Source organism: Somniosus microcephalus, chromosome 20 (genome assembly GCF_052327205.1).
Source record: "Somniosus microcephalus isolate GS21.2 chromosome 20, FLI_Smic_1.0, whole genome shotgun sequence".
In the NCBI taxonomy this organism is placed as follows: Eukaryota; Metazoa; Chordata; class Chondrichthyes; order Squaliformes; family Somniosidae; genus Somniosus; species Somniosus microcephalus.
The window spans coordinates 50,280,923-50,857,638 of NC_141006.1; the positions used below are offsets into that span (position 1 = coordinate 50,280,923).

At 45.3% G+C, this 576,716-nt stretch overlaps 3 protein-coding genes across 3 annotated transcripts; all 3 read right to left on the reverse strand.

The window, feature by feature from the left end:
* Positions 1–55,324: 55,324 nt before the first annotated feature.
* yars1 (tyrosyl-tRNA synthetase 1) lies at positions 55,325–106,987 on the reverse strand. Its single transcript, XM_085962660.1, has 14 exons — positions 106,909–106,987; positions 99,677–99,768; positions 98,908–99,054; positions 95,688–95,863; positions 95,411–95,540; positions 94,166–94,246; positions 92,829–92,921; positions 90,561–90,696; positions 87,022–87,107; positions 86,582–86,720; positions 82,907–82,998; positions 68,888–69,081; positions 61,118–61,259; positions 55,325–56,225 (listed from the first exon to the last, which is right to left on the reverse strand). Exons 2-14 carry the CDS (start codon positions 99,731–99,733, stop codon positions 56,115–56,117), a joined length of 1,584 nt encoding a protein of 527 aa, XP_085818786.1. The 5' UTR covers positions 99,734–99,768; positions 106,909–106,987; the 3' UTR covers positions 55,325–56,114.
* An 11,726-nt stretch (positions 106,988–118,713) lies between these two features.
* On the reverse strand, positions 118,714–423,103 carry col8a2 (collagen, type VIII, alpha 2). Its single transcript, XM_085962661.1, has 3 exons — positions 422,785–423,103; positions 220,348–220,513; positions 118,714–125,141 (listed from the first exon to the last, which is right to left on the reverse strand). Exons 2-3 carry the CDS (start codon positions 220,493–220,495, stop codon positions 123,211–123,213), a joined length of 2,079 nt encoding a protein of 692 aa, XP_085818787.1. The 5' UTR covers positions 220,496–220,513; positions 422,785–423,103; the 3' UTR covers positions 118,714–123,210.
* A 20,866-nt stretch (positions 423,104–443,969) lies between these two features.
* Positions 443,970–454,313, reverse strand: LOC147103228 (uncharacterized). Its single transcript, XM_085962662.1, has 2 exons — positions 454,230–454,313; positions 443,970–447,385 (listed from the first exon to the last, which is right to left on the reverse strand). The coding sequence occupies exon 2, from the start codon at positions 447,277–447,279 to the stop codon at positions 446,746–446,748; it is 534 nt and encodes a 177-aa protein (XP_085818788.1). The 5' UTR covers positions 447,280–447,385; positions 454,230–454,313; the 3' UTR covers positions 443,970–446,745.
* Positions 454,314–576,716: the final 122,403 nt, after the last annotated feature.

Sequence of the window (576,716 nt, forward strand, 5' to 3'; positions counted from 1 at the left end):
GCTGGTGATTGACAGAAAGTACAAACATATTTTTTGTTGCATTGAGGGAATTCACTCCACAAAGATGATGCTCAACGGTGATGCACAATTATGTGCAATAAACAGATGGTCTGCTGTGGCGCTGGTGTGACAGGCACTGAGAATGGGATCTTTAGCAGTCACCTGCCACAGTGCTGGTTTTGGGGTTGCCGGTCTCAGTTACATCACTATAGTGTTTCGAACACACTTTTGGCTAGATGTTATTACTACATTTTGTGCTTCCATTTGTCAGTTTGTTTATTTCGAGATATCACATTCAACTGTTCAGCAGCCTCAGCCCATGCTTGGGGACGCACGGTAATCCCAAGTTAACATCAGTAGATAGTCATTAAATCAGTGCTCCATTAACAATCATGTTGTTTGAAATGTATATTAATGCAGCTCCTTCAGACTGTCAGATACAGTCCGAAGGGACTGGATGGCACAGCGGTTTAAAAAAAAAAGTCTTCAGGATTTAAATACACTCAAGATTGATGGGATAAAAGTGTCCCTTCTCTCTTCTGACAATAAGGATCTACGTGAAATGAGTTTGGGCAGTAGCAGTTCAGTTCGTAATGAGTTCAGTCCACAGTCCACAAACCTGCTGATTGGTTGGTTGTCTCATTCAAATGAGGATAGCTACTGCAGCAAGTGAACAATTCATTCCAGTATAGTGATGACTGCTTTGCTGAGGTTAGAAGGAAGGCACGTTGGTAGAATAGTTGTATAGATCTAGGGGATGGTGGATTTTATTGCCAATGTTTGCTGCTTGACAATTTTAACCACCAGTACAGTGGCCATTTCCTACCATTTCTTGTTGAAGGCTTCAGTATACAATAAAAAAAACAACCATTTATTGTTGGTAAAAACTAACAACCAACTGCAATTTCAAAAACCCAGCTGGGCTTGTTAAAAGCAGCTGCCCAGGGGGAAGGGGGGTTTCCCTAGATGCATTCAGAAAGCAATTCAAATATTACCTACCTTTAGTCCGTTGCGATGACGCATTTGTTGGAGTCTTTCATATATTTGCTAAATTTAAAACGTGATTTGCTACAGCAATAAATATTTGTACCTTGTGGACAGCTGGTTAAAGAACTGTGTTGAAAACGTGGAAAAGAGAGTTTCATTTTCTTTCGGCATCACGTAAGATTCCTGAAAGAATGTCTGAATGGGACAATGCCCGTTTCTCTCCATAATTAATAAGATTGCAGGTTTGAACAAGGACAATTTCTAAGAATGTAATTTGGTAATTATTAAGGAAAAATCAAGCACTTTCACAATTTTTGAGAGGAATTTCACTCTCAAACCGTACTTCAAGAAATAAAAAGAAATGAGAATACTGAGCAGCTTCCAATATAACTTTGATACTGCTGAAGAAAAATGATGGGGCTGATTTTCATCTTCACATATAAATCAGGTTGGAATAGTTAAGAACTGCCACTAGTCATGAATATTAAAGTGCAAACAGCGGAATTATTCACAGATCCAGGTGTCGGGACCACACTAATGGCAGGAATCTATATATATAAATCGGTCGATCTGTCATTCTGTCTGTCATTCTGTCTGTCATTCTGTCTGTCATTCTGTCATTCTGTCTGTCATCGCGTGTGCGTCTGGCGGGCTATGCGCTCTAAAGTTACAGGGCGTACCTACGCGCGCGTTACCTCCAAAGAAAGCTTACGCTTCCGAGACGGTTTTAAGCGTATTTACGTTTCGGCCGGGCTAAAATCGCGCCCGCGGTATCCCAAAAACCTTCAACATTCCGCTCATTAGCATCTCATTATCCGCTCATTAGCGACAGAGTGACCTCGAGGTCAACCAATCGTACGGCGGCTTGCTGCCGCGTGCGGCCGGGCCCTCCTACGGTCGAGTGACGGGACGATTGACCAATCCTACACTTTGGTGACCTGACGGTCGACCAATCGGTGCATGTGTGGGCGGGCCTTATCGTTCTGAACCGAGGTGAGTAGCCGCCATCTTGCTTCCATTCTTTTTCCTGCTTTCTGCGTCTTTCTTTTCAAATATACATTTCCAGCAAAATAAAATTCAATTTATTAAATTCTTTTAAAATAAATCACTCATTTGTAAATATTTTATCTAACCTGAACATTCTTTTTCCTACCTTTGCCCGTTTTTTTCTTAGGCCTGAAAGCCTGGGCCTTTCTTGCCCAGCCAGGCCCGAGCTAGGTAACTGGGCTGCTGCTAAGCTCCTCACCCACCCCCACGCGCCCCCCCCGGTGTCACGTTACCCGGGGCAACGGCGTCAGCCACGAGGGTCAGGGTGCGCGCGCAGCAGGAGCAGGTGAGACTCTGTTCCGCGCTCGGCTCGGGCGGGGGGGGGGCGGGGCTCTCGAGAGTGCGGATCTCGGCCTTGGTGCAGCTGAGATGCGGCGTCTCTGGCTCGGCCAGGGGGCGGGGCTTGGTCAGCGTCAACGGTTACCCTGGCAACCAGGCCCTCCGGCCGTCTCGCACAGCCGCAATCTTGAAGCCAGCTCGGGAGGCCGGTGCTCGGAAGATCGCGCCTCCGGAGTTCGGTGCTTGGTTGGTGGGGGGGGGGCGAGCCTCGGGGGTGGGCGAGTCTCGGGGGGGGCCAACCTCTGGAGTTCGGGGGGTGGGGATCAGGGGGCTCGGGAGTTTGGGGGGACGGGGATCAGGGGGCTCGTGGACTCTCCCCATTCCCCTCCCCTCACCCCCTCCTCCTCTCACCCCCCTCCTCTCTCCTCCTCCCTCCTCCCCCGCCCCTTCTTCCCCCCCTCCTCTCTCCTCCTCCCCCCTCCCCTCCCCCCTCCCTCCCCTCCCCTCCCCCACCCTCCCGTCTCCCCCCCGCCCTCGCCTCCCCTCCCTTCCCCTCCCCCCGCCCTCCCTTCCCCTCACCCTCCCCTCCGCCCTCCCCTCCCCCCCGCCCTCCCCACCCCCCCGCCCTCCCCTCCCCCTCCCTTCCCCCTCCCCCTCCCCCTCCCTCTCTTCCCCCCAGTCGCTCTCTCTCTTCCCCCCAGTCGCTCTCTCTCTTCCCCCCAGTCGCTCTCTCTCTCTCTTCCAACAACAACATGCCCTCGAAAAAGCCTCGGCACCGCCGGGCACTTCAGCTAGTCTATATATATAAATCGGTCGATTTGTCATTCTGTCTGTCATTCTGTCATTCTGTCATTCTGTCATTCTGTCATTCTGTCTGTCATCGCGTGTGCGTCTGGCGGGCTATGCGCTCGAAAGTTACAGGGCGTACCTACGCGCGCGTTACCTCCAAAGAAAGCTTACGCTTCCGATACGGTTTTAAGCGTATTTACGTTTCGGCCGGGCTAAAATCGCGCCCGCGGTATCCGAAAAACCTTAACATTCCGCTCATTAGCATCTCATTATCCGCTCATTAGCGACAGAGTGACCTCGAGCTCGACCAATCGTACGCCGGGTTGCTGGCGTGTGCCGCCGGGCCAATCGGTGCATGTGTGGCCGGGCCTTATCGTTCTGAACCGAGGTGAGTCGCCGCCATCTTGATTCCAAACTTTTCCTTTCTTTTTCCCGCTTTCCGCGTCTTTAAAAAAAACATTGCTTTTAAAACACATATTGTTTTTTTAAAAAATGATTCAGAAATGAATTAACTTATCTAATCTCATTAATTTTCCTACCTTTCCCCGTTTTTCCAGGTAGGCCTCGAAGCCTCGGCTTCTCCTCCGCACCCACGCCCGAGCTAGGCACCTCCCGGCCCCACTCGAAGGCTGCAGGGGCGGGCCTCAGCCCAGCACCGCTACCTTACTAAAGGGTGCGCGCGCAGCAGGAGCTGAGATGCGGCGTCTCTCTCTGGCTCGGCCGGGGGGCGGGGCTTGCTGAGCGTCAACGGTTACCCTGGCAACCGGGCCCGCCGGCCGTCTCGCACAGCCGTAATCGGCGGTCTTCACCTCGGGGGGGGGGGGCGCGACCCTCTGCGGGGGCGCGCCTCCCTTCCCCCCACCCCTCCCCCCTCCCCCTCCCCCCCACCCCCTCCCCCTCCCCACCCCCCTCCCCTCCCCTCCCTTCCCCTCCCCCTCCCCCTCCCCACCCCCCTCCCCTCCCCTTCCCCCTTCCCCCCTTCCCCCTCCCCTCCCCTCTCCCCCCTCCCCTCCCCTCTCCCCCTCCCCCCCTCCTTCCCCCCTCTCCCCCTCCCACCTCCCCTCCCCTCCCCCCCCGCCCCCCCTCCCCTCCCCCCCCCCTCCCCACCCTCCCCAACAACAACATGCCCTCAAAAAAGCCTCGGCACCGCCGGGCACTTCAGCTAGTAAATTATAAAGGATGGGGTCAATTAAAGGGAAGGATTATAATAGAGGGACAAAAATTCTAAAAGCTTTTAGAAAGGCTGCTCAATTCATTAGAAGCCTTTGGCAAGGCTGAAGAGACCTAGGATTAAGAAGCATCAGAGCACAGCCAACTGATATGGTCACTGGCTGTTCCAGCCCTACGGTGCACGTTAGCAGCAGGTCTCCGAGCAGATGGCACAGCTTTGCATGTGGCTTTCTGCTGACCTAGACTCTGAAGACTCTTCCCCACAGTTGTTGTCATGTAGATGCGCCTATTCTCTCAACTATGGTTGGTGACGTCTTGGCAGCCAGGCAAGTTTTGTTGGTTGATATGCTACCTGACATGCCTTCTTTCATGCAGTGCCATGTAAAGCATGACATAATGTGATTGGGGTGCCTCTAAAGAACCATGCAGCATGGCTGTTATTCAGGCCTTCATATGTATCTGTGTTGTTGGGCCTGCTGTCACAAGTTACCTTCGGAGTTGGCGCCTCCACGTGCACTGCTGATCTGCTGAAGTGAGGTCTCGTTACCTCTACCTGCAGATGCTGGTACCAGCAGGTGAGCATAGTGCATCACTTGTACAGTTTGACCTCCCTGGCAACCTCGGAGATCCTGATCTTCTTCCAAGCACCGGAAATAGGGGTTGCCATTGATGCCAGCAATAGTGTTAGGGGGAAAAAATCTATTCGCACATAGGCTCATGAGAACTCAAGTGTCAGGAGAGAAAAAATAATATAGAACAAACAAACCAGAAATGACCTCAAATTTGCTCAGCTTCCCCGCCCACCCTCCGCCACCCCCAGCCCTTTAAATATAATTTCCATGCACTCCTCATTGCCAAGCAACCTTTGACCTTAACTTACATGGGAGATACATGTGGTAAACCACTTTTACCGTTCACTATCGTTACACTATAGTTATCACTGTTATATCGTTACTCTATGGTTATCACTGTTCACACTGTTGTATCACTATACGAGGTCGCCTCTTGTCACGCTGCTATACCTGGGCTGACCACTGCTGACTCCGCCCATGACTCCACCTACCTGCCCAGGTATAAAGGTAGTCGACTGGCTGGCATTCCTCCTTGTTGTATCCGATCACCCACGGGGGTGGGCTCTGTTATTTAGCCAATAAAAACCTATAGTTACTTTCTTAACTCGTCGCTTTTCATTGGATCAATTGATAGGTATATCAATTTTATTGGCTAAATTTTAAAATGTCGACACTTGAGCAGTCAAACGACCAGCCAAACGACCAGCCAAGCGACCAGCCAGACGCCCAGCTACAACAGCCACAGCAGCCGGCCTGGCTGCGAGCCCTCAGACCACCGTACCTGGACCTAAACCCACAGGCAGCAAACTCAGCCCTCGACTTCGAACACTGGCTGAGCTGCTTCGAAGCCTACCTGGGAGAATCCGGCGTGCCTCAGAAATCCATGCTAAGAGTTCTGAACGCCCAAGTGAGCCCTAAAGTATTCGCACTCATCCGGGACCTTAAAACATACGAGGACGCCATCAACCGGCTGAAAAGACAGTACCAAACCCCGGTAAATTCCATGTATGCCAGACACCTCCTAAGATCCCGCCCGCAACAGCCAGGAGAGCCCGTGGAGGAATTTTTACGGGTGCTACAAGCACTCGGCAGAGACTGTAACTTTAAAGCGGTAACGGCGGCAGAAAATACTGAAGACAATGTCCGCGATGCCTTCGTGAAAGGCCTGCGGTCCAACTACTCACGGCAAAGACTACTGGAAGCAAGGGACCTCGACCTGGACAAAGCTGCAGCCCTCGCTCTCTCTCTACAGGTGGCCCATCGGGACCTCGAGGCATACTCAAGGTACTGTAACTCGCGACCCTGGGACTTGGGACCGACCCCGACCGCGATACCCCCCGCAGCAACCCCCCTGGGACCTACCTCAGCGTCGGCGTCCCGGACCCGATCGAGACCGCCACCCCCAGTACCGGCTCCGACATCGGACCCCCGCGATCGGGCCGCCGGCTGCTTCTTCTGCGGCCAGGCGAAACACCCGAGGTCGCGCTGCCCAGCCAGGAACTCTACCTGCTCAAACTGCATGAAGAAAGGCCACTTCGCTAAGGCCTGCAGAGGTGGATCATCAGAGGCCAGCAGTGCCTCATGCGAGCTGTGGGGGCGGCCATCTTCCTTCAAGGCAACAGAGGCCAGCATCCCCACATGTGAGTCATGGGGGCGGCCATCTTTGATACAGGCAACCGACACCAGCAGTGCCTCATGTGAGTTATGGGGGCAGCCATCTTCTCCGCCATTTTGTCCAACCTCATGGGAGACGCCATTTTACCCACCACGCCCGACCGCCACCGTGCCTCTAGACCCGACTACCGCCTCAACCGCAGACTACAACAACTCGCTAAGCTATACACTAGCCTCCGTCACACTGGACCAGGCCCGCCCGCATCACCTGTCCAAGTCGATGATGGACATCAAAGTAAACGGCCACGCCACGACCTGCCTGTTCGACAGCGGAAGCACGGAGAGCTTCATCCACCCAGACACGGTGAGCCACTACTCCCTCCCTGTCCTGCCAACGCGCAACCGGATCTTGATGGCATCGAGGTCACACGCCACAGACATCAGCGGCTACTGTGTTGTGACCCTGTCGGTTAAGGGTACGGAGTATAAAAATTTTAAACTCCTCGTCCTGCCCCAGCTATGCGCTGCCGTCCTACTAGGCCTAGACTTCCAATCCCACCTCCAAAGCGTCACGCTAGCATACGGCGGACCCCTCCCCCCACTCACAGTCAACAACCAGCAGATTTTAAACCGCCCACCGCGTAACACCTGCGGCCTATCCACCCTTAAGGTCCCGCCACCTTCCCTGTTCGCTAACCTCACCCCCGACTGCAAACCCGTCGCTACCAAGAGCAGGCGGTACAGCGCCGGGGACAGAGCTTTCATTAGCTCTGAGGTGCAGCGTCTCCTGAAGGAGGGCATCATCGAGGGGAGCACCAGCCCCTGGCGTGCCCAGGTCGTGGTCGTTAAGACCGGCAATAAAAACCGCCTGGTCATCGACTACAGCCAGACCATAAACAGGTACACCCAGCTGGATGCATACCCCCTTCGCCGCATATCTGATATGGTCAATCAGATTGCGCAGTACCGGGTATTCTCCACCATCGACCTTAAGTCGGCCTATCACCAACTCCCTATCCGCCCTGAGGACCGCCAGTATACAGCCTTTGAGGCGAACGGCCGCCTCTACCACTTCCTTAGGGTTCCCTTCGGCATCACCAACGGGGTTTCGGTCTTCCAAAGGGAGATGGACCGGATGGTTGACCAGAACGGGCTGCACGCCACGTTCCCCTATCTAGATAACGTCACCATCTGCGGCCGCGACCGGCAGGACCACGATGTTAATCTGGAGAGATTCCTCCGTACGGCCCAACGGCTGAACCTCACCTACAATAAGGATAAATGTGTGTTTAACACCTCGCGCCTTGCCATCCTCGGCTGTGTAGTAGAGAACGGAGTCATCGGCCCCGACCCCGAAAGAATGCGCCCCCTCATGGAGCTACCCCTCCCCCACTGTCCAAAGGCACTGAAGAGAACCCTGGGGCTCTTCGCCTACTATGCCCAATGGGTGCCCAATTATGCGGACAAAGCCAGACCCCTCATGAAGTCCACATCCTTCCCCCTTACGTAGGAAGCGTGCGCAGCCTTCTCCCTCATTAAGGGAGACATTGCCAAGGCCACAATGCACGCACTGGATGAGTCCATCCCCTTCCAAGTCGAGAGCGATGCATCCGACTTCGCCCTAGCCGCCACCCTTAACCAGGAGGGGAGACCGGTGGCCTTCTTCTCAAGGACCCTACAGGGCCCTGAGATCCGACACTCGTCGGTCGAGAAGGAGGCCCAGGCGATTGTGGAGGCGGTACGACGCTGGAGGCACTACCTGGCAGGCAAACGATTTACCCTCCTTTCCGACCAACGTTCGGTTGCTTTTATGTTTAATAACAAGCTGAGGGGCAAAATCAAGAATGACAAGATCTTGAGGTGGAGAATCGAGCTCTCCACCTATGATTATGATATCTTGTACCGGCCAGGTAAGCTGAACGAACCCCCCGATGCTCTGTCACGAATTACATGCGCCAGCGCGCAAAGTGATGGACTTCAGACCCTCCACAACGACCTCTGCCACCCCGGGGTCACCAGACTTTACCACTTCATTAAGGCCCGCAACCTGCCCTACTCCATCGAGGAGGTCAGGACCATGACCAGGAACTGCCAGACCTGTGCCGAGTGCAAACCGCACTTCTTTAGGCCGGACAGAGCAAGCCTGATCAAGGCCACCCGCCCCTTCGAGCGCCTGAGCATCGACTTTAAGGGGCCCCTCCCGTCCTCTGACCGTAATGTGTACTTCCTCAACATTGTTGATGAGTACTCCCGTTTCCCCTTTGCCTTCCCCTGCCCAGACATGACCAGTACCACGGTCATTAAATGCCTGAACGACCTCTTCGCCTTGTTCGGGTTCCCAAACTATATACATAGTGACCGGGGCTCCTCCTTCATGAGCGAGGAACTCCGTCAGTTCCTACTAGCGAGAGGTATTGCTGCAAGCAGGACCACCAGCTACAACCCCCGAGGGAACGGCCAGGTGGAAAGAGAGAACGCGACGGTATGGAAGGCCGTCCTCTTAGCCTTAAAGTCTAAGGGCCTCCCAACCTCCCGCTGGCAGGAAGTCCTCCCGGCAGCGCTGCATTCCACCCGGTCACTACTTTGCACTGCCATCAACGCCACCCCCCATGAACGAATGTTTGCTTTCCCCAGGAAGTTGACTACGGGAACCATGCTACCAACCTGGCTGACCTCTCCGGGGCCCGTCTTGCTGCGAAAGCACGTGAGGGCCCATAAAACGGACCCCCTGGTCGAGAGGGTGGACCTCCTGCACGCCAACCCCCAGTACGCCTATGTGGCATACCCAGACGGGCGGGAGGACACAGTCTCCTTACAAGACCTCGCACCCTCGGGCACTCCGGAGACACCACCTTCACCCCCCCCCACCAGCCCCCAATTCCAGCCCAGGTAGACGGCATGCCGGAACCCCACGAGCCTTCGCCGACCACGCAGACACCAGCATTAACACCGGGTAATGCAACACCGCCGCTGTGACGATCAGAAAGGCTTACGAGGCCTCCGGACAGACTGACATACCAGAACTGGTAGTACACTTCACCCCGCCGGACTCAAATCTAAACAAGGGGTGAATGTGGTAAACCACTTTTATCGTTCACTATCGTTACACTATAGTTATCACTGTTATATCGTTACTCTATGGCTATCACTGTTCACACTGTTGTATCACTATACGAGGTCACCTCTTGTCACGCTGCTATACCTGGGCTGACCACTGCTGACTCCGCCCATGACTCCACCTACCTGCCCAGGTATAAAGGTAGTCGACTGGCTGGCATTCCTCCTTGTTGTATCCGATCACCCACGAGGGTGGGCTCTGTTATTTAGCCAATAAAAACCTATAGTTACTTTCTTAACTCGTCGCTTTTCATTGGATGAATTGATAGGTATATCAATACATAGAAGTGACACAGGCCTGGCTTATAGATTGCAACGATGACATGAGAAATATCATAATGGTACTCACATCTTACAATGATTGCAAGTGGGAGTTTCCCCTGCACACCTATTTGGACTCCTGGAAATGCAGATCATGCACAAAAGAGGTGGAGACCTGATTTTTATGGGTCTACCACTTTTTCCTGTCCATAACACCACTTGAACAGGTGCACATGGAGCGTTAGACAGACAAATTGACCCCGATATGTCCAGATCATTTTTTCACTACCATATTTGCATTACTTTGACTTAACTCTCTGGTGTATATAATCATCAAATTCTCTTAAAAACATGAGCCTAAATTTAAAAAAAATTGCAAGCATTTAATATATGGCCAAGTTTGCCTTTATCCAACATTAATTGGATTTTTTTAAAATCACATACAAACTAGTTTGAAGATCCTTGCAAAAGGGAGTTTATAGTGGCTTATCCGTGCTAACAAGCATGAATGAGCATGCTATTCTAGCATGTTAAACTATCCTAGCTTCAGCCATACACAAAATGTTAGTCAGAATGGTAGAGATCAATGCTGCTGAGAATAGGTAATCTAACATTATTTTCACTTGTAAGCTCTGCATGCCTGAAGCCAGAGGAAGGCATGGGGTGGAGGTGGGTGAGAAAGAGGAAGGAAATTGTGCTTAAAAAGGGACAGAGGAAGGAAATTGTGCTTAAAAAGGGGCGAAGGAAGTGTTTAGTCATGGTGGTCTGGCCATCATCGTGTGGGGCAGGCTTGATGGGCCAGCTGGTCTTTTTCTGCCCATCAATTTTGTTTGTTTGTAATGTGGGTCAGTGTAAGGTAATACATTCTGGGAGAAAAACAAGAAATGAGAATGTACACTCAATGGAAAGATGCTGAAAGGTGTGAATAAACAGAAAGATTTCAGAATCAAATACAGAATGAGTGCAAGTATGTAAAGCCATTAAAAAGAGCAACAGCATTTTGGCTTTTATAGATAAGGGTACAAGAGTAGAGAAGTAACAAATTTGTATAAAACATTGGTTAAGCCAATTTGAGGAGTGTGCAGTTTTGGGCACCCCATTATAGATGAGCACTGAAGTCACAGAGTGCATACAATGTAGATTTACCAGAATGATACAAACGGTGGGTATTTTGAGTAGAGACCTGGGATACTGGGACGATTTCCACTAGAGTAGACAAGGCTGTGAAGATATAAGAGGTTTTTAAAATTATGATAGAATGAATAGGGAAAGACTATTTCCTCTGGCTGGGGAAGTCAGTGACGAGGATTGTCAATTTAAAATTTCCTGGAACTTGTTTGATCATCTTCAGGGCTCAGAGATAAATTTCCAAGATTTTTTGCCCCTAAATTTGCCCCGGGAATTTTTGGCTCTTCCAGGAGATTGTGTGGCTTTGGGGTCGGGAGTTGGATGTGGGTGATGTGTTACGTCCGTGTATAAGACACAGACTGCGGAGAACGGTACAATAGGTGTTTACTCAACGTGGCTCAGACTGCAACTGATCTGTACAGATTACTACTCAGCGTTATATACAGGTGTGGTCACTGCCGGTACTACAGTATACACGAGCTGTAAAAAGTAGTTTCCCCCTTAAAGGTACATACATTACAATTCCTCCCCTTTTAGATTAACAGTACCATAACACTCATTTAACAATTAAATATCAAACTAATTACAATTAACACTTTTAACATGCAACATTAGCTGAAAATAGTCTATTTATAAATTCAGTCTTTGGGGAGGCTTCCTGATCCTTTCTGGATAGCGCCTTTCCCGAGTGTCTTGCTCTTGGTGCGGAGGCGATTCTGGCCCCCTGTTGTCGGTTGGTTCATCAGCTTCCGATGCTATTGTTTCTGGGGTAGATGCTACCTGTATGTCGGGTTCATCACCAGGTACGTATGGGCGAGGCATGGGGTTGACTTGTTCCTGTGACTCTAGGATCTGGTTAGCATGGCGTCTCATGATGCTCTCCCCAACATCCACTGTGTACATTAGTGGGCCCTGCCGTGTGCATATCGTTCCTGGCTGCCATTTTTCTGTTCGGTAGTCGCGGGCCAAGACTGGTTGCCCTACATTGAAGCTCCTTGTTGGCTTCTCATGGATGTGCTGGAATTGCTTACTCTCAACATCTCTTCGTACGTTTGGTCTGAGCAAATCCAGGCGAGATCTTAACCTTCGGTTAAAGAACATCATGGCTGGGGCCTGGTTGGTGACTGCATGTGTCGCATTCCGGTAGGCGAACAGGAAATTGTCCACCTTGTGCTGCAGCGGAATGTTGTCATTGTACATAGCCTTTATTGCCTTCTTAAAGGTTTGTACGAACCTCTCAGCCAATCCATTTGTGGCTGGATGATACGGGGCGGATGTGTAATGCCTTACCCCATTCTTTTTCAAGAACCTCCGGAACTCTTCGGACACAAACTGTGGTCCGTTGTCGGAGCAAATCTGTCCTGGCAAGCCATTCCTGGCAAAAATGGTCCGTAGGACTGCAATAGTTTTCTCCGTGGTGGTGGAGGACATTTTGATGACCTCAGGCCATTTCGAGTGCGCATCCATGGCTATTAAAAACATTGAGCCCATGAATGGACCAGCAAAATCAATATGCACCCGTTGCCATGGAGATGAGGGCCACGCCCATGGGTGTAGAGGGGCCTGTGGTGGTGCATTTTGGACTTTCTGGCATCCTGAGCAGCTCTTGGTCAGGTCCTCGATTTGTTTATCGATTCCCGGCCACCACACATAAGCCCTGGCTAGGCTTTTCATTTTTACCCCTCCCAGATGACCCTCATGAAGCTCATTGAGCACTCTATCCCTTAACTTGGGTGGAATTACCACTCGCGATCCACACATCAAGGTCCCCCGGCACACTGACAGCTGTTCTCTCCTTGTCAAGAATGCTGGCAACAGTGAGTCGCCATGTGCTGGCCATCCCTTCACCGTCAAATCATATACCCGAGACAGTGTCGGGCCATTTTGGGTTTCCTTTTCGATACAAGCGTTAGTTACCGGTCGGTATTCAACTATAGTTGAATGGAATATTTTGACAGGATCCACTGCTGGTGCTTCCTCTGCAGTAGGCAGTGGCACGCGTGATAGCCCATCAGCATTTCCATGCTGTTTCGTGCCCTTATATTCAGTCTCATAGTGGTGCGCCCCTAGAAAAAGTGACCATCTTTGTAGTCGTTGCGCAGTCATCACCGGAACGCCCTTCTTCAGATTAAAAATGGAGACAAGAGGCTGGTGATCAGTCAGCAAGGTGAATTTCTGCCCGTGCAGATAGTGATTGAACTTTTTCACTCCCCACACTAGGCTGAGTGCCTCCCTGTCAATCTGGGCGTAGTTACGCTCGGCTGAAGTTAGTGATCGTGACGCAAAGGCTATTGGCCTCTCTGAGCCGTCCGAGAATTTATGCGACAGCAGCGCTCCAATGCCGTAGGGTGACGCATCACATGCCAACCGAATTGGTAATGCTGGGTTGTAATGGGCCAATACCTCTTTCGATGTGATTAGTGTTTTGCTCTTCTGGAAAGCTCGTCTACATTCGTCATTCCACTTCCATGGCACCCCAGTTTGCAGTAGGGTGTTCAGTGGGTGTAGTATTGTAGACAAATTTGGCAAGAACTTATGGTAGTAGTTTACCAGCCCGAGGAACGACCTCAGTTGTGACACATTTTCCGGTGCTGGAGCCTTGACTACTGCCTTAATCTTCTCTGGGGACTTATGTAACCCCTCTTTATCGATAACATGGCCACAATACGAGATCTGTTTTCTAAAAAACTCGCGTTTGGGGCGGTTAGCTCGGAGCCCATATTCCTGCAATCTAGTGAACACCTGCTCCAGGTTGGCAAGGTGATCACTGTCATTTTCGCCCGTGACCAGGATGTTGTCCAAATAACACTGGCTCCCTGGGATCCCTTGCAGGACTTGTTCCATTGCCCTCTGCCAAATAGCCGGAGCTGATGCTACCCCGAATACCAGCTGGTTGTATTGGTAGAGACCTTTATGGGTGTTGATTGTGAGCTATTTTTTTGATGCTTCTTCTACCTCCATTTGCAGATACGCCTGGGCCAGATCAATCTTAGTGAAGCGTTTCCCTCCAGATAGCAAGGCGAAAATATCTTCAATCCGCGGAAGTGGATATTGTACGGTGTGAAGGACCGGGTTCACAGTTACCTTAAAGTCCCCACAGATGCGAACCTTCTTTGGTTCCCCAGGCGTGCTGCTCAACGACTTTTTCATCACAGGGACGATGGGTGTAGCCCACTCGTTCCAGTCTACCTTGGACAGTACACCTGAACGTTCCAGGATCTCCAGCTCTGCTTCGACGGCTGGGCGGATCGCATAAGGTACCGGTCTGGCCTAAAAAAAATTTGGGCTTGCGTTTTCTTCAATTTTAATCATCGCTGTCATGCCTTTTAGTGTTCCGAGTCCTTGCTGGAACACTTCTTTCGCATCAGTTAAGATCTTTGACAGTCGCCCAGGTGTGACGTCATCATCCTTTTTGTCAGCCACAGTCAGTGCCTGTATGGAATGCCAATCCAGTTGTATTTTCCGGATCCATTCACGTCCCAGTAATGGTGGTCCTCCATCTTGAAATACATACAGGTCTAGTTTTGGTGTTTCCTTACCGTTATATATAACGGTCACCCTTATTTTTCCTTTGGGGTAGACTTTTTGCCCCGTGTACGTCTTCAAAATAATTTTTGTGTCTCTCAAGGGTATGTGTGAGAATAGCCGCTCGTAGTCCCGTCGGTTTATGACTGTTAGGGCTGATCCTGTGTCCAATTCCATCTTTACCTGGACTCCTGCTATCTTGAGAGTGACCCAAATGGTTCGGTGATCCTCCGTTGTGATCACATTATGTAGTTTCAGACAACTCAGTTCCCTGCTTTCGGAGTCGTTATCACTCTTTTGTTCATCTGAACTATTCTCCGTCATCTTATGTACCTTCTTGTGCTTTTCTTTGGTAGGTTTCTTATTGCTGGTTTTCTTTCCCGACCTGCAGACTCGTGCTATGTGTCCTACTTTTCCACACTGTCTGCACACTTTGTATTTGAACCAGCAATCGTTCTGGTCGTGTGTTGTTCTGCCACAGCGATAGCACTTCTCTGTTCCATATGACATTTCATTTGTGCCATATTCTTGCGGTCTCTGTTGTATCTCTGCAGTGCCCCGTGCTGCTGCTTCATATGATACCGCAATGCTGAAAGCCTTTTCCAGCGTAAGGTCCTTTTCAGATAAAAGCCGTTTCTGGGTTCCTTCACTTTGAAGCCCACACACAAACTTGTCCCTTAAGGTATCTGTCAGTCCCGCTCCAAACTGGCAGTGTTTCGATAGCTTGCGCAGTTCCGTTAAATACTCAGCATTACTTTCATCCTTATGCTGGTTCCTTTTGTGAAACTTAAATCTTTCTGCTATCAGCAGCGGTGTGGGGTTTAAGTGGTCCTGTAGGATTGACACTATGTCTTCAAAACTCTTTTCCATTGGCTTCGTTGGGGTTACTAGATTTTGTAATAAACCATACGTCTTTGCACCCATTAAATTTAACAATACCGAAGCTTTCTTGTCATCTGACACCCCATTTGCCTTGCAGTACACCTCTATTCGTTCGACATATGTAGTCCAATCTTCGACTTCATTGTCAAATGCGGTGATACTGCCACTCTTCGGCATTTTGGGTGTGGTTTAAAATGGCGTCTCCCAATGGCTTAAAATGGCGTCTCCCGCGCTTTCCTTCCTGCCCCGCTGCTGCTGACGCCGCTCCCGGCGGTTCTCGTGGCAATGGCGTGGCAGTGACCTCCAATCCACTGATCTCCAGGAACGAATCCCCGGGAGGTGATGCAGAGTTGCAGGTAGGTTCGAACCTGCCTCGTCGCCAATGTTACGTGTAATGTATGTACCTTTAAGGGGAGAACTACTTTTTACAGCTCCTGTATACTGTAGTACCGGCAGTGACCACACCTGTATATAAACCCTGAGTAGGGATCTGTGTAGTTAGTTCTAGAGTAACCCTCATTCAGTAAACACCTGTTGATCATTCCCTGCAGTCTCTTGTCCAATTATTGAAGCACATAACATCAAGATACACGGATCTAACATTACGTCTGTGTATAAGAAGACACAGACTGCGGAGAACGGTACAATAGGTGTTTACTCAACGTGGCTCAGACTGCAACTGATCTGTACAGATTACTACTCAGCGTTATATACAGGTGTGGTCACTGCCGGTACTACAGTATACATGAGCTGTAAAAAGTAGTTCCCCCCTTAAAGGTACATACATTGCATGATGATGTGCAGAAGTCACACCATGACAGTATGGGATAGGCTTGGAGGCTGTGACTCCTTTCCCCTGGGTCAGACTAGATCCTGTCCCCTGGGTCAGGCTGGATCCTCTCCCCTGGGTCAGGCTGGATCCTGTCCCCTGGGTCAGGCTGGACCCTCTCCCTTGGGTCAGACTGGATCCTGTCCCCTGGGTCAGACTGGATCCTGTCCCCTGGGTCAGGTTGGACCCTCTCCTCTGGGTCAGACTGGATCCTGTCCCCTGGGTCAGACTGGATCCTGTCCCCTAGGTCAGGCTGGATCTTGTCCCCTGGGTCAGGCTGGATTCTGTCCCCTGGGTCAGACTGGATCCTGTCCCCTGGGTCAGGCTGGATCCTCTCCCCTGGGTCAGGCTGGACCCTCTCCCCTGGGTCAGGCTGGATTCTGTCCCCTGGGTCAGACTGGATTCTGTCCCCTGGGTCAGGCTGGATCCTCTCCCCTGGGTCAGACTGGATCCTGTCCCCTGGGTCAGGCTGGACCCTCTCCCCTGGGTCAGGCTGGATTCTGTCCCCTGGGTCAGACTGGATTCTGTCCCCTGGGTCAGGCTGGATCCTGTCCCCTGGGTCAGACTGGATCCTCTCCCCTGAGGTTCTTCCTCATTCAGTTTTGTAACTTCATAACATTGTTACTGAAAGAATGAGGAAAGAGGTTAGGAGAAATTCCATTACACAGTGGGTTGTTGGAACTTGGAATGCTTTGCCACAGGGAACAATTGAGACAAAGACAATTGCATCTTTTAAGGAACAATTGGATAAATATTTGAAGCAGAGAAAGATACATGGCTATGGGGAGAGATCAAGGTGGTGGGACTTGTTTTGGATTCTTCTAGCACTGCCATAATGGGACAGATGGCCTTCTTCTGTCCTGTAAACTTTTATGAATTTCTAGTGCACTTGCCATTATTCTGGAAACCAGATGTTGGTGGTAGCATAAGCGACAGAAGAGGAGGGGTCCATGCTGGTGAGAATGGTTCAGAAGGATCAGCAAAGTGTCTAAATGGGTTGGAATGCGGTGGGGGATATGAATCTCTTGTGGAATGAGATAAGTGTCGAAGGTGAGCCAATTCAAATTTCCACTAGAAGCCACCTATAATGGGCCACCTATACATGTAACCTTATTGAAGGCACCAAAGCAGAATAATAATATTGAATAAAACAAATTAAAGATATCAACAGCTGATTGATGGGATGAGATACAAGAGCGTTGCTGGCTATGGTTTTACCAACAGGGAAAGATATTCAAGTGCCTGGGAAAGCCCTCTTCCATCCGTGTCCCCAGCACCCTTTAATCATCCAACTCTGGCCTCGTGCACCCCCCCCCCCACCCCCCACCTCAATGCACCATTGGTGGAAGAACCATCAGCCATCTCAGCTCTACTCTCTGGAACTCCCTGTCTAAACCGCTCCACCTTTCTCTTTTCAAAAAACTTCTCAAAACCTATCTTTGTGTCCAAGCTTTCACTCACATGTCCTAACTCTTGCAGAATGGGTCAGTCAGTGTTCACTCCTTTAGTCACATTATCTATTTTTCCTCCCCATCCTGTGGGTCTTTTTCTACATTGAAAGGTGCTATATAAAATCCAAGTTCTTGTGCAGTCTCAGAGGCCTAATTTATCTAATGGAAGCCACATTTTGAGTGCTTGCCCCATCACCCCACACTGTGATTACTATGCCCAAAGGTACAATAAAATGCTGAAGGCTGTATCTTGGGATACGGTAGCACAGTGGTTATGTTACCGGTACTGCAGAGGCCTGGACTAATGATCATCCACCACAGCAACTAGGGAAATTAAATTCAGTTAATTAAATAAATCTGGAATAAAAAGCTAGTATCAGTAATGGTGACCATGAAACTACCGGCTTGTCATAAAAACTGGCCCCGACAACATCCCGGCTGTCATGCTGAAGGCTTGTGCTCAAGAACTAGCCGTGCCTCTAGCCAAGCTGTTCCAGTACAGCTACAATACTAGCATCTACCCAAAAAAGTAGAAAATTGCCCAGGTATGTCCTGTCCATACAAAGCAGGAAAAATCCAATCTGGACAATTACTGCCCCATCAGTCTACTCTCAATCGTCAGCAAAGTGATGGAAGGGATCGTCGACAGTGCTCTCAAGCGGCACTTACTCGCCAATAACCTGCTCACTGATGCTCAGTTTGGGTTCCGCCAGCACCATTCGGCTCCCGACCTCATTACAGCCTTGGTCCAAACATAGATAAAAGAGCTGAATTCCAGAGGAGAGGGGAGGGTGACTGCCTTTGACATCAAGGCAGCATTTGACCAAGTGTGGCATCAAGGAGCCCTAGTAAAATCGAAGTCAATGGGAATCAAAGGGAAAACTCTCCACTGGCTGGTTTCATACCTAGCACGAAGGAAGATGTGGTTGTGGTTGTTGGAGGTCAATCATTTCAACCCCAGGACATCGCTGCAGGAGTTCCGCAGGCCCATCATGCTTCATCAATGACCTTCCCTCAATCATAAGGCCAAAAATGGGGATGTTCGCTGATGATTGCAGTGTTCAGTTCCATTCGCAACACCTCAGGTAATGAAGCATTCCATGCCCTCATGCAAAGAGACCTGGACAACATTCAGGCTTGGGCTGCTAAGTGGCAAATAATATTCGCGCCACACAATTGCCAGGCAATGACCATCTCCAACAAGAGATAGTCTAAGCATCTCCCCTTGATAGTCAATGGCATTACCATCATCGAATCCCCCACCATCAACATCCTGGGGGGTCACCATTGACCAGAAGTTTAATTGCACCAGGCACATAAACGCTGTGGCTACAAGAGCAGATATTCTGCGGTGAGTGACTCACCTCCTGACTCCCCAAAGCCTTTCCACCATCTACAAGGCACAAGTCAGGAGAGTGATGGAATGCTCTCCACTTGCCTGGATGAGTGCAGCTCCAACAACACTCAAGAAGCTCAACACCATCCAGGACAAAGCAGCCTGCTTGATTGGCACCCCATCCACCTTAAACATTCACTCCCTCCACCACCGGTGCACCGTGGCTGCAGTGTGTACCATCTACAAGATGCACTGCAGAACCTCGACAAGGCTTCTTCGACAGCACCTCCCTAACCCCGACCTCTACCACCTAGAAGGACAAGGGCAGCAGGTGCATGGGAACTCCACAACCTCCAAGTTCCCCTCCAAGTCACACACCATCCTGATTTGGAAATATATCGCCGTTCTTTCATTGTCGCTGGGTCAAAATCCTGGAACTCCCTTTCTAATAGCGCTGTGGGAGTACTTTCACCACATGGACTGCAGCGGTTCAAGGCGACGGCTCACCACCAGCTTCTCAAGGGCAATAAATGCTGGCCTTGCCAGTGACGTCCACATCCCATGAATGAATTTTTTAAAAATTGAGACCGAAGGTGCAGAAAATCTTAGAGACATTAAGTTGGTATCTGCAGGAGACAAGAAGTAGCAAGGCCTGTTGGGGAGAAGTTGTGCAAGGCCAGGGATAATTGCAATCTGAAATGGAAGGGTAGTATTGTAAAGTGATACCATTGGACATGGGCTGTAGCTAATTCTGGGCATCTCACTTAGAGTCATCAGTAAATATGCTGCAGTTATGAGTAGGCAACAGAATACAGTACCATGTTTCAGAAGGTCCGGAAAAAATGAGATTTGCAAGGATTTAAACTTTATTTAATGTAGGATACATCATAGCTGTGACAGTGCTGTTGTGGCCCTGTGAAAGGTTCTGGGATTGTTCAAAGTCTTGAATAAGTGGTGTTCATCTGGCGATCAGGGAAAAATGGGGGCTCTCCAAGCTATTATGAGTGTTCATAAAAACAGAGCCAGTACATGCATACATCCTCTCATTGATCAACTGTTGATATCTTTATAAATATTTTCTTGTTCAATATTATTATTCTTCTGCTTTGACGCCTTTACTATTTAATGCCTTCCCCCGCCCCCCCAATAATCTAAGAAACACATCACACATACAAATCATCAGGTATGAGATTGCATTTGTTTAACTTAGAACATTTACAGATTAAAAATGGTACCTTATTGCTATTAGATAGGTAAAGTTATGATGCACAAAGACCGCAGCATCTCAACTTGGTGTTGCGTTTCTGACACAATTCAACCTGTATCAGCAGCCAAAGCTGGTTATCCACTCACACCGGTTCCTGCAACCTTTTGCACAAGTCCTCCCAACCACCCTCGCAACCACCCCTCGCCCATATCCCATGATAGATCAGTGGCGGGGTGGGGGGGAAATGATGTGTATGTGCAGGCTTAAGTAAAATTGATGAAAGATGATCCAGATAAACTGATTTTTTCATAGAAAAGTACTGTATAGTCGTAAATTGAATAAATGTGCTTTTGGCGTAGGGGGAGCCTATGCCAACATCACCCAATGCATCAAATGTGATCTACTTGGTGTATGATATGTGACACACAAGACGCCTGGTGTAGCCCAGCTATTTAATGGGAAGTGTTAAACCGATGAATATCCAGTTCCCAGTTAGTTCAAACCCAAGAACAGAGGGAGTCGCTGAGCTTGCTTAATCTTCAATATTTGTTCGATTAAATGCTTATTTACCAGCTAACTTTGACTTACATTACATACATAGACTCATGCTCACATATACTTATGTCCACGTAGACCAGGCTTTATTCTTCATCTTCTGGAGACAGTCAACCTCTGGCTTTTCTCCTCCGATGACAGTAATTTCACCTATCTTCTATGGGCTTTTATAACCCACTTGTTTAAGACTTGTTTCCATGGCCTACTTATCATACTTAGACCATAAGGTCAGACATCTGTTATTCTTCCTTATCTGGTTTCTAAACCATCCTCAAGGTCCCTTTGCATCTAACTTATCAGCAGTCCATTGTTCTCAAGAATTAATCACACTATGAGTGCAAATATTGTTTGCCTGCACTCCTCTTCAGGTGGAATTTTAAACATTGTTAATCTCCTTGTTACAATCATATTGGAGCCATTACAACCGAAAACACATTCTTCTTTTGCAGGCACATGCTTTTAGTTAGTCTAACACAATGATTCATAATAAACATTTATACAACAGTGAGACATTGCAACTGGCGTCAAATATACTGGGTTGCTATTTTTGTTTTATGTGTCTGTAATTAAATTCTGCCTAAACCATAACTACGCTTGAACGCAACCCTTGGCAAAATTGTGTTGTCAAAGTTTCTCTTGATCATGGCGTTCATCATCAATCGATTGAACAAGAGCAACAAAGCTTAGCGACTTAAAAAAAAAAATTGCAGCTGGTCCCTGATGGACCAGTGGGGAGGGTCATAAAGCCTTGTGGCAGATACGCATGAATTTTTGTTTTTAAAGACCAAAAAGTATCAATTGAATATTTTTTCTTTGTTAATATGCCAGAGTATAGCACATAAGTGAATGAAGATGCTGCGCTTGCCAAGAATATTAAAATACGATAATTTAGAATAGTGACAATGTGAGTCACCGACTGTCCAGGTTTACACAACTGATCATTGGAAGTATTTAATGAAAAAACATGTAGCCAAGAAAAATGGTGCATTTTGAAGTAAGCAGATTTTCAAGCATACGTTTTCGTTGAGACATTGATACATTTTAGTTCGATTTAATGGCCTGGGATTTGCAGTCAGCGGCGAAGCAAAGGCTTTCACCGCTGGCCCCGCAGTAAGCTTCACACAAAGATCTCGCCATCTCTGTGTCGAGAACTTCGGGTTTTCCGACCTTCAATTCAATTCAACGGACTGTAGTGGGGAATCCCTTCTTCAAACTGCTGTGACGTCAACAGGTTGTCTAAGCAGCCAATCAAAAGGCAGAATTGTCTCAGACAGCAAACAAGGAAATGAGTAAACTCTTAAAATTCTAACTTTTTAGAAATGTTAGAGAGAGCAAAACAAAGATTGGGGCTCTCACATAGGGAAAAGGCATACCTGAAATAAAGATGGACAAACTTAAACAAATTTTTTTTTTTTAAACGTTTCTTAAAAAAATTAATTTTTTAAAAAATGGATAAATTTCACACTGCACAAAATGAAAATTAGTTTTTCAGGCCAATAACCTTTGTTTAGCAGTCAATACGTTGTTAAAACCTCAGTTACACCTAATCTCTTTGGGTCTAACTTTTAGTGGGGAATTTAACAGCGTATTTACTGCGGAAGAGCCGAAGTTTGCGCCAGATTTCCAGATTTGAGTGATTACACTGACTGATGACCCTGTGGCTGGGGGGTTGGTGGTGCACAGCGCAGCCTGTGAACAACAGACGATGAGCTTCAGGATATGTGGCAAATTTCAAAGGCGGAACGACGGTGAATGCTGCCAGTCCACCGTCATCCGGACCGCAAATTCCAGACCATTACACAACAACTGAGTATATTAAAACTGTAGTGTTAAAATGTTCAAAATCTATACAGGTTCCCAGCCTTTTTAGGTGACAAGAATGCTGCCCTCGGGTTCAAGTGATGAAAACTACATTCACCCCTTCCCCTGGCTCAGCTTGGAGACTGTGTTTTTCTGGATCTACTGGTTTAAAGTCAGTCAACCAAAACCTACCTTTTGCTTTGGGATGCAGTGAAATAGGTTAATCTTGGGTTGGACATTGTACAGGGGTTTATAGAGCATCTAATAAGCTGAAAGAGCCGGTTTTATCTTGGCCCGCTTCCCTTGGTGCTATGCCTGATAGTATTCCTGCATGTACTTATCTCTCCATCTTCTTTGATTAGCTCCAAATATATATATTCATTCAAATAGTCCCCTCTAAGATTTTTAGGGCACAATTAGATATGAATACTGTATTACATTTCAGTACAACAAAACACAATCAAATTTAGCTATGAGCAGTATACAATAATTAAAATCAAGAACTCACAAAGTGCATTCTTTATAACAATCATCCAGCCTGCTATATCACTAGATTTTCTTTTACATACATATTAGCTATGTGACTAAGCAGGTGTAGATGGTTGACTCGCATCTATTTTTATTGGGTGAACAATTAACTTAATAATTACACACATTATCACAACCTATTATGTAATCATTGCATGGTTTTGTGTCCAAGGGCGTATTTTGAATACAGGTTGGACCCCGGTAATCCGGCACCCTCGGGACCAGGCCGGTGCTGTACCATTGAAAATTCTGAACCACTGAAGGTTAGGTAAATAACACCTAAAATAACAATATTAGGTACAATATTATAGAGTCATAGAGTCATAGAGTTTTACAGCACAGAAAGAGGCCCTTCGGCCCATCGTGTCCGCGCCGCCCATCCACCCCTGTCCTGTCTAATCCCATTTTCCAGCATTTGGTCCATAGCCTTGTATGCAATGGCATTTCAAGTGCTCATCCAAATGCTTCTTGAATGTTGTGAGGGTTCCTGCCTCTACCACCCTTTCAGGCAGTGAGTTCCAGATTCCAACCACCCTCTGGGTGAAAAAGTTCCTCCTCAAATCCCCTCTAAATCTCCTGCCCCTTACCCTGAATCTATGCCCCCTTGTTATTGACCCCCCTACTAAGGGGAAAAGTTCCTCTTTATCTACCCTATCTATGCCCCTCATCATTTTGTACACCTCAATCAGGTCCCCCCTCAGCCTTCTTTGCTCCAAGGAAAACAACCCCAGCCTGTTTAGTCTTTCTTCATAGCTGAGGCGCTCCATCCCAGGTAACATCCTGGTGAATCTTCTCTGCACCCTCTCCAAAGCAATCACATCCTTCCTATAGTGAGGCGACCAGAACTGCACACAGTACTCCAGCTGTGGCCTCACCAGCGTTTTGTACAGCTCCATCATAACCTCCCTGCTCTTATATTCTATGCCTCGGCTAATGAAGGCAAGTATCCCATATGCCTTTTTAACCACCTTATCTACCTGTTCTGCTGCCTTCAGAGATCTATGTACATGTACACCAAGGTCCCTCTGACCCTCTGTACTTCCTAGGGTCCTACCACTCATTGTGTATTCCCTTGCCTTATTTGTCCGTCCAAAATGCATCACCTCGCACTTTTCAGGGTTAAATTCCATTTGCCACTTTTCCGCCCATCTGACCAACCCGTTTATATCGTCCTGTAGCCTGAGGCTTTCCTCCTCGCAATTTACCACCCCACCAATTTTCGTGTCATCTGCGAACTTACTGATCATACCTTTTACATTCTCATCCAAATCATTTATGTAGATCACAAACAACAAGGGACCCAGCACCGATCCCTGAGGTACCCCACTGGACACAGGCTTCCAGTCACAAAAGCATCCTTCGACCATCACCCTCTGCCTCCTGCCACTCAGCCAGTTTAGGATCCAACGCACCAAGGCACCCTGGATCCCATGGGCTCTTACCTTCTTGACCAGTCTCCTATGCGGGACTTTGTCAAAAGCTTTACTGAAGTCCATGTAAACCACATCCACAGCATTTCCCTCATCCACCCCACTAGTCACCCCCTCGAAAAATTCAATCAGATTTGTCAGACATGATTTACCCTTGACAAAGCCATGCTGACTATCCCCGATTAATCCTTGCCTCTCCAAGTGGAGACTAATTTTGTCCCTCAGAATTTTTTCCAATAATTTCCCTACCACAGATGTTAGGCTCACTGGCCTGTAATTCCCTGGTTTATCCCTGCTACCCTTCTTGTATAATGGTACTACATTAGCTGTTCTCCAGTCCTCTGGTACATCCCCTGTGGCCAGAGAGGTTCTGAAAATTTGTGTCAGAGCCCCTGCAATCTCCTCCTTTGCCTCCCACAGCAGCCTGGGATACATCTCGTCCGGGCCTGGGGATTTATCCACTTTTTGGCCTGCTAAAACCGCTAGCACCTCCTCCCTCTCGATGCTAATATGTTCAAGTATGTCACAGTCCCCTTGCCCGATTTCTATGTCTGCATCGTCTCTCTCCATAGTGAACACAGATGCAAAAAATTCATTTAAAACCCCGCCTACATCATCTGGCTCTACACACAGATTGCCACTTTGGTCCCTAATGGGCCCTACCCTTTCCCTGGTTATCCTCTTGCCCTTAATATACTTATAAAACATCTTAGGATTTTCCTTTATTTTGCTCGCCAGTGTTATTTCATGGCCCCTCCTCGCCCTCCTAATTTCTTTTTTAAGTATGCCCCTGCACTTTTTATACTCCTCTAGGGCTTCTTCCATCTTTAGTCTTTTGTAACTGCCAAAAGCCCCCCTTTTATTTCTAATGCATTTTTGTATATCCCTTGTCATCCAAGGTTCCCTTTGCTTGTTGGTCCCACCCTTGACCTTTACAGGAACATGTTGGCGTTGTACTCTCTCTATTTCCCTTCTGAAAGTCTCCCACTGTCTTGATGTGGATTTTCCTATAAGTAGCTGCTCCCAGTCCACTTTGGCCAGATCCTGCCTTATCATATTAAAATCGGCCTTCCCCCAATTTAGAACCCTTATTTCCGGGCCGTCTTTGTCTTTTTCCATGACCACCTTAAATCTCACCGAATTATGGTCACTATCGCCAAAATGCTCTCCTACTGACACTTCCACCACTTGCCCGGCTACATTCCCCAGAATTAGGTCCAGTACCGCCCCCTCTCTTGTAGGACTTTCTACATGTTGGCTCAAAAAGCTCTCCTGGATGCACTTTAAGAATTCTGCACCCTCTAAGCCTTTCACACTCTGACTATCCCAATTTATATTGGGGAAGTTGAAATCCCCCACTATTATTACCCTATTATTTTCGCACTTTTCTGAGATTTGCCTACATATCTGTTCCTCTATCTCCCCCTGACTGTTTGGGGGCCTATAGTACACTCCCAGCAAAGTGCTTGCCCCCTTTTTGTTTTTAAGTTCTACCCATATGGCCTCATTAGAGGAACCCGCTAATATATCATCCCTCCTTACAGCAGTAATTGACTCCTTAATTAATATTGCAACACCCCCTCCCCTTTTACACCCCCCTCTGTCTCGCCTGAAGATTCTATACCCCGGAATATTGAGCTGCCAGTCCTGACCCTCCCTCAACCATGTCTCCGTGATAGCAACAATATCGTACTCCCATGTGTTCAACAACAACTTCAGTTCGTCCACCTTATTTGCAAGACTCCTTGCATTAAAATAAATGCCTTCCAGCCCTGCCATATTCCCTTTTGCCTTCGCATATTTGCTCTGCCTTGTTTTTTTCTCTGTATTTGGCTGTAAATCACCCCCTGCTATAGCTCCACTCTGTACCCCATCCCCCTGCCAAGTTAGTTTAAACCCCCCCCAGCAGTGCTAGCAAACCTCCCCGCAAGGGTATTGGTTCCCCTCTGGTTCAGGTGTAAACCGTCCGACTTGTACAAGTCCCACCTTTCCCAGAAGCAGACCCAGTGATCCAGGAAACTAAAGCCCTCCCACCTGCACCATCCCTTTAGCCACGCATTCATCTGTTCTATCTTCCCATTCCTATACTCACTAGCACGTGGCACCGGGAGTAATCCAGAGATTACAACCTTTGAGGTCCTGCTCTTTAATCCTTCACCTAGCTCCCTAAATTCTTGCTGCAGGACCTCATCCCTCTTTTTACCTATGTCGTTGGTACCAATGTGGACCACGACCTCTGGCTGTTCACCCTCCCCCTCCAGAATGCCCTGCAGCCACTCAGTGATATCCTTGACCCTGGCACCAGGGAGGCAACAAACCATCCTGGATTCACGTCTACGGCCACAGAAACGCCTATCTGTTCCCCTTACTATAGAATCCCCTACCACTATTGCTCTCCCACTCTTTTTCCCCCTTCCTGGGCAGCAGGAGCACCCCCAGTGCCAGGAAGTTGGCTGCTGCTGCCTTCCCTTGGTGAGTCATCCCCCTCAACAGTATCCAAAGCGGCATACCTGTTTGAGAGGGGAATGGTCACAGGGGTCTCCTGCACTACCTGCCTGCTTCTATTGCTCCTCCTGGTGGTCACCCATTTCCTATCTTCCTGTGCAGCCCTTCCCTGCGGTGTGACCAACTCACTAAACGTGTTATCCACGAACCTCTCAGCATCGTGAATGCTCAACAACCCATCCACCTGCAGCTCCAGCGCCTCAATGCGGTTTGCTAGTAGCTGCAGATGGATGCATCTCTGGCACACGTGGTCATCAGGGGCACCGGCAGTGTCCCTGAACTCCCACATAGAGCAAGAGGAGCATATCACGGGGCTGGGCTCACCTGGCATGTCCTTCCCTTTACTTAATTTAAATTAATTTACTATCACCAATTAAAAATATCTCTAAGGCGCTTGTATAGTCTACCAACAGTCCCTGCTACACCAGAAAAGACCCTAGTAACTATAAACTACAGAGTTTGTTTATATCACGGGAAACGGTGGCGCCGACGAGTGGCTGCTCCACAAACTAAAGACCGCTGGTTTCAATTCGTGCCGGACCACTGAAGGTGCCGAACTGTTGGGTGCCAGATTACCGGGGTTCAACCTGTATATAACGATCAACAGTATTGCACTGTTGCCAATGTAGCGAGCGTTTCTGTAATGGTTAGCACTATTTTTGGCCTCTTTCCTGGTGCTCTTTTGGTTAGAACAAATTGACTGTAAATTAATAACATTTAAAATAAAACTTAACAAATTAAATTAAAATTTGATTGGCCGGGGTGACGATGCACTCCAGCCCCCATGGTGCCCACCAGTCTCGGAAGGCCTCGAGCGTGCCGGCAGACACCGCATGCTCCATCTCCAGGGCCACCCGGGCGCGAACATATTTCATGGTGCTGTTAGTGCCAGAACTTGAGAAGTAGGTGTTATGATTAATCAGTGACAATTGATTAATCCCACATTCAGTGGAAAGGTATATCTGTGATAAGGATTTAAATTGCTTGGTCTGTAATGAAAAAATAGTAAAAGAGGTCCATCATTATAACTCATGTGTAAGGATTCGGACTTGATACCAATTGGTTACAGTAAATCTTTTACTGGTACACAGCAAGGATCAATACATTCTAGTATCTCACGGCAGTAATTTAAGTTCTGAATGGTTATTACCCGTTCAGTCATTGGACAGAGCAGCATGCGTTGTCTTGTTCTTTAGCCAGGTAGGTGTTAGGCTCCAGCCAGCATTTACCCCCACTTACACAAGCTAGATGTTTTCTTCTACTTCTGCGTCTGACTTTCACAATCCCTCTTCTTTTATCCTTCAAAGTTCTGAACATCTGACTCAATGAGTCCAATCATTTTTGTCCATGCCAGGTTAAACTCTGGTCTTTACAACATTTTGCACAAACATGCCCAGTGACCCCCCCTTTTGTCCTCCTGATCTCGCACATGACATAGGTTTCGCAGCAACTTAACAAGAGGCAGCTGTGTTCAAAGCTTACTTCTGCAATAACAGTTTGTTTAACAAAATAGCTCAGTTCTGCACAAGCCTATCAACCCTTTATCCTTGCAGTAGCTTGGTTGAGCTTTCTTGGCTATCTTACACATGAGCAACATTAACAAGTATGTTTCAACAATGACATAAGAATGCATGATTCATTTGTGTTTCTTTATCTCATTACAATTATTGGCTGGTCAAAATACTGATTGACAGTTGCACAGAGGATAATTGGCAAACTACAATGGGGATGGATAACAAATTATGAATGTTAATTCCTGAAATATGGAAGAACACATACAGTGATGCACTTACTAATTTTGGAGGGAGGTTTTTGGTACTATTGTAGCTGTAACTGCAATTTGCTTTTGATTCTTAAAATAGCCAAATAATGTTGCCTTCGTCAATGTAATTCTCCATTTACTTTTGATCCATAGACTGTCACAGAGATGAAATGTCACTGAGCTCACCAAGACAACAGGTATCCAGCTCTAAAGATAGGTTCAGAGGAGTCTGGAGGCTTCTTTGAACTTTTACAGTGAAAGGGTTAAAAGAGAAGCCATGGCAAGAGCTTTTCTCTATTTCTGAAACCACTCTTCCTTGCAAAGTCCTTGAAAATGATGAACTGGTTATTATGCATGTAAAAGATAGCAGTTGAAGCAAAGCTTTGCCACTATCCATCAGTGTCTCATGCTTGCCAGCATGCCCAATAAAATGAAACAGCAACATCACGTGGCAAAGACAAGAACTTCAGCAAGTGCAATTAAAAATTGCCTCTCAGGGATATCTGTTTTTCCCTTATTGCTCAATACAATTTTTTGAGAGGCTCAGAGAAACTACATTACAAATTGGTTTTATATCAAACTTAGCTTTAAGCGTTTGATAAAGCAACGGCAAATGAATGTGCTTTTACTCAGAAGTGACACCCAAGAGGAACAAATGAGCAGATACTTAATTTTTTTTCTCCAATCACAATTAAACTGCATGAAAAGAAAGACTTGCATTTATACAGCGCCTTTCACGACCACCGGACATGTCAAAGTGCTTTACAGCCAATGAAGTACTTTTGGAGTGTAGTCACTGTTGTTATGTGGGATACGCGGCAGCCAATTTGCACACAGCAAGCTCCCACAAAGAGCAATGTGATAATGATCAGATAATCTGTTTTTGTTATGTTGATTGAGGGATAAATATTGGTCAGGACACCGGGGATAACTCCCCTGCTCTTCTTCAAAATAGTGCCATGGGATCTTTTACATCCACTTGAGAGAGCAGACGGGGCCTCGGTTTAACGTCTCATCCCAAAGACGGCACCTCCGACAATGCAGCACTCCCTCACTGGAGTGTCAGCCTGGATCTTTGTGCTCCAGTCTCTGGAGTGGGACTTGAACCCACAACCTACTGACTCAGAGGCGAGAGCGCGGCCCACTGAGCCACAGCTGACATTGACCTGATGGGTTGTAGCAGAAGTGAGTAAAGAACTGGTAGCAGGGTGAGGATGCAGATGAGGGCTACACAAAACATGAAGGAGATTGTACATGTCCCAAGACAGTCAACCGGGAGGTACAAAAATTCCTAACCAGCACTAATTTATTTTTTCCTGACATTTTGCTGACTGCACTGCTAGAAATGTTTTTCTTCTCACAGCTCTACCAGTTATCAAGTGTTTCCAACATTACAACAGTGACTACACTTCAAAAGTACTTCATTGGCTGTGAAGCGCTTTGGGATTACCTGAGGTCATGAAAGGTGCTATATAAATGCAAGTCTTTCGTTCTTTTCTTTAAGCAGGTCAAGTGCGAAGCCAGCATGGTTTGGCCATTTTCTGCCAGGTGCCTTTAAAGATTTTGTTAGACATAATTTGACATGTGAACAGGCAAAGAAACATCAACCTCCATTTTTGCCGTTAATCGCACCCATATTTTGGATGTAAAGTACTAATTATCTAAATAGGTAAATATGCATTTAAGGGGAAGCTAGATAACGACAAGAGGGTGAAAGGGAAAGATGGTTATGCTGATACGGTGAGATGAAGTAAGGTGGGAGAAGGTTCGTGTGGAGCATAAACGTTGGTATAGACAAGTTGGGCCAAATGGCCTGTTTCTGCTCTGTAAATTCTATATATAGTTTAACTCTCACAACTTGCATTTATATATTTTTTTAATTAATTCCTGGGATGTGGGCATCGCTGGCAAGGCCAGCATTTATTGCCCATCCCTAAATGCCCTTGAGAAGGTGGTGGTGAGTCGCCTTCTTGAACCGCTGCAGTCCGCGCATAATGAAGGTACTCCCACAGTGCCGTTAGGTAGGGAGTTCCAGGATTTTGACCCCGTGACGATGAAGGAACGGCCGATATGTGTCCGTATCAGTCCGGATGGTGTGTGACTTGGGGGGGCCGAAGCTGGTGCCTAGGTCGATGCTGGGTGGGCCGTCCGGTTTTATTCTTATTGTTTTTCATAGCGGTTTTGTAATGACTTGTTAGGCCATTTCAGAGGGCAGTTAAGAGTCAACCACATTGCTGTAGGTCTTTAACATAGTAAAATCTCCCAAGGTGCTTCACAGGAGCATTATCAAACAGAATTTGACACCGATCCACATAAGGAGATATGAGGATAGATGCTTGGTCAAAGAGGTAGGTTTCAAGGACTGTCTTAAAGGAGGTAGTGGGGCAGGGAGGTTTAGGGAGGGAATTCCAGAGTTTTGAATCATAGAATAATAGAATGGTTACAGCGTAGAAGGAGGCCATTCAGCTTGTTGAGCCTGTGCCAGCTCTCTGTAAGAGCACTCCAGCTAGTCCCACTCCCCCGCCCTTTCCCCATAGCCCTGCAAATTTCTTTCCTTCAGGTACTTATCCAATTCCCTTTTGAAAGCCATGATTGAGTCTGCCTCCACCACCCTTTCAAGCAGTGCATTCCACACCCTAACTGTAATGTATATATCTTTTAAGGGGGGGGAACTATGTTTTACAGCTCATGTATACTGCAGTACCGGCAGTGACCACACCTGTATAAAGCACTGAGTAGTAATCTGTACAGATCAGTTGCAGTGTGAGCCATGTTGAGTAAACACCTGTTGTACCGTTCTCCGCAGTCTGTGTCTTATTATACACGGACGCAACATTAACCACTCGCTGTGTAAAAAAGCTTTTCCTCATGTCACCTTTGGCTCTTCTGCCAATCACCTTAAATCTGTGTCCTCTGGTTCTTGACCCTTCCGCCAATGGGAACAGTTTCTCTCTATCTACTCTGTCCAGACCCCTCATGATTTTGGACACCTCTATCAAATCTCCCCTCAACCTTCTCTGCTCTAAGAAGAACAACCCCAGTTTCTCCAGTCTATCCACATAACTGAAGTCCCTCATCCCCGGAATCATTCTCGTAAATCTTTTCTGCACCCGCTCTAAGGCCTTCACATCTGACCTAAAGTGCGGTGCCCAGAATTGGACACAATACTTCAGTTGAGGCCGAACCAGTGTTTTATAAAGGTTCATCATAACTTTCTTGCTTTTGTACTCTATGCCTCTATTTATGAAGCCCAGGATCCCGTATGCTTTTTTTACCGCTTTCTCATCCTGCCCTGCCACCTTCAACAATTTGTGCATATATACCCCCAGGTCTCTCTGTTCATGCACCCGCTTTAGGTTATATTGCCGCTCCTCGTTCTTCCTACCGAAATGTATCACTTCACACTTTTCTGCGTTAAATTCCATCTGCCATGTGTCCACCCATTTCACCAGCCTGTCTATGTCTTCTTGAAGTCTATCACTATCCTCCTCACTGTTCACTTTACTTCCAAGTTTTGTGTCATCTACAAATTTTGAAATTGTGCCCTGTACACCCACGTCCAAGTCATTAATATATATCAAGAAAAGCAGTGGTCCCAGAACCGACCCCTGGGGAACACCACTGTATACCTTCCTCCAGTCGGAAAAACAACCGTTCACCACTACTCTCTGTTTCCTGTCATTTAGCCAATTTTGTATCCAATTTCATTTAGGGCCTAGGCAGCTGAAAACACGGCCGCCAATGGTGGAGCAATTAAGATGGAGGATGCGCAAGAGGCCAGAATTGGAGGAGCAGAGATCTCGGAGGGTTGTAGGGCTGGAGAACTTTATAGAGACAGGAAGGGGCGAGGCCATGGAGGGATTTTAAAATTGAGGCATTACCGGGAGCCAATGTAGGTCAGCGAGCACAGGGGTGATGGGTGAACGGGTCTTGGTGCGAGTTAGGACACGGGCAGCAGAGTTTTGGATGAGCACAAGTTTATGGAGGGTGGAAGATGGGAGGCCGGCCTGGAGAGTGTTGGAATAGTCGAGTCTAGAGGTAACAAAGGCATGGATGACAGTTTCAGCAGCAGATGAGCTGAGGCAGGGGAGAAGTCAGGCGATGTTATGGAGGTGGAAGTAGGGGGTCTTTTGATGGCGCGGATATGTGGTCGGAAGCTCCTCCCAGGTTCAAATACAACACCAAGGTGGCGAACGGTCTGGTTCAGCCTTGGAAAATTGTCAGGGAGAAGGATGGAGTCGGTGGTGAGGACTGGAGTTTGTGGTGGGGACCGAAGACAATGGCTTCGGTCTTCCCAATATTTAGTTGGAGGGAATTTCTGCTCATCCAATACTGGATGTCGGACAAGCAGTCTGACAATTTAGAGACAGTGGAGGGATTGAGAGAGGTGGTGAGATAGAGCTGGGTTTCATCAACGTATATGTGGAACCTAACGTTGTGTTTTTGGATGATGTCGCCGAGGGGCAGCATGTAGATAAGAAATAGGAGGGGGCCAAGGATAGATCCTTGGGGGACTCCAGAGGAGTTACTTTGCAGCGCTCTGTATAAATTAGTTATGTGTATTGTGTTACACTAATAAAGATAAAATTATCAACATGTTCAGCATCTAGTTTACAAATCTATTCTAGTTGCTGATTTCCTTTTTTAGTTTACTTCAACAGGATTTATTTTGCTTATATATAATTTTATTCAACACATTGTGCCAGAATTTACTGCAGCTGATGAATGAACGACGCCCGGCGTTTGTTAGGCTTGTCCTTGCCCGTTTAATTTTCATGAGACTTTGCGCTGCACGGTGGCATAGTGGTTAGCACTGTTGCCTCACAGCGCCAGGGACCCGGGTTCAAATCCGGCCTCGGGTGACTGTCTGTGTGGAGTTTGCACATTCTCCCCGTGTTTGCGTGGGTTTCCTCCGGGTGCTCTGGTTTCCTCCCACAGTCCAAAGATGTGCGGGTTAGGTTGATTGGCTATGATAAATTGACCCTTAGTGTTAGGGGGATTAAATACATGGGGTTACGGTGATAGGGTGGGATATGTGTCGGTGCAGGCTCGATGGGCCGAAATGGCCTCTATCTGCACTGTGGGGTTTCTATGATTCTGTGAAGTTGGAGAGCCAATTGGCACAGCGCCTTCTACAGGGCATCTGGAACCTGTGTGAACATGGCAAGCTACGATGTATCTCCTTAACCAGCCAGATTGAAGGATTAGGATTACACAGGACAGAGTCTGAATCAAGAAGTGTAAGTTAGAATATTGAATTCAATGCCAAATCAGGTACAAACAGTGAAATAAAGGGAGGGAAAGTAAGATTGGATTAAGAGAGAGGAAAAAAGAGACGGAAAGAAAAAGTTTAATTTTTTTTAAACCTCCAACAACAATTAAAAGTTGAAGGAAATGAGACACCACACTTGTAATTGTTATTTTTCAGTGCCAGAGAGGTTGTTTGGCAGGGTACTTAGACTGAATGGACAAGCCCTAATTTTCCGTGGTGAGTTTAGTTCATATCTACCGTGCAAGTACCGCACCTTCACGCTGTTGAATGCATTTCAATGGTGAGCCAGGCTGCGAGATTCTGTTTTCGCGAAGCTAACGGTGGAGACAGCAACATCCGGATTTTCACATTTAACCTCGCATCTGCCCTCGCCTGAAGTTGTAGTGGGATTTGTGCTTAAATAACGGCCAGCACCATTAACCTCAGCATTATTTTGACAAAAAGTTTTGGCCCATTGAACTTGATGTTGATTAAATAATGAACATTTATTTCCATTTGCAATGACAGAGAAAAATATATATGGCATTTTGAATGTAATAATATAGGTGTTATCAATAGTGTTAAGGGTATAGTTAGTTGCTGCTGAAGGACTAAAACTATCACATATTTTTCATTACCTTTTTCAATTGAACACTGGAACATTTTTTTTGCAATACAATATAATATGAAATCGATTATCTGTGTTCACATTAATCATGTGCCTGATTGCAAAATTCTTACAGGAGTCGGGGCTGAGTAAGAAGTGATGTGGTAAAGTTAGTTCTTTACTCTAAGTGGCCTGGTGGCATTTACATCTTTGTTCTCCGAAGTATCATCCAAATCTAAATAAAATGTTTTCACAATACAGGGCCTGTATCTTGAAATAATTTGTAGAAAGTGGCACTCCCCAGTGAGTTTTCAACCACAGGGAGACCCACAGTGATTTGTTGGGTCAATTCCCTCCCCAGTGTGGGAAATTTGAATCATTTGCTTATTGTCACGCCATTCACTGCTGCTGAGAACTTGTTGAAGAGTCCCACTGTGTCTGAATTTTTCAGTGTACAGGCACTTCAGAGATCCAAGTTATAACAAAATGTCACTAGAGTAACAAATTAACTATTTTATTAGAATCCTGCATATAGCAGCCACTGTGCATACGGACCGATTGGGACGATCCCATAGCTATACTGCTCTGTTCAAGTGATTAAATGCACAGGTTGCACTGTTATTCCATTGCAATTTTATTAAGTAGCATTCCTGGTTATCTATTATCTTCTATTCTGGTGAATAATAGCAGATCCGCTCTACTATGGGCTTAACAGCCTGCCTGTTTATCACCGGTTTTCTTTCAATTCAGAAAACAACACATTTTTTCTCCCAATTCCCCACTCAGTTTCCACCAAAGTATTTTACTGGGGGGCATCATGAGCTAATTGGTCTCTCTACTTCAATCAATGTCAGTGTTAATGATTATTGTATGGATTATATGCCAACCAGCAAACAGATCTTTCACGGTCCTGTTTTGCCCTGAGCACAGACATTTTCATGGCACAAAGTGCACTGTCAGCCTGCAACAAGGGGGGGGGGGGGGGGATACATCTTGGATGATATGATCTTTAAGTACAGTACATCTTGCTATTCAGTTTAGCATCCAGAGAAATGAGGAAATGGCTATAATAAAAGGGGGTGATTTCTTAAGTTTCTCTTTCTCTTTTGCTGATGGAGCAGCCCTTCACTGAACAGTGAACTCTTCAAACTGAAATCTCCCAGGCCAACTTTCTTAACAGAAGATAGTGACCATATTCTAGATATTAACAATTGATCTGATAGCAATGAAATTCCCTCTGCACGTAACCAGAAAATTCAAACACACCTGTACACTCTCAAAGCTTAAGATATACAACCGTGTATTGATATGGTGGCCCAGGATTTTATGGGAAGTGCTGAACTATTAAGCAAAGTGGACCACTGCCCCCGCCCCCACCCCCCTTCCCGCCCCTGTCCCCGTCCCCACCCCCGTCCCCGCCCCCGTCCCTGTCCCCTTGCAAAGCACACTATGTGGGCCTGAGCACTAATAGGACAATTGTCTTTGAACCATTGGGCTAGATTTTCGGGGAGCGGTCAGGCGGGGTTTCAGGCGTGTGAGGGGAAAAATCCAGAATTTGGGGGTCCCGACACCATCCCGCCCAAAACCCCGCCCCACGTAAGTTTCAGGGGCAACGAATACCCGCCCCGCACTGGGACCCGCCGAAACCAGGCAGGAAGGGATTAGTGCCAATTAACTGCCTGTTAACAGGTAGTTAACAGGCAGTTTTTAGCCTAATCCCTATATTGAGGGGTTTCATGACGGCTCCAAACCACGCCACGTAGAGCAGGTGGGCCGTCGGGTTGAAGAACTTGGAGGGGTCGCGATGTCGGCGCTCAGGTGAGTGATGGGTGCATGAGTGCAAAGGTAAGTGTGTTTGGTGTGTCTAACGTGTGTGAAGAACTTTTACTTACCTGTACTTATCTTAACAGCCTTTCTTCCTGTAGCCATCGGGAGCGCATCACTCAGCTGGAACTTAAAGCTGAACGGCTGCGATCTGTCAAAAGTTACAGCCTTCAGCTTTGAGTGCCGGTGTGAGTTCTAACTGAGTCTGTGCAGAATGACTCATGTCAGAACTCAGACTGTCAGTGTTTCACAGCTTCAAACAGCTGTCAAACGCTGATATTTCATCTGTCAAGAACTCTTGACAGATGAAATTTCAGTCTGTGACGTCACCTGTTGCCGGGTGGCCCTTAATTGGCCTGCTGAGCCCGCTGGGCGGGCTCAACAAGGTCAATCAAGGGAAAATCGCGCGGATTGGCCGGACATCGAAGTAGGCGGGTCAAAAACCCAAAAGGGGAAGTCCCGCCTTCTTCCCGACAGGTTCGGCAAAATCTACCCCATTATCTCCAAGTGTTGCATTAACAAACTTTTTTGACATTTATATTAAGTAGCTCGTTAGCTGCTTGAGATGCATTAAAGGAGCACCACTCAGGCACACTATAACTGTCAGCCAATTTAATGCTTTGATTAAGGATCGCATCCTTTAGATACTGACCTACCAGCTGTGCAGTTACTGTTTCTATTTCATTTTTTTTCCCATTCATTTATTTTTAAATCGAACACTTAAGACAAATGCAGCTATAATACTTTGAATATAATTTATAATACATAGATACTTTGGTGATTTTATTTGTGGCTCAGTGGGTAGCACACTCGCCTCTGAATCAGAAGTTTGTGGGTTCAGGTCCCACTCCAGGGACTTGAGCACATAAATCTAAGCTGACACTCTAGTGCAGTGCTGAGGGAGTGCTGCACTGTCGGAGGTGCTGTCTTTCAGATGGGACGTTAAACCGAAGGCCCGTCTGCTCTCTCAGGTGGACATAAAAGATCCTAGGGCACTATTTTGAAGAAGAGCAGGGGAGTTATCCCTGGTGTCCTGGCCAATATTTATCCCTCAATCAACATCATAAAAACAAATGATCTGGTCATTATCACATTGCTGCTTGTGGGAGCTTGCTGTGCGCAAATTGGCAGCCGCATTTCCTACAGTACAGCAGTGACCACACTCCAAAAGTACTTCATTGCCTGTAAAGCGCTTTGAGACATCCGGTGGTCGTGAAAGGCGCTATAGAAATCTCTGTTTGTCTGTCAACCCTGCTACCATCTTCAAGCTCAAGCCCCATAATAGCTCTCAAAAAAACTCCTACCGACAGCCATCAGCTGAACTGCCCAATGAAAGCCCACACGGAAATGAATGAAGCTATGGCTGACTCATCAACCATATCATTTCCATGTGAAATACCAATGCTATTTGATATTGAGCAAACCATAATTTAGGGATGTTTACTGAAGATACAGTAATATGTCTCTAATTCCAATTGATATGTCTGTTATGATTCAGATGCACTCCAGATACTTTTTCTCATGCCCGCTACAAAGGATCATATCTAGAGGCAAGCCCTTGCTTTCTATTAACCCAAATGTGGCCTTATATGTGATGTAATCTGGGAGATAGCATGCCAGGGTGGACAATAAACTTGTTTTCGATAAATATGTACACTGGAATGATATGCATTAACACGATAAACTCCCAGGGCTGGATTTTGTGAATGAAGATGAGTTGGAGGCGGGACTGCTGCTTGTCGTGTCAATGTCCCGCCTCCATCCTCGCCTGACCAACCAGAGGGATTGTCCCCTGATTGACCTTGTTAAGCCCATCCTGCGGGCTCAGCAAGCCAATTAGGGAGGAAGTCACTGACAGAGCATGTCAACATCAGACGTGCTATCTGTCAAGACTTCTTGAAAGAAGAAATGTCAGCGTTTGACAGCTCTGTGAAGCTGTCAAACACTGACATTCTCTGTAGTTTGATGAGACTTTGTGTTCAGGACTCATCAAACCTTTCCACTTTGTTGATTTCACATGACTATTGGTTCAGAGGATCCAACAGTCAGTTTGTGAAATCGACAAGGAGGATGTCGGCTCTCCCGATCCTCTGCAGCTAAAGGCTGTAGGAAGAAAACAAGGTAAGTGAACATTTTTTTAAACTTATCACTCACCTTCCATACTTACCACTCCACACTTGCACCCATCACTCACCTCTACACCTTACTTCTGTAGGAATTAACAGCGGGGTTGGGGTTATTTGTCTCTGGCCAGTCAGAAGCCTCTGAGCTGCTCCAGGGACCCCCGTGCGGTTTCGAAGCGCTCCCCTATTCCTGGTTCTGACCGCCGGACTTATTCAGTAGCGATGTAGACAGAAAAATGTGACTCGTGGTTTGGGTGCAAAACAGATCAGTATTTATTGAAACAAAAGAAAAATTTAAAATAAACGATACAACACCCCTATGGCTGGTACAGCACTTTTGCTTAATGCAGTACACTTAGTGTCCACTCCTTTATTTAAACCCAGCACTTTTAAATATAGAAACACCTTGCTCATTACAGCACCTTTGCTTAGTGGCTTTTACTTAAAAACAGCACTTTAATACAGCAACTTTCAGTGTTCACTGAAGCACTTCTCTGCTTAGTGCAACACTCCTTTTACTTAAATAGGGGAGGAGAGAACGGACACAATGAGGGAAAATCGACTAAAATCACAGTTCTAACAAAATTCCCACCCCTATACCTATTCTAAGTTGCCTTGTAAAGGGCCAGAAAAATATATGCTCACCAATGAAGAAATGCCTGCTCCGTGCTCTGCGATCTTTGATCTTCACTGCCCCGAAGTAAAAACACCCCAGTATTTTAAAAGTAAACTGCTGGTGTTCCACTCCTTCAGGTAGGCTCCCACGTTGTAGAGAGCACAGAGGCGAGGCCAGGCCAGAGAGAGAGAGAGGCTTCTGAGAAGCTATCTTTTATACCCCATTTGAGGCCCGCCCAAATCCGGATGTATCTGGGCTAAACAAAAGGGATCCAAACTGCCCCATTGTCTTGTAATGGGTTTGGATGAATCACCCATTCGTTTAAACTGTTTCCAGTTTAAATGTGTCCTCATTGTCTGTGATGGCTTTGAATAAAGTTGCAGTTTAAATGTGTCCATTGTCTGTGATGGGCTTTTGAATAAAGCTGCAGTGGTTTGAAATGTGTCCATTTCCTTGATTGCTTGAGTAAATAGCCTTGAAGGTATTGTAACAGAAAGTCATTGTCCTTGTGGTCAGACTGAAACCAGTCTCAAGTGGTTAATCCTTTGTGTAGCAGTTTCTGTAAAAACATCGATTGTCTCTGCAGGGAGGGGAAACTCCCTGAACTGCCTTTGATTGACAGTCTGGTCAGCCATCTTTGATCTTCACCTTTTTCAGACACACACACAAGCTGCCTTTTCAAGTCCTTTGTCTTTTGCCATGTGGTCTGGTGGTCATTTTGATCCCTGGAATTTTAAAGGTATATTACCCAGGTATTCTTTAATCAAAAATTAATCTTCAGAACTGTAGGAAATTTTGAAATTATTGTGAAATCCTACACTTCCAGGTGCCTCCGACCACCGCAGACCTCCTCCACGTCTCCTCCAACCTGGTGGGGTTCTCCGAAGTCGGGAAGCCTTCTCCTGTGAAGGTAAAATGGCACTAATCCTTTTTTCTGCCTGTTAACTACCTGTTAACAGGCAGTTAAAAGGATTAAATGCCTTTCCCGCCTCCAGGAGATGGGAACAGAAGCAGCACATCTTCCCGCCTCCTGGCAAAAGGGCACGGAGGCGGGATGGGGGCGGCTTTGCCATCCGCCCCCACTTTCTCCTAATTTACCGGCTGTCCCGCCTCCTCGACAGACAAATAACACATCTCAGACTACAAACTACAAATTAGATTTATTAAGAAATATAATTTAAAAAAACTAACAAACATACAATTACAATAAAAGAATACTTCATTTCTCACTTGTTTTGAAATATTTAATATTTTGAAACTTTCATAACTGCACAATTGGCTGCCGCATTTCCTACGTTAAAAAGAAATACTTGCATTTATATAGCAGCTTTCATGACCTCAGGATGTCCCAAATTGCTTTACAGCCAATTAAATACTTTTTGAATTGTAGTCACTGTTGTAATGTAGGAAATGCGGCAGCCAATTTGCACACAGCAAGCTCCCACATACAGCAATGTGATAATGACCAGATAATCTGTTTTAATGATATTGATTGAGGGATAAATATTGTCCAGGACACCTGGGAAATAGTGCCATGGAATCTTTTACCTCCACCTGGTTTAACGTCTCATCCGAAAGACGGCACCTCCAGCAGTGCAGCACACCCTCAGTACTGCACTGGAGTGTCAGCCTTAATATTTGTGCTCAAGTCTCTGGAATGGGTCTACGAACCCACAACCTTCTGACTCCGAGGTGAGGGTGCTACCCACTGAGCCACGGCTGACACTATTACAACGGTGACAATGCTTCAAAAAACTTCATTGGCTGTAAAGTGCTTGGGGACGTCCTCAGGTCGTGAAAGGCGCTATATAAATACAAATTTTGCTTTCCTTTCTTTACCATGTGTTACATCCAATATTTTTGATAAAATTATCAGAGAAGAAAATATGGTCAATGATGATGTCATCCTTTAGAGCTTATGTCATAGAGTTGTAGTATTTTTTGTGACAGATTTGATTGAAAACATGGTACGTGCCAGAATACTGTATGTATAGAACCATCTGAAGCAGTGAATTTAAATGCCAGTTTATGCTGAAAATAACAGATTGGAACGTGTTTGTTATTGACTATTCAAAATCTTGGGATGTGGATGGCACTTAGAAACAGCTCCAAATCCGAGTCATGGTTTGTAATGCAATTCTATTTTTTATATTTTATTTTAAAATAGGCTTAACAGAATTTAGTATATCTCTTTGGCATTGATATTAGTGAACTATGTGATACTTTCACCCTAGTGAGACCATAAATGATAGGCTCCCTGTAGAGAGAACTTTATGGGCTTTGACATTACAGTAAGAATACTGGCACCAGTGTGAAGTCATATTTACTGGGCAGTTCAGGGACACCTCCAAGATTAAGCAAATATAAATACTTGTATTTTTATTACACCTCATCACATTGAATGGTCTCAAAGGACTTCATGCTAATAAATATTTCTGAAGTGCAATGACTGTTATGTAGGCAGATGTGGCAGTCACTCTGCACTAGCAATATCTTGGAGTACTGCGTACAATTCTGGTCGCCATATTATAAAAAGGATATAGAGGCACTGGAGAGGGTGCAGAGAAGGTTTACAAGGATGATACCAGAAATGCGAGGATATACCTATCAGGAAAGGATGAACAGGCTGGGTCTCTTTTCTCTTGAAAAGAGAAGACTGAGGGGTGACCTAATAGAGTTCCTTAAAATTATGAAAGGTTTTGATAGAGTAGATACAGAGAGTTTCCACTTGCAGGGAAGAGCAAAACTAGAGGCCATCAATTTATAAAATAGTCACCAAGAAATCAAATAGGGAATTCAGAAGAAACTTCTTTATCCAGAGTGGTGAGAATGTGGAACTTGCTACCACAGGGAGTGGTTGAAGCGAATAGTATAGATGTATTTAAGGGGCGGTTAGATAAGCATATGAAAGAGAAGGGAATGGAGGGTTACACTGATAGATTTAGATGAGGAAAGACGGGAGGAGGCTCGAGTGGAGCATAAACACCGGCATGGACTGGTTGGGCCGAACGGCCTGTTTATGTGCTGTATATCCTATGTAAATAGCAATGAGATGAATGAACAGTTAATTTATTTGTTGGTATTAATGTCAATGCATCACACACAGAATTCTAGACATTGAATATAATCAGTATTATTTTAGTAGCTCTTCTGAAGTGAACTATTACATTCACCTCTGCTGCTCACCCTCCCAAAGCTCCCAGTTAGCCAAATCCTGTATTTGCTTCTAACCCTTCAGTTTGAGATTAGGATTCAAGTCTGGTTTACTTGATACCTGCACTGAATAACGTGAATTAGCCAACTAGCTGGAAGGCTTCAGCTTGAGCTGACTGCTTCATGCGGGTATCAGTATATGTTATCAGGGAAATATCCATTTGTGCAATATTATCTTTCAAGATTCCTGGTTAAGATGCAATTATTGTCTTTTTACTCCCCCGGGATGATGGATGTTATTAGAAATGTAATATAGTCCATCTCAGTTAGGTTGAGAATAGCTATTAACTAGTGACAAATTCTGCAGTGAGGGCGAAGTGTGACACGTATATATACAAATTACTTGTATTTGTCAGACTATTAGCATTCAGACTATTTTTCTCTAATTATGCTGAGGGAAAAAATTTACATGAACATTTATCATTTGTAAACAAAAGCCTTCAAAATTTAAAGTGAAAGATTAAAAGATTTAATGCTGAACTATATTGATTAGTGAGAGGAAAAAATGAAATTGCTTTGCCCAATGGTGCTATTACCTTCACTATATGGGGTGAATCAGCAGTGGAAAATAGCAGATAAATGAATCAGATTTAAACATCTAGAGAACAGAACAATTCTCAGAAACAAATAATCAAAGGTTTCCAGCTTCTAAGTGTAGATATCCCAGTGACATTCTGGTTTCAAAAATCAATCTCGAGACTGGAAGTGTGCCTTTGTTCCTCTAATCTCCTTGGTTTATGAGATTCAGGATGTTTTAGTTGAACTTAGTTTAGTCAGATCTCCTTAAGGAGCCAATGGGCTGGATTTTGTCAATGGAGGCGCGTTGGGGGGGGGGGGAGGGGGGACTGCTGGTTTTCAGGGTTCAGTCCCACCCCCAGTGATGTCTGACCAACCCACGCTATTTTCCCTTGACGTTGTTAAACCCGTCCTGCGGGCTTACTGGCCAATTAAGGGAAAACCGGTGACAGATGACATCAGCATGACATTTCATCTGTCGAAATTTTTTTTACAGATGAATTGTCAGCATTTAACAGCTTTGAGAAGCTGTCAAACACTGACAATCTCTATTCTAAAGTGTGCCCTTGCACAGAAGGCTCACCAAGACCTCTCTCCTCAGCAGAAAGCAGATGGCTGCTGCATCTGAGAATGCAGCAGCCATTCTGTCATTTCTGCCGCTGAGATGAGGCACCTCCGGATCCTCAAAGGTTGAAGCCTGCAGGAAGAAGCAAAGGTAAGGAAACTTTTTCCAACACTTTACACTCACCTCTCATACTTACCTGTCCACACTTGCACCCATCACTCACCTCTACAGCGAACATTTCGACCCCTCTCACCCCTGCAGACCCACTGCTCGCCTCGCTGACCCTGGCAAGGTTTGCAGCCGTTGGGAAGCTCGCAATTGCAGGCATAAAATGGGGATAAGCCTCAAAACTGTGTTAACTACCTGTTAACAGGCAGTTAATTGGCTCTAATCCCCTTCCCACCTCAAGGAGACGGGTCCCTGCGCGACTCAGGAACCTGCCTCCCGGGAAGATGGCATGGAGATGGGTTGGGAGCGGGATCGGTACCCGCTCCCAGTTTCTGCCATTTTCCCGGCAGTCCCGCCTCCCCAGAGCTGGGAAAATTGCCCCCTATGCTCTTGCAGCAACCCTGCAGATTATTCAATCTCTCAGTTGTCCCCCCACCCATTTCAAACATTTTCCAGCAGGATTAGCACTTTGGACTATCTCCATTTTATAAGGGATTAATTCTATTTTAGTGTCATAATGAAATGAAGGAAATTATTTATATCTGACAGTTTCCTTCATAAGTTTGCAACTTTTCCATGATACATTCATGATAAACAAGGAAAATTCTGTCTTTACTTCAGTTTTGAAGTAGGCGCTTAAAATGGAAGCTTAGCTCCCAAATTAAGAGGGTGAAATCTAACTTTGACAGGGGCACAAAACAGGCACGAGTGGATCGACTGCCCATTATACACTCCGCCTAATTTTTTTTCCATTGAAGTCAAAATTTCAAGAGCAACTTGCATTTATATAGCGCCTTTAATATCGTAAAATGTCCCACAGTGCTTCACAGGAGTGTTATTGAACAAAGTTTGACACCGAGTCACATAAGGGTATTAGAACAGATGACCAAAAGCTTGATCAGAGGTAGGTTTTAAGGAGCGTCTTAAAAGAGAGATAGACAGGGAATTCCAGAGCTTAGGACCTAGGCACAACCACCAGTGATGGAGCAATTAAAATTGGGGATGTGCAAGAGTCCAGAATTGGAGGAGCGCAGAGATCTAAGCGGGGTGTAGGGCTGGAGGAGGTTACAAAGATAGGGAGGGGTGAGGCTGGACAGAAACAGTTTGTTGATGGGAACTGGGTTGGGTTAATTACTCTGGAAATTAGTAAAGCTAAAGGGGATTTGTTCTTGGTCCATAATGAATTGTTTATGGTCAGGCTATTTGTTTGAATTTTGTTTTCAAGATGTAGGTGACATTGGCAAAGCCATATCTAGTGCCCATTCCTAGTTGCCATGAGAAGGTTGTGGTGTGACTTTTCCGGCTATTGTGGCTCTTTTGCTGGAGGTGATCCAACACTGGTGTTACCCACAAACTTGATGGTCTTGTCCTTCTAGGATATAAAGGTCTTGGAGTGGGTGATGCTATTAAAGAAAGTTTGATGAGTTATTGTAGTGTATTATGTATAGTATATAATGAAATCAGTGAGGAAGGGATATTCTTTAGTCTGTTCCACTTAGTACAATGGTACTGCCAGAGGGCTGTCTGAAGACAAGACTTTGGGGGGAAAATTCAGTATCGCCCCATTTGGGGCGCCATTATCGACCATGCGCAACGTTTAGCGCCTGGCGCTAATTATCACCTCCGACAGCAAACTTGGCTTTTATCGCCCCTGGAGGTGATTGGAGCGCTAAATCAGGCGCTTCACACATGTCTTAAGGTGCAAAGGCCGAGGAGTGAGGCGCTACCTCAAGAGTGCTGGCGAAGCAAGGAAGGGCAAATCAAAATAAATTGCAAAGTGCTGCTCAGTACTCAAAACTCCTTCAGTGTTGAATCTCTCCAGAAGTCTCTCTCTCTCAGAATGCGTGATGCAAAAATGTTACCGACAAAAAACGTCAGGAAGCGGTCGCCTTTAAATAGCACTCCCCCAGTCCCTTTCTGACAGCAAAACACTCCCCTCAACCTGTCGTTGCTAGCGGCAGGGGGCGCCACTCAATATCCAGTCCGGGGCGCTGCGCACTCGACTGACGTCACAATCTGCCAGCGCAGGAGATCGTGGCGGTCGTGTTTAGCGCCACCGCAAAATGTCTAGTTAATTTCGCGAGCGGCGCAAACATCGCCGCGCCCGGGCGCTAGTTGCTTTGTGCCCCATTAGTGCCTTCTTAAGGCGCTAACGGGAGGCGCAAACAACTGAATTTTTCCCTCTTTGTCTTTACAGGGATTGTGTGGTTGATATGCCTATCAATTAGTCCAATAAAAGGCGACGAGTTAAGAACGTAACTGAAGGTTTTTATTGGCTAAATAACAGAGCCCACCCTCGTGGGTGATCCGATCCAACAGGGAGGAATACTAGCCAGTCAGCTACCTTTATACCTGGGCAGGTAATGGGCGGAGTCGGAGGTGGTCAGCCCAGGTATAACAGTGCGACAAGAGGCGACCTCGTGTAGTGATGTGACAGTGAGAACAGTGAGAACAATATACAGTGATAACTATAACAGTGGTTTACCACATTCACCCCTTGCTTAGATTAGAGTCCGGCGGGGTGAAGTGTATTACCAGCTCTGGTATGTCAGTCTGTCCGGAGGCTTCGTTAGCCTCTCCGATCGTCGCAGCGGCGGTGTTACATTATCCGGTGTTAAAGCTGGTGTCTGCGTAGTCGGCAAAGGCTCGTGGGGTTCCGGCATGCCGTCTACCTCGGCTGGACTCGGGGGGTTGGGAGGGGGGGGTGAGGGTGCGAGGTCTCGTAAGGAGACAGTGTCCTCCCGTCCGTCTGGGTAAGCCACATAGGCGTACTGGGGGTTGGCGTGCAGGAGGTTCACCTTCTCGACCAGGGGGTCCGTTTTATGGGCCCTCACGTGCTTTCGCAGCAAGACGGGTCCCGGAGAGGTCAGCCAGGTTGGTAGGGTGGTTCCCGTAGTCGACTTCCTGGGGAAGACAAACATTCGAGCATGGGGGGTGGTGTTAATGGCAGTGCAAAGTAGTGACCGGATGGAGTGCAGCGCAATCGGGAGGACCTCTTGCCAGCGGGAGGTTGGGAGGCCCTTAGACTTTAAGGCTAAGAGGGTGGCCTTCCATACCGTCGCGTTCTCTCTTTCCACCTGGCCGTTCCCTCGGGGGTTGTAGCTGGTGGTCCTGCTTGCTGCAATACCCCTCTCCAATAGGAACTGACGGAGTTCCTCGCTCATGAAGGAGGCGCCCCGGTCACTATGTATATAGTTCGGGAACCCGAACAAGGCGAAGAGTTTGTTCAGGCATTTAATGACCGTGTTACTGGTCATGTCTGGGCAGGGGAAGGCAAAGGGGAAACGGGAGTACTCATCAACGATGTTGAGGAAGTACACATTACGGTCGGATGACGGTAGGGGCCCCTTGAAGTCGATGCTCAGACGCTCGAAGGGGCGGGTGGCCTTGATCAGGCTTGCTCTGTCCGGCTTATAGAAGTGCGGTTTGCACTCAGCACAGATCTGGCAGTTCCTGGTCATGGTCCTGACCTCCTCGATGGAGTATGGCAGGTTGCGGGCCTTAATGAAATGGTAGAGTCTGGTGACTCCGGGGTGGCAGAGGTCATTGTGGAGGGTCTGAAGTCTATCACTTTGCGCGCTGGCGCATGTAATGCGTGAAAGAGCATCAGGGGGGTCGTTCAGTTTACCGGGCCGGTACAAGATCTCATAATCATAGGTGGAAAGCTCGATTCTCCACCTCAAGATTTTGTCGTTCTTGATCTTGCCCCTCAGCTTGTTATTAAACATGAAGGCAACCGAGCGTTGGTCGGTGAGGAGGGTAAATCGTTTGCCTGCCAAGTAGTGCCTCCAGCGCCGTACTGCCTCCACAATTGCCTGGGCTTCCTTCTCGACCGACGAGTGTCGGGTCTCGGGGCCCTGTAGGGTCCTTGAGAAGAAGGCTACCGGCCTACCCTCCTGGTTAAGGGTAGCGGCTAGGGCGAAGTCGGATGCATCGCTCTCCACTTGGAAGGGGATTGACTCATCCACTGCGTGCATTGTGGCCTTGGCTATGTCTCCCTTAATGAGGGAGAAGGCCGCGCACGCCTCTTCCGTGAGGGGGAAGGATGTGGTTTTCAGGAGGGGTCTGGCTTTGTCCGCATAATTGGGTACCCATTGGGCATAGTAGGCGAAAAGCCCCAGGGTTCTCCTAAGTGCTTTTGGACAGTGGGGGAGGGGTAGCTCCATGAGGGGGCGCATTCTTTCGGGGTCGGGGCCGATGACTCCGTTCTCTACTACACAGCCAAGGATGGCAAGGCGCGCTGTGTTAAACACGCATTTCTCCTTATTGTAGGTGAGGTTCAGCCGTTGGGCCGTACGGAGGAATTTCTCCAGATTCACGTCATGGTCCTGCCGGTTGCGGCCGCAGATGGTGACGTTATCGAGATAGGGGAAAGTGGCCTGTAGTCCGTTCTGGTCAACCATCCGGTCCATCTCCCGTTGGAAAACCGAGACCCCGTTGGTGACACCAAAGGGGACCCTAAGGAATTGGTAGAGGCGGCCATTCGCCTCGAAGGCGGTGTACTGGCTGTCCTCCGGGCTGATGGGGAGTTGGTGGTAGGCCGACTTGAGGTCGATGGTCGAGAATACGCGGTATTGTGCAATCTCATTGACCATGTCCGATATGCGGGGGAGGGGGTATGCGTCCAGCTGGGTGTATCTGTTTATGGTCTGGCTGTAGTCGATAACCAGGCGATTTTTGTCGCCGGTCTTGACTACCACCACCTTGGCACACCAGGGGCTGCTGCTCCCCTCAATAATGCCCTCTTTCAGGAGTCGCTGCACCTCAGAGCTAATGAAGGCTCTGTCCCCAGCGCTGTACCGCCTGCTCTTAGTAGCGACAGGTTTGCAGTCGGGGGTGAGGTTAGCGAACAGGGAAGGTGGCGGTACCTTGAGGGTGGATAGGCTGCAGGTGTTACGCGGTGGGCGGTTTAACTTTCGCTGGTTGTCGACTGTGAGTGGGGGGAGGGGTCCACCGTATGCTAGGGTTACACTTTGGAGGTGGGATTGGAAGTCCAGCCCTAGTATGACGGCAGCGCACAGCTGGGGGAGTACGAGGAGTTTAAAATTTTTATACTCTGTCCCTTTAACCGACAATGTCACGACACAGTAGCCGCTGATGTCTGTGGCGTGCGACCTCGATGCCATCGAGATGCGGCTGCGCGTTGGCAGGACGGGGAGGGAGTAGTGGCTCACCGTGTCTGGGTGGCTGAAGCTCTCCGTGCTTCCGCTGTCGAACAGGCAGGTCGTGGCGTGGCCGTTGACTTTGATGTCCATCATTGAGCTGGCCAGGTGGTGCGGGCGGGCTTGATCCAGGGTCACGGAAGCTAGGGTGTAGATGAGCGCGTCGTTGTCATGACAAGATGGCAGCGAAGATGGCGGCCCCCGTAGTTCACATGAGGCTCTGTTTAAATCGTTTGCCCCGCACAAAGATGGCCGCCCCTGCTGTTCCCATGAGGCTCTGCAGGCTTCGGCTGCCCCGCACAAAGATGGCCGCCCCTGGTTTTCCCATGAGGCTCTGCAGGCTTCGGCTGCCCCGCACAAAGATGGCCGCCCCTGGTTTTCCCATGAGGCTCTGCAGGCTTCGGCTGCCCCGCACAAAGATGGCCGCCCCCAGGGTTCGCATGAGGCACTGCTGGCTTCTGAGGATTTGCTTCTGCAGGCCTTGGAGAAGTGGCCTTTCTTGAGGCAGGTTTTGCAGGTCGAGTTTTTGGCTGGGCAGCGCGACCTCGGATGCTTCTCCTGGCCGCAAAAGAAGCAGCCAGCGGCCCGATCGGGGTTGCCTGATGTCGGGGCCGGTACCGGGGCTAGCGGGCCCGGTCGGATCCGTGATGCAGACGCTGAGGTAGGTCCCGGGGGCAGCGCTGTGAAGGGTGGTGGGGTGGGGGTCGGGCCCGAGTCCCAGGGTCGCGAATAGTACCTGGCAAACGCTTCCTGGTCTTGCTGGGTGGCCTCTAGGGTGAGGGCGAGGGCTTCGGCCTTGTCCAGGTCTATGTCCTTAGCTTCAAGCAGTCTTTGCCGTGTGTAGTCGGAACGTAGGCCTCTCACCAAGGCGTCGCGGACATTGTCTTCCATGTTCGCAGTAGCCGTCACCGCTTTAAAGTCACAGTTCCTGCCGAGTTGTCTCAGCGCTCGTGAAAATTCAGCTATCGATTCTCCTGGCTGTTGCTGGCGAGATCTTAAGAGATGCCTAGTGTACATGTAGTTTACCGGGCTCCGGTACTGCTGTTTCAGTAGGTTGATGGCGTCGTCGTACATAGTCATGTCCTGGATGAGTGTATATACTCTCGGGCTCGCTTGGGCTTTCAGGACTCTTAGTTTGGATCTCTGAGGGACGACGGCTTCCTCCAGGTACGATTCGAAGCAGTCCAGCCAGTGTTTGAAGTCGTTGGCTGAGTTTGGTGCCTGTGGGTTTAGATCCAGGTATGGTGGTTTCAAGGCTTGCAGCCAAGCCGGCTGGTGTGGCCCGTTGTCTGGAGGCTGCTGTTGCTGTACAGCTGGGTGAGCTCCTTGCTGTTGCTGTTCATTATCAGACATCTTTAAAATTTAGCCAATAAAATTGATATGCCTATCAATTAGTCCAATAAAAGGCGACGAGTTAAGAACGTAACTGAAGGTTTTTATTGGCTAAATAACAGAGCCCACCCTCGTGGGTGATCCAATCCAACAGGGAGGAATACTAGCCAGTCAGCTACCTTTATACCTGGGCAGGTAATGGGCGGAGTCGGAGGTGGTCAGCCCAGGTATAACAGTACGACAAGAGGCGACCTCGTGTAGTGATGTGACAGTGAGAACAATATACAGTGATAACTATAACAGTGGTTTACCACAGTGGTGGTCCTTCCTACCAATGCGCTAGTGGAAACATGTCTGCATCAAGTAGGATTCCAAACAAATGTTCCTATGCACTGTGCTTTTTGATCCGATTAAGAACTGTAGATTTTCCTGTAGTTTTTATTTCTGGTGGATTTGAATTCTGTGGAGGAACTAGAATTTGGCTATGCATTTAAAAACAATCACAAATATAGTCAATAGACTGTTGCAACTTCTTCAACTGTGCCTAAATTGAATATAGACTTAGATTTTTTTTAAAAACGTCTTCATGTTACTTCTTGTGATAGGTGACCTGCCGTTCTCTCCTCACCTTCAGATAACTTCCCGAATCCTGCCTCTTCAACAATGTCTTTGGCAACCTCAACTCCTCCTTATTCCTGATTGCATCCAACCCCACCTGTAAAGTGGCTTGGAGCATTTTGCTACATTAAAGTCACTATATAAATGCAAGTAGTTGTTGTTACCCTGCCTTTGAATGTTCGGGATGCAACTCTATGGTGCCAGCTTTGTTAGTTGAGTGCTGTAGCATCAAAATGTGGGCAATCATCAACCACTTGTGGGAGAATCCAAAACTAAGTGTCATAAATACAAGATAGTTACTAATAAATCCAATAGGGAAATAAGGAGAAATGTCTTTACTCAGAGAGTGGTTAGAATGTGGAACTTGCTACCACAGGAAGTGGTTGAGACAAATATCTTAGATGCTTTCAAAAGGAAACTAGACGAGTACATGAAAGAAAAGGGAATAGAAAGATATGCTGAAAGGCTGAGATGAGGTAGATGGAATGGGAGGAGTCACGTGTGAGTATAAACACCAGCACAGTCGAGTTGGGCCGAATGGCCTGTTTCTGTGCTGTACATTCTATGTAATCACTCTTTCCTTATACTCTTCATGTAGGCTTTTCATGCCGATGACTTGATCAACAGAAAATCTTCTACAACTTCTGGCAGATTTAAACACAAAAGTAGCAACCTGAAAGCAATTTTGTGCAAATACAGCCCTCTTCAACCTCAGGTAGGACAGTACAAAGTGAGTGTGAACTCCAAATTTGTAACAAAGAGCACCCCGAAAATGGAAAGGCTAAAAACTAAACAAAAATTAAGAAAACCCCATACCTCCATTTTTTAGTTCCATTTTCTGTTGATTGTGTGCATTCTGATTTGCATTCACTTTCATTTAATATCATGATTTAAAAATTTATATCGTGAACATGTGTGTGTGTGTGTGTGTGTGTGTGTGTGTGTGGAGTCTGCACTCACCTGAGGATTGCATCTCTGTCTGGGGAAGAGGATCAGTAATCTGAATTCTCCCGGGAATCGTGCATGTTTGGTAGGGCAAAGGACTCCGCTGAGAGTTGTCTGTATTGATGAGAAAGTATTTTCAACTCTCCCAAGGCTTGTATTCTGTATTTATATTTTATGACAGAGAAACTACAAAAGGAAAAAAAATAAAACCATCAAATGTGCAAACTGGTAGGAGTATTTTACCACCCCTACTAGTTAAGTATGCTGCATGTCATTTCCCGACAGCAAGTTGAGACACCAAATATGGCAAAGTAAATTGATGGTTTTCTACAATACTGAAATAAATTTATTTGAATAAAAGGCATCGCAGATTCTTGTGATATAAATAAGCTGCTTCACTTGGCATACGCCTGTCGTACCTAGATGTCCACCAGAGGTGTGATAACCTAATGACTTGATGACCAGAAAAAGTTCTATACCTTTTGACATAATTAAAATTCAAGAGCAAGGAACCACTTGAAGGCAATTTTGAGCTTATACGGCCTAAAAAGACATGCATTGATGTACTCAAGTGAGACAATAGAGTGAGTATAAATACCAAATGTTTAACATGGAGCACCTTCTGGTCACACCCTGGAAATGGAAAGGAGGCTAATTAAAAAAACAAAAATTCAAATGCACATAAGCTGAAGGGCATATCTGATTAGATAATTCCCTGGTATTAATACTTCTTTTTCATTTAAGTGCAGACTAATTTATGTTTTAAGGAATGCCCCACCCCCATTTGTTTGATTTCCATTCTCTATTGATTGTGTGCATTCTCTCTGATTTGTGCACAAAACCACAGCACAAATGAAATCATGAATATCTTTTTTTTTTACAAGTCTGTTATTGGCATTCAAGGTATTCTTTAAAACAGGACTGGATACCTCTTTATTTCACATTTTTCACTCCCTGACCCCGAAGATAGACTGATATAGGATGTAGTTCCACAGCTATCGGCTGTGATAGCGGAGACTAATTAGCTCATCACTTCCCTGGCGACTGTAAGACTAAGCAGCACACCAGGCAGTACCGAGTCATAAATGGGATTCTCTTTTTTTGAAGAACCAACCAACCTGATAATTCCTGGTGTTCAACCCATGGTCTTGCTTGCTGCAATAAATATATTGTTACTAAATAATTGCTTCAAGCACACAGGAAAATGCACCAGTTACACAGTGACATTATACCCTTATTCCATTGTCTGGACAATTAGGAGAAAGGTGGGCTCCATCATAAACCACTGCTAACAATGGTCTGGAATTAACCACTCGACCCTAAAAAACTTAGAAATGCTGACTGTCTAGAGCTTCTTCAAGTTCTCTGGTGGCCAGCCTGATGAGATTGTGGTGACAGTATCACGTGCCACAGTGCCCGATACGCCAGTCCAGTCAATCTAACCCTGGAAGGGATACTTTCTGGCAAATCTTACTCTCGGAACAATTTACCGGGTTATGGGGACCGAGTAAGGGAGTGGGACTAATTGGACAGCTCTTTCAAAGAGCCGGCACAGGCAGAATGGGCTGTATGGCTTCCTCCTGTGCTGTATGGGTTCCAAGTTATAGCTGAAATAGGAGTTGTTGGAGCTTAGTAACAATCTAAACTAGTGGTGAAATACTTTTTAAAAAAAACACTGCAATAAAAACACACCGGCCTTTTTCCATTGAAAACTTGACATGATTTACATCACTTCTGTGATTAGTTTTCTTTGATGCTGGAAAACCAATCACCATTTCATAATTTTTAAAAATGGAAACCAAGTGGCTCTATGTTCAATAGCAAAATACTGCAGATGCTGGAAATCCGAAATAACAACAGAAAATGCTGGAAAAACTCAGCAGGTCAGGCAACATCCGTGGAGAGAAATTTGAGTTGACGTTTCGGGTCGAAACCCTTTTTCAAAACTGGAAAGAAAATAAAATAGATCGAAGGCAGGGCTGCGATCGAACAAAAGAAGTAAAAGAGACATTAAAAGGTATTCGAAACCAGACGAGATGGTAATAGGCTGGTGGAGACAAAAGGCAGCTACTCTTTCAATTTTTACATAGTATGTGATTGTCTATTATCTATTTCCTGAGTTTCTTAATACATGCTTTAGGAAATAGGTTGCTCTCTGCCATTCTATTATTTATTTATTATTTATGACCATCTTCAAGAAAGGTGACAAGTCCGATTGCGGTAATTACAGAGGAGTTTCCCTGCTGTCTGCCACAGGGAAAGTCATCGCAAGGGCAGACGTCGACGACGAAGTCCAACACTGCCTTCAGTGTGCCAGTGCAGCCTTCAGTCGCCTGAGGAAGAGAGTGTTTGAAGACCAGGACCTCAAACCCGGCACTAAGTTCATGGTCTACAGAGCAGCAGTGATACCTGCCCTGCTGTATGCCTCAGAGACATGGACCATGTACAGCAGGCACCTCAAAGCACTGGAGCGGTACCACCAACGCTGCCTCCGCAAGATCCTGCAAATCTATTGGCAGGATAGGAGCACCGTCAGTGTTCTTGCTCAGGTCAACATCCCCAGCATCGAAGCTTTGACCACGTTCAATCAGCTCCGATGGACGGGTCACGTCGTCCGCATGCTCGATACGAGACTTCCAAAACAAGTGCTCTACTCGGAGCTCCGGCACGGCGAGAGAGAGCCCCAGGTGGGCAGAGGAAACGCTTCAAGGACACCCACAAAGCCTCCTTGAAAAAGTGTAACATCCCCATTGACACCTGGGAATCCCTGGCCCAAGACCGCACAAAATGGAGGAGAAGCATCCGGGAAGGCGCCGAACACCTAGAGTCTCTTCGTCGGGAGCAAGCGGAAGCCAAGCGCAGGCAGCGCAAGTAGCGCACATCAACCCAAGCACCCCACCCACCCGCCCCTTCAACCACCGTCTGCCCCACCTGTGACAGAGACTGTAGGTCCCGCATTGGACTATCAATCACCTGTGAACTAATTTTTAATGTGGAAGCAAGTCATCCTCGGTTCCAAGGGACTGCCTAAGAAGAAGATTTATTTGAATTCAAGAATTTACATTAATATATTTATCTGAAGTTGCCATTGTACCTTCTGATTACAGTGTCTATGGCAGAAGGGCATTGATACATCCAGTGTCTTGGCCGATGCCGGGAGCAATGTGGGTTTAGAGGTGGAGGCTATTTGGATTTTCTTGGTCTCTAACTAATTCTCTATTTTTAAAGCATAATTTCAGTTGGTTAAACTTTTCAGTGTTATTTTAAATCATCTGCAGAACACAATGTAGTTGTTTAAAAATGACTGAACATGTTTAGACCATCTAAACTACACAACACATATGATACAACTTACAATCATATATCAACTTTAACATCATAAAATGTCCCAAGTCATTCACAAAGGGAGGAGTAGGTGTAAACTGACACAAGGCAGAAACTAGGAGGCGGTGGCTAGAGAAATCTCTGATCCAATGGCTCAACTAATGAAATTTACCACTGATGTACATGTTAGGGTGGCTGGCATTTCCTGGGCCACAATGTTAACCTAATCACGATGTTGCAAACTTAAACACATACCCCATAGAGTCTATGGACAGACAATGAAATCTAGTTTTAGATTGTTTTATTGCATGTTAAATTATATGGAAAAGAATATTTCATCAGTTGCAGTAATGACAGATTAAAATCATCGAAGTACAACGCTGAGGTTGAGTGTGTATAATTATTCATTATCTTTTTGAATTAAACCATTTTGCAAATGTACACGTTGATAAATAGACTGTGTATACTCAGCTTCAGCTAGGGTGCACTATTAAGCCAGCAAAGAAATTGGAAAAGTTGATAATGCTCTTGTTTATTCTGATAGAAGTTTGGGGGAACTGTTAAAGAATGCCATCTGTTTTTGTTTAAAATTTGGCCGTTAACAAACGGATGCACTACTTTTCAGCGGGGTTACCGGATAGTGCTGTAATGCAAACTACAGCTTTGTGATTAGATAGTGACTCTTCAATATCCAGTCACTCAAGAGTCACTATCAAATTTCCTGACGACAGTGCAAGACAGATGCCAAGGAAGCCATCATCATAGCTAAAATGCCCACAACAATTATCCCAGAAATCTTATGCCACAGTAGAAATAAACGTTGATAATGAGTATATTTCATTGAGAATATTATTATTCACGAAGATGTAACTTTTCCAAGATTAAGAATCTTTACTCAGTTTCTTGATATTTTCATTGTCTTATGGTATCACCGACAGCAGAAGACGACATGTCTTGAGTTTAACCCATTGAGTGATTGCACTGTAATGACATCCCTATTGTACAGGGCATGGAGCTGAGGACTGAAAGAAAAACAATCCCTGTATTTCCATGTAGAGCTGTCTGGTCCTTATTCACTAACTTATATTTCCTCCTTTCAATGATTTACATGCAACAACGCCAAGTTTGGTCATAAAATTCCTCTGCTGCCATTGGGCAGTGCAGTCATCAGAGATCTTGAAATCAACCTGGAAATAAAATAAGTGTTAATCTTAGCAAATTATTTTGTACATCATTTAATACAAGTATTGAAATGCATGAATGACTGAGGCAGAGGATAATGGCCCAGAAATTTGGGTTGAGCTGTGGGCCCGCGTGGGATTCCGATCCTGGGCCTGCTCCAACTGCCGGCGCGCAGTTCTTGCGTATCCCAGGGGCGCAGTTAGTTCGATGCGTCCCCTGAGATCATGGAGAGCCAATCGGAGCAGGGAATGCTTCATTCATAAGTTTGACAGGAAGGGCTGTCAAAACTTATAAATACTACGGCCCTAAAACATCATTAAATCTTCAAATAAATGTTTTAATAATCACATTTTTAAAATAAACTATAAATTACATGAAATAACTATTTTAAACAATAATTTAAATTTTTGAAAAAAATAATTTTATTTTCTAAGGGCTAAAAATAAACTTACCTTGCTTTAAAGTATTAAAAAATAATAAACCTGTGGAAAAAATGTTTTAATTTTAATTAATTCACCACTTACCTTGTAAAAAGCAAATGTAAGAAATCACACAACACCAGGTTATAGTCCAACAGCTTTATTTGAAATCACAAGCTTTCGGAGCGCTGCTCCTTCTTCAGGTGAAGTGGAGAAATGCATAAAGACACAGCTTATATAGTCAGAGAATCATGTCAGATGTTTACAGGTAACCTTTCCAACTGCCATTTATCGCACCTTGGCAGAGAGATAATCACAGCAGTCAAAGGTGTGAATGGTGTCCAAACAGGTCAGTCAGGGAAACATTACATCAAAGAACAATGAGGTGGGGTCACAAGGGGTAAAATATTGCAGATGCTGGGGTCTGTATGAAAAACAAAAAAAGACAAAAAACATTTTTTTTTGGCTGGAAATCACAGCAGGTCCAGCCGCATCTGTTTAGAGAGAACAAGCCAATGTCGACTCGAGTCTGGATGACCCTGCATCAGGTGGGGTTACATGTAGCGTGACATGAACCCAAGATCTCGGTTAAGGCCGTCCTCATGGGTGCGGAACTTGGCTATCAGTTTCTGCTCGCCGATTTTGCGTTGTCGTGTGTCTCGAAGGCCACCTTGGAGAATGCTTATCCGAGGATCGGAGGCTGAATGTCCTTGACTGCTGAAGTGTTCCCCGACTGGGAGGGAACACTCCTGCCTGGTGATTGTTGTGCGGTGTCCGTTCATCCGTTGTCGCAGTATCTGCATGGTCTCGCCGATGTACCATGCTCCGGGGCATCCTTTCCTGCAACGTATGAGGTAGACAACGTTGGCCGAGTCACATGAGTATGTACCATGTACCTGGTGGGTGGTGTCCTCACGTGTGATGATGGTATCTGTGTTGATGATCTGGCATGTCTTGCAGAGGTTGCTGTGGCAGGGTTGTGTGGTGTCGTGGTCGCTGTTCTCCTGGAAGCTGGGTAATTTGCTGCGAACGATGGTCTGTTTGAGGTTAGGCGGCTGTTTGAAAGCGAGTAGTGGAGGCGTGGGGATGGCCTTAGCGAGGTGTTCGTCGTCATCGATGACATGTTGAAGGCTGCGAAGAACATGGCGTAGTTTCTCCGCTCCGGGGAAGTACTGGACGACGAAGGGTACTCTGTTGGTTGTGTCCCGTGTTTGTCTTCTGAGGAGGTCTATGCGATTTTTCGCTGTGGCCCGTCGGAACTGTCGATTGACGAGTCGAGCGTCATATCCCGTTCTTACAAGGGCGTCTTTCAGTGTCTGTAGGTGTCCATCGCGTTCCTCCTCGTCTGAGCAGATCCTGTGTATTCGCAGGGCTTGTCCATAGGGGATGGCTTCTTTAACGTGGTTAGGGTGGAAGCTGGAGAAGTGAAGCATCGTGAGGTTGTCCGTGGGCTTGCGGTAGAGTGAAGTGCTGAGGTGGCCGTCTTTGATGGAGATTCGTGTGTCCAGGAATGAGACTGATTCTGAGGAGTAGTCCATGGTGAGTTTGATGGTGGGATGGAACTTGTTGATGTTATCGTGTAGTCTTTTCAGTGATTCTTCGCCGTGGGTCCATAGGAAGAAAATGTCGTCGATGTATCTGGTGTATAGCGTTGGTTGGAGATCCTGTGCAGCGAAGAAGTCTTGCTCGAACTTGTGCATGAAGATGTTTGCGTATTGGGGTGCGAATTTGGTCCCCATGGCTGTTCCGTGTGTTTGGGTAAAGAACTGGTTGTCGAAGGTGAAGACATTGTGGTCAAGGATGAAGCGGATGAGTTGTAGGATGGCATCTGGAGATTGGCTGTTGTTGGTGTTGAGTACTGAGGCTGTCGCAGCGATGCCGTCATCGTGGGGGATACTGGTGTAGAGTGCCGAGACGTCCATCGTGGCGAGGAGTGTTCCTGGTTCAACTGGTCCGTGGGTGCTGAGCTTCTGTAAGAAGTCTGTAGTGTCGCGACAGAAGCTGGGGGTTCCCTGTACGATGGGTTTCAGGATGCCCTCGACATATCCAGAGAGGTTCTCACACAGGGTTCCGTTGCCTGATGCGATAGGACGTCCAGGTGTGTTGGCTTTGTGTATCTTTGGGAGGCAGTAGAAGTCTCCCACGCGGGGAGTACGTGGGATGAGAGCATGTAGGATGCTTTGAAGGTCTGGATCGAAGGTTTTGATCAGTCTGTTGAGTTGGCGGGTGTGTTCTTTGGTCGGATCTGCGGGTAACTGTCTGTAGTGTTCCTGGTTGTCCAGTTGTCGGTATACTTCTTTGCAATAGTCCGTTCTGTTCTGTATGACGATGGCACCTCCTTTGTCTGCTGGTTTGATGACGATGTTGCGGTTGGTCTTGAGAGCGTGGATGGCGTTGCGTTGTGCTCGGGTGACATTCTGGACTGTCTTGTGAGTGCGGCTGATGAATCTGGCATTGATGCATCTCCTGACAGCTTGAGCATACATGTCAAGCTTAGGGCAGCGACCCTCCAGAGGGGTCCAATTTGACTCTTTCTTCTTCGGTCGCTGCACTGCGGATCCCTCTGTCTGCTGTTCCGGATCATTGATTGTCTCATTGGGTTCGCTGCTGACATCTTGGGATTTGTGGAAGAATTCCCAGAGCCTCATTCTCCTGATGAATTCCTCGGTGTCTGCCGCGAGACCGATGGGGTCCATTTTGGTGGTGGGGCAGAAATTGAGACCTCGGCTGAGAACTTCAATTTCGTCTGGTTGAAGGGTGTGGTCGGACAGGTTGACGATGGATTTCCCTGTGGTTTCAACCGTGGTACCGGGGGAGGCTTGGTTGCTGCTGCTGGTGATGCCAAGTTTCTCAAGCTTCCTGTTCTTGGTGTGCATGTAGGTAGCGTAGTTCCGTTGCCTTGTTTGTTTGGCGGTGTCTCGTAGCTGGTCTGCTGCGTCCTGAGCACAGGCTGAGAACATGGACTCCATCTCGGTTTCGAGGTTGCGGCGTCTGCTGTAGAGCTGGTGTACGAGATGGTTGAGGAGTGTGCGAGAGGTACGACGGCAGAGTCTCTCAGCGTAGTCTGCGTTGTAGGTCGACTTGAGTGGGTTAGTGCACTATAACCTGGTGTTGTGTGATTTCTTACATTTGTCCACCCCAGTCCAACTCCGGCATCTCCACACCTTGTAAAAAGCAGGCCTTGCGACTGCTTTTTATATGTGTAACTTCTGGAGACTTACCCTCCCGGGAAAACCTGCAAAAAAAACGTAAGTTCGATGTGCACGCCTCTACTGCGCACGTGTTCGAACTCTGAACCCCGTGCGTACTCACCCGTGGAGACCCGAAGTTCTGGGCCATTGTGTATTTTAAGGGAAAATTGAAGAAATATTTAAAGCAGAAGAAGAAATGGGGCGAGAGAGAGAGAACGGGGCAGTGGGATTAGTTCTGGATCACTCCAACAGAGCCAACAAATAGGATGGGCCACATGGTCTCCTTCTGTGCTGTAAACTTCTATGTTAGCAATGTCAGATTTCATTTTGTCTCTGTATGGACTGTCGTTATTGTCACTGGTCAATTCTGCACCTGAAGTATACCAGTTAATTCTGCAGGTGATGTATCTGAACTGTAATCTTTCAAAGCTTTTTCCCCTTACAATGTTACGACAGTAGTCTAAAAATATTATAGAAGGAACTAATTAGTTATGGTGCAGGATTGGTGGCAAAGTTGTGTTGGAAAACTGTCCTGACATTGTCCTTTCACCGTTAAAACGTAGTCATAATTGTGCCCCAACAGATCATCTCCCCTAAGTGAAAGGAATATGGACAGTTTTGATTTAGGTCCCAGTGGAAAATAAATGAAAGCGCAGAACTGCCCTTAACTATGGATGTACACCATACCAGTTAAAGATGCACTGCTGAGGAAGTGTATAGGGTCACTGATCTGTACCAAATCTGATCAGTGAAAGCTTGATACAGCCACTAGGGGTAAAAATGAAAAAGAAAATCACCACCACCGTGAGCACAAAAATGCCCAATGAATTTATTCCTTGGTAGCACCTTCCCAATCACGAGAAGCCCTCAAACTGCGCACTTTGTTCTAGCCAATTACATGTGCCTTGGTATTTGCGCCACCAGTTTCAATTTTTGTTGCATTTATTTAGAAACACGTTTGGTCCCCATCTTTTGAATGATCAAACGCATTTCTCAAACTCTCATAAATCCCAAAAGCAAGCTTATTATTCACAGCTGCGAAGGGATATCATGTGCAAACAATTTGCTGCAAGTGTACGATAGCAAAATACTGCAGATGTTGGAAATCCGAAATAACAACAGAAAATGCTGGAAAAACTCAGCAAGTCAGGCAACATCCGTGGAGAGAAATTTGAGTTGACGTTTCGGGTTTGACCCTTCTTCAAAACTGGAGAGAAAAGGAACTGCAAGTGTATGTTCCTTCTCTCTTCAATAAATCCTTCAGTAGCTTCCTGTTATAAGTATTACCTGTAATTTTTCAAATACTTTCTTCTTTGGTTTCAGTTCTTCATCTGCTGTACCATTTTCAAATCCCTCTACAAACACACGCTCTCCTGGGGCAGAACCTTGCGGAGGGTTTAATGGTTCCACTTTACGCTTTTCTCCTTCTCTGTAATTAGAAGGAGCACAAACTTGACTTAACACATTCACTTAAAAGATCTTTAGGCAACTATGTTTGAAGCATCTATTTTTCTGCCCATTCGCTCGTATTTCTCACATATACCATCATCCTAGAACTAGCTTTAGACATTATTTTACCACCTTGTCAAGGTTACAGTTTGTTGGAAGAGTGCCATTTTCATTAATTCCTACTGTGCGACTTTGTCACACATCTGCTACATTTCTAATTAGATCACACTGATGTCAACGATTGTAATGAAACATTTCTTTTACAAAGTGAGAAGCTGCAAATTTCAAATAAACACCATAAAACTAAGGGTTTGATTAACGCACATTGTCTATTGTATAGGCACAGATGAAGACAATAAAGCTACAGATATAGTGCCTTGAGCATCCCCTCACCCTCTGCTGGAGATGCGGAATCTTGTTGGAGTACAGTCAACTGGCACTAGTGCAACTCTGGTACCTCATCTAAGTGAATATTCTTCAGCTGAGAGCCTGGATAGTGAGTATCAGCAGGCTGTTTCATCATGGAGATCATCACAGCCGAGATCCATCTTAACATCCGACACTGACGCATGCATTTCTCACTGGGGTTAATGGACAGCATTCAGCAGTGGAGCCCTGACTAATCTATTCTCTCTCCACTGCCAAGGGTATGGAGGCCAGTCTTAGTGCCACAATAAATAGTCATCGTTCAAGCAGCCAGTTTAAGTTTTAGGGGTAGATTGTCCTCTGATATTTGCCTGGGGAACGCTCAATTTCCAGGTGCGAATCAGAAGAATAAGGGTGGAAACCCATGATGTCGGGGCGCCACTGCCTTAACACTTCCCAGGGATTGCTTGGGTGTCCCGAGGGGTGAAGGGAGTGGAGTACTTGCACAGGCAGCAGGTGCAAGTATGCAAATCGTACTGTAATGAGGCAGGAGGGGCCCAATTGCAGCTTTCAACTTCTTTTTCCTCTTGGGACGCTCATTTGGCGGGGCATAGAGTCATAACGGCACAGGAGGAGGCCATTCGGCCCATTGAGTCCATGCCGGCTCTCTGCAGAGCAATCCAGTCAATCCCATTCCCCCGCTCTATCCCCGTAGCCCTGCAAGTTTATTTCCCTCAACTGCCTATCCAGTCTCCCCTTGAAAACATTGAGTGTGTCTGCTTCCACCACTTCCGTCAGCAGCGAATTCCAGGTCCTCACCACTCGCTGCGTAAAAAAGTTTTCCCTCACATCCCCCCTGTATCTCTTGCCCAAAACCTTAAATCGGTGTCCCCTAGTCCTTGTACCATCAACTAGTGGGAACAGCCTTTCCCCCGTCTAGCCTATCCAAACCCGTCATAATCTTGTACACCTCTATCAAATCACCCCTCAACCTCCTTTGCGCTAATGAAAACAAATCCAGCTTCTCCAACCTGTCCTTGTAGCTAAGATCCCCCATCCCCATTCTGGTAAATCTCCTCTGCACCCTCTGAAGTGCCTTCACATCCTTCCTAAAGTGTGGTGACCAGAACTGGACACAATACTCCAGTTGTGGCCTAACCAGTGTTTTATAAAGGTTCAGCATAACTTCTCTACTTTTGTACTCAATACTTCTATTTATGAAGCCCAAGATCCCATATGCTTTGCTAACCACTCTCTCATATGTGCTGCCATCTTGAGAGACCTATGCACATTAACTCCCAGGTCCCTCTGTCCCTGCACAATCTTTAAAACTCTTTACATCAGTCATTGAGTATATTCAAGACAGAGATCGATAGATTTTTGAATATTAAGGGAATCAAGGGATATGGGGATAGTGCAGGAAAGTGGAGATGAGGTGAAAGATCAGCCATGATCTTATTGAATGGCGGAGCAGGCTCGAAGGGCCGAATGGCCTACTCCCACTCCTATTTCTTATGTTCTTATTGTGGGGCTACTGGTAGAGTGTGATCTCTGCCTGTATTCTGCATTTAGCAGCTGAGTGAAGGAAGGCTACCAAATGCAAAACTGAAATATCGAGTACTTTTGGCATGGTGCTCATTGTCTAGAACCTCCTTTTAATCCCTCTGGTGGCTCAGTGGATAAATGCACTGAGGGACACACACTAAAAAGCTTCTGGGTTTGAATCCTGATCTGGGCTTGGTTAGCTGATTTCCATCTGTAGCAATAGTGGATGCCACTACAATTAGCTGCGGTTCCTGCTCCTCTGGCTACCCAGCAAATTCTGCTGAAAGTGTAAATGCAAACACCAGGTCATGGAAGGGCCGGGCTGGGATCAGATGCTGCCAACTTACTGTCCAGGATCATAAATGAAGAATGGTCATTTGGTGAGCTACAGCGGAGCTGCTGTCACCTATACATTAGTACCCCCAGCACGAGTGTTAGTACTGTTCCTTTCACTTCAGAGGGAAAAGTGAGACACTGCAACAAGAACGAACAGTCTGAACTGAGTTCCAACTCGAAGCCCTGAAGATGGCAGAGCTAGATAGTCAGGCAGTTTATTTCCAAGAAGAGATTTTGTTTCAACAACTCCAGGATATACAACATAGGAATGTACAGAACCGGAAAAGGCCATTGGAGTCGATCTGGCTGGTCCTTGTGTAAACATACCTCAGGTTAGTTTTTTCTTTGCACGTCCATCTGTTGGGGTGTTTTTCTACATTTTACAGGTTAGTACAGCTGAAGATATTTCTATCAATAAATGCACTGCTAAGATACTGCCCAAAGAAATAAACTCAAATGCAGGCTATAGGAAACATGACCGTGCATTCTCAGAAACTGATGTAATATATAGACCTGTAAATTCAATCAAAGCTGCAACACTATGAAATGTGCATCAGCTTCAAAGTACAACGTACTCCAAAATCAATTTCCAGTTGAAAATCCGTGGCTAAAATTCACTTTAAAACGCACATTACTCAAGACAGTAACGGAACTTGCAAAAATGACAAAGGTTGCAGAATGTTTTGTTAAATTTAAAGACCTTTTAAGCGCTAACTTGGCCAGAAGGTTCCAGAAGTAAATGGAAAAATAAGAAATGTGAATACAAATAAATTAGCCAGATGAGAATTGGATTTGTACCCCCAGCACATCTCAGAGGAAAAAGTGAGACCCAGTATCGAGAGAAGCACTAAGCAAATGCCTATTTCAGGATCTTTATACTCAGTGAGGTCACTCACAATCAGTAAGGAGATGAAAGCCCCATTTCCTAACTTCAAATCATCAATAGATATGCCAAATAGTAATCTGAAAGTAGAAAATATATTTTAAGCCCTTTTGTGTTTTATTTCTATCAAGGTGGACTTGGCAAATACCCGGCAGGTAAACAAACCCTACAGTGATGCTATACCTGAATGCCCATTCTAGTACTCTTCTTTGCCAAGGGATGAGTTTGGTACAACAGACTGATCTTCAAGCAGGCTCCCTCTGATAGAGATAATGGAAGGAATGATATCCTTAAGCATGGGAGCTGGAAATCTCGGTAACTCAACAAGCTAGAGGCCAATTTAGAAAGCTACAAGGGGGAGGAATTTTATCAAAAATTTATACTACAGTGGTTAAGCCATGGTTTAACAGATTCTAGGGCCGCAATTTTATCATCGGTGTCGGGACAGCTGGTTTCCAGGTTCCAGTCACGATCCTGGCTGCAGCCGCTCTGTCAAAGGGATTTTCCCTTGATTGGCCTGGTTAAGCCCGCCCTAGTAACAGGAAGCGGGTCTGATGACGTCATTTGATGATGCGTCATCAGCTGGTTTCCTTAAAGGGACCACGGCCACATTGAGTTTGACAGTTGTTCTGTCAATGTTTGATTGCACTGAGGTGCTGCAAACACTGACAAGCACTGCACAAAGGTAGACGTTTGCACCCAGGCTCTCAAACGACTCCGTCTGAGTCACAGCATGCAGGGAGGTTCTCTTCCCTTCCAAGGGCGGAAGAGACCTCCCCAGGACACCAACGCAGCCTGGTTGCACATTGCACAGGAGGGCAAAAGCAGGGATGTCATCAGGAGTCCCTGGCTGCAGTGGCGCCAACCCTTCAATGATCTCAGTGGATCACAAAATGTTACTGCAAAGCCACACTCAAACTCAACCTGCTGTGCCACTCAATCATAATCATAATCAACTTTATTGTCATTGTTAGTGCACAAGTGCAGTACAACGAAATGTAGGCTTGCGGCTCCCGAGAGTGTACATTTAGATTGAGACATTTAAACATTCAACATTCATTTGGCTTGTAATACATTAACTTAATGTTAGGGGGATAGAATATAAAAATAGGGAGGTATTGCTTCAGTTGTACAAGGTATTGGTGAGACCGCACCTGGAATACTGCATACAGTTTTGGTGTTCATACTTAAGAAAAGACATACTTGCTCTCGAGTCAGTACAGAGAAGGTTCACTCGGTTAATCCCGGGGATGAGGGGATGGACATATGAGGAGAGGTTGAGTAGATTGGGACTCTACTCATTGGAGTTCAGAAGAATGAGAGGCGATCTTATTGAAACATATAAGATTGAGAAGGGGTTGGATCGGGTGGATGCGGGGAGGATGTTCCCGATGATGGGTGAAACTAGAACTAGGGGGCATAGTCTTAGAATAAGGGGCTGCTCTTTCAAAACTGAGATGAGGAGGAACTACTTCACTCAGAGGGTGGTAGGTCCATGGAATATGCTGCCCCAAAAAGCTGTAGAAGCTACGTCATTACTTAAATTTAAAACAGAAATAGACAGTTTCCTAGAAGTAAAGGGGATTAAAGGTTACGGGGAGCTGGCAGGAATTTGGACATGAGACTAGGTTCGGATCGGTCATGGCCCTGTGGGTAGCGGAGCGGGCCCAGGGGCCGTGTAGCCTGATCCTGCTCCTATTTCGTGTGTCTAATTCTGTTAGATTCAGGAGATGGTTCTGTGATAGTAGATTGGCGGTTAGGATCAGATCAGCCATGATCTTATTGAATGGCGGAGCAGGCTCGAGGGGCCGATTGGCCTACTCCTGCTCCTATTTCTTATGTTATGTTCTTAAACATAATGGCCCAGTAATTCCTGTCACAACGCGTGAGTACGGACAGGGTACTCACGTGTGTGCCAGGAGGAATTGCCGGTTTTCAGCATGCACAGCGCATGCGCTGAAAACCGGCATTTCCTGTCCTCTGACCCAAGGGGTTAAGAGGCTGAACGCATGCGCAGTATTGGGCAGCGCGTGCGACTTGGATTTCCTGTATTTTTACAGATTTGCGCATGTGTAAAGGGCTCCGGTTTTTACGCATTGAAAAACCACACGTAAGTACTTAGTTTTACAGGTAAGTGGTCTTTTAGTACAATTTAGAATTTTTTTTTCCCCACAGGTTTATTATTTTTAAAGAATCTACAGTAAGGTAAGTTTAGTTTTAGACCCTATTTTTAAAAATGTATTTTTTTCAAAAATTTGATTAATTGTTTAAAAGTTTTTTTAAAGTTATTCATAGTTAATTTAATTATTGGGATGCTTTTTAAAATTTTATTTAAAGTTTAAGTAGTGTTTTGGGGTGCCGTACTTTTCATGAGTTTGACAGTCTTTACTCTCAAACTTATGAATGAAGTTTCCCCTCCCCTGATTGGCTGAACAGTGCTCACCTGATCCCAGCCGGCACATTGCACTAACTACGCCGCTGGGTCAGGTTAGCACAGCGCGCCGACATCAGAACCTGGCCACTGAAAGGAAATCCACTGCGGGCCAGGTTTCAGATGTCGGCGCGCCGGGTAAGTGCACATCGGGGGCTTGCACGCGCGGCAAGCCCCCGACAGGAATTACTGGGCCAATAAAGTGCATTGGCAGATGTGCAGGCTTTAGGGTTTATTTGTGGAGTTCAGTAGGATGACAGCCCTGGGAAAGAAGCTGTTCCTAAATCTGGTCGTTCGGGTGCGAATGCATCTGTAGCGTCTCCCAGATGGCAGGGGGGCGAACAGACTGTGGCTGGGGTGGGTAGGGTCTTTGATGATGGACCGTGACCTCCGTAGACAGCGTTTCTGGTATATGTGCTCTATGGTCGGTAGCCGGGTGCCGGTAATGCGTTGGGCAGTTTTGACTACCCGCTGCAGGGCTTTCCGGTCATAGGAGCTACAGCTGCCATACCATACTGTGATACAGTTCGTCAGGATGCTCTCTATTGTGCAGCGGTAAAAGTTAGAGAGGATCAGGGGTGACAGGTTACATCCCTTCAGCCTCCTTAGGAAATATAGGCGCTGCTGGGCCTTCTTCACCAGAGAGGAGGTATTGAGGGACCAGGAGAGGTCTTCCGTGATGTGGAATCCGAGGAACTTAAAGCTGTCCACCCTTTCCACCACAGCCCCATGGATGTGGATGGGGGTGTGACTTCCGCCTTTAGACTTCCTGAAGTCCACAATGATTTCCTTGGTTTTCTTGATGTTAAGGGCCAGGTTGTTATCGGCGCACCACTTCACGGGATGCTGGACCTCCTCCCTGTAGGCTGACTCATCGTTGTTGGTGATCTGGCCTACCACCGTGGTATCATCTGCAAACTTGATGATGGTGTTGGAACCATGAACAGCCACACATCCCCATCACTCTGCCTTCCATACTCTTCTCCTGCACATCCTTACTCACACCAACTTACCTTGCACCTCCACCCACCCTCTCTATCTACTTTATCACTTCCCCCATCTCATTAGCCACCCCTCACTCACCCTCATCCTACTGCAAGCATACCAACTAATTGTCACGGGTTTTGATCTTTTGTATTACGCTTCAAGGACACCCTCAAAGCCTCCTTGAAAAAGTGTAACATCCCCACTGACACCTGGGAATCCCTGGCCCAAAACCACACAAAGTGGAGGAGAAGCACCCGGGAAGGCGCCGAGTCTCTTTGCCGGGAGCAAGCAGAAGCCAAGTGCAAACAGTGGAAGGAGCGCACGTCAACCCAAGCACCCCACCCACCTGCCCCTTTAACCACCGTCTGCCCCACCTGTGACAGAGACTGTAGGTCCCACATTGGACTCATCAGTCACCTGAGAACTCATTTTTAGTGTGGAAGCAAGTCATCCTCGGTTCCGAGGGACTGCCTCAGAAGAAGGATCCTTTATATCACTTCTGCAGCTGTCGGCTTCTCAGAAACATCAGAGCAGACTCAAATCACGGCAGGTTGAGCTGGCGTGTTCCCCGAGCAGCGGGTAACCCGTGAGGGAGCACGTAAAATTGGAAGGAAGCCTCAAAATACCATTAAATTGGCTCTTAACAAGCCATTTAATTAGCTCAAATAACAACAGAAAAAGCTGGAAAAACTCAGCAGGCCAGGCAATCATCCAGAGTTAACGTTTCAGGTCGAAACCCTTCTTCAGTTCTGAAGAAGGGTTTCGCCCTGAAACGTTAACTTTGTTTCTCTCTCCACGGATGTTGCCTGGCCTAAGGAGTTTTTCCAGCTTTTTCTGTTGTTATTTCAGATTTCCAGCATCCGCAGTATTTTGCTACCATTTAATTAGCTCAGTTGTATCCCCCGCTGCTTGGTGTCCAGTCAGTTCTGCGCTGACAAGACCCGACACCTGGGAGACTTGCGTGGAGGCGGGTTGACAGCAGGCCCGCCTCCAAACCCGCCCTCTGAGCGCTGGCAAAATTCCGGCCTTGGACTCTTAATTACTAGATATTCCTACTCACGTGGATGCACAAAGCAACATGGCTTGAGATTCGATTCCTCGCATCTTCTGTGGCTTCAGATTACATAACATTACGACATCACGATTCTGGAGCTCCTCAACAGAAATGTACTGCACTAACCCACTGACGACGGTTCGTGGCTGTGCTTCTCCGAGGTCCACCTTCTCCACATACAGGCTGTCTGCATCAGGGTGCTGTGGTAAACAAAAAGAAAAAAATTCATAACAATTATACACACTTTTTTCCCCACTGTATATTCAAGGTAAATCAGGAAATAGTGATTACAAGCTTAGGTTTCAAAAGCTTGAAGACTGTTGGAGGAAGAAAAGGCAGCATCAGGTAGGATGCTCCTAGGTAAGACTCTGTTAAAGTAAGAATGTGTGTGAAGAGTCTTAATTTTAACCCACTTGGGATTTAGAGAGGAAAAAGTGTTCATAGGATGGTGGATTTCAAATGTACAAGGAACAAGAGAGGAATATTCAGAAAAGCATTGATCATAAGAAATAAGAGCAGGAGTAAGCAATACGGCCCCTCGAGCCTGCTCCGCCATTCAATAAGATCATGGCTGGTCATCGACCTCAACTCCACGTTCCCACCCGATCTCCATATCCTTTGATTCCCCTAGAGTCCAAAAACCTATCGATCTCAGCCTTGAATATACTCAAAGACTCAGCATTCACAGCCCTCTGGGGCAGAGAATTCCAAAGATTCACAACCCTCTGAGTGAAGAAATTCCTCCTCATCTTAGTCTTAAATGGCCGACCCCTTATGCTGAGACTATGCCCCCTAGTTCTAAACACTCCAGCCAGGGGAAGCAACCTCTCAGCATCTACCCTGTCAATCCCGTTCAAAATCTTGTATGTTTCAATGAGATCACCTCTCATTCTTCATATTAATATTGATAACACAGAGAGAAAAAGACTGCAATGAGAGGTTGGAAACTAGATGTGAGAGATGGATTGCTTATCAGAATACAAACTTTTTCTTGTATCTGTCCATGTGCATGAGAGATGGTAGAAACGTCTCCCCAGATCGTGAGCAGTGGGCCAAGTCTTGGATTGATATTGGCTTTATATAGAATTAAAAGTTGTTGAAAGGAGAAAATATTTGGCTTAAAAGAGAAAACCAAGCTTCTTGGAGGCATCTTTAGGGAAGAATCGAGGGACTTTCATTTGAGGACAGAAGTGATAGTGATTCCCATAATGTTGATAGGTAAAACAGTAAAGGTGGAGCTAAAGACAAGAAATTGTAGCTGTTGTTTAGACTTGTGAGAGAGACAAAGAAGCTGCCTTTGAGAAATTGAAAGACATGGGATTTTTATTGCCCTGTTGTAGGTAGTTGAACCCGCACTTCCTGTCTTATAATTCCAGAATCTGACTTGAACCCCTTCCGGGTGGAGTACAATGGTCAAGGCTCACAAACTCGGTACAACTCAGTATGCTTTTACCTATTCCCTTATAACTCCAAGCAATACTAACATACACCGTTCCCTTTAACTATTTAATTTCAAACACCATTCACCAAGTGGAGGAGTCTATGTTTGCATCTGTATGGGTGATCAAACCGTCCGCAGTTTTCCTTGCAAGTTGCCCTGTTCCCTTTCTAAACACCCCCTTTTATACTTTTTCTTAGGCAGTCCCTCGGAACCAAGGATGACTTGCTTCCACATTAAAAATGAGTTCGCAGGTGACTGATGAGTCCAATGCGGGACCTACAGTCTCTGTCACAGGTGGGGCAGACGGTGGTTGAAGGGGCGGGTGGGTGGGGTGCTTGGGTTGACGTGCGCTCCTTGCGCTGCCTGCGCTTGGCTTCCGCTTGCTCCCTGCGAAGAGACTCGAGGTGTTCGGCGCCTTCCCGGATGCTTCTCCTCCACTTTGTGCGGTCTTGGGCCAGGGATTCCAGGTGTCGGTGGGGATGTTACACTTTTTCAAGGAGGCTTGGAGGGTGTCCTTGAAGCGTAATACAAAGGATCAAAATCCGTGACAATAGATTGACGCAAATCCTTCCCCTTTTGATTGTACCATCTTAATCTCGTTTTTCTGCCATTCTGTTCGATTTCAAACCATACAATACAAAAAGAAATGTCTTCATCCTGTTTGATATTCGACCATTATCACACAAAGAAATGTCTTGATTAGACACTTCCTTGCTTATCATCAGTTTGAAAGGTTAGTGAATGGATTTCAATCCAACGACAATCCTGGCATTAACATTTCTAAAAGATGTTCCAGACTCAGTGGAACCAATTGTAAGTCTAGTTAACAGCTGGACCAAGGAGTTTCGCTGGTCAGGATAGACAGTTAAATTTACACAAACACATGCCATTGTGTGATTAAATTGTTCCAGCCGCTTCCTTGGCTAGCATATTCATGACGTAAGAAAGGTCGTGTCAGTGGTTCTTATGCTGTTTAATCCAGAGCGTGTATTACAAATTCCTTTTAAAAGTTTTGTCTTTCTTCATGTTATGCTGGGCTACGAAGTTTGGTCAGTTTCTGACTGTAAACTGCCTTTACAGTCCAGCCGTTTGACCCTTTAATGTTGGTATCATTTAAAGTTGAATGCGTTCTTGCTGCAGGAACTGGCTACACCATTGAAGGGCATGGAGATCAAGATATAATGTTACAGCCACTGTACTGAGAGGATTGAAAATTATGATTCCTAAGGTATGCAGGAAAAAAGATGATGGATGTAGAATAGCATCATCAGCAAAAGAACGGAGGCTGGATGAGTGAAGGTCATTTGCATGAAGAAGGAACTGATTGGGAGAGGGGTTAGCGCTCTGGGAAACTCGTGAGTTAACAGAAAATAAGCCTGATGACTAATCTCGGACTACTGCGTAGATAGAGCAATTTGAGGGGAAGCTAAATAGCCATGAACATAGTTTTGGTAGGAGGCCATACGATGGCAACATGTTTAGAATTGCACAGTGCCAGACTGTGTCAAGTACTTTAAGAGCATAAGAACATAAGAAATAGGAGCAGGAGTAGGCCATACAGCCCCTCGGGCCTGCTCCGCCATTCAATAGGATCATGGCTGATCTGAATCTAGACTCACGTCCACTTCCCTGCCCTCTCCCCGTAACCCCTAATTCCCTTATCTGCTAGGAAAATGTCTATCTCCATTTTAAATTTATTTAATGTTGCAGCTTCCACAGCTCTCTGGGGTAGCAAATTCCATAATTTACTACCCTCTGAGTGAAGAAGTTTCTCCTCATCTCAGTTTTGAAAGGGCAGCCCCTTATTCTAAGATTATGCCCCCTAGTTCTAGTCTCACCCATCAGTGGAAACATCCTCACCGCATCCACCCGATCAAGCCCCCTCACAATCTTATATGTTTCGATAAGATCGCCTCTCATTCTTCTGAACTCCAATGAGTAGAGTCCCAACCTACTCAACCTTTCCTCATACATCAACCCCCTCATCTCTGGAATCAACCAAGTGAACCTTCTCTGAACCGCCTCGAGAGCAAGTATATCTTTTCTTAAATATGGAAACCAAAACTGCACGCAGTATTCCAGGTGTGGCCTCACCAATACCCTGTATAACTGCAGCAAGACTTCCCTGTTTTTATACTCCATCCCCCTTGCAATAAAAGCCAAGATTCCATTGGCCTTCCTGATCACCTGCTGCACCTGCATACTAACTTTTTGTGTTTCATGCACCAGGACCCCCCAGATCCCTTTGTACTGTAGCACTTTGCAGTTTCTCTCCATTTAGATAATAACTTGCTCTTTGATTTTTTCTGCCAAAGTGCATAACCTCACACTTTCCAACATTATATTGCATCGGCCAAATCTCTGCCCACTCACTTAGCCTGTCTATGTCCTTTTGCAGGTTTTTTATGTCCTCCTCACTCACTGCTTTCCCTCCCATCTTTGTATCGTCGGCAAACTTGGATATGTTGCACTCGGTCCCTTCCTCCAAATCGTTAATATAGATTGTAAAGAGTTGGGGTCCCAGCACTGACCCCTGCGGAACACCACTAGTTACTGATTGCCAGCCCGAGAATGAACCATTTATCCCAACTCTTTGTTTTCTGTTAGATAGCCAATCTTCCACCCATGCCAGTATATTACCCCCAATCCCGTGATTTTTTAATCTTGATCAGTAATCTTTTGTGTGGAACCTTGTCAAATGCCTTTTGGAAGTCCAAATACACTACATCCACTGGTTCCCCTTTATCCACCCTGTATGTTACATCCTCAAAGAATTCGAGCAAATTTGTCAAACATGACTTCCCCTTCGTAAAACCATGCTGACTCTGTCCTATTAAATTATGTTTATCCAAATGCTCTGTTACTGTTTCCTTAATAATGGACTCCAACATTTTGCCAACCACAGATGTTAGGCTAACTGGTCTATAGTTTCCAGCTTTTTGTCTACTTCCCTTCTTAAATAAGGGTGTTACATTAGCAGTTTTCCAATCTGCCGGGACCTTTCCTAAGTCCAGGGAGTTCTGGAAAATGATCACCAATGCATCCACAATCCCTACCGCCATTTCTCTCAAGACCCTAGGATGTAGGCCATCAGGTCCGGGGGATTTATCCGCCTTAAGTCCCATTATTTTACTGAGTACCATCTCCTTAGTGATTTTAATCGTGTTTAGCTCCCCTCCCCTCCACTGCCCCCTGTTTGTCCAGTGTTGGGATATTTTTAGTGTCCTCTACTGTAAAGACTGATACAAAATATTTGTTTAGCATCTTTGCCATCTCCATGTTCCCCACCACTAGTTTCCCAGTCCCATCCTCTAAGGGACCAACGTTCACTTTAGCCACCCTTTTTCTTTTTATATAGCTGTAGAAACTCTTGCTAGTTTACTTTCATAATCTATCTTCCCTTTCTTAATTAGTCTTTTAGTTATTCTTTGCTGGCTTTTAAATGCTTCCCAATCTTCTATCCTCCCACTAGATTTGGCTAATTTATATGCCCTTGTTTTCAGTCGAATACTATCCTTTATTACTTTACTAAGCCACGGATGGCTGTCTTTTCTTTTACTCCCCTTTTTCCTCAGTGGATTTTTATCTTGAAAGATGTGAAGTATCTCCTTGAATGTAGACCACTGCTCTTGTACCATCTTACACTTTAATCTGTTTTCCCAGTCCACTTTAGTCAATTCTACTCTCATACCTTCATAGTCTCCTTTATTTAAGCTTAGTACGCTGGTTTGAGATCCAACTCTCTCACCCTCAAACTGAATTTGGAATTCAACCATATTATGGTCACTCATTCCAAGGGGATCCTTTACTAGGACATTTTTTATTAATCCTGTCTCATTGCACAGGACCAGATCTAAGATTGCCTGCCCCCTGGTTGGTTCAGTTACATACTGCTCAAGGAACCCGTCCCTAATACACTCTATGAACTCTTCCTCAATGCTGCCATGCCCAATTTGATTAGTCCAGTCAATATGAAAGTTAAAATCCCCCATGATTATAGCTGTTCCCTTATTACAAGCCCCAACTATTTCCTGATTTATACTCCGACCAACAGAGTTGCAACTGTTAGGAGGCCTATAGACTACGCCCACTAGTGGCTTTTTCCCCTTATTATTCCTTATCTCCACCCAAACTGTTTCACTATCCTGATCCTTTGACCCAATATCATTTCTGACTATTGCAGTGATTCCATCCTTGATTAACATAGCAACCCCACCTCCCTTTCCTTCCTGTCTGTCCTTCCTAATTGTCAAATACCCTTGTATGTTTAGTTCCCATTCATGATTATCTTGCAGCCATGTTTCCGTAATGGCCACCAGATCATACCCATGTGTAGTTATTTGCACCGTCAACTCGTCAATTTTGTTACGAATGCTGCGTGCATTCAGATAAAGAACTTTCAAATATGTTTTCTGATGATTTATTCCTGCTTTTACCCCTTTTACTACTTTACCTTTATCATTATACATTCTGTCCCTTCCTGACACGCTCTGGTTTTTAATTCCCCCACTGCTACCTTGCTCTATTGCCTTCTCCGCTGTAATTTTTATTTTTCGCTCTCTTAAAACCTCCCCCCCACTAATTAGTTTAAAGCCCTCTCTATACAGCCCTAGTTATTCGATTCGCCAGGATTCTAGTCCCAGCACTGGCCAAGTGAAGTCCGTCCCAACGGAACAGCTCTCTCCTGTCCCAGTACTGATGCCAGTGTCCCAGGAAGCAAAACCCATTTCTCCCACACCAGTCTTTGAGCCACGCATTTAACTCTCTAGTTTTATTTACCCTAGCCAAATTTGCACGTAGCTCAGGTCGTAATCCAGAGATTATTACCCTTGCGGTTCTGCTTTTTAATTTGGCCCCTAGCTGCTCAAACTCCCTCAGCAGAACCTCCTTCCTTGTCCTATCTATGTCGTTGGTACCAACATGGACCACGACAACTGGATCCTCCCCCTCCCACTCCAAGTTTCTCTCCAGTCCAGAGGAGATGTCCTTAACCCTGGCACCGGGCAGGCAACACAGCCTTCGGGACTCTCGCTCTCGGCTGCAAAGAACTCTATCTATCCCCCTAACGATACTATCCCCTACCACTACAACATTTCTTTTAACTCCCCCCACTTGAATGGCCCCCCGCTCCACGGTGCTGTGGCCAGGTTGCTCATCCTCCCCGCAGTCCCTGTTCCCATCCTCACAGGGAGTAAGAGCCTCAAACCTGTTGGACAAGAGCAAGGGCTGCGGCTCCTCCAACACTACCTCCTGGATCCCCGTACCTGCCTCACTTCTAGTCACACCATCCTGACCCTGGCCACGGACTACATCTGAATTAATTAATCTAATTGGTGTGACTACCTCCTGATACACAGAGTCCAGGTAACTCTCCCCCTCCCTGATGTGTCTCAGTGTTTGAAGCTCGGACTCCAGCTCTTCAACACGGAGCCGGAATTCCTCGAGCAGCCAACACTTACTGCAAATGTGATCACCGTGAGCATCAATGGTGTCCACCAGCTCCCACATATTGCAGCAGCAACACATCACCTGCTCTGCCATTCTATGTAATTAATTAAATTTATTATTTTTAAATACCCTCTGCCCCGATTCTAGATGATGAATATCGCACCTTAGAAACTATAAACCACAGAGTTTAAGCTTAAGAGAGAAATACTTACCAACCAATCACTTACCCGCTTTCTGATGACGTCACACTTGGATTATTTTTTACCTCTCTCCTTCCCTCGGACTTTGGAGACTGGAGACTGGTACGCCTTACCTGGGTCTCTGAAGCCTTTTTAAGCTTCCCGCTCGCGCCGTCCGCCGACACCCGCGGTCTGAGGCCTTACCTGGATCTCTGAAGCCTTTTTAAGCTTCCCGCTCGCGCCTCCCGCCGACACCCGCGGTGTGAGGCCTTACCTGGGTCTCTGAAGCCTTTTTAAGCTTCCCATCGCGCCTCCCACCGACACCCGCGGTCTGAGGTGACTGATGACTCAAAGAGCAGATTTAAAGAGCAGAATTTCAAAGGTGCACTAGAGGCAAAAAGATCGATGGGACAGCCATGCTGAGAACTATACTGGCAGTCAGAGTTTCGGTCAAAACTTTTGTTGTGATAGACAACTTTAAAATTAACAGTAGTTGCCATAACTTTAGAAAATACCAATATAAGAGCAATAGGGAATTAGAAGGGCTCTTAAGGATATGATCATTATAAGAAAATCTTCAAGAAGGAAAGGTCCACTGGGAGTAAAGGAGAGTAAATAGACAGCATAGATCAAGAGTAAATTCAAAGGTACATACTGTATGTTGAATATAATGAGAAGGAATACTATCACAGTAACCGGTCTTTTGAAGACCAGAGTGTAAAATCAGCCACATCTGGGGTGGAGGGAATAAAACTTGATACTGGTCATAATAGTAGAATAGAATGGTGCAATGGAGATTCTTCACATAGGTCAATTAAATTTGAGTTGGAAGGGAAAAATGAGCTAAACAAATGGCTCTTTTCTTTAGAACAGATGCAACTGTACCATTTGAACACACAAGGACAGGAATTGAGTAGTAGCAGAATTCGAGACACAGCTTTGACAATGACAGCTGGAGGGACAAGACAACAACTGGCACTAATTTTCAACAAATTTGCATTTTGGAGCTCTAATATTATATTTACGCAAGTCATGAGCAGACACAAAGCTGGCTTACAATGTCAGTTTTTACAAGAAACAGAAAGACAAGCAAGATTGAACCAAGATCTAGTACTAGATCTGAAGAAGAGTGAAGAGTGATACCTTTCAATGAGGCAAGAATATTAGTTACTTCACCAGCATAGATACAAGTATCAGAAGATTGAAAGCTGCAAATGGACCCAGGAAATGTAGCAAAGAGTTCTCAAAGACTCTTCCAGTTGGCTGACTTTTTGTGCCAAATAAGATAGGATGGTTTGCAGAGTGCAATTTGTCTCAGCGCGTTTTGACAGAAATCAGAGGAGCTCAGTAGTGAAGAGACAGATAAAGTGTAAGAGTTAGGATTAGAGAGGAGGAAAAGATTTCGGAAATTAGCTGAATTACTAGGATGATCAGGGAAGGTGAGGTGACGGGTTGTTCAAAATCGTTCAGGACCTGGCCTGTTGGCCTGATCAATCGAAGAGGACAGAGCCATTGCTGGTGGTGAATAATAAAACCACCAAGAATGGTGATTTCAGATGAGAGGAAGCTAAAATTGATAACTTGATTTTGCTCCACAAAAAAAAAAAAGTTGTGTTACGAGAGTGATACACACTGTATTGATTAAGTGAGATGAGAGTGATTAGGTTTATATGTGTGGCACTCCAAGAATAAACATTACATTGAATGAGGATGTCAATAAAGGATGTAAAGATCATTTTCAGTGTTCAGTTAATTAATTGGCTGACGATGCTTTAATAACAGTACCCCCACACAACTAGATGACTGCTGGGTTTGAACTCCAGGACTGTCCTCTTTCTTCATTTGAAAGAGAAATATTGCCTTAGAAGCATACAATGATACAGCGCAGGAGGAGGCCATTCGGCTCATTGTGCCTGCGCCAGCTCTTTGGTAGAGCTAACATCAATGTTATTTAAAAGGAAGAGCGTATGTTGGGGGTGGGGTGGGGGAGGAGAAATCAGGAAATGGTTTGTACTATCAAGCAGATGTAAGCACAATATAAAGCTTCAAGATATGGCGAGCCATGGAGCAACACTGAAAAAGTTGCCGCCTGGCAATTGGACAAATCAACATCCTTTAATGCGAAAGGCGGTTTGGTTCTAAACGGACGCCGAGAGTTTTTTTTTTAACCTTTATCCAAACCCTAAAAATGGAATGTTTTGCTCTGGTGAGATATTCCATTCAGTGGGTCAAACTAGAAGTGACAAAACTCACTGCAAACGTAGCCTGTAGATTTTACAGAAAATTAAATCCCCCACCATCAATATCCTGGGGAGTCACCATTGACCAGAAACCTAACTGGACCAGTCACATAAATACTGTGGCAACAAGAGCAGGTCAGAGGCTAGGTATTCTGCAGCGAGTGTTTCACCTCCTGACTCCCCAAAGCCTTTTCACCATCTACAAGGCACAAGTCAGGAGTGTGATGGAATACACTCCATTTGCCTGGATGAGTGCAACTCCAACAACACTCAAGAAGCTCGACATCAGGACAAAGCAGCCCGTTTGATTGGCACCCCATTCACCACCTTAAACATTCACTCCCTCCACCACCAATGTACAGTGGCTGCAGTGTGTACCATCTACAAGATGCACTGCAGCAACTCGCCAAGGCTTCTTCGGCAGTACCTCCCAAACCCGCGACCTCTACCACCTAGAAGGACAAGGGCAGCAGGCGCATGAGAACACCACCACCTCCACGTTCCTCTCCAAGTCACACGCCACCCTGACTTAGAAGTATATCGCCGTTCCTTCATCGTCGCTGAGTCAAAATCCTGGAACTCTCTCCCTAACAGCACTGTGGGAGTACCTTCACCACACGGACTGCAGCGGTTCAAGAAGGCGGCCCACCACCACCTTCTCAAGGGCAATTAGGGATGGGCAATAAATGCTGGCCATGCCAGCGATGCCCCGATCCCATGAACGAATAAAAAAAACCTCAAACACTCTGTTTATGAAACAAGTGCCATCAGGATCCCTTTAAAGCAAACCATTAATATTCAGTTAAGACAAAAATAAAACTACAAAAAGGTACTACTAAATGTGTGGTATAAATGAAATATAGCTGGCACGGGAGAAAATATTGATCCTCATTTTATAGTGAACTCCTCACAATTGGTTTGACAAGAAACCAGGTTTTCCGGAGAATCAATACACTTTGGTTTGTACTATGACAGGACTGACCTAAAGATTTTAGCTTAAATATAATTTTTACACCACATTTGCTGCTGTCAGTTGCAGTACCATTTTTGCCACAAGAGTGCATTGTGCAAATATTAAAATAGGTTTGCAGAAAATCAACACGACAGAAACTTACCCACTAAAAGTTGTACCTTCCTGTGTCTAGCATTCCCCCAGTATCGGCAAATGTGGCAAGAATTAGTGTTCATTTCATTTTGGAACTGACATTCTTTTCAATGCAATGTGACCAATTTGCAGCGTTGTCAAATCTACATCAAACTCAACCCACTGATTGTGATAAAATCATCTTTTATAATAAGTTTTTCCTAAAGAAAAGCAGCTCATAGCACACACTGTTGTATTTTGGTGAGGTCACAAATATTAACACTGCATTTAATGCGCTGAAAATTCTACTTCGTTGAAGTATTATACCTGGATCAATTGTTCCACAAAATGGAGCTAAATTGAAGGGACTTGGCACACTGGAATTCTATGTCTAGATTCAATATACATTTACAGAAATTAACTCTGTAAAGTTTCTATTGTTGCAGTTAAGTTAAAAATGTAAGCCTTGGTCCATTTGCCAAGAAACAATTTATTGAGACAGTTTACTCGAGTGTAGCTGACACTGTGTGGTTTACTAAAAACAAGTGAATGTCCTCTATACACTCAAAAGTTATAGAGCGTACCTACACATATGTTATATCAAAAGAAAGCTTATGATTATGGAAGTGTCATAGGCGTATTTACTTTTTGGTCAGACAAAAATTGTTCGGACAGTATACAAAAAACGTTCAAAAAATTGACAACTCCGCTCATTAGCGTTGAGTGACGTGATGGTTGACCAATCGTACAGGGGATAGCGTTGAGTGACGTGATGGTTGACCAATCGGTGCATCACGGGGGCAGGGGGGGGGGGGGGGTCATTGTGTGTGTGGGCGGGCCATCCTACAGGGGATAGCGTTGAGTGATGTGATGGTTGACCAATCCTACAGTTGAGTGACCTGATGGTTGACAAATCAGTGCGTCACGGGGGGCGTTTCATTGCGTGTGTGGACGGGCCTAATCCTTCTGAGCTGAGGTGAGTGGCCGCCATCTTGATTCCTAACTATTGATTTATTTTTCCCACTTTCTGTGTGTTTATTTTTCCCCACTTTCAACACAATTAAATAGTTTTAAAAAAAAGTAAATTAATCTGTAAATATTTATTCTAAGCTCATTAATTTTCCTAGCTTTCACCCTCTTTTTTTGCTCTTGACTCGCTGCCTCCGCCGGGCACTGCAACCTTGGAGGGTTACCCCGGCAACCAGGCCCGGGCCTCTCTCACAGCCTGTAGCCGCTCAGGAGGGCGGGGGTGAGGGGGGAAGAAGGTTTTCCCCGGCAACCGGGCCCGGGCCTCTCTCACAGCCTGTGGCCGCTCAGGAGGGCGCAGAGGGGGGGGGGAGGAGGGTTACCCCGGCAACTGGGCCCGCGCCTCTCTCACAGCCTGTAGCCGCTCAGGAGGGCGGAGAAGAAAGTTTTCCCCGGCAACCGGGCCCGGGCCTCTCTCACAGCCTGTAGCCGCTCGGCGGGGGGGGGGGTTTACCCCCGGCAACCCGGCCCGGGCCCCTCTCAGCGCCAACCGTGCGGCCCCAGAGCCTGACCGAAACCGCGCAGGTCAGCGGCGGCGTCGCTCGCACGGGGGCTCCAGGTCACCAAGGCCTCTCCCCTCTCTCCTCCCACCTCCCCCCCTCTCTCTCCTCCCACCCTCCCCCCCTCTCTCCCCTCCCCCCTCTCTCTCCCCTCCCCCCTCTCTCTCCCCTCCCCTCTCTCTCCCCTCCCCCCTCTCTCTTCCCCCTCCTCTCTCTTCCCCCTCCTCTCTCCTCCCCCTCCCTCTCCTCCCCCTCCCTCTCCTCTCTCTCCTCCCCCCTCCCTCTCTCTCCTCCCCCCCTCCCTCTCTCCTCCCCCCTCACTCCCCTCCCCCCCTCTCTCCCTCTCCTCCCCCCCCTCTCTCCTCTCCCCCTCCCTCTCTCTCCTCCCCCTCCCTCTCTCTCCTCCCCCGTCCCTCTCTCCCTCTCTCCTCCCCCCCTCCTCCCCCTCTCTCTCCTCTCCCCCCCTCTCTCCTCTCCCCCCTCTTTCTCCTCTCCCCCCCTCTCTCTCCTCTCCCCCCCTCTCTCTCCTCTCGCCCCCTCTCTCTCCTCTCCCCCCCTCTCTCCTCTCCCCCCCCCTCTCTCCTCTCCCCCCCTCTCTCCTCTCCCCCCCCTCTCTCTCCTCTCCCCCCTCTCTCTCCTCTCCCCCCCCTCTCCTCTCCCCCCCTCTCTCCTCTCCCCCCCTCTCTCCTCTCCTCCCCTCTCTCTCCTCTCCCCCCCTCTCTCTCCTCTCCCCCCCTCTCTCTCCTCTCCCCCCCTCTCTCTCCTCTCCCCCCCTCTCTCTCCTCTCCCCCCTCTCTCTCCTCTCCCCCCCCCTCTCTCCTCTCCCCCCCCTCTCCTCTCCCCCCCTCTCTCCTCTCCCCCCCCTCTCTCTCCTCTCCCCCCTCTTTCTCCTCTTCCCCCCTCTCTCCTCTCCCCCCCTCTCTCCTCTCCTCCCCTCTCTCTCCTCTCCCCCCCTCTCTCTCCTCTCCCCCCCCTCTCTCTCCTCTCCCCCCCTCTCTCTCCTCTCCCCCCCTCTCTCTCCTCTCCCCCCCTCTCTCTCCTCTCCCCCCCTCTCTCTCCTCTCCCCCCCTCTCTCTCCTCTCCCCCCCTCTCTCTCCTCTCCCCCCCTCTCTCTCCTCTCCCCCCCTCTCTCTCCTCTCCCCCCCTCTCTCTCCTCTCCCCCCCTCTCTCTCCTCTCCCCCCCTCTCTCTCCTCTCCCCCCCTCTCTCTCCTCTCCCCCCCTCTCTCTCCTCTCCCCCCCTCTCTCTCCTCTCCCCCCCTCTCTCTCCTCTCCCCCCCTCTCTCTCCTCTCCCCCCCTCTCTCTCCTCTCCCCCCCTCTCTCTCCTCTCCCCCCCTCTCTCTCCTCTCCCCCCTCTCTCTCCTCTCCCCCCCCCTCTCTCTCCTCGCCTCTCTCTTTCTCCTTGCCTCTCTCTTTCTCCTTGCCTCTCTCTTTCTCCTTCTCTTTGCCTCTCTCTCTCTTTCTCCTTCCCACACAGACAGACAAACTCATATATATATAAAAATTATTTGTACTTTTTTCATAACAACATGCCCTCAAAAAACCCTCGGCACCGCCGGGCACTCCAGCTAGTTGATTGGTTTATTCCCACCCCCAATTACAAACTGTTCTAATGTGCCACCTTTATTTGATAGAAATGATGGTATCTGGGAATAGGTAGCAAACAATTACCAAGTACTGTGCCACAACCCTACTACAGGAAACTTTGTGCTATCCGGCGCCGACGGGACCGAGCTGTTGCCTTCCCATCAAAACTGCTGGACAAACCAGCGCTAATGTTGAAACATACGGAGATTTTGAGCTCCGTATCTGGCAACAAACCCTGTTGCTTAGCAACAGCTTCTAAACAGTCGGCCGTACCTTGCAAGCGTCTCTGTAGCTTAGCAACAGCTTCAGTGAGACCTTGCAGAGCCTGACTGGTGAAAAAAAAGCAACAAAAAGAAAAAAAACCTACAAAAAGAAAAAAAACCTAACGAAATGGCTCCTGATTTTTGCCGGTGGCTCCAGCATTCCGGTCAGTTAACCTCCGGATAAACCAAAGTTTCCTGTAGAAAAGGATGGAAACTTTATTTAGTCATGGCTGATTCACACCTATGCTTCTAACTTACCCTCTCCACACTGATAATTCTTCCAACTCTAATATCAAGCCTTGAAGGTACAATGTCATCATTCTCAGTAGTTGGTCCCTTGGAAGCTCCCTCTGCAAATTGAATCGGAGAATTTTTTTTAAAAATACATATTTTTGCAATGGCACATTAGGAATGTAAATTTTATTCTTTTAAAAGAATAATTTCACTGGCAGAAAATCTTTTGTAAATATAGACATTGAATCAGCAAAAGCAGCTTAAGAGAAGAAATAATTAATCGACAGGGAAGATATGTATTCCACAGCTTTAACTTATAGGAATGCTCTAATATATCCATTATTATACTCCAGGCATCACATTAATTGGAACGAGATATTAGTGTGAGATATAATGGAGGTGAAATGGGTCTTTAGAGCTAGCACTATGAATCGGCAGCACCTTTTGATTTGCTTTTCCATTCATTTTATCCCCAACGTCTTTGATTTCTCTCATCATACGTCCTATTGGCTAATATCACTTCTGCAATTTTACCATCTCCTGTTTTCCACTTAAGCACTTTTACACATCATTCTATTATTTTTTTGCGTGTGTTTGCGTTTTTCCCCCTTTTCCTTTCGTCTGCTCCGTTTTGAATGCTGTTTATCTAGAATATCCTCCAGTTTGACAAAGGGTCCACACCCGAAATGTAACTCCTCTGTTCTCTCCACAAATAAGAACATAAGAAATAGGAGCTGGAGTAGGCCATTCGGCCCCTCGAGCCTGCTCCGCCATTCAATAAGATCATGGCTGATCTTCTACCTCAACTCCACTTTCCTGCACTATCCCCATATCCCTTGATTCCCTTAATATTCAAAAATCTATCGATCTCAGCCTTGAATATACTCAACGACTGAGCCTCCACAGCCCTCTGGGGTAGAGAATTCCAAAGATTCACCACCCTCAGTGAAGAAATTCCTCCTCATCTCAGTCCTAAATGGCTGACCCCTTATTCTGAGACTGTGACCCCTGGTTCTAGACTCCCCAGCCAGGGGAAACATCCTCCCTGCATCTACCCTGTCAAGCCCTGTAAGAATTTTGTATGTTTTAATGAGATCACCTCTCATTATTCTAAACTCTAGGGAATGTAGGCCCAGTCTACTCAATCTCTCCTCATAGGACAATCCCCCCATCCCAGGAACCAGTCTGGTGAACCTTCATTGCACTCCCTCTATGGCAACTATATCCTTCCTTAAGTAAGGAGACCAAAACTGTACACAATACTCCAGGTGTGGTCTCACCAGGGCCCTTTATAATTGCAGTAAGGCGTCTTTACTCTTATACTCAAATCCTCTTGTAATAAAGGCCAACATACCATTTCCTTTCCTAATTGCTTGCTGTACCTGCATGTTAACTTTCAGGTGATTCGTGTACAGGAAACTTTGGTTTATCCGGAGGTTGTATGGCCGGAAACCTCGATCTAATGGCAGAAATCAGCAGCCGTTTTGGTTAGGTTTTTTTTCTTCTCCTAGCATTTTTTTTTTTTTTTTTTTATAATAAGTCAGGCTCTGGAAAGCGTCTCTGTAGCTTAGCAACAGCTTCAGAGACGCTTCCAAGGTACGGGCCGAGTGTTTACAAGCTGTTGCTAAGCAACAGTGTTTGCTGTCAGATACGGAGATGAAAACCTCCGTATCCTTCAACATTAGCGCTGGTCTATCCGAGGTTTTGATAGATCGACAGCAGCTCGGTCCCGTATATCGCGAAGTTTCCTGTACAAGGACACCCAGGTCCCTCTGAACACCAACATTTCCAAATCTCTCACCATTTAAAAAACTCTGCTTTTCTAGTTTTCCTACCAAAGTGGATAACTTCACATTTCTCCACATTATATTCAATTTGCCATGTTCTTGCCCACTCACTTAGCTTGTTTATATCCCCTTGAAGCCTCTTTGCATCCTCCTCACAACTTAGATTCCCAGCCAGCTTTGTGTCATCAGCAAACTTGGATATATTACATTTGGTCCCCTCATCCAAATCATTGATATAGATTGTGAATAGCTGAGGCCCAAGCACTGATCCTTGCGGTACCCCACTAGTTACAGCCTGCCAACCCGAAAATGACCCGTTTATTCCTACTCTCTGTTTTCTGTCCGTTAACCAAGCCTCAATCCAGGCTAGTATATTACCCCCAATCCCATGAGCCCTAATTTTGTTCAATAACCTCTTGTGTGGCACCTTATCGAATGCCTTCTGAAAATCCAAATACACCACATCCACCTGTTGAGCGGTTTCTGTTCTCGTTTTAAAAGTAGGTTTGCAAGGTTTTTTTTAATGTAGGGGCAGTACAAGGAGTAGGCAATTTATTGTATAGGCCCCAGCTGGAGTATGATGTGCAGTTTTGGGCAACCTAATGTGAAAAGGATATTCGAGTCACGGAAATGATGCAAGATAGATTTAGTAGGAGGATACCAGGATTAGAGGATACAGTTACGAAAGACTTGAAAAGCTAGAACTGTATTAACTAGAGCAGAAAAGGTAAGGGGGAGCTTTAATAGAAGTGTTCAAAATTATGAAAGAATTCAAACACGTAAATAATGAAATGTTATTTCCACTAGTTAATAAATGTTAAACAGGGGCATCAATTTAGGATATTAGAAGCATAAAAGATTAGAATATAGAATACATTGCCAAAAGTAGCTACTGAAGCACAATGTTTAAGAGGGTGTTGTATAAACATTTGAAGAAAATGACTGATGGGTATGGGAGGAGCAAGCTTTGTGGAGCTGCCAGTGGCACAGGCACAATGGGCCAAAATGGCCTCCAAAAGTCTGCTGCCCATATCCTAACTCGCACCAAGTTCTGTTCACCCATCACCCCTGTGCTCACTGACCTACACTGGCTCCCGGTCCAGCAATACCTCAAATTTTAAATTTTCATCCTTGTGTTCAAATCCCTTCATGGCCTTGCCCCATCCTATATCTGTAACCTCCTCTAGTCCTAAAACCTTTGAAAACTCTGCATTCCTCCAATTCTGGCTGCTTTTGCATCCCCAATTGGCAATCATGCCTTCAACTGTCTGGGCCCCAACGCTGGAAAACCCTCCCTAAAGCACTCTGCCTCTTTACCTCTCCCCTTTAAAACTTACCCAAGCTTTTGGTCACATATCCTAATACAGGAAACTCTCGATTTACCGGCACCCAAACAACCGGAAATCTCGGTTAACTGGCAAAATTCAGGAGTAGGTTCAGTTAAGTTTTTCTTCATATTAGTGGCCGTTTCTTGATTCTTGGCTGTGTAATCGGGGCTTCTTGCACCTGTTGCTAAGCAACAGGGAAGCTTGGATTTGTTGCCGTGTACGGAGCTCTCGTAGCTTTTAACTATAACTCTCTGTAATCCGGACTTTTTGATAAACCGGCACCACGTCGGTCCCGTCGGTGCCGGATAAAAAAAGAGTTTCCTGTACGTTCTTATGTGGCTCAGTGTCAAATTTTGTCTGATAACACTCCTGTGAAACACCTTGGAACGTTTCACTGCATTAAAAGCGCTATATAAATGCAGGTTATTGTTGTTCTATGCTTGAGCACCAATGTTTTTTTTTATCAAAGTAACTTCCAGCTCTACTGTACTCAGGTTTCATTTTCACTGGGGAAGGCAAAAAGTTTTCATTTTCACTGGGGAAGACAAAAAGTTAACTCCCTATTTTAAATAGAAATTACTCACTTTGTTGTTTTGTAGGTGCAGGATAAGCTGCTCTGGTTAATTTCTGCATCTCTGGCGTTTGAAACTTCTTCCTGATTGGGTCCAGCAGCTTATTCAAGGCAACTTCCACAGAATTCTTCAGGTCCCCAGGATGAACAGACTGGGGAGGAAAATGGTAACTCAGTAATATGCATTTTCATGCAAATAATGATTAATCTGCTAAAACTCTGCTCAGGACTTCCATTACAAGTACAACAGCTGCTGGTATTAATGACCAGACTTCAAAGGAATTATTGGCACAATGTCTATTTCTGTAGCAAACATGGATAAGAGCTAAATATTAAAAAAAGTCACTCCTACAAGCAAAGGTTTGAGTAATATGTACAGAAAAATAACAAATTTACATATGTTTAACATTTAGTTTAGCATAGGTTTAAAAGAGGGAAACAATTTTTAATTACTTGGTCACTGAAGTCTTTTTCAAGTTCGTCACACTCTATGTAGGTCTTGCTGCCACCCCACTTCTCATCTCTCATAACAACAAACTCTGAAAAAGAATAGTCAAACAGAAGTGACTGGTTAGTATTCTGAAATAAATATTGTTCGTAGCATACATTAGCTATTCTTTTTAAGCTTGGACTACCGTGCAACAATGCATTTGCAAATTCCCATACACTTTCAAAATGAATTGCACCAATTCTTCCATTCACAACTATAAAACAAAACACACTAGGATTGCGAGAACAGGCTTGGGCTTTTCATCTGTACTTTTTTGAAGTCTGTGAAAGTCATTATGGACTGATGCGAATGTGTAAAAGCAATTGGCTAGGAGTGGAGGAGGCAGAAAAACAGGAGAAGCAGTTCTCGGGGAAAAAAAAGGGAAGAAAAAATTGGGAAGTTCAAGAGTTTACAAAATATATTGCAAATCATTTAAAATTAAATGAAATGGAGGGCTTATCACAATATTGCATAATTGGTGTGTGCTTGAAACTCCAGCTCTGAACAGGCCATTGCCGTATAGTTCTGCGGTATGGTGAACACTCTCTATGGTTGTATATTAGGCAACCTGCGGCTACTTGAGAAATGCTTTCCCTGAAACCTACAGCTATATTGCTCCCCTGTTATTCTCGAAGTTCATACTCTTATCCTAACAGGAATATTTCGCTAAAGTTTTCTATAGGTTTCACATTCAATAAGGTAGCACAATATACAGGAAACTCTTTTTTATCCGGCACCGACGGGACCGGCGTGCTGCCGGTTGATCAAAAAGTCCGGATTACAGAGAGGTATGCTTACTAAGGTATGAGAGCCCCGTACACGGCCACAGATCCAGGCGTCCCTGTTGCACGGCAACAGGTGCAGGAACCCCGGTTACACGGCCACAGGTGCAGGAACCCCGGTTACACGGCCACAGGTGCAGGAACCCCAGTTACACGGCCACAGGTGCAGGAACCCCGGTTACACGGCCACAGGTGCAGGAACCCCGGTTACACGGCCACAGGTGCAGGAACCCCGGTTACACGGCCACAGGTGCAGGAACCCCGGTTACACGGCCACTAATATGAAGTAAAACTTACCTGAACCTACTCCTGAATTTTGCCGGTTAAGAGAGATTTCCAGTTATTTAGGTGCCGGTAAAAAGAGAGTTTCCTGTATACGGAATTGTACTTGCCGATGTTCACAAGTCTAACCAGCTCTCAATAGATTCACTGTTCATTTTTTAATCCACTGTCCTATTTTATTATTTTGCACTGTCAGGATAATATTTTATGTACATATACACTTCATTATTTTCTTATCACACCAGACAGATGTAAATGTTCCCAGCTCCCTTTAAATTGGCGCTGTACTTAGAATTTCCATAAGACTGGAGCAGCAGTTAAAGAAAAAATGATGATTTATTGTACATTTTTATTAGTTCTTTGGAGAAATGTAGAACATGGAAGAGTGATCATGTTTATTTAATAAGATTTATTAAAATTGGCAATAGATTTTGTAATAAATAAATGTGATATGTAATTGGAATGAACTGGCACATTTAAAATTACTTTCAAAATGTTTCAGCAAAATAAACTAAAAGCATTTAAATTTGTCGGTGCGGTAATATTCTCCCTTCTGAAATTACTTTTTCCCCTTCCCACTTCAGTTGGATCCTCACAACCTTTCTATCTTCCACAACTTATCCAAAATTCTGCCATACATATCCTGTTACAGCCAATGAAGTACTTTTTGAGGGGTAGTCACTGTTGTAATGTAGGAAACGCAGCAGCCAATTTACGCACAGCAAGCTCCTGTTTGCCTATCATCCCTGTGCTCGCTAATGTACACTGACTTCAGCCGTGGCTCAGTGGGTAGCACTCTCGTCTCCGAGTCAAAGGTTGTGGTTCAAGTCCCACACCAGAGACTGGAGTACATAATCTAGGCCGACACTCCAGTGCAGTACTGAGGCAGTGCTGCTCTGTCGGATGAGACATTAAACCGAGGCCCCCTCTGTCCTCTCAGGTGGACGTAAAAGTTTCCACTATTGCAAAGAGGAGCACTGAAGTTCTCCTGGTGTCCTGGCCAATATTTAATCCTCAATCAACATCACAAAAAAAAAATGATCTGGTCATTATTTCATTGCTGTTTTTGTTGGGCCTTGCTGTGCATAAATTGGCTTCTGCGTTTCCTACATTTCCTACAGTGACTACACATCAAAAAGTACTTCATTGGCTGTAATGTGCTTTGGAATGTCAAGGTCATGAAAGGTGCTATATAAATGCAAGTCTTTCTTTCAAACCCTCAAGACATTACATTTAAAATCCTCATCTAGAAATCCTTCCATGGCCTCAGTCCACCTTATCTCTGCAATCTTCTCCAACTCTATATTCCCCCTCTCCCTTCACCCAAACACTGGTGGCCGACCCTTCAACCCCATAGGTCCTACTCTTTAGAATTCTGTCCATAAACCTCTCCACCTATCTCTCCTTTAAAAACCTCAAAACCCATCTCTACAGTCAAGCTTTTGGTCTCCTCCCAATGTGTTTCCTTGGAATGTATATGGAAGACATATGTTGGTAAATACCTTGGCCCAAAATTTCCTGTAGCAGGGCAACGAACAGCACCTGTTGTGAGTTAGACTTGCCCTTGCCCGTTTAATATCGACGATATTTTGCGCTGCAAGTTGTTGGAAGTGCGAGATTGAAATGGCGTAGCGCCCTCTATTGGGCATCTGAATCTGAGTGAGCAGGGCAAGCAACTGTGTATCGCAACAGATCAGACTGAAGGACTGAAATTAACAGTGCAAGGACTGAGAAGGAAGAGTAAGTTAGAGTGGGTGAATTCAATGTCAACTCAGGTACAGAAAGAAATGAAGAGAGGCTGGAGAGAGAAAAAAAAGAGACGAAGAGAAAGTGAAAAATATATTTTAATTTTTAAAAAAATCTCCAACAATTAAAACTTGAAGGGATGAGACTCCACATTTTCAGTGCCAGAGAGGTTGTCTGGCAGTAATTAACACTTATCACACCGTTAAAAGGGTACTTAGACTTGAAATGACTTGACTTAACTTTCTGTGGCGATTTTACTTCCTATCATGCAAGTACAGCAGTGTCACGCCGCTCAATGCATTTCAATGGGGAGTCAGACAGCGAGATGCCGCTTTTCACAAAGCTAACATCGGAGCAATGGATCTCCGACAGCAACTTTTCCATTTCTGCGTTTAATCGCATATCGCCCTCGCCTGAAGTTATTGTGGCATCTGCGTACAAGTAACGGACAGCGCTATTAGCCTCGCCGTTATTTTGACAGCAAATTTTGGGTCCTTATATTTAAAGCAACATTTTGCTTCAATTTTAGTTTGTAATATATATTTCAACTTTAAAAATAGCAGTTTTATTGATGTTTATGGTATAAATAGTGTTTAAAAAGATACAATGGAAATTGAAGAAAGAATTGAGATTTTTTTCCCAAACAATTCTGAGAACAGTACGATGTAAAATTCCATGTTCCTTATTCTCACCTCCATGCAATGGAAACAAAACATGTTTCACAAAGGATAAAACACCATTGTTCTCCACATTGCCCGGTTCACAGAATGCCCTTTTCAGCTTCTTTTTTACATCTTCCTTTTTGTCCAGCAAGTCAATTTTGGATTCCTAAAAGCAATAAGTACTGTGAGTATCCAAAAGAGATTACCAAAAAAAAACCAACCTATGAATATAGCGGAACACTTGTATTCAGTGTTCTCTGCTTCTTGCTCCATTTCTCATCCACACATCTAGTAGTGCTACAAATCTTATATACAAGTTGATTGATTATGACAGAGTAAGTAGATATAAAAATATCTACCAATAGCTGGGGGATAATCTTGTACAACAGCTCCCTTCTATTCAGAATTCTAACCTTGGATTGACTCAAAGGCCTAGAAATTCGGTATAGCCACGTTTGGGGCGCTAGTCCTGGTGATGCGCAAAGTTTAGCGCCACCTAGCGCGATATTGGGTTGCAGCGCCCCTAAAGGTGATTGCGGCGCTAAATCAGGCGCTGCACGCTACTCCTAAGGCGCTAACCCGGCGGCGCAACCGAATTTCGCGGCGGCGGGGCGCAGCGAGGGTGCTGTCAATAATCACTTTCCCTGGGACACACTGGCGCCGGCCAGCTCTTAAAGGGGCAGGTCAATTGGCATCACCAGACACACTCACTGCCTCGTAGGCCTTCAAAGCGGTGGGAGCCTACCTGTGGCGCACCAGCCTAGCAAGACATGGAAAGGGTGAGGCAGAGGGCGGAACGCCTCACTGATGGGGCATTGGATGGCGCAGTGGAATCAAGGCCAAGGAAGATGGTCGGAATGTGATTTATGTTTTGGACAGTCTCCCGGGTGTGAGAGGCAGTTATGTGTCAGTGTATTAGTTTTGCTTTCTGTTGCCACAGCTTTCTCATGTTTGAAGGAACCACATTTTGTGTAATGAAACACTTTCTTCATTTACAATGGCCATGCCTGCTATTTACATGCATCTTGCCCTTCACCGGCTTGGGGGTATCAGACCAGTTCCATTCCTGTTCTTGGAATGGCAACAAGCATTCTGTGAGAGGGGCCTAGAAGCTACTTCTGATCAGCCTCTGACGCGCAGCCTGAGACGAGCCGCTCGCGTAGAAGTTCAGGCCAGCAGCCATCTTCTCAGCCACTAACAGAGATGTCCTGCACCTTATCTGAGGCTGCAGATCCGGCTGAAGCAGCTGGCACAGCTCAGTCACCACATCCTTTCTAAATCGCAGCCTTCTGACACACTGCTCCTCCGGCATGTTCATGTAGGAAAACTGCTGTCGGAAAACCCTGCTAGCGTAAGGTCTGCTGTGGCGACATCTGTTGGCCCTCCTCCGTCTGGCCATGCCCACCCCCCTCTCCCAGCGTCTCAGTGCCCTTTCCAGATGATTCAGCAGCAGGACGTTCCCCTCCAATGCAGCCCCCATAATAAGTGCCCACAGGAAGGTTCCCTGTTGTCAAGGCTCACCAACAGCAAGGTGATGGTCAGAAGGCTGAAGATCGTCTGCCTGCGCTAGCTCAGTGGTTAAACGGCTCTCAGTGTGCAGCTCAGCAACTCTTTGTAGCTCTCAAGGAAGTTGTGATCCAAAAATGGCTGCCGCTTTTAAACCACACCAGTCCCCTTTAAATAACGCTCCTCCAGCCCGAGAGCAACTTGGTAAGGTCCAGGTAAGCTGTCACTATTAGCGCCAGGCGCTACGGAGGGGGGCGCCACTGAATTTCCGGTCCAGGGCGCCCAAAAGGCGTTGCACACTCAAATGACGTCATAATCAGCCTGCGCCCATGAGCGGGCGCTAAGATTTAGCGCCGGCGCTAAATGCATGCTCAATATGGGGCGAGGCACTAGGCGCCTTGCGCCCACCCGGAAATTGGCTAACGCCCCACTTCTCGGCCTCTTTAGGCGTTAACCGGTGGCGCTAACAACCGAATTTCTCCCCCAAGATGTCTTAATAAGGTACCTGAAGAGCCTTCAGGAATTAAGTACTTTGATGTCAACTGCACAACTTCACTTCTGAAAAGCCATAAATCGCCAAGTGTAAAATGTCTCATGAATTTGAAATCATGAACTTCATTCATATTTTTGGTTGCCAGACTTAAATATATTTTTTCAGCAGACATAATCTAGTTGTTATAAATAAATATACATTAGCTTTTACTATACAGTTGCTCACTTTTCTGGACCTTAACAATATCTGTAAAACTACTCTCAATACAATATGAAATGAAAGCCATCAGTAAGTAATACCTCTTCAGAGGAGCTCATTTTTCCTCCAGTCAGACCTGGAACCATAGGGTTCATTAAGTGAATACGCTTGGCATACCCAAGAGCTGGAAGGTACTGCATAAATACAAAGAACAATTAAAGTTAAATACATTAGCATAGTAGTTCAAGATTTTTAAATTTTACAACTACAAAGAGCAGCCAGTTCAGGAGTTGAACAGTTGGAGGACAAACAAGAACTGAGAGGAGGGTTTTAAAAAGATCAGACCTTAAAAGCATGCGTTGTACTAACACTACTACTAATTTTGTTTATACAGTGCCTTATCACCAAAATGTCTCAAAGTGCTTCACATAATGGATTACTTTTGAAGAGCAGTAACTATTGTGATGAATGGCAACAACCATTTTGCTTTAACAATGCAAGATGATTAATTCATCTGTTTTAGTATCAAAGAAACAGAACTTTATTTATCTAAAGAGTTGCATTAAAACGCTGCCGAGACATTTAACTGAATGGCATGTGTGTGTCGTTATAAATTACATTATTAACCTCTACTAATACTGTTACGATAGCAAATACTACTAATACTGTGCCTATCAACAAATAAGGATCAATAACTGCAGCCCGGTAAATCATCTCCCCAATTATCTCAAAGCTCATAGAAAGTTATCGAGAATGAGAAGCTGTTACGTCTCAATCACAACACCCTATCTAATCAACAATCTGGCTTCACAGCAAACCAAATTAAGTTGTGATCATTTCAAATTCATGCTTCAATACGATTCTTCTCTTCCTCAATGCAGATAAAGCAGTGGCATCTGAATCAGTGGCGCTGACAAAGTAAAATACGTTTAGTTTGACAGCTGCACAATGGAATTCAGTGTTCTCTACCAAAATGAATACAACACAAGATCTTAGTATTACAAGGGCATTAAATTTTTCCGAAAAGGCATAAATATTTTTGAAGGGGAAGAAACGATGCAGAAAATGATCCACGCAGACAGCTCCATGCTATTTATAAAATGGAATGCTATGTCTGGTGAGAGGAACTTAATGAAATTACAGCCCAATAAAACACATTTTTGAAGTTACTAAACGAGAAAGCCTTCATTTGTAACACACACAGTTCTTCAAAATGTCCCATCTTTCATAAGGAAACTCAGTGCCCCATCACAAAAATTCCCTAATGAAATTTGCTCAAGATCTGCTGCAGTCTAAATTCTACATATATTGTGTTAGGGATAGCTAAGTTCTGGTACACAACTCCTGATCCAAATATTCCAGCCTAATATTTAAATGCATTGCTTTGGCTCCCGAATCCGTTTACGTAATTGCCAATTTTAGAAGATAATAAATTTACCTTTTCTGCAAAGGTGAATATTTTCCTCTGATCAATTCCACCAAACTGTGCATCGACCTTCAAATATTCTTCATCCAAGGCCTAAAAGAGCAGAAAATGATTTTAAAAAAAACATACCTTAACCCTCAGGAATGAAATGGGAAAAAAAATCAGCTTAAGTTTTCTGTCAATGGTGATATTGTAACTTTCAGTACAAAAAGAAAAGGCACACGGAAACAATCTCTTGCCCATTAAGTTCATCACAAGTATTAAAAGTAGCCTCAGAGAATTATTAGAAGAGCACCATGATTATGAACACACTATGGATAGTTGTGAGTTGATAAGAATGCAAATGAATCGAGGAGTACAAAAGACAGAAACGTTATTAAGTAAAACTCAAGTTGCTTATGGGCATCATTTGAACACCAGCTTATTACTTAATCTTACAGCAAAATACTGCGGATGCTGGAAATCCGAAATAACAACAGAAAACGCTGGAAAAACTCAGCAGGCCAGGCAGCATCCGTGGAGAGAGAAACAGAGTTAACGTTTCAGGTTGAAACCCTTCTTCAGAACTGAGAAAAAAGCAGGAAATGAAACAGATTAAAAGGCCAGTTTGGGGGCTGGGAAATGGAGGAGGGGATGAAAGAACAAAAGGGGAGGTCTGAGAGGTGAAGAGACATTAAGAGATATTCAAGATGAGACGAGATGGTAATAGGACAGGTAAAGAGACAAAAGACGGCTCTAGATGAAGTGTGAAATGCACTGGCAGAGTGAGAGACAGCTGCCATGTGGGAGAGAAAAAAAGGAAAAGGTACAAACCAAAGGTGTGGATAAAAAATATATAAAAATATAATAGGGGTCGAGGTTATGATCTGAAATTGTTGTACTCGATATTGAGTCCGGAAGGCTGTAAAGTGCCTAATCAGAAGATGAGGTGCTGTTCCTCGAGCTTACGCTGAGCTTCCGTGGAACAATGCAAGAGGCCGCGGACGGTGAGGTCTGAGTGGGAGTGGAGCGGTGAATTGAAATGACAGGCGACCGGAAGCTCGGGGTCCCCCTTACGGACTGAACGGAGGTGTTCCACAAAGCGGTCACCCAATCTGCGTTTGGTCTCCCCAATGTAGGAGACCACATCGTGAGCAGCGAATACTTAATCTTTACATTTAATAACTTGAAATCCCCGTCAATATATTAATAATGGACAGGTTATACAGAAACTGATTTCCCTTAAATTGTTCCGTTTCCGGTCTTTCCCATTCCTACCTGTAATTCGGGATACAGGAGACCACTGAGGAGTGGATGGTCCACTTGTTTAACGACTTCTGCGCCAGCCTTTTTGGCATCATGCTGAGTCACCACAGAGGATAACTTGTAGACATCCAAAGTGTATTCCCTGAAAACATACAGACACATTCTGATGTTGGAGAACTCGTTACAGTCAAAAGAAATAAAGAGCTTTAACCCATTAAGGAAAGCAAAAGCAATTCCTTCCTGCCATCTCTCAGATTATATTACTACAGGCTAATAATTTATTTCTTACCTGCTTAGCTGATAATCAGTTCCCTTCACAAATCGGAGTTTTTCTATTGGTACACCGATACTTTCCAGCATTGCTTTTATGACATGTTCATAGTACTGTGTCCTCAGCTCGAGCAGTTCCCAGGGAGCTTTCATGTTGTCCAAATAAGCGTGCAAATCAGCAAACAAAATAGTTACCTAGAATGGAAGGGAAAAGATAAAGATTTTAAAACTAAGAGTTATTTGGATGAATAATTTTAAAACGCAACTTCCATTATGTCTGGGAATTGATGACGTGACCTCCTTATAAAATATTCACACAGAAATTGAGGTGCAGCACAATGATGCAGAAAGCCGAGGGGTGATATTTCCTGCTCTACTTCACCACCACCTCTCTCAACCCCTCCACTGCCTCCGTGATGTCAGGCTGCTTGTCCCACATCCAGGGCTGGATGAGCAGAAATTTCCTCCAATTAAACATCGGGAAGACCGAAGCCACCATTTTCGGTCCCTGCCACAAACTCTGTTCCCTAACTACCGATTCCATCTCCTTCGTTGGCCAAATTCCCAGGCTGAACCAGACTGTTTGCCACCTAGGTGTATTATTCGACCCTGAGCTGAGCTTCCGACCCTATATTCTCTCCATTACCAGGACCGCTTACTTCCACCTCCATAATATCACCCATCATCCTGTGCTCACTGTCCTACATTGGCACCCCGTATCCTAACTGGCACCCAGTCCCGTTCACCCATCATCCTGTGCTCACTGTCCTACACTGGCTGCCCGTATCCTAACTGGCACCCAGTCCCGTTCACCCATCATCCTGTGCTCACTGTCCAACACTGGCTCCCCGTATCCTAACTGGCACCCAGGCCCGTTCACCCATCATCCTGTGCTCACTGTCTTACATTGGCTGCCCGTATCCTAACTGGCACCCAGTCCCGTTCACCCATCATCCTGTGCTCACTGTCCTACACTGGCTGCCCGTATCCTAACTGGCACCCTGTCCCATTCACCCATCATCCTGTGCTCACTGTCCTACATTGGCTCCCCGTATCCTAACTGGCACCCAGTCCCGTTCACCCATCATCCTGTGCTCACTGTCCTACATTGGCTGCCCGTATCCTAACTGGCACCCAGTCCCGTTCACCCATCATCCTGTGCTCCCTGTCCTATATTGGCTCCCCGTATCCTAACTGGCACCCAGTCCCGTTCACCCATCATCCTGTGCTCACTGTCCTACATTGGCTGCCCGTATCCTAACTGGCACCCTGTCCCGTTCACCCATCATCCTGTGCTCACTGTCCTACATTGGCTCCCCGTATCCTAACTGGCACCCAGTCCCGTTCACCCATCATCCTGTGCTCACTGTCCTACACTGGCTCCCCGTATCCTAACTGGCACCCAGTCCTGTTCACCCATCATCCTGTGCTCACTGTCCTACACTGGCTGCCCGTATCCTAACTGGCACCCAGTCCCGTTCACCTATCATCCTGTGCTCACTGTCCTACACTGGCTCCCCGTATCCTAACTGGCACCCAGTCCCGTTCACCTATCATCCTGTGCTCACTGTCCTACACTGGCTCCCCGTATCCTAACTGGCACCCAGTCCCATTCACCCATCATCCTGTGCTCACTGTCCTACATTGGCTGCCCGTATCCTAACTGGCACCCAGTCCCGTTCACCCATCATCCTGTGCTCACTGTCCTACATTGGCTCCCCGTATCCTAACTGGCACCCAGTCCCGTTCACCCATCATCCTGTGCTCACTGTCCTACATTGGCTGCCCGTATCCGAACTGGCACCCAGTCCCGTTCACCCATCATCCTGTGCTCACTGTCCTACATTGGCTCCCCGTATCCTAACTGGCACACAGTCCCATTCACCCATCATCCTGTGCTCACTGTCCTACATTGGCTGCCCGTATCCTAACTGGCACCCAGTCCCGTTCACCCATCATCCTGTGCTCACTGTCCTACACTGGCTGCCCGTATCCTAACTGGCACCCAGTCACGTTCACCCATCATCCTGTGCTCACTGTCCTACATTGGCTGCCCGTATCCTAACTGGCACCCAGTCCCGTTCACCCATCATCCTGTGCTCACTGTCCTACATTGGCTGCCCGTATCCTAACTGGCACCCAGTCCCGTTCACCCATCATCCTGTGCTCACTGTCCTACACTGGCTCCCTGTCCCCCCAGTGCCTCAAATTTAAAATTTTTATCCTTGGTTCAAATCTCTTCATGGCCTTGCCCCATCCCATCTCTGCAACCCCCTCCAGCCCTACAACTGTCTGGAGAACTAACTCTACAATTATGGCCTCTTGTGCAGCCCCAACTTCCATCGCCCAACCATAGGTGACCGCGTCTTCAGCTGTCTAAGCCTTAAGCTCTGGAATTCCCTCCCTAAACCTCTTTACCTCTCCTCCTTTAAGACATTCCTTAAAACCTACCTCTTTGACCAAGCTTTTGGTCACCTCGGTGTCAATTTTTGTCTATTTACGCTCTTGTGAAGCGCCTTTGGACGTTTTACTATGTTAAAGGCGTTGTATGAATGCAAGTTGTTGCATCGCTGAGTTCCTGATCTTAAGTGAGTCACTGCGTGCAAACACTAAGTGCAGGCTAGGATCTTTTCAATATTGGTGAAAGAGGTGTTCCTGAACTGATTTTTCATATTCACCTATTGACCAATTACAAACAGCATCAATGGAGGCATTACCATCAGGCTACCTGCCTCCTGAACAAAGATGGGCAGATTTTCCCAATTAAAAATATATATGGAAACTCACTGTGCAACATCATAATGATACAGTATTATGGAAATTAGAATCATTAATGAATATCACATTTGTACCTATGCTGTCAGTTTTCTACAAGATTGACTGAAGCAGTACCATGGGCCTTGTATATCCGACCTACATTTTTATACTAGGTACACAAGAACTGTACAGAATATCTGCAGTAGAACCTCCCGCACTATATTTCTGTATCTCCTTCCCAAACAGCAGAATCCTGTGGTGCTTTGCCCGCCTGTATGCAGCAGCTGAAACAAAGAATCGACCAGCAATTGCCAAAAAAGGGGGTGCTAGAACGTACATTAGGCTATGAAAAATCTGTGATTTGTCTGTTGCTTTGTAGTACAAATCCTTCTGCGTTTGCAGTAACATGAGTTAAATTAGCGAGGTATCTTATCTGTTACAGTTGTCTTTGATTGCACCTAATGTATGAAAACCATCCTCACCTCAGATCCAGCTTTTAGGAAGTCAGCGATCTTTGACATTGGCACAAAGTACGCTACATGAGGCTTTCCGGTGGTAGCGGTTCCCCAGTAAATATTCAAGTCCCGTTCCTCCAGAATTGAACACATCTTATCCTCACCCAGGACCTCCTGCAAAAAATGCAAGAAAAGTTTGTTTTGTTCAAATGTCCATGTAGATTGAGCATAAAAAATCATTTTTTTTAATGATTTTTTTCCTGGGGTAAAGTGTATCTGTCAAGTAGACAATATGAAGTAAACTGAAATGGCTAAAGCTTGAAAGTTCAACATACAGACGAGAAAATGATTGCTTTTCAGTGAAATGATTGGTCTCTAAAAGGTAATCAATTATTCACAGACTCCAATATGTACAGATCGTTTTCCTTTTATTCTGATTCTTGCTTTTCTACTAACATTATGATTTGAACATTGTTCATTAAGGTAGTTTATTTATAATCATTTGTTATACTTTCTCAGTCTATTTTCTTACAGTGACCATACAGTGTAGTGTACAGTTTGTATATTAGCTAATAGTGTGAGAATTTACAACAGGTTTGTGTTCACATATCATTACGGTGAGGAAGGCCATTCAGCCCTAAACTCCATGCATTTCAGCATCCAGCTGATTTTTAAAAGATTCCAGTGGTTTTGCCTCTACCATTCTTCCTGGCAATCTATTCCGTACATTCATCACTCTGTGAAGAAGAATTTCCTCATCTCAAATGAATTTGATATTTACATTACAAGACCATACCTGCAAGTTCCTGGTGATAAGACGGATTTTCTCCTCAACATTCTTATTGTCCCCCATGATGCTGAATTCTCCCACTGATTACCTGAGATAAACTGGAAGAAAAATAACACCATTAGCTTTGGAAAACAAAATCTCGAGCTTGTTACAGGTGAAAATTTATTGCTGTTCACAAACTTTGCCAGTACCACCTGTGAACCTCTCCAGTCGAATACTTCCTTATGTTTAGATGACTAACTCTTAAAGGTTGCAATGGCAATGTAAAATCTAAAGCAAATATTTGTCAATCTATATACTGTAATACTACTCTGTAACTATTCACTTTCTGGCATTTGATTGGTCCCTGTTAACTATATAACCAATAATATATTATTTGTAACCACTTCATTTTTAAAATAGGGACCCTGACAATAAGACTCCCATAGAATCATAGAAATTTACGGCACAGAAGGAGGCCATCCGACCCATCGTGTCTGTGCTGGCCGAAAAAGAGCCATCCAGCCTAATCCCACTTCCTAGCTCTGGCCCCGTAACCCTGTAGGCTACTGCACTTCAAGTGAATATCCAAGTACTTTCTAAATGTGATGAGGGTTTCTGCCTCTACCACCCTTTCAGGCAGTGAGTTCCAGACCCCCACCACCCTCTGGGTGAAAAAAGTTTCCATGTGCAAAATAAAGACTGTGCCACTGTTGCTACTGTTTCTCACCCACATTGTTAGAACCTGAATCTTTCTCAGAAGCAAATTCTGTGACTAATATCCAGTTTATCCTGAATCGGGGTCTAAAATACTTCTATAGTACTGAACTGACAGAAGATTTACTGCAATAAAACGTCATGAATAATCCGAATATCAACATATTCAGGCAGAAAATGTTACTTAGATTGTTAAGAAGGGCTTCACTTCTAAGCTTTCTACTGCCTCCTCCCAGTACTTTTTTATAGTCAAAAATGTTCCAACAACAGGCTTGGACAAAACAAGTCACAGTCTCAGGATACGGGGTAGGACATTTAAGACAGAGATGAGGAGAAATGTCTTCACTCAGAGGGTGGTGAACCTGTGGAATTCTCTACCACAGAAGGCTGTGGAGGCCAAGTCACTGTATATATTTAAGAAGGAGATACAGGAAACTCTTTTTTATCCGGCACCGACGGGACCGGCGTGGTGCCGGTTGATCAAAAAGTCCGGATTAGAGAGAGGTATACTTACTAAGGTACGAGAGCCCCATACACGGCCACAGATCCAGGCGTCCCTGTTGCATGGCAACAGGTGCAGGAACCCCGGTTACACGACCACAGATCCAGGAACCCCGGTTACATGGCCACTAGTATGAAGTAAAACTTACCTGAACCTACTCCTGAATTTTGCCGGTTAAGAGAGATTTCCGGTTATTTAGGTACCGGTAAAAAGAGAGTTTCCTGTAGATAGATTTCTAGACACAAAAGGCATCAAGGGATATGGGGGGGAGAGAGCAGGAATATGGTATTGAGATATAGGATCAGCCATGATCATATTGAATGGCGGGGCAGGCTCGAAGGGCCGAATGGCCTACTCCTGCTCCTATTTTTCTTTGTTTCTAAGTGGTTAATGCAGGTCTGTAGGAATTGAACTGGAGTTTGAATGGAATTTAATACGCAAGTGCAAGGCTGAGAGTGCTCCATTGTCAGAGGTACCATCTTTCAGATGAGACACTTAGTCAAGGCTACCTATTCAGGTGGATGTGAAAGATCCCATGGCACTATTCAAAACATTAGAGAGTGGATTGCTCCCGCCGTTAAATGTAAGCTTTTTCTTTCTTTACCTTCATTATTTTGAAATATGTAACAGAGATATATTATAAAGCAGCAACATAATAGAGGGAAATCATATCATCATAAACCATACAGAATGAAGAGCAGGTTATCAACCTCATTTGAATCTCCAAAAATTGTTGCATCCTTGAACACTTTCAGGCTGTTATTCTGTGATATACATAAGGCAAAGGGTTTTTTTTGGCACCAGGTATCATTGCAGACACAGAGCAATGAGAGGTCCCTCAGATCAAAGTAAATAGCTATCTAAATATCTGATTTTTATGTTACTGCATATTATACAGCGCACCAAACACACAATTAAAGGAGGATCACAGTTAAACATGTTTGCAGTGAATCACCAGATTTATACTGAATCAACCACAATTGAGGACATCTTTCAGTTTAAGATTCCAACTAACTCGCAGATGTTTTGACATTTCCAGTGTTTCCTGTTTATTCCAGTATTTGCACTTTTCCTTTTTATCTGTACAAGTGAAGTGATGAGTTTGCTGTTCTCTATTTCAAAACTGAGAAAGGCCAGCAGATTCATTGTATTTAGGAATTCGTGCAAATAAAATAAAACATCTGCTCACTCTCATTCATTTGGGTTTAAAAATGTACTTTTTTGTCTCAATCTCAATTTTAAAAATGAAGACAGATCTGCATGTTTTGATAAAAGGAAAAAAAAGTGCAAATGCCGGAGATTTGAAATAAAAACAAAATACTGGAAATATGCATCGGTCTACCAGCATCACGAACATGACAGAATAATATTTCAGATCGTTCCTGCAGCCTCAGACCACGGTTCTGATGAAGGGTGTACCACCAAGAATGTTAACCTTTTCATCTCTTTTCAGATGCCGTGATCAGTGATCCATCCGTGGCTAACTAAAGAAGTTAAGGATCGCATTAGATTGAAAGAAGCTTATAATGTTGCGAAGAATATTAGTAAGCCTGAGGATTGGGAGAGTTTCAGAAACCAGCAAAGGATGACCAAAAAATTGATAAAAAGGGAAAAAATAGAAAGAGAAAACTAGCAAAAAATATAAAAACAGATTGTAAGAGCTTCTAAGGGGAACCAGTGGATGCAGTATATTTGGATTTCCAAAAGGCATTCGAAAAGGTGCCACATAAAAGGTTATTACACAAGATAAGGGCTCATGGGGTTGGGGGTAATATAATAGCATGGATGGGATTGGTTAACGGACAGAAAACAAAGAGTAGGGATAAACAGGTCTTTTTCAGGTTGGCAGGCTGTAACTAGTGGGGTGCCGCAAGGATCAGTGTTGGGGCCTCAGCTATTTACAATCTATATTAATGACCTAGATGAAGGGACCGAGTGTAATGTATCCAAGTTTGCTGACGATACAAAGCTAGGTGGGACAGTAAGCTGTGAGGAGAACACAAAGAGTCTGCAAAGGGATATAGATAGACTGAGTGAGTGGGCAGTAAGGCAGCAGATGGAGTATAATGTAGGGTAATGTGAGGTTATTCACTTTGGTAGGAAGAATAGAAAAACAGAATATTTTTTAAATGGTGAGAAACTTTCAAATGTTGGTGTTCAGAGAGATTTGGGTGTCCTCGTGCAAGAAACACAGAAAGCTAGCATGCAGGTACAGCAAGCAACAAGGAAGGCAAATGGCATGCTGGCCTTTATTGCAAGGGGGTTGGAGTATAAAAGTAAGGAAGTCTTGCTACAGTTGTACAGGGCCTTGGTGAGACCACACCTGGAGTACTGTGTACAATTTTGGTCTCCTTATCTAAGGAAGGATATACTTGCCTTGGAGGTGGTGCAATGAAGGTTCACTAGATTGGTTCCTGGGATGAGAGATTGTGTAGAATGGGCCTATACTCTTTGGAGTTTAGAAGTATGAGAGGTGATCACATTAAAACATACAAGATTCTGAAGGGGATTGACAGGGTAGATGCTGAGAGGTTGTTTCCCCTGGCTGGAGTGTCGAGAACTAGGGGGTATAAGAACATAAGAACATAAGAAATAGGAGCAGGAGTAGGCCAATCGGCCCCTCGAGCCTGCTCCACCATTCAATAAGATCATGGCTGATCTGATCCTAACCTCAAATCTTCTATCACTCTGCATCCACCCGAACCCATGTGATCTCCCGGGAGAGGCGAAAAACCAGATAAAGACCCAATGGCCAATTTGGGAGAAAAAAATCTGGGAAATTCCTCTCCGACCCATCTGGGCGATCGAAATTCTTCCAGGAGATCACTCTGTCCCTATATTTTCTACAGTACTTCCCTTCTGTAAAGGCGATCTCCACCCCAGCCAGGAACAGGAATAAAACCATCTCCTGAAATCTAACAGAATTAGAACACAGTAGGAGCAGAACAAGGCTACACGGCCCCTGGGCCCGCTCCACTACCCACAGGGCCATGACCATTCCGAACCCAGACTCATGTCCAATTTCCTGCCCGCTCCCCGTAACCCTTTATTCCCTTTACTTCTAGGAAACTATCTATTTCTGTTTTAAATTTATTTAATGATATAGCTTCCACAGCTTTCTGGGGCAGCAAATTCCACAAACCTACCACCCTCTGAGTGAAGAAGTTTCTCCTCATCTCAGTTTTGAATGAGCAGCCCCTTATTTTAAGATTATGCCCCCTAGTTCTAGTTTCACCCATCATTGGGAACATCCTCACCGCATCCACCCGATCAAGCCCCTTCACAATCTTATATGTTTCAATAAGATCGCCTCTCATTCTTCTGAACTCCAATGAGTAGAGTCCCAATCTACTCAACCTCTCCTCATATGACCACCCCCTCATCCCCGGGATTAACCGAGTGAACCTTCTTTGTACTGACTCGAGAGCAAGTATGTCTTTTCTTAAGTATGGACACCAAAACTGTATGCAGTATTCCAGGTGCGGCCTCACCAATACCTTGTACAACTGCAGCAATACCTCCCTGTTTTTATATTCCAACCCCCTAGCAATAAAAGCCAACATTCCATTGGCCTTCTTGATCACTTGCTGCACCTGCATACTAACTTTTTGAGTTTCGTGCACCAGGACCCCCAGATCCCTTTGTACTACAGTACTTTCCAGTTTCTTGCCATTAAGATAATAACTTGCTCTATGATTTTTCCTGCCAAAGTGCATAACTTCACACTTTCCAGTATTGTATTCCATCTGCCAAATCTCTGCCCACTTACTTAGCCTGTCTATGTCCCTTTGCAGGTTTTTTATGTCCTCCTCACTCATTACTTTCCGTCCCATCTTTGTATCATCTGCAAACTTTGATATGTTACACTCGGTCCCCTCCTCCAAATCGTTAATATAGATTGTAAAGAGTTGGGGACCCAGCACTGACCCCTGCGGAACACCACTAGTTACTGGTTGCCAATCTGAGAACGAACCATTTATCCCAACTCTCTGCTTTCTGTTAGAGAGCCAATCCTCCACCCATGCCAGAATATTACCCCCAATCCCGTGATTTTTTATCTTGAGCAATAATCTTTTGTGTGGCACCTTGTCAAATGCCTTTTGGAAGTCTAAATACACTACGTCCACTGGTTCCCCTTTATCCACCCTGTATGTTACTTCCTCAAAAAACTCAAGCAAATTTGTTAAACATGACTTCCCCTTCATGAAACCATGCTGAGTTTGCCCTATTAAATTGTGTTTATCCAAATGTCCCGTTACTGTCCCCTTAATAATGGACTCTAACATTTTACCAACCACAGATGTTAGGCTAACAGGTCTATAGTTTCCAGCCTTCTGCCTACTACCCTTTTTAAATAATGGTGTTACATTAGAAGTTTTCCAATCTGCCGGGACCTTTGCTGAGTCCAGTGAGTTTTGGAAAATTATTACCAATGCATCCACAATCCCTACCGCTACTTCCCTCAAGACCCTGGGATGCAAGCCATCAGGTCCAGGGGATTTATCCGCCTTGAGTCCCATTATTTTACCAAGTACCACTTCCTTAGTGATTTTAATTGTATTTAGTTCCTCCCCCCCTAGAGCCCCCTGTTTGTCCAGTGTTGGGATATTCTTAGTGTCCTCTACTGTAAAGACTGATACAAAATAATTGTTCAGTGTTTTTGCCATCTCCATGTTTCCCACCATTAATTTCCCGGTCTCATCCTCTAAGGGACCAACATTTACTTTAGCCACCCTTTTTCTTTTTATATAACTATAGAAACTTTTACTGTCTGTTTTTATATTTTTTGCTAATTTACTTTCATAATCTATCTTCCCTTTCTTAATAAATCTTAGGATAAAGGGGTAGGCTATTTAAGACTGAGATGAGGAGGAATTTCTTCACTCAGAGGGTTGTGAATCTTTGGAATTCTCTACCCCAAAGGGCTGTGAATGTTGAGTCTTTGAGTATATTCAAGGCCGAGATCGATAGATTTTTGGACTCTAGGGGAATCAAGGGATATGGAGATCAGGTGGGAAAGTGGAGTTGAGGTCGATGATCAGCCATGATCTTACTGAATGGCGGAGCAGGCTTGAGGGGCCGCATGGCCTACTCCTGCTCTTATTTCTTATGTTCTTATGACTGACCTGCTGTGTATTACCAGCATTTTTTACTTTTGCCCCAATTGTTTAATTTGACCGTATTTCTCAATCCTTAACAATTACTTGATCTTGACATCTGCTGTGAATTTGGAATTGTTTGTTGCATTCACACTTCCTATAACTGTATTAATACTCTTCACAACAACGCTGCAGTTATGGTATAAATGCAGCCTGAATCTGGAGTCAATGCCGACCTAACACTGCAGCAAAGAGGAGCAAGACTCCTTAGACGAGGTAGTCTCACTCTGCTTTACTTTGGAGTCAATTCAGAAAAAGCTTCACAGATGCAAAACTTGTGTCAACGCACTGTCTGGTTCTTGCACTCCCTGGCACAGATCAGCCGTTGCACAGACTGACCACCGCGCGCCCTGGCAGTCCCACAGACTGATCGCGTGCCCTGGCACAGGCCGACCATGTGCCCTGGCACAGACCCACAGACTGACCGGGCGCCCTGGCAGGCCCACAGGCCAACCGCGTGCCCTGGCACAGACTGACCCTGTGCCCTGGCACAGACCCACAGCGTGCCCTGGTGGCACAGACCCACAGTCCAACCGTGTGCCCTGGCACAGACCAACCGCGTGCCCTGGCAGACCGACCTCGAGCCCAGGCTCAGACCAACCGGGCACCCTGGCAGAGACTGACCACCGGGCTCCTGGGTAGACTGTCCACTGTGCGCCCTGGCACAGACCGACCATCTGCATTAATGCCCCATGCGTTGCCTCAGTGTATTAGTGAAGCCACGGTCACTGTAGGGAAGGACAGTGCCGGCAGCACGCCGTATCCCGGCGCTCCCCGCTGCCCTGGTTACCGGCTCCATGGCGACCCCTGTAACCCGCCGGCACCTTCAGAGCCCATAACACCGGACCGTCCCGGCACCAAGCCCCGCGTATTGTCCGTACCGTGTGCTCCTGCGGCCCCGCGGTGACTGCAGCAGCGCCGCCTCCTCCCGCCGGTTGCATCAGCCTCCACACGCCGCCCTGCGCGGACGCAGGAGCCGCCGCCGAGCAGCAATCATCGATCACTCTCCCCTGCGCCTGCGCACCCCAGCCATTGCTGACAGCAGTGAACTGTACCACTGGCTGACAGTGTGTTGCCTGCAGCAGCTTCTTAGCGGGAAGGACAGCAGGTCTATCATCACACGCACATGTTATTTACCTGCAACAAATTCCTGGAAATATTATTTAATAATATTGCAATAAATTCCTGGAACAATCTGAGAGGAGGGGAGTAGAGACACAAATTTTAGGGGTTCTACAAGTTGTATGCTATGGTGGAATATCAGAGAGTCAGCATTCTGTAGGCACAATGGCTCTGTTTCATCCCTGACCAGTCTTCTGTTCATCACACAGAGTTTTATTTTGTTAAGAATGGCAGGCATCAAAACTATGCCACACCTTTAAGCAAAATAATTGAGTCCCATTTAATAAATGAAACTTGGCAAGTCCAAAGAGATGAGGTCAAACCTACTGCAAGGACTCGTGGTAGAGAGTTCACATCGTTTTCCTAAGTGATTTAAGAGTGGAACATAATAGGATGAGCAATGTGCAAATATTTTCTTAATCTAAAACTATTCAGTGCAAAATAAAATTTGTCAATCTGGTGCATCAATGTTTCTTTTGCATCAAAACAGGAGAGCACTTGTCTTGACACTGACACTTGACATTTTATTTTATTAACAAAACAAGGAAGAACTCTGATGACTAGTGACTGTATGTAGCTTTTAATAAAATAAATATCCCCTGAATAGTTTTCAGTAAGAATGAAATTCTAGTACTGAAATAAAATACCATGTTTAAGAAAGTTACTTTCACCAGTTATTATTTGTTAAGCACAACTTTCTTTACATGAAGCAGCATTTAAACTCAAAGGAGATCTCTTTGGTCTGATTCCCTTCGTTGCAGTGTCACTCAGCCAAAGGTTTTTTGTTGACAACTCTGAATTATTCTTCATTGCTTGAGGCTTCAGCTGGTCTTTTTTATTTTTCTTCCAATGTTTTGATTTCTTTCTTTAGTTTTTTTCCCCCCCCCGTTGCTTCTTTTTTCAGTGTACAGTTTAATTAGTTGAGGCTTAGCTTTAACCAGTACCTACTTGTTTTGAGAATTAGCACTTTCCTTAATACGGTACTCCTTTCATTTTCGCTAAATTTCCCCCCAATTTCTGCTGATATAATCTTTACGTGATCTCTCTCACTTTCCCCCCCTTAGTTTTGCTCATCCCTAACTCTGAATTAATCTGCCTAAGGTGCCCCTTCCTTTCCCCCATTGATTTAGTTGCTTTGCCGCTTTTCTATCTAATTTTCTTTGCCCGAACTTTACTTAACTCCAGCCTGCCTTATAGTTCTGTCATTTTTAAAAGTCTCCTCTCTGGCTGTCTTTCTCCCAAGGCTGTTTCTCCATTGACAAACTTGTGCCCACTTCTCATGTCACCTTGGCTCATTACCCATCTTTATAAAATGTTATTGCTGTGTCAGTTAGTCCTCGAAGAAACAGTTAGAATTTCCCATTCTAATACTAACACTTGCACTTGAGTAAATGCACCAACCTGTTGGAGAGCAGACCATGTTATCCCCTCAGCAGTAGTAGTTCACCGTTTCTCATCACATTTTCCAGGTCCGTAATACGTCCCCCTCTGTTTGACTAATGCTGATGTTTTTGTGTCCCAGTACAAAGAAAGAGCAAACACATTTATACAGTGCATTTCACTTCGTCAGGACATCCTAAAGTACTTCATAGCCAATGAATTACTTTTGAAATATAGTTGATGTAAGAAAACTACTAGGCACTTGGTCTGAGTATTAAACAAGGCTTTAATCAACTGTTTTTCAACATGGAGATCTAGTTGTGTCCTTCACTAGTTCCTGTTAAAGAATGTCCTGAGCAAGCTGGGCCCATGCCCGAGTATTTATACTCTCCCTGGACAGCACCACCAGCAGGCCGCCCAGTATTACTTCATAAGTCATTTCCACATGAATGACACGATTCATGTCAATAGTCATTCTGGCTATTTAGGCAAACACTTACACATATAGCAAGGTTCTACAAACAGTGAATGAGAGGAGTGATTAATCAATCTATTTTTGTTGAGGGGAGAAATTTTGGCCAGGTTTCCTCCCACAGTCCAAAGATGTGCGGGTTAGGTTGATTGGCTATGATAAATTGACCATTAGTGTTAGGGGGATTACATACGTGGGGTTACGGGGATCGGGTGGGATATGTGTCGGTGCAGGCTCGATGGGCCGAAATGGCCTCTATCTGCACTGTGGGGTTTCTGTGATTCTGTGACTCCGGTTTCCTCCCACAGTCCAAAGATGTGCGGGTTAGGTTGATTGGCTATGATAAATTGACCCTTAGTGTTAGGGGGATTACATACGTGGGGTTACGGGGATCGGGTGGGATATGTGTCGGTGCAGGCTCGATGGGCCGAAATGGCCTCTATCTGCACTGTGGGGTTTCTGTGATTCTGTGATTCTGTGAACTCCATGTTTCTTTTTACAACGACTGTCATGAGATCTATCATATCCACCTGAACAGGCAAATGAGACCTTGGTTTAGCATTTCATCCAATAAAAAAAAACCTCCAGCAATGTTACACTCCCTCAACAACACAATTTAGTATCAGCCTAAATTATCTGCTCAAGCCTTGGAGTGGGGCTTGAACCCACAGCCATCTGCTTCAGAGGCAAGAGTGCTACCAAATGGGCCATACTGACATTAGGTAGAGGCAGTATATCCTCTCACTTGTGACTTGCTACTTTCCCAGTGTAAACTAAAGTAAGACTTGCATTTTTATAGCTCCTTTCATGGCCTCAGAATGTCCCAAAGTGCTTTACAGCCAATGAAGTACTTTTGAAGTGTAGTCACTGTTGTAATGTAGGATACACAGAGAACACCCCAGCTCTTCTTCAAATACTGCCATGGGATCTTTTACGTCCACTTGAGAAGGGAGATGGGACCTCGGTTTAACATCTCATCCGAAAGACGGCACCTCCTACAGTGCTGCGCTACCTCAATACTGCACCGAGAGTGTCAACCTAAACTTTGCGCTCAAGTCTCTGGAGTGGGGCTTGAAACCCGCAACTTTCTGTCTCAGGACAGAGAGCTATCACTGAGCCGCAGCTGACACTTAAGTATAAAGTTAAGCTGACATCCAGAAAAAAATTAGTTCAATGAAAGCACTCAATGTGAGCTAAGCAAAACTTTAAAACTCAGTGGGGGAGAAATTCAACTCACGTTGGTTTCCAGCACAAAATGGTTGAGGCGCTCAGAATGCACTCCCGAAGACTTCAGCCTGAGGCCCCATCAAAATTGGGTCTCGGGCCTCATTTGCATTAAACCGGCGAGATGTGGCCAGTTTGGCGCTCGATGCGACTTGCCAGTCGGGGCCTGACTAATTCCAGTCAGCTCTGACGTCGAGCCAGCCACAGGGAGGTCCTGGAGGAAGGGAGAGGTGAAACGGAGGGGGAGTTGAGCCAGCAGCAGCATGTAATCGTTTTTCGGAGCCAGTTGCTTTTCCTGGCTCCAGAAAGATGAAACTATTAAAATGTTTTCTTACCCTTCTTGAGTAGCCTCCAGCACTCCCTTTAAGAACTGCTGGTTAGACTGCTCAAAACCTGATCATTGTCTCTGTTTCCCACATTTGTAGTGAAATTATAAATGTTCTTTATGCAGAGTGTTTATAATTTCACTACAAATAGCAAACAGAACACATTTGTCCCATTTTCACTCAGCAGGGAGACACTGAGGCACCATCATTCCAAAATTGAAGTACGAGACACAAGTGCATGGCCAGAAATTGTTATTTGCTCTTCAATAGGAAAGAAGGAACCTACAAAGCATTTAGATAGCACTTTATCACATCTCGAGCTGTCCCAAAGCGCTTCACGTACAACAAGCTGCTTTGCAGGGCAGTCACTGTCGGCATCTTACAGCAGCAATGTCCCACAAACAGCAATGAGGTGAATGAGTGATTACACCAATAACAACAACTTGCATTTATATAGCACCTTTAATGTAGAAAAATGTCCCCACGGCATTTCACAGAGTTAAAAAAAAGTAGTTAATCTGTTTTTGGTGGTGTTGGCTCAGGTGAAGGAGTGTAATATTTTCCAAAACATTTGTGAGCTCTGGTCCTTACCTGGTTGCTCAGTGATCAAGTTTTCTTCTGTGTGAATGGGCTTGAAGCACACCACAAACTACTGTATACAGTACTGATCAGCTAATAGAAATTATATTTGTTATAAGTTAGGCATAAGTGTTCAGAACAGTAATATACACCACAACGAGCAATATTATTGATAGTATGTACACCATCAGATGACAATTTAGTCAGCATAAACATAGAAACATAGAAGGTAAGAGCAGGAGTAGGCCATTCGGCCCTTCGAGCCTGCTCCGCCATTCAACGAGATCATGGCTGATCATCCAAACCCTAGCACCCGGTCCCTACACCGACAGCCATCCCACCCAAGCCCTATCCCCGTAACCCCGTAACCCCACGTATTTAATCCCCCCTAACACTATGGCCATGATAAAAAAAAAAATTGGCCCTATCAACCTAACCCGCACATCTTTGGACTGTGGGAGGAAACCGGAGCACTCGGAGGAAACCCACGGAAACACGGGGAGAATGTGCAAACTCCACACAGACATATCTAAATGGAATAGATATTTCTCTCCTCCCCCAAAGATGATTATAGGAGGTGGAGCCATGGTTCACTGTTACTGCATGTGCAAACCCTATGCTCTATGGTAGTTGCGAGTATCCTAGCAGCAGATGGCATAGTTTTTGCCACTTTGCAGGGCCAGATGCTGAGAAGATAGATCCCCACGGTCATAGCAGGTAGGTTTGCCAGAGCCTGCAGATGTAGTTGATGGCTTCTTGTTAACTGTGGCTAATCAGGTAATGTTGGCTTTTGCTCACTCTGGCATGCCTGCTTTCAATGCTACATAAAGCATGACATGCTGTGATTGGAATACTCCCATCCAGCATAATGGTTAGGCATTCACATATAATGATGATGCCATTGGTATCTGCTGACAGGCTTCCTTTAGGAAGAGGAGCCTCCGCCAGCACTATGACTGCCAAGGTGAGGTAACTTCACCCCTCCCTGCAGATGCGGGTGTACGAATGCCAGTGGGACGACACAGAACACCTCTTGGAAACACCCCTTAATGTACCTGGCATGCTTCTGTAGATCTTCCGCTTCTTCCAAACATGTTTGCTTGGAGGTTCCACTGCAAAGCCCAACGATGCCAATAAAGGGAGCAGAGGACAAAAAATGATTACTGACATAAAGGTTCATGAAAGCCTAAGTACTAGCAGGAAAAAATAACATGGACAAAAATACCTTTACAATCAATGCCCTTTACATGATCTCCCATTGGTATGTCCACCCCTAGCAACCATGCATTGCCAGGTTTGCATTGGACTAGGTGTCAGGCTGAATCAGACTGACCACCCCTCCCTATCTCTGTAACCTCCTCCAGCCCTACAACCCTCAGAGATCTCTGCGCTCCTCCAATTCTGGCCTCTTATGCATCCTAATTTTCATCGCTCCACCATTGGTGGCTGTGCCTTCAACTGCCTAGGCCCTAAGCCCTGGAATTCCCTCTCTATTCCTCTCCGCCTTGCTACCTCCCTCTCCTCCTTTAAGCTGCTCCCCAAAACCTACTGCTTTGACCAAGCTTTTGGTCACCTGTCCTAATATCTCCTTAAGTGGCTCGGTGTCAAATTTTCTTTGATAACGCTCTTGAAAAGCACCTTGGGACATTTTACTACATTAAAGATGCAATATAAATGCAAATTGTTGTTGTTTGCAATCTCGGTATCCTATTCATCCCCGAGCTGAGCTTCTGATCCCATATACTCTCCATAAGAACATAAGAAATAGGAGCAAGACTAGGCCATTCGGCCCGTCGAGCCTGCTCCGCCATTCAATGTCATCATGGCTGATCTTCTGCCTCAACTTTGTTCACTGGCCCTATCGCCATATCCCTTGATGCCCTTACTAATCAGAAATCTATCAACTTCTGTTTTGAATATACCCAATGACTGAGCCTCCACAGCCCTCTGGGGTAGAGAATTCCAAAGATTCACCACCCTCTGAGTGAAGAAATTTCTTCTCATCTCAGTCCTGAATGGCCTACCCTTTATCCTGAGGCTGTGGCCCCTGGTTCTAGACTCCCCAGCCAAGGGAAACATTCTCCCAGCATCCATCCTATCAAGCCCTGTAATAATTTTGTATGCGTCAATGAGATCCCCTCTCATTCTTCTGAATTCAAGAGAATACAGGCCTAGTTTACTCAATCTCTTCTCATACGACAGTCCCACCATCCCAGGAATCAATCTTGTGAACCTTCGTTGCACTCCCTCTATGGCAAGTATATTCTTCCTTAGGTAAGGAGACCAAAATTGTACTCCAGGTGTGGTCTCACCAAGGCCCTATATAATTGGAGTAAGACTTCTTTACTCCTATACTCAAATCCTCTTGTAATGAAGGCCAGCATACCATTTGCCTTCCTAATGGCTTGCTGCATCTACACATTCACTTTCAGTGACTCATGTACAAGGACACCCATGTCCCTTTGAGCATCTGCATTCCTCAATCTTTCACCATTTAGGAAATACTCCATCACAATGATCACCTATTTCACCTCTGTAACATCTCCCGTCTCCACCCCTGCCTCAGCCCATCTACCACTGGAATACTCAACCATGCCTTTGGCACCTCCAGACTCGTCTATTCTGATGCTCTCCTGGCCAGACTCCCATTCGCCACTCTGCATAAACTTCAGCTCATCCAAAACTCTGATGCCCATATCCTATCCCGCACCAAGTCCCGCTCACCCATTGCCCCTGCCCTTGCTGACCTAAGTTGCCTCCCAGTCCCCCAGTGCCTCAGATTTTAAATTCTTATCCATGTATTTAAATCCATTCATGGCCTTGCCCCTCCCTATCTTTGTAACCTCATTCCCGCCCCCGCCCCCACCCCCGGCCAAACTCTGCGTTCCTCTGATTCTGGCCTTTTGTGCCTCTCCCCTGCCTTCGCCCCACCATTGTCGGCCATGCTTCAGGTGCCTAGGCTCTCCTCCCTTTAGGATATCTATTAAATAACTTTAGTTTAGTCGTCTAAATGAGTTGTTAAAGCCATGCTGTTGAATTTTGTGTCTCGTATCTTCAGCTTATAAAAAGGACAGCAATAACTTGAAAATTTTAACTTAGTTTAGCTTTAGTTTTGTTCCCATGGATATATTTTTAAATTGTTGAGCAATGCGCATTTTTTTATTGTGTATGGATTTCCAAATGACCTTTTGGATCTCACCCACAGATAAAATGCTGAAAGACAATTACAGGAAACAACTTGTTAATTATTTGCTATGCAACTATTAAAGGAAAGTCATGCAAAATCGAAATTGAAAGGAATCGATTCAGCATTCCATAGTCAAAATAGAAACAGAGAGTTAGTTACATCCATTAAAAGCTGGTACAGTATTAGTTTTTGAACAAAATGCCAAGTTCCCAGGTACCACCTGTACGCTGTCAGAAGCAATGTAATAGGTTTAGGTGGGATGTGGATAATGACCCCACTGTCATTTCATACCTAATTCCACCCCTTGGACCTCTTCTTCTGCTTCTGCTGTCGGACGAGGTCCCTATTCTCAGACCTAACCTCCACTCTTGGAAGGGCCAATGTTTTAATGTTCTAAATCAAATACTCACCCATTCAAATGAATCACAAGTATGTGAGAACTTGATTCACAACACTAACTGACCCTTAGAAGTTCAAGTCTCCTCTCAATTTGGACAGCATAGGTATATTCACTTTTACACAATTCTTATGATCTAAATAGAAATGACATTTCCTACAAAATGAGGGAGTGCAATTATTACAAAATATTATATATGACTTTACATTAGCAAAATGTCATTGAAACGTATAAAATTCTGACAGGGCTAGACAGACTGGATGCAGGGAGGATGTTTCCCCTGGCTGGGGAGTCACAGTCTCAGGATATGGGTAGGACATTTAGGACTGAGATGAGGAGAAATTTCTTCATGCAGAGGGTGGTGAACCTGTGGAATTCTCTACCAGAGAAGGCTGTGGAGGCCAAGTCACTGAATATATTTAAGAAGGAGAAATAGATTTCTAGACACAAAAGGCATCAAGGGGTATGGGGAGAGAGCAGGAATATAGTATTGAGATAGAGGATCTGAAAGGATTCGCAAATTTCATGTCTCCCCCAAAGATTTACTTTTGGCTTATTGGAGAAACCCTGGCTGGACTCAGCTTAAAATCCAGGGCTCCAGGGCTCAACAACATGGCTGCGGTCAACCTCATGGCCAAGGCCTGTAAGTTTCAGTTTGGGCTGACAAAGAAGGAACTTTCCAGAAATTAGAAGGCAGACAAACCTTCTGCATTTATGCATGAGAAGTAAACCAGTGGCATTCGGGCCTCTGATTAAAACCCATCAAGGCCGTTTGCACAGTCAATCAATATGTAAAAGCTGCGTTCAGACCTTTGTTAGAGGACATCAGCTCTGTTTGCAAGCGATCAACGGGGCATTCAGTCTGGAATGGCCCCATCACGAAACCAGTGGGACAAAGGGGAACACTTATGAGACGTTCAAAAACCGATTAACCGGCCATCCAAGTCAATGGGCCCAGATCAGTTTCCTTTGTATAAGCTTCAACACGTCCAGGTCAGACAAAGGAACAAGCTGATCTGGCGGGAGATAAGGACTCCCAGGAGGGGTATAACTAGTCTCTCGGGAAGTCATCTTTCTCTCTCTCTCCCGCCTTGACTCCGGTGCCCTGCCTTACCATCAAGAGGATCATCGACGAAGAGCCCATCCAGGGAAGCAGGATACCCGCAGTTACATTTAAATCACTGGGGTATCTCTGCTTTGGGCGGTGAAAACCCTAAAGACATCAGCAGGCAACGGGACACAGAGCAGGTGTTCCAACATCCTAGACTGGTGAGCATCAATTTTTCTGGCCCATCACAAGACAATCTAGATAGGTGTAAAGGGTGGGAGTTAAGGGGATTGCTAAAATTGTCATTTTAGTCATTTTCCCTCGATGTGTCCATTTCTCCTCCCCCGCTAAGTGTAATTGTGTTGCATCCATAGTAATTTTTCTCTGTATAGTAATTGTTTCTCTATTCTTAATAAACATTGGTTTTCTTTGCACCAAACCACTGGTCTCGTTTGTCTATATCGCTACTCGTAAATAAGTCCGGTGCTCAGAACTAAAAGGGGGGAGCGATTCGAACCGCACGGGGTTGGGGCAGCTCAGGCACATGACTGACTGACCAGACAAAAAACCCCAAACCAAAAACCCCCTACAGATCAGCCATGATCATATTGAATGGCGGAGCAGGCTTGAAGGGCCGAATGGCCTACTCCTGCTCCTATTTTTCTATGTTTCTAAAATACATAATTTTATGTGAGTTAAAGCCCCTGTCCAGTATGTTATGGAAGCAAATAATGACAATTTATTAGCCTCACGGGTTGATTTCCAGTATGTGCTCCTTTCAGAAGTTTGTCAAATCTATGCTTTACTGTGCTGAGTGTGAACGTTTGGGCTGCAATGAAAATACCATATCGAATCTCACATGCTTCACATTCAGTGGAAATCAGGATTGTCCAATTCAGGTCTGACAGCTGGCGTGGGGATCAGGCCCCAGAGAGGGGACAGGGTCTTTGAGCAATGATCGGGTCTTAAGAAAGAAGGTCACGTTTGACAGCAGGAGGGATTGGGTATGAAATTGAGGGTCAAGTCAGATTTGACAGTAACCTAGTTGTACAAATGTTTTAGCTAGCCTTTGGCAAAACAATTTCCCTCACTGAACTGCAGGTCATACTACCTTTTCAGCTTTTCACCAGTTAAGCAGTTTGTTAGCTGCTTGAGCTTGGCCAATTTCTGACTGATGTGATTAGAGCACGAATACACCACGAGGGAAGCTGAGAGCACCTGCCAGGTTGATTGGTGGGTGCTAAACATAAACAGAAATGTGAGTACTTTACTACATTTTTTCAGAAAAGTAGGAAAATACAGGCCTCAGAGTCAAGCTTGATGCTTGACTTAAGACAGGCAAAGTTTAACTTTGCAAACATCTGTCTTTTTCATGCCTAGTTCAATTGTGTCACAATATAACATGCACGTTTAATTCAATTAATTCCAGTAACATGAGGTGCTGGGCAGAATTTGCCTCCTGTGTTAGAAAGGAGGGTAAGATTCCAACTGCATTATTTAAAGCAAATTCCAAAATTAAACGTCTTCTACATTGTGTGATTTGACGTGTGTACAAACCTTTCCTGCTTTGATGATATATTTTTGAAGCGAAGCCCCGATACTGCAGAAAATGATGAGATCCATGGAATTCCTCCATTTTCTGTTCAGTCATTTAATGAGTTGCAGCCACATCCATGCTCTAGACCTGTGTAAGGTACATCAACCCCGTGGCTAATCAGATTGAGCTCTGTAATATTACATTTCTATATACATACATAGCTGCCAATTATTTAAACAGCAATGCAAATTTTCAGGAAATCCTACCACATCGGCATAATATACCAAAATAATCAAACTGTAGTTTTATTGTCTCATACTTCGTGTCAGGAAGCACATCACACGCCATCCTGAGATCAGACTAAAATGTTTGCGTTTGCCAATCCTGCTTCCTAGTGTTGCTTTGAGCCAGATGGGATGTATGAACAACTCTTGAGAATCCGAATACAGCCAGTAACTGGATTTTCCTTTTGAGGCCATTTTACATGGCTTTTAAATTCCTTGGGAACGAGTCGAAACCTGAATAGATGAGGCTCCGAGATCTATATTTTCGGTGTAATTTAGTGCTGAAATTTGGGGCAATTCTGTGTTGTTGATCAATGGCTTAAAAATATTGCACATTATCAATTTGTTTGGGTTTTTATGGTGAATTGACATGTGAGCTGCTGTCGGTTAATTGTACTGGTATTGTGTTGCTTGCCTACTGAGTGTTGAAGTCAATGCAAGGATGTCATCTGTAGCCTGTTGATTGACTGTATTGATAGTGGCTAATGTTGAATTCATAATAGTATTCTTGAACTAATTTTTATGTTATGGAAATCATTCAACACTTCACAGAATCACAGAATCACAGAAACCCCACAGTGCAGATAGAGGCCATTTCGGCCCATCGAGCCTGCACCGACACATATCCCACCCGATCCCCGTAACCCCTACACCAACACATATCCCACCCTATCCTGTAACCCCACGTATTTAATCCCCCTAACACTAAGGGTCAATTTATCATAGCCAATCAACCTAACCTGCACATCTTTGGACTGTGGGAGGAAACCGGAGCACCCGGAGGAAACCCACGCAAACACGGGGAGAACGTGCAAACTCCACACAGACAGTCGCCCGAGGCCGGATTCGAACCCGGATCCCTGGCGCTGTGAGGCAACAGTGCTAACCACTATGCCACCGTGCTGCCCAGTTACAAATATTTTTGTATCTAGATTTATACTGACAAATTAATAGTTTTTCTTGTATAACCTTGTAAAAAACAATGATTTTTCTGTCTGCAGCTGGGCTTAGATAGAAAATTAGAATAATCTTTGTAACTGAGAAGCATATTTTTAAAATAACTTCTGTCTGGAAAAAAGAAACAGGAAACATCTTAATGCACCTAAACAAAATGGACAAAAGAGTCACAGTTTTTATATCAGGAAATCTTTTATTGATGTTGTATCAATACAATCAAGTAGTTTAGTTTTCAAAGAAGAGTCTGGCTTTCAATTCAAATAAAATAAGAGTGCATTTTACCAGTTACTATTACAGTGCATATAAGTATTTACAAAAAAGAACCTGTCCTTCTATATCAGAAAATGATGGCTATAGAAGGTGAGATTCTTCTTTTAACAAAAAAGGAGAATGTCTGTTTTTCTCCATAATTAACAACCCATTAACAAATTCATGGGATCACACGGGTTTGAAATGTGATTTCTGAAAATGCAATTTCATTCATGTGAAAACACTGGTCATCAAAAATACTTCAAAAGTTGCATATAGTATTGAACATTGGAATGCAATTTCATCATGCTGGAATTGTTCTATTGACATTTGATATAACAATAGATTAATAAAGTACAATGTATAGCTGAAACTTTTAGATGAAATTTCTGTTGACTTGATTGTAGAAGAGTGAAGGTATCAGTTTGCTGTCTTCTAACACTAAATTAGCAAATGCATAAGTATCGTAATGTTAACAAATCCATACCTGTTAATCTTTCCAAGCCTTAGACCTATGCCTTTGTTTTGAATGATGGGTAGTTCATATATTTTCTTTTGTACATTTTGACATTATTAAGCAATGTGGAGGTGCAACATGGCACTTTTTCACAATAACTGTAGTTTTAAAAAAAATCAGCTTTATTAGGCGGTGGAATTGTGTTACAAAATAAACTATGGTATGCCCCTGTGCTTATAATGGCAATTTAAAGAGAAAGTATCCATTCACTTATTAAAATGTCCATATGATGTCTAATTTTCACGACTTATGATCTGAAAATTATATTCTAATGACTGGGACACTTATTGTCATCAGCATGTTCTTTCTTGCATTTTCCACTTCAATTTCTTTTAATTTTGCTACATAAAAGGGTAGTTTAATTGTCTTTCTCACAAAGTAACATGTGTGCACAGTAAATCTACATAGTTCCATATAAACAGTCATAGGGTCCTTTGTACAGATCCTTCAAGCTGGGCATCATTTCCTATGAATAGCCTGATTAACCAATGACCTTGTATATCACTTTGATTCTGTAGAATCAATCACCTATATTTAAAGTTAAAACGTAGTTTTAAATAGCTTACTTTAAGTAGTAGGCAGTATTTCTATTGCATTTCAATCAGAATATGTGGAAAGAACACAAAATAGTTTTTTTCCTGATCATCACTACCGACACCTGAGTTAAGCAGTCAGATTGCTCATTAAATAGCTTTCATATTCAGTTGTCATCAATCACTTAACTTTTATACAACCCACTCCTAATTGCATTACTAATAGGTTACACCCATAGAGTGCATATTGTCTGTTTTTCCCATTGGGATGTTTAAAATTTATAGTTTGCCTTTTTAGATCCTATGAGATTTTTAATCCCTATAGGCTGAAATTACTGTTTGCAATGTTAGTAGACGAATGCTTAATGCATTTGTATGACTTTCATGTGTTCACTATGTCAACAGAATTGTTAACCCATTTAAAGTGAATAGGCTAACACCTACAGTAAAATAGCAGACCAAGGATTTTCATTAACATTTTAAGCGTTTGTCTATTAATATTACAAGAGCAATTTATATCCTTATATATAAAAAATATCAATTTAATGGGGCTATCAGGTGCAGTATGGAAGAACATTACAACAAATGAAGACTACAGATGATTTCTGATAAGACTTAAGGCAATGGAGAAAAAACAAATAATATAGCCGGAAAGCTGCAAAAATCAATGGCTACATTTTAGTTTTTCAGGTACTGCTTTTTCAGCTGGTAGGAAAGAAAAACTGGTAGCAACTTTGTAGAAGGCTAGATTGTGTTAATATTATTTCCGTGTGTGCTTGATCTTTCAAAAGCACTGTTGTGTCTTGAATTTAGGATTGTTGAATAATAGTGTATGAATACTTAATATATTCATGTGCTATTTGAGCACTATTAAATTGAAAACATTCACCACTTAAAATAAATGGATTAAGGCTTCTTAAAATACCATTAAAATAATTTCATAAGAATCTATTAAGCCTTTGTATTAAAGGGCTGGATTTTACCAGCCCTGAGGCGGGGGGTCTGGAGGCGGGACTGCTAGGAAAATCCCCAAAATGGGAGCGAGTCCCAAACCCGCTCCCAACCCACCTCCAACCAATCTTCCCGGGAGTCGGGTCCCTGATTTGCACAGGGTCCCGATTCCTAGAGGCGGGAAGAGGATTACAGCCACTTAACTGCCTGTTAACAGGTAGTTAACGGCAGTTAAGAGGCTTTTTCCCATTTTGAGCCTTCTGCTGCAGGCTTCCCAACATCGGGGAACCCTGCCAGGGTAAGTGAGGCATGATGTGGGTCTACTGTAATTTTTGTGTATATGTGACAACTGCAGAAGTGGTTTAAAGGATTCAATGGGACACTGGTGAGTATCAGAGGTAAGGAAAAGTTATGAAAGTAATGTTGAATGTGTTTATATGTTTCTGCAGGTGACAAGCTGTGAAGTGTTTGTGTAGACTCAGCTCATCGGGAGAAGTGACAGATGGCTTCTGCAATCTCAGCTGCAGCTGCCACCTGTTTTATCCCAAGGAGAGAATAATTGGAGAGCCTGTGTGCAAGGGCTCACCTTTGGACAATGATCGTCAGTGTTTGACAGCACCTCAATGCTGTCAAACACTGTCAAATCATCTGTCAAACAAGTGTGGTGCATATGTCTTTAAGAAAACCGGCAGATAAAGCGTCATCAACTGACGTCATCTGACACCGGCTTTCCCTTAATTGGCTGGCAAGCCCGCAGGGTGGGCTTAACAAGGCCAATCAGGGGAAAATAGCATCTGTTCATCAGACGTCGCTGGGGGCGGGACTGGAACCCGAAAACTAGCAGTCCCGCCTCGAAATCAGCCTTCCAGGTAAGATTCCGCCCAAAGAGTCCAATTTCAAGGCTTTAATAGGTCAGACAGAGAAGGATACTACTTCTTTAAAGTACAAAAGAAAGGCAGAGGTAAGGCATTTCAAAATTAATCTATGCAAGGAATTCAGTTGTAATAATTTTTAACTAGCTAAGATATTGTTGTGGAGAATTTACCAAGATTTATAGGCATTTTGAATTACAAAAACAATTTGGCTATATGAGCTCAGAAAATGCTTTACATTAAAAAGTCTCTTTAAAACACATGTAACAATGAAAGGAAACACTGACTGACTGAAAGTTTAAAATGACAGCTATTGCATTCATACCTCCCTGCAAAAAAACAGTCTCTACTGTTGTATAAATTCCACAGCTCTGGAATACAGAAACTGCACTATAATCCAATCCAATATGAGGCAAAACATGGGACAGTTCCTACAGGAAACATGGTCCACCTCTAGAAGTTGTTTAACTTCTTGAAACTCAGCAATGTATATCCCCTTTTCAGCAATGTATATCCCCTTCAAGGATCCATTACCATGTTTTACAATTGCCATGTTTGCTTTAGGTGCCATCAGATCATAATTCTCTCATCTTAACTCTGGAATTCTTTTGGCAATAGTAATCAACAAGGCTTTGAGTGATGAGCTTGAAAAAGACTAAACATTTCACAGTCTTTGATAGTGGAAAAATAGTGGCATATGTACGTACCAGCCTTCCAGCTGTCAGCAAACTGCACTAAATTAACTGGGCAACATGTGTCCTAGCAACACATGCACTGTGTTGATTTAGATTCTGTACAGTTCAATGTTCCTTACCCTTTAACTGCAACCAAGTTGAAGTTCAGTAACATCTCAGGTCACTAAGATAATGCAAAATACATATAACCTAAACAGTACGAAAGAAACATTTACTTTGCACTACATTGTCTAACCTTAGACTTTCTTCTAGTCAGCATAACATGTTCACTTGAAATTTGAAATTCAAGCAAGTTGCAGTGGTGATTATACCATTCTTCAATGTTTTAATTCTCACTCAGTATACAGTGTACACAGTTGTCTGAATTCACAATGGAACACCACTTACCATGTATTGCACTTAAAAAGATATGATTATAATAACTAGAATACAACTGTGTAATATGATAGCTTTTTTTCTGTCAATGGTATAAATGTGGAAAAACAAGAAATGCATCCTTAGGTAGAACATTACTCAAAAGTAGGCAAGGGAATACAAGTATCACATACATCATATCGACTTTCATTGCGAAGAAAGTAAGTTTTGCCTCTAACTGCTCATATAAAAGCAACAGTTCCACATTAAATCCATTGCAACATAAGCTGAAGACTTGTGCAGTCATTCGGGGAAATGTCTGACGTGTGGTTGTTATACTATGCTGGTTATCATCCAGAGGCTTTTAAGGCTTTTTTTAATACTGGAAAACTGTAGCAACATATAATAACACTTGTGATTTTTCCAGTGAAACTCTGTTCCTCTTGATGCAGTTTATTACTACACAATATATATATCCACTAATTCAAGTTGATCAACGTTATGTTGGGCAAAGTAGGAATCCTGAGAAAGAGGAATGGATGTATTCAGTAGAATATAACCCATTAGCTTGGTCTGAAGGCATCTGGACCCACACTTGGTCATGTTCTTTAAGTTCCAGTACAGCACTTCCTGATGCTTGATCAAGGTATCCTTTCTTATATTCATCATATGTGTATGTTGCAGGCACATTATTCTTGTACAGTGCCACCCAGATATTGGTTCCCTTGACATGCACATGATAAGCAAAGTAGTAGACACCTGGTACTTGACATGTGAATAGTCCAGTTGCTGGATTGTAACCATTTTGTCCATTGTACAAAATCCGATCAAACTTAATGGGTGCCCCTGATGGCGGAAATGGTTTTGTCAGAATTGCAGTGAAAGCAGGAGCTACCCTTGCAGAAAGGTGTCCTCTTTCATATTGTGGTTTTCCAGGTTTTCCACGTCCTGGTATTGTTGCACCATCCACAGCTCCATCTATATGAAGGCTAGCAACACCTGTTGTTTCCCCATTAATGACGATCCCTGGTGGGCCTGGTGGACCTGGTGGCCCAGGTAGACCTCGAGTTCCCATCATGCCTGGTATGCCAGGTTTTCCAGTTGGACCTGTTGGTCCTGTAATTCCTGGGTGACCTAATTTTCCTTCTCCTGGAAAACCTGGTGGTCCTGAATCTCCTTTAGGACCTGGTAAACCTATTGGTCCTGTGGGCCCTGTAGGCCCCTGAAGACCCGGTATTCCTGAAGCACCTCTAGGTCCTGGTTGTCCTCCTTGTCCTGGTTCTCCTTTGAGTCCTACAGGACCAGCTAATCCTGGTGCTCCAGGAACCCCTGTATGTCCAGCTTCTCCTTTTGGACCAATATGACCTGGTGCTCCTGGAGGTCCATGTAAACCTCTCTCTCCAGGTATACCTGGTTTTCCAGGTGACCCAGTGTGTCCCTGGTCACCTTGTATTCCTTTCAGTCCTGGTGGTCCAAAAAGCCCAATTTCACCTTTAGGTCCTGGTACACCATATTTTCCCATTAATCCCTTAGAGCCTATAGGCCCTGGATACCCTGGTTCACCATTAGAACCAGGTTCACCACGTAAGCCATGTACTCCTGGTTCACCCTTGAGTCCTGGGGCACCTGGGGCCCCAGAAGGTCCTCGCTCACCTTTAAATCCATTCATTCCTGGCTTTGCATACCCTGGCGCCCCAGGCAGACCACGAGCACCAGGTGGTCCAGGCTCACCTTTATGACCTATAGATCCTGGAATACCTGGTAACCCATCTTGACCTGGTTTTCCTATACCATCCAATCCTGGCTTCCCTGATGGCCCCTGAGGACCAGGTGGTCCTGGGGGGCCAAGTTCACCTGTTGACCCTGCTTCACCTTTATGACCAGGAACACCAGGAAAACCATTCATTCCTGGTTTTCCTACCCCAGGTGGACCCAGGGGTCCAGGTTTACCTGGTATCCCTTCCTTACCTCTTGCACCTGGAAAGCCTGGTTTTCCATATCCATTCTCACCTTTGGGACCACGCTCCCCAGGAGCTCCACGTTGTCCCTTTAGACCAGGCTCTGCTCTAAGCCCTGGGGATCCAGCAACTCCTGGGGCTCCTGGCTTACCAATGACAGAAAAACCTGAAGGCCCAGGTAACCCTGGAGCCCCTGCAATGCCTCTGGGTCCTGCATCTCCTCCGGGTCCAACATCGCCCTTAGGTCCAGGAGGTCCTTTGATACCTGGTTTACCGGGTTGTCCTGGCATTCCTGGTTTTCCAAAGCTTGAAAATCCTGGTGCCCCAGGTGGGCCAGGGCGGCCTTGAAGACCTGGTTTTCCATATCCTGGTTTGCCTGGCATTCCTGGTGACCCAGGAGGTCCTCTTGGCCCAGGTTTTCCTGCAGCACCTTTTTCACCCTTGAGATCTGAAGGAAGAATCACTGGAATTTCTGTTATAATAAAAAAAATGCAAAAAGACATGTCAACAACCAAAATTTAAATAAACAATGAAATATTACTTTATGACTTGTGTTTAGACAGAGATGTTATAAATTATACCTATAACATTTATTAAAAATAATTTCATTGTCCACAACAAGACATTGGAATTTTTTAACCTTTAATTTTTAAGAGTTTCGCAATTAGCTACAGGGCTATTATAAATATCTGGAACAAATATGAGTGTAACTTGGGACTTGCACTAACCCTACTGATGTACTAACTCGGGGCTTATTAAAATTCACATTAATTTTCCACTTGAACGATACAGATATCAATGTGAGTGTGAGCGAACCAAAAGAACATGTTTATGATCTGTAATGAGATTTTGAAAGAAAAGAAAAAGGAAACAGAATAACCAAAAGAAAGGATTATGAGTTGCACTGATTAAATCAAATCTGTGGCTAGAAATTCTTCAAAGTGTTACATTTTTCCCACAGAAAAAGTCATGATGGATACTTAGCTTTACCCATGGTATAAATGTAATCTATAGAAGAATTTCTAGTCGCTGGTCTAGAATCTAATGCCAAATGTGGCTAGATCACCTTCCAATCTCTTTTATATTTGTTCTCAGAATGTGAAAGATGTTGGCTAAGCCATGTGTGTTGGCCATGCCTAGTTGCTCTGATAAGGCGGTGGTGGTTCTTCTCCTGAGGTCCTTGTGGTGACAGCGCTTCCACAATGATGTTAGGTAAGGAATTCCAGGATGTTGACCTAGCGATGATGAAGAAATGGCAGTGTATGGCCAAGTCAGGATGGTATGTGACTTGGAGGGGAACCTGGCGGTGTTTGTGTTTCCACAACATTACTGCTCCTATCCGTCTTGATGGGAGAGGTCATTGGACCTGGGAGATGCTGTCAAAGCAAGCTTGGTATTTTGCGGCAATGTATCTTGTAGATGGGCCCGGATTTTCCGGGGCCTGTGACCGTGTACGCACTGCGAACGTGGCCATAAGTGCACTGCAAGTTCTGGGTTTTCGCATGCGAGGTGCATGCGTGAAAATCTAGAATTTGCGATCTGTCAACTTTCTGCTTGATAGATCATCCTCGTCCCCGGGAAATGGACATTCGCTGGCAGAGATTTGGGCTATTTCCCCAACTACTGCCCAGCGAACGCCCACAAAACCCTTACAACTGTAAGGGTTTAAAGAAATATTAAAATACATTAAAAAAAAAAAATTTAAACTTAAAAAAACCTTTTAAATTAGTTCAGGTTATTTTGGGCCCTTTAAAAATATTTAAATTTATTTTACAAAAAAATTTAATTTTTGTTTTAAATGTTTAATTACATTGTATTTTAATTAATTTTGACATGTAATGATTTATTTTTATTTAACTTGCGTGAAATTTGTGTTTTTGATGTGATTCCTGTTAAGCTTATGGGGATTCCGTACATAAATAAAATCCTCATAAGCATAATGGGGATCCCCTTTCTCATTGGTTGGGCCGGCCCATGTGATCCCAGGGACACTTGCAAACCGCGTGCGCCCCTGGGATACGTGGGCCTTTATGCAGGCGAACGCCTGCAGGCCCCTTAGTCTTCGTAGGTACGGGACCATCAGGTAGATTCGTACTTTTATCGCAGTTCAGAGGCATTTGCCCGTGGGAAGCCTCCGACCGCAAATTGACGCATATCACCGCTACAGTTTGCCAGTAGTGGAAGGGTTAGGATGATAAGTCCAGTGTCAGGGGAGCCAATCAAGCAGATTTAAAGGCCCAGAAATTCAGGTCGGAGGCTTCCCGCGGGTGCAAGCCTCCAACCTGCACTTAGCTAGCACGTCGGCCGTTGAGCTGTGGGCCCGCGTGCCGGCGCGCAGTGCTTGCGTATCCCAGGGGCACAGTTAGTTCGAAGCGTCCCCTGGGATCACGTGGGCCATGGAGAGCCAATGGTAGAAGGGAAATGCCCATTCATAAAATTGACAGGAAGAGCTGTCAAAACTGTAAATACTATAAGCCCCAAAACATAACTAAAACTTCAAATAATTTTTTTTTTAAATCACATTTTTAAAATAACTATAAATTACACAAAATAACTATTTTAAACAATAATTTATATTTTTGAAAAAATTAATTACATTTTCTAACGGGGCTAAAAATAAACTTACCTTCCTTTAAAGTGTTTAAAAATAATAAACCTGTGGAAAAAATGTTTTAATTTTAATTAATTCACCACTTACCTTGTTAAAAGCAGGCTTTTTAAAAGTGTAACTGCTGGAGACTTACCCTCCCGGAGAAACCTGGAAAAAAAAACGTAAGTTCCAGGCGCACGCGCTGGCTCTCCGGCGTACACGTTCAACCTCTGAACCCCTTCCTTTAAGGGAACGGAAGTTCCGGTTTCCCGCGCATGCGTAGTACATGCATGAAACCGGCACTTTCGTTGGGCCTACGGGTGAGTACCCCATGCATACTCACCCGTGGAGACCCGAATTTCTGGGCCAAAGTGTTTTCGAGTATTGTTTCAGTGGCACTCATCCAGGCAAATGCTGAGAATTTAATCACACTCCTGACTAGAGCCTTGTAGTTGGTGGAGAGGCTTTGAGGGGTCAGTTGATGAGCCACTCGTCTCAGAATACCCAGCTTCTGTCCTGCTCATGTAGCCACAGTGTTGATATGGCTGGTCAGTGGTAACCTCAGAATATTGATGGTGCAGGAATTGGTGATGGTGGTGCTGTTCAAGGTCAGGGGGAGGTAGCTGGGTCTTTTCTTGTTGGAAATGGTCATTGCCTGGCAGTTATGTGGCATGCATGTTACCTGCCACCTTGTCAATACAAGCCTGTCCAGGTCTTGCTGTAAGCTGGCATGGGCTGCCAAGGCTGAACGCTGACAAATCGCCTATGAATAGCCTTATTCATGTCCTTTGATTGATGAAAGCCTTTGAAGATGGTTGAACTGGGAATGCTACCCTGAGGAACTCCGGTAGACCCTCAATTGAGTGTTGACAAGCACATATTGGTGAGTAGATATTGTTTGATGGCACTATTGAGGAATCCTTCTATCTGGGAGGAGGCTGATAGGACAGTATTGGCTGGGTCATATTTGTTCTGCTTTTTGTGGCAAGGTCATATTTGGGTCAGTTTTCCCACATCATCAGGGAGATGCTAGTGTTATAGCTACAAACAAAGAGTAGGAGAAATCCGGGCTGGAATCGTTACCTTAGAGTCGCGGCGGGTGCGGGCGGGCCGCGCAGCAGTCCGCCATCCCGAAGTTGTCAACAGCGCGTTCTGCACAGCGCGTTTAACTCAAATGAAACAGGCATGCGGGTTTCCCGGTCAATGAAATGGAGCGGGTCTGATGGCGTCACCGATGACTCACTTTCAGCTCCGATGTTTAAAGGGGCCTTGCACACATCCCGGTTGAAGGTTGTTGGAAGAGGCATACAGGTGGTTGGGAGAGGTGGCTATTGGTCTACATCGAAGAGATTTGTGTGGGTGCAAGCAAGGATGGAGTCACAGTGCCAGAAGGCTGCACCCAGGTTCCCAGATGCCTCCCTGGAAGTCCTGGTCCAGGGAGTCAGAGCACGCACGGAGGCCCTATTCCCTGGCAGTACAGGAAGAGAGCAGCCAGAGAAACTATGAGGGCATGGCTGGAGATTGCCCAAGAAGTGAGCAGTAGGGGTCTTGTCAGCTGCTCCTGGATTCAAGGCCGGAAGAGATTTAATGACCTAATGAGGTCAGGAAAGGTGAGTACAATGCCACATTCAACTACATCCTGATGTGCCGGTCACCCCACCCCATCACTCTGCCTTCCCAAACCTCCTGCACATCACTCCTCACACCAACCTACCTTGCAGGTGCACCCTCTCTGTCTATGTACATACTCACATCCCCATCTGACCATCAACCACTGACACTCACCCTTAGCCTGATGTAACCCTACAAAGTAATGCCACAGAAGGAGGCCATTTGGCAATGTCACGCCACTCACTGATAGTCAGCCTCTACAGATGTAGCCCATACATCCCTTACACTCACTCCATCACTCTCACTCAAGGTTCTTTTCTTTCCCTCCTTGCAGGAGAAGAGAACAGGAGAGAAAGAGAGAGGCTGGAGGTGGCCCTCCAATATATACATATTTGATGCCTGCAGAGGAGGAGGCTCTCAAAATAAATGGAGTGACAGAGCTGCTGGTGGTGGGAGACAGAGAGAGGAGGACCTCCCAGCAACCTGGTGACAGAATTAAATATCCCATATGGCTTACAACAGTCACTCATGGTGACTGATGTTAGCAGCCAGTGAAATATCATCATGTACATAATGGTAACTTTACACATTCTTATCATAAGAGGTCTAATTCATGTCTTTACTCTTCCACAGGTCCATTAAATAACTGTCCAGCTAGAGGGGGAAGATGACTCCTTAGAGGAAGCTCCAGCCTCTGAGGGTGCACCATCACCAGACCCAAGCGCACCCAGCACCAGCACGTCAGTGGGTCCAGCGAGACATAGAGTAGTGTTGTCACCCGGTGTCTCACACATCACAAGTGAGCAAGAGCAGATGGTGGAGACAGGGACAACAGTGGAGAGTCCTTGCCAGAGGGCGCAGGAGGCTCCAAGCTCTGCTTAGCTGGATGCAGACACTGAACCTCGAGGGCCATGGAGAAAGAGGGTGATCTTGGAGGAGCAGCAACAAGGCCTCAGTGCGTCGGCGGGTGTTTCAGCGGCAGCAGCGGGGCTATAAAAGTCCCAGAGACCAGGTAAGGCCTCAGTGCGTCGGCGGGTGTTTCAGCGGCAGCAGCGGGGCTATAAAAGTCCCAGAGACCAGGTAAGGCCTCACTGCGTCGGCGGGTGTTTCAGCGGCAGCAGCGGGGCTATAAAAGTCCCAGAGACCAGGTAAGGGGTACCAATCTCCAGTCTGGGAACTCGGAGCGAAGGAGAGAGGTAAAAAGTAATCCAAGTGTGACGTCACCAGAAAGCGGGTAAGCGATTGGTTGGTAAGTATTTCTCCCTTTTTAAGCTTAAATCTCTTTGGTTTATAGTTTCTAAGGTGCGATATTCATCATCTAGAATCGTGACAGAGGGTATTTAAAAATAATATCAAATTTAATTAATTACATAGAATGGGAGATCAGGTGATGTGTTGCTGCTGCAATATGTGGGAGCTGGTGGACACCATTGATGCTCACGGTGATCACATTTGCAGTAAGTGTTGGCTGCTCGAGGAATTCTGGCTCCGTGTTGAAGAGCTGGAGTCCGAGCTTCAAACACTGAGACTCATCAGGGAGGGGGAGAGTTACCTGGACTCTGTGTATCACGAGGTAGTCACACCAATTAGATTAATTAATTCAGATGTAGTCCGTGGCCAGGGTCAGGATGGTGTGACTAGAAGTGAGGCAGGTACGGGGATCCAGGAGGTAGTGTTGGAGGAGCCGCAGCCCTTGCTCTTGTCCAACAGGTTCGAGGCTCTTACTCCCTGTGAGGATGGGAACAGGGACTGCGGGGAGGATGAGCAACCTGGCCACAGCACCGTGGAGCGGGGGGCCATTCAAGTGGGGGGAGTTAAAAGAAATGTGGTAGTGGTAGGGGATAGTATCGTTAGGGGGATAGATAGAGTTCTTTGCAGCCGAGAGCCCCGAAGGCTGTGTTGCCTGCCAGGGTTAAGGACATCTCCTCTGGACTGGAGAGAAACTTGGAGTGGGAGGGGGAGGATCCAGTTGTCGTGGTCCATGTTGGTACCAATGACATAGATAGGACAAGGAAGGAGGTTCTGCTGAGGGAGTTTGAGCAGCTAGGGGCCAAATTAAAAAGCAGAACCACAAGGGTAATATTATTACCTGAGCCACGAGCAAATTTGGCTAGGACAAATAAAATTAGAGAGTTAAATGCGTGGCTCAAAGACTGGTGTGGGAGAAATGGGTTTTGCTTCCTGGGACACTGGCACCAGTACTGGGGCAGGAGGGAGCTGTTCCGTTGGGACGGGCTTCACTTGGCCAGTGCTGGGACTAGAGTCCTGGCGGATCATATAACGAGGGCTGTAGAGAGGGATTTACCTAACTAGTGGGGGGGAGGTTCCTAGAGAGCAAATAATAAAAATGACAACAGAGAAGGTCATAGACTTAGGTAGCAGTGGGGAAATTAAAAACCAGAGCGTGTCAGGAAGGGGCAGAAGGTACGGAGTAAAAGGTAAAGTAATAAAAAGGGCAAAAGCAGGAACTAAGTGTCACAAAACATATTTGAAAGTTCTCTATCTGAATGCACGTAGCATTCGTAACAAAATAGACGAGTTAATGGCACAAATAACTATATATGGGTATGATCTTGTGGCCATTACAGAAACATGGCTGCAGGGTGACAATGCCTGGGAATTAAACATACCAGGTTATTTAACGATCAGGAAGGACAGGCAAGAAGGACAGGCAGGAAGGAAGGGGAGGTGGGGTGGCTATGTTAATAAAGGAAGGAATCACTGTAATACAGAGAAATGATATTGGGTCAAAAGATCAGGATAATGAAACAGTTTGGGTGGAGATAAGGAATAATAAGGGGAAAAAAACACTAGTGGGCGTAGTCTATAGGCCTCCGAACAGTTGCAACTCTGTTGGACGGAGTATCAATCAGGAAGTAGTTGAGGCTTGTAATAAGGGAACATCTATAATTAAGGGGGATTTTAACTATCATATTAATTGGACAAATCAAATTGGGCAGGGCTGCCTTGAGGATGAGATCATTGAGTGTATTAGGGATGGGTTTCTTGAGCAGTATGTAACTGAACCGACCAGGGGGCAAGCAACCTTCAATCTGGTCCTGTGTAACGAGACAGGATTAATTAAAAATGTCCTTATTATGTCCGTGTATAATTGAGACACGGACTGCAGGAGTTGGTTATAACAGGTCTTTACTGAATGGAGGCAACCTGGAACTACTATGCAAATGTTACTACACAGGCTTATATACAGGGGTGGTCACTACTGGTACTGCAGTATACAGGGGCTGCAAAATATAGTTCCTTCTGCAAAGTACATACACTACAATTACAGTACATAACATTCAATTAACAATGAAATAACATATTTACAATTACAGTTGCTAGATACATTAGTTGAAGTTAAGCAATTATAAGTTCAGTCTTTGAGGAGGCTTCCTGATTCTGTCCGGATAACGCCTCTTTGGGGTATCAGGTTCTTCTGGCAACGTTGAGTCGGGATCAACGTCGTTGTTTGGTTCGTCTGCTTCCAATATCACCGATTCTGGGGTAGATGCAATTGGTACTTCGGTTTCATCGCCAGGTGTATCAGATCGTGGTGTGGAGTTGACATTTCCCAGTGACTCTAGAATCTGGTCAGCATGGCGTCTTACAATGCTCTCTCCAACGTCCACGGTATACATTAGAGGTCCTTGCCGCGTACAGATCGTTCCTGGCTGCCATTTCTCTGTGCGGTAGTCCCGGGCCAAAACTGGTTGACCTATCTTAAAACTCCTGGTCGGCCTTTCATTCATATTCTGAAACTGCCTGTTCTCCACATCTCTTCTGATGTTTGACTTAACCAAATCCAAGCGGCATCGTAGTCTTCGATTGAAGAACATCATGGCTGGAGTTTGGTTGGTAACCGCATGTGTCGCATTCCGGTAGGCAAACAAGAAGTTATCCACCTTGTGCTGTAGGGGTATATCTTCATTACACATTGCCTTGATAGCCTTCTTGAATGTTTGAACGAACCTCTCGGCCAATCCATTAGTGGCCGGATGATATGGGGCGGATGTGTAATGCTTAACACCATTGTTCTTTAAGAACCTCTGGAACTCTTCAGACACAAACTGTGGTCCATTGTCAGAGCAAATCTGTTCAGGCAGCCCATTCCTGGCGAATATGGTTCGTAAGACTGTGATAGTTTTTTCTGTGGTGGTTGAGGGCATTTTTATTACCTCTGGCCACTTTGAATGTGCATCCACCGCAATTAAAAACATCGAGTCCATAAATGGACCAGCAAAATCAATGTGCACCCTTTGCCATGGAGATGAGGGCCACTCCCATGGATGTAGAGGGGCTTGTGGTGGGGCGTTTTGGACCTTCTGGCATCCTGTACAGCTCTTCACAGAATCACAGAATCACAGAAACCCCACAGTGCAGATAGAGGCCATTTCGGCCCATTGAGCCTGCACCGACACATATCCCACCCGATCCCCGTAACCCCACGTATTTAATCCCCCTAACACTGAGGGTCAATTTATCATAGCCAATCAACCTAACCCGCACATCTTTGGACTGTGGGAGGAAACCGGAGCACCCGGAGGAAACCCACGCAAACACGGGGAGAATGTGCAAACTCAACACAGACAGTCGCCCGAGGCCGGATTCGAACCCGGGTCTGGCGCTGTGAGGCAACAGTGCTAACCACTATGCCACCGTGCTGCCCGTTGGTCATCTCTTTGATTTCTCTATCGATTCCCGGCCACCACACAAACGCTCTGGCTAAGTTCTTCATTTTTACCCCTCCCAGATGACCCTCATGAAGCTCATTGAGCACTCTATCCTTCAATTTGGGTGGAATTACTACTCTGGATCCACACATCAAGGTTCCTCTGCACACTGACAGCTGTTCTCTTCTCGGCGAGAATGCTGGCAGCAGTGGTTCGCCATGTGCTGGCCATCCCTTCACCATTAAATCATAGACCCGGGATAGTGTCGGGTCATTTCGTGTTTCCTTTTCTATGTTTGCATTCGTCACAGGGAAACATTCGACTATGGTCGAGTGGAATATCTCCACTGGATCCACTGCAAGTTCTTCTTCCACCGTCGGCAACGGTAGGTGCGACAATCCATCAGCATTCCCATGCTGTTTAGTTCCTTTGTACTCAATGTCATATTGGTGTGCCCCTAGGAAAAGGGACCACCTCTGTAGCCGTTGTGCTGTCATTATCGGTACGCCCTTCTGAGGGTTGAAAATGGAGACAAGAGGTTGATGATCAGTAAGTAGAGTAAATTTCTGACCGTGCAGGTAGTGATTGAACTTCTTCACCCCCCACACCAGGCTGAGGGCCTCTCTGTCAATCTGGGCGTAGTTACGCTCGGCTGAAGTTAACGAGCATGACGCAAAAGCTATCGGCCTCTCTGAACCATCAAGGAATTTATGTGACAGTACCACCCCAATGCCATAGGGAGACGCATCACACACCAGTCTTATCGGTAGTGATGGGTTGTAGTGAGCTTGAAGTGATCAGGCCTTTATACTTCTGAAAGGCCCGCTTACATTCATCGCTCCATTTCCATGCTACTCCCATTTGTACTAGGGCGTTCAGTGGGTACAGAATTGTGGACAAATTCGGCAAAAACTTATGGTAGTAATTCGCCAATCTGAGGTATGACCTCAGTTGCGACACATTTTCAGGCGCTGGAGCCTTAACTACCGCTTCAATTTTGTCTGGGGACTTATGTAACCCATCTTCATCAATCACGTGGCCACAATACGATATCTGTTTCTTAAAAAACTCGCACTTGGGGCGATTGGCCCGTAGCCCATGTTCATGTAGTCTAGTGAGCACCTGCTCTAGGTTGGCAAGGTGTTCACTGTCATCTTCACCTGTCACTAGGATATCGTCCAAGTAACACTGAGTCCCCGGAATTCCTTGCAGGACTTGTTCCATCGCTCTTTGCCATATCGCCGGAGCTGATGCTACTCCGAATACCAGTCGATTATACTGGTAAAGACCTTTGTGAGTGTTTATCGTGAGATACTTCCTAGAGGATTCTTCAACCTCCATCTGCAAATATGCTTGTGCTAGGTCAATTTTTGTAAAACGCTTCCCTCCAGATAGTGAGGCGAAGATATCTTCTATCCTTGGAACAGGGTATTGTACTGTGTGAAGGACTGGGTTCACCGTCACCTTGAAGTCCCCACAGATGCGAACCTTCCTTGGCTCCTCAGACTTATTGTTTAACGTTTTCTTCATGACAGGAACGATGGGTGTCGCCCACTCGCTCCAGTCTACCTTAGATAACACGCATGCATTCTCCAGATTCTCCAGCTCTGCCTCGACGGCTGGGCGAATTGCATATGGTACCGGTCTTGCCTTGAAAAACTTGGGAATTGCATTCTCTTCTATTTTTATCGAGGCGTTTACACCTTTAAGAGTTCCCAGTTCTTGTTGAAATACCTCTTTGGCGTTAGCTAAGATTGTTGACAATCGTCCAGGAGTGACGTCGTCATCCTTTTTACCAGCCACCGTCAGTGCCTGAATGGAGTGCCAGTCTAAACTTATCTTTCTGATACATTCACGTCCCAATAACGGAGGTCAACCATCTTGCAGTATGTACAGATACAATTTCTGTCTTTCCTTGCCGTTGTATTCGACAGGCACCCTTATTTTTCCTCTGGGGTATACTTTTTGCCCCGTATACGTCTTCAAGACAATGGATGTCTCTTTCAAGGGTATGTGTGAGAATAGCCGCTCGTAGTCTCGTCGATTCATGACGGTTAGAGCTGATCCTGTATCCTATTCCATTTTGACTTGGGACCCTGCTATCGTGAGGGTGACCCAAATGGTTCGGTGATCCTCTTTTGCGATTACGCTGTGAAGTTTGAGACAGCTTAGTCTCTTGTTCCCGGATTCACTATCGCTCATCTGGTCTTCGGAACTACTGTCCGTCATCTTTTGTACTTTCCTATACGGTTCCTTAGTAGCCTTTTTGTTGTCTTTGGTCTTCTTCCCAGACCTGCAAACTCGTGCAATGTGTCCCATCTTTCCGCATTGCCTGCATATTTTGTCCTTGGACCAGCAGTCCTTCTGGTCATGGTTTGTTCTGCCGCAGCGCTAACATTTTGCAAATTCCCGTGTCATTTCGTGGGTGCCGTATTCCTGTGGCTTTTGCTGTATTTCCGCAGCTCCCCTTGCTGCTGCTTCGTACGATACTGCCATGCTGAAAGCCTTATCTAGCGTCAGCTCTTTCTCTGAGAGTAACTTCTTCTGGGTTCCTTCACTCAGGAGTCCACAGACAAATTTGTCCTGTAAGGTATCTGCCAGTCCTGCTCCGAACTGGCAGTGCTTTGATAGCTTGCGTAGTTCCGTAAGGTAATCAGCATTTCTCTCATCTTTATGCTGATTTCTCCTGTGGAATTTAAATCTTTCTGCTATCAGCAGCAGTGTAGGATTTAGGTGTTCCTGTAGGATAGCAACAATTTCGTTAAAACTCTTCGCCTTCGGTTTGGCTGGAGTAATCATGTCCCGCAATAGGCCGTACATTCTTGCGCCCATTAAGTTTAGCAGTACCGATGCCTTTTTCTCATCGGCTACTTCGTTTGCCTCGCAATATACCTCGACTCTTTCCACATACGTGGTCCAGTCTTCTATTGCATTATCGAAGGCAGTGATATTGCCAGTCTTCGGCATCTTGGAAATTTAAGATGGCGCCTCTCGCGCTTTGCCTTCTTCCCCGATTTAACAAAATGGCGCCTCCCGTGCTTTGCCTTCTTCCCCGCTGGATTAAGATGGCGCCTCCCGCGCTTTCTGTCTTCTCCGCTGTTGCTAGCGCTGTTGCTGGCATTTTATGCCTTGATGGCGACGCCCTATGGTCTTCGCGCACTTCCCCCCGCGCTGCTGCTAACGCCGCTCTCCGCGGTTCCCGTGGCAAACTGCAGCTCCTCGCGGCTTTCTGCGCGTTTAATTTTTATTATTTCCCCGTCGTCGGAACAACCCTGCGGACCCTTGCCACCCTCTTCTCGGGTCTGTGCGCTGCCCGGCTTCGTAGCACCGGTCGCGCCCTGTGTGCTCCACCCTCTCTCTCTCTCTCCTCTTCCCGACAACGCTGCTCAGCCCCGTTGCAAACCACCCGCTCGAGCTCTAGACCGCCGCAGCCCAGGAAGGATCAGTGTACTACCTGCCACCAGCCCGATTAGCTGAAGCACCATCGACAGGATAACCAAGCCCCGCTCTCGACAGACTCTCCTGCAATTCTTTAACTCCGCTGACTCAGAGGCGGATGCCCACGGTTGACGCCCATTTCTTCTGTTTCTTTCTTCCTTCTGGCCTTGACCTCTGATAACTTCGTTTCAGGGATGGATCCCCATGAGGTGGTGCAGACTGTAGGTAAGTTCGTATCTGCTCGTCGCCAGTATTATGTCTGTGTATAATTGAGACACGGACTGCAGGAGTTGGTTATAACAGGTCTTTACTGAATGGAGGCAACCTGGAACTACTATGCAAATGTTACTACACAGGCTTATATACAGGGGTGGTCACTACTGGTACTGCAGTATACAGGGGCTGCAGAATATAGTTCCTTCTGCAAAGTACATACACTACAGTCCTAGTAAAGGATCCCCTTGGAATGAGTGACCATAACATGGTTGAATTCCATATTCAATTAGAGGGTGAATAGGTTGGATCTCAAACAAGCATGCTAAGCTTGAATAAAGGAGACTATGAAGGTATGAGAGCGGAATTGAGTAGAGTGGATTGGGAAAATAGATTAAAGGGTAAGACGATACATGATCAGTGGTGTACATTTAAGGGGTTATTTTACAACTTCCAAAAAAAAAATATTCCACTGAGAGGAAAAGGGTGTCAAAGAAAAGACAGCCATCCGTGGCTAAGTAAAGAAATTAAGGATAGTATTCGACTAAAAACAAGGGCATATAAGGTAGCCAAATCTAGTGGGAGGATAGAGGATTGGGAAAGCTTTAAAAGACAGCAAAAAATAACAAAAAGATTGATTAAGAAAGGGAAGATAGATTATGAAAGTAAATTAGCAAAAAATATAAAAACAGATAGTAAGAGTTTTTATAGTTATATAAAAAGAAAAAGGGTGGCTAAAGTAAATGTTTGTCCCTTAGAGGATGAGACCGGGAAATTAATGGTGGGAAATATGGAGATGGCAAAAACACTGAATGAATATTTTATATCAGTCTTTACAGTAGAAGACACTAAGAATATCCCAACACTGGACAAACAGGGGGCTAAAGGGGGGGAGGAGCTAAACACGATCAAAATCACTAAGGAAGTGGTACTCGGTAAAATAATGGGACTCAAGGTGGATAAATCACCTGAACCTGATGGCTTACATCCTAGGGTCTTGAGGGAAGTGGCGGTAGGGATTGTGGATGCATTGGTAATAATTTTCCAAAACTCCCTGGACTCAGCAAAGGTCCCGGCAGGCTGGAAAACTGCTAATGTAACACCCTTATTTAAAAAGGGCAGTAGACAGAAGGCTGGAAACTATAGACCGGTTAGCCTAACATCTGTGGTAGATAAAATTTTGGAGTCCATTATTAAGGAGACAGTAACAGGACATTTGGATAATCATAATTTAATAGGACAAAGTCAGCATGGTTTTATGAAGGGGAAGTCATGTTTGACAAATTTGCTGGAGTTCTTTGAGGAAGTAACATATAGGGTGGATAAAGGGGAACCAGTGGACGTAGTGTATTTAGACTTCCAAAAGGCATTTGACAAGGTGCCACACAAAAGATTATTGCTTAAGATAAAAAATCACGGGATTGGGGGTAATATTCTGGCATGGATAGAGGATTGGCTATCTAACAGAAGGCAGAGAGTTGGGATAAATGGTTCATTCTCAGACTGGCAATCAGTAACTAGTGGTGTTCCGCAGGGGTCAGTGCTGGGTCCCCAACTCTTTACAATCTATATTAACGATTTGGAGGAGAGGACCGAGTGTAACATATCAAAGTTTGCAGATGATACTAAGATGGGAGGGAAAGTAGTGAGTGAGGAGGACATAAAAAACCTGCAAGGGGACATAGACAGGCTAAGTAAGTGGGCAGAGATTTGGCAGATGGAATACAATACTGGAAAGTGTGAGGTTATGCACTTTGGCAGGAAAAATCGTAGAACAAGTTATTATCTTAATGGCAAGAAACTGGAAAGTACTGAAGTACAAAGGGATCTGGGGGTCCTGGTGCACGAAACTCAAAAGGTTAGTATGCAGGTGCAGCAAGTGATTAAGAAGGCCAATGGAATGTTGGCTTTCATTGCTAGGGAGATAGAATATAAAAATAGGGAGGTATTGCTTCAGTTGTACAAGGTATTGGTGAGACCGCACCTGGAATACTGCGTACAGTTTTGGTGTCCATACTTAAGAAAGGACATACTTGCTCTCGAGTCAGTACAAAGAAGGTTCACTCGGTTAATCCCGAGGATGAGAGGATGGACATATGAGGAGAGGTTGAGTAGATTGGGACTCTACTCATTGGAGTTCAGAAGAATGAGAGGCGATCTTATTGAAACATATAAGATTGTGAAGGGGTTGGATCGGGTGGATGTGGGGAGGATGTTCCCGATGATGGGTGAAACTAGAACTAGGGGGCATAGTCTTAGAATAAGGGACTGCTCTTTCAAAACTGAGATGAGGAGGAACTACTTCACTCAGAGGGTGGTAGGTCCATGGAATATGCTGCCCCAAAAAGCTGTAGAAGCTACATCATTACATAAATTTAAAACAGAAATAGACAGTTTCCTAGAAGTAAAGGGAATTAAGGGTTACGGGGAGCGGGCAGGAATTTGGACATGAGTCTAGGTTCGGATCGGTCATGGCCCTGTGGGTAGCGGAGCGGGCCCAGGGGCCGTGCAGCCTGATCCTGCTCCTATTTCGTGCGTCTAATTCTGTTAGATTCAGGAGATGGTTCTGTGATAATAGATTGGCGGTTAGGATCAGATCAGCCATGATCTTATTGAATGGCGGAGCAGGCTCGAGGGACCGATTGGCCTACTCCTGCTCCTATTTCTTATGTTCTTATGTTCTTATGTTCAAATGCGCGAGGCTCTGGCAGCTTTTGCGGCCGCGATGTGCACAATTATGCAGAGAATGGAGGAGTCCATCTCCAACATGAGCAGCACCATCTCGCAGGTGATGGTGACGATGTGCTGTTCCATGGAAAGGATGGCCACCTGCATGGAACAGCTAATGCGCCAGTCGAATTGAGAACACGCTTGCTGTGAACAACAGATTGCCGACTCTCTTTGACCTCATCTCTAGAAGGGATACCCACCTAGACTTGGGCCTTCATCGCCCCACTGATGTGCAGCTAGGTGCTCTCCAGCTCCTTGCTAGCAGGGAAGTGCGGGTGGTCCATGAGAGGGATGATGGTGAGATGGGACATGGAAGTGGGGGCTCTGCTCAAAGCATTCCCACTTCTCCCCTGTTGCCTCCCCTTCAGTCAGAGCCCCACATGCTGCCTCGGATCCCGATGGCTGAGTTTGCCCCTGCACAGTTGCAGGAGGAGCAGTCTTTGGTGGGGCCCTCACTACTTTCCCGTTTGTCCATTTTTGTCTGCTACCTGGGAAGTGGCTTTGTCACTTGCAGTGAATGGTGAGACATTACTTAACCTTGAGCAATGGGTGTTTGGTTGACAGGAATGGTTTGGTCATTTTAGGACTGCTTTGTGGTGTTGGTGGGTGGGGTGGGGGGGGAAGTTGGTGCAGCATCTGGGAGCTATATGGGTGCACTGGTGCAAGTTAAGTAAAGCTGGCCATTATGAGGCCATCCTGGGCCTCCTGGGCAGCAATGTGCACAGCTGCTGGTGCCATCTCCGCCTCAGGTTCCTCCTCCTCCTCGTGTTCCATCTGTTCCTCCTCCTCCTCAGAAGAGGCTGTGCACTCTGTGCCTTGCTCCTCCTGCAGCTCCAATCCTCGCTACTGTGCTGCTGCTGGTGTGGGTGGTGTTGTTGGCGCTGGGGCTCATCTTCATCTGAATCTGAGGTCCAAGGTGAGATAGCATAAGCAGCACCCATGTTGATCTAATAGATGGTGGGTAAAGTGTAGATCAGAGGCCCAATCCTTCAATGTACTGAGAGTAAGGGGCAATGTGGCGAGAGTGGCTTCTGAGGTTGCAGAAATGACCTGCGAACTCCTGAAAGATAAATCTCTGGACAAAATGGTGTCAGCAAGCGCCTTTCCTTTAGGCAAGGAAGCAGGTGTAAGCTGTGTGTATTTATGTGCTTTTTTTCAGCTGTCACTTAATGACATAGCGCAATGGCCACTGAGCTCCCACCTCCCCTTCACAGGTGAGCTTCCCGAGGTCCATGAATCCCGTGTGCAACCAGTTAAAGTTGAAACCTCACGTTAAAAAGGCTGTTAAGGGTCTCTCAATGAGCAACTAACTACGTCAATGAGGTCGCCCGCCTCTCCCGAGCAGATCTGTGGCACGCTTTGAAACGTACCCCAGTTAAACGCGGAAATCAGCAGGATGACGGCAGGTTCCCGACGCGCTGTCAATTTCAGCCCTTTTAACTGCCGACCCGCTCCCAAATCCGCATGTCCTGGAACTCTCTCCTCCAAAAGGTTCTAGATTCTGCGTCAACTGAAACTTTCAAGACTAAGATCAATAGATTTTTGTTAGGTAACATCATCAAGGGATATGGAGTAAAGACGGGTAAACTGAGTTGATGTACAGATCAGCCATGATCTAACTGAATGGCAGAACAGGTTCAAGGGGCTGAATGGCCTCCTCCTCTCCCTATGTTCCTATGCATTGGAATAGCTTGGGTGGTAGCTATTTCTGGTACACAGCACTACAACTAGGATGTTATCAGGATCAATAGACTTCACTGTTCCCAGTGTACTCAGCCACATCTTAATGTAATGTGTGGTGAACTAAATTACATAAGAACATAAGAAGTAGGAGCAGGAGCAGGCCATACTGCCCCTCAGGCCTGCTCCGCCATTCAATAGGATCATGGCTGATCCGAACCTAGACTCACGTCCACTTCCCTGCCCGCTCCCCATAACCCCTAATTCCCTTATCAGCTAGGAAACTGCCTATCTCCGTTTTAAATTTATTTAATGTCGCAGCTTCCACAGCTCTCTGAGGTAGCAAATTCCATAGATTTACTACCCTCTGAGTGAAGAAGTTTCTCCTCATCTCAGTTTTGAAAGGGCAGCCCCTTATTCTAAGATTATGCCCCCTAGTTCTAGTCTCACCCATCAGTGGAAACATCCTCACCGCATCCACCCGATCAAGCCCCCTCACAATCTTATGTGTTTCGATAAGATCCCCTCTCATTCTTCTGAATTCCAATAAGTAGAGGCCCAACCTACTCAACCTTTCCTCATAAGTCAACCCCCTCATCTCCGAAATCAACCGAGTGAACCTTCTCTGAACTGCCTCGAGAGCAAGTATATCTTTTCTTAAATATGGAAACCAAAACTGTACGCAGTATTCCAGGTGTGGCCTCACCTGTTAAGTCCGTGAATGATTGAGACACGGACCAGCAGGAGTGAAAACAAACAAGTCTTTACTGGTGGAAATCAATAGTGAAAACTAACAAACAGAGGCTCTCTAGCACCTTTTATACAGGGGTGGTCACTGCCGGTACTGCAGTCTGAGACCAGTTATTCTCTTAAAGGTACATACACAACAATTCCTCCCCTTTTAGATAAACAGTACATAACACTCATTTAACAACTAAATGATAACGAATTACAATCACAACTACTGTTGCTAGATACATTGGTTAAGTTTAAGCAATTATAAGTTCAGTCTTTGAGGAGGCTTCCTGATTCTGTCTGGATAACGCCTCTTTGGGGTATCAGGTTCTTCTGGCAATGTTGCGTCGGGATCAATGTCTTTGTTTGGTTCATCTGCTTCCAATATTACCGGTTCTGCGGTAGCTGCAATTGGAACGTCAATTTCATTACCAGGTGTATCAGATCGTGGTGTGGAGTTGACGTTTTCCAGTGACTCTAGAATCTGGTCAGCATGGCGTCTTGCAATGCTCTCCCCAACGTCCACAGTATACATGAGAGGTCCTTGTCGTGTACAAATCGTTCCTGGCTGCCATTTCTCAGTGCGGTAGTCCCGGGCCAAAACTGGTTGACCTATCTTAAAACTCCTGGTCGGCCTTTCATTCATATTCTGAAACTGCCTGTTCTCCACATCTCTTCGGACGTTTGGCTTAACCAAATCCAAGCGGCATCGTAGTCTTCGATTGAAGAACATCATGGCTGGAGTTTGGTTGGTAACCGCATGTGTCGCATTCCGGTAGGCAAACAAAAAGTTGTCCACCTTGTGTTGTAGGGGTATATCTTCATTACACATTGCCTTGATAGCCTTCTTGAATGTTTGGACAAACCTCTCGGCCAATCCATTAGTGGCTGGATGATATGCGGCAGATGTGTAATGCTTAACGCCATTGTTCTTTAAGAACCTGCGGAACTCTTCAGACATAAACTGTGGTCCATTGTCAGAGCAAATCTGTTCAGGCAGCCCATTCCTGGCGAATATTGTGAGGGTGCCAGTCAGTTCCTTCTGTAACCTCTAGATGGCACCCTCACTTGTTTATTTCCTTTGTTAATTGTTTCTAGCCCTTTGTTAATTGTTCCTAGCCTCCTGTGTTAATTCTTAACGGCCTGTTAGCTGTTCATGGGTTTCACCTGGTTTTCTTGGTATATAAGTTCTGTGGTTGCTTTCCTCTGTGCTCAGTCCTAATCGGGGACTAGCCTTCACTCTGTGGCTGCTGGCTTTGACTAGCTGGCTGCCATGGTTCTCGAGCTCTGTATTTAAGATGTATCTAAGTCTGTGTTCTTGTTGTTCTTAGTCTTGATAAGGTGCTGGGCTGGACTAGCGTGTTGCCATGTGGGCACTTGTCTTGAGCTCTGTATTGATAAGCCTTTACCCCTGTGGTAGCTTGTCTCGAGTCTCATCTCGGCAAGCCTGTTGCCCTTGTGGTAGCTTGTCTCAAGCTCAGTATGGACAAGTGGGTTGCCTCATGGAAGCTGTCCTGAGTTCTTATCTTGACTAGCCGTTTTGTAACTTGTCTTAAGTTCTTATGTTTGTTGCTGTGTTCCTTGTGTGAATCTAGTTATGTGTGAATCTAGTAAAGTTCAAACAAAGTACTGTATATTTGCCTCTCGCCTCATTTCTGCACTTGGGTCCAGAACCTACATTACCCGGAGAGCACGGCCCCGTGGCTCCCCACACCCCCTCACAAATATGGTTCGCAAAACTGTGATAGTTTTTTCCGTGGTGGTTGAGGACATTTTTATTACCTCTGGCCACTTTGAATGTGCATCCACCGCAATTAAAAACATCGAGTCCATGAAGGGACCAGCAAAATCAATGTGCACCCGTTGCCATGGAGATGAGGGCCACTCCCATGGATGCAGAGGAGCTTGTGGTGGGGCATTTTGGACCTTCTGGCATCCTGTACAGCTCTTGGTCATCTCTTCGATTTCTCTATCGATTCCCGGCCACCACACAAACGCTCTAGCTAAGTTCTTCATTTTCACCCCTCCCACATGGCCCTCATGAAGCTCATTGAGCACTCTATCCTTCAATTTGGGTGGAATTACTACTCTGGATCCACACATCAAGGTTCCTCTGCACACCGACAGCTGTTCTCTTCTCGGCAAGAATGCTGGCAGCAGTGGTTCACCATGTGCTGGCCATCCCTTCACCGTTAAATCATAGACCCGGGATAGTGTCGGGTCATTTCGTGTTTCCTTTTCTATGTTTGCATTTGTCACAGGGAGACATTCAACTATGGTCGAGTGGAATATCTCCATTGGATCCACTGCAAGTTGTTCTTCCACTGTCGGCAACGGTAGGCGCGACAATCCATCAGCATTCCCATGCTGTTTAGTTCCTTTGTACTTGATGTCATATTGGTGTGCCCCTAGGAAAAGGGACCACCTCTGTAGCCGTTGTGCTGTCATTATTGGTACGCCCTTCTGAGGGTTGAAAATGGAGACAAGAGGTTGATGATCAGTTATTAGAGTAAATTTTTGACTGTGCAGGTAATGATTGAACTTCTTCACCCCCAGACTAGGCTGAGGGCCTCTCTGTCAATCTGGGCGTAGTTACGCTCGGCTGAAGTTAATGAGCATGATGCAAAAGCTACCGGCCTCTCTAAACCATCAAGGAATTTATGTGACAGTACCGCCCCAATGCCGTAGGGAGACGCATCACACGCCAGCCTGATTGGCAGTGCTGGGTTGTAGTGAGCCAATACTTCCCTTGAAGTGATTAAGTCCTTACTCTTCTGAAAAGCACGCTTACAATCATCGTCCCATTTCCATGCTACCCCCGTTCGTAGCAGGGCGTTCAGTGGGTGCAGAATTGTCGACAAATTCGGCAAAAACTTATGATAGTAATTCACCAACCCGAGGAATGACCTCAGTTGCAACACATTTTCAGGCGCTGGGGCCTTAACAACCGCTTCAATTTTGTCAGGGGACTTATGTAACCCCTCTTCATCAATCACGTGGCCACAATACGATATCTGTTTCTTAAAAAATTCGCACTTGGGGCGGTTGGCTCGCAGCCCATGTTCCCGTAGTCTAGTGAGCACCTGTTCTAGGTTGTTAAGGTGTTCACTGTCATCTTCACCTGTTACAAGGATGTCGTCCAAGTAACACTGAGTCCCCGGAATCCCTTGCAGGACTTGTTCCATCGTTCTTTGCCACATCGCCGGAGCTGATGCTACTCCGAATACCAATCGATGATACTGGTAAAGACCTTTGTGAGTGTTTATCGTGAGATACTTCCTAGAGGACTCTTCAACCTCCATCTGCAAATATGCTTGTGCTAGGTCAATTTTTGTAAAACGCTTCCCTCCAGACAGTGAGGCGAAGATGTCTTCTATCCTTGGAAGAGGATATTGTACTGTGTGAAGGACAGGGTTCACCGTCACCTTGAAATCCCCACAGATGCGAATCTTCCTTGGCTCTCCGGACTTATTGCTTAACGTTTTCTTCATGACAGGAACGATGGGTGTCACCCACTCGCTCCAGTCGACCTTAGACAACACGCCTGCCTTCTCCAGATTCTCCAGCTCTGCCTCGACGGCTGGGCGAATTGCATATGGTACCGGTCTTGCTTTGAAAAACTTGGGAACTGCATTCTCTTCTATTTTTATCGAGGTGGTTACGCCTTTAAGCGTGCCCAGTTCTTGTTGAAATACCTCTTTGGCGTTAGCTAAGATTGTTGACAATCGTCCAGGAGTGACGTCTTCATCTTTTTTACCGTCCACCATCATTGCATGAATGGAATGCCAATCTAAGTTTATCTTCCTGATCCATTCCCATCCCAATAACGGTGGTCCACCATTTGGCAGTATGTAGAGATACAATTTCCGTATTTTCTTGCCATTGTATTCGACAGGCACCCTTATTTTTCCTCTGGGGTATACTTTTTGCCCCGTATACGTCGTCAAGACGATGGATGTCTCTCTCAAGGGTATATGTGAAAATAGCCGCTCGTAGTCTCGTCGATTCATGACGGTTAGCGCTGATCCTGTATCCAATTCCATTTTAACTTGGGACCCTGCTATCGTGAGGGTGACCCAAATGGTTCGGTGATCCTCTTTTGCGATTACATTGTGAAGTTTGAGACAGCTTAGTCTCCTGTTTCCGGATTCACTATCGCTCATCTGGTCTTCGGAACTACTGTCCATCATCTTTTGTACTTTCTTGTACGGTTCCTTAGTAGCCTTTTTGTTGTCGCTGGTCTTCTTCCCAGACCTGCAACCTCGTGCAATGTGTCCAATCTCCCCGCATTGTCTGCATATTTTGTCTTTGGGCCAGCAGTCCTTCTGGTCATGGTTAGTTCTGCCGCAGCGATAACATTTTGCAAATCCCCGTGTCATTTCGTGGGTGCCGTATTCCTGTGGTTTTGTTGAATTTCTGCAGCTCCCCTGGCTGCTGCTTCATACGATACTGCCACGCTGAAAGCCTTATCTAGCGTCAGCTCTTTTTCTGCGAGTAACTTCTTCTGTGTTCCTTCACTCAGGAGTCCACAGACAAATTTGTCCCGTAGGGTATCTGCCAGTCCTGCTCCGAACTGGCAGTGCTTTGATAGCTTGTGTAGTTCCGTAAGATACTCAGCATTGCTCTCATCTTTGAGCTGAGTTCTCCTGTGGAATTTAAATCTTTCTGCTATCAACAGCGGGCAGGGTTTAAGTGTTCCTGTAGGACAGCAACAATTTCGTTAAAACTCTTCGCCTTCGGTTTGGTTGGAGTAATCAGGTCCCGCAATAGGCCATACGTTCTAGCGCCCATTAAGTTTAGCAATATCGATGCCTTTTTCCCCTCCGCTATTTCGTTTGCCTCGAAATATACCTCGACTCTTTCCACATACGTGGTCCAGTCCTCTAATGTATTATCAAAAGCAGTGATACAGCCAGTCTTCAGCATCTTGCAAATCTAAAATGGCGCCTCCCGCGCTTTGCCTTCTTCCCCGATTTAACAAAATGGCGCCTCCCGCGCTTTGCCTTCTTCCCCGCTGTTGTTAGCGCTGCTTTCCACGGTTTCTTGTGCGTTAAATATTGATTATTTATCTTTTATTATTTTCCCGTCGTGGAGCGGACCCTCTGGGACACTTCCCTCCCTCTTCTTAGGTCCGAACGCTGCCCGGCTTCGAAGCACCGGCCGCGCCCTGTGTGCTCCACCCTCTCTCTCTCTCTTTGCTTCCCGACTCGCTGCCCGGCCCCGTTGAAAAGCCACCCGATCGAGCTTCAGCCCGCCGCAGCCCAGGAAAGATCAGAGCGCTACCTGCCACCAGCCCGATTAGCTGGGAAACCAAAGACCGAGGAACCCAGCCTGGCTCTGGAAAGTCTCTCCTGCAAGTTTTCAAACCGATGATTGACGGTCGACGCCCGTTTCTCGAGTTTCTTTGGACTCTTTTTTTTTCTTTCTTCTGGCTCCGACCTTCAACAACGTCGTCTGAGGTGCTGCCGAGTTGCAGGTAAGTTCGTTTCTTACTCATCGCCAGTGTTAAGTCCGTGAATGATTGAGACACGGACCAGCAGGAGTGAAAACAAACAAGTCTTTACTGGTGGAAATCAATAGTGAAAACTAACAAACAGAGGCTCTCTAGCGCCTTTTATACAGGGGTGGTCACTGCCGGTACTGCAGTCTGAGACCAGTTATTCTCTTAAAGGTACATACACAACATCACCAGTACCCTGTATAACTGAAGCAAGACTTTCCTGCTTTTATACTCCATCCCCCTTGCAATAAAAGCCAAGATTCCATTGGCCTTCCTGATCACCTGCTGTACCTGCATATTAACCTTCTGTGTTTCATGCACCAGGACCCCCAGATCCCTTTGTACTGTAGCACTTTGCAGTTTCTTTCCATTTAGATAATAACTTGCTCTTTGATTTTTTCTGCCAAAGTGCATAACCTCGCACTTTCCAAATTGCATGGATATTGGCATCTGTGACCTCAGGAGGGGGCTGAATAGGATCATTTACTTGGCACTTCTGATTAAAGACATTTGCAAAGACTTCAGCATTTTGTCTTGCACTCATATGCTGGGCTCCCCCATTGTTCAGGACAGGGATGTTCATGGAGCAGCCTCCTCCTATCAGTTGCCTTATTGTCCACCACTATTCTGAACTGGGTGTGTGATAGGGCTATAGAACGTTACTGTAGCGGACTGCACTGATGTTAAAAGGGTATCTTTTTTTGGAGCAGAGGAGCAGAGGAACATTCCTTTAAGTGTAGTGCAAGAACAGCCTAGATAGAGACAGCAGAAAAAGTGATCAGAGGGCAGGAGTAGGTGGGGAAGAAATTTGCTGGTCTCCAAAAGGTTGCCAAGATAAGTGTGCTCACATTTTACTTAATTTTACAAGGTTGCCGTACAATGCATTTCACAGTATGTTTGGTGGAGCATCACAGAAAATGTGCAACACTTTGCAACTGTTGACCAAGTGCACAGACATACCTGTTTTTAGCACTGCACTCTATCAATATACGTGCCCCACAGCCCATGAGGTATGGCAAGAGACAAACACCAAGCATGCAGTCAACACAAAGCAGTTGCATGCTGAATGTTCACAGACTCACAAAACCAATTATTTCTGCAATTGGTTGCAGCAGGTTTGGTTCTTCTCCACCTGTCCCTTTGCAGGCTAAGTTTGTGTCAGATTCTGATCATAGGTTGGCCTGCGCTGCATGCCTCCTTTGACCCTGCTTTATTTCCTCCAAAACTGCAAATGAGGGCAGCATGGCTAAAACGTCAGGCGGAGCTCAACTACAATTCCTTCAGCTAACGCACGCAGATGGAGTGCAGCTTTAAGAAGCTTTGAAAAGCAGCGGTACTGAAATCCAAGGACACGAGGGTGTAAACAATGAAATCACTGGGTCAGCACAAAACCGCTCAATACCACTACCAAGCATATGCGAGGGAACAGAAATCATATGGCTGAATGGTCCAACCTTCCAATGCTCATTTTATATGGGTAATGCACTCCAGCATGGGTCAAGGACCTCGTTAACATTTTGTTTTAAGACCTGAATGAGCCTAATGCACATGTGTGTCTGAATATAGCACTGAAGCGCCATGGGTGCTCTCTCACTGTATTATCCTGCTCTATGCTCAAGAGGCACACTGCAGGCTTCTGGCATTAGCACCTGATTATACATGGCACAGTCACCCAGTTCTTTTATGCAAATGACTCAGTCCCCTCATCATTGCGGCAGACAGGTGTGTGGAAGTCCCAGTCCGCTGCCCTTCTGGCAATGCAGCTTCCCAACCAGAATTTCTAGGCTTTCCTTTGTAATCTTTGGAAATTGTTAAGTGGTTCGGCTGGCTGCCTACATTTCTTAAACTTCAAAAAATGTGATTACACACAGCCAAACAATGCAAAAAACACCTCCTTTCAAACGGTAAGAGAAAAGCAAAATACTGCAGATGCTGGAAATCTGAAATCAAAACAAGAAATGCTGGCGACACTCAGCAGGTCAGGTAGCACCTGTGGAGAGAGAAACAGAGTTAACATTTCAGGTCGATGACCCTTCGTCAGAACTAGAAGATGTTAGAGGTTACCAGCTTTTAAGCAAAACAGAGCCAGGAGAGGGCAGGAAAGAACAAAGGGGAAAATCCGGGATAGGGTGGAGGGCAGGGGTGATTAATTGACAAATGGGACGATAGTGCAAAGCAAAAGGAGGTGGTAATGGGACAAGTAAAGAAACAAATGATGAGTCCAGAGAAGGTGTAAATGGTTACAGCAGAATAGCAGAGGGGGGGGGGGCGGAGAATGGAAACTCTGCAAAGAGGAGAATGCTCCCATGGCTCAGGAATGTGGTGGAGAAAGGTAGGTAGACCCCAGGGATGTGGACCTCCCGAAGAACCTCCTCCACTCCCAATGGCTCTGGTGCAGCAATGCCCCATTACCAGCACCTGCTTTGTCTGAGAAAATTAGAGTAGTGGTTAAGATCTAAAGCTGGTAAAGGAAATGTTATGGCTGGAAGGCTGTAAAGTGCCTAATATAAATATGAGTTGCTGTTCCTCGAGCTTGTGTTGAGCTTCCATAGAACAATGTAGGAAGCCAAGGACAGAGAGGTGGGAGTGGGATGGAGAACTAAAGTTGCAAGCAACCTAAAGCTCAGGGTGATGCTTGCGGACTGAAGAAAGTGTGATTAATTATGTCAAATTGTCAATTTCTGTGAAATTAGCAGGATTGTTCTGGGCATTTGGCATCAGTCCAGTACCAAAGGTCATGCATTCGATTGCCAAATATTGAGCAATCATCATTAACAAACATGTTAATCCCTGGAGGGCCACAAACAATCTAAAGGCCCAGAGTCATTAGAATTTCAGAACACTGGTGCTGCTGAGAAGATGATCAATGGTGTAATATCAAAGAATGCAGCGGAAAGACAATTTTAATAATAATTATGATAAAGATCCAGTAACCATCAACAGCACCGCAAAAGGCAGCCACTGCAGAACATGATAAAACTCTGCCTGGATGTTTTGCAAGCCTCTATGTAAAACGTACTTCCAATCATTTTGGGCTCATGTATCATATAGAATAGAATCATAGAATGGAATCATAGAATGGAATCATAGATTAGAATCATAGAATAGAATCATATAATAGAATGGAATCATAGAATAGAATCATAGAATGGAATCATAGATTGGAATCATAGAATAGAATAGAATCATAGAACAGAATCATAGAATAAACATAGAATAGAATCATACAATGGAATCATAGAATGGAATCATAGAATAGAATCATAGAATAGAATAGAATCATAGAATAGAATCATAGAATAAACATAGAATAGAATCATAGAATGGAATCATAGAATAGAATCATAGAATGGAATCATAGAATAGAATCAAAGAATGGAATCATAGAATGGAATCATAAAATAGAACAGAATCATAGAATAAAATCATAGAATAAACATAGAATAGAATAATAGAATAGAATCATAGAATGGAATCATAGAATGGAATCATAGAATGGAATCATAGAATGGAATCATAGAATGGAATCATAGAATGGAATCATAGAATAGAATAGAATCATAGAATGGAATCATAGAATGGAATCATAGAATAGAATAGAATCATAGAATGGAATCATAGAATAGAATCAAAGAATGGAATCATAGAATGGAATCATAGAATAGAATAGAATCATAGAATGGAATCATAGAATAGAATCATAGAATAGAATCATAGAATGGAATCATAGAATAGAATCATAGAATGGAATCATAGAATGGAATCATAGAATGGAATGGAATTATAGAATAGAATCATAGAATGGAATCATAGAATAGAATCAAAGAATGGAATCATAGAATGGAATCATAGAATAGAATAGAATCATAAAATGGAATCATAAAATGGAATCATAGAATGGAATCATAGAATGGAATCATAGAATGGAATCATAGAATGGAATCATCGAATAGAATCATAGAATGGAATTATAGAATGGAATCATCGAACAGAATCATAGAATAGAATCATAGAATAATCATAGAATGGAATCATAGAATGGAATCATAGAATGGAATCATAGAATGGAATCATAGAGTGAAATCATAGAATAGAATCATAGAATGGAATCATAGAGTGGAATCATAGAATAGAATCATAGAATGGAATCATATAATAGAATCATAGAATAGAATCATAGAATACAATAGAATCAAAGAATGGAATCATAGAATGGAATCATAGAATAGAATCATAGAATGGAATCATAGAATAGAATCATAGAATAGAATCATATAATGGAATCATAGAATGGAATCATAGAATGGAATCATAGAATGGAATCATAGAATAGAATCATAGAGTGGAATCATAGAATAGAATCATAGAATGGAATCATATAATAGAATCATAGAATAGAATCATAGAATACAATAGAATCAAAGAATGGAATCATAGAATGGAATCATAGAATAGAATCATAGAATGGAATCATATAATAGAATCATAGAATAGAAGCATAGAATAGAATCAAAGAATGGAATCATAGAATCGAATCATAGAATGGAATCATAGAACGGAATCATAGAATAGAATCATAGAATGGAATCATAGAATGGAATCATAGAATGGCTACAGCACAGAAGGAGGCCATTCGGCCCGTCGAGCCTGTGCCGGCTCTCTGCAAGAGCACTTCAGCTAGTCCTACTCCCCCTGCACTGAAGTACACTATTTGTAAATCATATAAACAAGTATAATCATTAAGTAAAAATTCTGCTTTGGCTGCTTCTTGGTGGGAATGATGAATAAGGAAGATCCATCTGACGGCGTATGAATTCCCGTCTAAACTTCTGGATTTGACCATAATTGGGCCTATAAGTCAAGCTCTTGCCTGCACAGTGCTCACAGCAAACAAATGGTGTTGCAGCAATTCAAACAGCTACAGCATCCATTTAAAGGGGAGCCGAGCAAGTCCAGAAAATCTATTGTGGAAGAAAACAGAGTGTCTTGACCATTTAAGGAGTGTCCTGGCGGAAGAGCTGTCAGATTCACCGATGCAGCAATAAAAGTACTGCTGCACAAGGTGGACACCGAGTGCTGTCCTGTGTGCACTCCCCAGAGGAGAGCAGTGCAGAATGGTGCTATTTAAATGCAAGTCTTCCCCCGCCTTTATACAGAGGCTCAGAAATTCTACCTATTGTTCAGAAAAACAGATGAAATGCTCACTGATTCAAGAGTGGGAACTGAAATACCAAAAACCCAATTTGAATAGTTTAGATAAGATACTGATTGAAATTAAGTACAAAAGGTACCTTTCTTGTGGCTTAAAATTCATGCAATAATAATTTTAACTGAAGCTAGATCACCGTGGGGTCCGAATGCAATGGCTGTGATCCCAGTGTCTACCACAGTGTGGCGGAGCACAATCGCACAAAGCTGTACAGACTTCGCTATTACACTGAAGCTCTCAGTGCAGTGAGAAAAGCTCTATAAAATCAAAGGTACAATTGCTATTGCATTCAAATACTTAAAAAATTTGAAGAAAGAAAGAAATACTTGCATTTATAAAGCGCCTTTCACAACCTCAGGACGTCCCAAAGCGCTATTCAGCTGCTGACGTATTTTTGAAGTTTAGTCACTGTTGTAATGTAGGAAACGCAGCAGCCAAGTTGCGCACAGCAAGCTCCCACAAACTGTAATGTGATAATGACCAGATATTCTGTTTCTTTTAAGTGATGTTAGCTGAGGGATAAATTTTGGCCAGGACTCCCCTGCTCTGCTTCGAAATATTGCCATGAGAGAGCAGATGGGGCCTCGGTTTTAACGTCTCATCCAAAAGATCGTACCTCCGGCAGAGCAGTACTCCCTCAGCACTGCACTGGAGTGTCAGCCTGGATTATGTGACTCAGACTCAGAGGTGAGAGTGATATGACTGAGCCACAGCTGGCACACAATGGCCTGGAAATATACTGCAAATACTTTGTTGCATTTCATCTATGTAGATATTTCAACTATTATATATGTCGCAGTTACAGATACAAACCTACCAGTGGATTTGTGACTTTTAGTACCAAGTGTCACAAAAATGGAATAATCTAATGTAAAGTGTTATTTTTGAGTTTCCAAATCAGTAAAGAAAAGAAAGACTTGCATTTATATAGCGCCTTTCATGATCACCGAATGTCTCAAAGCGCTTTACAGCCAATGAAGTACTATTTGAAGTATAGTCACTGTTGTAATGTGGGAAACACAGCAGCCAATTTGCGCACAGCAAGCTCCCACACAAACAGCAATGTGATAATGACCAGATTATCTGTTTTTGTTATATTGGTTGAGGGATAAATATTGGCCAGGACACTGGGGATAACAATTAATTGCTCAAAATTCTACACAACTGAATTCTAATCGCATTCTCTCAAAATTCCCAAGATCCACATTCAGACCTTTGTCTACTTGATTGTCCCTGAAAGTTCAAGTTCAAATCTCTCAGATTGCACTGTATACGTTTTTAAAAAATGAAATGGGGCAAAAAAAAGAGTACTGGCAGAATTTTATTGTGAATGTATTCACCATTTTAAGTTAAAACAGTTACAAACTGGAACAATTGAAAATTTGACAGGGCAAAATGCCAATCTTTTTTGTAAATTACTGAATTGATTTTACTCTTTTAAATTTTATTCAATAATGTTGAAATTTAAATTAATAATTTTGAGATTTGAAACTTAACTCCTTAAGGGCTCCAGCCGTGATTTGTTTGCTTGTTCAGGTGGTGTGGTACTCTGCGGACTACTACCAAGGATACTCATTCACTAGCTATCTCCCTGATTTGATGTGTAGATTGATCCTGTCTATTTTCTATGTTTAGGCTTTTGAATGGCTGACACTTTCTGGGTCCATTTGGCTCAGTACCAAACCAGGTAGTATATTTTACTCCCCAAGCCATTAGATAAGACACTAAATAAGCCTTTTATAAATGTAGAGCAATAGAGCAGATTTTCCAAGTCCTTGTAAATTCTGATGCGTGTTCCTTTTTAATCAGTTCAATGTGGATGAATTCTTAATGTTGGTAAATATGTGGCCGGTGTCTGAATGACAAGCACTGCGATTGGGCTGGTTGGCACTGCTGTATACTGCAGTGCAGTAACCTTGCTTCCAGGAGCTAGATGGATAGGACTGCACTATTAAAGGGAAATCAGCTGCACGAAGCAACAAAATGAAGTGATTGTTTATTGAACAAGGCTTCGTGTCAATATCCACAGAACTTGATCTCATGGTGGACAGGATTTGTTTCTAGTAGTTTCTTAACTAGTTGTGGTATGCTGGAGAATGTTCAGTATTTCAAATGATCAATTTAGTCTTTGTTAACTTTCTAGGTACATGTAAGACTCACTATAGTGTAATTTTTCCAATTGGTTAAGTTCAACTATCATGCATAAAATGGGCATACCAATTGGAAACAGCCATACAATTTAACAAATTTCCACCAGTATAGCACTTAGCCATCTAATTCCCATAAAAACCGACTAGGATCTACTGTTTAGGAAAGTGCATTTAAAAAGCTGGACAGGAAGCTTTGTCGCAGCATCTTGAAGCTACATTTAGACCTCTTTTCTTGCTTGTTTTTGTTTCTTTACTGTTTCTATTTACTTGGTCGGGACTTCATGCCAACTCTTCTGGCACTGCCTGTTCTTTGTTATGCCCATGATATTGGGCCAATGGGTTTCCCATTGGGAATCTCCCTTTACTTGAGCTTTTTGTAGGAAAAACAGGGGATTCAATGGAGGGATACCAGGCAGGTCAGACTACCAGAGGCAGACTGTGCCCACCTGACCAGTACATTCCCACCTCCATTTGCAGGCAGAGGCACACCTATCTGGCAAGGATCAATGGATTCTGCCAGTGATAGCAATGGTCAGCTGTATCCACAAGTCATTTTCCTCTTCCTCCATAAAGGAATTCTGCAATGCTGGCCTATGCTGAGGATGCCCTAGAGCAGCATAGGACAACATAGCAGCCAGCATGCCATTCAAGAGAGGCCATCTTCTCATTACCACCTTATTCTACACCACTTTCACTTCACCAGCAATCAAACTAAGTGGTGGTGTGGGCATTAATAACTGCTTAATTAACACTCAAACAGAATATCTACCTCTGTCTAAAATTATGTATTTTATGTATATAATTGAGCAGAAATTACATTATCCACAGCTATGAGCACAATTTTACAAGTGAGTCTCCTAACCTTTCAAGACAATTTTAAATTATTATCCACTCTCCAACCACAGTAAATAGTCTTTCCCTAATTATCCTATCAAAACACTTCATAACATTAATACCTAGAATGATCATTGATTGATCATGTGTTGCAAGAGTACAATACAACTGAAAGATTCCCATGTGATTCGAGCAAGAGTCACAATATTTATGGTGCCATTACAATGCTAAACACACTCTAAGCCATCTGTTTAAAATAATATACAATAAATACTATGTAGAACTGACACTGGAATGTGTATCATATGGCAGCTATATGTCATTTGTACAATAGACGTACACACTTGTACAAGAGATATACGGCAATTCTATAGCTGCTATTCCTAATGCCAGATGAATGACTGTCGGCTTGCGCAACACCAGCACAACTTGACCTGCCCTCAAGTACTGCGGTGGTTCTGTGCTATCGTAGCATTCAACGCACCCAGCTTACTGCATGTATGAATAGAAATTGATATGTAGACATTCGCAAGCCATACTGCATCAGCTATGAGTAGACTATTAGCTTTTACATTGTGTGTACCATACAATCCTTTTTTGTTGCTCTCTGAATCTTTTAGGTGGAATTTTAATTGGGGTGGCATTTGGGTGGGCCTCGTCTGCATGTTGCCAGTCAGCTATGTAGCATGAAATATCATTAGACACAAAAGCATGTGACACCCCTACATTCTGATTCACCCATCACCCCTGTGCTCGCTGACCTACATTGGCTCCCGGTTAAGCAACGCCTCGATTTCAAAATTCTCATCCTTGTTTTCAAATCCCTCCAGGGCCTTGCCCCTCCCTATCTCTGTAATCTCCTTCAGCCCCACAACCCACCGAGATATCTGCGCTCCTGTAATTCTGGCCTCTTGCGCATCCCTGGTTATAATCGCTCAACCATTGGTGGCTGTGCCTTCTGTTGCCTAGGCCCGAAGCTCTGGAATTCCCTGCCTAAACCTCTCTGCCTCACTACCTCTCTTTCCTCCTTTAAGACGCTCCTTAAAACCTACCTCTTTGTCCAAGCTTTTGGTCATCTGCCCTAATTTCTTCTTATGTGGCTCGGTGTCAAATTTTTTTGTCTTTTAATACTCCTGTGCAGCGCCTTGGGATGTTTTACTATGTTAAAGGCGCTATTTAAATACAAGTTGTTGTTGTTGTTGATTCCATCTTGGGGCTGATTTGGGGTTAGCCTGCATACAGGGTGCCTAGCAATGGAGCCCACTATTTCCGAGTTTGGAAACAGAGCATGTTATGCCCTGTTGGCATTTAGACTTGTTGCGTGCATTTGCATTTGTGGGTTTGTTTTGGCAGGTGGGGGGAGCGTTGGCCAATAGATGGCGCCATCAAAGTTCCATCTGCATATTTAAAGAAGGACCACCTTGGCTTCCGACAGGTGTCCCTCCTGCCCGCTCAGAGGTCGGAACTCATGGAAAGGTTTCCATCGGGCGGGGCATGGTTAAAATCGGCCCTGTACAGTCTCTGATTGTTTCTCAATTGATCAGGAATCTCATGATTTTTACAACAAAATATATACATTTTAAATGCTGGTGTGGTGCTGGCAGGTGGACAGCTCTGGTTATGCTTATGTTGGTATTCAGTCTCCCGCAACAGAAATCTGTCTTGGTCCCTTGCGAAGGAATTTACGGACTTTACTTTCACAGGCACTAGATGGCAGTTTATTCCACACAATCCAGTGTGAGAATCGTTTCCTGAATGTGTTTCGTGCATGTGTTGAGAATTTTTCCTTATATAAACTGGTTACAACCGCTTTAATTCAGTAGACAGGAATAGGGGCGAAAAAACAGCGTCTTACCCAATTACATATTTCACTGTTTACAGTCATTATCCTCTGGAGCTATTCAAACAAGGCTGGTCCTGGAAGAACTTTAACAATTCCATGAGAATGTAGCAAGTGTAATTAAGAAATATAAATATTTATAATTCATAGAATTATCAAGGTGGCCCTAACGCATTCTGAGAAAACACACACACACTAATAATGTAATGCAAATTCCTGTTAAGCAAACAACCATGTAGAGCGAAACAGAAAATGCATTATGCAGGATAGGATTGAAAATAAACTTTACTACTTTGTTTCATTTTTACTAGAGAATGTTTAGAGGTTTTTGTATATTTGCCTAACTCTGCATTACAATGTAAGATTCAGCATTACAAAGTTACAGGAAATTGGGTTGGAGATGTAGATGATTAAAAATTGGCAAACGTTGAAAGCTGCTAAGTACTAAATATTATATATAGGCCATATTTAACCAACTGAGAAATGTTTGAGGGATTGGCTTCATACATAGGAAGGAATATAAACAAGAGGTGTTGCCAACATGTCTGATTTTTTTTAAACAAAATTGGAAAACTCTAGCTCAGAGAGGTGATATCACTGAAAAGAAAGAAAGACTTGCATTTATATAGCACCTTTCACGACCACTGGACATCTCAAAGCGCTTTACAGTCAATGAAGTACTTTTTGAAGTGTAGTCACTGTTGTAACGTGGGAAACGTGGCAGCCAATTTGCGCACAGCAAGGTCCCACAAACAGCAATGTGATAATGACCAGATAATCTGTTTGTTTTTGTTATGTTGGTTGAGAGATAAATATTGGCCAGGACAATGGGGAGAACGCCCCTGTTCTTCTTCGAAATAGTGCCATAGGATCTTTTACGTCCACCTGAGAGAGCAAACGGAGCCTCGGTTTAACGTCTCAACCGAAAGACAGCACCTCCAGCAGTGCAGCACTCCCTCAGCACTGCACTGGAGTGTCAGCCTAGCTTTACGTGCTCAAGTCCCTGGAGCGGGATTGTGAACCCACAACCTTCTGACTCAGAGGCGAGAGAGTGTTACCCACTGAGCCACAGCTGACACTGTGGCTGAGATTTTAGAGGGTTGTACACACTTTCATTTAAAAGGCAGTAGTGAAATCGTGTTCAGAATCTTTGCACATGAATTGCAGCTTGAGTGCTGCAGGCATCAGCTAAACAATATACAACCAACTTTGACTCATAAAGGAAGCAAGGTGAACAATAGTTTATGCACCTCCAACAGCCTTTCATTTCTTTTCATTTATTCAACTTTGCATTATGTACAATTAAACTGGGTCCAGTCCTGTGCTAAAGTTAAAGATGAAACACTGCTGTTTAAATAATACAGGGCTTTGTAAAGCAGAAAAACCATACAGGGAATCTACTGGGCATTCAGTAGATTCAGGGTCTCTGTATCTTCCCTGGTCTGAGTCCCACTCCAATTCCCTGATGGACGTAGAATCACACCATTTAGGTTAGACACCACATGGAGTGCAATTCCAGTGAGGTATCAAACTGAGTTTTCATACGTCTTGAAACCTGCTGGACAGTATTGAAACCTACTTGCAGTTAATTTAAATGTGGACGCTGTGGCCTGCAGTCCTTAACTTTCAAATTAGCAAAAAATTCTCTCCTGGGCCAAAAAACTGGATTGCCAGCCAGGAAGTGTAAAGGGTAATGCCCAGCTGGAACCCATAATTTAGTTATTGTTCAGCTGTTGCTTTTCTGAGTTTGAAGTTGAGGTACATTGCCTAATCTGGGAGTGCTTGATGCTGAGACTGGTGTACCTGAACTGAAGCATATTCCATTCCTCAGCATAACACTTCAGACAATTGTGAACACAAAAATCCCTCTTCTCCCCCCATTACTTTTTTTAAATGTATTGTTTCAAGTTTAAAGGCATCACTAACAAACTCTCTAAGGCAGAAAAATGTTCTGGATATTGATGAAGCCTTCATTTCTCCACCTTCCTCTCATCCTTTACGACCTTCTTTAGAACCCACCTCTTTGAGCAAGCTTTTAGCCAAACCTCCTAATATCTTTGGCTCAGTGTTGATTTCTTTTCTTACGCCTCTGTGAACTACCTTGGGGACATTTTTCTACATTAAAGGTGATATATAAGTGCAAGCTGTTGTTGTATTTAATTCTCCACTAAATAAACAATCTTCACTTGCAGTAAATAAGCTGAAAAGTCTTTCGATCCCTGGAACGCTAATACTATACTCTTTCTTTAGACACCGTACTTCACTTATTTTGGTTGAAGGAAATTACCCATTTTTGGGATATGATGGTCACTCTTCTACTGTGCATGAACTATTCACAACAAGAATCAGTTAAGAATCCAAGCCGACACAAGCAAAATAACTTTTACTGTATTTCCCGCAGTGCTTGTCTGCAGTGGTGTGAAGTCTAACAGTAAGAATAACATCTTGTGTGAAGCTTTTAAAAGTGTTGCCAACCGAGCAAACAATGAAAGAACAGTAACAATGTTTGACTTCTGTTGTTTCCCTGTGGTTAGAATTTCAATCTCACTTAGCACTGCCTATATGTCAGAAAGTGGAAAACACAAACAGTAGAAATTCAGGAGGGCTTTAGTGAATTCCCTGTCCACTAGTTCCACTTCACATTTTGCTCATGCCACAGATAAACATTCCAAATATAATTTAGTAAGATATGCATCAAAGGATTATTGGAATATAAGTGCCAAGCCTGCAAATGAAAACCTCTTGCGTGTGTTGTAAACAGGCCCCCAGTCTGTAGGTATTAAAAACACCAGCTGCCTTGAAAGACAGAGAACAAAAATCAAAGATGTAATTTATTTAAAAACACATGAACATAAATAGTTTAGAAATGAGAAAAGGCCCATTATAATTCCAATCTGTTCATCAAATGTTGCAGCCAGTGACTTTAAAGATAACTTAGGAACCTAAAATTAAATGAGACAAATCCATTTGGCCCATTCCTTCCAATAGGCAGTTCACAATTTGTCGTCATAGAGTCTGTCCAATTTAATCTCCTGAGAGAGGTGAATTCAATTGCATACAGGGAGAACTTCCAAGAAGATAAAGTTCTGTGAAATGTCTCCCTGGATAGTAATCCAACATTACAATCAACGTTATTCAATGTTGACCAATTGCATTCCACAGATGACTCCCCCAAGTTCCAGCAGAACAACCATAAAGCATTTGATTATCTGTCCACACTTGTCCTTGGAACCTGTTCTGAATCAGCTATTCATCCAATTCCTTTTTAAAGGACCTAATCAACACAGCATTAACCACTTTTAATAGGATTCTATTCCACATATCTACTGTTCTGTGGGAAAGAAAGACATTTCTTCTAATCTCTAGCTTTGATTTAAAATACTGTACAAAATGCTTTGAAAGCTATTTTGTCTGGACTATCTCCTAGCGACAAAGATAACCTCAGTGGAAACCAATGGTCTGAGGACGGGGCTGCGAACTCCTGACTAATTGCTGCCATGTCTACAGAAAGCACGGCAGCCATTGTGAAATCAGAACAATGCCAGCTCTGATTTGGAGACTATCCTCGAGCATGTACATATACCTTAGTTATTCTATAAATACCGCAATGTCTAGGACCAATGTTGATCTTGCATACTGGTCAAATTGTTCATTTGGAAATACCTAATCTGATCGACATCATGCAAGCCAGGACCATACCGGCTGGGGGTCTAGAACGGGGAGGGGGGGGGTTCACAGTCTCAGGATACAGGGTAGGACATTTAGGGCTGAGATGAGGAGAAATATCTTCACTCAGAGGGTGGTGAACCTGTGGAATTCTCTACCACAGAAGGCTGTGGAGGCCAAGCCACTGAATATATTTAAGAAGGAGATAGATAGATTTCTAGACTCAAAAGGCATCATGGGGTATGGGGAGAGAGCGGGAATATTGGTATTGAGATAGAAGATCAGCCATGATCTCATTGAATGGCGGAGCAGGCTCGAAGGGTCGAATGGCCTACTCCTGCTCCTATTTTTTTATGTTTTGATTGTTTCGCCCACTTGGAGGCTTGGCAAGGTGATCATACAATTATACCCACTGTTAACCGCAGTTAGACTGAGGTTTTAATTCTAGTGCACAGTAGAGCTATCATGACTCATTTATTTCCAGTATTCACTGTTTCGTGTGTCTCACTGGAACAATAAGTTTTGGTGGGTTCTCTTTGATTTATGATCAGTGTCACTGCCTTTCTCGGAAATTTCACTGCCTGTATTGGTGTGGCCCTGGCAATATAATTGGGCTAGAAATTGGGGTCCTTTGCGCCTCCCGTTAGCGCCTCCAGGGGTGCTAACGGGGCGCAAATGGGTTTGCGACCGGGGGCGGCGATATCAACACCTCCCGCTAAATTCGGCGGGAGTTTTGTGGTAGCAGTAAGTCATTGCACCCCGATCTCCTGCGCCCGGAGATCATGACATCATTGCCGTGTGCAGCACCCCGGTAGTGCCCTGGATGAAAAATCCCCTCACACCCCCTGCTTGTGCGCCTGCCGTTAACAATGATAGATAGAGGAGGCGGCTTTCAGTTGGATGTCCCCTGGAGGAGCGTTATTTAAAGGCCTCCGCATCCGATTTAGTTTTCATCGGCCAACAATGCTGCGTTGTTAACACAAGCAAAGAGGCCTTTTGACCGATTTGCACTTTTTGCATTTCAACGAGTGTTCTGGCACATAAAGATTATTGAGGTTCATTGAGGGGAGATTTGCAAGTGCAATATTTGTATCCTTTCATGGGGGCTGTACTGGCACTGGTCCTCGCCCTCCAGCGTCAATGTCGGAGGCAACTGAGGCACAGAGAAAGAGTGCAAAATGTGGCCAGAGGGAGGAGGGCCAACATGGCTCTCAACAGGAGGCCTTACCCACCCGGGGTATTCCGGCAGCAGTTCTAAAACATGAATTTCACTGAGGACCAGTGTGTTAGAAGGCTCCGCTTCAGCAAGGACGTGGACACAGAGCTCTGCCACCTCCTGCAACCAAACCTCGAGCCTCAGATCAGGACCACCACGGCTCTCTCAGTGGCAGTCAAGGTCACCGTTGCCCTCAATTTCTACGTAAGCGGATCATTCCAGTGTGCAACAGGAGACATATCTAATATATCGCAGTTCGCTGTCCATTGCTGCATCTGCGAGGTCACAGATGTTCTCTACAGAAGGAGAAGGGACTACATTTCCTTCCCCATGACCAGGGAGAAGCAGCGCGAGCGTGCATGTGGCTTCGCCAGGATAGCGGGCTTCCCCTTGGTGCAGGGCGCCATCGACTGCAGCCATGTCGCTTTGCGGGCACCTCATAACAATCCTGAGATATTCCGTAACCACAAAGGCTACCACTCACTTAATGTGCAGTTGGTGTGTGACCACACATGGCGAATCCTGACCGTCAATGCCTGCTATCCTGGCAGCAGCCACGATGCCATCATCCTGCGCCAGACCAGTATGCCAGATCAGTTCCAGCCACCACATGAAGCTTGCGGCTGGCTGCTGGGAGACAAGGGCTTTCCGCTCTCCACCTGGCTCATGACTCCCCTCCGCAACCCCAACACTCGTGCCCAGCACTCATTTAATGAGAGCCATGCTGCCACCAGGAACATCATCGAGCAGACCATCGGAGTGCTCAAGCAATGGTTCCGCTGCCTTGACCGCTCGGGAGGAGCCCATTAGTACTCGGCTGAGCGGGTGTCACTTTTCGTTGTAGTCTGCTGCATGCTGCACAACTTGACCATCATGAGGGCACAGCCATTGCCACCAGGCTTAGCCGCACCACCTCAGGAGGAGGAGGAGGACAAGGAGGAACAGGAGGACGAACAGCAGCGACGGAGGAGGCAGCCACTCAATGGGCGTTCTGCAAGGTCGGTCCGTGACCGCCTCATCAGACTTCGTTTCCAGTGACTTCGAGTCTTCGTTCCGGTTGCTGAGCACGTCCCCATCATTCCATCACTTTGTGATTCCATATCACACCCCAGAACTGAAATGAGACACAGCACCAAATCTGCAACGTTCCAGTAATAAATTTATGAAAAACCATTAACCACATATATACAACAACAATATTGACTAATCACCCTTGTGCAAACCCTTGCCTCCCCTCTTTACAGTCCCCTTTCCTAATTTACTGTCCCTACATAGTGTCTCCCCAGTGGCTGCAACAGGGCTGGTGGAAGGCTGCTGAGTGTTGATGCCTGAGACCACAGATGGCCTTGCAGGTCACCCTCGACCAGCTCTGGGCCTGGAAGGCCCAGCTGTACACTACACCACCTCAGGCTGGGCGACGGCAGTCTGGGCTGGCTGGATGATTGGCAGCGACAAATGCAATGGTGGAGTGGCAGTGGTGGGAGCAGGAATGCTGTCATCCTGAGAGAAGACAGCAGATTCCTGCTTCACTGACCCACTCCCAGTCCCCCAGGGAAGCACCTCAGGATCCCTATCAATCTGCTGGAGCACAGATTGGTAGCCTGCTGCAACACCGTGTGATCCCCGGTGGACTGTGGTGGACCCAGCGATGATGGCAGCAGTCAGAGCTTGCGTGGCATCAAGCTGAGACTGCATGAAAGCAGTCTGAGACTCAATGGCAGCAACCATTGACTGCATTACAGCACTAAGACACTGCGGCGCTTCCGCCTGTGCTGCAATAGGAGCTGCCACATCGCCCATGACATGCGTCATGAGGTCTGGATCTGCACGGTCTCTCTGGGAATCCACCATCCTCTGCAGAATGGAAATGATGAGCTCCATGGTGTGCGCAGAGCTCTGTGCAATGTTGGAGGTGGACTCCTGCATGCTCTTTACCATTGCCGAGAGGCTCTCGGCTACCCTTGCCATTGCACCTATCATCTCGGTGTGCATGGCCTCACCCTTCTTGTGAACGAGTCCCCATCGAGGTCCTCATCTAAGTCCTGTGCAGCAGAACTCACGCGCGAACTCGCCCTCCAGGGAGCTGGCTCCCGAGCTGTCCTTTCCCACTGGCCTTGCTGCAGCCTGCTCGTCCCCGGTGCATCACCCAGTGCAGACCCCTCTGCTAAACATGCCTCTAAAGATCCCATAGTGCCAGTATCTGAGGTGGTGCCTGTGGGTGAGAGATACAGTGACGCGGTGCTTTGCTTCTCCTCCTCTTCTCCTTCCTCACTCTCAGTGGGGGGCTCAGGGACAGGCTGGTCATCTGGTTGCTGATTATCTGAAAGCATAAAGGCACAAGACTCGCGTTAAGGTGAGGGCAGGGGGGCAGGAATAGAGCAAGGAATGCAGACATTCTCAGGAGGTGGAAAGTGAGAAAGGTTTATGGTATGAGGGTGAAGTGGGATCAGAGAAGGAGAGGGGCTGAAGAAACTCTTTTTGCCCCCAACAGGATCGACATCGCCAACGGCCACGGCCCCCACCACCTGCTGCCCAAGGAGTCGCAGCATTCGCTCCTCCAGGTCTGAGAGCTGCTGGAGCTGCGCATCACCCCCGCCTGTTCTCTGCTGCTCCCTCCTATTGCGGGCCATCTTGGCCTGCAAGAGAAACAAATGTGTTTGAGTCAGAGTCCAGCTATGTGTTTGGGAGATATGCCTGCCGTCGTTGAACAGTTGTGATTGTAGGCAAGGCATGAGATGTGGATGTGAGTTTGAGTAGGTGGAGATGTTTGGTTGGTGAGTGGTGGGGTGTGGTTGTTTGCGCAGTGTGTACAGACTGAGGTTCAGATGCTGGTATGTAGGAGCTGTTGAAGCATGTACTCACCTAGACCACCCAAGTGAGGTCGTTGAATTTCTTGCGGCACTGTGTCAGGACGCGTTGCACCACACTACTGGCTGAGACCTCCTGGGCCACTTCCCTCCACATTGCCCTAAACACCTGAGGCGATGACCTCCTTCCAGTGGCCGGGAACAGCATCGCCCTCCTTCGCTCCACTCTAACCACCAATGCCTCCAATGCCGCGTCTGTGAACCGACGAGCTCCTTCCCTGGGAGTGGGAACAACCACAGCCATCAGGGGATTCACTTGCTCGCAGGCTGCCTCAACGCCAGCAATGAAGAAAATGAGCATCTGCACAATGATGCAACCTCCCCTTTAAGAGCTGGAAGGGGCCAGTACGAAGGATCATTGCTGAATGCATTGCACCTGAAATTCATTAGCGTTCTGCTGGTAGTGCCACGTAGTGCCCCACTGAGGCCATTAGCGCTTGATTTAGCGCCCCACTTCCTTCCTTCCTTCCAATTTCACCCCCATTGACTTTATAACTGGATGCAATTTTGAAGTTGTAAATCTTCTTGATTCAGAGAATTCTAGCTATTATAAACAATCAAGGACTGGCCTCAACATGACTCAAGATATAAAAATGCACCACTTGGAGCCAGGCGCCATTCAATCGGGATAAGAATAAATCTGAAAGAGTCAGATGCTAATAAAATGAAAATGTAACTGAGTAGGCTCCCATTTAAAACTGAGAGGCAGCAGAAGGGACAATGCAGATACTTCTCATTCACAAAGGATGTCAGCCAGTTACTGCTCAGCTTTACAATATAAACAGGCAGTGCTGGAAATATACACATCAGTCAGCCAAGTCAGAGATAGCATTTTGGATGCGACCCTTTATTCACTGTTTGACTAAACAGCAATTTTTACTTTCAGCTATATCTGTGTTTTAGTTCAGGCTTCCAGCGTTCCACTGTTTTCTTTTTGGACTATTGATTAACCTACAAGTTGTTTAAAATCACATAATTTATAGGAGAGGTTGCACATGCTGAGGATGTAAAATATGAAACATATTAAAAAACATCCTTCACATATTGCATTTTAAAGACCAGTGGAGACTGCATTTTTTTAAAGTCATGAAAGCTGAATAAATTGCATGTATCTGTGCGATTTCTTGCTTATCCATTCTAGAGCCCTGGGTAGATCACTTTTTTTTTTACAGCATCTCCTGTATTCCAGAAAATTAAGGTTATGTCCAGCCTGGCCCATTATCCCAGCTCCACAATGTAGGAAATACAGATCTCGTGAAGCAGCATGTGACACTCAAATCCTTACATTTGCTCTTCAAAACAAGCACAATTGTTTTAAAAAAGGATTGGACTGTCCCAATGGTGCCATGAGTTGGTCCAGTCAGCAGCTGAGATATAAGACTACAAAAGCCCAAGGTTCTATCCCTGCAGAGGTGGAGTGGAGGGTATACTAGTGTGTGCTGAGACTACCCACTTTTATTTTTGGAAGTTAAGGTATGAATGAGAATTAAACATATGGAGAGATGGTGAATTTCCCAGGGGATTCTTCCACTCGCTACCATAACATTGTTGGAAGAGCTGTGGAAAAATGGCCATTTGTGCCACTTTTCAGTAGTTTCTGAGGCTTTTTCACTAAAGCTATGGCGGGCAAGCAGGAGAACCCCTGTGGAAATTCTCCCCACTGTGTTATAATTAGCCCTCATCCAAATATCTTGCCCGTACTTATCAAGGGTTAGATTTTATGAATTTGCATTCTCACCATGGACTTTGGCACACCAGAAGCAGGTATTGGAATTGGGTTTGGCAGTCAGCAGGACCCCTCAATTCCCCATCTGACTTAATGGTTACAACATCCTGCAGACGCCACGTCTACACCTGAATTCCTGATATGTGCTCGCGACACTCCGCTGTGGGAGTGTGAATTTGTAAATTCAGACTGGGGTAATTTTGCAAAGCTCTATTCCTGACACTGAGGATACATAGGAAAAGCGAAGGCCACAGTATTGTAGTTCCATCTCTGCTAATCCGCTCACCAGTACTGAGGATCTGTGCAAGAGTGGAGTCTTGCAAAATTCCCTCAACTATGTTTGATTCTTATTTATACCTGATCCCTTTTTTATCGATGATTTAGATGAGGGCATTCACGGAACAATTCTTAAATTTGTTGATGACATAACAATTAGCACAGGCATTAGTAATTCAAACCAAATGAATAGGTTAGGCCAATTTAGGAAAGTAAGAGTAAAGGAGTTGTTTGTAGCAGATATCCTTTACTGTGAGAAAATGCAGTGTCATACTTATGGATTTAGGAATCTCCAGGCATGTTTGCACTATGCAGGGGTTCACGTTAAGGGTAATGGAGCAGGAAACAGATTTGGGGGTAATAAGTGATCACTTATTAAAAGTGCACAAACTGTGTGAGGTAGCTATAGGGAAAATGAATGGTGTTTCAGGCTATATTGTTACGATTATTGCGTACAGAATGATATGTAGTTTGTCTGCACTTGCAGTATTGTATGCAAACACAATGAGGGACGTTGAGGCGTTCAAAAAGGTGCAGAACAGGGATACCAGCACGGTAGCTAATCTGCAAGCCCTAAGTTATAAGGATAGGCTTCAAGAATTAGGGCTATTTAGAGAAATGCAGGCTCAGAGAGGTTTGATGTTTTTAAATGATGTAGGGATTGGACTCAATCTGGTTTGGATAAGTTATAGAGTTGCATAGGGATGATAGGTCGAGATTATGTGTGTATAAAATCCATAGGCAAAAAGTTAGGCTAGATCGCAAGAAGTAATTCTTTTCATTGGGAGTCATTGTCCTCTGGAACAGACTTCCGAAACATGCTGGTATAGTCCTTTGAAACGAGAGCATGACTAATTCCCAGAGAAGAGGGCATTCCTAGCTGTAGAGGAAATATTGCTAGTTAGCTGGGATCACAAGGAGCTATGTTGGGCTACTGGAGCTGAGAGAGTTGGAAAGGAATTTCTGACAGTTTTTCCTGAATTGGCTACAGGTCTTTTCTCTATTTTTGTGCCTCTCCCAGGAGGTTTCCTGGTTCAGGCTGGGTCAGTGATGTACAATGTTGCACCATTGCCTGAATGGGTCGAGCCTGATGGGTCTTTTCTCATCCCTCTTTTTGTGTTTTTAATGACATAAACCTATATTGCACACGCACGCATACACCATGTATATCCAAAGAAATACATTGGAGTAGATTTTCAACTTGCCACCCAGGCGTAAAACTGGCATTGGGGATTGACCATCTGTTGGAACTACCTGATTTTCATTTCTATTATGGCAATGGGAATTGGGTTCTTTCTATAACATGTTCCATGCTTTTCTTCTTAAAGAACTCGGATCTGAAGTTCACACCTATCCTAGTTCCTAACATAAACCTTTGATCAATTTTAATAAAAATCAAATCAAATCTTATTGCATAAGCATGCCAGATGTGGAAGTGAGGGTGACATCATGTTCAACAGAAACAGTTCCCTTTTTTCTTCCAATTGATTTGTTTTGTTGTTTTATTTTCTGTAGCATAGATGATTGTTACTGTGTTTTTTACTGGTTCCTGGCTAACTTATTTTATTTCCCTTTTAACTGGACGGGAAATCACAAACATCTGCCTTATTGTGTGGAATCCTGTGTCTTGCCAAAAATGTGACATGGCTGCCTTAATCTGGAGATTGCAGCTGTAGGGATTGCAGGTGCCTCTGGTAAACCAAAGCGGACATCACAACACACTGTTCCAACACACAATTATATCAAAATGTTTAGTCATGGAAAGATTTCCTTCCTTGCACCAGCATGAACACAGCGACTAAACGAATACCAGACATTTAATGCTACAGTAATTCAATGCATGTTGTGTCTTTCTGAACAACTTTTTATTCTTGATTAAATTATTAGTACAGGTGATTCCTGTGAAAGGCATTATCTGAGTCTTATTCAGAAATATTCACTTAAATATTGAAAGTTCTCTTGAAGGGATTATTACTAGTCCTAGCCCTTTTCGGGCTACCCCAGATCAGGCGTATTCCCCAGACATTCACCTTCAACTAAAGTTAAAGATAGCCGAATTCTATAAAATGCTTAATTGGGTCTAAAGGTTCAGACTATCTCTCCCTAAAGGGAAGGAATGACGTGAAGATGTTACTATCCTCCGGATAGCACTTTTAATAAGTTTAACTAGACTGTAACCTTCCGGATATTATGAGGGTCTGGAAAACCCCCCAGAATTCTGCAACTCCTTACAAAAGAGTGTACAGAAATTGAGTTCGTGAGTTTGATACAGAAATACTACTTGAGACAATTCTAAAAATATATAGATTTATTTAAGAGCCGACATACAGTTAACAGCTGTTGAGTCAATCGATGTTAACAGCTCAAAAAACAAATAGCTTACATTTCTTATTCTTTCTAATCCAGAATATCCACCAAAATCAAATTAAAAGTACCTTGTGATCCCCGAGACTCAAAGTTAAAAACTTACAGATGGCTCTGAAGTTAAGAGAATCGTTTGCCCTTTCCAGCGACTTCTGACTGTCGATCTGAAAAGCTCTATTTTGATACCTTTTTTTGAATGGTATCTCTTTGAAGTTTTCTGCTGATGTAAGCTAATTATCTTTAATAATATCTCTGTTGAATGCTTTCAATTTTTACTGTCAGTTCAGCTGCCAACTCTCAGACTTCTGTCTCTATCTTTAGGTGTTCAATAGTTATCATAAAAAACAGTTATAACTTATGTATCTCTTTGATGCCATTTTTATCGAAGGGCTTCCTTTCAATTCTTAATATTGGCTTAACTGGTTTTAGCAGATGTCATGACTCCTAACTGTTCCAAGTTCAATACAAAACCATGTGATTGCTTGGTGTCATCTATTGAAGTCATATTTTCAAAGTGTTCTGCAGGTACCTTTTACAACATGTAAATCAAAACCACTTCAACCAGGGTACTTGATTGCTCCTATTTACTTCAATTGGTTGTATAACAGACTTCGGGACTTCATATTTCAAGCTTAACATAAAAACTATTTGACCAGCAGGTGTTTCTTTTACTTGATGTCATTTTTTCAAAGGCACATGTTTTTTAAAATGTTTCTGTGTAACGTGTTGGTTCACTTTACTTGGGTCATTCCATTGTGTTTCTCCCAAACTCCAGACCTTCTGGAAGCGCCAAACTGCTATTTCAATAGGGCCATTGTTTTAGTATTTTTAACCAATTCCCATTTCAACAGCTTGTGGTGTTTACAACTTTTGTGTTATCAAACCATCCCATCTCAGAAGCCTGTTTGCACAGCTTGTGTTATTGAGACTTTAGATTTTTAAACCCAGTATATCATGTTTTAATAATATCAGAAATCTGTTCATAGGATGGTGCATTTTTCTGAACTATGGCTTATTCCTTCACACTCTAAAAAGCTTTCTGAAACAAAATGATAATGTTCCATCAGATTATGTCATGCTGAGATACAGGAAACTCTTTGGTATCCGGGACCAGGATGGTGCCGGTTGGTTAAAAATTCCGGATGATGGAGAGGGTTATCTGCCGAGACTATTATTAACAAACAAAAATGTAAAAAATCAAGAAATGTGCAGTATACAGAAATTACATAGAAGGTAGGAGCAGGAGTAGGCCATTCAGCTCCTCGAGCCTGCTCCGCCATTCAATGTGATCATGGCTGATCATCCAAATTCAGTACCCGGTCCCTGCTTTCTCCCCATAACCCTTGATCCCTTTAGCCTTAAGAAATATATCCAACTCCTTCTTGAATATATTTAATGAACTGGCCTCCACCGCCTTCTGTGGTAGAGAGTTCCACAGGTTCACCACTCTCTGGGTGAAGAAATTCCTCCTCATTTCTGTCCTAAATGGCCTACCCTTTATTCTTAGACTGTGTCCCCTGGTTCTGGACTCCCCGACCATCGGCAACATCCTTCATGCATCTAGTCTGCCCAGTCCTGTCAGAATTTTATAAGTTTCAATGAGATCCCCTCTCATTCTTCTAAACTCCAGCGAGTACAAGTCCAATTGACCCAATCTCTCCTCATACGTCATTCCTGGTGAATCTTTGCTGAACTCCTTCCATGGCAAGAACATCCTTCCTCAGATAAGGCGACCAAAACTGCACACAATACTCAAGATGTGGTCTCACCAAGGCCCTGTACAATTGCAGTAAGACATCCTTGTTCCTGTACTCAAACCTTCTCGCTACGAAGGCCAACATACCATTTGCCTTCTTAACCGCCTGCTGCACCTGCATGCTTACCTTCAGCGACTGGTGCACAAGGACACCCAGGTCTCGTTGCACTTCCCCTTCTCCCAATCTATTGCCATTTAGATAATAATCTGCCTTCCTCTTTTTGCAACCAAAGTGGATCACCTCACATTTATCCACGTTATATTGCATCTGCCATGCTTTTGCCCAATCACCCAACCTGTCCAAATCATCCTGGAGTTTCTCGGCATCCTCCTCACAGCACACACGCCCACCCAGCTTTGTGTCGTCTGCAAATTTGGAGATATTACATCTGGTTCCCTTGTCCAGATCATTTATATATATTGTGAATAGCTGGGGTCCAAGGACCGATGCCTGTGGTACCCCACTAGTCACTGTCTGCCATTCGGAAAAAGACCCGTTTATTCCAACTCTTTGCTTTCTGTCTGCCAACCAGTTCTCTATCCAAGTCAATACCTTGTCCCCAATCCCATGTGCCTTAACTTTACACGCTAATCTCTTATGCGGGACCTTATCGAAGGCCTTCTGAAAGTCCAGATACACCACATCCACTGGTTCTCCCTTATCTATTTTACCAGTTACATCCTCAAAAAATTCCAGTAGATTAGTCAAGCACGATTTACCTTTTGTGAATCCATGTTGACTTTGTCCGATCCTGTCACTGTTTTCCAAGTGCTCTGCTATTACATCTTTTATAATGGACTCTAGCATTTTCCCCACTACCAATGTCAGGCTTACCAGTCTGTAATTCCCCATTTTCTCTCTACCACCTTTTTTGAATAGTGGGGTAACATTAGCTACCCTCCAATCCATGGGTACTGTTCCAGATTCCATCGAATGTTGGAAGATGATCAGCAATGCATCTACCATTTCTAGGGCCACTTCCTTAAGTACCCTAGGATGTAGATTATCAGGCCCTGGGGATTTATCGGCCTTCAGTCCCATCAATTTCCCTAACACCATTTCCCTACAAATACTGATTTCTTTCAGTTCCACCCTTTCACCAGATCCTATGTTCCCCGGCATCTCTGGGAGGTTACTTGTGTCCTCCTTTGTGAAGACAGAACCAAAATATGTATTTAGTTGGTCTGCCATTTCTTTGTTCCCCATTATAAATTCCCCTGATTCTGACTGCAAGGGACCTACGCTTGACTTCACCAATCTTTTTCTCTTCACATATCTATAAAAGCTTTTACAGTCAGTTTTTATGATCCCTGCAAGCTTACTCTCATATTCTATTTCCCCTTCTTAATTAATCCCTTTGTCCTCCTTTGTTGAATCCTAAACTGCTCCCAATCCTCAGGATTATTGCTTTTTCTGGCCAATTTATATGTCCTCTCCTTAGATCTTATGCTATCCCTAATTTCCCTTGTTAGCCACGGTTGAGTTACCTTTTTTGTTTTATTATTATGCCAAACTGGGATGAACAAATTCTGTAGTTCATCCATGCGGTCTTTGAATGTTTGCCATTGCCTATCCACCGTCAACCCTTTGAGTGACATTCCCCAATCAATCCTACCCAACTCGCACCTCAGACCATCATAGTTTCCTTTATTTAAATTCAGGACCCTAGTCTCTGAGTCAACTATTTCATTGTCCATCTTAATGAAGAATTCGATCATATTATGATCGCTCCGACCCAAGGGGCCTCTTACAACAAGATTGCTAATTACTCCTTTCTCGTTACATAATACCCAGTCTAAGATGGCCTGATCTCTGGTTGGCTCCTCGACATATTGGTCCAGGAAACCATCCCGTAAACACTCCAGGAATTCCTCCTCCACAGTATTGTTACTAATTTGGTTAGCCCAATCTATATGCAGATTAAAGTCACCCATGATGACTTGCTGTGCCCTTATTGCACGCTTCTTTAATTTCCCTTTTAATGCCATCCCCTTACTGTTTGGAGGTCTATATAACCACTCCCACTAACATTTTCTGCCCCTTGGTATTTCTCAATTCTACCCATACAGATTCCACATCATCAGAGCTAATATCCTTCCTTACAATTGTGTTAATCCCTTCTTTTACCAGTAATGCTACCCCACCTCCCTTTCCTTTTTGCCTATCTTTCCTGAATATCGAATACCCCTTGATGTTGAGTTCCCAGCCTTGGCCATCCTTGAGCCACGTTTCCGTAATCCCAACCAAATCATATTCATTTACCTCTATTTGCGCAGCTAATTCATCCACCTTATTATGAATGTTCCTCGCATTAAGACACAAAGCCTTCAGGCTTGTTTTTTTAACGCTCTTAGACCTATTAGAATTATTATTTACTGTGGCCACGTTTGATTTAAACCGTTGATTTCTCTGACTGCCACTTTTGTTTTTCTCCTTCCTATCTTTTGCTTTTATCCTTGTTTCCCTTTCCTCTGTCTCCCTGCTGAGGTTCCCAACCCCCTGCCATTTTAGTTTAAACCCTCGCCCAGAGCACTAGCAAACACTCCCCCAGGACATCGGTTCCAGCCCTGCCCAGGTGCAAACCGTCCGGTTTGAACTGGTCCCACCTCCCCCAGAACCGGTTCCAATGTCCCAGGAACTTGAATCCCTCCCCGTTGCACCATTCCTCTAGCCACGTATTCATCTAAAATATCTTTCTATTTCTACTCTGACTAGCACGTGGCACTGGTAGCAATCCTGAGATTACTACCTTTGAGGTTCTATTTTTTAATTTACCTCCTAACTCCCTATATTCAGCTTTTAGGACCTCATCCCAGTTTTTACCTATATCGTTGGTACCTATATTCACCACGACAACTGGCTGTTCACCCTCCCCTTACAAGATGTTCTGCAGTCGCTCTGAGACATCCTTGACCCTTGCACCAGGGAGGCAACACACCATCCTGGAGTCTCGTTTGCGGCCGCAGAAATGCCTATCTATTCCCCTTACAATAGAATCCCCTATTACTATAGCTCTACCCCTCTTTTTCCTCCCGTGCTGTGCAGCAGAACCACTCCTGGTGCCAGGAAGTTGGCTGCTGCTACTTTCCTCTGATAAGCCATTCCCCCAACAGTATTCAAATGGTGTATCTGTTTGAGAGGGGGATGTCCACAGGGGACCCCTGCACTACCTGCCTGCGCCTAGTACTCTGCCTGTTGGTCACCCCTTCCCTTTCTGCCTGTCCAACATCTACCTGCGGTGTGTCCAACTCCATAAACGTGCTATTCACGACGTCCCGAGCATCACGAACGCTCCAGTATGCATCCAATCGCAGCTGTAGCGCCGCAATGCAGTCTGTCAGTAGCTGCAGCTGGATGCACTTCCTGCACACGTACCCTTTAATTAATTGAAATTAAATTAAATCAATCAATCCCACTAATTACACTACAGTTAAATGGTTTACCAACAGTCCCCGTTACACCAGAGAGACCTTAGTAACTACAACCCACAGAGTTAAAGTTTAAAAACAGAGAAATACTCACCAACCAATCACTTACCTGCTTTCTGGTGACGTTACACTTCAATTACTTTTTACTTCTCTCCCTCCCTCTGAGCTCGGAGACTGGTATGCCTCACCTGAACTCTGGTGCCCTGTTTAAACCGCCACTCAGCCTCATCCCTCGCAGGTCCGCACCGCCGCCTCCGCTGCTGCTGTAATTGGCGGATCGGAAGAGATTACCGGCAGCGCGGGAGAGTCAGACTCCTGTTATTGAGGTGTTCGGAACTCCGACAGCGTCAAGAAGCCGAGTAGTGACAGTTTGGAGAACTACCCCCACTGACTAACTCGGCCACCGTGGGAGACTCAGACTCGGACACGGCAACATTTCCGGTTATTGAGGTGTTGTTTTCGGAGTGAGAATTTTGCCGGTTAATAGAGAATTCCGGATATTTAGGTGTCGTTTAAACGAGAGTTTCCTGTAATAGTGTTGCAGCCTCAATGCATAGTACTGATCTCACATTCAATGGTTGAATAAAGCTTGCAAATACAATTGAAAACAAGCCAGAGCATGAGTTGAGAATAGGAAGAATGTCGCATTTTCCAAGACCATTAGGAATATAAATGTAACAGATTTGCACAACGAAAGTAAAACTGTTAATTATTCCCTTACAGCTGGTAGCACTTGTGGTCTGCAAAACGTGGAGAGTGACAAACTCTTTTATACTGCTTCAGATCATAGATGTGACGAACAGAGAAAAGCCTTACATGTGCCTTTACATTTTCTGAAAAGGAGAGGCACATCCAAAATATACAATCCAACCGGGAGTGGGCAAATTATTTTAATGCGGGTTAACTCCAAGCTAAAGCAGCGACAAAGGTTATTTCATACAAGCATGTTAACAATTCTGTCTGCTACTATTGCACAGCATGTTTTACCCCACTGGTTCCTAAATTGCACCCAGTGTGCAACAGCCCCTACATTAGTGGTAACAGCCTTAAATCCCAAGGCACCAGTCAGAAGGCCATTAAATCACGAGCTCAAATGAAGTAATAATGTGAAACAAAGACTGATCTGTAGAGTGCCTGCTGCAACCCGAGCGCACTCCCCAGTGGTTAACATGGTGGAGCTTTGGCACAGATTATTTCAGAAATTGACTCTGCCTGTAAAACTCCCAAACGTGATAACATAACCCGCTTAAAAATATTTATACAATAGCAAAATACTGCGGATGTTGGAAATCTGAAATAACAACAGAAAACACTCAGCAGGTCAGGCAGCATCGAGGAGAGAGAAACAGAGTCAACCCGAAACATTGGGGGGAATCCTGCCAGCCCTGGGGAGGTGGGTATGGAGGCGGGACTGCCGGGAAAATGGCAGAAACTGGGAGCGGGTACCGCCCCCGCCCCCAACCCACCTCTGTGCCATCTTCCCAGGAGGCGGGTCCCCGACTCGTAGACAGACCTGTCTCCTCGAGGCGGGAAGCGGATTACAGCCAATTAACTGCCTGTTAACAGGTAGTTAACAGGCAGTTAAGAGGCTTATCCCCATTTTACCCACACAAGTGCGGGTTTCCCAAAGTCGGGAAACCCCGCCAGGGATAGTGAGGCGAGCAGTGGGTCTGCGGGGGTCGGAAGGGTCCAAAAGTCTGCTGTGGAGGTGAGTGCTGGGTGCAAGTGTGGAGAGGTAAGTATGGGAGGTCAGTGAAAAGTGTTAGAAAAAGTTTCCTTACCTTTGTTTCTTCCTGCAGGCTTCAATCGTTGGGGATCCGGAGGCTCCGGCATCTCCATGGCAGAGATGACAGAATGGTTGCTGCATTCTCCGATGCAACAGCCATCTGCTTTCTGCTCAGGAAATAGGTTTGGTGAGTCTTGAGTACAAGGACTCACCAAAGAACAGAGATTGTCAGTGTTTGACAGCTTCTCATACGCTGACGTTCTCTGTCACCGGCTTTCCCTTAATTGGCCTGCTAAGCCCACAGGGCGGGCTTAACAAGGTCAATCAAGGAAAAATAGCGTGGGTTGGCTGGACGTCATTGGGGGCGGGACTGAGACCCAACAACCAGCAGTCCCACCCCCAACGCGCCCCCATTGATAAAATTCCCCCCCCATTTACTCTGCTTCTCTCTCCTCAATGCTGCCTGACCTGCTGAGTGTTTCCAGCATTTTCTGTTGTTATTAAAATATTTATACTTCAGTTCTATTTTTTAAAAAGCTTATTTTTTCATATTCTTTCATTGAAGTACTGTGCCATTTATGGAACCACATTCTGATTATCTGTGGTCACGTCAAGTCATAACACCATTCAAACATCACCAAACAAACTTAAGGATCCTGATGTTAGCCATCAGGCAAATGAATTTCAATAAACATCATTGACCTTACAAAGCATTCGCCAAAGGCTTTTTTAAATGCTTAAAATAAAACATCTGAAATGGAATAATCAGCTTCAAAGATGGCCTGGTCAAAGTGGATTCAGGCACACATTAAATATACCAACAAAACATAGGCAGAAGGTTAAATCCTCTTGGATTTTTAAGTGTCCTGCATTTATTTCATATCCTGAACTAATTTACACCATAATGGAGCTTTAACAACATAATTTATTGTAATGGTGGAGTTTGAGAATCGGAATCCTTTAATTTTTAACACATGTTCCTTTGGAATGGTTTGAGCACAGGTCAGATCTTTTGGGATGCTCACTTTGGAAAGTATTTCCCAGAATATAAAGAAAGAAAGACTTGCATTTATATAGCGCCTTTCACGACCACTGGACATCTCAAAGCGCTTTACAGCCAATGAAGTACTTTTTGAAGTGGAGTCACTGTTGTAATGTAGGTAACGCGGCAGCCAATTTGTGCACAGCAAGCTCCCACAAACAGCAATGTGAAAATGACCAGATAACCTGTTTTTGTTATGTTGGTTGAGGGATAAATATTGGCCAGGACACCAGGGATAACTCCTCTACTCTTCTTCGAAATAGTGCCATGGGGTCTTTTACGTCCACCTGAGAAAGCAGACGGGGCCTTGGTTTAACGCCTCATCCGAAAGACGGCACCTCTAACAGTGCAGCATTCCCTCAGCACTGCATTGGAGTGTCAGCCTAGCTTTATGTGCTCAAGTCACCCAGAAGCAAAGAATATTACCAAATGAGCCAATCTGATCGCTTTCTTACCTTTCAATAAATGAAACTTAAAGATCATGAGATTACAACCTTACTGATATTGACTCGCCTTCGCTGTTTATATTTTAGACTAGCAGCATTCAGGGCTTTAGATCCTTTTCCTGATCATCATGTAGTACATTATCATTATTTTATACTGTACATAGTTATAAGAGCCTTTTGCATTGTTCCATGGAAGCTCAGCGTAAGCTCGAGGAACAGCACCTCATCTTCCGATTAAGCACTTTACAGCCTTCTGGACTCAATATTGAGTTCAACAATTTCAGATCATAACCTCGGCCCCCATTACATTTTTACTTATATTTTTTATCCACACCTTTGTTTTGGCCCCCCCTTTTTCTCTCCCACATGGCAGCTGTCTCCCATTCTGCCAGCGCATTTCATACCTAATCTAGAACCGTCTTTTGTCTCCACTAGTCCTATCACCATCTCGTCTCGTTTTGAATACCTCTTAATGTCTCTTCACTTCTCTTTTGTTCTCTCCCAGCCTCCAAACTGGCCTTTTAATTTGTTTCATTTCCTGTGCTTTTTCAGTCTTGATAAAGTTGACTCTATTTCTCTCTCCACGGATGTTGCCTGGCCTGCTGAGCTTTTCCAGCATTTTCTGTTGTTATTTCGGATTTCCAGCATCTGCAATATTTTGCTATTATACTAGTTATAAGAGCCGTTAGGCCACCAAACTGACTGATTACACTAACTGAGCACAATACGCTGAGTTACTATTTTAAACATCATTAGCATGCTGATTACCTTAATGTGGAGCTCAAGTACTGGCAGCAGAATATATACACATATACACTCTAATGGAAGCTTGAGTATCTCGATGCTGTGCCCAGCTACAGGACGGATTGTTTTTCTATAAATTATGAGCCCTGTTTAATTTTAATATCAAGTGTGATTTAAAAACTAATAAAAAAACCTCTTTTGACACATCGTTAGGCTTTGAACTAAATAGTTTACTATGGGGTTTGAGCAGTGCACTCAGAATGCCATTGTGTTTCACATGATTACTTGAGCATTCCTGCATTCCTGTTCCAAAAGGCATTCAGCACATTATAATGGCTAGGAATGCCATTACTGCTATTTCAAGAATGTTCTCGGATTGGTGCAACCTGTCTGGGTGTTAGCTTGGTAAGCTACAGAACATTTTTAAACTAGTTGAACAGGGATTGCAGAAAAGCTGAGAGTAAAATATCAAATCTGCAGAACAACCAGTCCCTGTGTTATTTCTCTATTAATATGTCTATGTAAAAGACACATCCAAATAGACATTAGCTGTCATACTTGTTATAAAATCGTGGATCCTCCAACTCATCGTGAGCAATGCCATGGGAAACCTGTTAGCTTTAAAAAAACGTCTATTAATAGTGATTGGATAAGAGGTGCGACATGAGGTGCCTTCTACATAGCGCAGCTCCAGGATTAATTTTCCAGGAACACAATTGGAATCAATAGTTACTTCACATTCTCTGGGCCAGGTTAGGTGTGGAGGGCAGCCCATAAAGGTTGGAGAGTCTACCAGTGCCCTGGATCATCGGGGAATTCTACTTCCATTCAAGCAGTTAGCAGTATGGTGAAATAGAACCTGCTCTCTAATCAGTAGTAATAGCTGGAGGAGGCCAGAGGGGAACTTAATGCACGGGAGACATCCAGTTCTCTGATCAAATCTCATGCCTGCCTCATCTTTACCAGGTTTGTCATGACACTCCATCACAGCCTACACTATAAGTTTTGTAGGTTTAATAAAAAAATGTGACCCTTGTTTGCACCCCAGCACTGTCTATTTTATAGGGCAAAGTTGCCTCAGTGACCAACACAGAGGTGTCGGAGCTGAGCTTTTGCAGTGTCTGACTTGTTGCGATAATTTGTCAGGCAAATATTTGAAACCTATAGCTGTCATGCTGAGGTATTTCTGGGCATGCTTGTGATAGAATGGACCATAGTTTACGAGGCATGACAAAATAAAATTATTGCTTTAAGTAGTAACCAGTAAGCGTGTGAAGTACTCTAGTGGTTTAGATGAGAATCCGCGGAGTGAGTCCAGCAATATACACATTTTATGGTCCTTGACAAATGGGAACAATCCTAATGACAGTTAAAATGAAGCTGAATTTGTATAGAGGAGGCACAATGGGGAGGGGTGGTTTCCATAATATCCGACTGCAGAAGCATAATTAGCAATCGGCAAGTAGTTTATTTGTTGTAAACTACTGACACCACCCTGACACATCCTGTGTGTACAGAATATGAGAAGTGTGTTTTATTACAAGTATAAGGGTATATTTAATCCCAGGTGCAAGGTTGTTGCAAGCGCCACAATTCGGGATTCTTCCCAATGCTTTGGGGGAATTGGGCGGCATTATGGCTGACAGACTGGTCTTCCAGACTAGGTTAAAATCCAGCCCAGAATGATAGTCTGTTAGCTGTAAAGATCCCAGGTGAAATGCAGTCTTAATCCAGTTCCGAGAGACCATCAGTTTACAAAAAACAAAACTGTTCCTAATTCAGCACTGATCAGCAATCTCATTGGGGTCGAGTTTTGACTGCCTTCACCTGGCATTAGCGGGGCGGTAACGGCCTCAAAATGGGGCCAGTGGCCTTACCGCCCCGTCAACACCGGGGATGCAGTCGGCTCCATTTTGAAAGGGGCCTACTGCAGGGCGTTCAAAGCGCCCGCTTGTTTTAGACAAGAAGCCCATTTTAATATGGAAATTGGGATCCTATGACCTAAATGTTTAAATAGGTCTCATTTAAACCTGCTTTTTCTGCCGGGCTGCACTAACCCCGTCCATTTGATCCACAGTGTCAGTGATGGCACGATGCTAGTCACAATTTTCATGTTATGTTCACTTGACATAAGGCCTCTCATTAACTAATGTTGGCAGGCACCTGAAAATGGTCCCCACGAACTTAGCAATGAGACCAACAACACATGTACAGATTGGCCACCTGAAAAATGGGTGTAAAGCATACCAATTTCTACCCCAATGTCCCCTTTAAATCTGCCTCTCCAAACCATTTTAACCAGGCTCCTAAAATACAAGTTTGTCATTTTGCCCAAAAAAAACGCTCCTAGGCTAAATTCTTTACTTTGAGGGCCGTGTTCTTTTGGAAATGTCACAAATTTGCGTCGGAATGTTTGCCCAAGCATTATCCTACAATTGGATATTTGTGGTTTTCAGATTGCATTTTGTTTATAAATCACAACCTGGTGTGACCTCTACTGGAATTGTACAGATATCAGATTAGGACAGAATCGCGTCTTGTGTGCAACTTCCCTATTTCTCTCTCTCTCTCTCTCTCTCTCTCTCTGGCCTCCCCTCCCTCTATACTTAAGTAACCCGCTGCCCTTTAATGCCTGGGGTCACTCCCGAGGAACAGCTACTTGGGTAAGGTACACAAAAGCTGTTGTCACCCGCGCAGCGGTAGTGCAGCCAGAGCGGGGAGTAGGCCAAGGGGACAACCTTGGAGGGAAAATGAAGGAGAAAAAATAACCATCAGTAAAAGAATGAGGACACTGCATAACAAGCTGTTGAACAATGTTCAATGTAGTAAAGTGTGAAGTAATACAATTTGGAAGTGGGCCATCAATATAAGATAGTCACCAATAAATCCGATAAGGAATTCAGGAGAACTTCTTTACCCAGAGCGTGGTTAGAATGTGGACCTCGCTACCACAAGGAGTAGTTGAGGTGAATAAAATAGATACATTTAAGGCGAAGCTAGATAAATACACAATGGAAAAAGGAATAGAAGGTTCTGGTGATAGGGTGAGATGAAGTAGGATGGGAGGAGGCTCGTGTGGAGCATAAACACCAGCACAGAGCAGTTGGGCCGAATGGCCTGTTTCTGTGCTGTAAATTCTATGTAATTCTATATAACTAGGACCCTTATTACCATTTTAGGTCGGAACTGGTTGGAGCTTGTGTAGTGCGCGCTCTGACTACTTCCATGGGTGATGGAACCAAGGAGGGCCGCCAAAAGTAAGTGTTGCATTATTTTTGCATTCCCGGGACACCCACCCTCGACGATCGCAATCCCCCTCCCCCCACACCACAACTTACCTTGCTGGTGGCTGCCCCGACCCGATCTTGAGGCCTCAGTCCAGCGAGGCCAATGGTGGGGCGAAGGAAGTAGGGGATGCACAAAAAAAAAGGAACTGGAGGAACACAGAGTTTTTGGAGGGCTGTAGGGCAGGAGGAGGTTACAGAGCTAGGAAGGAGCAAGGCCATGGTGGAATTTGAACACAAAGATGAGAATGAGGTGTTGGTGGACCAGGAGCCCATGGTATGAGTTAGGATACAGACAGCAGAGTTTTGGATGAGGTCAAGCTTTATGTATTTTATCCTCTTTTTCTTCATCTACCTGGCTTGATCGCTACAGCCAGATGGCTGATCAAAGGCACCAGAAACTGTCCAGGCATGACTCTCCCCTTCAATTTCTCCTGCCCTGCTGCTGGATGTGCTGCAGCCTCCACTCGTTACCTTCTCACTTCACAGAATCACAGAATCACAGAATCTACAGTGCAGATAGAGGCCATTTCGGCCCATCGAGCCTGCACCGACACATATCCCACCTTATCCCCGTAACCCCACGTATTTAATCCCCTAACACTAAGGGTCAATTTATCATGGCCAAATCAACCTAACCTGCACATCTTTGGACTGTGGGAGGAAACCGGAGCACCCGGAGGAAACCCACGCAGACACAGGGAGAATGTGCAAACTCCACACAGACAGTCGCCCAAGGCCAGATTGAACCCGGGTCCCTGGCGCTGTGAGGCAACGGTGCTAACCACTATGCCACCGTGCGTTTAGGTCAGTAACTGAGCAGAGCAGAATTCAAAGCTCAATCCGTCCCAGCTCTGGACCACTGAGCAAAGGAATACGATACTCAGGAGCACCTCGCACATGTAGCATTTTAACTGTGAAGTTATTGACACTCATGCATTCGCTGTGGCTGGTAAAATAAAATTCTTACAGCTCATTGAAGGCACAAACATATGCTGTGAACTCTAAAATGACCCAATTGTCAAAGGTTTTTTGTAATGTTATCGCATGTAGAATAATATTGTCCTATAATTGATAGAATGACATGTGAATAATGATGGATGAAAGAGAGTGCTTATAAGGAAAGTTATATTGGTAATATGATGACATATCACAACCAGAATGTTTCATTTAATCAACCGCATGATGATGTCCTCACTGAAGGATTACATTTGTGATCGTGTTACCCCAAGATTACTGGAATTCGATCTGGAATTCATAGAATCATAGAATGATACAGCATGGAAGTAGGCCATTCAGCCCATCATGTCTGTGTCGGCTCTTTGGTATAGATATCCAATCCCTGCCCTTTCCCCATAGCCCTTTAATATTTTTCCTTCAAGTATTTATCCAATTCTCTTTTGAATGTTACTATTGAACCTGCTTCCACTACCCTTTCAGGCAGTGCATTCCAGATCACAACTCGCTGTGTAAAAAAATATGTTTCCTCATGTCGCCTCTGGTTCTTTTGCCAATCACCTTAAATCAGTGTCCTCTGGGACTGGAAACAGCTTCTCCTTATTTACTCTATCAAAAACATTCATGATTTTGAACACCTCCATCAAATCACCTTCTCTGCTCTAAGGAGAGCAACCCCAGTTTCTCCAGTCTCTCCACATAATTTTGTTTGATAACGCTCCTGTGAAGCGCCTTGGGACGTTTTACTAAGTGAAAGGCACTATATAAATACAAGTTGTTGTTGTTGTTATAACAGAAGTCCCCCATCCCTGGTACCATTCTAGCAAACCTCCAGTGCACCCACTCCAAGGTCTTGACATTCTTCCTAAAGTGTGGTGCCCAGAATTGTACACAACACTCCAGCCGAGGCCTAACCAGTGTTTTATAAAGGTTTAGCATAACTTCCTTGCTTTTGTACTCTATGCCTATATTAATAAAACCAAGGATCCCGTATGCTTTTTTAACAGCCTTCACAACTTGTCCTGCCACCTTCAATGATTTGTGTGCATATGCCTCCAGGTCTCTCTGTCCCTGCACCCCCTTTAAAATTGTACCATTTAGTTCATATTTCCTCTCCTCATTCATCTGCCATGTGTCTGCCCATTTCACCAGTCTGTCTATGTCCTCCTGAGGTCTGTTACTATTCTCCTCATTGTTTACTACATTTCCGAGTTTTGTATCATCTGCAAACTTTGAAATTATGTCCTGTATACCCAAGTCCAGATCATTAGTATATATCAAAAAGAGCAGTGGTCCTAACAGTGTCCCCTGGGGGACACCACTCTATACTTCCCCCCAGTCTGAAAAACAACCGTTCACCACGACTCTCTGTTTTCTGTCCCTCAGCCAATGCTGTATCCATGCTGCCACTGTCCCTTTAATCCCATGGGCTTTAATTTTGCTAACAAGTCTATTATGTGGAACTTTGTCCAATGCCTTTTGAAAATCCATATACACATCAATCGCATTACCCTCATTAACCCTCATCATCCGTTACTTCATCAAAGAACTCAAGTTAGTCAAACACGATTTGTCTGTAACAAATGCCAATTAATTTTGTCCCGGATTATTGTTTCTAAAAGTTTCCCCACGAATGATGTTAGGCTGACTGGCCTGTAGTTGCTGGGTTTATCCCTCTCCACTTTTTTAAATAGGGGTGTAACATTTGCTATCCTCCAGTCCCCTGGGACCACCCCCATATCCAAGGAGGATTGATTAACAATTAACAATAGATTTACAATGAATAAAGTGAGAACTGAGAGTGCAGTTAAAAAAATTATAACGTATAAGATGGGAAAATTAGCCAATCTCCAACTTAATGCAAAGTTAATCAACCAATGTCGTCTCTACTGTGACATAAACAAATGACAAGTTACTCTGCAGTAGAGCAGTCTAAACTAAATTGTGAACATTTGTGTAAATTGTGCAAATTTATTGGCTTTTTCATTCAGTCGTGTAAATATCTTAACTTTTCTTTTTGGGACCACAGAGTAAAAAGGAGCACTGGACTGGATAAACTGGATTTGGGAAAACACATTGGCCCTGAATTTCCGATCGGAGGCTTCCTGCGGGCGGATGCCTCCAATCGGAACAAAATCTATGAACCTACCTGCTGGTTCCGTAAATTCCACGGCTTGCGATCCTGGGCCTCTCCTCTTCGAAATGCGCAGACGCCCACGTATCCCAGGGGCGCATGCGGTTCACAAGCACCCCGGGATCACGTGGGGCAGGCGAACAAATGAATGAAGGGAATCCCCCTTCATACCTTTGACAGTTCCGTACGGACAGAACTGTCAAAAGTATGAATGGGAATCACATTTAAAAACACATTAAATTACATATTTAAAATCAATTAAAATGACCTTTAATTAAATATTTTAAACAAAAATGTAATTAAATGTTTTTACGGGGCTAAAAATAAACTTACCTTTTTGAAGAGTATTTTTAATTCATAAATTAGTGATCAAATTTAATTTTTCTATTTTTGGAAACTCTTAAGCTGGTAAAAGCAGGCCTTATGCTTTTACCAGGCGTAAGAATTTGACAGGCATTCAGCGGGCGGAACTTGTGCAAAAAGCGCAACTCCCCACTCGCAGAGGCACTTTTCCCGGGCAGGCGGATGATCTGTCAAGAGAATCCTTGACAGATCGCAAGTGCCGGTTTTCAGCGCATGTGCTTCGCAGGCCTGAAACCGGCACTTGCGCGGCCCCTACGGGCACGTACACACCTCGTTCGCACCCGCGGGGGTCGCAAAATCCGGCCCATTATTATGGTTTGAAATTTTTTGTTTGGAATCTGTGTAGTGAACCGGCTCTCTGTCCTCCAGTAGAGGGCAGCATCAGTCCAGTTAAAGGGGAAGCTCCAGAACGAAGCACAGGTTCAACTACGCTCACTTTGGGCTTCTACCTAGCAGATACGGTGCACCGCTTTGTATTTGAGATGACATTCTGAACGAGAAGGGACCTGTATTGTTTATTTTAATCTGGTTTATTTCTGAAAAGTGAAGCTCATTTAAGGACAACATCATCCCTGTTATCGGAATCAAAAGGTAAAACCAAAGAGAGAGCAATTGTTTTTGTCTGTTTCAGGAAATCACAAGATTCTATTGATGGGAATCCATCTAACTCGAAATGCATACTAATACCTGTCAGTGTGCCCCACACACCAACGTCAGTGTTCTTGCTCAGGCCAACATCCCCAGCATCGAAGCTCTGACCACGCTCGATCAGCTCCGATGGATGGGTCACATTGTCCGCATGCCCGATACTAGACTCCCAAAACAAGCACTCTACTCAGAGCTCCGGCACGGCAAGAGAGCCCCAGGTGGGCAGAGGAAACGCTTCAAGGACACCCTCAAAGCCTCCTTGAAAAAGTGTAACATTCCCACCGACACCTGGGAATCCCTGGCACAAGACTGCACAAAGTGGAGGAGAAGCATCCGGGAAGGCGCCGAACATCTCGAGTCTCTTTGCCGGGAGCAAGCGGAAGCCAAGCGTAGATAGCGCAAGGAGCGCACGTCAACCCAAGCACCCCACCCACCCGCCCCTTCAACCACCATCTGCCCCACCTGTGACAGAGACTGTAGGTCCCGCATTGGACTCATCAGTCACCTGCAAACTCATTTTTAATGTGGAAGCAAGTCATCCTCGGTTCCGAGGGACTGCCTACGAAGACATGTTTGTAGATGTATGCCCGATTTTCTAACTCCATTAAAATTGGTGCTTAATTTACGTATGGCACAGGCAGAGAGGTTTGGCCTCATTACATTTTACGAGGTAAGCCTCTCTCTTTCATTAGAGTTCACTCCCTGCATATGGTTTCCATGCACGGGGAGCCAGGTCTGCAGGTGGGTTGGCTCCGAGTTGGAGAACTGACAAAGAATTGCGGCTCGCCCTTTAAAGGGGAGGTTTTATTTATTCGTTCATGGGATGTGGGCGTCACTGGCAAGGCCAGCATTTATTGCCCATCCCTAGTTGCCCTTGAGAAGGTGGTGGTGAGCCGCCTTCTTGAACCGCTGCAGTCCGTGTGGTGAAGGTACTCCCACTATGCTGTTAGGGAGGGAGTTCCAGGATTTTGACCCAGCGACGATGAAGGATCGGTATATATACTTCTAAGTCAGGACGGTGTGTGGCTTGGAGGGGAGCTTGGAGGTGGTGGTGTTCCCAATTATTCTGCTGGAAAGGGAGCAGTTTTAGCATCAGGTGTGTGTTGAAGGCAGCACAAAGACTTCAGTCATGACTCTTTGGAGGTGTTGATGCAGGAAGTGTACCTAAGGAAGGTGGCCCTGTTTGCTGCTGAAGGGCACCTACCTGTAAATGGCAAGGTGCAAACTGCTCACCACCATCAGGAGAGAGGAGGACAGATGGTAGACCAGTGGCCCTGAAGCAGATATTTGAGTTTGAGGAGATTGCCCTTACCCTTTTTGGTTATGACACTGCAGAGGGCATTGGTGAGAACATGCCTGGAAGCGTAGTCTAACCAGCACCATGAATCTTCCATTTGCTACGATCCTTCATACACTGAGTCACTGTTGGAATCCTCAAAGCCGGGTCCATATTTGTTAAACAGCTGTATGATGCACCAAAAACTCTTTATGATCGTGCCTGTCTTGGAAGCCAGAGTCTGGGGGAAGCATTGTACATCTAAATCTGTAGTGTATGTACTTTGCAGAAGGAACTATATTCTGCAGCCCCTGTATACTGCAGTACCAGTAGTAACCACCCCTGTATATAAGCCTGTGTAGTAACTTTGTTCCAGTTTGTCTCCACTCAGTAAAGACCTGTTGTAACCAACTCCTGCAGTCCATGTCTCAATTACACACGGACATAATAAAATCCTTTTAGGTTTTTCCCAAAACGAAGAGCACCGAGGAAGTCCCGACTACTTCACAGCACATTGCACTCCCCTATCTCCAGCATCAGCACAGATACTCACATCTTGGAGAATTTAGGGAGCGATTCAGGGAGAGGATCAATTGTTGGTGGCAGGAGAGGAAGAAAGAAAGATGCAACGCCATGCCATCTGAGAACTATATGGGCATGGGATTGGCATCCTGCTGGGTTTGCCTTCAGACTGGAAGAAGGTGGCATTTTCCACATCCTTTGAATCCACCATGAGCAGCCTGCAGTAGTGGTGGAGAATGTGCAGCAGTGAATCCCCAGTCCTGCAGAAGGGATTTATTCAAATGCATTACTTCCATTGTTGTCCACATCAGTCTTTTCCCTGTTTTACCCTTCTTCCCGAGTGGCATGAATCTGTCCTGTACTTTGTGCACAGTGTGTCTAAACATGATCCTCTTTTCTTCCATCTTTTTCCCTTTCCCTTTGAACAGTGGTGTCTTGTCCAGTTTTCTGAGCTCATGCATTGGCTGCTGCTAAACCCTAGCAATCCCACCCGATGTTAGCAAAATCTAGGCTCTCTCCTCCTCCACAATACTGCTTAACCCTACAAGCCTCCCCCAACTTCCCATTGCTGATAAATAGAAGGTATCTACCTTGAACTTATATTCTTCTGTATATCCCGGGCTTTTACAATATAAGAACAAAAATTGAATGGATAGGTAAAGGAACCTAGGGGGAAAAATTCGGTTGCTTTGCGCCTCCTGTTAGCACTCTAAGAGGGTGCTAACAGGACGTAAAGCAACTAGTACCCAGGCGCGGCGCCACCAACGCCTCATGCGAAATTCAGCGGGAGGTTAGCGGTGGTGCTAACCGTAAGCGCCCCGTGGCACTGCGCCGCCGGCGATATCTTCATCACCATGCACAGCGGCACGCTCGCGCCACAGCCGTGATCTTCGGTAGCACCCCTTGACTTACCACCGGACGCTATGTCCGACGGGGTCAGGAGGGCCCACCTGCGGCCGGGGCAGCGCTATTTAAAGGCGAGGTGCCGGGTGGCCAGTTTTGTTGCTGCCAGCACCTGCCTCCATTGCCGTCCCCGGCCTCCTGACTCGCACCCCCCCCCCGCCCGCCGCGGAGTGCCTGCTGCGTTCCGTGAGCCCGGCATTTCTCGAGTGCCGGGCTCTTTTGCCGGCATTCCGATCCCCGGGGACCCAGCTGGGCCCCGGGTTGCGCTGCGCAAGGCCCCTCCCCTTTAAGAAGGGGAGGAAGGCCTGCAATACCACGGCGCGATGCGCTGTAGAGTATGGCGCGATGCGCCGCAGAGTGTGGCGCTGCGACACATAGCGCCGCGATATTCCCTCGCAGCACCCCAAGAGCAATGTGGGGCACTTCCAGTAGCACCCCGTTTCCCTGTTGGGGCGCGACCACTCAATTTCGGCTGTGGGGGCACTAATTTTCCGGGCGCTAAAAGTAGCATCCTGGCGAAGTTAGCGCCCCAAAGGGGGCGCAACTCAATTTTTCCCCCCTATACTATTAATTTGGCCAGTGATTTAAAGTTCACTGAAAACTGCGCTGAATCACAGAATTTGATCTCCACAACACCAGTAAACAGGCCAGAATACCGTGCAATAAAAACTATTAGTATTACTCATCACCACAAACCAGTGGCCCTGATAATACATTGTATAATACATGAAAACACTTTATTATTGTCATAAAACAACTCACCATGAGCAATGCCATGGGAGGTCTGCTATTATGATGAAAATAGCATGTATTTTATTTACCTCACTTCAGATATCGTGCCAAGGTGCAAATTTGTCAGTTTCACATTATTTCTAAAATTTCATATCAGAATAAAAATCTACCAATACAAGATGCAGAAGCGTATGCAATCAAATCACTCAAAAGTGCTTTCAATCACCTTTTGGCTGCAACAAATCAAAGTATAACTATGAGAAGCAATAAACCAGAGTTAGAGGAATGGAGAGATTTCGGAGGGGTGCAGGGCTGGAGGAGCTTACAGAGATAGGGAGGGTAAGGTCATGAAGGGATTTGAACACAACATGATGAGAATTTTGAATTTGCGGCTTTGGGGGAACAAGGATCCAGTGCAGATGGGCAAGGGCAAGGATAATAGGTGAATAAGACTTGGTGTAAAATAAGATATGCTTTGTCAATTATTAAATCTTCCAAATCCCTTTGTGCTGAAGCAGACACCAACCGGGATGACCTTGTGAGTGGGACTGAAATCGAAGCATAAGAGAGTGCAGACGTGGCCTTCTCATGGCTCCATCACAAAAGATCAATAAGCCAAATAGTTTTCTGTGAAGTCAGTGTTACTGAAGGAAGCTGCCTTGGCCCAGCCCTAGACTAAAAGTACAGTTTGTCCTGAGGAAATCCTGGATCTTTAAGCTACCTAGAATGTGTGAGGGACATCACTTTAAGAGCCCAGATTGTGTTAAAAATTGTATCAAATTCCACAGCAGACTGATAAAGGGCACTGATGTCATTCTCCATGTGAACAGGGTGATTTGAGGCCTGACCGATGTCATTGCATCTCTGTGTTGTAAACTGCTAATTTTTTCCAACATGCTGCATGAGTTTGGAATGACTTCCTTTTCTCTTTTAAAGTGCCATTTCCTTTTGGCAATCCAGGCGGCAGCGATAGTTCGAAAGAATTAAAATGTAAGTAGATTGAAGCTGACATTAAAAATAAGGTGGAAGAGTTCCTGGTCTCAGGCAAGATGATGATCCTTTGGAAACAATCAGTGTCCTGCAAAAAGTAATTCATTGTGTGAAGCACTTTGAGATGTTTCGATGTGGTACGAAGTATATAAAAGCGTTATTGGCCCAGAAATCCGGGTCTCCACAGGGGAGTACGCACGGGGTACTCACCCGTAGGCCCGATGGAATTGCCGGTTTTCTGCATGCACTGCGCATGCGCGGGAAACCGGCACTTCCATTCCTCTGAACGAAGGGGTTCAGAGGTCGAACGCGTGCACGGGGGAGGCCGCGCGTGCACATTGAACTTCGTTTTTTTTTACAGGTTTTCCCAGGAAGGTAAGCCTGCAGAATTTAGAAATGGTAAGTGGTGAATTAATTAAAATTAAAACATTTTTTCCACAGGTTTATTATTTTTAAATACTTTAAAGCAAGGTAAGTTTATTTTTAGTCCCGTTAGAAAAGAAAATTATTTTTTTCAAAGATTTAAATTATTGTTTAAAATAGTTATTTCATTTAATTTATAGTTTATTTAAAAAATGTGATGTTTTAAAAAAAATTATTTGAAGATTTAGTGCTATTTTGGGGCCGTAGTATTTATAAGTCTTGACAGCACTTCCTGTCAGACTTATGAATGAAGCATTCCCTGCTCCGATTGGCTCCCCATGGCCCACGTGATCCCAGGGGATGCATCGAACTAACTGCGCCCCTGGGATACGCAAGCACTGTGCGCCGGCAACTGGACCAGGCCCCGGATCGGAATCCCATGGGGGCCCATAGCTCAACGGCCGGCGCGCAAGGTAAGTGCAGGTCGGGGGCTTGCACCCGCGGGAAGCCTCTGACCCGAATTTCTGGGCCATTATAGTTTGATTTTCATGCGACTACAGAAGTAAGTACTGTCCAAAATCCTTGCATGACACACGCTTGAGGCATCCTGTTATGGAATTCAGGTCATTCTGTGAAGTGTTATAAAACACATTTCTTTCATTCATTTTTCCAGCTGACTAAATCAATGGACAGGTCTGAGCAATATACATCAGGATAGCATTACTCTCTATTTATGTCTACACTGCTCCCTTTCTTATTTCCGTCACACTCTTGCTGCTTCATAGCCACCTAATGTTTTATGAATGAAGAACATACGGAACAAATTCAAGTCAATAAAGGCTCATTTTAAATATTCAGTAAAATAATAATCAAAAGCTAAATTTATACAGAACTTCACCTGAAGTGTTTAAATTTCCCCTTTTCAACAGGAAAGCTCAAATCTATACACAAGCCAATGGGATGATGTCATTGGTGTACATGGCACCATGATATAGATTTATGTATGTGGGCAGTGCTAGGCTGGAAAATTCCACTCAATAACCCACCAGGGGTGACCTACCTACTCTACAGCTATGATGGGTTGAAAAGCAAAGCAAGTCACTAACTTTAGGCATAACAACACAGTTCTTCTTTGGCATAAATCTTGAAATCTTTTGCTGCTTGCTTCTAAAGTTTTCTATAGTTCCTCCTGATAGTAACGCTCCATTTTATTTCATTTTAGAATTCATTTTTTCCTCACAGGCTCCAAAACCTAGAGGATGTCCGCCAAAAGTGTCTAAGCAGTCACAGCAGGGATGTGAGCAGCCTGCCTCTACTTCTGCTGAAGCCACAGGGGTCGCACCACGTAGAAGCAAGCGAAAAAGAAAAAAGACACAATCCTAGATGCACAAGGGTAAGCACGTGGGTGTATGAAAAAATGTTGGTGATAAGTTTCAGTTCTATTTTTGATGCACATAAATTTATTTCTTTGCACCACTTTCCAGTCTTGTCCATTTTTGCCTGTTACCTGGGAATTGGCCTTGTCACTTGGAGTAAATGGTGAGACTTTAGTTAACCTCGAGCTATGGGGGTTTGGGTGAGAGGAATGGCTTGGTCATTGTAGGGCTGCTTTATGGTGTTGTTGGGGGTGGGGTGGGGGATCTTAGTACAGCTTGTGGCAGCCATATGGGTGCATTGGAGCAAGTAAATCTGGCCATTATGAGGCCATCCCTGGTCTCCTGGGCAGCAATGTGCACCGCTGGTGGTGCCATCTCCACCTCAGGTTCCTCCTCATCATCTTCCACCAGTTCCTCCTCCTCCTCTTTCTCTGAAGAGGCTGTGCGCTCTGCGCCTTGCTCCTCCTGCAGCTCCAATCCTCGCTGCTGCGCTATGTTGTGCAGTGCGCAGCAAACAACAATAATTCTGAAGATACTGACTGGTGCGTATTGAAGGGCTCCGCCAGATCAGTCAAGGCATCTGAAGCACAGCTTCAGCCTGCCAATTGCTGGCTTTATGACACGTCTGGTGGACAGGTGGCTCTCATTATAACACTGCTCAGCCTCAGTACTTGGTGTCCTCAAGGGTGGCATCAGCCACGTCTTGAGCCCTTGTCTCCAAGCAAGCAGCCGGTAAGTCTGTTTGGAGATGTGAAGAGCTGAGGGAGGGTGGACTGGTGCAGCAGAGTCATGACAGTTGCCAGGGAATCTGCCGCACACATGCATGATCATCTTTTTATTGTTGCAGATGAGCTGCACATTGAGGGAGTGGAAGTCATTGCAGTTCACAAACACTTCTGGGTGATGAGGGGGTGCCTTGATGGCCACATGTGTGCAGTCGATGATGCCCTGTACCTGTGGGAAACCAGCCAGAGCCTCAAAGCCGAGTGCCCACTCAGTAACACTGGCTTCATCAGTGGCAAAGTTTACATAATTGGCTGACTTGTCAAACATGGCATCGGTCACCTGGGTGATGCATCTGTGAGCGGCCGACTGCGAGATCCTGCAAAATGTCTGTTGCAGATCCCTGGAAGGAGCCTGAGGTGAAGAATTTGAGGGCAGTGGTGACTTTGACAGCCACTGGTAAAGAGCGCCCACCAGGTCCTCTGGGCAGCAGGTCTTGTTCCAGCAAGCTACAAATGTCTGTGACGACTTGGCGTGATAGCCTGAGCCTCCTGTAGCACTGCTGCTCAGTCATGTCCAGGAAGCTCATCCTCTGCCTGTATACCCTGTGTTGGGAGAATCACCCTGTGCTGACCCCCTCTCTCCTGTGCAGCATGTGGTTGTTGAGGAGAAGGCTGCTGTTGTGGCTGCTACTGGGGCTCATCTTGGTCCGATTCTGAGGTCCAAGATGAGACAGAATAAGGGGTACCCATGCTGATGTAATAGATGGCAGGTAAAGTGGAGATCAGAGGGCCAATCCCTCAATGTTCTGATAGTGACTAGCAATACTGTAAGAGTGGCTTCCGAGGTTGCAAAAATGACCTGCAAACTGCTGACAGCTAAATCTCTGCACAGAATGGAGTCAGCAAGAGATTCCCATTAGGCAAGGAAGCAGGTGGAAGGTGAGAGTATCTATGTGCTTTTCCCATCTGTCAATTAGTGGCCACTGAGCTTCCGCCTCCCCTTCACAGGTGACGTTCCCGAGGTGCGTGAATCCCGTGCTCAAGAAGTTAAAGCCAAAACCTGATGTTAAAAAGCCTCTTAAGGGTCTCTCAACAAGCATTTAAGCATTTCAGTGAGGTCTCCCGCCTCTCCCGAGCAGGTCCATGGCACGCTACCAAACACGCCCGAGTTAGATGCGGAACTCGGCGGGATGGCAATTTCGATGACCCGCCCCCAAACCTCGGCACTGGGAAAATTCCGGCCCAAGTTCATTCCTGGCCCATCAGCAGCAAGAGGCTTCCGCCAATTTTAACTGCCAGGCCTCGTTTAAATGCCACAAGCCCAATTCCTGCCTGTTCCGAAGAGGGCAGAGAGTGGCTGCTAGCTGCCGAAGATGGGGAGGTCCTTGTCTTCCGGGGGGGGGGGGAGCGGTTTCAGGAGGGTCTCCTGGGAGAGAAGGGGAGATGGTGCAGGGTGGCCGTGACTTTCCCTGTGGGGCCTGGAGGAGCACTCCTGCCCTTCTTGGCCTCACAAAGGAACATTTCTGACCGACTTTCTGGGACCCTTCGTTCCTCCTGACATTTGCCGACCTGCTTTCACCTTGCGGGAAGGGAAGGCCATTCACGCTGCAGGTTATGATGGCAGGCAACGGGAAAGGGGCAAGCCCTGATAGGATAACTAACGTGCTCGCTTTTAACGGGGATTTGAGGAAAAACTTTTTCATCCAGAGGGTGGTTGGCATCTGGAACTCACTGCCTGAAAGGGTGGTGGAGGCAGGAACCCTCACAACATTCAAGAAGCATTTAGATGAGCACTTGAAATGCCATAGCATACAAGGCTATGGACCAAGTGCTAGAAAATGGGATTAGAATAGACAGGGCTTGATGGCCGGCGCAGACACAATGGGCCAAAGGGCCTCTTTCGGTGCTGTATAACTCTATGACTCTATGACGATGTCGTACCTGCCTGGTTTTGGCTGTGGTGGTGGGGGTGGGGGTTAAAATCGACTCCTCCATTTCTTTAGAGCACAATACTCAGTGAAGCAGATCCGAATGATACTGCCAAGGGTGCCTGCCATGGATTACACTGAGCCAAATGGCAAAGGAGCACAGCACATGTGCTTGCACACATATAAGAAGGCAGCTGATTTTTAATATTTTTTATTTTTTAATATTAAAAGAAAGCAGGGGGAAGAGATCACGATTTCTCCCCACATCAAAAACTTCAGAAAATATATATTTTTAAAGTTGGGGTGGGGGGAAATCAATGCTCTCAATACAGGTGACTCATTTTAAATAGATAATTTTTTACAATATGGTGTGCAGAAATAATTCACAGAGGGGGCTCTTATTGCAAAATAGAAACCAGTTCAGGTCATTTTTTATGGAACAATTTAGTGACATATCCAATCAGGCAGTGCCATTAAAATAAACCAGATTTATAACGTAGGCACTGAATGGTTTAATCTGTCCCAACATTTTAATTCAGCAGTGCCCTAACTCATTACTTTTTAAAGCAAAGTTCCATATGACTCAGTTAGCTTTCAGATATATTACTGGCATTAGTCAGAACCAGCTTACATTTATATAGTACCTTTTACATATCAATGCCAAATTCAAAGTTATATTAGTTTCAGTAAACTTGTTCAATCAAGTTTTTATTTAAGATCTGCAGCATTCACCGTTTGTTCTTGTTATCTCTCACTCTAGTCCTTCCACCACCCCACCCCACCCCACCCCCTGCAAAATATCTACTAAATGCACAATACAAAAACGTAACATAATGACTTCAGAGGCAGGTTTCCTCCCTGAAACATGTTGCTTCACAGGGCACAGTTTCTACAAACACAGTCCTCAGATCACACTAACATAAATTCTCTTTAATAAAAATGACAACTCACTTACAGTGAGCATTGATAGTGGGGACCCAGGACAATTAATTTTAAGAACGGCAAGATAATGATGCCATTGAACTTCTTGTCACTCTCATGTTCTGATTGCTGGAAGGGAGGTCTCACCGTGGGCACACAGGCATTTCATACACCATACATCCATTGGCAGGATAGGCGCACCAACGTCAGTGTTCTCTTTCAGGCCAACACCCCCAGCATCGAAGCTTTGACCACGCTCGATCAGCTCCGCTAGACGGGCCACATCGTCCGCATGCCCGATACGAGACTCCCAAAACAAGCGCTCTACTCGGAGCTCTGACACGGCAAGAGAGCCCCAGGTAGGCAGAGGAAACGCTTCAAGGGCACCCTCAAAGCCTCCTTGAAAAAGTGCAACATCCCCACCGTCACATGGGAATCCCTGGCCCAAGACCGCACAAAGTGGAGGAGAAGCATCCGGGAAAGCGCCGAACACCTCGAGTCTCTTCGCCGGGAGCAAGCGGAGGCCAAGCGCAAACAGCAGAAGGAGCGCACGTCAACCCAAGCACCCCACCCACCCGCCCGCCCCTTCAACCACCGTCTGCCCCACCTGCGACAGGGACTGTAGGTCCCACATTGGACTCATCAGCCACCTGAGAACTCATTTTTAGTGTGGAAGCAAGTCATCCTCAGTTCTGAGGGACTGCCTAAGAGAGAGAGACACCATACTTATATTTTTTTTTGCTGAACTCTATAAATGCACATTTGTACGGCTGTGTGGGATGATGTATGAAAAACCCATGTGGTCCGATTACAGCAGCTTGCTCTAACTGATTTGAAATCATACTTGCATCTGGTTGTGACCAAGTTTTTAAATTCTTCATATTAAGAGTCAGAACTGAAATGTATCCGTTTTCCATAACTTTACTCATACATGGGGTAGAGTTTCCACTTTGGGTGCAATGAGCAACCGGGCGCAAATTGCTCTTGAAATTATTCTGGTTTCTCCGAAGTGAAGTTATGGTTCAAGTTTCAGCTCAAACGCATTTGCATAATCACAAACATAAAATCTTCCATGAGCCAGTGTAATCGGGCAGTGTAATATATTCATTGATGTACTTCAGAGTGATAATCTGGTGCAGTTTTATTAAGAACATAAGAACGTAAGAAATAGGAGCAGGAGTAGGCCAATCGGCCCCTCGAGCCTGCTCCGCCATTCAATAAGATCATGGCTGATCTGATCCTAACCGCCAATCTATTATCACAGAACTATCTCCTGAATCTAACAGAATTAGACACATGAAATAGGAGCAGGATCAGGCTACACGGCCCCTGGGCCCGCTCCGCTACCCACAGGGCCATGACTGATCCGAACCTAGACTCATGTCCAAATTCCTGCCCGCTCCCCGTAACCCTTAATTCCCTTTACTTCTAGGAAACTGTCTATTTCTGTTTTAAATTTATGTAATGATGTAGCTTCTACAGCTTTTTGGGGCAGCATATTCCATGGACCTACCACCCTCTGAGTGAAGTAGTTCCTCCTCATCTCAGTTTTGAAAGAGCAGCCCCTTATTCTAAGACTATGCCCCCCAGTTCTAGTTTCACCTATCATCAGGAACATCCTCCCCGCATCCACCCGATCCAACCCCTTCACAATATTATATGTTTCAATAAGATCGCCTCTCATTCTTCTGAACTCCAATGAGTAGAGTCCCAACCTACTCAACCTCTCCTCATATGTCCATCCCCTCATCCCCGGGATTAACCGAGTGAACCTTCTTTGTACTGACTCGAGAGCAAGTATGTCTTTTCTTAAGTATGGACACCAAAACTGTATGCAGTATTCCAGGTGCGGTCTCACCAATACCTTGTACAACTGAAGCAATACCTCCCTATTTTTATATTCTATCCCCCTAGCAATGAAAGCCAACATTCCATTGGCCTTCTTAATCACTTGCTGCACCTGCATACTAACCTTTTGAGTTTCGTGCACCAGGGCCCCCAGATCCCTTTGTACTTCAGTACTTTCCAGTTTCTTGCCATTAAGATAATAACTTGCTCTACGATTTTTCCTGCCAAAGTGCATAACCTCACACTTTCCAGTATTGTATTCCATCTGCCAAATCTCTGCCCATTTACTTAGCCTGTCTATGTCCCCTTGCAGGTTTTTTATGTCCTCCTCACTCACTACTTTCCTTCCCATCTTAGTATCATCTGCAAACTTTGATATGTTACACTCGGTCCCCTCCTCCAAATCGTTAATATAGATTGTAAAGAGTTGGGGACCCAGCACTGACCCCTGCGGAACACCACTAGTTACTGATTGCCAGTCTGAGAATGAACCATTTATCCCAACTCTCTGCCTTCTGTTAGATAGCCAATCCTCTATCCATGCCAGAATATTACCCCCAATCCCGTGATTTTTTACCTTAAGCAATAATCTTTTGTGTGGCACCTTGTCAAATGCCTTTTGGAAGTCTAAATACACTACGTCCATTGGTTCCCCTCTATCCACCCTATATGTTACTTCCTCAAAGAACTCCAGCAAATTTGTCAAACATGACTTCCCCTTCATAAAACCATGCTGACTTTGTCCTATTAAATTATGATTATCCAAATGTCCTGTTACTGTCTCCTTAATAATGGACTCCAACATTTTACCTACCACAGATGTTAGGCTAACCGGTCTATAGTTTCCAGCCTTCTGTCTACTGCCCTTTTTAAATAAGGGTGTTACATTTGCAGTTTTCCAGTCTGCTGGGACCTTTGCTGAGTCCAGGGAGTTTTGGAAAATTATTACCAATGCATCCACAATCCCTACCGCCACTTCCCTCAAGACCCTAGGATGTAAGCCATCAGGTCCAGGTGATTTATCCGCCTTGAGTCCCATTGTTTTACCGAGTACCACTTCCTTAGTGATTTTGATCGTGTTTAGCTTCTCCCCCCTATAGCCCCCTGTTTGTCCAGTGTTGGGATATTCTTAGTGTCCTCTACTGTAAAGACTGATACAAAATACTCATTCAGTGTTTTTGCCATCTCCATATGTCCCACCATTAATTTCCCGGTCTCATCCTCTAAGGGACCAACATTTACTTTAGCCACCCTTTTTCTTTTTATATAACTATAAAAACTCTTACTATCTGTTTTTATATTTTTTGCTAATTTACTTTCATAATCTATCTTCCCTTTCTTAATCAATCTTTTTGTTATTTTTTGCTGTCTTTTAAAGTTTTCCCAATCCTCTATCCTCCCACTAGATTTGGCTACCTTATATGCCCTTGTTTTTAGTCAAATACTATCCTTAATTTCTTTACTTAGCCACGGATGGCTGTCTTTTCTTTTACACCCTTTTCTTTTCAGTGGAATATATATTTTTTGGAAGTTGTAAAATAACTCCTTAAATGTACACCACTGATCATGTATCGTCTTACCCTTTAATCTATTTTCCCAATCCACTCTACTCAATTCCACGCTCATACCTTCATAGTCTCCTTTATTCAAGCTTAGCACGCTTGTTTGAGATCCAACCTTCTCACCCTCTAATTGAATATGGAATTCAACCATGTTATGGTCACTCATTCCAAGGGGATCCTTTACTAGGACATTTTTAATTAATCCTGTCTCGTTACACAGGACCAGATCTAAGGTTGCTTGCCCCCTGGTCGGTTCAGTTACATACTGCTCAAGAAACCCATCCCTAATACACTCAATGAACTCATCCTCAAGGCAGCCCTGCCCAATTTGATTTGTCCAATTAATATGATAGTTAAAATCCCCCATAATTATAGATGTTCCCTTATTACAAGCCTCAACTATTTCCCGATTGATACTCCGTCCAACAGAGTTGCCACTGTTCGGAGGCCTATAGACTACGCCCACTAGTGTTTTTTTCCCCTTATTATTCCTTATCTCCACCCAAACTGTTTCATTATCCTGATCTTTTGACCCAATATCATTTCTCTGTATTACAGTGATTCCTTCCTTTATTAACATAGCCACCCCACCTCCCCTTCCTTCCTGTCTGTCCTTCCTGATCGTTATATAACCTGGTATGTTTAATTCCCAGGCATTGTCACCTTGCAGCCATGTTTCTGTAATGGCCACAAGATCATACCCATATGTAGTTATTTGTGCCATTAACTCGTCTATTTTGTTACGAATGCTACGTGCATTCAGATAGAGAACTTTCAAATATGTTTTGTGACACTTAGTTACTGCTTTTGCCCTTATTATTACTTTACCTTTTACTCCATACCTTCTGCCCCTTCCTGACACACTCTGGTTTTTAATTTCCCCACTGCTACCTAAGTCTATGACCTTCTCTGTTGTCATTTTTATTATTTGCTCTCTCGGAACCTCCCCCCCCACTAGTTAGTTTAAAGCCCTCTCTACAGCCCTAGTTATATGATCCACCAGGACTCTAGTCCCAGCACTGGCCAAGTGAAGCCTGTCCCAACGGAACAGCTCCCTCTTGCCCCAGTACTGGTGCCAGTGTCCCAGGAAGCAAAACCCATTTCTCCCACACCAGTCTTTGAGCCACGCATTTAACTCTCTAATTTTATTTGTCCTAGCCAAATTCGCTCGTGGCTCAGGTAATAATCCAGAGATTATTACCCTTGAGGTTCTGTTTTTTAATTTGACCCCTAGCTGCTCATACTCCTTTAACAGAGCCGGCTTCTTAGTCCTATCTACGTCGTTTGTACCAACATGGACCACGACGACTGGATCCACCCCCTCCCACTGCAAGTTTCTTTCCAGCCCAGAGGAGATGTCCTTAACCCTGGCACCGGGTAGGCAACACAGCCTACGGGACTCTCGCTCTTGGCTGCAGAGAACTCTATCTATCCCTCCAATAATACTATCCCCTACCACTACAACATTTCTATTTACTCCCCCCTCTTGAATGGCCCCCCGTTCCACGGTGCTGTGGCCAGGTTGCTCATCCTGAAAATGGGCTTATCAGCAAAAACAAGCAGTCTTTAAGAGCGTCTAGTCCGCCACTTGTAAGTAACCTGATTTTAAATCACTGAAAATAACTTTAGAAAACTGTACTGAACAATTTACTCGTTTCATTGGTGTACACTAGCCCATTTCTTAGTAAATTAAATACTTTTTACATTTTAAAACTTTTAAAACATGCCTTTGCACCTAAAAAAAAAGCTTAATTTGAAGAGCCTCCTCAAACAGTCGCAAACGGACGCAATCGGTGGAAACTTGCCACGCTCATTATTTCGATCTGGGGGGCATGGCCAGTTTTGTGGGCGGTGGTCGGTTTCCAGCGCGAAGTTCTTTAAACCAGCGTTAAGGATCGCGGAAACTCGCTTTACACTCAACGTAACTTGCGCTTAAAATTCCCCAATCTTTTACGCTGGTTTGGCTGATTTCAGGTGAACAGTGCAAAATAGTGGAAACTCTAGGCCCGTATCTCTAAATATTTGCTAGTTACGAATGCAAACAGACCAGCTCCCCAGTAGACCAGCAAATTTATCCTGTGGCTAGCTGATTATACTCTTCTGAGTTATCTGTTTGTAGCTCAGGTAACGGTGAGGCCTGCAATTGGCCCCATAATAATTAGGGGAAAACGAGCCAATGATTTCTCTCCTTATCGCAATCCAGTGACACATGCTGGAAATGCATGTGTGTGGCTTTTGGATGAGGGCTGGATTATGTTCAACTGAGATACCCTAGGGGTAACATAGCTTCACCACACTCACCATCAAGGCTCACACTGCCACTCGGGCAAGTTACTGGAGGGTGCCTGACATCCATGGAACTGTAACCCAGTAAAAAGTCAATGCCTTCTGAACAGAAAAATGGCAAGAAAAAAAAAATCAAAATTGCTGTTTACATAAAAATCAGTGAGTGATGTCCTAAAGGCATTTTTCTCAAAGCTATATAAAAACAGTGGATTTAAATGATAAAGGAAGCATTGCATGCTCTGTCTATCTATATGCTATATAAAACACATTAAAGAAGAAAAGGCCTTTGGACCTGTCAAACCCTCCAGAGACCAGATACAATTTGTTCGATTATGGACTATACACAGTGTATGGTTCTGCAAATATTCTTCTCCCCTAGAGAGACAAATAAAACCTTTAGATGTGCTCACTTAATCTGCCTTACAATAGTATACACTCTACAGTGTAGCCTTGATTATTCACCATAATGAAGGGCCCTCCTGGCAGATAATAGAAATAATTGGATAATCAAGAATCCCCAAGTTACTGTGCACTGCCAATTGTTCTTCCTTTTCCCACTTCATTGTCTCAGTTCTCTCCAGTAGCACTCGTCATCGTGCCAGTAAAATCAGTAGACAGTGGAACAGCTAACCAATCAGCTGATCTGCAGGCTCCCATTGCACCGCCCCCACACAGCAAAACACGACTCCAGCAGCAGAGGTGGGATATGTTGTTTAAGGATTTTATTTCGGCTTTGTTTAGATGGAATGGACTACAACAGCTCCCCCAACTACGGAATGCCCGAAGCAGTATACACTTATCTCCACTGATCCCAGGTATAGGCTCCACAGTGCAGATCTCAGCGAAGCTGTCAGCTTTCAAACCAATCCGGAGACTGCTGGAAGTTTATTATGTGGCTGTCGGATGACACCGGGATCAGTCTCAGCTGTGATGGGACCATGGCTGACACACATGAGAATAGACGCTTGGGCAAGGTATTGGGGGAAAAAAACTGTGGGAACTGTCTGAAGCCAGGAGGAAGAAAATTGAAAGTTGTCCAAAAGAGGAGAAAGAAAGAAATATTTATTTGGCAGCAAATAAAAAGCTGAAGTTTACACTTAGAATTCTGAGCAACTTTTTCCAAATTTCATATTGGGCCTTGAATTACTGATGGAAATAACTTTTTATATTTAATTCTACAGCATATTTTGAGATTTTGAGATATTCACAGCAGTGCTGGTGATGGCAAGGAATAGAATTCTAGTTTTTTTAACAACAGCGCATCAAAGCTATATCGTCCAAAATGATAATCGGCTTGTAACCTACAGAGTGCTCGATAAACTAACTAACATCCCTGAAAACAGTGAAATGTTATTTTAGTGCCGTAAGAGAAGTTGGGGTGCCAAAGTGGAGTGTGTGGCCCTATCGGTCATTCTTTCCTATGAATTATCTAAATATAACTCAGTCCTGATAAATACATGGTTTGCCAAGAAATGTTGGCCTGGACTTTGCCCTAACCTTGAAAAAAGCTGCCCACTAACATTTAGCAGCCTCTGTTTCACCTTTTCTGATGTCAGTATAAATCTGGCACCATCTATGGGGATCTGTGGTGTCCAGCAACAGTGATGTCATCAAGCGAGCTAAGCAGCCAATCACATTAAAGAATTCTAACAGACAGCAAACCAGGAAGTAAAAAGCAGGTCTTATCATTCACTTTTTTATTAATTTTACAGAAAGCAAAATAAAGATTGGGACATACACATGGGTTAAAGGAGAAGCTGAAAAATCATAAACAAACCTTAAAAAATAAAAATTAATTTTTATTTTTTTTTAAAAAATCTTGATGGAATTTTTATCATGGAATGGAGCAAATGAGACTCCACATCATAAAATTAGTTTTTCAGGGCCAGAGAGGTTGTTCAGCAGTAATTATGCCATAGTACGCTGTTAAAAACCCAGTTACATCTCATTCAACTAGGCTCAACTTTTTCAAGGGTTTTTACAGCGAAAATAGAGCATAAAAAATTTAAGTTCACCTCAATTCTATGATTTCTATATTGATTGCATCTGTGAGGACTGCAACAGCACACCCTGTTGAGGAGCAGGGTATCACTGACAGCAACTTCTGGATTTCCGCATCTAACTGCGCATCTGCGAATGCCAGAAGTTGCTGTCGGTTTTACAGAGTAATGACGACGAACGCTGAAAGTTTCGCCATCATTACAATCGCAAATTCTGGGCCGTTATATTTGGATCAGCATTTCAACATAATGGAAGTGAATGGGAACGGTAAATGGAATCCCATGCTTCAGTTATAATTATGCTTGGATCAGATACATGTTTGTCCACCTTTGTTATATTGCTGATAATATTCCAGTCAAGCAGTTGGATTTGTTTCTGTTCACGGTGGCATAGTGGTTAGCACTGTTGCCTCACAGCGCCAGGGACCCGGGTTCGAATCCGGCCTCGGGTGACTGTCTGTGTGGAGTTTGCACATTCTCCCCGTGTTTGCGTGGGTTTCCTCCGGGTGCTCCGGTTTCCTCCCACAGTCCAAAGATGTGCGGGTTAGGTTGATTGGCTGTGATAAATTGACCCTTAGTGTTAGGGGGATTAAATACATGGGGTTACGGGGATAGGGTGGGATATGTGTTGGTGTAGGGGTTACGGGGATCGGGTGGGCCGAAATGGCCTCCATCTGCACTGTGGGGTTTCTGTGATTCTGTGATTCTGTGAAGCTGGTATGACAATTACCAATGCAAAATAACAAAGTAAAAACTGATGGTTTTCTCTGGAGAAAAGATTTCTCACTTAGTCTTACCCCTTGTATATTTGTACATTTTACTAAGTGGCTGCAGAACATTCTGAAAGGGGAGGGTGAACAGCCAGAGATCATGCTCCATATTGGTACCAACAACATAGGCAGAAAGAGGGATAAGGTCCTGCAGGCAGATTTTAGTAAGCTAGGAAAGAGGTTAAAAAGCAGGACCTCAAAGGTAGTAATCTCCAAATTATTCCAGGTGCGACGTGCAAGTGAGTATAGAAATAGAAGGATAGAGCAGATGAATGCGTGGCTGGAGAGATGGTGCAGGAGGGAGGGCTTCAGATTCCTGGGGCATTGGGATTGGTTCTGGGGGAGGAGGGACCTGTACAGGCCAGACTGGTTGCACTTCAACAGGGCCGGAACCAATATTCTCGTGGGGAGGTTTGCTAGTGCTGTTGGGGAGGACTTAAACTAATTTGGCAGGGGGATGGGCACCAGGATGTAACATTAGAAAGGGGAAATAAAGTGCTCAAAGGATTGGGAGAGGCAGAGAGCACTAAAGTAAGAAATAGTAAGTTATTAGGTGGGGTAAAACTAAGAGAGAATACAGGACGGTCTAAGATGGGTTTACAGTGTGTGTATGTGAACGCACGAAGCGTAGTAAACAAGGTAAGTGAGCTGCAGGCACAAATTACCACATGGGAATATGATGTTGTGGCAATAACTGAGACCTGGCTCAAAAAAGGGCATGATTGGGTATTAAATATTCCTGGTTATTCGGTGTCCAGGAAAGATAGGGAAGGAAAGATAGAAGGTGGTGTGGCAGAATTAGTTAAGGAGAATGTTACAGTGCTGGAGAGGGAGGATGCCCTGGAGGGGTCAAGGACAGCATCTATATGGCTAGAGCTAAGAAATAATAGAGGTGACAACACTACTAGGTGTATTCTATAGGCCACCAAATAGTGGGAAAGATATGGAGGACCAAATTTGCAGAGAAATTACAGAGAGGTGCAAGAACTATAGAGCAGTAATAATGGGGGACTTCAACTATCCTAATATAGACTGGGATCGTAAGAGTGTAAAGGGCAAAGAAGGGGAAGAATTCTGGAGTGTGTGCAGGAGAACTTTCTTGATCAGTATGTTTCCAGCCCAACGAGGAAGGAGGCATTGCTGGATCTGGTTCTGGGGAATGAGGCAGGTCAAGTGGAGCAAGTGTCAGTAGGTGAACATTTAGGGAACAGCGATCATAGTATCATAAGGTTTAGATTAGCTATGGAAAAGGACAGGGAGCAATCTAGAGTAAAAATGTTTAACTGGGGGAAAACCAATTTCAGTGGGATGAGAACAGATCTGGCCCAGGTAAACTGGAATCAAAGATTAGCAGGCAAAACTGTAATGGGCTGCCTTTAAAGAGGAAATAGTTCAGGTACATTCTCACTAGGGGGAAAGGCAGAGCAACTAAAGTCAGGGCTCCCTGGATGATGAAACAGATAGAGAATATGATGAAGCAGAAAAAGAGTGCGTATGACAGAGGTCAGGTTGCAAATACATCTGAGAATCATATATATATATATAGAAAGGTCAGAGGAGAAGTGAAAAAGAAAATAAGAGGGGCAAAGAGAGGGTATGAGAACAGAATGGCAGCCAACATAAAAGGTCATCCAAAAGTCTTCTACAGACATATTAATAGCAAAAGGGTAGTAAGAGGAGAGGTGGGGCCGATTAGGGACCATAAAGGAGACCTATGCATGGAGGCAGAGGGTATGGCTGAGGTACTAAATGAGTACTTTGTATCTGTCTTCACCAAGGAAGAGGATGCTGCCATAGACATAGTGAAGGAGGAGGTAGTGGAGACACTTGATAGGTTAAAAATTGATAAAGAAGAGCTATTAGAAAGGCTGGCTGTACTTAAAGTAGATAAATCACCAGGGGTGGATGGGATGCATCCTAGGATGCTGAGGGAATTGAGGGCAGAAATCGCAGAGGTACTGACCATAATATTCCAATCCTCCATAGATACAGGAGTGGTGCCAGAGGACTGGAGAATTGCAAATATTACACCATTGTTCAAAAAAGGGTGTAAAGATAAACCCAGCAACTACAGGCCAGTCAGTTTAACCTCAGTAGTGGGGTAGCTTTCAGAAACAGTAATCAGGGACAAAATTAACAGTCACTTGGATAGTGTGGATTAATTAAGGAAAGCCAGCACAGGTTTGTTAAAGGCAAATCTTGTTTAACCAACTTGATTGAGTTTTTTGATGAGGTAACAGAAAGGGTTGATGAGGATAATGTGGTTGACGTAGTGTACCTGGATTTCCAAAAGGCGTTCGACAAAGTGCCACATAATAGACTTGCCAGCAAAGTTGAAGCCCATGGAATAAAAGGGACAGTGGCAGCATGGATAAGAAATTGGCTAAGTGACAGGAAACAGAGAGTAGTGGTGAACGGTTGTTTTTTGGACTGGAGGAAGGTATACAGTGGTGTTCCCCAGGGGTCGGTACTAGGGCCACTGCTTTTCTTGATATATATTAATGACTTGGACGTGGGTGTACAGGGCACAATTTCAAAATTTGCAGATGACACAAAACTTGGAAGTATAGTGAACAGTGAGGAGGAGAGTGTAATGTATGTACCTTTAAGGGGGGGAACTACTTTCTACAGCTCATGTATACTGTAGTACCGGCAGTGACCACACCTGTATATAACGCTGAGTAGTAATCTGTTGTTTCAGTTGCAGTTTGAACCACGTTGAGTAAACATCTGTTGAATCGTTCCCTGCAGTCTGTTGTCTGATTATTGAAGGACACAACATTAAGATACACGGACCTATCATTGGCGACGAGGCAGATTCGAACCTACCTGCAACTCTGCATCACCTCCCAGGGATTCGCTCCTGGAGAACAGTGGAAGAAGGTCGAGTCCAGAAGCACGGGCATCGACCACGGGCAACCGCCCAGTCATCCAGCGGAGATTTGAGCATCGCAGGGGAGGCTGTCGAGAGCCAGGCTTGGTTTTCCAGTCACGGTGGTCCAGCGAAACGGGCTGGCAACAGGTACTGCGCAGACCCTTCCCAGACAGCGGCGGGCTAGAGCCCGACCGAGAGGCACAGAAAAAGGCCGAGCAGCGTCGACGGGGGAGAGAGAGAGGGCAGAGCGCACAGGGCGCAGCCGGTGTTCAGGACCGAGTGGCGTCAACAGGGGAGAGAGACGAGAGAGAGCAGAGTGCAGCCGGTGTTCAAGGGCCAAGCAGCGTCAACGGGGGAGAGAGGCGTGCAGGAAAACGCGAGGCGCTGCCATTGCCACGAGGACCGCAGAGAGCGGCGTTGGCAGCAGCGCAGGAGCAGCGCACGAAACCCACAGGGCGTCGCCATTTCCCACGAGGACCACCGAGAGCGGCATTGGCAGCAGCGCGGGAGACGCCATTTTAAGCCGCAGCAGGGAAGAAAGGAAAGCGCGGGAGACGCCATTTTAAGCCAGTCTAACCACACTCAAAAATGCCGAAGAGTGGCAGTATCACAGCGTTCGACAATGAAGTCGAAGGTTGGACAACATATGTCGAACGCACAGAAGTATACTGCAAGGCGAATGAAGTGCCAGATGACAAGAAAGCGCTGGTATTGTTGAATTCAATGGGTGCAAAAACGTATGGCTTACTACGAAACCTAGTAACCCCAGAGAAGCCAGTAGAAAAGGATTTTGAAAACATAGTGTCAATCCTACAGGACCACTTAAACCCCACACCACTGCTGATAGCAGAAAGATTTAAGTTTCACAAAAGGAACCAGCATAAAGATGAAAGTAATGCTGAGTATTTAACGGAACTGCGCAAGCTATCGAAACACTGCCAGTTTGGAACGGGACTAGCAGATACCTTAAGGGACAAGTTTGTGTGTGGGCTTCAAAGTGAAGGAACCCAGAAACGGCTTTTATCTGAAAAGGACCTTACGCTGGAAAAGGCTTTCAGCATTGCGGTATCATATGAAGCAGCAGCATGGGGCGCTGCTGAGATACAACAGAGACCGCAAGAATATGGCACAAACGAAATGTCATATGGAACAGAGAAGTGCTATCGCTGCGGCAGAACAACACACGACCAGAATGATTGCTGGTTCAAAGACAAAGTGTGCAGACAGTGTGGAAAAGTAGGACACATAGCACGAGTCTGCAGGTCGGGAAAGAAAACCAGCAATAAGAAACCGACCAAAGGGAAGTACAAGAATGTACATAAGATAATGGAGAATAGTTCAGACGAACAAAAGAGTGATAACGACTCCGAAAGCAGGGAACTGAGTTGTCTGAAACTACATAATGTGATCACAACGGAGGATCACCGAACCATTTGGGTCACTCTCAAGATAGCAGGAGTCCAGGTAAAGATGGAATTGGACACAGGATCAGCTCTGACAGTCATAAACCAATGGGACTATGAGTGGCTATTCTCACACATACCCTTGAGAGACACAAAAATTATTTTGAAGACGTAAAGGGGGCAAAAAGTCTACCCCAAAGGAAAAATAAGGGTGACTGTTATATATAACGGTAAGGAAACACCAAAACTAGAACTGTATGTATTGCAAGATGGAGGACCACCATTACTGGGACGTGAATGGATCCGGAAAATACAACTGGATTGGCATTCCATACAGGCACTGACTGTGGCTGACAAAAAGGATGACGACGTCACACCTGGGCGACTGTCAAAGATCCTAACTGATGCGAAAGAAGTGTTCCAGCAAGGACTCGAAACACTAAAAGGCATGACAGCGACGATTAAAATTGAAGAAAACGCAAGCCCAAAATTTTTTAAGGCCAGACCGGTACCTTATGCGATCCGCCCAGCCATCGAAGCAGAGCTGGAGAGTCTGGAACGTTCAGGTGTACTGTCCAAGGTAGACTGGAGCGAGTGGGCTACACCCATCGTCCCTGTGATGAAAAAGTCGTTGAGCAGCACGCCTGGGGAACCAAGGAAGGTTCGCATCGGTGGGGACTTTAAGGTAACAGTGAACCCGGTCTTTCACACCGTACAATATCCACTTCCGTGGATTGAAGATATTTTCGCCTCGCTATCTGGAGGGAAACGCTTCACTAAGATTGATCTGGCCCAGGCGTATCTGCAAATGGAGGTAGAAGAAGCATCAAAAAATACCTCACAATCAACACCCATAAAGGTCTCTACCAATACAACCGGCTGGTATTCGGGGTAGCATCAGCTCCGGCTATTTGGCAGAGGGCAATGGAACAAGTCCTGCAAGGGATCCCGGGGACCCAGTGTTATTTGGACGACATCCTGGTCACGGGCGAAAATGACAGTGATCACCTTGCCAACCTGGAGCAGGTGCTCACTAGATTGCAGGAATATGGGCTCCGAGCTAACCGCCCCAAATGCGAGTTTTTTAGAAAACAGATCTCGTATTGTGGCCACGTTATCAATAAAGAGGGGTTACATAAGTCCCCAGAGAAGATTGAGGCAGTAGTCAAGGCTCCAGCACCGGAAAATGTGTCACAACTGAGGTCGTTCCTCGGGCTGGTAAACTACTACCATAAGTTCTTGTCAAATTTGTCTACAATACTACACCCACTGAACACCCTGCTGCAAACTGGGGTGCCATGGAAGTGGAGTGACGAATGTAGACGAGCTTTCCAGAAGAGCAAAACACTAATCACATCGAATGAGGTATTGGCCCATTATAACCCAGCATTACCAATTCGGTTGGCATGTGATGCGTCGCCTTATGGCATTGGAGCGGTGCTGTCGCACAAATTCTCGGACGGCTCAGAGAGGCCAATAGCCTTTGCATCACGATCACTAACCTCAGCCGAGCATAACTACGCCCAGATTGACAGGGAGGCCCTCAGCCTAGTGTGGGGAGTGAAAAAGTTCAATCACTATCTGCACGGGCAGAAATTCACCTTGCTGACTGACCACCAGCCTCTTGTCTCCATTTTTAATCTGAAGAAGGGCGTTCCGGTGATGACTATGCAACAACTACAAAGATGGTCACTTTTTCTAGTGGCACACCACCATGAGATTGAATATAAGGGCACGAAACAGTTGAATACCTACCGGTAACTAACGCTTGTATCGAAAAGGAAACCCGAAATGACCCGACACTGTCTCGGGTATATGATTTGACAGTGAAGGGATGGCCAGCACATGGCGACTCACTGTTGCCAGCATTCTCGACAAGGAGAGAACAGCTGTCAGTGTGCCTGGGGACCTTGATGTGTGGATCCCGAGTGGTAATTACACCCAAGTTAAGGGCTCAATGAGCTTCATGAGGGTCATCTGGGAGGGGTAAAAATGAAAAGCCTAGCCAGGGCTTATGTATGGTGGCCGGGAATCGATAAACAAATCGAGGACCTGACCAAGAGCTGCTCAGGATGCCAGAAAGTCCAAAATGCACCACCACAGGCCCCTCTACACCCATGGGAGTGGCCCTCATCTCCATGGCAACGGGTGCATATTGATTTTGCTGGTCCATTCATGGACTCAATGTTTTTACTAGCCGTGGATGCGCACTCGAAATGGCCTGAGGTCATCAAAATGTCCTCCACCACCACGGAGAAAACTATTGCAGTCCTACGGACCATTTTTGCCAGGAATGGCTTGCCAGAACAGATTTGCTCCAACAACGGACCACAGTTTGTGTCCGAAGAGTTCTGGAGGTTCTTGAAAAAGAATGGGGTACGGCATTACACATCTGCCCCGTATCATCCAGCCACAAATGGATTAGCTGAGAGGTTCGTTCAAACCTTTAAGAAGGCAATAAAGGCTAAGTACAATGACAACATTCCGCTGCAGCACAAGGTGGACAATTTCCTGTTCGCCTACCGGAAAGCGACACATGCAGTCACCAACCAGGCCCCAGCCATGATGTTCTTTAACCGAAGGTTAAAATCTCGCCTGGATTTGCTCAGACCAAACGTACGAAGAGATGTTGAGAGTAAGCAATTCCAGCACATCCATGAGAAGCCAACAAGGAGCTTCAATGTAGGGCAACCAGTCTTGGCCCGCGACTACCGAACAGAAAAATGGCAGCCAGGAACGATATGCACATGGCAGGGCCCACTAATGTACACAGTGGACATTGGGGAGAGCATCGTGAGACGCCATGCTGACCAGATCCTAGAGTCACAGGAACAAGTCAACCCCATGCCTCGCCCATATGTACCTGGTGATGAACCAGACGTACAGGTAGCATCTACCCCAGAAACAGTGGCATCGGAAGCTGATGAAACAACCGACGACAGGGGGCCAGAATCGCCTCCGCACCAAGAGCAAGACACTCGGGAAAGGCGCTATCCAGAAAGGATCAGGAAGCCTCCCCAAAGACTGAATTTATAAATAGACTATTTTCAGCTAATGTTGCATGTTAAAAGTGTTAATTGTAATTAGTTTGATATTTAATTGTTAAATGAGTGTTATGGTACTGTTAATCTAAAAGGGGTGGAATTGTAATGTATGTACCTTTAAGGGGGGGAACTACTTTCTACAGCTCATGTATACTGTAGTACCGGCAGTGACCACACCTGTATATAACGCTGAGTAGTAATCTGTTGTTTCAGTTGCAGTTTGAACCACGTTGAGTAAACACCTGTTGAATCGTTCCCTGCAGTCTGTTGTCTGATTATTGAAGGACACAACATTAAGATACATGGACCTAACAGAGAGTGATAGACTTCAGCAAGACATAGACAGGCTAGTAAAATGGGCAGACTGTGGCCGATAAAATTTAACGCAGAAAAGTGCGAAGTGATACATTTTGGTAGAAAGAATGAGGAGAGGAAATAGAAACTAAATGTTACAATCCTAAAGGGGGTGCACGAACCCTTTCCCACTATTTGGTGGTCTATAGAATACACCTAGTAGTGTAATGGCACCTCTATTATTTCTTAACTCTCGCCATATAAATTCTGTCCTTGACCCCTCCAGGACATCCTCCCTCACCAGCACCATAACATTCTCCTTAACCAATCGTTGAAGGTGGCAGGGCAGGTTGAGAAAGCAGATAAAAAGGTTTACGGGATCCTGGGCTTCATAAATAGAGGTAAAGAGTACAAAAGTGTAGAAGTTATGATGAACCTGTATAAAACACTGGTTCAGCCCCAACTGGAGTACTGTGTCCATTTCCACACTTTAGGAAGGATGTGAAGGCCTTAGGGAAAATGCAGAAAAGATTTACAAGAATGATTCCAGGAATGAGGGACTTCAGTTCTGTTGATAGACTGGAGAAGCTGGGATTGTTCTCTTTGGAGCAGAGAAGATTGAGAGGAGATTTGATAGAGGTATTCAAATCATGAGAGATCTGGACAGAGTAGATAGAGAGAAACTGTTCCCATTGGCAGAAGGGTCAAGAACCAGAGGACACAAATTTAAAGTGATTGGCAAAAGAACCAAAGGCGACATAGGAAAAAACTTTTTTATGCAGCGAGTGGTTAAGATCTGGAATGCACTGCCTGAAAGTATGGTGGAGGCAGACTCAATCTTATCTTTCAAAAGGGAGTTGGATAAATATCTGAAGGAAAATAAATTGCAGGGCTACGAGGAAAGGGCAGGAGAGTGGGACTAGCTGAGAGTCAGCATGGGCTCGATGGGCTTTCTTCCGTGCTGTAACCATTCTATGATTTTATGATTCTATTATTCGAACTGATTTATGATCTCAGTCACCCTTTCTATGATGTGTGTCTCGTTTCATGTGAGGTTCTGGGTCATTTTCTACAATGTGAAGATTTTGACGTCTGATTCATGAGCAATTTCCTCATCTCAATCCTGTTTCCTATAATAGTTCATTCTGATATATGAAGTTCACGAACACAATGACAATTTTTGAAATGTTCAAGCCCTGATGCATGAGAAACATGATCTAGACCTGCTTAGGTATTGGCATATGAGGTTCATGATTTCAGTCCTGCTTTTTACTATGCATAGTTTCCGGTGCTTCATCACGCAGTCTCCTAGTCCAACTCCCAAAATGGTAGAATTTCCTTACCTTTCTCAGTTTTGTCTCCCTCGCAAAATCTATAGATTTCTAAAACCCAACCTTAATTAGTCCTTATTTCCTGGTTAACACTGTCTTCTCTCTTATTATTTTCAGTCTTGGCAATATCCTACACTATGGACCTTGGCCTTCCACCTATTTCTCAGTAGGTAAAATATCACAGCAGTGAGTCCTGTAATGTTTAATTGTTGGTGGCTACTTCATGATCTGGGATCCCATGCTCTGGGGCCTAGATATTATGGAATATTATGGAAAGCAAGACAGTCTCTTTTTAAACGGCATCTCTTACTTCTCATGTGTGGCTTCATGATCTCAGGACTATTTGTGCGTAATGCTTATTCCTGATTTGTTAAGAATTTTTAATGGAAGTTTCTTTCTTAACTTTTGTTTTCAAACCAGATTAGTTTTGCTAAAATACTATCATCTTATGGTATTTAATATATTTCTATCTCTTCCTGTAAGGGGGATGTCATGTAGAATTGACTCATGAGATAACACTGGGTGGCCAGCTGGTGGCGCCGTCCAAGGAAAGTATAAATACTCGGGCGTGGGCCCAGCTTGCTCAGGACGTTTTTGTAACCAGGAACTAGTGATGTAACTAGAAACTCATGGTTGTGAAACAGTTGATTAAAGCCTTGTTTTATACTCGGACCAAGTGCTTAGTGGTTTTCTTACATCAGGGGACTTACATTTATTTGAGGAATCTTAAAATGAGATGAACGTACAACAACACTGTGCTATTTCTAACTGAGAAAGCATGAACATAGAACATGCCCATCAATAGCACAAACCAAATCAAATTGTAACTATTTGCCTAATCTCAACATTGTGCCTAAATGTAAGTTTATGTTACAATATAGCAACAGTATTCCCTTTTTCGTGCCAAGTTTCCCCCACAACCTTCTGTCCTGAAAGTGTTGCTGAGGTGCAGTTTCTCACCCAAATGGCCATTCTTCATATTAAAGTCTTGACAGGGACTGTCAGCAGGGAACTCGAGTGCGCAGCATCCCAGCCCAGCCCAATCCGGTCCTTGCCCGATACCCATACCATTGCACTTCTGGTAGGCGGCTGCTTACTTTATTAAATCAATAAAGTAAGAATCACAGGAAATGTAATCCCCCATCAGAAAACGCCTGCAACACATCAGTTGAATTTAATGGCTATGGTTCATGCCCAGTGCAATTAATGTTGTGGCAGTTCAGGTAGATCACGCTGAAGCAGGCAAAGGGGATGTTACATTATTGATTGATGTGTGCAGCTTTACCTCACCAATTAACAGTCATGATCAGGAGTGACCAGGGGGCAGTTGCCGAATTTTGCCCATCTAATCCAGGAGTGCTGCGGCCCATTGTTGGGCCCCGAGCCCTGCCCTGCCCCGCTCCAGCTGAGAACAGCTAACTCAGCACAGGCCCGGGATTGAAACTGAAACCTTCCTGCTCTGCATGGTTCAGCTACTTATTGCCATAATCGGCTGGGCCAACAACAGCAGTTCTGACAGAGAAAGTTAACTAAACCCTGTCATTCTATTTAAATTTATGGCACAAGTGAAATGAAAACATAAACTTCTAATTACACACACACGACAGTAGCAAGAATTTTACTGTACCCTGTGGACCTAGGGTCAGAAATCTTTGACTGACTACTGACCCCTGCACTTCTCAAATCTGTTCACTTAATCTTCAACAACTGTTGCTTATTAACTTGTCCCCAGTGATTTTCAGAGCAGCACTGGACATTTCAACTAGTTGTACTGGTACATGAATGGTATTTTTGTTCTCCAGTGGTATCATAGTGTCGAGAAATGTGCAGGTTTTAGATACTAAACTCTTTACATAATAAAAATATTGTACTGCTTTTAACTTTTGTTTCCTGTCTCCAGAGTTCCCACATCGTTACATTTTCTTTATGGTATGTTCACTTGTTGCTGCAAGTAGTTCAACACAGCCCTTTGAAATTAAGGCACAACGTGAAATTCCCTTAATTAGCTTCAGTTCCCTAATTCAGTGCCAAACCTGTCAGTTCCACAACTATAATCATTGGTGTATGTTGTAGGATGAGAAGACTTGTTGTATGTGCCCTTTTGTTTGTTTTCCCTATTACAGAACTCTCTCGATGTCTCTGTGGATGAACTCAGTGCCAGCTAGAGCAGGTTCAGCCCCCGTTTTGTGCTGAGTTAGCCGGTCAGTAGAGTAGTGAGAGCACTACTATTAACTTCAATGTCCTCTAACAAGGGCGGACGAGAAATCGGACAAGAATCCCGTTCCTTATCACAGTTCCATTACCACGCTGGAAAGTGCATTTGTTGACATTGGGTAAGAGCAGAATCAGGCTTGGCAGTGATGTTCCCACCAGCCAAATATCCTGTCATAGTTCACAACTAAGTCGCACATATAAAGAGGTACAGGAGAGTTGACAGTATCCATGGAACTACTCCAGCAAGTATCTGGACTCTCGGGAAAGGAAAGGAGGAGACCGGAAACAGAAGAAAATCCAGAGTTTGCAGTTCTCAATCCTGGAAGCTGATCAGGAGTTATTAATCATGTTTTTGACAAATAGACTGTAGTACTCAAGAGGTAATGAGTTCAGAAATAATTAAGAGCTCTTGATTGGCATCCAGGAGCATCAAGAATATTAACTGCTGTTGTGTTAATGCAGGCATTCACTATCTGGACCTGAGGGTGATGTTACCTGAATGTGTGTCAGGGTCTCTACCCGACCTGAACGATTAAGTTTCCCCTGGGATGTGGTGCAACAGTATAATAATAATTTATCTCAGCAGTGATAAATTATATGTGAGAACATTAACCCTCTGTCAATACTTTCCCCATAGAAAGCATGGAGCTAACTGGTTTGTGTGATTCTCGTACTTACAGAAGGGATTGTTTATTGATTCACGGAATTGTAATCTCAGAGATACAATGGGCTATAAATTTGTTGTAGCCAAGGAACAGGCGGTGTCAGTAGAAAAGTTGTAGAATTAGCACCAGGCGCAAATGCTTTAGACTGCATGAATAATTTGTGCTCACTGCTCAATAAAATGATTGGAGTTCTAAATCAAGTCTTAAAACCCAAGCTCATTGGTGTTAGACTTAAAGGGCGGACCAATATTGGGTGCAGTGTAATTGCAACTCATCATTGCCACAGGCTTTATTCACTACTTAAAGGGGAGGTTCATTGATGCTGCAGCACCTCATTCTCAGCATTGCTGTCTGTGCAGCTGCGTCAGCAAGCAGAAGCAGAACAAGGAGAAGAACCATTGCCGAATCCCCCACTATCAACATTCTGGGGGTCACCATTAACCGGAAACTTAACTGGACCAGCTACATAAATACAGTGGCAACAAGAGCAGGTCAGAGGCTAGGTATTCTGCGATGAGTGTCTTACCTCCTGACTCCCCATTGCCTTTCCACCATCTACAAGACACAAGTAAGGAGTGTGATGGAATACTTTCCACTTGCCTGGATGAGTGCAGCTCCAACAACACTCAAGAGGCTCGACACCATCCAGGACAAAGCAGCCCACTTGATTGGCACCCCATCCACCACCTTAAACATTCACTCCCTCCACTATTGGCGTACCGTGGCTGCAGTGTGTACCATCTACAAGATGCACTGCAGCAACTCGCCAAGGCTTCTTCGGCAGCACCTCCCAAACCCACGACCTTTTCCACCTAGAAGGACAAGGGCAGCAGGTGCATGGGAACACCACCACCTCCAAGTTCCCCTCCAAGTTACACACCATCCTGACTTAGAAGTATATCGCCGATCCTTCATCATCGCTGGATCAAAATCCTGGAACTCCCTCCTTAACAGCACTGTGGGAGTACCTTCACCACATGGACTGCAGCGATTCAAGAAGGTGGCTAACCACCACCTTCTCAAGTGCAACTAGGGATGGGCAATAAATGCTGGGCTTGCCAGCGATGCCCAGATCCCATAAGCGAATAAAAAAAAGGAGCCGGAGGACTGAACCAGGCGTGCTCATGGCAGGTCCACACCCCAGGGAGAGAGCCCGAAGCTTCTCCGATGTAGCATTGGAGGCATTAGTTTTCGCTGTGGAGAGACGGAGGGTGGTGCTCTACCTGGCAAATGGCAGGAGGCCCTCACCACAAGTCTTCCACACCATGTGGAGGGAGGTAGCGCAGCATGTCTCGGGCAGCACTGTGGGCCCCAGGACCCACACACAGTGCAGGAGGAAATTTAACAACCTCACTCGGGTGGTCAGGGTAAGTGAATGTTTCAACAAATGCTACATACCACCATCTGTACCACAAGCTTCACACACTGCCCAAAGCACCACACCCCCAGCGCTCACCCACCAACAATCTCTACCTAGCAACACCCACGCCCACATCTCACACCTTGCACACAATGCCAGCTATTTGACTATGGCAGGCACAAGGGTCATTAGTTATTAGAATTCATGTGGAATGTGTGATATGTTTATAGATACATTTATTAATGGTCTTTGGAATACTTTGTGGTCTTTCTCATTTCACAATTGCGCTCAGGAGGATGCTGTGATACGCATGAGACAGGGATTGTATGATGGGATGTGGTGAGCTACAGGGATCTGGGGTTTCATTTATGTGAATCGGAGTCTGATGAAACGGTCACGGACAGCCCATCCAGAAGGCCAATTGTCTCACTGCCTCCTCTCTCCCTCCTGTTCCTCCTCCTCCTCCTCATCCTCCTCCGAAGGTGGTCCCGCAATCCCTGGTGGCAAGGGCTGGGCCCTCATGATGGCCAAGTTGTGGAGCATGCAGCAGACCACCACGAAATGGGACACCCACTCTGGTGAGTACTGGGGGGCTCCTCCTAAACGGGCAAGGCAGCAGAACCGTTGCTTCAAAAAGCGGATAGTCTGCTCGATGATGTTCCTGATGGCAGCATGGCTCTCATTATATGAGTGCTGGGCAGGAGTGTTGGGGTTGCAGAGGGGAGTCATGAGCCAGGTGGAGAGCGGATAGCCCTTGTTTCCGAGCAGCCACCCTCGAGCTTGACGTGGTGGCTGGAAGAGTGCTGGCACACCAGTCTGGCGCAGGATGAAGACATCGTGGCTGCTGCCAGGATAGCGGGCATTAACATTAAGGATTCGTTGTGTGTGGTCGCACAACAACTGCACATTAAGTGAGTGGTAGCCTTTGCGGTTACGGAAGATCTCAGGATTGTTATGCGGTGCCCGCAAAGCCACATGGGTGCAGTCGATGGCGCCCTGCACCATGGGGAAGCCCGCTATCCTGGCAAAGCCACATGCACGCTTGTCTTGCTTCTCTCTGGTGGTCGGGAAGCCAATGTAGTCCCTTCTCCTGGTGTAGAGAGCCTCAGTGACCTCCCGGATGCAGCGATGGACGGCGAACTGTGAGATGTTAGCTATGTCTCCTGTAGCAGACTGGAAGGATCCACTGGCAAAGAAATTGAGGGCCACAGTGACCTTGACTGCCACTGGGAGACCCTGGTCTGAGGCTCAAGGTCTGGTTGCAGGAGGTGGCAGAGTTCTGTGACCACCTTCTTGGTGAAGTGAAGCCTTCTAATACACTGCTCCTCACTTAATTGAAGGTAGAAGTGCTCTCGGAATACCCTGGGTGTGTAAGGCCTCCTGGTGAGAGCCCTGATGGCCCTCCTCCTCCCTCTGCGCACATGTTCCTGTATTTCTCCCTGCCTATGCTCCCACCGCCATAGATCATGGAGGGCGAGGTGGCCAGTACAGCCCCCATTAATGTTAGCCAGTGTAGCAGTTTGAATCTTTGAAGAATAAATGTAGCTACTTTTTAGTTGCCAGAAGAGTCCTGATACAAAAGAGCCTTGAAATTACTAAATGAAACTGTTGCAGTGGTTGAAACCAACAAAAATCATTGAAACTGCACTAACCTGACAGCTGCGAGTGATTTACTCATGATTCCTTTAAATAATGTCCCTGGAGCCAGCTTCCTGGTGCTGCACGCCAGCTCTCCCTATCGGTGTTTACTCCAGGTGATGAGGTAAGTGGCCAGAATCAATTTAGCAAATCAGGCGGTCAGTGAGCATTGCATATTCAACAACGTCATGACCTACCTGGCATTGACGTTCCTGGCAATACCTCTTACTGGCAGTGCTACAGGGGGGGCGGGGGGTGAATTTGGTCTGCGGCGCTGGGTTCGCCTCACACCGGCGATACTAGTCTAGTGCCCCATTAGCGACATCTACTGGCGCTAATGGAAGGCATTAAGGGGATGAATATTTCCCCTATTATCTCTTTACAAGTTTGCGGTAACTTCATATATAAGTGAACGTAAATAGTATAACAACTTTTAAAGCTGAACTTACAGTGTTATATTTGCTCCTATTAACTGAAGATTTTATTACTACAATTCCCCTGTAATGTGTTTGTTCCTGTCTTGTTTGTCATGTTTACATCACAAAAAATACTTATTGTCTCATGTTTCTGGTCCAAGTTACACATGTCATTGATGCAGGAAGTATCAAAAATGCAGGGGACTATATAACAGAAAAACAATTTCAAAATAGTTTGCATTTTATATTTAAATAGAATTTCATATATGTTGCCCATTATCTAGCAGATCAAACATACTACGATTTCAGTGAAATATTAATACAATGTCAGCAACAGGCTGTTCCCTCAAAGATTCAAACCATTAAATCTGCTCCCGGTTACTTCTTACCTATATATTGTCCTTTGCCTTCTCTGAAAGGGGGTCCAGGTGGGCCTTTAATCATTGGGTGCATGTATTTTGAAGGAGAATAGCCTCCACTGGAAACATAGCCAATGATGGTCATCAACAAAAGAACTAAAATATCCATTTGCAGCATTGTCCTTTCCTGGGTGATCTGTGTGAGAGGTTAAAGAGGAACCGTTAGGAACAAAAACTGGACTGAAACTTGAACACAACACATCTTTATACTAACGCCATCAATCTAGGTTTGGAAATGATCCAGTATGATTCTGGAGCTCAGCTGAAAGCAATTGTATCCAGGTAATGTCAGAATTCTTTAAAGTATTCTCATTGCTTCAGTATGTTTCTTTGCACTTACCCCTTAAATGCGTGCAGTTTTGATTTGGTTTAAAAAAGAGCCAAATTAGGAATGACTGCTCTCCCTTTATTCCACTGTGTGCTAAATGCATTAACGGGTACACTAATGTACAGGCGGGATTAGTGGCACATCTGTGAGTGTGAGGCTGGCCCTGAAATGCTACAGCCCCACTGGCAAAGGTGCAATTTTGATTGGCATTTTGTGGACTGTGCATGCATGATCTTGCAGCCTCAGCACAGACTCTCTGGCTGTTGGTGAGCTCCTGTGTATCAGTGCCAACACTAATAAAGTGCATAACTGAAACCAATCTAAGATCTCAGTTAAACACATTTTTTTGTCACTTGCAAATGTATATTTTACTTTAACTTGTCGTAGTCCCAATTTTTCTCCTCGTTCCACCATCATGCTTGCTCTTGTCTATACTTTATAAATCGTCACTTGCAAAGAAACACATACTAGAAACTCCTTACGCAGAACTTTTTTTCAAGCATTCAGTTATGTCGGAGCTGTCCATTTTGTATTATTTTGCTGTTACTGCGCATAATGTTAGGGACAAGTTGTCCAGCTTTGGATGTGCTTTGGATGGTCTAAAGTCAGGTTCTAAAGACAAGGTAGGTTCTGATATAGAAGGTCTTTTGATCTCATTCTTCCAGAGTATCACCTGGCTGTCTTGCCATTACTGCATCTAGCTGTTTCCTGACTTATTCCAGTGTCCTGGCTCCAATCACCCTTCCTGATAACCTGTTCCATAGGAACAGAAGAATTAGGAGCAGGAGTAGGCCATACAGCCCCTCAAGCCTGTTCCGCCATTCAATAAGATCATGGCTGATCTTCAACCTCAACTCTACATTCCTGCCGTATCCCCATAGCCCTTGATTCCTCTAGAGTCCAAGGCCTAGAAATTCAGTTGTTAGTGCCAGCCGCTAGCGCCTTAGGAGGAGGAGAAGTGGGGCGCTAAGCGGCTAGCGCCCGGGCGCGGCGCGATCTGCACCTCTCGCGAACTTCACTCAAGATTTAGCGGCGGCGCTAAACCGCAGCGCCCGCTCAGCTGCGCGCGCAGATCGGGACGTCATTTCATGGTGCAATGCCCTTGGTGCGCCCCGAACCGGAACTTCAGTGGCGCCGCCCTTCTTTGCGCCTGGCGCCCCCAGCGACTAGTAGAGGGGAACGGCTCCCAGTCGCTGCGGGGCGTGGGGGGCGCTATTTAAAGGGGACTCCTCCTGCATTATAAGTGGCAGCCATTTTGTGCCAATCCTTCTGTGTGAGAGGCGGATATTTGGAGAGAAACAAAGGGAGAGAGCTTTCTGCTTTGACTCAGCGCTCGCACAGGTACTTCTGGCTTCAGGCCAGAGCTTTGCACTTGGATTTCACTTTCAGTGCCATAGCCTTGAGTCGCCACATATAATGGGGGCTGCAATGGGTGGAAACGTTGGCTTTCTGCATTGCATTCAAAGGGCTCAGAGACGCCGTGTGAGAGTGCCAGTCATGGCCAGACGGAGAAGGGCCAACAGGTGTCGGCACAGGAGGCCTTACCCACCCAGGGTATACCGCCAGCAGTTCTCATATCTGAACATGTCTGAGGAGCAGTGTGTTTGGAGGCTGCGATTCAGAAGGGAGGTGGTCACTGAGATCTGCCACCTGCTTCGCAGAGATCTGCAGCCACTGCTGAGGAGCAGGACGTCTCTGTTGGTGGCAGTGAAGGTGACGGTGGCTCTCAACTTCTATGCCACCGGCTCCTTCCAATCCGCTACTGGGGACATTGCCAACATCTCCCAGTTCGTGGTACATTGCTGCATCTGCCAGGTGACCAATGCCCTTTTCAGAAGGAGACGTCAGTACATCTCCTTCCCCATGACCCTGGACAAGCAGCAAGAGCGTGCAATGGGATTTGGAAGAATAGCAGGCTTCCCCAGGGTCCAGGGCTTAGAATTGATGAACCAGCAATGGTCAGGCCTTGCTTCAGGGCTGCAGTGTGCAGGGCATGGCAGCCAAACAAGTCGACCCTCCCCCTTTAAGAGCTGGCCGGCGCCAACGTGTCTGCCTTCATTCAGAAACTCGCCGCACCTGCGTTGCGCCCGCCCTCGGTGTTAGCGCCTCGGCACGCCGGCTTAGCGCCTAATGATAGGCGTGCATCGCCTGCTTTAGCGCAGCAGCAACCTCTTGGGGCGATGCAACTGAATATCGGCGAAGGTGGCGCTAAGTTGCGCCGGGCGCTAAATTTAGCGAACGCCCGGCTGTAGTGCCCCAAACGTGGCTATACTGAATTTCTAGGCCCAAAAATCTATCTATCTCAGCCTTGAATATACTCAATGACTCAACATGCACAGCCCTTTGGGGCAGAGAATTCCAAAGATTCACAACCCTCTGAGTGAAGAAATTCCTCATCATCTCAGTCTTAAAAGGCTGATCCCTTATCCTGAGACTATGCCCCTGAGTTCTAGACTCTCCAGCCAGGGGAAACAATCTCTCAGCAGCTATCCTGTCAATCCCCCTCAGAATCTTATATGCTTCAATGAGATCAACTCTCATTCTTCTAAACTCCAGTGCTTATAAACTACTCCCACCACTGTTTTCTGCCCCTTGTTATTTTTTATCTCCACCCATACTGATTCTGCTTTCTGATCTTCTGAGCCAAGATCCTTACTCACTAATGTCCTTGTCATCCTTAATTATCAGGGCTCTCCCCCTCACCCCCAGCCCACCCCCCGTTCCAGTCTGCCTGTCTTTTCCAGCTATGGATCGGCTTCTGTGTAGAGAAATACTCCCTGGATATGTCCTAGACTTGCCCTTCACAAGGCAACCTTAGAGTTTTCTCAATTGATTTTGTTTGGAATTCTGCCACATGCATCATCAGAAATACTGACTAATCAGCTACTTTTATTTGAATTACCTTTAATGCCCAAGTCTAGGAAGCTGAGTGCTAGAAAGTGATCACAAGGAAATGTCAACAAGGTTGATGCTCAAATTCCCTAAAATCCGAGTTCATTTTCTATTGCGATGAGTTTCACCGATCCTTGGTTCAGCATTAGGCCTCACCATAGTGCGGTATGTTAGGCCACTGCAGAGACTATGCCATCATTTCCCACCATGCCTCGCTGCAATCTTTGACCATTGCTCTGGAATAGTGTACCACAGGTGAGGGCTGCAGAGAAACCTGTGTGCACCGAATGCCCAGCCGTGCTATCTGAGGGGAGACGGCAAATAATGCCATGATGCTCACTTTGAGGGCAGTCAGAAAATGACGAATAGAATTGGGTTCATTTTCCAGAGGTTGTGAAACACGCTTCCAAAGCACATGGTTGTGCGCACATTACTCAGGCAGATTCAGAATGTGTAGACAGCCTGTCCTGTGCTACGATTGCATGCGCCTGAGAGAACAAGGACACAATCAGTGAAGCTAATGGCAAAACCGATGTCACAGTTACATATATGGATACAAATACAGGAAACTTTGTTATATCTGGCACCGACGGGACCGAGCTGTTGCCGATCTATCAAAACTGCCGGACATACAAAGTTAATGTTGAAGCATACGGAGGTTTTCATTTCCGTATCTGACAACAAACACTGTTGCTTAGCAACAGCTTGTAAACAGTCGGCCGGTACCTTGGAAGCGTCTCTGTAGCTTAGCAACAGCTTCAGAGAGACTTTCCAGAGCCCGACTGTTGAAAACAAAGCCACGAGAAGAAAAAAAACCTAACAAAACAGCTCCTGATTTCTGCCGGTAGATCGAGGTTTCCGGACATACAACCTCCGGATAAACCAAAGTTTCCTGTACCCATAATGTATTAACAAATGCTCGACAAAGCGGTAAATGAACCTCTTATGTTATCCAAATCCATATAAATGCATTATTTTTAGCAGTAACCAAAATCTAATCAAGTACTTTTATGAAATGGACTTAATGCATGTTGTGATAAAATCTCTTAAGATGTTGAAATATATTCAGAGTTAATTATTATTATTATTGCCAGACTGTGAAGCAAATCTTCAACACCAGAGAGGAAGCTGGGTTGACCCGACATCAAACTGATAAAGTTAGCGAATGAATGTGTAAATCACTGAGGGAGTTGGTACCGTTTGTGTTAATTTATACAATATTTGGCCATTCTGGTCAATAACAATTTTTCTAACTTCTGTAATTTGAAGCCAAAGGATACAAGTTGTGAACTTATCCATTAAACATGTCTCTCAACATGACACAGCCGTAATCACTTTGACTTTACTTTTGGGAAAAGTACAGCATTATTTCCTGCAAACTACTGACAATGTTTATGTTATGGCTGGAGCAAGCACACCGCAGCATAATTACCAGATGGTGACTGATAATGGAAAAAGTCTTTAAATTCCTATTGTAGGAACCTATTTAAATAAATTCAGATCAATTAGATTCAAGCTGGGGTATTTGAGTCTGTTCCAGAATTTGCCTTTGAAGATTGCAGGATAATTTCTCTGTTTTTGAGGAAGAAATATAGCTCCTGAAATTACACTGTGGGACACTATGTACGTACCCTGTAACCCACAGTGTAATTTCGGTGTCTACACTCTAAAATAAAATTGCTCAAAACAGTATGAGATATTCTTGAATGCACTGTAAAGTATAAGCCCTTAGGGTTTAATTTCTCCTGGTGCACACTGATTAATGCATTCAGGTAAAATTCCTTTGTATGATACTTTAACACAGCCATTGACCTGTTTAAAATAAATGGCTTAACGATTATGTTAAAGTAGCTAACTTTAGGTTAAGCTGTCTCTTTAAGAAGCAGAAGAGAATCAAAAAATCTCACACGATATTTTTATGTATGGTTTAGATGTGGCTTCCATAAGTACTCCTCACAAACACCTTAGTACTAATGCTTGAGGAAGATTCAATGGTTAGATTAAAGCTGTTATTTCTAAAAACATGTTCTCCAGAAACTACCTAGTGAATTGTAGTGCCTGTTATTTTAAAAGGAAAATACTTCATTTATGATTCTCTAGCTCTGTAACTGCCCATGTTCCCGCTATAATTACAGGCTGCTTTATTCAATAGTTCCTACTGAATGAAGCCTTAATGTGGGTTAACCAACAATCAGTATAATTATACCCTCAACAAATCTCCTCTCTATTTTCGGCTTATTGGCTTTGTAGAAAGTATTAGGATTGTTATTGTGGGATTGGAAGTCAAAGTAACAAAATGCATTTGTCAATTTTCTTCTCATATTGTGTCACAAGAGTGTCTAATATGCGCCTATGTTTTCTTCCGTGCTTAGGTCCAATCCATTATGGTTTCTATTCAACCATCAGTGTATTTAATGGCCCAGATTTTGCGGTGCCAATGACGGCGAATGCACACGCCGTCGTAAGCCTCGTAAAAGGCAAGTTCCGGGTTTCCGCAAGCGCGGCACACGCGTGAAAACCCGGAACTTGTGATCTGTCAAGGTTCGCCTCGTCAGATCCTCCGAACCGAAAGTAAAATCACTCTTGCTGGTGCAGAGTTGGAATATTTGCCCAACTACTGCCCAGCAAATGCCCATGAAACACCTTACGCCTGGTAAAATCAAGCGTAGGGCCTGTTTTCACCAGCGTAAGGGGTAATATAAATGTTAAATTAAAAATTTAGCAATAAAAAATCATCCACAAACATTTATAAATAGTTTATGTAAATTTTGGCCTGGTTTAAAATATTTAAAATTATTTTTCAAAAAATTAAATTTTTATTGTAAATGTTTCATTAAAGGGACCTTAAATTAAATGTGAAAATGGGAACATTTATTTTTATTAGAATAGTGTAAATTCTTTAATTATTTGGGGATTCCGTTGCTTGTCATTAGGGGATTCCGTTCGGGAATGACTGCAATGGAATCCTCCTTTCTGATAGGAGGACCTGGCCCACGTGATCCCAGGGATGCTTCCGAGCTGCCTGCGTCCCTGGGATACGTGGGCCTTTGCGCAGGCGCAGGCGCACGCCTGCAGGCCCAGGACCCGAAGTCTCCGAAGCCCGGGAGCCAGCGGGTAGGTTCGTATTTCTTTATCGGGTCGGAGGCGCGCTCCGGAGGTACGCCTCCAACCGCAAGTTCTGGTCCATCATTTAAGCAGATGTTGGGGAAGCTGTATGACTGTGCTTGCCGATACTGTGATTGTTTTCATCAGATAGTTGTGGATAGTGGTATAACTATATTCAGGAAATTCTGATACAAATAATTTACTTTTATTACCAAGTAGAAGAAGAAGGGAAAAGGAAAAGTAACAAGAGAAGGAAGGAAAATGAACAGAAGCAAACTACAACATACATCATAGAACAAGAGAAACAACAACAACTTGTATTTATATAGCGCCTTTAATGTAGTAAAATGTCCCAGGGTGCTTCACAGGGGTGTTACCAAATAAATTTGACACCGAACCACATATGAAGATATTAGGACAGATGACCAAAAGCTTGGTCGAAGAGCTAGGTATTGAGGAGCGTCTTAAATGAGGAGAGAGAGGTAGAGAGGCGGAGAGGTTTAGGGAGGGAATTCCAGAAATTAGGGCCCAGGCAGCTGAAGGCACGGCCGCCAATGGTGGAGTGATTCAAATCAGGGAAGCGCAAGAAACCAGAATTGGAGGAGCGCAGAAATCTCAAAGGGTTGTCGGGCTGGAGGAGGTTACAGAGATAGGGAGGGGCGAGGCTATGGAGAGATTTGAAAACAAGGATGAGAATTTTAAAATCGAGATGTTGCCAAAAAGGGAGCCAATGTAGGTCAGCGAGCACAGGGGTGATGGGTGAACGGGACTTGGTGTGAGTTAGGAAACGGGCAGCAGAGTTTTGGATGAGCTGAAGTTTATATAGGGTGTGTTGTGTATGTACCTTTAAGGGAATAACTGGTCTCAGACTGCAGTACCGGCAGTGACCACCCCTGTATAAAAGGCCCTAGCAGGCTTCTGTAGTTTCAGTTTCCAGGTTGTCTCCATTCAGTAAAGACTTGTTATAATCAACTCCTGCAGTCCGTGTCTCAATTATACACGGACATAATAATGGCGACGAGTAAGAAACGAACTTACCTGCAACTCGGCAGCACCTCAGATGACGTTATTGAAGGTCGGAGCCAGAAGAAAGAAAAAAAAAATAATCCAAAGAAACTCGAGAAACGGGCGTCGACCATGGGCAACCGCCCTCCAAATCATCGAATTGAAAAATTGCAGGAGAGACTGCCGAGAGCCAGGCTTGGTTCTCCAGTCTGTGGTTTCCCAGCTAATCGGGCTGGTGGCAGGTAGTGCACTGATCCTTCCTGGGCTGCGGCGGGCTAGAGCTCGATCGGGTGGCTCTGCAACGGGGCTGGGCAGCGAGTCAGGAAGCAAAGAGAGAGAGAGAGGGTGGAGCACTCAGGGCGCGGCCGGTGCTTCGAAGCCGGGCAGCGTTCGAACCTAAGAAGAGGGAGGGAAGTGTCCCAGAGGGTCCGCTCCACGATGGGAACGGTTCTTCAATTAACGGCGCAAATATTGAAGCGCGATAGAAAAATAAAAATACCGCGGAGAGCAGTGTTGGCAGCAGCAATCGGGGAGGCGCGAAGACCATAGGGCGTCGCCATTACAGGATAATAAAATAAATATAATTGCCAGCAACAGCGTTGGCAGCGGCGGGAAAGCGCGGGAGGCGCCATCTTAACTCGGCGGGGAAGAAGGAAAAGCGCGGGAGGCGCCACCTTAGATTTTCAAGATGCCAAAGACTGGCGATATCACTGCCTTCAATAATGCAATAGAAGACTGCACCACGTATGTGGAAAGAGTCGAGGTATATTGCGAGGCAAACGAAATAGCCGATGAGAAAAAGGCATCGGTATTGCTAAATTTAATGGGCGCAAGAACGTACGGCCTATTGCGGGACCTGATTACTCCAGCCAAACCGAAGGTGAAGAGTTTTAACGAAATTGTTGCTATCCTACAGGAACACCTAAATCCTACACCGCTGCTGATAGCAGAAAGATTTAAATTCCACAGGAGAAATCAGCATAAAAATGAGAGCAATGCTGATTACCTTACGGAACTATGCAAGCTATCAAAGCACTGCCAGTTCGGAGCAGGACTGGCAGATACCTTACGGGCAGCACGGTGGCATAGTGGTTAGCACTGTTGCCTCACAGTGGCAGGGACCCGGGTTCGAATCCGGCCTCGGGTGACTGTCTGTGCAGAGTTTGCACATTCTCCCCGTGTTTGCGTGGGTTTCCTCCGGGTGCTCCGGTTTCCTCCCACAGTCCAAATATGTGCGGGTTAGGATGATTGGCTATGATAAATTGACCCTTAGTGTTAGGGGGATTAAATACGTGGGGTTACGGGGATAGGGTGGGATATGTGTTGGTGTAGGGGCTATGGGGATCGGGTGGGATATGTGTCGGTGCAGGCTCGATGGGCCGAAATGGCCTCTATCTGCACTGTGGGGTTTCTGTGATTCTGTGTGATTCTGTGATTCTGTGATAAATTTGTCTGTGGACTCCTGAGTGAAGGAACCCAGAAGAGGTTACTCTCAGAGAAAGAGCTGACGCTAGATAAGGCTTTCAGCGTGGCAGTATCATACAAAGCAGCAGCAAGGGGAGCTGCGGAAATACAACAAAAGCCACAGGAATACGGCACCCACGAAATGACACGGGGATTTGCAAAATGTTATCGCTGCGGCAGAACAAACCATGACCAGAAGGACTGCTGGTCCAAGGACAAAATATGCAGGCAATGCGGAAAGATGGGACACATTGCACGAGTTTGCAGGTCTGGGAAGAAGACCAACGACAACAAAAAGGCTACTAAGGAACCGTACAGGAAAGTACAAAAGATGACGGACAGTAGTTCCGAAGACCAGATGAGCGATAGTGAATCCGGGAACAAGAGACTAAGCTGTCTCAAACTTCACAACGTAATTGCAAAAGAGGATCACCGAACCATTTGGGTCACCCTCACGATAGCAGGGTCCCAAGTCAAAATGGAATTGGATACAGGATCAGCTCTAACCGTCATGAATCGACGAGACTATGAGCGGCTATTCTCACACATACCCTTGAGAGAGACATCCATTGTCTTGAGGACGTATACGGGGCAAAAAGTATACCCCAGAGGAAAAATAAGGGTGCCTGTCGAATACAACGGCAAGAAAATACGGAAATTGTATCTCTACATTCTGCAAGATGGTGGACCACCGTTATTGGGACGTGAATGGATCAGAAAGATAAGTTTAGACTGGCACTCCATTCAGGCACTGACGGTGGCTGGTAAAAAGGATGACGACGTCACTCCTGGACGATTGTAAACAATCTTAGCTGACGCCAAGGAGGTATTTCAACAAGAACTGGGAACTCTTAAAGGTGTAACCGCCTCGATAAAAATAGAAGAGAATGCAATTCCCAAGTTTTTCAAAGCAAGACCGGTACCATATGCAATTCGCCCAGCCGTCGAGGCAGAGCTGGAGAATCTGGAGAATGCAGGCGTGTTATCTAAGGTAGACTGGAGCGAGTGGGCGACACCCATCGTTCCTGTCATAAAAAAACGTTAAATAATAAGTCTGAGGAGCCAAGGAAGGTTCGCATCTGTGGGGACTTCAAGGTGACGGTGAACCCAGTCCTTCACACAGTACAATATCCTCTTCCAAGGATAGAAGATACCTTCGCCTCACTATCTGGAGGGAAGCGTTTTACAAAAATTGACCTAGCACAAGCATATTTGCAGATGGAGGTTGAAGAATCCTCTAGGAAGTATTTCACGTTAAACACTCACAAATGTCTTTACCAGTATAATCGACTGGTATTCGGAGTAGCATCAGCTCCGGCGATATGGCAAAGAGCGATGGAACAAGCCCTGCAAGGGATTCCGGGGACTCAGTGTTACTTGGACGACATCCTAGTGACAGGTGAAGATGAAAGTGAACACCTTGCCAACCTAGAGCAGGTGCTCACTAGACTACGTGAACATGGGCTAAGAGCCAATCGCCCCAAGTGCGAGTTTTTTAAGAAACAGATATCGTATTGTGGCCACTTGATTGATGAAGAGGGGTTGCATAAGTCCCCTGATAAAATTGAAGTGGTAGTTAAGGCTCCAGCGCCTGAAAATGTGTCGCAACTGAGGTCATTCCTCGGATTGGTGAATTACTATCATAAGTTTTTGCCGAAATTGTCCACAATTCTGCATCCACTGAACGCCCTACTACGAACGGGAGTAGCATGGAAATGGAGCGATGAATGCAAGCGGGCCTTTCAGTAGAGTAAGGACCTAATCACTTCAAGAGAAGTATTGGCTCACTACAACCCATCACTACCGATAAGACTGGTGTGTGATGCGTCTCCCTACGGCATTGGGGCGGTACTGTCACATAAATTCCTTGATGGTTCAGAGAGGCCGATAGCTTTTGCGTCACGCTCGTTAACTTCAGTCGAGCGTAACTACGCCCAGATTGACAGAGAAGCCCTCAGCCTGGTGTGGGGGGTGAAGAAGTTCAATCACTACCTGCACGGTCAGAAATTTACTCTACTAACTGATCATCAACCTCTCGTCTCCATTTTCAACCCTCAGAAAGGCGTACCGATAATGACGGCACAACGGCTACAGAGGTGGTCCCTTTTCCTAGGGGCTCACCAATATGACATCGAGTACAAAGGAACTAAACAGCATGGGAATGCTGATGGATTGTCGCGCCTACCGTTGCCGACGGTGGAGGAAGAACTGGCAGTGGATCCAGTGGAGTTATTCCACTCGACTATAGTCGAATGTCTCCCTGTGATGAATGCAAACATAGAAAACGAAACACGAAATGACCCGACACTCTCCTGGGTCTATGATTTAACGGTGAAGGGATGGCCAGCACATGGCGAACCACTGCTGCCAGCATTTTCACCGAGAAGAGAACAGCTGTCAGTGTGCAGAGGAACCTTGATGTGTGGATCCAGAGTAGTAATTCCACCCAAATTGAAGGATAGAGTGCTCAATGAGCTTCATGAGGGCCATGTGGGAGGGGTGAAAATGAAGAACTTAGCCAGAGCGTTTGTGTGGTGGCTGGGAATCGATAGAGAAATCGAAGAGATGACCAAGAGCTTTACAGGATGCCAGAAGGTCCAAAACGCCCCACCACAAGCCCCTCTACATCCATGGGATTGGCCCTCATCTCCATGGCAAAGGGTGCACATTGATTTTGCTGGTCCCTTTATGGACTCGATGTTTTTAATTGCAGTGGATGCACATTCAAAGTGGCCAGAGGTAATAAAAATGTCCTCAACCACCACAGAAAAAACTATCACAGTATTACGAACCATATTCGCCAGGAATGGGCTGCCTGAACAGATTTGCTCTGACAATGGACCACAGTTTGTGTCTGAAGAGTTCCGGAGGTTCTTAAAGAACAATGGTGTTAAGCATTACACATCCGCCCCATATCATCCAGCCACTAATGGATTGGCCGAGAGGTTTGTTCAAACATTCAAGAAGGCTATCAAGGCAATGTGTAATGAAGATATACCCCTACAACACAAGGTGGATAACTTCTTGTTTGCCTACCGGAATGCGACACATGCAGTTACCAACCAAACTCCAGCCATGATGTTCTTCAATCGAAGACTACGATGCCGCTTGGATTTGGTTAAGCCAAACGTCAGAAGAGATGTGGAGAACAGGCAGTTTCAGAATATGAATGAAAGGCCGACCAGGAGTGTTAAGATAGGTCAACCAGTTTTGGCCCGGGACTAACGCACAGAGAAATGACAGCCAGGAACGATCTGTACACGGCAAGGACCTCTAATGTATACCATGGACGTTGGGGAGAGCATTGTAAGACGCCATGCTGACCAGATTCTAGAGTCACTGGAAAACGTCAACTCCACACCACGATCTGATACACCTGACGATGAAACCGAAGTACCAAATGCATCCACCACAGAATCGGTGATATTGGAAGCAGACGAACCAAACAACGACATTGATCCCGACTCAACCTTGCCAGAAGAACCTGATATCCCAAAGAGGCGTTATCCAGACAGAATCAGGAAGCCTCCTCAAAGACTGAACTTATAATTGCTTAACTTCAACCAATGTATCTAGCAACCGTAAATGTAATTGTAATTAGTTATTATTTAGTTGTTAAATGAATGTTATGTACTGTTTATCTAAAAGGGGAGGAATTGTTGTGTATGTACCTTTAAGGGAATAACTGGTCTCAGGCTGCAGTACCGGCAGTGACCACCCCTGTATAAAAGGCCCTAGCAGGCTTCTGTAGTTTCAGTTTCCAGGTTGTCTCCATTCAGTAAAGACTTGTTATAATCAACTCCTGCAGTCCGTGTCTCAATTATACACGGACATAATACGTAGATGGGAGGCCGGCCAGGAGAGCGTTGGAATAGTTAAGTCTAGAGGTAAGAAAAAGAAAAAAATGAAATTTTTGCATTTATACAGTGTCTTTCATGACCTCAGGACATCCCAGAGCACTTTACAGTCAATTAAGTGCTTTTGAAGTGTAGTCACTGTTGTAATGTAGGAATCGTGGCAGCCAATTTTCGCACAGCAAAGTACCACAAAAAGCAATGTGACAATGACCAGATAATCTGTTTTTAGTGATGATTGAGGGATAAATATTGGCCAGGGCACCGGGGATAACTGAACTGTTCTTCTTCAAAATAGTGCTGGGATCTTCTATATCCAGCTGAGAGGGCAGACAGGGCTTCGGTTTAACGTCTCATCTGAAAGATGGCACCTCCAATAGTGCGGCACTCCCTCAGTACTGCACTGGCGTGTCAGCCTAGATATTGTGCTCAAGTCTCTGGAGTGGGACTTGTACCGAAAACCTTCTGACTCAGAGGCGAGGGAGCTACCAACTGAGCCTGGATGGATGAAGGTTTCAGCAACAGATGAGCTGAGGCAGGGGCAGAGTTGGGCAATGCTATGTAGATGGTCTTGATGATGGAGAGGATGTGTGGTCAGAAGCTCATTTTGGCGTCAACTAAGACACCAAAGTTGCAAACGGTCTGGTTCAGCCTCAGGCAGTTGCCAGGGAGAGGCATGGAGTTGATGGCTAGGGAACGGAGTTTGTGGCGGGGACCGAAGACAATGGCTTTGGTATTTGATATTAAGATCAAAGACTGAGGATCATTGCGTTACTCATTGCACGGGCATGAGCTGATCATACAAGAGCTTTCAAATGCCAGACATGGAAAGAGCTCCATCATCTTCACCCTGGGTTCTTTTTTTTGTGAACTGAAATAACATGCCAGGTTCAATGTTTGCAGGACCTTTTTTAAGGAGATTTTTTTTCCATTTTCTCTTTTTTTTGTCGTCACAGTAAGGAATGTTAGTTCTGGGAAATTGAACCTTTCTATTTCAGGCACTCCTAATACAGGTATAGCGTAGCCAGATGCAGAGTAAAGCTTCTTCTGCTCTGTTGCCAACATCATGCCTCTACCCCAACCTCAGGCGAGCACCATTTATTTCCATATCTCACAATATCTATCCAATGACCTCTCTGAGTGAGATTGCCAATTGGTGCTGGATTAGGGACAGGTATGTATTATAGGAGCAACCCCATCAGGAACTGATTTGAGATATCCAAACTCATTTCATGGAGAAGTCTTACAACTCGCAGGTCAAAGAGACTTTCATCCCACTGGTCTGGGCTGAATTTGAATCCTCAGGAGATTAAATTGATTGGACAGACTGCTTGATGGTAGGAATTGTACCTGGTTCGGCAAAGGAATGGACTTGATAGACTGAATAATAAATTTTAAATTCTGGTCATTTGTGTTTATGAGTATGGTTGAACTCTCGCCCTCAATATTTGTGTACTCAGTGAATTGTTCCGAATTACTGTCAGTTCAGTTTTCTGTTTGCTTTATCTCTGAGTTACTTCATAATTGCTCTCATGAGTTTTCACTGTTATGCAGCCTTCTTGCAGCTGGGAGAATGGCGAGCTAGCAATAAATAATTCCACTGTGCAGGCAGAGACGCACTTGGCTAAGCTTTTACCTCCTACAGATGTTCATTAAGGCCCACCGGGCCAAACTTCCTCTAAGATTCCCTCCTGCCCTAGCCCTGAACTCACATCTTTCTCCAGTTTCGCCCGATCTCCCCATATGACCTCTCTGTGCTCATCTTGTTCATGAGACCCACTTTCTGCTCCCTCGACCCTATTCCCACCAAAATGCTGACCACCCAATTTCATTTTCTGGCTCCCATGTTAGCTGACATTGTTAACGGTTCTCTCTACTCAGGTATTGTCCCCCTCTCCTCAAAAAAACAACCCTTGAGCCCTCCGTCCTTGCAAACTACTGCCCCATCTCCAAGCTCCCTTTCCTCTCCAAAGTGCTTGAACATGTTGTTGCCTCCCAAATCTGTGCCCATCTTTCCCATAATTCCATGTTTGAATCCTTCCAATCAGGTTTCCGCCTCTGCCACAATACCGAAACGGCTCTCATCAAAGTCACAAATGACATCCTTTGTGACTGTGACAAAAGTAAACTATTCCTCTTCATCCTTCTTGACTTGTCTACAGCCTTTGACACGGTTGACCACTCCATCCTTCTCCAATGCCTCTCCAATGTCCTCCAGCTGGGTGGGACTGCACTTGCCTGGTTCCATTCTTATCTAGCTAATCGTAGCCAGAGAATCACCTGCAATGGCTTCTTTTCCCACTCCCGCATCGTTACCGCTGGTGTCCCCCAAGGATCTATCCTTGGCCCCCCTCCTATTTCTCATCTACATGTTGCCCCTTGGTGACATCATCCGAAAACACAGTGTCAGTTTCCTCATGTACGCTGACGACACCTAGCTCTACCTCACTACCTCTTCTCTCAACCCCTCCACTGTCTCTAAATTGTCAGACTGCTTGTCCGACATTCAGTTCTGGATGAGCAGAAATTTTCTCCAATTAAATATTGGGAAGACCGAAGTTTTCGGTTCCCGCCACAAACTCCGTTCCCTAGCCACTGACTCCATCCCACTCCCTAACATTGGGCTGAGGCTGAACCACACTGTTCGCAACCTTGGTGTCATATTTGACCCTGAAATGAGCTTCCGACCACATATCTTTTTTCCACCTCCGTAACATCACCCGTCTCTGACCTTGCCTCAGCTCATCCACTGCTGAAACCTTCATCCATGCCTTTGTTACCTCTAGACTTGACTATTCCAATGCACTCCTGGCTGGCCTCCCACATTCTACCCTACGTAAACTTGATCGTCCAAAACTCGGCTGCCCATGTCCTAACTCGCACCAAGTCCGTTCACCCATCACCCCTGTGCTCGCTGACCTACATTGGTTAAGCAACGCCTCGATTACAAAATTCTCATCCTTGTTTTCAAATCCCTCCATGGCCTCTCTGTAATCTCCTCCAGTCCCACAACCCCCCCCCCTCCCCGAGATATCTGCGCTCCTCTTGAGCATCCCTGATTATAATCGCTCAACAATTGGTGGCTGTGCCTTCTGTTGCCTAAGCCCCAAGCTCTGGAATTCCCTGCCTAAACCTCTCTGCCTCTCCACCTCTCTTTCTTCCTTTAAGACGCTCCTTAAAACCTACCTCTTTGACCAAGCTCTGCCCTAAATCTGGCTCAGTGTCAAATTTTTTGTCTTATAATATTCCTGTGCAGCACCTTGGGACGTTGTCCTATGTTAAAGGCGCTATATAAATACAAGTTGTTGTTGTTGAAGGATGGAACACTTTCCATTGTGAACTCCCAGGGTGGTCTTCAGTGCTAGTGAGTCAACAGCCCATTTTACACCCTGTTCTTTAACATTGACTTGTATTTGTATTGCCTCATACTAGACAACATCCTGGTGAACCTGCAGAGGTCCTACAAGTAGAATTTAGGGAGTTAGGAGCCAAGCTAAAAAGTAGGACCTCGAAGGTAGTAATCTCTGGATTACTACCAGTGCCACGTGCTAGTAAGAGTACAGAGAACAGGATAGTTAGGCTAAATACGTGGCTTGAGCAGTGGTGTAAGAGGGAGGGTTTTAAATTTTTGAGGCATTGGAACCAGTTTTGTGGTAGGTGTGACCTATACAAAAGGGACGGTCTACACCTGTGCAGAGATGGAACTGATGTTCTCGGGGTAATTTTTGATAAAGCAGTTCGGGAGCATTTAAACTAGTATGGCAGGGGGCTAGAAACCTATGTAGTGAAATAGAGGAAAGTGAAAGGCAGACAGAAATAAATGGTAAAAGGGTGAGGAACAAAAAACAAAGGGCCAAACTAATTCATAAAAAATGTGAGCATAAAAAAAGCCTGAGGGTTTTATACCTTAATGCGAGAAGCATCAGGAACAAGGTAGATGAATTAGCTGTGGAAATAGAGGTTAATAATTATGATCTAATTGGGATTACGGAAACATGGTTGCAGGGTGAGCAGGGCTGGGAGCTTAACATACAGGGGTATTCAGTATTTAGGAAGGATCGACAAAAAAGAAAGGGAGGAGGGGTAGCATTGCTAGTAAAAGAGGGGATAAATGCAATTGAAAAGAAGGATATTAACTCAGTTAATACAGAATCTATATGGGTGGAGCTAAGAAATAGCGAGGGGCGAAAAACATTAATAGGAGTGGTATATAGGCCTCCAAATAGTAAAATAGAGGTTAGGGAGGGCATCACGAGGGAAATTAGAGAAGCGTGCAATAAGAGCACAGCTGTCATCATAGGTGACTTTAACTTACATATAGATTGGACTAGCCTAATCAGTAAAAATAATGAGGAGGAGGAATTCCTTGAGTGTTTAAGGGATGGTTATCTGGATCAATATGTCGAGGAACCAACTCGGGAACAGGCTATATTGGACTGGGTACTGTGCAATGAGAAGGGACTAATCAGTAATCTTGTTGTACGGGGACCCTTGGGTCAGAGCGATCATAACATGATCGATTTCTCACTCGAAATGGAGAGCGAAGAAATTGACTCAGAGACTAAGGTCCTGAATTTAAACAAGGGGAATTATGATGCCATGAGACGGGAACTGAGTAGGTCTGATTGGACAACGTTCCTGGGAGGACTGGAGGTAGATAAACAATGGCAAACATTTAAAGATAGAATGACAAAATTGCAAAAATTGTTTATACCAATCTGGCATAAAAGGAAATCTAAAAAGGTGACTCAACCGTGGATAACAGGGGAAATTAGAGACAGCATAAAATCCAAAGATAGGGCGTATAAAATAGCCAAAAAAAGCGCCAGAGCGGAAGATTGGGAACAGTTTAAGATAGAGCAAAGGAGGGCAAAGGGCATGATCAAGAGGGGCAAAATAGCTTACGAAAACAAGCTGGCGGAAAATATAAAAACTAACTCCAAAAGCTTTTATAAATATATCAAAAGGAAAAGACTGGTGAAAACCAAAGTTGGTCCATTGCAGTCAGATACGGGGGAATATATAATGGGAAATAAGGAAATGGCAGATCAACTAAATGCATACTTTGGGTCAGTCTTTACGAAGGAAGACACAAAAAACCTCCCTGGGATATCGGGAAAAATAGGGACATTGGCAAAGGAGGAACTGACGCAAATCAATATCTCTAAGGATATGGTGTTAAGGAAGCTAAAGGGATTGAAGGTGGACAAATCCCCAGGGCCTGATAACATGCATCCTAGGGTACTGAAGGAGGTGGCCCTAGAGATAGCGGATGCACTAAGGATGATTTTTCAGAATTCATTAGACTCGGGAACAGTGCCGATGGATTGGAGGGTAGCTAACGTTACCCCACTATTCAAAAAGGGGGGTAGGGAAAAAGCAGGTAATTACAGACCTGTAAGCCTTACATCAGTTGTGGGCAAAATGCTGGAGTCCATCATTAAGGATGAAATAGCGGAGCACTTAGCAAATGGGGACAGGATAGGACAGAGTCAACATGGATTTACAAAGGGTAAATCGTGCTTGACTAATCTATTGGAATTTTTTGAGGGAGTAACTGGTAGAATAGATGGGGGAGAGCCAGTAGATGTGGTGTACCTGGACTTCCAAAAGGCCTTCGATAAGGTCCCACATAAAAGATTAGCATGGAAAATTGAGGCTCATGGGATAAAGGGGAAAGTTTTGGCGTGGATAGGGAACTGGCTGTCAGATAGAAAACAGAGAGTTGGAATAAACGGCTCATTTTCTGAATGGCAGGCAGTAACAAGTGGGGTACCACAGGGATCTGTCCTGGGCCCCCAGCTGTTCACAATTTACATTAATGACCTGGATCAGGGAGTCGGATGCAGCATTTCCAAATTTGCAGACGACACTAAACTAGGAGGGGGGGTGGGCTCAGAGGAAGAGACCAGGAAGCTCCAGAGCGATTTGGACAGACTGGGCGATTGGGCGGATAAATGGCAGATGCACTATAATGTGGACAAGTGCGAAGTTATCCACCTTGGGTGTAGGAACGGGAGGGCAAATTATTATTTAAATGGCAATAGATTGGGAGAGGGGGAAGTACAGAGAGACCTGGGTGTTCTTGTACACCAGTCACTGAAGGCGAGCATGCAGGTGCAACAGGCGGTCAAGAAGGCAAACGGTATGCTGGCCTTCATAGCAAAAGGGTTAGAATACAGGAACAGGGATACCTTGCTGCAGCTGTACAGGGCACTGGTGAGACCACACCTCGAGTACTGTGTACAGTTTTGGTCGCCTCATCTGAGGAAGGATGTTCTTGCCATGGAGGGGGTGCAGCGGCGATTCACCAGGCTGATACCAGGAATGGCGGGAATGACCTATGAGGAGAGACTATGTAGTTTAGGGATGTACACACTGGAGTTTAGAAGATTGAGAGGGGACCTCATAGAAGTGTATAAAATTCTGACAGGTCTAGACAGACTGGATGCAGAAGGAATGTTTCCCTTGGCGGGTGAGAACAGAACTAGAGGACATAATTTAAGGATAAGGGCTAAACCATTTAGGACAGAGATGAGGGGGAATTTCTTCACTCAGAGAGTGGTGAACCTGTGGAACTCATTGCCACAGAGGGCAGTGTACGCCAGCTCATTAAATATATTTAAGAGGGAATTAGATATATTTCTACGGGTAAAAGGGGTTAAGGGTTACGGAGAGAAGGCGGGGACGGGATACTGAATTAAAGGATCAGCCATGATCTCATCGAATGGCGGAGCAGGCACGAAGGGCCGAATGGCCTACTCCTGCTCCTATCTTCTATGTATCTATGTATCTATGTATCCCCTCAATATCCTTCCCATAATGTGGAGCCCAATACTGCACACAGTACTCTAACTGAGCTCTTATTATGTAGGCCCATCATTACCTGTATGCTTTTATATTCTATACCTCTTGTGATAAAACCAAAAATTCTATTTGCTTTTTTAAAAAAAACAGCCTCAGAGGCTGCCTTTAATATTCTGTGAACTTGTAACCCAAAATTCTGTCTGCTCTTCCAAACCACTGAGCTTACTTCCATTCAGAGTATAATTACTATACTATGTTTTTTTTTTACCAAAGTATATCACCTCACACTTAGTAAATTGAATTCCTTTGACATTTTTAGCCTATTGCCCCACCTTATCAATATGCTTTTGGAGCTTACACCTACTGTTTTGATATCATCTGTAAATTTACACACCACTCCTTCTAGGCCGATACCTAAATCAATGGTGTATACAGTCAACAGAGTGGCCCCAGAAATGAACCCTTTGGGACACCACTACCCACTTCCAACCACTGAAAAACTGTCCTTAACTTCTCGGGGTAGAAATTGGTCATCATCGTTCCCATTTTTTGGGCGTCATAATGCCCTCGGACAATTTTCAGGTGTCCAGGGGAGCAGGCTAAAATAGGTGTTAGGCCCATTGCCTATACTAATGCGGGTCCTACCGCCTGTTCTAGGACCTTGGCTATTTCCTCGCTCATCTCCCTCAGGATCCTAGGATGTATACCATATCAGGAGCTGACACTTCTTCTTACTTTAGCCTAACTAACTTGCCTAAAATTTTAGTTTTATCCCATTATAGTATCAGCTTCGGATGAACATGTACACACTTGGGCATTTGCAGAAGGTTGGCTACCATTCCTCTCTCTGTCATCTTAACCAAGGAATGTTTCTCCATGGCAACAATCAAGCAACTTCTTTTTAAAAAATCTGACGGAAATATTTTTAAGTTCCCTATGGAAAAAGCATTAATCCAGATGTGAGCAGTAGATGGGTGACGGCTGAACTATACTAATGACTTCAACCTCTTGCTTCTGTCGTGGGGGTGGGAAGGCATTTCATAAAAATACCTTGTAATAAAAGATTAAACTTTTAAAAGCAACCAAGAGTTGAGCACACATCAGCAGGGACACCTTCGAAAGAGGTTGAATTAAACGTTCAGTACCGATCCTTTCAGGCAGATATTTCCTACTTTTTTTTCAATTGCAGAATAGCAAGTGGGCAAGATCTTATCTTCTTGGGAGAGCATGTGATTATATTAATCACATTACTGTTGGAGTAACCAGAGAGTATGGGGTGTAAAGGAGGGAGAATGCATATAGAGAAAAGTATGTGCATGAAGGGGTGAGAGTGTGTATATCTTTGAACACTAAATACAATAAAGAACGAAAAAGAATGTCTTTTTCCAAACTTCTCCCCTTGTTTCTCTTTGTGGAGTGCGCGTCTGGGAGTGTTGACAGCTCTTCAGTACCTTGTCCAAATGGCCATTCTTAATATGTGCAGTAGATGGGTGACAGTGCTGGAAGGTTATTTCACTGTGAAAGGCAACATTGCTAAATCTGAGCCTATTCTCACCGAAAATCTACCGTTGGGGTTGACATGAATCATGTCATTCATGTGGAAATGACTTATGAAATAATACTGGGCGGCCTGCTGGTGGCGCTGTCCAGGGAGAGTATAAATACTCGGGCAAGGGCCCAGCTTGCTCAGGACATTCTTTAACAGGAACTAGTGAAGGACACAACTAGACCTCCATGTTGAAAAACAGTTGATTAAAGCCTTGTTTAATACTCAGACCAAGTGCCTAGTAGTTTTCTTACGTCAGGAGTCACTGGATAATGATCAGGAATGAGAATCCTTCCTGGATTTTCCTCCTCTCTAGCCAAGGAGATATTAAGATCAATTGTCGTGCCCAACTGATGCCTTGGAGAAGAATGTCTATCAGAGAAAAACTTGCAACGGCCTGAACTAATAAAGAAAGATTTGCATTTCTATAGCGTCTTTCATGACCTCAGGACATCCCAAAACGCTTTACAACCAATGAAGTACTTTTGAAGTGTAGTCACTGTTGTTGGTTGAGGGATAAATATTGGCCAGGATAGTGGGAGAACTCCCCAGCTCTTCTTCAAAGTAGTACCATGGGATCTTTTACGTCCACCTGAGAGGGCAGATGGGGCCTCGGTTTAACGTCCAACTGAAAGACGGCACCTCCGACAGTGCAGCATTCCCTCAGTACTGTACTGGAGTGTCAGCCTAAATTTTGTGTTATTGGCTCAGACTTTGTTGCCTAAATAACAATGAGTTTAATGGTGCTCGCCATTATTAATGTGTAAATAGTCAAATAACTTGTGGTGAAAAAGGGATCCCCTGTGAATTGAGAATCGCCACAAGTTGCTGGACGATTTGCGCTGTTCTGCTGTTAGTCTCTGAAAAGAGCAGCTCGCCCTCAACCTCCCTGTAAGTTTCATGAAATTGCTGCAATTACGCATTAATTGCCAATTAAACTCACCTTAGAAAGTTAGGGTTAGTACTTAACGAAATAAGTGCCTTTATAATCAGGAGATTTATGATCCTACAATACCAATCAACCTCTCCAGCTCAGAAAGGGAACGATTTAAACTCATTCCTATAGGTAGCAAATTGTTGTAGATTTTTTTCAAATTAAATTTTAAATGTTGACATTTTTTCTTACTTTTCCTTCGTCTCTTTTTAAGTCTCTCAATCCAATCTTTCTTTCCCTCTCTCTGTTTCTCTTTCTGTACCTGATTTGACTGTAATTCACCCTCCTTCTCTGTCGTACCTCTGTTTCTTTCTCAATCCTCAAACCTCATTGGTTAAGGATATAGACTGTTGGTCCCATCGTTCACTAAGGTCCCATATGCCCCTTTGCCCCTGCCATGCTGTTGTCAGCTCGCATTTCCAGCAACCCACAGGGCAAAAAAAAAATTTCGGGCTGAAGCGTAAGGGAAAAAGTCTAACAGGGCACGGCGCAAGATGCTCTGCTCCAACACATTCTGGGCTCAAGTCCTTGGAGTGGGATTTGAAGCCACAACATTAACATTTGTGTTTGAAACAGCTGGATCCTGGTTGGCAAATACGTATGGACCATACTTTACATTATTGGTACAGATGTAAAAAAACACCTTTCAAGCTGGTTTTAAGGAAACTAAGCTTGTTGCACCATCACTAAAATAAACAGATCACAAATTGACTTTTGGCACTGTGGTCAAAGTTATGTTGGGCATTTGAGGTGGTGGGCCAGCTCTGTAAGTGCCAGAAATTGGGGGGGGGTGGGAAAACCACTCCCCAGGAGAAATTTTTGTGCTGGTTCTCATTAAAAATGTTACCAAAATTCCAATCATTTATTTTTTCATTTGGAATTAATAGTTGCCACCTGTAAGAGGCAGCAGCCTTGATACCGAATGCTACATTGTATTTTGAAAATGTTGCACCTAAATGTGCGAGTGCATATTAGAAATAGGGCATGGTGCACAATTAACATTGGTGGTTGGAAAATCATGGAGCACCGCGTCCAGATTTCCAATATATGCCTCCGACTGGTAATCTGACTCACTATCTATGCATTTGATCTCCACTATGTACCCATCAGTTTTTAAATTTGCAACTGTTTGATGGCTCTGTATCTGATACCATTGCACTATAGAGGGTATGCTCTCTAATAGGGGGTGATTTTAACCCTACTCGCTCATTAGAAACCTGGCGGGTGGGCAGTTAAAAATCGCCCTGGCTCTTATCTCTCCGAAAGCCACCATGATCGCAACATCCGCAATTTTAACCTGCTCTCTTGAGCAGTCAGCAAGGACACCCACCCGAAGCCAACAGGGTCCTACTTTATATACGCATGTTGCGATCCGGTGACATCATCGAGACCCGACTGTAATTTTAACTCAGGCTTGAGCGGGGAATCCACCTGGAGTTAAAATCGGGGCCACTAGTGTGAGCTTTTTGTTTTTGCAGGTTTGGGAGATAGGTCCCTTCTAACTTGCTTTGCTTACCTGATGAATTAATAATGCCTATTGCTGCACTCTCATGGCCATGTGCTCCTCATGCATTTCTTGTGATTTTAGTAGTGCAAGAAACACAGCTAATTTAAAACTTTTTTTTCAAGGGCACGAAAGAGACATTGGGCTGGATTTTGATACTGGAGGCGTGTAGGAGGCGGGACTACAACTTTTGGGGTTGTAGACCCGCCTCCATCGAGTTGTGGCCAACCCATGCGATTTTCACTTGATTGACCTTGTTGAGCCTGCCCAGCGGGCTCAGCAGGCCAATTAAGGGACACCCGGCAACAGGTGATGTCACAGATTGACATTTCATCTGTCAAAAGCTTTTGACAGATGAAATATCAGCGTTTGACAACTCTTTGAAGCTGTCAAACACTGACAATCTGTACTCCAAGTTAATTCCTTCCTCTCAGGCTGATTTAGCGATCTCTCCAGAACAGAAAGCAGAGGCTGCAAGTTTTGACAGCTCGCGGCCATTCTGCTTTCTGTGCCGATGAGATGAGGGACACCCGAGACCTGAAGGAAGGAAGGTTGTAAAGGTAAGTAAAGGTAAGTAAAACTTCTTTAAACACTTTACACACACCAAACACACTTACCTCTGCACTCATGCACCCATCACTCACCTGAACACCAGACATCTCGAACCCTCCAAGCCCTTCAGCCCGACGGTCCGCCTCACTAACTTGGCGTCGTTTGGAGCTGTCGGGAACCCCACACTTCAGGAATAAAAATAGGGATTAGGCTAAAAACTGCCCGTTAACTACCTGTTAACAGGCAGTTAATTGGCACTAATCCCCTTCCCGCCTCGGGGAGGCGGCTCCCAGCACAGGTCGGGTACCCGCCCCCTTTGAAACTGGGATGGAGGCGGGTTGGGGTCGGGATGGGTTCGTGCCCCCCGATTTCGCGATTTTAACCCCCCACATGCCTCCAATCCCGCCTCCATGGGCCAATGAAAATCCTGCCCATTGGGCTCGAATTTCCAAGCCCCATGGAGGCGGGTTTGGAGGCGGGAGTGGGGGGGAAAATTGCAGAATCGGGGGGCACGAACCTTTCCCGCCCCCAATCCGCCTCCATGCCCGTTTCCCAGGAGGCGGATACCTGACCTGTGCTGGGAGCCGCCTCCCCGAGGCGGGAAGGGGATTAGTGCCAATTAACTGCCTGTTAACAAGTAGTTAACGGGCAGTTATTGGCCTAATCCCTATTTTTAGCCCTGAAGTGTGGGCTGCCCAATGGCTCCAAACCACGGCATGTTCGTGAGGCGGACAGTCAGGCTTGGAGGGTTCGAGATGTCTGGTGTTCAGGTGAGTGATGGGTGTATAAGTGCAGAGGTAAGTGTGTTTGGTGTGTGTAAAGTGTTAAAATAAGTTTTACTTACCTTTACTTACTAATGCAGGCTTCCTTCCTTCAGGTCTCGGGAGTCCCTCATCTCATCGGCACAGAAAGCAGAATGGCCATGAGCTGTCAAAAGTTGCAGCATTCTGCTTTCTGTTCTGGAGAGATTTCTAACTGAGTCTGTGGAGAAGGACTCAAGTTAGAAGTCAGATTGTCAGTGTTTGACAGCTTCGCAGAGCTGTCAAACGCTGATATTTCATCTGTCGAAAGCTCTTGACAGATGAAATGTCAATCCCTGACGTCACCTGTAACCGGGTGTCCCTTAATTGGCTCAACAAGGTCAATCAAGGGAAAATCACGTGGGTTGGCCACAAATCGATAGAGGCGGGACTACAACCCAAAAAGTGGGAGTCCCACCTCCATCACGTCCCCATTGACAAAATCCAGCCCATTGGATTTTAAGATTTGATGGGATATTAATCTGAATCTGAGCTCACCAAAAATGTAAAAACACATCCTATTTAAAAAGTAACTTTAGACAAAAATGGTGAATAAAATGATACTTTTTCAAATAAAATGTCACGGTGGAGCTGCAGAAAATAATTGAGGTTTTAGAAAATAGACAATAAAATATGTTCATCAGTGGATTCCATTTGAACAGGATTAGTGTTACTAACTCCAGACGGGTATGGATTTAGCTGTGTGTTATAGCTGAACAATTTAATTTCCTATGAGTCTGGTGCAAAACTATTGCAGTCCTTCATAAGCCTTTCAGCACAATGCCAATTGTAAACACGTCTCAGCACGTAGTAAAAGAAAGAGATTATTTTTCACTCTTTATTCTCGATTACAGTTAATGAAAACAATTCCAAAACCAACTGTAATGATCTAACAGTCTGTGATTGTATTCCAAACAATTTTTTTGTTGCAGGTTTCTTGGTAGGGAGAGTTGGAAGAGAATTTCTCCTAAAACACTTCCTCAGGAAATAAAGTGTTGCTTCCACCCATCCTTGGGAAAACATGTTTGTGGCAGAATATACGACAGTTAATGCCGAACATAGGTGGCGAGCTGGAAGTGACAACTTTAGTCAGACTGAGGTTTAGCAGACGTATTTGATTCCCTTGTGAGATTTTTCAACGACAAACTACTGCAAAAAAAAAATATTATGGGGCAGAATTTGTGGTGCGTATGAGAGCACGCCGTCATACCGCCTTTGAAATGGACAGCAAGTTCAGGATTTACGCATGGGCTAAATCCCGAACTTGTGATCTGTCAAGTTCCGACTTGACAGGTCATCCGCACCGACGCCGCACCGACATTGAAAACCTATTTGCTGGCACAGAGTTGGGCTCATCGCCCACCAACCGCCCAGCAATTAGGTACGGAAATTTTACGGCCGATGGAAACAGGCGCAGGGCCCCTTTCCACAGCGTAAGGGGTATAAAAAAATCTTAATCTGATGCTTTATTACTGTATTGGATGCTTTTTTCCCCCAACTAGATGACATCCAGGAACATTGTAGAACCGGAGTGTCTCATTTGGGATGGCACCCAGAGAAAATGTGGAATAGCACAAATTGGCAGGCCTACACACAGAATCAAGTATTCAACTACACCTTAATAATTAAAACTGCACTTCTTCATATTTTGAAAAATAAATGCTTGATCTTATCCCGGTATAACTCTTGCGCCATCAATTCATCAGACATAGAAACATAGAAACATAGAAGATAGGAGCAGGAGTAGGCCATTCGGCCCCTCGAGCACGCTCCACCATTCAATGCGATCATGGCTAATCATCCAAATTCAGTACCCTGTCCCTGCCTTCTCCCTATATCCCTTGGTCCCTTTAGCCTTAAGAAATATGTCTAACTCCTTCTTGAATATATTTAATGAATTGGCATCAACTGCCTTCTGTGGTAGAGAATTCCACAGGTTCACCACTCTTTGGGTGAAGAAATTCCTCCTCATCTCTGTCCTAAATGGCTTACCCCTTATCCTTAGACTGTGACCCCTGGTTCTGGACTCCCCGGCCATCGGGAACATCCTTCCTGCATCAAGTCTGTCTAGTCCTATTAGAATTTTATAAGTTTCAATGAGATCCCCTCTCATTCTTCTAAACTCCAGCGAGTATAAGCCCAATCGACCCAATCTCTCCTCATACGTCATTCCTGCCATCCCAGGTATCAGTCTGGTGAATCTTCGCTGCACTCCCTCCATGGCAAGAACATCCTTCCTCAGATAAGGCAACCAAAACTGCACACAATACTCAAGGTGTGGTCTCACCAAGGCCCTGTACAACTGCAGCAAGGCATCCTTGTTCTTGTACTCGAACCCTCTCGCTACGAAGGCCAACATACCATTTGCCTTCTTAACCGCCTGCTGCACCTGCATATTTATCTTCAGTGACTGGTGCACAAGGACACCCAGGTCTTGTTGCACTCCCCCTTCTCCCAATCTATTGCCATTCAGATAATAACCTGCCTTCCTGTTTTTGCCACCAAAGTGGATAACCTCGCATTTATCCACATTATACTGCATCTGCCCAATCACCCAACCTGTTCAAATCATACTGGAGTTTCTCGGCATCCTCCTCACAGCACATACGCCCACCCAGCTTTGTGTCGTCTGCAAACTTGGAGATATTACATCTAGTTCCCTCGTCTAGATCATTTATATATATTGTGAATAGCTGGGGTCCTAGGACCGATCCCTGCAGTACCCCACTAGTCACTGCCTGCCACTCGGAAAAAGACCCGTTTATTCCAACACTTTGCTTCCTGTCTGCCAACCAGTTCTCTATCCAAGTCAGTACCTTGCCCCCAATCCCATGTGCCTTAACTTTACATGCTAATTTCTTATGTGGGACCTTATCGAAAGCCTTCTGAAAGTCCAAATACACCACATCCATTGGTTCTCCCTTATCTATTTTACCAGTTACATCTTCAAAAAATTCCAGTAGATTAGTCAAGCACGATTTACCTTTTGTAAATCCATGTTGACTTTGTCCGATCCTGTCACTGTTTTCCAAGTGCTCTGCTATTACATCTTTTATAATGGACTCTAACATTTTCCCCACTACCGATGTCAGGCTTACCGGTCTATAATTCCCCGTTTTCTCTGTACCACCTTTTTTGAATAGTGGGACAAGAGGCAAAATGCAAAACACACTTCGGATGAAGGCTTAAAAATCGGAATATCCTTATTTTAATCGGAGCTATGTGTATCCAACGTTTATTGCAATGTTTATTCTCCAAATATAAATGCTTCAAAGATCAATTCTCAATGAGATACCTTCTGCTTCCTGAGTGGAGCACCGGCCCACGTGATCCCAGGTACACCTCCGCACACGCTGCGCCCCTGGGGTCCGTGGGCCATTACGCTGCCCTCGAGTACGCAGCGTCTAACAGCCAGTTCGTGAAGGAGCGTCCCCATCAGGTACGCTCACATTGTATTCGGATGCCGGCGACGTACTCCGTAGGTACGCCGCCGACTGCAAAATCCAGGCTAATCTTTTAATATCAGAAATGTTTCTGTTATAAAGACAAAATTACCATGGTAAAATGTTGCCACTTCCAACAGACTCAAAACTGATTAAAGGCTGAGGTGATTAACAGCTGTATCCAGGAGTTGGATAAATATCTAGCTGGGAGTAGTATTAGTCTACGGATAGAATTTAGAAATGATCAAATACAGGTGTGTAATGGGCCCCATGCTGCTGAGACATCAGAGGGTATTTACAGGAAACTCTTTTTTTATCCGGCTCCGACGGGACCGGCGTGGTGCCGGTTGATCAAAAAGCCCAGATTACAGAGAGGTCTACTTACCAAGGTACGAGAGCCCCGTACACGGCCACAGGTGCAGGAGTCCCAGTTACACGGCCACAGATCCAGGCGGCCCTGTTGCACGGCCACAGATCCAGGAACCCCGGTTACACGGCCACTAATATATAGTAAAACTTAACTGAACCTACTCCTGAATTTTGCCGGTTAAGAGAGATTTCCGGATATTTATCTGGTGGTTAAAAGAGAGTTTCCGACAGAGAAGCTATTGCCTCTAGTGGGGGAATCCAGAACAAGGGAGCATTATCTTAAAATTAGAGCAAGGCCATTTAGGGGTGAAATAAGGGAGCATTTCTTCACACAAAGGTAGTAGAAAACAGAACTTTCTCTGTTGTGTATGTACCTTTAAGAGAAGAACTGATTTATACTGCAGTACCGGCAGTGACCACACCTGTATAAAAAACCATAGCAGGCTTCTGTACGTCAGTCTTAAGTTTACCCTCTGTTCAGTAAATACCTGTTTTATTGTTCTCCTGCAGTCCGTGTATTATTGATACTCGGACACTACACTGGCGATGAGCAGGTTCAAACTCACCTGCAGTACTGCATCACCTCACGGGGATCTTTCACTGAGAAGAAGCTTCTTGGAGGTCGAAGTCAGAGCAATGGGCGTCGACCGCGGGCAACCGCCCAAGGATCCATCGGTGTTCAGAGAATTGCAGGAGAGGCTGTGGAGAGCTGGGCTTGGCTCCCCAGTCAAGGTGTTCCAGCTGATCCTTCCGGACTGCGGCGGGCTCGAGCTCGATCGAGCGGCTCTGCAACAGGGGCCGCGCAGCGTCGTCAGGAGGAAAGAGAGAGAGAGAGGGTGGAGCGCACAGGGCGCGGTCGGTGCTCAAGAACCGGGCAGCGTAGAGAAAATAAAATGAGGGGAAGGAAAAGTGAGATGCGCCGAAGCCGCGGGTCGCCGCCATTACCCTGTAGAACGCTAGGAGCAGCGTGGCAGCAAGGGGAAGAAGGAAAAGCGTGGGAGGCGCCATTTTATTCCATTGGGGAAGAAAGAAAAGCGCGGGAGGCGCCATTTTATTCCATTGGGGAAGAAGAAAAAGCGCGGGAGGCGCCATTTTAAATCACCCAAGATGCCGAAGAGTGGCAGTATCACTGCTTTCGACAACGAGGTGGAAGACTGGACCACGTATGTGGAAAGAATTGAAGTGTACTGCAATGCCAATGAGGTGGCCAATGGAAAGAAGGCGTCGGTATTATTAAATTTGATGGGCGCGAGAACGTACGGCCTATTGCGGAATTTAATTACCCCAGCTAAACCAATGGAGAAAAGTTTTGAAGAGATTGTTAATATCTTACAGGAACACCTAAACCCTACACCGCTGCTGATAGCAGAAAGATTCAAGTTCCATAAAAGAAACCAGCACAAAGATGAGAACAATGCTGACTATCTTACGGAACTACGCAAGTTATCGAAGCACTGCCAGTTCGGAGCAGGACTGGCAGACACCTTACGGGATAAGTTTGTCTGCGGGCTCCAGAGTGAAGGAACCCAGAAACGACTACTTTCGGAAAAGGACCTGACGCTAGAACAGGCTTTCAGCGTGGCAGTATCCTATGAAGCAGCAGCATGGGGAGCTGTGGAAATACAACAGAAACCACAAGAATACAGCGCTAACGAAATGGCATATGGAGCAGAAAAGTGCTATCACTGCGGCAGAACAACCCATGATCAGAAGGACTGCTGGTTTAAGGACAAAGTATGCAGGCAATGTGGGAAAATGGGACATATAGCAAGAGTCTGCAGGTCGGGAAAGAAAACCAACACTACAAGTACTACTAAGGAAAAGTAAAAAAAAGTAAAAAAAATGACAGACAGTAGTTCGGAAGATCAGGAGAGTGATAATGACTCTGGGAGCAGGAGACTAAGTTGTCTAAAGTTACACAACGTGATCACCGAACCATTTGGGTCACCCTCATGATAGCAGGGTCCAAAGTAAAGATGGAATTGGATACATGATCAGCCCTAACTGTCATGAATCGACGAGACTATGAGCGGCTATTCTCACACATACCCTTAAAGGACACGTCCATTGTATTGAAGACATACACGGGGCAAAAAGTCTACCCCAGAGGAAAAATAAGGGTGTCAGTTAAATACAACGGCAAGGAAACACAGAAACTGTATCTATATATACTACAAGATGGAGGACCACCATTATTGGGATGTGAATGGATCCGAAAAATACAATTGGATTGGCATTCCATTCAGGCGCTAACTGTGACTGATAAAAAGGATGATGACGTCACACCTGGACGACTGTCAAAAATTCTAACTGACGCGAAAGACGTGTTCCAACAAGGACTTGGGACTCTAAAAGGAGTAAAGGCAACGATAAAAATCGAAGATAACGCAAACCCAAATTTTTTAAGGCCAGACCAGTACCGTACGCGATCCACCCAGCCATTGAAGCAGAACTGGAGAGTCTGGAGCATTCGGGTGTGCTGTCCAAGGTGGACTGGAGCGAGTGGGCCACACCCATCATTCCTGTAATGAAGAAATCATTGAGCAGCACGCCTGGGGAGCCGAAGAAGGTTCGCATCTGTGGGGACTTCAAGGTAACGGTGAACCCAGTCCTGCACACAGTACAATATCCACTTCTACAGATAGAAGATATTTTCGCCTCACTATCTGGAGGGAAATGCTTTACGAAGATTGATCTGGCCCAAGCGTATCTACAAATGGAGGTGGAAGAAGCATCTACGAATTACCTCACGATAAACACTCACAAAGGCCTTTACCAGTACAATCGATTGGTATTCGGGGTAGCATCAGCCCCGGCTATTTGGCAGAGGACGATGGAACAAGTCCTGCAAGGGATCCCGGGGACCCAGTGTTATTTGGACGACATCCTGGTTACGGGCGAAAATGACAGTGAACACCTTGCCAACCTGGAGCAGGTGCTCACTAGATTGCAGGAATATGGGCTACGAGCCAACCGCCCCAAATGCGAGTTCTTCAGGAGACAAATCTCGTATTGTGGCCACATGATTGATGAGGAAGGGTTGCATAAGTCGCCAGACAAGATTGAGGCTGTAGTCAAGGCTCCAGCACCGGAAAATATTTCGCAACTGAGGTCGTTTCTCGGGTTGGTGAACTACTACCATAAGTTCTTGCTGAATTTATCTACAATTCTGCACCCACTGAATGCCCTGCTGCAAACTGGAGTAACATGGAAATGGAGTGATGAGTGTAAGCGTGCCTTTCAGAAATGTAAATGCCTAATCACTTCAAAAGAAGTATTGGCCCACTACAACCCAACACTACTGATTCGGTTGGCATGTGATGCGTCTCCCTATGGCATTGGAGCTGTACTGTCACAGAAATTCCTTGACGGTTCAGAGAGGCCAATAGCCTTTGCGTCGCGCTCGTTAACCTCAGCCGAGCGTAACTACGCCCAGATTGGCAGGGAGGCACTCAGCCTGGTGTGGGGGGTGAAGAAGTTCAATCACTATCTGCACGGGCAGAAATTCACCCTACTGACTGATCATCAGCCCCTGGTCTCCATTTTTAACCCAAAGAAGGGCGTTCCGGTGATGACGGCACAACGGCTGCAAAGATGGTCACTTTTTCTAGGGGCACATCAGTACGACATAGAGTACAAGGGTACGAAACAGCATGGAAACGCTGATGGGCTGTCGCGCCTACCGTTGCCTACGGTAGAGGAAGCACCTGCAGTGGACCCTGTTGAGATATTCCATGCGACCATAGTCGAATGTCTACCTGTTGCAAACTCAAGTATAGAGAAGGAAACCCGAAATGACCCAACACTCTCTCGGGTCTATGATTTGACGGTGAAGGGATGGCCAGCACATGGCGACTCACTGTTGCCAGCATTCTCGCCAAGGAGAGAACAGCTGTCAGTGTGCCGGGGGACCTTGATGTGTGGATCCCGAGTGGTAATTCCACCCAAGTTGAGAGACAGAGTGCTCAATGAGCTTCATGAGGGTCATCTGGGAGGGGTAAAAATGAAAAGCCTAGCCAGGGCTTATGTGTGGTGGCCGGGAGTCGATAAACAAATCGAGGACCTGACCAAGAGCTGCTCAGGATGCCAGAAAGTCCAAAATGCACCACCACAGGCCCCTCTACACCCATGGGAGTGGCCCTCATCTCCATGGCAACAGGTACACATTGATTTTGCTGGTCCATTTATGGACTCAATGTTTCTAATCAACGTGGATGCCCATTCGAAATGGCCAGAGGTCATCAAAATGTTCTCCACCACCACAGAGAAAGCTATTGCAGTCCTACGGACCATCTTCGCCAGGAATGGCTTGCCAGAACAGATTTGCTCCGACAATGGGCCACAGTTTGTGTCCGAGGATTTCCGGAGGTTTCTGAGGAATAATGGGGTGAAACATTACACATCTGCCCCATATCATCCAGCCACAAATGGATTGGCTGAGAGGTTTGTTCAGACCTTTAAAAAGGCAATAAAGGCGATGTATAACGACGACATACCAGTACAACACAAGGTAGATAATTTCTTGTTTGCTTACCGGAATGCGACACATGCAGTCACCAACCAAGCTCGAGATATAATGTTCTTCAACCGAAGGCTAAGATGTCGCCTGGATTTGCTCAAACCAAACATAAGACGAGATGTTGAGGATAAGCAATTCCAGCACATCAATGAGAAGCCAACCAGGAGCTTCAAGATAGGGCAACCAGTCTTGGCCCGCGACTACCGAACAGAAAAATGGCAGCCAGGAACGATATGCACACAGCAGGGACCACTAATGTACACAGTGGACGTTGGAGAGAGCATCATGAGACGCCACGCTGACCAGATTCTAGAGTCACAGGAACAAGCCAAACCCATACCACAAGCATGTGCACCTGGTAATGAACCCGAAGTACAGATTGCGTCTACCTCAGAAGCAGTGGTATTGGAAGCTGACGAACCAACCAATGACAATGAGCCAGAGTCGACTCCGCCACAAGAACAGGATACTCGAGAAAGGCGCTATCCAGTCAGGATCAGGAAGCCTCCTCAAAGACTGAACTTATAAATAATTATTTCAGTTGATGTATATAGTACAGAGACAATTGTAATTGTAATTCGTTATTATTTAGTTGTTAAATGAATGTTATGTGCTGTTTATCTAAAAGGGGAGGAATTGTTGTGTATGTACCTTTAAGAGAAGAACTGATTTATACTGCAGCACCGGCAGTGACCACACCTGTATAAAAAGCCATAGCAAACTTCTGTACGTCAGTCTTAAGTTTACCCTCTGTTCAGTAAATACCTGTTTTATTGTTCTCCTGCAGTCCGTGTATTATTGATACTCGGACACTACACTCTCCCCCAAAAGGCTGTGGATGCTGGGGGCCAATTGAAATTTTCAACAGAGATCAATAGATATTTGTTGGATAAGGGTATCAAGGGATATGGAGCAAATGCGTGTAAGTGGAGTTGGGATACAAAGCAGCCAATTTCTAAAGGGGCTAAATGACCTGCTCCTGTTCCTATGTTCCTATATGGAAGGAGCAGGTTTGATGGGCCCAATGACCCTTTCCTTGTTCTGTGCTTTTTTATATCCAAAACGCATTCAGAATCTACTTGAAACTAAACAATTCGAAGAAATTAAGTAAACTGCAAACATTTTTCACCTTGCATTCTCAAGTATCCCCTGCTGCTGTCATAGCCTGTTTCTCCGGCGCAATGTTCCACCCCCTTTCTGCTGAAACCATACACGCTGTCACATCTCCCACTGGACTTTTCCATGTCAGTTACAACATCAAGTTTTTATTAAAAATTGCTGCGTTATTAAAATGTTCCAAAATTAAAACCATTCCTCATAAAACTCAACATCTAGAGTGAACCAATTAACCACTCAACACACTCGGCCTTACGTGAGCTCCTCTAATTAAGGTTAATGAGTAGCAGGCAGTGGTTGTGCCTGTACAGTGCTCTACAGTAAGAAATATACAGGCCCACTGCTAGTTAAGAACATAATACTGAAATAAAATTCATCAGCAGCTTTGAGGACTTCAGCACAGAAGTAAACACTTTCCACTGGCCGATTCCTTGTTAATGTTTTTGAGAAAAGAGGCACAATGTATTTTACTAGCCATCCAATTTACAGAGCTGCAGAGTCCTGAATGGTGTTTATTTTAATCAATTGCCTCCCACCCAAAAACTCACTAATTAGCCAGGAGTCACCCAGGGTTTAGTATTGTTACAAGAGCTGAATGTTAGACACCCAGCAAATAAATGTTATGCTTCCTCCACATGCCCAGTGCAATGAGATTCCCTTCAACTAATCGCACTGGGCAGGGATGAAGAATGAATTCAAAAATAAACAATATATTAAAATCACATATCTAAATTGCATTTTGAACTTTTTAACTTCATCTTGTTGAGGAGTTCATCATTTTAATAACAAATGTGACCACAAGAACCCCCTTGCACTTCTTACAGATGCAGGTGACAATGGTTCATCCTAGCTCAATAATCCAGTGAAAATGGCAGGTCCCCATCACCGCTGGTTCTTAACTGAGTCCAAATGTTCCAAATTAAAACCATTCCCAAGGCGTGAAAAAGTAGGGTTTTCAGTAGCCATTTTAGCTTTAGCAGTTTTGGTGATTTGGGGAAGATGGACTGTCGCTTGGGGTGGGGACCCTGTGTCTGATTACCATGATGGCTGCAGGTCTGCACCCTTGATATCGGCCTGCTGCTCTCTTCTCAGCCAGATGCATTGTGTTCCACTTTGCCAGCTTTCCATGTTTCCATTTCAGATCTGCCTTACCACCCCACCTCCTCCCCCCCGCCCCCCATTACCGCAGCTATTCACACATCTGTGTCTCTTAAATGTCTCTCATTTCTTTTATGTTTCTTCCTATTATCTCATGTTAATATCACTTCAACCATTTAACCATCTCCTGTTTTTCTTTTTATAGATCATTCTACTTCCTCTATCATGTGTGTGCGTGCGTGTGTCTCTGTGTGCGCGCGCACGTGTGCATGTGTCTCTCAGTATCTGTCTGTGTGTGTGTGCGTGTGCGTGAGTGTGAGTGCGTGTGAGTGTGTGCATGTGAGTGTGTGCATGTGCGTGAGTGTGAGTGCATGTGCGTGTGCGTGTGAGTCTGTGCGTGTGAGTGCGTGCATGCATGTGTATTGGTTTGTATGTGGGTTCAATGACGAGACATTCTCCGGGATGGGTAGGTTTGACCTTAGCAGACGTCCCATAAGGAGTTGGGCTGGTGACATACCACACTCGAGCGGCGTTGTGCGGTATACAAGCCTGCTCTGGTAGAAGTCAGTTCCACTGTCTTTTGCCTTGTACATCAGTCTTTTCACTGTCTGGACCGATTTTTCCACTAGTCCATTGGACTGTGGAAAGTGAGGACTTGACGTTGTGTGGACAAAGTCCCACTCTTTGGCAAAGTGTCGGAAACTTGCATTGTAAAACTGGGGTCCGTTGTCTGTGAAGACCTCGCTTGCTATGCCATGTCTGGAGAATATGGCTTTCATACATGTTATCACAGCATCTGCAGTGGTGGTGTACAGTCTACAAACCTCTGGATACAGGGAATAATAGTCTGTGACTACAAGATAGTCCTTCCCTTGACATACAAATAGGTCAGCGCCTACCTTCTGGTAAGGTCTGTCTGGCGCTGGGTGTGGCTTTAGTGGTTCTGCAGGATTGCTTGCTTGATATTTCAGGCATATTGTGCAGTTTGACACCTCATTTGTCACATCTTGGTTGATTTGTGGCCAGTACATCACCTCTCGTGCTCTTTTCTTACTCTTTTCGATTCCAAGATGTCCTCCATGGATCCTTTTTAGCATCTCTTTTCTCAGACTCTTTGGGATAACTATTTTACTTCCTTTGTAGATGATGTCTTCGACCACTGATAGTTCCGCCCTGCAGTTTCAGTACTCTGCCATGTCAGGTGAGCAGTCTTGCTTCATGTTGGGCCATCCATCCAAGATGCTTTTCCTCAGTCGTCTCATTGTTTATTCTTTGTTTGTCTCAGTCTTTATGAGCTCCATTTTTGCATCTGCTATGGGCAGTGCACTTGTGATCATGTCCACGTAGGCGTTCACTTTTTCATCCATTTTGGTGTTTGCGGGCTCACTTGGGTCAACACCTCTGGACAACGTGTATGCTGTATACATCAGCTTACCCGGTGTGTACGCAACATTCAGTGTATAGCGTTGCAGCCTGATCATCATTCTTTGTATTCTAAGCGGACAGCTACTTAGTGGCTTTTGGAACAATGCAATCAAGGGCTTATGGTCAGTCTCTACACTGATTGCATGTCCTGCCACAAACTGGTGAAATCTTTCACAGGCGTATGTGATGCTGAGCAGCTCCTTTTCTATTTGAGCATATCGCATCTCCGTGTCTGTCACTGAGCGCGATGCATATGCAATAGGTTGCCAGTAGTCATATTTTTGCAGAAGACCGGCACCGAGCCCACTCTGTGATGCATCTGATGATATCTTGATGGGTCTCGCTGGGTCATAAAACCTCAGAACTGGTTCCTCTGTGAGCAGTTTCTTTAGATCGCTCCATGACTTCTCATGCTCATGATTCCATTCCCATTCTATGTTCTTTTCAGTTAGTCGTCTCAGTGGCTCCATCTTTTCTGAGAGGTTGGATATGAATTTACCCATGTAGTTGATCATTCCATTAAACCTCTGCACGTCCTTTTTGCATTGTGGCTTTGGCATATTCTCAATGGCGGACACCTTTCTGGGATCTGGTCTGATGCCCTCACCACTAAGGATATCTCCCACGAATGTCAGTTCTGTCACCCCGAGCTGGCAGTTCTCTCTATTCAGCTTCAGGTTTGTTTTCCTTGTTGCTTCCAGCACTTTTTTCAGTCTCTCGTCATGCTCAGTTCTCGTGGTTCCCCATACTATGATGTCATCCATTGAGGTATCAACTCCCCCCAGGTGAGCATAGATCATATGGATAGTTTTGTGATACACTTCAGCAGCTGAGGCAATGCCAAATGGTAACCTTAGGAATCTGTATCTGCCAAATGGACTGTTGAACGTGCAGAGTCTTGAACTTGCCTCGTCCAATTTCATCTGCCAAAATCCTGATGATGCATCTAACTTGCTGAAATACTTTGCATTTGCAAACTGTGACATGATTTCCTCACGTGTAGGAAGCTTGATGTGTTCTCTCTTTATTGCACTGTTTAGATTTCTTGGATCCAGGCAAATTCTGAGCTTTCCATTCTTTTTGTCCACAACGACGAGGGAACTCACCCACTCAGTTGGCTCATCTATCTTCTGAATCACGCTCAGGCTTTCCATCCTGTCCAACTCTGCCTTCAGTTGCTTTTGAAGAGCAAACGGAACTTTTCTGCATGGATGTATGACCGTTGCCATACTTTTATCTCCTCTGATCGTGTGTTCACCTGGAAGGCAGCCTAGACCCTGAAATAGGTCATTGTACTCTTTCATGAGTTCATCATAGACTGTCTCTCCTTCGCCTTCCACAACGAGGACTCTCTTTACCAGGTTCAGTCTCTCACAGGCTATTAAACCTAGTATGGCCTGCACATCCTTTGGCACCACGATTAATGCTAGCGTGTGCTCTCTGTCCTTGTGTGTCACTTTGACAATGCATCTTCCTTTCACTGGTATATCAGTACCTGAGTATCCTGTCACTTTCACTTTTATTCCATGTATCTTTGGTCTGGGTCTAATTTTCTTAAAATCAGTCTCTGATATCACATTAACTTGTGCTCCAGTATCCAATTTAAATGGAATGTGTATGTCATTCACTTTTAATGTCAACATCCAGTCTCTTTTTTCTTTTTTGTTTTCAGACACGACATCCACATAGAACTCCTCTATCTCACTTTCATCTACTGCATGGACCTTGCTTTGTTGCGCTTGGTTCTTGCAGCAACGGGCATAATGGTTGTTTTTGTTGCAACTATTGCATTTTTTACCATATGCTGGACACTTTTTTGGTGGATGCTGTGTACCGCATCGACTACATGACTTTCGATTGCCCCTTTCATTTTTGTTTGCTGGCCACGCCTCTTTTTTCACATTGGCGCTCTTTTTGTTAAACAGTTTGTGTCCGTTCTTTCTCACTGCATCCACGTTGCAGCTACTGTCACTGAACAGCTCCTTTGCCTGCGACTTCACAGTCTCTGTAGCCCTACACAGTGCTATGGCTTTTCCCAGGTCTAGATCTTGCTCTCTTAGCAGTCTTTCCCTTAGACCATTACCTGGAATACCACACACCAGTCTGTCTTTTATCAGCGAGTCTGTCAGTCCCCCAAATTCACACGTTTTGCTTCTGTTTCTCAGTTCAGTCCCATACTGATCAATAGTCTCTCCCGTTTTCTGTACACATGTGAAAAATCTGTGCCTCTCAAACGTCACGTTACGTTTAGGTATGCAGTAGGCCTCAAACCGTTCCATTATTTTATCCAGCTTCATTTTGTCTCCATCAGCAGCGAATGTGAAGTTATTATACACCTCCAGCGCTTCATCACCCACGACATGTAAGAACACTGACGCTTTCATTTTATCACTTTTCTCGTCAGCTCCGATTGCCGCTAAATACAACTCCAAACGTTGTTTGAACCTCCTCCAATTTTCAGCCACATTACCTGTCAACTGAAGCTTCGCCGGTGGGTGCAAACCTTCCTTTTTTTCACTTCGTTAGCTATTCTTCAAAGGTAAGTAACGATGTTCTCTTTTGGCTTGCTAACATGTGGAGAGCTGATTTAACTTCAGATTTTTCCTCTTCATCTCTTTCAATCACTTCTGACACCATGTATTGGTTTGTATGTGGGTTCAATGACGAGACATTCATGAAAGAGAATGTCTTTTAATCTAAAGCTTGTTCATCTAAGTTAACAGCATTACAGGAGACGCCATCTTAGAGATCCGTCTAAAACGAAACCAAAACTAAACTCTTTGTCTCTCACATGCCCTCTGCTGGTAAGGCATAAATAATCAAACAGGCAAATACCATCACTATTTGCTGATATCATTACAGCATGTGTGCGTGCATGTGTGTTTTCCTCCCTCTTGGCTATGTTCTGTTCATTTTTAGATTCTGCTAAGCTGTCATTTTCACAGTTCTGATGAGGGGTTACACCTGGAATGCTAACTCTTCTGTTCGCTCCACAGATACTGACTGACCTGTTGTGTGTTTCCAGCACTTTCTGTTTTTGTTTCAGATTTCCAGCATTTGCATTTTATTTGCTTTTTATTTATCTTACAATAGTTCTACCTTGGAGTCTCCCTTTCATCAATCACTGTTTTATAAAGTCAGTTTTCAAAAGTTCTTCCATTAATATGAGTGAGTGATTTGTAAAGTTCCACAGTGTTTTGGCACATGTAGATACAAGTAATAGTTAATATAACTATTACTGCAGATGAAAATTGGTAGCCCAAGAGACTTCTGACATTTGAAAGACTAAGGCGACCAGTTACTCTGAATTGCACTCTGATTTCAAGTGGAACAACCTGCAATTGGTAGAACTGTAAATAAATTTAAATTTCCAAGCTTAAACTAGTAACAAGCAACAGATACGATTAGACTAATACAGATATTGTAATTAAAACTGCTTGGGAGCTCAGTGGTACAGTGGATTAGATACCCGCCATTCACATCCAGAACCTGAGTTTAAATCCAACCCAGACCGATGGGATGAATATAGGGGTTGTTCTACTAAAATTGGGATTAAGACACATGATCAGAATGATACCCAGACTTCAAAGGTTAAGTTATGAGGAGAGATTACACAAATTAGAAGTTTAAGGGGTGATCTGATCGAAGTTTTCAAGGTATTAAGGGGAACAGATAGGTAGATAGAGAGAAACTGTTTCCACTGGTTGGGGATTCTAGGACTAGGGGGCATCGTCTAAAAATTAGAGCCAGACCTTTCAGGTGTGAAATTAGGAAACACTTCTACACACAAAATTGTGCACAGTGCTCCAGGTGTGGTCTCATGCCATTTGCCTTCCTAATGGCTTGCTGTACCTACACATTCACTTTCAGTGACTCATGTACAAGGACACCCAGGTCCCTTTGAGCATCTGCATTCCCCAATCTTTTACCATTTAGGAAATACTCTGCCTTTCTGTTTTTTCTACCAAAGTGGACAACTTCACATTTATCCACATTATATTCCAACTGCCATGTTCTCGCCCACTCACTGAGCCTGTCAAGATCCCCTTGAAGCCTCTTTGCATCCTCCTCACAACTGACACTGCCACCTAGCTTTGTATCAGCAGCAAATTTGGAAATGTTACATTTGGCCCCCTCATCCAAATCATTGATATAGATTGTGAATAGCTGGGGCCCAAGCACCGATCCTTGCGGTACCCCACTAATCACAGCCTGCCATCCTGAAAAAGACCCGTTTATCCCTACTCTTTGTTTTCTGTCTGTTAACCAATTCTCAATCCATGCTAGTATATTACCCCCAATTCCCCGTGCCCTAATTTTGTTCACCAACCTCTTGTGTGGGACCTTATCGAAGGCCTTCTGAAAATCCAGATACACCACATCTACTGGTTCCCCTTTGTCTACTCCACTAGTTACATCCTCAAAGAACTCCAATAGGTTTGTCAAACAGGATTTCCCTTTCATAAATCCATGTTGACTCTGCCCAATCTTACTATTAGTTTCTAAGTGCCCAGTTATTGCATCCTTTATAATAGATTCCAGCATTTTCCCAACTATTGATGTGAGACTAACAGGTCTGTAGTTACCTGTTTTCTCTCTCCCTCCTTTCTTAAATAGCGGGGTTACATTTGCTATCCTCCAATCTGCAGGAACCGTTCCAGAATCTATAGAATTTTGGAAGATGACAACCAATGCGTCCACTATCCCAATGGCCACCTCTTTCAAAACCCTAGGATGTAGGTCATCAGGTCCTTGAAAGTGTTCATTTCCCAGTGGTAAATATTCTTCACCTTTATGAAGACAAACAATTTGGATAAAAAATTAATAAAAAAACTTTAAACCTGCTTGCGGGTTGCTGGTACTAAGGCTGAACTGAGAGCTCAGCCCTTTGCTGAACTCTACCAGGACATCAACCAAAATCTGGAAATTGTTGTCCTGCCAAGTAAATGAGGCTGAAGAGATAAGAAAGAGGAGCTACATTGGGGAAGAAGAAATAGCAACACAGTCAAATGAGACTCTATTGTAACAGTGGATTGCAACTGTAGAAATGTCTAGCACATATTAGACCAGCCAACAACTATAGTGGTGTGTAGCTCACTTCAAGATCAGATATGGGGCAGTATTGTAAATCCTTGGCGTGCTTTCATTTCCTTTGCAGTTTCAATCACATAGCTTCTCTCAAAATTGTTTCCTGCAATTTTCTATTGTTGAATATTCCAGTGAAATTAGCAGCATGTACGAAAAAACACATTTCCTCATATACTGGAGCTCCTGAATAAATGGCAGAAAAAAATAGAAAGTGGGGCCAAAACAAAGAAATGTATCCCAAGATTTTCTTCTCAATTAATGAGGGAACATTGGATGCATTTCCTTCACATTTCTTTTTGCAGTTTGATTTTAGACCCAAGATACATTTTCTACTTTTGGTCAAATTAGGTAAAGTGGTTGCTGAAATCTTTCAACAGAGCACCCTAGCATCAAACAGAGGTCAATTATAGAGGCACTCGCCACTGCTTAAAAAAATCTAAACAGTTCTTAATAATTTACAGTTACAGTTATGGAGAGATAATTGAGAACCTAGGGCTTTCTTTGACAGTGAAGCTAAGAAGGGTAAGAAGTGGTTGTTTCCACTGCTTGGTGAGACAGTAACAAACATGCACAAAGTTAAGATAATTGTAGAAACAACTCAAGAGGAGATTAGAAAAATAATTCTTTGCACAGAGGATGGGACGAATGTGAGATTTTCTGTTACAAACCGTTGTTGGAGCGGAGTCTGTAAATTATTTTTAAAGGGAATTCGATAGTTGTTTGAAAAAGAGAAATGTTAAAGGATATGGGGATTGAGTGGGACTGGAAAGATGACTTCTGTGGGGAAAAGTACTGACGCAGACTTGATGGACCGAATGGCCTGTTTCCATGTTGTAATATTCTAGGACTCTATGATTAAAGAATAGAAGAAAGTGCAGAATGAGAAAAGGCAACTCGGTTCACCAAGCTGCTCCTTCCAGATACCACATAAAATCTACCCTATTGAGGATTCTGCTCCACCTGCTTACTTTCCTGAGGGAAAGTTCTGCAGCAATACTCATTGATCCTCAAAAGGATTCCAGCACACCTGGTCAACTTTGAGTATCCAATCCTGACTGGTTGGGCTCCACAGAGAACATCCTTCTCACCAGCTCTGGCCACTTCAGCACCGAAATCATTGTACGCTGTGGAATATTGGAAATCTCAGTTTGTACCGAGTCACATAACCTTCAATCCCATTTCCAACCAGATGACTAATTATTTTTTAAAGGCGTGAACAATTGTCAATTAGTTGCTTCTGCACCACACATCTACTAAAAGAAACCTGTAATCTATTGTTTTCTTTCTCTTTCTATCAGTTTGTCTCATTCTTCATCTCTTTGTATGTTCAATGGGGATTGTCCAAGTGACCATTCTTCATGAATGAGCCTGAACAATGAGCATTGGCAAGTTATGTAATTGTGGGGTTATCACAGCCAATTTCAATGCTGTCCTCAGCCAACATGTACACACACAGGTGTTTCCAGGAGGTGTCACTGAATAGCCCTCACTTGTTCTTTTCTTCTGCTCCACCCACTTCCAATGCTACTTTGACAGTGCCATGGCTCTCCTGTGTCCAAGAGGACAGAAGATGCTCAATGTAAGACCAGCTGTTAGAGGTTTACCATCCAAATTTGAACCTTCGGTTCTATATTTACACACCATCTCTAAAGCAGAGGTCACTGGAGAGTGATCCGGAGTGGGAACCCTGGCTGATTTTTCCCCTCCCTACTTCAGGGACGCTAAAGCCAACTGGAGTAAAGCATCTGCTTCCCTGGCTGAAATCAGCTAATTCAGCCCTCGCCAGAAACTGAACCCGGGACCTTCCTGGCGTGCATGGCCAGACTTGACATGGGGCAGTTTGATTGTCTACTAAACCATGAGGAGAGCCAAGAGCATTCTTTGAATTCTAATAATGCAGATATCACAATCACTAGATGCTGTTACTATGCAGCTACCACAGTGAAGAAAATAGGAAGAGCCCAAGTGTCTGCATCGCATACGACAGAAAGATGGATGACACTAGCATTGCTTGTGAGAGATGCAGCAACGACAGTGTGGATGGATGGGTGAAATAAATTAAATGTAAAGTACACAGTAACACTTCCTGCTCTCAAAGTATATCCTGTGGGACCTTGCCTGAGAGTTATGTTAAAAGTGTAGATTCCTGACATGTTCATTAATAAATGTAATCTCTTCACTTGGCAGTAAATCAAACCCCTAATTAGCCAGGATTGGCGTTAATGATTTAGAAAAAATACACACGCATTCCTCTAGACCTGGTTCATATTTACGAAAAGGAAACCTTCGCATCCAACTAGACAACTAGCGACCAACATCCTTGTTTTAGCTAAAAATGGGGAAAAAAAGTATATTGATGAAACGGTAACAAAATCACTTTGTCAATCATACAACATGTGAGAAAAAGAATGTATTAATGTCATTGAAAAGTAGCAGAGAATCAAACCTGCCTTGAGTTTGATAATCCGGCAATGGAGTATGCTATTGTTGGTAAAAGTATCTGAACACTAACAAAGAACCCAACTGGAGAGCTAAATGAACAAGGAGCCCCTGTAAGTGCTGGCAAGGTAATGGTATACTGCAGATACATTTTTGTTAGGAGAGATAACACCCTAGCATGCATAGAAGGTGAGAAGTGTCATAACATGTTATTGGCAAACTCACCATGTGTCAGTTCCCACTGCTGTTATGCTCAATGCTACGTAATAAGAGAACACAGCATGTACCAGATAGTGAAGCCCTAGACATGAAGGAATTCACTCTATATGAGAAACTATACTTGATTTGTTCAAGAGGGAGAGTTGAGATGATATTGGTGGAAAGATAATGTATGGGACATATTACATTGGAACCTCTGTTTTTTGTCAGCATAGAACGCACCCACCTACTGGATAATGGAAATTTGCAAATAATTAAGAGTAACCAAATTTTGGTCACATACATGGCACAACAAACCCTAGGCACAGGAATAAAGACAAGTACAATCCAAATAACAAACTTTTATTTTTTGGGGGCTGTGATGCTGATTTCTGACTGATCGAGTGGTGTTAACGGACTGTGTTGTGAGACAACAACATCTCATGCAAGGTTTTGCCCCCATAATTTTACCAGATGATCAGACAGGTAGACAATTAGGCCTAGAAATTCGGTGGGCTGCACCACCAGTTAGTGCCCAAAGAGGGCACTTAGTGGGTTCAGCGCCACTGGCCAGGCCTCCCGCGAAATTTAGCGGGCGCTAATGGCGGCATTAGCTGGTAGCACTGCGCCGCCACCGATGACGTAATCGGTGTGCGCAGCGCCCTGCTACCGCCCCGATCGCGAAATTTGGTAGCGCCCCCCGCTGTAACACCGGTTGCAATTTGCGACTGGTTCAGGGGGGCCTACCTGCGGTGGCAGAGGCGCTGAGGTGCGGGGTGGCCATTTTTTTTGCTGGCCGCCTGCCAGCACCTCTTCGCGCAGCTGTCCCCAGCCTCCTGAGCCCCCCTCCCCCCGCGTTGTGCCGGCTGTCTCCCAAGAGCCCGGCACTTCTCCTCGGTGCCGGATTCTTTTGCCGGCACTCGCGAGCTCAGATCACGCTGCAGCAGGCCCCTCCCCTTTAAGAAGGGGAGGAAGGCCTGCAGTACCGCAGTGCGCCGTGCCGCAGCATGTGGCGCTGCGGCACGTTGCGCTGTGAACTTCAGTTGCAGCGCCCCAAGACAGATGCGGGGCGCCCCGAGTAGCGCCACGCTTCCGTTTGGGGCGCTCAACCTGAATTTCCGGCGGGCGCTCGTGACTCCTTCCGTGGCAGTACTTCCGGTGCTCTGGTGAGACTGCCGGCCCAAATGGGGCGCCACCGAATTTCTAGGCCTTAGACTGTAGATATTGCAGATTCCACTATAATGTTACATCAATGGGTCTGTCCCGTTTCAGGATTTTTGAACATTTTACTATTAAGGTATTTGGGTATAGTTTATATTGACGTGCTGTGTTAAAGTGAGCTAAAGTGAGTTCACAGGGTTAAAATCCAGCTTCCAGCCAGAAATGGAGAGCGGAGAAGGGTGAAGTTGTGTAGTAAAGCCAGATGAGCCACTGATTGTAATAATTATCGTTAATGATTTGTGACAATAAGACAACATTATCTTGTTTCAAATACTTTCAGTGGACATTCACATGTAAGGTGTTGGGATGAACTGAGTTCATGCACACACAGCATGAGGTGGTCGGGCTGGGCCTCCCGAGCAGGGCAGTAGCCAGTTTGATTGACAGATCTACTGGCCAACCCCTAGATGGGGCAGAAGTCAGAGATATGACCCTTAACTTGTGCTCAGGAGCAACAAAAGAAGTGTTAGAACATGTTCAACGTCAGTTCCAAGAAACATTGTGAGAGGCAGGTCCGGGCTCAGGCTGAAAATATATAGCGAGTCGGATTACAGCTAGGGGTTGACCAGAAAGGGAAACAAAAGTGAGTATTCAGCATGCTATTCGGGATAGCATAGAAGATTTTGTTATTTTGCAAGGTTTTGGAAGCATTATAAAAGAAGTTTAAAACATGTCTGTGATTGATAGGTTAAGAGACATTTCTTTGCACAGAGGGTTGTTGCAGCATGGAATGCTTTGCCACAGAGAGTAGTTGAAGAAGAGACTGGCATCTTTTAAGGGATAATTAGATAACTGGTATCCTAAGTAATATTTATCCAGCAACCAACATCACTAAAAATGGATTATCAGGTCAGTTATCTCATTGCTGTTTGTGGGATAATTCAAAGGTACTTTATTGGCTGTGAGTTGCTTTGGTGTGTCAGGCACTATATAAATGCAAGCTCTTACTTTTTTTCCAACTATTTGAAGTAGAGAAAGATACATGGCGAGGGGGAGAGAGCAGCCCACTGTGATTCATTTTTGATTGCTCTAGCAAAGAGCCGGCATAGACACGATGGTCCGAATTGACTTCTTCTGTGCTGTAAAATTCTATGGTTCTACCCATCTATAGTTCTAAACTGCAAGACACAGTTAAGGGTTCAATTCAATTGGAGATTGGCTACTCGACAGAAGGATCCAAAAATTCATAAATGTCCAGTATCCTACGTTCAAAGATCAGCAGGCATTGTGAGGAGATATCCTCCAGCAGTGACATGTCAACTAGTGGCAGGAACCGCTGGCAGGCACGAAACTCACTGGCAGTTCTGTGCCATCATGTAGCCTTGCACAGTAGGTGACACGTCTGAAAACACAGAGCCCACAGGCACAACATCACAGGACACCGCTGGCACTGATGGAGGACATCCACAGCCAACACTGGGAAATTCACAACAACTTAACACAGCCGAAAAATATATTAAATACATACACAACACTGCAGAACTGTGTAGAATGAATTCACTGTTGCTACATCTTGCAGTCTATCATTCTTTGATTGTGCAGTGTCATTTGTCAAAAGCCAACAAGAAAGGAAGGTAAGGAAAGAAAGGAGGAAAGAAAGGAGGAAAGAAAGGAGGAAGGAAAGGAGGAAGGAAAGGAGGAAGGAAAGAAAGAAGGAAAGAACTAACTAACGAACTTGCATTTATATAGCACCCTTCATGACATCAGGATGCCCCAAAGCCAATAAAGTACTTTTGAAGTGTAGTTATTGCCGTAATGCAGCGAAACAGGGCAGCCATGTTGTGCACAGCAGGGTCTCGCAAACAGCAATGAAATAATGATCAGATAAAATTGTTTCAGTGACGTTGGTTGAGGGGTAGATATTGGCCAGGACATTGGAGAGAACTCCCCTGCTCTTCTTCAAAATAGTGCCATGCGATCTTTTACGTCCTCCTGAGAGAGCAGATGGGGCCTTGGTTGAACAAGACGGCACCTCATGAATGAATCGTCCATTGTCATTTTCTCCCAGCATAATAACCCTTTGTACTCATGGCTACTTTGTCATTAAACTTAGTGGAAACAGCATGTCAGGACAATCCTCTACATAATAGGAAACTGAAGCCAATAATTAAGATTTTAATATAGTAGAGTTTAATCTAAATTATGTTATATTTTAATTCAAGTTTTTTATACAATATATCTTTATTATAGATACATAGTTGTAATGAAAGAATGAACTAAAAAGAAAAGTAAATGGTTTAATTGAAAGTTAGTATAGATGTTTCTACATGTGATTACATTAATAAAAATGAAAATTGTAATGAACACTAAATAGCGAACTACCCCAGAGAATGGAGTCCACTGAGATTTTCAAGTGTTAAAAATGATTTTCATCCTTCAAATCTCAATATTCGTTTAAACATGATAGACTCTTTGCTGTTGCTAATGAATAAACATCACCAAACTGCACAAACTGTAAAGATCCCGCAACTGAACCTGCTTCTGTGAGGCTAACCACAGTGAACTGGCCAGCAAAGACTCCGAGCAAATCTGAGCTGCAATTCTCACTTACCGGCACCTAACAGCCCAGTCCTCCGGAATCCAATTGCTCGCCAGGAGACTGCAGAACCAACTGAACACATTTATTGTGCTTTGCCAGGCACTGATGCAGCCTTCAGCCTCTGTTTCTCAGTCTCATGTTTTCTTTAAACGTTTACATGCTTGAATGTGAGACAAAGTGTTCATTTAGTTAGGAATGAAAGGATGTCTGGGAGGACTACAATAAAAGGAGCTTTTTAGCTGCTTTAGTTATTTAATGATTGCTAAAGTCTTCACACCATTCAGCAGGTTCCTAATTGCCTTCTGTATAAATGTTGCTAAACTTTAGTCCTATTACTAATACAATCCTTTAAAATCCATTTCAGTACTTTCTACATTTTATCAAAGGGACTTTGCTTCCTGCAGCTGTTTACAGAAAACAAACATTTGTTGGTAGGTGAAATTCCTGACTCTCTATTCCACTTATGGGTGTTACTAACCATATTTTTGATGATTTACTTCAGTTTTAGAAGTCCATATTTAGCATAGCATGTCTGGTATTTATCTATTTTGGGGAGATATATATTTAAATGTACTTAATGTATTGTAAGCTCTTTTCTATTCCCTTTCTGTGGTTTCCCAATGCCTTAAGCCATCCCTGGTCTGGAGATCAGGTGATTGACCTGCTCCGAGGACTGCACCAACGGTACTGGGAGGTTTATGTAAGTAGCCCAGGTGCCCATTCCTGTAATTCTTCCTGCCTCCCAGTATGGAAGTGCCTGACCGAAACTCGACACCAGTCCACAATAGCATGACACAGATTAGTAACTCAGGACATTGAAGAAACCTGGAACCCTCCATGGCACATTTAACTGTGCACCAATTTTGAACAGGAGAGACAGAGAGAAGAACAAAAAATAATTGGGCCAATTTTTACCCACCTACCACCCCTTTCATGCTGAAAAATGTGACGGTAAGCAGATGAAAACTGGTTTAAAAAAAAACATTGAAACATAGAAGATAGGAGCAGGAGTAGGCCATTCGGCCCCTCAAACCTGCTCCGCCATTCAATGCGATCATGGCTGCTGATCATCCAAATTCAGTACCCGGTCCCTGCTTTCTCCCCATACCCCTTGATCCCTTTAGCCTGAAGAAATATATCCAACTCCTTCTTGAATATATTTAATGTATTGGCCTCTACTGCCTTCTGTGGTAGAGAATTCCACAGGTTCACCACTCTCTGGGTGTAGAAATTCCTCCTCATTTCTGTCCTAAATGACCTACCCTTTATCCTTAGAGTGTGACCCCTGGTTCTGGACTCCCCGACCATCGGGAACATCCTTCCTGCATCTAGTCTGTCTAGTCCTGTTAGAATTTTATACGTTTCAATGAGATCCCCTCTCATTCTTCTAAACTCCAGCGAGTACAAGCCCAATCGACCCAATCTCTTCTCATACGTCATTCCTGCCATCCCAGGTATCAGCCTGGTGAATCTTCGCTGAACTCCCTCCATGGCAAGAACATCCTTCCTCAGATAAGGTGACCAAAACTGCACACAATACTCAAGATGTGGTCTCACCAAGGCCCTGTACAACTGCAGCAAGACATCCTTGTTCCTGTACTCAAACCCTCTCGCTATGAAGGCCAACATGCCATTTGCCTTCTTAACCGCCTGCTGCACCTGCATGCTTACCTTCAGCGACTGGTGCACAAGGACACCCAGGCCTTGTTGCACTTCCCTTTCTCCCAATCTATTGCCATTCAGATAATAATCTGCCTTCCTGTTTTTGCCACCAAAGTGGATAACCTTGCATTTACCTACGTTATATTGCATCTGCCATGCATTTGCCCAGTCACCCAACCTGTCCAAATCATCCTGGAGTTTCTCGGCATCCTCCTCACAGCACACACGCCCACCCAGCTTTGTGTCATCTGCAAATTTGGAGATATTACATCTAGTTCCCTTGTCTAGATCATTAATATATATTGTGAATAGCTGGGGCCCAAGGGCCGATCCCTGCGGTACCACACTAGTCACTGCCTGCCACTCGGAAAAAGACCCGTTTATTCCAACTCTTTGCTTTCTGTCTGCCAACCAGTTCTCTATCCAAGTCAATACCTTGCCCCCAATCCCTTGTGCCTTAACTTTACACGCTAATCTCTTATGCGGGACCTTATCGAAAGCCTTCTGAAAGTCCAAATACACCACATCCACTGGTTCTCCCTTATCTATTTTACCAGTTACATCCTCAAAAAATTCCAGTAGATTAGTCAAGCACGATTTACCTTTTGTAAATCCATGTTGACTTTGTCCGATCTTGTCACTGTTTTCGAAGTGCTCTGCTATTACATCTTTTATAATGGACTCTAGCATTTTCCCCACTACCGATGTCAGGCTTACCGGTCTGTAATTCCCCGTTTTCTCTTGACCACCTTTTTTGAATAGTGGGGTAACATTAGCTACCCTCCAATCCATGGGTACTGTTCCAGATTCCATCAAATGCTGGAAGATGATCAGCAAAGCATCAACTATTTATAGGGCCACTTCCTTAAGTACCCTAGGATGTAGATTATCAGGCCCTGGAGATTTATCGGCCTTCAATCCCATCAATTTCCCTAACACCATTTCCCTACAAATACTGATTTCTTTCAGTTCCTCCCTTTCATCAGACCCTATGTTCCCCGGCATCTCTGGGAGATTATTTGTGTCCTGCTTTGTGAAGACAGAACCAAAATATGTATTTAATTGGCCTGCCATTTCTTTGTTCCCCATTATAAATTCCCCTGACTCTGACTGCAAGGGACCTACGCTTGACTTCACCAATCGTTTTCTCTTCACATATCTATAAAAGCTTTTACAGTTAGTTTTTATGTTCCCTGAAAGCTTACTCTCATATTCTATTTTCCCTTTCTTAATTAATCCCTTTGTCCTCCTTTGTTAAATCCTAAACTGCTCCCAATCCTCAGGTTTACTGCTTTTTCTGGCCAAATTATATGTCCTCTCCTTGGATCTTATGCTATCCCTAATTTTCCTTGTTAGCCAAGGTTGAGTCACCTTTTTTGTTTTATTTTTATGCCAAACTGGGATGAACAAATTCTGTAGTTCATCCATGCGGTCTTTGAATGTTTGCCATTGCCTATCCACCATCAACCCTTTGAGTGACATTCCCCAATCAATCCTACCCAACTCACGCCTCAGACCATTGTAGTTTCCTTTATTTAAATTTAGGACCCTAGTCTCTGAGTCGACTACTTCATTCTCCATCTTAATGAAGAATTCGATCATATTATGATCGCTCCGACCCAAAGGGCCTCGTACAACAAGATTGCTAATTAATCTTTTCTCATTGCATAATACCCAGTCTAAGATGGCCTGATCTCTGGTTGGTTCCTCGACATATTGGTCCAGGAAACCATCCCTTAAACACTCCAGGAATTCCTCCTCCACAGTATTGTTACTAATTTGATTAGCCCAATCTATATGTAGATTAAAGTCACCCATGATGACTGCTGTGCCCTTATTGCACGCTTCTCTAATTTCCCTTTTAATGCCATCCCCAACCTCTGCATTACTGTTTGGAGGTCTATATACCACTCCCACTAATGTTTTCTGCCCCTTGGTATTTCTTGGTTCTACCCATACAGATTCCACATCATCAGAGCTAATATCCTTCCTTACAATTGTGTTAATCCCTTCTTTAACCAGCAATGTTACCCCACATCCCTTTCCTTTTTGCCTATCTTTCCTGAATATTGAATACCCCTGGATGTTGAGTTCCCAGCCTTGGCCACCCTGGAGCCATGTTTCCATAATCCCAATCAGATCATATTTGTTTACCTCTATTTGCCCAGCTAATTCATCCACCTTATTATGAATGCTCCTCGCATTAAGACACAAAGCCTTCAGGTTTGTTTTTTTAACGCTCTTACACCTATTAGAATTATTATTTACTGTGGCCATGTTTGATTTAAACCATTGATTTCTCTGACTGCCACTTTTATTTTTCTCCTTGCTATCTTTTGCTTTTATCCTGGTTTCCCTTTCCTCTGTCTCCCTGCACAGGTTCCCAACCCCCTGCCATTTTAGTTTAAACCCTCCCCCAGAGCACTAGCAAACACTCCCCCTACAACATTGGTTCCAGCCCTGCCCAGGTGCAAACCGTCCGGTTTGAACTGATCCCACCTTCCCCCAGAACCGGTTCCAATGTCCCAGGAATTTGAATCCCTCCCCCTTGCACCATTCCTCTAGCCACGTATTCATCTGAAATATCCTTCTATTTCTACTCTGACTAGCACGTGGCACTGGTAGCAATCCTGAGATTACTACCTTTGAGGTCCTATTTTTTAATTTACCTCCTAACTCCCTATATTCTGCTTTTAGGACCTCATCCCGCTTTTTACCTTTATCATTGGTACCTATATGCACCACGACAACTGGCTGTTCACCCTTCCCTTCCAAGATGTTCTGCAGCCGCTCTGAGATATCCTTGACCTTGCACCAGGGAGGCAACACACCATCCTGGAGTCTCGTTTGTGGCCGCAGAAACGCCTATCTATTCCCCTTACAATAGAATCCCCTATTATTATAGCTCTACCCCTCTTTTTCCTCCCGTCCTGTGCAGCAGAGCCACCCCTGGTGCCAGGAAGTTGGCTCCTGCTGCCTTCCTCTGGTGAGCCATCCCCCCCAACAGTACTCAAAGTGGTGTATCTGTTTGAGAGGGGGATGTCCACAGGGGCCCCTGCACTACCTGCCTGTGTCTAGTACTCTGTCTGTTGGTCACCCATTCCCTTTCTGCCTGTCCAACCTTTGCCTGCAGTGTGACCAACTGATCAAACGTGCTATTCACGACGTCCTCAGCCTCGCGAATGGTCCAGTATGAATCCAATCGCAGCTCCAGCGCTGCAATACGGTCTGCCAGTAGCTGCAGTTGGACTGCTGCTTGTGGCCCAATGCTTGATTTCTGATAGGCCTCAAAATGGCTGGCGAGTGCTCCTGCCCAACACAGGCCTTATTACAATAGTTAAATTGGGCTCCTATGCTGGTTGTAGGATCCCAACGCGATTTTCAGGTACCGGTGGCAGAGCAGGCGCCACTGCCCCCTGCCCATTGATACTGGATGCAGAACGGCCTAACCGTTAAGACCGCTGGAGGCCGCTCCTGAAACACTGCAGGCAAGCTTTCAAAATGATTTTTGTAGGGCAGGAAGGAACATGAATGATCATCCTGGCCCTACAACAACTTTTCCAGCTTGCTGCCAGACCTCCCATTACCCACCCGGGATTATCTCCCTCTCCTTTAAGTGTATACTTCCGGCTTAGCTCCATGGAGGAACTGCCGGATTTCCCATCCCCTCCCCAGTCGGCGAGCTGCCCGCCAGTACTTCTCGCTGATCACATTCAAATGAGGCCCGGCTATGAAGATGGTTCAGGCCTCTCCTGAGTGCTATCAGGCAGGTTGTGCGATTACTCAGTGCTGTAAATGAAAATCGGCCCTACTGTTTTTGACAAAAATTAGCTTTGGAAAATAAAATCTAACTTTTCAGACCTTGGGGTGTAATCTTTTTAAAAGCCTCGCGCATGACATTGAATAGCTGTAAAATGTGATTTCCAGCCAATTAATAATATAAAATGTTAGCTTTTCAGATAAAAAAAAATCAGATTGTGATTTAGTCTTATGAGTAATGATCTGACATTTTGACTGTTCATGGATTTTATTAGTTTTGAGAACATCATCCATCAAAAATAATGTGTGCGTCATAATCCAGTAAAAACACAACGCTGAATATTACAGAACACAAAACTACATCACAACCAGAATAGGCTACAGACACAAACACATCCTTAGCCATAGAATTGCCCGTGGAAAAGTATGGACCATTTGAATCTTGTATTATTATTGGAAATATCCCAGTAATCCTCAAAAGTTAAGGGATGTGTCACAGGGTTTATTTTTTAAATGTTTTGAAGTGCGGCCCAGGCTAGTTGGAATACCGTAACGTGATAGTTCTGCTTATTACCGACAATACATGAATCATTTTTCCGACCTAAACTTATCTAAATTTTAATTTGCCAATGCTTTCTGAAATTGTATGAAATATGACCAAGTGACGGTCTATGAAACATAATTGGTTGGGGCACATTCTTGAAATAACAACAGGAAGGATTATATTGAACATCCCAAATGAACAATATATTTAAACAGAAATGACATGTAGTGAGTAAAACCCCTTACTAAAGAAACAAAAACATATTGCAAACATAAGAACATAAGACGTAGGAGCAGGAGTAGGTCATTTGGCCCCTCGAGCTGATCTGATCTTGGCCTCAACTCCACTTCCTTGTCCACTCCCCATAACCCTCGGCTCCCTTACCATTCAAAAATCTGTCCATCTCCACCTTAAATATATTCAATGACCCAGCCTCCACAGCTCTCTGGGGAAGAGAATTCCAAAGATTCACGACCCTCTGAGAGGAGAAATTCCTCCTCATTTCCAATTTAAAAGGGTGGCCCCCTTATTCTGAAATTATGCCCCCTAGTTCTAGATTCCCCCACGAAGGGAAACATCCTCTCTGCATCTACCCTGTCAAGCCCAATGCAAGTATATCCTTGCAGGCTTAACTAGTTTTCCACAAAATTCCTTCAGCATAACAGTAATCTTATTTTTGTGAAGAGCTTGTTGCACATTTACATTTCATAATTTACCATATTTCAAATTGGCTAGTCGAAATAAAAGGAAAATCCTTCAATGTTCACCACTTTTCTCTTTCAAAAGCTGTCTGACCAGCATTCTCTGCTTCCATTTCAAATTCATTGTCTGATACCATTTACGATTTACAATCGACTTAGATTTGTTTACCTTTAATAAAGAACACATCATTGAAAAAGGGTAATCTTCTTACAAATAATATGTATTTGTAAATATAATTAAAAGAAGCACCTTTTAGGCAGTGTAATGGTTTAGTCTCCCTCAATAATACAAGATCCTCCTGCCAAGTACAGTGCAACACAAGCTGTACTCTAACCTAAGGAAAGTGATGTTTAGGCTCCCATTACAACATTTGGTTACTTTAGTCAAACATAAATTGTAGAATGGCTGTGAAAAGACTACATAGAAACATAGAACATAAGAGCAGGAGTAGGCCATTCGGCCCTTCGAGCCTGCTCCACCATTCAATGCGATCATGGCTGATCATCCAATTTCAGTACCCTGTCCCTGCCTTCTCCCCATATCCCTTGATCCCTTTAGCCTCAAGAAATATATCCAACTCTTTCTTGAATATATTTAATGAACTGGCCTCCACCGCCCTCTGTGGCAGAGAATTCCACAGGTTCACCACTCTCTGGGTGAAGAAATTCCTCCTCATTTCAGTCCTAAATGGCTTACCCCTTATCCTTAGACTATGACCCCTGGTTCTGGACTCCCCGGCCATCAGAAACATCCTTCGTGCATCTAGTCTGTCCAGACCTGACAGAATTTTATAGGTTTCGATGAGATCCCCTCTCAATCTTCTAAACTCCAGTGAGTATAAGCCCAATCGACACAATCTCTCCTCATACGTCATTCCTGCCATTCCAGGTATCAGCCTGGTGAATCTTCGCTGCACTCCCTCCATGGCAAGAACGTCCTTCCTCAGGTAAGGTGACCAAAACTGCACACAATACTCAAGGTGCGGTCTCACCAAGGCCCTGTACAACTGTAGTAAGACATCCTTGTTCCTGTACTCGAACTCTCTTGCTACGAAGGCCAACATACCATTTGCCTTCTTAACCGCCTGCTGCACCTGCATGCTTACCTTCAGCGACTGGTGCACAATAACACCCAGGTCTCTTTGCAATTCCCCTTCTCTCAATCTATTGCCATTCAAATAATAATCTGCCTTCCTGTTTTTGCCACCAAAGTGGATAACCTCACATTTATCCACATTATAGTGCATTTGCCATGTTTCTGCCCAATCACCCAACCTGTCCAAATCGTACTGGAGTTTCACGACATCCTCCTCACAGCTTACCCTCCCACCCAGCTTTGTGTCGTCTGCAAATTTGGAGATATTACATCCAATTCCCTCGTCCAGATCATTAATATATATTGTGAACAGCTGGGGTCCTACAATGGCTGAGGATACAGTGTGTGTGAACCGTGCTCTGAATAAAGAGACGGTGAACTGACACTTCCTGTCTACTGAAGCGAATTCCATGAGATCAAACTGCGTAAGTTGCACCTTGATGCAAGTTTTGTATGGATGCGTGTTTGGCATACATGTTAAATATCAATGTGACCAACCTTTTGCTGTCCAACTAGTTGACGTAGTACTTACAAATATCGGGCCAGATCTTGCTAGAAAAATACCGATGTGTTAACGACGCACGCCATTATTAATACACAAATCGGCCAGCAAGTTCAAGGGATTAAGAGATACACCGTGAGTTGGGAATCTCCAGAACTTGCTGGTCAATTTACTCTGCTTTGCCATTTGCTTTGCACAAATGGCATCTTGCCCTTAGCCTCCCCATCATTTTTAAGAACTTGCTGGAATTTCACATTAATTGCTCATTAAACTCGCCAAAGAAAGTTAGGGTGGGTGATTAAGAGCGTAAGTACCCTTTTAACGATGTGATAATTGTTAATATAATGCGAATCAACCTCTCTGGTCCAGAAAGGGAATGATTTAAACTGTTCAATCTCATTCCTGCATGTAGTCAATTCTTCTTAGAGATTTTTTAAAAATTCCAACTTTTTATTTTTTTATTTTGTTCTTACTTTTCCTTTCCAACTCTATTTTCTCATTCTCTTAATCCAATCTTTCTTTCCCTCTTTTTATTTCTCTTTCTGTACCTGATTTAACTCTAATTCACCCATTTTAATTCACCCTCCTCCTCCGTTTCACAATCCTTAAATCTCATTGGTTAAGGAGATACACTGTTGGTCCCGCTGTTCATTAAGGTCCCGGATGCCCCATTGCCCTCACTGTGCCGTTATCAGCTCGCACTTCCAGGAAGTTACGGTGAAAACATTTTTCAAGCTGGAGGGTGCAGGAAAAAGTCTAACTAACGCAGTACGCCACGAGATGCCCCACTCCAGCAAGATTTGGCTCATCATGTTTAAATCACTGTGGCCATTACACCAAGCTTTACTGCAAGCATTAGCTTCGTATGTTGAGGTACTGTGATAGTATTTCAATGTATTAATTAACTCTTTACTCTGTCCTCTGAATTATTATACACCAATGATTTTCTCAGTATTTTCATACATATTTCAATGGGGGGAATGCACGAATATATCAAGTGCTGTGAGTAATTCAATTCTATGAAAGACATTGGTAAACATGTTAGGAAAGGTTAATCAACCTGAGAGAAATTGGTCGCATATACTCAGAGAATGGACTAATGCCTGTGTCAACATGAGAGATACCGGGAAATAATAACAGTTATAAGGCTTACATTTATAGGGTGGCTTTCATGTCAAAATGTTTCAAAGCACTTCACACAATGAATTACTTTTTAATAAGTCCACTAATTGTTACTATGTCAGCTGTGGCTCAGCTAGTAGCACTCTTGCCTCTGAGTCAGAAGGTTGTGGGTTCAAGTCCCACTCCAGAGACTGGAACACAAAAAATCTAGACTGACACTTCAGTGTAGTACTGAGGGAGTACTGCACTGCCGGAGGTGCCATCTTTTGGATGCTCTCTCAGGTGGACATAAAAGATCCCATGGCACTATTTGGAAGAAGAGCAAGGGAGTTATCCCCGGTGTCCTGGCCAATATTTATCCCTCAATCAACATCACTAAAAAACAGATTATCTGGTCATTATCACATTGTTGTTTGTGGGAGCTTGCTGTGCGCAAATTGACTGCCGCGTTTCCTACATTATAACAGTGACTACACTTCAAAAAAGTACTTCATTGGCTGTAAAGTGCTTTGAGACATCTGGTGGTCGTGAAAGGCGCTATAGAAATGCAAGTCTTTCTTTTTCTTTATGTCGGCAAAAAGTGAAAAACTAGACTATCGGCAATTTCAGGGTAGCTTAGGTCAATATGTATTTAGCCTGTGCATAACCTTGATCCAGCCAAGCTTAAAGCATGGCAGTGCTATTCATTATTATATAGAAATCAAGTCCAAACCTAATGTCTCTGTGTAAATGAGCTATCTGTTGATCAAGATTTAAGTATATCTGACAGCCAGGGCTTGTAAACTGGTGGTTCTGGGTACTGGCAGTCAAATCCACTCACATGTCAAATCAAAACTAAATCCCCATAATCAAGTAGAACTCTATTACGGTAACTATATTCAGACAAATCTGATTAATTGTATTATCATGGACATCAATGATACGACTTCTTATCTCGGCTTTATTTTTGTTTCCCTGGAATCTTGTATTTTTCTCTCCTTTTATATTTCTCAGCTTCACCCAGCATGCACACTGTTTTCTCAGCGGAGAAGCTGCTCCCAGGTTTCTGAGGCAACGTGTTTAAGTTATATTTTGCATTTTGTGTTCAAACTGGGCTAAGCCAGTGAGGTAACTGATAATAATATAAAGTAATAACTTGCGATAGCAGCTACTTGTAAACAAGTTTTTTTTTAAGGGATTCAAAAGGTGTTGACATAGCTAATTAATGGAAATGACATCGGCCGGAATTTTCCGGGGGGTCAGCGGTCAGGACCCCGCTGTCATCCCGATGCCACGCACCTTTCCCAATGGCGCCTGTGTGATCTCCGATCCCACCCAACCCGCAGAGGCAGGTGAGCCAATTAAACCAGTTATTGGGTTGTTGACAGACCCTTAATAATGTTTTTAACCTTACCTTTTAACTTTAACTGCTCGTCCAAGGGGTCCACGCTGCTCAGGGACCACGTTTGTGAACCTGAGGCGGGAGTTAAATGGCCATTGAATCAGCTGATTAGTTGACAGCTTGAAATGTGCTATAAAAGCTCCCACCTCACAGCTGTTCACTTTTCAAGTGTAGAAGCTGTTGCTTACTCAATTTGGAACACAGACTGAGCTTTATGCAGGCTGCAAGTGTTTAGAGCAAAGTTTCTATCCAGTGTCACCTCATTGGAACAACCTCTCTCACCATTGACAGATCGCTTCTGTCATCTCAACTTCATCTGCCATCTATTCCATCAGCATGGGTAACATTTATACTGTTTCACTTTGGTCCTCAGAATCTGACTACGGTCAGCCCCAACACCAGCAGTACCAACAACAACACCAACCTTCTCCGCAATCAACTGATGCTGCACAGGACACAGGGCATCAGCACCTGACCACATTGCTGCCCAGGAGGCCAGGGATGGCCTCACCATGGCCAGATTTACTTCACTTGATGCTGTACACCCTGGCTGCCACATGATATACCAGGTTGGCACCACCCCACACCAGCACCATAAAGCATTCTTACAATGTCCAAGCCATTCCTTTCACACTCACCACCATTGCAGGGGGTACCATTATGTCTCACTATTCACTGCAACTCACTAAGCCACTTCCAAAGGTGCACACAAATCTGTCCAAGACCGGAAAGTGTTGAAAATAATGATTTCAATGTTTGACACCACATTAACTGAAACTTTACATGAACATTGGATAAAACACCCAAGTGGCTACCCTGTGTGTTGTTAGTTGGTATGATTGCACTAGGATGAGGGCGAGTGTGAGGGGTGGCTAGTGAGATGGGGATGTGATAATGTAGATAGAGAGGGATGGGTGGAGGTGCAAGGTAAGTTGGTGTGAGTAAGGATGTGCAGGAGTAGGGTAGGGAAGGCAGAGCGATGGGGATGTGATGAGAGGCACAGCAGGATGAGGTTGAATGTGGCTTTGTACTCACGTTTCGTGATCTAATGAGATCATAGAAACGTTTGCGCCACTGCACCCAGGTCATCCTGATGACATCCCTGCTTGTGCCCTCCTGCGCAATGTGCAACCAGGCTGTTTTGGTCTCCTGGGGAGGTGTCTTCCACCCATCGGAAGGGAAGAGGACCTCCCTGCATGCTGTGACTCTCTCAATAAGCATATGGAGGGAGTCATGGGAGAACCTGGGTGCAGCCCTCTGCCTCTGTGCAGTGCTTGTCAGTGGTTGCAGCACCTCAATGCTGTAGAACACTGACAGCACAAATGTCAAAAGTAAGGTGGCCATGGTCCCTTTAAGGAATCCGGCTGATGATGCATCATGAATGACGTCACCAGATCCGCTTCCTCTAATTGGGCCGGAAAGCAGGCTGGGTGGGCTTAACAAGCCCCATCAATGTAAATTCATTTTTCAGAGCAGAATGGAGCCAGCAGCGGGGCCGTGACCCGCCACTGACATCACGCACCCGCCGAGCTAAGGAAAATCTCGGCCATTGAATGTAGAATAGTAGGGGAAAGCTAAAAGGAAAGCAGAGAGGACAAGAATATGTGATGGCAGAAATATGCAGCAACTCATAACATAATAACATAAATTCATATGAGAACATGCAACTGTATTATTTGAGCATGACTTAATTGTAATGAAAATGACTTGTGGCTCTTCTGGGCTCTTTTGCTTCCTGAAACAGCTCCTTTGTGTATGTGTTGACTGATGTGTTATGGGGTAGCCAGGAAATGATTCATCTTTACTATATCTTACGCCACATATACTGAAAGGAAGATATTCTCTCTAGAATGAGCCAAGGTTGAGAACGCGCACAAACGTTGGGCTTAGCCAAAAGTAGCCACATGTAAGTTGGCCCAAATACAATGTTCCAGTTATGGTTGTGTCAGAACCTGAAATCAAAAATCAAAAAGGCTAATGGAATGTTGGCCTTTATCTCAATGGTGTTGGAATACAAAAGTAAGAAAGTAATGCTTCAGTTGTACAGTGCCTTGGAGTACGGTGTTCAATTTTGGGCACTGCACCCCAGGAAAGATAAATTGGCACCAAAAGAAAATACTGCAGATGCTGGAAATCTGAAATAAAAAACAGAAAATGCTGGAGATACTCAGCAGGTCAGGCAGCATCTGTGAAGAGAGAAACAGAGTTAACGTTTCAGGTCGATGACCTTTCATCAGAACTGGAAAAAAGCAGGAAATGGAACAGATTTTTAAGCAAGTGTAGGGGCTGGGAAAGCGGGGGCGGGGGGGGGGGTGGCGTTGGGGCGGGGGAATGAAAGAACAAAAGGGAAGGTCTGTGATAGGATAGAAGGCAGGACAGGTTAAGAGACATTAAGAGATATTCAAGACAAAAGGAGATGGTAATGGGACAGGTTAAGAAACAAAGGATGGCTCCAGATGAAGTGTAAATTGCGCTGGCAGAATGACAGACAGCTGCTATGTGGGAGAGAAGAGAAAAAGACAGACAAAAAGTGTGGATAAAAAATATATACAGTATATGATTGGGGCCGAGGTTATGATCTGAAATTGTTGAACTCTATGTTGAGTCCAAAAGGCTGTAAAGTGCCTAATCGAAAGATGAGGGGTTCCCCTTACGGACTGAACGAAGGTGTTCCACAAAGCAATCACCCAATCTGCGTTTGGTCTCCCCAGTGAAATTGGCCTTGGATTGGATACAGCGCAGATTATTCAGAAGAATGTGGGGCTTAAAGAGTTAAATTATGAGGACTGGTTACATAAACTTGGTTTGTAGTCAATAGGGTAGATACAGAAAAATTATTTCATCTGGTGGGGCAATCAGAACAAGGAGGCATAAAATTAGAGTTAGACCAGATAGGAAGCATTTTTTCACACAAAGGATAATGGAAATCTCCCCCCGCCACCCCCACACACAAAAAAGGATTGTGGATGCTGAGTCAATTGAAATTTTCAAGACTGAGATCGATACATTTTTGTTAGGCGAGGGTCTCAAGGTTATGGAGCAAAAGCAGGTAAATGGAGTTGAGGTACAGATCAGTCATGATCTAATAGACTGACACAACAAGCTCAATGGGCTGAATGACCTACTTCTGTTCCTATGAAGAGATAGGCCTTATGTAATGTTAAAGTTGTGTGCATCTATCAACGAAAAAGGGAGAATGTTGGGGAAAAGTGATGATGTGGAACATATTCAAGACAAATAAATGAATAATAATGCTCGGTGCACACATCACAAGTAGTCAAATTCCAATCCTCTCTACTTCAAATTTATAATAAAAGCCTTAATTGCCCTCAGGCAGAATAGTAAGTGCACCTGGATATGGTGTTTTAAACTATTTTAATTAACTTTTAACTGCTTCAACAAATACTCATTTTGATTTGTCCAAATTTAATACATAACGGCCCAGAAATTCGGCTCTCCACGGGTGAGTACGCATGGGATACTCACCCATAGGCCGAATGGAAGTGCGGGTTTCCTGCATGCACTGCGCATGCGCGGGAAACCGGCACTTCCGATCCTCTGAACGAAGGGGTTCAGAGGTCGAACGTGCGCGCAGGGGAGGCTGTGCGTGCGCTTTGAACGTAGGTTTTTTTTGCAGGTTTTCACGCGAGGTTAAGCCTGTAGGATTTACACATTTAAAAAGCAGGCGTAAGGCCTGCTTTTTACAAGGTAAGTGGTCAATTAATTAAAATTTAAACATTTTTTCCACAGGTTTATTATTTTTAAATACTTTAAAGCAAGGTAAGTTTATTTTTAGCCCCGTTTTTTAATAAAATTATTTTTTTCAAAAATTTAAATTATTGTTTAAAATAGTTATTTAATGTAATTTGTAGTTTATTGAAAAAGTGTGATTTAAAAAAAATGTATTTGAAGGTTTAATGCTATTTTGAGGTCTGTAGTATTCATAAGTTTAGACAGGTCTTCCTGTCAATCTTATGAATGGGCTTTTCCCTCCTCCGATTGGCTGCCCATGGCTCACGTGATCCCAGGGGACGCATCGCACTAACTACGCCCCTGGGACACGCAAGCACAGCGCGCCGGCAGCTGGGCCAGGCCCCGGAGCGGAATTCCATGGGGCCCTAGAGCTCAACTGCCGTCGCGCAAGGTAAGTGCAGGTCGGGGGCTTGCACCCGCAGGAAGCCCCCGACCCGAATTTCTGGGCCAACAGGTAACATACGTTCAAGAAAATAAGCTTTTGTGGCCAACATAACACACACATATCTGAGTCACTCATGACTATTTGCTCAGCAGAGTGGCACTGACTGACTCTCAACCTCTGTGATAATTTAAATTACAATCATTTAATTGGACATTTTCTCATTCACATTCTTACAGCCCTGGAATTCCCAATTGTATACAATTATGAGAAAGCACATTGGAACAGTAGTCTGGCCTTTCTTTACCCCAATGGGAGGGTTGTATTTGTTAATGTTCTCATTGAACAATGTAAGTTTTACGTACACATCCTTCAAAGAACAATGCACATTGACAACACTTTACTGATTCCACAAAAAATGAAGATAGTGTAGCCTTAAACAGAGGTTGGTGTCATTCTGTAAATGTGAATTACATATGGAAGCTTAAAATACACAATTCTCACGCATGTTGTGAGACTGAGGCCGCGATTTCACCAGCCATGGTGAGTCCAATGCGGCCGGAGCAGACAGCAGCCTCAGACCCCGCACCCATCTTCATCCCGCCTCCTCCAAGTGATTTTGCCCCGATTGAGCTTGTTAAGCCCACCCTGCCAATTAAAAGGAAGCGGGTCTGATGACGTCATCTGATGGCGCATCATCAGCCGGTTTCCTTAACGGAGCCATGTCCACATTGATTTTAACAGTTGTGCTGTCAGTGTTCTACAGCATTGAAGTGCTGCAAACACTGACAAACACTGCGAAAAGGTGCACGGTTGCACCCAGGCTCTCCCATGATTGCCTCCATATGCTTATGGAGGGAGTCACAGCATGCAGGGAGGTCTCTTCCCTTCCAATGGGCAGAAGAGACCTCCCCAGGGGACCAACGCAGCCTGGTTGCACAGGAGGGTACAAGCAGGGATGTGGTTAGGAGGACCTGTGTGCAGTGGCGCAAACCTTTCAATGATCTCATTAGATCATGAAACGTTACTGCAAAGCCACACTCAACCTGATCCTGCTGTGTCACTCATCACATCCCCATCACTCTGCCTTCCCTACCCTACTCCTGCACATCCTTACTCACACCAACTTACCTTGCACCTCCACCCACCCATCCCTCTTTCTCTATCTACATTATCACTTCCCCATCTCACTAGCCACCCCTCCCACTCACCCTCATCCTAATGCAATCCTAGGCACTTGGGTGTTTTAGCCAATGGTCATGTGAAGTTTCTGGTAATGTGCTGTCAAACATTGAAATCTTTATTTTCAACACCTTGCGTTCTTGGACAGATTTGTGTGCACCTTTGGAAGTGCCTTAGTGAGTTGCAGTGAATGGAGAGACAAAAAGTCCCCTCCCCCAATGGTGATGAGTGTAAAAGGAATTGCTTGGACATTGTAGGGATGCTTTATGGTGCTGGTGTGGGGTGGTGCCAACCTGTTGCATCATGTGGCAGCCAGGGTGTACAGTGTTAAGTGAAGCAAATCTGGACATGGTGAGGCCATCGCTGGCGTCCCGGGCAGCAATGTGTATGGGTGATGATGCCCTGTGGCCAGTGCAGCATCAGTTGATTGCGGAGAAGGTTGGTGTGGGTGTTGGTGCTGCTGGTGTGCCCAGTGCTGCTGGTGTTGAGGCTGATCGTGGTGGGATTCTAAGGACCAAGGTGTGATTTTTTCAAGGGCACCAATGCTGATGTAATAGATGGCAGGTGAGGTTGAGATGACAGAAGTAATCTGTCAATGTTGAGATAGGTTGTTCCAAGGCGGTGACAGTGGATAGAGAGATTACTCCAAACACTTCAAAAGTGCATAAAGCTCAAAAGTGGGTTCCAAATCATTAATGCTCCAGCTTCTGACATTGGAAAGTGATCAGCTTTATCCCACTTTTGCAGCTGTCACCTATTCAAAGAAATGGAGAGTTGTTCAGAACCCGACATACTTGCCTGGCGTGATCCCCAAGCGACGGGAACCTCGTGGAAAACTTGGGAAAATGCCCTGTACCTGGTAAAATGCCGATTAAATTGCTTTAAACACCCTCTTAACTATTTCAATTGTATAACCCGCCACTTAGTGCTGTGTCTGCAAAGCGCAGGCAGAGCCAGCACTAGGGAAACTCACAAGGAGGCGGGTTTAGGACGGGATACTGCCCCGCTGTCAATCTTTTTGATTTTGACAGCGGACCCGCTGCTGAACCTGACCTCTGAGCGCTGGCAAAATTCAGCCCCGGGCCTCATATCCTGAAGTTAACGGATTAATCCAAATAGAACAGTCTTAATCTCCTTCTCCTGAAGACCTTACAGATATGTCTGGAGCTCCCACTTTGGATAGTCCTGCTTGTGGCTTTTTGAGCAGTAACCTTTGCTTCTGTTACCTTGACAACGCCAATGTTTTGTGTACTGCGTTAATAAAGTAAATTGATAAAACTTGTATAAAATCAACACATTACTTTTGTTTGGCACTGGATCAGTCATACTGATCCCCAGTGTCTTTTACAAGACCACACTGATTAAATAACCGGTAAAAGTCACAGTAAGTAGACATAAGGCTTCTTGTTCAGCCAAAGAAAAATACATTTTGGAATGCAATTTGACTGTGGCATGTGGTAACCTACTAGGCATAGCATAGCTATTCTAGTATTTTTGCAGGGGGACAAAGCTTATTGAAGTTTAAGTTGTTAAACAAACCCACCAGTGATGGTTTAGCCACTTCTGCCATTCTGACCTTAATACGCTTGTCATTCTAGCAGCACCACCAGCACCCTAGACTAAATCCTGTTGCCAAATTGCACTGTGTTCCTCTACTGTTACGTACCATGTGTTTCTTCTGTCCTGCACCAAATTTGCTTACCATTCTTCAATACATCCTCTACTATTATGTATTGTATATTTATTCAATCTTGCATCCAATGCCATCCTTCACCTCATGCATCTGCTATCCTTCGCTGCACACTTGTGTCATCACACACTCTTGTCCTCTTCACCTTCTACTATCCAGCACAATACATTTCCATCTTTTACTGTACAATCCCTGACGTCCTTTACTACAATCATGACATGTACTTTGTTATGTGCAACATTGCTGGCGAACTCAAATCACCGGCCAATTAACATCTTTGCAATGTATTGTACAACGGTAATAGAAACTCACATCACTACATTGTATCATACAATCGTACTGGAGAACTCACATCACTGCACTGTACTGTACAACAGTACAGGGGAATTCACAACATTGATTTGTACCGTACAGTACTGCAGAACTCACATCACTGCACTGTACTGTACAACGCTACAGGGGAATCAAATCATTTAATTGTATTGTGCAACAGTAATAAGGAACTCACATTATTGCACTGTATTTTACAACAATAACAAGAAACTCATATAATTGCACTGACTTGAACAGGGGAAGACACATAATTGAACTGTACTGCAAAACAGTACTGGGGAATTACAATCATTGAACTGTACTGTAATGTACCGTGTAGCAGTGCCAATTAACTCACATCACAATGCTGTATTGGACTGTACATCAGTGCCAGTAAAACTGTAGGAGTTAACATGGACAGTAAACAGCAATTCTGAGAAGATGATAATATAAAGCAGATGCAATTGTATAGTAAGGTAAGTGAAATGAAAGAAAGAAAGACTTGAATTTATATAGCGCCTTTCATGACCACCGGACATCTCAAAATGCTTTACAGCCAATGAAGTACTTTTGGAATGTAGTCACTGTCGTAATGTAGGAAACACGGCAGCCAATTTGCGCACAGCAAGCTCCCACAAACAGCGATGAGATAACAGCCAGATAATCTGTTATTGTTATGTTGATTGAGGGATAAATATTGGCCAGGACACCAGGGATAACTCCCCTGCTCTTCTTCGAAATAGCACCATGGGATCTTTTACGTCCACCTGTGAGAGCAGACAGGGCCTCGGTTTAACGTCTCACCTGAAAGACGGCACCTCCGACAGTGCAGCACTCCCTCAGTACTGCACTGGAGTGTCAGCCTAGATTTTTGTGCTGAAGTCCCTGGAGTGGGACTTGAACCCACAACCTTCTGACTCCGAGGTGAGAGCGTTACCCACTGAGCCACAGCTGACATCATAGCTGAAATTATAAAATAATCATCAGTAGATACAAAAACAAACATTATAAAGCAGTTAAGTAATTTCCCAAACTTTACACTGTGCTTAGAGAATCTGCCGGGCAATGGCAGGGCATTTAAAGAAACACAATTCATCCGTTGTGAGAAAGCCCACTATATCCATGGAATGCTCCTTGTGATATCCAGTCATTTCTCCTAAATGTGGCTGCAGCGTGTACCATCTACAAGATGCACTGCAGCAACTCGCCAAAGCTCCTTCAACAGCACCTTCCAAACCCGCGACCTCTACCACTTAGAAGGACAAGGGCAGCAGACGCATGGAAACATCACCACCTACAAGTTCCCCTCCAAGCCACACACCATCCTGACTTGGACCTGTATCGCCGTTCCTTCACTGTCGCTGGGCCAAAATCCTGGAACTCCCTTCCTAACAGCATTGTGGGTGTACCTACACCATATGGACTGCAGCGGTTCAAGAAGGCGGCTCACCACCATCTTCTCAAGGGCAATTAGGGATGGGCACTAAATGCAGGCCTAACCAGCGACGCCCACACCCCATCAATGAATAAAAAAAAAACATTAGGACATTTAAACACCCAGGCTTAAAAATAAAGTGCTTCTAGCACCTCACAAAATTTTCATAGTTGACCTAATCATTTGAATAAATTAAAACTGCATGTGGAATAGAATCTAGACTTGGTGTTCTGGGCATCTGGTATCTTGGCACGCAAGCACACTATTCCTGAAATGTAAGCTACTTTCAGTTGAAAGGTATTATTTAACTCTGTGTCCAAAGCTGTTAATATTTGTGCTGATGCAGGAATTCCCATTTTTTTCTGAACCAAACTGTATTGTTAGTCTTCCCATTTCTCCAGGTTGTTTTTACATATGGTTTCTGTTAAAGATTCAATAGATTGAAACAAGACACAGCCAAATCCCACACAGTGATTCAGGAACTGGATGATCTGAAGCCAATCCAGCTTCTAAGACTCTAGAATCTGCAAAAGACTGCCTCAGAGGAGATACAAGGCCTATAGGGGACCATGCATTAGTCAGCTTGTAATAATGGCTTGATCTCTGGATTTCAACAATACTTGGCTCTTGTAAAGCTGTATAAATCTTACCTATAGCCTAATATCCAGTTTGATGTTCAGCTGACTTCTGAAAACTGAATTATATTTATCAGCTGAAGGAACTCGCACCATGCGCATTATTCAGTTTGTAGCAATTATAACAGAAGCTGGAACAATTGCCCCCAACTGAGGTGGGGTGGGGGGGGGGAGGGGGGGAGGGAAGAGAGGTGGAGAGGCAGAGATTTTAGGGATTGAATTCCAGAGCTTAAAGCTGAAGGCATGGCCGCCAATGGTGGGGCGAAGTGAGTGTGGGACGCACAAGAGGCCTGAGTTGGAGGAACGCAGAGTTGGAGGAGGGTTGTAGGGCTGGAGGATGTTACAGAGCTAGGGAGGGGTGCACCCACAGAGTAATTTGAACACGAGAGAATATTAAATTTGAATTTTAAAATTGGTGGGTCTGCAGCCGATGTAGGTCGGTGAGCACCAGGGTGATGGGTGAGGGGGACTTGATGCGAGTTAAGATACGGGCAGCTGAGTTTTGGATGGCCTCACATTTATGGAGGGTGGAAGAAGGGAGGCCAGCCAGGAGATCATTGGAATAGTCGAGTCTGGAGGTAACAAAAGCATGGATGAAGGGTTCAGAAACAGATAGGCTGAAGCAGGGGCGGAGACGGGCGATGATACACAGGTGGAAGTAGGCACCATACGTACAATCTTATGCATCATATATACCCATATAGATTTATGGGGCCGGAAGCACCTTGGGGCAAATAGGACGCCAAGATTGAGAACAGTCTGGTTCAGTCTGAGACAGTGAATGGAGAGTGGGATGGAATCAATGGCGAAGGAACAAAGTTTGTGGTGAGGGCCCAAGACAATGGCTTCAGTCTTCTCAATGTTTAATTGGAGGAAATTGCGGCTAATCCAGGACTGGATGTAGGACAAGTAGTCTGACAACACAGAGTGAGTGGCGGGGTCTAGAGAAGTGGTGATGAGATAGAGCTGAGTGTCGTCAGTGTGCACGTGGAACCTGATGTCATGTCTTTGGATGATGACCCCGAGTGGCAGCATGTAGATGTGAAATATGAGAGGGCCAAGGACAGATCCTTGGGGACTCCAAAATTAATGGTGCAGCACGGGATGAGAAGTCATTGCTACGACTGGATAGATAAGAGTGGAACCAGAAGTGAGCAGTCCCACTCAGCTAGACAACGGAGGAAAGGTGTTGGAGGAGGATGGTGTGATCAACCATGTCAAAGGCTATCTAGAGGGCAAGAAGATTGAGGAGGGAGAGTGCACCATGGTCACAGTCACAGAGAATGTAATTTGTGGCTTTGATTATAGCCGTTTAAGTGCTGTGGCAAGGGCGGAAACTTAATTGGGGAGTTTCAGACATAGAGTTGCATGGATTTGGGAGGCAACAACACATTCAAGGACATTGGAGAGAAAAGGGAGGTTAGAGATGGGCCAGTAGTTTGCAAGGACAGAGCGGTCAAGGGTGAGTTTTTTAGGGTGGGTGCTAACAACAGATTTGAAAGGGACAGGAACGGTACCCGAGGAGAGCGGTACATTTACAATGGCAGCTAGCATGGGGGGCAGGAAATGTAGGTGGATGGCCAACTGTTTAATGGGAATTGGGTCGAGAGAGAAGGAGGTGGATCTCATGAACAAGATGAGCTCGGAGAGGACATCAGGGGAGATAGGAGGGAAACTAGAGAAAGATGTGGATTCAGTGCTAGGATGGGGGAACCTTGGGGGTAGCTTGGCTTTGTAGGGAAGGGTAAGTGAGGGTGTAGCAGAGGCAACTGAATGGATGGTCTCAATCTTAGTGACAAAGAGGTCCATGAGCACCTTGCACTTGTTGAAGGTGAGGGTGGAGGGGACAGGGGAGCGGGCTTTAAGGGAAAAGAAGCTCAGCATTGTCTTTGCATTCCATGATGATCCTGGAGCAGAGAGCAGCTCTGGAAGAGGAGAAAAGGGCCCGATAGTGCTTGATGAGGTCCGGCCAGATCTGGCGATGACTGGCTAAACCAATTCTGCACCATATATGGTTGGTGTATAGCATTGAGAAGACATAACAATAAAAAAGGAACGAGAAAACGCAATCCAGATCTTGTCGTAGCCTAAGTATAACCATTTTCTAACTTTTTCCTAATCCAAATCCATAATATTCTGCTCCCTGATTGATCATAGATGAATTGAATTTCCCTTTGAATTCTTCAACTGAGTCAATATATACGCCACAGTCTATTCCATAACTTGATGACTTTAAATAAGAAGATTATTTCTCTGGCTAAGGTCAGGTGAAAGTTTCTTTAGCACGTCACCATATCTCTTAAATTTGTTATTGCTATCTGCCTGATCAACTTTCTAAGTAAGTTTAAAAACTTGGAATGTGTTTGATATCCTTTGTTTCTGAGAACAGAATTAGTTTCCATTGCTCACTAATCTTAGATCTAGGACCATCTTGGTTGCTCCTATCCTTTCACTGCTTCCAAGCAAGTAAACACAGTTAAACACAAGACTCCACATGTGGTCTCACTAATTCTTTATTGTATGACACTACTACTGCTTTTAACTTTCTTTAGATCTATTCATCATCCCGACATTTTATATGTCTTTGCAACTGCTGCAATATTTTCGATATTTGTTTAAATGTTACACCTATACATTTTCTTGACGGTTTAATGATACGTCCTTAACTTTGAAATCATATTCACTATTTTTAGAACCACTTTGTTTTATCTTAGATTCCAAAGCTTAAATTCAATTTATAACTCTCAAACCACTTAGAATTTTACCTCTTGTCTTTTATTCTTCTGCTTTTCTACAAAGCTTTCTGCTGAATGCAAACATGGCTCTCCTACCTCGAGTAGAAATACATTACATAGAACTTACAGCTCAGAAATAGGCCATTCGGCCCAACTGGTCTATGCCGGTGTTTATGCTCCACATGAGCCACCTCCCACTCTACTTCATCTCACCCTAGCGACATATCCTTCTATTCCTTTCTCCCTCATATGTTTATCTAGCTTCCCCTTCAATGCATCTATGCTATTCGCCTCTACCACACCGCGCAGTAGCGAATTCCACATTCTCACCACTCTGAGTAAAGAAGTTTCTCCTGAATTCCTTATTGGATTTATCAGTGACTATCTTATATTTATAGCCCCTAGTTTTGGACTCTTTTACATATTTCTCTTTAACTTATAAAGTGAAACATAAAGAAATACTTGTGTTCATATAGAACCTTATGTCATTGAAACATTTAAAAATGCTTCATACAATGAACAAGGGCAAAGCAGCCCGCTTGATTGGCACCCCATCCACCACCTTAAACATTCACTCCCTCCACCACCGACGCACCGTGGCCGCAGTGTGTACCATCTACAAGATGCACTGCAGCAACTCGCCAAGGCTTCTTCGACAGCACCACCCAAACCCGTGACCTCGACCACTTAGAAGGACAAGGGCAGCAGGAGCATGGGAGCACCAATCCAAGTCACACACCATCCTGACTTGGAAATATTTTGCTGTTCCTTCGTTGTCGCTGGGTCAAAACCCTGGACCTCCCTACCTAACAGCACTGTGGGAGTACCTTCACCACACGGACTGCAGCGGTTCAAGAAGATGGCTCACCACCACCTTCTCAAGGGCAATTAGGGATGGGCAATAAATGTTGGCCTTGCCAGCAACGCCCACATCCCATGAATGAATAAACAAAAAATACTATACTGTAGTGAATTAAAGTAACATTGGGATTAGAATGAGCTAATTTAGTACCATCATCAAAATCCTTTACAAATGTATGAACAGAGGTCTCAGGACTGGTTTTAGGGCAAATAGTTGGTCACAGAATTTCTATTCAAATAACTCTATTGCCCATAACCTTCTGTTCTTACCGTGCATTCACACTTTGCAAGTTGGGCATTGGTATCAAGCCAATCTTGGCAGTGTAAATCAAGGCCAGAACTGACTCCTCCAGGGAATCTCAATCCACTTCATGTCGGGCCCTGACTCTGGACTCGGGCTGTATTTAACTGAGGGAGTGCTGCTTTGTCAGAAGCGCCATCTTTCGGATCCGACATGAAACTGAGGCGACATCTGCTCTCTCAGGTGAATGCAAAAGATCCCAAGGTACTATCTAAAGAACAGCAGGGCTATTCTCCTGGTGGCCTGGCTAACATGTATCCCTCAACTAACATCACCAAAACAGATTATCTGGTCATATATCTTATTGCTATTGGTGGGATCTTGCTGTGTGTAAATTGGCTGCTGCATTTCCCTACATTACGACAGTGACTAGACTTCAAAAGTACTTCATTGGCTGTGAAGCACTTTGGAAGGTCTTGAGGTCATGAATGACACTATATAAATGCAAGTTATTTCTTCTGAATGTCAAGATATTTAGCATATGAAACATTACCATACCATTACATCTTCAATGCACCATGATTTGCTTTTCACAAACATATGGCTATGACTTGGATTTTTTCCCTTTTCTTTTGTTAATTATGCTTGAACTACTTGCTTTACTGTAACATTTTCCTACTAACGATCTCAAGCTTTCATGCCTTGAATCATACGTCTGACATTTTTTGAAAATTTCCAAATGTCTGGTACTCCCACTGTATTTAATGAGTTGTGAATAATTTAATCCACAGCTCCCCTTTCTAAAGTCCTTTCCTTAGGTATTCTATGAGGCATTTCATCTGCTCTTGTCTTGTGAATACTGTGTTCAAGGACTCCAGTCTTTTTATGACCATTTTGTTCATATTTTCTCATTAAACTTTGATGCGTTTACTACTCAGAAAGAATGTATCAATCTTTTTGTATTGTGAAGGCTTGTTAAAAAAGCATTTCAAATTTCCAACATATTGCTTTCCACCATCTCCCATTTCACTTTAAAAACCCCACTTGTACTTGCATACTTTGCTTACCACAAACATATACAAAAGATTTGTATTATTCTCCCTAATATCTCATGCAATGTTGTTTTCCAGTCTTCACCTTTTACCCAGTACTATAAATAGCAGCGTTTGCCTTGTGACACAAAAGGTGATAGCAGTTTAATCATTTGTACCGGTCTATATTTTTTTCCTCTTCCATTGTTGTTTGCTATGCAACAGCAACATTCTTCTGTGCTCACCAAATCTTCCTACGTGGTCTGCTGAGTTGGCACACGTTGTACATACTTAGCAGTCCAATCCAGAAACAGCCAAATATGACCCCTGTGCTGGAGTTTGAACATCTGGGAGGTGAACTAGATCATCTTTTTGAAACTATGCTTATGCCAACTTCTGACTTAAATTGGTAAAGTGAACAGTTTAGTTTTCAAAGTACATCAGCTCCTGATTCTAATTGGTCTGCCAAATCTGCTCCTCAGATTCTTCCTGCAAATCAAATTTGTCAAAATGCATTCACATGTATAATTTTTCAATCATTTTTCTTCCTTTCTTTACTCCAGAGTACTGATTTATGCCTCCCTGTTCTGATCCCACAGGTTCACATAGATGACCACCCCCAATGCAATCTCACTGCTTCAAATTACTGCCAGTTTAAATGCTCGAGATCCCGGCATGAGCAAACCAAAGGAAAACAGACTTGAAACGTTTTTAAATTCTTAAAACAAAAGTTTCGGTTCCAGGTTATTGTTATGGGGCCGACATGCAATGATCTGTGTTTGGGGCCCAAGGGTTCCTACGATAGTTACTAGTTCCACCAGAGAATTTTCACTGAAAATCACAATTACTCATGGGTTTCTGAGCGCATCATAGAAACATAGAAAAATAGGAGCAGGAGTAGACCATTCAGCCCTTCAAGCCTGCTCCGCCATTCAATATGATCATGGCTGATCCTCTACCTCAATACCATATTCCCGCTCTCTCTCCATACCCCTTGATGCCTTTTCTGTCTAGAAATCTATCTATCTCCTTCTTAAATATATTCAGTGACTTGGCCTCCACAGCCTTCTGTGGTAGAGAATTCCACAGGTTCACCGCCCTCTGAGTGAAGAAATTTCTCCTCATCTCAGTCCTAAATGTCCTACCCCGTACCCTGAGACTGTGACCCCCTCATTCTAGACCCCCCAGCCAGGGGAAACATCCTCCCTGCATCCAGTCTGTCTAGCCCTGTCAGAATTTTATACGTTTCAATGAGATCCCCTCTCATTCTTCTGAACTCTAGTGAATACAGGCCTAGTCGACCCAATCTCTCCTCATATGACAGTCCTGCCATCCGAGGAATCAGCCTGGTGAACCTTTGCTGGACTCCCTCTATGGCAAGTATATCCTTTCTTAGGTAAGGAGACCAAAACTACACACAGTACTCCAGGTGTGGTCTCACTTATTATGTCCGTGTGTAATTAAGACACGGACTGCAGGAGTTGGTTATAACAGGTCTTTACTGAGTGGAGACAAACTGGAACTAACTATGCAAAGTTACTACACAGGCTTATATACAGGGGTGGTCACTACTGGTACTGCAGTATACAGGGGCTGCAGAATATAGTTCCTTCTGCAAAGTACATACACTACATCACTAAGGCCCTGTATAACTGTAGCAAGACATCCTTACTCCTGTACATCATACCCCATTTATAGTAGTAACCAGGAGTGAAAATAGTGCATTGTTCCTGTTTGTCAGAAAAAAATGATGTTTAGGCCAAAATGCCAGCTGAGAATTCAGAGGTGCAGATGCGAGCTCTGGTTCTGCTTTCCTGAGCTATAAACTATGAAGATGGTGAAAGTGAACTTAGCAGTCTCCACAAGACTGTAACAAGACCTCCTGTCGCCCCCTGTCTGCCTGCCCTCCTCCACTCCCGTCTCCCCCGAGGCTCTTGTGGTTCTTCTCATTAGCTGTTTAAATCTCAGGAGGGGATGAAGTATTTAAAATGTTTTATCAAAGCTATGCATGTAACAGTACGCTGCAAGCACACACACACACACACACACACACACATGCACAGTGGCCAGGTTACGTCCCCTTCTTTCCCTCCGGTTTAATCAGTTGGTAAGACTAGCCATGTTATTATAAGAGGCTGTAAAATTGCTTCAGTTATACAATGTGAGGAGTGGGAGGGTTCGGCACATTTGGGCTGGTGGGAGCCAAATTTTTTTAGCTGTTGCTTTCTCCTTCTGATGAAACCGTCTGCACTAGTAACGAGGCAGGTTAAACATCAGGCGGGCAAAGGAGTGAGTGCACCGGACACTTTAAAAACATCTCTGTGCTATAAATATAGTACCGTTCATAAACTGTTTCAAGTATCTGTTCTGCTCCAGGATGGCTAGAGTTGGGTTAATGTACTCATTTGCAAATGTCTGACTGTTTTTTAAAAATTCTCATCCTTGTTTTCAAATCCCTCCATGGTCTTGTCCCTCCCTATCTCTGTAGTCTCCTCCAGCCCCACAACCCCCTGAGATACCTGCACTCCTCTAATTCTGGCCTCTTGAGTATCCCCGATTTCAATCACTCCACCATTGGTGGCCGTGCCTTCAGCTGGCACAACCCAATGCTCTGGAATTCCCTCCCTAAACCTTTCTGCCTCCCTACCTCTCTTTCCTCCTTTGAGACGCTCCTTAAAACCTACCTCTTTGACCAGCCATCAGCCCTAATTTCTCCTTATGTGGCTCAGTGTCAAATTTTGTTTTATAACACTCCTGTGGGACGCTTTACTACGTTAAAGGCACTATATAAATACAAGTTGTTGTTGTTGTTGCTCATTGTCCATTTTAAACTCTACTATCTTACATTGCAAATGGAATTTACACCGTGTTATTGCACAGCACCTAACTAATCGAGAAGCAAATTCAGAAACATTAGTTATTGCGATGATTTTCCCCAATCCACTTTATATGGCGGAAACAAATGTGGAAATACTCGGAACAGTAAGCCCAGGCCAACATGCACCTTTACCCATTAACACCTCCAACTTGATTTTAGCCTGAAAGATCAGTGTCAACATTGTGATGGATTTTTACAAGACAAGTATTGAAGGATGCAATGGAATCCAAAGGGTTATTATCGCTACATTTACTGCACTGCTTCAGTTGTTTTGGCACTAGCCTCATTGCTTTGGTACTTTACTTTCTTCCCTTGTCTTAGTAAAGAATCTAGAAATTCGGTATAGCCCCGTTTGGGGCGCTAACTTTTGAAAAGTAGAAAAATTAGCGCCAGGCGCTAATGATTCTCTCCTGCCGGGAAATTCAGCTTTAGCGCTCCAAGCGGGAAGTGGAGCACTAAATCAAGCGCTAACCACTTCTCTTAGGGCATTAAAGTCCGAGAGCGGGGCGGTAGCGGCAGAGCGCTGAACAATTTGGAGCGCATTGTTAACGGCATCAGAGGCTGCTTCCCTCGCTTAAAGGGAAGGGCCAATGATGGTGCACAACCTACTTGTCAGCAGTTCTGCATTGTAAGGCAACCTGTGCCACTGCCATTACAGCCCCAACACTCTCTCAAAGTGGAGGGCTTGGACATCTTGCAGCAATGAAACATCAAAAACTTTGAACAGGCACCAGACTGGTGCAAATAATAAAGGTTGGCCTACCTGAAAACCATTCCCTTTAATTAGCGCTCCCCAAGCGGCCAGCTGAGTTGACAACGCCTCCTCTTGCTGCCGTTGTTCATGCCCGGCGATACAGCAGGGGAGTGGGAGGCAATTTCACATCCGGGACGATAACGGGAGGCTGCGCGCTCGATGACGTCATGATCTGCGAGGCGCTAGAGGCCCAGGCGTTAAGAGTTAGCACCAGCGCTAAACCGGCACTGAAGTTTGCGGGCGTCGCTGCATTCGCCGCACACGGTCGCTAATCCCTTAGCGCCCCCCCAGGCGCTGATGGGAGGTGCTAACCAACCAAATTTCTCCCCCATTGTTTACTAACGGTACAGAATGTGATTTCCAAATTATTAACACAACTGGACCTGTGTTAAAATCTTGACTGACTCTTCTCTGTGGGATGAGAAAACTATATAGAATAGAAGCAGTTCATAGTGAGGTCTAGCTACAGGATCTGTTTAGACTGTATCCCTCCTTTATATGCGCTCAGTGTATGTCTGACTTCAATTCCATATGACTGCAGCTCCACGCTTTCAGTTCTTTCCACGTGCAACTTCAATCATTCCCCCATCACTGCTGTCCAGAAATGTGCCATAAATAAACCATCTGTCTCTTAAACAATGAGATCACCATTTCAGACACATGGATGTTAACTCGATCACCAGTCTGCTGTGTTGTGATTTCAACAGATGCTGCTGCTTCCATTTGTGCCATAGTATCACTACAGGTCGAGTCAAACATCGCTCTATATTAGAAGTGGACAAAACTCATACTAGTAAATATTAGATTATCATTTGCATTTGCATTTCTTGCATCGTGATAAGATTTCAAGCCAAGCAGATGTATTGTTTATTAGAGGCACTCACACTGACAGGCAGATTCATAGTGAAACAATTTGTATTTCAAAGGTCCAGTAGATCCATTTAAAAGACTTTTGCTGCCTATAGATTTGGGAATTTTTATAGTTACCTTTACACCTAAACATACTGCTTTTGCTATTAAAGCAATATTACAAAGTATTTCATATGGTCTTCCATTTCTTCTCATAAAATTGTTAGCCTCCTGTGAAAAAAGCGCGGCAACCAAGAAACTTCCTTCTAATCTGCTTCTTCATTCTTTTTCATCCCATATACAAAAGTATTCATTCATCTTTATAAATTAGTTGATAATTTGGCTGCACCAAATACAGAGAGGAAATCTCCTAACTGTGGGGGAAGGATTGCTCCGGTCACTAAGTGTAACAAAATCGCAAACACAGCTTGTTCTGTTTCCCAGTCAATTTCCTATGTTCAGCTGGTGGTTTACATGCTGGCAGGGTACAGACCCAAAGCAATGATATGTAAAAGTTTCACAGTGAATGAAAATGTAAGGCAAGGAAATGAAGTAAGAATTTGGAGAAAATAATAGAACATGTGGCAGATGAAATTCAACAGAAAAAACTGTGAGGTGATGCATTGGGGTAGGAAGAATGAGGAGAGACTATTATGTCCGTGTATAATTGAGACACGGACTGCAGGAGTTGATTATAACAAGTCTTTACTGAATGGAGACAACCTGGAAACTGAAACTACAGAAGCCTGCTAGGGCCTTTTATACAGTGGTGGTCACTGCCGGTACTGCAGTCTGAGACCAGTTATTCCCTTAAAGGTACATACACAACAGAAACAATACAAGCGAGATAGTAATATTTTAAAGGAGGTGCAAGAAGAGAGAGACCATGCGGTGTTTGTGCACAAATCTTTGAAGGTGGCAGGGCTGGTTAACAAAGACGTTAATAAAGCATATGGGATCCTGGGCTTTATAAATAGAGGCACAGAGTACAAAAGCCAGGAAGTTGTGCTAAACCTGTATAAAACACTAGTTCAGCCCCAGCTGGAGTATTGTGTCCAATGCTGGGCACCACACTTTAGGAAGGACATGAAGGCTTTGGAGAGGGTGCAGAAGAGATTTACTAGAATGGTTCCAGGGATGAGGGATTACAGTTACATGGATAGACTGGAGATGCTGGGGTTCTTCTCCTTAGAGCAGAGAAGGCTAAGAGGTGATTTGATAGAGGTGTTTAAAATCATGAAGGGTTTAGATAGCAAATAAAGAGAATCTGTTTCCAATGGCTGGAGGGTCGATAACCAGAGGGCACAGATTAAAGGTGACTGACAAAAGAACCAGAGGTGACATGAGGGAAAACCTTTTTACGCAACGAGTGGTTAGGATTTGGAATGCACGGCCTGGTAGGGTGGTGGATACAGATTCAATTGTAGCCTTCAAAAGGGAATTGGATAAATACTTGAAGGAGAAAAAATTTCAGGGATAAGGGGAGAGCGGGGGAGTGGGACTAACTGGATTGCTCTTCGAAAGAGCTAGCGTAGACTCAATAGGCTGAATGGCCTCCTTCTGTGCTGTACTATTCTATGATTCTATATACTAAGGGCTAGAAATTCGGTGCCCTAGCGCCTCCTGTTAGCGTCTCCGGGTGCAGCGGTGTTACCGCCGTTCGCGAAATTTACCCGATGGTTTGTGGCAGTGGTAACCCCATGCGCCACGAACTCCTGCGCCCGGAGATCGTGATGTCATCGGCATGCGCATCACCCCGGTAGCACCACGGACCCGAAATTCATTTCCGCCCCCTGCAGCATCGCTGGGCAATGACACCGACAGCTGCAGGAGGCGTTGACCGGGAGGCCGGGCGCTTCGGGGGGCGACACTTTTTTATTCGTTTATGGGATCTGGGCATCGCTGGCAAGGCCAGCATTTATTGCTCATCCCTAATTGCCGTTGAGAAAGTGGTGGTGAGCCACCTTCTTGAACCGCTGCAGTCCGTGTGGTGATGGTACTCCCACGGTGCTGTTAGGGAGGGAGTTCCAGGATTTTGACCCAGCGACGATGAAGGAACACTGATATATTTCCGAGTCAGGATGGTGTGTGACTTGGAGGGGAACTTGGAGGTGGTGGTGTTCCCATGCGCCTGCTACCCATGTATTTCTAGGTGGTAGAGGTTGCGGGTTTGGGAGGTGCTGCTGAAGAAGCCTTGGCGAGTTGCTGGAGTGCATCTTGGCGACTTGGCCAAGGTAGATTTTAAAAAAATCTGAAATGCTCTTTGTGGATTTTTTTATGTTTCATCGCCACCCATCGATCAGCCCGGCACTCTGCTGCAGTGCATCGGGCTGATCGAGCCGCACTGCGGCTGCTGTCGGGGACCAGGTAAGTTTTTTCCTCGCACAGCCTGCAGCAATGGCCCTTCCCTTTAAGGGAGGGAAGGAGCCTTCCCATGCGGCAGCGCTGTACGGCCCAGTGTGCAGCACTGCTCACCAACCGCCCCGCCTGCTGCCTGTTGCACTCCAGGAATGAAGTGGAGTGCAAAACCGAATTTTTAAAAAGTTAATTTAGCCTGGCGCTAATTTTCTCAACTTTTAAAAGTTAGCGCCCCAAATGGGGCTATAATGAATTTCTCCCCCTAAGCTTCTTAGGAGGGCTCTAGTAATGATGAAGGAAGAGGTATTTCAGCTGGTGCAGATGAATGGCAGGACCACTGCTTTACCTGGCCCAGAGAAGTCAAATTCATTCTTATTACATGAGGTAGTGGAATTTTTACTGCTGTTTCATGGATCATATTCTGCAATTCTGTCTGTTTTTCTGTGAAAATAGAAAACAAGCAGCTTCGCCCAAACTATACAGTAAAGCTGTGATTTTCTTTACATAGGTGCCACTGGTATATAATAACTGATTACGGCAATTTTTAAATCTTTATTTCATGCAATTCCTGAATTTTTATTCATGTTTTGGGGATCATATTCCACCATTCTGCCCATTAGCAGCTGCAGTAATGATAGTGATGATATGATGTCTGGGTGCACTTAGCGTGTTTGATTTAGAAGCAGGTCCTGTAGCTGTTTAACAGAAGTGCAGGATTCCAACACTCCCCCTCAAATTAATCCGTTTCCTGGGAGTGTTGATGAAAGAATTTACAGCTAATGTTGAGCAATTGTGATTGGTGAGCAATTTTAGAAAGCAGTTTATGAATTTTAAGCACACCACGGGGCTAACATTGACACAAAGCAAAAGCTGAACTATTAAATTAATTAAAAAATCGTAGGAATGCAAAGACCCCCAAGGAAACGACTATCATCCTTACTTTCCCTCTTGCTTAGTTCACCTACTTTCAGTGACAGAGTCCAAGGGTGTTTCTTTTATGCATAAATGACCCATTATTTGTGTAACGTTCATATTTTCAATGGAAGAAACACTCAGCTGTAAATGGAAAGCAATGATGCCACAACCATTATTACCATGGAAACAGGTAACGGGCTTTGTTTACAATAACTGGCACTGTTTTGTATTCAGATCTTGTAAAGAACATTCTTTACAGGCTTTTGCAAAGCCTCAAACCTAGAGAATGTGAATCCATGAAAACTCCATTAGAGTTGATCAGAGCAAGTGACATTAATGGGGCTTCCCAGTTATTGAGATGGCTGGGAACAGTTACTGTGATTCTTAGTTGAGAAGTTACTTTATAAAATAGATCATACCTGGGGTTGTAATTTGGCCATGATAAAGTTTGGGGAAAATCGTGGCTTACTGGTGATTAAAAATATGAAAAGTCGTGAAAATGGTTGCAAAAATCACAGAAAAATTTAATATCTGTAGGGGGTGTGTGGAGAATCAATCAAGCCCGAAACCCAGGAGGCAGCATTCAACGGTGCACACAACATTCCCGCCTGTGTGCAGATTCAACTAGTTTTTAACATTTTTCCTTAGATAGTTTACTCTTTCTTTGTCTCCTCCCCTCAAGTTACATTAATGTTACAGTGGTAAGGGACAAGATTACTCCTAGTTAATTTCCACAGCATAGGTGAGGGCAAGGGGTAGCACAGTCCATTGTTGGAGGGCCAGAGGTGCTGGCATGCTCACCATACCTGTGTGAGCCTTTTTGGGACTGCTTTGGCTAAATCAGTTGTTGTTGAGGCTAGACTCAGCGACACTGTGGATTCCTGAGGACAGTCCCAACTGATATGAGAAAGCAACAGTGCTGGCAGCGAGGTCTATGCCAGCCATGTGCACGCCCTCTGAGAGAGTGAACGGCATAAACTGTTTTAATCCCGATAGGTAGTGACATGAATCAGTCATTCATGAAAGAAAGACTTATGAAATAATACTGAGTGGCCTACGGGTGGCGCTGTCCAGGGAGAGTATAAATACTCGGGCACGGGCCCAGCTTGCGCAGGCCATTCTTAACAGGAACTAGTGAAGGACACAACTAGACCTCCATGTTGTAAAACAGTTGATTAAAGCTTTGTTTAACACTTAGACCAAGTGCCTAGTAGTTTTCTTACGTCAGGTCATCTGCTTCCGAGTGCTTTTTATTAATAATGCTCACCTTATTCAGCTGTGACTGCGTGCTGGGAGTGAGAGGGAGGGTTGCCATTGGAACTTAAGACTCACACCGGAGAGCAGTATGGAGCAAAGCCAAAGATTGGAAGATTGGTCAAATAACCCTGTGATTTCTGTGACAAACATTCAGCCTTAAAGCACCTTAGGATGTTTTGATATATTAGAGGCACTATATAAATGTACGTTATTGTGTGCCTCTTAACTGCAATGTGTTGACCTGGGCTGGGACCAATGTCCCAACAGAAAAGATAAATAGGACTGCAGAAAGGACTTTAAACCAATAAAGGGGGTAATAATTGTAACCTATAATAATAGGTCAGAGAATGAAAAGTGATTAAAGATAACATAAATAATCAGGAAAAGAAAATGTTGTAGAAATTAATAATAAAATACTTGCTAAAAATAAAGCAGGAGTGATGAAAAGCAAGAACAAATTAAATTGTCTGTATAGCAATGTACAGAGTATCAGCAACAAAAACTGTGATACGTCACAAAGTGGGAGAAAAACACCATCAGGGCATACGGGCAGGGTGGGGACTGTAAACCAAGTAAGTGCTCTATACACAAATGCACATAGCGTAAGAAATAAAACAAATAAGTTAGAAGCACAAAATCAGCTTAAAAGGTTTGTTGTAGTAACCATTACAGAGATTTGGCTACAAGCTGGGCACAACTGGGAGCGAAATATTTCAGGCTACAGGATCTTTAAAAAGGGCAGGAAAATTGAGAAAGTTGGAGCAGCAATATTGTTAATAGATACTGATGTGCCTCAATTATTCCGAGACTCGAAGTTAGCAGAACAAAAGTAAGGCTTTTATTAACTCAGAACATAACACGTAAAATAGAGAGATGTCTACCTTCAGGAGGCTGATGCCGGACTGAAGTTAGATTACAAAGGAGCCAGGTATGGGCGGAGCCCTGCACACAACCAGTTCCAGCACATTCCATGCATAATACATGAGGACTGGGGGAAGGGAAAAGACACAGAAAGCAGGCAGTTAGAAGACACAGAAAACAGGCAGTGATGAATGGAATATATTTCATCACATTCACCCCTTCTATAGATTTAGTCTGTTCGGGGGTTTGATAGTCCTCTGCGACCGACGTGGCTGTTGTGGTGCCGCGGGTGTCGGCTGGGTGTCCCCGGTAGCCTCCTGGGTCTCTGCCGGGGGTGCCGCCGGGGTTGTTGAAGGGGTAGTTGGTGGGGGTGCCGTTGGTCGATGTTCTTCCGGGGGTGATGAAAGAATAGTGGGTGGGTAAGGGTTGCTGTGATCGTCGTCGCTGCTATTGCCGTGGTTGTTGTTGATGCCGGCTGGGGCGACGTCTTTTATGGACACGGTGTCCTCCCTTCCGTCGGCGTGCCGGACATATGCGTATTGGGGGTTGGCGTGGAGTAGGTGTACTGGCTCCACGAGAGGGTCCGTCTTGTGGCCCCTCACATGCCTTCGCACGAGTACCGGACCTGGGGTGGAGAGCCATGACGGCATGGATACGCCCGAGGTGGATTTCCGGGGAAAGACAAACATTCGTTCATGAGGCGTGGTATTAGTGGCCGTACACAATAGCGACCGTATCGAATGGAGCACATCCGAGAGGAATTCCTGCCAGCGGGAGATAGGGAGGCCCTTGGTCCTTAGAGCTAGAGTGACTGCTTTCCACACTGTCCCGTTCTCTCGCTCCACCTGGCCGTTACCCCGGGGGTTGTAGCTGGTGGTACGGCTCGTGGCGATCCCCTTGGACAGCATGTACTGGCGTAGCTCTTCACTCATGAAGGACGCCCCCCTATCCGTGTGGATATAGCTCGGCATACCGAACAGGCAGAACAGGCTGTTGAGGCATTTAATGACCGTGGCGCTGGTCATGTCTGGGCAGGGGAAGGCGAATGGGAAACGGGAGTATTCGTCCACAATGTTCAGGAAGTAAACATTGCGGTCGACGGACGGGAGGGGGCCCTTGAAATCTAAGCTGAGCCGCTCGAAGGGCCGTGTAGCTTTGATTAAGTGGGCTCTATCTGGGCGGTAGAACCGAGGCTTGCACTCAGCGCAAGTGCGGCAGTTCCTGGTCAGAGACCGAACTTCCTCAATCGAGTAGGGTAAGTTACGGGACTTTATGAAGTGGAACAGCCGCGTGACCCCTGGGTGGCAGAGGTCGTTGTGGAGGGTCTGTAGCCGATCCTCGGTGGCGCTGGCACACATCCCTCGTGAGAGGGCGTCAGGGGATTCGTTAAGGGCCCCTGGCCGGTAAATGATGTCGTACTCGAAAGTGGAGAGCTCGATCCGCCACCTAAGAATCTTATCATTTTTAATCTTCCCCCTCTGTTTATTGTTGAACATAAACGCTACCGATCGCTGGTCGGTAAGTAGGGTGAAGCGTTTGCCGGCTAGGTAGTGGCGCCAGTGGCGCACTGCCTCCACGATGGCTTGGGCCTCCTTTTCCACGGAGGAGTGTCTGATCTCGGGGCCTTGGAGGGTCCTCGAGAAGAAAGCTACGGGCCGCCCCGCCTGGTTGAGGGTGGCCGCCAAGGCGAAGTCGGACGCATCACTTTCCACTTGAAATGGAGTGTTCTCGTCCACTGCCTGTAGCGTGGCCCGCTCAATATCCTGCTTAATGCTTTTGAAGGCGGCGTGGGCCTCAGCAGAGAGCGGAAAAGAGGATGCTTTCAAGAGGGGGCGGGCTTTGTCGGAGTAGTTGGGGACCCATTGGGAATAGTAAGAAAATAACCCCAGGCACCTTTTCAGGGCTTTGGGAGTGTTGGGCAGGGGCAGCTCCCGTAGGGGGCGCAATCGGTCGGGGTCTGGTCCGATTTCCCCATTCTCCACCACGCTGCCCAGTATGCAGAGGCGCGTGGTGTTGAAAACGCACTTGTCCTCGTTATAGGTGAGGTTGAGTTTTTGTGCGGTTTTCAGGAACCTCTCGAGGTTCGAGTCGTGATCCTGCTGGTTGTGACCGCAGATGGTGACGTTGTCGAGGTAGGGGAAGGTTGCCTGCAAGTGGTGGTCATCGACCATGCGATCCATCTCCCTCTGAAAGACCGAGACCCCGTTCGTCACCCCAAAGGGGACTCTGAGGAATTGGTAGAGGCGTCCGTTCGCCTCGAAGGCGGTGTACGGGCGGTCCTCTGGTCTGATAGGGAGCTGGTGGTACGCTGACTTGAGGTCGATGGTGGAGAACACCCGGTATTGGGCGATTTGGTTCACCATTTCTGATATGCGGGGTAGCGGGTAGGCGTCTAGTAGGGTGTACCTGTTGATCGTTTGACTATAGTCGATCACCATCCGTTTCTTCTCGCTACCCCTTACCACTACCACTTGGGCGCGCCACGGGCTGTTGCTGTGTTCAATAATGCGCTCTTTCAGGAGCCTGTCTACCTCGGTCGCGATAAACCGCCTGTCCTCCCAGCTGTACCTCCTGCTTTTGGTCGCTATTGGCCGGCAGTTAGGGGTAAGGTTCGCGAATAGCGAAGGCGGCTTTACCTTCAGGGTAGCCAGACCGCACACTGTGAGGGGCGGCTGGGACCCACCGTACTTGAGCGTGATGCTTTGGTGGTTGCACTGGAAATCCAAACCCAAGATCACGCTCGCACATAGATTCTTCATGATTAATACTTTAAAATTATCATACACAGTTCCGTTAACGCACAATTGTACCGTGCAGTAACCCAGAATGGTCGATGTCTGGGTTTTATCGGCCATAGAGATGGTACCCTGAGCAGGGACCACCTTTAGGGAGAGTTGTTGTGCCAGTTCAGGGTGGATAAAACTCTCCGTGCTTCCACTGTCAATTAAGCATTTAACCCGGCACCCGTTTACCTCGATGTCCACCATTGATTTGGATAGCGGATGCGGCCTGGTCTGGTCCACTGTGACCGATGCCACTGTAGGGCCCTGATCGAGACAAGATGGCGTCCACGCTGTCTGCTCATAAGATGGCGGACCCCACGAGGTCGGGCAAGATGGCGTCCAAGATGGCCGCTCCCACGGCGCACACGCGGCGGTGGCGGGTTTTCCGGCGGTTGGTTTTCCGGCGGGGTTCCCTCTGCACACCTTCCCGAAGTGCCCCTTCTTACCGCACTTAAAGCAGGTGGTGCCTTTCGCCGGGCACAGGTTTCTGGTGTGCTTTGGCTGCCCGCAGAAGTAGCAGTTGGGTCCTTGACGCGTTGCGGCTGTCGTAGGGCTTCTGGGGGGAGAGCTGGGCCCCGCCGGTGTCGGGCTGCCGGGCGGGGAAGATGCCTTCCAAGATGGCGGCGCCCTCGGCGCACACGTGGCGGCGTGGGCGGCGCGGGCTGAAGAGTAGGCGTCCGAGTTTCTCTGGGCCATCTCCAGGGACCGCGCGGTGTCCGCAGCCTGTTTCAGGTCCAACCCCATTTTTTTCCAGCAGTCTTTGCCGGATGTGAGTGGAGCTGAGGCCTGTGATAAAGGCATCGTGAACAAGCTCGTCGGTGTACACTGCGGCTTTTACATCTCGGCACTTACAGTCCTTGCCAAGCTTTTTCAGGATGCTTAGGAACTCCTCCACCGATTCCCCAGGTCGCTGTGCGCGAGTAGCGAGTAGATGCCTAGCATACACCTCATTCGTAGGCTGCTGGTAATGCGCCTTTAAGGTGTTGCAGGCGGCCAGGTACGTATCGGCGTCTTGGATGAGGGGGTAAACCCGGTGGCTTACCCAATTCCGTAGCATTCCGAGTCTCATCTTCGCAGTGTCCGTAGCGTCTTTGACGGCTGCGGAATTGTCCAGGAAGAATTCCATACAGTCAAACCAGTGTCCGAAGCGTGCTGATGCGTCCGGAGCATGTTGATCCAAATCCAAACGTTCGGGTTTCAGGAGTTGATCCATAGTGTTGAAAATTGAGTTAATAAAATTGATGTGCCTCAATTATTCCGAGACTCGAAGTTAGCAGAACAAAAGTAAGGCTTTTATTAACTCAGAACATAACACGTAAAATAGAGAGATGTCTACCTTCAGGAGGCTGATGCCGGACTGAAGTTAGATTACAAAGGAGCCAGGTATGGGCGGAGCCCTGCACACAACCAGTTCCAGCACATTCCATGCATAATACATGAGGACTGGGGGAAGGGAAAAGACACAGAAAGCAGGCAGTTAGAAGACACAGAAAACAGGCAGTGATGAATGGAATATATTTCATCACAGATACAATTACAGCAGTAAAAAGGAAGGATTTCTGTAACTGTGGTCAGGCAGTGGAAACACGCTGGGTAGAACTAAGGAACAACAACAACAACTTGTATTTATATAGCGCCTTTAACGTAGTAAAACGTCCCAAGACGCTGCACAGGAGTATTTTAAGACAATAAATTTGACACCGAGCCACAAAAGGATAAATTAGGGCAGGTGACCAAAAGCTTGGTCAAAGAGGTAGGTTTTAAGGAGCATCTTAAAGGAGGAAGGAGAGGTAGCGAGGCAGAGAGATTTAGGCAGGGAATTCCAGAGCTTGGGGCCTAGGCAACAGAAGGCACGGCCACCAATGGTTGAGCAATTATAATCAGGGATCCTCAAGAGGGCAGAATTAGAGGAGCGCAGATATCTCGGGGGGGGGGGGGGCGGTTGTGGGGCTGAAGGAGATTACAGAGATCGGAAGGGACGAGGCCATGGAGGGATTTGAAAACAATGATGAGAATTTTGAAATCGAGGTGCTGCTTAACCGGGAACCAATGTAGGTCAGCGAGCACAGGGTGATGGGCGAACGGGACTTGGTGCGAGTTAGGACACGGGAAGCCGAGTTTTGAATGACCTCAAGTTTACGTAAGGTGGAATGTGAGAGGCCCACCAGGAGTGCGTTGGAATAATCAAGTCTAGAGGTAATAAAGGCATGGATGAGGGTTTCAGCAGCGGATGAGCTGAGGCAAGGGCAAAGGATGCCAGACTCTGGTGGGAGTTGTCTACAGATCTCCTGATGGTCGTGATGTAGTGGAAGAACATATAAATACAGAGATCACGGGAGCATGTAGCAGAAACAATGTGGTTATAATAGATTTTAATTTTCACATAGGCTGGGAGATGCAGAACAGCCCAAGTAGTGGGCAACACATTTCAAGAATGCATTCGGGACAGTTTTCTGGAACATGGGCTGGATTTTCATTAAGCTGTCGGGAAGGAGGCGGGACTACAACTTTCGGGTTTTAGTCCCGCCTCCATCGACATCTGGCCAATTCACGCGATTTTCCCTTGATTGACCTTGTTGAGCCCACCCAGCGGGCTCAGCAGGCCAATTAAGGGCCACCCGGCAACAGGTGACATCACAGACTGAAATTTCATCTGTCAAGAGGTCTTGACAGATGAAATATCAGTGTCTCAGAGCTGTTTGAAGCTGTCAAACACTGACAGTCTGACTTCTAACCTGAGTCCTTCTCCACAGACTCAGTTAGAAATCTCACCGGCAATGAAAGCGGAAGGCTATCACTTTTGACAGCTCACAGCCATTTTGCTTTCAGTGCCAGCTGAGTGATGGACTCCCGAAACCTAGAGGAAGAAAGGCTGTTAAGGTAAGTACAGGTAATTTAAACTTCTTTACACACTTTAGACACACCAAACACACTTACCTTTGCACTCATGCACCCATCACTCACATGAACACCGACATCGCGACCCCTCCAAGTCCTACAACCCGACGGCCCGCCTGCTCTAACTTGGCGTGGTTTGGAGCCGTCGGGAATCCCACATGACACCCCTCAAAATAGGGATTAGGCTAAAAACTGCCTGTTATCAGGCAGTTAATTGGCACTAATCACTTCCCGCCTCGGGTCGGCGGGTCCCAGTGCGGGGCGGGTACCCGCCTCCTGTGAAACTTACGTGGAGGCGGGTTTTGGGCGAGATGGTGTCGGGACCCCCGAATTCAGGATTTCCCCCCCCCACATGCCTGAAACCCCGCCTGACGGCTCCAGGAAAATCGACCCCTGACAGTCTGACTTCTAACCTGAGTCCTTCTACGCAGACTCAGTTAGAACTCTCACCGGCAGTGGAAGCTGAAGGCTGTCACTTTTGACAGATCGCAGCCATTCAGCTTTCAGTTCCGGCTGAGTGATGGACTTCTGATGCCTAGAGGAAGAAAGGCTGTTAAGGTAAGTACAGGTAATTTAAACTTCTTTACACACTTTAGACACACCAAACACACTTACCTTTGCACTCATGCACCCATCACTCACCTGAACACCGACGTCGCGACCCCTCCAACTCCTTCAACCCGACGGCCCGCCTGCTCTAACCTGGCGTGGTTTGGAGCCGTCGTGAATCCCACATGACACCCCTCAAAATAGGGATTAGGCTAAAAACTGCCTATTAAATATCTGTTAACAGGCAGTTAATTGGCACTAATCCCGTCCCGCCTCGGGTCGGCGGGTACCCGCCTCCCTTGAAACTTACGTGGAGGCGGGTTTTGGGCGGGATGGTGTCGGGACCCCCGAATTCGGGATTTTTGCCCCCCGCACGCCTGAAAGCCTGCCTCACGGCACACTGAAAATCTGGCCCTATATAGTGTTTTAGAACCAACAAAAAAACAGGCCATACTAGACTTAGTGATGGTAAGAGAGCATCTTGGGAATAGTGACTGTAATAAGATTGAATTTGATATTAGGTTTAAGAAGCAGAAGGGAGAGTCACAAGTCAAGGTTTTAAGTATAAATAAGGCACAAGGGATGAGAAATACATTGACCACAGTAAACTGGGCTGAACTGTTAAATATACAGACAAACAGTGGGGAGTATTCAAAGAAGTATTTCGTACAATACAAAACTGGTACATACCCCTAAAAGGCAAAAGCTTCCCTTGAGCAGTTAAGCAACCATGGGTCAAAAAAAAGAGGTAAGAGACAATATTAAGCTAAAAGGGCTCTACTTACCATCTTGGCTGGCATCTGAGCTGACCAGTCTTGGTGCCTCCCGGGACCGGCAAGCTGCCTCTGAGGCCGTGACTGGCACCTGCAGCTCGCTGGCAATAAACAAGTGATGCCGGTGGACCAATTTCTCGCGGTCCTACCAGCGGCCGCTTTAGACTTAATGGGCCAGAAATTCCGATCCCTCCGGTCACCCATAGGGACATCGGAAATGCCGGTTTCAGGAATGCACTGCGCATGCGCTGGAAACCGGCATTTCCGATCTGTCTAGAAAGCTCTTGACAGATCCTCCAGCTGCCCTGGAGCAGGGCCTCTGCAGGTGGAGAGTTCCGCTTTTTGGAGACTCTCCGCCCGCAGAAAACACTTACAATTCTTGCGCCTGTAAAAGTAGGCGCAAGGCCTGTTTTACCAGGCTAAGAGTTGAAGAAAGTAAAAAAAAAAAGTTTTCCACTGATTTATCATTTTAAAATACTTTAAAGAAAGGTAAGTTTATTTTTAGCCCCATTAAAAACTTTAATTATTTTTTCAAAAATTTTAAAATTTTTGTTTAAAATAGTTAATTTATGTAATTTATAGACATTTTAAAAATGTGATTTAAAAAAAAAAATTATTTGAAGTTTTATTTATGTTTTGGGGGGTGATCTCTATTCATAGATTTGACAGGTCTTCCTGTCAAATCTATGAATGGAGATTCCCTGCTCTGATTGGCTCCCCATGGCCCACGTGATCCCAGGGACGCTGCGAACCGCCTGCGCCCCTGGGACCGGCAGTTTGGAGAGCCCCAGCAACGGAACTCTGTGCCTCCCGGGAGCCCTCCGGTCCAAGCGGTGATATTTCCAAATCGCAGCCCTCCGCCCGCGGGAGGCCTGCGAACGGAATTTCTGGGCCATGCAGCGTGCGCAGCACTAGGATCGTGCCCCGATTCGGGTGCAATCCAGTTTCTCGGCCATGTTACTTGAAACATGAACTTGTGCATACTTTTATCTAACTTGTACATAGAGTCATTGTAAATGGCTTCCCTTCCACTGTTCTACCACTTTAACACAAAAAGAATTTTAAAAAAGCTAAGTTCAGACAATTTCCCTCTGGTCCTGAAGCTGAGAAGTGAGTCATTCCATGTCTCTAACAGCAGTTCTTTCCATCATGCACGTTGCAGTAAAGTTGTCATTTACATGCTCAGATTTCACTTATTTAGTACAAATGAAAACAATGTGAAAGAGATTTATGAAGTGCAAAGCAGTGAACTGTCAAATGAATTACAGCTTTGTCCTTCTGCTTGAACAGTGAAAGACGTGGAATTGTAATGTATTTTATTTCATAGTGACAATCAGACTCTTTCCCCTACGGAATTCGTTCTCCTCGGGGTTCTAATTTCAACTTACAATCAGTGAAGGTAGACGATGGAGCTTGCGTTGTTCCCATCCCCTTTTTGCAAATTACATTTCGAAAAAAAATATGAACCTGCATTTTGTGAGGTAACTGTTCCATTTTGTCACACAGAATCTACATTGATGCACTGGGCCTGTGCACCTCCCAGCCACTATCAAGACCACCTATTTCCTTCTCTCAATATTGCCTGCCTCCACCCAGATCTCACCTCTACTCAGGGTTGTCATGAAGGCTATGGTAGAGTATTTTTGGAGGAAGGATTTTACCACTTTTTGCACATCACACAATGACGGGTATACTAAATACACCTGCTTTTAGTTTTTGGAGTCTAAGATATGAATGAGGAGTAAACAGAGTGCTATGCTTGGTCCTAATCAATGTTTTACACTGTTGCCCTAGGGTTTCCAGTGGTGTCCTGCCAGGGGTATGGTAGAACCCCATGGAATTTAGGGGCCTCTATGTTTAATTCTCATTCACATTTCATCCCCATTATCATTATATGCAATATCTATATCTGAATAAATATATTGGATTCTGGCTCCAAAAATACTGATGGCAAATGACACAAAGTCCAGACAAAATGGGCAACTACGTTCTGATGAAGATCATAAACTTCTGTAATGAAGAGCTGTTTTTATGCTATACTATTATATTATCAATGATTCATTTTGGGACCAAAGCCTAGAAATTATTGCTGCCATTATTAGTGAAAAATATGTTTAACAGATTCATATGATACTCCTTTTATTAAATCCATGTGTTAATGGAGACACGGAATGCAGGAGTTGGTTTAACAAGTCTTTACTAAATGGAGACAATCGGGAACTGAAACTACAGAAGGCTGCTAGCGCCTTTTTATACAGGGGTGGTCACTGCCGGTACTGCAGTCTGAGACCAGTTATTCTCTTAAAGGTACACATACACAACAATTCCTCCCCTTTTAGATAAACAGTACATAACATTCATTTAACAACTAAATGATAACTAATTACAATCACAATTACGGTTGCTAGATACATTGGTTGAGGTTAATCAATTATAAGTTCAGTCTTTGAGGAGGCTTCCTGATTCTGTCTGGATACCGCCTCTTTGGGGTATCAGGTTCTTCTGGCAAGGTTGAGTCGGGATCAATGTCGTTGTTCGGTTCATCTGCTTCCAATATCACCGATTCTGCAGTAGATGCAATTGGTACGTCGGTTTCATCGTCAGGTGTATCAGATCGTGGTGTGGAGTTGACGTTTTCCCGTGACTCTAGAATCTGGTCAGCATGGCGTCTTACAATGCTCTCTCCAATGTCCACGGTATACATGAGAGGTCCTTGCCATGTACAAATCGTTCCTGGCTGCCATTTCTCTGTGCGGTAGTCCCGGGCCAAAACTGGTTGACCTATCTTAAAACTCCTGGTCGGTCTTTCATTCATATTCTGAAACTGCCTGTTCTCCACATCTCTTCTGATGTTCGGCTTAACCAAATCCAAGCGGCATCGTAGTCTTCGATTGAAGAACATCATGGCAGGAGTTTGGTTGGTAAACGCATGTGTCGCATTCCAGTAGGCAAACAAGAAGTTGTCCACCTTGTGTTGTAGGGGTATATCTGCATTACACATTGCCTTGATAGCCTTCTTGAATGTTTGAACAAACCTCTCGGCCAATCCATTAGTGGCTGGATGATATGGGGCAGATGTGTAATGCTTAACACCATTGTTCTTCAAGAACCTCCAGAACTCTTCAGACACAAACTGTGGTCCATTGTCAGAGCAAATCTGTTCAGGCAGCCCATTCCTGGCGAATATGGTTCGTAAGACTGTAATAGTTTTTTCTGTGGTGGTTGAGGACATTTTTATTACCTCTGGCCACTTTGTGCATCCACCGCAATTAAAAACATCGAGTCCATGAAGGGACCAGCAAAATCAATGTGCACCCTTTGCCATGGAGATGAGGGCCACTCCCATGGATGTAGAGGGGCTTGTGGTGGGGCGTTTTGGACCTTCTGGCATCCTGTACAGCTCTTGGTCATCTCTTCGATTTCTCTATCGATTCCCGGCCACCACACAAACGCTCTAGCTAAGTTCTTCATTTTCACCCCTCCCACATGGCCCTCATGAAGCTCATTGAGCACTCTATCCTTCAATTTGGGTGGAATTACTACTCTGGATCCACACATCAAGGTTCCTCTGCACACTGACAGCTGTTCTCTTCTCGGCGAGAATGCTGGCAGCAGTGGTTCGCCATGTGCTGGCCATCCCTTCACCGTTAAATCATAGACCCGGGATAGTGTCGGGTCATTTCGTGTTTCCTTTTCTATGTTTGCATTCGTCACAGGGAGACATTCGACTATGGTCGAGTGGAATATGTCCATTGGGTCCACTGCAAGTTCTTCTTCCACCGTTGGCAACGGTAGGCGCGACAATCCATCAGCATTCCCATGCTGTTTAGTTCCTTTGTACTCGATGTCATATTGGTGTGCCCCTAGGAAAAGGGACCACCTCTGTAGCCGTTGTGCTGTCATTATCGGTACGCCCTTCTGAGGGTTGAAAATGGAGACAAGAGGTTGATGATCAGTTATTAGAGTAAATTTTTGACCGTGCAGGTAGTGATTGAACTTCTTCACCCCCCACACTAGGCTGAGGGCCTCTCTGTCAATCTGGGTGTAGTTACGCTCGGCTGAAGTTAACGAGCGTGACGCAAAAGCTATCGGCCTCTCTAAACCATCAAGGAATTTATGTGACAGTACCGCCCCAATGCCGTAGGGAGACGCATCACATGCCAGTCTTATCGGTAGTGATGGGTTGTAGTGAGCCAATACTTCTCTTGAAGTGATTAAGTCCTTACTCTTCTGAAAGGCCCGCTTACAGTCATTGCTCCATTTCCATGCTACTCCCGTTCGTAGTAGGGCGTTCAGTGGGTGCAGAATTGTGGACAAATTCGGTAAAAACTTATGGTAGTAATTCACCAATCCGAGGAATGACCTCCGTTGTGACACATTTTCAGGCACTGGGGCCTTAACAACGGCTTCAACTTTGTCAGGGGACTTATGTAATCCCTCTTCATCAATCACGTGGCCACAATACGATATCTGTTTCTTAAAAAACTCACACTTGGGGCAGTTGGCTCGTAGCCCATGTTCACGTAGTCTAGTGAGCACCTGTTCTAGGTTGTTAAGGTGTTCAATCTCATCTTCACCTGTCACTAGGATGTCGTCCAAGTAACACCGAGTCCCCGGAATCCCTTGCAGGACTTGTTCCATCGCTCTTTGCCATATCGCCGGAGCTGATGCTACTCCGAATACCAATCGATGATACTGGTAAAGACCTTTGTGAGTGTTTATCGTGAGATACTTCCTAAAGGATTCTTCAACCTCCATCTGCAAATATGCTTGTGCTAGGTCAATTTTTGTAAAACGCTTCCCTCCAGATAGTGAGGCGAAGATGTCTTCTATCCTTGGAAGAGGATATTGTACTGTGTGAAGGACTGGGTTCACCATCACCTTGACGTCCCCACAGATGCGAACCTTCCTTGGCTCCTCAGACTTATTGTTTAACGTTTTCTTCATGACAGGAATGATGGGTGTCACCCACTCGCTCCAGTCTACCTTAGACAACACGCCTGCATTCTCTAGATTCTCCAGCTCTGCCTCGACGGCTGGGCGAATTGCATATGGTACCGGTCTTGCTTTGAAAAACTTGGGAGTTGCATTCTCTGCTATTTTTATCGAGGCGGTTACGCCTTTAAGAGTGCCCAGTTCTTGTTGAAATACCTCTTTGGCGTTAGCTAAGATTGTTGACAATCGTCCAGGAGTGACGTCGTCATCCTTTTTACCAGCCACCGTCAGTGCCTGAATGGAGTGCCAGTCTAAACTTATCTTTCTGATCCATTCACGTCCCAATAACGGTGGTCCACCATCTTGCAGAATGTAGAAATACAATTTCCGTATTTTCTTGCCGTTGTATTCGACAGGCACCCTTATTTTTCCTCTGGGGTATACTTTTTGCCCCATATACGTCCTCAAGACAATGGATGTCTCTCTCAAGGGTATGTGTGAGAATAGCCGCTCGTAGTCTTGTCGATTCATGACGGTTAGAGCTGATCCTGTATCCAATTCCATTTTGACTTGGGACCCTGCTATCGTGAGGGTGACCCAAATGGTTCGGTGATCCTCTTTTGTGATTACGTTGTGAAGTTTGAGACAGCTTAGTCTCTTGTTCCCGGATTCACTATCGCTCATCTGGTCTTTGGAACTACTGTCCGTCATCTTTTGTACTTTCCTGTACGGTTCCTTAGTAGCCTTTTTATTGTCGTTGGTCTTCTTCTCAGACCTGCAAACTCGTGCAATGTGTCCCATCTTTCTGCATTGCCTGCATATTTTGTCCTTGGACCAGCAGTCCTTCTGGTCATGGTTTGTTCTGCCGCAGCGATAACATTTTGCAAATCCCCGTGTCATTTCGTGGGTGCCGTATTCCTGTGGCTTTTGTTGTATTTCCGCAGCTCCCCTTGCTGCTGCTTCGTACGATACTGCCACGCTGAAAGCCTTATCTAGCGTTAGCTCTTTCTCTGAGAGTAACCTCTTCTGGGTTCCTTCACTCAGGAGTCCACAGACAAATTTGTCCCGTAAGGTATCTGCCAGTCCTGCTCCGAACTGGCAGTGCTTTGATAGCTTGCGTAGTTCCGTAAGGTAATCAGCATTGCTCTCATTTTTATGCTGATTTCTCCTGTGGAATTTAAATCTTTCTGCTATCAGCAGCGGTGTAGGATTTAGGTGTTCCTGTAGGATAGCAACAATTCCGTTAAAACTCTTCGCCTTCGGTTTGGCTGGAGTAATCAGGTCCCGCAATAGGCCGTACGCTCTTGCGCCCATTAAATTTAGCAATACCGATGCCTTTTTCTCTTCGGTTATTTCGTTTGCCTCGCAATATACCTCGACTCTTTCCACATACATGGTCCAGTCTTCTATTGCATTATCAAAGGCAGTGATATCACCAATCTTTGGCATCTTGAAAATCTAAGATGGTGCCTCCCACGCTTTGCCTTCGTCCCCGATTTAACAAAATGGCGCCTCCCGCGCTTTTCCTTCTTCCCCGCCGAGTTAAGATGGCGCCTCCCGTGCTTTCCCACCGCTGCCGATGCTGTCAACGCCGCTCTCCGCGGTATTTTTATTTTTAACCGTTCCCGTCGTGGAGCGGACCCTCTGGGACACTTCCCTCCCTCTTCTTAGGTCCGAACGCTGCCCGGCTGCGAAGCACCGGCCGCGCCCTGTGTGCTCCACCCTCTCTCTCTCTCTTTGCTTCCCGACTCGCTGCCCGGCCCCGTTGCAGAGCCACCCGATCGAGCTCTAGCCCGCCGCAGCCCAGGAAGGATCAGTGCACTACCTGCCACCAGCCCGATTGGCTGGGAAACCACAGACTGGAGACCAAGCCTGGCTCTCGACAGTCTCTCCTGCACTTTTCAAGTCGATGATTTGGAGGGCGGTTGCCCACGGTCGACGCCCGTTTCTCGAGTTTCTGTGGATTATTTTTTTATTTTTCTCTCTTCTGGCTTCGACCGTCAATAACGTCGTCTGAGGTGCTGCCGAGTTGCAGGTAAGTTCGTTTCTTACTCGTCGCCAGTATTAAATCCGTGTGTTAATGGAGACACGGAATGCAGGAGTTGGTTTAACAAGTCTTTACTGAATGGAGACAATCGGGTACTGAAACTACAGAAGGCTGCTAGCGCCTTTTTATACAGGGGTGGTCACTGCCGGTACTGCAGTCTGAGACCAGTTATTCTCTTAAAAGTACACATACACAACACCTTTGATCGCTATTTCAACAAATTTTAACTTGTTTAAATAAATAGGTTAACTTCTTATTATGAATTCAGGTCTGCTGTCGATACCTTCTCAGGTTTTTGACATCAGTCACTTCTGTAAGTGGACTGAGTGCTTTACTCTTATGGGAGTTGACTCACACTGCCCTATAAGAACATAAGAAACAGGAGCAGGAGTCAGCCAATCGGCCCCTCGAGCCTGCTCCGCCATTCAATAAGATCATGGCTGATCCAATCTTGTCCTCAACACCACTTTCCCGCTCTCTCCCCATACCCCTCGACTCCCTTGTAGTTCAAATGTCTGTCAATCTCCACCTTGAATATATTCAATGACTCCGCCTCCACAGCTCTCTGGGGTAGAGAATTCCAAAGATTCACGACCCTCAGAGAAGAAATTCCTCCTCATCTCCGATTTAAATGGGCGACCCCTTATTCTGAAACTATGCCCCCTAGTTCTAGATACCCCCACTAGGGGAAACGTCCTCTCAGCATTCACCCTGTCAATCCCCCTCAGAATCGTATATGTTTCAATAAGATCACCTCTCATTCTTCTAAACTCCAATGAGTATAGGCCCAACCTGCTCAACCTTTCATCATACGTCAACCCCTTCATCCCAGGAATCAACCTAGTGAACCTTTTCGGCATTACCTCCAATGCAAGTACTGTATATCCTTCCTTAAATATGGAGTCCAAAACTATACACAGTACTCCAGGTGCGGTCTCACTAGCACCCTGTAAAGTTGCATCAAGACTTCCCTACTTTAATACGCCATACCCCTTGCAATAAAGGCCAACATTCCATTAGCCTTCCTAATTACGTGCTGTACCTGCATGCTAACGTTTTGTGTTTCATGTACTAGGACCCCCAGGTCCCTCTGTACCGCGGCATTTTGTAGGCTCACTCCATTTAAATAATAATTTGCTTTTTCATTCTTCCTTCCAAAGTGGATAACCTCACATTTTCCCACATTATACTCCATCTGCCAAATTTTAGCCCACTCACTTAACCTCTCTATATCCCTTTGCAGACTCTTTGGGGACGATTTTGCCAGCCCTGGGGAGGCGGGTAAGGAGGCTGGACTGCCGGGAAAACGGCACAATCTGGGGGTGGGTACCCATCCCTCCCCCAACCCGCCTCCGTGCCATCTTCCCAGGAGGCAGGTACCCGACCCGAGCTGGGAGCCGCCTCCCCAAGGCGGGAAGGGGATTAGTGCCAATTAACTGCAGTTTTTTTGAGAATCCCTATTTTCAGCCCTGAAGTGTGGGCTTCCCGATGGCTCCAAACCATGCCAGGGTCAGCGAGGCGGGCCATCAGTCTGCAGGGGTCGGGGGGGCCTAGATGTCCAGTGTGCAGGCGAGTGATGGGTGCAAGTGTGGAGAGGTGAGTGTGTGAGGTGAGTGTAAAGTGTTTTAATAAGTTTTACTTACCTTTACTTCTTCCTGCAGGCTTCATCCCTTCAGGTCTCGGGAGTCCCTCAGCTCACCGGCACAGAAAGCAGAATGGCCGCTGAACTGTCAAAAGCTGCAGCCTTCTGCTTTCTGCTCAGGAGAGATCTGTAACTGAGCCTGAGTGGAAAGACTCAACTTAAAGGAAAGATTGTCAGTGTTTGACAGCTTCACAGAGCTGTCAAACACTAAGGGCTAGATTTTCGGGGAGCCGTCAGGCGGGGTTTCAGGCGTGTGGGGGGGGGGGGAAATCCCGAATTTGGGGGTCCCAATACCATCCCGCCCAAAACCCCGTCCCACGTAAGTTTCAGGGGCGTTGGGTACCCGCCCCGCACTGGGACCCGCCGAAACCAGACGGGAAGGGATTAGTGCCAATTAACTGCCTGTTAACAGGTAGCTAACAGGCAGTTTTTAGCCTAATCCCTATTTTGAGGGGTTTCGTGTGGGTTTCCCGACGGCTCCAAACCACGGCTGGTAGAGCAGGCGGGCCGTCGGGTTGAAGGAGTTGGAGGGGTCGCGATGTCGGCGCTCAGGTGAGTGATGGGTACATGAGTGCAAAGGTAAGTGTGTTTGGTGTGTCTAAAGTGTGTAAAGAATTTTTACTTACCTGTACTTACCTTAACAGCCTTTCTTCCTGTAGCCGTCGGGAGCGCATCACTCAGCCGGAACTGAAAGCTGAACGGCTGCGATCTGTCAAAAGTGACAGCCTTCAGCTTTGAGTGCTGGTGAGAGTTCTAACTGAGTCTGTGCAGAATGACTCAGCTTAGAACTCAGACTGTCAGTGTTTCACAGCCTCAAACAGCTGTGAGACACTGATATTTCATCTGTCAAGAACTCTTGACAGATGAAATTTCAGTCTGTGACATCACCTGTTGCCGGGTGGCCCTTAATTGGCCTGCTGAGCCCGCTGGGCGGGCTTAACAAGTTAAATCAAGGGAAAATAGTGTGTGTTGGTCACAGGTCGATGGAGACAGGACTAAAACCCGACAAGTGGGAGTCCCGCCTCCAACGCACCCCAATTGGCAAAATCACCCCTTTGTGTCCTCCTCACAACTTGCTAACCCACCTATCTTTGTATCATCAGCAAATTTAGCTACAGTACACTCAGTCCCTTCATCCAAGTCGTTAATATAGATTGTAAATAGTTGAGGCCCCAACACTGATCCCTGTGGCACTCTACTAGTAACTGATTGCCAACCGGAAAATGACCCATTTATCCTGACTCTCTGTTTTCTGTTAGTTAGTCAATCCCCTATCCATGCCAATATATTACCCCCAACCCCGTGCGCTCTTATCATGTGTAGTAACCTTTTATGTGGCACCTTATCGAATGTCTTCTGGAAATCCAAATACACCACATCCATTGGTTCCCCTTTATCCATCCTGTTTGTTACAAAGAACTCTAATAAATTTGTTAAACACAATTTCCCTTTCATAAAACCATGCTGACTCTGCTTGATTGTCTTATGATTTTCTAAATGTCCTGCTACTACTCCCTTAATAATGGACTCCAGTATTTTCCCGATGACCGATGTTAGGCTAACTGGCCTATAGTTTCCTGCTTTCTGTCTCCCTCCTTTCTTGAATAGTGGCATTACATTTGCGGCTTTCCAATCCGCTGGGACCTTTCCAGAATCCAGGGAATTTTGGAAGATTACAACCAATGCATTCACTATCTCTGCAGCCATTTCTTTTAAGACCCTAGGATGCAGGCCATCAGGTCCAGGGGGCTTGTTGACCTTTAGCCCCATTAATTTGCCTAGTACTTTTTCTCTAGTGATAGAGATTGTTTTAAGTTCCTCCCTCCCTATAGCCCCTTGATTATCTATTATTATTGGGATGTTTTTAGTGTCTTCTACCGTGAAGACCGATCCAAAATAATTGTTCAGAGTCTCTGCCATTTCCTTGTTTCCCATTATTAATTCCCCAGTCTCATCCTCTAAGGAACCAATGTTTACTTTAGCTCCTCTCTTCCTGTATCTACTTATACAATAGCATAACTCAGAGATGTAACAACAGCATCTTCTTGTGATCTAGACCAGATACTTGTGTCTTTCACATGTCTATTTCTTCAATCTCCCCATCGGCTAACTAAACAAACACGTTGTGAGACAAGGCTTAATATAAATTGTTAAGCTGCTTTATTACCCATCAAGTGAGCATACAGAGCATGAGTAACATACAGATTCACTATTTCCATCAATACAACTTGTCTTCGCATAATAACAGAAATTTGCATTTATATAGCACCGTTAACGTAATAAAATGTCTCAAGGCGCTTCACAGGAGTGTTATCAAACAAAATTTGACACCGAGCCACATAAGATTAGGACAGGCGACCAAAAGCTTTGCCAAAGAGGTAGGTTTTAAGGAGTGACTGAAAGGAGGAGAGAGAGGTAACGAGGTGGAGAGGTTTAGGGAGGGAATTCCAAAGCTTAGGGCCTAGGCAGCTGAAGACAGAGCCATCGATGGTGGAGTGATTAAAATCGAGGATGCACAAGAGGCTAGAGTTGGAGGAGCGCAGAGGTCTTAAAGGGTTGTCGAGCTGGAGGAGGTAACAATATAAAAATAATGAACACACTACACTACCCCATTGGAGTGGATCGTCTCACTTCGCTTAAAGGTCATTTCTAACTCGTCTCTTCTGTATTCCATCCTTCTCACACCCCTTTGCTACTTGACTGTCTCACAGCTCCCTCTGTTTTTTCTAAAGCCCGAATTAAGTGTCAAGTTCTAGTTAAACTGACTACTCTCTCTTCCAAGAGTGAACCCATTAGCCTTACTTGGCAATGACCCCCTAATGAGTTCAAGTAAATACAATCATCATAGCAGCACTGGGTGTGAACAATCACTGCAATGTCAATGTTATTGTTTCGAGCACACTGGTTCAGACACCCATCTGAAAGCCAACCTATATGTGTGTGTCATACTGTCCTGTAGATTTAATCCCTCAGGAGATAATTTAACATGTATTACAGCAAGCTGTACCACATATGGTGGCACAGTATGAAATCTTGAAACATGTCACACCTGTATCAAAATAACAGATAAGGAAATCAGAATATCAGCAACTGTAATTTCTAGGTTCAAAAGAGTTTAGTTGCATAGCAAGAAACAAGTATATTAGCTTGTTGATATATTGTAACAATGTACATAATTCACATTTTACAGTTTTCAATTGAGTTTAGTGGGGTACATTGTCTAACTATTGCTTCCTTCATATTCCCCTCCCTTTAGTGACACAACCTTCACCCATTACAGCCCTACACACTGGAACGCTTTCCCTAAACCACTCTACTTTGCTCTCTCTTCCCATCTGCAGAGGCCTCCTTTACATCTGTAGTTATCTTTGATCTTGCTGTCATTGTACTTCTAATCCTTCTCTCACCACTTGCTTAGTGTCTAGCTATTTTTTTCCACCTCTGTAGCACTTTAGGACATTTTATTATGCTATAAAATTGCAGTTTATTATCATCAATACAGCTGTGCACACACTGGCAACAGCATAATTGGGGGTCAAGATAATTTGGCGATGGTCCCTGAGGTTCATGAAATTTTGGAGATATCAAACGTCTGGAACTCTTTCTTGGAAGACAACACAGCCCAGATACCCCCATGACTATTAGGTCAGTCCGCAAGAAGGTAAGAATAGACCAACTTAGAAAATGAGGTCATAAATTAGGAATCGTCACCTCCTAAGGACCCAACACTGCAAGACTCCTCTCTACATATGCAGGGTCTTTGAATCTCTCTGACCCAGTCTATACTTTTAATATCAATACTGCTTCATATTAGCTTTGTTCATGGTAACTATTACAGGAAACTCTCGTTTAAACGGCACCTAAATATCCGGTATTCTCTATTAACCGGCAAAATTCTCACTCCGAAAACAACACCTCAATAACTGGCAATGTTGCCGAGTCCGAGCCCGAGTCTCCCGCGGTGGCTGAGTTAGTCAGTGGGGGTAGTTCTCCAAACTGCCACTACTCGGCTTCTTGGCGCTGTCGGGAGTCCGAACACCTCTACCCCTGTAACAGGAGTCTGACTCTCCCGCGCTGCCGGTAGTCTCTTCTGATCCGCCATTTTACAGGGGTACTGTGTGACTCCCACGCTGCTGGTAGCCATTGCATTGCATTACGCTCAACTGGCAGTACTGTACTTAATCAAGCATCTTCCACCATCCATTTAACACAACATTCTGTAGGTGAGTACTCAATTACTGTATACTGCACATTTCTTGATTTTTTAATTTTTCTTTGTTAAAAATAGCCTAGGTAGATAACCCTCTCTGTCATCCGGAATTTTTGATCAACCGGCAACACGCCGGTCCCGTCGGTGCCGGATAGCAAAGAGTTTCCTGTATTTGGTTCCATTCATAACTGGGATGCTTCATGCTGCTGGAGCTGCTCACCATAAGGGTTGTAGAAAATAGTATTATACATTATTCCATACTAGACATATCTCCAGCTAACTGACAACATGTTGTTCCAAAGCAATTTCTTATGCTGACATTCAAACTTCTTTAATCAATTTTACCAAGACAAAGAAATACACATTGGATCCCATTCTAGACTTGATGCATCCATAGGGAAACTATTAAACAATTTTAAAATAAAATATGTAGATTTAGAAAGTCTGGGATCAGCTTGTTCTTTAGTGTGTTCTGCCAAAGTATGCTCCTATCAGTTTGAAATACATGTTCATATGTGCTAGCTGATTGTTGCTAATCCAGTGGTGAGCCTTAGATTCGGCTCTTTTGACTTGCTGTAAATTAATACATATAATAATTCAGAGCACATTTTGGAAAGTGCAGCACAAAGATAAAGATAAATGTTAACCACAAAAATGGTTGGGTTGTGGTCGGGTGAGATGTAAAAATTTTTAAAATCTCAAATCTGACCCCAACCCGCCTCCTTCTGGGTTTAACGGAGGCGGGACAGGGAACGGGCAGCCAACCCGCTACCAGGAGGCGGGTTGGCCACTTAAATATTATTATGAAGCTGGGAGCCTCACATTTAACCTATCTTACTGGTTTAGCCCAGACCTTGGGAAACTCGACAGCTCAAGGGAGGCGAGGACAGCTTTGGGGGAAAGGTAAGTGCTCTTACAACACTGCTTGTGGGCCAGGAGGAGCTTCACCCCCTGGTCCCCCAAGTTTAATTGCTTCCCTGGGATCGGACCCCGCCCCCCCCCAATTGGACCACCCCAACATCCAAAGACCCCCCCCCACCAAATGGGCATCAGACTTTCCCGGCATCGGGGATCAGGCCCCCAACTAGCAGCTCCCACTAGCAGCCTCCCTGAGATTGGTTCTACTCTCCCATCAGACACCACCACCCTCCCACCCGACCCCCGGCCGATCGTGGAATGGACACCTTCCCGGGTCGGGGACCACCCCCCCACCCCATGTTCCCACTACCAGCTGCAGGCTCCTTACCTGCGGTTGCGGCCTGCTCCCCGCTTAACTGGAAGCCAAGCTTGTCAATCAGGCTGACTTCCAGGCAGGGATCCTGTCAAAAAAAAAAATACCCTCGCTATGGAGTTAAAACTCTGCAGCATGCGGGCAAACCCGGACCTCTGGGTATCCCGACTGAAACTCTGCCCCCACCCCCCCCACACCTCGCTCAGAAAACCCGCCCGTGTCAATATGGGTTGAAAGCAGGGTATTTGCAGGAGCCCTAGAATTCTTGAAAGTTCCCCACTTCGCCTTTCGGAAGCAAACCAAAGTACCGCAAATGGTCCACAACGTTCTCTCAGGACCAGCCATTCAGACACGTGGCCAGATACCATTCCGAAACCCAGATAAGCCTTTCAGCAGGTCATGGATGGATGATTGGTCCTGCCAAGGAAAATACTTTGGGAAGTTTGCACAATTGTGTATAACCAGCCACATTTTCCGTCCATTCATTATAGTTGAGGAAGTCCGGTGACCTAGTCTGCGACACACAGACTGCTGCCCTGCTCCTGAGTGGACTGGGTCATCGTATATTTAAGCAACTGCTTTCAAAGTCAGAGTGCAGCAGAGGAGCAAACATCGACTGAGCTGAACAGGGAGAACACAAAAATAAAAATAAGCTAACGATTAATGCACAGTGAGTCACTGCCACTTACAGTTAGACTGTGTTTTAGACCCTTGAGTAAGTCACTGGTAAGAAGGCAAACAGGAACTGAATTGTACAGTGGTGTGTGGATACAGGTGTCAGAAGCTGGCAAGTGGCTGTAAGGAAACTCATGCAAGTGCAGACAGTCTATCCAGTCAGCCAACCCTTTTCTTGCCCCTCATGCGGAGCCGCCCCGTGCCGGTTGGAAGCCGCTCGCACGTTTGAAAAGCATGCCATCAGTTGAGAGCGTGTGCGTGCCACGTGGCCTTGGGGGGACCCGGGAGGTGGGGGGTGGGGGGAGGAAAGAGACTTTCCAGTCTCTGGGACTGCAGCAAGGGTGTAATAACCAGGATCCGGTGTGCCTTTCCCCTTCAATGTCTTAAGTCTGAGTTAGTAAAATAGCTGAAGGCGTTATCATGATTTTCCTCGTGCCTCAGCTTTATATTCATGGCCGCATGCTTCTCTGACGGTCGGATAGGCCCAGTCTGGGTGCTCGTGTCCTTTGAGATACCGCCGGCTATTTGTGAAAGAGGTGGGGAGGAGGAAAGAGGGGGGCTGCATTTGTCACAAGGATTTATGGCAATGAGGTCAGGTGGGTAACGTCGCTCAGGGCCCTGTTTATTTCTCCATTTCTCTCATGTGCCATCTGCCTCACCTTTACTGGTGCTGTTAATTCAAGTCATTGGCTTTCATTGTCGTCTTGGGGTTTGGCATCGAAATAAGAGGGAAGTTCTGTTTCCGAAATGGAGGACGTGGACCTGGAATTTTAATCCAGTCCGACCAAGTGTTCACAAAACGAGCCTGTAGTGAGCACTCCGCTTGATGCTCCTGCTTCATTTCCTGTTAAGAAAGGTTGGTGGGGCGGAGCAGACCGCGGGCAGCAACTGGGCACATGTCAATTTTAGGATAAAAACAGAAAATGCTGGAAATATTCAGCAGGTCAGGCAGCATCTGTGGAGAGAGAAACGTTTCAGCTCGATGACCTTTCGTCGGACCTGAAACGTTAACTCTGTTTCTATCTTCACAGATGCTGCCTGACCTGCTGATTATTTCCAGCATTTTCTGTTTTTATTTCAGATTTCCAGCATCCGCAGTATTGTGCTTTTGTAAATTTAGGACTTAATAAATTCTTCTTTACCTAAGGTGTAATAGAGCTATTAATGACCAGTAACTAATTTTTATACAGAAAAAATACCTGTGTTGTGTTATGGGGGTCCGCGGAATTTTTGTAACACGGGCCGGGGGCCTCGGAAGCAAAAAGGTTGAGAACCCCTGGTGTACATCACTATGCCATGCTGAACTGAGTCAACCTGGACCATCTGTAAAACACTGGAACAGTTTTAAGGTAGTATATTCAGTAAGATATCCCTTTTGTTAACTCTTATCTATTATTGGCTTGTTAAAGCAGTAATTTAATTAAGAAGGATGAGTTTACAACAAAAACAACAACTTGTATTCAGATAGCGTCTTTAACGTAGTAAAATGTCCCAAGGCGCTGCACAGGAGTATTTTAAGACAAAAAAATTTGACACCAATCCACAAAAGGATAAATTAGGGCAGGTGACCAAAAGTTTGGTCAAAAAGGTAGGTTTTAAGGAGGAAAGAGAAGTAGCGAGGCGGAGAGGTTTAGGCAGGGAATTCAGAGCTTAGGGCCGAGGCAACAGAAGTCACGGCCACCAAAGGTTGAGCGATTATAATCAGGGACCCTCAAGAGGGCAGAATTAGAGGAGCGCAGATATCTCGGGGTCTAATGGCCTTTTCACAAGTGACAAGATACTGGTAATTACAGATTAGGAAGGCCATTCAGTTCATTTTATTTCCTAAATCCAGGAAGATCCTAATCTCCCCCCATTGTAGCATCCAATTGTTTCTTGAATAATCACAGGGTTTTAGTTACCACATCCGAAAATCTACTCCACACGTTGGTAACTCTGGGTGAAGAACAGTTTCCTGATATCAATCGTAAAATTATCTTTTACTAGTTTGAACTTGTGCCCCCTTGTCCTACTCTCACAGTTTAATTTTAAGTAATATTCTAAGTTAACTTTGTCTATATCCTTAACAATCTTATATATGTCTAGAAAATCACTTCTGAGGTGTCTCCTTTCCAGGATGAAAAACTCAAGTGTTGTTTGCTCAAAACTCAGACGCCTGGCACTAGGGATCAACCTTGCAGCTCTTCTCTGCATCGCCGCCAATGCAAGAAAGCCTCTCTTGTTTTGTGACATCCAGAAACAGACATAGGCCGTGATTTCCCCTACCTGGGCAGGTCGCTGCCTCGTTGCTGGCTCCATCCCGGCCTCCGACATGACTTTCCCTTGATTGGGCTTGCTGAGCCCCGCCCAGCGAGTTTCCCGGCCAACTGAAGGAAGCGGGTCTGATGATGTCATTTGATGACACTTCATCAGCCGGTTTCCTTAAAGGGACCATGCGCAAATTTCCTTTGACAGTTGTGCCATCAGTGTTCTACAGCATTGAGGTGCTGCAAACACTGACAAGCACTGCACAGAAGTGCATGGCTGCACCCAGGCTCTCCCATGATTCCCTTCATATGCTTATGGAGTCACAGCATGCAGTGAGGTCCTCTTCCCTTCCAATGGGTGGAAGAGACCTCCCCAGGGGACCAACGCGGCCTGGTTGTACATTGCACAGGAGGACACAAGCAGGGATGTCATCAGGAGGACCTGGGTGCAGTGGCGCAAACCTTTCCATGATCTCAATAGATCACAAAACGTTACTGCAAAGCCACACTCAACCTCATCCTGCTGTGCCACTCATCACATCCCCATCACTCTGCCTTCCCTACCCTACTCCTGCACATCCTTACTCACACCAACTTACCTTGTACCTCCACCCATCCCTCTATCTACATTATTATTTCCCCATCTCACTAGCCACCCCTCACCCTCGTCCTAGTCCAATCATACCAACTAACAACAACAACACACTTGTGTGTTTTAGCCAATGTTCATGTGAAGTTTCTGTTAATGTGCTACCAAACATTGAAACCTTTATTTTCAACACATTGCATTCTTGGACAGATTTGTGTGCACCTTTGGAAGTGGCTCAGTGAGTTGCAGTGAATGGTGAGACATAATGGTACCCCCCACAATGGTGGTAAGTGTGAAAGGAATGGCTTGGGCTATGTAGGGATGCTTTATGGTGTTGGTGTGGGTTGGTGCTAACCTGGCGCATCATGTGGCAGCCGGGGTGTACAGCGTCAAGTGAAGTAAATGTGGCCATGGTGAGGCCATCCCTGGCCTCCTGGGCAGCAATGTGATCAGGTGCTGATGCCCTGTGTTCTGTGCAGCATCAGGTGACTGCGGAGCAGGTTGGTGTTGTTGTTGGTGTGCCTGGTGATGCTGGTGTAGGGGCTGATCGTGGTGGGATTCTGAGGACCAAGGTGCGATTCTTTCAAGGGCACCGATGCTGCTGGAACAGATGGCAGCTGAAGTTGAGATGACAGAAGCGATCTGTCAATGGTGAGAGAGGTTGCTCCAAGGAGGTGACAGTGGATAGAGCGTTTACTCCAAACACTTCCAAACTGCATAAAGCTGAAACATGTATTCCAAATCCTGAAGGCTCCAGCTTCTCAGATTGGAAAGTGACCAGCTGTGAAATGGTAGCTTTTGCAGCTGTCAACTATTCAGAGGAATGGAGAGTCATTGCAAACCTGACCTACTTACCTGACGTGATCCCCGAGCGCCGGAAACCTCATGTAAAATCTGGAAAAATGGTAAGTACATGGTAAAATGCTGTTTAAGTACCTTTTAACAAGCTCCTAATGATGTCAGTCGGCTCCCCCGCCGCTTGGTGTCGGGTCTGTAAAGCGCAGACAGACCCGGCACTTGGGAAACTGACGTGGAGGCGGGTTGACAGCGGGCTCCCGACCCGCTGTCAATCATTTCCATTTTGACAGCTGACCCGCCTCCAAATGCGCCCTCTCAGTGCCGGTAAAATTCCGGCCATAGCATTCAAGATGCAGTCTGACCAGACCACTAGCACATTTGATCACTGCCTCTCTGGCTTATATTCTACTGTTTGAGCTAGTAGTTCAACATGCTATTGGCTTTGTGGATTGCTGCTTTGCATTGATTGGACATATTTGGCATCGAAAAGAAAGAAAAAGAAAGACTTGCATTTCTATAGTGCCTTTCACGACCACCAGATGTCCCAAAGCGCTTTACAGCCAATGAAGTACTTTTGAAGTATGGGGGGAAGTTTGCCAGCCCTGGGGAGGCGGGTATGGAGGCGAGACTGCTGGGGAAATGGCAGAAACTGGGAGCGGGTACCAACCCCACTCCCAACCCACCTCCGTGCCATCTTCCCGGGACGCGGGTCTCCGAATCACGCAGGAACCCGTCTCCTCGAGGCGGGAAGGGGATTACAGCCATTAAACTGCCTGCAGGCTTCAATCTTTGGGGATCTGGAGGTGCCTCATCTCAACGGCAGAGATGACAGAATGGCTGCTGCATTCTCAGATGCAGCAGCCATCTGATTTCTGCTGAGGAAAGAGGTTTGGTGAGTCTTCAGTACAAGGACTCACCTTAGAACAGAGATTGTCAGTGTTTGACATCTTCTCAAAGCAGTCAAACGCTGACAATTCATCTGTCAAATATTTTTGACAGATGAAACGTCATACGCTGACATCCTCTGTCACCGGCTTTCCCTTAATTGGCCGGCTAAGCCCGTAGGACGGGCTTAACAAGGTTAATCAAGGGAAAATAGCATGGGTTGGCCGGACATCGTTGGGGGCAGGACTAAAACCCGAAAACCAGCAGTCCCGCCCCCAACGCGCCCCCATTGACAAAATCCAACCCGTAGTCACTGTTGTAATGTAGGAAACATTAGTTGTAATGTCGTAATATAGGAAACATCGAGTCTACAAAGACTTGTAAAGCTTCATCCTGAGCTATTGGATTCCTAAAAAATCTTATCAACGCAGACACTTATTTTCTTCCATTATCTGGACGTTGTTCTAGCAACTCAGATCCTGTTTTCTCTTTGTGGCCTGTTACCAATTTAGATGGTGTAATATTTTCTGCTTTGTTAATAAATAAATGAAAATTGATAGCACGCATTCAAATTCGCTGACACTTGGTGCTTTTTAAATGGGCCTGACAAATCGATGCTTTTCCTCACTGTCAATAGAGCACTCCCAGTCCAGGTCTCCATGGAACTGCCAACATTCTGGGACTGAGCTAAGAGAAAGAGGATGTCAATTTCAGGGGGACATCACCAGAATGTCAGAAGGTTAAAACTTCCAACAAAACCAATCCTGTTCAGCAAAGCATTTAAAGCATGATGCCACCCCCGCTTAATGAAATGGCAACACAGCTTAATTAATTTAATCCAAAAACCAAACATGTACATTTAGAAAGGACCATATAAAATTCCTAATGGCTGAAAGTAATCTTAATCACGATATATAATCTGCATAAAAGTAATCTTTCTAAGTCTTGGAAAGGCAACATTGAAGTTACTAACTGAAAACACCTGTGGTTCGGATTGCTTCATTAATACCCACCAGTTAAAAAATTTGTTCCCATTTACGTCCACATGTTTCTTAACTTTTTATCTGACAGCTCCAATCATATTTTAAAATTTGCTACGGAACATTATTTTCCACTTTAAGCATTATTAATTTATACATAAGGAACGAATCAGCCAGTGAATCAGTAGAACATCCTCCTGATTGGCTGGTTTGATTCTAGTGTTGAGCCCTGTTCAAGTTTTGGCAATTTTCAGTGTTTAATGACTTGTAATCAATTTGTAATTCGAGTTTTCCATAGAAGGATTATGTTACAGCGATTTCTTCAGATAGCCTCTTTCCCTGTCTACTAAAGGAAGTGGGCTTTTACAGCTGTTCCTTTGCATTGCTTCCTTTTTTGGTGGATAGCTGGCCATTCCAAGAATTGTTACTTCTTGATGTTACTCCTTCTGCCTTTTCTGATTGAGCTGGATTCAAAGGATTGGGGGGTGGGGGGGGGTGGTGGGGCGTGGGGGGTGGGGGAGGGGGGGCGCGGGGGGAGAGGAATTTTAACCGGGCAGTTAAAATGGACCAGAGGACTTACCCACTGGCTTCTTGCCCCGATCTGGCCGACAGGCAGCAAAGATGCCCACACGAAGCCGGCAGGGTCCTTCTTTAAATATGAAGATTGGGCTACAATAACGTCATCGGGGCCCGACTGCAATATTAACCTGAGGCCTGAGCGTGGAGCAGTCAGTGGTGGCTTCCCCACCACGCCAAACCTAATAGAGGTCTTTAAAATGATGAAAGGTTTTGATAGAGTGGATACAGAGAGAATGTTTCCACTTGTAGGGAGGAGCATAACTAGAGGCCATCAATATAAGATAGTCACCAAGAAATCCAATAGGGAATTCAGAAGGAACCTCTTTACCCAGAGAGTGGTGAGATTGTGGAACTCGCTGCCACAGGGAGTGGTCGAAGCGAATAGTATAGCGGGTGATTTTGCCAATGGGGACGTGATGGAGGCGGGACTGCTGCTTGTCAGGTTTTAGTCCCGCCTTCATCGACGTCCGGCCAACCCACGCTATTTTCCCTTGATTGACCTTGTTAAGCCCGCCCGGCGGGTTCAGCAGGCCAATTAAGGGAAAGTCGGTTACTGGTGATGACAGCGGCTGACGTTTCATCTGTCAAGAGCTTTTGACAGATGAATTGTCTTCGCTTGACAGCTCTGTGAAGCTGTCAAACACTGACAATCTGTCTTCTAAGTTGAGTCCTGGGACACAGGCTCACTTAGAGATCTGTCCTGAGCAGAAAGCAGAAGCCTGGAGGAAGAAGCTAAGGTAAGTAAAGCTTTTAAAACACTTAGGACTCACCTCACACACTTCCTCTGCACTCATGCACCCATCACTCACCTGCACACTTGGCCCCCCCGACCCCTGCAGACCCACAGCTTGCCTCGCTGACCCTGGAGAGGTTCGGAGCCATCAGGAAGCCCGCACTTTAGGACTCAAAATAGGGATTAGCCAAAAAACTGCCTGTTAATTACCTGTTAACAGGCAGTTCATTGGCACTAATCCCCTTCCCGCCTCGAGGAGACAGCTCCCAGCGCGGGTCGGGTACCTGCCTCCTGGGAAGATGGCACGGAGGCGGGTTGGGGGCGGAATGGGCACCCGCCCCCAGATTCTGCCATTTTCCCGGCAGTCCCGCCTCCATATCCGCCTCCCCAGGGCTGGCGAAATCGCCCCCATAGATGCATTTAAGGGGAGGCTAGACAAGCATATGAGGGAGAAGGGAATAGAGGGTTATGCTGATAAATTTAGATGAGGAAAGACAGGAGGAGGCTCGAGTGGAGCATAAACGCCAGCAGGACTGGTTGGGCCGAATGGCCTGTTTCTGTGCCGTATATCCTATGTAATCCTTATGTAAAACCTGCCAGGAGCTGGATTGAGGTCCTGAAGATTCTGAGGTGAGTTTAACAATTAAAAAATGGATTTAAAGTTTCCTTGTGGGCCAGGAAACCTTGGGCCTCCCATTCCCCCAACTGTGTTCACCTCCGGATCCACTCGCGCCCCCCCCCAACCCCCCTTACAACTTACCTTAGTGCCGGGGTGCGCTCAGCTGGCTTCCTGGCGGCAGTCTCCTGCCGGCCAGGTGCTGATTGCTGCCGAGTTTGGGCGGGAGTCTGACCTGCCATATTAAAACGAGGCCCATCCGGGACCTAAAATCTCTCCGGGCCTCCCACAGAGCCGACAGGCAAGCGTGTCGCTCGCCCCGCACCCACCCCACAATCACACCTCCCAAGGGCAAAAGCTATGAGTCACTTCTCGGAAAGTTACACCATCTAGGGCTCGGAGAGCTTTTACAGTTTACCCACTCTCTGATAAATTGGCTATTCCAGTTCCAGCACCTGACTTATCTCTCTTCAACCAAAAAAATAATAAATAAAATATACAACCGTACAGCGAACATTTTGTTAATTTTCTAGCACTTGTGAAAAATCCATTCAGGTTGGTAACTGTTCCAAGATTTTGATTTATATATTTTTCTAAGAATTCCAGACTTGGCCTCGGAGTGTTACTGTGGTAGCTTTCTGACCATGTGCATTTTATTTGTCTGGGTTCTCTAAACCACAGTTATTCTTTCTGATATTTGGTTAGTTTCTGTCCCGTACATTCCACCATCCCCGCCCCCCACCGCAGAGTTCACAAAGTGGTCAATATTTATCCGCAAATCATAACAAAATAGAGCCGCATTCTACAGTCTGCTGTTACAATCACATTGCTGTTATGTACTTGGTACAGTACTGAATAGCATCATGGCCACAGACTTTTCGTGGTGTTTTGAGTGGCAACTTGTGATATTTAGAGATCATTTCCAGCGCGGCGCCCTCTACAGGGGATCTGTGGCATGTGTGAGCAGGCAAAGCAACAGCGTGACTCTTCAACCAATCAGATTGAAGAATCCTCATTGAGACAAGATGGGGGACTTTTACCCCCCAAAAAATGGGTGGGTTTGGGTCGGGTGGGAGGTTAAAGTGTTAAGAATCTAAATCCCGACCCCAATCTGCCCACTTCCGCATTTAACCCACCCAGGATTGGACCCCACCCCCCCAGTGGTCAGGGATCAGAACCCCGGGGGTCAGGGATCAGAACTCCAGGGGGGTCAGGGATTGGACCCCCGGGGGTCAGGGATCAGACCCCCCCCCCAACAGCGGTCAGGGATCAGAACCCCGGGGGTCAGGGATCGGACTTCCCCCCACCCAGCGGTCAGGGATCAGAACCCCCGGGGGTCAGGGATCGGACTTCCCCCCACCCAGCGGTCAGGGATCAGAACCCCCGGGGGTCAGGGATCGGACCACCCCACCCCCCCCCGAGGTCAGGGTTCAGAACCCTGGGGGTCAGGGATTGGGCCTCCCCCCACCCAGCAGTCAGGGATTGGACCCCTCCCGGGGTCAGGGATCGGACCCGCTCCTGGGGTCAGGGATCAAACCCCCTTAGGGTCAGGGATCAGTCCACCTCCCGGGGTCGGGGATCAGACCCCCTCCCTGGAGTGGACCACCCTCCCAGGGTCGGGGAAAGGAAACCCCAGGATTGGACCCCTGAGATCGGTCTTTGGACCTACCTGGGGCTGCGGTCTCTTCTCCGGTGTTCCTCGCCCAACTGCGAGCCAAGCCTGTCAATCAGGGTAACCCCTGGGTGGGAACCTGTCAGTGACGTCACACGCTCGCTGTGGAGCTGCCCGTGTCCTAACTCACACCACGTTCCGTTCACCCATCACCCCTGTACTCGCTGACCTACACTGGCTCCCGGCTGAGCAACGCCTCGATTTTAAAACTCTCAACCTTGTGTTCAAAGCTCTTCATGGCCTCACCCCTTCCTATCTCTGTAATCTCCTCCAGCCCCACAAACCCCACCCCCCGAGATATCTGCGCTCCTCTAATTCTGCCCTCTTGAGCATCCCTGATTATAATTGCTCAACCATTGGTGGCCGTGCCTTCTGTTGCCTAAGCCCTAAGCTTGAAAGGATTCGCAAATTTTATGTTTCCCCCCCGGAAGGTTTACTTTTGGCTTATTGAAGAAACCCTGGTTGGACTGAGTTTTAAATCCAGGGCTCCAGGGCTCAACAAGATGGCTGCGGTCAACCTCATGGCCAAGGCCTGTAAGTTTCAGTTTGGACTGACAAAGAAGGAACTTTCTGGAAATTAGAATGCAGACAGACCTTCTACATTTATGCACGAGAAGCAAACCCAGTGACATTCAGGCCTCTGATTAAAACCCATCAAGGTTGTTTGCACAGGCAATCAAGAGTAAGCAAGGCCTATTCAATATGTAATGGGACAAGCTTAGCTGCATTTCAGACCTTGGTTCGAGAACATCGACGCTGTTTACAAACGATCAACGGGGCATTCAGTCTGGAATGGCTCCATCACGAAACCAGTCGGACAAAGGGGAACACTGATGAGACGTTTAAAACCGATTAACCGGCCATCCAGGTGGATGGGCCCAGATCGGTTTCCTTTGTATGAGCTTCAACACGTCCAGGTCAGACAAAGAAATGAGCTGATCTGGCGGGAGATAAGGGCTACCGGGAAGGGTATAACTAATCCCTCGGGAAGCCATCTCTCTCTCTCTCTCCCGCCTCGCCTCCGGTGCCCTGCCGTATCATCAACCCAGTGAGAGGATCGTCGACGAAGAGCCCGTCCAGGGAAGTAGGATACCCGCACGTTTGAATTACTGGGGTATCTCTGCTTTGGGGCGGTGAAAAACCTAAAACATCGGCAGGCAACAGGGCACGGAGCAGGTGTTTCAACATCCTAGACTGGTGAGCATCAACTTTTTGGCCCATCACAAGACAACCTAGATAGGTGTAAAGGGTGGGAGTTAAGGGGAATTGCTAAAGTGTCATTTTAGTCATTTTCCCTCGATGTGTCTGTTTATCCTCCCCCGCTAAGTGTAATTGTGTTGCATCCATAGTGATTTTCTCTGTATAGTAATTGTTTCTCTATTTTAATAAACATTGGTTTTCTTTGCACCGAACCACTGGTCTCGTTTGTCTATATCGCTACTCGTAAATAAGTCCGGTGCTCAGAACTAAAAGAGGGAAGCGATTCGAACCGCACGGGGCTGGAGCAGCTCAGATATGACTGACTGGCCAGACACAAACCCCAAACCAAAACCCCCTACAGAAATGGCGAGCTAGGTAGGAGCATCGGCGACAGTATGCGATATGACAGACAGTGGTGCGGAGGGAGAAACCGCAATGGAAGAGAGGTTGTCCACTTACGTGTGCAGAAAGGTCAATATCGCCAAGAAATGGGTGGGCGCTTTGTTAATGGCTGAGCGTCCCATAGACGCCGCCGCCCAGTGGATGGCGAGTAAACAGCATAAGAAGGCAATTGAAAAGGCAGTCTGGTTAATGTGTTATAAGAAACAAGTCTTAGTACTGGACAGTGTTGTAGCAGCACAGGCTGCCAAGCTCAAGAAATTGGCCCTAGAAATGCAGGATAAGGTTGTAGCGGAAGAGAAAATGCTAGTGGCACTTTAGGCGTTAAGCCAAGAAAGAGCGTAGACGGCAAGGGAACACCAGGCAAAGGTAGAGCGTCTGGAATACCAGACTGCTGAAACTAAAGCCAGCGCTAGGCGCAAGATGAAGCACTTAGAATACCAGGTTAGAGTGGCGAGGGGCAGCGATATAAAGCTGCAGGACACGATTTGCGACCTCACCCAAAAATTAAAAGAGCAGGAGGAGAAAGTAAGGGAGGTAAAGGCAGCATACAAGCTAGCCTGCGACCGGGGGTTCGAGGAGGCTGATCACGGGCCCTGTACGCAGGAGATAGAAAGCTTGGGCATGGCGTTATCGAGGGCGAAGGACATGGTATGCCTCATAAGAACATAAGAACATAAGAACATAAGAAATAGGAGCAGGAGTAGGCCAATCGGCCCCTCGAGCCTGCTCCGCCATTCAATAAGATCATGGCTGATCTGATCCTAACCGCCAATCTACTATCACAGAACCATCTCCTGAATCTAACAGAATTAGACACACGAAATAGGAGCAGGATCAGGCTACACGGCCCCTGGGCCCACTCCGCTACCCACAGGGCCATGTCCGATCCGAACCTAGACTCATGTCCAAATTCCTGCCCGCTCCCCGTAACCCTTAATTCCCTTTACTTCTAGGAAACTGTCTATTTCTGTTTTAAATTTATGTAATGATGTAGCTTCTACAGCTTTTTGGGGCAGCATATTCCATGGACCTACCACCCTCTGAGTGAAGTAGTTCCTCCTCATCTCAGTTTTGAAAGAGCAGCCCCTTATTCTAAGACTATGCCCCCTAGTTCTAGTTTCACCCATCATCGGGAACATCCTCCCCGCATCCACCCGATCCAACCCCTTCACAATCTTATATGTTTCAATAAGATCGCCTCTCATCCTTCTGAACTCCAATGAGTAGAGTCCCAATCTACTCAACCTCTCCTCATATGTCCATCCCCTCATCCCCGGGATTAACCGAGTGAACCTTCTTTGTACTGACTCGAGAGCAAGTGTGTCTTTTCTTAAGTATGGACACCAAAACTGTATGCAGTATTCCAGGTGCGGTCTCACCAATATCTTCTACAACTGAAGCAATACCTCCCTATTTTTATATTCTATCCCCCTAGCAATGAAGGCCAACATTCCATTAGCCTTCTTAATCACTTGCTGCACCTGCATACTAATCTTTTGAGTTTCGTGCACCAGGACCCCCAGATCCCTTTGTACTTCAGTACATTCCAGTTTCTTGCCATTAAGATAATAACTTGCTCTACGATTTTTCCTGCCAAAGTGCATAACCACACACTTTCCAGTATTGTATTCTATCTGCCAAATCTCTGCCCACTTACTTAGCCTGTCTATGTCCCCTTGCAGGTTTTTTATGTCCTCCTCACTCACTACTTTCCCTCCCATCTTAGTATCATCTGCAAACTTTGATATGTTACACTTGGTCCCCTCCTTCAAATCGTTAATATAGATTGTAAAGAGTTGGGGACCCAGCACTGACCCCTGCGGAACACCACTAGTTACTGATTGCCAGTCTGAGAATGAACCATTTATTCTGTTAGATAGCCAATCCTCTATCCATGCCAGAATATTACCCCCAATCCCGTGATATTTTATCTTAAGCAATAATCTTTTGTGTGGCACCTTGTCAAATGCCTTTTGGAAGTCTAAATACACTACGTCCACTGGTTCCCCTTTATCCACCCTATATGTTACTTCCTCAAAGAACTCCAGCAAATTTGTCAAACATGACTTCCCCTTCATAAAACCATGCTGACTTTGTCCTATTAAATTATGATTATCCAAATTTCCTGTTACTGTCTCCTTAATAATGGACTCCAAAATTTTACCTACCACAGATGTTAGGCTAACCGGTCTATAGTTTCCAGCCTTCTATCTACTGCCCTTTTTAAATAAGGGTGTTACATTAGCAGTTTTCCAGTCTGCCGGGACCTTTGCTGAGTCCAGGGAGTTTTGGAAAATTATTACTAATGCATCCACAATCCCTACCGCCACTTCCCTCAAGACCCTAGGATGTAAGCCATCAGGTCCAGGTGATTTATCCGCCTTGAGTCCCATTATTTTATCGAGTACCACTTCCTTAGTGATTTTGATCGTGTTTAGCTCCTCCCCCCCTATAGCCCCCTGTTTGTCCAGTGTTGGGATATTCTTAGTGTCCTCCACTGTAAAGACTGATACAAAATATTCATTCAGTGTTTTTGCCATCTCCATATTTCCCACCATTAATTTCCCAGTCTCATCCTCTAAGGGACCAACATTTACTTTAGCCACCCTTTTTCTTTTTATATAACTATAAAAACTCTTAGTATCTGTTTTTATATTTTTTGCTAATTTACTTTCATAATCTATCTTCCCTTTCTTAATCAATCTTTTTGTTATTTTTTGCTGTCTTTTAAAGTTCTCCCAATCCTCTATCCTCCCACTAGATTTGGCTACCTTATATGCCCTTGTTTTTAGTCGAATACTATCCTTAATTTCTTTACTCAGCCACGGATGGCTGTCTTTTCTTTTACACCCTTTAATCTATTTTCCCAATCCACTCTACTCAATTCCGCTCTCATACCTTCATAGTCTCCTTTATTCAAGCTTAGCACGCTTGTTTGAGATCCAACCTTCTCACCCTCTAATTGAATATGGAATTCAACCATGTTATGGTCACTCATTCCAAGGGTATCCTTTACTAGGACATTTTTAATTAATCCTGTCTCGTTACACAGGACCAGATCTAAGGTTGCTTGCCCCCTGGTCGGTTCAGTTACATACTGCTCAAGAAACCCATCGCTAATACACTCAATGAACTCATCCTCAAGGCAGCCCTGCCCAATTTGATTTGTCCAATTAATATGATAGTTAAAATCCCCCATAATTATAGATGTTCCCTTGTTACAAGCCTCAACTATTTCCTGATTGATACTCCGTCCAACAGAGTTGCAACTGTTTGGAGGCCTATAGACTATGCCCACTAGTGTTTTTTTCCCCTTATTGTTCCTTAGCTCCACCCAAACTGTTTCATTATCCTGATCTTTTGACCCAATATCATTTCTCTGTATTACAGTGATTCCTTCCTTTATTAACATAGCCACCCCCCCTCCCCTTCCTTCCTGCCTGTCCTTCCTGATCGTTAAATAACCTGGCATGTTTAATTCCCAGGCATTGTCACCCTGCAGCCATGTTTCTGTAATGGCCACAAGATCATACCCATATGTAGTTATTTGTGCCATTAACTCGTCTATTTTGTTACGAATGCTACGTGCATTCAGATAGAGAACTTTCAAATATGTTTTGTGACACTTAGTTCCTCCTTTTGCCCTTTTTATTACTTTACCTTTTACTCCATACCTTCTGCCCCTTCCTGACACGCTCTGGTTTTTAATTTCCCCACTGCTACCTAAGTCTATGACCTTCTCTGTTGTCATTTTTATTATTTGCTCTCTAGGAACCTCCCCCCCACTAGTTAGTTTAAAGCCCTCTCTACAGCCCTAGTTATATGATCCACCAGGACTCTAGTCCCAGCACTGGCCAAGTGAAGCCCGTCCCAACGGAACAGCTCCCTCCTGCCCCAGTACTGGTGCCAGTGTCCCAGGAAGCAAAACCCATTTCTCCCACACCAGTCTTTGAGCCACGCATTTAACTCTCTAATTTTATTTGTCCTAGCCAAATTCGCTCATGGCTCAGGGATTATTACCCTTGAGGTTCTGTTTTTTAATTTGACCCTTAGCTGCTCATACTCCTTTAACAGAACTGGCTTCCTAGTCCTATCTACATCGTTTGTACCAACATGGACCATGACAACTGGATCCACCCCCTCCCACTGCAAGTTTCTTTCCAGCCCAGAGGAGATGTCCTTAACCCTGGCACCGGGTCGGCAACACAGCCTTTGGGACTCTCGCTCTCGGCTGCAGAGAACTCTATCTATCCCCCTAATAATTCTATCCACTACCACTACAACATTTCTATTTACTCCCCCCTCTTGAATGACCCCCCATTCCACGGTGCTGTGGCCAGGTTGCTCATCCTCCCTGCAGTCTCTGCTCCTGTCCCCACCGGGAGTAAGAACCTCGAACCTTAATTTGACCCCTAGCTGCTCATACTCCTTTAACAGAACCGGCTTCCTAGTCCTATCTACGTCATTTGTACCAACAAGAGCAAGGGCTGCGGCTCCTCCAACACTACCTCCTGGATCCCCGTACCTGCCTCACTCGTAGTCACACCGTCCTGTCCCTGACCATGGGCTACATCTGAATTAATTAACTCATAGGTGTGACCCCCTCCTGAAACACAGAGTCCAGGTACTTCTCCCCCTCCCTGATGTGTCGCAGTGTCTGAAGCTCAGACTCCAGCTCATCAACACGGAGCTGGAGTTCCTGTAGCAGCAGACACTTGTCACAGATGTAATCACCGTGAGCCTCAATGGGGTCCACCGGCTCCCACATCTCGCAACAGTAACACATCACCTGCTCCATTCTATGTAATTAATTAAATTTTTTATTGTTAGTTATGGACACCTTCTGCCCGATTTTAGATGCTAGTATCCCCTTTAATTAATTGGATTTAAATTAAATCAATCCCTCTAATTACACCAGTGAAATGGTTTACCAACAGTCACTCTGCACCAGAAAGGCCTTATTAATTACAACCCACAGAGTTAAAGTTTGAAAAGAGCACCTAACACCCCACTTACCCTAACTCACAGTTACCCAAACTCGCAGCACTCTCTGCTGACTTGCACTCAGTGCTTGCTCGCACTTGCAGACGGGCCAGTCGGACTTTACCGGCAACCCAAACAGAACCGTCCCACAGGCAGCACCCAGGACAAAGTTGGCTAGGGAATCAAAGGTCCCACAGCCGCCACCCTTAGCTCCGAGTTTTCAGGAGTTCTGGCAGCAAGGGGGGTGGAGGATGAAGTGGTAGGGGAAGCACAGCAGGCTCCGCTAGATAGGCCGGGACCAGGGCCGGTGTACCCCCTCCGACAACGGAGATACGGCCCGCCCGTTGATGACGAGGACCCAGGGGCCATCCAAAATCAGTTTGTGGTGCCGCATGGCACCCAACAGCTCAGGGCCATGGTTAGTCACATCCCCAAGCTCACCGAAAAGGGAGACCCCTCTCTGCATTTCAGGGACATAGAACAGGCAGCGTGCGTTAATGACTGCGATGACGCAGAGCAAGCTAAGATGCTGCTGTTTTCTCTGGGGAGTGATCTCCTCCAGACCCTATCTGATGAATGTAAAAAGGGGCAGAAAGATTATGAGGATTTGAGGAACGAGATATTGGAGGCCATGGGACTCAATGACGGTAGTCCGTTTGCCCGGGTGGAAAAAAGCGGTACAGCTCCCAGGGGAGTCCCCGCAGGCGTTCGCAGGCAGGCTGTGGCCAGTCTACTGGAGCGCGTGCCCGTGAATGCCAGCGCGGACATTACTGAACCAAGCCCAATTGACCCACTGGCTCCGTTGTCTAATGACAAACTGCCTGCCCCAAATCCGAGCCCAGGCTGCGGCCTGGTTTGACCCCAGTAGCCCCTAGATCACCGAGGAAACGGTGATCCGCCAGCTCACGATAGCATTTAAAAATATGAAGGGTATCGAGATGCCCCAACCTAAGGGAAAAGTCCATGAGGTTAAACCTGGGGGCCAGAATAAGAAAGAGTGGCACCAGGAGGGGAACCGTCCCTCCCAGACTAAGTTAAACTGTTACGGGTGCGGGAAGGACAGCCACTGGCGCAAGGATTGTAAGAATCCCTGGAAGGAGAATAAGGGAAAGAATTCATCAGCCCTAGCCCAAAAGGCAGAGCCAGGTATCCCTCCCGCTGCGATCGAGCCACTCTTGGAGTTGATACGATCTCTCCTCCTGGCCAGCCAGGGGGAAATAGCAGCCACCACCGGTGTTGTAATCCCATCAGCCCCATACAACCCACAGCAATGACTAGAGCCAGCGCAGCCTGCCGACCTGTGTCCCCCAGAAAGACACGCATAGGAAGAGACTTCCTGTAAAATGGAGGAATACCTGCGGTGCCAGGTTGCGGAGGCTAAGTTAGTTGAGCAGGCTTTAAGGGAGGAGAACGCTAGGTTAACAGCGAGGACTGGCAGTTTAGAGGGTCAGCTAAGGGTTTTTAAAATGGTTCATGACCAGTGTAAGTTGTTTAAGCCGGAGGCAGGGAAACAGGCAGCTGGGATCCAACCCGAGGTTAGAAATCCTCAGCCTGCAGCGGGTACGCGCACGCAGGCTGCACATGCAGGCGCAGTCGCGTGCGTCAAGGGAGAAGTTCCTCAGCACTTTGTCCAGACCACTCCCCCTCTCCTATGGGATTCCGAGGAGAAGGAGCCTGAATCAGATGGCCCCGAGCCCGAACCAGGTTTTGAACCTGGAGGGGAAGACCCTCAGCCACCGGCAGCCAGTGGCGAGGGATTGCCCGTCCCCAGTTCAGGTTTGGGAGGGGAGGGACCCGAGGGAGAAGGTCCCCAGCCAGCGAGGACTGTGACCCAAGCCAAGGGTCCGCTCGCCAGGGTAGCCCCACCAGTAGCACTCCCTAGGAGGTCTCCTTGGCCACCCCAGCCTAGAAAAGTATGGTCACCGGCTCTTCAGTTGAAAAGGGCGGCCTCCCGTGTCAGGGAGAAGCCGAAAGACAGAGGGCCCCAGCCAGCAGCCATAAGCTGCGAGGGACCAGAAGTGGAGATCAGTGCAGCCATGCCGCAGGGAGCAGCCTGCAGCAGCCCAAACAGGGATTAGGCTGGCCGCCCGAAGACGGGCGGTGGATGTATATAGTTTAGGTAGTATAATTTTAAGTAATGTGTAGAGGGTTAAGTTAGGGTGTTTTAATTTAATTCTATGTAAGGAATTGGTAGTCTATAAGTTTTAAGTATGGAACCGTTCCAGAGTGCTGTCTACGTGAGCCGAGTTCGCGGGACCCAATCACACTTCCCCCGAGCCAGGGACCCTCCAGGGAACCTGGCTAGATGGTTTTTTCTCTTTTTCAGAATTTTGAAATGTACAGAGGCATAATCCTGCTCGCCCTGTTCAGGCTGAGCCTCGCGAGAAGGGGCGATGTTGAGGACCATCATATCTTCAGATGCTCGGGGAAGAGAGCGCCCCTAGCACACGATGGAAGTGGCCTACAGGAGGCGGATGAAATCACCACGTATGTCCACAAGGGGAGCTGGCCAGGATGGCTAGGATCCAATTCAACCCAGTATACTAGTGAGACCAGCTTCACGTATGGGGAGGCCTCCCTCCAGTGCCCGAGGATACGAATCGTCACCCCAAGGATTAGTGTCACCATGGGCAAAAGAATATGTTTGACGTGTAAAGGGAATGTTCCCCTGGATAGGTGGTGGTGGCTCAGAAAGTTAAGTAAAGACATGGGGAACCCCAGGGTAGAGTGGGAAAGGTTGGGGAATGACACTCACAGGACCATTACAGGGACCTAGGGAGGGTTAAGTGTGTGCTGGGATAAATGGTGGGAACCGGATCAGGGGATCCATGTCTGTATGTGGGGATCAGAGAAAGTCTGCCCCACAGGCATTTCCATCATTTTCCGCAGCCAGTGGCAAAATAACGGGAGGGGGATGGACTGGGAGTCCCGCCTGGATGCATGCGTGATCCCGTACTCCCCAATCTCGGTTAATGCCACTGAACTAGTGACCCGTCCCCAACGGCCCCTGCCCACGACCCCGACGTCACGGACAGTAGCAGAGGGATGCCCCGCCACCACCAAGGGACCAGGGAACGGCCTGGTGCTAGTACCCACAGACCAGGTGCTGTACCAAGGGGTGCATTACGCAGTGGCCTCAGTGATTTTAAACCTCACTGAGGTACACTTACCCGCGTGATGCCCCGCAGAGACTGCCAAATTGTATCAAGCCCTATTAACAGAAATGTTTCGAAAATTCCGTGAATTTGACTTTTCGGAGGTCAATAAGACCGCATTGTATACTCACCACGAGATTTGGGACAGGGTTGGGAGGCAAAGAAGGGCTGTTCTCAATGATGTTTTAACTGGTTTTAACACGGGGTCCTCGGTCATCAACAGTTTAGATGACATCGAACTGCAGATTAATGGTCTAAAAACACAATTAAAGGGTATTTTAACTGATGAGAATAAGGTGGTAGGTTCTGAGTTGCATGAAGACCAGGCCATGACTCTCCATTTGAAAGAGATCATCGCGGAGCTGGAAAAACATGCAAAGATGGTAAATGCTCTCATCAGGGAATACAGAAACGCTTCTGACCAGGCTGCGCAAAACGAGGTGTGCGTGCTGTATGGGACATAGTTGCTGGGCGAGGGCCGCAGCAATCTGGAGGATTTAAAGCAAGGTTTAGTCCCCTCCTGGATCAGCAACAAACACCTCGCAGCCCTCCACCCTTTTGAGAACGCATTAAGCCCGTGCCAGCTCTGGTTAGCTTCTGAGGCCTACCCAGTCCCAGTGGACTGTGGGCGGTCCAACCACACTGTCATGGGGATAGTTGTAAGAATGCCGGTCATGGGCGGGACGGCCCGACCCGCACCGGTATACAGGGTGGAGAACATTGGAATCATTCAAGGGGGTGCACACATTCGTTTTGCAGCGCCCTATGTCATAAAGTGGGAGCATGCTGTGACGGGTACTGACCTCTCGGGGTGCCATAGCCGGGGAGCACACATCATCCTGTGTCCCCCAGCACTTGAATGCCTATTCGAAACCACAATGCGGGTTCAGAGCTGCTGACGCGAAACCTATAAATTGTACCATGGAAGCCATGGCACAAGGCCATGTTCCCCCACAGGTAGCATATATAAGAGGTGGGACATATTGCGTCACCACAGGAGCGTCTCACTACCAGCACGGACAGCACAGCTGGTGCGCGGTGAGTGACAGCAGCTTCTGTTTCAAACCCGAGGCAGAAGTTCAAGTGGCACAGACACGAATTGTCCCCATTCCTGAACCATCCACTGTTCACCTCACTGTGGAGGAGAATTTTACCCACCTCCAGAAATATGTCACCCACTTCGGTTACCCGATTCCCCCTCTCCCAGAGCAGCTTACCAAATTATTAAAAGCCGTTCTAGTATCACAAAAGCACTTCTACACTTTGGAACAGAAGACTGTACAGATAGGGGCCGACATTTTAGCTATTACGACCCCGCCCTGGTGGGACGTTTTTGAGAGTATAGAGGTCCCCTCCTGGACTCGAATGGCGTCCCACATCTTAGTAGTCTGTCAGCTAGGGATCGTCCTCTACCTGGTTTGTGTCCAGTGTAGGAGAAAGGGTCCCGGGATAGAATTTAAAGCAAAAGGGTTGTGGAAGGACCAGTATGCCCGGGTGGAAGAAGAAACACCCGTGTGAGCTTTGTGTCATATCACTGCCGAGTGATGGCAGATCCGTTTGTTATTTTTAATAAAGCTCGTTCCTTCCATTCGTTATTTTTAATAAATATGGTTTTGGCCTGATGTTGATTTTTATTAAAGGTTGTGTGTTGTAATAAAGTTTTATGATGTCCCAAGTAGTGCAGGGGTGTTGGACCCCCTCCGTGCTTGGACTATTGTAACAGATAGTAATTGTTTCTATCAATAGATGCCTGTTGTGCACTGCGGTTTTCTCTAAGTAAGGGGAATGTATGTGTCGAGGGATCTTGGATAGATAAATATAGGGGAAGGTTGTTTGTGGGGGGTCAGAAATTTGCTCACCTTGATTGGACACTTCAAGCAAGTTTCAGTGTCCTAGGGGGGACTGAAAGGATTCGCAAATTTCATGTTTCCCCCCCTGAAGGTTTACTTTTGGCTTATTGAAGAAACCCTGGCTGGACTGAGTTTAAAATCCAGGGCTCCAGGGCTCAACAAGATGGCTGCGGTCAACCTCATGGCCAAGGCCTGTAAGTTTCAGTTTGGACTGACAAAGAAGGAACTTTCTGGAAATTAGAATGCAGACAGACCTTCTACATTTATGCATGAGAAGCAAACCCAGTGACATTCAGGCCTCTGATTAAAACCCATCAAGGTTGTTTGCACAAGCAATCAAGAGTAAGCAAGGCCTATTCAATATGTAATGGGACAAGCTTAGCTGCATTTCAGACCTTCGTTAGAGAACATCGACACTGTTTACAAACGATCAACGGGGCATTCAGTCTGGAATGGCCCCATCACGAAACCAGTTGGACAAAGGGGAACACTGATGAGACGTTTAAAACCGATTAACCGGCCATTCAGGTCGATGGGCCCAGATCGGTTTCCTTTGTATGAGCTTCAACACGTCCAGGTCAGACAAAGAAATGAGCTGATCTGGTGGGAGATAAGGGCTACCGGGAAGGGTATAACTAGTCCCTCGGGAAGCCATCTCTCTCTCTCTCCCATCTCGCCTCCGGTGCCCTGCCGTATCATCAACCCAGCGAGAGGATAGTCGATGAAGAGCCCGTCCAGGGAAGTAGGATAACCGCACATTTGAATTACTGGGGTATCTCTGCTTTGGGGCGGTGAAAAACCTAAAACATCGGCAGGCAACAGGGCACGGAGCAGGCATTTCAACATCCTAGACTGGTGAGCATCAACTTTCTGGCCCATCACAAGATAACCTAGATAGGTGTAAAGGGTGGGAGTTAAGGGGAATTGCTAAAGTGTCATTTTAGTCATTTTCCTCGATGTGTCCGTTTCTCCTCCCCCGCTAAGTGTAATTGTGTTGCGTCATAGTGATTTTCTCTGTATAGTAATTGTTTCTCTATTTTAATAAACATTGGTTTTCTTTGCACCGAACCACTGGTCTCGTTTGTCTATATCGCTACTCGTAAATAAGTCCGGTGCTCAGAACTAAAAGGGGAAAGTGATTTGAACCGCACGGGGCTGGAGCAGCTCAGACACGACTGGCTGGCCAGACACAAACCCCAAACCAAAACCCCCTACAAGCTCTGGAATTCCCTGCCTAAACCTCTCCACCTCACTACCTCTTTCCTCCTTTAAGATGCCCCTTACAACCTACCTCTTGGTCACCTGCCCTATTTTCTCCTTATGTGGCTCGTGTCAATTTTTTTGTCTTATTGCGCTCTTATGAAACGCCTTGGGACGTTTTACTACATTAAAGGCACTATATAAATACAAGTTGTTGCTACAGATATCCCTGGAGTTACCATGACTGCTCTGTACTTGATGCCACAACTTATATTCCTACCAGTTCAGTGACTTCCCTCTTTTACCAGCCTCATCAGCAGGTTCTATGCAGAAAGATGATATTTGGACACTAGCATGAAAACAAAACCAACTAGTCTCATTGAAGTCACTAGGACGGCCTTTGCCAAAGGTTATGATGTTACAACTGGCCGTATGCTGCTGCTAATGATCCCATAAAAGAAACCATTCCTCTTTGCTTAGCCAATCGTAAAGGTCTTTAGGCACTGATTTCTTTGGTTTTTGAGAGATGTGATGCTATTATAGATAGTTTAACTTTCTAAATCAATAACCAAATTGTTAAAAGTATGTTTTTATTTTCATAGGGCAGAATTTGTTGTACAAAATTGGTAGCCAGTCTGTCAGCATTACAGTCTGCACTTCAAAAAACAATATGAAGCATTTTGAGACATTTCAACATATTAAGTCATTATATAATTTACACTTATTATATATTACAGCTACTTGTATTTTGTGACTAGATTATAATGAGTGTGGATGTGTACTTTGTCCTGCTGAAAGGATCATACTTAAAACACCTCTGCTGCCTCAATAAATGCCTCTCACGGTGTTTTATATACCTGCTGCCCCATGTCAGTTCACAGCGGAGAGCGTAACGTGTCTATTGCTCACTTAATTATCTCATGGTTGGTAAATATACTTGCTACCCCATAATTGTTTAATCGTTTAATATACTTGCTGTCCCTGTAAATGTCTCACAGAGTTTAATGTACCTGCAGCCTTTAGAGTTACAAATTACAACTTAGTTTATGCTCTTCAGGGTTGTGTTTTGAAATTACTACACTATGGCAGCAGACCCAGTGTACTGGTTAGATACTTGCCTCATAGCTCTGTGTTTCTTCATCTGAGCCTCTGCATTCATGTAGCATTAGCCATGGTTCAGTGGGTAGCACCCTCACCTCTGAGTCAAAAGGTTGCGGGTTCACGTCCCACTCCAGAGACTTGAGGACAAAAATCTAGGCTGACACTCCCAGTGCAGTACTGAGGGAGATGCTGCACTGTCGGATGAGATGTTAAACCGAGGCCCTGTCTGCCCTATCAGGAGGACGTAAAAGATACTATGGCACTATTTTGAAGAAGAGCAGGGTCGTTATCCCTGGTGTCCTAGCCAATATTTATCCTTCAATCAACATTACTGAAAAAAACAGATTATCTGGTCATTATCACATTGCTGTTTGTGGGAGCTTGCTGTGTGCACATTGGCTGCTGCATTTTCCTACATTACAACAGTGACTACACTTCAAAAAGTACTTCATTGGCTGTAAAGCACTTTGGGATGTCCGGTGGTCATGAAAGGTGATATATAAATGCAAGTCTTTCTTTTTTTCTTTTATGTTTAATCTTTAAACTCCAATATAAATAGGAACTCCATACAGTTCGAAGGAGTATTATAACTAGGGTGATGAGAAATCATTCTACTTGATACCTTTTATAATAAAATATCTGCCATCCATAATCAGAATAGGAGCAAGCCTTAGTGGTTAGCATTCCTGCCTCTAGGTTCCGAAGAATTTAGTGGCATATGCACAACATTATTTAATTTACTGGTCTCAGACAATGTAACTATTGTTTTTATTTCAGATTTCCAGCACCCGCAGTATTTTGCTTTTGTAATATAAGTTCCTAGTCCATCTGATTGGTAGTAGGTCTGGAGAAGAGGTGCTTTGGTGTAGGAGCAGCATAAATTAAATTGCATTTACTGTATCTACGGTTTACGGTGGGGAGGTTGCCAGTGCTTGGGAATATTTCCTTCTTACATTGTTGGGTGGATTTCAGAATATCCACGGGATGTGCGGTTGTTTAAAAGTCCTGATTTTGACGATAAACTTCTGGCCGTGAAACTCGCCAATATTTTGGGAAGCCAGCGACGTAGACACTCCGCTGCGAGCCTGTATGAGTGAACTCTCAGATTGCCCGTGGTCTGAAAAAAAGTGATGTTGTGGAAAAACCACCTCCTGAGGTTGTTGCAATGGCACTGCAGTCACTAATGCTGACTTGTTTATATTATTGCTGTTGCTGGAGTCATGTCTGCCTCCGAGAGCACTACTACATTACAAATACAGCATTCGTTTTTGCAATGATCCAATACTGTGTGTGTGTGTGGGTTCCTATGACTGTTTCCAGCCTACATACAAGTAACTCTATGTGCGTGTATGTATATAATATATATATATATCTATATATATAAATGAGTTGGTTTGTCTGTCTGTCTGTTTGTCTGTCTGTCTGTCTGTCTGCTATACACTCAAAAGTTATAGAGCGTACCTACACGCATGTTATATCAAAAGAAAGCTTATCATTAGGGGAGTCTAATAGGCATATTTAATTTTTGGTCAGACAAAAATTGTTTGGACACTATACAAAAAACGTTCAAAAATCCTCAAAAATCCGCTCATTAGTGGTTGACCAATCCTACCGCTCATTAGCGTTGAGTGACGTGATGGTTGACCAATCCTACAGTTCAGTGACCTGATGGTTGACCAATCCGCCGTCTGTGGGCGGGCTTAATCCTGCAGCTTCCCGACACTTCGCCGCCATTTTTTTCATCCCCACAGCAACAGCACCAGCCAAACAAACCCCCACATTGCGGCTCCAGGAGCGGGAGGTGAGTTGGAGTCACTCAGGCCGGGCCTCACAATCGCTCGGCCCGAGACACAGAGCGGGCGGGGGAGCGTCAGCGGCCGTCCATAAACCGCGCTATCCGCAGCTGGGGTCCGTCTCGGCCCGAGAGCCCGGCCGGGCCTGAACCGCTAGGCCCCGCACGGCCACCGCGGCCGGGCTCAATTTTCAAAGCCCTTCCCTGGGTGCCAAAAGAGGGGGAGGGAGGGAGGGAGGGAGATCAGAGAGGGAGAGGTAGAGAGAGAGGGAGAGAGAGAGAGAGGGGACATACAGGGGCAGGGAGAGAGAGGGGGGGAGAGAGAGAGGGGGCAGGGAGAGAGAGGGCCAGGGAGAGAGAGGGGGAGGGACAGAGAGAGGGTCAGGGAGGGAAAGAGTGACACAGAGCGCGGGACCCGGCAGCACCCAGCCGTAGGGAGGGAGAGGAGAGGGGTAGAGGGAGAGACAGGGAGGGACAGAGAGAGGGGACAGACAGGGGCAGGGAGAGAGGGGGGGGGAGAGAGGGGCAGGGAGAGAGAGGGGGAGGGAGAGAGAGAGGTTCAGGGAGGGAAACAGTGACACAGAGCGGGGGAGCGGCAGCATCCGGCCATAAACCGCACGGCCCAAAATTTCCCTGGCAATGCCGGCCCCCCCCAGCTAGTATATATATATATATGTACACACACACACATGTATACACAAATATGATGCAAGGCTTATTTGGTGCTCTTCAACGGCAAAACAGGTGCAGACTATAAAAGCTTCCAATCCAATGAGCTTGCCCAATGAAAAGCAGGATCATTCATCAATGTTAATTATTAAATCATTTTGCATCACCATATATTGTAAAATGAAGGAATATAATTGTTTACATTTTATTTAAGCAGTGCGGAATGTCCCAGAGCCTGGATAATTCCTGCATTTTCTGGTAGTAAACTGAGAAATGCCAAGTGTGCCTCATGTCTCAGAGGATGTGTAAATGTTTTGTAGACAAACTGTTAAAAAGCCGCTCCTGTCAGGAATACTGTAGGCACTCAATGCAGACACATTGCAGACATTTCAGTTTAACACAGCAATGCTGGTTTCAATAAATTGAAAACAAACTAACCCTGTTATAGAGTCTGACACAGAGCAGATAGCTGTCACGAACCTTGTGTGTCTCGGATAGCTGAGAACTTTTCTGTAAACCAAATGAAACGTTTTATGGGCTTCAGTGTACATTTAACAGCCAAGTGTGAGGTAAAGACCCTTTTACACTCAAGAAGAAAAGTATTTTAATCAATTTTCCCAAAGAACTTAAGTCAAATAAACATGTTTATGCAAGTCTGACAAGTGTATGACAAATTTTTCAATGAACTAATGGCAATTCCTTTAAACGGATTTTCTCCTTATACTCTTCGGATAAGGCCAACTTTCAACTTGAAGCATTACAGCAACGGTGCCCTAATTGTTTCCCTTTAGAAATGGTGCTGTCACATCATAGGTTAATGAGTGTAGATGGGACCATAGGAACAGGAGTCGGCCATTCAGCGCCTCGAGCCGGTTCCACCATTCAATTAAATCATGGCTGATCCGTATCTTAACTCCATCTACTCGCCTTGGTTCCGTAACCCTTAATGCCTTGCCTAGCAAAAATCTATCAAGCTGAGTTTTGAAATTTTCAATTGACTCGGCCTCAACAGCTTTTTGATTTCCACAACCCTTTGTGTGAAGTGCTTCCTGACATCGCCCCGGAACAGCCTAGCTCTAATTTTAAGGTGATGCCCCCTTGTTCTGGACTCCTCCACCAGAGGAAATAGTTACTCTCTATCTACCCTGTCAACTCCTTTAATCATCTTAAACATCTTAATTAATCTTCTATACTCAAGGGAATACAAGCCTAGTCTATGCAACCTATCCTTATAATTTAACCCTTTTAGCCCAGGGTAGGGGGCGTGGGGGAGGGGGAACAGAGGTTTTAACCACCCAGGTATGATTCTCCGACTATACTGGAATTTTCAGTGAGTGGAAGACTACATGTATTGCACCAGATGTTAAATTATAATGGGCCAGTAATTCCGGTCCCAACGCGTGAGTACGGACGGTGTACTCACGCGTGGGCCCGTTGGAAGTGCCGGATTTCAGCATGCACAGTGCATGCGTGGGAAACCGGCATTTCCTCTCCATCGAACCAAGGGGTTAAGAGGTCCAACGCGTGCGCGCAGGACTCTGCGCGCATGCGTTGAACTTCCTTCGTTTTGACAGGTTTGCACATGTGCAAGGGCCTGAACTTTTTAGAAATGAAAAAAGGAGGCGTAAGGAGTGGATTCTTGAAGGTAAGTGGTCTATTATTTATAATTATTACATTTTTTCCACAGCTTCATTGTTTTTAAGGACTTTACAGTAAGGTAAGTTTATTTTTAGACCCAATTTTGTAAAAAATTATTTTTTTCAAAAATTTTATTAATTGTTTTAAATAGTTTTTTAAAGTTATTTATAGTTTATTTAATTATTGGGATGTTTTTTAAAATTTTAATTAAAGTTAAACTAGTCTTTTGGGTGCCTGTACTTTTCATGAGTTTGACAGTCTTTACTATCAAACTCATGAATGAGTTTCCCCTCCCCTGATTGGCTGCAGAGTGCTCACCTGATCCCAGCCGGCACATCGCACTAACTACGCCGCTGGATCAGGCAAGCACATCGCGCCGACATCTGAACCGGGCCAGTGACAGGAAATGCAAGCAGGCCCATGCTTCAGATGTCAGCGCGCAGGGTGAGTGCAGATCGGGGGCTTGCACGCGCGGCAAGCACCCGATTCTAATTTCTGGCCCATTGTAAAGTATCAATCATCAGACTTCAATCAATATATGGGATGCTGTTTTTAAATATTAAAAAGTTCCACCATTTTTCAACTTGTTATACTTGGTCAGTGAGGTTAAGGTATCCCATGCATTGCAAAAATATGAAAATTTTTCACTTGCCAAGTCTCATCTTTTCTGAAACTGCTTGCATTCTCTGGAGATTAAAAAAAAATTGTATCCTGATTTGTTTTGGCAATTTTCATCTCAGCATCTTTATTCTTTAAAAACATGAATCTCAGAGACAGCAGGAGTTGATGTCCCCGGTTTCATTCCATCTGTGCTGATTTCGCTGATCCCATGCAGGACAGTGGAAGGCATCCCCAGACTAGGTAGGGGAAAGATCAGCCTGGTTTCTCAAACATGATTCAGGCACTGCCTGGAAAGGGTGGTGGAAGCTGATTCAATAATAACTTTCAAAAGAGAATGGGATAAATACTTGAAAAGGAAAACATTTTCTGGGCTTTGGGGAATGAGCAGGTGAGTGAGACGAATTGGATCGCTCTTTCAAAGAGCTGGCACAGGCACAATAGGCTGAATGGCCTCCTTCTGTGCTGTATCATTCTATGATTCTATGATTGCTTCCTAATGGACATTGATGGACAGTATTTATGTTGACATCACATAATTGGTTGTTGTGTTCCATGTTCAAACAGCCTGTCACTGCTTATACATGAAAAACAGCCACTTGGGTACAGTACTGGAGGATGGCCAGCACCTGTGGTGTTGTATCTCAGCATGATACAGCGCCCTCAGGAGGGAGGAGGGGAGAATTACAGAAAAGAAAAAAAAGTCACTACCTTGTTTACATATTTAACTCGCAGCATTGACCTTTAGCTGGCATTTTTTTGTGAGATATTACTAAATTGAGTCTTATTCTTTAGTTTCACAATGTATATTTAACATACATTTTATCAAGTTGTTCAAGATATTTGAGTTCTTGTCTATATGACATGTGGGGGAGAAATTGGGTACCTTTGCACCTCCCATTATCGCCTCCGGGGGGGCGCTAACCACTTACCGCTCGGGTGCAGCGAGAATATCGCCTCCTGCTAAATTCGGCGGGAGGTTTGCGGCGGTGGTACGGCATTGCCCTTCCTTCCCCCGGAGATCGTGACGTCATCGTCATGCGCATCGCCCCGGTTGTGCCCTGGACCCAAACTTCGGTTTCTTCCCCTGCAGCATCATTGGGCAAAAACACCAGCAGCTGCAGGAGGCATTGACCGGGAGGCCGGGCGCTTCGGGGGCAATACTTAAAGGCAAGGTGGCCGAGCTAGGGAAAAAAATAATCAAATGCTCGTTTTCTCTTATTTCCCCAGCGACCAATCAGCCCGGCACTCTGCTGCAGTGCATCGGGCTGATCGGGCTGGATCACACTGCCGTCGGGGACCAGGTAAGTTTGCCTCTTGCAGAGCCTGCAGCGACGGCCCTTCCCTTTAAGGGAGGGAAGGAGCCTTCCAACACGGCAGTGCTACACGGCCCATTATCTAGCGCTGCTCACCTACCACCCCGCCTGCTGCCTGTTGTGGAGCACTTGATTTAGCGTTCCACTTCCTTCCTGGAGCGCAAAACCGAATCTTTTAAAAGTTGAGAAACATAGCGCCTAGGGCTAATTTTTTTCAACATTTAAAAGTTAGCGCCCCAAACAGGGCTATAATGAATTACTCCCCCCCACGGACCTGAAACCCATTGATCCTCTGTTGCACAATGTCACGGTATATACAGACAAGGAAGGCCATTCAACTGGTTAGTTTATCCATTCAGAAAGATCATGCAGTCCCCTCCATTGCGATACCTAACTGCTCCTTAAATAATTCCAGGGTTTTCAGCTCCACTGCACTACCCAGAAGTCCCCATTCTATGAGTCGTTGAACTTCCTGACATCAGTCCTAAATTTTTCTTTACACAGTTTGAATCTGTGTATCTTGGTCCTACCTTCCAATTTAACTTGAAGCCATTTTCAAGATCTACCTTTTACTATCTTATATACTCCGAAAAGGTCATCTCACAGTCATCTCTTTTCAAGGCTGAAAAGCCCAAGTTTCTCTTTCCTCTTTCCCAATCTTTCCTCATACCTCAGTCCATCCATGTTAGGACATAGCCTTATGGCTGTCCTCTGGAATACCTCCATGTATCTAGGTGACCAGAACTGGATACAATACTCAAGATGTGGTCTGACCAGAGCAACATACAGTTTCAGCATGACTTCCTCTGACTTGCAAGCCGCTCTTTTGGCTATATAATTCAGCATTCTGTGTGGTTATGTTGATTGGTGCTCTGCAGTAGTTGGATATGTTGAGCATCGAGACATAACTAAGACCGCCTACTTCCACCTCCGTAACATTGCCCGTCTCCTCCCTTGCCTCAGCTCTTTCCATAACTTTCAATAAAATTGCTTTTGGAAAGTTGGATTATATCAATGTCAGTCATGCATGGAGTTATTCGGAATTATGAATCTTACAAACGGCGTGCATGAGTTGGGCAAAATATGTAAATGAATGGACCAGTGGTAGATTAAATTGTAGTGTAGAGTACTGCACATAGAAAGATAAAAAGGCAACACACATACTCCAGGAATTGTGTCTAAATAGCTAAGGATGAAGTTGAAAGTGAGCTAAGAGTTCTAATAGTCTCAACAACAGCAACTTGTATTTATATAGCGCCTTTAACGTAGTAAAACGTTCCAAGGCACTGCACAGGAGTATTTTAAGACAAAAAATTTGACACCGATCCACATAAGGATAAATTAGGGCAGGTGACCAAAAGCTTGGTCAAAGAGGTAGATTTTAAGGAGGGTCTTAAAGGAGGAAGGAGAGGTAGCGAGGCGGACAGGTTTAGGCAGGGAATGCCAGAGCTTAGGGCCAAGGCAACAGAAGGCACGGCCACCAAAGGTTGAGCGATTATAATCAGGGATGCTCAAGAGGGCAGAATTAGAGGAGTGCAGATATCGCGGGGGGTTGTGGGGCTGAAGGTGATTACAGAGATAGGGAGGGGTGAGGCCATGGAATGATTTGAAAACAAGGATGAGAATTTTGAAATCGAGGTGCTGCTTAACCGGGAACCAATGTAGGTCAGCGTAACATCGCCCGTCTCCGCCCTTGCCTCAGCTAATCCGCTGCTGAAACCCTCATCCATGCCTTTGTTACCTCTAGACTTGACTATTCCAACACACTCCTGGCTGGCCTCCCACATTCCACCCTACGTAAACCTGAGGTCATCCAAAACTCAGCTGCCTGTGTCCTAACTCGCACCAAGTCCCGTTCACCCATCACCCCTGTGCTCACTGACCTACATTGGTTCCCGGTTAAGCAGCACCTCGATTTCAAAATTCTTATCCTTGTTTTCAAATCATTCCATGGCCTCGCCCCTCCCTATCTCTGTAATCACCTTCAGCCCCACAACTCCCCCAAGATATCTGCGCTCCTCTAATTCTGCCCTCTTGAGCATCCCTGATTATAATCGCTCAACCTTTGGTGGCCGTGCCTTCTGTTGCCTTGGCCCTAAGCTCTGGAATTCCCTGCCTAAACCTGTCCGCCTTGCTACCTCTCTTTCCTCCTTTAAGACGCTCCTTAAAACCTACCTCTTTGACCAAGCTTTTGGTCACCTGCGCTAATTTACCCTTATGTGGATCGGTGTCAAATTTTTTGTCTTAAAATACTCCTGTGCAGCACCTTGGGATGTTTTACTACGTTAAAGGTGCTATATAAATACAAGTTGCTGTTGTTGAGACTATTAGAACGCTTAGCTCACTTTCAACTTCATCCTTAGCTATTTAGACACAATTCCTGGAGTATGTGTGTTGCCTTTTTATCTTTCTATGTGCAGTACTCTACACTACAATTTAATCTACCACTGGTCCATTCATTTACATATTTTGCCCAACTCATGCACGCCGTTTGTAAGATTCATAATTCCGAATAACTCCATGCATGACTGACATTGATATAATCCAACTTTCCAAAAGCAATTTTATTGAAAGTTATGGAAAGAATCTAAATTCAATTATAAATCTGATTTGCTATAAACTTTCCAATTTTCAATTGGGGACAGATGAGCTCATATTGTGATGCCATATTCACCTTGGATGTCATACTGCAGTCAACAGTAGGCAGAAGACACATGCTGTTTTGAGCATCAGTAGTATTTTGTAAAAATGTTTTAATTAAAAATAAATAGAACTGATGATTGAATGGAAGCAACAGCCTGAATGCGGACATGTGCTTTCATCCTAGTTTAGATACCTGAGGCTGCACCAATAACCTCATGGCACTAAAATGGTTATTAGGTTTAATATCACTCAACGGAATGTTGTTTTTAAACCATCATTGGCTGACATGTATCCCTTTTATATAAAAAAAAGTCTCTTCTTTCCTCTTGAAAAATATTTTTTAAATTGAAAGTACCATTTGCCAACATTCCTTTGATGATCCTTGAGAAAATATGGACCACTGCAAACTAATGCAAAGAAAACATCCATCAGGCCAAAGCCTTACATAACACATTTCAAGAATGAAACAAGGCCACTATGAGAATGAATACACTCAAATTTCAATTGTCCATATATCGCTTTATTCTTTTTTTCAATTTTATTCGTGAGTATGTCATATTTATCAAGGCAAAGAATGTACTGCTGCAGAATTTAATATTTATCTGCTTTGCTCCCATTATCAACATCAAGTAATCTTCCAGTCCTCTACATTGCCCTGAGAATAGCTTAAGCACTAGTGAGCTACCATCTTCAGAATATTTTGGTATATATATTCATAATACACGAGGTACAAGAATTACTTGATATTACAGTAATAATGCTACTAAGTGTTCATCTTTATATTAAAGTTATTGACCCTGAAATTCCATGGGGCTTCTTCTGGTCTCCTGCCATAAACCCAGCAGGAGACCAGGAGAGCTTCAAGGGAAACAATGTAAATAGCGGTGGACACCATTTCCCTGGGGGTTCTGTCGATTTCTGGCCAGACTTATGGCGGGAGACTGGTGAAACTGCCATCGAATATTGGGGCCATTGTATCTGTTGTGCACGTCAAGTCTGTCAACTACATTGTGACTGTCAAACGGTAATTGCTTTTCGTGCTTTTCATTTGGTTACATTTTTAAGTCGTATTTTTTACCTAATAGGTTATTTTCTACTTTAATCATTAATCATATTGTGCAATAGCCTTCTTTCCAATTTCTCCAATCACAGATTACCAAACATAATGCATCCAAATGGGACTCATTTTCACTTTGAATGATCATGTAAAATGGACTATATCAATTCAGCTGCACATTATATTTCCATTGACTTAAATGGAGAGATACAGAGAGAAACCTTTGTTGGTGGAGAGAGAAAGAGAGAGGGATGACCCTGCTTGTGTGATAAGCGAAAAGAGAGAGGGAGACACACCTTACTTCGAGAGGATAGATAGAGGAAATAAAATGAGGAGGGAAAGATCTTTTTGCGAGAGAGAGAGAGTGATCCTGTTGAACTGAGTACAAGAAGTTGTAGAGAGGGATAGAAACCCTTTTGTGGGAGGGAGCACCACTGGCTCCGCAGGGAGCAGAAGGAACAGTTGTTGTCAGGGTGATAGTTGGCCTCTGATTTTCCAATCAGGAAATCAGCCCTATAATTTACATATTAGACAAAGTATTAATAATTCACACTTGCAATGGAGAGCTTCACCTGCTGGGAGCACCAAATTCAGAAAGTTTACCCTAATATCTTAACTTTGCAGGTAATCTAAACTGTTCTTAAAAAAAGTCACAGTGTTCTTCAGTCTCTCTTCTCTTTCTGCGGTCTCTTTTCTATTCCTCTCCCTTTCCTGAATTTATGTAAATACCTGCTACAGCCAAGGAGAAAGAAAATTTGTTTGTCATGCGTAAAGCTGACGTCGTGATATTTTTTAACCAGACAATCAACATTGCATAAACTTCAATTCTATAAACCCTTTCACTTTGCTTATTTTCTACTAGGTGTTTTCACACTTTCTCAGAACATGGTTTGATGCAAAGGTGGCTACAGATTTTATATGACTTGCAGGCACAAACAATGAGAGTCTGATATAGTTATTTAAACAAAATTTTTTAAAATTTGTTTACGGGATGTGGGCATCGCTGGCAATGCCAACATTTATTACCCATCCCCAATTGCCCTTGAGAAGGTGGTGGTGAGCTGCCTTCTTGAAGCGCTGCAGTCTGTGTGGTGAAGCTACTCCCACAGTGCTGTTAGGGAGGGAGTTCCAGGATTTTGACCCAACAAAGCTGAAGGATCGGCGATATACTTCTAAGTCAGGATGGTGTGTGACTTGGAGGGGGACTTGGAGGTGGTGGTGTTCCCATGCGCCTGCTGCCCTTGTCCTTCTACGTGGAAGAGGTCGTGGGTTTGGGAGGTGCTGCCGAAGAAGCCTTGGTGAGTTGCTGCAGTGCATCTTGTAGATGGTACACACTGCAGCCACGGTACGCCAGTGATGGAGAGAGTGAATGTTTAAGGTGGTGGATGGGGTGCCAATCAAACGGGCTGCTTTGCCTGGATGGTGTCGAGCTTCTTGAGTGTTGTTGGAGCTGTACTCATCCAGGCAAGTGGAGAGTATTCCATCACACTCCTTACTTGTGCTTGTAGATGGTGGAAAGGCTTTGGGGAGTCAGGAGGTGAGACACTCGCCGCAGAATACCTAGCCTCTGACCTGCTCTTGTTGCCACATTATTGATGTGGCTGGTCCAGTTAAGTTTCTGGTCAATGGTGACCCCCCAGGATGTTGATGGTGGGGGATTCAGTGATGGTAATACCATTGAATGTCAAGGGGTGGTGGTTAGATTCTCGCTTGTTGGAGATGGTCATTGCCTGGCACTTCTGTGGCGTGAATGTTACCTGCCACTTATCAGCCCAAGCCCGAATGTCGTCCAGGTAATGTTGCATTCGGGCATGGACTGCTTCATTATCTGGGGAGTTGTGAATGGCACTGAACACTGTGAAGTCATCAGCGAACATCTCCATTTCTGACCTTATGTTGGAGGGAAAGTCATTGATGAAGCAGCTAAAGATGGTTGGGCCTCGGACACTGCCCTGAGGAACTCCTGCAGCGATGTCCTGGGGCTGTGATGATTGACCTTCAACCACCACAACCATCTTCCTTTGTGCTAGGTATGACTCCAGCCAGTGGAGAGTTTTCCCCCTGATTCCCATTGACTTCAGTTTTACTGGGGCTCCTTCATGCCACGCTCTGTCAAATGCTGCCTTAATGTCTACGGCAGTCACTCTTGCCTCACCTCTGGAATTCAGCTCCTTTGTCCATGTTTGGACCAAGGCTGTAATGAGGTTGGGAGCAGAGTGATTTTGGCGGAACCCAAACTGGGCATCAGTGAGCAGGTTATTGGTGAGTAAGTGCCGCTTGATAGCACTGTCGATGACACCTTCCATCACTTTGCTGATGATTGAGAGTAGACTGACGGGGTGGTAATTGGCCAGATTGGATTTATCCTGCGTTTTGTGGACAGGACATACCTGGGCAGTTTTCCACATTGTCGGATAGATGCCAGTGTTGTAGCTGTACTGGAACAGCTTGGCTAGAGGCGTGGCTAGTTCTGGAGCACAAGTCTTCAGCACAATAGCCGGGATGTTGTCGGGGCCCATAGCCTTTGCTGTATCCAGTGCGCTCAGCCGTTTCTTGATATCACGAGGAGTGAATCGAATTGGCTGAAGACTGGCTTCTGTGATGGTGGGGACCTCAGGAGTAAGCCGATATGGATCATCCACTTGGCACTTCTGGCTGAAGATGGTTGCAAACGCTTCAGCCTTGTCTTTTGCATTCACATGCTGGGCTCCACCATCATTGCGGATGGGGATATTCATGGAGCCTCATCCGCCCATTAGTTGTTTGATGGTCCACCACCATTCACGACTGGATGCGGCAGGACTGCAGAGCTTTGATCTGATCCATTTGATAGAGTTTGATAGACTGGAGTACGGGGGTTTTGGTGACAGGACCCGGGCCATTCCTAGTCAGGGAGGCCGTGAATTGATGGGGAGGGAGGAGGGCAGGTGATGCAATAAGTTGAGGCAGCAGAAGCCCTGGGGGGAATCGAGTGGAGTGTTGGGGACTGTCTCCTCAGTAGTTAGCCTTTGGGTCAGGCTGGTTGTATGTTCTTGGGGTGGTTGGGAAGCTCACCTGCATGGCAATGAATACTGACTCATTATGTAGCAGCAACAGAGTAACTTGAGCATGAGCTTACATGCATTTCCTTCACGCTGGTTACAGCGAGGCACAGGTGGGGGCCTGGCGCACACCCTCTTGCTTAGAAAAGTGGAGTGTGACATTTGGAGCCACTAAAAATAGGACAAATAAAGGGAAGACGAGCAGAATGCAACTGTAGCAGCTGTGGAATTCCGCACTCTTATGTGCCAAAATATAATTTCTTCCAATCGTTAAAATCATTTTCTGCCATTTTCCATATGGCTTGGAAAAAATTCCTCGCAACACTGCAAAGAAGTGTCATTATTTTCAGCATATGTCAAGGTAGTTATTGGGCCAGGTTAATAAAAACATCCAAACATTGCATTAAATGCACAGCATGATTTCAGAGTTTATTGCGGTAAGTCTAATAGCTGGAATCTCACCACATGTGTTTTATATGAAAGTTGTCAACAGAAGTGAAAAATTAATTAGAGCCTTGGTGCAACCGGACAAGGTCAGTGGCTTAAAGATGAAAATAAGAGTGAAGGGCCTCTTTCGTCTGACTGGATCCTGCGTAACTGGCTGCAATTTAATTATCTGCAAGTTCGATTTGAAATGCCTCTTAGGGAGCACTTTACAACCTTCTTCAGAGATACAAACTCTTGTCTAAGTATGAACAGAATGTCTCCCATATGGCGCTAATCATTTCACTGGTGGGGTTATTTGAGGTTGGTTACATTTTTTTCATTTTCCTTCAGAACCTTTGTTTTTCTTTCCAAACACAGTGAGATCCAAGTGCGTGTGCATACCTGATAGAAGCAGATTATCAGGCTCCGATTAATATAATAACGTAGCCTATGATTACGAGTGGATGAACTCTCAACATGTTCATCTGACATTCCTTTGTCTGCACATGAAAAGAACATTTGTAAAGAAGGGCAAGAAAAGATCATCAGCACTCACCCTGTTTCAAATAAATAGGTTAACATTTCCCATGTTAGCGGACAGAGGAATGTCATATGAAGACGCCAAGCCAGATTTTGGTTGTCGTGAGAATGTAAAATAATATATTTTGAGTCATGGCAAAAGTATTCCTTTGTAGGTTGAGTGTCCGTGAAGAACCATTGGAGGCTGCAAAGGAAGGAAGTTCTTTAAAATAATATTAAAATCATTATTGCAGTCTCAGTTTTTTGGTAGTCTGGTGGGGGAACAGGATATCTATGTCTAAGTTCCTTGCTAGTCTTGTGGCAGAAAGTGCAAATGATTTCCTGTTGTTTCTGTGGGGGAGCTGCATCTGAATTCACTGATTGTCTAGTTTGAGGTCTCTGTTTGAATTTCCTACTGTGTGAGATGAGGAATGGTCCAAATGAGCTCCATTGTGGTCGAGGGCAGATGCAACTAATTTCCTGGAGATCTGGTGCATGGCTAGATCCAATTACACTCGTCATCTAGTGGGAATCTGTGTTCCCTCATGCAGAATGTATCCCTGCAAGGTGGATGAGGATCTGGGGAGTACCAATGTGCCCAGGTTCCCAGATGGTCTAAGGATACCCGTTTGTATTTTTTTTGACTGCTTTCTTCTATTTTTAGATTTTGGACTGTCCAAAACTACTTTGTTCTTCAGCTCAGAGGGCAAGAAAATCAGAGCTCTGGACATCTCTACAGTCACTGGCATTCTGCTCGATCATTGACTGTTTACTTGAGCAAACCTGGACTAATCCTGACTATTCCCCTGGAGGAGGCAGTCTCATTCTGCTTCTCTCAAGCTGGGGCACTAATTCCAAATTCACATGGCAATTTCTTAGTGTTGGTGTGAGGCAAAACTGTTTTGCACGGACACTACAGCTGCAATGTAAACACAGCCTAAAACTGCAGTATGCAAACTGCATCACATGCGCATTCTATGTGCAGCATGCAGAAGCAGTATTCCACTGTGTCAGAATTAAGCACTATTTATAGAGCGAAGATATAATGGTTCCATTAACACCCACAGAGCGTGTTTCTGCTTTTTAATATTAGCGCAACATTTTATGGTAGATTTACTCAGTTTACAGCTCGCATAAATAGAATTTGGCACTGAGATTCACACAAGTAATATAGTTTAATAGTTTCATGTTTGTCAATGCACAGTTTACATTATGTGGACTACCCCATATAGTTCATTTTTATTCTCTCTCCTCCCCCCAGGTTTTCCGGCATCATGCAGCAATCCCCAAAATGGTGAGGATATGACCTACACCCTGAGCACCTTTGAATAGGCCAATAGGAGGTACAAAGACTGGCCTGTGGTGATTTTCTCCTTAATTGTCTCCCCTCCCTATGTAGAAATACACAGGCCTGGAAATTCAGCTGCGCAGTGCCCATTTTTTTATCCGCTTAACACCTTCCGAAGCCTCCGACATGGTAGGCCAGAAGCGCGCGCTTATTACGAGTCGGAAGTGTGCCACCGACCATAATGGTGTAGGCCAAAAAATCACTGTGCAGTGCCCACACCTGAAACAGGCATTAAGCCCTTTGCAAATGCAAATAAGGGGCTTAATGCCTCGTTGAGACCTCCACTGAAAGATTGGTTTGCCCAGAGGTAGCCAGTGCCATTGTGCTTCGCCGGTGAGCTGCCGGTTGCTCTCCGCAGTTCGCTGGCCCAATGGAAATGAGGCCCAAGGCCCAATATCGGGGGCGTCTCAGGGCTTCTCCATTCAGGCACAGGGATCGATCCCTGTGCGCCAGAATTTCTAGGCCCTGGTTTCTGTTCCATCCTGCCCCTTAATTTGCCTTCAGTCACTAATATAAGCAATATTAGTGTGAGTACGTGAAGGGGAAACCCAATTTAAATTTACAGACTTTTTCCACTCACATTGACCACAGGACAATCTAGCAAAAGGAATTAAGCATATGGACAATTTGGAACAACTCTGTGCCCCACCACAACATAGCACAACAAACTGTATTGCCAGCGTATTAATCCACTGCACTAGCTCTAGAGCACATCTGAAGTGGTTTAGTAATTCAAGCAGCCAAGTGTTTCACTGCCACCCAGAAGACCGAGATATCAAATCACACAGCTGGCTAAACTACTTGCCTAGTCAGGCGGGTTTTATCTGTTATCAGACCACCAGATTAAGCACAGCATGAAAGCAGTGCATTCCTTCTCAAGGAGTGGAAAACCTGGCATCATCTAGCTTCTTCTTACTTCAACAGTTCCTCTTGCCAACTAGTTACTGTATGGCATTGACCGTAATCTTAGAGCGGTTCTGTGTAATGTTGCAAGCCAACAAAGGCATCGACAGTAGACAAAAATAAAGCAGAGCAAAAAGACAGATTAAAATCGGGTAGATTTTTTGGGCCCAGCAGCGTTCAGTCCAGAATGCCCAGGTAGTCATGTAAAGTTAGCCAGAAGTGCAATAAGCCGATTGCACGCAATTTTCCTGTGATCAGATCATTTCATTATTAGTCAGAGCTCCCTCTGGAGTTATGGCCTTCTACATTGAGCTAGCCTAACCAGGACTGGAAAAATCACGCTATAGAGCTTCCTGCACAATTCAAGAGACTCCCTGAAAATGTGCGTTTGCTTATTATTGGCAGAGACCCAGCATAAAATCTCTGTCTATATTTGTGTTCTGTTACACCATGAGCAGCTAATGTATGTGTGATACCAAGCACACTGTTTGCCCATGAACACAGATACTTCCTCTCCTCAGACAGCTCTCATCCAACATTAGCTTAGGTTTTCTTCCATGCCACCAGAGTAGCCATTATCCATTGACCTATAAACAAAATTTGCATGTGTTCCGTTATCGTATCATCTGTGAGCTGTAAAATAAAATCACTCTTTCGAGGTTTTTTTTTGAGCATCTCACTATATTCAAATTGATCCTTTAATTAAATAATAAAAACTTTAGGGCTAATGCAACTTTAGCAACCTTTCTCAAACAGAGATTTTCAAATTTTTTCTGTGGGGAAACTCTTATAAATGCTCCCAGGGAGCGCCATCCCAACTTCTTAAAGATATTGTCAGTACACAAACAAAAATGTTTTTATGAGGATACAAGCACTGAAACAATGTGCTGCTAACTCAACAGTTTCAGAAAATTGCAGTAATCCGATGACAGATGGATAGAAATTTGATAATTTGGGGACCTCTCAGGATCCCTTCACAGTCCTTCAAGGTACAGGGTACATTTTGAAAACATGCTGTGAAAGGTAAGACAAAAGTCTTACTTAAAATGTTGCCTCACTAATAACAACAACAACAACATGCTTTAATATAGCACCTTTAATGTGGCAAAGTGTCCCAAGGGGTTTCATGGGACAGTATTCAGACAAAGAGTGACACCGAACCAAAGAAGGAGATATTAGGATGGGTGACACAAAGATTGGTCAAAGAGGTAGGTTTAAGGAAGGAGTAGAGGCGGCGAAGCCCAGACCTTAGGGCCTAGATGACTGAAGCCAAGTGCACCAATGGTGGGGCAAAGGGTGGGGGATCCACAAGAAGCCAGAGTTCCCGCTGAGCGGCCGCGCAGTATTCTGGAGGTCCCGTGCAGGCTGCTCACCAGCTTTTCAATAGAAGAAACCACCCATGCGCGAAAACTTGAATGGGTCACGCAGCTGGTTAAAGGGAACACGCGCCAAAAAAAATTAGAGGGAATATTGCTTACAAGAAATCTGCGTTCCTCCAACTCTGGCCTCTTGTGGATTCCCCAGGATGGCTCAGGGGCCGAGGCAGAGGGCGCACAGGTTCGTGGACGCGCCACTGGAGGTCTTGGTGGAGGAGGTCCAGAGGAGGAGGGGAAGGAGTCCAACTCGTCCTCGTGTCCCTCTCTCCTGCAGCAGCTGGTGCTGCTCTGCCTAGCCTCATGTCCTCCTCCCATTCCTCCTCCAGACCAAGGGGGACCCCTAGCAAGGTGCCCATGACCAAGCACTCCCTTTCCTCCTGGTGACTCCTAGAAGGTGTCCAATAAGGTAGAGTAGCTCAGCACTTAATCTCTTTAAGTGAAGTCCTCAGAGAATAAATGCTGATAGAGTGTTGGTGAAGTCTTGATGAGTCTCCCAATGTGTCTCAAAAGTTCTCTTCAAACCTCCAGCAGCAAGTGAACAGTGAAAGCTGAGCGTGGCTTTAAGTAGCGCTTGGAATCCTCAGCAGCGCCGTGTTTACTCCTGTTCAGCTGGTTGCTGTTAGGAGAGGGCGTTAGTTGAAGTGCTAGCCACCAAAATACTGTGCAGCCTCTTTAATGAGCGCTAGCAAGCAATTTAATTGTCAATCAGACCCTTAACGATCCTACAGGTGGCCATTCCTAGCGCGCGTTACAACTCCTTTACCACAATGGTGTCTTGCGCTAAATGCGGGCTAAACCGTCGATGCAGCTTAAGACCCCATCTTGGCCACCTCAGAGGAGCTTTAGTGCCTAAAGTATCCGGGGAAATCGCCCCCATAGTGTATTACATTCTGGAACTTGTGATGGAAATGTATCCATAAGCAGTTAAGCACTTTTGCTTCTCAGCACTGTAGCATTCTACCTATGCTCTCTGAAAAATAGTGTGCTGGCACATCTGTAGTTAAAATAATACTGTCAAAAGTAGAATTGTTCCCAGAAGAACCTAGATGATCACATGGAAGCTCTAGCCACCGGAAAAATTTGGAAGATCAATTAATCTGTTCTGAAACCTGTGGTTTTATGGATGTATATGCCATATGCCAATGCACACAATTATAGTTTAGTGTTGAGAAAAGAGGGGTTTCAACACAGCACAGTATATCATTCAAAGAAGTTGCCATAAAATGTAATGGTGGGTATTGAAGTTAATTAACTATCATTAATCTTCCCTCTCTCTCCATAAAGTTGCATTTTGTTTTGCAACAGCACTGATCCTTTTGTGTAATTGCTCTTCCAAGTAGAGGAGGACTGGTTTACCATTCCTGTCCATCTCAGGGTTTACACTTGTGCAATTGCTCAAAGAGGAAACAAGCTATAATTTTCTAATTTCTTCAGTGCACCATGTCAATGAAGGATGGGTGTATTTTCAGTCTTTCTACACTACTTTCACAACTGCACTTCCTTATTCTAATCAATGTTCTATTTCAGAATGACCATGAGCTGAAAGTGGGTGTCTTATTGTTACCTCGTATCTGGTATCTGGATCAAACCCGGTCCAGACAGATGGGATGAAGTCATCACCAAAGATATTGACACATGGAATTAATAGCGAATCGAACACTCGCTAAGGAATAGAAAATAGCAGGTGATGATGAATGCACCAGCCTTTGTCTGAGGCATTCACTGTGGGATTCCACAGAAGTGTGTTCTGCATCCTCTGATACTCTATTCAAAAACAACATGTAGTATTGCAAACATTTTGGTGACATCCAACTATGCAGTCAGACACCCAGTATAGGATTGAAAGAGTTCAAAGGGATCTTGATAGATGTGGAAAAAATGTAAAGGAATGTCCTTTGATGTATGGAACATGAAATTTGCAGAATGGATGGATATCCATTGCCAAAGGTAGAACATGAAAAAGATTTTGCTGCAATTATTATTCACTAAAAGTATTCATTCGATGCAAGGTTAATCAAGTCCTGGAATATATCTCAAGTACATTTGATTACATCTTGAAACAGTTATTTCAAAACTTTTAAAATCGTTAATAGGGCCACATTCGGAGTACTATGTACAACATGGTCACTATATCTTCAAAAGGATATTATGCACCTTTGAATAATATTCAACCTTTGTCTCTTTGTAGTGATGTTCTGAAAAGGATGTGCTGTTTAGTCTATTGAAGCTATAAACTTTACCTCTGTTAGCAAATGTGCTTTTTATGAGTTAAGGGGAAGCAGCTATTATAGACGCATATCTTTTGTGGTGTGATTTTAAATGGTGCAGATTGTGTATTTCAGTAACTTCGGACACATAATAGCCAAAAACACATCATAATATCACCCCAAAACAGCCAGCTTTAAAGAACCTCTATTCAGACGAGGCAACTTAATGCATCACGATGATATGATTTTGTTGAAGCTTCTATAGAATACAGCCCTGTCACCAGCTTTCCAATTTAAAGTGCAACAAGGGGAATGTCTTATTACTTACGTTCGAGGGCAAAGGCGTCCTAGTGTTTTGTCTTCATGAGCTGCATATAGGCATACTATGAAGCTTTGGCGGGAATATAAAGTCTAAATCCATATTTGAATCAATTTGCATATATTTGAAGTTGTTGATACTAACTGATCTTGAAGTTCAGACTTCGGAGTTAGCAGTGCTGGGAATAGCCCTTTTCAGACCTCTGGGCCCACAATGTTCAAACCAGACAAACCAGCAAATGAGAAATCGAAAAACAAATATTGACTGCGTTGCCTGTATTTTGAGAGCCAGGTTTCCTGGGGCTGTAAGCGGTTCATAGACTTCAGATTGAACGCTGCCTCCAACCACCACCCCCTCCCCCCACAACCCACCCCCTCCATTCTAGGGGCCACACTGATGTTAGTGTATTTGGGGAGTTATTTGCTTGAGTACAAAAGACGCAAACAGCTTCAATAATATAGGCCCGAGTAAATTGTGATGGTCTTTTGCACCAGTTAAATAATCTCTGTAATAAGTGCTAGCTGTTGTGTAGCTTATTGTATAGTGTGATATGTTACTTTTCTCTCTTGTTCCTCCTGAGCTCTGAATGTACTGTCTGATAGGGAGCTTCCTCCTCCTTCCATGTTCAGTGTTGAAATCAAAACATTGCATAATCCCCTACTCTAATTCACTCTTTACCACCACTTCAAAACTATGGAGCTCCTTATCTCTCTTAATTTTCTCTTCCTCTTACAAACCACAGGATTTTAAAGCCCAAGCTCAGTATCATCTTGATTTAATTCACTGGCCCAGAAATTCGAGTAGGCCGGAAACCCGCTAGTAACAGCGCCGGCCAAGGCAGACGGCTGCCCTGCGGAAAGAGCGCAGGCAGCACCGGCATTTTGGTGCTGATTTACATGAGTAGAGAATCTGTTGTGCAACGCGCTCTTTCCGGCGCTAAGCACAGCAGGAGGCCGAAGGTCGCGTCTGAAGGATCAGTGTGGCGTTCTCGGGCAATGTGCTGTGTCGGATCATTTGGTAATGGGTCCTGGGTTTTGCTATTGAGTCCACTGATGGCCCTTGTAGAGTTGGAGCATTGTGCGTTGTCGCAGATAATGAGGAATCTGTTTATCCACGGCTCCCCTCGTACTTTCGCGGACATTTCTCTGGGTCTTGTGTGGGGTCCACAAATGGGTGCCAGACTGCCTGGTACTCCCACCTTTGCTGGCTGCCATAGCGCCACAGATCTTTCACCCAGATGGTTGCTGTGTGGAGGTTTGTGCTCCACCATGGTGCTGGAGGGGGTTGGGGATGCACCATCTTGCAGCTAGCAGTGACAGTGCACGAGCCCGCATATCGCACCAGTCCCTGGTGAGTGGCTCTTACAGCACAGGCTCAGATCTAGAGGGACTGTGACTGGAAACACCACATAAAGACTGTGGCACAGGCGTCCTTAAACCGTTTCATAAGAAATCAATGGAAACACATTTTTAAAAAGGGGAAGATGAACTCTTGGTCAGGAGTTCACTGGTGTAAATGTTGCAGAAGAGAATTCAATTAAACTTTTAATAACAGCAGATCTTTGAAGAACTCTTGGTGAGAATATGCTGTCAAGCCTTTTAAAAGCAGACTTCCAAATTTTGCATATCATTTTATCAGTTCCTAAACTAGAAAACCCCAATGTATAAAATTTAAGGAAATGCAGCTTTGATTTTTCCTGAGAATATTACAATTGTAGTACAGTACAGTTTATTTTAAAAGTATTTACCTCCTATAATGTTTGACTGACCAGGGGGGAGATTTGATGCATCTCATTGGGAGTAGTTTTCAATCCAATTACATAGTCTGAGCTCTCCATAGTTAACAGTTATCCCAACAGCTGTTTTCTGTACAGGTTCTAGCTCACCGCCACTTTCTCCCACTTCTCCGCGCTGTCAACAGCTGCACGCACCGGCGTGCTTTGGAGAGGGCTGTAAGAGGAGCGGCGAGCTCCAAAATGGATGAGCATGCGTAAATTCATCATTGCACGCCGATTGACGTCACGCTCCTGTTAATTAAAATACTTGCCGCGAGCGCAGGCAATGGCAGCACAGCCGACCTGCTGAAAATGGCGGCCGCCACAGGACCGGGCGGAAGTGAGGCAGCCGCCATTTGTTTTACCAAAACGGGCCTTAACAGCCAGCACTAACACCTCCAATTTCTCAGCCATGGTCTCTTTTCATTCCTGATAGCTTCCCGCACTGTGGACCTTGGCCCTTCAAATAGGTTTCTCAGTTTAAAAAGGGTGGCTTATTAGTTGTACTCTGCAACATGTCACATGTTTGTCGTTGAGTGGTGCTGAATTGCTGTGTTTATCTTCAGCGGGGTTACTGCTCATACATTATATACATTAGGACGATGAAAATATCCATCTACTGTAAGAAAAACTTAATACTTGATTGAAACCAGCAGCGTATGAGGCCTGTCCCATATGTAAAGCCATTAGTTGTTGGCTATGAGGCCTTCCTTGTTCCTGTAGACAGCCATTTCCTTTTGAATATCCTCTGTCTATCACACTACTGACCACAGCTTCTCATAGACTACACACAGCGCCATTATGCATGCAACTTTCTTGCTTCAGGAACATACATAGTTCTACTAAAAACAGCACAATGCAGTTTGTGAGAAATATACTTGATATTTGGTTGAACATATTCTTTGATTTTCTTTCTCACCATGTGTTATAACATCTACGAATCGAACCCTTCATTTCTAATGGCCCATTTGACCGCTAACAGAACGCTTATTGTTTTTTTGAGCCCTTATTATTAGCTTCAGTTGTTCTGTAAATGAAAAAAAGTCCTATGACACAAAAGAAAGGGGTTGGCATGCCAGATTGATGAAGACAAATTGCCACGAACTGACAGAGCTTATTATTACTGAAAATGGCTCAAGTTTGATATTTTCCTATTTGAAACCATCTTAGTAACTCAAGAGAAAGGTCTTTTCAGCTTTCTACCCCTATGATTTGTACAGACATGTTGCTCCCATGTTACGTCTACATTCTATTCTGTACAACGAAAGTGATGGACAATTTGTTTCAGTAACACAGGCACCAACCCATAGATCAGATTTTTCATGCAAATATTCAACACCTCAGCAGCTATATTGAGGTGTATAAATGTGGTTGTAATGTAAGCACAAATATGGGCCCAATAGTCCTATTCTGCTCTGTGCTTTATATTACTTATAAGTAACTGTAAACTGCAGAGGGTTTCGCCTACGAGTGGAGAGCACTTCGTGTAAAATTGAAAAACAACCTTATTCTAACGAGCACACAGAAAAAATAGCTATTTTATGTTGTGCATTAAAAAATGAATTTATTCTCATTAAAATAAAGGACGGGGATACTAAGTCAGCTTTTGACAAGCAGTTATAAGGAGTGGGATACTGGTTGCCCCCTCTTTATTGCTTAGTGCCAGTTTCCAGAACTCCCAGATCAGACAGCTGTGGAACAAATCTTCCATTACTGTGCCCCAATAAATTGTCCTGTATTCTCTTTTTAAATTCACTCAATGATTACTGTAAAACCTGGTGTACAACCTGTGCTGTGATGGATGCTCTTTTCATCCTGTGTTAAGATGGTGAGTTATATAATGGAGCAATCTCTAAAGTCTTTGTCCAAATGGCAACTATAAAGTAGAGAAGAAACTACTGTAATGTACTGGTGTGACTGATACCTGTATTATCATTCTTTTACATACTGTAATTCAGCGTAAGAGAGAGATAATTTATGGACAGTATGGTTAGTACCTGCTTTTTTAGATTCACGTTCCGAATAGATGGTTGTGGATTCCAATCACAGGGCTGTTTGTCAAAAGCTGACATGCAGTAAACTGGGTAAAATGTAGCGATTCATTCACATCTGGCTCTGTGCAGCTCACGTATGACTCACTGGCCATATATACACAAAGCTGTTGTGTTTAGATAAATTGCTTGTCGGCAAAGATGTCAAGTTGCATTAGTGTATTTTTATTTTCCAACATATTCCTTGAATTTCCTTGCTGTCAATGGAAAATCTTTTAATCAAACACATCGATGTTCAGCATTACTCCCCTTTTACTGTGCTTTGTATAAGTATTTAATGAAAATTATGCTGCATGACAATTATTTTAATTGTAAAATTATTATGGAGAGTCTCAGGTATATGCAAGGACTTCTTCAGAAAAATCTCTTCTGAAAAAGTTTGAGAAGTTGGCTAAAGAGTTTTTGAACAGCACAACACTAAAATGGAACAAGGTAAGCATTCATCAGACGTGTCACGAAAACAAGGCCATTTCTTTACGTTTGTTTTAAGATTACAAGCCGAGAATATTTTACAAATATTTAATGCATCCATATGACATTCCTTTGTTCCCTATTTAAAGCAGGCATTAATTAATACCTCCAGTAAAAAGGAAACTAAGAGATGTGATAGGAATGTGTTTCGCAACCGTCATTTCTAGGCAAGAACCAGAGGAGTACATCAAAGTATTTCCAGAGTATATTCAGTGAATAATTGAACCATCCTGCGATTATTCAATAAGGAGCATCAATTCTTCAACAAAAATGTAGAAAACTTTGTTGCTCGTAATAGTGGGAAAATTAGCTTGTTTAAACAGTTAGCATTCTTTGTCACATTTCAGCAAACTGCACAAGGTTAGTTGACGTTGCTGCATTATCATCTAAATGCCTGAGAGAGTAAATAACCATCTAGGAGATTGATTGGTTAATGTCAAGGACTCCCATCCCAAATTCCACTATTAAAACACGTTAAATCAATCAAGTTCCACAGTTCATTACTCCAGTTATTTTAACAAATCTGGCTGTTAATCTTGAACATTTTGCAAAGACTGTCTGGTTACCCCGGCGCTGAAACAAACCTTATTACACGTTGTACTATGCGTTGGCACCAGAGGCCGTCTCTTATGTTATTGAACGTTGTGAGAAGGAAATACGAGCTGTCATTCTTGTCTGTGTGTCTTTCCACTTTTTAAGCCAATCTTTTCAGTGCTGCTTATGGTTTAAAATACGAGAATGTGCGACTGGGGTTCATTTTACAGTAATCTCTAAAACATGTCAGAAACATCAGCGCTACCTTGCCTGTGTACATTGGCAGCAACAGGAGCTCCTATTTAATATTCACACTTGCTGCACAGCGGCCTTGGTCAGTCAGGGTAGGGTTACAACTGAGGAAGCAAAGGCTAGAAACTTTTGTTTTTAGAAAATGTTGCCTCTGGGAAAACCTATTTTCACCCAAAAGCTATATAAATTACAAAGGAAAAACGCCAGAGTACAAACCCAAACAGATGCAAAAACCATCAGCATTTTTTGCAGCTCTATTTCCCCAAGCGCAAAGGTATTATATTGAAAAAGATATCATTGACGAGGATGTGAGTTTTCCAAAAACAGAAATCCTGGCAAGTAAAAGGCCAATTGCAGGGAATACTGACACTTGAAAATAATGACAATATCCAACTAATTCCCCCCATAAGAAAACATTGAACAAGAAATGGACATTTGGCCCATCAAGTTTGTGCCTTCCACAGATGATGTACAACCCGCTCTATTATGGCTCTGTCCTGCCTGAGGAAGGCTTCTGTAGAGCTTCTCCCAGTGCCCCAAAGGTAAATAGAGCAAAAGTCCATATATACATCTTACCTGCCATTCTACCTTATTTACCCCTCACCTGTTATTTCCCATGGTGTGGCATTTCCGTGATCTCAGTGGCTCTCTGTGTAGATTGTGTTCTACGCAGTATCTGTATCTATCTTTCTAAAAGTCAATCCCTTAATTGACAGGGTATTAATTGTCTTTGTTGGGAATCTATTTCACCTATCCATCGCTATGAGAAAAAATCTGTCTAATAGCATGTGGCAAAGATGGCTTGTTTTAAAGCTGCACTTCTTTAAAGCAGCATTTCTTTCAATCACAGTATATAAAAGCAAATGAGACTTGATAAAGGCGCATCAAAGTATTTGCAAGACATGTCACAGATTAACCAAGAACCACAACAGAGCAGGTTGTCGGATTGGACACCCTGGTGAGGGCCAGCTCGCCAATTCCGTCTATTCAAATGAATTCGTTGAAATACTTTTTTCCCCACATCTAAATTCAACAAAACGGTTACAAAAAAAAGCCCCCAAAAATATCAGCTTTCTCCCCGACATTTACATCGACAAGATTAGTAAATGATAGTAATCCATAGTGGAGGCTTTCTTAGTTTGACATTGGCCAGTTGGTTAGTATAAAAGCTGCTTGGTTTGCATACAAAATAAATATCAAAGGAGCAAGTTCCTCCTGCCCACACAAGTGTTTCAATTTCACAAGTTCTGAAGAGTGCTTTGGAATCTGCTGGAATGAGAGAGTTCTGGTCCGAGGGGAAAGACCTGGCAGGAGTGCCCCGAGGAATCATTAATTGCAATAATCTGACCAAGAGCTGCCAACATAGACCAAGAACAGCAATGTTCTTATCAGTAGCTGCCACCTGATCCTGCCAAAGGCTTCAGACACGTTTCCTTGAAAAATATTTCCTTTTCCAAGAACAGCATAAACATTGGGCAAAAATATTTTGTACAGTCAGGATAAATACTGTATGTGTTCATGTATCAGGCGTTCACAGCTGCAGGAGGTCTGGTATAAGTTATTTTGTTACAGACTGTAAAATGCACAGTTCTCAGAGACGACGTTTAAAGGAAGTTACCATAAAAGGAAAGGTATAGTAAATATTGAGTGGCGTTGTGCTGAGGAGCACTATAGGTTTTCTTCAGCAATACATCTCTCTGAGCTCACATGGTGAGCACATGAATTGGCTTTGAGAAAAAGACTGTTGGAGGAAGAATATCTCTGATGGATCTGTGTGGCAATCTCATAAATACATTCAAAAAGAAGGTCTTTACAATGTCACTACATCTAACAAGCAACCCTTTTTTCTCCATTATATCTACTTGATCTTGGAGATGGATTTCAATTCAAACAAGACTCTTCATTATCTCCAATTAATTACCCTCCCAGGACCTAGACTGAGGACACTGCTGAACTGAGATGCATTTGCCAAATTAAAAATGATTGGTGGCACTTTTTCTTAAAAAACATGAAAAAAATTCTCCAAACAGATTGCATTATTTAGTGCTTTGAAAAGTTTTCTGTTGTTGTAGAAGGTGGCAGGTAAGCATCTAATGAGGCTTCAGTCTTTTAAAAAGGGAAGACAATTGCAGTGTATGTGCCTTTAAGAGCCCCAGGTGTGCTGTAATGCCGGTAATGGCCACTCGGGCTATATAAGCCTGTATATTGTGTATATCCGTTAGAACCCCCCCAGACTTTGCTTAGTAAACACCTATGAACCAACTCCTGTCTTCAGTGTCTCTATCAACACACGGACACTACAGTGGCGACGAAGTGGAAACGGACTTACCTGCAATTCGGCAGCACCTCAAGGACATCGATTCCTCGGGCGTCCAGAAGACTCAAGAAAGTGAGAGAAGCTGTGGTTTCACCAGCTGGCCAAGCTGGTGGCAGGTACTGCGCTAATTCTTCCTGGGCGTCAGGCTGGGGCTCCAGCGGCTGGCTCTACAGCTGAGACAGGCAGCGAAATCAGAGGCAAGCAATAACGGACTGGGAGGAAGCACTCGGGAGACGGCCGGCGCTGCAAGCAGGTCGGCGTTCAGACCTGGAGAGAAAGTCCGGCAGGAACAAGTCTCCAACTGTAAATAAATAAATAAAATTTAAAAAAAAGAACGGAAACCGCGGGAAACAGCGTTGTCATCGGCAGCAGCGGCGGGAAAGCGCGGGAAGCGCCATATCTTTGCTGCAGAAAAGAAAGAAAAGCGCGGGAAGCGCCATATCCTTTCTACGATGCCTAAGTCTGGCAATATTGATGCTTTTGATAGCGAAATAGAGGATTGGACCACATATGTGGAAAGAGTAGAGGTATATTGCACTGCAAATGGAATAGAAGATGAAAAAAAGCTTCAGTACTGCTGAACCTAATGGGCGCAAAGGCATACGGGCTGTTACGAAATTTAATCACTCCAGCCAAACCAAAGGACAAGAATTTTAAAGAAATTGTTGATACCCTGCAGGAGCACTTAAACCCAACACCGCTGCTGATAGCGGAACGATTCAAATTCTTCAAGAGAAATCAACACAAGAATGAAAGTAACGCTGATTACCTCACCGAATTAAGAAAGCTATCAAAGTACTGCCAATTTGGGGCAGGACTAGCAGATTATCTTCGAGACAAATTCGTCTGCAGTCTCTTAAGTGAAGGAACACAAAAAAGGCTGCTTTCTGAAAAAGATTTAACACTGGACAAAGCTTTCAGTATGGCTGTATCATACGAAGCAGCAGCAAGAGGAGCTGCAGAGATACAACAAAAGACACAGGACTTCGGCACCCATGAAATGACACAGGGTTTTGAAAGATGTTATCGCTGCGGCAGATCCACCCATAGCCAGAGGGACTGCTGGTTCAAGGACAAAGCATGCAGGCAATGCGGAAAGATTGGACACATTGCACGGGTATGCCGATCTGGACAAAATAAATCCACAGACAGAAAAAAAAAAATCAATAAAGAAAAGTACAGAAAGGTACAAATGATGACGGATAGTAACTCCGAAGACCAGAAGAGCGATAGCGACTCCGAAAACAAGAGACTAAGCTGTCTCAAATTACATAATGTACTTGCCAAAGATGATTACCAAACCATTTGGGTTACCCTCACAATAGCAGGGTCCCCAGTTAAAATGGAGCTAGATACAGGATCAGCTCTAACCGTAATAAATCGACGGGATTACGAGAGGCTATTTCCGCATATACCTCTAAAAGACATATCCATTATCTTAAAAACATATACGGGGCAGAAAGTATACCCCAAAGGAAAAATAAGGGTGCCTGTTGTATACAACGGCAAAGAAATACAAAAGTTGTATTTATACATTCTACAAGATGGTGGTCCACCGTTGTTGGGACGTGAATGGATCAGAAAGATACGTTTAGACTGGCACTCCATTCAGGCACTGACGGTGACCAGTAAGGAAAAAAACGATGATGACATCATACCTGAACGATTAAAAGACATCTTGGCCAACGCCAAAGAAGTGTTTCAAGAGAAACTAGGAACCTTGAAAGGCATCACCGCCTCAATAAAAGTGGAAGATGCAGCAATTCCCAAATTTTTTAAGGCAAGACCAGTGCCATACGCAATTCGTCCAGCAGTCGAGGCAGAGCTGGAGAATTTGGAAAAGGCAGGCGTATTATCCAAAATAGATTGGAGCGAGTGGGCAACACCCATCGTTCCAGTCATGAAAAAAGCATTGAATAATGATAAATCTGAAGAACAGAGAAAAATTCGCATCTGTGGAGACTTCAAGGTGACTGTAAACCTGGTCCTTCACACAGTACAGTATCCTCTTCCGAGGATAGAAGATATTTTCGCCTCACTATCCGGAGGGAAACGTTTCACCAAAATTGACTTGGCACAGGCATATCTACAGATGGAGGTTGAGGAGGCCTCTAAAAAGTATCTCACGATAAACACACACAAAGGCCTGTACCAGTACAATCGACTGGTTTTTGGAGTAGCATCAGCTCCAGCTATCTGGCAAAGAGCTATGGAGCAAGTCCTGCAAGGGATTCCGGGGACTCAATGCTACCTAGACGACATCCTTGTAACAGGAGAAAATGACAACGAGCACCTTGCCAATTTGGAGCAGGTGCTCACTAGGCTGAGAGAACGGGGCCTACGAGCAAATCGCCCCAAGTGCGAATTTTTCCAAAATCAAATATCATATTGTGGCCACATAATTAATAAGGAAGGGTTGCATAAGTCACCTGAAAAAATTGAAGCGGTCATAAAAGCCCCAGCACCTGAAAATGTCTCACAATTAAGGTCGTTCCTGGGATTAATAAATTACTGTCATACATTTTTACCGAACTTATCAACTCTTCTACACCCTCTTAATGAACTGCTACAAACAGGAGTGATTTGGAAATGGAATGAAGACTGTAAATGTGCCTTCCATAAATGCAAAGACTTAATCACATCTGAAGAAGTTTTGGCTCATTACAACCCATCACTGCCAATCAGACTGGCGTGCGATGCATCCCCTTACGGCATAGGAGCAGTATTATCGCATAAATTCCCTCATGGCTCAGAACGGCCGATAGCTTTTGCGTCACGCTCATTAAACTCAGCTGAGCGTAACTATTCCCAAATCGACAGGGAAGCACTCAGCCTGGTATGAGGAGTGAAGAAATTCAACCATTACCTACACGGACAAAAATTTACCTTGTTGACTGACCATCAACCCCTCGTCTCCATGTTCAACCCTAAAAAGGGTGTTCCCATTATGACAGCGCAAAGGCTACAGAGGTGGTCCCTTTTTCTAGGGGCACACCAATACAACATAGAATACAAAGGATCAAAACAGCATGGGAATGCTGACGGTTTATCGCGCCTACCGTTGCCAACGGTAGAAGAGGCACCTACAGTAGACCCAGTGGAGATGTTCCACTCTACCATAGTGGAATGTCTACCAGTAACAAATTCTGCCATTGAAAGGGAGACGAGAAATGACCCGACTCTCTCACGGGTCTACGATTTAACAGTGAAGGGATGGCCAGCACATGGCGAACCACTGTTGCCAGCATTCTCGCAAAGAAGAGAACAGCTGTCAGTGTGCCGAGGAACCTTGATGTGTGGATCCAGAGTGGTGATGCCACCCAAACTCCAGGATAAAGTGCTAAAGGAGCTTCACGAGGGGCATCTGGGTGGAGTGAAAATGAAGAACCTAGCTAGGGCGTTTGTATGGTGGCCAGGTATCGATGGAGACATCGAAGAAATGACCAAGAGCTGCCTAGGATGCCAGAAGGTCCAAAACGCTCCACCACAAGCTCCTCTACATCCATGGGAGTGGCCCTCATCTCCCTGGCAAAGGGTGCACATCGACTTTGCTGGTCCATTTATGGACTCAATGTTCTTAATCGCGGTTGATGCACACTCCAAGTGGCCGGAGGTAATAAAGATGTCCTCCACCACCATGGAAAAAACCATCACAGTATTAAGGACCATATTTGCCAGGAATGGGCTGCCGGAACAGATCTGTTCTGATAATGGACCACAATTTGTGTCCGAAGAATTCAGGAAGTTCTTAAAAAACAATGTGATTAAGCACTACACGTCCGCCCCATACCATCCCGCCACCAATGGATTGGCTGAAAGGTTTGTCCAGACCTTCAAGAAGGCCATAAAGGCCATGGGTAATGAAGACATAAAACTTCAGCACAAGGTGGATAACTTCTTATTCGCATACAGGAATGTAACACATATGGTTACCAACCAAACTCCCGCCATGATGTTCTTCAATAGAAACCTAAGATGCCGGCTGGATTTGGTCAAGCCCAACATCAGAAGGGACGTGGAGAACCGGCAGTTTCAAGGCATGAATGAAAGGCCAACTAGAACCTTCCAGATAGGTCAACAAGTTTTGGCCCGGGACTACCGTACCGAGAAATGGCAGCCTGGAACTATCTGCACACGACTAGGACCACTAATGTATACCGTGGACATCGGAGAAAGCATAATAAGGCGCCATGCTGACCAAATCAGAGTCATCCGAAAAGGGACAACCTACACCACAACTCTATACGTCTAACGATGAAGTAGAGATACCCATATCTACCTCCGATCCGGTGATACTGGAACCCGATGAACCCGACACTGGCATTCAAGCCGAATCAGCCTTGCCAAAAGAACCTACTACACCACCAGAAACTACTACACCCCCGAGGCATTATCTGGACCGAGTCAGGAAGCCTCCTGAGAGACTGACTTATAATTAATTAACTACAGCAATGTGTATATTATTTTTCTTATAACATGTAATTAATAATTACTTAAAATATGATGTACTGGTTAGCTAAAAGGGGAGGAATTGTAGTGTATGTGCCTTTAAGAGCCCCAGGTGTGCTGTAATGCCGGTAATGGCCACTCGGGCTATATAAGCCTGTATATTGTGTATATCCGTTAGAACCCCCCCCAGACTTTGCTTAGTAAACACCTATGAACCAACTCCTGTCTTCAGTGTCTCTATCAACACACGGACACTACAACCTTTAAAATATATTGATGAATTATTGGGATAATTCGACAATCCTGCGATTCCATTGGGGAAGCTGTTACACAGGCAGCATGGGTCAGAGAAAGGGCTACAACACAGTTCTCTTGTACTCCTGGCCCACACTCCCTGCAAGCATGGCCCCCTGCTGGGAACACAGAGTTACCCCTATTGCGTTTATCAGGTAATTTAGCTGAGGGAGAATGACTAGTGGTCTACTGGAAGTGTAATACTGTTGGGCTGATATTTGCTGGGATCTTCATTTCATTGTAGTGTAACTCTTAATGGGGTTGAAATTCCAAAGTCCCTGTTCCACTGCTTGAAGACTATTGGAGCAAGAATCCCAGTCGCCTACGCTCTCAGTCCCAAATTGACAGGGTCATTAGCATGTTTGCTTTGGACACCTCCAGACTCGACTGTTCCAATGTTCCTCTGGCTGGCCTCCCATCCTTCACCTTCTGTAAACATCAGCTCATCCAAAACCAGATCATATGTCAACCCAACTCCCACTCGCCAATTAGCCCGTCCTTGCTGACCGCAATGCCTCAGATTTAAAATTCTCATCCTTGTGTTTAACTCCCTCCATGGCCTCATCCCTTCCTATCTCTGTAACCTCCATCAGCCCTACAATTTTCCCCTCCCCCAAAACTCTCCAGTTTTCTGGCTCCTGCCTTTAATGCCCCCCCCCCGCCCCACCATTAGTGGCCTTGTTTTCAGCTGTCGAGGCCCCACACTCTGGAATGACTTCCCTAACCCCCTCCACCTCGTCACCTTCCTCTCCTCCTTAACAACTACCCCTTTGACCCAGCCTTTGGCCACCCCTTCTAATCTTTATATTTTAGAATTGGCTTCCTTTTTTTATTTCACCTTTGTGGAGCACCTTGGGGTATTTTTCGACAGACGATTCCAATACTCTCCGGGCCGGTCTCCCACCTTGCACTCTCTCATAAACTTGAGTTCATCCAAAACTCGCTACCTGTATCCTAACTCACACCGAGTCCCATTCACCCTTCACCCCTGTGCTCACTGGTTGGCTACTGGTCCGGTAACGCATCAATTTTAAAATCCTCATCTTTGTTTCCAAACCCCTCCATGGCCTTTCCCTTCCCTATCTCTGTAATCTCCTCCAGCCCTACAACCCTCTGAGATCTCTGTGCTCCTCCAATTCTGGCATCTTGCCCATCACGATTTTCATCACTCCACCATTGGTGGCCGCGCCTTCCTAAATTCCCTCCCTAAATCTCCCTACCTCTTTCTCCTCATTAAGACGCTCCTTAAAACCTACCTCTTTGACCAAGCTGTCCTAATATCTGATGTGACTCGGTGTCAAATTTTGTTTTCTAACGCTCCTGTGAAGCGCCTTGGGATATTTTACTACATTAAAGGTGCTATATAAATGCAAGTTGTTGTTGTTGTCGTTGTCTTCAGGTCCCTGACCAGGACCAAAGGCCTCAGCTGTTGGCTATGTGTTCTCATCAATACTTTCACAGGTGATGTCATATGCATGCCATTTTTATTGGAAGCAGTTTGCACAATTCCAGATGTTACTGAAACACCCCAAATAGCTGAAGCATGAGGCATAGCCACAAACCATATTGAATGCTGTATACATTCAGAAATAAGAGTACAGCTTCTTTATAATGCCATATATGCACGTTGGTTATGCTTTTCAATTTTCATCCTTTCTTTGTGACCTTTCCATCATCACCGGCAATACCTCAGCCACATGCCCATTCTTCATGTATGAGTCGCGATAGAAACGGTTAACAGGCTAATTAACCAAGGAAGTTAACAAAGCTGAGCTTAATCCTGTCTTTACTGGACTTCTACACGCCTAGAATTTCTAGCATGGATCATTGGACAGTGTCTGTGAGTGGGAATCCTGCCTGGTTTTTCCCCTCCCCACCGAGGGGTACTTATAATGATCAGAAAGAAGCACCTGGCCTACTTTTCTCTCCATAAGTTAGTGGTCATAAGGCCAGTTCTAATGTGTTGCCCCAAGGTCAGCCAACTCAAACCTTCCTGTTCTCTATTATATCTGTGTTACGTGTTCCAAATGATGTTGCTCTAGCTGTAATAATGGATGGTGGGCCAAGAGAGGCAGATAAGTTTATAAAATAAAGACTAAACAAATAATAAAAATTAAACTAGAGGACATGGATGAAGAACAGAGTAGGAAAGACAGACAGAACAGTAATACAACTGTTTATTTTGATGTAATATTTATATTTTATTAATATTACAATATTAATCCTAACATCTCAAATGCATTATTACTGTAATAGTTAGTGATTATTAAGTTTCATACTTTGTGAAGTGAAATGATTAAAACTATGACCAGTTCAAGGGTATAGAATTGCCCGGAGGTGATGTTGCTCCAGCACTGTAACTAATGAATGGAATTTTAGACATATAGGCCTAGAAATTGGGTATAGCCCCGCTTGAGGCGTTAGAACTGGCGCTGCGCAAAGTTTATAGCCAGACAAAACTTATCGCCGCCTGGCGCGATATTGGGTTGCATCGCCCCCAAAGGGGATTGAGGCACTAATTCAGCTGTTGCACGGTGCTCTTAAGGCACAAAAGTTCAGGCGCTACTCAATATCGACGCGGACGGGCGCAGCGCAGGTGATCTCAATTACGGGAAAGCACGAGACCTCCAGGCGCCGGCCGGCTCTTAAAGGGATGGGTCAGTCAGCCTGAGCTTCAACACCCAACGCCCTGTAGGCCTCAGAATCAGCGCTCGCCCTTGTCTGGCATTACAAACTTGTTCAGCATGGAGAAGGTTAGACAGAGAGAAGAGCGCTTCAGCACTTAGGCTCTGGACCACTTGGTGGCTGCAGTTGAACACCGTCGAGAGGTCCTGTATCCGGATAATGGCAAGAGGCCGAATCAGAAGGCTTACCGACGATCTTGGAGGGAGGTTGCTGTGAGGGTCAACTCCAGCAGCATGGCGACCAGGACCCCTGTTCAGTGCAGGAAGAAATTCAACGACCTCACACGGATCATTAGGGTGAGTGATGGTTTAGCAAACTTGTGCTTCCCTCCATCTGCAGCTGACTTCGGGCACCCTGCTGCAATGATGCCCCAATGGCCATCTGTCAGCATGCACCCATGGCCCTTTCTGGGCACACACATGGACAGATGTCTCAAGGCCTCATGTAAGGGCTCTTGCACCATGGGGGGCATGCAATGATGTCTCAAGGCCTCATGTAAGGGCTCTTGCACCATGGGGGGCATGCGATGATGTCTCAAAGCCTCATGTAAGGGCTCTTGCACCATGGGGGGCATGCGATGATGTCTCAAGGCCTCATGTAAGGGCTCTTGCACCATGGGGGGCATGCGATGAGGTCTCAAGGCCTCATGTAAGGGCTCTTGCACCATGGGGGGCATGCGATGAGGTCTCAAGGCCTCATGTAAGGGCTCTTGCACCATGGGGGGCATGCGATGAGGTCTCAAGGCATCATGTTACAGAACTTCCCCTTCTTTCCCCTGCAGTCCAAGCTGGCGATGATTCGAAAGGAGCAGCGTCGAACCGGTGGCGGACCTCCACAAGTGGTCACTCTCACGGATCTGGAGGAGAGAGTGCACCAGATACTTGGAGGACGTCTGTCTGGTCCTGTGACCACTGCATCTGCCGACCCCATTACCGACAGCGAGGGTAAGACTCTCACCTTTTTCACCTGTTGCCTTCCACTTGGTCCCCCCGCCAGCATGCATCCTCAGTGTGCAGCCATGTCAGAGCCTTGCTGCAATCTGGCATGCCTTTCAGCAAAGCTGTCCTTTTGCTAAAGCCACTCTTCCACCTCCCACTTTCAGATGAAGCAGCACCAACTCGGGCTCAACGCGCTGAAGCTGCCAGTGCCAGAGCCACCGGAGGCGAGGACCAGGAGGAATCCGGACCAGCCATTGCAGAATCCGGGGCGCTGACACATCTACAGACTGGGGATAGTAGTCCCCTGGAGGGGAGGGGGGGTGGCTCTGAGGATGAACCAGTTGCCGGACCAAGCGGCATGCAGCAACGCACGGGGGATAGGCAAGTTCGGCCACCGTCTCCCCGGAGGGCAAGGCAGGTCGTGATGACTGCTGCACAGAGTGCAGATGAGGTCCGTCGCCTGGCTGAGATGAGCAAACAGGCCCGGGTCAGACACACGGAGCTGATGGCTGCAGTGGAGAAGATGCCTGAGTCAATAGATACATTGGCTAAGAGTATGTTGGACTTTGGGGCAACAATGGAGAGGACTCTCCAGGGCTTTGGGGCAACAATGGACAGGACTCTCCAGGTGTTCGGGGAAACAATGGACAGGTCTATCCAGGGCTTCGGGGCAACAATGGACAGGACTATCCAGGGCTTCGGCCCAACAATGGAGAGGACTGTCCACGGCTTTGAGTCGGCTATGGAAAGGACTGTTCAGGGCTTCGGGCAATCCCTGGAAAGGTCTGTGCAGGGCTTGTCCGAGGCAGTGGAGCGGTCGGCACCTGCCTTGTCCGAAGCAATGGGAAGAACTGTCCAGGCCTTCTCCGAAGCACTGGCACCTGGCACACAGGTCCTCACTGTTGCCACGCAGTCACTTGCTGGGCTCCTCCACAGCCAGATTGACGCAACGCAATCTCTCACTGTAGCCACCCTCTCTGCATCAGTTAGGATCACCCCGGGCCCTTCCAGTCCCATACAAAGCCAGGAATCAGTGGAGCATGCGATTGTGGCAGATGAGCCGAGCCGCTCCCCTCAGATAGCCAGTGTGTCGTCCGACCATGGTGCAGGTGTCCTCTCTCGGCAGGAGACCATTGCACATGCCAGCGCTGGGACGCCTGCATTGCAGCTGCCACCACCTGCAGGCCACACTGCTTCCAGCCATGGTCACATCAAGCATCCTGCGTCCGCACCCTCCAAGCCCAGAGGTCGGCCAGGCCGTCCCTCAGGGGCTTCTGCGCTTCCAGACAGTCAGCAGGCGTCCCACAGTCTTCAGGCCGCCACTGGGGTCCAATTACGTAGGAGCAGCAGGGAGGGAAGGGGCCGGGCGCGAAAGAGAAGCCGTTCTCCCTCAAGGGGCCAGTTGTAGAGGGAGGTGCTGAGACGTTTGTTTGTCCAAATTCAAGGACACCCTCACCTGTTGTTAGAATTTGCAGAAGGTTTGTTGAGTTTTGCGGCTTTGCCGAACAGTTCACAGTTATTTTGAAAGTTATGGTTTCTGTTGACATTACGTTGTTTAGCTGTAATGAAAGACTTTTGTGCCAATAAACAGAAGTTTCAATGTGGCATGGTGCATGTGACTACTTTCAGTGATGCTGGCATTCAGAGGCCCTCAAACATCCAAAGTGCGCATGAGTTAAGACTCTCATCATTCCGCCACAGGGGTGTCGACACGAGTCCAGATGAGCCTCTGACGTATGGCCCTTCCACTTTCAGCAGCCCTTCCATCTTCCTCCTCCTCCTCCTCCGCCTGCTCTTCCTCCTCCTCCTCCTCCTCATACTCCTCCTCCTCCGCCTGCTTGTGCAGGGTCCGAGGGAAGGTAATGAATTGATGCCTTCGCCTATAAAGGGCATCTGTAACTTGCCGGATGCAACAGTGGACTGCAGCCTGAGTGACAGTCGCATTGTCCCCAATGGCTGACTGAAAGGATCCGTTGGCATAAAAATGGAGGCCATCAGTCAGTTTAGCCATCACGGACAGAGAGGTTCTGCAGCGTTCACGCGGCTGCAGATCCTGACCAAGCAGGTGGCACAGATCAGTAACAATGTCCCTCCAGAATCGGAGCCTTCCCAAACACTGCTCCTCCGACATGTCAAGGCTTGTCACCTGCTGCCTAAAGACCCTCGCAGCATCCCGTCGGATTGGCCGACCTCCATTGCCCCTCCTCCTTCTGGCCAATCCCGGCCCTCTCTCCCGCTGTCTCTTTGCCCCTTCACAGTGTTGGGCGATGAGGCCGCCGCCCTCCAAACAAGCTCCCATTCCGATGCCAGTTGGTCAAAAGGCTTTTAGGTGTAGTGCTGCAAGTGCTTCGGACAGGGTTGAAGGTCCCAAGTACTGTAAAGCTAAATTCCCAGAACTCCGCTCCACATTAGCTCGCCAACTCTCTCTAGCAACGATCGCAATGAGCAGGCCAAGTGGCAGAAGATTCTGCACTGGAGCTGTCCCCTTTAAATAGTGCCGCCCTACTCCGAGAAGGGCCTGTTAGCCCTCCCTCGAACTGTCACTAATAGCGCTGGGCGCTAAGGCTCCGGGCGCCACCCAATATGCGCTCAGGTGCTCCTAAAAGGCGTTGCACACTGAAATGACGTCATGAGCTGCTTGCGCTCGTGGGCGCGCGCAAACACTTAGCGCAGGCGCTAAATGTATAGTCAATATCTGAGTTGTCGCTATCTTCATAGCGTCCGCCCCAACATAGGGCATCGGCCCAATTCTAGGTCTCTTTAGGCGCTCAGCGCCGGCGCTACCAACCCAATTTCTAGGCCATAGACCTGGATTTTCCCCGATTCTGGCCCGCCCAGAGCGGGGGGGCCGGTAGACCCCGGGAAACCCGGAAGTCCGGGTTTCCTAGCATGCTGTGGAGCTACTGGGAATCCACAGGTTAAAGCAGAGGCTTCAGGTATCATTATCATTTAAAATGGCTGCCCACCCCCTGTCCCGCCTGAGTAAAAGGTGAAAGTGGGCGGGTTGGGGTTGGGATTTTCTATTTTTAAAACTTTAACTTCCCCCGCCCCCACCCACCCATTTTTTCATGTGAAAATTCCTTCCATAACATCAATGGCCACTTAATATTCTGTGTGTGTATCTGTTACAGTGTATTATGAACATAATCCAAAAATAATTTAAAAAAATTATTCCAACGAATGCTTCTAATCAATGCTTGTAAAAATGTAATAAGTGCATCTGTCGCTAACCTTTTTTAAAACTGAAGGACTTAATTTGTAATAATACTGTACTTCATACTAGCAACAATCAAACATTAATCCCACATTATAACACTCACTGAGAGATATCGACATCAGTTATTATAAGTTATGAGAATCTATTAAAAAGACTTATAACATACACCTCACTATAAACATACCTCGAATCCTGTTATAACCAGCACTCTTTATGAGCCTCATTTGTACAGAAATTATTAGAAAAAGCTTTTATAGGCTGCACCTTGCTTTCACATTCTCCGGTATGGCATAACCTTTGACAAAACACTTACTTATATGACCAATAAAGAAACCTAAAATATCTTTGGTGTAACCTGCCTCTCACTGTAACACATATGTAGGACCGCTCCCAAAAATGTTAGAAATGGATACTAGTGTATTTTCTCAACACTGCCAGACATTATTCTGTAAATCAACACAGTAAGCTCTGTTGACTACCTAGCACTTATATTACACATTTGCATTAGTGTGCAGTGATATCATTGTTGTAGCGATAACTGAAGCTCAACCCGTTGTCAGTCCAGTGCTTGGCGTTGGGTGGGGAGCTAACTTGAAATGGCAGCCTCTCACTCTTCATTTCACACTGGCTGCAACATTGGCAATCAGAAGCCAGCTTTTTAAACATTAATATTAATGCTTAGCAAGCTACCCAGGCAGTTTGCTGGACAAGCCTTAACATTGTAAAGCCATGCCACACGTGCATTCAATGCAGTCCACCAGGCACAGAGCTGTGTTCTCCTCTAATCTGAAAACTGTGCAGAGCGAGGCAGTGCTGCCGTCTGATACAGATCTCCAAATCAGACCAGTGTGAGAGGGTTGGGTGCGACATTCTCAACATGAGAAAGACTTTGGCAATTTGTGGAACATTCAAGCTTCGACTAATTTAATGGGTAAACCCATTCGTGCGACTGATGTACAGGACTGTTATTTTAAATTATAGTTACATATTTTACTAATTGTAATCATCAGTCCTGGAGTTCATACGGAATGTGATTCCACCGATTTGTAATATATACCTATCAAGAACAAAGGAGAATTTTCCATCAAAAACCTTCCTCTTTAACTTGATATAAATATTAATACCTCTCATCGGGAATTCACATCTAGCACAGTTGTTACCAGTTAAAAGGCATCCAGTAAATGGAAATGTTTGCTCTGGCAAAGAGCAATTCTCTATACATTCTAATGGAAACACCACAACTTAACTGGAACAGTTTAGACTCCGGTTGTTGCTTTAAAGAACCAGTTCTTTGGGAAGACCCTTACAAATTAGCAGATACTTGTAGTGCAAACAAGAATTTCATGTCAATGTAGTTAACCACTTCCTGAGTGCTGGTTAAGTATATTGCATTTATTGATTAAAACCTAACACAACTGAACAGACTTTGCATACATTATTATATACATACAATAGGCACAGTTATATGGAATTTAATTTTTAAACTCATCACTTGTTACAGATGAGGCAATGTTGTTCAATCTCAGGCCTTACTCCAGGTGGATTCCCCGCTCAGGCCCGAGGTAAAATGACAGTTGGGTTTCAATGATGTCATCGGGCCACAACCTGCATATGTAAAGAAGGACCCTGTTGGCTTCGGACGGGTGTCCTTGCTGCCTGCTCAGGAGAGCTGGTTAAAATTGCAGATGTTGCGATCATGGCGGCTTTCGGACAGGTAAGATCCAGGGCGATTATTAACTGCCCACCCGCCAGGTTTCTAATGAGCGAGTAGGATTAAAATCGCCCCAATGGCCGGAATTTTCTCCTAAAAAAAAAGTGGGTTTGGAGCGTAGGGGGCAGTTAAATTGTTAAAAACGGGATTCCCAACCTGATCCCGCCCACTTCCGGTTTTACCGGAGGCAGGATGGGGGTGGGCGACCAACCCGCTCCCAGGGGGCGTTACCTCAATCTAAATATTGTAATGAGGCTGGAAGCCTCTATTTTCCCCATCAATTTGAATTTAACTGCCTGTGGACGGGCTTCACACAATTCATGAAACCCGCCAGTTAAACAGAGGCGGGGACTGCTGCATCAAGGAGGTAAGTGGCTTTATACCTACCTCCTGGATCCAGGATCCCTACCTAAACCACTCCCTGCGATTGGAGACTCCACCACGAGGCCTCCAATCGCATTCCCAGGCCTACCCACCCCCCCCAAGACCCCCTCTCCTACGATCCCCAATTTCCACCCCCCATCGATCCCCGACCACACCCCATCGCTTGCCGATCCCTGATCCCCTGCCGACCCTGCAACACCGCCCCACCGATCCTCTCTCCCCCCTCGATTACCGACCCCCTCCTGCTGATCCCCGACGCCCCCCACCCCCCGCGATCCCTCCCCCGGGACCAACCCCTCGCAACTGAGGCCTACCCACCTGCAGCCAGCCAGACTCTCAAGCTAGCTGGCTGCGGGCGGGAAACCGAGGCCTCACATTCAAATTAGGCCCTGCCGGTAAAGTCGGCAGAGCCTGCGGGAAACCCAGCCTCCCTGAAAATAAATGGGAAGAATTCATGTGGAAAGGGAAATTAGTTTTTGTCATACCTGTTCTTCAGGTGATCAACCTATAAGAATGCCAGAATTAGAGACTGATACACAGAGGGAAAATATACAGTCGGAAATAAATGTTACACTTTTGGGTGCCTTCTACCCTTTTAACTCCAGATTATTTTGGTTTTCATACCTTGGGTCACTTTCCTGGGCGAGTCATGCAAATGAAACAGAAAACCCTGTCTGTTAATTATTTTTAGTTACTGGACTTAACCAATGGGTTCATAGGATCTCTCCAGTGTTTAATGAGCAAGGAGAAGAATACACCTTCAGAGTTTGTTTTAAGTCTAAAACCATTAAGTGATTTACTTAACAAAAGATAAACAAGCAAATACATAACAGTTGCATAACATTTACATATTTAAATTCTAAATGCTTCTGCCTAACTCCTTGGGTGGGAAAGTAAAAGGATCACAACTCTAACTTTTATATTCTACACTCTTTCTTTTCCCCCTATAATAATTTAAATCATCTCTAGGCGGCTTCAACCTGATTATTTTTCTCTCTCTGTGGAGTTTCAAACTGGTCCTTCCTGATAAAATTTCAAATTCACTCTCCTCCTCTCTCAGAGTTTTAAACTCATTCCCAATTCAACCCCTTTTATATCCTGGAAAAGAGTTACCGGGACTTCCTGGATTTTTGCCGAACTGATCACTCAAATTTAAAAAAGGATCCGTCAGTCTTATACAAACTGAACCAATCACACAGTATTGTTTAAGTTTGAATGACTCAATTCTCAAGCCTATAACCAATTACATTTGTAACATTTTATCAAGACAAGCTTGCTGCAAGAATTTGAACTGCAGTCATTTTTTTAAACCTGCTTGTGTACTATGGATTGATATAAACAGCCACCAAACCAAGACTACAACAACAACAACTTGTATTTATATAGCACCTTTAACTAGGCTGACAAAAATACTACAGTTTTTTCCAATTAACTCTAACAAGATAAAAGTCATTGGGGTAGAGTTTCTGCTTGTTTCTGTTACTAATATCGAAGCTTTGACCACGCTCGATCAGCGCCGATGGACAGGTCACATCATCCGCATGCCCGATACGAGACTCCCAAAACAAGCGCTCTACTCGGAGCTCCGACACGGCAAGAGAGCCCCAGGCAGGCAGAGGAAACGCTTCAAGGACACCCTCAAAGCCGCCTTGAAAAAGTGCAACATCCCCACCGACACCTGGGAATCCCTGGCCCAAGACCGTACAAAGTGGAGGAGAAGCATCCGGGAAGGCGCCGAACACCTCGAGTCTCTTCGGCAAGCAGAAGCCAAATGCAAACAGTGGAAGGACCCCATCCACCCGCCCCTTCAACCACTGTCTGCCCCACCTGTGACAGAGACTGTAGGTCCCGCATTGGACCCATCAGTCACCTGAGAACTCATTTTTAATGTGGAAGCAAGTCATCCTTGGTTCCGAGGGGCTGCCTAAGAAGAAGAACCCGAGCGAAATTGGCTGAACCAGCGCCAAATACCGGGGAATTTTAAACGTGAGTTACACCCAAAACCACTTGCATTCGTGCTTTCTGCGATCTTTTACGCTGGTTTAAGATTCAAGTTGCCTGGGTCAGACCCCGCCCACAGAACTGCTCATGCCCCCAGGCCAACTTTGCCAGATACCACCGTCTGCGCTGGTTCGGGAAGGCTCTAACCAGCGCTCATTTTCTTCGGCGCACGGGCACCAATAGGCACATTTTTAAAGTTTCTTCATATCAAAACATATTTAATTTACTAAGAAACTGACTAGTGCACACTGATGAAACTAGTAAATGGTTCAGTATAGTTTTTTGTAAAAACATTTTCACTCATTTTAAACAGGTGGAAGACTGGGCATTTATTAAAAACGCTCTTTTGTGTGATAAATCCAGTTCAGCTGTGTTAATAAGACTCCACCAGGTTACCACTCTTAAATACATCAAGGATTACTTTTAATGGAAAGAAAAATCTGATTGCGTTCTATTATATTGCCTGATGGCCGATATTATGTTTGTAATTAAGCAAAATTAATTTTATCGGAGACTTGAACTGTAACCTAACCAGCGCAATTTTGGGTGCAATTTTCCAATTGCGCCCAAAGTGGAAACTCCACCTCATATTAAAAAAATGATACTCTGCAATGAAAAATAAATTGAGTAAAATTAATTTCACAAAAGCCAGGAAGTTGTGCTAAACCTGTATAAAACACTAGTTTAGCCCCAGCTGGAGTATTGTGTCCAATTCTGGGCACCACACTTTAGGAAGGACATGAAGGCTTTGGAGAGGGTGCAGAAGAGATTTACTAGAATGGTTCCAGGGATGAGGGATTACAATTACGTGGATAGACTGGAGAAGCTGGGGTTCTTCTCCTTAGAGTAGAGAAGGCTAAGAGGAGATTTGATCGAGGTGTTTAAAATCATGAAGGGTTTAGATAGAGTAAATAAAGCGAAACTGCTTCCAATGGCTGGAGGGTCGATAACCAGAGGGCACAGATTAAAGGTGATTGACAAAAGAACCAGAGGTGACATGAGGGAAAACCTTTTTACGCAATGAGTGGTTCGGATTTGGAATACACGGCCTGATATAGGGTGGTGGAAGCAGATTCAGTAGTAGCCTTCAAAAGGGAATTGGATAAATACTTGAAGGAGAAAAAATTCTAGGGACATAGGGGAAAGAGCGGGGGAGTGGGACTAACTGGATTGCTCTTCGAACGAGCCAGCACAGACTCGATAGGCCGAATGGCCCCCTTCTGTGCTGTACTATTCTATGAAATCAAATTCCATTTAAGATTACTGGGCTTAGGTTGGACTCTTTCTGGTATTAATGCAATTTGTTTCAAAGCTTCGCACAAAATTATTTTCCTTTGGGAACTGAGACCCACATTTAATTATATTAAAATGTGGTGGCATTAATGTGGTGGCATTTGTTTAAACTACGTAAGTGCAGGAATAGACTGGATGTTAAGCGGTTCTTCTTTTGCCAGAGAGTTGTGAACCTCTGGAATACATTGCCGACTGGTGTGGTGGGTGCGGACTCTCTGGAATACATTACTGACTGGTGCGGTGGGTGCGAACTCTCTGGAATACATTACGGACTGGTGCGGTGGGTGCATACTTTCTGGAATACATTGCCGACTGGTGCGGTGGGTGCGGACTCTCTGGAATACATTGCCGACTGGTGTGGTGGGTGCGGACTCTCTGGAATACATTACGGACTGGTGCGGTGGGTGCATACTCTCTGGAATATATTGCCGACTGGTGCGGTGGGTGCGGACTCTCTGGAATACATTGCCGACTGGTGTGGTGGGTGCGGACTCTCTGGAATACATTGCCGACTGGTGCGGTGGGTGCGGACTCTCTGGAATACATTACTGACTGGTGCGGTGGGTGCGGACTCTCTGGAATACATTGCCGACTGGTGTGGTGGGTGTGGACTCTCTGGAATACATTGCCGATTGGTGCGGTGGGTGCGGACTCTCTGGAATACATTACTGACTGGTGCGGTGGGTGCGGACTCTCTGGAATACATTGCCGACTGGTGCGGTGGGTGCGGACTCTCTGGAATACATTACCGACTGGTGCGATGGGTGTGGACTCTCTGGAATACATTGCCGACTGGTGCGGTGGGTGCGGACTCTCTGGAATACATTGCCGACTGGTGCGGTGGGTGTGGACTCTCTGGAATACATTGCCGACTGGTGCGGTGGGTGCGGACTCTCTGGAATACATTGCCGACTGGTGCGGTGGGTGCGGACTCTCTGGAGTACATTGCCGACTGGTGCGGTGGGTGCGGACTCTCTGGAATACATTGCCGACTGATGCGGTGGGTGGGGACTCTCTGGAATACATTGCCGACTGGTGCGGTGGGTGCGGACTCTCTGGAATACATTGCCGACTGGTGCGGTGGGTGGGGAATCTCTGGAATACATTGCCGACTGGTGCAGTGGGGGCGGACTCTCTGGAATACATTGCCGACTGGTGCGGTGGGTGGGGACTCTCTGGAATACATTGCCGACTGGTGCGATGGGTGCGGACACTCCGGAATACATTGCCGACTGGTGCGGTGGGTGCGGACTCTCCGGAATACATTACCGACTGGTGCGGTGGGTGCGGACACTCTGGAATACATTGCCGACTGGTGCGGTGGGTGGGGACTCTCTGGAATACATTGCCGACTGGTGCGGTGGGTGGGGACTCTCTGGAATACATTGCCGACTGGTGCGGTGGGTGCGGACTCTCTGGAATACATTACCGACTGGTGCGGTGGGTGTGGACTATCTGGAATACATTACTGACTGGTGCGGTGGGTGCGGACTCTCTGGAATACATTACCAACTGGTGCGGTGGGTGGGGACTCTCTGGAATACATTGCCGACTGGTGCGGTGGGTGGGGACTCTCTGGAATACATTGCCGACTGGTGCGGTGGGTGCGGACTCTCTGGAATACATTGCCGACTGGTGCGGTGGGTGGGGACTCTCTGGAATTCTTCAAAAGGGAGCTGGACTGGTTCTTAACTGAGGCAGAGATCGCATCATAGAACGTCCATGTGGTCTCCTGACCTGGTTTTGATGGCCTGAGGAGGTCGGGGGGAATTTTCCAGAGTATTTTTTTCCCTTAATGGCCCTGGGATTTTTATCTATTTTTTGTTGTTGTCTCTCCCAGGAGGCAGTGGGAGGTGAGATCACCAAATGCGGTAACTTTCAGGTGGAAAAATGCTGAGATAATGGCCGACATTCTTGGTGTAACTTGTGCTTATCTTTTCTTGCAGCTTGTAATAAAATACGAGGAGAAAATGGGATGCATTTTCTGTAGTGTCCGAGGATCAATAATAATCAGACTGCAGGAGAACAATAAAACAGGTATTTACTGAACAGAAAGTAATTCAAGACTGAAATACAGAAGCCTGCTATGGCTTTATATACAGGGGTGGTCACTGCTGGTACTGCAGTATAGAATCAGTTCTTCTTTTAAAGGCACATACACAACAATTCCTCCCCTTTTAGATAAACAGTACATAACATTCATTTAACAACTAAATAATAACTAATTACAATTACAATTTTCTCGGTACTATATACATCAACTGAAACAATCATTTATAAGTTAAGTCTTTGAGGAGGCTTCCTGATCCTGACTGGATAGCGCCTTTCTCGAGTATCCTGTTCTTGCGGCGGAGTTGATTCTGGCTCATTGTCATTGGTTGGTTCGTCAGCCTCCAATACCACTGCTTCTGAGGTAGACGCAATCTGTACTTCGGGTTGATTACCAGGTGCACCTGTTCGTGGTATGGGCTTGGCTTGTTCCTGTGACTCTAGAATCTGGTCAGCATGGCGTCTCACGATGCTCTCTCCAACGTCCACTGTGTACATTAGTGGTCCCTGCTGTGTGCATATCGTTCCTGGCTGCCATTTTTCTGTTCGGTAGTCGCGGGCCAAGACTGGTTGCCCTATCTTGAAGCTCCTGGTTGGCTTCTCATTTATGTGCTGGAATTGCTTATCCTCAACGTCTCGTCTTATGATTGGTTTGAGCAAATCCAGGCGACATCTTAGCCTTCGGTTGAAGAACATTATGGCTGGAGCTTGGTTGGTGACTGCATGTGTCGCATTCCGGTAAGCAAACAAGAAATTATCCACCTTGTGTTGTAGTGTTATGTCGTCATTATGCATTGCCTTTATGGCCTTTTTAAAGGTCTGAACAAACCTCTCAGCCAATCCATTTGTGGCTGGATGATATGGGGCAGATGTGTAATGCTTCACCTCATTATTCCTCAGAAACCTCCGGAAATCCTCTGACACAAACTGTGGCCCATTGTCGGAGCAAATCTGTTCTGGCAAGCCATTCCTGGTGAAGATGGTCCGTAGGACTGCAATAGTTTTCTCCGTGGTGGTGGAGGACATTTTGATGACCTCTGGCCATTTCGAATGGGCATCCACAGCGATTAGGAACATTGAGTCCAGAAATGGACCAGCAAAATCAATGTGTACCCGTTGCCATGGAGATGAGGGCCACTCCCATGGATGTAGCGGGGCCTGTGGTGGAGCGTTTTGGAGCTTCTGGCATCCTGTGCATCTCTTGGTCATATCCTCGATTTCTTTATCGATTCCCGGCTTTCGACAACGAGGTAGAAGACTGGACCACGTATGTGGAAAGAATTGAAGTGTACTGCAATGCCAATAAGGTGGCCAACGGAAAGAAGGCGTCGGTATTATTAAATTTGATGGCGCGAGAACGTGTGGCCTATTGTGGAATTTAATTACCCCAGCTAAACCAATGGAGAAAAGTTTTGAAGAGATTGTTAATATCTTACAGGAACACTTAAACCCTACACCGCTGCTGATAGCAGAAAGATTCAAGTTCCATAAAAGAAACCAGCACAAAGGTGAGAACAATGCTGACTATCTTATGGAACTACGCAAGTTATCGAAGCACTGCCAGTTTGGAGCAGGACTGGCAGACACCTTACGGGATAAGTTTGTCTGTGGGCTCCAGAGTGAAGGAACCCAGAAACGGCTACTTCGGAAAAGGACCTGACGCTAGAACAGGCTTTCAGCGTGGCAGTATCCTACGAAGCAGCAGCACGGGGAGCTGCGGAAATACAACAGAAACCACAAGAATACAGTGCTAACTAAATGGCGTATGGAGCAGAAAAGTGCTATCGCTGCGGCAGAACAACCCATGATCAGAAGGACTGCTGGTTTAAGGACAAAGTATGCAGGCAATGTGGGAAAATGGGACATATAGCAAGACTCTGCAGGTCGGGAAAGAAAACCAACACTACAAGAACTACTAAGGAAAAGTACAAGAAAGTAAAAAAAATGCCGGAGAGTAGTTCGGAAGATCAGGAGAGTGATAATGATTCCGGGAGCAGGAGACTAAGTTGTCTAAAGTTACACAATGTGATCGCAAAGGAGGATCACCGAACCATTTGGGTCACCCTCATGATAGCAGGGTCCCAAGTAAAGATGGAATTGGATACAGGATCAGCCCTAACTGTCATGAATCGACGAGACTATGAGAGGCTATTCTCACACATACCCTTGAAGGACACGTCCATTGTATTGAAGACATACACGGGGCAAAAAGTCTACCCCAGAGGAAAAATAAGGGTGCCAGTTGAATACAACGGCAAGGAAACACAGAAACTGTATCTATATATACTACAAGATGGAGGACCACCACTATTGGGATGTGAATGGATCCGAAAAATACAATTGGATTGGCATTCCATTCAGGCGCTAACTGTGACTGATAAAAAAGATGATGACGTCACACCTGGACGACTGTCAAAAATTCTAACTGACGCGAAAGAGGTGTTCCAACAAGCACTTGGGACTCTAAAAGGAGTAATGGCAACGATAAAAATCGAAGATAACGCAAACCCAACATTTTTTAAGGCCAGACCGGTACCTTACGCGATCCGCCCAGCCGTTGAAGCAGAGCTGGAGAGTCTGGAGCGTTCGGGTGTGCTGTCCAAGGTGGACTGGAGCGAGTGGGCCACACCCATCGTTCCTGTAATGAAGAAATCATTGAGCAGCACACCTGGGGAACCGAAGAAGGTTCGCATCTGTGGGGACTTCAAAGTAACTGTGAACCCAGTCCTGCACACAGTACAATATCCACTTCCACGGATAGAAGATATTTTCACCTCACTATCTGGAGGGAAATGCTTTACAAAGATTGATCTGGCCCAAGCGTATCTACAAATGGAGGTGGAAGAAGCGTCTAGGAAATACCTCACGATAAACACTCACAAAGGCCTTTACCAGTACAATCGACTGGTATTCGGGGTAGCATCAGCCCCGGCTATTTGGCAGAGGGCGATGGAACAAGTCCTGCAAGGGATCCCGGGGGCCCAGTGTTATTTGGACGACATCCTGGTTACGGGCGAAAATGACAGTGAACACCTTGCCAACCTGGAGCAGGTGCTCACGAGATTACAGGAATATGGGCTACGAGCCAACCGCCCCAAATGCGAGTTCTTCAGGAGACAAATCTCGTATTGTGGCCACATGATTGATGAGGAAGGGTTGCATAAGTCGCCGGACAAGATTGAGGCTGTAGTCAAGGCTCCAGCACCGGAAAATGTGTCGCAACTGAGGCCGTTCCTCGGGTTGGTGAACTACTACCATAAGTTCTTGCCGAATTTATCCACAATTCTGCACCCACTGAACGCCCTACTGCAAACTGGAGTAACATGGAAATGGAGTGATGAGTGTAAGCATGCCTTTCAGAAATGTAAATGCCTAATCACTTCAAAAGAAGTATTGGCCCACTACAATCCAACACTACCGATTCAGTTAGCATGTGATGCGTCTCCCTACGGCATCGGAGCAGTGCTGTCACACAAATTCCCTGATGGTTCAGAGAGGCCAATAGCCTTTGCGTCGCGCTCGTTAACCTCAGCCGAGCGTAACTACGCCCAGATTGACAGGGAGGCCCTCAGCCTGATGTGGGGGGTGAAGAAGTTCAATCACTATCTGCACGGGCAGAAATTCACCCTACTGACTGATCATCAGCCCCTGGTCTCCATTTTTAACCCAAAGAAGGGTGTTCCGGTGATGACGGCGCAACGGCTGCAAAGATGGTCACTTTTTCTAGGGGCACATCAGTACAACATAGAGTACAAGGGTACGAAACAGCATGGAAACGCTGGTGGGCTGTCGCGCCTACCGTTGCCTACGGTAGAGGAAGCACCTGCAGTGGACCCTGTTGAGATATTCCATGCGACCATAGTCGAATGTCTACCTGTTACAAACTCAAGTATAGAGAAGGAAACCCGAAATGACCCGACACTCTCTCGGGTCTATGATTTGACGGTGAAGGGATGGCCAGCACATGGCGACTCACTGTTGCCAGCATTCTCGCCAAGGAGAGAACAGCTGTCAGTGTGCCGGGGGACCTTGATGTGTGGATCCCGAGTGGTAATTCCACCCAAGTTGAGAGATAGAGTGCTCAATGAGCTTCATGAGGGTCATCTGGGAGGGGTAAAAATGAAGAGCCTAGCCAGGGCGTTTGTGTGCTGTCCGAGGATCAATAATACTCAGGCTGCAGGAGAACAATAACACAGGTATTTACTGAACAGAGAGTAATTCAAGACTGAAATACAGAAGCCTGCTATGGCTTTATATACAGGGGTGGTCACTGCTGGTACTGCAGTATAGAATCAGTTCTTCTCTTAATGGCACATACACAACAATTTCTACCCAATACCATCGTGCGTGACAATCGGAGCCGAAACCAATACTGTGGCAGCCTCATGGGGTTGAATCTGCGGCAGGGCAGAAATTCAGCTCACCCCATGGATACACCCCTGACCTGGTCGCAAACCTTGGGGGGGTCACAGCTATCACCATATTTTAGGAAGGTACCTGCACCATATTTTGGGCACTGAAGGGGTGCTCGCTTCTTTCTGTGACGTTTGTGCGGTAGAGGGCGGAATCGAGGAGCGCACTCCCCAACTTCCAGACCTGGATACACCCAAAATCCCCGCCCCTGCCTGCACTGGCAGCGTTATTTCCACACCTCCACAGGGAAGAATTTCAGGCTTCTTACATCAATACACAAAGCGAAGGGAAACGGAGGGAGGCACTGGAATAGCCCTCAGCTTTCACTTTCACACAGCGCATATACTATTTGTGGTAAGCTGAAAATCTAGCCTGCGTTAAGAAACCGATAATAATATATGCAAGATATGCTCGTTCCTTGGACAGTGATTCAAATAACATTTTCTTTCGCTGCAATAAAAAAAAAGAAAAGGCTGGAAATGAATGGCAGCTGCAGCAACACCTGAGAGCGAAAGATAGGTCAAGGTTCTAGGTGCGAGCCCTCACAAGCCTCGCTTTTCTCTCTCAGGTGTGAGAAACTTGCTGTGCGCTGCCAGCATTTTACATTTCAGATTTCCAGCGTTGGCATTTTTTTCTTGGTATCGCTTCATGGGGTCTTCAATTCAGAAAAGAGTGTTGGTAGATCAACAGATATAGAAAACTTCAGAAATCTAAAACCAAACAAACAGAAATCTGATACCCCTGGGGATCCGCCGAGATCCCATTTGCATCTCCCCAAAGGCTCAGCTCACGCTATAGATACAGGACTACACAAATACACGGAATCCTTCATACCAATCATGTACTGGCAGAAATGCTGACACTTTGCACAGCATTAGGTGACCGCTTCCAGGAAAAGATAATCCAAAAAAAATAAAGACTTTCATTTATATAGCGCCTTTCACAACCACCGGACTTCTCAAAGTGCTTTACAGTCAATGAAATACTTATTGAATTGTAATCACTGTTGTAATGTAGGAAACATGGCAGCCAATTTGCACACAGCAAGCTCCCACAAACAGCAATGTGATAATGACCAGATAATCTGTTTTTGTTATGTTGATTGAGGGATAAATATTGGCCAGGACTCCGGGGAGAACTCCCCTGCTCTTCTTCGAAATAGTGCCATGGGGTCTTTCACGCCCACCCGAGAGAGCAGACGGGGCCTTGGTTTAACATCTCATCTGAAAGATGGCACCTCTGACAGTGCAGCGCTCCCTCAGCACTGCACTGGAGTGTCAGCCCAGCTTTATGTGCTCAAGTCCCTGGAGTGAGACTTGAACCCACAACCTTCTGACTCAGAGGCGAGAGAGTGCTGCCCACTGAGCCACAGCTGACACTTTTGTTTATAATAGTTTATAATACTCCATTCTTTAAACTCCAATTCTGAAATTTATTATCAAGCAGTTAAATTGTAATCTTTTAATAAAAAGGATATATTTCCATTTCTGACGGTCCAAATTTTCACTTCTTTTAAACTAAACTTGTATTCCTGCAAAGCATTGCATAGATTATCACAAGCAGTAATGAGAGCAAATTAGAGAGAGGTGCCAGTGTTCAGAATACATTTGGAGAAAAATGTCAAGATTAAATCTGACACAGTTGTGCAGTGAGGCACAAAAACACCAGCCCCCTGCTCTTCAAAGGGTTACAGCAGAAGGCCACGGGACAGGTCGAGATGGGGAAATCTTATTTTTATTGGATAAAGTGGCTATTCCGTGGTCAGCCCTTGTAATAAAAGGTTGGATGAGCCCAAATTAAACTGCAGCTCCGACAACTACTTTCAAGCGCTCCACAAAGGTGCTGTTGTGAATGCCCGGGTTTCTGTCAGGGCAGCTCAAGTTGGTTTAATGTAAGTTAACAAAAGTGAAAAGGCTACCCAGAAATAAATCAGTGCTGAGTAAAGTTTAATGAGTCCTCTCCAGTGAATAAACAAAGCTGTGCTAACAGCTGTCATGCTGAAAGTGTTTGGTTACACGAATCACACAGACTGGTTTGTAGTGCAGTGGCTGGTTTCTAAGAAGAAGAGAAATTCCATTTGCGTTCCAGTTGTGCTTGGCCTGGAGGTTTTGCGTGCTGCATCCCGAGCCTTTACTAATCCTGTACAATGTAAGAGTTGCTACAAAAGAAACTCTGGAATGTGAGAATATATGGGCATCGGCCTTTATCTTGCTTGCTTTTGTACTGGTGCAAACTATAATTTAGGTTGTTTATTGGCATCAATGATTATTTGGCCAGCAGAAATTGCCCAAAAATGGTTTTCCTTTAGCACCAGTGGTAAATTCCACAGCTGCATTTAAACGCGTGCATTAATATTCTTCTGTTTATTTCTATCTGTTTAATGCCACATTTATATTACTTACAACCCCTACTTTATTTTTTAAAATTTAGTTCAAAGGTGAATGTTGAGGTGCCGAATCGATGCTGGCAAATAAAATGTTTAGCCACTTTTCACACGCTATCTCCCAGGTCAGGTATAGCCTGGGTAAGAATCAGCATAGAACTCAGTTTAACTTTTGTTTTCAGACTGAAGACTCTGCCCATTCCCTGCTCTGCCCAGCCCACACTGCAGCTGAACGGGCAGGCTGCTGGCAACCTGCCCCGTCGTCTCTGTGAAAGCCTCTCTGAGTTAGCCGCTTGGAGGCCAGTTACAATGTCCGGAATAATTTTACCTCCGAATTACCTATATCTTTGCAGGGAAGTGCCTAACCTCTGCTCAGAACTTCTCTGTAAAGATGTGGCTGAATTCAGGAATATAATGGTGTAGGTTTTGTAGGTGCGGGGAGATTTGTGTGACTAGAGTGGAAGAGAAAGAGACCGTATTAGGTCACTAAAGATGCTTAGCAGAAAACCAGTCATGTGGTTGAAAATAGTTTTTTTTCCCCTGCAAACTAATATGGGTGGGCTATAATCTTCTGTTGTTGGTGGAAACAGAACTAAGATTGTCTACTAATCTTAGACAATAGGGACTATTGTGAGGTAACATCACACAGCAGAGACTTATCACCTGCTTTAGAGCATACAAAAATAACTGGATATATTCCAATGTTCCTACTGTCTTTAGTTCAAAGGTAATAACAAAACAAACACTGATAATGTTCAGATGGCACATTATTGCCGCTGGGTCATATACAGTGATCTTGAGTTTTGTCTCATCTTGGGCATAGACATTCATTCCAGTACTTATTTGGAGAACTAGTGAATTAGACAAGTACAATGGAAATAGAATGTATGCAGACATGCACAGAATATGATCACAAGTATGCGCTAAGTCTCATGGCCATGCTCGGTATGTACTTGTTCAAACGTTTAGTTCTGATCTGATGCCATGTGTGGATATTTTTTTTTATTCAGTATTCAAAGATTCCTTTGCTTCTTTCCCCCTCTTTCATCATCATATCAAGAATGACATTTTTTTTTCCACATAAACGTCTTGTTTGGTAAATGCCAGTGAATTTAACAATTTTATTTTATTGAGAATGCCAGACAAGGAGCCAAAACCCACACAGGAAGAAACTGGCACTCAGAGTAGGTTTTCATAACAGTATAAAACCACCTTTGTCTCCCCAGTCGGTTTGTTTACCAAAACTATGGAGATGTTGCTGAGATCAGAGGCCAGTACCTGCTGGCAAATTGGAGGCCTGGCTGGGTCTGATTATTCATCCAGCACAATAAAAAAAAACAAGTGAAGCAAAGGGCTGCCTCACGGACATCAGTTTCAGTGCATACTAAATGGCAGCAATAGCACAATCCAAAATTCCTTTCCCTCCCTTCCATATTGGAAAAAGTAATAACATTAATGCATAAGCAACATCTTCAAGGCTATAAGATGTGCTTTTTCAGTTCATAATTAAAAATTAAAATCACTTGGAAAACATTTCCATTGGCCAAAAATCAGCAACAAATTTGTATTTGGCTAACTGAGCTGAAAAACATATTTTATAGGCTTTGAAGATAAGTATTCATGCATATTGTGATATGGAAGGGAGCACAATGAATTTTGGATAATGTGTTATTTCTGCCATTTAAGTGAACACTAAAACTGATGCAAAGTATTTGTTCATGAGACAACCATTTGCTTCACTTTTTTCTTAATTTATGGATCATGCAGCTATCAGGTTGCCCCAGCTTGACATTGTCCCGGTGCATGGACAGCACTTTCATTTCATTCAGTGGTATTCTACTAATTTGTTCAAAATCATAAATATTCTATTCTACCTCATTCTTTCTCAAAACTATGGAACTCCTCACCTCTCTTAGTACTTTTTTATTCACTCCTGGGATATGGGTGTAGCTGGCAAGGCCAGCATTTATTGCCCATCCGCTAATTGCCCTTGAGAAGGTGGTGGTGAGCCGCCTTCTTGAACTGCTGCAGTCCGTGTGGTGAAGGTACTCCCACAGTGCTTTTAGGGAGGGAGTTCCAGGATTTTGACCCAGCGACGATGAAGGAACGGCGATTATATTTCCATGTCAGAGTGATGTGTAACTTGGAGGGGAACTTGGAGGTGATGATGTTCCCATGTGTCTGCTGCCCTTGTCCTTCTAGATGTTAGAGGTGGCGGGTTTGGGAGATGCTGCCGAAGAAGTATTTCCTTCTTCCTACAATGTACAATTTTCAAAACCCAAGCTTGGTCTTATCTGACCACTATTGCTTGACTGACCTTATCTTCTTATCTGCTCTTTCTATTTTTGATAGCGTTGTGCACTATGGGCTGTCACCCTTCAGCCAACTTTTTCAATGAAAATAAAAATCAGTGCAGGGTTGTGCCTGCCCTTGATATCATTGAAATCATTCAAACTAGCTTTGGCAATTGTATTGTTTTCACAGGACAGAGTTGGGACTGAACTGGAAATGGCCTCACATGGCACTGCAAATTCAGACTGTTTTCCTTCCTGGTCTCAGACTGAGAAACAGTAAAAGTAGCACAAAGGCGATTGGAAATCTTGGGGGCAGGTCAAGTATGCTAACATTTCTCATGGAAAATGGCAGCATAGACCAATGACCAGGCTTCTTCTCAAAACTCCAACTCCATAAAATCTGAATCTACTGTGTTTCTGTATCCAACCATATCCAGCTTCTACAAGGTTGAATGTTCTGTCATTTCCTCCTCCACCTACAGCTTGAACAGGAGTAGATTTTCATCTAAAGTCAGTTCTACTTCTTTTAAATAAGATTATTTTCACAGACTAAAATTAATTTCAACCAAGTGCGTTATTCTGTTCACATCCCTTTTTTATTTCAAAAAGCAGATCACTAAAGTTAAAATTAACTTATTGTTGCTGACTTTGACCTGATCATGAAAACTGCTGTGGTAATACAACTGATTATCACAACTGGTATTCACATTTACAAAGCTGTGCATTGTAATAACATCAAAAGGATCATTCAGAATCATAACATCTCTCAATCAAAAAAAAGGACTCTTTCAAACAGTGTTCTCTTCTTCTTGAATATTACAAACTGAGGGTCAGCTTTAACTAAGGAACGAGGTTTATTTTGTCTCCTATCACTGTCACAAGTCTGTAGCCAAAGGTGTTTCCATGGGAAGAGCAACTATTGGCATTCTAAGGACTGCAGTACAGGTTCTACAACAAATTAAAGCAAATATTAGTTTTTAGCTTTACCATTTATCAATAAAGGAAAGACTTGCATTTATATAGCGCCTTTCACGACTTCAGGACGTCCCAAAGTGCTTTACAGCCAATGAAGTACTTTTGAAGTCTAGTCACTGTTGTAATGTAGGAAACGTGGCAATGTTCAATCAATGCTGGAAACGGGTGAGTGGAACCTACAAGAAAGGCCCGACAGCGTGGTGTCATTGACTACTGGGAGCAATATATCCAGCTGTTCTCTATTGTAGAAGAATATCAAGTGACTCGAAAAATACAATACTGCAGATGGTGGAAATCTGCAGCAGCAAACACTCATCAAGTCGGGCACAGGATCTGTGGAGAGAAGTGACAAGTTAATATTTCAAGCATAACCCTTCATCAGAACTCAAAATCTGACGGAGGTTTATGCTTGAAACTTTAACTTGTCACTTCTCTCCACAGATGCCATGCTTGATTTGCTGAGTGTTGCCAGCAATTCCTGACCTCATCAAACCTCTTTCTTTTGCAGAAATTAGATGGTTGTTGCATTGGAGAATGCAACGGCCATCTGTCATCTCTATCGCGGAGGTGCGAGACTCTCCGCATACCCACCGACTGGAGCCTGCAGGAAGAAACACTTTCCACTTACCTCAGATACTCACCTCTCCACACTTGCACCCATCACTTACCTTCACAGCGCACTTTTGCACCCCCCCCCCGACCCCTGCAGACCCACTACTCGCCTCGGTGACCCTGGTAGGGTTCGGAGCCTTCGGGAAGCCCGCACCTGTGCGGGTAAAATGGGGATAATCCTATTTTCTGCCTGTTAACTACCTGTTAACAGGCAGTTAAGTGGCTGTAATCCCTTCCTGCCTCCAAGGAGACGGGACCCGGCGCAGGACGGCTACCCGCCTCCTGGCAAGATGGTACGGAGGCGGGTTGGGGGCGGATTGGGCACCCGCCCCCAAATTCTGCCATTTTCCCGGCAGTCCCGCCTCCATACCCGCCTCCTCAGGGCTGACAAAATCGCACCCATAGTCTCACGATAAAGGGGTCGGCCATTTAAGATTGAGATGAGGAAGAATTTCTTCACTCAGAGGGTTGTGAATAGAAACATAGAAACATAGAAGATAGGAGCAGGAGTAGGCCATTCGGCCCTTTGAGCCTGCTCTGCCATTCAATGAGATCATGGCTGATCATCCAAATTCAGTACCCTGTCCCTGCCTTCTCCCCATATCCCTTGATCCCTTTAGCCTTAAGAAATATATCCAACTCTTTTTTGAATATATTTAATGAACTGGCCTCCACCGCCCTCTGTGGCAGAGAATTCCACAGGTTCACCACTCTCTGGGTGGAAAAATTCCTCCTTATTTCAGTCCTAAATGGCTTACCCCTTATCCTTAGACTATGATCCCTGGTTCTGGACTCCCCGGCCATCATAAACATCCTTCCTGCATCTAGTCTGTCCAGGCCTGACAGAATTTTATAGATTTCGATGAGATCCCCTCTCAATCTTCTAAACTCCAGTGAATATAATCCCAATCGACACCTTGGCCTAGAAATTCAGTCGCGTTTGCGCCCACTTATTGGCTAAAGAGTGGTTTGCGCCGGAAGTTTTTTAGTGCCCGAAATTCAGTTGGTCCCTAAAATCGGCATTAGCCGGTAGCGCTGCGCCGGCACCGATGACATCATCGGTGTGCGCAGCGCCCCGGTTCCAACGCGATTCCGTGCCGACGGCCAAATTCAGTTGCGGCCGCCTCGCCCGTAGCGGCCGCAAACAGCGTTTGAAAAACGGGGCCTTGCAGCTCCGAGAGGCCAGAGCATAAAGGTGGAGGGGCGGGCGGCCGCTTTCCCGGCGGGCGCCTGGCCGCACCTCCCTCCCCGGACTCCTGCACCACCACCCCGCGGCATTGGTGTCTGACTCCCGCGAGCCCGGCACTTCTCCGTGGTGCCGGGCTCATTTGCCGGGGGAATCCAGCGGCGATCTCACGGCTGCAGGCAGCTCCTCCTTAAGAGAAGGAGGAGGCCTGCAGTACCCCAGCCTGCCGCACCGCATCGGGTGCCGCAGCGGCAGCTGGACGCCTGAAATTGACTTTCATCGCCCCAAGCGAGGCGGCCAAACCCTGCAATAGCGCCCGCTCCGTCTTGGGGCGCCGCAACTGAATTTCAGGCGGGCGCTACGGGAATCCGGGCGAGCGCTAAATTTCGGGCGCTAAAGACCTGTCGCGGCGATAGCGAATTTCTAGGCCAATCTCTCCTCATACGTCATTCCTGCCATCCCAGGTATCAGCCTGGTGAATCTTCGCTGCACTCCTTCCATGGCAAGAACGTCCTTCCTCAGGTAAGGCGACCAAAACTGCACACAATACTCAAGGTGCAGTCTCACCAAGGCCCTGTACAACTGTAGCAAGACATCCTTGTTCCTGTACTCAAACCCGCTTGCTACGAAGGCAAACATACCATTTGCCTTCTTAATCGCCTGCTGCACCTGCATGCTTACCTTCAGCAACTGGTGCACAAGAACACCCAGGTCTCTTTGCACTTCCCCTTCTCCCAATCTATTGTCATTCAAATAATAATCTGCCTTCCTGCTTTTGCCACCAAAGTGGATAACCTCACATTTATCCACATTATAGTGCATTTGCCATGTTTCTGCCCAATCACCCAATCTGTCCAAATCGTACTGGAGTTTCACGACATCCTCCTCACAGCTTACCCTCCCACCCAGCTTTGTGTCGTCTGCAAATTTGGAGATATTACATCCAATTCCCTTGTCCAGATCATTAATATATATTGTGAACAGCTGGGGTCCTAGGACCGATCCTTGCGGTACCCCACTAGTCACTGCCTGCCACTCGGAAAACGACCCGTTTATTCCAACTCTTTGGATCTTTGGAATCTTTGGAATTCTCTACGCCTAGGAGCTGCGGATGCTGAGTATATTCAAGGTTGAGATAGATAGATTGTTGGACACGAGGGATATGGAGATCAGGCGGGAAAGTGGAGTTGAGGTCAAAGATCAGCCATGATCTTATTGAACGGCGGAGCAGGCTCGAGGGGCCGTATGGCCTACTCCTGCTCCTAATTCTTATGTTCTTAACAGTTAATATGAATGAGTACCTTACATCAATCAACACTTAAAATAACTTATGAAGTGGTTGGTTGACTGAATCACAAAATTAAGAAAAAAATACTGTGTGTGCATACTGGTAAAATGATTACATTATTGAGTAAATCATACCTGAGGGTATTCATAGTGACCACCTGAGTTCTCCATAATACTGTCCATTTCATGTTACACACACACACACACACACATATATATTTAACTAGTAAACTGCCTGTGGTGTTGTCCATGAACAGTTGAAGAATGTAATTTTTTTAATATACTAGATGACAACATCATTGGGAGATTTCAGACTTCAAAAACTCGCTCCACAGTGAAAAGCACAAAATTGAATGGGAAATATTGAGCTAGCAGTTGGTAAGTGCTGCGGCGGGCACTGTCCCGCAACCGAAAGCGCCATGGATTAAAGGGCAGTGGGTGCAAGCACCCCAGGCATGCAGCAGGTAGTGCCCGACTGCCATTTTAGCCCCCAGCGGGGCTAGTTTTATTCCCCAAACAGATCAAAATGTGAAGAATAGAAATATGTGGGGCGAGTAGCTATTTTCTAAACTGGGAAACCCAGACTGAAAAGAGTAAGAGAGAAGACAAGATAAATTAACAAGCAATGATTAGGTTACATCAGGCTTGGTTATTGACAGCATGTAGATTGTGGAAAGGAGGGCGGGGGAGTGGGACGAGCTGAAGTGCTCTTGCAGAGAGCCGGCACAGGCTCGACAGGCTGAATGACCCCCTTCTGTGCTGTGGGCATTCTATGATTCTATTGATTCTAAGGGACGACTGAGAGAAGTGCAAAGTACCACAGTTTTAAGATTCTGGGAAACAGTGATGTGTCCGTACATCGGAATTCTGTAAATGTGTCTCTATTTCAGTTGCATTTAAAAAAAAATTATTGTTGAGATAATTGCAAGAGGAAAAATCTACACACACAGTATTTTTTTCTTAATTTTGTGATTCAGTCAACCAACCACTTCATAAGTTATTTTAAGTGTTGATTGATGTAAGGTACTCATTCATATTAACTGTTAAGAACATAAGAATTAGGAGCAGGAGTAGGCCATGCGACCCCTCGAGCCTGCTCCGCCATTCAATAAGATCATGGCTGATCTTTGACCTCAACTCCACTTTCCCGCCTGATCGCCATATCCCTCGTGTCCAACAATCTATCTATCTCAACCTTGAATATACTCAGCATCCGCAGCTCCTAGGAGTAATCTGTAACTGGCACATTGATGTGAGTTAGGTTCCACTTTTGCCCTTGTACTTGGGGAAAAGAATTGCGCTTATGTTGTTTATTTTCTGACATAAACCTAACAGTTTTATCTTTTAAGCAAAGAATCTACTGCAGAGGACAACACCTGCAATTTTATTTTCCTTTGGAAACGAAGGGTGCGTGAGCCCATATGTAAAATCCACAGTGCCCCAAGCAAGATACATTTTTCCTGATCTCTCATGCTTTCACTGTTTGTTATGGGAAATGGATGGAGGGATGTGATTCGATTCAATTTCTCACGTGCAAGAAATCTTTCACTTCTCAAAGTGAGAATGTTGAATTATTAAGCTTCCTGCCAAGAAGTTAATGGCAACTGTTAGACGGGGTGGTTGCTCATTCAATGTGAAAGCTTCCGATCTGTATAATTGTTTAGACTGTAGAAATAATTTCCGGGAAAACTGAAATTTTAGCTGATAACGTCATGAGCAAAGAAATGCTGAGTATGTGTGAAGCTATCATAGCTTTTTTTTTAAACTTTCATATGACCATGTTGAGTAGCAGTGCCCCTGAAGTCTGTACATTTAAATTGTCACACTGAATGGCAGATGTTATACCTGTAGTTGCATCGTCCAGTGGATCCTGCTAACGGGTGTTATCCTGCAGTAGTGTTTGCCATTTCCAATCTCTGTAATCTCCTTCAGCACCCCCACCGCCGAGATATCTGCGCTCCTCTAATTCTGTCCTCTTGTACATCCCTGATTATAATCGCTCAACCTTTGGTGGCTGTGTCTTCTGTTGCCTAGGCCCTAAGCTCTGGAATTCCCTGCCTAAACCTGTCCGCCTCGCTACCTCTCTTTCCTCCTTTAAGACTCTCCTTAAAACTTACCTCTTTGACCAAGCTTTTGGTCACCTGCCCTAATTTATCTTTATGTGGATCGGTGTCAAATCTGTTGTCTTTTAATACTCCTGTGCAGTGCCTTGGGATGTTTTACTACGTTAAAGGCGCTATATAAATACACGTTGTTGTTTGCAATGTTCCATACTGTCGATCATTCTAATCATTTATGTGGTGAACACAAGATATTATACTGCATTACTTATGGCTTAACTTAAAAGGGGTCAGTCCATTTATAAGGACCACATTGGACTCATTGTAAAAAAAAAAGTCATGTTGGGCTTATGTAGTATGGCAAATAAATCTCACTTTTATTCTCTAACAATGACCGCACTAGGCTCATGGGGGTCATTTAAAAAATCTTTCCTTCTACAGAAATGACTGACTGGAACCTATGGGGGCAATGTAGCATGGTGAACAATGACTCAATAACTTGCCAAAAACACTTGAAAGCAATAATCTCAGCTACAAGATAATCTTATAATGTCCTTCTCGTCACTGTTCAGTCCACGTGTGCTTGCGTTTAATCCACGATTGTTAAGATACTGACATTTCACCTCAGTGCTGGTATCTATACTTACAAAGTATGGGGGGAAGGGTTTGGCCCACTGCCGACTGCAGGCTTCTTTGTTGCCAGTTAATTTCCTGTACAAGGACGGGGGAGGTTTTCAAACCGATCCCAAAACAGGCACAATATCGGCAGTGCGCCCGTGGACCCATCCAAGGCCACAGTCTGGAGGCTCGAACCATTTCCACATTTGGGTCGCAATTGAATTGTACTGGAAAGCTGCAGGTACCGCTGCAGGCACCGCCGGAGGCACCGCCGCAGGCACCGCCGGAGGCACCGCCGCAGGCACCGCTGCAGGCACCACCGCAGGCACTGCCGCGGGAACCGCTGCAGGCACCACCGCAGGCACCGCCGCAGGCACAGCTGCAGGCACCACCGCAGGCACCGCCGCGGGAACCGCTGCAGGTACTGTCGCAGGCACCGCCGCAGGCACCACTACAGGCACCGCCGCAGGTACCACCGGAGGCACCGCTGCAGGCACCGCTGCAGGCACTGCCGGAGGCACCGCCGCAGGCACCGCCGCAGGCACCACTGCAGGTACTGTCGCAGGCACCGCCGCAGGCACCACTACAGGCACCGCCACGGGAACCGCTGCAGGCACCGCTGCAGGCACCGCTGCAGGTACTGTCGCAGGTACCGCCGCAGGCACCACCGCAGGCACCGCCACGGGAACCGCTGCAGGCACCGCCGGAGGCACCGCTGCAAGCACCGCTGCAGGTACTGTCGCAGGTACCGCCGCAGGCACCACCGCAGGCACCGCCACGGGAACCGCTGCAGGCACCGCCGCAGGTACTGTTGCAGGCACCGCCGGAGGCACCGCTGCAGGCACTGCCGGAGGCACCGCCGCAGGTACCGCCGCAGGCACCACCGCAGGCACCGCTGCAGGCACCACCGCAGGCACCGCCGCGGGAACCGCCGCAGGCACTGCCGGAGGCACCGCCGCAGGTACCGCTGCAGGCACCACCGCAGGCACCGCTGCAGGCACCACCGCAGGCACCACTGCAGGTACTGTCGCAGGCACCGCCGCAGGCACCGCCGCAGGCACCACCGCAGGCACCGCTGCAGGCACCACCGCAGGCACCGCCGCGGGAACCGCTGCAGGCACCGCCGCAGGCACCACTGCAGGTACTGTCGCAGGCACCGCCGCAGGCACCACTACAGGCACCGCCGCAGGTACCGCTGCAGGCACCACTGCAGCTTGCCGGTTTGATGCAGCGGAAAACCAGCCAGCTGCTGTTTGGAGCCAGCAGGCCGGTGGGGCTGGTGGGCCTGTGGGGTGGGGGGGCTGGTAAGGCCTGTGGGGCCGGTGGGGCCTGTGGGGTGGGGGAGGAAGGGGTGTGGATCCTGTGGGTTGCAAGGGGGTGAAAACAATCTGGTAGTTGACCAGAAAATTTTGCGAAGCCAGGAGGAGCATGTATGTTGAAAATCCCGCTCCCAATTGACAGATTTCAGACTCCCCTCCTCCGCCCCCCCCCCCCCCCGCCATTTTTGAAAAGTATTTAATTTTTCCCTCAGCCAAGCACCATTCTATTGGCAAGAGTAAGCAACCTAGATAATCTCAAGTTTTCCTTGTCTACCATGGGGAGGACTATTTGTGCAGGCCTTTGCCTCGGGAGGTTCAATGGGTGGGGGAAGAGCCCACGAGAGCAGAGCTCGATCCTGGCCTGTGGAAGCAGCAGGTTTGATGGTGAAATGGCCTTTCTCTCAGCCAACGTTATCTCATCTTCTAACTCGCTCACTCACAGTCATCTTCCAAAAGCTGCTCCAGAAACATCTGCCAGGAGGTGTGCGAGGAGAGCCCAAGCTGCCTCATTATTTCTCCCTCTCTCCTTGTGGGAAAGAGTTCAGCCGTTTTGCAAATCTACTGAGGGCACGGTTGAGATTGAGAGCTCAAACCATGGAAAATTACAAACAGGAACCTGAACCCGGCCCCCATTCCCTTTCATGATGCACTGTGGCATGACATGACCTGATTTCAGTTCGGTAAAACAAGGGTAATTAAATCAGAAGGCTATTTTTCTTTTGATTTTGAAAAGTAAAGGTGTGCGTATCATACTTATTTTCAAATCAGTTTGAAGTTGGGGGTATACATAAACAAATTACTGGCTAAGTTCATGGCTTCTACTAAAGGTTGAAGGGGCAACTACAGATGTACTTATTTTTAAAAAAAGTAACACTTCAGGAATGAAGCAATCCTGAAAAAAGTTTGCTGATGCTTTGTTATCTAAGCTATAACAGCTGGACTACTTATTTTTCTTAGTATTGCTGACAAGTATCAGAGATAGAAAATCCTTATTAAACATGTCTGGGAGCAAAATCACATATCCAGACCTCAAAAAAATATATACTGCAAAACCGAGTTACTTCATTTGAGACTGGTTGGAGATCAACCTCGTGCTAGCTTCAAATAATTGAGTACTGGCTGCAGTTCCAGACAATTGATAAACATCAGAAATACTTCCAATTAATTCACCAGTCCATTGTTTCTCATCCCCTGACAGTCAGCTTCGACCCAAAAATTCAGACAGGAAATACTACACCTGACTAGACCAATCGGTCATGCTCAAACTTCTCATTTTAAAACAGCCATAACCAATCAACAATATATTTTTAACCCAATCATAACCGATAAGTAAAAGATAAATGTTGAGTTAGGCAACTATGGGAGCGGTAGCATAGTGGTTATGTTACTGGGCTAGTAATCCAGAGGTCTAGACTGCTGATCCATGAGACGTGAGTTCAAATCCCACCACAGGAGCTGAGGAATTTCAATACAGTTAATTAAATACAATCTGGAATAAAAAGCTAGTATCAGTAATGGTGACCATGAAACTGGCAGATTGTCATTAAAAACCCATCTGGTTCACTAATGTCCTTTAGGGTATGGAAATCTGCTGTCCTTACCTGGCCTATATGTGACTCCAAACTAAGCAATGTGGTTGACTCTTAACTGCCCTCTGCAAGCCACTCTGTTATACCAAACTGCTACAAAGAAGTATGGACTAAGGTGGTTCAAGGGCAATTAGGGATGGGCAATAAATGCTGGCCTTGCCAGTGACGCCCACATCCCAGGAATGAATAAAAAAAAAGGCTTAAGTAATCAATTTCTTACATCATTTTTTTGCTGATTTTAAACCAAAGTACTAGAGGTAAAAAGGTGTTTCCTAGTTAAAAAAAAAATCTTCATCTCCCTGTGCTGGGACATGTAGTAGAGATGAAAATACAGTGTTGTACAATAACACACTTTGGCATCCAGTTGGACATGATGGACAATATTATTGCAACTGAAACTGGATTAATCAGTCTCCTGTCTCTCTTAAAAGCTCTAAGCATTTTTTCCAATTGGTTTTCTTTGAAAAATATAATTTATTACAGTAATCCACTGAAGAATCAATGGAATTATTATCTTATCAGTCAGACAAAACATGAGTCAAACCACTCTGCAGACCATCATTAGAAACAGGTGCCTAAATGCTTTGGATGTGAACAGAAGTGAAGGTGGTTGGCTGCCAAACCAGGCATTACATTGGCATCCACGAGGAGACAGAGAAAGAAGTGGAGGCCGAAGATTGATCTGGAAGGAGGTGACTTTGTACGACCTCAAAAAAGTGTGTACCATCTACAAGATGCACTGCAGCAACTCGCCAAGGCTTCTTCGACAGCACCTCCCAAACCCACAACCTCTTCCACCTAGAAAGATCGGGGCAGCAGGCGCATGGGAACACCATCACCTCCAAGTTCCCCTCCAAGTCACACACCATCCTAACTTAGAAATATATCGCCGTTCTTTCATCATCGCTGGGTCAAAATCCTGGAACTCCCTCCCTAACAGCACTGTGGGAGCACCTTCACCACACGGACTGCAGCGGTTCAAGAAGGCGGCTCACCACCACCTCATCAAGGGCAATTGGGGATGGGCAATAAATGCTGGCTTTGCCAGCGACGCCCACATCCCATAAACAAATATATAGAAAAAAGGACTGGACTACTGCCGGGACAAAGAAGCAGCGTTATGCCAAAATGACAAAGGATTGAGGCTTTGTGTGGTGTCGGTTACTGCTGAGGTGCAAGAGGCTTGAGGTTTGAGGATGACGGATTATTTTCTCCTGACCTTTTTTCCTTTTGAGACTCTGAAATTTATATCTGGCGCGGAGAAACTGAAAGTTAAAGTCCAAATGAAAGCACTGCAGGACACAAGTCAAATGGTAGTAATTCGAGCCTTTTAAGACTAATTGAACTTGCACACCACACATCTGATGGACCACAAGACTATCTCTTCCCTTTCAATGTACCACAAAGGAATAGACAAATGTATATGTATATATACAAAAAGAAAATACCGCAGATGCTGGAAATCTGAAATAAAAGCAGAAAATGCTGGAGATACTCAGCAGGTCAGGCAGCATCTGTGAAGAGAGAAACAGAGTTAACGTTTCAGGTTGATGACCTTTCATCAGAACTGATGAAAGGTCATCAACCTGAAACGTTAACTCTGTTTCTCTCTTCACAGATGCTGCCTGACCTGCTGAGTATCTCCAGCATTTTCTGTTCATAGACAAATATATATTCGCCACAAGACTCTCTATTTACCTTACCAGGGAATCGGTCTAAATAATGAGATGGGATAAATTTAGAAAGAGTGGGGTAGATTTTGGCCTTTGGGCAGCTGACCAGCGGAACACATTGGGCGGCCGCCTATTCTGGTGGCGAAGAGACCTCTGTGATTTTGAGGCTCTGACCTTATTTAAATTCAGCCGGCAATGCGGCTCGCTGACTGAAGCCTGAAAATCAGGCCAGAGTTGCCGCCAGCAAGGTAAGTTGCCGGGGTGGGTGGAGGAGGGGGGGGGGGAGGATGTCTCCCGGGGTGGCAGCGACCCAGATTATTTTTGTGGGCCCCCGGAGGTGCACTCCTCCTCCGAGGCCCACAGAAATAACTCCTGACTTACCTTTAGAGGGCCTCTTCGCTTCCATCGCCCGTGGAACTGATCCACCAGTTCCTACCTAAATTGGAAATCGGGGTCTTATTTACGTTATAAAACCCCGATTTCCATATTAAACGGGGGCCTAAAACAGACGGGCGCTTTGGACAGCCAGCGGCAGGCCCCGTTTAAAATGGAGCCGGCCGCATTGCTGGTGTTAATGGGGCCATAAGGCTTCCGACCCCATTCTGAGGCTGTTCCCGCCCCGTTAACTGCAGGTGAGGGCACTCAAAACCCACCCAGTGTGTTGGTGAAACCGAGCAGCTATTTTCCTTTAACAAAACGTGACAGCAATGCCAACATTAAGCTCTTCTTAACTGTCTAGATGCTTATATATGCTTAAATGATATCCTCAGATTCCTACACCCACTGGGACAGGATGGAGCTGTACGGTTTCAACATGGTGATAAATCTATTTGTTTAACTTTGCACTGGGCCAATGAGGAACACAGTTGCAAAAATGGCTTTGCTGTACTTCTTTGACATTTTAGTCTAATTTAAATATTAATGGTACACGAGAAGAGAAATGACGAGATTTCCCTCCAGCACAAACTGGGCCTTGCCCTTGCTTGTTGCACTGGCTCTCGAGAGCAGACGGGCCCCTTATTGGGGTGCCAATGTTTCATTAATGGATGAGCGAAAGAGAGGGGCCTTGAAATTGGATTGCGCTGCGCTCCCTGAGCCGGCCGATTTTGCTCGCCCTCTGAGGCCTCGACCGGCGTCCACAAATGAGGCCGACGGACCAATTTGCCACGACCTGCCACTGGCCTGATTAGGCACGTGTAGCATGCACAGCAGCTGGATGATGCCCCGGATCATGGCGGCTTTCAGACAGGTAAGAGCCAGGGCGATTTTAACTGCCCACCTGCCAGGTTTCTAAGCCCGTGACTTTGATTTGGGCCAGTGTGACAATGTGGTGCCATGGCATTTGCTTGTTTTAATAATGACTTTACTAGAATAAAGCTGACATCTTTCAGAGTGACTAACGGTCCCCTCTTATTGTCATGTTCAAACCCGCAGCTTCAGTAGCTGGCTGTAGCCTGCATTCATTGATTTGTGTTTTGATCACTGACAACATTTGTTGAATTGAAGTAACACAATGGAAGCTGCAATTTCAAGGACATTAAACTGGAAATGATTTCATTTTGTTGTTCTATTGCAGCAAGTTTATTTATTCACAAATTGTTTCAATTTCACTTAGATTTGTGCAACTCAGTTAACTTTTTGAGGGCTAGTTCTCTTTTGAGACTCTAAAACATGCATCCAACTTCTGGAAATCTACTGAAGACACAGAATATGCAAATTTATGAGAGGCATTTATCCATCTGATAGTCACACGGGATGGTAAATATACAGCTTCTGGATAATATGTCTGTAAACCCTTGAGAGTCTTGTAGAAAGATGCAGTACAATCTTGTCATGGCTGTCCATCAACCTCTAAGGTTAGAGGCGCTTTACAATATATTGGTGGTGATAGCTCTTAGATTGCTAGTAGTCTAGTTGAGAGGCCAGTCTGTAGTCATGTGATGGTATCTGTTTGTTCATTCTTCAGTGATCTAGAGGGATGGGCAAGGGCAGGGAGAAAGGTTGAGATGTGTCTATCCCGGGCATCTCAATGGTAAGGTCGATAGAGAGTCTTGTGGAGAACTCCAGCTGGATTCCCCGCTCAGGCCCGAGCTAAAATTACAGTCGGGTCTCAATGATGTCATCAGGTTGCAACATGCATATGTAAGGAAGGACCCTGTTGGCTCCGGGCGGGTGTCCTTGCTGCCTGCTCAGGAGAGCAGGTTAAAATTGCAGATGTTGCGATCATGGCGGCTTTCAGACAGGTAAGAGCCAGGACGATTTTAACTGCCCGCCCGCCAGGTTTCTGTTGAGCATGTCGGGTTAAAATTTGTCTGTTCCTTTGTGGTGCATTGGATGAAAGGAGGTAGTCTTGTAGTCCAAGTTAATTTGGTTTTAAAGGTCAAAGGCAAGAATTACTACTATTTTGACTTGTGGACTGCAGTTTTCTTAGTTGGACTTCAGGTTTTAGTTTATCCTCACAGGATATAAATTTCAACTCTCCAAAGGAAAATTTGAATTCCAAATTAATTGAAACTCTGATCCCTACTGATGGATGATTCCGTGCAAGCCTGGGTTCAGAAACATCAATATTTAGCGCTAACACAGATCTTGATCAAACTTGCACTACATATGTTGAAAAGCACCAACAAGAATTTTCTTTTCATTGCATTCTCACATCGCAAGATGGTACTTACATCACAACAACTACTTGCCTTCATATAACGGTTCCAATACTATTTGTAGCAGTGTGCAAAATCAGCTGCTATTCAAATAGCCTTAAGTAGCAATAGTGTTAACTTTATGTGCATGAGAGAGACAACAACAACAGCAACAACTTGTACCTATCGAGCACCTTTAACGTAGTAAAACGTCCCAAGGTGCTTCACAGGAGTGTTACAAGACAAAAATTTGACACTGAGCCACATAAGGAGATATTAGGGCAGGTGACCAAAAGCTTGGTCAAAGAAGTAGGTTTTAAGGAGCATCTTAAAGGAGGAAAGAGAGGTAGCGAGGCGGAGAGGTTTAGGGAGGGAGTTCCAGAGCTTAGGGCCGAGGCAGCAGAAGGTACGGACACCCATGGTGGAGCGATTATAGTCAGGGATGTGCAAGAGGGCAGAATTTAAAGAGCGCAGATATCTCAGGGGGTTGTGGGGCTGAAGGAGATTACAGAGGATAGGGAGGGGCAAGGCTCTGGAGGAATTTGAATGCAAGGTTGAGAATTTTGAAATCGAGGTGAACGGGACTTAGGACATGGGCAGCCGAGTTTTGGATGACCTCAAGTTTAGGTAGGGTAGAACGTGGGAGGCCAGCCAGGAGTGTGTTGGAATAGTCAAGTCTACAGGTAACCAAGGCATGGATGAGGGTCTCAGCAGCAGATGAGCTGAGGCAAGGGCGGAGATGGGCGATGTTACGGAGGTGGAAATAGGCGGTCTTAGTTATGCCGCGGATATGTGATCGGAAGCTCATTTCAGGGTCAAGCATGACACCAAGGTTGCAAACAGTGTGGTTCAGCCTCAGACAGATGCTAGCGAGAGGGATGGGGTCAGTGGCTAGGGAACGGAGTTAGTGGTAGGGTCAAGAACAATGGCTTTGGTTTTCACAATATTTAGTTGGAGAAAATTTCTACTGCTCCAGTACTGGATGTCGGACAAGCAGTCTGACAATTTAGAGACCGTGGAGGGGTCGTGAGAAGTAGTAGTGAGGTAGGACTGGGTGTCATCAGCGTACATGTGGAAACTGATGCCGTGTTTTTGGATGATGTCGCTAAAGGACAGAGAAATGCTCTACTTATAAGCTTATGGGCCTATCGCACTGATAAAGCCATGTTGAAGGCAGTATAGGTTAGCACTTCGTGCCCATGGACTACACAAATTCAAAAGGCCAGAATATTAGGATGCCTGTGCGCAACTGAGCAAGGCTTTCATTGGTATCCAATCCATTAATAGCTCCTTTACACCCTGATAATCTGGGCATCTAATCACCTCATAGTATAATATCAGAACCAGACTGGAAGAATATATTTGATCATTTGTAAATTCAACCACTAGGATACAATGGGCCGTATATTCCAATCCCTACGGGTGTGTACGAGCTGTGTACACACCCGTAGGGACATCGGAAATGCCAGTTTCAGGCATGCCAAGCGCATGCGCTGAAAACCGGTATTTCTGATCTGCCAAGAATGCTCTTGACAGGTCGGACGCCTGCCCTGGAGAAGGGCCTCTGCGGGCAGCGAGTTCTGCTTTCTGGAGAATCTCCGCCCGCAGAAAACCCTTAGAAATCTTACACCTGGTAAATGCAGGTGTAAGGCCTGCTTTTACCAGCATAAGATTTGAAAAAAAAATTTAAAAAAAATTTCACTCATTTATCATTTAAAAATATTTTTTAAAAGGTAATTTTATTATTAGCCCTGTAAAAAACTTTAATTGTTTTTTTCAAAAAATTAAATTTTTGTTTAAAATATTTAATTTATTGCAATTTCAACCAATTTTAAAAATGTGATCTAAAAAAAATAATAATTTAATGCTTTACAGTGTTTTTGGGGTGATCTCCATTCATATATTTGACGGGTCTATCTGTCAAGTGTATAAAGGGAGATTCCCTTCTCCTATTGGCTCCCCATGGCCCACGTGATCCCAGGGACACTTGCGAACGTGGGTCCTGCCCATTTTGAGTTTGGAGAGGCCCAGGAGCGGAAGTATACATACCTCGGGAGCCCTCAGGTAAATCCGTAGAGTTTTTCCAGATCGGAGGCCTCCGCACACGGGAAGCCTCCGATCGGAAAATACGGCCCAATATTGTTTGATTCTATATTACCTTTTGAGATTAAATAACTTCTTAATGCCGTGGAATTAAGTGCAATTATTAACATCAAGACTTGGACGGACACTGGGGATAGCGGTCTGATCCAGCTGGAATAGCCGTCCTGTACTCGTATTAAAGTAGTCTTTCAACAAACAATTGTGGTCTGTTTGCTATTTTGTAGCAGAAATGCAACTAGACTGTAAAAAGCATGAATCTCCTTCACTGCCAAGCCTGGCTGGGAATATCGTTTTTACTTAAAACTGTTGCTGAAAACCTCTTGTTGGAATCACATTCAAAAATGACTTCGTAATTTCAAATCTGGAACATTCATAATGCGAAACAAATGTTTTTTAGGAACGTTTCATCTCGCTCTAATTTTGTTAGCATGTGAAGCAAGTATATTTGGGATTGAGCTTTCAGGAGTTAACTCGGATCTTTGCTGAAGAAAAGTATCTGGTTGTTTTTGAGATAAAACTGAACAGATTTCATATTGTCAAACTGCTAATACCAGAGGATATCAGTGCTATGTGGCATTTAATACAAAGGGTTTGTTGTTTTCATGGTATGAGATATTTAATACAGATTGCAATATCAAACCATGTTCAATTTAAAATGTTTGAATTACAGTACAGCTACAATAATAACTTAAATGCATCACAACAATGCTCCCATCCATTGTAATGTATGTGTAGCATAACCAAAACCACACATTAATTGCCATTTATGGAATATGATGAGATACAATGGGAATTCAACATCTGCACAGATGTATCCGGTAATAACTGATAGCACCTGATAATACAGGTAGTAGCTAGTTCCTCAATTCATAGTGCCTTATATCCTTCTCCAGGCCCTGTGGAACTGTTCAAAATACATCTGAAGATTTACATTCAGTGAGAGTGCGGAGAGGCAGCGCAGAGAATTGCTACTGGTTAAATTGAAACAAACTGCAGTAGCATGTGAATTACAGCAGTGTTTCAGGACTCCTGAAACAGCAGTCAGTGAGATCAGGTAGACACGCTTCTGCTGAGATCGTTTGATATTAGAATATAAATTGTTTCTAAAAAAATCAGGAATCACTTGTATTACCTCAAAAGCACCCCTGGTCAACTGTCTGAGGGTTGATCCCGACTGTTCGCAAACCTGGTGTCATATTTGACCCTGAGATGAGCTTCTGACCACATATCTGCGCCGTCACTAAGACCGCCTATTTCCACCTCCGTAACATCGCCCGACTCCACCCCTGCCTCAGCTCATCTGCTGCTGAAACCGTTATCCCTGCTTTTGTTACCTCCAGACTTGACTATTCCAACGCTCTCCTGGACGGCCTCCCAACTTCCACCCTCCATAAACTTAAGGTCATCAAAAACTCTGCTGCCCGTTTCCTAACTCGTGCCAAGTCCCGTTCACTCATCACCGCTGTGCTCTCTGACCTACGTTGGCTCCCGGTTAAACAACACCTCGATTTTAAAATTCTCATCCTGGTGCTTACACATCTCTCTACTTAAACATCTAGACCTGGAGTTTCCCGCTCGATTGCGCTGGTTTTTCAGCACACGGAATTTTAAGCGCAAATTGCGTTCAGTGCAAGTCGAGTTTCTGCGATTTTTTTTGTGCTAGTTTTAAAAACATCGCACTAGGAGCAGGCCCCGCCCATAATAGCACTATTGATAAGAGTCATGCGTTACAGCTTGATGAGTTAACTGAGCACACAAAATAAGTTTAAAAGCTTTATCCACACTGCCTTTGGTTTTGAATTCCAGGACTGGAATCACATTTGCTAATCTCTTTGAAGAGCGTAAAATCAAAGGGATTGGGTGCAAATTGACACTCATTTTGAATCTGCACAAATTCAGGGAATTTGCATTAAGCACTCTTTTGAATGAGGCGGGGCTATGCTAATGAGCAGTGGAGGGTCTGGCCGAAGATTTCAAAGAACCGGCGCAATCGATTGAGGAAATCCAGGTATAGCACAAGAACAGGTGTAAGTCGCCTGAATGATTTGCACCAGAAATTATCATTGTGCTGCGATTAGAAGGAAAGAAGGAAAAAAAGAAAGAAAAAGTAAAGAAATAACTTGCATTGATATAGCACCTTTCACAACCTCAGGATGTCTCAAAGCACTTTACTGCCAATAAAGTTATTTGATGTGTAGTCACTGTTGTAATGTAGGGTAAAGCGGCAGCCAATTTGTGCACAGCAAGCTCCCACAAACAGCAATGAGATAATGACCAGATCATCTGTTTTTTTATTTAAGTGATGTTGGTTGATGGATAAATATTGACCAGGACACCGGGGATAACTCCCCTGCTCTTCTTCGAATAGCGCCATGGGACCTTTTACAGCCACCGGAGAGGGCAGACGGGTCCTCAGTTTAATGTCTCATCTGAAAGATGGAACTTCTGGGTGCAAATTCCATGCCACAATGTTCACATATACAATGACTCTGATACTAAAGATCACAGCATTAACTCATTCACCAATTTGATCAGTTTCTAACAGTGTGACTAGTACAGCATGTATTTTGTTCAAATATGTTATGTGACTAATATTCAAAATTACATATTGTAGGCTCGTACCGTACAGAGATTTCTTTGTTCAAATGTTTATGTCGCCTAGTGCCAGTGAAGGAGTTAGGACACCACCTGTTTTTAATAGGAACTTCTTTCAGTTCCACATAGCATCTTTCTTAATAGGCTTGAAACCTGTCTTAGTTGGCATCTTAAACTCTTGCTATGGTCAATCTAGATACTGAGGTGGTATGGTATTAAGAAATTTCATGCTAATTTTTTTTTTTTAAACACTGAAGTTAACACTGTTTATTAAAAAAAAATTAGCTCATTTAGGAATTTTTTTTTTTTTTTTAAATAGTCACAAAACAATATGTATAGTTCATTTCACTCTGTTGTGCTATACTGGTTACCACCATCCAGAATTAACAAGTGTTGTGACTGTAAAAATGCAGAGATTTCCTTAGCTTAGCTTAATATGCACAGCATGTAATAGATACGCATACAAAATGAAAAATGGAAACTAAAATTTCCTACCTTTGCTAGTTGGCTGAAGGTCAGATAAGAAATAAAGGACTCGTTTTCTTGTTCTGATGATAGAATTTCTTCTGGATGCTCTACTCCATAGGTTTCTATGAATAGCCAGAGCACTTGCTCCTACGCAGTTAGCAACTTCAAGCTGCACAGCAGAGAGAGGGAGAGTCACTTTGACAGCACGTCTGCGAGGGTGTGTGTGTGTGAGTGAGAGTGGGCTATTTCACAAGCTGTTTAATGGGCTAGACTGAGATCAGCTTTGGTTTTTGAGCATGTTCCAGCTGAGAATTGTTTCTCAGGTTCTAAGATACAAAGGATCGTGTTTGTGGGGTTGGGGGAGGGGAAAGAACGTTTGAGGTTTTTAAAAAAAAAAGGCAATTTTCACATGCGTATTTCATGGACATTTGCCACTGTGATTATGCAGCTGACGAAAGTACTTGCAACCTTTTACTTTTATGATTCTTTTGTCGCTTTGTCCTCACAAAATATTTGTTTAAGCCACTCTTTCTAGTCATTAATCAACAATTCAACAGATATAATTGCAGTACCTTGAAGAACTGACTAAGGCCAGTTCAAGTGACAGATAATCGTTGACTGTACAATGAAGCACAGCAGCTAAGTTTTTAGGATTTGTTTGTTTAAACAAAATAAATTTCATGTTTTTTTCACTGTAAAGTCTGGATATTATAACTTAAATATGGATCTGCTTCATGAAGTAGAAACAGATGCTCCATATATCCCAGTAGAGCACCATGTCCATTAGCACGTGGAACCTCTAAAGCATTTTGTGTTTAGTATCCAAGCACAGCTCCATGTCCACTTACATATGCAACTCATAAAGTACTCAGTGCTCACTGCCCTAGTACAAGCTACGTCTACTAACACATTCACCCCATGCAACATTCAGTGCTTACACATCTGCCTACTTAAACATCAAGGCCTGGAGTTTCCGCTCGATTGCGCTGGGTTTTTTCAGCGCAATTCACCCGATATCGACGTAACCGGCACAAAAGATCACAACACTTTACGCGCAAATCACATTCAGCACAACTCGAGTTTCCATGATCTTTTGCGCTAGTTTTAAAAACATCACGCAAGGAGCAGGCCCCGCCCACAAAACTGGCCACGCTAATCACCCCTTAGCCTTCTATATTCCAGGGAATACAAGCCTAGTTTATGTAATCTCTCCTCATAATCTAACCCTTGGAGCCCTGGTTACATTCTGGTGAATCTGAGCTGAACTCCTTCCAAGGCCAGTACATCCTTCCTAAGGTGCGGTGCCCAGAACTGTACACAGTGCTCCAGATGTGGTCTAACCAGGGCTTTGTGTAGCTGTAGCAAAACTTCCTCCCCTTTATATTGTAGCCTTCTAGTTATAAAGGCTAACATTTCATTAGCCTTTTTGATTATTTTTTGTACCTGGCTACTACATTTCAGTGATCTGTGTAGATGGACCCCTAAATCTCTTTGGACCTCCACCGTTCCTAGCTTTTCACTATTTAAATCCATCCGAATCCATCCATAAACCTTCAGCACCTGCCGTATCCAGCACACTGCAATCAATGCAAGGCATTCTGCACTAATGTGGAATTATTTATAAAACCTACTTTTGAATTATTTGGCTAAACATTCAAGTACCTAAATAACATTTTAATATAGTACTCTCAGAAATAACACATTCTCCATTCTTTATGACTTCTCCACTAATGGAGAAAATATATAATCCCTCCCTCTATAGATAGTGATAGAATCTCCTTTATTTTTTAATTGGCTCCCCGAGGCAATATTATGGCAAAGGTTTATTGGAATTCTGCTGAAATATTTTTTAGTCTGTAACTTCTAACAAGTTTTAATGACTTGGAAAAATGTAGCCACTAGCGGTGCGAAAACATATATTAAAGTTAAACAGCAAATATGTAAGTTTTCAAAAAGATCCTTAACAAACACTTATGACTCAAATTCACACCAAACTAAATTTCTACCATGTTATATTTTTTCATTTACATAAATCTGAACTACAGCACAATACTGAACAAAATGCCAGGAATGAGACCTTGATCTATGGACAGTGGAACCTGCCTGTAATAAATCTTGTTTGCCAGCAAAGCTGTTGTGTTTTAAAAGGGAGTTTGCTGAGCTTTACTGATAAAATGGAGGACCCACCCAGCAAGTTCAAGTTCAGTTCTCGCAAGCCATGTCAGAACTGTAACCTTTGGTAGCCAATTTTGTGACAAGATTCTGACATCACGTTGAAACCCCCTCCTTAATACGAAAGTTGCGGTTTTGAGAATAACTATTCCCTTTAGTTAAATTGGAACAAATGCTTTTGAAACTATAATTATTTTAGTCAGTCTGCAGACAAAAGGTGAACACAGCTCAAGCAATCCATGATGCCCATGCTACCATATAGACTAAGCAATTGAAGATTAATAATTAGCAGCCAATTAATCCATTATGATGGAAATGCTATTCCACTCCATTTTGTTTTTGATGAATTCATTGAATAATGGAATTTTTCATTATTAAGCACTTTATATGTGAGATCACTGTAAAGAGGCGCCATCATACTTTCCTCCTTATGCAGCCAATAACATTTAAAGGCTGTGAGGAATATTTAAAATTGATGGGGCTCAGCGAATAAGTGCTTTGCAGAAGTGAATCTTCAACGTAACTTCACAATTACTGAAACCTCATTCTACAACAACAGCTAATTTGTAGGAATTCTATTCAGCCAATAGCTGAAGTCAATTTAAGCCTTCTAATCCTTTGTGATTTGCCTCATTAAGACACGTTATTTCAAGATCACTAGATGTCACTCTAATCACTCCTCTAAGTTTTTATATCTTATTGTCACGGACAAGAAGAATCATGTCGTGTCCATCATGTGATGATCTTCGATGGTCATAAACCAGAGTGGTTCAGCCAGCTGTGATATTTGTCCACTAGCAAGATTCTTCTGATCAGTATTCTATAATGATTTGATAGACGTGGATGGTGCAGGAATCATTTCAGCAATCCAAAGATCATAAACTATGAAATACGATACTTCTTCAATGGATTTCTGTGCTGAAGTTCATTATCTACCAGAAAATTAATCTTTCAGGTGATACTCCACCAATCTTAATGGTCACAGGAAACTTAACTAGACAAGCGATTAAAGCCCATCTATTAACTTTAAAAAATATATTACAGCATAAGCCATCACTACGTTCACACATTTCTCTAAAACCCAGCATAACAAATTAAATAACGCTCACAGATATCAATGAAATATTCATGAAATGTGCACTACGTTAAGTAGACAAAGGACTTAAACAGGTTTGAACCTTTAAAGAAGCTCGCTGCAGATGTTATTTAAATGTAGCAAAATCCACATGCTGTTAAAAGGCACAAACATTACAATATTGGGACCTGGTGCTTTTAACTAAGTAAAATAATGAATTTACAAAATTCATATGTAATGTTTTTAAATTCTCATTTAACTTGACTTTAATTTATTAAAGTAGTCTTAAAATGCCTCTGTTTGCAGTACAGGAAACTTTTTTTTATCCGGCACCGAAAGCTATTGTAAAAGATACGGAGAGCTGACAGCTCCGTATAAAGCAACAAACCCTGTTGCTTAGCAACAAGTGCAGAACAATGGCCACAAGTTCCAAGCGTCTCTGTAGCTTAGCAACAGCTGTAGCCACACCCTTGCACAGCAACAGATGGAGGAAGGCAAGTACAATATGAAGTAAAACTTACCTGAACCTACTCCTGAATTTTGCCGGTTAACCGAGATTTCCGGTTATTTAGGTGCCGGTAAATCGAAAGTTTCCTGTAGTATTATTTCAGCAGTATATAAAATAGCAGCTCCTCCTTCAGTTTATCAGTGGGCATGTGTATTCATTTCTTTAGTATAAAAAAGAATATGACCTCTAGGGAAAGACACTCTGGACAGAACTTTCTCATTCTGTCATTAGCTATTAAGATCAGAATCCAATAAGGTTTATTTTCTTGAATTGTGCTATATATTGTTTGAGTTCAAATTCAACCATAAGTTTTACAAATTTCAAAATTGTGAAGAATGTTGACTCTTGATTATGAATGGTTTGGCATTAAGTTAATATATTGCTCCTGCTCTGGCTGGACCATGTGGATCTTTGATATGTTGTAACTGATCATTTCACACAATAGCTGGAGTGCTTAAGGAGTACGTACTGTAATACAGGAATTGTGTAGAGCGTTTCCATAGAAAGATTTTGATGCCGAGTTGGCAGCGAAAATTTCTTCAGAAAATTGCAATAAAATGGAACTTTGTGTCTGGGTCACATTCATTTTTCCATTTGCAATCATTTTTATTTTTACCGATGTGACTATTACAGTACCAGCCTTTACACTAACTATGGGGGGAGGGGAACTAATGCCTTCACTGGATTTATTAGTGTAGTTTGACCAATCCTAGAGTTCCAATTGACTAAAATACTCCAGAATTTGATGTTAATTGCTTCAATACATATGTGCATTTTGTGCTGAAATTCTCAGGGCTGATTTCAACAGTAAATTACTTCAAATCACTCAATAGCATCCATGTCTGTTGTACTGTCAGGTGTATACTCTTGTTGGTTATTTTGATTCAGTACGACCACTTTAGTCCAAAGTTTCAAATATTTGGTTACCTCATTCCACTGTTTCCCTTTATGGTTTTGACAAGAACTGTTCACGGATATTTAAGAATGACAATAGAATCAGTTGGATATTTTAAATGAATATTCATGAAAATGTATCTTTTTTTTTAAAGAATGCTATTCACACACTGTAACTGAGCATTTGAAATTTGCTGTTTGACGACTGGATCAGCACACATTGAGAAGGGGATATAAAAATTCATAAACTTTTCGTGGGCTTGCAAGAACGACGTATAAATATTTTGTCAGAGGGGTGCTAATAACTGTTCTCAGGTGTCGTTACAGTTGTACAATTCAACATTCAGAAATGTACATGTTTTTAAATCTTACCAATCCATTATTTGTGCTCATGATTATGTAGTTTTAATTATACCCCAAATTTACCATTTGCTATTAATGCATAGACCAGAACATACAATTAGCACTTGCTGTTCAATGGATATTCATTGACTGTGGCCTATGAACATTCAGGAATTTTTCACGGAGATTATTTATAATCATTTCAGCCGGGAAGTTGCCCACAGAACGTTATTCTATGCATTTAATTTCCATGAACCACTTTCAGCAGCTCATTGTGTTTCTGTGAAAGCTCCAAAGTACCAAGTTTCTGTTGTCAAGTTATATTTGAATTTCACAGTGGCCTGCTAGCCTGACAATATTTGGAGGGAAAAAAAATGTTAAACTGTATCTAATTTAGCCGCTTTTCTTTCACTGAGTTCCTCATGGTTGCAAAATGCCATCCATCACACAATAAAAACAGATCATCTTTGTCAGCTCAGACTGCAGTTTCTTTGTGACCCAGCCCTGCTTGCTCCTCATCTCACATGGAATTCAACTATTGCATCCCCACCCCTGGCTTCCAGCCACAGTAAATGTACCTTGTGACCTCCTTTAACTCATAAAGGAATGATTGGTTTTGATATATCTACACACCCAGCACAATTACGATATATGATCCTTTTGTGCTCCTAAACAAACATTATTACACCAAAAATCCATCACAGACAAATCACTTCCCCCTCATCTAAACTCAACATTTTTTTTTTGCTTGTCAGTGGGCCAGAAGGAGCTACGCTACACATTCAACGATAATAAGGCCTGCCCAGCACTGTGAAGTGCAGCTTGAATTAACCCATTGAGTGATAGCTGTTCCCTGCAACATTTAAAAATGCACACATTTTGTATCGTTTTCTGTATATTTGCTTTGTTCAATAAGAATGAGTCAAATAAAAAGGTTTTCATTATGCAGATTCAGATTTATTTTGTGAAATTTTTAATTTGGTTTTGTTTGTATGAAACAGATTTGGATTTCGCTGGCCCTGTCAGAAAATGGTACCACATCAGTGCAGTTCATGTCAAAATTCAGCCGATTTCAAAATTCTCATCCTTGTTTTCAAATCCCTCCATGACCTCGCCCCTCCCTATCTCTGTAATCTACTTCAGCCCCACAACCTCCCGAGATACCTGCGCTCCTGTGGCGGAGCCACTAAAGGACTCAGATCGTTTGTATATAATTCCCTTTAACAACATGTTAGCTAAAGCCTGAGTCTGTATCTTTATTTATACCGTTTACTTGTACAGAGCGTGATTACTTTAACAGCGCGGGTAAACGCGATGACGTCACGCCGTACATCACGTGATCCCCCACTGGCGGGAAGAACGTGATGACATCATGATGTCAACCACGGGACCAGCCAGCAGTCCTCGTGGAGCCTCCGAACTGAATAGACCTACACTCGATGTTCTCCTGCAGTTACTTGTTTAAACCTGTTAGTTTCCATTAAACTTCGTTTTGTTTGAGCGCCTGAGTGGATCTCAGTCTTTGGATAGGAACTAGACATTCCTACATTGGTGACCCCGACTTTTGCGAACGGTTTTCGCAGAAGATAATCAACATGGAAATGAACGCCGTTGTCCTTGAGGCTGCCGCAGTTCTGGGAGCAACAACCAGCAGCGTGGTTCATCCAGGCTGAAGCCCAGTTCGCCATCAGGGGCATTGTTGCGGATCAGACCCGTTATTATTACGTGGTCTCTGCCCTCGACAGCGCCACAGCCTCGCGGATCGTCAGCCTACTCGGCAGTCCACCGACTGATCGCAAGTATGACACCTTAAGGGCGCGGTTGCTGCAGGTCTTTGGGCTCATGAAGTTGGAGCACGCCCGCCGGCTGCTTGCTATGCCCGGCCTCGGGGACTCCAAGCCGTCCGAGCTCATGAGCCAGATGCTCACGCTCCTCGGGTCCGAGCCGGAATGCTTCCTCTTCAGGTCGACGTTTCCTTTGCGACACCGGGGCGCAGTGTAGCATCCTACCTGCGTCAAATCTCGATATACTAGCTGGGGGCCATGGCCCCGCCCTCGCGGCGGTTAATGGCGGAGCCGTTCGGGCCTTTGGAAGGCGGCGGGTCCAGGTGTGTTTCGGCGGCCAGCGTTTCCACTGGGAATTCATCACAGCCAAAGTCACGCAGGCCATCCTTGGGGCGGATTTTTTGTGCGCCAACGGCAGGCACCACCAGTAGATCAATGCGGCCACGTACCACTCCATCCCGTGCCACCGCGGTAACGCCGTGCCGCGCACTGTCTTCTATGCGTTCCCACCTCCAGACGACTTCACTCGGCTACTCGGAGAGTTCCCAGATCTGACCAGGCCCACTTTCTCCTCCTCGGCCACTAAACATGGTGTAGAACATCACATCACCACCACTTGCACTACGGCTTACGCACGGGCCCGACGACTCAAACCCGGCAAGCTCGCGGCTGCGAAAGCTGAGTTCGACACGATGGAGCGGCTGGGGATTATTCACCGGTCGAACAGTCCCTGGTCTTCGCCTCTCCACATTGTTCCGAAACCCGGCGGCGGATGGCGGCCATTCGGCGACTACCGACGCCTGAATGACGCCACTACTCCTGATCGGTACCCGATCTCGCATATCCAAGATTTCTCAGCCCATTTGGCGGGAAACACCTTTTTTTCAAAGGTCGACCTCATCCATGGTTATCACCAGGTCCCCGTGCAGCCGCAAGATGTCCCGAAAACCGCAGTCATCACCCCATTCGGCCTGTTCGAATTTCTGCGGATGCCGTTTGGCTTGAAGAACGCTGCACAGGCTTTCCAGCGCTTGATGGACTCCGTGCTTCGGGACCTAAAATTCCTCTTCGTCTACCTCTACGACATCCTCATCGCCAACCCTAGCAAAGAGGAGCACCTCTGCCATTTGCGCACCCTCTTCACACGCCTCAGTCAACACGGTTTGATTATCAACCCGGCCAAGTGCCAGTTCGGCCTGCAGCGGATTGATTTCTTGGACCACCGCATCACATCAGACGGTGCAATTCCTTTACAGACGAAGGTCGAGGCGGTTACATCTTTCCCGCGCCCGCAGACTGTCAAGGCCCTACAGAAGTTCCTCGGGACGGTCAATTTTTATCACCGGCTCGTTCCTAAGGTGGCTCTGCTTATGCAGCCCTTGTACAAGGCCCTCAAGGCCAAGTTTGGTAAGGATCCGATCAGCTGGATGGCCGAGATGGACCGGGCGTTCGTCGACACCAAAGGCGCCTTGGCCAACGCAACCATGCTGACGCACCCGCTTCCCGGTGCCACCATTGCCCTTACCACTGACGCGTCGGACTACGCAATCGGCGCAGTGCAGGAACAGTGGGTGAATGGGACGTGGCAACCGCTGGCGTTTTTCAGCCGTCAACTACGGCGAAATGAAAGAAAGTACAGCACTTTTGACCGGGAGTTGTTGGCCCTTTTTCTAGCCATCCGCCATTTCCGGTTCTTACTAGAGGGACGTCCGTTCACGGCTTATGTGGACCACAAGCCACTAACGTACGCTATGGCCAAGACCGCCGAACCGTGGTCAGCTCGGCAACAACGTCACCTGACGTTCATTTCAGAATTCACCACGGACATTCAGCATTTGTCCGGCAAAGACAACCTGGTGGCGGATTGCCTCTCCTGCGCGACTGTGCACGCAGTCCAACTCGGAATCGACTATGCCCTCATGGCTGCGGATCAAGTCTCGGACCCAGAGGTCCAAGCATACAGGACCAGCCCCTTTAGCTTCCAAGTGGCCGACATCAAATTCCATGCCGCAGGCACCACGCTACTTTGCGACGTCTCCATGGGAGCTCCCCGCCCTATCGTTCCAGTCGCCTGGCGCCGAAAAGTGTTCGACGCCATACACGGGTTGTCACACCCTGGCATGAAGGCCTCGCAAAGGCTGAACATAAGAACATAAGAAATAGGTGCAGGAGTAGGCCAATCGGCCCCTCGAGCCTGCTCCGCCATTTAATAAGATCATGGCTGATCTGATCCTAACTGCCAATCTACTATCACAGAACCATCTCCTGAATCTAACAGAATTAGACACACGAAATAGGAGCAGGATCAGGCTACACGGCCCCTGGGTCCGCTCCGCTACCCACAGGGCCATGTCCGATCCGAACCTAGACTCATGTCCAAATTCCTGCCCGCTCCCCGTAACCCTTAATTCCCTTTACTTCTAGGAAACTGTCTATTTCTGTTTTAAATTTATGTAATGATGTAGCTTCTACAGCTTTTTGGGGCAGCATATTCCATGGACCTACCACCCTCTGAGTGAAGTAGTTCCTCCTCATCTCAGTTTTGAAAGAGCAGCCCCTTATTCTAAGACTATGCCCCCTAGTTCTAGTTTCACCCATCATTGGGAACATCCTCCCCGCATCCACCCGATCCAACCCCTTCACAATCTTATATGTTTCAATAAGATCGCCTCTCATTCTTCTGAACTCCAATGAGTAGAGTCCCAATCTACTCAACCTCTCCTCATATGTCCATCCCCTCATCCCCGGGATTAACTGAGTGAACCTTCTTTGTACTGACTCGAGAGCAAGTATGTCTTTTCTTAAGTATGGACACCAAAACTGCATGCAGTATTCCAGGTGCGGTCTCACCAATACCTTGTACAACTGAAGCAATACCTCCCTATTTTTATATTCTATCCCCCTAGCAATGAAAGCCAACATTCCATTGGCCTTCTTAACCACTTGCTGCACCTGCATACTAACCTTTTGAGTTTCGTGCACCAGGACCCCCAGATCCCTTTGTACTTCAGTACTTTCCAGTTTCTTGCCATTAAGATAATAACTTGCTCGACGATTTTTCCTGCCAAAGTGCATAACCTCACACTTTCCAGTATTGTATTCCATCTGCCAAATCTCTGCCCACTTACTTAGCCTGTCTATGTACCCTTGCAGGTTTTTTATGTCCTCCTCACTCGCTACTTTCCCTCCCATCTTAGTATGCAAACTTTGATATGTTACACTTGGTCCCCTCCTCCAAATCGTTAATATAGATTGTAAAGAGTTGGGGACCCAGCACTGACCCCTGCGGAACACCACTAGTTACTGATTGCCAGTCTGAGAATGAACCATTTATCCCAACTCTCTGCCTTCTGTTAGATAGCCAATCCTTTATCCATGCCAGAATATTACCCCCAATCCCGTGATTTTTTATCTTAAGCAATAATCTTTTGTGTGGCACCTTGTCAAATGCCTTTTGGAAGTCTAAATACACTACGTCCACTGGTTCCCCTTTATCCACCCTATATGTTACTTCCTCAAAGAACTCCAGCAAATTTGTCAAACATGACTTCCCCTTCATAAAACCATGCTGACTTTGTCCTATTAAATTATGATTATCCAAATGTCCTGTTACTGTCTCCTTAATAATGGACTCCAAAATTTTACCTACCACAGATGTTAGGCTAACCGGTCTATAGTTTCCAGCCTTCTGTCTACTGCCCTTTTTAAATAAGGGTGTTACATTAGCAGTTTTCCAGTCTGCCGGGACCTTTGCTGAGTCCAGGGAGTTTTGGAAAATTATTACTAATGCATCCACAATCCCTACCGCCACTTCCCTCAAGACCCTAGGATATAAGCCATCAGGTCCAGGTGATTTATCCGCCTTGAGTCCCATTATTTTACCGAGTACCACTTCCTTAGTGATTTTGATCATGTTTAGCTCCTCCCCCGCTATAGCCCCCTGTTTGTCCAGTGTTGGGATATTCTTAGTGTCTTCTACTGTAAAGACTGATACAAAATATTCATTCAGTGTTTTTGCCAAAATTCGTCTGGAGGGGTATGCACCTGGATGTCCGCGACTGGGCCAACACCTGCGTGGTCTGTCAAAAGGCCAAGGTACAGCCTCATGTAAAAGCTCCATTGGCCACTTTCGCTGTTCCGGAGCGTCGATTCGACCACGTGAATGTGGACCTCGTGGGGCCGCTTCCACCTTCTCAAGATTTTACACACATCCTCACAATGGTAGACTGCACCACTAGATGGCCAGAGGCAGTTCCTTTGGTTTCCACCACTTCGGCAGATGTGGCCAGAGCTTTCATCTCCTCTTGGGTTGCTCGTTTTGGGGTACCGGCGGACATCTCTTCCGATCGTGGACCGCAATTTTCCTCTGAGTTCTGGAACGCTGTGGCTCAGGAGCTCGGCACCATACTACATCGCACTACCGCCTATCATCCACAGGCGAATGGCCTGTGCGAGCAATTCCACAGGTCATTCAAAGCCGCTCTGCGGGCCAGTCTTCAAGGCGCCGGATGGGTGGACAGACTTCCCTGGGTCCTTTTGGGTCTTCGTACGGCGCCCAAAGAAGATTTACAGTCGTCCTCGGCGGAACTCGTATATGGCCAGCCACTACGAGTACCAGGGGATTTCCTCCTGTCTCCAACAGAGCCATGGTCCGCATCCCAGCAACTCGTCAGCCACCAGGAAGCGGCCAGATGTTTCGCTCCAGTGCCTACGTCGCATCACGGCTTACAGAGCTCCCACGTCCCACATGAGCTGAAAAGCGCCGAGTACGTGTTTATCCGCCACAACGCTCACCGGGACCCGCTCAAGCCTCCTTACACTGGTCCCTTCCGCGTCATAGAGATGGGAGACAAAACTTTTTCGGTCGATATCGGAGGTAAACCGGACCACATATCGGTTGACCGGCTGAAGCCGGCACACTTAGACCTGGATCACCCAGTCGAAATCACTCAACCGCGAAAACGGGGCTGACCGCCCTCAGTCGCCGTGCCAGATCCACCACAACCGCCCGCCAGCTCGACCACCGTCCATCAGCTTCCACTTCAGGGTTACAGAAGTCGCTCGGGCAGGCTTGTCAGGCCTCCTCGCCGTCTCACTTTTGCTGTTAAAGACAATTCTGGGGGGGCGCATGTGGCGGAGCCACTAAAGGACTCAGATCGTTTGTATATAATTCCCTTTAACAACATATTATCTACAGCCTGAGTCTGTATCTTTATTTATACTGTTTACTTGTACAGAGCGCGATTACTTTAACAGCGCGGGTAAATGCGATGACGTCACGCCGTACATCACGTGATCCCCCACTGGCGGGAAGAACGTGATGACGTCATGATGTCAACCACGGGACCAGCCAGCAGTCCTTGTGGAGCCTCCGAACTGAATAGAGCTACACTCGATGTTCTCCTGCAGTTACTTGTTTAAACCTGTTAGTTTCCATTAAACTTCGTTTTGTTTGAGCGCCTGAGTGGACCTCAGTCTTTGGATAGGAACTAGACATTCCTACACGCCTCTAATTCTGCCCTCTTGAGCATTCCTGATTATAATTGCTCAACCTTTGGTGGCCGTGCCTTCTGTTGCCTAGGCCCTAAGCTCTGGAATTCCCTCCCTAAACCTGTCCGCCTCGATACCTCTCTTTCCTCCTTTATGACGCACCTTAAAACCTACCTCTTTGACCAAGCTTTTGTTCACTTGTCCTAATTTCTCCTTATATGGCTCGGTGTCAAATTTTTTTGACTTCTTATACTCCTGTGAAGCGCCTTGGGACGCTTTACTATGTTAAAGGTGCTATACAAATACAAGTTGTTGTTGTTGGACATTTTGCTGGTTTGTGTCTGTGTAAGGGGTCGTTTTAACGAGCTTGTGGTGTGCGAGATCGGTTTTTGATTTCACACTGCTCGTGAGCGGTTCCGAAGCGCTCCCCCCTCACCGGTTCTAGACACTGGGCTTATTGCCAGACCACCTTGATGTGTTTGCCCAACTTGTGACTCGGAAGACAAATGGATCAGGTGAGACAAGGTAAGTTTTAAATCAAAGGTATCTTTATTTTTAAGGAGAATAAAACATAGAGAATGAAGAAACAATGCAGACAAAAATCATGAACACGCCTCTCAATGGGAACTAAAATTTAACACACAAGAATTACTTTGACTATCATAATACATCAATTCTAGGTCAGCGATATAATAAAACGGGGGTGGAGAAAGCGCACGGCACAACGAAGGATGAATAACACTCCCGAATTACAAAGCCCTTAATATTAAAAACCCTCCCGTCTCTACAGTATACCTCAACTAGATCAGCTAGGTGGAGTTGGGCCTCTATGCTCACCAGGGTTTTTAAAACTGTCCTTGACCTTGGTGCTCCTGTATCATCCGGGATCTCCAATCTTCCTTATGGGACCGGCTCCTGAACCTGCTCTCCTGCTCGAACTTGTAGGCCCTCCATCCTCCTTGAACCGTAATCGAACCTCTCCACTCGCTCTGCCTTTGACCTTGTGTCTGTGTGAAACTGTGTTGTTTTTTTTAATGTCTCTTTTCCCCCAACAGTTATACTGTTTTCTTGCCCTTATCTTGGCGCCAAATCAGGGGTTTTCTTTTGTTAAAGTAATGGGCAGGCTGCTTTGACAAAAGCAGGTACTTTATTTTAATGTCTTGTAAATGAAACTAATGGGATCTGTCCTGTGTCCCTCTGAGTTTGGTACAGATAATAGGTTTTGTCTGTGCTCTGCGATTTCAGAGATGGGTTTGCGTTTTGCTAGCAATTAACACACCTTGAGGTGTAAATACTTTTGTTTTGACTTCGTTACTACTGTAACCATTTTACCATATCAATTGCAGCCAGTTCTGGAATCTTCTAATCGGTGGTGACTCAGGTTTCTTTAAGATACTGCAGTGGTATGTCCTTCTGAAATGAGTCATGTGATCTGCCAACTCCATCTTGTGTTCATAAAATGTGGCCATTTCAGGGGTTTTACAATGTAGACTGTATTTTCCTGGATTTTTGCGAATCCTACATCTGTCATGTGTACATACCAGTGACATTTCTGGCAGATATTTACCAACAGAAGTTTCTGCACCTTTGTATTCCTCTATGAACTTGTCAAGAAAATATTTGACTTTTTAGTTATTCATTCATGGGATGTGGATGTCGCTGGCAAGGCCAGCATTTATTGCCCATCCTAATTGCCCTTGAGAAGGTGGTGGTGAGTCGCCTTCTTGAACCGCTGCAGCCCATGTTCTGAAGGTACTCCCACAGTGCTGTTAGATAGGGAGTTCCAGGATTTTGACCCAGCGACGATGAAGGAACAGTGGTATATTTCCAAGTCAGAATGGTGTGTGACTTGGAGGGGAATTTGGAGGTGGTGGAGTTCCCATGCACCTACTGCCCTTGTCCTTCTAGATGGTAGATTTTGTGGGTTTGGAAGATGCTGTCGAAGAAGTGTAGTGTATGTAACCTGTACCACCTTAAGAGGATACCTTAAGGTGATGGACTACTTTTTGATGGCTCCTGTACATTGTAGTACCGGTGGTGACCACACCGGTATATAAACCCTGCAGAGCAAAGTGTATCCCAGTTCAGCCCTGACCCTCAATCACTAAAGACCTGTTTAATTATTTCTGTAGTCTGTGTCCTGTTATTCAGCATAACTACATTTGAAAACACAGACTCAACAGTGGCGACGAGTCTGATCTTACCTAGCGGCAGTTGCATCAAAGGAAGCTTCGTCCTCTGAAACGGGCGTCGAACAAGGACATCCACCCTCAACATCCTGCTGGGCACTGCATCGCACGGGAGGCCATCAGGAACCCGGGTTGGTTTCTGGCCACGAAGTCAAACATCAGTGAACATCCCTTCGACGACAGCGGTGGGTAAGCCCGATCGAGCGGCACGGGGGGGGAAGTCGGCCGAGTTGTCAGTAAGAGAAGGGGAGGGAAACGACGAAAAGGGCGGAGAACATGACCGCAGCCAGTGTCAGGGGCCGGACTGCAATTGGGGCAGAGACGTTCAGCAGCCAGAAAAGCGTTTATGACCACAAGGACCGCGGGAGCGGCGGGGAACAAGAGCAGCAGCGTAGGGGAAAATAAAGGACCGCTGGGAGGCGTGAACGGCAACAGCGCGGGAATCGCCATTTTGAGTCGGCGGGGGAAGAAGACAAGCGCGGGAAAAGCCGCCAAGCGCGGGAAGCCGCCATTTTGAAAAAAAAATAATAATAATCATATCCGAAGGAAAGGAAACTCAACAAGGATGCCAAAAACAGGTAACATTGCTGCTTTTGATAACGATGTGGAAGATTGGGCAGCTTATGTGGAACGCATCGAAGTTTACTGTACAACGAATGAGGTACCGGAGGATAAGAAAGCACTAACCCTATTAAACTCAATGGGTGCGAAGACGTACAGGTTATTAAGGAACCTTGTAACACCAGATAAACCGGTAGGGAAGAGTTTCACGGATATTGTTACTATCCTGCAAGAGCATTTAAACCCCACGCCACTGCTGATAGTGGAACAATTTAAATTCTACAAAAGAATTCAACTTAAAGAAGAAAGCAACGCTGAATTCCTAACCGAACTGCGCAAGTTATCAAAGTGCTGTCAGTTCGGTACAGGACTAGCAGACGCACTGAGAGATAAGTTTGTGTGTGGGCTCCTAAGGGAAGGAACCCAGAAGTGACTGCTAGAGGAAAAGGACCTTACGCTGGACAAAGCTCTCAGCATTGCAGCATCGCACGAGGCAGCAGCACAAGGCGCTGCAGAGATACAGCAAAGGCCATTGGAATTCAGCACCAATGAAATGGCATTGGATGCAGTAAAGTGCTATCGTTGCGGAAGGACAACGCATGACCAGAACCAGTGCTGGTTCAAAGATAAAGAATGCAGGCAATGTGGCAAACTTGGTCACATAGCGAGAGTATGCCGGTCAGGAAAGAAGACCAGCAGCAAAAAGTTGCCGCAGGAGAAGTACAAAAAAGTACACAAGGTGACAGAGAACAGTTCGGATGAACAGAAGATGGATTCAGACTCCAGCAGTAAGGAACTGGGTTGTCTAAAAATACATAATGTGGGTAACACAACAGACCACCAGACTATCTGGGTTATGATTCGGATAGCAGGAGTCCAAGTGAAGATGGAATTGGACACTGGATCAGCATTAACGGTCATGAATAAGCAAGATTACAAAAGGTTATTCTCGCACATTCCCCTGAGGGATACGAAGATTGTATTGAAAACATACACGGGGCAAATAGTATACCCCACAGGAAAGATAAAAGTAAATGTGGTCTACAATGGTAAAGAAAGTCAGAAAATGGACTTGTATGTGTTACCTGATGGAGGTCCGCCACGACTGGGACGGGAATGGATCCAGAGAATAAATGTGGACTGGCATTCCATACAAGCACTGACTGTAGATGCCTGTAAGGAGGACGACGTCAAACCTAAACGACTGTCCAAAATATTAGACGATGCTAAAGAGGTGTTCCAACAGGGACTGGGAACACTGAAAGGAATTACGGCAAACATCAAAGTTGAAGAACATGCAAACCCAAAATTTTTCAAAGCCAGACCGGTACCTTATGCGATACGACCTGCTGTGGAAGCAGAGCTGGAAGGGCTAGAACGTTCAGGGGTACTGTCCAAGGTGGACTGGAGCGAGTGGGCCACACCCATTGTTCCTGTCATGAAGCGTTCGTTGAGCAACAAGCCGGGGGAACCTGGGAAGGTTCGCATCTGTGGCGATTTCAAGATCACTGTTAATCCGGTTCTTCACACGGTGCAATATCCGCTTCCACGGGTTGAAGATATCTTCGCTTCGCTGTCTGGCGGGAAACACTTCACCAAGATAGACCTGGCGCAGGCGTACCTACAGATGGAAGTTGATGAAGCGTCACACCAGTATCTCACGATCAACACACATAAGGGCTTATATCGGTATAATAGACTGGTTTTTGGAGTGGCATCGGCTCCAGCGATTTGGCAAAGGGCCATGGAGCAGGTATTGCAGGGAATCCCAGGCACACAATGCTACCTGGACGACATCCTGATTACAGGAGATGACGATAAGGATCACCTCACGAATTTGGAGCAGGTGCTCATCAGATTGAAAGAATATGGGCTCAGAGTTAATCACCAGAAATGTGAGTTCTTTCAAAAGCGAATCTCGTACTGCGGCCACGTCATTGACCAGGAGGGGCTCCATAAGTCACCTGACAAGATCGAAGCTGTTGTGAAAGCTCCTGCACCGGAAAATGTATCCCAGTTGAGGTCGTTCCTTGGGTTGGTTAACTATTACCACAAGTTTCTTCCAAATTTATCCACGGTGTTACACCCGCTAAACACTCTTTTGCAAATGGGAATACCATGGAAGTGGAGCGATGATTGTAAGCGGGCTTTTCAAAAGAGCAAGGCACTGATCACTTCTAAGGAAGTGTTGGCTCACTTTAACCCAACGCTGCCTATTCGCTTAGCTTGTGATGCTTCTCCATATGGTATCGGGGCAGTGCTCTCACATAAGTTTCCAAATGGCTCGGAAAGGCCGGTCGCGTTCGCATCCAGATCATTGGCCTCCGCTGAGCGCAACTATGCTCAGATAGATAGGGAGGCTCTCAGCCTCGTGTGGGGAGTTAAGAAATTTAACCATTACCTGCAGGGCCAAAAGTTTACGCTGCTGACAGATCACCAGCCGTTGGTTTCCATTTTCAACCCTAAGAAGGGTGTTCCGGTAATGACGGCGCAGAGGCTTCAGAGATGGTCCCTTTTCCTAGGGGCACATCAATATGATATTGAATTCAAAGGTACAAAGCAACATGGTAATGCTGATGGGCTGTCGCGCCTGCCACTACCTACAGTGGAAGAGGCACCGGCAGTTGACCCTGTCGAGATATTTCACTCAACCATCATCGAATGCTTACCAGTCACCAATGCGGGTATTGAGAGAGAGACCCGAAACGACCTGACACTGTCTCGGGTCTACGACTTGACAGTGAAGGGATGGCCAGCACATGGTGAACCACTGTTACCAGCATTCTCAGCCAGACGAGAACAGCTGTCCGTATGTCAAGGAACATTGATGTATGGAACAAGGGTGATTATTCCTCCTAAATTAAGGGAGAGAGTTCTGAAAGAATTGCATGAAGGTCATCTGGGGGGAGTCAAGATGAAAAGCCTTGCTAGGGCTTATGTGTGGTGGCCAGGTATCGACAAACAAATAGAGGATCTGACTAAAAGCTGCTCAGGGTGCCAGAAAGTTCAAAATGCACCTCCAATTGCACTGCTGCATCCGTGGGAATGGCCTTCAACCCCATGGCAACGTGTGCATATCGACTTTGCAGGTCCATTCATGGATTCCATGTTTTTGATAGCAGTAGACGCACATTCTAAATGGCCAGAAGTGATTAAGATGTCGACCACTACCTCTGAGAAGACGATCGCAGTTCTAAGAACCATATTTGCAAGGAATGGGTTGCCGGAACAAATATGTTCAGACAATGGACCACAGTTCGTGTCAGAAGAATTCCAGAAATTCATGAAAAAGAATGGGGTGAAACACTATACATCTGCCCCATATCATCCGGCTACAAATGGGTTGGCCGAGAGATTTGTACAAACGTTCAAAAAGGCGATAAAGGCCATGAGCGAAGACCATATTCCACTACAACACAAGGTGGACAATTTCCTGATGGCGTATCGAAACACCACGCATGCAGTGACAAATCAAAGCCCTGCCATAATGTTCTATAACAGGAGGTTGCGGTCCCGGTTGGATTTGTTAAAACCCAATGTGCGAAGGGAAGTCGAAAACAAGCAATTCCAGCATGTAAATAACAAGGCCACTCGTAGTTTCGAAATAGGACAACCAGTGTTGGCCAGGGACTATAGGGATGATAAATGGCAATCCGGAACAATTCGTGCCCGACAAGGACCCTTGATGTACACGGTAGACATTGGAGAGAACGTAATACGACGTCATGCTGACCAACTTGTGGAATCGAGAACAAGGGTCGACCCATGTCTACGGCAGAGACACCAGTTGAAGAATTTATTGAGCCTGTAGCATCTACCTCAGACTCGAACGTACATGATGATGTTCAATCCATAGGAGATCAAATGGATGGGTCATCCCAGCAACGAGAACCAGAGACCCCTGAAAGGCGTTATCCAGCCCGGATCAGGAGGCCTCCTCAGAGACTGAATCTTTGAACAGTTTGTGTGAAAATTGTATATATGTTATCCATGTAATGTTTAATTTGGGGTGTACACTGTTAAGCTAAAAGGGGAGGAATTGTAGTGTATGTAACCTGTACCACCTTAAGAGGATACCTTAAGGTGATGGACTACTTTTTGATGGCTCCTGTACATTGTAGTACCGGTGGTGACCACACCGGTATATAAACCCTGCGGAGCAAAGTGTATCCCAGTTCAGCCCTGATCCTCAATCACTAAAGACCTGTTTAATTATTTCTGTAGTCTGTGTCCTGTTATTCAGCATAACTACATTTGAAAACACAGACTCAACAAGAAGCGTTGGTGAATTGCTGCAGTGCATTTTGTAGATGGTACATACTGCAGCCGCGGTGCACCGGTGGTGGAGGGAGTGAATGTTTAAGGTGGTGAATGGGGTGCTGATCAAGTGACAAAGTTTGTTTTTTAACTGTTTGTTACATATGCTTTTTACTTTTACAGTTTGTGTATATCCAGTCTGTCTCATCCATCTAATTTCCATAATGGTTAAAGTGCTGTACGTTTGATGTGTGTTTCCTTAACAGTCTTGTGGAATTGACCTGTTTCATTATAATACAGGTGTAGTGACTCTGTGTCCAATATTCCTGATAGTCCAGTAGGTTTGTGCTTCTGATTTCCCTGATGGTCTAGTGAGTCTACATATCGAAATTTCCTGGCATTCTGGAAGCTCTCCCCATTCATACATCAACAATATTTTTTTAAATATTCTTTGGCTAGGAGGAAGAGGTTCCAATCCAGGTCCAACGTCTGACTTCATTCAAATACTCATCCAAAGTTATAAAGTAGAATTAGAAAAATGTATGTAGTTTTGGGATACCTCTTGATTCACAGGACAGGATTCTTTCAATAAAATACAATGTTATGTATTTAGCTTGGGATTGGTGCAATTCTTGTAGCCACTGAAAAGCAATTCTAGAAGTCATTTTGTTTGTCCTTTCTGCATTCCTTCAACACTGAATAGGTTAAATTCTTCAACTCATTGGCCCGGATTTTGCCGTAAAAATAACGATAAGGTGATCAGTGCTCACTGTTATTAAAGAGTAAATCGGACAGCAACTTCCAGCGAACGCGCCTGCGCAGTTAAACACGGAAATCAGGAAGTTGCTGTCCAAGTTGCCTTGCTCCTCCAGAAGCTTCGCTACACTGGTATCTCACCAGGAGACATGCATTCAAATACATGTAAGGGCGTGAAGTTGCAGCAAGTTACCCACCAAGCATGCCCGAAGAAGTTAGGGCTTGTTCATTCAATTGTAATTTTTAATGGCGAGTTAAGACTTCATTGTGCAAAAGCCCATAGACTGCCTGTGGGCAAGTGTAAGCGTAATGAAGGGCGAGCGCCGTTTGTTCGCTGCTGACTGCAAAATCTGGGCCATTGTGCTGACTGAAAAGCTTTCAGTACGTCACGACACTCTCAGTGCTTTGAAGTAATATTTGATGGTTTATTTTATTTGGTTTTTGAAATAAATTCTGGTAAAATCCTTATCGAGTCAAATCTGTTCCATGTGTTATTCATTCGTAGGTTGCCACAACGATGTTGAGGTTTTATTGATTGTATAAAGAAGAAAAATAGCAGTGTGCACCCAAATATAGATGAATGCACTGTGGAGGCATTTTGTTCAAATATAATTATAGGCTTGTACCAATGAATGGGTTAGCCAAACAGTGTAAGTGAGGTTCTGTGGTTACTCTGGAAGTTTTAACCACCTGCGTACTAAAATTTCAGACAGAGTGGGGACAGACTGTCTGTGACCCTCACAGGTTGTTGTGATTTCACCGCCTTTCCCCGGAGCCTTTTGGGGCCACAGAAGTGGAAAGCAGCCTCAGAGTCTGAACTGAAGTTTGCCAACAGTGTGTGAATGCCCAGAGCTGGCAAGCTGTAAAGAAAAACTTTTCAATATTGCATTATGTGGGTCGATGAAAGAACCTGCAGGAATTATGTCTGGAGCATTAGCCCATTGAGACGAATGAGCTTAATCATATTCACCAGATTCAGATCCTTCAATCACTGACACCAATTCTGTCAGTGCATTTTTCTGAAATTAGGAACTCCTCAATTGGATTTTATCGCTTTCCCAATGACTATTTCACAATAAGACAATGCCCTGTGGTTACATTCTCATTTTATTATTTTAGTGTTTTTTTTAATTCATTTATGGGATGTGGGCATCGCTGGTAAGGCCAGCATTTATTGCCTATCCCTAGTTGCCCTCGAGAAGGTGGTGGTGAGCCTCCACCTTGAACCTGCAGCAGTCCGTGTGGTGAAGGTGCTCCCACAGTGCTGTTAGGCAGGGAGTTCCAGGATTTTGACCCAGCGACGATGAAGGATTGGTGATATACATCCAAGTCAGGATGGTGTGTGACTTGGAGGGGAACTTGGAGATGGTGGTGTTCCCATGCGTCTGCTGCCCTTGTCCTTCTAGGTGGAAGAGGTTTGGGAGGTGCTGCTGAAGAAGCCTTGGCGAGTTGCAGTGCCTCTTGTAGATGGTACACACTGCAGCCGGGTCGGTCTACAGAAACGGTGGCACTTGGAATTACAAGATGTCTTGAAATGTATTTCATTTTACATAATCAAAACTTACTGTACAATATTAATTAACCTCTTAACTTTATCAATCCACAAAAATGAAAGCTTAATGTATTTTAATTATTTTTATACATTCACTCAAAGAATGCTTGTGCCGTCTTATTGTCATTGGTGTTACTTATACCGTAAACAAAATTAAAGGCTTATCAGAATGCTATTTCTCAATTCAATCTGCACATATACTGAAAGACAGAGTAGGTTGATAATAATTTAAAGAAAAAGTTTTGATTATTTATTTATTTATTATAATCAGGTATGTGTAAAGTTAAATTGTGTGACATTTTTTCATTTGCGCCATCATGTTTTTGCTATAATATCAACAATAACTGAAGGACAGTCATCAAAATTGAATGATACTATCCTTAAACTGCTAACTCATGAATAAAGCAACAATCAACAAACACAAAATTATTATAAAGTCAAAAATGACACCTTTGATATCATATCACTGGAAAAAAACATGCAGCAACACCAGTGACACAATACAACACCAATGACTTGACACCAGACTATTTCAAACAACTCAATGAATTTATTACATTTCATCTAACGAATGTGCCATTTTTTTCAGTTAACTCATTTACAGCACTGAGAGATTCATATAATTTGAGTAATAGCATAAAAAAACTTAGCCAAAGCACTTTAAGACCAAAGAGGAGCACATTAAAGAGAGCACATTAAGACCAAGACCAAGAATGATTGTGTCTGAACATTGTCATCAACATCGTAGTCAACATCACCATTTTCATAGAAACTCATAAAACATGTAGCCTAGTTCTATCCTGATGGAGCCAGATATAAAACATACTCATTAGAACACAAGTAAACAAGGTAATCTGTCTTTACATCAACTTTAGGCTTCCAGCAACTGGTTTTTGACTTGTGGTCACACATCCAGTTGCCCCTTCAAATATGTCCAGATCTTCTGGTCAACCTGAGTTGATCATTTGTTCACAGGAACTGGCTCTGGCATGAAACACATTATCTGGTCGTCCCCATACCAGTTTACGTCATCTCTTGGGCTTGGCCAGAAAAACCTGTTCACGCCATTCCTGTGCATGCACTTGACTTTTATGTTGTGCTCTTCCACCTCCAGTATAATGCCAGGGTATGGCTGGTCATCATACCTCACAATACACCACTGCCCGCCATGGTGAGTCTCAATGACATCAGGTTGGTGTGGTTGTTGTGGAGCAGAGTGGTCACGTTCTGCAGGCGGCACAGCTCCTACAATGATTTCTTGGAGACTGTAACATGGGCAATCCCACGCGCCCTCTGCTGCGTGGCAGAAACAACTGATGTCTCTGTATTTGAGGATGCCAGGTGTGATGCTCAAAACTTGATGCATTTTCATGGTCCCCTTTATTGCCACAAGAGGCACCTCCAGCATTTTCTGTGCCTTAGTCTCAACATCTTCCTCGCTTACATAGAACAGTTTCACCTGCGTTCCAGAGTCCTTTAACTCCTGGAAGAAAGAGAGTGCATCTGGGATATCCCTTCCCTGACGGACCAAGATGTCGGCTGACCTCTTTAATGCACCCCCCACCCCATCCGGAGCACCCTTCCCATGGTTTGCCTTGAAGAAGTTCCAAGTGATTTTGGGGAAGCTCTTCTGGTGAGGTTCTGAGCAAATCATGTAGAAATTGCCCTTCTGCTTGTATTGGGTGGCAGGGCCATCGCTGAAGAAATGAAGGTTCTGGACTTCAGGGCACTGATTTTTCACCATCTCCAGGATGGGGTCTAGATGAGCCCATATAGCCACTGGTTCATGCCTTCTACTTGGGGAGATCGTACTAAAGGGCATGGGGGGCTGGTCCTGCACATAGAGAACACCAGTGTGGAGGGTCACTTGTTGATGTGACCCCCCCCCCCAAAGTGCACAGACTGGATTTCATTTGCATACTTGCAAGTGTAGTTTTCACTAAAATCTATGTGTATAAGGCAGTCCTTGGAGGTCAGGTTCTCTCTTAGATTTCTGTAAGCATTGGACTGCCAACGGATGTTGAAGATGTGTCTGTGGAACTTAAAGAGCCTACCTTGAAAATGGGTAGCAAGCTCATCCTCTGTTATTGGCACATCTTTCTTGACAGTGATTGTTCTTCTCTTCTCAGACTCTTCACCTGGTTTGGAATGGTCAATCTTCTCCAGACGCCACTGGGTTAAAGTTACCAGTGTATTTGATGTTGATTCGGTGAGGGGATATGTGGTGCGTTCACATTCTTGGCATTCACCATAGGCACATGACTTTGAGTTGTTGCAGACGGTGCTGTCAGCCATTTCATCCAGGTTTTTACACTCTGAGAGCCCAAGTTTGTACAGTGTATCTGCCATAAACTGAAGATTTTCATGAGTCTTGCACTGACATGTTTCTCTGTTCCGCTCATTTGGTGTCACAACCCAAAAGGGTCTCTGCCTGCAGAAGAAGGCATAAGAAATCTGTTCACCATGCTCACAATAAATCTCTTGTGGAGGTTGAGCAGGGAGTCACAGAGTAACCTCCTCTGTTTCTTCACCTTCTGGAGAGTGATTGTGTTTTTCTTTCCTGTGGTCAGTCTGCTGACATCATCTCTGAGGTAGAACTGTCTCACAGTCTTCCTCTTGTTTGTGGTGGTTTCTCGAGAGCTGATCTTTGGTTTTCTCCAAGCTTTGTATGAGAAGCCAATGCTCTTCTGGCACAGCAGCTGGAATTTGTATTTTCTGATCAGCTTTCCCGTCAGTATGTTTGCAAAAACCTGTTTGGATTTTGTTTCTTTGGCTGCATTGTACTTTTCCTTTAAATCTCCCACAAGAGCAAAGTGGAATTTCAGAGCTTTCATGACTGGAGAGTGGACTGTGTAACCTTGGAGGATCTCTTTTGTCTTCGTTCCTGGGCTTTCGGAATTTGCAACTCTACCCCGCAAACGGAAATAAAGTTTCTTGTACATGTTGCATTGTCGTTTGCTTTCCTCAAGCTTATCTTCCAACTTCTGAATTTTCCTCTGGCTCCTTTGTGCATCTCTCCTGCGCGCTCTCCTCCCTTGTCGTAGTTGTCTGTCAAATATATTGGTGTAATATGTCAGAATAGTAATCCAATCATGTCTTCAATTACATTAAAATCATTCAAATATCTAATTTAATCAATTTCTATGATCAATTTCTCATTTCCCTTCCTATGAAATGACTAACACCAATGTCTTCAGTTCTACCTTGAGATGCTGGGTGAACTCTCTGGAGATGATGGGGGGTCAAGACTGTCTCTCCTGCTCTCATATCTTGCCTGTGTCTTGCCTGGTTGACTCGCCATGCCTTGCGCTGACCTCTCTTTGCCCTTTCACTGAGATCATTTATTTTCTTTCTTTTTTTTGTTGCTATATTATTGGCATAACCCTGACGCCTTTTTTCTAAGTACTCTGCTCTACATGTAGGGTCTGCATCCCTGCGCTGTCTGTAAAGCCTCTGCTTCTCAGCTGCACTCAATTTAGCCATACCTGACAAAAGGAACAATAACAATAACAATAGGAAGTTATGAAAATGAAACATTATGTGCTATTTTGCCCTAATAACTTTTGTTGAAGCTTTTATAAAAGCTCATTTACACAAAAACATCACTGGTATTACTGATTGTCATTGGTGTTACCAGGAGGAGTAGTGACACCAATGGCGGTAACACCAATGACAATTTGCAGAAAAAATGTTTTTTACAAAATGGACGCCACAGTACCTCAGACCACATGTCTTCAATCATATTAAAATCATTCAAATATCTAATTTAATCAATTTCTATGATCAATTTCTCATTTCCCTTCCTATGAAATGACTAACACCAATGACATACTTAAAAGTCTCGCATAAAATTATCAAATAAATCATCAAATTTATAACAAATGAAGAGAGACAGCAGACTCACCATGTGCCTCTGTTGATCGCACTTCCTCCAATGACCTCTTGAACCAGGAAGTACTTCCAAAAGTCATTGCATTTTTTCAAAATAGTGTGTTTTGTGAAGCAGTAACACCAATGACATAACATGGGGTTACCGCTATTGCCGTTCTATTATTTACTAGCTGGAGTGCCTGGCTGTGCCGAGGGTTTTTTGAGGGCATATTGTTATGAAAAGTAGAAATAATTTTTATATATATATAAATGAGTTTGTCTGTCTGTCTGTCTGTGTGGGAAGGAGAGAGAGAGAGAGAGAGGGAAAGAGAGAGAGAGAGAGGGAAGGAGAGAGAGAGAGAGAGAGAGGGAAGGAGAGAGAGAGAGAGAGAGGGAAGGAGAGAGAGAGAGAGAGAGGGAAGGAGAGAGAAAGAGAGGGAAGGAGAGAGAGAGAGAGAGAGGAGAGAGAGAGAGAAAGGGAAGGAGGGAGAGAGAGAGAGGGAAGGAGAGAGAGAGGGAAGGAGAGAGAGAGAGAGAGGGAAGGAGAGAGAGAGAGGGAAGGAGAGAGAAAGAGAGCGGGAAGGAGGGAGAGAGAGAGAGGGAAGGAGAGAGAGAGAGGGGAGGAGAAAGAGAGAGAGGGAAGGAGAGAGAGAGAGGGAAGGAGAGAGAGAGAGAGAGAGAGAGAGAGAGAGGGAAGGAGAGGGTGAGGGAAGGAGATAGAGAAGAGAGGAAGACACCCCGGGGAAGGGGCTGGACTCAGAGCCCGGCGGGTGAAGAAGGGCGGCCGCCATTTTGTGAGGTCGGCGGGAAGTTTGAATTGCGGCGGCCGAAGGAAGAAGGCGAGCTCTCCCTCCCTCTCCCACCCCTTCACTCTTTCCCTCCCTCACCCTCTCTCTCTCCCTCCCCCTCTCTCTCCCTGCCGCTCTCTCTCCCTGCCGCTCTCTCTCTTCCCCCTCTCTCTCCCTGCCCCTCTCTCTCCCTGCCCCGCTCTCTCCCTGCCTCTCTCTCTCCCTCCCTCACCCTCTCTCTCTACCTCCCCCTCTCTCTCCCTGCCCCTCTCTCTTCCCCCTCCCTCCCCGCTCTCTCTCTCTCCCCCTCCCTCCCCGCTCTCTCTCTCTCCCCCTCCCGCCCCGCTCTCTCTCTTTCCCCCTCCCTCCCTGCTCTCTCTCCCTCCCTCTCTCTCCCTCCCTCCCCTCTCCCTCTCTCCCTCTCTCCCCCACTCCCCCTCTCCCCCTCTCCTCTCCCTCCGACTCACCTCGGCACCAGAACGGAGTATATCCGACACCGGGAGGCCGGGTGCCCTTTGCTCAGAGGCGAGCCCGGGGTTCCTCATGTTTAACCAGGTGGGCCTTTGGACCCGGTTGGCTGGGCGACAGTGGAAGGCCTTTCGCTCCCCGGACTCCCGTGTCCGATTTAGGTCGGGGACGGCTCGTTGGAAATCCCCGGTTTTCCCGGTCCCGCATCAATGGCAAGAGAGGGAAGGAGAGAGAGGGAAGAGGAGAGAGAGAGAGAGAGGTGGGGGGAAGGAGAGAGAGAGAGGGGGAAGGACTTAGAGGCAGGCCGTGGTGACCATGCGCGGCCTAGCGCTTCAGGCCCGGCCGGGCTCTCGGGCCGCGACTCATCTTAGCTGAGCTCCCGCTTTGGGAGAGAGAGAGAGAGAGAGGGGGGGAAGGAGAGAGAGAGAGAGAGAGAGGGGGGGGGAAGGAGAGAGAGAGAGAGAGAGAAATTCCTGAATCAATACTAATGAATCAACACTAATGAATCAACAATTTCCTCACCTCCATTACCATTTTTTTTAGCTTCAGGCCCGGCCGGTCTTTAATGGCCGCCACTCACCTCAGCTCCCGCTCGGCAGTTTGAAGGATTAGGCCCCGCCCACAAATGCCATGAAGCACCCCCCAATTGGTCAACCATCACGTCACTCAACGCTAATGAGCGGTAGGATTGGTCAACCGCTAATGAGCGGATTTTGTCCGTTTTTTGAAGGTTTTTTGTATACAGCTCCCTCTCTACTCTCCTGCCCTCACCCTCTCCTCTCCCCTCTCCTGCCCTCCCCCTCTCCTCTCCCCTCTCTCCCCCTCTCCTGTCCCTCCCTCTCCCCTCCCTCCCCCTCTCCTCTCCTCTCCCTCCCTCCCCTTCTCCCCTCCCTCCCTCCCCCTCTCCTCTCCCCTCCCTCTCCTTCTCCTCTCCCCTCCCTCTCCCTCTCCTCTCCCTCCCTCCCTCCCTCCCCCCCCTTCCCGCCCTCCCGAGCACCGCCCCCCCCGCCCTCCCGAGCACCGGCCCCCCCGCCCGAGCCGGTATAGGTAAAAAGCGGGATGAGGTCCTAAAAGCAGAATATAGGGAGTTAGGAGGTAAATTAAAAAACAGGACCTCAAAGGTAGTAATCTCAGGATTGCTACCAGTGCCACGTGCTAGTCAGAGTAGAAATAGAAGGATACTTCAGATGAATACGTGGCTAGAGGAATGGTGCCAGGGGGAGCGATTCAAGTTCCTGGGACATTGGAACCGGTTCTGGGGGAGGTGGGACCAGTTCAAACCGGACGGTCTACACCTGGGCAGGGCTGGAACCGATGTCCTAGGGGGAGTGTTTGCTAGTGCTCTGGGGGAGGGTTTAAACTAAAATGGAAGGGGTTGGGAACCTGAGCAGGGAGACAGAGGAAAGGGAAACAAGGATAAAAGCAAAAGATAGGAAGGAGAAAAACAAAAGTGGCAGTCAGAGAAATCAATGGTTTAAATCAAACGTGGCCACAGTAAATAATAATTCTAATAGGTCTAAGAGCGTTAAAAAAACAAGCCTGAAGGCTTTGTGTCTTAATGCGAGGAGCATTTGTAATAAGGTGGATGAATTGGCTGCGCAAATAGAGGTAAATGAATATGATTTGGTTGGGATTACGGAAACGTGGCTCAAGGATGGCCAAGACTGGGAACTCAACATCCAGGGGTATTCGATATTCAGGAAAGATAGGCAAAAAGGAAAGGGAGGAGGGGTAGCATTACTGGTTAAAGAAGGGATTAACACAATTGTAATGAAGGATATTAGCTCTGATGATGTGGAATCTGTATGGGTAGAATTGAGAAATACTAAGGGGAAAAAAACATTAGTGGGAGTGGTATATAGACCTCCAAACAGTAAGGCGGAGGTTGGGGATGGCATTAAAAGGGAAATTAAAGAAGCGTGCAATAAGGTCACAGCAGTCATCATGGGTGACTTTAATCTACATATAGATTGGGCTAACCAAATTACTAACAATACTGTGGAGGAGGAATTCCTGGAGTGTTTACGGGATGGTTTCCTGGACCAATATGTCGAGGAACCAACCAGAGATCAGGCGATCTTAGACTGGGTATTATGTAACGAGAAAGGATTAATTAGCAATCTTGTTGTAAGAGGCCCCTTGGGTCGGAGTGATCATAATATGATCGAATTCTTCATTAAGAGGGAGAATGAAATAGTTCACTCAGAAACTAGGGTCCTCAATTTAAATAAAGGAAACTACGATGGTCTGAGGAGCGAGTTGGGTAGGATTGATTGGGGAATGGCGCTCAAAGGGTTGACGGTGGATAGGCAATGGCAAACATTCAAAGACCGAATGGATGAACTACAGAAGTTGTTCATCCCAGTTTGGCATAAAAATAAAACAAAAAAGGTGACTCAACCGTGGCTAACAAGGGAAATTAGGGATAGCATAAGATCCAAGGAGAGGACATATAAATTGGTCAGAAAAAGCAATAATCCTGAGAATTGGGAGCAGTTTAGGATTCAACAAAGGAGGACAAAGGGATTAATTAAGAAAGGGAAAATAGAATATGAGAGTAAGCTTGCAGGGAACATAAAAACTGACTGTAAAAGCTTTTATAGATATGTGAAGAGAAAAAGATTGGTGAAGTCAAGCGTAGGTCCCTTGCAGTCAGAATCGGGGGAATTTATAATGGGGAACAAAGAAATGGCAGACCAACTAAATACATATTTTGGTCTGTCTTCACAAAGGAGGACACAAATAACCTCCCAGAAATACCGGGGAACATAGGGTCTGATGAAAGGGTGGAACTAAAAGAAATCAGTATTTATAGGGAAATGGTGTTCGGAGATGAAAGGGTGGAACTAAAAGAAATCAGTATTTATAGGGAAATGGTGTTCGGAAAATTGATGGGACTGAAGGCCGATAAATCCCCAGGGCCTGATAATCTACATCCCAGGGTACTTAAGGAAGTGGCCCTAGAAATAGTAGATGCATTGCTGGTCATCTTCCAGAACTCAATAGACTCTGGAACAGTACCCATGGATTGGAGGGTAGCTAATGTTACCCCACTATTCAAAAAAGGTGGCAGAGAAAAAGCGGTGAATTGGTAGTGGGGAAAATGCTAGAGTCCATTATAAAAGATGTAACAGCAGAGCACTTGGAAAGCAGTGACAGGATCGGACAAAGTCAACATGGATTTACAAATTGTAAATCATGCTTGACTAATCTACTGGAATTTTTTTTAGGATGTAACTGGTAAAATAGATAAGGAAGAACCAGTGGATGTGGTGTATTTGGACTTTCAGAAGGCTTTTGATAAGGTCCCGCATAAGAGATTAGCGTGCAAAATTAAGGCACATGGGATTGGGGGCAAGGTATTGACTTGGATAGAGAACTGGTTGGCGGACAGAAAGCAAAGAGTTGGAATAAACGGGTCATTTTCCGAGTGGCAGGCAGTGACTAGTGGGGTACCGCAAGGATCGGTCCTAGGACCCCAGCTGTTCACAATATATATTAATGATCTGGATGAGGGAATTGGATGTAATATCTCCAAATTTGCAGACGACACAAAGCTGGGTCGGAGGGTATGCTGTGAGGAGGATGTCATGAAACTCCAGTACGATTTGGACAGGTTAGGTGATTGGGCAGAAACATGGCAAATGCACTATAATGTGGATAAATGTGAGGTTATCCACTTTGGTGGCAAAAACAGGAAGGCAGATTATTATTTGAATGGCAATAGATTGGGAGAAGGGGAAGTGCAAAGAGACCTGGGTGTTCTTGTACACCAGTCGCTGAAGGTAAGCATGCAGGTGCAGCAGGCAGTTAAGGCGGCAAATGGTATGTTGGCCTTCGTAGCAAGAGGGTTCGAGTACAGGAACAAGAATGTCTTACTACAGTTCGTGAGACCACACCTTGGGTATTGTGTGCAGTTTTGGTCGCCTTATCTGAGGAAGGACGTTCTTGCCATGGAAGGAGTGCAGCGAAGATTCACCAGGCTGATACCTGTGATGGCAGGAATGACGTATGAGGAGAGATTGTGTCGATTGGGCTTATACTCACTGGAGTTTAGAAGATTGAGAGGGGATCTCATCGAAACCTATAAAATTCTGTCAGGCCTGGACAGACTAGATGCTGGAAGGATGTTCCCGATGGTCGGGGAGTCCAGAACCAGGGGTCATAGTCTAAGGATAAGGGGTAGGACATTTAGGACTGAAATGAGAAGGAATTTCTTCACCCAGAGAGTGGTGAACCTGTGGAATTCTCTGCCACAGAGGGCGGTGGAGGCCAGTTCATTAAATATATTCAAGAAAGAGTTGGATATATTTCTTAAGGCTAAAGGGATCAAGGGATATGGGGAGAAGGCAGGGACAGAGTACTGAAGTTGGATGATCAGCCATGATCTCATTGAATGGCAGAGCAGGCTCGACAAGCCGAATGGCCTACTCCTGCTCCTATCTTCTATGTTTCTATGTTTCAAGACCGCCGATTGCGGCTGGGCCTGCGCGCCGCGAGCACCGGCCCCCCCTGCCCTCCTGAGCACTGCCCCCCCCCCCCGCTCTCCCGAGCACCGGCCCCCCGCCCGAGCCGGCTTCAAGACCGCCGATTGCAGCTGGGCCTGCGCGCCGCGCGAGGAGAGAGAGAGAGAGAGAGAGAGACTGGGGGGTGTTTTGCTTCACGGCTCAGGGGGAAGAAAGGCGGGAACGGAGCGGGCTCTGTGGGTGTGGGGGAGAAGTAGAAACATCGATATCAGCTTCTAGTCGTTGGCACCAGTCACTCACCGCAGCTTCCAGTCGTTGGCAGCAGTCACTTCGTTTATGGAAAACCCTCTGCCCTCCCGAGCCCCGGGACGGGGCCTGAGTGGGCTTTAGACCACCGATTGCGGCTGGGCCTGCGGCCTAGTAGAGGTGGGGGAAAGCCCGAGTCCCCGGGCACTAAAAAAAGAGGGTGAAAGATAGGAAAATTAATCAGCTTACAAAAAGTCTTTAGAAATTCATTTACTTTTTTAAAAAACTATTTAATTGTGTACAGAAAGTGGGGGGAAAAAAACCAACTTAGGAATCAAGATGGCGGCCACTCACCTCAGCTCAGAAGGGTTAGGCCCGCCCACACACGCACCGATTGGTCAACCGTCAGGTCACTGAACTGTAGGATTGGTCAATCGTCACGTCACTCGACTCTAGGATGGCCCGCCCACACGCGCAATGAACCCGCCCCCGTGATGCAGCGATTGGTCGACCGTCGCGTCGCTTGACTGTATGATTGGTCAACCTTCATGTCACTCGATGCTAATGAGCGGATAATGAGCGGATTTTTGAACGTTTTTTGTATACTGTCGGCACAATTTTTGTCTGACCAAAAAGTAAATATGCTTATGACCATTCCGGAATCGTAAGCTTTCTTTTATGTACGCTCTATAACTTTTGAGTGTATAGAGGACAGACAGACAGACAGACAGTCAGACGGAAGGACAGACAGACAGAGACAGAAGAGCTATTTTATATATATAGATAATATTTAGTTGGTATTTTAGTTTTTTTAGGTTTCCATTCCATAAATCTGACATTTGTGTTTACTTAATGACATTTAAAGTAGGAGAAAAATATATTTTTAAACTCAGAATATGGCTCTAAACTCCCATACATGATCTGAGTGACAAGCAAATTGCTTGCACTTGGTATTTTATATAAATTATAAAAAACAAGCATTGCTCATTACATGACTCAAATATGTTTTATTATTAAAAGAACAGTGTATATTTATCAAAAATATATATTACATGTGATCATTAAGTTCATTTAAAGTATTTTGCTTGCTGCAAAGGTGAGAGACAGGAATGCCACCGTTTCTGTAGAATGACCCAGCCACAGTACGCTGGTGGTGGATTGGGTGCCAGTCAAGAGGGTTACTTTGTCTTGGATGGTATCAAGCTTCTTGAGTGTTGTTGGAGCTGCACTCATTCAAGCAAGTGGAGAGTATTCCATCACACTCCTTACACTCTTATATTTCTTATTAGACCACAGATAGAAAGTGAGGAATTTTACAGTATGAATGTGATCTTAGGATATATATAAACATAAAGTGCAGATTTTATCCCAGGCAAAGCAATGGTCAGAGCAGCTCTCTCAGGTGGACATAAAAGATCCCCTGGCACTATTTTGAAGAAGAGCAGGGGAGCTATCCCCGGTGTCCTGGCCAATATTTATCCCTCAATCAACATCACTAAAACAGATTATCTGGTCATTATCACATTGCTGTTTGTGGGAGCTTGCTGTGCGCAAATTGGCTGCCACGTTTCCTACATTACAACAGTGACTACACTTCAAAAAGTACTTCATTGGCTGTAAAGCGCTTTGGGACGTTTGATGGTCCAGATAAATGCAAGACATTCTTTCTTTCTAAAGACGGGAAAATTAACTAGGTATCCCAATCTTGATCCAGTAATCCCTGATGTAAAGAAAGACTAAAAGACTTGAATTTATATAGCGCCTTTTACAACCTCAGGATGTCCCAAAGCATTTTACAGCCAATGAGGTACTTTTGAAGTGTAGTCACTGTTGTAATATAGGAAATAATTTTTAAAAATGAGTGTGTAAATGTCAGGTGAGGACATGATTAGGCTTGGCTGTGATGCCATTCATGTTGAATAGCCTGTTGACACTGTCTCGGCTCTCATGTGAACAATGATCAGCTGCGTAGTGGACTAGAGGGCTGCCTGTATCACAATGCTGCAGCAAATGCAACAGCTAATGGGGAGGCACCTTTTGGGAAGAGAAAGTGTATTTGTGGATGCTAACCAACGTGAAGGTGCGAACTTTGGCAATTAGAAAATTTGTAGTTTGGACCTTCAACATACGCATGGGTCATGAATTCCTTTTCGGGTTCTTTGGAGTGGAAATTTTGGGATCGGCTGGGCTTATACAAGGTCACTTAGTGCATGAGTATTTATGATCGGAGTGACTGCAGCCAACGACCGGAACCTGCGTCAAAGCGTTCTGCGCATTCATCTGGAACCGGAAGCATGATGTTTGTGTTTTTTTCCCCAGAGCCTGCTAACTCCCCGGCATTTTAAAATGTTTTTTTTAACGAGCCTGCTCCTGTAACGAGCCTGAAGCGCGCATGCGTCGAACGCTTCTACGCAGCTTCCGGTTCGTTGACAGCAGTCGCTTCTATTTATGATACTGGGCCAGAGGCTTCCCGCGGGCACAAGCCCCCGACCTGCACTTACATAGCGCGCCTGCCGTTGTGATGTGGGGCCGCGTGGGATTCTGATCCTGGGCCTCCTCCAGCTGCCGGTGTGCAGTGCTCGCGTATCCCAGTGGCGAAGTTAGTTCGAAGCATCCCCTGGGATCACGTGGGCCATGGGGAGCCAATCGGAGCAGGGAATCTCTATTCATAGAGACCTGTCAAATCTATGAATAGAGATCGGCCCCAAAACATAAGTAAAACTTAAAATAAATTTTTAAAAAACCATCACATTTTTAAGATAACTATAAATTACATAATTAACTATTTTAAACAAAAATTGAAATTTTTGAAAAAGTTAATTAAAGTTTTTAACAGGCTAAAAATAAACTTACGTTTCTTTAAAGTATTTTAAAATGATAAACCTGTGGAAAAAATGTTTTAATTTTACTTAATTAACCTCTTACCTTGTTAAAAGCAGGCCTTGCGACTGCTTTTTTCATGCGCAACTGCTAGGGCCTTACCCGCACGGAGAAACCTGTAAAAAAATCGGAAGTTCCAGGCATACGCGCTGCCTCTCTGGTGCACGCGTTTGACCTGTGAATCCCTTCCTTCAAGGGAACGGAGGTTCCGGTTTCCAGCACATGCGCAGTGCATGCACGAAACCGGCACTTTCGTTGGCCAGACGGGTGAGTACCCAGCGCGTACTCACCCGTGGGGACCCGAATTTCTGGTCCAATGTGTTTTATTACAGTGTAATGGACATAGACCAATATTCAGCAGAGCTTCAAGATATGAACAGCTGCGTTATTTTAATCACGCATCAGGGCCTAAATTCCTCAGCACCCAAAACACACGCGATTCCGGCGGCAGCACGGAGTGGCCCAAGGAGCAAACTAAATTTGTCCTCGGACCTCATCAAAATAAATGTCAGGTGAGCTGCGAGTGACAATCATGCGCCCCAACACAACTCGCCACAGGGGAGGCCTTGTCAATTTTGTCCCACATCAAGGCTCATGGGAAAGGCCGGGGGGGGGGGAGACGATCGGGAGGGGGGCGAGGATGGGCCATCAGCAGCCCGCAGTTGTTTTGTGGAGCCAGGAGCACTCTCTAAAATACAAACATTTCAACATCTTTGGGGCCTTTTTACTGCAGCCTCCAGCTGGTCCCTTTAAGGACAGCTGGTTAGACTGCTCAACATCCAGAAATACCAGTCGGAGCTTGCACATCACCAGCTCTGACTAGTGTAAACTAATTTATCAATGGAAATGAGTGCAGGACCCTCATTTCAATAGGAGCTGGCTAAAAACCAATTTAGCAATGGTCTGAATGCCACAAATTGGGTACAGGCCTCAACCCTGCTAAATTGATTATTGTCGTGCCTGTTTTAGTCCCACTTATTGATTTAGGCTGACTTCTCCCGTACTCTTTCCAACTTTGCTGTGTCCTTTGGTGGTCTGGGCCCTTCTCCAATTTGTCAGTAAAACATAATCAGGGGCAAGTTGCTTTCATGCTTTGGCTATCTGAAAAATACAGCACCTCACTAGCTTACAAGAACAATGTGTTTTTTTCCTCCATCTCCAACCTTTCATCATGTCTTTCCTCTGCTATCCCGCTACAAGAGACCATTTACAACCTGTCGCAGCTGTTTTCTGTCTCACTGACCAGCTCCTTGTCTGTGCCAAAGGTGTGATTTATTCAATATTAGGATCAACGCCAGCAACATATTTGCCAAGTAAAAAGGTAGTTAAAAATATTCAAAGAAAATCCTCATTCATCATCACCGCTTGTAGCATTTCCGAAGCAGTGCATTAAGACCAAGGGGCAGAAAATCAGCCAGAGTTCCTGCTCCTGATTGTTTGCCAGTGACTCCTGTGGGAAACTGCTCATGTGCAAACAGCAAGATCAGACTCTGTTACGATGCCTCCCAGAATTGAATAGCTCAGGTGCTGCTCACGGGTTAGGTTCGTACATGAAGAAGGAGCACTTGGTTGAGGGATAACAGCATCTGTAGAACAGTATACCAGCTGGAGTCAAGGCAGGAGGGGAAAAATTAGCAAAAATAAAGCACAAGGATGGATATAAAGTGTGCACCCTCTGCTGTGACAAAAGCCCTGTGGACCAGCTGGTCAATATTTCGAACATATATAACATAAGGTAAGCAACCACAATGGCACTTGTATAACAATGATATTTGCATTAATATACCAGTTTATTATCACACTGAAACATCTTAAAGTACTTCATTTAAAGCATGACTTTTGAGGTGCAGTGATTGTAATTATGTAGGTGTATATCCTAGAAACAGTTTTGGAAATCAGTGTCTTACTATTCAAATTCTACAATAATACATTATTCCTCCGACGATTAAATTAATTTTAAAAGGGCACCTCCTTAGCGCAAAAACCCAATCATCAAAAGTGTGCCAAACAAATATTATACCAATTTTAATTTACTTTTAAATGGTTGTTTAATTTATTTCCATCTTTCACATGCACAGTGTCCCATTGACCACTAAGGTTTAGTTGCTATCTTCTACTAAAGTCATTATTGGTTACATGCACTGTTAAAGGGACAATTTTTTATCTTTAATTTTGGTCGACAAATGCACTGCATCTTTCCGTGCACTACAGACCCACAAGTGATGTTTACGTGATGGCATAAGTTGGTTACACGCTGCCAGGAAAGCATTCGTCAGCAAATTTCCATGCATCCAGTGTGCCAGTGCAATGGAATTTCTTCTGGCCACTCGGGAGGAAGTGGCCTCACATAGCACAGTAACATGAAACATGGAAAAAGTAGGATCTGCAGAGAGGAAAAAGACCTCACCAGATTGGTGGGCAAAAAGCTACCTGGCATCTGTGCACCACTTGTCAATCTCTGCTCTGCATAATGTATATCAACAATATATTTCAGTCTGTGTACGGCATGTGATATGCAATGGCACTGTGTAATGATACATTTGCCAATAAAATAAGTTTGCCTTAATTATTGTACTCCGGTTAGTAGAACAGGTTCCACCCCTAGGTCAGTGTTGAGTTGGTTGGTCTCACCCAGGAGGGCAATAAGGAAAGGCTTCAGTGCCCTAAGGTTAGGGGAGGGAAAAATCAGACTCCCACTCCTTATTGCAATCCTTTAATTCCTGCTTTGTCAACATGCGTGGGTATATGAGGGAGGATCAGGCTCGGGCTTGGCTGCGTTGCTTGCCGACACTCGCTGTCTAGTCTATGTGATAAATAGCCACCTGGGCAAAGTACTGAATGTCAGTGGAGCAATCCCCCAACATGAATCAACAATTCAGAACAGGAGGGAAGAAAATAAAAAAAATAATTCTACAGCTTTACACCATTTGCGTTGAGTATTGTATGCAGTGGTAGATGAGAGAGGTACAGTAACTATAAACGACTAAGAGGTTAGTGGCAGCAGCTCAGGCATTTTCTAAGTACAGTACATGCCCCTGCTACACTCCAGAACTCATGCATCATAGAACATCTGGAGCAGGGGTAGAACCTAACGCAAAAAAAAATTAAAATTTGCATGAGATGTTCTTAAAGGAACAAAGGTGAGGACCAATGAGCCCTCTAATTTTTTTGTGCTTGGTCCCTTTAACTGGTTGCGTCGCCCATTCAAATTTTCGCGCATGCACGGTTTCGTCCCTGTAACAGCCGGTAAACGGCCTGCGCGGGACCTCCAGACCGCTGCGCAGCCAGGCAGCTTAGTGGGAACGTTGGTGAGGACTTCAGTCCTATTACTGCATGAAACTGATGAAAAAGATTTCACATTTGTCTCAGGACATAACACCAAAATATATTTGTTTTTAGTTGGTAATATACAGCACAAAGAAAGAAAGAAAGTCTTGTATTTATATAGCGCCTTTCATGACCACCGGACATCTCAAAGCGCTTTACAGCCAACGAAGTACTTTTGAAGTAAAGTCACTGTTAATGTGGGAAACGCGGCAGCCAATTTGCGCACAGTAAGATCCCACAAACAGCAATGTGATAATGACCAGATAATCTGTTTTTGTTATGTTAGTTGAGGGATAAATATCGGCCAGGACACCGGGGATAACAAGGTTTTACAAGATATATTCGAAAGGTAATGTGATGGAAACCATATTTGCTTCATACTAAAGAAAAGTCTCTTGATTATGAAAGGATGTGAAAATTTTGTTACATGATTATATAATTAAAAAAACGAATTTCCTAACTATACTCACTGTATTCTCTCAGATACACTAACTAATGTGATAAAAAAAATCCTGTTAAATCCTTTGTGTAGTTTATGTATTTTATCATATTTTATGGCTAAACTATAGTACTGTAGGAATTGACGAATTCCTACAAATAACTGAGATCGACACAGGAGAACAATGAAACAGGTCTTTACTCAACGGAGATGCCACGAGGACTGCCCGGGCAGTCACGTGGTTTGCGACGTGACATCATCGTGTTTGCCCGTGTTTTCCCACACTCTTAAAGGGGCAACGTCCCGTACATGCAAACTCTATATCCAAAACACAGTAATGCCTAACACAATGGTACAGGCTTAGGCTGGTGTTAGAACATCATTAAAGAGAATTATGTATAGTTAGCCAGAGTCATTCAGTGGTTCTGCCACAATACTATAGATTGTACAATCCGTTGCATGACTTATTATTTTATAATTTGTACTTTAATTATTTATATAATCTACGTAAACAAAGCAAATAAATAATCAGAATAGGAAATAATTTAACTAGGGAAAATGTTATTACAGGAGACTGTAACTGAAAATTCCTACCGACATTTAACTGCAAATTTCTAATTACTGCAATTTCCGGTCCAGTGGCTGTAATGCAAATCCCTTATGTCCTGTCATAGAAGACTTCAGGTTAGCACCCTGAGGGGTAGCTGGACTCAAGTTAATTTTTGAAATATTTTACTTCACTGACCGCTCCAAGAGTAACATTTATTGGAACATCTAAGACAACAACAACTTGACTGGGCAAGCCAGGAAATCCGCTGCGGCCACCTCACGCCCTGTTTCACAACAGACGTCTCCGGCTACAGGAGGGAAACAACTGTTTCAATGTGTCTGGTGGCGGACGTACAGTAACTCTCAGTCCCTAGACAAACAAATAGCAGCAACCCCAGCCCACCCCATTTCAAGTATCAACTGAATAAATAAAACATTGCATTAGGTATCTGCTGCTTGAAGGTTAACCCTTTGAGCATTGCACAGACTTTTGGCATCAAGACAACATTATAATGTTTTCACCTGGTTAAAAATGCTGTAAATAAATCAACAATTTGTTAGGGGTGAGAGGGCAGGCATTGGTTGGATACTCCATTTGATATGAACAGCCATCAAACTCGGAGTGAGGACTCTATCTCACTGACGCTATCAGAATCAACAGAACAAGTACTTTAGTTCAGTTTGGGTTTGAACTTTTAGTGAAATGGAGAAATCATTGAACAACAAACTGAGCGCAGCTTACTACTGACCTGACCTCACTGAATCATCCAAAATCAGCTCAGCTCAGATTTATGGTCTAGATTTTCATGGAGACCTAACAATAAGTACTATATATTTTGGGGATTTTGTTAAACAGCAAGTTACATTTGAAGTTTGGTATTGTACTCAACGATTTAAATACTTACTGACTAATTGAATTCAGATTAGCAATCAAGCTTTTGTTCCCTTGGAGGTCAGCATTGATGAGAAATGTTTTGAATGAATCCTTAGACTACTGGCAACAAGAAGGAATTCTGCACCAATGCAGCCCATTTTTAAAATTTCAGCTCACACACGACGATGCTGAAAAATCCTCTATTATATTAATAATGATACTTCAATCTCAGGAGCAGATTATTCATGTAATATTAAGTAAATATTACCCAAACATATACTTCAAAAAAATCCTAAATTAAAAACAAAGTGGCCATTTGTCCTGACCTTTGACCCTGCAGCAGGACTGTACACCAGGTGCAAAGGTTAGAAAAAAGGGGGCGGAGACCTATTACACCAGGCCGCTGCCCCTTTTATGTTACCCGAGGGGCAGAGCGAGGCCTACAATTGCAGTAACATGCTAACATGCCCAACATACTTATTTAAATGAGGCAAGGGCGTTCCTGGCCTCCTACCTTATTTTCCTATGTTTTGGTCAGTCAGGTGCTCAGACACGGGGCGTCTCAATAAGATGGCGGCGGACCTGCACCGGTGACCCCTCACCTTGGAGGGTCTGAGGGGTTCTGGTAGCAATATGAAGAGTATTCCAGAGGTAAGTGTACTTTTCTGTACTTACCCATCAGATGTTCAGGCATTGGGAGCTTTGCTGCTCTCCAGTAGCAGTCAGAAGGCCCTGAGGGCAGCAACAATCAAGCTTCCTAATTGCCAGAGCAAGGTCCTCCCATACCCAAAATTCAAGCACAGCTAAGCCTGGCTAGGATAGGAAAATCAACCCCAAAAAGCTTTAAAACAGTTTCCCTCCCTATTCTCATTTTTCTTTAAATCCCAGACTCTCTTTCTTTTACATTGTTATATTAAGCATTATTTCATATTATTTCTTACCTATAGTTTATATTTGAATCTATTTTACATTTGCTTTTCTTTATTATTTAGGGTCCAATGCCAAACTTTCTTCCTACCTGTGCCTCCAACATCCTACTTTTCTTTCTAGAGCTGGAAACATCTTTAGAAGTTGGCTCTAAAACCCATTTTTGCAACCAATTATGCACAAAAACAATGAAATTATGTTTAGTTGCTTCATTGAAGCCTGCTAGATTGCTGTAAAAACCCTTCAAGAAAAGGAGTCTGCCGCCCTTACATGGTTTGGTCCACTATAAAGTTGACCTCTTAATGCTCTTTGAAGAGGCTTAGTAAACAATCACAAGAAATTCAGTAATAAAAAAAAACATCAGATAGACTTATTGGCAATGACACGGGCAAGCTCAGTTCAGTTGGCCGTGCAATGTCCTCCTCACTAACATCTGGAAACTGGTGTCCACATTGGGAGAGCTGTCCCCAGACTAGTTAAGCAACAGCCTGACATATTCATACTCACAGGGCTGGATTTTGTCAATGGGGACGTGATGGAGGCGGAACTCCCACTTTTTGGGTTGTAGTCCCGCCTCCATGGATTTGTGGCCAACCCACGCGATTTTCCCTTGATTGATCTTGTTGAGCCCACCCAGCGGGCTCAGCAGGCCAATTAAGGGACACCCGGCTACAGGTGACGTCAGGGATTGACATTTCATCTGTCAAGAGCTTTTGACAGATGAAATATCAGCATTTGACAGCTCTGTGAAGCTGTCAAACACTGACAATCTGACTTCTAACTTGAGTCCTTCTCCACAGACTCAGTTAGAAATCTCTCCAGAACAGAAAGCAGAATGCTGCAACTTTTGACAGCTCGTGGCCATTCTGCTTTCTGTGCCGGTGAGATGAGGGACTCCCGAGACCTGAAGGAAGGAAGCCTGCATTAGTAAGTAAAGGTAAGTAAAATTATTTAAACACTTTACACACACCAAACACACTTACCTCTGCACTCATGCACCCATCACTCACCTGAACACCGGACATCTCAAACCTCCAAGCCCTTCAGCCCGACGGTCTGCCTTGCTAACTTGGCGTGGTTTGGAGCTGTTGGGCAGCCCACACTTCAGGGCTAAAAATAGGGATTAGGCCAAAAACTGCCTGTTAACTACTTGTTAACAGGCAGTTAATTGGCACTAATCCCCTTCCCGCCTCGGGGAGGCGGCTCCCAGCACAAATCGGGTACCCGCCTCCTGGGAAACGGGCATGGAGGCGGGTTGGGGGCGGGAAGGGTTCGTGCCCCCCAATTCTGCAATTTTCCCCCCACTCCCGCCTCCAAACCCGCCTCCACGGGGCTTGGAAATTCGAGCCCACAGAATCTATCAGCAAACATCCCAGGTATGTCCAGTTCCTCCAGTAGGATAGGGCCCACCTTATCTCATGAGCAAACGATGCAAGGTTTTCTTTTTAAAGTTTCAGATGTACTATCGTTGTGATGTCAAGATCAATTCTAATAGCCAATCATTAAACGGGTGTATTATTCTTTCTTTTCCCCAACAATAGTTTGTTTTTAAAAATAATTGGTACAGAATCTTTCTGCCAGTAAATGTTCCCACGTCAAACCAAGGGGAAAAGTTAGAATTCAAATCCAATCTTCTTCATCTTAAACCACCCTACTCAGCGTCTCAAGAAAGCCAACAAGATTGTAGAATATTTTTATTTCATTTAATACTTAAAAAAAATACTTTGTGATTTATACAATCAAGGAATAGTCCACATTCACAAGCACAAAAAAATCTCCTCAAAACTATTCTTTCAAATATTTGACTCCAACTTTTGTGCTGATTTTTTTTTAATGTACAAAATGAGAGAAAACAATCCACATGAAAACAGGGCTGCAAAATCTTCTATTATTACAAGAAATCTTATAATCTAAGGAAACAATCCTGGATAAGAGTTTTTAGACAACTTAAGTATGCAACAAAGTATTGCAGCACCGGATGTGCTCTTTAAACAATTCAGAGTTCATAGAATAGTAAGGCAGGCGGTCATTCCAATCAGATCGAGACATTGGGCTGGATATTAACTTGGAGGCAGGCTGGATATTAACATGGAAGCAGGGAGGGGAGGGAGCAAGGGGGCGGCTTTGAGGTCGGGAAAACCCAGAAGAAAGGGTTTCCCGAAGGTCCTGCCGAACTTAACGGCAGGACCCGATTAACATTTTTTATCTCCATTTCCTGGACGCAGACAGTCAGATTGAGAGGCTGACTGGTTGTCAGGCGGGTAGGCCTTCAACACCAGGCCACAGCCAGAGAGCAGAGAGGAGGGAGAGGGGGATTGGAAAGGCCGGGGGTGGGAAGAGGAATAGATCGGAGGCCCGAAGGCAAATCGGAGGCTGGAGCAGGGGGGAAAATTGGAGGCCAGAGGGAAGATTGAAGGCTGTGGTCGGGGGAAATCGGAGGTCTCGTGGAGGAGATCTGAAGATTCAGGGGGAGATCGGAGGCCTTGTGGCGGAGATCAGAAAGGTGGGGGGTGGGAGATCAGAAGAGTCTGGGGAGATTGGAAGGGTCGGAGGGGTGTCCGATTGCAGGGGGTTGGTGAAGCAGGTAAACTGGATCCAGCAGGTAAGTGGAAAGGCACTTACCTCCTGGATCCAGTAGTCCTCGTCTCCCTTTAGCCATCGGGTTTCCCTGTAAAGGAAATAGCCATATTCCAAGAGATACACCATCCTATGAACAGATTTCTGATTTTATTAATACATGACATACTGGGTTTAAAAGTCTGGATAACCTCGGCGACACAAGCTGTGTCAATACAGGCTTCTGAGATAAGATGAAGTGTTAACACAAAAGTTGTAAACACCACACAAGCTTTTGAAATGGGAATTGGTTTGTTGATACAAAAACAATGGCCTTATTGAAACAGCAAGTTGCAGCTTCCAGAATGTCTGCAGTTTGGAACCAACACAATAGCAATGCCCAAGTAAAGTGTTAAAAACTAACACTTCGAACAGAAACACAGAATATTAAAACACCATGACCTAGAAATTCACTGGCGCCCTGGGGCGCCAGTCTCGCCAGGGCGCCGGACATTCCGCCCCGGAAGGAGTTGCGGTCGCCCACCGCAAATTCAGTTTGAGCGCCCCAGACGGAAGCACGGCGCTACTCAAGGTGCCCCGCATCCCTCTTGGGGCGCTGCAACTGAAAATCGCAGCGCAACGTGCCGCAGCGCCACACACTGCGGCACGGCACACTGCGGTACTGCAGGCCTTCCTCCCCTTCTTAAAGGGGGGGGCCTGCTGCAGCGCGCTCGAAGAGCGCGAGTGTCGGCAAAAGAGCCCGGCACCGAGGAGAAGTGCCGGGCTCTTGGGACACAGCCGGCACAATGTGGGGAGGGGGTGCTCAGGAGGCCGGGGATGGCGGCGCGGAGAGGTGCTGGCAGGCGGCCAGCAAAAAAAATGGCCGCCCCGCACCTCAGCACCTCTACCGCCGCAGGTAGGCCCCCCTGAACCGGTCGCAAATTGCGACCGGCGTTAAAGCAGGGGGCGCTACCAAATTTCACGATCGGGGAAGTAGCGGGGCACTGCGCACACCGATGACATCATCAGTAGCGGCACAGCGCTAATGGCTAGCGCCGCCATTAGTGTCCCGCTAAATTTAGCGGGAGGCGTGGCCAGTGGCGTAAAACCCACTAAGTGCCCTCTTTGGGCACTAATGGGTGGCGCAGCCCACTGAATTTCTAGGCCCACGTCAAATGAAAGACAGGAAACATAAGTCAGTAATATAACCAACTAAGATGGCTAGGAAAACAAACACCCTAGTTGAAGTGTTTGTGATTTACATGTTGTAAAAGGTACAAACAGAACACTTTGAAAATATGACTTCCATAGATGACACCAAGCAACCACATTGTTTTTGTATTGAAAATGGAATAGGTAGTAGAAACGATGTCTGCTTCCAAACAGCAGAGGTGATTTTAGAATTGAATGGAAGACCTTCGATAAAAATGACATCAAAGAGATAAATCTGTTGTAGCCATTTTATAATAAGTTTTTGGAACACCTAAAGGTAGAGACATAATTATGCATGCAGCAGCTAAATTGACAGTAAGAATAGAAAAAGTCAACAGAAAGAATGACTAGAGATAATTAGCTTACATCATCAGAAAACTTCAAAGAATAAACCGCTAAAAAAAGGTATAAAAATAGAGCTTTTCAGATGGAAAGTCAGAAGTCACTGGAAAGGGCAAGCGATTCTCAACTTCAGAGGCACGCTCTGTAAGTTTTTAACTCTTTGAGGCTCGGGGATCAAAAAGGTACTCTTATTTGATTTTGGTGGATATTCTGGATTAAGAATAATAGAAATGTAAAAATGTACGAAGTTAAGATTTGAGAATAAGGATCTCTGAGAATAAGAAATGTAAGAAACATAGAAACATAGAAGATAGGAGCAGGAGTAGGCCATTCGGCCCCTCAAGCCTGTTCCACCATTTAATGAGATCATGGCTGATCCTCCAAATTCAGTACCCTGTCCCTGCTTTCTCCCCATATCCCTTGATCCCTTTAGCCTTAAGAAATATATCTAACTCCTTTTTGACTATATTTAATAAGTTGACCTCAACTGCCTTCTGTGGTAGAGAATTCCACAGGTTCACCACTCTCTGGGTGAAGAAATTCCTCCTCATCTCAGTCCTAAATGGCTTACCCCTTATCCTTAGACTGTGACCCCTGGTTCTGGACTCCCCCGCCATTGGGAACATCCTTCCTGCATCTAGTCTGTCTAGTCCTGTTAGAATTTTATAAGTTTCAATGAGATCTCCTATTTGTATTTTGAACTGTTAAAGTTGCAATTGACTCAACAGCTGTTAACTATATGTCAGCTCTTAAATAAATCTAGATATTTTTAGAATTGTCTCAAGTAGTATTTCTGTATCAAACTTGCGAACTCAATTTCTGTACACTCTTTTGTGAGGAGTTGCAGAATTCTGGGGGGAGGGTTTTCTGGACCCTCATAATATCTGGAAGGTTACAATCTAGTTAAACTTATTAAAAGTGCTATCTGGAGGACGGTAACATCTTTACTTCGTTCCTTGCCTTTAGAGAGAGATAGCCTGGACTTTTAGACCCAATTAAGCGTCTTATAGAATTCGGCTATCTCTAACTTTAGTTGAAGGTGAACGTCTGGGGAATACGCCTGATCTGGGGTAGCCCGAAAAGGGCTAGGGCTAGTAATTATCCCTTCATCTTGAGGCCTGGAAAACTCGGCCAGCCATGGTTAAATTTAAAATGGTGGTTAAAGATGAGGCACACAGCCTGATTATAATATTTAAATTACCAACCCACTTCTTGGGAGTGGGTTGGTTGCCCGCTCCCCATTAAAACCGGAAGTGGAGGCGGGTTAGGGTCAGGATTCAGATTTTTAACATCCCAGCCGACGCAAACTCGGCCACTTTTGGGGTTTAAAATTCCCCCCATTGAATCAGCTGGATTATGTTTTGGAGGAGAATGTTTGATTGAAGATGGGGAGGCGGATTGACACTGCCCAAAGTCCATCTCACTGACAAGTTGTCTGTTGGTCCTGCCTGGCCTGTTATTAAGTGCATTACCTACCACCTCAGCAGAGCTGCAACATCACCTTTGGGATCTATACATTTACTGTTCGAATGTATTGCATAAATGCATCTAACGCCTCTCTGCATAGCTCTCTGAATCAAGAAACTTTTCTGCCAAACTCTAAGTTCTTGGCTGTCCTATTTCAGTTGGCTCTGCTGTTGTTCAGTGAATCTGGATGGAGGCCTGAAACTTTCGAACTTCATGATTTATCAATTTGAGAGGTTAAATGTGGTTTCAGACTTTGTTTTGCCACATTCTTGACTTTAGGCTGTTAATATTGACTCTGTTTCAGTTTACTGCAGTAATCTAAGGTTTCCTTCTAAAGGCAAAAGAAATAGATTTTGAAAAATTTAATTTATAACTTATAAAAGGCCGCAGTCTCATTAGGCCAAACCAATTTAAAGTCGTGCTTTTTGGCTCAACCTTTCTAACTTAAATAATGGATTGATTTACAGAGTGGGTGGGATTGTGCAACAGAACAGTAACGTGGAAAGCTGTGTTTATCTCAACTTAGGTGCAGCCAGAAGCGAAAAAATATTCTAAGAGTTGAAAAATATCTGATCCAGAAGGGGACAAAATGGCTCGGCTCTAAAGGGCGGTGAGGCCACAATTCATAGAAACATAGAAGATAGGAGCAGGAGTCGGCCATTCGGCCCCTCGAGCCCGCTCCGCCATTTAATGAGATCATGGCTGATCATCCAAATTCAGTACCCTGTCCCTGCTTTCTCCCCATATCACTTGATCCCTTTAGCCTCAAGAAATACAGGAAACTCTCATTTAAATGGCACCTAAATCCGGAATTCTCTATTAACCAGCAAAATTCATACTCCGAAAACACCTCAATAACCGGAAATGTTGCCGAGTCCGAGTCCGAGTCTCCCGCGGTGGCTGAGTTAGTCAGTGTGGGTAGTTCTCCAAACTGCCACTACTCGGCTTCTTGGCACTGTCAGAAGTCCGAACACCTCAATAACAGGAGTCTGACTCTTTGTTTGTTAAAAATAACCTTGGTAGATAACCCTCTCCGCCATCCGGAATTTTTAATCAACCGGCACCATCCCGGTCCCGTCGGTGCCAGATACCAGAGAGTTTCCTGTATATCCAACTCCTTCTTTAATATATTTAATGAATTGGTCTCAACTGCCTTCTGTGGTAGAGAATTCCACAGGTTCACCGCTCTCTGGGTGAAGAAATTCCTCCTCATCTCAGTCCTAAATGGTTTACTCCTTATCCTTAGACTGTGACTTCTGGTTCTGGACTCCCCTGCCATCGGGAACATCCTTCCTGCATCTAGTCTGTCTAGTCCTGTTAGAATTTTATAAGTTTCAATGAGATCCCCTCTCATTCTTCTAAACTCCAGCGAGTATAAGCCCAATCGACCCAATCTCTCCTCATACGTCATTCCTGCCATCCCAGGTATCAGTCCTGATTTCAATGCAGTGATTTGATAAATTTCACAGGAGTGCTATACAAGAGGGTACGGCATAACTGAAGGGGAATACATTTATGTAGTAACAGGGAAAAGAGGATCCAATGAGAATGGAAGAGAAAGTGGCAGTAGTAAGCCAAGCCCAAACCTAAATTTGAAGAGTGTTTGCCGGTAAAATATTCCACGAGCCAGAGCCTCTTTTCTGTGGGAAGGGGCTTATAAAATGGATGTGGTTTTTCATTTTCCTGTTGCTCAGTTCTTTACATCTACATTGACCCGACTGTACTTCATTCCTATCAAGTGAATAACCTGCTTGCTCCACTTTGTTTGCTTATCAGGAATTCAGTGTAACTTTACTCAATTTTTTGGTTATTGAATTCCTTACATGTTTTATTATATTGCATCGAATTAGTTTGCAAAATTTAAACCATCTCATATTATTACTTTAATTTGCTCTATGTTGGTTTGGCATAAAAAATAATATAAGGTAGGTGTTCCTCTCTGAGCTCACATAGAGTGTCCAACAGATGCAACTGAGGTGTGCTATGGCCGAGAGGAGACAACCATCCAAATGTTTCCTCCTCCAGACCATTTGCATGGCCCAGGGATACTCCAGGTGTAGACTCGTCCCCTGACTGGAAATCAGAGCCCAGCTGCAGGCTCAAATCTTTCTGGGAGGGGGGGGAGTAAAAATGAAGATCAATACTTGCCTTGGTTTCTTCAGCCTGCCTTGGTAACCCCGAGTCAATGAATCCGGAGCAGGCCATAGTGTCAGCTTTTTACATGCCCCTTCCACTAGGGCATCAGTCAGGTGAAAGTCAAGGAAAATTAGGCAGAAGGCTGGAACCCCCGACCCCATTCACTATCTACGCTAGGACTGCGTCTACTACAGGTACAGCCCAGTTGTGCATCCTGGCAAGTCCCAGGAGATCCCAGCAGGTGCAAAGGGGCATGTAACTAATGTGGTGGGTCACCACTGCTATTCCTCTGTCCTGTACCTAGGGAACATCGACTTCTCAGGCACAGGGCAGAGAAAAATCTACCCTTATAGTTAAGAAGATAATTGTGTAATTTGGCCAAAAATAAATTACTTCACTGAATAATTTTGTTTGTAATCCTCTTTAATGGGAGCAAGTACAATGGATGAAGAACATAAATGGTTTGGGATGCTCAACTTCTGCTCACATAACAGAACTATTCACATATTTGGTACTCACTTCGAGTCTGGCCAACTACATATGGTATAGAAATAAAGAGAACAGTTATACTTTACCAGACTAGCACACAACAGGAAACCTTTCACTAAAACTTTGAAGGAAACATTGTGGGGGCCCAGCTAACACAGTCAGTGAGAACATTGTTTGAATCTTGGAAAGAATGATGGACTAAAAGTCTCCTCAGTTATAATGGTCCCAACTGAAATGAGTTTGGGGAAGTCTCAATGAGAGCTTTGTGGGCATGAGTAATTATTGCAAATCCGCATTTAATTGGAAATCTCTCTCAAAGAAAAGCTATCAGGATGTAAGATAAAAAAAATATCATATTGATGTAACAGGAGTGCTCTTCTTAGCTTGGGACTAATAGGCAATATACATTATTCATTTTACATCAGGGCAATGTAGTTTCAACTTTGCATCAATGCATATGTAGTATTGTTTAGGAACAAAGTCACCAGGCTCAAAAACTAGCACCTCACCAGGAAGGCTCTACTGTTTTACTTTCATACCAAGGTACAGCAAACCTGCTACCAGTGCAAAGAAAACTTTTTAAAACTTCTAAAGTTCCAGTACAGCTACAACACTGACATCTACCCGACAATGTGGAAAACTGCCCAGGTATGTCCTGTCCACAAAAAACAGGACAAATCCAATCCAGCCAATTAACTCCCCACCAGTCTATTCTCAATCATCAGCACAGTGATGGAAGGTGTCGTTGACAGTGCTATCAAGTGCCACTTACTCACCAATAATCTGCTCACCGATGCTCAGTTTGGGTTGCGCCAGGACCATTCAGCTCCAGACCTCATTACAGCCTTGGTCCAAACATGGACCAAAGAGCTGAATTCCAGAGATGAGGTGAGAGTGACAGCCTATGACATCAAGACAGCATTTGACAGTGTGTAGCATCAAGGAGCCCGAGTAAAATTGAAATCAATGGGAATCAGGGGGAAAACTCTCCACTGGCTAGAGTCATATCTAGCACAAAGGAAGATGGTTGTGGCTGTTGGAGGCCAATCATCATAGCCCCAGAACATTGCTGCAGGAGTTCCTCAGGGCAGTGTCCTAGGCCCAACCATCTTCAGCTGCTTCATCAATGACCTTCTGTCCATCATAAGGTCAGAAGTGTTGATGTTCGCTGATGATTGCAGTGTTCAGCTCCATTCCCAACTCCTCAGATAATGAAGCAGTCCATGCCTGCATGCAGCAAGGCCTGGACGACATTCAGGCTTGGGCTGATAAGTGGCAAGTAACATTTGCACCAGGCAATGTCTATCTCCAACCACCCCTTGACATTCAATGGCATTACCATTGGCAAATCCCCCACCATCAACCGCCTGAGGGTCGCCATTGACAAGAAACTTAACTGGACCAGCCACATAAATACTGTGGCAACAAGAGCAGGTCAGAGGCTGGGTATTCTGCGGCAAATATCTCACTTTCTGACTCCCCAAAGCCTTTCCTCCAACATAAGGTCAGAAATGGGGATGTTCGCTGATGACTGTATAGTGTGCAGTGCCATTCACAACTCCTCAGATAATGAAGTAGTCCATGCCCGCATGCAACAAGACCTGGACAACGTTCAGGCTTGGGCTGATAAGTGGCAGGTAACATTCGTTCCACAGAAGTGCTAGGCAGTGGCTATCTCCAACAAGCGAGAGTCTAACCACCGCCCCTTGACATTCAATGGCATTACCATCACCGAATCCCCCACCATCAACATCCTGGGGGGTCACCATTGACCAGAAACTTAACTGGACCAAACACATAAATACTGTGGCAACAAGAGCAGGTCAGAGGCTAGGTATTCTGCAGCGAGTGTCTCACCTCCTGACTCCCGAAAGCCTTTCTACCATCTACAAGGCACAAGTCCGGAGTGTGATGGAATACTCACCACTTGCCTGGATGAGTGCAGCTCCAACAACATTCAAGAAGCTCAACACCATTCAGGACAAAGCAGCCCACTTGATTGGCACCCTATTCAACACCTTAAACATTCACTCCCTCCACCACCGGCGTACCGTGGCTGCAGTATGTACCATCTCCAAGATGCACTGCAGCAACTCGCCAAGGCTTCTTCAACAGCAATTCCCAAATCCGCGACCTCTACCACCTAGAAGGACAAGGGCAGCAGCCGCATGGGAACACCACCACCTGCAAGTTCCCCTCCAAGTCACACACCATCCTGGCTTGGAAATATGATCGCCATTCCTTCAACGTCACTGGGTCAAAATCCTGGAACTCCCACTCTAACAGCACTGTGGGAGTACCTTCATCACACGGACTGCAGCGGTTCAAGAAGGCGGCTCACCACCACCTTCTCAAGCAGGGAACAATGAGCAGCCGGTATTGTTGAGTCTGTGTGTCCCAGTTATGCTTATGATCAATCACTGGACACAGACAACAAGAATAACTTTTAACAGGTCTTTACTATTCGGAGGTCAGGGCTGAACTGCCCAGCAAATCCCTACACAACACTTATATACCGGTGTGGTCACCACCGGTATTACAGTATACAGCAGCCAAGAGAAAGTAGTACATCTCTTAAGGTAGTTCTCTTAAGGTGGAACAGGTTACATACACCACAATCCTCCCTTTTTAGCTTAACAGTTATATCCCCATTTAACATAACATAATAACATATATATATACAACTTCATGCAAAACAGTTCAAAGATTCAGTCTCTGAGGAGGCCTCCTGATTCGAGTTGGATAATGCCTTTCAGGGGTCTCTGATTCTCATTGCTGGGGTGACTCATCTAGTTGGTCTCTTATGGATTGGACATCATCATCAGGTACATTCACTTCTGAGGTAGATGCTTCAGGTTCACTAACTTCTTCCACGGTTGTCTCTGCCGTAACCATGGGTTCGACCCTTGTTCTCGATTCTACCAGTTGGTCAGCATGACGCCGTATTACATTTTCACCAATATCTACCGTGTACATCAGGGGTCATTGTCTGGCCCGAATTGTTCCAGATTGCCATTTCTCGTTTTTATAGTCCCGGGCTAACACTGGTTGTCCTATTTCGAAACTTCGAGTGGTCTTGTTATTTATATGCTGGAACTGTTTGTTTTCAACTTCCCTCCGCACATTTGGTTTTAACAAGTCCAACCTGGACCGCAACCTCCTGTTATAGAACATCATGGCAGGACTTTGGTTTGTCACTGCATGAGTGGCGTTTCGATATGCCAGTAGGAATTTGTCCACCTTGTGTTGTAGTGGAATCTGATCTTCGCTCATGGCCTTTATTGCTTTTTTGAACGTTTGTACAAATCTCTCAGCCAACCCGTTTGTAGCCGGATGATATGGGGCAGAGGTATAATGTTTCACCCCATTTTTCTTCATGAATTTCTGGAATTCTTCTGACACGAACTGCGGTCCGTTGTCTGAACATATTTGTTCTGGCAATCCATTTCTTGCAAATATCGTTCTTAGCACCGCGATCGTCTTTTCCGAGGTAGTGGTAGTCATCTTAATCACTTCTGGCCATTTAGAATGTGCGTCCACCGCAATTAAAAACATGGAGTCCATGAATGGACCAGCAAAGTCAATATGTACACGTTGCCATGGGGTTGAAGGCCATTCCCATGGATGCAGCGGTGCAATCGGAGGTGCATTTTGCACTTTTTGGCACCCTGAGCAGCTTTTCGTCAGATCCTCTATCTGTTGGTCGATACCCGGCCACCACACATAAGCCCTAGCAAGGCTTTTCATCTTGACTCCCCCCAGATGACCTTCATGCAGTTCCTTTAGAACTTTCTCTCTCAACTTAGGAGGAATAATCACCCTTGTTCCATACATCAATGTTCCTTGACAGACGGACAGCTGTTCTCGTCTTGCTGAGAATGCCGGTAACAGTGGATCACCATGTGCTGGCCATCCCTTCACTGTCACTTCGTAGACCCGGGACAGTGTCGGGTCGTTTCTGGTTTCTCTTTCAATACTTGCATTGGTGACTGGTAAACATTCGATGATGGTCGAGTGAAATAACTCAACAGGGTCAACCGTCGGTGTCTCCTCCTCTGTAGGTAGTGGCAGGTGCGACAGCCCATCAGCATTACCATGCTGCTTTGTACCTTTGAATTCAATCTGATATTGATGTGCCCCTAGGAAAAGGGACCATCTCTGGAGTCTCTGTGCTGTCATCACCGAAACACCCTTCTTAGGGTTAAAAATGGATACAAACGGCTGGTGGTCTGTCAGAAGCGTAAACTTTTGGCCCTGCAGGTAATGATTAAACTTCTTTACTCCCCACACAAGGCTGAGAGCCTCCCTATCTATCTGAGCATAGTTGCGCTCCGCGGAGGTCAATGATCTGGATGCGAACACGACTGGCCTCTCCAGGCAGCTTGTGTGAGAGTACTGCCCCAATACCATATGGAGAAGCATCACAAGCCAAACAAATAGGCAGCGTTGGGTTGAAGTGAGCCAACACTTCCTCTGAGGTGATCAACGCCTTGCTTTTGCGAAAGGCCCTCTTACAGTCCTCGCTCCACTTCCATGGTACTCCCTTCTGCAAAAGAGCGTTCAGCGGGTGCAGCACCGTGGATAAATTTGGCAGAAACTTATGGTAATAGTTAATCAACCCTAGGAACGACCTCAACTGGGATACATTATCCGGAGCGGGAGCCTTCACAACAGCTTCGATCTTGTCAGGAGACTTATGAAGCCCCTCCTGGTCAATGACATGACCACAGTATGAGATCCGCTTCTGAAAGAACTCACATTTCTGGCGATTAACTCGAAGTCCATATTCTTTCAATCTGGTGAGCACCAGTTCCAAATTTGCAAGGTGTTCCTCGTCATCATCTCCTGTAATCAGAATATCGTCCAGGTAACATTGTGTGCCTGGAATTCCCTGTAATACCTGCTCCATGGCCCTCTGCCAAATTGCTGGAGCCGATGCCACTCCAAAAACCAGTCTATTATACCGGTACAAGCCTCTATGCGTGTTGATCGTGAGATACTGGCGTGACTCTTCCTCAACTTCCATCTGTAGGTACGCCTGCGCCAGGTCTATCTTGGTGAAGTGTTTCCCGCCAGACAACGAAGCGAAGATATCCTCAATCCGCGGAAGCGGATACTGCACTGTGTGAAGCACCGGATTAACAGTGATCTTGAAATCTCCACAGATGCGAACCTTCCCCGGTTCCCCCGGCTTGTTGCTCGATGAACGCTTCATGACAGGAACAATGGGCGTGGCCCACTCACTCCAGTCTACCTTAGACAGTACTCCTGAACGTTCTAGCCCTTCCAGCTTAGCTTCCACAGCAGGTCGTATCGCATAAGGTACCGGTCTGGCTTTGAAAAATTTCGGGTTTGCATGTTCTTCAACCTTGATGTTTGCCGTAATTCCTCTCAATGTTCCCAGTCCCTGTTGGAACACCTCTTTAGCATCGTCCAATATTCTGGACAATCATTTAGGTTTGACATCTTTTTTACCGGAATCTACCGTTAGTGCTTTTAAGGAATGCCAGTCCATATTTATTTTCCTAATCCACTCCCGTCCCAGTAGTGGTGGACCTCCCTCAGGTAGCACATATAAGTCCATTCCTCGGCTTTCATTGCCCTTGTGGACCACCTTTACCTCTATCTTCCCGATGGGGTATACTCTTTGCCCCGTGTATGTTTTCAATACAATCTCCGTATCCCGTAGGGGAATATGTGGGAATAACCTTTTGTAATCTTGCTTATTCATGACCGTCAATGCCGATCCAGTGTCCAATTCCATCTTCACTTGGACTCCTGCTATCTGAAGTGTGACCCAGATTGTTTGGAGGTCTGCTTCCTTACCAACATTGTGTACTCTTAGACTACCCAGTTCATTACTGCTGGAGTCTGAATCTGACTTCTGTTCATTCAAACTGTTCTGTCACCTTGTGTACCTTTCTGTACTTTTCCTGCAGTGACTTTTTGTTGCTGGTCTTCTTTCCTGACCGGCATACTTTAGCTATGTGACCAAGCCTGCCACATTTTCTGCATTCCTGATTTTTGAACCAGCACTGGTTCTGATCGTGCGTTGTCTTTCCACAACGATAACATTTTACTGTACCCAAGACCATTTGATTGGTGCTGAGTTCCGGTGACCGTAGCTGCATTTTCGCCGTGCCTCTCGCTGCAGCTTCTTGCGATGCTGCAATAGTGACAGCTTTATCAAGCGTAAGATCATTCTCCTCAAGCAGTCGCTTTTGTGTTCCTTCTTTTAACAATCCACACACAAATTTATCTCTCAGCGCATCTGCTAGTCCTGTTCCAAACTGACAGTACTTTGATAGCTTACGCAGTTCAATTAAAAATTCAGCGTTGCTTTCGTCTTTCAGCTGCGTTCTTCTGTAAAATTTAAATCATTCCGCTATCATCAGCGGCGTGGGGCTTAAATGATTTTTCAGGACAGTAACAATATTCGCGAAAGTCTGATCCGCCGGTTTATTTGGTGATAGAAGGTGCTTCAATAGCCCGTATGTCTTCGCACCCATTGAGCTTAATAAGGTTAGTGCTTTCTCATCATCTGGTACCTTATTTGCTTTACAATAAACTTCCATGTGTTCTACATACGTGGTCCAATCTTCGATATCGCTATCAAAGGTATTAATGTTCCCATGTTTAGGCATCCTTGCAAGTTTTTAAATTTTTCTTTTTCTCAAAATGGCGGCTTCCCGCGCTTGGCGGTCTTCCCCGCGCTCTTCTTCTTCCCCCGCCGACTACAATGGCAGATTCCCACGTTTGCTTTCTTCCCCCGCTGGCTGCAATGGCGATTGCCGTGCTGCTGCCGTTCTCGCCTCCCCAGCGGTTCTCAATTCCCCGACGCTGCTTTGCCTCGCAGCCCCGCTTGCAGCCCGGTCCTTTACACCGGCTGCGTTTGAGTTCTCCGCGGCTCTCGTGCCTTAAGCTGCCCCAGTCGCTGCGCCTCTCGGCCTCGATTGCAGCCAGGCCCTTTTTACCGGCCGTGGTCGAGTTCTCCGCCCTTATTCCTCCGTTTTCCCTCCCCTACTCCACAGCCAACGCGGCCGACTTTCTGCTCGTGTCGCTGATCGGCTTACCCACCACCGTGGTAGAAGGGATGATCACTGCCTGTCGCTGATGGAGGGCTTCGTGGTCAGAATTTTTCTTTTTAACCCGGGTTCTCGATGCCTCCCGTGCGATGGTGCTCAGCAGGATGATGAGGGCGGATGCCTCTTCTTGACGCCCGTTCTGAGGACGAAGCTGCCTTGGATGTAAAACTGCCGCAGGGTAAGATCGGACTCGTCGCCACTGTTGAGTCTGTGTGTCCCAGTTATGCTTATGATCAATCACTGGACACAGACAACAAGAATAACTTTTAACAGGTCTTTACTATTCGGAGGTCAGGGCTGAACTGCCCAGCAAATCCCTACACAACACTTATATACCGGTGTGGTCACCACCGGTATTACAGTATACAGCAGCCAAGAGAAAGTAGTACATCTCTTAAGGTAGTTCTCTTAAGGTGGAACAGGTTACATACACCACAGGTATCAGAGAAGCAGAAGGTGTATACAGGGAGAGACAGCTGTACGTGATCACTGAGGTAGGGCAGGGTGAGACTGGGGGGGAATTTGAAGACTACGACAGGATTTTAAAGTCAATTTGCTGTGGCACAGGGAACCAGTGGTGTTTGGCAAGGGCAGGAGTAATTAGAGTGTGGGCACTTGATGCAGGATAGCTCACATGAATGAGGGTGGAGGCATGGAAGCTGGCAAGATGTACACTCGAGAAATCGAAGAGCCGACTTTCCTATTGGATTTTTGCTAACATTGTATTTAACTTGCATTTGGATGCCGCAGAGTAAAGTTCAATATATGTGCCCTTGCACCAGTGTCCCACCTTGCCAGACAGGAGGCCAATGCAGAGCTGGCCATATAAGTCAGCATTACCAGCTCCACAGTGCTGTAAGCAGGTACTAATCTCAAGCTAGAACCATAGTATAACAGCATCATAAAAAAAGGAAGAATAAGCGTAATTGCCTGCTGTTTTTTGGACCTGGAACCGAGGATTTACAAGCACTTGCTAACCTACAGCAACAGAAATTAGCCTGTTATTTAGGTTAGAATATGTACAAGTGGGTATGCCAAGGCTTTGCAATATACTGGCCAGACCGCACTTGCAATACTGTGTTCAGTTCTGGACGCTATCTTAAAAAAACAACATATATGCAATGGAGAGGATGTAGAGCAGAGCATCAAGTGTATAGGAATGAACTATGAAGAACAAGTGTTACTGTAGGGGGAAAAAATTACAAATTTGTAGATTTTAAGAAGGCCTTTTGACACTACACGTCGCAGTCACATGTTCTAAATTCTGTAGCTATACAGAATTCCATGTAAAATCATCGTCACCATCTCAGTGATGTATGACAACATACAAGCGTACAAGAGCATGGGCCCTACACTAAACATCCGTAAGACAAAGGTCCTCTACCAACCCTGCCCCCGCCACACAGTACTGCCCCCCGATTATCAAAATCCACGACAAGGCTTTGGACAACGTGGACCACTTTCCATACCTCAGGAGCCTACTGTCAACAAGGGCAGACGTCGAAGACGAAGTCCAACACCGCCTTCAGTGTGCCAGTGCAGCCTTCGGTCGCCTGAGGAAGAGAGTGTTTGAAGACCAGGACCTCAAACCCGGCACGAAGCTCATGGTCTACAGAGCAGCAATGACACCCACCCTGCTGTATGCCTCAGAGACATGGACCATGTACAGCAGGCACCTCAAAGCACTGGAGAGGTACCACCAACGCTGCCTCCGCAAGATCCTGCAAATCCATTGGCAGGATAGGCGCACCAACGTCAGTGTTCTTGCTCAGGCCAACATCACCAGCATCGAAGCTTTGACCACGCACAATCAACTCCGATGGACGGGTCACATTGTCCGCATGCCCGATATGACACTCCCAAAACAAGCGCTCTACTTGGAGCTCCGGCACGGCAAGAGAGCCCCAGGTAGGCAGAGGAAACGCTTCAAGGATACCCTCAAAGCCTCCTTGAAAAAGTGTAACATCCCCATCAACACCTGGGAATCCCTGGCCCAAGACCGCACAAAGTGGAGGAGGAGCATCCAAGAAGGTGCCGAACACCTCGAGTCTCTTCGCCGGGAGCAAGCGGAAGCCAAGCGCAGGCAGTGCAAGGAGCGCACGTCAACCCAAGCACCCCACCCACCCGCCCCTTCAACCACCATCTGCCCCACCTGTGACAGAGACTGTAGGTCCCACATTGGACTCATCAGTCACCTGCAAACTCATTTTTAATGTGGAAGCAAGTCATCCTCAGTTCCGAGGGACTGCCTAAGAAGAAGAAGATGTATGACAACACCGCAGCAATAGTACGATCCCCAGATGGTGATACAGAGCCATTTCAAATTAAAGCAGGAGTTCGTCAAGAAAATACACTGCACCCTTTTTATTTATCATCGACTATGTAATGAAAAAAGCAGCAGACTCCAAGGGAAGCAAATGAGGTTTCAACAACCAGAGGAAAAGGAGTCAAAGATATCCAGCGAGAAAGATCGTAGACTTGGAATGTGCAGATGACATTGCTCTCTGCAGTGACACAGCAGAAGGTGGACAGAAGGACAAGGCGGAAAAAGAAGTTGGTCTTCAAATAAATGGAGAGTAAACCAAATGTATGATGTTAGCTATCAATGAGGAAACAAGAGAACTGAGAACTATGCAAATTTAAGTATTAGTGGAATTCAGTGATTTTACAGACTTGGGATCATGGATTACAACAACAGAAAAGGATATCAACTACAGAAAAGGTGAAGCTTGGTCAGCTTGCAATGTAATGAAGAGAGTCTAGAAGTGCTGGGCAGGAAAGATAATATCAATCTGATCAAAAACGCAATGGAGTCAATGTTGATATATGGTGCTGACACTGAGATACTTACCAAGAAACAAGAAAATAAACTCAATGGCATCCAGATAAGTCTGCTGATAAAAGCCTTCGCTATCAGCTGGAATGACCCCATCCCCACTGAGATACTTTATGGAGACTTAGACAGAGTAACAGTATTGGGCCGTATTTTCCGATCGGAGGCTTCCTGCGTCCGGAGACCTCCGATCTGGAAAAAAATCTACGGACCTACCTGAGAGCTCCCGAGGTCATATACTTCCGCTCCTGAGCTTCTCCAAACTCGAAATGAGCAGGGCGCACATATCCCAGAGGCGCATGCGGTTTGCAAGCGTCCCTGGGATCACGTGGGCCATGGGGAGCCAATAGGAGAAGGGAATCTCCCTTCATACACTTGACAGATAGACCTGTCAAATATATGAATGGAGATCACCCCAAAAACACAGTAAAACATTAAATACATTTTTAAAAAATCACATTTTTAAACTGAGTTGAAATTACAATAAATTAAATAGTTCAAACAAAAATTTAATTTTTTGAAAAATATAATTAAAGTTTTTTGCAGGGCTAAAAATAAACTTACCTTTTTTAAAAGTATTTTTAAATTATAAATCAGTGAAATTTTTTTTTTTTTTTTAACTTTTTTTCAACTCTTATGCTGGTAAAAGCAGGCCTTACGCCTCTTTTTACCAGGCATAAGATTTCTAAGGGTTTTCTGCGGGCGGAGGTTCTCCAGAAAGTGGAACTATCCACCCGCAGAGGCCCTTCTCCAGGGCAGGCGTCTGATCTGTCAAGAGCATTCTTGACAGATCGGAAATACCGGTTTTCAGCGCATGCGCTTGGTATGCCTGAAACCGACATTTCTGATGTCCCTACGGGTGTGTACACAGCGCGTACATGCCCATAGGCATCGGAATATACAGCCTAATAAAGCATAAAAGGATGAAACTTACTGGCCATTCCTTCACAGCAAAAAAGGAACCGGTTTCAGAATTATTATTCTGGGAACCAAAACAGGGAAATAAAAAGAGAGGTCGGCCTAGAATTATTTACAATACTTAACTTGTACAGGATATAGAAATTTCCATAGAAGAATTATTATCATGCATAATGAATAAAGAGCTATAGAGGACATTCACCTGAGCTCCGACGGTACTTGACTGATGAAGATGTACAGAGAAAAGCATTAAGGGGGCCCGCACTAATGTGCTAAAATGGTATAACTAATGGAAATCTGAAATATTACTACAAAGTAAATCAAACCAGTAGGGCAAGAGAGCATACATTTTCATGAATGAAAAGGAAATTTAGAATGAATACTACAGAACAAAGATTTCTTTGCTCATAAATGTTTGGAATAACTGCTAGGCAAGATAGTAGAGACAAAGGCCGCGATTTTCCGAACCTCGGTGGGTCCGTGGCGGGCGATGTCGGTGGCGGGTCCCGACCCGGCTGCTGACTCCATCCCGCTCTGTGAAATGATTTTCCCCTGATTGGGCTTGTTAAGCCCCGCCCAGTGCATTTCCCAGCCAATTAGAGGAAGTGGGTCTGGTGACGTCATTTGATGACACATCATCAGCCGGTTTCCTTAAAGGGACCATGGCCAACTTTATTTTGACAGTAATGCTGTCAGTGCTCTACTGCATTGAGGTGCTGCCAACACGGACAATCACTGCACAGAGGTGCAAGGCTGCATCCAGGCTCTCCTATGACTGACCTCCATATGCTTATGGAGGGAGTCACAGCACACAGGGAGGTCCTCTTCCCATGGGTGGAAGAGACCTCCCCAGGAGATCAACACAGCCTGGTTGCACATTGCAGAGGAGGGCACAAGCAGGGATGTGGTCAGGAGGACCTGGGTGCAGTGCTGCTAACAGTTCAATGATCTCAGTACATCACGAAATGTTATTACAAAGCCACACTTAACCTTATCCTGCTGTGCCTCTCATCACATCCCCATCACTCTGCCTTCCCTACCCTACCCCTGCACATCCTTACTCACACCAACTTAGCTTGCACCTCTACCCATCTCTCTCTCTCTACCTACTTTATCACATCCCCATCTCACTAGCCACCCCTCACACTCACCCTCATTCTAGTGCAATTATACCAACTAACAACACACAAGGGTAGACACTTGGGAGTTTGATGCAATGTTGATGTAAAGTTTCTGTCAATGTGGTGTCAAACATTGAAACCTTTATTTTCAACACTTTGCGTTCTTGGACAGATTTGCGTGCTCCTTTGCAAGTGGCTTAGTGAGTCGCAGTGAATTGTGAGACATAACGGTACCACCCACAATGGTGATGAGTGTTTTTTTTAAATTCGCTCATGGAATGTGGGTGTCGCTGGTGAAGCCAGCATTTATTGCCCATCCCTAGTTGCCCTTGAGAAGATGGTGGTGAGCCACCTTCTTGAACCGCTGCAGTCCGTGTGATGAAGGTACTCCCACAGTGCTGTTAGGGAGGGAGTTCCAGGATTTTGACCCAGCGACGATGAAGGAACAGTGATATACCTCCAAGTCAGGATTGTGTGTGACTTGGAGGGGAACTTGGAGGTGGTGGTGTTCCCATGCGCCTGCTGCCCTTGTCCTTTTAGGTGGTAGAGGTTGCGGGTTTGTGAGGTGCTGTCGAAGAAGCCTTGGCGAGTTGCTGTAGTGCATCTTGTAGATGGTACACACTGCAGCCACAGTATGCCAGTGGTGGAGGGGGTGAATGTTTGTTTAAGGTGGTGGATGGGGTGCCAATCAAGTGGGCTGCTTTGTCTTGGATGGTGTCGAGCTTCTTGAGTGTTGTTGGAACTGCACTCATCCAGGCAAGTGAAGAGTATTCCATCACACTCCTGACTTATGCCTTGTAGATGGTGGATAGACTCTGGGGAGTCAGGAGGTGAGACACTCACCACAGAATACCCAGCCTCTGACCTGCTCTTGTTGCCACTGTATTTATGTGGCTTGTCCAGTTAATTTTCTGGTCAATGGTGACCCCCCAGGATATTGATGGTGGGGGATTCAAGGGGCGGTGGTTAGATGCTTGCTTGTTGGAGATAGTCATTGCTTGGCACTTGTGTGGCACGAATGTTACCTGTCACTTTTCAGCTCAAGCCTGAACGTCGTCCAGGTCTTGCTGCATGCGGGCATTGACTGCTTCATTATCTGAGGAGTTGCAAATGGCACTGAACACTGCAGCCATCAGCGAACATCCCTGCTTCTGATCTTATGATGGAGGGAAGGTCATTGATGAAGCAGCTGAAGATGGTTGGGTCTAGGACATTGCCCTGAGGAACTCCAGCAGCGATGCCCTGGGGCTGTGATGATTGACCTCTAACTACCACAACCATCTTCCTTTGTGCTAGGTATGACTCCAGCCAGTGGAGAGTTTTCCCCCCGATTCCCATTGACTTCAGTTTTACTAGGGCCATGATGACACACTCTGTCAAATGCTGCCTTGATGTCAAGGGCACTCACTCTCACCTCACCTCTGGAATTCAGCTCTTTTGTCCATGTTTGGACCAAGGCTGTAATGAGGTCTGAAGCCGAGTGGCCCTGGTGGAACCCAAACTGGGCATCAGTGAGCAGGTTAGTGGTGAGTCAGTGCTGCTTGATAGCACTGTTGACGACACCTTCCATCACTTTGTTGATGATTGAGAGTAGACAGCTGGGCCGGTAATTGGCCGGAAAGGTTTTGTCCTGCTTTTTGTGGACAGGACATACCTGGGCAAATAAACTGATATTTTAAGTGTGAAAGAATAGCTTGGGCATAGTAGGGATGCTTTATGGTGTTAGTGTGGGGTGGTGCTAAAATGGTGCGTCATGTGGCAGCCAGGGTGTAGAGCATCAAATGAAGTAAATCTGGCCATGGTGAGGCCATCCCTGGCCTCCTGGACAGCAATGTGCTCGGGTGCTGATGCCCTCTGTCCTGTGCAGCATCAGATGATTGCGGAGAAGGTTGGAGGTGTTGTTGGTGCTGCTGGTGTGCCTGGTGCTGCGGCTGATCATGGTGGGATTCTGAAGACCAAGGTGAGAGAGTATAAAGGACACCCATGCTGATGGAATAGATTGCAGGTGAAGTTGAGATGACAGAAGCGATCTGTCAATGGTGAGAGAGGTAATGCGGTCAGACTAGATGGAGACTTGTGTAAAGACTTGCAGCATGGTGAATCTGTTGTGGAAATGCAGTGAGGAAGAGTTTGTGGCTGAGGGAAGATATTTCTGTAAGATGGGAGCTATTACTGTAATTTGAAACTGTCAACTCAACAGCTGATTCAATGGCCACTGACGCCCCGCCTCAGCTTGACAGACGTGGTCCACGACCAGCGTGGACCCCGTGGGTGAGCTGTCAAATGCAGAAGGTGAGCTGAAATTCATTCTTAAGTGGCTCTAAACAAGCCACTAATTACCTGAATTGGGTCCCCCACTGTGAACCCGCTGCTGCGTGTCGGGTCTGCTCAGCGCTGACAGACCCGACATCGGGGAAAGGCGCGTGGCGACCAGTTCACAGTGAGGTCCCGACCCGCTGGTGAAAAAAAACACTTTCCCACCCGACCGGCCACCGATTGTGCCCGCTGACCACCTGCAAAATCCTGCCCAAAGACATTAGAGATACTCTAAATGTTGTTGGATGATAGGCTGCGAGCATTAGGGCACCAGAGGGTGAGCTTTGATGGACTTAATAGCCTTTTCTCATCCATTATTCTTAACTTCTTATCTGTTTAGATGCTACTTCACCAAACAAAGCATTAATATGAATTTTGTCAGTTTTAGGCAGGCTATTAGCTAGTGTTTCACAATAGCACAGGATCCCACCTTGTGGGACTGAAAAATAGACATGACTCATTACATCTGCAATGTGGCTGATACTGGTGCTCAGCCCTCAAAAAGGTGGCCAGGTCAAAAGCCTCTTTGGACATTCTACTCACTGTAAGCACAGATTCTAATGCATATGGGACAAATAGCATTGGCAGTCATACAAGAGAGTAAGGCCCATAGGTCTATCCTCCAAATAGGAAAACTGAAACAGAAAAACAAGATAAAGCATATCATTCCACTATGTTTGCCATGTTTTTACGTCCTTGATGTAGATCTATTAATAGTCCCTGGAGAGCACAGCTGAGAATATCTTTTGTTATTAAAAACAACATCCTCCAGGAAAGAGTTAGTGTTTGTCCAGATTGTAAGGGAGCATTTTTAAATGCATTACCAAATAGGTGACATACTTTCACAATATGTTTCATGTGTTAGATGGAAAATTAAGAATTAGAGATTTGAGGACACCTGTTTCCCATTTCCCTCCATGTGAATTTATGTGTGCGTGACTTGCTTTAAAAATTTTTTGAACTAGAACCATTTATGTTGAAGCACAGCGTGGGCCTTACCACATCTCAGTATGAATGATCGTTATGCTATCCCATAATGTCATACCTATGTGTTACAGCAGTGTATTGTAATGTGAAGAATACTATGATTGCACAGTGATGGAATTAATATGCAAAACTACCTGTCACAATTATGCAGTTAATGAAGTATTGAACAGTACTACAATAGATATCAAAGAATGAATATGGTAATATATAATGATAAAGTCTAAACAGTTTAAGACTAAAAAAACGTCTAAGGGGGAGAAATTCATTATAGCCCAGAAATAGACGGTAACTTTTGAAAAGTTTGAGAATTAGCGCCAGGCGCTAATGCTTCAGACTGCACGCAAAATTCAATTTCATTACACAAGGAAAGGATTGGAGCACTAAATCAGGCGCTAATGGCCTAACTCAGTGGCGTTAAACTCAAAGCGCTGACCAATATCAGGTGCAGTCTAATCACAAGTCATCATTGCCACAGGTTCTTTCCCGTTCTTAAAGGGGAGGTTCATTGATGCTGCAGAACCTCATTCTCATCATTGCTGGCTGTGCAGCTGTCTCAGCAAGCAGCAGCAGGTCAAGGAGAAGGAGCCGGACGACTCAAGCAGCCATAATGATGGCAGATCCATGCCCTAGGGAGAGAGCTTGCAGATTCTGAGACCATGCATTGGAGGTGTTGGTGTTCGCAGTGGAAAAACGGAGGGCGGTACTCTACCTGACAAGTGGCAGGAAGCCCTAGCCACAAGTCTTCCACTCCACACTCCTTACAGTTGCCGAGAGGCTCTTGCACACCCTTGCCATTGCACCTATCATCTCCGTGTGCATGCCCATCACCATTCTTCTAAAGGAGGGAGGTAGCCCAGCATGTCTCGGGCAGTACTGTGGGCCCCAGGACCCACATACAGTGCAGGAAGAAATTTAACAACCTCGCTCGGGTGGTCAGGGTGAGTCAATGCTTGAACAAATGCTACATATCACCATCTGAACCATAGTCTGCACACACTACTTGGGGATAACAACGGTATGTTCATCCCTACTCCTTCTTCTCACATCCCACTTCCCCCTCACCCCACAAACCTTTCGCACTTTCCAGCTAATCAGGTTGTATGCAGGCATTTCTCCCTTCCTGCCCCCTCCCCTCACCATAACCCAAATCTTGTGCCTTGCTGCTTTCAGTTAATCAGCAAGCACCTGAGCAGCCTGTCCCTAAGGGTACCATTGAGAGTGAGACAGGAGAAGAGATGGAGGAAGAAGACACCGCGTCACTGCATGTCTCACCCGCAGGCACCAGCTCAGATACTGGCACTACGTGTTCTTTAGAGGCTAGTATAGTAGTGGGATCTGCACAGGGTGATGCACCGGGAACGAGTGGGCTGCAGCAAGGTCAGGGGGAAAGGGTAGCTCAGAGCTGGCTCCCTGGAAGGCAAGTTCGCGTGCGAGTTCTGCTGCACAGAACACAGATGAGGACCTCGATGGGGAGGCCTTTAGAAGAAGGGTGATGGGCATGCACACGGAGATGATAGGTGCAATGGCAAGGGTGCATGAGAGCCTCTCGACAACGGCAAGGAGCATGGAGGAGTCCACATCCAACATTGCACAGAGCTCTGCGCACACCATGGAGCCTATTATTTCCAGCCTGCAGAGGATGGTAGACTCCCAGAGAGACCGTGGCGACCCAGATCTGGTGCCACGTGTGATGGACGATCTGGCAGCTGCCATTGCAGCACAGGTGGAAGCAACGCAACATCTTAGTGCTGTAATGCAGCCTATGCTTGGTGGCATCGAATCGCAGACTGCTCTCATGCAGTCTCAGCTTGATGCAACGCAAGCTCTGACTGCTGCCATCGTGGCTGGGTCTACCACTGTCGACCGGGGCTTTCACAGTGTTGCAGTAGGCCAGCAACCCGTGCTCCAACAGATTGCTAGGGATGCTGAGGTGCTGCCCCGGGGCAGTGGCAGTGGGTCATTGGAGCAGGAAGCTTCTGTCCTCTCTCAGGATGACAGCATTCCTGCTCCCACCACTGGCACTCCGCCATTGCCCTTGTTGCTGCCTGTCATCCAGCCATCCCAGACTGCTGCCGCCTACGCTGAGGTGGTGCAGTCTACAGCCGGGCTTTCCAGGCCCAGAGCTGGTCGAGGGCGTCCTTCAAGGCCATCTGAAGTCTCCTGCACGGACACTCAGCAGCCTTCCACCAGCCCTGCTGCAGCCACTGGGCCAACACTTCGTAGGAGCACTGGAGTAGGCAAAGGCACAGTAACGAGAGGCACTAAGGGATTGCACAAGGATGAATAGTTAATATTGTTGTTGTAAATATGTGTTAATTGATTATTGATAAATTTATTAATTCAGTTTGGATTATTTTGTGGTGTGTCTCATTTCAACTTTGCACTGTGAAATGGGCTGCAACAGGGATGGAATGATGGGGATATGGTGAGCAACGGGGATCTGGGGTTTAATTTATTGGAAGCACAGTCTAATGATACGGTTACGGACTGCCCTTCTGGAAGGCCGATTGAGTGGCTGCCTCCTCCTCCTCTTCATCGTCGTCGTCCTCTTCCTCTCCCTCTTCTTCCTCCTGAGGTGGTCCCGCAATCCCTGGTGGCAAGGGCTCGGCCCTCATGATGCCCAAGTTGTGAAGCATGCAGCAGACAACGACGAATTGGGACACCCTCTTAGCCGAGTACTGGAGGGCTCCTCCCGAGCGATCAAAGCAGCGGAACCATTGCTTGAACACCACGATGGTCTGCTCGATGATGTTTCTGGTGGCGGCATTGCTCTCATTATATACATACAAACATACATACGAACATATGAATTAGGAGCAGGAGTAGGCCACTCGGCCCTTCGAGCCTGCTCCGCCATTCAATAAGATCATGGCTGATCCGATTACTCCACATTCCTGCCTACCCCCGATAACTTTTCACCCCTTGCTTACCAAGAATCTATCTACCTCTGCTTTAAAAATATTCAAAGACTCTGCTTCCACTGCCCACTGAGAAAGAGAGTTCCAAAGACTCACGACACTCTGAGAAAAAATTTCTCCTCATCTCTGTCTTAAATGGGCGACCCCTTATTTTTAAACAGTGACCCCTGGTTCTAGATTCTCCCACAAGAGGAAACATCCTCCCCACATCCACCCTGTCCAGACCCCTCAGGATCTTATATGTTTCAATCAAGTCACCTCTTACTCTTCTAAACTCCAGCGGATACAAGCTTAGCCTTTCCAACCTTTCCTCATAAGACAACTCGCCCATTCCAGGTATTAGTCTAGTAAACCTTCTCTGAACTGCTTCCAACGCATTTACATCCTTCCTTAAATAAGGAGACCAATACTGTACACAGTACTCCAGATGTGGTCTCACCAATGCCCTGTATAACTGAAGCATAACCTCCCTACTTTTGTATTCAATTCTCCTCGCAATAAACAATAACATTCTATTAGCTTTCCTAATTACTTGCTGTACTTGTATAGTAACTTTTTGCGATTCGTGCACTAGGACACCCAGGTCCCTCTGCATCTCAGAGCTCTGCAATCTCTCACCATTTAGATAATATGCTTCTTTTTTATTCTTCCTGCCAAAATGGACAACTTCACATTTTCCCACATTATACTCCACTTGCCAGATCTTTGCCCACTCACTTAACTTATCTGTATCCCTTTGTAGCCTCCTATGTCCTCTTCACAATTTACTTTCCTACCTATCTTTGTGTCATCAGCAAATTTAGCAACCATACCTTCGGTCCCTTCATCCAAGTCATTTATATAAATTGTAAAAAGTTGAGGCCCCAGCAATGATCCCTGTGGCACACCACTCATTACATCTTGCCAATCAGAAAATGACCCATTTATGCCTACTCTCTGTTTCCTGTTAGCTAGCCAATCTTCTATCCATGCCAATATGTTACCCACTACACCATGAGCTTTTATTTTCTGCAATAACCTTTGATGTGGCACCTTATCAAATGCCTTCTGGAAATCTAAGTACAGTACATCCACTGGTTCCCCTTTATCCGCAGCACATGTTACTTCCTCAAAGAACTCCAATAAATTGGTTAAACATGATTTCCCTTGCACAAAACCATGTTGACGCTGCCTGATTACTTTGAACTTTTCTAAGTGCCCTGCTATAACGTCTTTAATAATAGCTTCTAACATCTTCCCTATGACAGATGTTAAGCTAACTGGCCTGTAATTTCCTGCTTTCTGTCTCCCTCCCTTTTTGAATAAAGGAGTTACATTCGCTATTTTCCAATCTAACGGAACCTTCCCCGAATCTAGGGAATTTTAGAAAATTAAAACCAACGCATCAACTATCTAACTAGCCACTTCTTTTAAGATCCTAGGATGAAGTCCATCAGGACCCAAGGACTTGTCAGCCCGTGGCTCCAACAATTTGCTCAGTACCACTTCCCTGGTGATAGAGTTCCTCCCTCCCTTCCATTTCCTGATTTACAGCTATTTCTGGGATATTACTTGTATCCTCTATAGTGAAGACCAATGCAAAATACCTGTTCAACTCAACTGCCATCTCCTTATTTTCTATTATTAATTCCCCAGACTCACTTTTTATAGGACCAACGCTCACTTTGTTAACCCTTTTCTTTTTTAAATATCTATAGAAACTCTTGCTGTCTGTTTTTATATTTCTAGCTAGCTTTCTCTCGTACTCTAATTTTTCTCTTCTTATTAATCTTTTAGTCATTCTTTGCTGTTTTTTATCTTCTGTCCAATCTTCTGACCTGCCATCTTTGCGCATCATGATTGCTGGGCAGGAGTGTTGGGGTTGAGGAGGGGAGTCATGAGCCAGATGGAGAGCGGATAGCCATTGTCCCTGACCAGCCAGCCCGGAGCTTGACGTGGTGGCTGGAAGAGTGCTGGAACACCGGCCTGGCGCAGGATGAAGGCACCGTGGCTCCTGCCAGGATAGCAGGCATTGGCGGTGTGGATTCACTGTCTGTGGTCACACACCAACGGCACATTAAGTGAGTCGTAGTCTTTGTGGTTACCGAAGATCTCAGGATTGTTGTGCGGTGCCCGCAAAGCCACGTGGGTGCAGTCAACGGCGCCCTGAACCATGGGGAAGCCCGCTATCTTAGCAAAGCCACATGCACGCTCATCCTGCTTCTCTCTGGTGATGGGGAAGGAAATGTAGTCCCTGCTCCTACTTTGCCGAGCCTCTGTTACTTCCCAGATGCAGCGATGGACGGCGAACTGTGAAACGTTAGCTATGTCTCCTGTTGCAGAATGGAAGGAGCTGACGGTGACCTTGACTGCCACTGAGAGAGCCGTGGTCGTCCTGATCCGAGGCTCGAGGTTTGGTTGCAGGAGGTGGCAGAGTTCTGTGACCACCTCCTTGGTGAAGCGGAGCCTTCTAATACACTGCTCCTTGTTATGTATTGTGTGTTCTATTGTGTGTTCTCCTCCCACCTGTGGTGGCGCTGTCACAGGAGATAAATGGTTGGGTATTCTCTCGGTTAAGTTTAGCTCTCTTTGTTCGGAACTTGCCAGAACTTCCTTTCCTTCCAATAAAGCACTTCATGTTTGAATCTCTGAGTTCTGAGACCTAAATTGTGTCTAGGTAGAAAGGTACCGACACAACAAGTGGCAACGAGGAGTGGATGAATCTGCGTACATTACGGGTGCAGTGAGTAAACAGAAAATTTAATTTGAAACGTGAGATGGCTACTATATTAGGAAACATCGGTGATTTTGATGAAAACGTGGAGCAATGGAGTGCATATACGGAACGTTTTGACTATTTTGTATTGGCGAATGCGGTGGCAAATGAAAAGGTCGTGCCTACCTTTTTGAGTGTAATCGGGCCGAAGACTTTCAATTTACTTCGCAGCCTCGTGCAGCCAGATAAGCTAGGAACTAAAACATATAAGCAACTAGTGGAAATTCTTGGAGCACATTTTTCACCAAAACCTCTGGTTATTGCTGAGAGATTTAGATTTCACAAACGGAATCAAGAGGAGGGGGAATTAGTGACGATGTTTATTGCTGTTTTAAAAAGGTTGTCGGAACACTGCCAGTTCAAGGAGGTGCTGAATGACACCATTAGAGACAGACTTGTGTGTGGTCTGCAAAATGCAGCCACACTGAAGCGCCTTCTTACTGAGGACAACCTTACTCTCGAAAAGGCCATTGAAGTTAGTGTCTCCATGGAGATGGCGGAAAAGGAGGCTCACCAGTTGAGTTCAACAGGGAGAGTTCACAAGGTGTCGTCTGAGCCTAAAGGTGCGTGGAACGGCACATGTTACCGTTGTGGGAAAACGGGCCATCACACTAATGACTGCTGGTGTACGGAGCTGGAATGCCGAAATTGTGGTAAAAAGGGTCACATTGAACGCGCCTGTAGAGGTAAAAAAAGAACAGACAGAGCTGGGAAGCATGGAAGCAAAATGTCTGTATTTGGACAAGAGAGGAAAAAGAGTGTTCATTCAGTGCAGTATGATGGAACAAGCAAAACAGAGGGGAGCGACACCTCTGAGGAGGAAGAGGTGCATATACTGACGGTTGCAGGTGGTTCAAATGGCTACTGGGTGTCACCACTGGTGGAGGGACAATCAGTGCGGATGGAGGTGGACACAGGCATGGTTATGTCCCTTGTTTCAGACACTGTCTACAACAAAATGCTAAAGCATCTTACCCTTCAGCCAACAAACATTGTGCTAAAGACGTATACCGGCGAACCTGTGGCCATGAGAGGCGTCATTGAGGTGACAGTTAAATTGAACGGACAGACTGCAAAACTGCCACTATATGTGGTAAAGGGAAATTACCCATCGCTACTGGGACATGCGTGGCTGGAGAAAATCACGCTGGACTGGCCTGCAGTCCGCATGATGTCAAAAGGGGAGTCAGGTCTGACTGCAGTGTTAAACAAACATGCAGAACTCTTCAATGGGGAACTTGGGAGCATGAAAAAGATCAGCGTGAGACTGGACATTAAACCTGACAGCAAGCCGAAGTTTCACAAAGCCCGACCTGTACCCTATGCAATTAGGCCAAAAGTTGAGGCTAACTTGGAGGCCTTAGTCGAGAATGGAGTCCTGGAGCGTGAGCAAATGGGCCACACCCATTGTTCCTGTCCTGAAAAAGGATGGATCTGTTCGAATCTGCGGGGATTTTAAAGTGACTATTAACCCGGTGCTGTCTGTGGAACAGTACCCTCTTCCTCTCATTGATGATCTTTTTACGGGCCTGGCCGGAGGGCAAAAGTTCAGCAAAATAGACTTATGCCAGGCTTATCTACAAATGCATGTCGATGACTGTGATGAAATATTCCATTCACCACTGCCTGTGACTGAGATCGTTTTCATGTTCATTTCCCTTCCCCCAGACCTCATTGTATTGTGTACTGGAATGTGCTGTATTGTATACTGGAATGTGCTGGAATGTGCTGTGTGTAGGGCTCCGCCCATACCTGGCCCCGTTTGTAAGCTAGCTTCAGTCTGGCCTCAGTCTCCAGAAGGAAGACATCTCTCTCTCTTACGTGTTACTTTCTAAGTTAATAAAAGCCTTGTTTTTGTTCTGCTAACTTCGAGTCTCGGAATTATTGAGGCACATCAATGACAAATCAAAGGAGCTGCTGACAATTGTGACACCCAAGGGGCTATACAGGTACTGCCGCCTTCCGTTTGGAATTACGTCAGCCCTGCTCTATTCCAAAGGGCAATGGATCAGATTTTGAGTGGACTGCCAGGAGTCCAGTGCTACCTGGACGACATCCTTGTCACTGGGACAAATGAGGAGGATCATCTTCTGAACTTGGATGCGACACTACAATGACTGAAAGAGTACGGACTCAGAGTTCGTAAAGACAAATGTGAATTCTTTCAGTCTTCAGTTTAGTACCTGGCGCATGTGATTGACGCTACTGGCCTGCATAAGGCGCCGCCAAAGGTCAAGGCGATCGTGGAGGCCCCAGCACCCCAGAATGTGAGCCAGTTACGTTCATTTCTGGGGCTACTTAACTACTATGGGAAGTTTATTCCAGACTTAGCAACATTGCTGAAGCCGTTACATCAGTTGCTATGTCAAGGCAAAACATGGAAATGGACTGAACTGTGCAACGAAGCTTTCGCCCAAGCAAAGAAAGCATTGCTGATTTCGGAGGTCCTGACACACTTCGACCCAAAGCTACTCATGCAGCTAGCATGTGATGCATCACCATATGGTGTGGGAGCAGTCATATCCCACATCATGCCTTCGAGTGAAGAGAAACCTATCGCCTTCGCATCACGCACCTTGAACAAGGCCGAGAGTAACTATGCGCAGATCGAGCACGAGGCTGTGGGAATCGTTTTTGGAATTCGAAAATTTCATCAGTACCTGTTTGGGAGAAGGTTCACACTCCTGACAGACCACCGTCCATTGACTTCAATCTTTGGTCCCCACACCGGAATTCCGTCTCTCGCTGCAAGCAGGATGCAAAGGTGGGCTTTACTGTTGTCAGGACACACATACAACATCAAATATCGCAAATCAGACTTGCACGGCAACGCAGACGGTCTCCGAGGCTACCCTTGCCTGTTACTCCCCCAGAGCCTCGTCAGATAGACATCTTCTACTTTAGACAAGTGGAGGGAGCACCTGTCACTGCAGTTCAGGTGCGAAGGTACACCCGCAATGATCCAGTCCTGTCTGAGGTAATGGACGATGTCATTCGAGGGAGAGCGATAGGAGATTCTCCTAGTTTGAAACCTTACGTTTCAAAAAGAAATGAACTCTCCGTCCAAGCAGGTTGTCTTCTTTGGGGACACCGTGTCATCATTCCGCCACCTCTGAGGGAACCTATACTGCAACAACTTCATACAGGCCGCAGTGGGATGGTTTGGATGAAGGAAATGGCAAGAAGCTACTTCTGGTGGCCAGGTCTCGATGGGAATATTGAGGAGAAAGCCAAAACATGTTCCCCATGTCAAAGGGTCCGGAATGTTCCACAGCTGGCAACCCTACACCCCTGGGATTGGCCTGCAGAAGTGTGGCAGCGAGTACATGTGGACTTCGCCGGTCCTTTCAAAGGGAAGATGTTTATGGTGGTTGTGGACGCTCGTAGCAAGTGGCCGGAGGTCGCTGTGATGAGGTCTACCACGGCAGAGAAAACAATTGAGAAACTTGGTGAGATGTTCAGCGGCTATGGCTCACCGGAACAACTCGTAAGTGACAATGGTCCACAATTTGTATCACAGGAGTTTGCAACCTTCCTGCATGTGAATGGTGTCCAACACATCAGGTCTGCGCCCTATCATCCCTCTACTAACGGCCAGGCAGAAAGGTTCGTGCAAACTTTGAAGCACGCCTTGAAGGCATCGCAAGGTCAGGGCTCAATCCACCAACGTCTGAACAGCTTCCTGTTGTCCTACAGGAACGAGCCGCATGCCACAACCAAAACTTCCCCTGCTTCGCTCATGATGAAGAGGCAGTTGCGGACAAGTTTTGACTTGCTCAAACCTCCAAGGGCAGAGCAGGTTGTCCATCGTCAACAACAAGCTCAAGTTGAAAAGAGAGAGAAAAGAGCCAAGGAGAGGCGGTTTCATCCGGGAGAGCACGTCCTAGCTCGAAACTACAACACTGGACCGAAATGGGTTCCTGCTACGGTGATCGCGCAGACGGGCCCTGTGTCTTACACGGTTGAGACTGCTGAGGACGTCGTCTGGAGAAGACACACAGATCAACTGTTGCTAGGAGCAGAGACAGCCACAGAGGCTCCAACGGCTGGTTGGCCTGAACTGTTTCCGAATGATACCGCAAACCATCATCCTTTGCCACAGTGCTCTTCTCCAACACAGGAAGTCAAAGAGACTGTTCCACCTGTGCAAACTCCTGACTTTCAACTGACACAGGCACCTTCTCCATCCAGGCCTGTGTCAATGCCTACTGCTGTGGAAGCCAGCGATGACCACTGGTATCCTGTCAGAGAGCGGCGGCCTCCAAGACGCTTGGATCTGTAGGCTTAGTGACTTACCCACAAGACTGGGGCAGAATAAACCCCAGGGTAAAGTCAGGGTTTGAGGCAGTCTACCTCTACCCTAGGTTAGTTGAGTGCATTGAAAGTAACCTACCTATTGAGGAATAATGTGGACCTTCCATTTAAGAGGGGAGGAAATGTTATGTATTGTGTGTTCTATTGTGTGTTCTCCTCCCACCTGTGGTGGCGCTGTCACAGGAGATAAATGGTTGGGTATTCTCTCGGTTAAGTTTAGCTCTCTTTGTTCGGAACTTGCCAGAACTTCCTTTCCTTCCAATAAAGCACTTCATGTTTGAATCTCTGAGTTCTGAGACCTAAATTGTGTCTAGGTAGAAAGGTACCGACACAACACTCCTCGCTTAATTGAAGGTAGGAGAAACGCTGTTGGAAAACCCTCAGAGGGTAAAGCCTCCTGTTTAGTGCCATCATAGCCTTCCACCTCCCTCTGGCCACATATTCTAATCTTTCTCCCTCCACCGTAGATCCTGGAGGGCGAGGTCGACTGCCAGTACTGTAATGAAGTATAGCACTTTGATATGTTGTGAGAATAAATGTAACTAATTTTTAGTAGCCACAAGACTCCAGAGACTAAACAACCTTTAAATAACTGATTTAAACTGTTGCACAATGTTAAACTGACAAGGAAGCAGTGAAACAGCACTAACATGACAGCTGCGACTTATTACTCATGATCCCTTTAAGTAGCGCCCCTGGAGCCAGCTACTGACTGCTTGACGCCTCCTCTCCCTGTTGCTGTCGGGGTGAGTTGCTATGGTGGGGGGCAATAATCAATTTTGCAGATCGGGTGCCGACGCTCACTGACGTCACGATCTGCCTGGCGCTAACACGTAGCGTCACCTCTACGGGGGGTGCGCCAGATTTGGCATACGTCGCTGGATTCGCCTCGCCTCGGCACTACTGCATCAGCGTCCCATTAGCGCCCCCACCAGGCACAAACTGGAGGCGCTAACAAACTGAATTTTTTCCCCAAAGTATTTATGATAAAGAGAAAGTCTAAACAATGTCAAATAAATGTTCTACTTTCTCTGATATGTTTTAATGTTTCATGCAGTTTTGAGCTCCATTCTTTCAAGGCTAATTTCTGATGATCTCTTAAAAGCACTTGGAGCACATGTCAGGCAATAAAAGTGCATTACTCTGCCTGGTGTAACTCACAGATGTGTAAGTTATGCCCCTGTTTTCCCTGGAAGACAGAAGTATTGGTGGCTCTCAAAGGAAACAATGTCCAATGGGATGAAAAGAAATATGTTATAACAATTCTGACCTATTCAAAAATGTTATAATTCAAGAAATTAAAACAAAAATTATGCTGGGCACACTTTCAAAGCCATAGAAGTGTTTCGGGGCCATGTTTTTAGCCAAACAAATTGAAAAATATGATCACATTGAGAGACTCATTTTAGCCTGTAGAGAGGTCAAGGAAGCGCTGCAGTTGTACAGACAACTCAGACTAGAGGCGCAGTGGGTGAGCACAATGTCCTTTCACCTCCAGCATTTGAATTTTAATCAAGCTCACACTGATGCAGTGAAAGTTTCTTTCTGCTGGTAGTAAAAGCCTGATTTTAATCCCCACACCCACCCTTCCCCTCCCAGCCTTCCCTCCCAGCCAGAACGCTGTGAGCAGGGGTTAAGATGACGGGGGTGGGTGTTCGTGCCATGTGCTCTGATGTGCTCCCGCCCCCTTCCCCACCTTGAGTTGCCTAAATTCAGGCGCTGGAAGGTTGCCCACCCCAAGGGAGTGGGGGCCCAATTTACATGGGGAGGTCGCATCGTGATGACAATATTGGGATGGGCACGCCATTTTAACTGCAGGCCGACTCAGGGCCACACCATCTCAGCTCCCACCAGTGAAAGCTGGCGGCAGACAGCATCCTGGCCACAGGAGGCCCAGTTAAGTTCATTTTATTTTTGACTTTTTACAGGTTCCTTGAGTGCCAGGGGGGTGGAGGAGTGCTGCTGACCCCACAAGGATACCTTGGGCCTCCACTGCATTGGGTTTCCACCCCGCCCCAATCGCGAGCCGTACCGACCCTCCCTCTGCCTCACTGACCTGGCCAGGGACCATTTCTGTGGCTCCCCGGCGGTGATCTGATCCCCACCCCCCTCCCCCATGAATTTTGACCTCTGCTCGCCAGCAATGAGGTCATTGCTGCCGGCAGCAGGTGGGAGTCAGCATCCCGACAAGCAAATGAAGCCCGGGAGTTAAAATGGCCACGGCATCACACTGAACGCTTGGTGAGGGGTTTCCCCTGCCGCCCACCTGGTTCCCGCCCCATGTTAAAATCAAGACTTAAGAGTCTCAAACCCAATTCCTAGGGAGGAGTACCAAACTGCTGCTCCACAAATTGCCAATCTCAGTCCAAAGGCTCCACAAGGATGGCTGGCGTGGAAAGAGGACAATCGCAGAGACTGTTGCAGGAAGGGTGCAGTTCTGTGCTCAGGACTACAGCAAATTGCTAGCACAAAATTGACAAAACTATGCTCTGTGTTAAACCTTTACCATACCTCATCTGCCAGTTCTTCATGGTGACACTCTGTGTTCTTGCAGCCAAACAGTCTCAAGTACAGCATCATAGAATCATAGGAAGTTACAGCATGGAAGGATGCCATTTCGGCCCATCGTGTCCGCACCACCCAAAAAGAGCTATCCAGCCTAATCCCACTTACCAGCTCTTGGTCCGTAGCCCTGCAGGTTAGAGCATCCCAAGTGCACATCCAAGTACTTTTAAAAATATGGTTAGGGTTCCTGCCTCTACCACCCTTTCAGGCAGTGAGTTCCAGACCCCCACAACCCTCTGGGTGAAGAAATTTCCCCTCAAATCCCCTCTAAACCTTCCACCAATTACTTTGTTTTTAATCCCTCTGCTAAGGGAAATAGGTCCTTTCTATCCACACCCCTCATAATTTTTTATACACCTCAATAAGATCTCCCCTCAGCCTCCACTGTTCCAAGGAAAACAGACCCAGCCTATCCAATCTTTCCTCGTAGCTAAGATTCTCTACTCCCGGCAACATCCTTGTAAATCTCCTCTGTACCCTCTCTAGTGCAATCACATCTTTCCTGTAATGTGGTGACCAGAACTGCAAGCAGTACTCCAGCTGAGGCCTAACTAGTGTTTTATACAGTTGAAGTTTAACCCCCCTGCTCTTGTATTCTATGCCACGGCTAATAAAGGCAAACATTCCATATGCCTTCTTAACCACCTTATCTACTTGGCCTGCTACCTTCAGGGATCTGTGGACATGCACTCCAGGGTCCCTTTGTTCCTCTACACTACTCAATGTCCTACCATTTAATGTGTATTCCCTTTCCTTGTTAGCCCTCCCCAAATGCATTACCTCACACTTCTCCGGATTGAATTCCATTTGCCACTGTTCTGCCCACCTGACCAATTTATTGATATCTTCCTGCAGTCTACAGCTTCCTTCTTCAGTATCAACCACACAGCCGATTTTAGTATCATCTGCAAACTTCTTAATCATACCCACTATATTCAAGTTTAGATCATTGATATATACCACAAAATGCAAGGTACCTAGTATTGAGCCCTGCGGAACCCCACTGGAAACAGCCTTCCAGTCACAAAAACACCCATCAACCATTACCCTCTGCTTCCTGTCTTCAAGCCAGTTTTGAATCTAACTTGACACATTGCCCTGGATCCCATGGGCTTTTAACTTTGTGACCAGTCTGCCATGTGGAACCTTATCAAAAGCCTTGCTAAAAGTCCATATACACTACATCAAATGCACTACCCTCATCTACCCTCCTTGTTACCTCCTCAAAAAATTCAATTAAGTTTGTCAGACACGACCTTCCCTTAACAAATCCATGCTGACTATCCTTGATTAATCCGTGTCTTTCTAAATGAAGATTTATCCTGTCCAGAATTCTTTCCAATAATTTTCCCACTACCGAGGTTAGGCTGATTGGCCTGTAATTACTCCTTCTATCCTTTTCTCCCTTTTTAAACAAGGGTACCTCATTAGCAGTCCTCCAGTCCTCCGGCACCACACTTGAAGCCAAAGAGGATTGAAAAATGATGGTCAGGGCCTCTGCTATTTCCTCTTTTGCTTCGCTTAACAGCCTGAGATACAGTTCATCCGGGCCTGGGGGTTTATCTACTTTTAAAGCTGCTAAACCCCTTAATACTTCCTCTCTCACTATGTTTATTTCATCTAATATTTCACACTCCTCCCCCCACCCCCCCCAATAGCAATGTCTGCTTCGTCCCTCTCTGTGAAAACAGATGCAAAGTATTCATTAAGAACCCTACCGACGTCTCCCGCCTCCACACACAGATTACCCTCATGATTTCTAATAGGCCTTACCATTTCTTTAGTTATCCTCTTACTCTTAATATATTTATAAAACATCTTTGGGTTTTCCTTGCCAAGAATTTTCCATGCTCTCTCTTTACTTTCCTAATATCCTTTTTAATTGCACCCCTGCACTTTCTGCACTCCTCTAAAGATTCTGCAGTATTTAGCCCTCGGTATCTATCATACGCCTCCCTTTTTTTCTTTATCCTACCCTGTATGTCCCTAGACATCCAGGGGGCTCTAGATTTGTTAGTCCCACCTTTTTTCTTTAAGGGCACATATTTTGTCTGAACCCTCCGGATCTCCTCCTTGAATGCCTCCCACTGCTCTGACACTGATTTACCTTCAAGTAGCTGTTTCCAGTCCACTATGGCTAAATCCCCTCTGAGCTTAGCAAAATTTACTTTTCCCCGATTTAGAATTTTTATTCCTGGTCCATCCTTGTCCTTTTCCATAACTACCTTAAATCTAACAGAATTATGGTCACTAGCACCAAAATGCTCCCCCACTGATACGCCTTCTGCCTGCCCAGCTTCATTCCCTAATACTAAGTCCAGAACCGCCCCCTCCCTTGTTGGGCTTGCTACATACTGGCTAAAATAGTTCTCCTGGATACATTTAAGGAATTCCGCACCCTCTAAACCCTTCACACTAATTTTATCCCAGTTAATATTGGGGTAGTTGAAATCCCCTACTATTACTGCCCTATAATTTTTGCACTTCTCAGAAATTTGTCTCCATATTTGTTCTTCTATCTCCCTCTCACTGTAGTACACTCCCAGCAGTGAAATCACCCCTTTTTTGTTTTTCAATTCGACCCATATGGCCTCGCTTGATGATCCCTCCAACATATCATCCCTCCTCACAGCTGTAATAGTTTCTTTAATAAATACCACAGCCCCCCCTCTCTTTTTACCTCCCTCTCTATCCCGTCTGAAAATCCTGTAACCGGGAATGTTGAGCGGCCATACCTGCCCCTCTTTCAGCCACGTCTCTGTAATAGCTATAATATCACAGTCCCAAGTATCTACCTGTGCCCTCAGCCCATCTGCCTTGTTCGCTGTACTCCTTGCATTGAAGTATATACCTGATGTGCCTCAATAATTCCGAGACTCGATGTTAGCGAAACAAAACAAGGCTTTTATTAACTTAGAAGGTAACACGCAGTGGAGAGAGGTATCTTCCATCTGGAGGTCTGCAGTACTGGATATGAGGCCAGACTGAGCTTGCTTACATAGGGGCCAGGTATGGGCGGAGCCCTACACACAATACATTACAATATACAATACAATGGTGAGGAGACGGAACTGAGGTAAGGGAACTGAAACCTGAAACCAACCACAGTCACAGGCAGTGATGAATGGAATATTTCATCACATTCACCCCTTCTATAGATTTAGTCTGCTCGGGGGTTTGATAGTCCTCTGCGACCGACGTGGCTGTTGTGGTGTCGCGGGTGTCGGCTGGGTGTCCCCGGTGGCCTCCTGGGTCTCTGCTGGGGGTGCCGCCAGGGTTGTTGAAGGGGTAGTTGGTGGGGGTGCCGTTGGTCGATGTTCTTCCGGGGGTGATGAAAGAGTAGTGGGTGGGTAAGAGTTGCTGTGATCGTTGTTGTTGCTATTGCCGTGGTTGTTGTCGTTACCGGCTGGGGCGACGTCTTTTATGGACACGGTGTCCTCCCTTCCGTCAGCGTGCCGGACATACGCGTATTGGGGGTTGGCGTGGAGTAGGTGCACTGGCTCCACGAGAGGGTCCGTCTTGTGGCCCCTCACATGCCTTCACACGAATACCGGACCTGGGGTGGAGAGCCATGATGGCATGGATACGCCTGAGGTGGATTTCCGGGGAAAGACAAACATTCGTTCATGAGGCGTGGCATTAGTGGCAGTACACAATAGCGACCGTATCGAATGGAGCACATCTGAGAGGACTTCCTGCCAGCGGGAGATAGGGAGGCCCTTGGTCCTTAGAGCTAGAGTGACTGCTTTCCATACTGTCCCGTTCTCTCGCTCCACTTGACCGTTACCCCGGGGGTTGTAGCTGGTGGTACGGCTCGTGGCGATCCCCCTGGACAGCATGTACTGGCGTAGCTCTTCACTCATGAAGGACGCCCCCCTATCCGTATGGATGTAGCTCGGCATACCGAACAGGCAGAACAGGCTGTTGAGGCATTTAATGACCGTGGCGCTGGTCATGTCTGGGCAGGGGAAGGCGAATGGGAAACGGGAGTATTCGTCCACAATGTTCAGGAAGTAAACATTGCGGTCGACTGACGGGAGGGGGCCCTTGAAATCTAAGCTGAGCCGCTCAAAGGGCCGTGTAGCTTTGATTAAGTGGGCTCTATCTGGGCGGTAGAACCGAGGCTTGCACTCAGCGCAAGTGCGGTAGTTCCTGGTCAGAGACCGAACTTCCTCAATCGAGTAGGGTAAGTTACGGGACTTTATGAAGTGGAACAGCCGCGTGACCCCTGGGTGGCAGAGGTCGTTGTGGAGGGTCTGTAGCCGATCCCCGGTGGCGCTGGCACACATCCCTTGTGAGAGGGCGTCAGGGGATTCGTTAAGGGCCCCTGGCCGGTAAATGATGTCATACTCGAAGGTGGAGAGCTCGATCCGCCACCTAAGAATCTTATCATTTTTAATCTTCCCCCTCTGTTTATTATTGAACATAAACGCTACCGACCGCTGGTCGGTAAGTAGGGTGAAGCGTTTGCCGGCTAGGTAGTGGCGCCAGTGGCACACTGCCTCCACGATGGCTTGGGCCTCCTTTTCTACGGAGGAGTGTCTGATCTCGGGCCCTTGGAGGGTCCTCGAGAAGAAAGCTACGGGCCGCCCCGCCTGGTTGAGGGTGGCCGCCAAGGCAAAGTCAGACGCATCACTTTCCACTTGAAAGGGAGTGTTCTCGTCCACTGCCTGTAGCGTGGCCCGCTCAATATCCTGCTTAATGCTTTTGAAGGCGGCGTGGGCCTCAGCAGAGAGCGGAAAAGAGGATGCTTTCAAGAGGGGGCGGGCTTTGTCGGAGTAGTTGGGGACCCATTGGGAATAATAAGAAAATAACCCCAGGCACCTTTTCAGGGCTTTGGGAGTGTTGGGCAGGGGCAGCTCCCGTAGGGGGCACAATCGGTCGGGGTCTGGTCCGATTTCCCCATTCTCCACCACGCTGCCTAGTATGCAGAGACGCGTGGTGTTGAAAACGCACTTGTCCTCGTTGTAGGTGAGGTTGAGTTTTTGTGCGGTTTCCAGGAACCTCTCGAGGTTCGAGTCGTGATCCTGCTGGTTGTGACCGCAGATGGTGACGTTGTCGAGGTAGGGGAAGGTTGCCTGCAAGTGGTGGTCATCGACCATGCGGTCCATCTCCCTCTGGAAGACCGAGACCCCATTCGTCACCCCAAAGGGGACTCTGAGGAATTGGTAGAGGCGTCCGTTCGCCTCGAAGGCGGTGTACGGGCGGTCCTCTGGTCTGATAAGTCAGCGTACCACCAGCTCCCTGAGGTCGATGGTGGAGAACACCCGGTATTGGGCGATTTGGTTCACCATTTCTGATATGCGGGGTAGGCGTCTAGTTGGGTGTACCTGTTGATCGTTTGGCTATAGTCGATCACCATCCGTTTCTTCTCGCTACCCCTTACCACTACCACTTGGGCGCGCCACGGGCTGTTGCTGCGTTCAATAATGCGCTCTTTCAGGAGCCTGTCTACCTCGGTCGTGATAAACCGCCTGTCCTCCCAGCTGTACCTCCTGCTTTTGGTCGCTATTGGCCGGCAGTTAGGGGTAAGGTTCGCGAATAGCGAAGGCGGCTTTACCTTCAGGGTAGCCAGACCGCACACTGTGAGGGGCGGCTGGGACCCACCGTACTTGAGCGTGATGCTTTGGTGGTTGCACTGGAAATCCAGGCCCAAGATCACGCTCGCACATAGATTCTTCATGATTAATACTTTAAAATTATCGTATACAGTTCCGTTAATGGACAATTGTACCGTGCAGTAACCCAGAATGGTCGATGTCTGGGTTTTATCAGCCATAGTGATGGTACCCTGAGTAGGGACCACCTTTAGGGAGAGCTGTTGTGCCAGTTCAGGGTGGATAAAACTCTCCGTGCTTCCCCTGTCAATTAAACATTTAACCCGGCACCCGTTTACCTCGATGTCCACCATTGATTTGGATAGCGGGTGCGGCCTGGTCTGGTCCACTGTGACCGATGCCACTGTAGGGCCCTGATCGAGACAAGATGGCGTCCACGCTGTCTGCTCATGAGATGGCGGACCCCACGAGGTCGGGCAAGATGGCGTCCAAGATGGCCGCTCCCACGGCGCACACGCGGCAGTGGCGGGTTTTCCGGCGGGGTTCCCTCTGCACACCTTCCCGAAGTGCCCCTTCTTACCGCACTTAAAGCAGGTGGTGCCTTTCGCCGGGCACAGGTTTCTGGTGTGCTTTGGCTGCCCGCAGAAGTAGCAGTTGGGTCCCCGACGCGTCGCGGCTGTCGTAGGGCTTCTGGGGGGAGAGCGGGGCCCCGACGGTGTCGGGCTGCCGGGCGGGGAAGATGCCTTCCAAGATGGTGGCGCCCTTGGTGCACACGTGGCAGCGTGGACGGCGCGGGCTGAAGAGTAGGCGTCTGAGTTTCTCTGGGCCACATCCAGGGATCGCGCATTGTCCGCAGCCTGTTTCAGGTCCAATCCCGTTTTTTCCAGCAGTCTCTGCCGGATGTAAGTGGAGCTGAGGCCTGTGATAAAGGCATCGCGAACAAGCTCGTCAGTGTACACTGCGGCTTTTACATCTTGGCACTTGCAGTCTTTGCCAAGCATTTTCAGGGTGCCTAGGAACTCCTCCACCGATTCCCCAGGTCGCTGTGCGCGAGTAGCGAGCAGATGCCTAGCATACACCTCATTCGTAGGCTGCTGGTAATGCGCCTTTAAGATGTCGCAGGCGGCCAGGTACGTGTCGGCGTCTTGGATGAGGGGGTAAACCCGGTGGCTTACCCAATTCCGCAGAATTCCGAGTTTCATACTCGCAGCGCCCGTAGCGTCTTTGACGGCTGCGGAATTGTCCAGGAAGAATTCCATACACATAAACCAGTGTCCGAAGCGTGCCGATGCATCCGAAGCATGCTGGTCCAAATCCAAACGTTCGGGTTTTAGGAGTTGATCCATTGTGTTGAAAAATAAGTTAATAAAATTGATGTGCCTCAATAATTCCGAGACTCGATGTTAGCGAAACAAAACAAGGCTTTTATTAACTTAGAAGGTAACACGCAGTGGAGAGAGGTATCTTCCATCTGGAGGTCTGCAGTACTGGATATGAGGCCAGACTGAGCTTGCTTACATAGGGGCCAGGTATGGGCGGAGCCCTACACACAATACATTACAATATACAATACAATGGTGAGGAGACGGAACTGAGGTAAGGGAACTGAAACCTGAAACCAACCACAGTCACAGGCAGTGATGAATGGAATATTTCATCACAATACCATTTAGTACAGGCAAACCTCCTTGTTGACTACTATCTAGCCTTTGATTCCTCTGTCCTTCCAATTTACTTTCTACATTTTTGTTTTCCAATTCCAGTTTTTCTTCCCTCCCTATTGACTCTATAATTAGGTTCCCATCCCCCTGCCAAGCTAGTTTAAACCCTCCCCAACAGCACTAGCAAATCCTCCCACGAGGATAATGGTCCCGTTCCCATTGAGGTGCAACCCGTCTGGCTTGTAGCGGTCCCACCTCCCCCAGAAACGGTTCCAATTCCTCAGGAATCTAAAGCCCTTCCTCCTACACCATCTCTCCAGCTACGCATTCATCTGCTCTATCTTCCTATTTCTGTACTCACTAGCACTGGTAGTAATCCGGAGATTACTACTTTGAGGTCCTGCTTTTTAACCTCTTTCCTAGCTCCCTAAACTCTGCCTGCAGGACCTCATCCCTCTTCCTACCATCTGTCGTTGGTACTGATATGGACCATGACGTCTGGCTGTTCACCCTCCCCCCTCAGAATGCCCTGCAGCCGTTCAGTGACATCCTTGACCCTGGAACCAGGGAGGCAACATACCATCCTGGAGTCACGTCTGTGGCTGCAGAAACGCCTGTCTGCTCCCCTAACTATTGAATCCCCTATCACTATTGCTCTCCCTCTCCTCTTCCCCCCCGCCTGTGCAGCTGAGCCTTCCATGGTGCTGTGGACTTGGCTCCGGCTGCACTCCCCAGAGAAACCTTTGCCCTCACCAGTACTCAGCACCGAATACTGGTTGGTGAGCAAGATGGGCTCAGGGGACTCCTGCACTACCTGCCTGGTCTTCCTCTTCTGTCCGACGGTCACCCATTCCCTCTCTGCCTGCACACTCTTAAGCTGCGGGGTGACCACCTCCCGAAACATGCTATCCACGTAGCTCTCAGCCTCGCGGATGCACAGCAGTGACTGCAGCTGCCGCTCAAGCTCCGTAACCCGGTGCTTGAGCTGCTGTAGCTGGTGACACTTCCTGCACGTGTGGTTGTCCAGACCACGGGAGGTGTCCAGGACTTCCCACATGGCACAGGATGTGCATTCCACGATGTGAGCTTCCCTGCCATACCTCTAATTAACACTATTTACTAACCTAGTTGGAATGAACTTAAAAACTTTAAGAAGCTAAGTAAAAACACTTACCAGATACTCACCAATCAGCTCCCTCTTTTTGAACGTTTAGTTTTTAATCCCGGCTCTTAATTTAAACAAATGCCCAAGATAAAGAGAGAAATAATGACCAACCAATCACTTCCCTGCTTTCCTGTGACGTCACTCCTTGTTTTTGTTGTCAGGTCCGCTGCCTCCACTCTCGGCCCTCGCTCTGCTGCGCTCTTTACATCCTCAGGCTCTGCTCTCACTCCCTCTTGAGTCCGCTGCCTCCGCTCTCGGGCCTTGCTCTGCCGCACTCTTTATATCCTCAGGCTCTGCTCTCACTCCCTCTCGAGTCCGCTGCCTCCGCTCTCGGGCCTTGCTCTGCCACGCTCTTTCTATCCTCAGGCTCTGCTCTCACTCCCTCTCGAGTCCGCTGCCTCCGCTCTCGGGCCTCGCTCTGCCGCACTCTTTATATCCTCAGGCTCCGCTCTCGCTCCCTCTCAGGTCCGCTGCCTCTGCAGATCCTGCACAAAATGAAACAGTCATAAATATTCCAAAAGAACCTAGGTCAAAGGCATGGCAAGAGTGAGTGGTTTTCACCGTGGTACGTCACAGCTGGTGACTGAGAGGACAGTGCCTCCATCACAATCAGTTTTTTTTCATTTTATTCTGCTTTGCACATTTTTCCTCTGTTGTTTTAAGCTCTGCAAGAACACATTATCGGGATTTTCTAAGGCCAGTGGCAATCCCTACTGTTTTCTTTGGAAATAAGTTTGTTTGATGATCTGTCGCTTAACATCTGCCCATAGAATTCTTGAACCAGCTGCTGTGAGAGATTTAGGCTATCTTCCTAGATAACCTGACTAAATCAGAAATCTCATTTATGGTGAATCACAGGGGCTCAGCCTTGGACCTACCAGTTTGCATTACATTAGTACACTAACAAAATACACAATCCAATTACCATACCTTGATTTTTTTTTTAAAGTATTTTGCCGTGCAATGTCTCCAGCCAAGAGTGTTAACAGGCAACCTGCTCCTAGGATTTGTCAACGGTGCCTTATACATCAGTAGCCAGGATGTAGACGAGATCAGTATCATTTATTTTCCTCACCTCTTCTAGGAGGTGTCCGGCTGACACCAAGTGCCTCTTAATGATAGCAACAACTTGCATTTATATAACACCTTTAAAGTAATAAAATGTTCCAAAGCACATCACAGAAGTGTAATCAGATAAAAATTAACACTGAGCTAAAGAAGGAGATATTAGGACAGGTAACCAAACGCTTTGTCAAAGAGATAGGTTTTAAGCAGCATCGTAAAGGAGGAGAGAGAGGTGGAGAGGATTGGGGAGGGAATTCCGGAGCTCAGAGCCAGGACTGCTGAAGGCACGGCCGCCAATGGTGGGACAAAGGAAATAGGAGTGCACAAGAGGCCAGAGTTGGAGGAACACAGCATTTTCAGAGGGTTGTAGTACTGGAGGATGTTAGAGATAGGGAGGGTCGAGGACATGGAGGGATTTAAAACAAGGATGAGAATTTTTAAATTGAGGGATTTCTGGACCGGGATCGAATGTAAGTCAGCAAGCACAGGGGTGCTGGGTGAACGGAACTTGGTACGAGTTAGGATACGGGCGGCAGAGTTTTGGATGAGCTGAAGTTTACGGAGGGTGGAAGGTGGGAGGCCGGCCAGGTGTGTGACATGAATCAGTCATTCATGAAAGAAAGACTTATGAAATAATACTGAGTGGCCTACGGGTGGCGCTGTCCAGGGAGAGTATAAATACTCGGGCACGGGCCCAGCTTGCGCAGGACATTCTTAACATGAACTAGTGAAGGACACAACTAGATCTCCATGTTGTAAAACAGTGGATTAAAGCTTTGTTTAACGCTTAGACCAAGTGCCTAGTAGTTTTCTTACGTCAGAGAGCATTGGAGTAGTCGAGTCTGGAGATAACAAAAGCAAGGATGATAACATCACCTCAGTAGGTACCATCTCATGTCTAACCAATTACATCAAATTACATAGGGGGAAAAATTGGGTCGCACCCCCTTTGGGACCCTAACTTCGCCGGGCTGCTACTTTTAGCACCCTGAAAATGTTAGCGTCCCCGCGCCCGAAATTGAATGGTAGCATCCCAAGGAGGCAGGGCGCTACTGGAAGCACGCCCCCTCCCTCTTGGGACGCTCCCATTGAATATCGCGGCCCTACGTGCAGCAGCGCCACGCTCGTCGGCACGTAGCGCCGCGGTACTGCAGGCCTCCCTCCCCTGATTAAGGGGAGGGGCCTAGCGCTGCGCGTATCGGGACCCTGCTGAACCACCGGGGAGCGGGGTACCGGCAAAAGAACCCGGCACTCAAGAGGAGAGCTGGGCTGACCAATCGCGGCCGGCACCCCGCAGGAGGAGGCCAGAGGGGGCAGGTGCTGGCAAGCCGCCCCAAAAATATGGCCGCCCGGCACCTGCCCTTTAATTATCGCCGCCCCGGCTGCAAACACGGCACCCTGACCCTGTCGGATATAGCGTCCGGTGGCAGGTCAAGGGGCGCGAGCCAAATTTGCGGACGGTGTGCGAGCGGCGCGCTGCGCACGGTGATGACATCATCACCGGCAGCACAGCGCCACAGGGTGCTACCGGCTACCGCCGCTGCTAACCTCCCACTGAATTTCGCAGGAGGCGTTAGCGGCCCCGCGCCCGGGCACTAGGTGCTTTGCGCCCCGTTAATGCTCGAATTTTTCCCCCATAAAATTTTACAGCGCAGTAACATGCCATTTGGCCCAACAGGTCTTTGCCGATGTTTATGTTCCACACGACCCTCCTCCCATCTTAGTTTAACTCACCCATTCAACATATCCTTCTATTCCTTTCCCCCTCATGTACTTATCTAGCTTCCCTTTAAATGCAACTATACTATTCGCCTCAACCATTCCCCGTGGTAGCGAGTTCCACATTCTCACCACTCTCTGAGTAAGTTTCTCCTGAATTTCCTATTGGATCTCTTTGTGACTATATTGTGTTTATGGCCCGCAGTTTTGGATTATACCTCAAATGGAAACATCCTCTCTACGTCTACCCTATCAAAACCCTTCATAATTTTTAAGACCTCCATCAGATCACCTCTCAGTTTTCTCTTTTCTAGAGAAAAAAGAGCCTCAGCCTGTTCAATCTTTCCTGATAGTTGTACTCTTAGTTCTAGTATAATCTTGTAAATCCTTTTTGCACTTTCTCCAGTGCTGCTATATCCTTTTGGTAATATGGAGACCAGAACTGTGCACAATACTCTAAATGTGGTCTAACCAAGGTTCTGTACAAGTTTAACATAACTTCTCTGCTTTTGAATTCTAGTCCTCTAGAAATGACCCCAGTGCGTGGTTTGCACTTCTTATGGCTTTGTAAATCAGCGTTGCTACTTTGAATGATTTGTGACTCTGTATACCATGATCCCTTTGCGCCTGTACCCCAGTTAGACTCTTAGGGCTGGATTATGCCAATGGGGAGCTTTTGGAGGCGGGACTGCTGCTTGTCGGGTTTTAGTCCCGCCTCCATCGACTTCTGGCCAACCCACGCTATTTTCCCTTGATTGACCTTGTTAAGCCCACCCAGCGGGTTCAGCAGGCCAATTAAGGGGAAGCCAGTTACAGAGAACATTTTTGACAGATGAATTGTCATCTTTTGACAGCTCTGTGAAGCTGTCAAACACTGACATTCTCTGTAGTTTGATGAGTTCTTGTATTCAAGATTCATCAAACCTCTTTCTTTAGCAGAAATTAGATGATTGTTGTATTGGAGAATGCAGCGACCCTCTGTCATCTCTGCCGGTGAGATGGGAGAGTCTCCGCATTCCCAACTGTTGAAGCCTGCAGGAAGAAACAAAGGTAAGTAAACATTTTCTATCACTTTCCACTCACCTCACATACTTACCTCTCCATACTTGCACCCATCACTTACCTTCACAGCGCACTTTTGCACTCCTCCGACCCCCGCAGACCCACTGCTCACCTCGGTGATCCTGGCGGGGTTTGCAGCCTTCAGGAAGCCCGCACTTGTGGGTAAAATGGGGATAATCCTCTTATCTGCCTGTTAACAGGCAGTTAAGTGGCTGTAATCCCCTTCCCGCCTTGAGACGGGACCCGGCGCGGGTCAGCTACTGCCTCCTGGCAAGATGGCACGGAGGCGGGTTGGGGGCGGGATTGGCACCCGCCCCCAGATTCTGCCATTTTCCCGGCAGTTCTGCCTCCATACCCGCCTCCCCAGGGCTGGTAAGATTGCACCCACTTTTTCCAAAGAATAGGTGACCTCCTCATAATTCCTACCAAAATGCAACACTTCACACTTGTTGATATTTAAATTAATTTGCTATTTACCCGCCCATTCTGCAAGATTATTAACATCTTCTTGTATTTTGCCACGTCTATGGCACAGCACATTTGGGCATCATTGCACTGGACTATATTTTCCCCGTACATCACAATTATAGAAACTAAAGTAGATTTCAGTGAGTTTTCAATGTTCAGGTTTCATATGAATACTTTTTTGGATGAACTGCACTTTCAGAACTCCACAAAACCATCTTAAAACAATCATGACTGACTCATGCTTCTGCCATCATCTAATCTTAATTGACTTTGTTCTTAAGTGAAACTTTCTGATATGCAAAGTAAACATTTCTGATAACATATGGCTTTTAAAAGAGCAGGAGTGTTCTAATTGTCAGAATCTTGACCATAAAATATGGATTTTGATGCAGCAGCCTAGCTTTCTAGTCATTGAATGTCCTGCATAAATTAAAAAAATAGATTCAGCTCTACTGTTTAGAAATATTGTACAGGATGCTTTGTCATAGGTTTTAAATATTTTTGGCAAGTGATACTGAAGATTCTGGATTGAAATATTTTATAATACACATTTTAACTATAAAAATGTGAGACTAATGACTGGTGTTATAAGGTTAGCTTGAACAAATCCTACACTGCGGCACAGAGAGACAGAATCCATTCACAACACAATTTGAACAGGGGTGTACTATTTGCAATCCTCCAGTCCTCTGGCACCATGCCCATATCTAAGGATGATGTGGAGATGCCGGTGTTGGACTGGGGTGGACAAATGTAGGAAGTCACACAACACCAGGTTATAGTCCAACAGCTTTATTTGAAATCACAAGCTTTCGGAGCGCTGCTCCTTCATCAGGTGAAGTGAAGAGAAGCATATAGGCACAGCATATCTAGTCAGAGAAAACTGCCAGATGATTACAGGTAATCTTTCTAACTGCCCTTTATCACACCTCGGCAGAGAGATAATCACAGCAATCAAAGGTGTGAATGGTGTCCAAACAGGTCAGTCAGGAAAACATTACATCAAAGAACAATGAGGTGGGGTCACAAGGGGTCAAATGTTGCAGGTCTGTATGAGAAACAGAAAAAAAACAAAAAAACTTTGCTGGAAATCACAGCAGGTCCAGCTGCATCTGTGTAGAGAGAACAAGCCTCTAAGGAAGTATGCTTGGGGTATTTCTTTTTATCAGTGCCGGCCACACTCCAGTACCTCACCCAGGTAGCCATTTTTGTCTGAGCTAAGACAGTGAGTATTTCCAGGCTATTCAACCTTGGGGTCATTGCAGTAAAGCCTGCTTCTGCCCCCCCAGTGCCCCACCTTGGATGCCGACCTTTCGGGTCCACTCAATAGCGATCAAGAGGGAGAGCCCCGACTGATTCTTTCCCCCATTTTAATTCAGTGCACTGACGGCCAATTGTGAAGCTGCGACTGCCACCCCTGGCCGAGATCACCAACCGCACCGACTAACGATGGAACCTTCCTGGTATGCACAGCTCAGTTCCACATTTGGTAAAAGCACTGTCCAATTAGTCAGCGAGGGATCAAGGTTTTATATATATTTTTAAGAAAACACAATCCTTCAGTTAGCTGCTCCTGAAACAAAGAGTGATGCTTCTTTGTATTTTCATAGCCCGTTTTGTTTGAAGGTATTTACAAAGATAGTACTGGCCCTGAATTTCCGATCCGAGGCTTCCTACGAATCTACCTGCTGGTTCCGTAGATACCGAGGCTTCCGCTCCTGGGCCTCTCCTCTTCAAAATGCGCAGAGGGCCACGTATCGCGGGGTGCATGCGGTTCGCAAGCGCCCCTGGGACCATGTGGGCCAGCCCAACCAATGGAAGAAGGGAATCCCCCTTCATATTTTTGACAGTTCCATACATACAGAACTGTCAAAAGTATGACTGCAAAAATGCACCAACACACTGAAATAAATAAAAGAAAAACCATTACATATATAAAATTAATTAAAATGGCATTTAATTAAATATGTTAAACAAAAATTTAATTTTTTTTTTGCTTTAATGGGGCTTAATATAACCTTACCTCATTGGACAGGGTTTTTAATTTATAAGTGAGTGATAAAATGTTATTTTTCTATTTTTTTTAAACTCATGCTGGTAAAAGCAGGCGTAAGGCCGACTTTTACCAGGCACAAGAGTTCTATGGCCTTTCAGTGGGCGGAAGTGGAGCAAATAGCACAACTCTCCACCCGCAGAGGCACTTTTCCTGGGCATGTGGATGATCTGTCAAGAGATTCTTGACAGATCGCAAGTTCCAGGTTTCAGCGCACGCACTTCGCATGCCTAAACCTGGAACTTGCGCAGCCCCTATGGGCGCGTACACACCTCGTACGCACCCATGGGGGTCGGAAATTCAGGGCCAGTATTGGGCCAGTTGACTTCCTGGTCCATCACATTTGTGCACTGAAGCACAGCACCAGAGAGTGGCAAAATATGGGTTCGTGAGAACCATTTCCCAGATGGTGAGTTCCTAATCTCAGCCGAACCATTGATGGAAGACTGATTGAAGGGGAATTTCTTCCCCAGAGAGAGCGAGGCAGAACTAGAACATGAAAAACCATATAGTGCTGGTGGATAACATCAGTGAAGAAGACAAGTACTGGAGAGATAGAGTTATGAATCAACATGATCAATTATGTCATTGTGTCATGTGACTACCAGGGTAGTAGAAGGCAAACTAGATGTAGCAATTCCTATGTTCCTAATGTGCATTGCCTTTGCACATCTGTAGCAAATAGTTCAAAAGTTACATCAGTAGTGACCTGGAGCGGGTCTTGCTCTCTCAGTCCACTCCAGAGACTTGAGCACAAAAATCTAGGCTGACACTCCAGTGAGGGAGTGCAGCACTGTCAGAGGTGCCATCTTTCAGATGAGACGTTAAACTGAGGCCCCGTCTGCTCTTTCAGGTGGACGTAAAAGATCCCTTGGCACTATTTCGAAGAAGAGCAGGGTAGTTATCCCCAGTATCCTGGCCAATATTCATCCCTCAACCAACATCACTAAAACAGATTATCTGGTCATTATCACATTGCTGTTTGTGGGAGCGTGCTGTGTGCAAATTGGCTGCCACGTTTCCTACTTCTTCTTCTGCTCCTTCTTTGGCAGTCCCTCGGAACTGAGGATGACTTGTTTCCACATTAAGAATGAGTTCTCGGGTGACTGATGAGTCCAATGCGGGACCTACAGTCTCTGTCACAGGTCGGGTAAACGGTGGTTGAAGGGGTGGGTGGCTGGGGTGCTTGGGTTGACGTGCGCTCCTTCCGCTGTTTGTGCTTGGCTTCCGCTTGCTCCCGGCGAAGAGACTCAAGGTGCTCAGCGTCTTCCCAGATGTTTCTCCTCCACCTTGTGCGGTCTTGGGCCAGGGATTCCCAGGTGTCGGTGGGGATGTTGCATTTTTTCCAAGGAGGCTTTGAAGGTGTCCTTGAAGCATTTCCTCTGCCCACCTGGGGGTCTCTTGCCCTGTTGGAGCTCTGAGTAGTGTGCTTGTTTTGGGAGTCTCATATCGGGCAAGTGGACAATGTAGCCCGCCCATCGAAGCTGATCGAGTGTGGTCAAAGCTTCGATGCTGGGGATGTTGGCCTGATCGAGAACACTGACGTTGGTGCACCTATCCTGCCAATGAATTTGCAGGATCTTGTGGAGGCAGCGTTTCCTACATTACAACAGTGACTGCACTCCAAACGTACTTCTTTGGCTGTAAAGCGTTTTGGGACCTCCGGTGGTCGTGAAAGGCGCTATATAAATGCAAGACTTTCTTTTCTTTCTTTCAAGAATGATGCATGATGCAGAGGGCCAAAAGGAGACAGAAGAAAATAATTGACAAAATTTAAAAGTTAATTTAAATAAACTGTTAGATTAATGGGAAACTGTTTCTAAAGTTTAATTTTTGATTTATAAACAGGTATGAGTAGGGGATATTTTATTTTTAAAAATTGCATCCGAGTTTGTAGATTTTAATGAGGGTTTTAATTTTACCACAAACATTTCTATTAAATATTAGTTACTCCTTATTAGGTCCCAGCATGTGGGTCAGGTTTGGCATAACCTCTTCACAATGAGTCTCATGAATGGTAATATACCAGCCCTCAACAGAGTCACAGCAGGCTATGAATTGCAGTCAACACCACCAAATGACTTCATTATGATTCCAAATGCAATTTTCTTTAACATTTTTGGGCTAAATCATAAAAAAATGAAACAAAATCAAAGCTGTTGCAAACAAAATGTGAAAAGTGGGGAAAATAGAAAAGCCACTTCTGGACTGATGCTGACTGGCTCGGGAGCTTGATTCCACTTCTTTATTTGAGAAAAGTTAATTAAACACTGTACCTATAAAACATTTGTAACAGGCTGCAGCAAAGCCTTTGGCTTGTGCTCTGCATTTCCCATTCCTAGCTTGGATTTAGAGGCATTTCCTTGATCCTTTGCAAAAAAATCCATTTTGTTTCTGTGAACTTTTTATCTTAACACAGTACTGAATTAAGCTATCAATGTGCAGAAAGTAACCAGATCCACTTAGCTCCTCTTAAAAACCAGTAGGAATTTGCAGCAGACAATTCACTCATAATATGAATTAAAATTCAACTATTAACTTTAACCCAGAACTAGCTCCTCTGGTAGTAAATATACTGCTCAATCTGGAACTGAGCCACACAAGCCAAGAATATTCCAGATTCAGTGCCTGTCTCTGTTGAGTTAGCTGATCACAGCTAGGCAACAGTAAGAGGCCCGTTTCAGTGGCGAGCGAGAGAGATGAACAATCAGCACAGGATTGCTGCTCGTGGTCACAATGCAGTGACCCCTGATGGAAAGTGTGTGCGAGAACAGATGCCCTCCATGTTTGAATAATCTGCCAACATTTACTGGAACGGCTCAGGAGAACATTGGCTATTTGGGCAAGTACCAAAGCATTGTGGGGACTGATGGAACCATACCCTAGCCAGAATCAGCATCTGCTGGCAAGGATGTGAAAGTTAAAAAAAAACACTAACCCAGAACATTATGCCTTCTAATAACAACAGAAAATGCTGGAAAAACTCAGCAGGCCAGGCAACATACGTGGAGAGAGAAATAGAGTCAACGTTTCAGGTCAAAACCCTTCGTCAGGACTGGGAGAAAAGGCAGGAAATGAAACAGATTAAAAGGCCAGTTTGGGGGCTGGGAAATGGGGATGAAAGAACAAAAGAGAAGTGAAGAGACATTAAGAGGTATTCAAAACGAGACGAGATGGTGATAGGACTAGTAAAGAGACAAAAGACGGCTCTAGATGTTTATTAAATGGATGCAGTGTGAAGTGTGAAATGCACTGGCAGAATGAGAGACAGCTGCCATGTGGGAGAGAAAAAAAGGGGGAAGGGCACGAAACAAAGGTGTGGATAAAAAATATATAAAAATGTAATAGGGGCCGAGGTTGAGGTTATGCCTTCTAATATATTATTTTACTCTGAATGATTAAAATTAGATTCAGCACATAGCACAGTGGAGCGGTTGATAAAGGTAACAAGAGAAAACTTTATCAGATAGTTAACTGAGAGCTTCCCTGGTGGCTTAGTGAGGTTTTTTTATTCCTTCTTGGGATGTGGGCGACGCTGGCAAGGCCAGCATTTATTGCCCATCCCTAATTGCCCTTGAGAAGGTGGTGGTGAACCACTAGATAGGGAGTTCCAGGATTTTGACCCAGCGACAATGAAGGAGCAGCGATATACTTCTAAGTCAGTATGGTGTGTACCTTGGAGGGGAACTTGCAGGTGGTGGTGTTCCCATGCATTTGCTGCCCTTGTCCTTCTAGGTGGTAGAGGTCGCAGGTTTGGGAGATAAATAGCTAAGTCATACATACCCAGGAAGGTCGCAAATTCAATCCCTTGTCTATGTTGAGTTAGCTGATCTCAGACAGTGAAAAATAGAAATGATACCATCAGCCTCGGAGTCCTTCGATTAGGGAGGAGAAAGTCAGCTATCAAGCAATCTGTGTTTGAAGTGTATATGCTGATGTCAGGTGAGAACAAGATTGGACTCAGCTGAAGATCATGGCCGATATTCTACCTCAACTCCACTTTCCTGCCCTATCCCTATATCACTTGATTCCCTTAGTGTCCAAAAAAAGGAAGCATCTTGCCGTATCAACCAAAGCCTATAGCTTGTGATTCACTCCCTGCTTGCTAACTGGCAAGGTTTTCTTGAGAACAAGTATGATTTGACCTTCTTGTGTGCTTATATTTTTAAGATTTATCCGAGTGTGTAAGAATAATCTGCCCATCTCGCTCACAACCTTGGCACTTTATTGGTGAACCACTTATTCAGTGTTATCTTTCCCACAGGAAAAGAACCACAGGCCTGGTGTAAAGCAGACTGCCAATTTGTTATTAGCCCGTTTTGCAGTACTGCGGGTGACCCATTCCATCCCCAGGATCGCCTATTGAGGTGGGCAGCGGCCACAGGAAAAAAAAGTATGTGAATAAGGTGCAAAGGCCGTAAATTTAGCGGGGGGAGGGGAGAGGGGAGCGGTTTCCTGCTCCCCTGCCAAACTTTAGCAAAAATTCGGCAGAAACCCCATTTACGTGGTTTCAACCGAGCTTGTGCCAAAATTACGAGAGTGGAGCAGGAGAAGCCCCGAGGAAACACCCGGAGAAGGTTTGTAGTGTTGAAATCATTGGGTGAATCACATTGTAAAAGTAAGTTTGATAAAAGCAAATCCTGACAAAGAGTATCAATTTCACACCTACTGACACGGTGAACGGGTAGGTAACGCAATATTGAAAGAGTGTGAATATCCATTTAAGTGCTGAGTTCCCTGCCGATAGGCAGCTCGCCGATTGGAAGGCAGGACAATCTGGAGGGGCGGCCACTTCTTAAAGGCCTATAGCAGCGGCTTAAAGGGGAGGTGCAATTTTTCATGGGAAGAGAGACAAGCAAGACCAGGGCAGCAGCAGGCAATACGTCGCTGAGGTTCTCTGATACAGCAGTGGAGATGCTGAGAAAACAAGTCACCATCAGGAAGAAGATCCTCCTCCCCACAGATGGTCGACAGCTGCCAAGGCAAATTAGTGAACGGCCATGGAAAGAGGCGGCATAAAACATTAGCATTGCCCTCAGGACCTGCCTGCAGTGCAGAAAGAAATGTAATGATCTGACCAGAAGTGCCAAGGTCCCCTTCACGTCTCTCATACTTTCTTCACAGCCCGTCAAGGAGCCTACATTTGTATCAGCATCATCGATCCTTCCCTTCCCCACTTCCAAAGAAATACTTCACTGTACAGTCTTTCTGCTTCCAGTCACACCCTCAAAATCTGCCACTGCCCTCACAACTAATTCTCCCTCTTGACCTCACTTGCTGCTTCTTCCTGTCATCAGACACACTATGCTAAACTGGCTCAGACATGTTGAAAGCCAATGCCCAGGGCACATATTGACCCATTTCCACTCTTCTTGCAGGAGAAGTTGGAACACAAGAGGAGGAAGACAAACAGTAAAGGAGGTGGGCTCCTACCTCTCTACAAACACTGACACCAATGGAAGGTACCGCAATTGACATAACTGGCACAGGAATGGCATGCAGCACCGGTGATGGCGAGGCTGGAGGCATGCACAGCAGTATGCTTGGGCATCTCCCATTCCTTTTCTCTTTAACTTCCTCAATTATACACTCACACTGTCGCTCACCGAGCATATCAACCTGGCAGTGCATTGCGCTGCCACTCATCCGCTACTAATTACCCTTGTGAGTACATCCTAACCCTAGACCCGTTCCCTTTTCTCTAGGTCAGATGACTTGGCCGCTCCAGTCAGAGTGGAGGAGAAGGCAAACCCTCAAAAGGTACGGCAGCACTCGCTTTTACCCTTCCAAGCACCCACACAGAAATTGACACACCGCGTGGCACAGAAAGCGAGTTAGAAGGATCGGCGCTGCCGGATCCACCGAGCACAAGTAAGCAGGAGCAGGTGGAGGTGGCAGGGACAGCTGATGTCCTAGCTTTGCTGAAAAGGACAGAGATGCTAACGGGGCTGGAGCCCAGCCTTTAACACAAAAGGTGATTTCTGTGCATCAGCAATTGCTGAATGCATTAGACTGCCTGCCAGGGAGCTGTAGGGACACAAACATTTCTCGCATGGCATCATCAGCAGAACTATCCAAACAAAAAATTCATTGTAATCTGCTTTACTTTGGTGCAAAATTCCTACCACACTTGGGAAAAAGTTCAAATCCTTGCTGTAACTGATTTGCAAATTCCATTACAGAATCATAAGAGATTATCCAAAACATTAAGAAAGATTAATTTGCATTAGAAACAATAAGTGGAATGGAATGTAGCGCCTGGTCATGAGACTTGCTTGTGCAGTGATGAGTTTAACCCTTTTTACAACTTCAACCCTTTTCACAAAAATGGTCTACTTGGGAGGTAATAACAAGCTTTAGCAAAGGGCTCAGTCCTGAGAATCCTGCTGCTCATACGACTTGAACTAATTAAATAGAGGAAAAAGAGAAATGGCAGATAGGCGACCACACATAAAATTATCTGGGCAATGTGAAGCAGTTAATCAATGATACAAATCAGGCATCTGGGGGACATTGGATTATAAATCAGAATAAGCTATAATGGCACAGTATTGGTCACTGGCGAGGCCATCTCTGGAGTGTGGTGAGCACTTGTGGTCTCCCCAACTTTATAAAGGATGTAGATACATTGGAAAGAGTTCAGAGAACAGAAATAGGGGTGATTCCAAGTTTATGGGGATAAAGTTACAATGAACGACTTGGGCAACATAACCTATTTTTATTGGTGAAGAGAAGCAAACAGGGGACATTACAAAGCCTATAGAATATTGAAAGAATGAGGTAAGCTGGCTTAGGCAATGCGCACAGAACTTGAGAACATGGTTATGAAATTCATGGGGCCAACTTTCATTTTGATTGCTATTCAAACAGGCAGTGAGCAGGGAGTACGTGGCAGCCTGGAGGAGTCTGCATGGAGCCAATCCATTTTGGTCCTGGCTCCTCAATATAATGTAGTTGGTGAGCTGACAGCGTGAAGCACGCTCCTCGACGGGCAGTCTGCCAATCTGGAGCGGCGGCCAAAAGTGAAGGGCCTGCAGCAGCACCTTAAAGGGGACCGACATAAACATCGAGAATGACACCAAGCAGCAGGCACCTTGTGAGCAAAACCTACAGCAGCAAATATATTACCTTTGGAATCCTTTAAGGCTCAATACCCACAAGCAACCGCCATAAAAATGTCTCCTGAACCACCGCCAACTTTCCCTGGCTACAGTCGAGGATCCCTTTCATTTTCACTGGAAATGGCTACCTCCCGACCTCTACATCCATGATCTGTGGGTGGGAGCAGGAACGAGCAGCATTCAGGTGAGCTGAGACGCAAATGACATCGGGGGTCCTAACTGCATCATTTGGCCCAGATTAACATGAGATGGGAGCACCAGCCACCTGGATGGAAGCCCATCCAAAAATCGGGACAGGCAGCAACTCTGCGGTAGTTCGACGGGCAACTCCCTGGCGGGTTATTTTGGTCCTGCTACCACCCCATTTTTAGCACAAGCTGGGCGGCCTCCATAAGTCTTGAGCAACAGTAGAGATTAGAACAGTATTTTTCGCCACCTAATATTGAGTAGGTGGAGTAGGCTACCACAAAAAAAGTAGTTTATTCTGGGTCAATTGATGCCCTTAAAAAGGAAACTGGACCAATGAATGAATGGAGGGTGAAAGAGATATTGATAGATCTGCTTGGTTCACATGGGGCTTAAGGAAACAAAACCAGAAATGTTGAGGGGCAAAGGGAGGCCATGGAGGGGAGGCAACTATGAAAGGAATGAGTTTGATGGGTTGAATGGCCCCTCTCCTGCCAGGCTTTCCTATGTTCTCATGGTTTTTTTTTACTGAATTTGGTTTGAATGAAATCCCTTCAAGGCCTCACTAACTCTTTTCAGAATTGCAATCTTTTAATGTAACCATTACATTTTGCAACATTGCAAAAAACAAGATCACATGAAAGAAACAGAAGAAACTTCAACAAAAAAATAATTTTCATCCATAGAGCTCCAGGCCACTTCCTTCACCTGGACTCCCCTCCACTCATGGTGTGGCCCACAAGCACTCTTCTGGAGGCTGATATGCTTCCACTCTCTGGGTGTACTGCCCTCCAAGCTTATTCCAGGTCCCACTGAAGTCAGGGAAGTGGGAACTGTCAGTGTAGGGGATTCCCTGCTCCACCTCTGGTTCTGCAACTGGGAACTCCCAGCACAAGAACTCAACATATCTGGATCCCGGCACTCCGGCAGACTCCTGCTGAACTTATGATGGAAATCCACTGGAACATCCAGGTAAATTTGGCCCCGTTCACTTTTCTTGGGCAGCCCCTTTTCCTGAAATCTGATCAACTTTGGAAGCCTAGGCCAACTTATCTTCTGAAAGGAGAGTCACTTCTTCCCTGCCTCACTTGGCCGTCTTTGTTGGAACAGACCTCAAACATGTGTTTGCTTATTCTTTGTCCTGTCCTTTGACCCCAGGCTCCCTCCCTACCCAGGGGTTGGCTAGGAGAACTGTCAATTACACCAGCTACTGTCTGGCTGGGTGGAAGCCCCGGTAACTAATTCCTGCAGTTTTCACAGTGAATAGTGCTAAATCAACAGAATGAGCCTGGATGATTCACAGGAAAGGCCCATGCCCGCTCCCCACAATGTTAGATAAGACAAGCAATATTCTAATAGCCATCTGGCTTGACAACACATCTCTGGATGCAAGATGGATTTTAAACTTTTGCGGACTCATTTTAACTTAAATGTATCACTTCAATACTCAAATCCTTCCATGGTAAAATGGCTGAAAATCCTGAAATTTGACATTCAGTGGCAAGCAAAGAACACAATATAGAAAATAATGTTTCAACCAGTTTATACTTTTGTTTTTGCTGTAATTTTAAATTATTCCCTTGTGGCAGAGCCACCAAGGGACTCATATATGGATGTACATAATTGCCTTTAACAGAGTGAATCCTGTATTTGTGTGCTGTATGTAAATAGCACGGTCTCTGTAATATGTAGACCAAACGCGATGACGTCATCACGCAGGTCACGTGACGTTCCCAACGGCGGGAAACGTGATGACGTCATGACATCAGGCGGAGAGGCTGTCGATCTCAGTCCTCGTGGAGCCAGCCTTGAGCAAACACCTGTTGATTAGTTCTCTTGCATTTTAATTGTTACTTCCACCAGTTTGCATTAAACATCGTTTAATTATCAGACTGACTCGACCTCAGTACTTCAGATAGGAATTTAGCGATTCCTACAGTGGTGACCCCGAATCTTCGCGGACGATTTTCGCGGAGGAAGCGAGACGCAGAGGCACGATGGAAGCGAATGCAGTGGCTTTAAAGCTCCCTCAGTTTTGGGAACGACAGGCGACCTCCTGGTTTGTACAAGCGGAGGCTCAGTTTGAGCTTCGGAACATCGTGGCAGATCAGACCCGTTACCTCTACGTGGTCTCCACACTCGACAGCTCCACGGCTTCGAGGATCATCAGCCTGCTGGAAAAACCCCCAGCCGAAAGCAAGTACGATACCCTTAAGGCGCGGCTAATTCAGGTTTTCGGCCTCACGAAGGCAGAGCGCGCACGACGGTTACTCACGCTGCCCGGGTTAGGCGACTCCAAGCCGTCGGAGTTGATGAGCCAGATGCTCACACTCCTTGGCTCCGAACCACAATGTTTCCTCTTTCGGAAGTTGTTCCTGAGCCAATTGCCCGAGCAGGTGCAGGCAGCCCTCGCAAGGTCGGAAGCTGCGGATTGTGTGGCGCTTGCTGCCGAAGCTGATACAATTTACACGGTCATGCAGCAATACTGCACCACCTCGAGGCATCCCTCCCTAAAGGGCCCCGCCCCAACGCCTCCACCATCCGGCTTGTGTTATTACCACGCCCGTTTCGGCGCGAAGGCCAGATGCTGCCATCCTCCCTGCGGTTTCACACCCAAAGCAACAAAAAAACACCAGCAACAACTGCGCGAAAGGAAGACCGAACCTGCAGTATGCCCCACGGCTGCGATGGCGATTGGCGATTCCGGGAATATAGGAGTCGTTCGAACAGGCTTGTCTGACCTCCTTCGATTGACTTTCGTTGTTAAGGACAATTCTGAGGGGGGCGCATGTGGCAGAGCCACCAAGGGACTCTTATATGGATGTACATAATTGCCTTTAACAGAGTGAATCGGTACCTGTATTTGTGTGCTGTATGTAAATAGCGCGGTCTCTGTAATATGTAGACCAAACGCGATGACGTCATCACGCAGGTCACGTGACGTTCCCAATGGCGGGAAACGTGATGACGTCATGACGTCAGGCGGAGAGGCTGTCGATCTCAGTCCTCATGGAGCCAGCCTTGAGCAAACACCTGTTGATTAGTTCTCTTGCGTTTTAATTGTTACTTCCACCAGTTTGCATTAAACATTGTTTAATTATCAGACTGACTCGACCTCAGTACATCAGATAGGAATTTAGCGATTCCTACACCCTCTAATTGTTCTTAGATTTTCTCCCTTTATTCATCCTCTTCAGAGACCACACCTGGAGTACTGTGTACAATGTTGGTCTCCTTACCTAAGGAAGGATATACTTGCCATAGAGGGAGTGCAACGAAGGTTCACGAGATTGATTCCTGGGATGGCGAGACTGTCGTATGAGAAGAAATTGAATAAACTAGGCCTGAATTCTCTTGAATTCAGAAGAATGAGAGGGGATCTCATTGAAGCATACAAAATTGTTACAGGGCTTGATAGGGTGGATGCTGGGAGAGTGTTTCCCTTGGCTGGGGAGTCAAAACCAGGGGCCACAGCCTCAGGATAAAGGGTATGACTGAGATGAGTAGAAATTTCTTCACACAGAGGGTGGTGAATCTTTGGAATTCTCTACCCCAGAGGGCTGTGCAGGCTCAGTCATTGGGTATATTCAAAACAGAAGTCGATAGATTTCTGACTAGTAAGGGCATCAAGGGATATGGTGATAGGGCCGGTGAATGGAGTTGAGGCAGAAGATCAGCCATGATCTCATTGAATGGCAGAGCAGGCTCGAAGGGCCGAATGGCCTCCTCCTGCTCCTATTTCTTATGTTCTTAAGGCAGCAACTCACTCTTGGGTACAGTTCCACTGATGGTGACAGCAGTCTGGTATCTCACCTATGTCAGACCCTGGAATATTCTTTGATCATGCAAGCCTGATTCACAGACAAACCTGATTCAGTCCTCACCCAATGTCTACACATACACATACCAAGGAGTGGTGACTGAATAGCAATCAGGAGTAAGAGTCCTCTCCAGTTTTTTCTCGCTCTAGCCCAAGGACACTGAGGATTCGTGTGTCCTCTTAACACTTTGGCTGAAACTAACTAACTCGGCTGAGCAGGAGGGTAAATTCACAATCTCGCCGTCATAAAATGACATTGAATTTCCAGCACAGAAACAGGCCGTTCGGCCCAACTGGTTTATGCTCTACATGAGCCTCCTCCCACCCTACTTCATTGCACCCTATCAGCATAATCTTCTATTCCTTTCTCCCTCATGTACTTATCTAGCTTCCCGAAAAATGCATCTATGCTAATCGACTCAACGACTCTGTGTGGTTGCAAGTTCCACATTCCAGACACTCTCAGGGAGCCCATGCTGAAAGGAAGGACAGGTCAGAGAATCAATGCCAGTCCTGTAGCCCAATTACCAGCTTGCACTCCCTTCAAGTGCAGCTCCCTGCTGGGAGTACAGGATTGGTGAATTTACCCTTGCGACTTGACCCCTAACCTTCCTTTCTGTATGGCTAAGTGCCAACACATTAACCTACTGTGCCATTGGGAAGCTTATATTTTGCAGCAACCTCAGAAAAATACAAAATAAAGCCTATTCAAGTTATAATACAAGCGAAAACAGTTCTTTCTTTCTGTCTGTCTAATATTAGCTTTGTACAGAATGTGTGTTGACTCACTCTTGCCAGACTTGCTGGAGTCAGTTTCATTGTCTAGACACTTTTTCCCTACTATATTTCATTCTACGGTGCCTTAATCAGCTAAATCAGAAGCACTGCAGCAATATGAAGAACACTGCTAGCTGTGTATTACGTACAATTTTAATCATGACAAAATTAATGGGCCGGATCTGGAAAAATAACAGCGTGTTAACGACGCATGCCAGTGTTTATGTGAAAATCATCCAGTAAATTCAGGGGATTAAGAGATAAGCTCTGAGTTGCGAATCTCCAGAACTTCCAGGTGGATTTATGCCGCTCCCTTGTTTGCTTCACACAAAAGGCATCTCGCCCTTATCCGCCCCATTATTTTAAGAACTTGCTGGATTTGCTCACCAATTGTCCATTAAAATAGCTACAGAAAGTTAAGTCTGGTAATTAATAGCATAAGTACGTTTTTAATGACGTGATATTTGTTAATGCAATGCCAATCAACCTCTTTGGGCCAGAAAGAGAATAATTGAAACTGTGCAAATCTCATTCCTTCAGGTAGTGAATTGTTCTTAGAGAGTTTAAAAAAAAAATCAAAATCAAAAAGCAAGTTGACAGGAAGCAGTTGCCCAGCCATTAAAATCGGGTGCCAGAATGCCACTGCCGGGTTCCCAGAGGAACAGTCCCTGCCACAAGCGAAGTATTCTAGGAGGGGAATCCCGGTCAGTCGAGAGGGGAAGGAGATGCAAGGTTTCCTTGTTGAGCCTGGAGGACCACTTCTACTCCTCCTAGCCCACAATGAAACTAAACAAAAATCTTAAAACTTACCTCTTCTGGCCCAAGCTGTTGTCCTCGGCAGGTTTGGCCTAGTGGGGAAACCACCGCTGCTCCCCCGCTCAGGTTTCAGTTAAAAATAGGAGATCGGGCCCTGATAGCATCATCAAAGCCCGATCTGCATATTTAAAGTTGCAGTCGGCCAGACTGGGAAAGGAGTGGTGAACTTCCCCAGCTCCATTTTACCTGCCCCCCGTCTGATTTCCGCCAGGCGTGGGCAGTTAAAAATCAACCCCCTGCACAGACTCGATGGGCAAGTTGGGCTGTTTCTGTGCTGTATTGTTTAGGATTCTATTTCAGCACTTCATCTTTCAATAACCTCCATTGCCCACTGTATCTGCGCAAGTCATAAACAGCTTTCTGATTCATTTAATATAATTAAATAAACCGCTGGTGGGTAAGTTTCCATTGTATGCTATTTTTAACACACTGCTTAATGCATTCACATAAATCCCTGTCTACATTATTTTCCCCATAGTCATTAGCCCGTTTATTTAATGGGGCCAAGAACTGAGTTAAAATAGCAAAACAGGAATCTCTGTGAATGCGCTAACTGATACCCTAAAACAGCAGAGGGAATTAAACATACAGAAGTCTAGATTTTAGGGAACACCTAATATAAGGATTCCCTCAATGGCCAATTATATATGTATTATATTAAGATTGTTGTTTTCATCCAAAGATGCAGCCAACTGTACTTTGATCACCACCGGGGGGATTCCCTAGGCTATGTATCCTGGTTGCTGAAGAGGTTTGGAAGCTGGCTGAGAGATGGTTTGTTGCATGTGATGAACAGTGGGGACTGCTGGGAGTGTTAAGCTATCATGCAAAGTACTCTGAGCCACTTCAGACCTTACCATGTAAAAATAGCGGTTCTGCCATGTAGCTGATCATGAATGAGTCTGTTTTACAATCCAATTTCTAACTTCATTTTAATGAATGCATTTGGGTGAGCTTTCCTTTTTCTTATCTTTCTCGTGACAACAGCACAAAACCGGCCATAGAATAGTGCAACTTGAAATTCTTAACTCAGAATAACCATGTCCAGTGAGGGTAATAAAATAATTCACGCTAGTGCAGAAGGGTTCACTTATGAAGCTGGGATAAGGAATATTGCTCAGGCAGAGTAAAGGAAGCCTAACTTTACATCTGATTTTACTATACTTGACTGGGGAGTGTTTGAAAAGGGATTGCAAATATGTTCATGAGTTTCATTGCTTAGTACTGCTCCTTTGATATGCATAAAAAAAATTACTAACAGAAATATAAGAAGAATTTCAGACGAACAATAGCCCAATATCACAAAAGGCAAACAGCAAGTTACTGACTGGGAAAATAAAATCCTCCAAAAGGTTGCACTTAAATTTCAAATGTTATCGAAGGAAATGCATAGTGTATATGGAACTCCACATTCTATCATAATTTGTTACTTCATTGAGATGTTGATAAATACAAGGCAATAAACATAACCTTAAACACCACACATCTAGAAAGGGAAGCTGTTTCATTTTACTCCATATTATTTCACTGTACTTGAGAATCATTTCCTTTTGGAGTGTGTTTCCAAGTTGGAGGGGTGGAGGGGGCCACAAAAGAGGATTATTAGAGTTTTAATGCGTTCAGAAATAACATGAAGTCACTTGAGGAGAAGCTCAAGTCAGGTACATGCTGTGACTGAAGGGGAGGATTATTATTCACCTCTTTTGGACTTTGGCTTCTCAATAAAAAATGGACACCATGGATGAGGAGTCGAATTTTACAGAACTTTTTCTTCGTTGCCAGTAGGCGCCATTAAGTGGGAGAAATATTTAATTTTTACCATTGTGAGCTCCTTATTTAGAGGGCATCACCTCATTCAAGTAGTAACTTTTCCTTTTTCAAACTATAAATATCTTCGAATAAAAATTAATGAAAAAGACTTATATTTATAGATCATATCATGTCTCAGAAATGTCTGAACACTTCACATACAAAAAGAAAGACCTGCATTTATATAGCACCTTTCCTGACCTCAGGATGGCCCAAAGCGCTTTACAGCCAATGAGGTATTTTTGAAATGGAGTCACTGTTACAAAGTCGGAAAGATAAAGAAGGCTATTATCTGGGAGTTTATTAAACAAGTGGTACATGCAGTTACAGCAATCATATTTATGTTAACTTCAATGTTATCAGAATCTCTAGGCAATGAAGATTAATAAAATGAAAATGAGAATAAACAGCAAGGAACATAAACAACCCTACATCTACAAAATGAACAGTAAGATTACATTCTGCACGGCAGTAATGTACCTATGGCTCTGTTTTACAGTATAAGAGACAAAGGAGCGGAAGTTAAATAAATAAGATAGGATCAATAAAGCTAATTGATTTTAAACAGGGCTACTAATTAATCAGGTCCTCCAACTCCTAGCTATTCAAAATATAATAGTGAGCCACACATCCAAAAATGTCTCTTTCAAAAGTCAGTCAGCATGACTTTCACCTTATCCTTATTTCTGGAACCGTTGTGTGGAACTTTCTATGCTTCAGTACCAACTGCATATGTTAGTTTGGAATTCTCCCCCCACCCATAATGTTCAAAGTAGAAAATACCTATAAAAGTCAGTGCAAGATAGATTATACATTGTTTAATCTTCCCCCTCACTCATGCTGATAAGGAGTCTCCAATTGTACAGAGATCCCACTGGTACCAGTCCTTAAAATGAGATTTAATTCCCAATGAACTCCTTCTCAATTACAAATTGGCTCCACTGAGTATAAAGACTAACTCGAGGATATTCACATCCCCAATAGACGGCCTCTTTTATGCAAGTAGATAAGAATTAATTACTACACAGGGATTGAACAGACAGAATCAAACAAATAATAGTTCATATACTAACAAAAAGGATGATCCAAGAATAATAACTCATGAATTCCCTGTATCTTGGATACTATGTCTTGTTTTACTGTACGCTGCTATAGATTAAAATGGTTTTCGTTTACAAAATCAATAGATAAGAGGAACAGTTTTATTTGATTGAGAGCTCCACCACTGAAGCTAGTCAAATCATTGAAGAGGGACTACAGAAGCTTCAAGAATGACAGAAATAGTTAGTGACTGAACAATGTGAGCTTATTAAGAACATAACAACAACTTGCATTTATATAGCGCCTTTAATGTAAGCACTTCACAGAGGCATAATAAGACAAAAATGGATACAGAGCCAAAGAATGAGATATTGGGGGGACGCGGGTGACTAATAGCTTGATCAAAGAGATTGGTTTTAAGGAGGTCTTAAAGGAGAGGGAGATGGAGAGGTGGAAAGGTTTAGGGAAGGAATTCCAGAGTGTAGGGCTTAGAAGGCTGAAGGCACAGAAGCCACTTGCAGGGAGTGGGGATATAAAAGAGTCCAGAGTCAGATAAATGCAGAGTTCTTGGAGGGTTTTAGGGTCGGAGGAGGTTACAGACATAGGGAAGGGTGCAACCCTGAAGAGATTTAAACAAGAGGGTGAGAATTTTAAATTTGAAGCACAGGGTGATTGGAAGCTAATGTAGATTAGCAAGCACAGGGATGATGGGTGATCGGGACTTTGTGCCTGTATCCTATCCTGCACCAAGTTTTGGATGAGCTGACATTTGTAGAGGCTGCAGGATGGGAAGCCGGCCAGAAGAGCATTGGAAAGCCAAAACTAGAGGTGACAAAGACATGGATGAGGGTTTCAGCAGCAGATGGACAGAGGTTGTTATGAAAGTGGAAGAAAGCAGTCTTTGTAATGGGAAGAATATGGGATCGGAAACTCGGCAAGGAGTCAAATAAAATGCCACGGTTGCAAACAGTCTGGTTCAACCAGAGTCAGTAGCCAGGGAAAGAGATGGAATCGGTGGCCGAAAGTGATAGCTTCCGGCTGCCCAATGGTTAACTGGAGAAAATTGCGCCTCATACAGGACAAACAGTCTGACAACAGAGAGATAGTGGAGGGGTCGACAGAAGTGGCGGAGAGGTGTCGCCGGTGTACATGTGGAGCCTGATGTCATGTCTTTGGATGTTGCCAAGAGGCAGCATGCAGATGAGGAAGAGGAGGGGGCCAACAGAGGGAACTGCATGGGGACAAGAAGATAAACCATGGCTGGAGGTGCTCTGGCTATGAATGGATAAGTAAGAGTGGAATGAATTGAGGGCAGTCCCATTGAGCTGGACAATGAAGAGGTAGTTGGGAATGGTGTGGTTGACCATGTCACACACTACAGAGAGGTGGGGAAGGATGAGGAGAGATAGTGCACCATGATCACTGTCAGAGAATGCCATTAGGAATTGGATTGCAGAATTACTTTCGCAATGTAGTGAATGTTGTTACATAGTTTAAGAAAACATGGAATGAGAAATGGCCATTTCTTGCATGGACAATGTAAGGTTGGCTCTAGCAAACTTATTTAATCTCTTGGCAGACATTGTGCAAAATCTCCGCACCCCCAGCCTTCTGTCAAGAGGTAATTCAACAAGAACGCAAGAATATTTTAGACAAACATCCTGAATTATTCATCTTAATTTTCCACACACAACATTTATGTGGTGCCAGCAGCTCAGGAACTATTCATAAACTACTTACTCATTTCTAACTGCGCTTATCCTTATAATCTTCAATCGAATTCTTAACCAAATATTTAGTCAGCTCCTTTTTAAAGCTGTTAATTGACATATTATTGACTTTGGCTGGAAGTCCATTCCATGATTTACAAATCTGTGGCGGGGGGGGCGGGGGGAATCTTTCTGATCCTAGCTTTGTTTCTGTAACTATTTGTGGGTTCAACTCAGTCATACTGTACTCTGTCTATTTTTAAAAAAATGCTATTTATGCTCTGTAAAGACAGGGCTGGAACTTTATAAACAAGTAGAGTAGATGAGAGAGAAAAAGAAACCAACTTATAATGAAAACTGTGCTATACAAAGGTTAACTTGAAAGGAACAATATTATATGACTCACCAGTTCACGTACCTCGAATCAAAAAGTGCTTCATCCCTGTCTCAGCACTCTCTTAATTACACATTTTGAATATCCATTAAACCGAGACATCTACAGAAAGCAGCCTCAAGTTACAATCTTTTGATAACTTATGCAAATCAATTTTACATCAGGAACCTGAGCTGAAACTGGCCAAATGTCATTAAAATGCTGAGTCAGTCTGCTTGTTGTAACTGAACTTGCTGCTTTCTCCATTTCACCAACCTGTCAGTCAGTAATGCTCATCAGCTGCACCTGATCTAGTGAAACTGCTAGTAAATAGCATCCCGTCACAGCAAGCAATATTTCACCATAAAAGGTTCAGCAGATTAGCAGGCTTTATAAGTCATTGCTAGATAGATAATTTTAGGCGTGTCCTATTTTGGAAAAGGGGGCAGACATCTATGCATTAAGAAAGTGGTCATTGAGAAAACATAACCAACTACAACGGGTCAATAAAAACAGAATATGATGGAAATGCAGAGCAAGCCAGTCAGCACCTAAAGGAGAAAAGGATAGGATAATATTTCACTTGAGACCCTCCATCTGAGCTTGGTGAGAATTCTTACTGTTTTATCTCAGCAGCTTAATAGTTCCAGAATATTTTAGCTTATTGGTTGTGATGTTTGCAGTATATTTTAAGCTGGAATATGGAAGCACAAGAAAAATATAAAGTTGCCTTGTAATCTGTGTCTTTGGATGATGTTGAAGATATTCCCTTTGACCCGTGCTTCATTAGTTTGTAAATTGCTATTAATGTTGTAGGCTGCAATGCAAATAGACTTCCAAGTCAGATTAAGGTCTCTTTAATATTCATCTGAATCTTCTGTTAATTCAGCTCATCAACTGTATCCTCATTATCTTCTTTTTTGTGGCTCAGTTTTGCCAATAGCATCACCTAGTATTTTGCTAGTATTGGTATGAAAATGTATTTTAGTATCTGCATTTTAACTGCTTGAAGTACCTAGCTGTTCGAGCTTAAACCATTGTGTTTCAAAGTGAATTTTCTTTTAAAGCTTAGTGGTATTCGCAATCTGGAAAGCCAGCTTCAAATAGAATTGAAAAAGAAAACTCTGTCTTTTAAAAATTTTCTTTGAACACTTTTGTTTATTATCCCGTCACCCCTGTGTTGCTGACCTACATTGGCTCCCGGTTAAGCAATGCCTCGATTTCAAAATTCTCATCCTTGTTTTCAAATCCCTCCATGACCTCACCTCTCCCTATCTCTGTAATCTCCTCCAGCCCCACAACCACCCCCCCCCCACCAACATGATATCTGCGCTCCTCTAATTCTGGCCTCTTGAGCATCCCTGATTATAATCACTCAACCATTGGTGGCCGTGCCTTCTGTTGCCTAGGCCCGAAGCTCTGGAATTCCCTCCCTAAACCTCTCTGCCTCACTACCTCTTTTTCCTCCTTTAAAACGCTCCTTAAAACCTACCTCTTTGACCAAGCTTTTATTCACCTGCCCTAATTTCTCCTTATGTGGCTCGGTGTCAGATTTTTTTTGTCTTTTATACTCCTGTGAAGCACCTTGGGATGTTTTACTACGTTAAAGGTGCTATATAAATACAAGTTGTTGTTGTTAGTTATAAAAGTAATGGAGGGGGAAAGAAATGGCTGTTTGAGTGGGCAGGGCTGTTGGAGGCAGGAGGTCATGTGATGAAACTGCCAGGAATGTGACCAGAGTTGACAACCCTAGCTTCAAAGCGCTCTATGACACACAAACTGGACGGTTTACTGCTAGAGACAGTTTCCCCATGGTCTGTGAGGAAAGCCAATACCATCCAATTGTTGAGCAGGTGGCCGAAGCTGGAGACCTTTTTACCATATATTCTAAGAACTTCATGCAGCAATGGGGGACTCTACTTCCACATCTTCTACAAAAAAATGATTCCAATTTATTTATGCCCTATTGTAAGGTTAAAAAAGGAGGCAGAAAAGAGAAAATGACTCGATTACTGGACATTATCCAGCTGCCTCTGTGTATGATAATCTCAGTTTGCACTTTATAAAATGTCATCTAGTTCCTAGTTTTCTGTATATTTGATTTAATGTTGGACCAAAACTTGCGGCTGGAGGCGTATCTCCGACCCGATTTAAAAAATATATTTTTTTTAAATTACGCCCTTGGGATGCAGGCGGTTCAGAAGCGTCCCTGGGATCATGTGGGTCAGGTCCACCTATCAGAAAGGAGGATTCTACATGTTTATGGGGATTCCAATTATGAATGGACTCCCTGTAAGCAAACCCTTAAATAATTTACATAACTGGAATAAAAATAAATGTTCCCATTTTCAAATTTAATTAAAAGTCCCTTAATTAAAAAAAAAATATATATTTTTTTTGAAAAATAATTTTAATCTGGGCCAAAATTTGCATAAACTATTTTTAAATGTTTGTGTATGATTTTTTTTATTTATAATTTTTTAATTTAACATTTTATATTAACCCTTACACTGGTGAAAGCCAGCCCTATGCCTGCTTTTACCAGACGTAAGGGTTTTGTGGGCAGTCGTTGAGCAAATAGCCCCACTCTGCGTAGGTGAAGTGGTTTTTGGGTCGGTGTGGTTCGCCTTGACAGATCACAAGTTCTGGGTTTTCGCACATGCCTAGCCGCACATGTGGAAACACGGAACTTGCGGGGCCTTTTACAAGGCTTACGACATTCGGAACGGAAAATCCGGGCCATTATTCTATAGCCATCATAATCCGTAACAGTCCTTTGTTCTAGCACAAAAAATGATGGATAACCAATTATTACCACGTTCTGAAACTCCTGACCAATTTGGAATGCTTTTTTACTGGCGTGAGATGCAAGTCCCAAAGAGCAGAGACCTGCCTCTAAATCAATAGTCAACAAAACAATGCAGAGCCATGGCAGCAGTTCCACAATTGGTTGCTTAGTTACTCACAGATGCTATCTCAGCAGCACTTATCAAAACAGAGAATCTATTATGTTATTTCCTCCACAGACTGGCTGGCAGACTGAGTGAACTGTCTGCTGTTAGTCTTTAAATGCAGCCGAGAGAGTCTGTAGCTTAATGTGATTTTAAAAAGGAAAAGTGATATCAATTGCAGGGAGCTCGCCCATATTTAACAGGACAGTCCCTCAACTCCCTTATCAGCTGTAGAATTGCTCATGTCACTCCACGAATAGACTGAAATCCCAGGAAATTCCCTCCGACTAGTGCTACAGATAAACCCCACCCTACGGAGTTTCCTTTATCAATATTCAATCCTGTTTTCATGTAATGCAGATCTGCTGTTATAGATGGCTGATTGACATCATTTCATGAACACCTACAGAATATTCAAATGTTATTTGGGATCACAGTAAATATTTTTAATACCGTTTGTTTCACAAGAATTATTTGATTAGGATTGCTTCCCAGATGCTTCTCCTTTGCCTATGTAACAGTGAATGTATTTCAAAATTTACCCATTGGCTGTAAAGTGCTTTGGGACATGCTGAGAATGTGAAAGGTGCTATATAAATGAAGGTTCTTTCTTGTTGTACCACATGTTAGATAGATACCCTCTCCCTCTCCCCCTCTCCCCCTCTCCCCCTCTCGCTCTTGAAAGCGTTGACCCTATGCCAGGGTGTAATTTCACTGTTACTGGAGACCTTCGAGTAAGTGCCCATTCTTCTGACCCCAGATCAAACGTGTTGGCATGTTATCCACAATGGGAGCCACCATAGCTGAACCTGATCCTGCCCTCCTCTGACACACTTGGGATCTATGGACAGTAAACAGCAGCGGGGGACCGTGGTCCATTTTTCTCTTCCTTACCCAGGGATATTCAGTCCAACTGTAGCACCCCTACTGTCACCCTGGTTAGACCACACCTGTGAGCAGTTCTGGACACCACACCTTAGGAAGGATATATTGGCCTTGGAGGGAGTGCAGCGTAGGTTTACCAGAATGAATCCCGGACTCCAAGGGTTAAGTTATGAGGAGAGATTACACAAATTAGGGTTGTATTCCCTAGAACTTAGAAGGTTAAGGGGTGATCTGATCAAAGTTTTCAGGAAATTAAGGGGAACAAATAGGGTAGATAGAGAAATTATTTCCGTTGTTTGGGGATTTTAGGACTACGGGGCTTAGACTAAAAATTAGAGCCAGAGCTTTCAGGAGTGAAATTAGGAAACACTTCTACACACACAGGGTGGTAGAGGTTTGGAACTCTCTACCGCAAATGGCAATTGATGCTAGATCAATTGTTAATTTTAAATTGGAGATTAATAGCTTTTTGTTAACCAAAGATATTAAGGGATATGGGCCAAAGGCAGGTATATGGAGTTAGGTCACAGATCAGCCACGATCTCATTGAATGGCGGAACAGGCTCGAAGGACTGAATGGTCTACTCATGTTCCTATGACAGAAATCAGCTAATATGGCAAAGACCATGAATCAAACCTGGTTCCTCCCTGCTCTGTATTGCTCAATCTCAGTTACCCACTGAGTAACTAATCCATTTTACAATAACAGTTTACATTTATATGTCACCTTTAACCTAGAAAAACATCCTAAAGCACGTCAGAGGTGTAATCAAAAAGTAAAATTGCACGTCAAACTAAAGATGTTAGGAAAGGTGACATTCCTAGGAAGGGTGGTCATAGAGGTAGGTTTTTAGGAGGGTCTTAAAGGAGGAGAGGTGGAGGGGTTTAGGGAAGGAATTCCAGAGCATGGTGTCCAGGTGGCTGAAGGCACTGCTGTCAGAGATTGACTGAAGGAAGGGGGGATGCATAAAATGCCAATATTTGGGGGGTGGGGGGGGGTGGAGTTGTAGGGCTGGAGGTGGTTACAGAGACGGGGAGGGGTAAGGCTATGAAGGGATGTAAACACGAGGATTGACATTTTAAAACGGAGGCATTGGAGGCCCGGGAGCCAATGTAGGTCAGCAAGTACAGGGACGATGGGTAAGCAGGAATTGGTGTGAAATTCGATTAAGGTCTCAGAGTTTTGGATGAAGTTTACAAAGAGTGGAAAATAGGAGAGCATTGGAATAGTCGAGTCTGGAGATGATGAAGGCATGAATGAAGATTTCAGTGATACAACTACAACTTGCATTTATATAGCACCTTTAACGTAAAGTACCTTGCGATGTTTTACTACAAGAGAATTATCAAACAAAAATTTGACACCTGAGCCACATGAGCTATTAGGGCAGATGACTAAAAGCATAGTCAAAGAGGTAGGTTTTAAGGAGCATCTTAAAGGAGGAAAGAGGTAGACAGGCAGAGGTGTTCAGGGAGGGAATTCCAGAGCTTAGGGCCTCGACAGCTGAAGAAAACTCATCTTGGAGTGAAATACAACACCAAGGTTGCGAATGGTCTGGTTCAACCTCAGACAGTTGTCAGAGAGCGTTGGTGGCCAGGGAACAGTTTGTGGCGGGGACCGAAGACAATGGCTTCGGTCTTCCCAATATTTAGTTGGAGGAAATTTCTGCTCATCAGACAATCAGTCTGACAACTTAGAGACTTAGTGGAGGGGTCGAGAGAGGTGGTGGTGAGGTAGGGCTGGGTGTCATCAGCGTACATGTGGAACCTGACGTGTTTTCCGATGATGTCGCAGAGGGGCAGCATGTAGATGAGAAATAGGAGGAGGTCAAGAATAGATCCTTGGGGGACTCCAGAGGTAACGGTGCAGGAGCTGGAATGGGAAGGGAAGCCATTGCAGGTGATTCTCTGGCTAAGACTAGATAAATAAGAATGGAACCAGGCGAGTGCAGCTGGATGACAGAGGAGAGGCGTTGGAGGAGGATGGTGTGGTGAACCATATGGCAGGGGTGGAAAACTGATTGGAGGGATTCAAACATGGAGTTCCTGGAAATGTGGGCACGGATTTGGGAAGTGACAGCACGTTCAAGGACTTTGGAGAGTTGGAGAGGAAAGGGAGATTGGAGGTGCGGCGGTAGTTTGTAAGGACAGAGGGGCCATGGGTTGTTTTTTTGAGAAGGTGATGACGGCAGATGTGAAGGGGAGGGGGCAGTACCTGAGGAGAGGAATCGTAAACAATATCGGCTAACATGGGAGCCACAAAGGGAACAATAAGAACATAAGGAATAGGAGCAGGAATAGACCACTTGGCCCCTTGAGCCTGCTCTGCCATTCAATAAGATCATGGCTGATCTTGGGCTCAAAGCCACTTCCCTGCCCACTCCCCATAGCCCTTCACTCCCTTATCTATAGTTAGGAAGTTAGGTTGTCAGCAGTTTAGTGTGAATAGGGTCAAGGGAGCAGGAGGTGGGTCTCATGGACAAGATGAGCTCAGAGAGGGCATGAGGAGATATAAAAAAGAAACTGGAGAAAGATGTGAGTTCAGGGCTAGGGCAGGGGGAAACCTTAGAGGAAGTTTGGCTTGGTGGGCTAGGAGAAGGGAGGGAAATGGCAGTGGTAGCTGAACGGATGGTCTCAATCTTAATGACAAAGAAGTCCACAAGCTCCTCAGACTTTTTGTTGAGTACAGCCCATTAAGGGAGACTGACCTTTCAAAAAATTTTGGATAGTACACTTTTTTTTGAAGTGAAGCTTAACTAGGAAAGGCAATCACCATCCTTTTCAATTTTTTACCCTTGCTGGCTTTGCTGTCTTGAGAGAGGAATGACAACGGGCGATGTTATGGAGTTGGACCTTTTTGGGATGGCGAGGATCTGGGGTCAGAACCTAAGCTCAGGATCAAATAGTATGCTGAAGTTGCAAACATTCTGGTTTAACCTGAGACAGTGGCTGGGGAGGGCGGGGATGGAAATCAATATTATTAGTAAGGGTACGGAGTTTGTGGCAGGGGTTGAAAACAATGGCTTCAATCTTCCCAATGTTTAGCTGGAGGAAATTGTGGCTCATCCAAGGTTGGATATCAGACAAGCAGTCGAACAACACAGAGGCAGTAAAAGAGCTGGTGGAGAAGTAGAGCTGGGTGTCATCAGCGTACTTGTGGAAGCTGAATCCATGTCTGCGGATGATTTTGTCAAGGGGTAATTTGTAGATAAGGAAAAGGAGGGGGTCAAGGATAAATGCTTGGGAGACTCCAGAGGTGATGGTGTGAGTGTGAGAAGAGAAGCCATTGTTGGAGGTGCCCTGGCTGTGATCAGATAGGTGAATGGAACCAAGCGAGGTTACACAATGGAGGAGGATGGTGTGGCCGACCATGTTAAAGGCTACAGAGAAGTTGAAGTGGGATAAGGTGCCAAGTTCACAGTCAGAGAGAATCATTTGGGTTTAGTTTCATTGGCATGGAATTTTCTTTTAGCTGCTCCCACTCTGCCGCTGTAACTTCGCTGGAAATGTGGCAGAAATGCCGTTTACTTGCATAAATGGGGTTTCCAACACACCTCCAGCAAAGTTACAGCAGCGGAGTGGAGCAGCTCTGAGATAAATCCAGCCTTTTTTTACTATATTCATTTTTCACCATTTTATTTGCGTTCCTCGCGCACCACCCCCCCCCCACCACCCCACCCCACCCCCACACCCCCAGTTTTCACCTTCCGAAACTATCCTCATAGATTCTCCCATTCTTTGATGTATCTTTACTTCAGTGAATGAAAATTTAAAATCCTCATCTAAGGTTACTCCTGGCTGGAATCTGTGCAAAACTATATTGGTTTCTCCTAGCTAAATGTCCTTGCTGAATTCTAAGCCATCATCAGCATTGGGGAAAATATCTCATTTTGGCAGAGTTTCTGCACTCCATGGTAAGACAGACATTTCTTTTCATTGATAATAGTTACAAATAGCTTCCAACTGAGGTTTTAAGTCTCAGTACAACTGAGCAGTAATCATCATCTTGAAACTTTAAAAAAAAAACTAAAGACTTCAAATATCTTCAGGCAGGTTCGAGACGGCCAGACAGAAAGTATGGAGATTGTTTCCAGGCAGCAGTTGTGTAACGTCATTCTCTATTTTGGCATCTTGAGTTGGTGTTCTCCTGAATGCATCATGATCTTCTACTGAATTGTATCTTGATTTAATAAAAGAATGAATACTTCAGTTTTGTAACAAAATCTGTAGAACTTACAAATGCATTGGTTTTTCTCAACTTTCATTGAAGTATTTTCATCAGATGTCGAGACTTGCAGGTTACAAACAAGGAACCTTTCTTCTTTCATACAGCTACAAAATTGTTGAAGCTACATTGGAGACTCAAACAGGATCAACATTGATCTGAAGTTGGGACCCAAAATTGTCCAAAATTGCCCATTACAGGCCTGTATGGAAAGGCCTGAAGTCTCAACTGGCCCCATGTAAAGCAAGTTGAGCCGAATTACTTTAGATGGCGAAAAGCAAAGGTGCTGTGAACGAGCAAGTGGCTGAATATTGCTATAAGTGTGTACAATGTCATTCTACATTTCCTCCTATGTTTCCATTATCTGGAGATTGTAGCCAAAAATGCCAGATGCTTGCTTGTCGGTCACCGCATCAAATGGAATCAGGACCTTCTGGTAATCCATTGCCCAGGGAGACTTAGATCCATATTCCGTGATAGTCTGATGGCAGAGTATTTGTCTCATTTCCCTAGTACGTTAGTGGACAGAATGCAGTTATGTTTTGGGGTCACCCATAGCACCCTCGCCTCTGAGTCAGAAGGTTGTGGGTTCAAGTCCCACTCCAGAGACTTGAGCACAAAATTTATGCTGACACTCAATGCAGTACTAAGGGAGCGCTGCATTGTCGGAGGTGCCGTCTTTTGGACAAGATGTTAAACCGAAGCCCCGTCTGCCCTCTCAAATAGATGTAAAAGATCCAATGGTACTATTTCACAGAAGAGCAGGGGAGGTCTCCCCAGTGTCCTGGCCAATATTTATCCCTCAGCCATCACTGAAACAGGTTATCTGCTCATTATTTCATTGCTGTTTGTGGGAGCTTGCTGTGCGAAAATTGGCTGCCGCGTTTCCTACATTACAACAGTGACTACACTTCAAAAAGTACCTCATTGGCTGTAAAGTGCTCTGAGACATCCCGCGGTCGTAAAAAGCGCTATATAAATGCAAGTTCTTTCTTTTAGTAGCATACTTGCCAATCACTCTCTCATTTCACATGAGCTCACTGCAGGGCCAAAAAACAAATTTATTTGGGAGCAGGTTAAAGTGCCCATTAAATAATTGCATTTCCTCTCTTCCAGGCATGTGCAGAAGAGAGAAGATGTAATGTATTATGGGATGCATTCCTCAGTCCTTGCTCCCCCCCACCCCCACCCCTGCAAGAGCACGGGTTGGAAATGTTATGAGATATGCTTATTCCTAGAGTAATGTTGGCCCTTAACTTAATCTGATTTTAATAGTTGGCAGAGTGGCAGTCCTGGCATGATGTAATTTAGCTAACACTGCAGATTATTAGCCTGCGGTGCTGCTTGCTCTTCATTCCTGTTTTCAGAGTCCGTTTATTTATGGACACATTAAATGGCTTGGTCACATTGTGCACAGCATTCAATTTACAAGACATATTTTAAACTATTGTTGTGCTTGCTTTGTCTGATAATCATTACAACACATAGAACTGCAGCAGCTTAATTCAGGTCATCTCTTGTACACGTTCTACTGCAATATTTGTATACCCTGTTTTCAACAATGCTGTCTCCACTGCTACAGGCTGCTGGGTTTATCAACAATAAAAATAGTGCAGTCAGGGAGAGGATGAAATATTTTTCTGCAGATTGCAGCATATCAACATCAAGTTAGATGTATAATGAGGCTCCCTCAATACTACCCTCTCTCAATAGTGCGACTTGATACAAATCTTGAAAGACCACCCCACTATGACAATGTGACATTTACATTTGCAAATCCATTTATACATTTGAGCTCTAAGTGAGATTGTCCATAAAGTCTCAATTTGTACCAAGTCAGACAAATATGTTATTGAGTTATGTACACTAGGAACTGGATCAAAGCTGGCCAAACATTTTATTTAGGGCTCATCAGCCATAATTACCTTTAGCAATTAGACGTGGAATCAACTGCAAATCCCAGATATGACGGGACAGCATTCTGCAGCAAACAGTCCCCTGGCTCATTAGCATTTAGCAGTAACTTGCATTTAGGAGCACAGTGCAGCACAGTGCTCTATAAAAATAAAAGCAATCAGTTTCCCCCAATGACCTGGTCGATAAGAGCAATATCTGCTATAGCACCAAGCCTAGACCAGAAGGTCCCAGATCTGATTTCAGGGTTAGCTGATCTTAGTCAGCGCTGCAGTTGGGCTTCTACAATATGCTCCTGGGCTAAGAAGGAAAAAATCAGGAAGGGTTCCCATTCCTGGTTGCTATTCATCGACCTCTCCAAGAAACTGTGCATTTGTGGATAGTGGCCATTAGATAAGAACAGGATCAGGCTTCTCTGTGATACTCGTTCACAATAGAATGCCTTGCTAACACTCTCGGCTCATACATGAATGGGCTGCTGGCAACTAAGAAACTTTGCCCTACCAGAACAGGGGAATAAGGTTGCAAAAAACAATTGAAGCAATAATTATTGAGCAACTGATGTTACAGATGGAAAAATGCCTCAAGGTCATTGAGCTATACTTCAGATAAATAGTGACATTGCCAGTGGTTTTTATCTTGATGATGTACCACTTGATTAAACTGCAGCCCTGCAGCTCAGTCACATAATCCTTTATTCTGAGATTTTTTGCTACTGTTTTTGATAGAAAAATAAGACAGGGCCTGGACTAATTGGAATGCAAAGGGGAACAGCCTTAGATTGTGCAATGATAATCCATGTTTCATTAGTTACCTCATGAGCTACTAGATGTGCTCAGCAGTGTTTTGGCAATCAATACATCATTGGAAACTCATCTGTAGAGAATATATGTCTCAAGAAAAATAAATGACTAGAAAATATCTGAATAATTTTTCCGAGCACATTCGGGGAAAATACATAAGACCTATTCAGAGTGTTAGGATGAACCAATATTTATTCTAGTAAATGGAAACTTTTACCCAAATTGCTAACGCCATTACGTCATTATTTCTTTATTAATGACTGCAAACTCAAGACTTTCTGAATGTCTGAGACTCCTATTCATTGCCTCAGGAAATAGCTGTTTTATAAAGTAAATTGTAAGCGAGTCATCCCCATCTCCTTTCTAATAAATGCCTGTGGATAGGAATACAATTCACAGAGTCAATCTCGTGCTCTGACATTTTCACAAACATTCACTGAAAACTGAAACTTGCCCAAGGGGAATTAGAAGGGCATTTGATGCTATAATTTTCAAAGAATATAAAATCAAATAGCTCCGTTGTGTGAGAAAAGGTGTAAAGTGTTAAATGTGGCATTCGTTTGAACACTGGAAAATCTACAGCAATTTTTCAGGGTGATGTAAGCTGAAGTTAACGTTCACTGAACATAATAGAAATGCTGCCTTCAAAGAAAATTACATGCGGCATTTTAGCCAAGGGAAATCAAATTAGCCAAAGTTCAGTTGCGGGGGTTGATTAAGTCCAGACTGAGAAACCTATAAAGTTAACTAAATTCTGGAGCCAGGTCTGAAAATGATTTTGTTTAATCTCCACCCAACCTCTACTACTATATAAACTGTCCCAAAGCTAAGTCCTACTTGTCTGTCCAAGACCTGTAACATTGGAAAAACTCAGTGAACAATAATTAACTAATACTAAGCAATGAGTACAGATACCATGGTGCCACCTCCCTACAAATCAGATAACTCCGCTGCCATTTCTGACAGTATTATAAGTATAACGTTGCTACCTATTCCAAGGTTTTGGCCTATAATTTCCTGCATCTTCTATTCATGATTATGTTTGTAGCTTCTCTTCAACAATTTCCTTCTCAACCACCAAAAGCAAGATCTGTTCTGCAGCTAAGATCAGTTAGTCCTTGACGTACGAAAACTACTAGGCACTTGGTCTAAACATTTAAACAAAGCTTTAATCAACTGTTTTACAACATGGAGATCTAGTTGTGTCCTTCACTAGTTCCTGTAAAAGAATGTCCTGAGCAAGCTGGGCCTATGCCCGAGTATTTATACTCTCCCTGGACAGCGCCACCAGCAGGCCGCCCAGTATTATTTCATAAGTCATTTCTACATGAATGACGAGATTCATGTCAGTCCCTGTCTTCATTCTTTTCACAGGCTCAGTCCTGCTGCTTCTTCCTTACTTGGAAGATTTGCAGTTAGTTCCCCACATTTATTTTGTCTCTCGTGCCCATTTATGCTGTGTTTTCAGGAATTACTTCAGTGGCAAATTGGCCAAGTATAACAGCACAGCATACAAGTCCCGTTGAGAGCATTTCTCATCCACAATCCTTGGCTTAACTGAAACAACTGCATAAGGTTAGGGAGCAGATATGTATGTAATAAGAGTTATTATCAGTGCCATTTGGAATTTCTTTGTGCAAATTATCTCTCCAAAAGATCATCTAATGAGAGAATAAAATTGGATAGATGAATACATATGATGAGGCCATCTCGACTTCCCAATGAGGCAACAACTTGCATTAATATAGCACCTTTAACATAGTAGAAGCATCCCAAGGTGCTTCACAGGAGCGTTATCAGACAAAATTTGACACCGAGCCACACAAGGAGATATTAGGACAGGTGACCTAAAGCTTGGCCAAAGAGGTAGGTTTTAAGCAGTGACTTAAAGGAGGAGAGAGAGGTGGAGAGGTTTAGGGAGGGAATTCCAGAACTTAGGGCCCAGGCAGCTGAAGGCACGGCCCCCAGTGGTGGAGCAATGAAAATCAAGGATGCTCAAGAGGCCAGATTTGGAGGAGCACAGAGATATTCTGAGGGTTGTAGGGCTGGAGGAGGTTACAGAGATAAGGAGGGGTGAGGCCACGGCAGGATTGGAACACAAAGCTGAGAATTTTAAAATCGAGACATCCGAATTCTATATATGAATTTGATGAATACAGTGCAATTCCACAATTGAAGCTAACTCTTGAGTGACAAAGAAGCGAGTAAATTATATTGGTTTCCTTCACAACATGACTCCGTATACAGGATCTTATTTATATCATAATTATTTTGCATTTTAGCTTTAATTGAAGGAAATGGAGCCTAGAAATTACCATTGCCAAAATTAGCAGACAAAGTCTTAACATGTTCAAATGACATTCTGTCCACTATTTTAACACTAGCATTAACCTGTTAAATGGGCTAATGCATCCACTAAATTAGTGAACAGAGGAGTGTTATTGGAGCAGGTTAATGAGCTGACAAATACATTAATAGCCTAGATCACATAAAGGCCACCTATATGCTTTCACTTTGGGTTACAACAGCTCCATAAATGATTAATATTTATTGGGATTTGTCTGTGCTGCCTATGGTATAATCTGTTCCATGAGTTTCTGAATATCCAAGTAGGTGTTAGATTAACCTTTCGTCAGTGCTGCTTTCTGTGTTTGCCTAACATTCTAGGACCCGTGAGCAATGGGTAAATCCTTTTGAAATGGATATTTCATTTGTCATATACAAGGGGTATTTCCTGTATTTGACTCAACACTCTGTTAGACATCAGCAGTATTTCCATGAAGTGCATGCAATTCAGCACACTGAAATCTGTACGTTATGAATGGAGATTCATTTGAAACAGATACTTAACAGATGGGATTAACTGTTCTATATTATCCTGCACTATGATTGGTAAGTTATTATTCAATTTTCACCGTGAACAGCTATCAAAGTGAAAAAGATTTATCCCGTTTCAAACATGAGGTGTGGTTATAACATTTAATTAATATCTAGTTCAAATAAAACATGTTCTACATTGTTCAGAGTGCCAGTTATGACAATGGTGCCACTCTTAATAAAATGAACAGTAAGACGAAACCTATTGCTAGAAAAAGCAAGGGGATACTTATAGGAGGTGGTTCTCTCTCCGATTCAATAGCTCAAAAAATAAGGCTACATTAACTATAGTGTTCATAGAGCCTTTCCACTTGCACCATGGAGGGGTGGATAATGTGGACTCTTCATAGCATATACTTGCCGCCTTTCACTGGGGAGGAGCAGTACCGACTACTCTGGCAACTGACAGAGAGCACCTTGGCAGGAAGCAGAATAAGGGGTGGCGGCATGGGCAATTCAGGAATATTTTATGACCTACATGGGACCTGGAGGAATTCCCATAAAGTACATTATCATTCATAGATCTGTCAGAAAATACGGTAACTACCTCAGTAGCCATATTCCCATTTATCAGAAGGCATGATTTACCACGCTGCCCCTTGATAGGAGAAATTTTCTGAGAGGATTTGTGTGGAAAGACTCTAATGGAATGATTCACTGAAATCAGACTTATCCAACTGCCACCAACAGGATTGATGTTTTTTCAGAATATCAAAATCCAGAGTGGAATAACCTTTTTCAATATGTGTCTCTCCACCATGGGTTACTGCCGTACATTTTGTATGACATTGGATGGAAAGGATTGTTGCAGTATGTTTGAAGGAGGAAGCTCATTGTGCAGTTGATGGCCATCAGATGTTTGAGGATCATTCTATGTTTGAAATGGTGACGACGTTTGGGGGTCACTGTGTCTCAGGAAGTCTTGATACATTTGAAGTAAGGTATCTCTGTTTTTTGAAAGAACCTTGTATCTTTTTTCAGAACATCAGCTTAGGAGAAAAATCTGCTTTAGAAAAGGTAGTTTTCAGAAGTTAAAGTCTTCAGTATTCAAAGGGTTAAACCAATGAAATGCTCCTTTAAAAGACTAAACCACACAAAGAGATGCCAGATCCCTAGTATATAATGCAAAAATAATGGTGCTAATTCTTAGTTCAATACAGTTAAAGTATAGTGGAACGGAATGTGGGTCCAGTGTGAGAGAATCAATATGACTATTGTTAATCTACATACCAATGCAGCTATCATTTTCTGCACAGCAAGTAACTTCCTATCTCTACAAATTCTAAATACTGTGTAGCCTAGCAACAAGCATTCTAAACTGGAGATGGAGCTACAGTAAATGCCAAATCCCCTCTAAAGCATTACAGTGTTTCAGAGGTACCAACGTAGAAGGAATACGTTTTTAAATATATCCCCAGTGCGTTTAAAAGGTTAGTGTGGTGTAGTAAAATGTCCCGGCTTTCAGAGTGGCACATTCATTTCAACCGCGATTTATCCAAAATATAATTTGGTAACCCCTTCCTTGAAACACTATCAAAACACCATTGAAGTATTGTTAGAAATCATACCACGGTGTTTCAATTAAAGCATTCTTAAGCTCTGGCCTCGTTCACTCACTTTCTTGACTGAAGGTTATATGAAAGTGAAAAAGCACTTGCGAGGAAACTTGAAAATAATTTGCCGTTATTTTGATGGACGGGCCACATCGTCCGCATGCCCGATACGAGGCTCTCAAAACAAGCGCTCTACTCAGAGCTCCGACGCAGCAAGAGAGCCCCAGGTGGGCAGAGGAAGCGCTTCAAGCACACCCTCAAAGCCTCCTTGGAAAAAGTGCAACATCCCCACCGACACCTGGGAATCCCTGGCCCAAGACCGCACAAAGTGGAGGAGAAGCATCCGGGAAGGCGCCAAACACCTCGAGTCTCTTCACCGGGAGCAAGCGGAAGTCAAGCGCAAACAGCGGAAGGAGCGCACGTCAACCCAAGCACCCCACCCCTTCAACCACCATCTGCCCCACCTGTGACAGAGACTGTAAGTCCCGCATTGGACTCATCAGTCACCTGAGAACTAATTTGGAAGCAAGTCATCCTCTGTTCCGAGGGACTGCCTAAGAGAGAGAGAGATTTTGATAGGACTCTGTAACCATTATATCACCATATACATACAAGCAATGTGCCTTCAAATGCTGTGGCATCAACTCCACTGAAGTGCCTGCAGACATTTTGATATCATCACCTTACATTTGCATGATGATTGTATTGCTGGACATTGCACTTGGTAAGTCCATGTGAAAACTATACTGTTATAAGCCTAAAATACTATATAGTATCTGCTCTTTTACTTAAAATTGTTTTGATGTGCATTTGAAATTGCAGTAATATATTAATATACAAGTTCAATACCCAGGTTCAACTGCAATTATCCAAGTTCAACTTTAAAGAAGAATTTTTTAATTTTAATAAATTTCAAAAGTATCAATTTCCCCATGATGAAACAAAAGTGGAGCACATGTAAGCGAGTAAGTATGTATTGTTGCAAAATAAATGAAACCAAACCTTTTTGGAGTGGAGTTGCCCAGATTTATTTTGTGGCACATAAGCATTTGTAAATCATCTGTAATAATTCAATTATATTAAATGTAACAATTGTTTTTCAATTATGTTAAACTGAGTGGTATACCTTGGATTCAATTCTGCTGTCGCAAACAGGTGGTTATTGGTTTGACTCCAGAACTACCAGTCATTTGAATTCAGTTGCTGTCAATAGGAGAGGTTTAATCAGTTTTAAGGCTGCCTGTCACTCAAATCCACTTGCTATGTTTGAGGTGAGTTGAGGAAGTCCTATAACTCACATCAATTTTCCACTGTGTCGTAAAAGTAATGTGATCTACATTTACTTGTCAATCAAACAGACTTGGAAAAAAAATTGCAACGAGTTGAGTCACTCCTGAGGCTGTTTGTTACTAAAATGTATTTGCTACAGTTAGATTAAATTTAGTTTGTTTCATGGCTGCCTTTTACTCAAATCCAATCACCAGATTTCAAATGAATTCCAGGGTTGTCTGCCATTTCAATCAACCAAATAAACCAGCCACATCAAAGAGAAGTTTAATCAGTTCCAGGCTCCAGTTCTTTTTCTTATAACTGAAATTAGTTTCACCAGTTCTTGAACTGAGTCCTGTCTTGTGCCATTAAGGGATCAGTTTAATAGATCTACTTGTCACTTAAGAATAAGACTTGCAAGTTCTTATTCAAATCACCCAGAGAGTACAAATTTCTGTGTGTGCTATTTTTAATGACTTGATTAACACAGTTTGGTAAAATTCCTCCACTTACTATTTTAACAAAGTCATTAACAACTTAATTAAAAAAGCAAAGCGAGGAATTTCAACCAAAAGTGTGAACCAAGTCATTAGAAATATTTCTCAATGGAATTTCTACCTCTAGGAGCCAGCAATTGAAAAGCTCACATTTTATGTTTTCGCGAATACTATTAGGCTTTCCGTTGGACTGTCGAAAGACTACATAAGTGAGCGCCATGAAAACTATGGCCTTGCTCATTCATTGTTCTGACTGAAGGAGATTATATGGAAGTGACAGATCATTTGTGAGGATTATTTGGAGACACTATTTATTTATTATCTTTTGATGCTTGTTCACGCCAAGACTTTAGATTAGAGTTTAGTGAAAAGCCTATGGCATAATTACTAGTGTTAAATTACATTTGTCACAGACCATTACTGTACACATGAGTGTTTTACAGTAATGGTCTGTGACAAATGTTAATCAGTAATAAGTCTATTACACATGCTCATATATAATTATCACACGGACTGCAGCAGTTCAAGAAGGTGGCTCACCACCACCTTCTCGAGGGCAATGAGGGATGGACAATAAATGCTGGCCTTGCCAGCGACGCCCACATCCCAGGAATGAATTTTTAAAAATGCTGTACTTTAAAGTTTTTGAAATGTTTTTGAAACTTAGCTGTGGATCCAGTGTGAGAGGAAGAATTGTCTACAGTTTTATTTTTGGTAATGTTCAATTGTGGTACAATATTATAAGTTATTATTTATCCCCATTTAGGTTCATTATACAGGTTTTATGTATACTGCTGGTTTTTTTAAAATCTCTTCCCCCCACCTGACCATCTACCTGAAAGCTCATTTTCCCTCGTGCCTGGCGGTCAGTGATCCGATTCATCTGTCCCATCTCTTTTCCATACATTTGCCTGTCTCTCTCTTCCTGCCTGTCCTTTGAATCCTATACTGAATGATGCAGGCCAATGTGCAGCCAACAGTGATTTTTCCTGTTACCTTTTTTGAGTTCAAAGCATTATTGATGAAGAAAGTACCTTGAGTAGAATGAATGGCCTCGGTAGCACACTAGCAGTACATGGAAGAGACTATCTGGAAACCAATAACCATACTTTGACATAATTACTTCTAAAGTACAGAAACTACAATATTGTCTGGTAACTGCTAGTAAAATAAACCCACATATCACTTCTCGTCTAATTATGTGACATAAGATCACTTTTGGGCGAATGACATGACACAAAAGCAGCAGTTGACAGTCTGCCACTATTCACCATGGCACCACTGCCATATTGAAGTGGTTAAAAAAATTAATTAACCATCAATCTCTATAATAATTTTTATGCCTGAAGTGTCAGTGTTTTTCTGTTTTCTGATTATTGTTATCTCACCAAACACCTCCCAAAGAGACAACCAGATTCCAGAAAAATAATTTCCCAATCACAACAACAGCTTGCAATGATATGCTGCCTTTTAATGGACACTGAGCCAAAGGAGGAGATATTAGGAGAGGTGACTTAAACACTTGGTCAAATAAGTGGGTTTTAAGGAGGGTCTTAAAGGAGGAGAGGGAAGTGGAGCAGTTGAGGGATCTATGGTGGGAATTCCAGGATGTAGGGCCGAGGCAGCTGAAGGCACGGCCGCCAATGGTGAGATGAAGGGGTAGATGCACAAGAGGCCAGAGTCGTAGGAGCGAAGAGTTCTGGAAGAGGCTACAGATGTAGTGAATGCCAACACCATGAAGGAATTTATAAATGAGGATAAGAATTTTAAATTGGAGGTGTTGACGGGAGCCAATGTAGTTCAGCAAAGACAGAGGTGATGTATGAGTGTGATTTGGTGCAGGATAAGATACAGGCAGCAGAACTTTGGAGAGCAGAAATTTACAGAACATTGGAGGATGGGAGGTTGGCCAGATGAGCATCGAATAGTCAAGTCTGGAGATGACAAAGGGATGGATGAGAGTTCAGGCAGCAGATGGCCTGAGGCAGGGTGTAGAGGGGTATTGTAATGGAGGTGGTCTTTGTGATGGAAAGGATATGGGGTCAGAAACGCAGCTTGGGTTCAAATAGAACACCGAACAGGCTGGTTCAACCTAAAACCTAAGGCTGTGGTCGTGGCAGGAGATGGAATCAGCAACAAGGGTATGGAGTTTGTGGAGGGGGCCATGATGGCTTTAGTCTTCCCAATGTTTAACTGAAGGAAATTGCAGCTCATCCAAGGCTAGATGCAGTCTGACAACACAGATGCATGGGCGGGGTTGAGAAAGGTGATGGAGAGATGGTGGAGTGGTGGAGCGGTGATGGAGAGATGGTGGAGAGGTGGTGGAGAGATAGAGATGAGTGTCGTCAGCATACAGCAGAAGCTGACGCCACCTTTGGATGATGTTGCTAAATGGCAGCATCTAAATGAGAAAGAGGCCAAGGCCAAGGATGCATCCTTGGGGGACTTCAGGGGCAACTGTGCAAGGGTGAGAAGAGAAGCCATTGCGAGATTTGTTCTGGCTACAATTGGATAGGTAAGAGTGGAATTAAGCATGAGCAGTCCAACTGAGCTGGACAACAGAGGCATTAGAGGAAGATGGTGTGGTTGGCTGTGTCAAAGGTTGCAGAGAAGTTGAGGAAGATGTTATTTATTTCAGTGTTTGTAGCAGGGGTGGAATCCTGATTGGAACATATTCAAACATGAATTGTGTGAAAGATACCAAGGATTAAGGCGGCAACAACAGGCTCAAGAACTCTTGGAAAGGACTGGGAGGTTGGAGGCGGGGCAGTAGTTTGCAAGGACAGAGGGTTCAAGGGTGGGAGTTTTGAGGAGGGGTTGATGGCAGTACCTGAGGAGAGGCAACCATGTCAGCTAGCATGGAGACCAGGAGGGATGTTGGATTTTGAGCAGTTAGTGGGAAAAGTCAAGGGACCAGGAGGTAAGTCTCAAGAAACAAGATGAGTTCGGAGGGGGCATGAAGAGAGATAGGAGAGAAGCTATAGAAAGATGCAGGCCTAGGGCAGAGAGGTGTTTGGCTTGGTGACAAGGGGAACAGGGGAGAAGCAGCAGAGGCAGCTGAATGGATGGTCTCAATCTTAGTGGCAAAAAAGTCCAGGAGGCCCTTGCACAGGTTGTTGGAGGTGAGCACGGAGGGGGCAAGGGAAAGGGATTTTAAGAAAACAGTTGGTATTGGAGAAAAGAAGCCGGAGGTTATCTTTGCTCTCCAGAATGATCCTGGAGCAGTCAGCAATCCTAGCAGAGGAGAGTGAGGCCCAATAACACTTGATCTGGTGCTGGATAGTTAAATCAGTTGTGTGCCAGATACACTGAAGACTTCACCCCTTGGACTACAGCGATCATGTCAGTTCCCTACCCAAAATGGATAATTCAAGCCAAGCCAAGCACTGGCATGACAAGAGAATAGAAACATAGAAACATAGAAGATAGGAGCAGGAGTAGGCCATTTGGCCCCTCGAGCCTGTTCCGCCATTCAATGAGATCATGGCTGATCATCCAAATTCAGTACCCTGTCCCTGCCTTCTCTCCATATCCCTTGATCCCTTTAGCCTTAAGAAATATATCCAACTCCTTCTTGAATATATTTAATGAATTGGCCTCTACTGCCTTCTTTGGCAGAGACTTCCATAGGTTCACCACTCTCTGGGTGAAGAAATTCCTCCTCATCTCTGTCCTAAATGGCTTACCCCTTATCCTTAGACTGTGACCCCTGGTTCTGGACTCCCCGACCATCAGGAACATCCTTCCAGCACCTAGTCTGTCTAGTCCTGTTAGAATTTTATAAGTTTCGATGAGATCCCCTCTCATTCTTCTAAACTCCAGCGAGTACAAGCCCAATCGACCCAATCTCTCCTCATACGTCATTCCTGCCATCCCAGGTGAATCTTTGCTGCACTCCTTCCATGGCAAGAACATCCTTCCTCAGATAAGGTGACCAAAACTGCACACAATACTCAAGATGTGGACTCACCAAAGCCCTGTACAACTGCAGCAAGACATCCTTGTTCCTGTAATCAAACCCTCTCGCTACGAAGGCCAACATACCATTTGCCTTCTTAACCGCCTGCTGCACCTGCATGCTTACTTTCAGCGGCTGGTGCACAAGGGCGCCCAGGTCTCGTTGCACTTCCCCTTCTCCCAATCTATTGCCATTTAGATAATAATCTGCCTTCCTGTTTTTGACACCAAAGTGGATAACCTCGCATTTATCCACGTTATATTGCACCTGCCATGCCTCTGCCCAATCACTCAACCTGTCCAAATCATACTGGAGTTTTTCGGCATTCTCCTCACAGCACACACGCCCACCCAGCTTTGTGTCATCTGCAAACTTGGAGATATTACATCTAATTCCCTCGTCCAGATCATTAATATATATTGTGAATAGCTGGGGTCCTAGGACCGATCCCTGCGGTGCCCCACTAGTCACTGCCTGCCACTCGGAAAAAGAGCCATTTATTACAACTCTTTGCTTTCTGTCTGCCAACCAGTTCTCTATCCAAGTCAATACCTTGCCCCCAATCCCATGTGCCTTAATTTTACATGCTAATCTATTATGCGGAAACTTATCGAAAGCCTTTTGAAAATCCAAATACACCACATCCACTGGTTCTCCCTTATCTATTTTACCAGTTACATCCTCAAAAAATTCCAGTAGATTAGTCAAGCACGATTTACTTTTTGTAAAGCCATGTTGACTTTGTCCGATCCGGTCACTTTTTTCCAAGTGCTCTGCTATTACATCCTTTATAATGGACGCTAGCATTTTCCCCACTACCGATGTCAGGCTTACCGGTCTGTAACTCCCCGTTTTCTCTCTACCACCCTTTTTGAACAGTGGGGTAACATTAGCTACCCACCAATCCACGGGTACTGTTCCAGAGCCTATCGAATTTTGGAAGATGACCAGCAATGCATCTACTATTTCTAGGGCCACTTCCTTAAGTACCCTAGGATGTAGATTATCAGGCCCTGGGGATTTATCGGCCCTCAATCCCATCAATTTCCCTAACACCATTTCCCTACAAATACTGATTTCTATCAGTTCCTCCTTTTCATTAGACCCTATGTTCCCTGACATCTTTGGGAGGTTATTTGTGTCCTCCTTTGTGAAGACAGTATGGGCTAGATTTTCAGTATAGACAGTTTTGGGGCGCTAACCTTAGCGCCCGCCCGAAGTTAGCGCCCGCCCCAAGGTAGCGCCCCGTTGCCGGGAATTCAGTGGCTTCGCCCTAAGAGATTGGTGGAGCGCTAAAAGAGGCGTTCCACTCCTATCTTTAGGCGCTAAGCCGGCGGTCCAGAGGGATAGCGCCCAGGTGGGGCGCAGCGCGGGTGCGGTCATTTTTGGACTGACAGCAGACCCCGTGGCGCCGACCAGCTCTTAAAGGGGGAAGGGACGAATTGGTCTGCTGCCACGCCCTGCACACTGCAGCCTTGCAAAGAGGCCTCAACACTGCTGCTCAGCCCCAGTGAGTCATGGCAACGCCAGAGAAGGCCCGTCAGCATGCCCTGCGCTTCTCAGAGGGTGATCTGGACATAATGGTCACAGCTCTGGAGGTGAGGCGCAAGATCTTGTTCCCAGAGAGTGGGAGGAAGCCAACCCACCACGACTACACCAAAGCCTGGAAGCAGATCGCCCAGAGGGTGACGTTCACCGGCGATGCCCCCAGGACCCACAAACAATGTCGTAAAAAATACAACGATCTGACCAGGATTGTGAAGGTGAGTAGCCTTTCCAGTCTCCTCCTCATTCTTGCATGTACACCTGACATGATGGGCAAAGGGAGCTGAAAGTCCTATTGGCCAGCCCTCAGCCAGCAGCATTGGGACAGTCATGAGCATCACATGGCCATTCGGCACTCTACACTTTGTCCAAGCTATTCCACCATGGGAGGCAGTGCACACTACATCAGGGCTTCACTCTGTCCACGCTATTCCACCATGGGAGGCAGTGCACACTACATCAGGGCTTCACTCTGTCCACGCTATTCCACCATGGGAGGCAGTGCACACTACATCAGGGCTTCACTGCGCACTTACAGCCTGTCCTTTCTCTTGCAGGCTAAGGTAGCGTTTAATCGCCAGGCGCGTGCCAGGGGTGGCCGCGCCAAGCTGCAGAAGCTCACTCGGCTGGAGGAGCGCGTGTGTGTGCTCATGGGAGCCCGTGTGATTGTCCCCACAGCGTGCGGAGTATCCGACCCTCCACTGCCTGGCAATGGTAAGGACCTCGCCTTTTGGCCCTCTCGCGTCACACTCGCCCATCCGAGCTACCTCCTTTGCCACTGTCCCACCAATGCGCTGAATGCCACCAGTCCTAACTTCCTCGCTGACGCCGTCTCCTCACTCTGAAGCTACTCTTGTGCATTCCTGCTTTCAGCTGGTGACGACCAGGACCCTGAAGCTGCCAGTGACAGCACCTCCGATGAGGAGGAGGAGGAGGAGCAAGCCGGACCTTCGGGGGAACAGTCACGTCCCGCAGGAGAGGAGGAAATGCTTGACACCTCCTCACTGGACAAGTGCCTGGAGGAACTGTCGCAGGGCAATGCAGCTTCTGGGACCAGTGGCGTCCAGCCACCCAGGAGCCGTGCGCGTGGCCCGCGGCCTTCCCCCCAAAGGGGGGAAGGATCAGAGGGGAGTGCTGCTGTTCGGCACACTCGCCGCCACCAACGCGGCAAGGGTCCCCTAGTTCGGCCCCCTCCTCCCCAGCGGGAGAGTCGCGACTCCAGTCCGGACACCTTCACCTCGGAGGAGGTGCGGAAGCTGGATAAGATGGCCGAGGATTCGGACCGGCGCCACACGGAGCTCATGAGCGTGGTGGGCCGCATGCCTGAGGCCATCGAGTCGCTGGCGACCAGTGTGCGCAAGTTCGGGGCAGCAACTGCCGCGAGTGGCCGCATGCTGACTGATGCCGTCAAGACCCTGGCGGCTGTGATGCGCGCGCACACCAGGACCACAGGGGCACTCACTGCTGCCACATGCGCTGTCTCAGGCAGGCATCGCCAGGGCAGCCGCCGCGCTGGACCATCCCAGCAAGCCGCCCCTCGGCTGATTGTTGCGGATCCTGCAGTGCGGGCCCGGCCGAGTGCCACCGCGCCACAGCACCAGCCAGCGCATCCCAGACGCCAGCTGGCCCACATTGCGCCATCCGTCGCCGCCATTCCCCCACTGGGGCGTCAAGGGCAAGCGGCTGCAGCTGATGGTGGCCAGGCTCAGGTGCGCCACTCAGCAGACGGCCCCTCGAGGCCCAAACGCCGTGTAGGCCGCCCCCCAGCGGCATCTGGTGGAAGGGCATCTGAGCCTCAGGCGCCTTCCCCCAGCCTCGCAGCAGCCACTGGGCAGAGCTTGCGAAGGAGCAGCAGGCCAGGCAGGGGAGGCAAAAGGCTGGGCAAGGTCTCGCCCTCACGGGCCACTCAGTAGAGGGTGTGGGCAGCTTTCCTTTTATATGGCGTTGGCCATCTTTATTTTGCCCATGGTTGTGTTGTTGGAGGGCTTATTTTTTGCGTTAGGCCGACGTTGAGGCCCGGTTTGAAGAAAGGTGGAGTGACTCCTCCCCAGTTTGTGGGAGTGAGTCGTTTGTTGGGCTTTTTGTGGGGCCCGTTTATTGTTTTTGGGGATTCATGTGGGAAGGGCTTTTCATTTTTGTGTAATAAAAAATTATCTTTATTCATGCAGTCTCCATGGTTGTTCTTCTTAGTGTTTGTTGGCTTCGCCGGCTGAGGGGTTGCGGAGCAGCTGCATTCATCTTCCCTCATGGCCCCTGGCCATTCCCTGACAGGGGGCTTAGAAGTACCGTGTAATAAGGTGGCGTCGTGCGGCCCTTGGCCCTGGTCGCTCCCTCCTGGGAACGTACTCCTGCTCCTCCTCCTCCTCCTCCTCCTCCTCATGCTCCTCCTGCTCCTCCTCCTGAGGTGCTGGTCCAACGTCAGGTGGCAGTGCCTGAGTCCTGCGGATAGCCAGGTTGTGTAGCATGCAGCAAACCACCACAAATTGGGAGACCCGGTCCGGCGAATACTGGAGAGCTCCTCCGGAGCGATCAAGGCAGCGGAACCGCTGCTTGAGGACCCCAATAGTTAGCTCGATGATGTTGCGGGTGGTTTGATGGCTCGCGTTGTAGGCCTCTTCAGCAGCGGTCCTGGGCGCGCGGAGCGGGGTCATGAGCCAGGTGCACAAAGGATAGCCTTTGTCCCCGAGTAGCCATCCTCTTGGGGGAGGCTGTGCCTGGAACATGTCATGCACAGTACTCTGCCGCAGGATAAAGGCATCGTGGCTGCTGCCTGGGAAGCTGGCATTGACTGCCATGATGCGCTGCTTGTGGTCACAGACCAGCTGCACATTCAGAGAATGGTAGCCCTTCCTGTTGCGATACTGCTCGCCATGCTCCAGAGGGGCCCGCAAAGCCACATGCGTACAGTCAATGGCGCCCTGCACCAAGGGGAATTCCCTGAGTCTGGAAAATCCCAATGCGCGCTGATGCTGGCTCTCCAGGGCCCTGGGGAAGGAGATGAATTGGCTTCTCCTTCTGAACAGTGCTTTGGTCACCTGGCGGATGCAGCGATGCGCGCCGTACTGGGAGATGTTTGCTATGTCCCCAGCAGCGTATTGGAAGGAGCCGGTGGCATAGAAGTTCAATGCCACCGTCACCTTCACTTCCACCGACAGAGACGTCCTGCACCTGAGCTTTGGCCGCAGATCTCGACGAAGCAGGTGGCAGATCTCTGCAATCACCTCCTTTCGGAATCGGAGCCTTTTAACACATCGCGCGGCACTCATGTTTAGGTAGGAGCGCTGCTGGCGGTATAGCCTGACTGGGTAAGGCCTACGTGGCTGACGCCTGTAGCCCCCTCTGCCTCTAGCCAGGGCTGCCCCTCTCACAATGCGTCTGCGAGCCCTACGGACATGGAGCTGCAGCTCCGCGTTGGCACCCCATGCAACCCCCATCAAATCCTGGCAAACACTCTAATTTCCAAAAGGCCACTTGCAGCGCTCTGGCCTGAGTCCAAAAATACTTGGCTCTTGCTGCTTGAAACCAGTTAGCTATCCTCCTTGTTGTGTCTCCAGAAATGCGTTGCACAAGAGTGTTTTCTGAAAAAAGGCTGGCCTTTATACTGGAGAGTACGTCCCCTTTAATTTGCGCCCCCCGGGGCCCGCGCTGGTTGTGTTGCGTTCCTTTTTCCAAACGCTCCGGCCGCCAGCCGCACAATGGGGCGGTCCGACTGAAGTTTGGAATCGGGGCGCACAAAGGGCGTTGCACGAGGATGTGACGTCATTTTCTGCGCGCGCATCCGGGCGGGCGCTAAACTTTGCGCCGGCGCTAACGGGCAACTTAATTTGGGGCGGGGCGCAAACTGCGCTGCGCCTGGGCGCTACACGCATAGCGCCCGAAAATCACTTCTCTTAAGGCGCTAACTGCTGGCGCAAGCGACTGAAAATCTAGCCCTATGTATTTAGTTGGTCTGACATTTCTTTGTTCCCCATTATAAATTCCCCTGATTCTGACTGCAAGGGACCTACGCTTGACTTCACCAATCTTTTTCTCTTCACATATCTATAAAAGCTTTTACAGTCAGTTTTTATGTTCCTTGCAAGCTTACTCTCATACTCTATTTTCCCCCTCTTAATTAATCCCTTTGTCCTCCCTTGTTGGATCCTAAACTGCTCCCAATCCTCAGGTTTACTGCTTTTTCTGACCAATTTATATGTCCTCTCCTTGGATCTTATGCTATCCCTAATTTCCCTTGTTAGCCACGGTTGAGTCACCTTTTTTGTTTTATTTTTATGCCAAACTGGGATGAACAACTTCTGTCGTTCATCCATGCGATCTTTGAATATTTGCCATTGCCCATCCACCGTCAACCCTTTGAGTGACATTCCCCAATCAATCCTACCCAACTCGCACCTCATACCATCGTAGTCTCCTTTATTTAAATTCAGGACCCTAGTCTCTGAGTCAACTATTTCACTCTCCATCTTAATGGAGAATTTTATCATATTATGATCGCTCCGACCCAAGGGGCCTCACACAACAAGATTGCTAATGAATCCTTTCTCATTACATAATACCCAGTCTAAGATGGCCTGATCTCTAGTTGGTTCCTCGACATATTGGTCCAGGAAACCATCCCGTATACACTCCAGGAATTCCTCCTCCACAGTATTGTTACTAATTTGGTTAGCCCAATCTATATGTAGATTAAAGTCACCCATGATAACTGCTGTGCCCTTATTGCACGCATCTCTAATTTCCCTTTTAATGCCATCCCCAACCTCCGCATTACTGTTTGGAGGTCTATATACCACTCCCACTAACGTTTTCTGCCCCTTGGTATTTCTCAGTTCTACCCATACAGAATAGTGACAGAGCAGGGACAACAAGAGGATTTTTAGTATGCACACCAGGTAAATCAGAGTAACTAAACTAACCATAAGTGCCAGAGAGGCCCAGACCCAGGTTAGGGCCTCAACCTCTACTCAAAGCCAGCCCACACATAGCCTACTCATACTAAAGCTTGAGCCCATCCTGCAGCCTCTTATTGAACCATCTCCCACCATGCCCAAACCTGTAAAACCTTGCCTAAAGTCCACACAAAATGCCACAGGAGATGAACTAGCATTCTCAACCACAATAACAAGAAGCTATGTCACTAGGTCTGCTTTTTATTGTTAATAATGTGAATAACATTTCCTGTTAATATGACCTTACTCTGTCTGTCTCCACACAATGGGCTGGATTTTTCCAACCTCGGCAGGTCCGTGGCATGTGGGGACCTCTCGTCTGTCTCTGTCCCGGCCTCCAACAAGATTTTCCGTTGATTGGGCTTCTTAAGCCAGCCCTGCGAGGTTCCCGGCCAATTAAAGGAAGCGGATAGGATGACGTCATCTGATGATTCGTCATCAGCCGGTTTTCTTAAAGGGGCCATGTCCAAATTGATTTTGACAGTTGTGCTGTCAGTGTTCTGCAGCATTGAGGTATGTTTATGGAGGGAGTCACAGCACGCAGGGAGGTTCTCTTCCCTTCCAATGGGCGGAAGAGACCTCCCCAGGACACCAACGCAGCCTGGTTGCACATTGCACAGGAGGGCAAAAGCAGGGATGTCGTCAGGAGGACCAGGCTGCAGTGCCGCAAACCTTTCAATGATCTCAGTAGATCACGAAACGTTACTGCCAAGCCACACTCAACCTCATGCTGCTGTGCCTCTCATCACATCCCCATCACTCTGCCTTCCCTACCCTACTCCTGCACATTTTTACTCACACCAACTTACCTTGCACCTCCACCCATCCCTCTCTATCTACATTATCACTTCCCCATCTCACTAGCCACCCCTCACACTCACCATCATCCTCGTCCAATCATGCCAACTTACAACACACAAGGGTAGGCACTTGGGTGTTTTAGCCAACGTTCATGTGAAGTTTCTGTTATTGTGTTGTCAAACACTGAAATCCTTATTTACACCACGTTGCATTCTTGGACAGATTTGTGTGCACCTTTGAAAGTGTGTTACTGAGTTCCAGTGAATGGTGAGACATAAAGTTCCTGCCCCACCCCCAATGGTGATAAGTGTGAAAGGAATGGCTTGGACATTGTAGGGATGCTTTATGGTGCTGGTGCCAACCTGGTGCATCAGGTGGCAGCCAGGCTGTTCAGTGGTAAGTGAAGCAAATCTGGACATGGTGAGGTCATCGCTGGCATCCCGGGCAGCAATGTGTATGGGTGATGATGCCCTGTGTCCAGGGCAGCATCAGTTGATTGCGGAGAAGGTTGGTGTGGATGTTGGTGCTGCTGGTGTGCCCGGTGATGCTGGTGTTGGGGCCGATCATGTTGGGATTCTGAGGACCAAGGTGAGATTTTTTCAAGGGCACCGATGCTGATGGAATAGATGGCAGGTGAGGTTGAGATGACAGAAGTAATCTGTCAATGTTGAGATAGGTTGTTCCAAGGAGGTGACAGTGGATAGAGAGATTACTCCAAACACTTCAAAAGTGCATAAAGCTCAAAAGTGGGTTCCAAATCATTAATGTTCCAGCTTCTAAGATTGGGAAGTGAACACTGTGAAATGGTAGGTTTTGTACCACTTTTGCAGCTTTCACCTATTCACAGCAATCCACAGTCATTGAGAACCCAACACACTTACCTGACGTGATAGCCACTCTCCAGGAAACTTGTTGAAAACCTGGTAAAATGGGAAAATGGTTCTTAACTACCTTTTTAAGAAACTTTTAACAATCTAAATTGGCTGACCCGCCGCTTGGTGTCGGGTCTGTTCAGGGATGACAGACCAGACAAGGGAGGCGGGTTTACAGCAGGATACTGACCGCTGTCAATCTTTGTGATTTTGACAGCGGACCCGCCTCCAAACCCGCACTCTGAGCGCCGGCAAAATTCAGCCCAATATGTGCACATTTAAGGAGCAGGTAGTACAAATATGTGAAATATAAATAAGTACCATTAAGTGCAAGTTTATTCTGCAAATATGGAGCAGGAAAAATTGTTACATGGTTTAATAAACTTACCTTCCATAATTTTACCGTATTCCGAAAACTACAGCACAACACTCGTGGAGCTATTAACCATGATGAAACTTCATTCACAGAGTTAAGTAACATCTTTATGATCTCATTTATCAAAATATCAGTTTGTTCATCTGAACATATTTACGCAGCTGTGGAACTGAGGAGCTACAGATTGTGCTACAACCTCCGTTAATAAATGTAGGTCTCTGTTACATGACATGATGTGTGGCCCACAGATTAATTACTTTGTTTTGCTAAAGGTTCCTGTGTAAAATGTTATGAATATGGGCTCCAGTTCATGCCAACTCCGCAGGGCTAATGGTCATCTAAAACGGATCACTTCATCTTACTGTGGAGATATATTTTACAAGGACAGTGACAAGTCTTGTTGATGCAATTTTAATAAGGTATAAAAATGTCTTGTAGATATTGCTGTGAAGCCAACTATGAAATGGATTTCTTTAGCCCAAAGCATGAAGAATGTTTAGAAAAGAAATACTGCATTAGAGATCAATACCTCCTGATAATTCATTTGTTATCCTTCTTACCTACATTGCCAGAGATGAGTTTTGCCACCAGTTTTCTTTTGAAAGACTTGGCCCTGGGTAAGACATGGTGAGGAACTTGTATGAAAGATAAATGAGATGAAAAAGTAAAGCTAATATAAATGATCTTTCCAGATTATATTGCACCGAGGTCAAGAATAAATTACACCAGTAGCAGAGCAAGTGTTTTCTAAATTTTGGTCTTGGGATGTAAGCAACATTGATTAGTGCAGCATCTCTAGTTGCATAAAGAATCAACCCGATAGCAGGGGTCGGGGTGGCAAGTTCCTCCCTGAAGGAAGTTCATGAACGAGTTGGGTTTTTACAACAATCCAGCAGTTTTCAGGGTAATTTTTCTGGTGCCAACCCACATTTATTAAATTTAATTTTACAGCTTGCCGTGGTGGGATTTGAACTCCTGACCTCTGGCTTGATAACCCAATACCAGAACTACAGGTTACCACTGGTACACTGATATTTTCAATATACCACATCAGCCATCCCATGGCCTCGGAGTGTGATTACCAGTTTATTGTGGCCTTACGACCTCGAGGCTCTGGGTTGGGATTTCCTATAGTTCACCATCTACAAGGCACAAGTCAGGAGTGTGATGGAATACTCTCCACTTGCCTGGATGAGTGCAGCTCAACAACACTCAAGAAGCTCAACACCATTCAGGATAAAGCAGCCCGCTTGATTGGCACCCCATCCACCACATTAAACATTCACTCCCTCCACCACCGGCGCACTGTGGCTGCAGTGTGTACCATCTACAAGATGCACTGCAGCAACTCGCCAAAGCTCCTTCAACAGCACCTTCCAAACCCGCGACCTCTACCACTTAGAAGGACAAGGGCAGCAGATGCATGGGAACATCACCACCTACAAGTTCCCCTCCAAGCCACACACCATCCTGACTTGGACCTGTATCGCCATTCCTTCACTGTCGCTGGGCCAAAATCCTGGAACTCCCTTCCTAACAGCATTGTGGGTGTACCTACACCATATGGACTGCAGCGGTTCAAGAAGGCGGCTCACCACCATCTTCTCAAGGGCAATTAGGGATGGGCACTAAATGCAGGCCTAGCCAGTGACGCCCACATCCCATCAATGAATTAAAAAAAAAAATCTACAAGGATTTTCATCCCATTTGCACCAAGGCCCCAAAAGTGAAAGGCCATTCAGTCCCCCATAAAATGATTCTTAATGCTCTTTTGAGTAGTTTGCAATGTTCTCGCATGAATGAGGGCTTCCAGTCGCTCTTGCTATTGATGTTTCTTTATTCTTGTGGCAGCAGAGATGTTCAGTTTGGTGCCACATGCAGCAACGTGGATTGCTTAGCACAAGAGACTTTGAGTTATATTTTCACAAGTGTTCAATATGTTTTTATTTTTCTAACTGCAAAATGATTTCTAGTGATTTTAAAATGATAACAATGGTCGTAGACTCAGAGTTCGAATTGCTGGCTCCCTTTTGACAGCCAACACAAACCAAATCAAGTTCCAGACTGTTCTAATAAAAACTTTCTCCAAACACTTCTCATTCTTCCTGAAATGTTCTGGCAATATTGGAACATTTCTGGCACCGTAGGTCAAGGAAGTTAGTTAAGAAATGTTTCAGTCACCATTAGTAACAAAATAGTTGCCCATGGATTTTATTTTCTGATAAGTCCAGCATGTTTCTAAAAGGCCATAATATAGTTTTTTTTAATAAAACATGCAGCTTGCCTGGTAGAGGAAATATTTGGTCTGTTCTGCATTCTGTTCACGTGTAGTGTCATGTATTTTTCCAGCTGTACGAAGCTTTGAAGATCAGCAGTTAAACTGAGAAATTGTGACGAGTGGTGTTATATGGGGGGAAAAAAACCGCAGAATGACTTTGAACCTCATAACGCATTAGAATTTCTTCTGTGGTGTGAGGCAGTTGATCCACTTCAAATATTTTTTTCTATTGTTCTACATGTGGGGTGATAATGAAGATTAAGTAATGGAGCACGCTGCAGTTTAAGCCTTCACTGACGCTGCATGCTCAGCTGACCTCCCAGAGTGTACAGCATTGAAAAACAAAGAAACAATTGATGAGGAACCTTGTATCAAGTCGTATGTTTCATTTGGTAGTAAAGGAGATCATCAGGAAGTAGAACAGGAAATACACATTATGTGATGAGTCGCTGTATGCCATCAGAGGATTGAACTGGCAAGTTATGAATAATAAAGCTATTTGTCTATATGACCACAGTCGCTGCACTCCAAAACAGTAATTTGTTGTGTAAAATCCTTCAATTTGCTCCAACATGAAAAGAATTATATAAATATGAGCATTATATATAAATTATGGTGACTTTGATCAGACTGCCATTTTTCATTCCTGATGTTTTGAAATAGGTCCTACAATGACATTGTTAGATACTATTGTATGAATGCACAGTATTGGCCCGAAACCCCTCGGCTAATTTAGCAGAGTCATTAAACTATTTATTTTAAAACAAATTAGCACCTCCTCTAAAATCGAGGGAGGAGCTTCAGGTAAATACATTAACCATTTGTACATTAGTATCTCAACATAATTTCAGAACCTTAAGAGCTTTCTCATAGGATTTTTGAGTTACTGGGCTAGAAATTGCGTAGCGCCCCATTTGGGGCGATAACTTTTCGGGGAGCGCAAAAGTATTGCCGGGCGAAAAAAGTTTGTTGCTGCCGGGAACTTCCGCTTTAGCGCTCTAAGAGGGAAGTGGAGCGTTAAATCAAGCGCTGCCACTTCCCTTAGAGCGCTACAGGGAGTGAGGGGCGCTAGTGGCACAATGTTCAGGGAAGCGCTGCCGTCTTTACAGGCTCCTTCCCCTCCCTTAAAGGGAAGGGCCAATGCTGCATTGACGGAATCCTCAGGCTGTGTCTGTTGGGCGACGGCACCTGCGATACGCGCATTGCAGCCCCAAGCACTCTAAGATGCCCGCTGTAGATGCCCGGCGATGCTGCAGGAGGGCGGGAGCAAATATCACTTCCGGGGCGCTGCATCACGATCTTCGGGGCGCAAGAGACCGAGGTGGTAAGTCTTGGTGCCAGCATGAATCCACCAGGGAAGTTCGCAGGTGTCGGTGAATTCGCCATGCCCAGTCAGTAACCCCTTAGTGCCCCCCGCAGCCGCTAACGGGAGGTGCAAACCAGGGGAATTTCTCCCCCACTGAGTTTTAATAAATCTTTGTCAATTTGTTTACATTCTACTGTGTCTGGCAATTGAGGTAGAATTTCCCAGGAAAGAAAGAAAGACAGAAAGAAAGAAAAAAGTAAGCTTGTAGAATGAGGGAATAATTCCTCTGCTATAGTGGTATTTGGGTCTAGAATTTCCTGAGAATTGTATCATTAATTTATCTATATGTATCTCAAACATCAACAACAACTTGTATTTATATAGTGCCTTTAACATAGTAAAACGTCCCAAGGTGCTTCACAGGAGTGTTATAAGACAGAAAATTGACACATAAGGAGAAATTAGGGCAGATGACCAAAAGCTTGGTCAAAGAGGCAGGTTTTAAGGAGCGTCTTAAAGGAGGAAAGAGAGGTAGTGAGGCGGAGAGGTTTAGGCAGGGAATTCCAGAGCTTGGGGCCTAGGCAGTTGAAGGCACGGCCACCAATGGTGGAGCGATTATAATCCGGGATGCTCAAGAGGGCCAAATTAGAGGAGCGCAGATATCTCGGGGGTGGGTTGGGGGTGGAGGAGATTACAGAGATAGGGCGGGGTGAGGCCATGGAGAGATTTGAAAACAAGGATGAGAATTTTGAAATCGGGGCGTTGTATATCTGGGAGCCAATGTAGGTCAGCGAGCTTAGCAAAAGCTAAGTTGAATTGTTCTATAATGTGAAATTTTGCAGTTTTCTCCTATTTTAATGTGTCCCGTTGTAATTGGTGCTGATGTTTCTTTTTTGGATAGTGAGGAGAAGCAACTAATGTAACTAATAAATGTGCGTGAAGCTGAAGTTTAGTTTGATGTGGTAGCAGCATGTGTGTTAAGAATGCTTATTTTGAGTATTCTCTATATAAATGAGCTTCCTGAAAAAAATTGGTTCCAGTAAATAAGTTGAGGTGCTATCATGGCATATCGTTCAACTGCAAAAAAAAATCACGGGCATGACATTCACATGTATGATATAAAAATGATATGGCATTACAATATCTCACTGTATTGCTGGGTTTAGAAAAAATGAACCAGATTGGATTGAGATGAGGAATAATGAAACATGGATTTAGCCCGAGCTAAGTGAAAGGGGACACAGAAAGGATGACTGACTACGTTAAGCCTAAAAGGAAGAGATTGCTTCAAACTACATATGGAGTTAGAGAACAAATGGAGTGGCTTGGGCCAGGAGTAAAAGGCACACATTTTAGCTGAGCGTGGTAGTTTACCTCAACATGAGCTTCTCAAGTTGATGCAGCACCTGGTTTTTAGCACATTAATATTGTGTGATTTATTGTGGGTCTGTTACTAATCAAGAGGTGTTAATGGAATGTATTTTCCAGTTAATATTCTAGTCACTCAATAGTTACTTAGCAGACTTGAGTGGAACTGAAATCAACACCAACAGAACCCTTTCATAACGGTATACCCCGACAAAAATGTTCATTGACCTTGTTGAATCAAAACAAGTATCCTTTCTCTTGTCTGGGTTTATGATGGAAGAGCTAAAGAGGTAAAATGTTCACATTGTGACATTCAAACGTTGATTTATGCTGCATCTCTTTTTTATATCTAATAAATTCTTTTTTCAACTAGCTTCCACTGAGGACTTCTTTGTTCTCGCTCCAACCATCTGGGCGGACTGTGGATTTAATTCCCAGGACTCTAAAACATGCAAATTTCTACTGGAAATGCTTTGACACCTCTTAACTCACTCATTATTTTGCCAAAAACACGTTGTCAAATCAAAAAAGACCTGATCTGCTGTAACAACAGAACTTGACAAGAGTCAAAAATTACAATGAATAATTTTAACTTCGTAATAATCCTTTTTGTAGTACCTGTTGTCAAGGTATTCTAGATACATGTAACAGGAATGCTTTGTTGTGACTGATGGCCAAGAGCCAGCTGAAGCTTTTCTTGGTCAGTTAGCTTCATTTAATGTTCTTCCAGTATTAGACGTGTGAAAAATCACAAGACAACCAATTGCTTTAAAAAAAAAAAATATTAAATGGACCTAGGAATTGCTTGGCACATGCAACCTGTCAATCTATTCCTGGTGTGTATTACATTGCTCTTGCATCTCTTCATTCCTACATGAGATCCCTGGATTTGTAATTAGTTTGAATGCACTATCTAACTGCTGATAATTACCATAGTTTATAGTCTGAATGGGGTGAATTAACCTAATACAACATAATAAGCAGTATGATTAACCTATCCCAATTTTTAAACCATGGGGATTAATTTATTTGACAAATTTAAATATTCATTAGCTTAAATTTCTATCCAAACAGTCTTCACTCTTTTATTTATATTGGTTCTTAGAGGGCTGGCTGTGAGATGATTCAGGTTTTGTCCCCGATTTAACTCGAGTGGATTCTACTGGCCACCAATGCTCACAGGTCTGGTCAAATATGCTCCAGGGACATTATGTTGCTCCTACTGTCAGTTGTAAACTGGAGCATGCTGGATGTTAGAACTTTTCTAACCTCTGGCACACTCCGAGGTTAGAAACATGTGTCAGCCATGGCTCAGTGGTAGAAATCTCCCCTGAATCAGAAGACTGTTGGCTCAAGCACCACTCCAGAGCCTTAAGCACATAATCCAGGCTGACACTTCCGCACATTACTGAGAGAGCGCTGTACTGTTGGAAGTGCTGTCTTTAAGATGAGACATTAAACAGAGATGCCATCTGCCCTCTCAAGTGGATCTCAAAAAGATCCCATGGCACTATTCTAATACGATCAGGGGGGTTCTCCTGGTGTCCTGGTCAATATTTATCACAACACCTGAAACAGATACAACAACAGAAAATGCTGGACACACTCAGCAGGTCAGGCAGCAACATGGAGTGAGAAACAGAGTCAACGTTTCAGGTTGATGACCCTTCAGATGATCTGATCATTATCACCTTGCTGTTTGTGGGAGTTTTGTTGTCTGCAAATTGGCTGCCGTGCTTCCCGACATTACAACAGTGACTACACTTCAAAAGTACTTCATTTGCTGTAAAGCACTTTGGGATGTTCTGAGGTCATGAAAGACACTATACAAATGCAAGTCTTTCTTTCTTTTCCGTTTACAAACGACAGTGTAAACGGTGATATTGATGTACTTTTATAAGCAAAGAGCATTAGTTTAACACACTTTAGTGCAAATTAAGCTAATAGAGCATCTAAGCAGTGTGAATTAACTCAGAGTAAAGCAAGTAACTTTTTGGGCTCTTTGAAGCATCCCTGGAAAGAACAAAAACTGTTTAGAACTGGTTTCAATTAGTTAATGTGCTGGCGAACGTAGTCACACAGACCAAGGAGGTCCCAAGTTCAACCTCTGATTTGTGCTGAGTTAGCTGAACTCAGCCAAGGCAGCAGTATGGGTGCTGGAGTTGGCTTTAGTATCCCTGGGCTATGAAGGTTCTGGTCCCACTCCTGATTACTATCCAATGACTCCTATTGGAAAGTATGCACACAGAGTTGAGCAACCTGCTGATGCTCATTAATGTTCATGCTGAACTAGCTGGATGCAAAAGTATAGCAAGTGCTTCACATTGCAAACACTTCCCTCCAAAATAGTTTTGTTCTTTAAATTAATATACCACCTAAATGATGCAATTTCTTCAATAATGGCAGCTTTAAAAAAAAACACAATCCGGCAACGTACGCTGTAATGATAAACTCTGCAGGACTCAGCACTCCGCAGTCTCTGACCTACACCTGAACAGAGCTGAGACTAATATCCTTTCAGGGAGGTTAGCTCGAACTGTGGGTGAGAGTTTAAACTAATCTGGCAGGGGGTGAGGGGTAAAGCAAGAGAGCAGGCTGCTTCAATGGAAATTTTAAAAATCGGGAGTGGTGTAAAACAGGCTACCAACTCGCTATCACCCATTTTACACTATCGCACAAAGTCAAGATCTACTCCAACAAGTAAAGAAGCATTACTTGACTGGATTCTATGTAATGAGCTGGAGCAAGTATATGACTTATTAAGTAAAGAAGCACTGACTACAATATAATTAGGTTCAGTGCAGGAACAAAAAAGGAGAAAGAAAAGTTCAGGACAATAGTACTCAACTAGAAAAAAGCAAGTTTAAAATGAGATAAAAGGGACCTTTACCCTTTTAAATGGAAATGAAAAAACAGGCAAATAGAACTGTGGATCGCAATGGGAAATGTTTAAACAGGAGGTTGAAAGAGTACAATTCAAGTATATTCCAGGAAGGGAAAAAAGTGAATCTTTCTATGACTGGAGTTCCACAGATGAATAGGAAGATCAGACAAAATCTGAAACTAAAAAATAGGTGTTTAGTGCTTAGAAAGAAAGGCTTGCATTTATATAGCACCTTTCACAATGTCTCAAAGAGCTTCACAGTCAATGCAGTACCTTTGAAGTGTAGTCACTGTTGTAATGTAGGAAATGCGGCAGCCAACTTGCACACAGCAAGGTTCCACAAACAGCAATGTGATATTGGTTGAGGGATGAATATTAGCCAGGACACTGAGGAGAACTCCCCTTCTCTTCAAAATAGTGCCACGGGAGCTTTTACGTCCACCAGAGGGGGCAGATGGAGCCTCAGTTTAACGTCGCATCCGAAAGACGGCAGCTCAGACAGTGCAGCACTCCCTCAGCACTGCACTGGAGTGTCAGCCTAGATTTTGTGCTCAAGCCTCTGGAGTGAGACTTGAACCCACAACCTTCTGATGCAGAGGCGAGACCGCTACCCACTGAGACATGGTTGAAATATTAGAGAACATCTAATTACAAAAAGGAAAGTCAGAATAAATATAAAAACAAGAAGCTACAAAAGAGAGAGATTAGAAAGGCTAAGAGGTAATACGAGAGAACATTAAGCAAGCAAAAGGTCAGCTAAAAAAAGTTTTCTATAGGAACATTAGAAGTAAGAGAATAATCAGAGTAGTTATGAGGCCATTGTTAAAAATTTGGGTTCTCCTACAAATACCTGGTCAGGTTTGGTGCTGTCATTCACTCTCGGAAGCAAGATCTTGGACAGGTTGGGTGATTGGGCAGAAGCATGGCAGATGCAGTATAATGTGGATAAATGCGAGGTTATCCACTTTGGAGGCAAAAACAGGAAGGCAGATTATTATCTGAATGGCAATAGATTGGGAGAAGGGGAAGTGCAATGAGACCTAGGTGTCCTTGTGCACCAGTCGCTGAAGGTAAGTGTAGTGTATGTAACTGTTCTACCTTTAAGAGAACTATTGTATGTAACCGTCCACCTTTAAGAGAACTATTTTAGGTGTGGCACTACTTTATCCTGGCTGCTGTATACTGTAATACCGACGGTGACCACACCGGTATATAAGTGCTGTGGCAGAATTTATTGGGCAGATTCGCCCTGACCTTCGAATAGTAAAGTCCTGTTTAAGTTACTCTTGTAGTCTGTGTATTACTTCACTATACAACCCACAGACTTTACAGTGGCGATGAGTTCGATCTTACCCTGCGGCAACAATACTTCTGAAGAAGTAAACGAGCGTCGAGAAGAGGCACCCGCCCTCGTCGTTTTGCTGAGAGAAAACTCGAGTCTGCAGACCAAGAAAGGAGGAAGATTTCAAACACGAAGTCTTCCATCAGCAACAGGCGCGGATTGTCCCTTCTGCCACGGTGGTGAGTGAGCCGATCAACACGAGAAGCAAGTTGGCCACGGTGACTGTGAGTAAAGGGAAAATAGAAACAAATAAATGGAGGATAAGGGCGGTGCACTCGACCACGGTCGAGGGGGAAAGGAGCCAGACAGAAGTCGGGCCCAGAGGCGCTGAGACTGGGGCAGCGTGGAGCAGAAGCCGCGGTACAAGCGGGCTGGGGAGCGTCGTGAGACGACTAGACCGCGACGGCGAAAAAGGCCGGACAAATACCGCGACCACGAGGCGCTGCGACCGGGATCGTAAGGCGCGGGAAGATATAAACATAAATAAGCCACGGAGAACTCAGCCACAGCCGGGGAGGAAAGCACCGGACTGTGAGAAGCTGGGAGGCACGATTGGGGTGAAAAAGGCCAGACAGTGACTGAGGCCACGAAGCGCTGCGACCGGATCGTAAGGCGCGGGAAGAGATAAAAATAAATAAACTGCGGAGAACGCAGCCGCAGCCGGGGAGGAAGCACCGGACTGCGAGAGGCTGGGAGGAGTGATTGGGTGTAAAAGGTCGGACAGTGACCGAGGCCACGAAGCGCTGCGACCGGGATCGTAAGGCGCGGGAAGAGATAAAATAAATAAATCGCGGAGAACTCAGCCGCAGCCGGGGAGGGAAGCACCGGACTGCGAGAGGGCTGGGAGGCGCGATTGAGAGCCGCGCGAGCGGGAGAGACAGAGCCCGAGCGAGAGCCACGCGAACGGGAGAGACAGAGCCCAAGAGAGAGCGAGCGAGAGAGACAGAGCCCGAGGAAGACTGAGCGAGATCCAGCCCAGCGGCTGAAACTGTTCGCCGTCAACGGGTTGTACCCAGAGCCGGTTGCCCGGCCGAGAGAAGGGAACGCGCTGAAGCCGAAGCGCAGGCTGCGAACCCCGAAAGCCAGCGGCCGTCGCCCGAGGGAAAAGCTTACCCCTCCTGCCAGGGGAAGAAAAGCGGGAACCGCCATCTTGAAAGTGGGCGGGGAAAGAAGATAAGCGCGGGAAACCGCGGGAAGCCGCCAGTAGGCGGAGAAAAAGACAGAAGCGGGAACCGCCACTTTGAAAGGGGCAGGGAAAGAAGATAAGCGGGGGAAACCGCCATCTTGAAAAAAAAAAAGAGTTAAAGGAATATTTCGTTGTTGTTTATCAGGGAGGTGAAGATGCCTAAGCGTGGTAACATCAACGATTTCGATTCCGAGGTAGAAGATTGGGCCACGTATGCAGAACGCATTGAGATATATTGTGAGGCCAATAAAATAGAGGATGATGATAAAGCTATAACCTTGCTAAACTCGATGGGGGCGAAGACATACGGGCTATTGAAGCATCTAGCACCAGTTAAACCGGCGGATCAAACCTTTGATAATATTGTTGCTGTTCTGAAGGATCACTTGAACCCCACACCGCTGATGTTGGCGGAACGATTCAAATTTTATGCGAGAACGCAACGGAAAGAGGAAAGCAACGCGGAATACTTGGTCGAACTGCGTAGGCTAGCGAAATACTGCCAGTTTGGAGGAAATCTGACAGAGGCATTGCGAGACAAGTTCGTGTGCGGGTTGTCGAAGGAAGGAACGCAAAAGCGACTGCTCGAAGAGAACGACCTTACACTGGATAGGGCTGTCCTTATTGCAGCATCACACGAAGCCACAGCGAAAGGAACTGCGGAAATGCAGCTGAAGGCAGCGGTCCTCAGTGTGGATCAAATTACTTCGGGTGCAACTAAATGTTATCGTTGTGGGAAGACAACACACGACCAGAACCAATGCTGGTTTAAAAACCAGGACTGTAGGAAATGTGGCAAACTGGGTCACATAGCCAAAGTATGCCGGTCAGGGAAGAAGACCAACAACCAAAAAAAAAAGCCATCACAGGAAAGGTACAACAAAGTACACAAGGTGGTTGAGAAGAGTTCAGATGAACAGAATTCGGATTCAGACCCAAGCGGCCAGGAACTGGGTAGTCTGAGAATTCATAATGTGAGTAAGGAAGCTGACCTACAAACTATCTGGGTCATGCTAAAAATAGCCGGAGTCCAAGTGAGAATGGAATTGGACACTGGATCAGCCCTATCAGTCATAAATCGAAGGGATTACAACCGGCTATTCTCACATATACCCTTGAGAGATACCAAGTTCGTATTGCAGACATACACGGGGCATAAAGTATACCCCATGGGAAAGATAAGAGTCAAGGTGAGAGACAGGGGCAAAGAACACCCCGGAATGGACTTATACGTACTACCTGAGGGAGGACCACCACTTCTAGGATGGGAGTGGATCAAGAAAATAGACATGGAATGGCACTACCTCAAAGCAATAACGAGTGAGGACTCGGGGCAGACAATCAGCTCAGACTCTGAAACGGATGACGATAAGACCAGCCCAAGCATGAAAGACGAGTCTAAAATGAACTTGCTGACTAAGGTTGGTAGAACGAATGTGGGCATAAAGGCTTATGCTCCAGAGGAGAACAAAGTTTCAGAACAGAATTCCTCTGAACAACAACAACATAGCTTGACAGAGAATTCTGAGTCTGTTCAAGTTACAGACATATATATTACTGAGGAACATCGAGCTCGAACGCAAACTTATTTCAGATTACGACAGCAATTAGAACAATTGAATTGCCGTCTCGAGCAAGAGATGAAAGCAATGAAAAAGTTCTATGATACTGAATGGGAGAATCTGGAAAGACAACAGAAGCAGCTGGGGAAGAAAAGGGAGCAGGAGCACACAAACCGTCTGCACGAGGAGGCCAAACGAATCAAAGCTGATTCGGCTTCTGAAGGGGCGTGCTCCAATCCGGTGGAACAAGATGTGCCGCAACTGAAGGCGCTGGTTAGCAGGTTGCAGGCAGAAAAAGCTGAGTTGGTCGACATGACTTCCGAGCTCCTACTGAAGTTGGGTGCAGCATCACCGGACGATTCATTTGTGGAAATTCGAATGATGGGGGCTGCGGATGATGGCGAAGTAGAAGCAGCAAAGGAGCCCCAGGACAAGGTTCTAAACAGCCCTGCAGCTAATGGAAAAGGGATGAGGACAGAAGAGTTAACAGTCAGCCAACTCCTCCAGGGCAAGGTTATAAACAGCCCTGTAGTTAATGGAAAAGGGATGATGGCAGAAGAGTTAACAGTCAGCCAACTCATTCATATGCTGAGGGATAAAACTCTAAAATGGGAAAAACTTAAATACGAGCCTCAATCTTCAAAGGGAAGGGAGCTCTCAAAAGTCATTGGAAGAGCTGAGGTGGCAACCCAGACTGAGAAGTCTGCAGCAGAACAGCCCTTGGATGCCAAAAGTACGCTGACGCACGGCAATGTAGAACAACAGAATACTGAAACAGCTACTTCAGCAGAGGGATTGAATAGTCCGATCAATCAATCTCCAAATGAAGTTGAAGTATTGAAATCACAAATGAGGTCATTAGTAAAAGACTTGCAGGAAGCCCAGAAAAAGCGGGATGAATCTGAACGCATGATGAAGTCTCTTCAGGACAGATGTCGGGATTTGGAACAAAAGTCAGCTAACGTCCAGCTGGGTAAGGAGGAAATAGAAGACCCTCTCGCTGGCCTAGCTCAGGACGACACCGAATATTACCATGATCTGTTGAGTGACACTGAATATTACGAGGACCTGGTCTGCCCAGCTTGTGCCGAGAACTCCCAAAGTGCCGAAATCAGGATGAATCACTTAAAGTCTAAGGAACATAGGGAGATGGTGGCGTTACAGCTGGCAGCTGACAATGGAGCCCCGAGAGTCTCCAAGAAGCAAAAAAGGAAAAGACGAAGCAGAAGATGATAACCATCTGAACCATTATTACCTCTACCCGATCACACACGTGGTCCCCCGAACGGAGCCAAATCAGTTGGAAAGTAGGACATTTCCCAAGGCAATCCAACTGTTTTTTTTGTTTGTTTAAAAAGTCAGCAATGCTGGTTCAGAAGTGATGGAAGTAAAGCTGTTAAGTCTAGGGAAGGACTATGGGATGAGTCCCTCTAGCAAGGTGACCCGACTACACCACAGAGGCGTGGTCCGGACCGAGTCAAGAAGATCAGAGACTGAATCTGTGAACTGTTTCCCGCAGAGACTGAATCTGTGAACTGTTTCCGCAGAGACTACCTCTGTGAACTGTTGTAACATGAAGTTGGATATGTTATGATGTTATGTTAATGGGGAATAAGTATGTTGTAAGCTAAAAAGGGAGGATTGTAGTGTATGTAACTGTTCTCCTTTAAGAGAACTATTGTATGTAACCATCCACCTTTAAGAGAACTATTTTAGGTGTGGCACTACTTTATCCTGGCTGCTGTATACTGTAATACCGACGGTGACCACACCGGTATATAAGTGCTGTGGCAGAATTTATTGGGCAGATTCGCCCTGACCTTCGAATAGTAAAGTCCTGTTTAAGTTACTCTTGTAGTCTGTGTATTACTTCGCTATACAACCCACAGACTTTACAGTAAGCATGCAGGTGCAGCAGGCGGTTAAGAAGGCAAATGGTATGTTGGCCTTCATAGCAAGAGGATTCGAGTACAGTGTTGTGTGTGTACCTTTAAGAGAATAACTGGTCTCAGACTGCAGTACCGGCAGTGACCACCCCTGTATAAAAGGCGCTAGAGAGCCTCTGTTGGTTAGATTCGTTTATGCCTTTCACCAGTAAACATCTCTTTGTTTCTCTCCTGCTAGTCCGTGTCTCAATCATTCACGGACTTAACACTGGCGACGAGTTAGAAACGAACTTACCTGCAACTCAGCAGCAGCTCCGACGACGTGTTGAAGGTCGGAGCCAGAAGAAAGAAAAAAAAAAATAGGCCATTGAAACTCGAGAAACGGGCATCGACCGTCAATCATCGATTTCAAAACTTGCAGGAGAGACTGTCCAGAGCCAGGCTGGGTTCCTCGGTCCGTGATTTCCCAGCTAATCGGGCTGGTGGCAGGTAGTGCTCTGATCCTTCCTGGGCTGCGGCGGGCTGAAGCTCGATCAGGTGGCCTTTCAACGGGGCCGGGCAGCGAGTCGGGAAGCAAGGAGAGAGAGAGAGAGGGTGAAGCATACAGGGCGTGGCCGGTGTTTCGAAGCTGGGCAGCGTTCGGACCTCAGAAGAGGGAGGGAAGTGTTCCAGAGGGTCCGCTCCACGACGGGAAGATAATAAAAGAAAACGAATTAATATTTAACGCTCAGGAAACCGTGGAAAGCAGCGCTAACAACAGCGGGGAAGAAGGAAAAGCGCGGGAGGCGCCATTTTGTTAAATCGGAGAAGAAGGCAAAGCGCGGGAGGCGCCATTTTAGATTTGCAAGATGCTGAAGACTGGCTGTATCACTGCTTTTGATAATACATTAGAGGACAGGACCACGTATGTGGAAAGAGTCGAGGTATATTTCGAGGCAAATGAAATAGCGGAGGGAAAAAAGGCATCAATATTGCTAAACGTAATGGGCGCTAGAACGTACGGCCTATTGCGGGATCTGATTACTCCAGCCAAACCGAAGGCGAAGAGTTTTAACGAAATTGTTGCTGTTCTACAGGAGCACTTAAACCCTGCACCGCTGTTGATAGCAGAAAGATTTAAATTCCACAGGAGAACTCAGCACAAAGATGAGAGCAATGCTGAGTATCTTACGGAGCTACGCAAGCTATCAAAGCACTGCTAGTTCAGAGCAGGACTGGCAGATACCCTACGGGACAAATTTGTCTGTGGACTCCTGAGTGAAGGAACACAGAAGAAGTTACTCGCAGGAAAAGAGCTGACGCTAGATAAGGCTTTCAGCGTGGCAGTATCGTATGAAGCAGCAGCCAGGGGAGCTGCAGAAATTCAACAAAAACCACAGGAATACGGCAGCCACGAATTGACACGGGGACTTGCAAAATGTTATCGCTGCGGCAGAACTAACCATGACCAGAAGGACTGCTGGTCCAAAGACAAAATATGCAGACGATGCGGGAAGATTGGACACATTGCACGAGTTTGTAGGTCTGGGAAGAAGACCAGCGACAACAAAACGGCTACTAAGGAACCGTACAAGAAAGTACAAAAGATGACGGACAGTAGTTCCGAAGACCAGATGAGCGATAGTGAATCCGAGAACAGGAGATTAAGCTGTCTCAAACTTCACAATGTAATCGCAAAAGAGGATCACCGAACCATTTGGGTCACCCTCACGATAGCAGGGTCCCAAGTTAAAATGGAATTGGATACAGGATCAGCGCTAACCGTCGTGAATCGACGAGACTATGAGCGGCTATTTTCACACATACCCTTGAGAGAGACATCCATCGTCTTGACGACGTAT

Excerpts from the sequence above, each read along its gene's own strand:
- yars1 (XM_085962660.1), bottom strand. The coding sequence starts at position 99,733 with ATGGGGGACAATAAGAATGTTGAGGAGAAAATCCGTCTTATCACCAGG. Across the intron at positions 86,721-87,021 it reads AAAAAGACTTCAGTGACCAA|TCTGTTCATCCTGGGGACCT; the intron begins GTAATTAAAAAT and ends TTTCCTCCCCAG. Across the intron at positions 82,999-86,581 it reads TGCACCTACAAAACAACAAA|AGGGAGCTTCCAAGGGACCA; the intron begins GTGAGTAATTTC and ends TTCAATTTGCAG.
- col8a2 (XM_085962661.1), bottom strand. The coding sequence starts at position 220,495 with ATGCTGCAAATGGATATTTTAGTTCTTTTGTTGATGACCATCATTGGC. Across the intron at positions 125,142-220,347 it reads AGGCAAAGGACAATATATAG|AAATTCCAGTGATTCTTCCT; the intron begins GTAAGAAGTAAC and ends TTATTATAACAG.
- LOC147103228 (XM_085962662.1), bottom strand. The coding sequence starts at position 447,279 with ATGTACAAGAAACTTTATTTCCGTTTGCGGGGTAGAGTTGCAAATTCC.